The sequence below is a fragment of the Delphinus delphis genome, chromosome 13 (assembly GCF_949987515.2).
Source record: "Delphinus delphis chromosome 13, mDelDel1.2, whole genome shotgun sequence".
Taxonomy (NCBI): Eukaryota; Metazoa; Chordata; class Mammalia; order Artiodactyla; family Delphinidae; genus Delphinus; species Delphinus delphis.
In genome coordinates this window covers 32,030,251-32,606,966 of record NC_082695.1, presented here as the reverse complement: position 1 = coordinate 32,606,966, position 576,716 = coordinate 32,030,251, and the positions used below count along the sequence as shown (strand labels likewise).

The 576,716-nt window shown below is 44.0% G+C and overlaps 2 protein-coding genes across 2 annotated transcripts; both read right to left on the bottom strand.

The window, feature by feature from the left end:
- Positions 1–170,126: 170,126 nt before the first annotated feature.
- TMEM200C (transmembrane protein 200C) lies at positions 170,127–176,103 on the bottom strand. The gene is made up of 2 exons (XM_060029500.1): positions 175,723–176,103; positions 170,127–172,855 (listed from the first exon to the last, which is right to left on the bottom strand). Exon 2 carries the CDS (start codon positions 172,756–172,758, stop codon positions 170,905–170,907), a length of 1,854 nt encoding a protein of 617 aa, XP_059885483.1. The 5' UTR covers positions 172,759–172,855; positions 175,723–176,103; the 3' UTR covers positions 170,127–170,904.
- Positions 176,104–232,082: 55,979 nt separating this feature from the next.
- L3MBTL4 (L3MBTL histone methyl-lysine binding protein 4) lies at positions 232,083–534,344 on the bottom strand. Its single transcript, XM_060027767.1, has 17 exons — positions 534,273–534,344; positions 520,667–520,721; positions 493,613–493,704; positions 469,240–469,344; positions 468,058–468,193; positions 466,216–466,307; positions 464,576–464,730; positions 463,415–463,491; positions 446,059–446,144; positions 443,895–444,005; positions 400,349–400,463; positions 375,583–375,685; positions 333,186–333,359; positions 320,007–320,077; positions 246,731–246,900; positions 239,413–239,475; positions 232,083–232,262 (listed from the first exon to the last, which is right to left on the bottom strand). The coding sequence occupies exons 1-17, from the start codon at positions 534,342–534,344 to the stop codon at positions 232,083–232,085; spliced, it is 1,857 nt and encodes a 618-aa protein (XP_059883750.1).
- Positions 534,345–576,716: the final 42,372 nt, after the last annotated feature.

Here is a 576,716-nt window from a genome sequence, read left to right as displayed (position 1 = left end):
ATGAAATAAAGAGAGATTGGGTGGTCTTCTTCCTCATTAGAGGAGAATTTTAGGTGCATGTAATTTTTGTTAAATCCTTGGATATTTTGTTCCGTAGAAAAGATGAAACTGGAGAATTCAATGTTTCCCGATTTTGTTGAATATGTATTTGAAACATCTCAATTTCCAACTTCCAAAACAAGCTAATGACTTTTCAAATGGCTTTGTAACCTTTGAACCTTAGACAAAGACGTTTAGAATTGATTTTTCATAGGAGGAAAAGAAAAGGAATTTCATAGGAGAAAAAAAAAGGAAAATGTTTCTGTTAAAATCACTTATTGTAATACAGTAAGTCATTAGCTTGTTTTGCTTTTCTACGGAGGTGGTTGGCAGTGAATAAATTTTGGTTCCAATGTGGACCTAGATTCAGTTCTCAGTGGTTCACCTGTAACATTGTAACTTAAAACACTGATGCAGACTCTCAAATCTCAGCCCCAGACCATACTCAGTCCAATCATCTGTCCTTGCAACTTCTTTTCTTTTCTTTTTTCTTTTTTTAAATTAAATGTCTCTCTTTAAAATTTAAAAAAAACTATTTTATATTGGAGTGTAGTTGATTTACAATGTTGTGTTAGTTTCAAGTGTACAGCAAAGTGATTCAGTTATACATATACATATATCTATTCTTTTTCAAATTCTTTTCTACACAGAAAATCTACAGGACATTGGCAGTCACAGAGGGAGATTTCACAAAGGATTATTATTTGCCACTTTAATGCCCACAGAAGCGAAAAGAATATTTAATAAGTCCAATTATTAAGGTTATTGGCAAAAAGTGTTTTGGAAATATATATATTCACATACACACTGACTACATTCTGCTAAAACACTGAAAGGTGTGGTTGTGTCTATTTGTACAGTTAGTGCTGGCTCTCATTAAGTATCAGAAAGGGAAGCTTTACGGTGTTTTATTTGTAGCTATTAAATAGTTAGGACTGAAATATGAACGATTAAATGATATGCTTTTTAAAAACGTCCCCCATCTTAAAAGTTGGAAATGGTTGATTTTACAGCTTCAGTGCTTCCTGTAGGAGCCCTTCACATCATGCTGTAGAGTCTGGGGAGAATAGTCCATTTTTATAGCTGCTGAGCAGATGCAAAGGAGTACTTCAGTGATGGCTTCAGCAAGTTGGCTTCACCACCACCCAGCTGAGCTTCACAGCCCCACCGCTCTTCTCAGCTGCTTGTTGACTGACCCAGACATTTAGAAATTAGTCCTTGTGAGCCTGCTCTGTACCGAACACGACGGCAGCTGCTGAGTCACAAGAAAAACAAGGGAGGAACCATGCCTGCCTTCAGGGAGCTGGCGGTGGACAGAGAACTACAGCACGTAAATCACATCCCTTGCTGAGAGCTTTGAAGAAAGGGTTCAGGGGCTTTGGGAGTTCAAAGAAGGGGGCATCCAGTGCAGAGAAGAGATTGCAAAGTGGACACCTGTTGGGAAGCCGGGAAGAGAAGCCCAGTGTGTTGCTCTAGCAGTTTTAGAATGTAACTCTTCCAGGGCGACTTGACTGAGTTGAATCTCCTGAACCACAGGGCAGAGTGCAGGGGGGTGCCCTGGGGCAGGATGGCCTTCTCAGAGCCCTTGTATGCAGCTCTCTGTCCTACTCCACTCTGGGCCACCTGAAAAGCGCTCCATCCTTCCTCTCAAAGGTCACCAACGTCACCCTAGATACAGATTTCTTAACCACTTTTACATCTTTTACATAGTTGAATACTTAAGGTCTGTTCTCAATTTTAAACCTAATTCTTATCGGCAAAGCACTTGAGGCAAGTGCCTTAGACTCTCACAAAATCAGATTCATTTGTCCGATGAGGCTTTTCTTTATTGTGGTAAAAAATATATAGCACTAAATTTTCCATTATAACCATTTTTAAGTGGACAGTGCAGTAGTGTAAGTACATTCACACGTTGACAGCCAATCTCCAGAACTCTTCATCTTGCTGAAAACTAAAACTGTACCCACTGAATAACTCCCCATTCCCTCCTCCCCGCCAGCCCCTGGTGACCACCCTTCTACTTTCTGTCTCTATGAATCTGACAACTCTAGGTCTCTCATGTAAGTGGAGTCGTACAGTTTTTGTCCTGGCTTATTTCACTTAGCATGGGGTCCTCAAGGTGCACCCATGTTGTAGCATATCTCAGAAATCCATTCCTTTTGAAGGCTGAATACTGTCTGTATGGACCACATTTTTTTTTTCACATTCATCCGTCTATGGACACTTGGGTTGCTTCCAACTCTTGGCGATTGTGAATAATGCTGCTGTGAACATGGGTGAGCTGGTGACCTTTTTTTTTTTTTGATGTGGATGATTTTTTAAAAGTCTTTATTGAATTTGTTACAATATTGCTTCTATTTTATGTTTTGGTTTTTTGGCCACGAGGCATGTGGGATCTTAGCTCCCCAACCAGGGATCAAACCCACACCCCCTGCCCTGGAAGGCGAAGGCTTAACCACTGGACCGCCGGGGAAGTCCCAGCTGGCAACTCTTTAAACAATCATACACCTGAGTGAGTTTTCACCTATACGTATAGAGTCAATGGATGAGACAGAAAGAATTGTTGGGGAAAAGATTCAGGAAGGTTGAGTGTGAGATCCAATTGGATCTCCTATTCGATGTGTGACTTTGGCCCAGGCAAGCCCCTCTTTGGGCATCAGCTTCCTCACCTAGGAAAGCTCCATTGCTAAGGTCCACACATGATACTAACCAGCACTCAGAAGGCAGTGTAGGGGGTAGCAAATTAAGGGCTGGGTTAACATGGACGCCATAGAATGTCTTTATTAATTGGGCTGTCTTTAAATGACCTCATGCACATGTGAGTCTCTTTTTTTTTTTTCTCTTAATCTTCTCATCCTGGGAAAGAAGGGGGAAATTAAGGTCAGCAACTTTTCAAAGGAATTTGGAAGTGAGATAATAGGAGCTTTTTTCTACGTGGGATCCTATGAAAAGAATGATCCTTAACTTCCCCTTATGAAGTGACACATGCTTAAGAGGGTCTGTCTAATAGTAAAGCAATTTTCATTGGAATATAAGTGGAATCCTTTGTCTCTGTCAAATTCAGTTTAGTGAAATGGCTACAAAAAGCCCAAATTTAGAGCATATGACAGTCCTAGTTACAGACCCAGCTAAGATCTTCATGGCCTATGACTTGCATTAATCCCAGAAGACTGGATCCTCGCTCTGTTTCACAAGTTGTGAGTGAAATGGAGAGAGAACCATCTTTTCATGCAACCACAGAATCTCCTATTTGCCCTTACAGGTTCCTTTAGTGTTTTTCCTTGAAAGATGGTCTATAGGCTCATTTCCTAAGAATCAAGCATGACACTGTCCTGTCAAAAACACTCTTCTTACACACAGAGAGAGGCTACATTTCAAAAGAAAATATTCCAATAGTTGAAATTTTCTTGTGCAGAAACACAGAATGTCAGGGAAGCCAGACTTACTGGGTTTGTATGTTAACCTTCAATTTACAGAAGCTTTCGGTTTGCCAGCTAAAATATAGGACACCCCATATGAATATCAGATAAATAATGAATATTTTTTTAGTATACGTATGTCCTAAATAGTGCATAGAACATACCTATCCTAAAAAGCCAAACTGTTATTTATCTGAAGTTTAAATTTAACCTGACATCCCGTATTTTTACTTGCTAAATCTGGCCACCCTGAGGCTGTGTGAAACATCATGGTTGATTTGTTCAGTTTCAGAAATGTCAGAACTGTTAAGAGTAGGGGATTTATTATCTAAGAGGCCCTCATAAACATGTATACTCATTTAAACCACGCTTTACTGATTAAGACACAAAACTGTAGCAGACTAAGACTTTTGTATGAATTTTAAAATAAAGGCTTTTTAAAAAGATAATTGAAAATCACAGTGCAATGTATAAAAATAAATATGCCTGCCACACTAAAAAATACCCTGAGGAAGTGCAATCAAAATCAGGTAGAAGAATTGTTCTAGATTCTATTTCCTTTTTCTTTTTTTTTTAATGGAAATCTACATTTGTGGAGTAACTCTAAACAACAGCTGAAGACAGATGTTTCTCTTCTCTTAGCCCAGAGTTACATAATGAATTAGAAAGAGTATAGAATACATTTTAAATGGAGAAGATGGTTTTTATAGATGTAAAAGTTTGTGGTAAATGGAACAGTCAAGGGACTAATAGCATTTTTACAAACCAATGATTTAAAGATTTTCAAAACCACCTGAACAGGTGCCTCACAAGCAATTCGCTGTTGCAGAATAGCTCAGAATATTTGACTTGGTCCGTGCATCAAGTTCCAGCATCCCCTCTACCTGTTTGCAAGTCAACTCTTAGAAGCTTGACCAATCCTTCCAGCCAACGATGGGCTCACAGCTACAGGACTGTGCATTAGTCGTTGGTGATAAGCCAGGACTATAGCAGACAATGTGAGATTCCTTGAGCCCAAAACTACAATTGAATCAAAAAGGGACACACTCAACTGCATAGGCTGCATTACTGTAAAACTATAGGCTCCCAACCTGGCAAAGAAGGAAGGGCCCTGTCCCTTTGGAATGCCAACTTTATGGATGGTGCAACACTGATGGGAACGAGGTCTTGAGTTTTAAATGTTTATTCATCAGCTGTGTCCAAGAGATGAGCTAGCATCTGTTTCAAGCAGGAAAAGATTCTGGTTCTTCCCCCCTTCTCATAAATGAAATGAAAGGCTGAAGAAGGCTGAGCCAGTGACGTACACCTCACCAGGCACCCGATATTAACCAAAGCTAACCCCCCAGCCTAAAGCAGCTTCCTACTGGGGAGTAGTATAATGAATGAGTATGACAATGAATGTCCTGAGAGTTCTGGAAAGATTTTGTGTCTTCCTTTCTGGGAGGGTGAGGAAGGGGAGGGGATTCATAACGAACACTTTCAAGATCAAAGAAAGGGGAAAGGGTTCCCTCAGTCCTTGGAAAAGAAAATACAATGAACTGCTCAAGTCACACAGCTCCCTTCATCCTTGACTCCCCTTCACTCTTAAGCCTCTCACCCAATATATCTCTACATCTCTTACTCTCCTCACGAGATTCTCTCAGATACACCCCATCCTCTCTGCTGGCCCTTGCCTTAGACCAGCCCTTATCATCCGTTCTGTGACCTTCCTCAATGGCCTCCTTATCAGCCTCCTTCCCACAAGGTATTTCCACTCTTGTGTACACTACCTAGTTATTAAAATTACATTTCTAAACAAACTTATGGTTACCAAAGGGGAAAGGGGGGGAGGGATAAATTAGGAGATTGGAATTAAAATATACACATACTACATTTAAAAGCGATAACTGGGGGCGGGCTTCCGGGAAGATGGCGGAAGAGTAAGACGCGGAGATCACCTTCCTCCCCACAGATACACCAGAAATACATCTACACGTGGGACAACTCCTACAGAACACCTACTGAACGCTGGCAGAAGACCTCAGACCTCCCAAAAGGCAAGAAACTCCCCCCGTACCTGGGTAGGGCAAAAGAAAAAACAGAGACAAAAGAATAGGGACGGGACCTGCACCAGTGGAAGGGAGCCGTGAAGGAGGAAAAGTTTCCACACACTAGGAAGCCCCTTGGCGGGCGGAGACTGCGGGTGGCGGAGGGCGGGGGAGCTTCGCAGCCGCGGAGGAGAGCGCAGCAACAGGGGTGCGGAGGGCAAAGCGGGGAGATTCCCACACAGAGGATCAGGGCCGACCGGCACTCAGCAGCTCGAGAGGCTTGTCTGCTCACCTGCCAGGGCGGCCGGGGCTGGTAGCTGAGGCTTGGGCTTTGGTCGGAGCGCCGGGAAAGGGCTGGAGTTGGCGGCGTGAACACAGCCTGCAGGGGGTTAGCGCGCCACGGCTCACCGGGAGGGGGTCCGGGGAAAAATCTGGAGCTGCCAAAGAGGCAAGAGACTTTTTCTTACCTCTTTGTTTCCTGGTGCGCGAGGAGAGGGGATTAAGAGCGCCGCTTAAAGGAGCTCCAGAGACTGCGCGAACCGCGGCTAAAAGCGCGGACCCCAGAGACGGGCATGAGACGCTAAGGCTGCTGCTGCCGCCACCAAGAAGCCTGTGTGCGAGCACAGGTCTCTATCCACACCCCTCTTCCGGGGAGCCTGTGCAGCCCGCCACTGCCGGGGTCCCAGAATCCAGGGTCAACTCCTCAGAGAGAACGCACGGCGCCTCAGGCTGCTGCAACGTCACGCCGTCCTCTGCCGCAACGTCACCCCGTCCTCTGGTGCAACGTCATGCCGTCCTCTGCCGCCGCAGGCTCGCCCCGCCCTCCATGCCCCTCCCTCCCCCTGGCCTGAGTGAGCCAGAGCCCCTGAATCAGCGGCTCCTTTAACCCCGTCCTGTCTGAGCGAAGAACAGACGCCCTCAGGCGACCTACACGCAGAGGCGGGGCCAAATCCAAAGCTGAAACCCTGGGAGCTGTGAGAACAAAGAAGAGAAAGGGAAATCTCTCCCAGCAGCTTCAGAAGCAGCGGATTAAATCTCCACAATCAACTTGATGTACCTGCATCTATGGAATACCTGAATGGACAATGAATCATCCCAAATTGAGGAGGTGGACTTTGAGAGCAAGATTTATGATTTTTTCCCCTTTTCCTTTTTTTGTGAGTGTGTATGTGTATGCTTCTGTGTAAGATTTTGTCTGTATAGCTTTGCTTCCACCATTTGTCCGAGGGTTCTATCCGTCCGGTTTTTTTTTTTAATTTTTTTCTTAATAATTACTTATTATTTTAATAACATTATTTTATTTTACTTTATCTTCGTTCTTTCTTTCCTTCCTTCCCTCCGTTAGACAACGAGTCATCACAAATTGAGGAGGTGGACTTTGTGAGCAAGATTTATGATTTTTTCCCCTTTTCCTCTTTTTGTGAGTGTGTATGTGTATGCTTCTGTGTGAGATTTTGTCTGTATAGCTTTGCTTCCACCATTTGTCCTAGGGCTCTATTCGTCCGTTTTTGTTTCTCTTAATAATTATTTTTTATTTTAATAACTTTATTATATTATATTTTATTTTACTTTATCTTCTTTCTTTATTTTTTTCTTCCTTCCCTCCTTTCTTCCTCCCTCCCTCCTTTCTTTCTTTCTTTCCTTCTTGCTTTCTACTTCTACTAATTCTTTCTTTCTACTTTTTCTCCCTTTTATTCTGAGCCATCTGGGTGAAAGGCTCTTGGTGCTGCAGCCAGGGGTCAGTGCTGTGCCTCTGAGGTGGGAGAGTCAACTTCAGGACACTGGTCCACAAGAGACCTCCCAGCTCCACATAATATCAAATGGCGAAAATCTCCCAGAGATCTCCATCTCAACACCAGCAACCAGCTTCACTCAACGACCAGTAAGCTACAGTGCTGAACATCCTATGCCAAACAATTAGCAAGACAGGAACACAGCCCCACCCATTAGCAGAGAGGCTGCCTAAAATCATAATAAGTCCACAGACACCCCAAAACACACCACCAGACGTGGACCTGCCCACCAGAGAGACAAGATCCAGCCTCATCCACCAGAACACAGGCACTAGTCCCCTCCACCAGGAAGCCTACACAACGCACTGACCCAACCTTAGCCACTGGGGACAGACACCAAAAACAATGGGAACTACGAACCTGCAGCCTGCAAAAAGGAGACCCCAAACACAGTAAGATAAGCAAAGTGAGAAGACAGAAAAACACACAGCAGATGAAGGAGCAAGATAAAAACCCACCAGACCTAACAAATGAAGAGGAAATAGGCAGTCTACCTGAAAAATAATTCAGAATAATGATAGTAAACATGATCCAAAATCTTGGAAATAGAATAGACTAAATGCAAGAAACATTTAACAAGGACCTAGAAGAACTAAAGATGAAACAAACAATGATGAACAAAACAATAAATGAAATTACAAATACTCTAGATGGGATCAATAGCAGAATAACTGAGGCAGAAGAACGGATAAGTGACCTGGAAGATAAAATAGTGGAAATAACTACTGCAGAGCAGAATAAAGAAAAAAGAATGAAAAGAACTGAGGACAGTCTCAGAGACCTCTGGGACAACATCAAACACACCAACATTCAAATTATAGGGGTTCCAGAAGAAGAAGAGAAAAAGAAAGGGACTGAGAAAATATTTGAAGAGATTATAGTTGAAAACTTCCCTAATATGGGACAGGAAATAGTTAATCACGTCCAGGAAGCACAGAGAGTCCCATACAGGATAAATTCAAGGAGAAATATGCCAAGACACAGATTAATCAAACTCAAAAATTAAATACAAAGAAAGCATATTAAAAGCAGCAAGGGAAATACAACAAATAACACACAGGGGAATCCCCATAAGGTTAACAGCTGATCTTTCAGCAGAAACTCTGCAAGCCAGAAGGGACTGGCAGGACATATTTAAAGTGATGAAGGAGAAAAACCTGCAACCAAGATTACTCTACCCAGCAAGGATCTCATTCAGATTTGATGGAGAAATTAAAACATTTACAGACAAGCAAAAGCTGAGAGAGTTCAGCACCACCAAAGCAGCTCTACAACAACTGCTAAAGGAACTTCTCTAGGCAAGAAACACAAGAGAAGGAAAGGACCTACAATAACGAACCCAAAACAATTAAGAAAATGGAAACAGGGACATACATATCGATAATTACCTTAAATGTAAATGGACTAAATGTTCCCACCAAAAGACACAGATTGGCTGAATGGATACAAAAAAAAACCCCATATATTTGCTGTCTACAAGAGACCCACTTCAGACCTAGAGACACATACAGACTGAAAGTAAGGGGATGGAAAAAGATATTTCATGCAAATGTAAACCAAAAGAAAGCTGGAGTAGCAATTCTCATATCAGACAAAATAGACTTTAAAATAAAGACTATTAGAAGAGACAAAGAAGGACACTACATAATGATCAAGGGATCGATCCAAGAAGAAGATATAACAATTGTAAATATTTATGCACCCAACATAGGAGCACCTCAATACATAAGGCAAATACTAACAGCCATAAAAGGGGAAATCGACAGGAACACATTCATAGTAGGGGACTTTAACACCCCACTTTCACCAATGGACAGATCATCCAAAATGAAAATCAATAAGGAAACACAAGCTTTAAATGATACATTAAACAAGATGGACTTAATTGATATTTATAGGACACTCCATCCAAAAACAACAGAATACACATTTTTCTCAAGTGCTCATAGAACATTCTCCAGGATAGATCATATCTTAGGTCACAAATCAAGCCTTGGTAAATTTAAGAAAATTGAAATTGTATCAAGTATCTTTTCTGACCACAACGCCATGAGACTAGATATCAATTACAGGAAAAGATCTGTAAAAAATACAAACACATGGAGGCTAAACAATACACTACTTAATAATGAAGAGATCACTGAAGAAATCAAAGAGGAAATCAAAAAATACCTAGAAACAAATGACAATGGAGACACAACGACCCAAAACCTGTGGGATGCAGCAAAAGCAGTTCTAAGGGGGAAGTTTATAGCAATACAAGCCCACCTTAAGAAGCAGGAAACATCTCGAATAAACAACCTAACCTTGCACCTCAAGCAATTAGAGAAAGAAGAACAAAAAAACCCCAAAGCTAGCAGAAGGAAAGAAATCATAAAAATCAGATCAGAAATAAATGAAAAAGAAATGAAGGAAACAATAGCAAAGATCAATAAAACTAAAAGCTGGTTCTTTGAGAAGATAAACAAAATAGATAAACCACTAGCCAGACTCATCAAGAAAAAAAGGGAGAAGACTCAAATCAATAGAATTAGAAATGAAAAAGGAGAGGTAACAACTGACACTGCAGAGATAAAAGAGATCATGAGAGATTACTACAAACAACTCTATGCCAATAAAATGGACAATCTGGAAGAAATGGACAAATTCTTAGAAATGCACAACCTGCCAAGACTGAATCAGGAAGAAATAGAAAATATGAACAGACCAATCACAAGCACTGAAATTGAAACTGTGATTAAAAATCTTCCAACAAAGAAAAGCCCAGGACCAGATGGCTTCACAGGCGAATTCTATCAAACATTTAGAGAAGAGCTAACACCTATTCTTCTCAAACTCTTCCAAAATATAGCAGAGGGAGGACCACTCCCTAACTCCTTCTACGAGGCCACCATCACCTTGATACCAAAACCAGACAAGGATGTCACAAAGAAAGAAAACTACAGGCCAATATCACTGATGAACATAGATGCAAAAATCCTCAACAAAATACTAGCAAACAGAATCCAACAGCACATTAAAAGGATCATACACCATGATCAAGTGGGCTTTATTCCAGGAATGCAAGGATTCTTCAATATACGCAAATCTATCAATGTGATAAACCATATTAACAAATTGAAGGAGAAAAACCATATGATCATCTCAATAGATGCAGAGAAAGCTTTTGACAAAATTCAACACCCATTTATGATAAAAACCCTGCAGAAAGTAGGCATAGAGGGAACTTTCCTCAACATAATAAAGGCCATATATGACAAGCCCACAGCAAACATCATCCTCAATGGTGAAAAACTGAAAGCATTTCCACTAAGATCAGGAACAAGACAAGGTTGCCCACTCTCACCACTATTATTCAACATTGTTTTGGAAGTTTTAGCCACAGCAATCAGAGAAGAAAAGGAAATAAAAGGAATCCAAATTGGAAAAGAAGAAGTAAAGCTGTCACTGTTTGCAGATGACATGATCCTATACATAGAGAACTCTAAAGATGCTACCAGAAAACTACTAGAGCTAATCAATGAATTTGGTAAAGTGGCAGGATACAAAATTAATGCACAGAAATCTCTGGCATTCCTATATACTAATGATGAAAAATCTGAAAGTGAAATCAAGAAAACACTCCCATTTACCATTGCAACAAAAAGAATAAAATATCTAGGAATAAACCTACCTAAGGAGACAAAAGACCTGTATGCAGAAAATTATAAGACACTGATGAAAGAAATTAAAGATGATATAAATCGATGGAGAGATATACCATGTTCTTGGATTGGAAGAATCAACATTGTGAAAATGACTCTACTACCCAAAGCAATCTATAGATTCAATGCAATCCCTATCAAACTACCACTGGCATTTTTCACAGAACTAGAACAAAAAATTTCACAATTTGTATGGAAACACAAAAGACCCCGAATAGCCAAAGCAATCTTGAGAACGAAAGAAGGAACTGGAGGAATCAGGCTCCCTGACTTCAGACTATACTACAAAGCTACAGTCATCAAGACGGTATGGTACTGGCACAAAAACAGAAAGATAGATCAATGGAACAGGATAGAAAGCCCAGAGATAAACCCATGCACATATGGACACCTTATCTTTGATAAAGGTGGCAGTAATGTACAATGGAGAAAGGACAGCCTCTTCAATAAGTGGTGCTGGGAAAACTGGACAGGTACATGTAAAAGTATGAGATTAGATCACTCCCTAACACCATACACAAAAATAAGCTCAAAATGGATTAAAGACCTAAATGTAAGGCCAGAAACTATCAAACTCTTAGAGGAAAACATAGGCAGAACACTCTATGACATAAATCAAAGCAAGATCCTTTCTGACCCACCTCCTAGAGTAATGGAAATAAAAACAAAAATAAACAAATGGGACCTAATGAAACTTCAAAGCTTTTGCACAGCAAAGGAAACCATAAACAAGACCAAAAGACAACCCTCAGAATGGGAGAAAATATTTGCAAATGAAGCAACCGACAAAGGATTAATCTCCAAAATTTACAAGCAGCTCATGCAGCTCAATAACAAGAAAACAAACAACCCAATCCAAAAATGGGCAGAAGACCTAAATAGACATTTCTCCAAAGAAGATATACAGACTGCCAACAAACACATGAAAGAATGCTCAACATCATTAATCATTAGAGAAATGCAAATCAAAACTACAATGAGATATCATCTCACACCAGTCAGAATGGCCATCATCAAAAAATCTAGAAACAATAAATGCTGGAGAGGGTGTGGAGAAAAGGGAACACTCTTGCACTGCTGGTGGGAATGTGAATTGGTTCAGCCACTATGGAGAACAGTATGGAGGTTCCTTAAAAAACTACAAATAGAACTACCATATGACCCAGCAATCCCACTACTGGGCATATACCCTGAGAAAACCAAAATTCAAAAAGAGTCATGTACCAAAATGTTCATTGCAGCTCTATTTACAATAGCCCGGAGATGGAAACAACCTAAGTGCCCGTCATCGGATGAATGGATAAAGAAGATGTGGCACATATATACAATGGAATATTACTCAGCCATAAAAAGAAACGAAATTGAGCTATTTGTAATGAGGTGGATAGACCTAGAGTCTGTCATACAGAGTGAAGTAAGTCAGAAAGAAAAAGACAAATACCGTATGCTAACACATATATATGGAATTTAAGAAAAAAATGTCATGAAGAACCTAGGGGTAAAGCAGGAATAAAGACGCAGACCTCTTAGAGAATGGACTTGAGGTTATGGGGAGGGGGAAGGGTGAGCTGTGACAGGGCGAGAGAGAGTCATGGGCATATACATAGTAACAAACGCAGTAAGGTAGATAGCTAGTGGGAAGCAGCCGCATGGCACAGTGATATTGGCTCGGTGCTTTGTGACAGCCTGGAGGGGTGGGATGGGGAGGGTGGGAGGGAGGGAGACGCAACAGGGAAGACATATGGGAACATATGTTTATGTATGACTGATTCACTTTGTTATAAAGCAGAAACTAACACACCATTGTAAAGCAATTATACCCCAATAAAGATGTTAAAAAAAAAAAAAAAAAAGAAAATGGGAACAGGGACATACATATCGATAATTACCTTAAATGTAAATGGACTAAATGTTCCCACCAAAAGACACAGATTGGCTGAATGGATACAAAAAAAAACCCCATATATTTGCTGTCTACAAGAGACCCACTTCAGACCTAGAGACACATACAGACTGAAAGTAAGGGGATGGAAAAAGATATTTCATGCAAATGTAAACCAAAAGAAAGCTGGAGTAGCAATTCTCATATCAGACAAAATAGACTTTAAAATAAAGACTATTAGAAGAGACAAAGAAGGACACTACATAATGATCAAGGGATCGATCCAAGAAGAAGATATAACAATTGTAAATATTTATGCACCCAACATAGGAGCACCTCAATACATAAGGCAAATACTAACAGCCATAAAAGGGGAAATCGACAGGAACACATTCATAGTAGGGGACTTTAACACCCCACTTTCACCAATGGACAGATCATCCAAAATGAAAATCAATAAGGAAACACAAGCTTTAAATGATACATTAAACAAGATGGACTTAATTGATATTTATAGGACATTCCATCCAAAAACAACAGAATACACATTTTTCTCTAGTGCTCATAGAACATTCTCCAGGATAGATCATATCTTGGGTCACAAATCAAGCCTTGGTAAATTTAAGAAAATTGAAATTGTATCAAGTATCTTTTCCGACAACAATGCTATGAGACGATATATCAATTACAGGAAAGGATCTGTAAAAAATACAAACACATGGAGGCTAAACAATACACTACTTAATAACGAAGTAATCACTGAAGAAATCAAAGAGGAAATCAAAAAATACCTAGAAACAAATGACAATGGAGACACAACGACCCAAAATCTATGGGATGCAGCAAAAGCAGTTCTAAGAGGGAAGCTTATAGCAATACAATCCTACTTTAAGAAACAGGAAACATCTCGAATAAACAACCTAACTTTGCACCTAAAGCAATTAGAGAAAGAAGAACAAAAAACCCCCAAAGTTAGCAGAAGGAAAGAAATCATAAAAATCAGATCAGAAATAAATGAAAAAGAAATGAAGGAAATGATAGCAAAGATCAATAAAACTAAAAGCTGGTTCTTTGAGAAGATAAACGAAATTGATAAACCATTAGCCAGACTCATCAAGAAAAAAAGGGAGAACACTCAAATCAATAGAATTAGAAATGAAAAAGGAGAAGTAACAACTGACACTGCAGAAATACAAAAGATCATGAGAGATTACTACAAGCAACTCTATGCCAATAAAATGGACAACCTGGAAGAAATGGACAAATTCTTAGAAATGCACAACCTGCCAAGACTGAATCAGGAAGAAATAGAAAATATGAACAGACCAATCACAAGCACTGAAATTGAAACTGTGATTAAAAATCTTCCAACAAACAAATGCCCAGGACCAGATGGCTTCACAGGCGAATTCTATCAAACATTTAGAGAAGAGCTAACAGCTATCTTTCTCAAACTCTTCCAAATTATAGCAGAGGGAGGAACACTTCCAAACTCATTCTACGAGGCCACCATCACCCTGACACCAAAACCAGACAAGGATGTCACAAAGACAGAAAACTGCAGGCCAATATCACTGATGAACATAGATGCAAAAATCCTCAACAAAATACTAGCAAACAGAATCCAACAGCACATTAAAAGGATCATACACCATGATCAAGTGGGCTTTATTCCAGGAATGCAAGGATTCTTCAATATACGCAAATCAATCAACGTGCTACACCATATTAACAAATTGAAGGAGAAAAACCATATGATCATCTCAATAGATGCAGAGAAAGCTTTCAACAAAATTCAACACCCATTTATGATAAAAACCCTGCAGAAAGTAGGCATAGAGGGAACTTTCCTCAACATAATAAAGGCCATACATGACAAACCCACAGCCAACAACATCCTCAATGGTGAAAAACTGAAAGCATTTCCACTAAGATCAGGAACAAGACAAGGTTGCCCACTCTCACCACTCTTATTCACATTGTTTTGGAAGTTTTAGCCACAGCAATGAGAGAAGAAAAGGAAATAAAAGGAATCCAAATCGGAAAAGAAGAAGTAAAGCTGTCACTGTTTGCAGATGACATGATACTATACATAGAGAATCCTAAAGATGCTACCAGAAAACTACTAGAGCTAATCAATAAATTTGGTAAAGTAGCAGGATACAAAATTAATGCACAGAAATCTCTGGCATTCCTATACACCAATGATGAAAAATCTGAAAGTGAAATCAAGAAAACACTCCTATTTACCACTACAACAAAAAGAATAAAATATCTAGGAATAAACCTACCTAAGGAGACAAAAGACCTGTATGCAGAAAATTATAAGACACTGATGAAAGAAATTAAAGATGATACAAATAGATGGAGAGATATACCATGTTCTTGGATAGGAAGAATCAACACTGTGAAAATGATTCTACTACCCAAAGCACTCTACAGATTCAATGCAATCCCTATCAAACTAACACTGGCATTTTTCACACAACTAGAACAAAAAATTTCACAATTTGTATGGAAACACAAAAGACCCAGAATAGTGAAAACAATCTTGAGAAAGAAAAATGGAGCTTGAGGAATCAGGCTCCCAGACTTCAGACTATACTACAAAGCTACAGTAATCAAGACAGTATGGTACTGGCACAAAAACAGAAAGATAGATCAATGGAACAGGATAGAAAGCCCAGAGATAAACCCATGCACATATGGTCACCTTATCTTTGATAAAGGAGGCAGAAATATACAGTGGAGAAAGGACAGCCTCTTCAATAAGTGGTGCTGGGAAAACTGGACAGGTACATGTAAAAGTATGAGATTAGATCATTCCCTAACACCATACACAAAAATCAGCTCAAAATGGATTAAAGACCTAAATGTAAGGCCAGAAACTATCAAACTCTTAGAGGAAAACATAGGCAGGACACTCTATGACATAAATCACAGCAAGATCCTTTTTGACCCACCTCCTAGAGAAATGGAAATAAAACCAAAAATAAACAAATGGGACCTAATGAAACTTCAAAGCTTTTGCACAGCAAAGGAAACCATAAACAAGAACAAAAGACAACCCTCAGAATGGGAGAAAATATTTGCAAATGAAGCAACTGACAAAGGATTGATCTCCAAAATTTACAAGCAGCTCAATATCAAAAAAACAAACAACCCAATCCAAAAATGCGCAGAAGACCTAAATAGACATTTCTCCAAAGAAGATATACAGACTGCCAACAAACACATGAAAGAATGCTCAACATCACTAATCATTAGAGAACTGCAAATCAAAACTACAATGAGATATCATTTCACACCAGTCAGAATGGCCATCATCAAAAAATCTAGAAACAATAAATGCTGGAGAGGGTGTGGAGAAAAGGGAACCCTCCTGCACTGTTGGTGGGAATGTAAATTGATACAGCCACTGTGGAGAACAGTATGGAGGTTCCTTAAAAAACTACAAATAGAACTACCATATGACCCAGCAATCCCACCACTGGGCATATACCCTGAGAAAACCATAATTCAAAAAGAGTCATGTACCAAAATATTCATTGCAGCTCTATTTACAATAGCCTGGAGATGGAAACAACCTAAGTGTCCATCATTGGATGAATGGATAAAGAAGATGTGGCACATATATACAATGGAATATTACTCAGCCATAAAAAGAAATGAAATTGAGCTATTTGTAATGAGGTGGATAGACCTAGAGTCTGTCATACAGAGTGAAGTCAGAAAGAGAAAGACAACACATATATATAGAATTTAAGAAAAAAAAAATGTCATGAAGAACTTAGGGTAGGACAGGAATAAAGATGCAGACCTACTAGAGAATGGACTTGAGGATATGGGGAGGGGGAAGGGTAAGCTATGACAAAGCGAGAGAGAGGCATGGACATATATACACTACCAAACGTAAGGTAGATAGCTAGTGGGAAGCAGCTGCATAGCACAGGGAGATCAGGTCTGTGCTTTGTGATCGCCTGGAGGGGTGGGATACGGAGGGAGGGAGGGAAGGAGACGCAAGAGGGAAGAGATATGGGAACATGTATATATATAACTGATTCATTTTGTTGTAAAGCAGAAACTAACACACCACTGTAAAGCAATTATACTCCAATAAAGATGTTAAAAAAAAGTGATAACTAACAAGGACCTACTGTATAGCACAGGGAACTATACTCAATATTTGTAATAAACTATAAGGGAAAAGAACCTGAAAAAAAATATATGTATATATAACCGAATCACTTTGCTGTACATCTGAAACTAACACAACATTGTAAATCAACTACGTTTCAATAAAAAAATAATCTAAGAAAATTACATTTCTAAACTGTATGCTGGGTCATTAGACCCATTTTCCCATGAGGTTCAAATTCCTCATCATGACTGTAGAGCCCTTTCTTACCTTTGCAGCATCTTTTCTACCACTACCCTCATTCCTGAATGCTATGCTCCAGGTATTCTAAACACATCCCCCAACTGTGTCGTGTTCTTTCAGGCACAATCCTCCCAGCCCTCTGGCCTCTGATGAACCGGTTCTTCAAAACTCGGACCAACCACGTAACTCCCTGGAAAGCGCAGTTACAACTCTCCCCGCTGGCCCTGCAGCTCCCTCATGGTTCTCAGATTGTTTAAAAACTACTTGTAACACACTGCACATCACAGGCCTTGGAGAACATTTGCCACAATCGAGAAATAAATCTTGATTCTTTATTACATTTCCTCTCTTAAACGCCAGCTTGGTGGTAAGATGTGTAGGAAGGGCCCTTATGTGTTTATGCCTCCTTGATTCTCCTCTGCCTTCTTGCCTTCTCCCCAAGCCCTTCCTTAGCTTCACCTCCAGAATCAAGTGGCCACAAGAGTGCCCTGCAGATTCTTTCTGGAGCATCCTTACCATTTCAGCTCCACTGTCCCCCCCCAGCCCTGCTGCAACTCACATTTCTTATCACCAGGGTGTGTAACCTGAGGCTTGGAGCCAGAGTTGGACGGGGGGCATGGTATCCTCTGCCGCAGGGGTTCCCAAAGTCTGTTAACCATCACTGAAGGAGGGAGCAGAAAGGAAAACACCCAGACAAGCCAATGGGATGGGAACTAGGGAATCAGCTCATCTAAAGCCGAGGGAAGGGAGGAAGCCAGACAGAGGGGTGGTTGCCACTGCTTTTTGGTCTCGTGGGGATTCCGGCGTCAGTGGTGTAGTAACTGTTAATGATGGTAACCCAGGATGGATACCTTTGGTGTAACCCAGCGTGCCAGCAAACACTATTTTCTGCCTGCATCTCAGTCACCCTCAGAGATTCTGTCTTCACTTCGCTGCAGAGCTTCACGTAGGTCAGGTCCTGGGCTCACATATTCTTGTGAGATGAAAACAAGATACTTTCCCACAAATTCTGCAAATTGTTTTAAAACCCGGTCTAATGGACAAGGACGTGAGTCCCCTTTCAGCGTCGGGCCACCTGCTCTGCGAAGTTCAGAATGGAATGTAAAAGATGGTCCCTGCAGCGCTGCGCTGGGGAGAAAGCCGAAACCCGCCGCGGCTCATCCTTATGAGCTTTGCACGGAAGCAAGGTTAATAGTATGTTTTACGCAGCATTTTTAATGCCAAATTTACCTCGTCGCGGGCTGGAGCTGGAGCTTTTGGACACAAACACGAAGGCCCAGGTCCCTATGCGGCCTGGCCGTAGGGAAGTCGGTGAGCGACGAGCCTGGGGCAGGGACGCTGCTCTCTGGACGAACTTCCTGCCCTGCTTAGGATCCCGCCCCCAGAAGGCCAGTGGGAGGGGCCAGGAGGTCACAGCGCGCCTGTCCAGTCGCCCTCGGCCTCCCGGGGTCAACGTGCTCACTCTCTGAAAACCATCAATGGGAGGAGAGTTTTATCTCACTTTCCCTCTCACATAAGTCTAGGTATAAACTCACTCAGGGACTCATCGCAGAATCCCTGAGTGAGTTTATACCTAGACTATGGTCTGGGGACCATCAAGTCTTTGTTGCCAGATGTGCAGAACTGGGTTCCCACGTGGGGGAAGAATCGCGGAGGCTCTGGGCTTTCTCAGAGGGTGGGTCCTGCCCCTATGCCGGGCTTAGGGCTGCCTCACCCATGAAGAGGCTAGACATGAGAATAACTGGAGAATCCAAGGACTCACAAACATCGCCCGTTTGAAACTCTTATTCATAGATTTGGCCACATGGATTTTGTGAGGATTTAATCATACAAAATAAAAATTTTGAGGCTCTCATGGATAAGGATAGGGTAGAGAGTGACACTGATTACCTTTCGTGAAAGGTTTGCATAAATGAGAGCGTCATGAGCAAAAAGAAACAGGATTTTCTGTCAGCAAGCTTTGGGCTGACGGGTGCTTCTGGAGTGAGTCCTCTTCCAAGCGGGATCAACATGGCAGCCAAGGTCATCTGAACCTGAAAATGCTCTCTTGACGGGGCTGCTTCAGAGTGTCTTCTGTTTTCCCAGCCTTCGTATAGAGCTGCCAGGATCCCTAAGGAACTGAGAACCCACTCATCATGTCTTTGTGTTTAATAGGGCTCCCTTCCCACTGAGACTTACCCAATCAGACAAGCCTCCCAAGACCCAGATGGGCTTAGTGAAGAGCAGATTTCCCTAATTAATTGTCTGATGTACTTGGCAGGTCAAAATGTCAGTTACCGTCTTCTACGAGTAACGCACCCTGATTGTGCTGATCATGAGTAGACTCATTGAGAACAGAAAGAAGTCAAGTGGTTTCTCTCTTAATTTTCACCCAAAGCTAGATTATTTCTTACTTTTCCTTCTTAGCTCTGCATATTTGCGGGGATTCGTTTTTTCCTGAGGGATAAATCATAACCACCATCTTGGCTCATATTCCCAAATCTAGACCTCAAAAGAAACTCAAGGAAAGATCTTTCTTGCTCTTGATATTATTCTTCTAGTTCCGTTCAAATCCGTAAGGGGATTTCAGACCTTCATTGTAAATCTTATTGACTAGGTCTGTATGATCTCTGTGTGCCTACCGTTAGAGAAAACTCATGATAGCTCTGAACTTGCTGGCCTGAAGGGCATGGGGTAGATGGGCAGATAGAGACTTGTTCTGGTGTGTGTGTCTTCCAGATAGCACATGCTGCGTTGTCTCTTTTAAATAAGCCACACCTGTTTCTCCTTCTATTTTTTTTTATCCCTTATGAGGGATCTGAGAGGGACAAGAATGCCCCCTTCTCTATAGTTCCAGGCATCAGAGGCACCACCACGGAGTGCAACACTCTGGGCTTCATCTAGGGAGAAACTGGAGCCCAGCCTCTGGTGTGATGGGATTCTCATCTGTGGAGATCATATGCCTATAATCTCTTAGGTACCTAAAGAGCTTTCAGGTTTATCTTCTCATGACTGGGTATCGCTGTCACTATGCCGCAGGATGAGCTCAAGCTCGGGTCTCCTGATTCCAGATCCAACGTCCCTCTCCACTTCAGGAGAACACTTGCCATTAGTGGAAAACACATAAGATGAAGGAGCTTCTCACTTCAACTCAACAAGCACTTGCTGAGTTTGGGGCTTGTACACCAGCAGGGCAGCAAGTTTTGTCCCTGGGGGAGGCCCCAGTTGGAGAGAGACAGGCAAGTAGGCTGTTAGGTCAAGTGACAGGTGCTACACCTGAGTGGGGCAGGCGAGGGCCAGTGTGACATGAGCACATGAAGAGGGACGATTGGGGCACGGGGAGCCTTCCTGGTGGACAGGAGGGCTCAGGACACAGGGCACGGACAGCATGGGGGCCGGGACACTTGCATGTAGCTTTCCGTGGGTCAGAGTGGAGAATCTGGGGAGTATGGAGTCTGGAGGGGTGACCTGGATACATCAGCCAGGTTCTTTTCAGCCAGGCTAATAAGAGCACAGATTTTATCCTACAGACAGAAGGGAGCCATAAAGCCTTAAGCAGGGGGTGGCTTGAGCAGGATAAAGCTTTGGGAGGATCCCCCAACCCCAAGGAAGAGCTCTGCTCCTCCTGTTGGCTCACAGCCCCTCGCAGCTTCGCAGGGCTATGCTTGGTGCAGGGGTTTAAGCATCACAAAAGTAGTCTGGAATCAGCCAGAAGAAATAAGAGACCCGTGACCCGCATTAGAGAAAAATTTCTTAAAAAATTTTTTCTTTATGGTTAAAATGTTATAGTTTTTTTTTAAAAAAACTTAAATATTTTATGCGTGTCTCTCCTTGGATCATGTACTCCTTGCATTACGCCCTCTCTACCCAGCACAGCACCCTAAAAACATAATAAATATTTCAGAATGTTCTATATTAGATGTCAGAGACTGAACACTGCTCTCCACCCTGGCCTAACCCAGCCTGGGAGCTCATGGGAGAGGGTCAGGGGCGTCTTCTCTCTGCACCTCCCTCCCATTCCCAGACCCAGATCACTGAGAGGCGAAGTTATTCCTACCAAGGGAAGCGTAGGATCTTAAAGTTATGAATTAAGTTTTCTCTCCTCTCCATCTGCAGCTTCAAACCTAAATACTATCTTGTACTCAGTTGTTGAGGTCATCGGATCCCAACTTCGTAGTAAGGACAGTGAGGCCCAGAATTAGGAGAGCAAAGGGTCTTAACGTTAAATATAGAGAGGTTTTATGTATTGTTATGATTCGATGGCTTTCTGAAATATGATGGGAAGGGTTGGATTAAATGGAAAGCTCTAGAAGAAACAGACATTAAAATGTAATTGAAAAAGACTCATCAAGCCAATTGAACTGTAAATTATGGTTGACACTTGAACAGCAAGGGGGTCCACCTGTATGGGGACATTTTTCAATAGTAAGTTTCACAGTCCAAAATGAACCATATATACAAAGGGCCAACAATAAGTTATTGGAGGGCCCGTGAGCCATGGCCGCTGAGCCTGCGCGTCCGGAGCCTGTGCTCCGCAACGGGAGAGGCCGCAACAGTGAGAGGCCCACGTACCGCAAAAAAAAAAAAAAAAAAAAAAAAATAAGTTATTGGAGGGTTTCTGACTGCAGGGAGTGTGGGTGCCCCTAACCTTGCATTGTTCAAGGGTCAACTGTACTTGTCTTTCCCCCTCCCTGCAGCTCTTCTTAAACTTGCTGAAATTGGAAATATGTATTCACACACACCTGTATACTTACATATGTCTGTCTCTCTCCCTTCCTTTCTTCCTTTCTCCCTCCCCTTCCCTTTCCCTATTTCCATCTTTCCTTCTTTCTTCCTTTCTTCCTTTCTTTCCTCCTTCCTTCTTTCTTCCCTTTCTTTCTTTCTTTCTTTCTTTTTTTTTATGAACTATTGCCCAGCCATAAAAAAAGAATGAAATAATGCCATTTGCAGCAACATGGATGGACCTAGAGATGATCATACTAAGTGAAGTAAGTCAGACATAGAAAGACAGGGGCTTCCCTGGTGGCACAGTGGTTGAGAGTCCACCTGCCGATGCAGGGGACACGGGTTCGTGCCCCGGTCCGGGAAGATCCCACATGCTGCGGAGCGGCTGGGCCCGTGAGCCATGGCCGTTGAGCCTGAGCGTCCAGAGCCTGTGCTCCACAACGCGAGAGGCCACAACAGTGAGAGGCCTGTGTATCGCAAAAAAAAATAATAATAATAAAAAAAATAAAGAGAAAGACAAATACCATATGATATCACCTATATGTGGAATCTAAAAAATAATACAAATGAACTTATTTACAAAACAGAAACAGACTCACAGACATAGAAAACAAACTTATGGTTACCAAAGGGGAAAGGGGGTGGGGAGGGATAAATTGGGAGTTTGGGAATAGCAGATACAAGCTATTATATATAAAATACATAAACAACAAGGTCATATTGTATAGCATAGGTATCTATCTTCAATATCCTGTAATAAACCATAATGGAAAAGAAGAAAATTAAATTGTATTTACACAAACAAAAGCTAAAGCTATTGCAAAATCTTGGTATTGATTTTTCTAACTAGGAACCTTAGCAAGGTTTTTCTTTAAACTTAAAAAAGGATTTTTTTTTAACTTGAAAAACGAGCTCAGTATCAAAATTGATTTCAAAATTTAAGAGCTTTATTTAATAATCATGATAGATCTAGATGCCTTTATCTTAAAGTAGTCATTAAATATGATTAGCATAAAAGTAGATAGCTAGCAAAAATGTCAGTGTGACTTGATAGATAGAACTCCAAGTTATCAATAATACTGCAAGTGGCCACAAACCCAAGGTTCCCTAAGTGCCGGTTAAACAAACATGAACTTGATTCTCTGTGATCTCCCCTATGCACAGAAATGGGGAACATCTCTGAACCCCAAACCTGTTCTGTAAATCCAAAGCGAGAGGCCTGGAACCAACACAAATGTGTGTTTTGCAAGGCAATCCAAGGAGAAATGAGGAGAAGATAAATGATTTAACAAAAAATTTCTGGCTGTCTGTGCCTCTCTGTAGGTGTCTGAATCTTTGGCGTATACATAACTCCATCTCTGCCTGTTTGGGTGACAGCCATGGAACATGGAGGGAACATTCTTGGAGCAGAGCAAGAGGAGGTTTTCTGCTTCCAAAGTTTCCAGTCACTTCTATGGGGGCTACCTTTCCTTTTTCACAAAACACCTTTGTCTTGAATTCCTATTCCTCAATGGGGCTTGCTAAGATTTTATTTTTATTATTCTGATGATTTTACAAGACATTATTTTTAACATTATTTAATACTGGAGAGTGGCCTTATCACTGGAAAGTGATATTGTCTCATCCGGGTTGTCCAGGCAATTGCCACCTTCTGAAAATAAATAAGAGGGAAATTTGCATAGAAATAAGGACCTAGAGGCAAAAATAATTCCCATTTGTCATCACCACAAATGAATCACTTATTAGCATGGGATGAGGTAGTAAGGATCGTCACCCCTGATATTGAAAGGCATTTGCCTAAAAAGCTAGCATGTTAGAAAGTGTAACATTTATGATAGAAATTCTCTTAATAGCTCTGAATATGAACAATTTCAGAGTACATTTGGGAAAACATCCCAAGGATATCAGTGTTTTATTTTATAATTGTTTTGGAACGAAATAGAATTTGGTGCCAATGTTTTTACTAATAAAGGAAGGATTCACCTAAGCAAATAGGTATAGGTGTGAAAAAGTCTATTTGAAATCCTTTTCAATGGTTAAACGTATTAGAGGCAAAGTGTACATTTCCCCCGCCCCCCCATGGCAAATTTTCAAATGTTCAGGTCACAGTGATGCAAAGAATTTAAGGTAGAGGTCTAGCGATAGCAAGTATTAGTTATATTGTCAGGGTCTCATTTGGCTGGAAGAAAATGGACTTGTCAGGAGCTCTGCCATTTTGCTATAAAGGATTATAGCAATTTCACTATAAAGGATTAGGACAGCTACCTGTTGCTGGGAAAGAAGAAGTGTGAGGACATTCCAGTTCAGCGCTTTTTCATAAAAATGCTCTGTTGCTTTCCAGTGCTCTAAGGTCTCCCCAGAGACTCTGAGCCCTCTCCCTCTCCCCTTTCACCTTTAAATACCCTGCAGCTCAGATGTTCAAAAACCTTGGAGCCATCTCTAGCAAAGTCAGAAATTGTATAAAGAACGGAGATAACATCTAGTTTTCAAGGCATGTGAGTTTCTGAGTCTACTTGAGCAAATGACTTTTCACCAGCGTCAATGTCATTTGTATTGATATATTCCAGGTACCTATTGTCTTACTACTTCCTTGCTACCCAAATTGTTGTCCATAGACCAAAAGCATCAGCATCCCCCAGGAGCTCATTAGATGTAGAACCTCGGGCCCCATCTCAGACACACTGAATCAGAATCTTCATTTTAATCAGATTCATATCACATGCATTTTAAAGTTGGGGAAGGCTTAGTCTTTTTGACCTCTGGGATTCTGCGCACTTCTCTGTCTCGGCCCCTAAAACTCGTCTTCACTTTCTAGTATGGACCCTCACATGCTGCTTACCATAAGCTTGGTTTCCTTTGGACCTGTAACAGGAGGAAAATGTGTACCTGTTTCCAGTCATGGACCAAAGCTTCCCTGTTTTTATTCCTTTACTTGAGTCATAGAACTCTCTCACCATCTAGATACATCTGAACCCCAGTTACTTGTAACCCTATTGAAGGCATATCCCATGAGATGTGTGGTCAAGAGAACATAGTTCAGTGACTAAAGAGTTCTTTCAAGATAAATTTCTAATTGTATTTCTTAAATATCATGACGTGTACACTTTAAAAAATTCCCTTTTCCTCTCACATCTGCTTTCTTCATAGACCATCACCGTCCCACCCCCCTCTCTACCTCACTCCTCCCAAAACTCTCCTCCTTCAAAGCTGAACCTAAAGTTTCTCCCATAGACCTAGCCTGCCTATTTTTCCTTCTAGCCTTTTTATCTTTTTTTCCCCTCCATTTTACATCTAGAAAGATAAAGAAACCAGTTGGTCCTGATGGAATCTTCTGGAAAAGGATGGGGAGGGGAAGGAACAGAATGAACTAAGGCCACGAAGCAGAGAAAGCCTGGGAACACCTGTGTGTTACTAACATCCTCTCTGTCCCTCCCACCTCTTCCTGTCGGTATTTCTCTCTCATTTCAGCTCTCATTAGATTTCAGTTCTTTCTTTTTTCATGAGCATTCAGCTAGAAGCATTTCTCAGCCTCCTGGATTCTAGGTGGGGATATATGATTAGTTCTCAGCAGTGAAATGAGAGCCCAAGTGGGGGGGGTGTCACCTAAGGCCGAGGCATCTATGAGCGATGGGCCTTTTCTCTTGTCTTTTATTAGTGGTGAGATATAGAGGAGCTAGTGGAGGACAGTGGTCCTAGGGCACTGGTTCTTAAGCGAGGGTGGGGGAGTAAGGCGGTGGGAAGGTAGGAAGTGGTTTTGGACCTCATGTGACATTTGACAATATCTGGAGACATTTCAAGCTGTCAGAACCAAGGGTGCTACTGGCATCTAGTGGGCCGAGGCCAGGGATGCTGCAAACATCCTACAATGCACGGGACAGCCCCCACCATAAAGAATGTTCCAGCCCAACGTGTTAGTAGTGCTGAGTTTGAGAAGCTCTGTCCTGGGGGAGGGCAGAACCGCCAGATGGCTGGAGCCTGGGTCCTCCCGTGAGCACCCCAAAACCCAACTGCCGCCACAGAGAACTGTGAGAGCAGCAAGAAATGAACCCTTTGTGGGTGAAGACACTGCACCCTGAGGGTTGTTTGTTTCAGCTGTGAGCCCCCTCAACTGATAACCCAGAGTTCTACCGAGATCTGGGTCCCGGTGTGATCCTGCTGGTCTGCTGTGCAAACACGCCTGTGCAAGCTTTATTGCAATGGCCCATTTTATCCAGAGACTTTGGAACAAGCTGGGCACTGTTATGAAAATGTCACCTTTCAGTTAGAAGCAGCAGACATTCACCACAACCTCTCCCATTTCTGTCACTGCACACCTGAGCCCACTCCAGGGCTGCGGGCAGGTACATGTGGTTATTAAGGAATCACAGAGACTCAGGACCTCTCTGTCATCTGCACCCCCATCCTTAGAAAAGTGTGAGGCTAACTGATCCCAAGTGCCTGTGTGAAGCGGCTTCATTTGGGCTTAACATCACAGTGCCACCTCCATTTCAATACTTCCTCCAATGAGGGAAGGCATATCCTTCTATGGATTCAGACTCAAAATATTCATTTTGGCTTTATAAACATCACAGACAAGTGAGATGGAAGACACGTTGTCCGCAAGCTTCTGTAGCTTGGAAAATAAAAGGTGACCGTCTTGCCGCGGTATGGCTGTAATTGATGGCCATGGACCACCAAACTGACTCCTCGTTTTTAGATGTAAAGAGAGTGATGCCAAGTGGCCAAGGGACTCACCCAAACAGGAGGATGGAGGTCAAACCCGACATCTCTTAACAGCCCCCGTTGTCCTGGTTACTTTCAGAAGCAACGGTCCTGTTATCGTGTTTGCGCGCCTCATTTTTTCATGTGTGAAGAATTTTGCTGCTCCACAAGGCAATTAGAGAGGAAGGCTCTGCAGCGTCATATTGAGCTCTCCTGTTCAGATGTATGATTAGCTGTTAACATTTCATTACCATCAACGCTTTCCCGGGTTCTCCATGACCCTTGTCTCACGAAGTCCCCAGACCTCTGAATGCTGTGAGCTAATTAATTTTGCTGTCTGATGTGAGGACGTAAAACATGGAGCCCAGAGTCTTGATAGGAAGGTCGTATTGGATAATCACATTATTCTTCATATGAAGTGAGCTTTATTGGGAACCCCGGCAGAGAACCGAGTTAACAAAGCAGCCCTCTCTGGTTCCAGCAGAGAGGCATGAGGCTTGCAAGTAAATGCTGATTCTAAGAAGTGTTATACTGAGTTATATATGAATGTCACTCTTGAGTGTCATTCTTATGGAAGGGAAAAGACGCCAATCACTTAAAGGAGAGAAATATTCTGCTGCGTTACTTTGAATGTGGAATGCGGTCAGGTGTATACACTCAGGTACTAACACAAGTCTCTCTTAGTTTCCCCCCAAGGCGGGTGCTAATGTCAGCTCCTGAAAAGGGCAGGGCAGGTAACAGTTAGTAACTCACTCAGGACAGGATCCCGTGATGGATTATTAAGAGCAGACTCTAACGTGTCCTTTGAATTCAAAGATGACACTGAAGCGACAGCAAGAGGGTTCTTCCAGCCCTTTCCACACTGCGCAGGTGTAGACGTCCTGCATGTTCAGCCACAGCTGTGTTTTTTAGCATCTCTGAGGTCTATAGCTCTGTCCCTCTCAGGAAGCCTCTGATAAAAACAAAACCTTGCTCATTTTTTGATGAGGACAAACTCGTCTGTATGATAACTTGGCTCCGCTGGCTTTTCAACTCTACTGCCCAATACGAGTGGTCTTTTTTCCTGTTTATACCTCTTGTTGCCAACTCAAACTCAAAATATGCCTCCCATCGAATGAACAAACTCATCCAGAATGATTTGGGGTCCAATGCACTGGAACTGTGCAGGAGCAAAAAGGAATTTAAGGCAAGTCAACCGGACACAAACATTTCAGGTGTCATTGTGGGCGATTGTGGTATTCACGTAACATTTTGTATGGCTTCCTGCAAATTCTGATGAAACTGGGGAAGAGACTGAATATTTGGGTATATTTAAGCCGTACAGAAAATGGGCCAGCTGAGGACAGGGTAAGAGGCTATATCTGAATGAGGGATATATTGGCTTGATTGGTAAATTGGTGTACATTATAGGGTGGGAATGGGTTGGTTAAGAAGAGAAAAGACAAATATCATATGATATCACTTATATATGGAAGCTTAAAAAAAGGATACAAATAAACTTATTTACACACAAAAAAAGAAGAGAAACATCTTGGTGCTTAGTTAGCTCTCGTTGACTAAAGCTCAAAGGAGAGCTTTTGTTTTATTATATTTCCCACCCCTACTGTCCTTTCCTCCGTCCCTTTTTCACTTCTGGAATGTCTTCCGTGGAAATGTCCCTTTCCCCAGCCTCCTCACTTAGGCATCCGTTACATATGCTTACCACCTGTGGCTTTCTGGTTGGATGTGGAGAACTTAGAATATTCTGGAACTCTGCCTTGGGAAACAGACCCATTTATTTTGAATGCCAGTTTTACCGCTTAGTGGCCATATGTTCTTAGATCAGCTATTTAATTTTTTTTTCTGAGCTGTTTTTTCATCTGCAGAATGTGCATGATAATAGCATCTACTTTGTAGACTTTTTGTGTGAATTAAAATAATGTGCACAAAATGCTTAGCAACAGGCCTGGCACATAGCCAGCATTTGACAGACAGTAATTGTTGGTGGATTCAGCTTATGACTATACTATTGTAGTTGTTACTATCATGAGACTGGGCAGCTCAACCTTCGAAGTGTATCTGGAATCCAGCCACACTCACCTGCCTCCCGGCTGCCATCCTTGCTCAAGGCACCATTGTTCCCTGGCTTGGACTGCTGCAGTATCCTTCTAACCCGACTTCCTGCTTCCACCCTTTCTTAACTATTTCCCATACGGCAGCCAGAGCTCTCTTTTATCGATAACACTTGCTTTTGTCAGATCATATGACTCTCCTGCTAAAATCCCCATTGCAGCTAGAAGCAAGTCCATCCTCTTCCCTAAGGCCCCGGCACGCTCATCTCAGGCCATGCCTCTCTCCCATCTCTCTTTGGTTCCCTGTGACTTGGCAGTCTGGCCCACCTGCCCCTCCATCCTGCATATTCCTCCTGCCCAGGCGCCTCACACACGCGTGCTCTTCTCTTGTATTCGCGTGCTTGCGTCTTCCTGTTGTTGAGTAATCAGCTCCAGTGCCACCCCCTCATCTCATTAAATAACAGGTCGGACTGGATGAAATCGCTGCTATTTCTTGACCTACACTTGACCTACAAAAATGACAGTTTTATATGATTCACCCTAATAACCGTCCCCTCCACCCCTCCATCACCACGCTGTCCATATGGCTTTTATTCTATGTTTTACTTTGTCAGTGTGCTACCTGCACATCATGCAGGTATGATCCATGTCAGGAATGCAAATAGATTCCATTTCCTATAACAGATCTTATAAATGGGTACTACCTGTTAATGCACCATGTTGAGAAAAATTCTGAGGTTGCAGTCAGACTCAGCAGAAAGAATCCCATGATTGGTTAGTACCAGGATCTCCTGTGGCCGAGGCACCCACCATTCCCTCTCGGAGGAATTTGCGTGTACGTGAGGACTTTCATCAGTGCAGGTTGGGACAGGGTCTCTGCCCCTCTCGCCCAATGACAAGTTCACGGTGCTGTCTTATTTCTGTCGAGCAGCTGTATCTTCTTACCCACGCACTTTGAAGGCCGCTTACTGGTTTCCAGTGGCACGTATGTAACTTACTTGGAAAACGTCCAAAAGTATTTTAGTGATTGTACCTAAAGACCACAAAATATTCTGAGTCTCCAGATAATTTTCCTATGACCCCCTAAAATTCCTTTAAAAATTAAACATTTTATGCAAGACTGATTTTATTATTAAGAAGGGTGGGTCAGTTAGGACACCAGGGAGATTTTTAAAAATTAGTAAGCTTCTTTCAGCAGCCACGGTTGCTTAATAGCTTCCAGAAATTATCCTTAGCTTTCCTAGAATAAAAGGTTTAAGGTACAGTCATGGAGAAAATATATTGTTTCATACTTCCTGTTAGCTAATTGTTGTGTTCAATTTCGGTCAATTATGGAAAAATGACGCAAAGCATATGATTAATTTAAAACATCGATTGATTCCATCTCTGGGCTATTGTAAATAGAGCTGCAATGAACATTTTGGTACATGACTCTTTTTGAATTATGGTTTTCTCAGGGTATATGCCCAGTAGTGGGATTGCTGGGTCATATGGTAGTTCTATTTGTAGCTTTTTAAGGAACCTCCATACTGTTCTCCACAGTGGCTGTATCAATTTACATTCCCACCAACAGTGTAAGAGGGTTCCCTTTTCTCCACACCCTCTCCAGCATTTATTGTTTCTAGATTTTTTGATGATGGCCATTCTGACTGGTGTGAGTGGCACATATATACAATGGAATATTACTCAGCCATAAAAAGAGACGATATTGAGCTATTTGTAATGAGGTGGATAGACCTAGAGTCTGTCATACAGAGTGAAGTAAGTCAGAAAGAGAGAGACAAATACCGTATGCTAACACATATATATGGAATCTAAGAAAAAAAAATGTCATGAAAAACCTAGGGGTGAAACAGGAATAAAGACACAGACTTACTAGAGAATGGACTTGAGGCTATGGGGAGGGGAAGGGTAAACGGTGACAAAGCGATAAAGAGGCATGGACATATATACACTACCAAACGTAAGGTAGATAGCTAGTGGGAAGCAGCCGCATAGCACAGGGAGATCAGCTCGGTGCTTTGTGACCGCCTGGAGGGGTGGGATAGGGAGGGTGGGAGGGAGGGAGACGCAAGCGGGAAGAGATATGGGAACATATGTATATATATAACTGATTCATTTTGTTGTGAAGCTGAAACTAACATACCATTGTAAAGCAATTATACTCCAATAAAGATGTTAAAAAAATAAAAATAAAAATAAACTACATGAGTAAAAAAAAAAAAAAAAAAAAAAAACATCAATTGAATCTGTTTAAACCTTGAATCCAGTAGACACCCAATGAAATAGACTTGGCCTCATTCACCATGCTCCAGACACAGGTCTTTAGGATTTATTTTCCCCTTAATTGTGATGGCCATGTAAGTTGGGTCCAGGGAAGTTGCTAGTCACAAACACTCTGGAAACACTGCCTGACAGGTGTGCCGTGATGCCGTGTTTTAAATGAGTACTTCCAGCCTACTCCTCTGGGCTCCTGTCCAAATTCTCTGTGAATTCGCCTTCACTGGGACAAAGGAGGCAGATGGAAAACCTGCCTTTCTCCCTCATTGCCCGGCAGGTACTCCTGTCTCAGTCAGATGGCTGTGGTCCCTTCCCCAGCCCTACCACGTGCCTGCCCTGTTCACCTCTGCTTTGCCAGAAACCTTAATTCTCACTCCATCTAAGCTCTCACCTGGCTAAGCACTCAGCGTGATCCATTGCAAGTAAACACAGCTCCTCTGTCTCTTTTATGGTCTTTCCATAATGCTCATTTGTTTAACTGGCTAGAGAGTGAAAAGCCTTTCCCAGCGAAAAAATGATCTCCTTTTTCTTTGGGCGGTCTCTAGACAACCTGCTTCCTTTCCATCTATTTTTATCCTGCTATCTTGTCACGTCTCTTCTGTCTTGTAATTTCATGCCATCAAGTCTTAATCTTGGGTTTTGACGTTTTGTGTGTGTGCCAGGGTATTGCACTCTATCTGGGTCCACGTTCCTGGAAGCAAGGGAAAGGATCCTGCTTTATATCTTAAAACAAGTAGCAGAGTGCCAAAGGGCATAGAAGTTTCTTAGTTAAATCACTGCAGGAGGTAAGAAATAAAGAAGAGAGAGGAGTAAGGAAGGGAGAGGAGGGGGGAGGGAAAAGAAAAAGGAAGGGAGGCCACGATTTTTCCTGAAACCCTAGAACAGCACAGTGCTTGCTTTAAAACAGATGCCAACACGTGTGTGATTAATATACAGAAATACTCAGTCTGGCCAGTGTCCTAAAGTTGCAAATCCAGTTCTCTTTCTCTCTCTGAATATACAAAGTATCTGATCAGACTCCACTTCCAAAGTGACAGTTCCTGAGGATACCAAACAGACTAACAACAAAGCAATTAGACCTCGGGAGCTGATGACCCTCAGCTGAGGATGGGGTGCGTTTAACACCCACATGAACCACGTCGCTGCTGAGTTAGAAGATGCTCATCAGATTTCACATCTGAGAACAAGGACCTTTTAAAAGTGAGAGCTTCAGAGTTGAAAATCACAAGTTCAACAACTTTTCAATAGAAACATATGAATGTATTTATCGAAGAGGGAGAGCTTGTAAAATAGTCTAAGTGGAGGAGTGTTCTCAATTCAGTGAACCAAGCTTCTTTCGCCCCCAGTTAGGAGCAAACTGGTGGAATGAGATGTCAGTAGAAATAGAAATAGAAGCCCCTGGGACACTCAGCATCAGTGGTTCACCAGGACAGATTCACAGAGTCCAGAGGAGTGTGTGTGTGTGTGTGTGTGTGTGTGTGTGTGTACAAGCACAGGTGTATTTGCTGGACTATAAAAGTGCACACACTCAGGCAGGTTCATTCCTGAGCTGTCCCAGAAGTTGTGACTTCAGGCACAACAAGTCTAGTCAATTCAACGTTTACTGAGTGTTCTGCGTGACGTCCTGGAGAAGTTTAAACCGATGTTTCTTTTATGTGGGTGCAGCTACCAACACCTTCTCTCCAGACCAATGTGGTCCCACCCCCACTCAACGCAACGTTCCCATTTCACCTGCCCGTTTGGGGAAACAAGGTTTTTCCCCCCTAATTACAAGGGTACTATCTCCCAGATGAGAAAATTTGCCAACTGTATGCAAGCACCCAGGTAAAAACAGACAAATGCATAATCTTACCACCAGAAGAGATCTGTTGTTTCTCTAGTTTATATTTTGATGTTTGCTCTTGGGTGGTTTTTAAATATAACATCATGATTTTCCTATAATGTTGTTTTCTGTTTCTTGGAAATAGATTATATGGCAGGAGGTTTTAGCTGATTATAAAATGGGATTCTGTCTGAATGGTAATTAAAACTATGGGTACACCCAATGCACTTTCAGGGGAGAATTTGGTCATGGCCCTGGGACCAAGCAGGAAAACAGGGAAATGAACTCTGCTGGGTGTGTCTGATGGAAGATTTGTGGTATGGGAAGTCTTTCCCTGTTCCAAAGTCACAAAATGTTCTACTGCATTGTGTTCCGACTACATCAGAGTTTCTTTTTTGGCTGCATTGGGTCTTCGTTGCTGCACGCGGGCTCTTTCTAGTTGTGACAAGCGGGGGCTACTCTTCGTTGTGGTGCGCAGGCTTCTCATTGCGGTGGCTTTTCTTGTTGTGGAGCACAGGCTCTAGGCACGTGGGCTCAGCAGTTGTGGATCATGGCCTCTAGAGTGCAGGCTCAGTAGTTGTGGCGCATGGGCTTAGCTGCTCCACGACATGTGGGATCTTCCCAGACCAGGGATTGAACTCGTGTCCCCTGCATTGGCAGGCGGATTCTTAACCACTGAGCCACCAGGGAAGTCCCATGCTTCAGAGTTTTTATATTACACTTTTAATCCATCTGGTATTGGCTTTGCATGTGGTATCAGGGAGGGATTCCATTTTAATTCCCCCATTTAGTGAGCCGGTGTCCCGGCCCCATCCCTGAACAACTCATCCTGCCCCAGCTGATCTGTGAGGCCACATCTGTCCCCTATGGTGATCCTGTATACGTGTGTGGATCCGTCTCTAGCTCTCTTTTTGTTCTTATCCCCATATTCATGTCATTATTACCATGGCTTTATAATGTCTTAAGAAATCTGCTAGATAAGTTCTTACTTTGTACTCTTCATTTTCAGAGATGAGTTGGTTATTCTTGGGTTGGTATTCTCATATAAAGTTTAGGCTAAGTTCGTTGAATTAAAAAAATACAACTGGAACTTTAAATAAGATTATATTTAGTTTGTAGATTAATTAATATGCGAGTTGGACCCATTTATATTTATTGATTACTATAATATCAGGGATTGTTTCTGCCGTTCTTTTTCGTGTACTCCATTTTCATTTTCTCTGTTTTGTTTCTGTTTTCTCCTTTCCTCTTTTCCTTTAGATAGAGTGTTCTTCTGATGTTTTAAAAGCTAAACATTCTGTTTTTGTCCTTGTGTGTCCTTAACCTAAAATTGTTCATGATTATTTACCCCTATTGATTTTTTCTAAGCTCAACAATATCTTTATTTCCCCACTGACTAGTAAGTACTTGAGCACGTTCTCATGTCCTTCTGGTCTCTCACTCCTCCAGCCCTCTCTCCCGTCAAGTTACTATTGTCTAGAATTCTAGCTGTGGGTTGTAATGAATATTCTGTCTTGTTTCCCTGTTTTCTCTTTTTTCATCAACTCATCACCCCCGATGGTGTCCTGTTGATACAGTGACCTGGACTGTGGCTGCTGACTTGTTGGAGAAGGTGTCTCAGGACATCTCAAGGAAGGATGGAGAGTAGGACCTAAACTCTTCCCTTATCCCATTATCTCATTGCTGCCTCCAGTCACTTGCTCCCCCGGACATCAGTTCAAAACAACCTTCGTCCTCCCAGGGCTTTTCTCAATTTTAAAAGTTCCTGGAGCACATACTTCCCTCTAGCTTCTGTAATTTCTCTAGGGTTGATCCTGGGAAGAAAGCCAGCTTCTGTACAGAAATCTGACAGTTCGTATTTCTTTATAGAAGAGGGTACGACTCCTCTGGGGAAGGAAGACCTGAATAGAACAGAGCCTTCCTCAGCTCTGCTTTATGGCTTGGAGGACGTCAGAGAGACTGCCCTGAGCAGGGCAGAATTCTTGTCCTAGTGCTCCTGTAGCTGTGGCAGTGGTGAAGTACCCGCTCAGGAGAACAACAAGGAGACAGGAACGGAAGGATATCGACAGGTTGGCTTTGCTTTGTTGTTTGTTTTTTACTGAATATGTGAGAAACCTCTTGGAAATTCCCCTCTAAAAACCTGGGGGGAGTCTGTTGAGGGTGAATGGGTGGGCATATATTCTCCCTGAAGTTCTGTGGCCATGTAGGTGGGGGCTATTAAGGCTGTGAAATGTAAATATTGTTCTATCATTAGCACTAATGTATACTAGGTATGTCCTAATTACTCTCTCTCCATCACTTTCCTCTCTCCCTCCAACCTCCCTCAACTGGATTGCAGGCTCCAAGAAGGGCAGGATCCTTCACAGATTTGTTGACAGTTATATCCCCAAATCTGACCCAGTGCTTGGCCCAGACGCATATGTGCTCAATAAATGTTTGCTGAAACTGTACAAAAATTGAAATTTTTCTTTACTAAACCTATGCTCCTATCAGTCCCATATGAGAATGCCTGTTTTCCCAAACCACTACCAACACGTTATTATTACTATTCTTTATAAATATTGCAAATTAAATAGATACCAAATAACATGTCATATTTTTAATGTGCATTTTTCTAATTCCTGTTGCAGTGGAATATTTATCACAGGTTTAGTTTTCATTTGCACCACCTGTATTGTGAATTTCTCGTTCATTTCTTTTGTCTGTTTTCTATTAGAGTGTTCATTGTTTCTTACTGATTTTAAGAGCTCTTTCTATAAAAATAGCAACTCTTCTTTTTTAAAAAATTAATTAATTAATTTACTTTTGGCTGCATTGGGTCTTCATTGCTGTGCACGGGCTTTCTCTAGGTGTGGCAAGCAGGGGCTACTCTTTGTTGCGGCGCGAGAGCTTCTCATTGCGGTGGCTTCTCTTGTTGCAGAGCATGGGCTCTAGGCATGCGGGCTTCAGTAGTTGTGGCGCATGGCCTCAATAGTTGTGGTGCATGGGCTCAGTAGTTGTGGCTTGCGGGCTCTAGAGCGCAGGCTCAGTAGCTGTGGCTCATGGGCTTAGCTGCTACATGGCACGTGGGATCTTCCTGGCCCAGGGCTCAAACCCGTGTCCCCTGCATTGGCAGGCAGTTTCTTAACAACTGCGCCACCAGGGAAGCCCAAAATAGCAACTCTTTGTTATACATTTATATTCAAAAGGTTATTTTTTTCCCCTGCTGACCGTTTGCCTTTCAATTTTGTTTTTTGATAAAGTTAATTTTTTACATTATCAAATCTATCAAAAGTTTCCTTTATGGTTATGTTCCAAATATACTTTCTTGAATTAATCTTTTAACTTTCTTTCTTCCTTCTTTCCTTCCTTCCTTCCTTCCTTTTCTTCCTTTTCCTCTCTCTTTGTCTCTTTCATTTTTCTTTCATTTTTATTAAAAACGTTTAACACTCTAAAATCTTTTACCAATTATTCTGGCACCATTTTTCTTGGGCATCATTTCCTCCACTAATTTGAGATTTCAGTTTATTGTGTTCTAAACACAACAAATTCAAACTTAAAATTTTCAAAAAGGAAATTGAAGCACAGGAGGAATAAGCCTCTGTCTCCAGTGATAGGAGCAGCTTTGAGGTTGGGCAGCTTGGCTCAATGGCCTGCATTCTTTACTGAAATTAGAGAATGTTGTTAGAATGAACGAATTTACAGTTTGTTATGAGAAATTTCTGGAACAGAATAAACGAACTCATACAATGATAGGATATAATGTTTATTTCAACAAACGGACCCCCCGCTTTGCCCGTCTTTTAAGCTGGTTGCACGTTCCTCTCTTGTGTGTGCTGCAGTGCATGCATTTCTTATGGCTTCAGCACTGGTATGTCAGTCGGTTTCTAAATGTCTTGTCTGAAAGACACGTTCATAGCTACAGTGGGTGAAGCAAAGCATCTGAGCAAAGTACTCCAAAATTTAGAACAGGTTCAAAGAAAAAATAGTAAGAGTTGGTGACAGTTAGTGTGGCAAAGGTTGTAATTTACAATAGAAATGCAGGCTCCCAGTGTGGCTCTGGGTCCACTCTGATGGGAAAGAGTCACCAATGGCTCAAGTGTCCCAGGCCCCCCTTGACACGCATTCAGGTTAACACAGGGCAGTTCAAAGCCACTGACTCCTGAAGGTCACAGAGTTTGGAGTGACAGCCTTCCTGGTAAGCAAGGCCAGGAAAGAATACACAGAGGTAACCTCTGAGGAGCTTGGTGGCCCTCCTGGCATCTTGACAAAAACCACGTGAACAACGCGTGTTCATTTATTTATTTATTTATTTTGAAGGAAGTATTATATTTTTATTGAAATGTATCACTTAAAAATCCAAAAATGTTAACAAATAAGTATAAAACTTGAATGAAAATCTACTTTTTGAACTAAAATTTACTTTTTGAACTGGGTAGCATTATTATTATTATTATTTTTTGCGGTACGCGGGCCTCTCACTGTTGTGGCCTCTCCCATTGCGTAGCACAGGCTCCGGACGCGCAGGCTCAGTGGCCATGGCTCACGGGCCCAGCCGCTCCGCGGCATGTGGGATCTTCCCGGACTGGGGCACGAACCCGTGTCCCCTGCATCGACAGGCGGACTCTCAACCACTGTGCCACCAGGGAAGCCCAAGGTAGCATTATTTTTTATGAACTAAAAAATAATGCTACCCAGTTTCACTGAGGTTACCTTTTTCTAGTAAATCACTTCTTTTTCAAAATACTTCTCACTTTATAACTTTCCTCTGTTTAAAATTTGCTAAGTGGGATTGGGTTAATTAGCTTAATTCTTTAGGATGAATATGATGGATGCAGTTTGAAGGTTGTCTTTATGATCCCTCTGAGGCTGTTAGCTTTTTACACGGCAAGCTGCTGGCTCTGTCCAAATCCTTTACAATTTAATTTATTTTTTGATTGGAAAAAAAATGGGATAAGAATCTAGACTCCTGGCTTACTGTAATCCATTGATACTGTTTGGAAAGCAAATGTCTTCACTTAAAACAGCCTCGGACAACTGTCCTGCAGGAGCCCTGTCCTGGAAACAAGAGACAGCACACTAGCCGTGCTCACTTGCCCGTAAAGAGGCCAGCTATGAGTCTGCCTGCCCCACGTCTTTCGCAGCCCTTCCTTCCCCAAGATGTGGCCTCCATTAGCATGAGTGATGGGCTAGCTCACAGATGAGGGACCTGCAGTCAGATGGCCAAAGGCAAAGTGCTCTCTCCCATCAGCCCATTAGCACAGGGCAAGGGTCTGCTCATCTCTGATCTCTTGGTGCCAGAGGGAGTGATGTTCGGGCGAGCAGCTCTCCCCAGGTAGACGGTGTCACTAATACAGGCTGATGGTCACAAGACATCTGAGACCCCCGACTAGGAGGTCACCCCAGCATGACGCCGCTCAGAGCTTAGGCCGAGGCCAGTGGAGACTAAAGGGCAGGGCAGTGTCATGGAGAGGGACAGAGCAGCAGTCAGGACCCCCAAGTCTCACACTTGCCCTGGGCTGCTGGCCTGGACATCTGCACAGGGAGTTCTGCCCTGTTACCGGATAAAGCAGGCTCTGTGGTGGGGAATCAGTGCCAGTAAAGAATCAGAGACCTGAAAGAATAGGGTGAGAACTGCTGGTCCCAACTCTGGGTCCAGAAAGGAGGGTCACCTGTGGACGTCACACATCTGTGGGTGGCAAGGCTTTAAAGTTCTTTAAAGTTTGTGGCTCTGGGGGTGCGGAGAGCACAGCTGCTCTGCTACAGCGGAGAAAGCTCCCCTCCTGGGTTCCACTGATTTTCCCCCGCGAGGTGAGACGAGCGCTCTGCATAAAGGGCCACCACTGGTGTGAGAGCGAAGCCTGCAGTTTCAGCCCGGCGCTTACGGCTTTGCTGCCCATGGACGTCCTGCAGCCTCATCTACCCCATCCTTGCCCCAAACATCTCGGTCACTTCCGGGCCATTCTTTCAGCCCTCCCATGGTCTCTGAAACCTGCCCCAGCCATCTGCTCCGACCTCTTCTTGCTGGTGTGATGGAGTGATTTGAGGTGGGGAAGCGGGGTGACTGGGAAGCGGGCTGATGGACCTCGCAGCGTCCACGTGGGGCTTGGACTCAGCGCGGCCCTCAGCACTTGGTCTCCTCATTGCCTCTCCGGCGGGAGCCTGCTGCTTCTGTGATCACGTCTGATGTCAAAAACGGGTCACGCCTGATAACTGAAGGAAGGAAAACTGTAAATCCCCAAAAAGCTCATTAACAAAGAACACAGGCTTTGACTGTCAGCTACCGGGTCCTAAGCAAAGATGAAGCCTTGTTAAATCGAGTGCAGTATTTGGAGAGACGACCCACTTCAGTGCAGGCGCCTTACACTGCAGTTCCCTGCTTGCCCTGGGTCAGCCCCACCGCAGGGCGAGCTCTCGCCCGGGACAGGTTTCCTCTTTACCTTGTCTGGCCTGAAAGGCGCAGCAGATTTCTCTGGGAAGGTTCTGAGATGTGTAGTTCTCACTCTGACTGGTTATGACTAAGCCGCAGACTCCTTTCCCTCCTTCCTTCTCTATTTCATGTGACAACAGAATCTTGTACTATGTCTAGGTCAGTGGTGCTCACACTTAATTGTGCGATCCCATTCCTGGGAACAGATCCAAAGGAAACAAAATCTCTGTCTCAGAGAGATTTGGGTACCCTCATATTCACTGCAGTGTTATTTACAATAGCCAAGACATGGGAGCAAACTAAGTGTCCATGAATGGGATGAATGGGTAAAAAAGTTGTAGAATACGCACAATGGAATATTATTCAGCCATAACAAGGAGGAAGCCCTGCCATTTGTGCCAACATGGATGGACCTTGAGGGTATTATGCTAAGTGAAATAGGTCAGATGAAGAAAGACAAGTATCTCACGATCTCACGCATATGTGGATTCTAAAAAAAAGCAGAACTCATAGATACAGAGAGTAGATTGATGGTTGCCAGAGGTGGAGGTTAGGGGGCGAGAATGTGGTGAGGAAAGCGTAAAAGTGGTCCGAAAGTAAAAACTTCCAGATACAAGATAAGCAAGTCACAGGGATGTAATGTACCGCATGGCGACTATAGTTAACAATACCCTATTGTATATTTGAAAGTTGCTAAGAGTAGATCTTACAATTCTCATCACACACACACACACAAGTGGTAGCTACATGAGGTGACAGATGTGTTAACTAAACTTATGGTGGCAATCGTTCTGCAATACATGTATACATCAAATCATTACCTTATACACCTTAAACTTATATAATATTATATGTCAATGACATCTCAATAAAGCTGGAAACTAAAAAAAAACAAGACATGAAAAACCAATCATCTGAAGGGCTTGTTAATGCGGAGTTCTGGGCACCCCCTCCCCTACATGGGTTTCTGATGCGGTAGGTCTGGGGTGAGGCCTGAGGATCTGCATTTCCGACAAATTCCCGGTGAAGTTGATGCTGCTGGCCTGGTGCCCACACTTTGAGGATCACTGACCTGGATGCCGAATCCTGATGACGTCAGTGCAGATTTGTCTTTGTTGGATTTCTCTCGGGAGCTCAACACAGGCAAAATTTCCAGGGTGGGGAATGTGTTTGGGAGACGATCGTAGGAAGCCCTGGGAGCGGCGCGGGGATGAGAGAAAGTGAAGCGGGGGAGAGGAGGAAGGTTGCCTCAGGCACAGCCTGCCGCCATCTGGGGCAAAATCCCACTGGGGAGTCACAGGAGACAGTATAGATCAAGCTTCTGAGTTCTCCCAACAGGGGGCAGCCCGGGCGATGCACCTGCCAGAAATTGGTTGACGGCTTCATTTGTCCCGCGCTTGTGGCCCAGGCAGTGCAGACTGGCTCAGGGGACGGCCACCTGGAGGCCACAAACTGGCACCTGCTGTGTGAGTCAGGGGTGCCTGGAACCGGGAGGGCCTGCTGGGGTGCTGACAGGCATGGCCACGCAGGCCTTCTAGGAAATGATATCCCACTTGGGGAAATAAATGATACACACAGGAATTTTTAATAATTCCAGACAGAGAACTTTAGCATTTCAAAATCAACAGCCATGTTAAAAAGTTTCCTGTGGGATCTCGGAACATAGGGTCGGGTTTTATTTTTGGTGGCCAAGCCCTTTAATTCTCTGGGAGTGAAAACCACCTCCCTTTGGCTCCAGACTCTTCCATTAGAGACTGGCCACCATGGAAACAGGATACCTGTTTCCAAAATTAGGACAGAAACCAGGGATCCCTCCCAATGTTCCTCCCCAACCGCGCATATCTCCACATCCATGGTCATCACCACCACCAACGTGCGTACACAGACTCACACGTGCACACACAGACATACACGCACGCACGTGGTTACTGGGCTACTTCCTCTCCTTCTCCAGCGCTGGTCTCTGTGGCTGATCAGATTCTCCCAGCCCTGCTCTCCTCACATCCAGGAAACTGGCCTTTGGGTGCCCCAGCTTCCCCCTATTCCCTGTCACCCTCCTTGACGCAAACCTGGTCTGAGGTTGGGTGAGGCTGGCGAGACCAGAGGCTGATGTTAGGTTGAATTAAATCTTACGTTTCTGCAGCTTATGGGTTGCATGACCTCCAGACAAGTTCCTTGGCTTCTTAAACTTCAAATTTTTCATCATAAAGTGGGGAGAAGGATTGTTCCCTCTCTGGGGAGTTGCTGTGAGGGTTAAATGCCTTGGACTAAGTGATCACTAAATCTTAGCCCCTAATTTCGAGCCCAGTTTCCCAAAGCTGTTGTAAGGGTTAAGTAACACGAGGCCTAGGAAGTGACCAGCCATTCCCAGCTCACAGGAGGTACTTCAGAAACAGTAGGTGTCGTTAATAATCTTTACTCTCCAGAAGCGCGGAGTAGAGGGAGTCTTTGCCCACGGGTTGGGCTAAATTCACGTAAAAGGTGCCAGCCCTCTTGGAGCTTAACCAGGTCCCACAAGGCCCAGAGTACGTGGGCAGCTTTAGGTGGCCTCAGGGTGGGTGAGTAGGGACCCTAGCAACCTCGTCACCGCCATTGTCCTGCCAGCAGACAGTAATTCCTTGTTCATAAGAAACTCGCTTTTGCTTTATGAACGTGCATTAGAGCACAACTTAAAGAACAAAATCAACATTTGGCTGTCTTTGCGGACTATGAAATTACTCACATTTTAATCTACTTGTTACGCTAAGAAAAGAGACTTCTAATTTAATAGGTTCCACAAAAGTAAGTAATTCAACAACATGTTCTCAAACTCTTGGAAAACAGAGGAAGGCATGGAATGATGTGCTAGGAAAACCCTGCCAAGTCACAGTGTGGGGATTCAGGGTGCGAACCTCCCGTCCCCACCCCAGCAGGGTGGCTCTGTGATTGCACTGCCTTGTAAAGCAAAGGCTCCTCTGGGGGGCGTCAGGCTCCCGTCCCCTGAGTAATACAGGACCAGGTCCTCTTGCTCTTAGGCAAAACGCCAGCTGGACCAAAATACGCACAACTATCTATGCTCTAATCTCTTCCCCAACACCAGATTAGAGACTTCCTGTCACCACATTATAAAATCCAGAATGAGGAGATGTTACTGTATTCTTCCTGTATCTCATCACGGGGCAGAAATACGATCACCATCTGCTGAATGGCTGGAGCTGTCTGCTATCAGATAGGCATGCGATGCCCGTGCATGCGACCAGGGAGAGCCGACGGAGGGGGTGGCAGAGGTGTTTAGGCTTCTCCGGCTCCTGGAAATGACTGCATTGATGGCCTGAGAGTTTGTTTAAGGTATTCATTGCCGAAGAGAATCTCGAGTCTATTTTTAAGGTATAATATACAAATATCAAGTGCACACACCTTAACGATATAGCTTGATGAGTTTTGTACCTATCTGGGCAGCCGTCATCCAAATCAATATTTAGGATACGTCCGTCACCTCAGAAAGTTTTCTCAGGGTCCTTTCTTGCCAATACCACCATTCCACCCTTGCAGCGAGTCGCTGTTCCTCCATGTACCACTGAAGTTCTTGAACTTTGGGATGATCTAGTATATATTTTCTCATATACATGGCTTCCTTCATTTAAAATAACATGTCTCAGATTACCTCATGTTGTTGTATGGAACAGTAGTTCTTTTTTATAGCTGGGCAATATTCCATTGTATGCATAACCACAGTTTGTTCATCTATTCACCACTTGACAGACATTTGGTCTGTTTTTAATTTTGGGCTCTTATGACTAGATCTGATGTGAATATACTTTTTTACAGTTTCTCGTATTTTTAAACTTTATATAAATGCCATTGCGCCATATTCTTTGCCACACATTACGTTTGGGAGATTGATTCACCTCGATATACAAACCTCCCATTAATTCCTTCTTACCGCTGGATAGAATGGGTAGTTTTTTTGTTTTGTTTTGTTTTTTGAATTTTTGATTTTATTTTGTTTATTTTTTTATACAGCAGGTTCTTATTAGTTGTCTATTTTATACATATTAGTGTATATATATGTCAATCCCAATCTCCCAAATCATCCCCCACTCCCTGCCACTTTCCTCCCTTGGTGTCCATACGTTTGTTCTCTACATCTGTGTCTCTATTTGATGTGAATATTCTTGTACAAGTCTTTTTTGGGGGGACATTCACACTCATGTCTCTTGAGTGTATGCAGGAGTGATCTTGCTGGGGCACACGGTAAGTGTCTGATTAACTTTATCAATTTTCCTAAATGGATACACTTTACACCTCACCAGCGATGCATGGACAATTCCGGGTGCTCCAGGACCTTGACAAGTCAAGTCCAGCTTTTTATTGACATATATACACTAATATGTATAAAATGAATAACTAATAAGACCTGCTGTATAAATAAATAAATAAAATTTTTTAAAAAAAGGCCAGCTTTTTAAAAAGTCCATTAGTGATCAAGACAGTATGGTACTGGCACAAAAACAGAAATATAGATCAATGGAACAGGATAGAAAGCCCAGAGATAAACCCACACACATATGGTCAACTTATCTTTGATAAAGGAGGCAAGAATATACAGTGGAGAAAAGACAGCCTCTTCAATAAGTGGTGCTGGGAAAACTGGACAGCTACATGTAAAAGAATGAAATTAGAGCACTCCCTAACACCATACACAAAAATACACTCAAAATGGATTAAAGACCTAAATATAAAGCCAGACACTATAAACTCTTAGAGGAAAACATAGGCAGAACACTCTATGACATAAACCACAGCAAGATCCTTTTTGACCCACCTCCTAGAGAAATGGAAATAAAAGCAAAAATAAACAAATGGGACCCAATGAAACTTAAAAGCTTTTGCACAGCAAAGGAAATCATAAACAAGACAAAAAGCCAACCCGCAGAATGGGAGAAAATATTTGCAAACGAAGCAACTGACAAAGGATTAATCTCCAAAATATACAAGCAGCTCATGCAGCTCAATATCAAAAATAGAAACAACCTAATCCAAATATGGGCAGAAGACCTAAATAGACATTTCTCCAAAGAAGATATACAGATTGCCAACAAACACATGAAAGGATGCTCAACATCACTAATCATTAGAGAAATGCAAATCAAAACTACAATGAGGTATCACCTCACACCAGTCAGAATGGCCATCATCAAAAAATCTACAAACAATAAATGCTGGAGAGAGTATGGAGAAAAGGGAACCCTCTTGCCCTGTTGGTGGGAATGTAAATTGATACAGCCACTATGGAGAACAGTATGGAGGTTCCTTAAAAAACTAAAAATAGAACTACCATATGACCCAGCAATCCCACTACTGGGCATATACCCTGAGAAAACCATAATTCAAAAAGAGTCATGTACCACAATGTTCATTGCAGCTCTATTTACAATAGCCAGGACATGGAAGCAACCTAGGTGTCCATAGACATATGAATGGATAAAGAAGATGTGGCACGTATATACAGTGGAATATTACTCAGCCATAAAAAGAAATGAAATTGAGTTATTTGTAGTGAGGTGGATGGACCTAGAGTCTGTCATACAGAGTGAAGTAAGTCAGAAATTCTGAGAAAAACAAATATCATATGCTAACACATATATATGTAATCTAAAAAAAAAAAAAAAGGTCATGAAGAACCCAGGGGCAAGATGGGAATAAAGACGCAGACCTACTAGAGAATGGACTTGAGGGCATGAGGAGGGGGAAGGGTAAGCTGAGACGAAATGAGAGAGTGGCATGGACATATATACACTACCAAATGTAAAATCGATAGCTAGTGGGAAGCAGCTGCATAGCACAGGGAGATCAGCTCGGTGCTTTGTGACCAGTTAGAAGGGTGGGATAGGGAGGGTGGGAGGGAGGGAGATGCAAGAGGGAAGAGATATGGGAACATATGTATATGTATAACTGATTCACTTTGTTATAAAGCAGAAACTAACATACCATTGTAAAGCAATTATACGCCAATAAAAATGTTTAAAAAATAAATAAATAAATAAAAATAAAAAAGACATTGGTGACTTACAAAAGAAAAGCATCTCTTAAAAAGAAAAAGAAAGGAACACAGCCTGAAGAAACTTTCTTGGGTAACAGTGAAAGTGTTCTGTTTCTCAGTTTGGATGGTGGTTACGTGGGTATATACAAATGTCAAAATTCATTGAAATGAACACTTAGTATCTGTGTATTCTATTGTGTGTTAATTATGATGCAATAAAAATTAATACAGAAAAAAAAAGTCAATCAGGGGCTTCTCTGGCGGCGCAGTGGTTAAGAATCCGCCTGCCTATGAAGGGGACATCGGTTTGAGCCCCGGTCCGGGAAGATCCCACATGCCGCGGAGCAACTAAGCCCGTGCGCCGCAATTACTGAGCCTGCGCTCTAGAGCCCATGAGCCACAACTACTGAGCCCACGTGCCATAAGTACTGAAGCCTGCGCGCCTAGAGCCCGTGCTCCGCAGCAAGAGAAGCCACCACAGTGAGAAGCCCGCACACGGCAACGTAGAGTAGCCCCCGCTCGCCGCAACTAGAGAAAGCCCGTGTGCAGCAATGAAAACCCAACACAGCCAAAAATAAAGAAATAAAAAGAAATTAAAAAAAAAAAAAAGAAAAAGGACTTCTTTAAAAAAAAAAAAAGAGCTCTAGTCCAGGTGGGTTAGTAGAGATCGCTTCCCGAAAATGGTGTGTTGGTCAGGGTTCTCCAGAGAAACAGAACTGACAGGAGAGAGACATGGGAATTATTACAAGGGGTTGGCTCACGAGATGATACAGGCTGATAATCTACCATCTGTTGAGTTGGCGCCCGGGAAAGCCAGTGCTGGAGTTCAAGTCTGCAGGCCTGAGGACGAGGGGAGCGATGGTGTGAATCCCTCTCCAAGGGCAGGAGAAGACCGATGTCCCAGCTCATGCAGGCAGGCAGAGAAGGGGTCGATTCTCTCTTCCTCCATCTTTTGTTTATTTCAGGGATAGGATGTTGCCCACCCATATTGGGGAGGGCAATCTGTCCTCCAGAATCCACCAGAATCCATCAAATGCTAATCTCATCCAGAAACAGCCTCACAGACACACCGAGAAATAATGTTTAACCAGATACCTGGGCATCCCTTTAACGATCACAAATAGAATCTTTGGCAGCTATGACCTGAGCAGGCAGCATTACCATTCTACGACAAATACGAAGATTATTTGGGTCTGATGATAAAATATATGATACCATTCGTTTTTATGCTGGGGTCGGGAAGGAGATCTGATTTTCTTCGTCAACCACTAGGGACCAGCCTCTTACACACAGCCTTTCATTTATTTTTATTTTTATTTTTTTGCGGTACGCGGGCCTCTCACTGTTGTAGCCTCTCCCGTTGCGGAGCACAGGCTCCGGACGCACAGGCTCAGCGGCCATGGCTCACGGGCCCAGCCGCTCCGCGGCATGTGGGATCCTCCCGGACCGGGGCACGAACCCGTGTCCCCTGCATCGGCAGGCAGACGCTCAACCACTGCACCACCAGGGAAGCCCTACACACAGCCTTTCATTTAATCTTTACCCTGGCCCTAGACGGGAGGGATTTTTATCTTCATTTTTTTCAGATGACAAAGTCGAGGCTCAGAGAGGTTAAATGACTTTCCTATGGTCACGCAGCAGGAGCAGAGCGGCAATTTCACTTAGATCTGCCTCAGTTCAAAGCCAGAACTCAGTCTATTATATTATGCTGTCTCTCCAAAACAGACATTTTTGTATCACATTTAGATAAATTAATATTACTTGCTTTAAAAAAAATCACAAGTGTTTTAAAAGCCAGTATTTCCCTTAATGTACAGTATGAATCAATGTTGTAAAAAATTATACTTAATACTCTCTGGACAACATTCATTATTTTTATGAGGTATTCTTATCTACAGAAGAACACAAGTCTGTGGGCTCAAGAACCTGGAAAACGGTATTAGTTTAATTAGAAAATAAATCAAACAGCTGTTCACTAAGATTCTAAACGAAAAGCAGGAACTCCAATGGTCTGGCCTCCAACCCATCAAGACCTTCAATCAACAAGAGCCTCTTCATCCCCTCAACAGCAAATTACAAAAAGAAAATGGAAAGACTTATTTTAAAATCTCAGCTCCTGGAATGTATCAGGATTTGCCCACATCCAGGTTCTATACTTTCCAAACCTACATGAATCATCTTATCATCGGCGTTCAGGAAGGCTGGCCAAGATTTACTGCCAAACTTTCCATCTCCCAAGGAAGATTCTGCGGTGTTGTTCACTCTTCTATGCGTACAAAGACAGGAGGATGGAGCAGCTTGTTTGAGAAAGGTTTTCAATCACAAGGATCGAAACGGAAAGGATTTCTTACTTAACTCTCAGTTTCGTAGGACATGAAATTAATCAAACTACCCCATTGACCAAACATTTCTCTTAATCAAGGTTTTACTGTGCTCCCCTACTTGCTGTGTGTGTGTGTGTGTGTGTGTGTGTGTGTGTGTGTGTGTGTTTTAAATCAAATAAATCATTCTGGTGACACCGACAAATACAGAAGAAAAGGCTGATGTGGTGCTCCAAGGACAAAGGACAACCCTGCATGAAAAAGTGTCAGCGTTACACCCCCTACCGGACTCTTACTCTCCCTCCCCACCATGTTGCGATGGTTACGAAATTCCTGAGCCCACCTGGGCGATGCCCACCTGGGCAACGGGACTTGTCCCAAATAAGGAAAGGCATCTGCCCTGTCCCACTCCCACCCTATAGAAGGAAGGTATATGTGCCTCGACCAAGCAGTAAATGAAATTTTCACCTCGGACCATTCCTTTGTTTTCTGGCTATAAAAACTGACCAATAGCACATGTTCAGGCTTGACTCTCCTAGACTACTAGGAAGTCGGCCTGCTGTTCTGACAGCGACCCTTCCCTCTAACAAATTCTATCTTCTTTACATCTTGCCTTATGTCTGGAAATCCTTTACCAACCTGCATTTGGACCACGATAGCTGAGATGGATGGTGAACTGAGCAGACCTGGTCACAGGTGCCAATGGCTCTGCAGATCAGCGCAGAGGAGAAGATGATGAGAAGCCAAATGCAGCAACAAGTAGCCTCTCAGAATTAGTTCCCTGGCACGTGCACCGAATTTTTTAAGCTGGGGAAACATGCGTCCTCACATTTCTTTGTGGAAAGCCATCAGAAATGCTTTCTTTGTCACTGAGGAGGGTGCAGAACAGGGCTGCTCATTCCCGCCAGTGACAGCTCATCCTCAGGTGAGCCCAGACCGGATAGTTTTCTCCTCAGAGATGGGCTTTGTGGTTTCCGCGATGGCCCTTTGTTTTATAATCTGAAGCAGTAGAAATTAGGTAGGCCCTTCAGATAATACTGTTCTCAGATGTCCTCCTGTTGGTTCTTTTGAGCTCTGTGATCTTGAGCAATTTACTAACTACTCATCCAACTACCCCATCTAACTACCCTTCAACTTCCTCCTCTGCAGAATGAGGATGTCACTACCCATCTGGTGAACGTTCTGCGAGCACAGGTGAGAGGTGTAATGCGTGGGTATCACAGTGGATTGGCACCGAGTGAGCCCTCGGGGAGTCGTGGTCACCACTGTCATTGCTGTGATTACCCCGATCCCACTTCCTCTTCTCACTCCCCCTTCAGAGCCATCCCGCCCACTGGCCCTGCTTTCATCTTCCTCAAGCACGGCTCTGCTCACCTCCCCACTGAGGTCAAAGCGCGCGTTGGCTCCCCGCTGCAGAGCCTTTGCCTAGATTCCTGTCTGTATGTAGCATCTGTCTTGGGTGCCACGTGCCATCTGCCCATGGGACTTTGCTCACAGGCTCACTGACCTGCATCTAAGGCCTCCCAAAGTGGGGCCTCAACAGCTTTTTGTAATTCACGCTGAACTGTGGATTAAAAATGTGAACTACTCTAATCCTCATCCACTTCTTGTATTTTTCAAGCAATTTCAAGGAACGAGAGGATTTCCTCCTTTCAGTTATTCACTCGTTGAATGAGTGTTTGCTCTGCAGCAGACGTTATTCTAGGTGTTGAAGATACAGAAATGACAAGACAGATAATGTTTGGTCCTCATGGAACTTACAAGAAATGCGCAATAAGATAAGCAAGATTGTTTTAATTTGTGATGAGTGCTACGGAGAACAGTACTGTGGCAATAGGCTAGCAAGTGCATGGGCGGGGTAGGCTGGGTTGGCTGGGGAAGGCTGAATGATGACCAAATGAAGAGGTGACAGCCTTTATAAAGGTCAAGGGGAAGAGCATTCCAGAGAGATGGTGGCAAATCTCAGGGGACACAAAGGAAAGCTGGGGCGAGTCAGCTTACTGGTGAGAGAAACAGCAAAGAAGACTGTAGGGGCAGGTCATTTAGAAGACGGTAGGACAATAAAGCCTTTCGAAGGTTTAACTCTTTGCTGTTCTGTGCAAAGCCTCTGTCTTTAGTGCCGGCACGACCAGATCGAATCACTTTCAAGGTCCAATTCAAATGCACTTTCTCCGTGAGACCTCCCCTCATCTTTAGCTCTCCTCTCTCCCATTTCTTGTTAAAAGCCAGTTTTTTCACAACATGGATGGACCTAGAGATGATCATACTAAGTGAAGTAAGTCAGACAGTGAAAGACAAAAAGCACATGATATCACTTATATGTGGAATCTAAAATATGATACAAATGGACTTATTTATGAAACAGAAACAGACTCGCAGACATAGAAAACAAAATTATGGTTACCAAAGAGGAAAGGTGGTGAGGGATAAATTAGGAGTTTGAGATTAGCAGATATAAAATAGATAAACAACAAGGTCCTGTATACAGCACAGGGAACTGTAATCAATATCTTATAAATATCCTATAATATCCAATATCCAATATCCAATATCTTATAAATAACATATAATGAAAAAGAAGAAGAAGAATAACCTATAATGAAAAAGAAATGAATCACTTTGCTGTACACCAGAATCTAACACAACATTATAAATCAACTATGCTTCAATTTATAAAAATAGTAAATAAAAAAAAATTTTAAAGACATTTTTGCCACCTCTAAACTCACAGGGTAATTTATCGATCCCAGGAGTTTGCATCTTTTTGCCTGGAGAAATATTTCCCTAGTGGCTGAATGATTTCAGTTCTATGAAACAAAATGTGTATGATCAAAAGATGTCCAAACCTTAGGCATTTCTTTAGGGATAGAAGTAAAAGCAGTGATGACATCTACCTATAACTTTACTCTCAAGCCATAGAGGACCAACTTCAGAAAATCAGACAAAAATATTTCTAGAAAATGGTACAAGCTAGTCAATGTCTTTGGTACAAAGGGCTGGAAAAAGAAAACTACTTGGTTTGGACAGTTCTTTTTAAAAAATGTTTTAGCCAGACCTTTCGCCAAAGGCCTTTCTCCTTTTGCATATTTCTGAGTATTCAGCTGAGTAACAAAGCTTAGTAAGGAAATAATAGCTGTATGTTTTTCAGTTGCTCTTTCTAATGACTTTTCTTTATGGTGTCTGAGTTAAGGTTCTTTAACACACATACACACACACACACGCACACACACACACACAAAATAAAACAAAACAAAGAGAAGCCAGTAAAATGAAATCATCCTCGGCATTTCTGGGCCTGAATATAAGGTTGCTTCATTTTTCTTATATAGTTCACTGGCTTTCTAGTGAACTATAAGCTTTCTAATCTAAATTAATGACCATAGAAAGCTTCAGAATTTGTTGTTTAGTTTTTCTGGCCTCATTGTGCCTGGGGCTTGATTCTCCTACTCAAGCCCACAGTTGCTATTATTTATTAATATTCATCGAACATTAGCAATGCACTTAGATGCCACTGGGAGACCAGCATCAGCTGTGATCACTCTCCGGTGAATTCAGCCTCTGAATGAGACAGGACTGAAAGCAAAGAAGGAGCCTATTTCCAGAAAGCAAGGATGACATCATGCATCATGTCAATATCATAAGACCCACCAATAGCAGGGCTTGGGAGGACACAGCGTGCCAGGCTGGCCCTGCTATATGGGTGGGTCTTATGATATTTCCAGGTGAGCAGTTTGGTTTTGCTTGGTTTCCATGGGAAGTAGTGGGGAGAAGGAAAGGTGGGTGGCGTGTGAATCACTGGGGGCACATTTCTTAGGCTGCAGAAAGAATGTTCTCCAAGCTTGCTGGGAAATAAGTCTTGAATCTATGAATTTAGTTTATTGCATCTTGACAGTAGATGTGCTTGGAATGAAAGAACAAATGCAAAGGGCATGAGGGCCCACACTGTGGCAGCTCACAGAACAGGGTGGGGTGCTGGGAACCAGAAGAGGAACTCTCAAAGCCAGGGTTACAGTTTGTAGAGATATTAGGTCCCAGCAAAAAGCGTGGAAGGGGAAGTTTTGTTTTTTAAGGAATACGTTTTTATTGAATTATAATTTTCAGTGAAATTCCCAGAGCTTAAGTGCACACGTTCAATGAGTTTTGACAAATGCACACACACCTGTAATGCACATTCCCATCAAGATATAGAACACTCCCTCCGCCCCAGAAAGTTCCCCTGTGTCCCAACTAGTCAATCCCAACTCGCCACCCCCTTACCTACCTCAAAAGACGCCACCATTCTGATTTCTGTCTCCATAACTGAGTTCTGCCCGCTCTTGAATTTCACATAAATGCAATCACCTAGGACATACTCTCTGATGTCTGCCTTCTTTCACTCGGCATGTTTTTGAGTGCCATCCACGTCATTAGAGGTATCGTTCCTTTGTAGTCTGAGTAGTATTCCATTGGATTGCACTTTGAAAATCTATTTTCCTTTTGATGGTCATTTTTTCCGCAGTTTTGAGTACTCTCAGTAAAGCAGCTGTGAGCATTCTTGTAGAAGTCTTTTTCTTTTTTTTTTTTTTTTAGGATATCTGATTTTATCGATATTTCTCTTGGGCCATCCCTGGGAGCACAGTTGCTGGGTATAATGTAGTTACATGTTTAGTGTTATAAGAAACTGCCGAAGAGTTTCCCAAACTGCCTATATTATTTCACACCCCTGCCAGCGATGTATAAGCATTCTAGCTGCTTTACCTCTCACTAGCTTTGATATTGTCGGTCTTTTAAATTTTCATTCCCCTGATGACTGATGATGTTGAATAATTCTTCAAGTGCTTTTGGCCATTTCTATGTAGGAGGATTTTTTGTTTTGTTGCCTTTTTTTTTTTTTTTTTTGGCAGTATGCGGGCCTCTCACTGTTGTGGCCTCTCCCGTTGCGGAGCACAGGCTCCGGACGCGCAGGCTCAGCGGCCATGGCTCACGGGCCCAGCTGCTCCACGGCATGTGGCATCTTCCCGGACCGGGGCACGAACCCGTGTCCCCTGCATCGGCAGGCGGACTCTCAACCACTGCGCCACCAGGAAAGCCCCAGCAGGCAGATTCTTAACCACTGCGCCACCACGCAAGCCCTTTTTGTTGCCATTTTTTAATTGTTGTTTTTGCTTTTTACTATTATGTTGTGAGAGTTCTTTATGTATTCTGTATACAAGTCCTTTGTTAGATTTATCTAATAGGAATATTTTCTGATAGTTTATGGCTTGCCTATTCATTGTCTTCATGATTCTTTCTTGTTGAGTAGAAGTTTTTAGTTTTGGTGAAGTCCAATTTATCACTTTTTTGGTAGTGAAGATTTTTGGGGTCCTAAGAAATATTTACTTACTTCAAGGTTACAACATTCTCTTCAATGTTTTCTTCTAAAGATTTGTAGATTTAGCTTTTACGTCTAATTAATTTGGGGGTATGAAGATTACAATCGTGAAGCCAGGGTTAAGGTTCATTTTTCCTCCATATTGATTTCCAGTTGTTCTGACACCACTTTTGTGGAAAGACTTTCCTTTCCCCATTGGATTTCTTTGGAGCCTGGTAAGGCCAGCATCTGTTAGGAAGAAGTCATTGGTGACCTCAAAAAAATGGGGGAGTCTGGAGGGATGCCAAGAAAAAGAGAAGAAAGAGCCTTAACTAGACAGGAGAGAGTTTTAAGAGAAATCGATTAAAGCCAGATTATAGAGTACAGGAAGCAGATATTATGGAGAGGGTAGATATAAAACACACATCTAAGGAACTTGGCTATGAAGAGAAAGGTAAAAGTAAGACCAAAATTCAAACAATCATGTTCAGGTCAAGCAATCAGAGGGATATTTATTATCAACAACAGGTTAGGGAAATAATAATGTTCACTTGGGAATTTAAAGGGCTCTGGCTGGAAAATGACTGAGATGACCTCCTTTTTTATAGAGACCTGGCCTCTTGCATAGAAAGTTCTCTGGTATTACAGTGAAGCCAGGAAAACTTACGGGAAAATACACATTGATTGTGGAAATACCTATTCAGTATACAAGGCTTTCTCGGCAGAAGTAAGGTATGGATGAGTGAGTTGTCTGAGTGAAACAGCTAGTCCACCCAGCAGTCTGTGAGCAGAGCACCCAGGGGCTGCTGTGTCTGAGCCCTCGTGAAGAGGGACAGCTACAACCGCCTGCTTTGCTATGTGAAAGTCTTCCTTAAACATTCACATGGATCAGGAGAACTGTGCAGCTATGTTCTTCAAACCCTTAGCTACGTGCTGTATCCCACATGGGACACTATAAGGACCTATTACAATTTGTTCCCCAAAGCAACTACTAGCAAGAAGGAAAGGAAAGAATAATAGCATTTCCTGATTATTAACTGTATGCCAGGCAGGACTGCTAGATACTGTTGCACAGTCTGTGCACTATACAACTGCATAACCCCAGGGGGCACTATTCCCATCCTAGCTCCGTGTTGTGCAGTACCGTGACCTTGGTATCAAATGCTGCTCTGTGCTCTTTGTAAAAACAAGTTCACCGAGTCCTTGAAATCACCCTGTGAGATGGCCATCACTGTGTCCATTCTGCAGTTGAAAAAACTGAGGCTCAGAGAGGCAAAGCCGCTTGCCCAAGTTCATTCAGCTGGTAAGTAGCAGAGCTATAATTTGTAGATCTGTTGGCTCCAAAACAACATCTCTGTGGCCTTAAAATGTTGGGACTGGCAATGATCATCTCTAGAAGGCAGGTTAGTACACTATTTGGGATGGAACCAGCAGCCTTCAGGAAGGGTATGGAATAAAAAACATTGGACTGGAAGAGAGAGACGGGATGCAGGAGTAGGAGCTAGCAGTGTGGCTAGAGGGTGATGGTGAGAAATCTGGGTTTGGCAGAGGCTGGAGGCAGATGGTCCGGCCACCCAGGCACACACCGCCCCCCCCCCCCCCCCACCGCCACGTGGGAGAGAAAAGAGCCAGCTACAAGGTATCCAAACTGGTCCAGCCATGATTGGCTTAGGAAAAAGCCCAGGTGAGTTGATCCACTGAATCAGGGGACCCAAAGGGGAGTGGGGGCTAAAGGGGGCTGGCCCATTGCTCCAAACCTGGAGCAGAAATACCCAGTTCTTGTTGGGATCCCACTGTGTCCTCTCAGAGAGGAAACCTGGCTCAAAAACAAAAATAACGGCTTACAATTTAGAGATCAAATTCTGATTCCCACATTTGCTGGCTGTGAGACTTCAGGCAAGTGATTGAATCTCAGTTTCTCACCTGTAAAATGGATTACAGTATCAACCTGGGAAATCATTCTGAGGATTAAATGAGATGATGTAACTTGGGGGCATAGTCAGCATTTGGTAAACGTCAGTCACTCCGTGGTTCAGGGCATGTTTGATGAGACATGATCCTGGTGATAACAGTCCACTTATGGAATCTTCGAAGCTCCTGGCTTGCTGGCCGCTGCATTGGCCCCCGTCCTTCAGGTCCAGCCCTGGGAACTCAGATGCTGCGAAGTCCACAGCGGGCTATTTATGCTCCTCTTGACATTTTCCTTTATCTGTTCCCACTCGACCTCTCTTTCCAGGACACAGTGCACATCAAGACAGCATACTTCTGTGGCCCAGTGACAAGGAGAGCTGTGTCATCTCAACTCCTGGTCTGAGCACTTCCAACTGTGAGCTCCTGGAAGGGGCAGTTGGGTCTCCTTTATTTTTGCATCTTCAGACTTGGACCCTCAAAGCCCCCCACCACCACCCCATAAACGTTGACTGGACGAATGGCCAGTTAGTGCACCCACTTGCCCAGGCCCTGCATTTCAGGTCTGGTGTGAACCTGGGGCTGGTGAGTTTCCACGGAGTCGGGTAAGGAGGCAGTGCCGGCGGAGAGCACCCGTTGGACGGGGAGCTGGATTTAGATATCTGCTTCCGAACCAGACCCTTGTTGCAAACCATCCCTGGTGGGTGCTCTCTGCATGCATCAAAACCATCAACTGGATAAGCAGCTGCCTGGCGGTAACAGGCTGCCTGATTTCAGATGGCAACCGAGCCCGGTGGGCACCTGGAACACGCGTCTCCCTTGCCCATGAGCGGCTCTGTCAGGCACAGACATAAACCTTCCCTTTTCCCGGGCAGTAAAAGAACAGAGCTTCTGAAAACGGTGGAAAAACAAATCAAGCAGGGCTTGCACTACCGCGAACCCTCTCTCTCTCCTCGTAAAACAAAACGAGACCGGCTCTGCCATTCCATCTGAATTAGTCACTGGTCAGTGCCAAGGTGACTGGTTAAACACTTGAGGGAAGAGATCAGATCCACAAGGTTAAACAGTAAAACTTGGGGGATAGCCTCTCATCAGAGATGAGGTAGGAAATGAAGAGTGTTTTCAGATTTCCAGTAAATGGGATGCTAAAATATTCAGCCATTTGGATATTGCCATGTTATCAATCCAATTAACCTTGCTTCATGCTACAAACTGTGTTCACTGATACTGATGTGGTACAACGTGACATGAAATGCCCCATTGCTGAGGATGGTCCTGGATAAGAGAGAAAATACAGCTCTCATAGTCCTGAGTTTGGAAAAGAAGTGAATTTCAATTCTCAAGTTATGAAGGCAGAGATAACCTATGATGTGGTTGCAAACAAAGACGATTTTCATTTTACGAGCAACATAAATTTGTCAAAATCATCAGCACGTAGGGCTCCGTATTCTGGATGATTAACAGTGATAATGGGAAATGAGTTTTACTATTCCGCGGTTGAAATGACCCTGTTAGTAATGAAATAAAATTGGTGCACTAAAAAGTTTTCTTGAAGAAAGGTTATCTATTGAATAATGTCCACTGAATCTTATTACATTTTTTTTTCAATTGCTTTGTAAATAGAGAAACAGATGTTTCTTTTACAGGAACTCTGCTTTCTCACAATTACTTTTTTTTTTTTTTTTGCTAACGATAAGAAGTATAAACAAGTATAAAGTACAAGTTAAGTGTGTTACTTGTCCTACTTCTGCTGTGTTTGAACATTTCCAGGAGTTGATTTTATGAATATTTTACTATCAAAAAAAGACATGCAGGAGGGAAACTACCAAAATATTCAGGTAACTATTAGGTCTTTGGTTTTGTTTCAATTTAATTTATCTATCTCTTCTTCTATTTATCTATCTTTATATGTAATAGGAACATTTCTCATACCTCACTGCATTGGTGACTCTTCTATAAATATGACAGTGGCTGAAATTATTATTATTATTATTATTATTTTTGCGGTACATGGGCCTCTCACTGTTGTGGCCTCTCCTGTTGCAGAGCACAGGCTCCAGACATGCAGGCTCAGCGGCCACGGCTCACGGGCCCAGCCGCTCCGTGGCATGTGGGATCTTCCAGGACCGGGGCACAAACCCGTGTTCCCTGAATCGTCAGGTGGACTCTTAACCACTGCGCCACCAGGGAAGCCCTGAAATTATTATTAATATATATACCTTCAAGGTTCTACGTGAAAAACTCATTAAAATTTTGGCAAGATAGCACAGAATCCAGAAAAAAATTTTGATTTGGTTCAAATAAATGCAATTTATACACCAGTTCATCGGCAATCCTCAACCAAAAGCAAGGTGAAAATTTTGAAAAATATTTCCTAAAGTCTATGGAATTTATGGGACTTCCCTGGTGGGGTGGTAGTTAAAAATCCGCCTGCCAATGCAGGGGACATAGGTTTGAGCCCTAGTCTGGGAAGATCCCACATGCCGCAGAGCAACTAAGCCCATGAGCCACAACTACTGAGTCTGTGTTCTAGAGCCCACGAGCCACAACTACTAAAGCTCATATGCCACAACTACTGAAGCCCATGTGCCTAGAGCCTGTGCTCTGCAACAAGAGAAGCCACGGCAATGAGAAGCCCACATACCACAACAAAGAGTAGACCCCGCTCGCCGCAACTAGAGAAAGCCTGCGGGCAGCAACGAAGACCCAACTCAGCCAAAAATAAAAAATTAAATAATAAAATAAAAATTAAAAAAAAAGAAAGTCTATGGAATTTAGGTGTCTGCTTTGAAGGAGAAAAGGAAGTAGTTCCCATTTAAATGGTTTCCAAAGTCACTGGAAAATAAAAAACCTATTATATTTGTGTTACTTAGTTCAGGCTTAGGAAGGAAATGACAGAGTTCAACCTTTTCTCATAAAATATTATCCTGTAGCTTATAAACCTGACTATTACTACTTATGGAAAATGCGATATTTTCCTGACATGGTTTATAATTTAAGTATATGTGAGAGTCAATATGATTTGATATCCTGAGATAAATCATTACAGCTCTGGCTTTAGTAATAAAAGGAATTTATTGAATTAGGTGGTGGCTTGTGCCCATGAGTCTAGCTTTGAACAGCGGAAATGCCAGGGTGCATTTACAGTGGGAGAAAGAGCCAGAGGAAGGAAATACTTCTCTCCATGTACAATCAGTGATGAAGATGCAGAGGATGGCCAGGGGATGAAGTGAGGGGGACCAGACCGAGGCTGGGCAAGGTCGTGATGACATTTCCTCACTCACCTGTTCATTCCAAATAAGGCCATCAACGCCTGTGCCTTGTGGGGTGTGGTGTCTGCGGGTTCCACACCCTCTTCTCATCCGTGTCCTCTATTCCCTGTTCACCTGGGAGACCCTAGAGCCAAGAACCCTTACGTTGTATTTCTTAAAATTTTATTGAAGTGTAGTTGATTTACAGTGTTGTGTTAATTTCTTCTGTACAGCAAAATGACTCAGTTACACATACATATATTTATCATATTCTTTTCCATTATGGTCTATCACGGGGTATTGAATATAGTTCCCTGTGCTGTACAGTAAGACCTTGTTGTTTATCCATTCTATATATACTAGTTTGCATCTGCTAATCCCAAACTCCCAATCCTTCCCTCCTCTACCCACTCTCCCCCTTGGCAACCACAAGTCTGTTCTCTATGTCTGTGAGTCTGTTTCTGTTTCATAGATAAGTTCATTTGTGTCATATTTTAGATTCCACATATAAGTGATATCATATGGCATTTGTCTTTCTCTTTCTTACTTACTTCACTTGGTATGATAATCTACAGGGCCATCCATGTTGCTACAAATGGCATTATTTCATTCTTTTTTTATGGCCGAGTAATATTCCATTGTATATATGTACCACATCTTCTTTATCCATTCATCTGTCGATGGGCATTTAGGTTGTTTTCATGTCCTGTAGAGCCAAGAACCTTAACTGTGAAAGCCTGACACATTGCAATATTCCAGAATAAATATGTATATGTCCTGAGGACTTCGCTAGTCATGATGGGACATATAGTAAAAGACAGATTCCTACCAATAGAAGCTCACAAGCCAGTCAGAGAAAGAATGCAGACAAAATCAATCAGTAACACAAGGCGGGATGTGGTAAATCCCTGAAAGATAAAGACCTGAATTATTACAGGAACGAAGAAAATGAATGGGGAGAGGAGGAAGAGAACGTAGAAGTTATCCAATAGATGGGGACCAGATGTCTGATAGAAATCTTTTTTACGTGCAATATAATGACACCATCAATTGGGAGTTAACTGCTTAGACTACAGATTCTAAGTGTTTTTTTTCCTCCTTGTATCTCTTCTGCCTGTCATTCAATACCTGTCCAAAGCAACACTCTGTAAAAATCAGGTAGGCTGAATACCTGAATGTGGACGGAACCGTTGACAGTGGATGAGGGGTCAGACTCCCCGGGGACTGTAGGGAGGAGGTGGGCACCGGGCAGGACAGTTTCTAAGCAGAGGAAACGACTGCGGTGTTAAGAGAGCTGCAGAATGCTGCTGGACAGGAGGGCTGGGGGAGGGGAGGGCGGAGTGGAGAGGAGGTTAGGAGCTCAGGACAGACGGTGGAGGATCCTGACCCCCTTTGTCAGCCGCTTCAATTACACTCCCCCATCAGGACTGGCTGTGACCTGTCACCCCCTCCTCGGAGCTCCTCTGACCCCCAGGGCTAGGCTGGGCGCCCCTCAGCACCCCGGCTCCCCTCCCCTTGCACCCATCCCGGGCCCAGGCACGCTTTATTCACTGGCTCGTCCCGTCCCCCTCCTGGTGAGACCACACGCCTCTGTGGACAGGCACAGGGATGCTCTTCACCTTCCAAGTCTCAGCACCAACCAATAGCTGTTGAGTGAACGAATGAACACCAGCGGTGGGTCCCACGGACATTTCTGAAAGAGGGAGGGGGTGTGATGGGAGGAGTACTTCCAGGAGGTTTAGCGGAGGCAGGAGACAGGGCTTCAGGTATAACCTTGAACCTTGAAAATAACCTTAAACATGGACGTCCGTGGAGCAACTCATGGCAAGACCTAGGGCTGAGCTGATGTGGGCTGAGGGCTGATGGGGGTGGGGGGTGATGAGAAGAGTGGGGCTGGTCGCATTGGAAGAACCAACAGAACTCGGTGGCTGAGAGCAGGCAAAAATAGGCCAGTGGATAAGGCCCAGGCAGACAGTCTGACTTCAGCAGTGAGGGAGACAGAAGAGCAAAAAGGCAAGCTGAGAGGAGCTGGGTATCCAGGGAAAGGAGCTGGCGGCGGAGAGGGAGCAAGGTGGGAGAGAGAGCAGGGTGGCCCGAAGGAGTCTGATAGAACGCATAGCCCATCTGCAGATGCATAGGGAGGGATGGGCGGTCCAGGTGGGGGGACAGGAACAAGGGTAGGGACCAGGTGTCCTGGAGGTCCTGCAGCAGAGCCTCGAGCGTGTGAGAGCAGGAGTTCTCCAGCACCGTCCTGCGTCACCAGATTCCTGCTCACCCCAAAAGGAGGCTGTCTTCCCAGTCGATAGAAAGTGGAAGACTCATAATGGTCTTTGCATCGCAACAGGGAACAATAAATAACTGTAATTTCCAAGAGCTTGTTTCTCTTAAGGGAACATTCACCAGCAGTTCTAAGCCTATATCGTTGGATTGCTTTGAGTTCTGCTGGGAAATGGTGCGGAGTCGACCTATGGGGTTTATTTTTAGTTCTTGCAGGGATGAATGACCATCCCCTGTGATTTAACGGTTATTTGAGTACCCCTTTTGGTAGTACCCTGCAAAATCAATCTGTGGTTAGCACAGCTTAGCTGTTCAAAAGTGATCACTTTAAATTCTATTTCAGAAGAGGGGAGGCAATGGGCTGGCACGTGGGAAGGGACGCTTGCCCCCATGTCCAAGGAGTGGAGGTCTCAGCCTTGCTGGGCCTCAGGGGTCAGCTGGTTCTGGACTCTGGGAGGGGCAGGCATCCTCTGCCCCTGTGTTTATCCATCTGTGAAATGGGACACTGCTTGTCCTGTGCTCCCCTTACAAAGAAAGCACAATGATGTATAGATCCTAAAAGAGGGTTCTTTCTATCCAGTCCCTAAAAAGAAGGGCATGGAACTGCATGAACTGACTTAGAAAGATGTGCAGGATAACTAGGGGTAAAAAAAAGTATATACGTATGCTGTCTATAATATATATGCACATACGCTATGATAAATTTTATAAAGTAATGGTAATTATTATGTAGATATTCATATATGCATAAAAACTCAAGGAAATCCACATAAAATAATAACTGTGATTATTTCTGGGGTGCATGATTACAGGGGACATTTGCTTTTACCTCATATTTTTTACCATTTGTATTTTTACAAGCTTGCATTTCTTTCATAATCAGAAAAAAATTTTGATGCAAGTATAAATAGATCAATGAAGAAGGTTCTCGGCCTGTGGAAGCCCATTTTGGTCCAGTGATCAATGGATACTCTTAATCACGGGCTTCATCGTCTCTGGAAAAACTGACACAGCTAGGGTTGCAAGACCTCCAATAGCCTTTCCCCCAGACAATTTACTTTTAATGTTCCCACTTCTTATCCTGGGGCTCTAATGCCAACTGGCTGTCAGAGTCCCGCTGATGTCAGTTCACGCCAGATGCCCACACACAATGGGAGTTTGTCGAACTTTTAAAGCCCACTATGATTTTCTCTTATGGAAAAATGCCTCCTCCCCAGGACTAAGCGAGTATTTAGAAAAACACATTTCCTTGCCTAAAAATGGCTGGAGAGCAAGCTTTTTTTTTTTTTTTTTTAACGCCAAGAGATGAAAAAACTAAGATTTGGCAAGATTTGTGTTTCTCCAAACAGGAGTTAAGAATCAGGGCGGTGGCAGGCACGTGTTAGGATGCCCTAGGACCCGGTTCTGAAGGGCACTGCCGGGCTCGTTGGAGCCGACTCGAGCTCTGCATTATGCGTTGTCTGGGTCTGTTGTGAGTTGGGGTACAATTATGACGAGTAGAGTGGAATTAGTGCAGCTTTGTTTGTCAATTACTGCTGACTAAAGGGAATTCTGGTGTTTGGTAACTAGGCTGTAACTTTTAAGATACTTGGGAGGATGATAAAAACACATTCATAATACTCCCCGGGCGTAGGGAGGACGGGCTGCGAAGGAGTGACAGGAAACTCACTAGTTTACTGTATTAAAGTATCTGAATCTAGCTACTCACCGTGATTCGTAGTATTCAAAATTCCTGCATCTCTCTTTCCATTCTGCTCACTTGGACTCACAGAGAAACGCTGCATCTTATGACGTTCATGTCCTTCTTAGACTCTGAAAGTGTGAAGCGGATTTGATAGTTGAACGACATCTTCTTGGAAGTCTAGAGAACCTTTATAAAGCGCTAGTAAAAGTTGGTGATCGCCACAAGAACCCCTGAGAGAAAAGTTTCATTTCATACTAGGTTTAGTGTGAATGACTTACAGAACACAACATTTTTAAAAAGTAGTTGGACGCATCTCTCCTTCCCCCAATTCCAAACAAAGAACATTGTCAAAGCATCACATCTTCTAGCAACAAAGCCACCAACAAATCTGCTGTCTCAGTCCAGACTAAGAGGGCTGCTTGATGCAAAGGTGATTTGCAGCATCCGATGGGCACGAAAAAGGATGTCATTGGGTCGCAGAGACTGAGGCTCGAAACTGAGGGGTTTGTTACACGTCACACGGTCTGTTATTATCCAGCCGGGAACGGAACTCTTTACCTCTCAGCCAGACCTCCTTCCGCTGTGCCAAACTGCCTGCTTACCAGGGGCGTGACTTGCTACCCCTCTCGGGAACACTGGCATTTTCAGCAGGGCCTCCAGATGCTGACTGTGGGAATCTCAGACATCGAGCAGGGGCTGCACAGGGAGATTTCTGGGCTCACAGACCTCCTGGCGCTCTTCCAAATCCCTGCCCTGGGTGATTATTCTGCTGTGTTGCTTCCCCTTGGAAAACCACGGCTCGCTTTTCAGCAAGGTTGGATTTGAATGAGACATCATGTACTCGGGCCTCCAGAGTTGGAGGATGCACACTCAGTTTTCTTTGATTAATTGGTAAGAAGGTCCAGTACTGTGTATGTGGCCTTTATCCTATTTCAAGGGTACCTTTTCACATCATCAACATTTACTCAAGGCAGTGATGTATTGGAGCTGATTCCTGCCTGATCACCAGAGCCCAACTGTGTATCTCGCTTCAACTCCGGTTCAGTGACTTCACACGGGTATCTTGAAATCACACGTGGAGAGAACACTTACATTACGCAAAAAATAAAAGTGAAAATCAGGGATTTTTTTTTCCTTAGAGAACCTATTTACTAGCACACGATTGGCCCCAAGTATGCATTTTTCTCCTAGAGCAAGAAACTTCATTCATTTGGTGAACCATTACCAAGTTGTGCTTGATACACAGTAAGCACACAATGGATGTTCGTAAAGGAATGAATGAATGAATGAATGGACCTCTTCTGGATATATACAGCATTCCATGCTGGTTTTTAAGACTCACTTGGGTGTGAAACTATGCTAATTTTGGATTCTCCATCCCTTTTTGTTTTATCTTGTATTCATCTTGGTCTCTCTAATACCAGTTCAGGATGTGGGGGACTTTCCTACAGATGTCTTTCCAGTGTCCCTTTTTCAGGCAAGTGAAAAAATCACACATTCCCTCTACTAAAACGAGGAAGCATGATTGAATTGTCACAAAAGGTAATTTTGACTTTTATGGTACAATATGAAGGAAAACATTTTTAGGTATTACAGGTTATTTTTATTTTTAAAAGCAGAAGCAAATTCCAAGTGGAAGAGCTAAACTATCTGGCATAGTCTCATTAATATGCTGCCTCTCTGATTACTAGCTCCAGAAATTATAAAGAATCGGTTTTAAAACTAATGTTCAAATTCAATATGATTGTGCTTTGCGTCTTGTTCCAGTAGAGTCTCTTGCTGGTTTGCTTGTTGGGAGCCAAGAAAAGCAGCAATTTTTGCTTTGGAAAAGCCTGTGAATATTTATATAGCGTCTCTAAGCTGCAGGGAATTTAAGAAGCTCAGAAGAGTTTTGCAAAGTTTTTAAAGCAGGGAGTCACTGTATTGCCATGACTAGGAATACATTGTGTCAAACTTGAAATTGTGTGAGTGCTTTCCGTTATTCTCTTGGACCTGGCCTTTTGAACGTTCCTGAAGTAATCTGACGTGGTGGTTTCTACTTCCTCCAAGTATTCCATTCAAGATTATCTCCACTAGTTTGCTAAACTTCCACCAATAAAGGCTGAGAGTTTTGGTTTTGGCTTTTTATAAATACTTGTCAAAATCAGGCAACGTCTCCACCTCCAAAATAATTATAGGCCAGACATCACCGCTCATGTAACTTAGCCTCAAAATTCTGTTGTTCTTGGTTGAGTCTTACAAACAGAATATTGCTTGAAGGAAGCTGGAGACAAAAGTTTTTATACTATATTATCCCATTTATATAAAGTTCAAAACCAGACAGAATTAATCCTGGTGTTAGACGTCCACATAGTGGTTACCCTTTCGGGGACAGGGACAGAAGTGACAGAGGAAGATTTGTGGAGTTCAGGTGATGCTCTGCTCCTTGCTCTGTTTTCTGGTTATACAGGTGTGTTCACTTTGTAAAAATGTATCAAACTACAAACTCACGATCTGGGTACACTTCTGTATGTAACTTACATTTCAATACAGAGTTTACTTTTTTTAAAAAAAAAAAACTGGCTGATTCTCTTTAAAAAAAAAACCAAAACTGATTCTCTTTGAGATTCTGAAGAGTTTCAAAGAGTGATTCTAAGTGGACAAGATTGGCTTCCAAGAGGATGTTACTGCAATGAGCCAGTGACTGAAAGGGGAAGAGAATCCCTACATAGAAAGACTTGGTTGTACCATACGAACTCTGCCACCTGACTCTATGAAAGAAAAACTTGTACTGCGTGGGGTTCAGCGATTTTTCTCAAGGGACAATTTCATGCTTCCCCACCCGAGGGGTTGTTTGTGATTAAGAACCCAACATTGTCTTTCTGCTCTTTAAAATATGATTGGAAAATAAGAAAGACATTTAGGGCGTCATATAGAAAGACATTTAGGGGGTCATATAGATAGGTCTGTGACAATATCAGAGGCTCCTGTCTTTTCACCCCATCCTAAAATCCACTCAGGAACGCTGAGCTAACTAGAAGTGGCCGGCTAGCATTAGTCAATAAGTAGCTTGGCTCAGCTGAAGGTTAAAGCAATGTCAGATCAATAAGAACTCTGAAAATTATTTCTTCATTTCCTTCTATGGCCAGTAGACATCCACGAAGGACAGAATGTCAGCCTTCAGTCAAGGAGGCCTGGAACGTTTCATTATTCGGAATTGAGACGTTGAGAGAGAGCAAACGTAAACAGTTCCAAGCTCCTTCTGGATGTGATGTCAGATTTTCATTTTCAAATGGAAGAGGCTCGGAGAAGGTTTGGCAAAAAAGGCCCAGTCCTCTCAACCAAAGTTGGGTTTTTTTTTTTTTTTTTCCCCTGGAGGGAGACTTAGAAATGAGGACCACGCTGTCATTTAGAGCTATTAGCTGAAACTGCAGCTTTTAGGAAATGATAGGTGGTTATCTTTCATAATCTTACATACTCAAGGAAAAATGAAAAGAATATTGAAAGATAGGAGGAAACACTTTGGAGGAAAGATATTAACCGTTTGGTCCGTGTGACCTTCTAATAATTCATATGGATGGCTCTTCGGTTTCAAGCTTATGGCTATATCAGGCTGAAATGAAACTCCTTTCAGTACCTTGTGACCTTACAGCCCCACTGTTCACCATGACCTGGCTGCAAGGGCTTCGAGCCTCGGGAAAGTAACAGCGCAGGTACTAAATGGGGAATAATATACTTCCTAAAATAACCCCTCCAGCCAGTTAGGAAGTCCACTTGGACATATGATGGCTGTCGTGACTTTTGAGAAGTGAGGGGAGCGCAAAATTATAGAGTCATCGCGGATTTCTTTCTTTTTATGATTAACCTCAAACTGATCACTGAAGCCGATGTCTGTGCCCTCGTGGTCCGAGGGTTCCTTTTCTGAATGTCAGGTGTGGAAAGACATCTACACCTCAGGAGCAGTTCATGCCTGCTTATTTTCCTGGAAACTCCTGGCTGTTGGATGCCCAGCAACATTTCCTGAGGGGGAAGCAATCTGGGACCAGAGAGTGGTTGGCTTTTCTTCTTTTATTTTAGGAAGATAAAAGACTACAGAATTTCTCTATCTCAAGACAAAAGTAAATTCAATTACCGTGTCATCCAGCCAGGAAAACTGCAAGGACAGGTCTATCATTTCATCCATTTCCCAAGTGTGCTTGTTTGATTCTTTCTCCCCCAGAGCTTTTTTTGTTCTCGCATTCTCTCTGTACAATCCTGATGGAATATTGGCTCGCTGGGAATGAATTCTCGGCATTTCCCATTTGTTTGTTTTTCCCAAATTACTCAGGAGAGTGCAATGGTGTGTTCCAGCACAGGGATGGTCTTCTGTGGTGACGGGTGAGTTTTCGGAAATGTGCAGTCACGTGAGCAACTGACTCCACAATCTCGTCAGACCGTCAAAGAGCTCCGTGGAAGCCAGGCCTCCCATGTGAGGGTGGAGCCTCCAAATTTCACTGCTGCTTGTTTGTTTTCCATGGTCTTCCCAGCTCTCTTCCTCTGACCCCCTGCACTTGGGACAGATTTCAATTATAGCAAAGATTGCATTCCTGTGCACAGGCTCTTTCTGGGCCCCATCCAAGCTCTCTCACACTTCTTCTAGCTATATATATATATATATACACATACATACCACAGCTTCTTTATCCATTCTTCTATCAATGGACACTTCGGCTATTTCCATGTCTTGACTGTTGTCAATAATACTGCTATGAACATTGGAGTACATGTATCTTTTCGAATTAGTGTTTTTGGTTTTTGGGGATATATACCCAGGAGTGGAATTGCTGGGTCATATGGTAGTTCTATGTTTAGTTTTTTGAGAAACCTCCATACTGTTTTCCACAGTGGCCGTGACAGTTTACATTCCCACCAACAGTGTATGAGGGTTCCCTTTCTCCACATTCTCACCAACATTTGTTATTTGTGTTCTTTTTGATGATAGCCATTCTGACAGGTGTGAGGTGATATCTCATTGTGGTTTTGATTTGAATTTCTCTGATGATAAGCCATGTTAAGCATATTTTCATGTGCCTGTTGGCCATTCCCATGTCCTCTGGACAGATCTCGATTACAGCAAAGACTGTGTTCCTGTGCAGAGGCCTTTCTCTGTGTCCTAATCACGCTCTCTCACATGTCCCCCAGCTAGCTCTTTGCTAAGTCCAGTTCTCCACTTAAATACCATGTCCTTTTGAAGCCTGTCTTGGCCTCTCTCTGTGGAATTGAAGTCATGGATCCTGTTATCTTGGGAAACTCTCCCTTGGTTTTTCCTTCACGGTGCTAATTCTTTACATGCCTTTTTACTTAATTGATTTTGTCTATTTCCCGACCTAGAGTGCAAGGACCATGAATTCCCAGACTAGGCCTCTTTGTACCCCGTCCTATCCAGGGCCTGGCGTGGTGCCCACTACATGGCAGACACTTGGCAGGTACTTGCAGACATTTAATTTTCCTCTATCACCTACGTGAAGGCTGTAATTCCCGGACAAACCAAATCCGTCAGGACACTCTACCAGGAACAGTTAGAAGCTGGCCGACAATCATGTGACAGACTTCAGCTGCTCTTTTCAAAAACAACTTTTTGGATGAGTAAATTCAACTTTATAATTTTTCAAAGTGATTGGCTATGGACTTTAACCAAAGGTACCAAACCTTCCTTCAAATTTTATCTTCCAGGTAGGGCTAGTACTACTACAAATGCTCTATTCATTCTACTGCTGATTAAAATTGGGTTTTACAGAAATAGACGCATAGACATAGAAAACAAACTTACAGTTACCAAAGGGGAAGTGGGGGGGGAGGGGCAGGTATTAGGAGTTTGGGATGAACATATACGCACTACTATATATAAAATAGACAACCAACAAGGACCTACCGTATAGCACAGGGAACTACACTCAATATTTTGTAATAACCTATAAGGGAAAAGAATCTAAATATTCAGAATATAACTGAATCACTGTGCCGAACCCCTGAAACGAACACAGCATCGTAAATCAAATATACTTCAATAAAAAATAAATTACGTTGGGTTTTAAATTCATGAAATAATAATTGTTTCTGATAAATCAAGTAAAAATAATGAATTTATACAACTTATGTCCCTCTGGTAACAGGCCTGGCCAGACAAGAGTAAGACAGTCATTTGTCTCTTCTGCACCAAATTTCCACCTTTCCTTTCTCAGTGGCTCCCCTCCTCTTTCCACTTCCCTCTGGTGCTCAGACCTGTTCTTGTGTTCTTCCTCTCTTTTTCTTTTTTTTAATTAATTAATTAATTTATTTATTTTTGCTGTGTTGGGTCTTCGTTTCTATGCGAGGGCTTTCTCTAGTTGCGGCAAGCGGGGGCCGCTCTTCATCACGGTGCGCAGGCCTCTCACTGCCGCGGCCTCTCTTGTTGCGGAGCACAGGCTCCAGACGCGCAGGCTCAGTAGTTGTGGCTCATGGGCCTAGCTGCTCCGCAGCATGTGGGATCTTCCCAGACCAGGGCTCGAACCCGTGTCCCCTGCATTGGCAGGCAGATTCTCAACCACTGCGTCACCAGGGAAGTCCTCTTCCACTCTTAATATAAAAATTAGTCTTGAATCCTTTACTGACTCCAAAGAATGCATAACTTCTTTAAAAATCATTGTCCCACCTCAGGATGTTTAGACTATTAGAATCGAAGTGACATAATGGATTACATACGCGACCTCCTCGTTTTTTTGTCCTGATTTGCATTGTCACATACGAATATGATGCTATCGCTCCCTCATACAACGTCTTCCCCTTCGAGAATCCTCTGCCCGGCAGAGCAGGGTCTTGGGCCCTGGCTCCCTGCTGTGCTGTGTGCTCGGGACCCTTTGCCAGGTTGTGCTGAGCTCATGCTTGCTTCTCTGCTGGGTGCGGACACCTTGCCGCTCCCCGGCTCACTCCTGTGTGTTAATCGCCTGACTACTTGTCTGTCATTCCCTGGGACAATGGACAGATTCTCATCTTGCCACCTGTACTGCCAGCCCAGCCCAGGCAGGGCCTGGCGCAGTGTAAGATCAAAATCAACACAGTGAATGAAGGAAGTTAAAGACAGGGAGGGCTGAGGGTGGAATTTCAGGGATCAATCAGAAGAAAAATATAATTATCTGGGGGCTGAGATGTTGAAACCCCCAACACTTGTACCTCCTGGCAGCTGCGTACTTTGCCTGTGCTCTCGGTGTTCCCACTTTGTCTGGACAGTTCTTTTTGAGGATACATGTCACACACACTCGGAGGGCATTGGCTAGGGTTCCTCCATTGGTCAGTCAATAAGTGTACTTTTTATTTTCTGCTGTACATCCCACTAAGTAATATTTAGAGACTCAGGCTAACTGTCTCTCTCCCCTGCCCCCCAGAGACCGCCGCTGCAATCAGTACTTTATTCGCGCCGCACTTCCTCGGCTGCACGAATCTGCCCCGTCTAGCTGGGGATGCCTCTCTGCCACCCTAGCCTGACTTAGGGTTGGGAGCGAGGCGGATAGCAGTTTACCTCTGCTGTCTGGAATGTCCTCCCCGCCTCAATTGTTGTGATACTTTTCCCTTTGGGATTTGAGCAAGGAGACAACCTGGAAGAATAAGCAGAGGATGAACGTTAGCAATTTGGTTCCACTGACAGTCCAATGAGGAGGAAGTAGCATGGCGGTCAGGGGACCTGGTGGCCACTGAGCCCTGCTGCCTTCTGTGATCTTGGGCACAGCATCTAAGCTCTCTGTGGCAGGAGGATGAGGCCAGGGTTCTTACAAGTCATGCAGGAGGCGGTACAGTCCATGTGACTGGCCTGGTTCACGGTCAGTACTGTCATTATTCACTTCCATCCCTTAAAGGGGACACCTGGGTGCTGGAAGCCATGAGTTCCTGGATTGGACAAAAATTTTCCAGATTCCAGGATACAGTTAGCACTGGACCACACTTATTTGTTCTAACTTTTCCCCTTTTCCCTCCTTTAACTGAGATACCAATAGCCTTACACAACTTAACTCTCTACTCACAAAACCTCAAAAACCTCCTGAAAATCCTCTAGCATGACTGCCCCTACTGCTGAGAGTTTGCAGTTTCTTCTGGGTACCTTTCTAGAAGCTAGCTAAACTTCCACGTGTCAAGTTTCCAACTGTATGCTCTTCAGGCAAGAAGGTGGCCCTTTCACCTGCTTTTGTTGTTATTCAGCAGAGATTCATCCATTATAAGGCAGCTTAGACATTTGTGACACTTTATGAATGATGAACAATGACTATAACTTTGCCAGAGCCAGCAACCTGATGAGTCCAGCTTGGGTAGAGCTCTGACTGTGTTTGTGTGTGTGTGGGGGGGTGTGTGTGAGTGTGGGTGTGGGTGGAGCCCTTGACAACAGCTCTAGGGACACAGCTACATACTTACAGTTGTGAAAAATTCATCTTGTCTCCTCCAGGTTCCTATAGAAAAGGTCACCGGGCTCTTAGAAACACGATTTGCCTTTGTGGAACTTGCAGTTTCCATCACAGTTTTCCTGCAATCCTGTCTTTCCAGGAGTGAGTTTTCTTGCTGACGATGCTCCCCCCACCCCAACTCCTCAGAAGACTCAGCAAACTTTTTTCTGCCTGGTCTTTGAGGCTTTATTTCTGGAGAAGCCGCACCTCCGCTCCCCCGTGGCCTCCAGGAGCAGAGGGAGAACAGGACACCGGTTTGTGGAGTCACCCTGGGCAGCCCCTGACCCCCTCATCGCGTTACCCCTCACAACAGTGCTGTGGAAAAGGTACTTTGTTTTGTGCCTTGAAGGCCTAGGGAGCACAGAGCTGGCTGGGGTTACAGGATGGGCTGGGGCAGAACCTGGCCATGGTTGACCTGGAGTCCCTCTTCTTAGCCACTCCCTGAGATTTGTGGTTCTGGAGTGAGAGGTAGGGCAGGATGGGGAGTCAGGTTGTAAGGAAACTCAGAGGACACCAAAGCTTCCTTCACTGATGAGGAAATGAAAGCCCAGCTTGGTGACTTCTGCAAAGATGCACATTTCTGAGGGCAGAGCTAGGATGACAGCATGAGTCCCACTGCCCAGTCCAGGGCTTACAGCAGGTAAGACCCCACGAGCCCACCCCCCACCTCTGTAGATTGGCTGCTGGTGAAGACCTGTGAGATGAGGCTACTGCCCTTGTTTGTGCTGTTGATCACTGTCACGGCCACTCTAGGGCCCACACTCTTCCTGGTCAGCAGAGAACAGGCCCTAGGATGACCACAAACGTGGAGTAGGATGCCTCCCCCTGATGCTTTCAACCTGAGCTGAAAGCTCTGAACCACGTCGTGAAGTCCACTTCACGGAACATTTGTTTTCTTGTGCTTGTAGCAATTGTTTTCTTTCCAAAGAAAACGAGGCTTGTGTGTTCACTGTGGAGTACAGATTTCATCTGTGGAAAAGAATCATAGTAATAATGGCCGCAATAATATTGAGGTGAAGTTTTCTAGCTTATCAAGGATGGGGAAGGCCGAGGAAGGTCATTGTCTCTGATCAGCTGAGAGAAGAGCTCCATCTATGAGGGACAGAACCCAGTTCTTCCCTGTTTCCACTTCAAGCTGCTATGTTTTCAGGAAAGAAAAAAACATGCAAGAGTCTCCATGCAGATGGCTAAGACTCCTTCCATCATGTTGGTTTCCAGTGGGCTCTACCTGACAACAAGGGCTTCTAGGTGGGGTGGAAGGAAGACAATGACACCCCCAAATAGGCCTCCCTCTCCTGCTGGTGCCTTCATATTTAGAGCTGGTGCTCACTGGGCACCAGATTGAAGGGGACCTGTTTGTTCCTTATGTTTTATATTAAAACATCTATTTAGTCACATTATAATATTTTAAGACCCGAAGGGGAAATCTATAAATGATGGTTCTTCTTTTATCCACCCATGTCTGCCTCCTTACCCTCCCAGCCTCCCCGAAAAATTCCAGAGGGGAAGTGGACCACTGTTCACACAACAGACGTGGAATCAGGCTGGGGATTCTGTGAATAGGTTCACAGAGCTGAGTGGGGCTGCTTTGAGCAACAAGGTCAACGACCATAACCATGTCTCAAGTCCCTATCATGTGCGGTACAATTGCTAGGAAATTTGTGCAACACACATTTCATATTTACTTAAATAACACATGTATTATAGAATTGCTTCTCCTCTTCTGCAAATTCTGTTTAAGTGAAACAATCCTTTTCAAGCATTTCAGCTATTTCTTCTGGCATTTTCCTCCATTTCTCTAAATATTCTACTTGTATTGCAATTCATTGACCTTTTAGATTTATTTATAATACACTGATTTTTTTTTTTTTTTTTTTTTTTTTTTTTTTACTGTGAATGGTAAGGGTTTAGCTCCCACCCTGTCCCTGGACTACATACACATCTCCCTTCACCCATCTTCTCCTGGTAGTTAGATCACAGTTTCTGGTTAAATAAATATGTAATGCTTATATTATTTATATGGACATAATATTATATATAGTGGAGCAACATAGCATGATGTTACTTCTTTCTTTTACAACTTTTTTTTCACCTCTGGAGTTAATACGGCTGTGATTTTGTTTATTTTTCTATGGACCTATCACTAATTCATCTCTAACACCATAGTAAATGTCTTCTCAGTATGTCACAATGTACCAGACAACATATGCTTCCTTTTTTTCCCCCCTTAATTTGATGATATTCTTTGTGAAGTCCACCATTCTGCTACATGCTGGATTGGACATTCCTACCCTGATGCACAAATACCATCCTGAGACTTCTCTTACAGTCCTCCCTGACCTTTTCTCCTGTACTAAAACTACTATCTTCATCTTTTTTCTTTGCTTCCCCTACTCCCTGCCTTATGTTACTATTGTTGAAAGAGAATTAGTGGCTAAGTAAGAAAAGGCTCCTGGGAGGTAAACTTTTGAGACCTTGACTATCTGAAAATATTTTCATTCTACGCCTATGTTTGATTGATAATTTGAGTATGGAATTCTAGATTGGAGGTACCTTTCTCTTAGAATTTTGAAGGCATTGATCCTTCTAATAACTCTGAGCATATTAATGATAATTTGTTTGAAGTTTTCTTCTGATCACTACATTATCTCTATTTCTTCCAAGTTTCTTTGTATTTTTATTTGCTTATTTCTTTTTCTTTCGTGTTAGTAGATTTCCTCAAGCATCTGAAAATTATTAGCTGTCTGTATTTATTTAAAAGGGAGGCATTAAAATGCTGGGTGGAGGTTCTTTTGTGTAGATGAGAATTGTCAGCCAGTAGAATTAGCAGTAGGGATCATGTCATTTTGTTGGAGGACCCCTGAATCAGTGCCTGTAGGTGTGTTTTCATTGGCTGAATTTACCTGAAAGGAGTCCTGCTGTCCCCTTCCTTGTGGCATGATAGCAATGGAGGGGGGCAAAACCAAGCAGGACTCTGTGGGGTTCCTGCTGTGTTCACTCTTTGCCTAGCAAAGAATAAAGCTACTCTTTCTCTTTCCTCCAAAACTCTCTCTGTATTTCTGTTTGGCATTGGTGTACAGAGAGACAATATTTTGACATCAGGGAAAGGGTTAGGGGAGTATCACATCCCCATAAGTAAAGTTTCACTAATTCTTCCTAGTTTTGGCATGGGGCTGTACCCCAAGCTTGGCTCTGCCTGTGTCCCAAGCCCAAAACATCTCTGGTTCAAGCTCTTCAGAGAGGAAACCTGGAGGTTTGATGTTTTGATTTTAAACCTTACCCACACCTTTGTCTTCAGGGGTTCTAGGTACCTCCAAGTTTTCGAGCATTTTTGCAGGCCAGTGTAATGAGTCAGCTTGCTCACTATTGATTTCTTCTCTGCCAGCTGAGCTCCACAAAATTTCCAACTTTCAAAAAATTTTTAACCACTCTCCTCTGCTGTCACCTTTGTTCTTGTAAGTTTATCACCTCTCTCATTCAAAAATTTAAAAAAATATTTACTGTAATTATAATAGAATTTTAGGAAGAAGTGGCCTTAATGTATATTTCATTCTGCCATGTTTAACTGGACTTACCCTCACTTGACTCAAAGAGATTAAGAATATGTGTAAGGCCATACAGCTCCGTATGTGGCATGGCTGGAATTTCAACCCTCTAGGAAGGAAAGAAAAGGAAGATAAAAGAAATCAGGACTGAGACTGTGCATGGTGTCTAGTTAGAGAATGATGGGTAATGGAGTGATGAGTTGGTCATAGAAGGTGTTGCTATGAAATGTGAATAGAAGTGAGGGAGCAGCTACATGTAGTGTCCTTGGACAGTGATTCCGCCTGACTTCTCCCTTCTTCCTTTCATCTGTTTCTCTGTCCATCTTTTTTTTGTCTTCTACATCCTTCCCTCCGTGAATGTGTGTGGAGAGACTCCCACGTGTTAGGATTGACGTTAACACACAGTGGTCCATAAGACAGAGTTATGCTGTCTGCCCTCAGTGGGCTCACAATTTAATGGGATTAAACAACATTTACAGGACAGCACACTCAGAGCACAGAGGAGGAACGGACATGTAGCCTAAGTTTGAGGGACAAAACAGTTGGCTTTTCTGACTACTGCCAGAGTTCCTTGTCCTTGGACCCATTTGTCCCTCGTGTCAATATCATCTTTGTCATGACAATCACCACTGTTAGCATCATAGCTATTTATAGAAAGTCTACTATTTGCCTGGTACCATGGTAGACACTCTATGTAGCTTAATTTAATTCTCACAACAATTTAACAAGATAGTTATTATCAACTTGAGAAAACTGGTGTTTAGAAATTACATAGATCATCCCAAGTCACCAATCAGGAAGGCTTTCTGGTGTGCCCTTTTCCTCTGACTTTTTAGATGTGCCTCCCTAGTACCCAATGAAGGTCATTATCATTGTGCTTAGCCATCGCAAATTTAAACATTTTTAAATGTATGTATATTTCTAGACTGTGTGCTCCTGGGAACCATTCCATTTTTAACTGTGTGTGCCTAATGCCTAACTCAGTATCTGGCACAGGACTAGAACTCATTAAATAAATAATTGCTTACACAAGGCAAAGCCAGAATTTGAACACAGATTTTTCAAATTGCAAAGCTCATGCCTTTCCATTGTGTGACATTGTCCTCCAACTTCTCTCCTCAGTATTCCCTCTCCTCCTTATAAGTGAAGGTTCACCTTTCTCTCACTCTTACCTTCTGCCCCATAAATGCTGAGCCCCAGCTGACAATCATCTTCCTGTCTCTCCAGGAAGGCTTGTGATTAAACCAAAAAGCACAGACACATCTTTTTCAAAACCAAATAAATGCCTTTTGGAAAAAGCCTTCATTGCCTCCAATGCAGTCATAGCATACACGTAAGCATCAAAACAAACTTTTTGTTATAAATATTTACTACATTATGGATAGAGACCTAGGATTCCCTCTGTTCTAAGGGATTTTCATTTTAGTAGACTCTTTTGAAACCAGATTCACAAATCATTGTAACTATTGGCCATGCATGGAAATATCTTGCTTAAACAGAACCCTGTGTTCAAACGGCATCTGTTCTGAACCTTTAGTTTGTCTACACAGAGCTGCAGAAGGCAACGCAGATAAGTGATGGTGTGGACCTGACGCATCAACAGTCAATCAAGAGATTGCCTTTCCTGAAAAACTCCCACTAGTTCACAGGAGCTTGAAACTCAGGTGAAAACAGCAGGTGGAACAGGTGCTGGTACGAAGACACTGTTGCCTCCTCCAGTTCTTTGCCAGGTCCTTTTTCTTTGCCAGGTTTTTAAATGCTTGCTTTTGGAGGCAGAATCACAGAGGAACAGACCTGGAGTCTGGGGACACAGAGGGCTGGGTTAGATCTGGCTGTGCATTTGGAAACTGGGACATTGGCAAGTGTGAAGCACCTGAATCCTAAATCTAGATTTCCTCATCTGTAAAATAAGACAGTGTTGCAAAGACTGAATAAAGAACTCATGTAAAACATTAGTGCCCTTTGGGGCAGGTAGGGGTTGGGCAAAGACTCTTCATTCCCCTTGAAAGGAAATAACGAATCACACATGGTGATTCCACAAGCCACCCCCAGATATCCTGATTCAGTGTGAGGCCTGGGCTGAATGTCTCAAAAGTGTCCCAGGAAAATCGAAGCGGAGGACCACGGTCTTCAGTGGGGTGTGGAGCCAGTTTTCTCAGTTGAGACACATTTTTTGGCTCCTAATCTGGGATTAAGTGGATCATCAAGCTTGTAACAGGGAAGAACAAATCTGACCCCAAATTGGATCTGTTCCTTGCACTTTAACCTTTGTATTCCATTGCTTTTGCTGCAAGTTAAGAATGCTGCCTAGAGCCTGAAATATACAAGACAGCCCATTCTCAGGCTCTGACCTTTAAAGGTAAACACTTTTCCATTCCTCTCCAGATAAAAAGTTGCAGAACAGAGAATAACATTTGTTTTGTTAGAGGTTTACAGGAACATCATGACCTGACCTACATGGACAGATGCAAGAACAAAGGATTCTGAAACCAACAATTTTTCAACAACAAACCACACCCCCTTCCTTTTTAGTATAAAAGGGGCCTGACTTCTAACTTGGGTAAATGTTCTTTGGGACATGAGTCCACCATCTCAGTCTGCTGGCTTACCTAATAAAGTTGCTATTCCTTGCCCCAGCAACTCGTCTCTTGATTTATTGGCCTGTCGTGCAGTGAGAAGATCAAGCTTGGACTCGATAACAAGTTCAGGATGCAGTGTGCAATATCACTCTCTAGTCATAAAGCGTTTTACAAATATTATGTTTATTCTTTCTATATCCTTGATGGTAAGTTTGGCTTTCTGAGCCGTACTTTCTCCTTGAGGATGCAAAGATAAAAAGATTAGTTCAGAACGTCAATGGCAGCAACCAGGTTAGAATCTGGAACCTTTATCGTCTATGATAGCTGAACCTTATGGTCCTTACGCAAGCAGAATGACTACTGACAATCTGAATAATGACTGCACTAAAAACGTCAAATCAGGCTCATACATTATGTTTTAATACAATATTATAAGTTGGCCACACTAAAAAGCAAATATTAATCGTATGGTTTGTATTTAAGAATAAGTTGAAAATTTCATTCACTCATTTATAGAAATTATTAAGAACTAGTCCTCCAACTTAGATGTTTTTAAGTGGGAATAGAGTCGAACTCAGAGATATGTACAAGGGGAAAAGAAAATTGTATCAAAAATAGGTTTCTAGGTACAAAATAGGAAAATGGTAATAAGAGATCCTGGGAAATTCCAGAAGTTTTTATTTAAGTGAGAAAGTGATCAAGTTGCTTTAGTAACTGACCAGGAAGCTCTTCTCCCAAACGGCCAATCTTATGCTGAACTCAATGAGAGTTTAATATTTTGGGTCTTGTTTTCACAACTGCTTTATCTAAAAACACCCAAATTAGAAAAATAACAACAGACCAGTTATCTAGACATGATCAGCTGCTGGAGATTTTGTTTAAATGTAATTTGCTTCCCATTCTTCTGTCAATAGATGAAAGACATGGAGACAATATACAACATTGTGCAAAAATCAGTTGCTGACGGTTATGAAGAGGCTAAAAGAATCCAAATAATAAAACTCTTCCTATAACACAACGACCTTTCCATGATGCTTTTGTCCCATTCTTCCTCAGTTCCACAGAAAGGAATAAAAAGTATAGTGTCCACCACTGTAGGTGCCCCGGGTATAATTTTTGCAATGAAATATCATGAACTGTGTCATAATATAGAGGCCTTTAACTATAGTCATTTAACACATTGTAACTCACCAATGATTTTTGCATTCAGCGTGTTTCAAACAGCTGAGCTTTAAAAATGAGGAGATTTGTTCACCACTCATTATCCACAGGCCTCTGCAGCTGTGCAGCCTCCTAAATATGGTTTTCCTATGGAGCTTAATGACTCCTCAGAAGCAAGATGGAACCAAGGAAACAGCAGCAAAAAAACCACCCAACTGGAGAGGGAGTTAGTCCAGGCATGAAAGTGGGACCGTGAATAAGCCTGAAGCAAGGCAGGCAGTGAGCCACAGGGCAAGTGGGCCCTGGGCCATGGCTGAATGTCATATGCCCTCTTACCTCTTATCTTGGGTTCCTGGAGAATCTGTGTAGGTTGGGGAACTCAGAGGGTACTTTCGACAGAGCAACACCCACCAGTCCCAAGCACAGGTGTGAATTGCATGGTGAGGCCACAAGATGACTCATGCCACTTCTAGCTCCCCTAGCAACCCCCAGCCTCCTCTCTGACATGACCCACCCAGTGTTGAGGCCAGTCCCCTAGCAGCAATAGGACAGGGAAGGCCATTGTCCCCAGAGGGAAAATGTTACCTGAGAGGGACATCAGCTCTCCCTGAATTTCCCTCTGAATTTTTTCCTGAAATATATTTCCCCCCTTGTCACGAAAACAAAACAAGTTTTCGCAATAATTTAAAAACAGATAAGCAAAAAAGAAGGGGAAGAAGAAGGAGAAGGAGAAGGAGAGGAAGAAGAAGAAGAAGAAGGTACGAGAAATCCCATTAATTCCACAAGTCTGATATAAGCACTTTTAGCCTATGAAGTATGTCCCCTCAGCCCTTATTCTTGGTGAGAACAGCCTTCTACATAGACTTTATGCATATATATTATCATTTCCTTAGGATACAGCCCTGCAGGGGATTTCATTACCTCAGATGCTATGCATGCTTTAGATCTTTTTGATAAATATTACAAAATTGTCCTCTAGAAAACTCATTATTTTATATTTGCATCAGAAGGACATGAGTGACCATTTCCTAACACATTTGCTTACAGGGAATATTATATTTAACTTGCTAATTTGAAAGTTGGAAATCATTTCACAGTTGTTTGACTTCATGTTACTTTAGCATTCCCCTTCAATTTCCACCACCCCTTTCCATCCCCTCGGGGGTTGGTCCTCCGGGAGATGCTCTGAACAGCCATCCCCTTTTCTTTCAGGCTGACATTTTCAGAAAGGATGTTACTGCAGAATGAAGTAGAAACAAGAGGAAACTATTATAGAAAATTTAAACAGCATAAAAATTTAAAAGTCTGAAGGCTAAGCTATTCTAACTTTGCTTACCTCTTTGTGGAGAGAAATAAGAACATGGCAGAGCCATGAGAAAGCTCTCAAAGCTTGCGTTCAGAGGAACACACGTTCTTTCTGCTTCCGTTCCATTGGTCAAAGCAAGTAACATGATATCAAGGGGGAAGGGATGCTTAATCCTCTCATAGGGAGACATCCATAGAAAGAGGCATATGGGCAGAGGAATCGGTATTTTGAAATATAACATTATCCACTACATAGTACACAGGTGTCTGATACTTTTGTTCTTGCATATCTTGATAAGATCTGGGAGATTAACAGAAAGTGTGATGACTCTAATTTTACTCTTGGGGAAACCAAGACCCTACAGGATGAAGCAGCACCCACATTGCCTGGGAGAGTGAGTGTCCTGACTTGTCCTCCAATACATTGCCCCTTCTTGGGGTTTTATTTCCTTTTCACCCAGGCCCAGACCTTCGATTCATCTTCTGATGCTTTATGATATCCCCTGATAATGTTTTTACTTGTGGGAGTTCTCTTAATATTAAACGGAGGCCTTTCTATTGAAGAAAGAAAGAAATGCAAATGGAAAGAAAACCCAGCCTTCTGTTTCTAGTCGAGAAGGCCTGTATTTAACACCTTCTACAGACCATTAATATCTCATTTCCTAGGAGAACATTGAAGTGTTCAGCTGGGTTGGTCTGTCCGTCACCGTTCTGACTTCTGCTTCCGCCTGGTTCTGGTAGAACAAGACTCTAATAGGGAATTAAAATCAGGCCTCCAGGGTCAACCTCATCCTTTCCTCATTTTAGAGTGAAATGGACAGAAATGCTGAAGAATTAAGAAGCAGGTGAGAACCCAGACAATATACAATCTTCAATGAATATCTGCTTTGTCAGAAAGGGTACCTAAAGGTTTTCTGGCATAATCTGAACTTCCCTTTGGAAAGGGGATGATATTTAAGGGAAAAAAAGTGTGTGACTAGAAATGGAATCGAATGTGGCTGAGACAAAGCTTGGAGGTGTTAAGGAGCCTCTTGAAAAATGCCCATGGGCAACAAATAGAGACTTTTTTTTTCCTTCTGGCAAGTGAGACTCTGATTCTATAAACTTCATACATATTTAACAGCAGTTGACTTGAATTGACTCCAAAAACCTTCAACCTCATTTAACTTACCTCTATTTTGCTGAAAACATAAACTCAGAGTTCAAACTAGAAGAACATGTAAGTGATAGCAAAATAGGCTGAAAAGGCAGGAATCATGTAATAATAATTTGGAAAGCAGCAAAGGTCTGTAGCTATGATCACCAAGGGAAACCTTGAAGTAGTGGAATGTCTCTCCATCTTTTGGATATGCCTGCATTATGCCATGTACTGTTCATAAAACACTGAACTATTTCTGAACCTTCAGAGAAAGATGGCCAAACAGGTCTTCATTTTATTAAATTTTCTGTTTACAGTTTTATCTCTGTTTGTTGTTTACTACCAGAGAAAAGACACATCATTTTCAAGGAATACCCACGGGAGGATGGTTGTTTCTGTTTGAGACCAGGAACACCCAGCAGTGAACTACGGTGTCAGACATTGAAATAAACAAGAGATCAAAGTGAATATTCACCCAATTTTAAATGTTTTGAATAAGACTATTCCCTTGCTGAATCCCTTGGTGTGATTCTACTAAGTGGCAAATAAATAAGAAAAAATCTACTTAGGAGCAAGAGTTAAAGAAATTGCACAGAGCGGATACAGATGGATGCTGTGATGACTCATAACACTGGCTTTAAGTAGTCAGCTTAACGCTGATGTCCTCATAGGTTTTTGAGAACTCAAGTGGCAATTTCACGTTTGCACAGCACCCTGGAGTCTCAGACTTCAGGTGATCTCCCCATGCTCTTGTTTTCTTCTGTTGGTAGAAACTACTTTACACATGAGGGTTGAAATTTAGGGGTGAAATTGACTTTTTAAAGATGTTTAATTAGATTTTACTGCCTTATTTGCATAAACACAGTAATATTATTCTCAGTTGTGGTAACTACTGTAGGATACAAATCTTTCTCCCAATTGCTCTTTTTTATCTAAGACTGCCAACGCTAGCTATCATATCTTTAGTCTTCACCTATGCTGTTCTTGTTTCCACTTCAGCTTTATGGCCAGAGAACCTTAACACCACCTCCCCTACAATGATACACACACACACACACACACACACACACACACTAAGAGTCACCACCACCGTGTCTAAGAAGGCCACAGTAACATTATTCCATTTTCTTTGTACTTCTGTGTAGCTCGTATTCCACCTTATATTTTAGAAGTCTGGCTACATGATATGTCTCTCTCTCACCAAAAAGGCGCTATGCTGTGGTGGCTTATATCAAGGCTGGCAAACACTTTCTGTAAAGGGCCAGGCAGTAAGTATCTTAGGCATGCAGGCCATGTGGACGACTTCTCAATTTGGCTACTATAATGCAAAAGCAGCCAGAGACAACTTGTTATCAATTGGGCACACCTTTGTTCCAATAAAACTTTACTGACAAAAGCAGGGGGCTGACCAGATTTGGCCTGTGGTCTGTAGTTTGCTGACCCTTGTCACAGGGTGTGAACTTTGGAATCACACTTCCTCACTTTCTGGCTCTGTGCCTTTGGGCAAGTCACTAACCCCTCAGTTTTCTCATCTTCATGGCAACAATGATCACAACTGCTTTACAAGGTTGTCTGAAGGTTAAATTAGCTGATACATGTAAAGTGACTAGATTTATGCTTGGCTAAGGATAAAGTCAATATAAATGTTTGCTATGGTTATAACCAGCTTGAGTAAAACATACATTATATTTATTTTGATATTTCTTTGTACGCCCACAATCTTCTCACTATCTGTAGTGCATAGAGTACAAGTTACACAGATGTTCAATAATTATGTGTTGAATTACTCTTGCTGAATTATTCTTGCCCTTACTTCTTTACAAAGAATAACTCACTACTTTATTTTCTTACTCTTCCCTCTGATTAATAGATCGTGTATATTTATTGCTTTCTTACTCCTGCAGCAAAATTTTATTTTGAGCTGCTACAACCAATATGGTTTTTCCCCCCCTTTATGGTTTAGACCTAAACTTTTAAAGGGGGCTTTCCTAAACAGATTGAGTCTTTTGTTCTGACTAAATATTTTCGTGGTGCTCAGAGTCTAAGGTATTCCCCCACTGATCCTCCCCTCCTGGCATGAATGCCCACGTGTGATCCCTTCCCCATGAGTTTAGGTGGGACCTGTGACTTGTTTCTCAACAGTAAATTATGGCAAAGGTGATGATATGTCACTTTCATGCTGTGTGACATAAGGTTGTAATTTCCATCTTGCCAGTAGGCTCTCTCCTTTGATGCCTCCCTTGAGGGCTGATGAAGTAGATGTCATACGGAGACACGAGACAAGGAACTGAGAGTGACCGCCAGCTGATAGCGAGCAAGGAACTGAGTCCTCAGGACAATAGCCAGCAAGGAACTGAGTCCTCAGGACAATAGCCCACAAGGAACTGAGTCCTCAGGACAAGAGCCCACAAGGAACTGGAATCCTCAGGACAATAGCCAACAAGGAACTGAGTCCTGCTGACAACCGATCGAGCTTGGAAGCAGATTCTTTCCCAGTCCAAATTCATATGAGACCCTGGCCCGGGCCACACCTGGTAAGAGCCTAGTGAGGACCCAGCTCAACTGTGCCCCCTGACCTTCAGAAACTTTGAGCTAAGACGTGTTGATTTAAGCCACCATGTTTGTGGTAATATTGTTATGCAGAAATAGGTAACTAATACAACACTGAACTATTGGATTATAACAGCAATTATTGAGCATAATTACAGTGGCTTCTTATCAAGGATTTGGTTTTTCCATCATCAGAAGTATTTATGAATTGGTTTCTAATGGCATCAGCTCATCAGCTTGGTTCCCTGCCAACACCGTGATACTTAATAATCTACTAAAGCTCACGCATGATCCAGGCTTCTTGGAAACTCAGTTCTCAGGAAGAATTCTAAACCTAGAGGACTGTGTCAGAGAAAGGACAAACTCAAAATTTTGTGAAATAAAAGAACTAAAAAAAATTGAAGATTGAAACATTACTATTGTTCTGTGACACGGAAGCAAGGAGTTACTCTTGGTTCTAAATATGGACAAATGGTAGCTGGGCTTATGGGCATGCAAACCATCGATACTATTCCTTCTAAACATGCCTCATACATAATAATGTATTATGTACAGGGCATATCCGGTACAATAATCATCCTCAGAATTAGTATGCTTGACCTAATTGCTTGAATATATACCGACTTCCTGAGCAGCCAACTTCCTACTGTGCAGTGCTTAAGCACTGAGGGAAATAGATCCTAGGTAACTAGTAACAGTAAGTCCTATTTTCTTTTCCCCGTAAATGACAAAGCCCGTGCGTAATCATGAGTTGCATGGACGAAATCAGTTTCTCCCATACTTGCCAGTGGTTTCTCTCAATTTCATAACCCAAAGGATGACAGGGCCATGTTTAAATGGAGTGGGGGTGATGCTGTAGACTTAGGACTTGGGGGTGGCTCATTAATTATAATGTGTATTTACTTGTGTATAGGGAATGGACCACCAGAGGAGCTGCTGACAGAACGTGAGTGCGATGAGGATGCTTGAAAGCATGACCTCATCACCTATCAGTGGAGCATGAACAGCTGGGCCCATCTCTCAGACAACTGGCTAATTTTATGAGGCAGCTTGGCATTCTCAAATACAGGCTGATAAAACCCTACTGGATGAGACAGACTCATGGAGGTGAAGAGAGCTTTTCTCTCTCCTCCCTTAGACTCTTAGGGGACACACTCCTAAGAGAGGGGGAAAGGAGGTTATGATAAAAAATGACCTACAAAGCCACTCGAGGCTCCATGTAAGTCTGAAAACTGAAACTTCCCCTTGATAAGGCGACAGGCAGAGATCTGACTGCTGGGAGAGTGACTTCACTTATAATCAAAGGTCACAGAATGAAATTTTCAGCCAAGCTTTCTATAGAGTCGTTTTTATGGGTTCGGGGTTCGGTTTAACTGATTAATAGCTTCGAATCTCCACTCAGCTTTGTCCTTGTAAGTGGAAACTACCTAATTGTGTCTCTGAGTCACATTACTTCAGTCCATTTCTAATTGGAAGACATTTTGTTCTGCCACAAGCATCATTTACAGTAATAATCCGTGGAGTCATCACATCTAGACTATCAAAACTTACTCTACCTTCTTCTGACAGCACGAAAATTGTAGTTGATTAATACTGGGAGACCCTTCTGAATAAACTTCGAAGCTTGTCCTGATCAAATTCGTTGCTTGCAGCATCGGTTTCCTGGCTGATTCCACATTCAGCTCAGAGCTCCCAGGCTTGTAACTCCCGGCTGATGTCCAGCAGAGTCCCTGGAACCGTCTTGCCTCTGCCCTCTCTGTGTGAACTAGACTGGAAAGGTCTTCTTATCTGAGACCTCTGCGGTGCCCAGACCCACTATCAGATCCAGTGGGGCTCCCAGCATCCTTATTGCAAAAAGAAATCACAACTGGCCGTTGGCCCAAGTCTTCTCAGCTGATGGTAATCTAATTCTTTTCCAACAGTTGTATTGTTTTTGAAAGAATGTGCTTTCCATGCAGTGCGGGGTGTTAGCCTGCCTACACTTTCAGATAACTAGAGGAGAATCTCTAGGAAAGTTATTTGAGACAGCTCGTGTGAGGCTTTGATTGTGTGTGTAACTGAGAACACAAGTGGTAAATTCTGGTTTTTCACGCCAGCAATTGGTTGTAACTTTTTTTTTTTTAAAGACTACTTACATAAAATCCGTTCCTGGAGCCATCAGACCATGAAGTGCCCTAATTTAACACACGTGCTTTACTGCTCGCACCACCAACCCCAAAGGTTAGAGATGTGATGTGTTCCTGTCCCAACAAGCCGGTGTCCTCTCCGTTCAAGCCAGTTGCTTCTCTAACTCTGGGGTACATATGTCACCCCCAAAGGCAAGTGTCTCTAAGCTTCCAGGAAACTTTTCCAATGCCTGGGTAGTCTAGATCAACCAAAATGCTACCTGCCAGGCTGCCTATCTCCTCTGTCACACCTCCCTGTCCCTCCAGCATCCACTTTCCTCCCCATCTCTCACCTGGAAACCTGAGTCAACCCCACTAACAACCCGATGGAATGAGACAGCTAAAAGGAGGCCTTTTCATGAATCCCACAATCCATTAACAACAGCTCAAGATTAAGGATGAGCAAAGAGTGCCAGCTGTCAGGGGAATAGCCACACACGGGGCAGCTCAGTCATGCTTATCTCATACCCACTGGGGCTTCCAAGGAGCCATCCGGATCACATGCTGCACTCATGCTATAATTAGAAGAGGGGTCTAGTCACGGTTTGATATTTTCTCTTGCACCCCCAGATCCTGTTCAGACAAAACACATTTCCTTTCTTTCTGTTGGTGATATAATAGCCTTCTGTGTTCACTCTTCCCTTTCTGCAGAGTTCTGTGATTAAAAGAAGTTCAGTCATGCTGCCCTTGATGTTAAGACATCCCACCCCCCTGCCACCACCGTTGGCCATTTCCTAGTCTGTTCCCGAGTGGATTGGGTGGGCAAAGCCCAAGTTCTAGTCTCAGGGTGATTAGTGGTCGCTCACGGTGTGTCGCAGTGAGTAGTGTATGCTGGACACTCCCTACCACTACGTGCAGGGGAGAGCCGGTCCAAGGAGGAGTAATGGAGACTCTTTCCTTGATCCCTCCAAGCTCTTCCTCCTTTAAGAAAGATGTCATGTGTAAACTAGAAGCACTTGGGGCCCCTGTGAGTGTTTCCTACCTATGGCACACCAGTTTTAGAAGACGCCTTCCTGTCCTGCTGGGCACCCTTCATCACCCTTTCCGCCTGAGCCCAGGTTCGCCTCCAGTAGGAGACCTCCTCTGACCCCTGCCGGCTGGGATGGGGGCTGCCCCTCCCCCCATTCCCTCCGTGCCCCTCCCCCATTCCCTCCGTGCCCCTCCCCCATTCCCCCCGTGCCCCTCCCCCCCATTCCCCCCCCCCCCCCCCCCCGCCCACCGTGGGCTGCACCACTCACACTGTAGTATCCTCCTCCACTCCTGGGTCTGTGACCTCCAACTGACTGCAAGCTCCTGAAAGCCAGGCTAATTCATGTCCTATTCATTTTTATATTTCATGCCTGGCACACAGTGGACCCTCAACAAATATTTTTAAGTATGTTAATAAAAACATGACAGCAAAGAATATCCAAAGCAAACTGCTCCTTTGATGAAAGGAAATGTTACAGAATAAAACTGCTCGCCGGCAACACCACTGACTTGCCTCTTCATTTCCTGTCTGGTAGGTTGGGGTTTCCGGTTTCCTGTGAGCCCTGCCTCAACTTTCCACCCACTACATGGGAATAATAATAATAATACTTGCCACCCTTTTACCACTGATGAAACCTGGGAATGGTTGAGGTTGGAGGAAAATAAATAAACAGGGTTTTGATTTTCCTGAATACTATCTAAACTTTTTTCTTTTCTTTCTTTCTTTTTTTTTCAGCCACACTATACAGCTTGTGGGGTCTTAGTTCTCTGACCAGAGATTGAACCCGGGCCCTCATCATTGAGAGTGTGGCGTCCTAACCACTGGACCACCAGGGAATTCCCTGAATACTATCTAAAGAACAGAGACACATGATGAATCTTCTCATTTTTATTATCACTCTCCCTCCCATACTCTGGGCAACTGCTCTCTCTCTCTCTTTTTATTATGTAGCTGAGATTTTGTTTTGTTTTGTTTTGTTTGGAATATAGTTGACTTACAATGTTGTGTTAGTTTCAGGTGTACAGCAAAGTGAATCAGTTATACATATATCCACTCTTTTTTAGATTCTTTTCCCATATAGGCCATTACAGAGTAGAGTTCCCTGTGCTATACAGTAGGTCCTTATTAGTTATCTATTTTATATATTGTAGTATGTAACGTCAATCTCAATCTCCCAATTTATCCCTCTCCTCCCTTTCCCCCCTGGTAACCATAGGTTTGTTTTCTCTCTTCTTGTATTCCTTTCCTCTGAGCTCAGGCACAACCTTAGGGCCTCCACACCCAGGCCAGGCAAGTCCCCCAGGCTTATCCCCTCCCAGGAGCTTCAGGGCACACACATGACAGAGATTTTTCCACTTGCAGGATGGCTGCCTCTGAGACAGGCTGGGACCTGGGACCCTTTGCTGCAGTGCTTGCAACTGGACAAACGTCTCCTCAAGCAACAAAATACAAAGAAACTATAAGGGCCTAAAAATAACTGCGTGCATGCACAGTTGGGGCAAATTCTGGACAAAGGATACAAAAAGGCCAAAAACCCAATTGCCACTTGTGAGGTGTCAGGAACAAAAGCAGGGTCCCATGCATGATCCTCGCACACAGCACCATCAAGGGGGTGGGTAGACCACCTAAGCCTCCCCTCTGTCCCCGCCCATGAGCCCACCCCTACACTCACCCTCATTCAGGGATCGAGCAAGGTCACCTGTTACTTGTTTTCACTCCCTTGCACTGCAGGACAAGCCCCGATAAAGCCTTGCCCCATTTCTCATCTGGCTTCTTGTCAATTTCTATTGATTAAGAAGTCCAAGAACCCGGGGCAGCAACACCTCCAGCTGGGAACCACCCCTGCTTGCAAGGAGCGCGTATACTCAGCTATTCCCAGTTTTACAAACATGGAGGGATGGGTGCCCCTTCCCTTCTTTCTATACCCCACTAACTGCCCTTGGTTCTAATCTCCCTAGGGTAGAAGTTCCTCAGTGTTAGAACTCAGAAACTACTGCTAACTGTGAAAGCTGAAGGGGGAAAACTCTTCCTCTCCCACCCACTGGTAACCAGGGTCTGGGCCCTTGACCTTAGACTTGGCCAGAGACACTTGGAATGTATACTCAGCTGTTCACAGGAGGGGGTGGGGTTCAGCGGTGGAGGCAGCATGCTGGCCACGTGTCCAGGTCCCTAGCCTCTAGAGTCCCCTTAATTCCCACCCACTTTCCAAGCCTGCCCTCCCCAGAGTCTGGGAGCCCTCTGTATCCTTCCAATAAATGCCCCAAATTTTGTGTTAACGTGCACCATTTTGTTCTAAAATACTTATTATTATAAAATAGCAGCCCTCTCTTCTGCCCATACACACCCTTTCACCTGTCGTCGAAATGTGATTTATTTCATTTTTGGTTACACTTTCAATGTTTATATTATTAGGAGCATGAAAAGTTATTTATAGCTGAATATTTACTATACCACCGTTACCGTCCCCACATTTTACAACCCCCCCACCCCCCACTGGAGTTAATAATTGCCTCATTCATTCCTTTGCATGTGTCCCATTATCCATCACTATTGCCAAACCTGTCAGTAGGACTGGATCTCTCTTCTCAATACATTAGAACACATTAGGGAACACGTCATTTTGGTCTATCATTCTTCTTGGAGACATACTTTCTGAATCCCTCTACTCTTTTTTATATTTCCTTCATTACTTGCTTTCCAGGCCTGATGTACAGGGTTTCTCTCTCTCTGGTATTGGACCCCCTGTTTCCTGGATACCATTTTTTTTCCCCTTCTTTCTTGGTTGACTCTCCTGTTTGATGGAATAGTAGCTTTCTCTCCAGTAGCTTCAGAGAAAGAAGTTGTGAGGTAAAATTTCTGAAACATTTTATTCACAATTGATGGATAGTTTGGTAGGGAATAGAAATCGAGATGAGGAAAGCTTGGCATACGATTTCAAAAACATTGACTCATTATCTTGTATCTTCCAAGCTGCTCTTAAGAAGCCTGGTATCATTCCAATTCCTGACATTTTGTATATAACCTATTTTCCTCTTCCAGCACCTTTAAAAATGTTCATTCTGTCTTCTGTGCATGTTTTCATGATGATACGCTTTTTCTGGGTCTTTTATCACACACTGTGCTGGGCAATGCCTGGACCCTTTCAATCTAGAAGCACAAGAGCTTCAGTTTGGGGAAACATCCTTGAAGTACTGCATCACTGATACCCCTTTGTCCATTTCCTCTGTTCTCTCTTTCTGGGGCTCTTATTTGTATATCAGACTTCCGGGTTTCTCCTCTGATCATTTTTTTATATTCTCTTTTTTAAAAAATCACTTTGATTTTTAAAAATCTGTCTTCTGGGGAATGAAGCCAACTTATCCCTTTTAATATTTCCATTCAACTTATAAAAATATTTAAATTTTGTTTTTGATTTCCAATAGCTCATTTTAGTTCTCTGTTATTTTTTAAGAGCACACAGTTTTGGTATTATGGATGGAAAATCTCTCTTATCTCTTGAGGATATTAACCATAGTTGGGTTTTTTTTATTCCTAATTTTTAATCTTAGAATTTGCTTTTGGTTTTGTTCCCCCCAAGTTTCTTTATCCTTGTTATTTGCCTTGGGCTCTGTACTATTGATAGTTTGCTAGGGCTGCCATAACAAAGCCCCACAAATTGGAAGACTTAAAACAATTTAAATGCATTGTCTCACAGTTCTGGAGGCTCGAAGTCTGAAACCAAGGTGTGGGCAGCCTTGGTTCCTTCTGAGGACTTTGGGAGAAGGATCTGTTCCTGACCTCTCTCTATGGTTTGTACGTGGCTGTCTTCCCCCTGTGCCTCTTCACATTGACTTTCCTCTATGGGTGTCTCTTTCTCTTCACATGACATTCATTTTATCAGGGCATCAGTCATATTTGATTAGGGGCCCATCCTAATCCAGTATGACCTCATCTTAATTTATTATATCTGCAATAATCCTATTCCTAACCAAGGTCACATTCTGAAACACCCAGGTTAGGACTTCAGCATAGAAATTCGGGGGGCCGTACGTTTCAACCTATAATAGTCCCCGAGTTTCAATTGTCTGGTATATGAAAAAAGAGGCTGTCCTCTTGTACATAAGGGTAGGGCATTAAAAATTGAGCTGGAAGCCCCATATGGGTGAGTCCCACCTAGGCTAGTGTATTACTATGTTAGCATCCATAGGCCTATTCTTGTGAGCTGATCAAAAACAACAACTTTCTATCCTCTACTTGGAGGGTATAAGCCTAGGTGCCAGCATTCTGGGAGCTAATTACAGGAAGAGGGCTGAGGTTTCCAGAATTCAATATATAACCATTTATTCAATTCTTTGTTTTACAAAGATTTTCCCACCGTCATCCGTGCCTGTTTTCCTCCAACCCAGAGATTCTTGTTTGGCCTTCTCCGAGGAACAAATACCCAATCTTCTGATGGGTGGCAGCGAGGATTGTCAGCTGTCTGACTCTTCAGAGCAGAAGGGGGATTTGGAGGTCCGATTACTGCTTAGCGGATTTTAAGCCCCACCCTGACCCCACTTCCAGAGTTACCTTGTGCCACCAATTCCTGAGCCTTTGGGTCTTCTGGGGTGCAAACCAAATTGTATAACAGCTTTTTCCTACCTCTCTCTCGAAGGAATTCTCTTTCCTTAGTTCTTCTGGTCAGATGACCAGTAAACCATTTTCTTTTCAGCTTCTAACAAATTTTTGATCTTATCTCTTTTCCTATTTTCACTGTCCTTGGATATTTATACCATTAAAAAGTACATATATATGATATATTAATTTTATTTCTTTACATAAATTGAGGAAGAAACATAAAACCAAATCTAAATATATTACAAGGCATTCAGGGAGGTGTGTTTTGTTGCCCACCAGAAAAATTATCTGAAATTTACTTTCGAAAATAAGATAGACTTATTTAAAAGCACTATCCTGACTCCTTTTTTGTTTTGAATATATCGAGACTTTGTTTCTCAAAGTCTCAGTAAATGGATTGAACAAATTCTGTCTTACAAGGTTAACATTCCAAATGTTCCAAAAACTCATACTCAACACATTCTTCCAGTTGCTTCAAAACTCTTGGGCTATCTGCGACAGGAAACTCCGAGAGTGGAGGGCCTCGGGGGTCAGCAGGCGGTCTACTTTGGTATACACTGACTTACTATGTTTTTAATGGAATTTCAGTAGGGAGCACAGGTAAACACATGAATTCAATTTACCTTGTTTAACTAGAAACTCCTTAAACCAGTTTTGGGCTTAGAACAGCCAGAATTGGTTTCTGGTACATGTAACCAAGAATCCTGGCTGTGGGGAGGACAAGTGGGCAAAACTGAAGGGGGCCTGAACGAGCGCTGAAGCCACTGCTCCATCTCCAGACACGTCCACCCTGCACTTCGGTCAGAATTTAGCCAAACGGGTTGCAGATGCCCGGCTGAGGTCAGGCTCTTTCTTTCCCCTGTGTTTTTGCTCACGCTTCTCTCTGCGTCTGGACTAATCTTTGTTTCCCCTTCTCACCCCTGACCGCCAGGTAAACACTCACTTGTCAAGAGTCAGTTCAAGACTGACTGATTTCATCAGAGCCTATTCTAGCCCATCAGGCAGAATTGGTTCCTCCATACTCCCCACCAACACACACCACATGCATGATGTTAATTTCTTTGTATTTTTCTGTTAACCTGTGTGACTCCCTCTGGACTCTAGGCCCTGCCAGATGGAAACTGTTTTGTGTGCAGATTTCCCGAGCCTGACATACAGCAGGTTTTAAATAATCTTTTGATCTTCATGGACCAGTGAATCCATGAGGAGACATATCCCAGAGAAATAGGTTCTAGTATGCTTTCTGGATCTCATCGTGGGGATTCCACAGGAAGAGCGTGTTTGTACCCAACACTGTAGAGCTCCTGGACAGATGAGGCATATTCTATTTCCTCCTCGGTCTGAACTATCATTTGAAAGCTGTAAACTGCCTCCATTTCTCCCGATCGGTCTCTCTCCGGAAGGTGAAAAGGAGAATGGACCACAGGAGCACATGGCTTCCTGCCACCTTCTTCCTGGCTCTGCAGACACACCAGAACTTCTCCGAGTCTCTTGGAGAACACATGACAGTATCCATTTTGGCATCATCGTCCGAAGAGAAATAGAGGTCATTTCCTTGAGAGGGTCCCTCGGATGACAATAAATTTTATCAGACTAAGGTCACTTCTGTCTCTGGGTCCCAGATCTTTTAAGGCCAGGGCCACGGTAGCCCTCGCAGGCCCAGCCTGGATGGGCTGCGTACACCAAGGTGCTGGGGGCAGGGGTAGGGAGGATGCCTCTGAACTCAGATGGCCTCTATCTGTCAGAAACTTCTGATGTTGATGATAGTCACTAGCTGGTTCCAGCCGTGATCAATTCAGTGTGTCATTCGTGTATCACCCACTCACCCCAAATATACTGACCCTCTGTTGCTCACTAGACAAGCTGTTAAACATTGAGATAAAATCATTAAAATTGCCTACCATTAGTAAGTGTCCACTATGGGCCAGGCATCGTACTCAGTGTTTTATGTGGTGATCTCATTTCATAGTAACCATCCATGCGCAGGGAAGCAGAGGAGGAAATGAGACTTAAATCAGGTCAGTAACTCAGCACAGGTGATAGGGATGGAGAAGCGGTCTGATTCCAGAAGCCCGGTGCTCACGGGCCGCCCTCAGCTGCCTGCTGCTGACGTGGGAAATGGTCCTTTCCCTTAGGAAGCTCCGCCCCAGCCCTTCCTGACCCACGGTTACCTCCTTGCTCACCTCCTTCTTACCTCAAGAAGATTCGATTGAGAGAAGAACATTATTCTTTCGGGACCAGAGAATTAAAAACAAGAGCCCACGAGAAGCCCAGTCATTAAAGTATTCAGTTTCACGTCGATGTCATCCCAAGGCTAATAGAGCTTTTCAGGATGAAGGCCGCACCCTCAGCACCAACTCCTCTTTGTCCTAAGGCCTCATCGTACCCAGTGGATGTGTCAGTCAGTGGTCACCAGTTTCCATTTGAAAAATAGTACGTCAGAGATTTTAAAAATCCCTGACACTTAGAGATTAGCTGGCATGTTTTGACTTTTAAGGCCAACAATGGGGGGCTCTCAGGATTATGTTTTCCACTTTCAGAAGTGGACATGTACACGCTGAGAATTGATTTGTCACTGCCTGGTTTTACCTTTCTGCCTGGAAAATAAAGATAATCACATCCCCTTCTTGATTTCAGCCAAGTCAGAAAACAGTAAGGGGCAGGACCATCTTGTGGGAAAAACCACCAGTCCCCGGGGACTTTATGTTTTAGATGCACTGGTTTGAGCAATTTACAGAGGACGTCCTGTCTCTCTCAGAGACCCCACTGTCACTTTCATAAAGCCAGACTCACACAGGGGTGCGAATGAGGACAGGTGAGGAATGAACAATAGGATGGCTTGGGGATAAAATAAAATATTAGTACTTAAAAACAGAGGGCTTTGGGTTAGATCTGTCATAAAATTGTACAGATCTGCAAAGTCTGTTTACTTCTCTTACTAAAGAAAGGACTATATTACTCTACAATTGAGTGTAGTGGTTAAAAAGAAAGAAAAAGAAATAGGAAAAAAGGTATGAAATAGAGCCCCAGCCACTCTAGCTATCACTCTTAAACAATTAACCACCTCCGTGGGCACCTAACTGAACAAAGCAGAAATAATGAAAAAAAAGACATTTTCTGTAGAAGTCAAATGACATCAGTATGTCAGAAGCCGTTTCAAACACAAAGCTCTTCATCTTGGAAATCTGTGAGCGCCTCTCTTGCTCAGTTTGGGTCTAAGAAAAGATGAGGATGCTGCAAAATTGTCTAACCTAGATTCAGGGCTTCATGACACGCAATGCAGCAAACAGATTTGCTCACACTCACACCCAAAGGGAAAACCACGGGACACATGTCAGGAGAGAAAATTTGGTGGCAGGTGGTCAAATGCCAGTACCTGGATCTGTTTTGCTAAATAAATAAAACTAAAAATAAGTTTTATGTTCACTCTCAGAAAAATAGATTTTAAATAGCTAACACTTTTATTGTGTTTCATGTTTCTAAAGATTTAATCAATCAATAAAATGTGGCTAGGATTGTTCCTGAGACTCCACAGCTAGTTAGTAGCTGAGCCAGGATTAGTCTTCTGCTTCCCATCCTACTTCTGTTGTCCCTTGCCACCCAAATTCGGCCAACTCTTCTTATTTCGAGTATTTTTTCTTTGGTGATTGCTGACTTTCCCATATTTTTGAACAGCATCTCCTCCTAATCTTTTCTGGACATCTTAAAAACTGGAGCATGTTTATACACTCAAACATTTTCTCATTTGACTAAAAAATAAAAAATCACTAGTGAACTGTTTCTCTTTATGTTTTGCCTAATCCTGTGAGCGGAGAGAAGCAGCCCCTGCCTTTCCTCTGACTTTCTCTGGCACAATCCAGCCCACCACGGACGCACCCGGAAAGGCTGGCCTGCTGCCTGCTGGTGGGAAACTAAGCTGCACGTTGATGGGTGGTCACTGGGAGCACCTGGCTGGCTTCTGGTCCATCTGTACTTCTTAACGATCCCACAGACAGATAGCATTTTTAGTGGATAAGAAACTGAGGTTCAGAGAGAGGTTAAGTTCCCTGCTTAAGCACACAGCTAGGAAGCGGCAGAGCTTGCATTTTGAACACAGGTCAGCCTGTCACAAAAGGAAGTGTGGTTTGCACTACACGCTGCTTCTCCTTGGAGGGGTAGGATGCTGAAGGGAAAGTGTAGGGTTCTGTGTTAAAGCTAGGCATCGATCTTTCTGGAGATTATGGTCTAAAAGGGATAAATAATAAGAATAAGAATGATGTCATATCTATATATAGTTACCATCTTGTGCAAGACAGAGTGAGACCAACGTAATATCTTTGATGTCCAGCAGACTGCAGAAGCTCAATAAACATTCAATAATTACAGAAAGGAAGGGAGAGACGTAATCCAGAGGTGAACAGGATGCTGTGTGTACACTGGCACGTCTTACAGTCTGGCTAAGGAGACAGAAGCATCCCTAACTGGCTCTATTCACGTTAGAGCAGGGTTTCTTAACCTTTGATGCATATTAGATTTACATAAGGAGGGCAGTGGGCAGAGCTTCCGAAAAATACCAACGTCCAGCACTCATCCCAGGCCAGTTAAAGCAGAATCTCCCCCCGGGTGGGACCTGGTGGGTATTTTTCAAAGGCTCCCCAGGTGGTGCTGATGTTTACCAAGACTGGAGACCACCCGTGTGTACACCCTGCCTCTGCCATGAGGGTCAGAGAATGGAGGTATCAGTGCAGCATGACTGTCACGGGTCTGATGGGATGAGGTATTGGAGAGGGTCTGTAATTAACACCAGTGACAGGGCCAAGAGATGGACATTGACCAGGCAGCCAAGGAGGAGCAGGGAGTCACCAGCAATCACGGGTCGAAGCACAAGCTCAGGTCTAAAGTCCAAACTCGGGACCTCCAGGAGGCCACTGCTGACCCCAGGATGGCAGGTGTGGCAGGAACACAGCGCGAATTCAATTTGATGCTGGACTTTGAGATGCCAAAGGTAACTCCCTGCGGGCAGCTGGAACTGGTCCCTGGGAGCCTGGCATGGACTCGGCATGCATGGAGGTGAAATAAAGTTGTGCCCTGTCTCCATCCCTCTGGGACTCAAGGGCCTCCCCTGTGAAATAAGGGGGTGGCCTCAGAACAGCACTTTTAAACTCTGCTTTTGGAGTAATAGGCAGTGGTTCTCCAGTTTTATAAATAGGTGACTCAGTTGAGGGTTTTAGTAAAATGAAGATTCCCAGGCTCCCTCCTGGGACTCTGATTTGGTGGGTTGCAGGTGTGAGTACAGAAGGCAGAAGTCTGGGACTCCTGCAAACAGCCTGGGGCCTACTTTGAGAAGCATGGCTTTGAGACAGGCTGGAACCTGGGACCCTTTGCTGCAGTGCTTGCACCTGGACACACGTCTCCTCAAGCAACAAAATACAAAGAAGCTATGAGGGACTGAAAATAACTGAGTGCATGCACACTTGTGTGCGAATTATGGACAAGAAGATACAAAAAGACCAAAAAAACCCAACTGCCACTTCTGAATCAGGGTACCGCGCATGCCCCCTGCACTCAACATGCCCCCTGCACCAAAGTGGTGGGCAAGCCGCCTAAGCCACCCTTCCAGCCCGACCCCTGGACACATCCTTACCCTCACCCTGTATAAGGAGCCAGCTGGCCCCACCTCGGGAAGCGAGCAAGGAAGCCTGTTACTTGTTTTCACTCCCCTCCGCTGCAGCAGGGGCCCCCATAAAGCCTGGCCTGAATTTCTTGTCTGAACTCTGATCAATTTCTATTCGTTGGGGAAAAGGCCAAGAACCCTGGTGGGTATCCGCTTCTCCATTGCCCCCTCCAAAAGTTTACTTCATTTGCCGTGTATTTTCAACTTCTCTCTCTCCTGTTACCTTTTGCTTCCAAATATTTTCAAGTCATCTTCTCCAGATGGTAGGAGCCTCAGGGGCAGGGGCCCTGGTGTGTTCATCTTCATAGGCCATTGGCACCGAATGCATAGGAAGCAACCGTACGTGCTTGTTGGATTGAAGCCTTCCCATTTCCACGTGTATTATCAGTATACCTGAAATTTATATCCTAATTAAAAACTGACCTTTGGCTAAGAACCCGTGAACAGGGAAAGGCTTTTATCACATTCATTACAGTCATTCCACTGTGAAGTTTATTTGCTCATCTGAACTGAAGTTAACTTAGATTTATGCTATCATTACTACTACATGATAACGAGCTTGAATTTCACAGATCTGTGTAAACTGCATTTTCAATAATAATTGTTACTGTTGATAGTTACATGTCTTTTATTCCTACAATAGGCCTGTACTGATTAATATTTTTTTCATACTAACAGTTGTCATGAAGTAAAAGGTCTCAGGGTAACTCCTGGTGAGAATCATTTCCACGTGTCCTTCCAATGGGCACTTGACCTTGGGAGTGCTCCGGGCAGGAAGTGAGAACGCAGGCAGAGCTCAGATCCCCTCGGACAGTAGAGGAATTTGTCGGGGGAAATAAAGCTGCTTGAAGAGGTGAGGTTTGAATTGCAATTTAAAGTGGGGGGGGGGGCGACACTCAGAGCCACATGCCTGACACCCAGCGCGAGAGCTTGTCAGGAAGCTCAGAGCCCTCCTGGAGAGGGTGACACCAGCACTCAGATGGATGGCTCGTCTCGTTAATGAAGTCCGGGACCATATTCTTTCACGAACCTCTGCCTGTTGGGCTGCTTCCACACGTCTGCTTCTGAGCTCATTACAGACCTGCTTACAGCCTATTCCTGCATCTTCAGAAAAAGCATTTTCCCCCATTTCTGCTCCCAGCCCTTCCGGGTTCCCTCTGATGTGTCTGTGACCTAGTGTGACAACCTGGTTACCAGGTGTCCACCCACAGCTGGGGCTTTCTCTCCTCTCCACCTGCGACTCACACTTGGGCCCCGGGAGGGGGACGCTCCTGGATTCAGGACACCGAGTTTCCTTTATCCCGCCCTCCGCTGAGCCAGGGTCGGCGAAGGCTCCTTATTTCCAATGACAGTGCCTCTCCACCCTTTTTGTCATTTCAAGTCATCAGGTTTTTACTTATCTTTCTGGATCTTCTGAGGAAGATTCAGGTCAGTTAGACGTTGGGGCCCCACCTTGTTTTTTTCTAGGCTTCCTGTGGCCTTTCCCACTTGCCGCAGAGCGAGTGGGCAGCCTCCAAATGCCTGTGGTCAAGTTCCCTCCACATGCCCGAAGGCCACCTGGGGCCCTGCAGGCTCCCTGCCCCTGGCTGCCCCTGGCTGCCGCTCTGCCCACCTCAGCCTCTTTCCTGCTCCCGGCCTCCCGGCCCATCCCTGCTCCCCCCTCGCCTATGCCGGGGACCTTCCACAGGCCTCCTCTGGTTTCTTGGGTCCCCAGAGCTCTGTATGAGTCTGTCTAGCTTCCCGCGAAGTTCTCACATTGAGTGAGTCAGAGAAGAGAGATGGACACGAGGGCATAAAACATTCAGTGGATGCAGCCCTTCCCGGCAACCGTCCTGGGAGGTGGTACCCGCCAGGCCCTGGCGCCACCTGAAGGGGTGCACATGGATGAGGAGAGATGATGTCACAGCCATATGTCTGCTTGGGGGCTCCTCTCTCACAGCTCTGGTACCTAAGACTTTCCGGAAACGGAAATCTTTCCTGGATGCCGTGACCAGCCACGTTTGTGGTACCTGGATTCTCCCCTTCATTCGGCAGGGTCGCTGCTCCCCCAGCTTGTGAGGCCCAAGTGTTGCGGTTCCAAAAAGAAATGCCACTTGCAAACGAGAAATCAAAGACAGTGGGGTTTTTGTGTGTGCGTGTTTGTTTTGATTTTTACTCAAAACACTTTCATCTTCTGGATTGAAAATGGGGAAAGCCTCTTTTTAAAAACTATGCCATGTCATTCCCAGTTCATGCATGAACGCTGGGGGAGGAGGGGGCAAGCCAGCATTTGGTGAGAGAGAAAAACAGATTATCTTTCATCAGCACTCAAGAAGTAAAGACCCGGGCTTCCCTGGTGGCGCAGTGGTTGAGAGTCTGCCTGCCGAGGTAGGGGACACGGGTTTGTGCCCCGGTCCGGGAAGATCCCACATGCCGCGGAGCGGCTGGGCCCGTGAGCCATGGCCGCTGAGCCTGCGCGTCTGGAGCCTGTGCTCCGCAATGGGAGAGGCCACAACAGTGAGAGGCCGGCGTACCGCAAAAAAAAAAAAAAAAAAGAAGAAGCAAAGACCCTTTTTGAGCAGGAAATAGACTCCTCTGCTGAGGATGCAGCCTTGGCAAGAGGTGTTTCTAGAGTTCAGAGTCATGAAGTCACTGCCTCGGGCCTCTAGGTAGAATGTGAGTCTGCAGGAACCTTCCACAGGATTCGGGGATCTCCAAGTCATGGTCCCCCTTCTCCAAATCCTAGCACAAGCACAGGAAATGCAGTTTTTTAACGATGGATGGATGTCACCTCAATGGGCTTTTTTCATCCTCTTGAAATTTCTGATCCTGAGTTTTTATACCAATATTCAGATCCTGCAGCTACACCCCCTACCTTAGACAGCTGAATTCCTGGCCTCTCCGTGAGTTCTTCTCAATCTGCCGTTTCAGAAGGGATCTCAGGAGCTGCATTTATAGCAAACATCCTATTCCTATTCCTGCTGTGATGCTAATAAGTGGGCCGATTTCCTTGCCTTTTAATAAAGTCATCAGCAGAGACAAGTGGGCCTCAAAGGGGGGTGCAGAGAGGCGTTTATACTCCATGGGGCAAGGGCTCTCTTCTGCATAACTGACAGTAAATAAAACTAATGTCTAATTAAGAGGTTGATATAGCTTAAAATAGAGCTCCTTGCTTGGGAATTTAATGCCTTGGATCCTGGTTTAGCGGAGCTCTGATTGGGCACATTTTTGTGTCCTGATCCAATCAGTCAATGGCAGCGGTCCCCAGAAGGGACCTCAAGGTTCAGGAAGGAAGGATGTTGAGGTGGACATGTGCGGAGGCTTAGGCATTTCTGGCAGCGAGTGCCAGGTGGCATGCACAGTGACAAGCAGCCAGCACTGGGGCAGACAGGTGGCCAAGGCCAGACTTCAGTTCCCAGGAGGACAGGTAGGAACAAGACAGAGAAAGAGAAGCCTCCACATAGTTCAGAGAATATGATAAAGATCGTTACCGGATAAGCAAGAGCTTAGTCATAAGGAAGGAAATAGGAAAAAAAAGCAAAGCTTGGTTTCGGGAACTACAGAACAAGGTCGAGGGCGCAAAGGACAGCCCGTCCTAAGTACCACACTCCACCCCAATGCACACCCACCAGGCCAGACACATGCGCTGTAATCAGTGACCACGCTGAGTGAATTATCCACGTGCTGTAGCTCTAACCTGCCTTTCTCTCCAGCCCCAGGGCACAGCCCTAGTTTAGACCACCCGCACCCCTCCCTGGACACTGGGACAAGGCTTCCTCCCTCTCTGAAAAGACACCCCCCCTCCCCAATCCAGTCCCTCCGAGGCAGCCGGGAGGAGCTTCTGAAGATGCAAACCCCATCAGGTCAGTTTCCTGCTGAAAGCCAGGCTCTGGCTCCGACTCCTTTATCAGCATCCTGGTTCCTGCCCCTTCCACCTCTACCTCGGGGTCTTCTTCCAGCTCCAGGAAGCTTTACACCTTCTTTCTTGCTCACAAGACCTTGCAGAGCAGTTCTTGTGGCCCAGAGTGGACCATCTCTTCCACTGGTAACCCCTGGTGTGGTCGGTTTCTACTCCAGCCTTGGAGACCAGCTTAGCCTTGTCTTCCTCCAGGAAGTCTTCCCTGATCTCCCAACTCTGAAACAGGTGCCCGTAGATCCTCCTACGACCTCTCGGTCACACGTATAGCACGCGCTATTGCTACCCTCCTAGCAGTTTCTCCCACCACCAGGCCTGGAGCCTTGCTATCAGTGTGTGGTCTGTGGACCACCAGCATTGGCATCCCTGTCAGAAATGCAGAATCTCAGGCCCCAGCCCAGACCCTGCTTTCCAGCCGGGTCCCTGGGTGGTTCACATGTGTGTTAAAGTCTGAGGAGCACGGCCCTCGAGGAGAAGCCCCCTGAGAGCAGGCATCTGCTTTGCTCGTTCGCTGTGATCTTCACAGGGGCCACACGATGGCCACACAGTACATGCTTCTTTAAGAGGTTAATTAATTAAGAGGAGGGAATTGGTTCTGAAATCACCCTGAGGTTCTTAGCTCTCCACGTCTGGGAGCAAGGTTAGTCCAAGCGGAGGCCGGAGACCGTGGGGCGGAACCCGGGCCCTGGAGGACCCCACGTAGGTGGTGGCGCAAGGGCTTAGTGGGGCAGGGGATTTGAGTCCTGCCTGCACCCAGTAAGCCAGCCGAGTCACACTGGAGAAAATCCCCTTAACTCTCTCTGGGCCTCATTTATTTATCTATAAACCACAGGAAAATATCTTGCTGTTCTCCCCGAAGACTTAGGAGGATTCTCTGAGACAACTTTGTAAGCAGAAATCAATTACACTCGGGCGAGGTGAGGAATCCTTGTTTGATCTGCCCTTTGATCTTGAACCCCAGCCCTGCACCTGCCCTGCACAGCCATCAGCCTGCAGTGGACGGGGCCGGCCTCACAGATCCCCAGCAAGGCCAAGAGCTTCTCAGGAGCACCGTGCCAGCTGCAGAGGAGCTGGTGGCCCTGCCGTGGCCTGGCATCTCTCCGCATTGAATTTATTCCAACCATTCAATAGGGATAATGAGTAACAAGAAATCTATCAGCCCCACATCAGCCCGGTAATGCTGACCCCATTTAGTAAATCTGATGATACTTAGCATATCAGCCTGTTTGCTTTCTTTCCAGCAAACAGTCATACATGATTAAACTCTCTCCTCATTTCCATATTAATAGCACACCCGTGTGAAGAATTCAGGAGAATACATTTCTGGAAATCTCAATTTTGATTTAAAATTTTCCAGTGTCACCGCCTTGCAGAATATCCCCTCCCGTCACGGGCTCAGAGGCGATGCTGCTCCCTTTCTGGCAGCTGCTTCCAGGGCTCAACAGCTCCCTCACTAAACGCTTCCAGGGCTCAACAGCTCCCTCACTAAACGCTTTCTTCCCCATGGGTTTCTGAGGTCTGCAACTCAGACATGCTTTTTGCTCTTCTCTCCTTATTGGGAACAGAGGAGAGAGTCTCCCAGTGATCTGGGTAAGATCTCTCCTCATATCTCACAGTGATAATAAAATGATTCCATCCCCTTCCAGAATCTGGAATCTGAGACCCTTCCTCTTCTGATTGGATGGTTCCCTTTCCTCTCACTCTTTTTCTGAGTTTGGCTTGAGACCAGTTTGTGGTTAAAGCATAGAGAGAAATAGGGGTCCAGCTGAGTGCCAGGCCTCCCTGCTTGCATCTTGCAGGCTGACAGCCGGTCACGTCATCTCGCTTGTGGAGATATGGCTGCTCTAAAGCCCCATCTTCACCTCTTCGGAAACCGCCAGGAGGAGGCCACAGCTGCAGGCTCTGAGCGCGGGCAGGGCAGGGTTCGCGCGCGTCTCGGCTCTTTGGTGGACAAGCCGTCTCGTTTTGGGCAAGAAACTTACCTAACGCTGTTTCTTCACCCATCAAAAGGGGACTCAGAATAATACCCTCTTCATAAGGTTGCTGCGAGGAATTTTAATAAGTGATACATATAGAGCACCTAGCTCAGTGCCTAGAATACAGTCAGTGCCCAGTCAAAGTTGGCTATTGTATTTTGTTTTTGTTGTATTAAGTAGTGTATCACCATTCACTGTTCCTCTCAGCATGCACCTCATGGTGGTGAAGAGAAAACAGTTCCCAGCTACCACCCATTCCTCTTGGTCTCCCCTTCAACAGGACTGGGGTAGGGGTAGCGGGGGGAGGAGGAGGGAAATTACAAGGAAATGAGGCAGGCTCCTTCCACCTCTGCTCTCACGCTGTGTTTGGGGGACGAGGAGATGCACTTTTTAGCCCCACTCGGTCTCCTAGCATGTGGGCAAGTACTCAGTTTCTTAAAGATCTAAAACTCAGGGATTCCTCAGAACTTGCTTCAAGTTTCTTGTATTCCTGGATTGGGTGTCATGAAAGTTGGTTATGGAGGGCTTCCCTGGTGGCGCAGTGGTTGAGAGTCCGCCTGCCGATGCAGGGAACACGGGTTCGTGCCCCGGTCCGGGAAGATCCCACATGCCGCGGAGCGGCTGGGCCCGTGAGCCATGGCCGCTGAGCCTGCGCGTCCGGAGCCTGTGCTCCGCAACGGGAGAGGCCACAACAGTGAGAGACCCGCGTACGGAAAAAAAAAAAAAGATGGTTATGGAACCTCAGCCTACTTCTGAACCCTGCCATCTGCACTCCAGGTTTTTTACTCCAGATGATTCGTGACTCTTGCTCTGTGAATCATTCCAAATAATTTGGGTTTGTTTTTTCTTAATCACAAAACACAAAGCAGTGCAAAATAGCCTTCTTTGGTTTGGGACTGGGAGTAAAAGGATGAAAGCAGGAAGGAGAAAGAGGACCCCTCTATCTCTGCTCTGTTGTTGCGCTGATTCTGTCCACACTCATTTCTGGATCAGGGATCCAGGCTGTGCCTGCCTGAGCCCACCCCAGTGAGGCCGCGGGGGACCCTCCGTGCGGCGACCATGGAGCTGTTGCAGCAGCTCTTCAGGGATCTGCTTCAGGCTCACAGGTCCCGGTGCCTCGGGATGTCTGCCTGGGAAACACCATATGTGTGAACTAAGTTTATAAAGCAGGATGTTTAAGAATAAATTTCAAGATGCTATTTTTCAGCAGCCTATGAATCACTTCAACTCATTTACAAAAACAACTGTCTGCCAGAGGAAATTCATTTTTGATGACTGTGGAGAGAATGAAAGTCGTAATACATGGGGCTTTTCCCTCCTATAGTCATGAGCTATCCTGCCCGGAGGGATAAGAATGGACAGCCATATAACTTACAGATACAGACTCCGGGAAATAAAAATATATCTTGTGCAGAAGACAGTGGACGCAGCCTCTGTTTTCAGAGCTGCATCGTGTTTTATCAGACGACATGGACCTTATTCTGATCTTTCACCAGAAGTAGGAAGATGAATATAATTTTTTGAAAAAGATTTGATAGAGTTTCTCTGTGCCTTGATTGACCAAAGAGCTATTTATCTCACCACCTAAAAAGCATGTCTGGAGGATACTTCCCTGGGATGAATGTGAAGTGAGGGACAGGGTGCTGACAGAAGGTGGTTGGTGAGTCCTTGATGTGTGGAGAGAATTCACGTCAACAGCAACCGAGATTTTCTACCTAGGGTGGGTCTCAGATGCATTGTTTTTATCGGATTTTGCTGCCTTTTTGTGTCTCTGGGATTGTGCCTCCTGAGCTCTCTCTGCTCAGTGTTTTTTTTTTAAGTGTGGTTTTTTTAAATTGAAATATAGTTGATTTACAAGGTTGTGTTAATTTCTGCAGTACAGAAAAGTGACTCAGTCATACACATATAGACATTCTTTTTTATATTCTTTTCCATTACGCTATCACTTATATGTGGAATCTAAAATACAGCACAAATGAACTTATCTACAAAACAGAAACAGACTCACAGACATAGAGAACAGACTTGTGGTTGCCAAGTGGGAGGGGGTGGGGAAGGGAAGGGTTGGGAGTTTGGGATTAGCAGATGCAAACTAGTATATATAGAATGGATAAACAAGGTCCTACTGTATAGCACAGGGAACTATATTCAATATCCTGGGATAAACCATAATGGAAATATCTGTGGCGTCTTGATCTGGAGCAGGGTAGCTGGGGCCAGCTCATGATGACGAAAGATACGTGGAAAAAGCAATCAGCTCTGCTTCATCAGGAGCGAAGCCAGGATTTGGGTCACTCATTCCCGTGGATCCACTGCCCGTGGAAGCAGTGACTTCCTCACTTCTTCAGGGAGCATCCCAGACTGTGCCCGGGATTCTCTCGTGAAAATCAGCATGTCACAGAAATGTGCACCCGGGAACTGCGGACCGCTCCAAGATGGATTGCAGCAGGACTAAGAAGTTGCCAGAATCCTCCTGTTCATTTGCTGCAGTAATTGTACAAATTGTGCTACCATTCCTTTTCTAGCATGTCTTTTTGTTTTTAATTAATTAATTTGTTATTTTTGGCCACGTTGGGTCTTCATTGCTGCGTGCGGCCTTTCTCTAGTTGCGGCGAGCGGGGGCTCTACTCTTTGTTGCAGTGCACAGACTTCTCATTGTCGTGGCTTCTCTTGTTGCGGAGCACGGGCTCTAGGCACGCAGGCTCCGTAGTTGTGGCATGCAGGCTCAGTAGTTGTGGCTCGTGGGCTCTAGAGCGCAGGCTCAGTAGCTGTGGCACACAGGCTTAGTTGCTCTGCAGTATGTGGGATCTTCCCGGGCCAGGGATCGAACCTGTGTGCCCTGCATTGGCAGTCGGATTCTTAACCACTGTGCCACCAGGGAAGCCCTCTAGCATGTTTTCTTTTAGCAATTCCAGACAGGGCTGTGTTTCTAAAAATCAATCCAGTTTGGGCCACCAGAGATTAAACCTGTCAAACCGACTTTACCGAGTGATCAGTAGATAAACCCTGTGTGAGACCCGAGTGTTGGAAGTGTGCTGTGAAATGGGGTTTAAACACAGGCCCAGAAGGGAAGTGGGGTATTGAGTGTGGGCTCAAAAGCAGGTCCCAGGTCTGTGCTGAATAGAAGTCAGCTGCTTCTTGCTTTCCTGCTGACCCAAAGAACACCGTGGCGCAGGCTGATCAGGCTCCACACAGGTGAGAGGGTTGAAAGCAACTTGAGTTTGGGTTTGACTTAACCCCAGCCTGCATGCCTCGCTGGTCTGCAGTGTGAACAAGTTTTGGTTTATTTTAGGTGAAACAATGAGATAGCAGGAGACAAATCCTGTGTTTGGTGCTCAAGGATCAGTTACAAGTTATTTTATTGATTTAAAAGTTTTGTTTTACTCTCTGGGTGGAGAGTTGGGGGCGGGAGAGGGGAGGCCCTGGGGAGCTTCCCAGGCAGCAGCTCCCTGTGAGCTTGGAGTTTGGAGGTTGGGTTAGACCCCCATCCATCGCATGACATCGTTGAAGGCCCTGTTCTTGTCAGCACGATGGTGTAGTAGGACACTAGGTGTATGTCTACACATGTCCATGTATGTACCACTCGATGTAGTACACACACTCGATGTATGTACCACTCAATGTAGTACGTGTGTGGGTGCACCTATGATACAGCACTTGACACACACAAAATGCTGGCAGTCCACAGTGCTATCCCTGAGGATGGGGACTGTCTTTCGTACATCTTTGCACATCCCGACGGCTAACACAGTGCTTAACCTCAATGAGTCACAGAGATAACACCAACTTAAAAGAAAGAGGCTCAGAGTTATAGCCCTGAGTTAACTTTTTTGCCAAAATACAACCCCTGTGCACAAATGTAACCAATTAGCAAGGAAAGGGACCCTGTAAACAGGGATCTTTTATGGGTTGAATGCAAACATGTGCACTAATGACATTATTTGCCTCCCAGCATGATGTGATATGAAGCACACAACATCTCCTGGGAAGGATTCTTTCCAAACAACTGGAATTTAATTGACCTTTAGATCTAACTTTTACTTCATAGGAAGTTCAGAGAATAGAGGAACAGTTAAACAACACCAAAAGGAACAATCCTACAACTCCAGACTTGGGATATTCTATAGGACAACTGGCCTAGTCTCCTAAATAAGAGACAAATATCATTCTCAAAAACAGAGGAGGGTGATGGGCGAAACGTTCTAGATTTTGAAAAAGATGTAAGAGACTTAAGCAAATGTAACGTGTGTTCCTTCACGTGGGAACCTGGTTTGGAAAAAGAGAAAAGCCATAAAAGGTATTGGGGCTAAGTGGTCAAAGGGAAACCTGAAGTTTGCACTAGATGATGTTAGATTATCATTACAAATGAGAAAGCACTTGTTGGATCTGGGTGGTAGGCGTTCACTGTACCAGTCATTCTATTTTTCTGTGTGTTTGAAAATTTTATAATTGTTTGAAAAGAGAGTAAAATACCAATTTGATGGAAAGAGAAAGGACTTTCTAAGGCTCTAAGACACAGAGTAAGAACCAGTGTACTGGGTTCTGGGACCTACAAGGAACTCGAGTTTGGAGACTGGTGAATCCAAGTGAGCGCTGCAGCCAGAATGGAAAAGGCAGACAGGACCCACTACGCTCTGGAGCTTGGAATTTCTCCTGGAAGCAAGAGGGGCCACTGGAGGCTTTATTTTTTAACTTTTTAAATAGATTTATTTTATTTATTTTTTATTATTATTATTTTTTGCTGCGTTGGGTCTTCGTTGCTGTGCATGGGCTTTCTCTAGTTGGGACGAGCAGGGTCTACTCTTTGTCGCAGTGCAAGGGCTTCTCATAGCAATGGCTTCTCTTGTTGCAGAGCACAGGCTCTAGGCGCGCGGGCTTCAGTAGTTGTGGCGCACGGGCTTAGTTGCTCCGTGGCATGTGGGATCTTCCTGGACCAGGGCTCTAACCTGTGTGCCCTGCATTGGCAGGCGGATTCTTAACCACTGCACCACCAGGGAAGCCCCTGGAGGTTTTATTTTTAAATAGCTTGATTGAGATACAATTCATATACAATGAAGTTCATTCTTTTAAAGTATGCCATTCGGCGGGTTGGGGCGTATTCATCCATCACTGCTATCTCGTTCCAGACATGTTTATCACCCCTATTTGAAACCCTGTACCCCACTAGCAGTCACTCCCCACCCATCCCCCTGGCAACCACTAATTTACTTTCTGTCTCTAGGGATTTGCCTATTCTGGACTTTTCATAGAAATGGAATCACAGAATATATGGCCTATTGTTTTCTGGCTTCTTTCGGTGTTCATCATGTTGTAGCAGGTATCAGAACTTTGTTCCTCCTTACGGCTGAATATTTTATTGTATGGATATACCACATTTTGTTTATCCACTTATCAGTTGACAGACACTTGGGTTATTATTATTTTTTTGGTTATTATGAATGATCTGCTAAGAACAATCACAGACAAGTTTTGTGGACCTTTGATTTCAATTCTCTTGGGTATAGACCTAGTAGCATACATTTTAAGGAAGTGCTGAAGTCTTTTCCGAGGCCGCTGAACTGCTTCATTCCCACCAGCAATGTATGAGGTTTTCAATCTCTCCACATCCTCGCCAAAAAATATAATTGTTTATCCTTTTATAATTATAGCCATCCTGACGGGAAGTAGTATCTCGCTGGGGTTTTGATTTGCATTTTCTTAATGACTAATGACTTTGAGCATATTTTCGTGTGTTTATTGGCTGTTTATAATCTTCTTTGGAGGAATGGCAATTCAACCTTTTTGTCCATTTTTAGATTGGGTTGTCATTTTGTTTGTGTCGTAAGGAAAAACAATGTTATTTTAAAATGGGGGATTTGATGATTAGTCTCGCGAGGTCGTGGAATAACACAGAGAGATGTGTGAAAGTGAAAGCTATTACACTCACAGGTCCTGGAAGAGGGAGGCATGGCACACCACCCAGGGGCCACATGCAAGGATTTCCCTTCTATTCCTACTTCGCTGAATGTTTTTATCATGAAAGGATGTTAGATTTTGTCAGGTGTTTTTTCTTCAGCTATTGAGATGATCATGCGTGTTTTTTTCCCTTTATTAACATAGTGTATTACATTGATTAATTTCCATCTGTTGAACCACCTTTACATTCCTGGGACAAATTTCACTTGGTTATGATGTATAATCCTTTTAATATAATGGTGGATTCTGTTTGATAATATTTCATTGTGGATTTTTGTGTTATATTCACAAGGAATAGTGGTATGAAGTTTTCTTGTGACATCTTTGGTCTTGATTTCAAGTTAATACTGGCCTCAGCAAATGAATTGGGAAGAATTATCTCCTCTTCTATTTTACAGAAGAGTTTATGAAGGATCGGTGTGAATTCTTCTTTAAGTGTTTCACCCCTGACAGAATTCATCCGTAAAGCCATCTGGGCTTTTCCTTGTGGGAAATTTTACTTTGTTACTAATTCAATCTTTTTACTTGTTATAGATCTATTCCACTTTTCTATTTCTTCTTGCGTCAGTTTCAGGAGTTTGTGCCTTTCTATGAAGTTGCCAATTTCATGGAGGTTATCTAATTTGCTAGCATACAATTGTTCTTATATTTTCTTATAATCTAGTAGTGATATTCTGTCTTTCATTTATGATTTTATTAAGGGGTCTTTTTCTTTTTTTTCTCGGCTCATCTACCTAAAGCCTTGTCAATATTGTTGACCTTTTAAAAGATTCAACATTTGGTTTTATTGATTTTCTCTATTGTTTTTCTCTTCTCTGTTTCATTTATTTCTGTTCTAGGCTGTCACGTCTGCCCTTTTGCTTATTTGGGGTTTAGTTTGCTCCTCTATTTTTCTAGTCTCTTAAGGTATAAAGTTAGGTTATTGATTTGAGAGCTATCTTCTTTTTCTAGGCTCATTCACATTCTGAGCTTTAGCTGTGCAGGGGGGGATGGGTTGTTGGCAGAGACGGGAGAGGTGCACGCCTGTCCTACCAGGTTAGCAGTTGTTCAGTCACAGGGATGCCCGGTGGCAATTCACGAGAATATTTTTATGCTAGAACGAGCCTCAGTGGCTCTCTCATCCCCTTCCCCTCTACTTTCCAGGAACCTGAGGCACAGAAAAATTAAACGGCCCTCCCCAAGGTCACACAGTCAAGGACAGAGTTAGCACTAGTATCTGTGCACATCAGTCTAAGCTTTGGGATTGACTGGACCATGTCTAGTGTCTATTAACAGACAATAACCACCTCCTTACAGGGAAACCTCTCCATGTCAACCAGAGAAAACCAAGGCCTCAGAGCAATCCTGTAAGAATCTTCTGCCAATATTCTAAAGAGGGACAGACCCAGAGTTCCACTTGAGCCAAAAATGGGCTTTTCTTCCCTAAAGACCTTTAATCAGAATCTTTAGACTATAATAATTGATACTCCCAGATGTGGGCCATCATGGAACTTAGGGAACAGAGTGTTAGGCAAGAAGGCTTGTCTCTAGAGGGATCTGCGTTAAAAGGGCCATTTATACATCCTCTGCTGGAGTCAGAATTAGTCCTGGAGTCTCATACAGGGCTGAGCCCCAAGGTGGAGAGTAAGTTGATGCAGCCATCCAGGTGAAAGGCAGGTCAAGTAGTGATGCCATATACCCATAATTCAAAAAGAGACATGTACCACAATGTTCACTGCAGCACTATTTACAATAGCCAGGCATGGAAGCAACCTAAGTGTCCATCGACAGATGAATGGATAAAGAAGATGTAGCGCATATATACAATGGAATATTACTCAGCCATAAAACGAAACGAAACTGAGTTATTTGTGGTGAGGTGGATGGACCTAGAGTCTGTCATACAGAGTGAAGTAAGTCAGAAAAAGAAAAAACAAATACCATATGCTAACACATACATATGGAATCTAAAAAAAAGAAAAAAAGACTGGTTCTGAAGAACGTAGGGGCAGAATAGGAATAAAGACGCAGATGTAGAGAATGGACTTGAGGACACGGGGAGGGGGAAGGGTAAGCTGGGATGAAGTGAGAGAGTGGCATGGACATATATACACTACCAAATGTAAAATAGATAGCTAGTGGGAAGCAGCTGCATGGCACAGGGAGATCAGCTTGGTGCTTTGCAACCACCTAGAGGGGTGGGATAGGGAGGGTGGGAGGGAGACACAAGAGGGAGGGCATATGGGGATATACGTATGCATATAGCTGATTCACTTTGTTATACAGCAGCAACTAACACAACAATATAAAGCAATTATACTCCAATAAAGATGTTTAAAAAAAAGTAAAACAATAAAAATAAAAGTAGTGATGCCAGGTGTCAAGGCAGTAAGAGAACAGAGAAGGCAAAGGAAGTTCTCTTTTCTGAGAGAATGCAGAGCAGCAGAAATGAGAGGCCAAGAGAGGAGCGTAGAAGCCAGGACTTGGGGAGGTGTGGGGCAAGATTGAAAGCAGAGTGGGAATTACGGGGGAGGGAGGCACCAGGGGCTGACACCACACCAGTTGGACCCAAGATGCTATGGGACATGAACTTGGCCTCCAGGAGCCAAAGGAGACTTAAGGAAATAATTTGGCTTTGATGGGAGTGGAGTGGGCCAACCAGAAGCTGGTCCAGAGTCAGGGTAAGGGGAGTGAGCATTCACCCTTGGGTGTCCAGTGCCCACCCCAGCACAGGGCTGGGCATTCCTCCTCCATGTACTTCCCCACGTCCTGCTAGTTGAGCAGCCTGCCACTCACGATCACAGGGTCCCCGTCTCCTTGTACCAACCACTCAGCATTATCAACTGCTTTTCCCACGTGTCAGTATGCAACTCCAGAAAAAAACAGATCTGAGCCTTAGCTCTCTCCCTGCTAGCCCGGGGGAAGGATTTGGGGATCCAAGAAGGAGAATCGGCAAGAAAAGGCCCCAGTGGAGCTGTAGACTCTGGTGCTAGAGACCTGGCTTGGGCGGAGTCATAAGGAACTGCACTGGACAGAGCTGATTCCAGAAAGGCCCTCTTCTGTCTGCTCGGCAGCTTCACGGCGACTGTGGCTCACACATCCGTGTCTGAGGCCCCGCTCTGGGGGTGAGGACACAGAAAGGCTATTCAGGAGGCCATGTGCTTGATCTCTGCCAGAGGTCCAGGGAACTGGTCACGGTAGAGGAGTCTTGGGGGAGGGGACCCTGCATTTCTCCTCGAGCATCATTTTATTTGGATTCAGCCTCCCCCGCACTGGTTTGCCCCCAAGGGACAGTGACAGACACCAGCTCTCTCCGAAGAGGAACGGAGACACAGTTCAGTGTTTCGGCTGGAGCTCAATTTGCTTTTGTACCACAAAGCAGGATGACTTCTCCAGGGGCACCTGCTCCAACGAGCTCGTAAGAGTCTGTTGACAGTACGGTTTGTTTGTTTTCTAAGATTTTTTTTTATGTGCACCATTGTTAAAGTCTTTATTGAATTTGTTACAATATTGCTTCTGTTTTATATTTTGGTTTTTTGGCCACAAGGCATGTGGGATCTCAGCTCCCAGACCAGGGATGGAACAAGCACCCCCTGCATTGGAAAGTGAAGTATTAACCACTGGACCACCAGGGAAGTCCCAGTAGGGTTGTTTTTAAGGAAATATTCCTGCTTCGGTTCTTATTCTACCTACTTCGAAGTAGCAATTATGAACACATTGGAGTAACTGCCAAGATGTTAGCAGGGAATCATTTATCACATTATCTGTAAATATTCACCTTGAGTACCTTGGGACACTGTGCACATGGTACCTTCTATCCTGATTAAGGCAAGCATGGAGGTGGGGATAGGGCGGGCAAGAAGATGACCATCTGTGGCCTGGAGAGAAGATGGAGCATCTCTAAAATAAGACTGTAGGAAGAGATTACATGTCGTTATTTGCTGTTTCTTTTCCCCCAAAGAGAATATTTACATCCATGATATTTCCGCCTCAAGATGTATTTAATTTCTGGCTAATTGAGTCAGATTACAAATCAAACCTGCTTCGTGTGAACAGAAACCCAGTTAGGCTTCAACCTTTCACCTGAGTCACCCTGCTAATTAAATTCCTGATTTACCAGCCTCTCTCTCTCTGTCTCTCCCTCAAGTCAGATGGTCTGTGGTCAGTTCACCCTCACTTCCCAAGGTGGAAGCCAGCCTGATGGACGGCCCCACACATCCGGCAACCCTAGATGTTCCAGTTTAGGGGGTCAACGCCTCAAAGCAATTCACTCCCCTAACTTGATTGGCAACATGGCCAGGACAGCCCCACACGGTGAGAAATACTTCAACACATGATAGACTCCATGTCATTTTTTGGGATGTGAATTTATTGTTGAAATACCCTTTCCAATGTATACAGCACTGCTCCTGACATTGAAAAGACACTGTGAGTTAGGTGAACAGGGCGCTATTATTATTATTGTTGTTGCTGGAGTTCAGGGAGGTTAAAGGGGCTGCCGAATGTCGCAAAGCTAGTAAGTGGGAAAGCTACAAGTACAGATATGATGGTCTCATTCAAGAGGCCGCGGTTTGAGTTTTTTTTCTTTTTAACTACATCACTAAAAAGATAGAATCCTACTAGCACTAATCATAAATCTTAAGAGAATCTGATTTTGTAGGTAATAATCTGAACCTAAATAACGGATGGAGAGAGCATCTGAAAGGCTGGTGGAGTCCTCTTGGGTCCCCCAGCTTTCTGTAGAGTCCATCTCAGGGTACACGATATGCATGTGGGAAGCAAAGCATCTCCTCTAGAAAAGGAATGTGTTTGCATCCATTCCTGAGCCTCCAAGTTCCACCCAGACTGGACACGCTTGCCTTTGGTGGGTTCCCTGGTGAGGACAGCATGCTGGATTCATGTCCACAGGTGACATGAGTCAGACCACATAGCAAAAAGGCACACACAGCTGTCACCAGTGGAATCTTTCTACAATACCCTCTACACACGACACTGCAGTGGCTTTGCTGCTGTCTGCCGGCACCATGCAAGTGTCACCTCGCGTTTAGGAGCTCTCCTTGGAAATCTTTCCCACCACTTCATCTCAACACAAAATTTCAGGCATGCGTTGTCCAGCCCTCCCCTAACAATTGTTTGTTCACCCTCTTCCTGGCTTCTCTGGTCCTTACTACTGTGTGGTTTTCCTTCACGGCTCAAATGCTACTTTGAGTGGAAGGCTTCCCTTTACCCTCACACAATTTCCCCCTTCTGAACACCCATGGCTTTCTGTCCACGTCGGACTTGTTGCATTCTCACTTTTTATTTGTTACTTATACGTATACCTCCTTATCCTTGTTGAACCATACAATTGTCGGGGGTGGGTTTGAATCTAAAACACTACATTCATTGGTTTAGCCTTGCTCATGGCAAGCACCACACAGCATGCCTTGCACAGGGTGATGTGGTCCCTGAATAACGGCTCCAAAGTACATCCATGTCTTTATCTCCAGAACCTGTGAATATTAGCTTATATGCCAAGAGGGACTTTGTCATTAAATTATCTTGAGATGAGATTATCCTGGATTATAGGGTTGGACCTGGTGTCATCACAACAGTCTTTATAAGAAGACAGAAAGAGCCAAACCAGAGGAGAAGGTGATGTGAGGAAGGATGCAGAGGTTGGAGGGATGCACTTTGAAGATGGAGGAAGGGGCCGCAAGCTAAGGAATTCAGGCAGCCCCTGGAAACAGAAAAAGGCAAGGAAACGGATTCTCCCCTCTGAGCCTTTAGGAAAAATCTGTCCTACAGATCTCTTGACCTTACCCCAGTGAAACTGACTGAAATGCCCACTTCCAGAACTATAAGAATAAATATAAGTCGATTTATGCCACTGAGTTTGCAGCAATTTGTAACAAGAAACAAATACGGTGTTTGAAGAAAAGTTTGTTGAATGAAAAAAATAAATGAATGACTATGAGTAAGTGAATGAATGAATGAATTCAAGAGGTTCTGAAAGGAACCCCTGATCTATACCTAGTTTTCCTGCTTCCTACGTCTAATTCTAATGGACAGCAAAGGGCATTCTTTAGTGGTCCTCAATATTTCTCTGGAGACCCAATTGAAATGCAAAGGTTTTAGCTGGGGTTCTGTGAAGATGGTGAACTAACCTCCCCACACACATTGGCTGCCATTGTAGATGGGGCAAGATTGAGAGAACGTAAGGGAAGGCAGGACTCGGTGGGGATGGAGGATTTGAAGGGCCTGGTGAACTAGGTCTCTCTAAGGCAGGAGGGGAGGTCTTGGTTACACAGAGGGTTTCCCAGTGCAAAATCCCGATGGCCCAGCCTTGACCTGGGAAGGCGACCAAGGGCAGGATGGAGAAAGACAATAGTCATCAACATCACCCCGCCTGCCCCCAAATTTTTCCTTGGCTGCATTGGGTCTTTGTTGCTGTGTGCGGGCTTTCTCTAGTTGTGGAGAGTAGGGGCTACTCTTCGTTGTGGTGCCCGGGCTTCTCATTGTGGTGGCTTCTCTTGTTGTGGAGCACGGGCTCTAGGTGTGCGGGCTTCAGTAGTTGTGGCGCGTGGGCTCAGCAGTTGTGGTGCATGGGCTTAGTTGCTCCGTGGCATGCGAGATCTTCGCGGACTAGGGATCGAACCTGTGTTCCCTGCATTGGCAGGCGGATTCTTAACCACTGCGCCACCAGGGAAGTCCCTCTTATTTCTTTCTAAGGACAAATTCTTATCAATTTCAGGGACAGAAGTTCAGGATAAAAGTATTTTTGTTCAATATACATCTCAATTTCCAGTGACTGACATGCCCTCTTTTAACGTTAATTAGAAACCAAACTGAATAAAATACTTGACTTTGACATACTGTAGTGATTTTAAAAGACTTTTCAACTCCAGTACCAAAAAACACAAAACAGTAATTCAAAAGGCTATTAGCATGGCCCTCCCACCACCTTGCCGGCACAGGGAAAGGCTAAATTAATCAAAATGGTAATTGTGCCACAAATCAATTACTAGTCAGGGTTTTTCCTACTGAACCTGACCAGAAATTCTTCACATCCACTAAACCACAATCTTAACTTTTTTTTTTTTGCAAAAATAAGCCATGTCTTATAAGACACACACACACACACACACACACACACACACACACACACACACACACATCATGGGTTTTTAGCCGAAAGGCGATCATCTCCCTCATTTTCTCAAACAGCATATATCATTCACACAGAGCCAGAGCATAATTTGAATGAAATAGAATGCGATTTTCCTTAGCTTCAAATGAATTGGAGTGGGAGATAATAATGTTTTCTATTTTTTTCTTATCCAAAAAGATCAGCATTTAGCTCTAAAAAAAAAAGAAAAACCTCCCTAAGTGTCTCAGATTTAAATACATTATATTTAATGCAGTTTCTAAATTTTAACTACTTCTGATTCTTTCAACTGTTCAGAAAGGCATACCAAGACCTTCAGATCGCCCAGTCTAATGAAAATCAAGCCCACAGGCATCAGCAAAAGCAGGATGTCACCTGACCTTTTCAAAAGGCTCTCCGGGCCTCCGGGTCTCTATGCTGGAACTGCATCTCTCCATCAAGCTAAAAAAATATAAAAATTAAAATTTCAATCAAATCAAATGTCTTCTGAGAAAGAGAGGGAAGGAGAGAGAATACTTGGGTCCAAGTTTTAAGTAAGTCATCCTTCACACGTAGGTATAATTTTACGCTGGACTGGAGTAGTGTTTCGCTTGCTACTATGATCTATTTTTTACCAGCCCTAAGAAAACTCTAATGCTCTGGGGAAGAATAAGCAAGGACATTCTACATTAAGTTGCATAAATAATTGTTCACACTTTCTACTTGAGCGTCTGTGTATGCATTTCATTGTCTTTCATGTTAGCTATGAAGGGGCCAACAACTATTTTCTACCCTTTGCCTATGCAGATACTGCTGGATGGTTCAAAATTGCAGCTCCTGTTTTCTTAACTAAGTAATGTTTGATTCTATGCCTCTTGGATTTCCTCATCTCACAGATTTTGCTCAGTTCTCCAATTCCTGTTTCATTCTTGCCCATAAGTCCGTAACTTTTGGTTTATTCTCACTGGGAAAGTTACCCATACTTTATGTGTACTGATAAATTATAGAATGTCTGTTCCTAGCCTGGTATTTCTTTAGACTGCTGATTTGTCCAACAACAAAAGTGACGTGACAGATACTTCTATAGCAAATGAGAATGATCTTCTCTTAAGATCACAGGTTCAGTGGGGCCAGAGGAAGGACAATATGCTTGGAATAATCTATTTTACTACAAGTTCTAGATTTCTTTAAATAAAAATAATATGCTATTAGGCAGAAGTTTTTAGCTCTAAGGCCACAGGCAAAAAATGTGTTATCTCTTATCTTCTCTTGAATGTTTTTACAATGCTTCTCTGACCCCAGTGTTTTAGTCCAAGCATATGTTGGCAGTCATTTGCACAGTGACACTAAATATGAACTTCAAGAGGAAGAAAGCCACATTTGGAAGACAACTCATCTACAGACTTTAAACGTTTCAGAGCCACTGAATCACAACCCCCAGGGGATGGGGGTGGGGAAAGAGGAAGAGCCCAGCGATCCGTGTTTTAACAAATTTTCCAGGTGCATTTCTAACAAATGTCTGCAGGAGGCCGATGTTGCTGGTCTGAGGACCACACTTTGAGAACCAGTGGATTGTGTTAAGCTTCCTGGGGAAGCTGAAAATGCAGATGAAGAAGTTACAAAGACATTTTTGCCTGTGTCAACAAATTGAATGATGGGGAAGACTACCTCCAGACGATATGTTTTGTGTTGGTGAAACCCGTCTCTATCAAAAGCAAATGTCGGCCTTCCCTGGTGGCGCAGTGGTTGAGAGTCCGCCTGCCGATGCAGGGGACATGGGTTCGTGCCCCAGTCTGGGAGGATCCCACATGCCATGCAGCGGCTGGGCCCGTGAGCCATGGCCGCTGAGCCTGCGCGTCCGGAGCCTGTGCTCCACAACGGAAGAGGCCACAACACTGAGAGGCCCGCGTACCAAAAAAAAAAAAAAAAAAAAATGTAGACTCTTAGGTTCTACTGAATCAGAATATGCCAGAATATTGAGAATCTGCATTGTTAACACCAATTCAAGAGATTCTTTTGCCTGTGGAAGTTTGAGAATTGCTGATTTAGGATAGTTTATTTTCAGATTTGTCACTATAATGCGATATTTCAAGCTCTGTATTTGTGTTTGCCCATTTTGTTTAATAAGGAGAGATTTCCCACCCCACCCCCTCCAAGTGACTAAGAGTATCCACGGGAGGGTGGTTTTAAAATTATTCTATATAAGACCACAATTATAAATTAAATTAGGTCCCTCTTAAACTCTTCTGCTTTATATTTTTATTTAAGAGTATATTGATGTAAGTGACTGACACATTCTCTATCTCAGCTTTCAACCTTAATTTCCACAAGTAATGCTGGACTTGACACTTCCCTGGAGGAGAAACTGGTCAGTGCAAAATCTAATCTAAGCAGGGGTATGTTAAATCTCAACAAATCCAGTTCAATATTCTGTAAGGGGAGCTGGCGTGGAGCCTAAAAGAAAATGTTTAGCCATCTTTGAAAAGAGAAAGGTTTCTACCGGAAGTGTTGTAATGTCCTGTGATCATTCCAGGATGTCTTATTTATTATGACTCACTCATCTGCCATTACGGTTGTAATGCTTTAAACAAATTTTGCATCTTAGGTAATGGAAGAGAGTATGGATGGAGGGGAGGGGACTTAAATTTAATTTTCATGATTGAATAGAGAAGTTAATGGTTTAACACTATGCCCTGCTTACTAAAATTGAACAGCAAGAGGCCATCCACATTTATGGAAAAGGACTCTTGACTTGGCGAGAACATTGAGGTTGACCTGAAGGAAGAAGTGAAAGACCTCAGTTTAAAGAGAAGTTGATTGAGACTGTTGGTTAGGATTCTCTAGGGAAGTGATGGAAGCAGGGTGCAGGGTTGGGTTAGTTTTCTTAGGCCGCCATAACAGAGGACCATAAACGGAGTGGCTTAAACAACAGAAGTTTTTCTCACAGTTCTGGAGTGTGAATGTCCAAGATCAAGGCACTGGCAGGGCCGTGTTCTCTCTGAAGACACTAGAGAACATCTGTTCCAGGCCACACTCCTGGTTTCTGGCAATTCCTTGGCTTGAAGCAGCTAACTCTGGTCTTCACATGGCATTCTCCATGTGTTCCTGTTTCTCTCTGTGTCCAAATTCCTCTTTTTATGAGGGTACCAGTCATATTGTACTAGGGCTCACCCTATTCCAGTATGACCTCATTCTGACTAATTACATCTGCAATGATCCCTTTTTCCAGATAAGGTCACATTCTGACCTTATCCTGGGGGTTAGGACCTATATGGATTTGGCGGGGGGGGGGGGGGGGGGACAAAATCCAACCCATCACAAAGTATATGAGAATCTGTGAAATAGCTTCAGAAAAAAAAGGATGTGAACAGTACATTGATGGTGAAAATTTCTTCTAATTTCTCCAGTGCTATCCCAGGGTTCATTTTTCCATGTCTTTTTGAAAAGAAATATTCAATACTAAAGTAGAAAGTTCCTAACAGTCCATGTAATTTTCTATCTTATGATGTAGAGGGGAAAACCGAAGCCTCCAGAAGTAAAGCAAGGTGCTCAGAGTCAAACATTATAGTAGAAGATCTAAAACTTGAAACTGAGTCTTCCTATTCCCTAGACTCTGTCACCTTACAAGGAGCTGGAATACTGTGAACAGCTTTGCCCTTGAAACCAAACACTGGCTGTCATTCTCTGCATGTTAAAGGCACGGGCCAACACTTTCAGGAAGTAAAATCAGGCATCTCTTAAGTTGCCCCTTTCCGTTATTCCACTGCATGGACCATATGACACTCCAAGGGCACAGACTGAAGTCTCATGCTGCGGCTCGGATGGTGCCCTGGGCTTTACACATCTCCCCTCTCTTCTCCATCTTTCCTTTCACAAGTTCCCTGTCCTGTTGTCCCAGAGCCCAGCCCAGCTCCAGGATGGGCGATAGAAAATGTGTTCACCTAGCTTATTTGTTTCCTAATAGGTGATAGACGCTATTTTAATGGTAATAAGCCAGTTCTCCACTCTCTCTCCCTTTCTTCAGAGTCTTTTGGGTTTTCGGAGTGCCTGTCTTTGGAGAATATGATAAGACTTATCATTTCTGTGGTTCATTTTGGCCAAATTGAAGAGCTCAGTGTCATTAGGAAAGAGCAGGCAGTCATCATGGATGACTTTGCACCTTCAAATTGCAAAGAGTTGGTCACCATATCTTTTGTCTGTTCTTAAGACTTTGGTGCCTTGTGTGGTCTACAGTGAATTTAAGACTTTGAGGGGTCTAGAGCTGCTATTGCAGTTGGCATGCTGTTCAGCTTCAAGACTTGTCTTGAGCTGTCTGGACAAACTCTACAGTATATTTAATCACTCGGCGGTTTTTTTTTTTCCCTCCCAAATTTCATCTTTTTCAACCTATTCAAAGATAAGCTTGCAACAATGCTTTCACGCTGTTTTCACGTAACTCTCTCTGTGCATAGGATTTCAAAAAGCAAAATATTGATCAGAACAACTCTCCTGGTTTGTCTCAGAAAATATCCATTCCCTGAAACAAGTTATTACCTCCAGTTGCTTTGGAAGATGCATCAGATTCACTCTATCAAATTTATAATTGGAAAATGGCATGAGATTAATTATGGAAATGCTTTTCAATTTTAATAGTCAATTAACAGGCAACTGTATGAAGACCACAATAGTTACGCTGTTCTATAAGCATTGCACCAGAAGTCTTATTTTAGTATACTTAGACTTTTAAAAGAGAATCTGATTAATTAATCTGATTGTTTAATGAATTTGACATTCAAGGGATGCATGAATTTCCTTTGGATGTTGAATTATAAATTAATGCTTATCAAATTAACATTGATTTTCTTTATCTAGGACCATCATCACAGAGACATTTTCCTGCATGAATGTCTGCCATGGTTGTCATTAGGTTTAGGCATAAGATTTCAGAAGGAATGTCAACTCCCACGGACCCTATCAAATGTATTCCTTCCTCATATTCATGGGATCTTTAGGTCTAAAGATCTATCCTATTCCCTTCAATGTGGAAATTGTTTTTCTCTTCTTTGACCAACAGGGAATATAAGTGCTAGCACAGGCTCCTGAAGTTGGCCCTGGAAGTGTTCAATTTTAGTAAAGCTTAGGACTTATTTTGATATTATAATTGTATGCTGTCAAACACAGATGCTAAGTGTACAGTTAGATGAATTGTATAACCGACAGATGAATTGGGACAAATGTATAACCGACATTCAAATCAAGACAGGTAACATCTCCACCACCCTAGGAAGTCATATGACATTTTACAGCAGTATCTTGATAAGAGGTCTCCCTCTACACAGACCTACTGTAGCCAAACTGCCTAAGAGTTTGCAGTTAAATTGCCTCCTTCCTCAAGGCTGCTATGGACTCAGGTACTCATTGGTGCCCTCCCATCCCTTGGACCTTTGCTGGAGCACTGACTTTGGAGTCTAAAGAAACTAGGTCTCACCTCTTGGCTCTGCTCCTACTTAGAGTCATTTAGAATGTCTGAACTTTAGTTTCTTTATTTGTAAGCTGAGGATGCTAAAACCTCCCTCATAAAGTTGTTGTAAAGATTAAAATACATCAAAGCACCTGACGTTCAGAACATGCTCAGCTGATGTACCATTCCTCCTTCTCTGGTTAAAATCGTGGGTGCTAGGTATTTTCTCTCCCTCTGTCCCATTCTAAACAACCAATCAAAAGGGTATATTCCAGTCCTTTAGGATAATGCATTTGAAGGAGATACTTTTCGAATCAGAAAAACGAATCCTTGCTGATGCATTAATAAACTTGAATAATTTAGTGTTTTCTCTCCCAGGTAACATGTTTGCATTTTAACTTACGCCTGTAAGAGATGCTGTTTTGACCCAAATAACGGAGTTTGAGCTGAAAAAGTCAGGAGATTGGGGAATGGTGTAATATTTGAGGCCAGGCAGCTCCATTTCTAAATTTCAGACAGCCATCTGTCTGTCTGTGTGCCTGGCTGCCTGTGTTAAATGTAGGTGATTTTTCTCTGAAAAAGATGTGTACACGTTGTGGGCAAATTTGGAACAAGCTGGTTTAAACGGGCTCATGCAGGCATTAAAATCAGCACGTGGAATCTAAGTGCTGTCGCAAGGAGGCTGCCTTCTCACGGTTGAATGGCAGTCGTTGCTTAGCGGGTGAGAGGTAGAGGCCAAAGATCAATGCCCGGGAGATCCGGGCAGCAAGCAGTGGCCTCTCCCCCATGTGTTCCTGTTGGTGAAAACCGCCCTGTGGTTTCTGGAAGCACAAAGAGTGTACCCGGGAGGGCCGCTGATCAGCTTCCCATTTAAGGGCTGGGAGTTTGGGGTTAGTAGATGCAAACTATTACGTGTAGGTTGGATAAACACCAAGGTCCTACTGTATAGAGCATAGGGAACTACATTCAACATCCCAAGATAAATCATAATGGAAAAGAATATAAAAAAGAATGTTAATATATGTATAACTGAGTCACTTTGCTGTAGAGTAGAAATTAACACAATGTTGTAAATCAACTATACTTCAATTTAAAAATTAATAAAAAAATTTTTTAAATGTATTTTAAGTTCAGGACCCCCGATGAGTGCTATCAAAACATTCCAGATGAACATAGAGGAGGGTTGCCCCTCTGTTTCCCTACCTTCCAATCCCTGAGCTGATGCAGCGCTAGCCATGCCTTTGTTTTTCCTCTTCGTTTCTTATAGGAAGTGGTTCCTAGCCTCAAGAACCTCACTGTGTGGCTGTGGCTGTTCGGAGTTCTGCCTTCCCATCATGGATTTTAAAGCCTTCCTTGCCATTGGCTAGTCCCAGATTTTGTATCAATTACTTCTCCGTGTAGATGGATACCCGTCCACCTTTACTTTCATCTTCTCCTCTAGAAAACAATACGATTTGTCTTGGTCACATAAGATACTCTATGATTGAAGCAATGTTAAGTTTTTCTTTCCTTTTTCTCCTTGTGTGACTTTGTAGATTCTGGGTAAGATTAAGAACTTCAGGGAGTTGTGTGCAGTCTGACCCCAAGCCGCTGCAAGCACTGATCCCAAAGCAGATGACTCTGGTCCCCATTATCCCTCAGCTCGAGACTGATGTGTGATGTTCAAAAGTGAGAATTCTTTTAGCTGTACACAAATGTCGTCGCAAGTATGTTTTCCCAACTTCAACTGTTTTAATAAGTCATTAAAGGAAATACATTCAGCCATAACCCTCAGCTTCCCTTCTTTCTTGGCAGGCATCTGGAACTCACACTTAACAGGAATTCTCACAATCAGAATATCTATCAGGGGGCTTCCCGGGTGGCGCAGTGGTTGAGAATCTGCCTGCTAATGCAGGGGACACGGGTTCGAGCCCTGGTCTGGGAGGATCCCACATGCCGCAGAGCAACTAGGCCCGTGAGCCACAACTACTGAGCCTGCGTGTCTGGAGCCTGTGCTCCGCAACAAGAGAGGCCGCGATAGTGAGAGGCCCGCACACCGCGATGAAGAGCGGCCCCCGCTTGCCACAACTAGAGAAAGCCCTCGCACAGAAACAAAGACCCAACACAGCAAAAATAAATGAATTAATTAATAAAACTCCTACCCCCAACATCTTCTTTAAAAAAAAAAAAAGGAATATCTATCAGGGAGCTGGATGTGTACGACCATGGGCACAAATGTAGTACAGTATAAAAAGTAAGAAAAATCAGATACCAGCACCATTAAATCCTTGGCTCTAAATTGCTTTCTTTACACCTGTCTATTCAGTACCAAGTTGTCAACGGAATATATGGAGGGAAATTTCAGCTTACAGAAAGTAGTTAATTAGACCAAATGCATTAGGGACTGAGTGGAGGGTGCTCAGCGGAACACTGTGTTCCCTTGGCCATTAATCTAGTTTATGAAGAGCTGCCCCAGTGCGGATTTCTTCGTATTTTGCTTACAATACCTGCATCAATTGTCAATGTCAATGGCATTCTCCAACTAGGCAACTAGGCCAAAGCAGATTTTTCTTTCTTAATGTGACTCAAGCCTCCATTTTACTGGTGTCAAGAAGAGGCAGGATGGTGATCGATGAATCTGACGAACATGAACAATGTGAATGACCACTGAGTAATCAATCTCTCAGCTTTTCTTTAGTCGTCTCGGAGCAATTATGTGAATGCAGTTCACTGGGTGTGTTACTAAAACATAAGCTTAGGGATGTTAGCAATATTCATTTTGAGACAAAATGCCAAGAAAAAATAGTGACCATGAAATTCTTGAAGTTTCTATTTGAAAATAGGCTGTTCAGTGTGTCAGTGATAATCGTCACTGCAGAACTATTCCATTTTTAAGGACTCTTGGCTAATTTTAATCCAGCCACCTTCAGATCCCTGGACTTTCTGCATGGGCTGTGGGATAATTCTGATAGTTTAGAGTGAAACTATTCAGTATATGTAAGCCGGAGGCCACGTGTTGACTCAGTACTGGTGCCCCAAACCTTGGCAGACCTTATTATGGAAGATAAACAAGAAGTGTTTCCCACCTGTCCTTGCTTTCCACAGAGTGAACTTTAAATCAAATTTTTAGCTTTATGTCACTTGAGGGAGCAGTGGGAAGGGCTTTCAGGTGGAAGGAGGGCTATGATTAAAGCTTGCAAAGGGCTGAGAACAGACACATGGTAAACGTATTGGCTTTTTTTTTTATTCTTTTTTTTAAAAATTGTGACTGGGATTTAGAGTAGACAGCATTAGCTGGTGCAGAAGAAGGCATGTGATACACTCAAGGGTAAGAAGGGGTATATGTTTGATAAAGAACAGTTTCCTACCATCCAGAAAATGAATTTGGTGGGCAGCTCTTCGCCACGACAAAGCATCAGGGAAAACAATGTAGGTGGAACCCGATACACCGAAACAGTAGTGGAGCAAATACCATCGCCAAGTGCAGGAGAGAATTCTGGAATAGGAAAAAAAGAGCATCAAGCTTAGAAACCTTGCCTCTTCGATGGAGTCAGGGGCCAGGGCCCCTCTCCGGGAGACCAGTGGGCCTCTGTGGACACCTCAGACCTGGTGTTACACTTTCGTTCCCATTCAGAGTGAGGCGGGGTTCCCAGAGACTCTTGGGTGCTCCAGGATCAAGGGAGCATGGGATGACTGAACCTCAAGTACCAAGCTTTTCCGTCTCGGGAAACTTAGAATGGAATGCCTGCTGATCTGTCTCTACTTTGATAGAAAACCAGTAGGAGAGGAGGTGGCTCTGGAGTAAAGACCGGTCATCAACCTCCTGACGTTCAGACAGTAGAGTGAGCTTTGCTGGATTCACTCTGCTCATGACCCTAAGCATCTTCATCAAAACTTGTGCAGATTTGAATTCATGCCCATCTCATCTGTGCTGACGGGTACGTGTTTGTGGGTGTGAGTACTTGAACTTGGGAGCTCCGTGGTGTTCTTTTACACTCATACTTTTCTTTCCATGGATTCATATGTAGAGTTTCTTATTTCAGAGTCTTTAAAGTACATATTTTACAGGGTATAGGTAAAACTCTTCAGGGGTTCATGAGAAACATAATGTGGTCAGGTACACGGTTAGAGGCCTCTTCAAGAACCAAGGCAACAGACGAGCTGAGAAGCAGATTGCATGGCCCCAAATGCCCAGCTGGGGAAGTGCGTGGGCTGAAACCATATAGCCCTCACCTGGCCATGCCATGTGCCAGGGCTGCACGCCATGGAGGGAGGGGCATATCTTTGCTGTTTGCCCTCCTGGGAGGTACAATTGAATAAATGCATGGTACACTCAGGTGGAAGCCTGGCTGAGAAGCCCCTGCTGTCAAAGGAAAAGAAGCCACTTCCTTCAAGATGAAATGGAAGATCAAAATCATCTCAATCCTGTGTGGGTTTATGAAATTAACTGCATACTTATTTACTCACTCATAAAGGTTTTGAGTGCCTCCGGAGGGCCAGGCATTGGACTAGGTGCTTGTGGGGTCCTTACTGTCATGGGCAGCACAGGATCGGAGGGACAGTCACATGAACAAGAGAAGTGATACTATTGAATCAGTGTTGTAACCAAATTTACAGAAGATGCTAACAGGGGGCCTAGAGGAATTAGAAATGCAACAGTAGTTACCAGCAGTTAGGGTGGAGGAATGTAGGTCTCCTTCAAAAGCCCTGTTCTTGAGCCTTCAAATCAGGAATTATGTGAATGGTACAGCCACCTGCTTCCAGTGATCCTATCCCTCGTGCAGCCTTTTATTCCTTTCTCTTTGGCTGTTTTCCCCTTATCCCAGGGACCAATACCCAAGCAATGAACCTCTACGGTCTAATCAAGCCCCATCAAAGGGTATCTATTGTGGGTCCCAATCCTTCAGCGCCACCTAAGAGAGAGATGAACTCATTGGACAAATGAGTTTATCCTAATAATGAGTCATTGTGTTCTATCCATTATGTCTCTGGGGTAACATGCATTTTAATGAGGCCCTCAAATCCTTAACCTAAGAGATTCACTCATGCAGGGGTGATAAGCTGGCAGGGAAGGTGTCTGGGAACAACTGGTCTTCGGTCATCTGAAATCACAGCACATGTGGAGACCTTTCCTCAAGCAAATGAAGTAATAAAAAGTTTATCGCAAGCCAGGAAAAAAGTTCCGATTTAAAACTACAGAGCTCAAACACTTATTAGCATAGTTTTTTTTGGATTCCTCAAAAGAATTACTAGGAAGGCCTTTGATGTATCAAATATTAAGCCTTTGATGTATCAAATGCTCTATGCCTGGAGGGATTAGTTCTGATTAGAAAATGCTGGTCTCTGGTCTCTCTCCAGGCCTTTAATGACTTGTGTATCCTTTCAATAACAGGCAAGTGGCAGCTGGCATCGTTTGGGGATGGTGCCCTGTTTGTAGTGGCGTGCCGTGTGTCCGTCCATCAAAGACAGTTCAGCTCCCATCCTGCTGAGGGAGCTTGGTGGGGCTGGCAGGAGGGCTTGTTGATCTTGGGAACGTTGTCCACAATATTATGACTGGGTGTTTTCATGCATCTTTTTAAGGATGCACACTCCTTTCTGGGTCCCTGGTGCTTATTGAACCTCTGTTTTCTGTCTCCCAGGAAGGAGGGACAACCTGGTGGTCCCTTCTCCTTTCGTATGTGTCTTTCACCTGGGTTCTTTGGGTGTGGGGCAGAGCAAAACTAAAGTAGAAGGACTTTCACAGGGAAAACTTCTTAATATGACATAGTGTGCTGGACCGCTTTCCCAGCTGAGTGGTGTATGTGAGGGCATCTGGGGAAGGACAGTGGACGCTGGGCAGGGCTGCGGGAAGGGAAGCTGACACCCTGATGTTGAACGGCCATTTGTGTCACATCAATCTTGGTTCATCTACGATCTGATCCTTAAAGAATGATCTGAAACGACTCTGCTTCAGTATTGTTCAGTGGTTATGCCCCTATGTCATTTTCACTCTGGAGGAAAATGAAAACATACCTTCCAGGGAGAAGTTTGCCCGGTGTTCTGCGGAAGCGTTATCGGAGATGCTGCTGATGTGGGTCTCTGTGCTCTACCCCCCCACCCTCTTCTGGCGGAAACCACTCTGGGTCCTGCTGTCCCACAGAGCCTCCACCCACAGAGAAAGCAAAAGCCAGAAGAGTTGCAGGTTTGGGCCACTCTCTGTAAAGGCTGCTGCTCACGGGCCTCCGCACGACTTAGCTAAGTAGCAGGTCTTTTGCTAGCTAGATGCAGTGACTCCAGCTTTACCCTCCCAGTACCGCTCACTATTTCTGAGTGAACACGTTAAGCCATGCTTGGGTTTACGGCTCACCAGGTGAAGCGGGAATGGCAGATTTGTTCTCCCTAAATAACAGCTTGCCCTGCAGAGCGGGAAGCAGTTTTTTGCCTCTCAGTGAATGCAGGGTAGGTTTGTGTTACTGATGCCCCAGGAAGCAGCTGTTGGGTGGCATGAAAGCACCCCTCAGAGGTAAGTTAGAGCTCTGCTTGGTACTTTGGACTCATCATTTGGACAGTGGAAAAACACAATCTCCCTGTTGTGAAGATTAATTGAATAAGGGCTCAATGGGCCCACGCACATGCCCATTGCACATACCTGATGCTGATATTAACCTGATATCAATGCATTTCAGCTGGGGATGAGAGCCAGCTTCAGCCTCCCTGGGAAAGTGCTGAGTGATGAGACTGTGCCCAGGGTGGAGGTGGCCAGGGTTTGGGGACTGATTCCAGACCTTTGGCAGATAGCTCTATTTTTCCTCTAGGCCTCAACATGGACTGGTGATTAAGAGGCCCAGATGCAAACCCTACTATCGAAGGGATTTCCTCCAAGTAATGGAATTACATGGAAAGCCTTTTTGAAATTGCAAGGGAGTAACATATTGAAAACCAAATTCTTATGCAACCAAATGATGACCTGGTCATCTCACACGTTCCCCAGAGCTTGTTGAAGATGTCAGACAGAGGATGTGGGCTGTGCGGGGGGCCCATGGCTGCGTTCCTCGGTGCCCGGGAGGACTTCAAGGCCCTGGGACCCGAGCTCCTGGGCCTCCCGGGGACTGCTGCCCCGTGCTCAGAGCAGCAGCTGTCTCTGCCGAAGCCTGTGCCCTGAGGCTTAGAGTGTAAAAACTGCTCCCCAAGGTGCCGCCTTTAAAAACAGCAGAGCTTCAGTGCTGACAGCCCCCGTCTTATTTATAGCCAACACTCACGCTAACTTGGAGCAGGGAAACCAAAGGAGTTGTTCTAGTTTACTGTCGAGCAAATCAGAGGCCCAGGCCCCACCCAGGCTGACTCCATCCAGCCCTGAAGTTGGGTCCTTAGATGAGTCAGGTGAGCAGCCCAGGCTAGGAGCCCCGGGAATCAGCTATAGGATTAGCAGTGATGATCCCCCATTTTCAGTATGACAATGGGCCATTTCTACATGAGGCAAGGAGAGGATTTCTGCTGCTTTTGCACTGCTGTCTCTAAAGAACGAGCCAAGGTCCACTGCAGCAGCTGGGAACCTGGGCATCCTTCCCGGGTGGTGAGCTTCACTCCCATGAGCACAGGGTCATTAGAGAGTTCCTGGCCCCTTTACTTGGAGAAACCCTATTGTGAGCACATCCCTAGTGAAGGAGGGGTCCTAATCTCGGCTACCCCCAGTGTAATCACATTGAAATACCCAGAAAATGTGGCAGAGGTTGATTGCATTTAATGGGCCTCCATCAGCTGCGAGCTCACAGGTTTGCCTGCATCACTTCAAAGCTACCAGTCTGAATGCCAGGCGGCCAAATGAGACCTGCTCAGCAAGTTAAACCCGCAACCTCATTCTTCGACAGCTGGTAGGTCCCTTGTGATGGTTTGCACTATGCAGGCCAACCGCAGGAACCCCTTAGATGCTCTGTTTCTCCAATGCCATATTCGCTTAGGAGGTTGGATGTGGCAGACATAACCTGTCTTCAACCACCAGATTGTTCAGACAGGCAGAGAGAATTGACTAGAAACCGTTTTCTTCTGCAAGTGGATCGTGGACAGAAGTGTTCTTGCTAAGGGGCTATCACACACTTGGCTGTAACATACACGAGATTCCTCTCTGGCTTTGTAGTGACCAGTGACCTTTTCTGACCTATACCCATGCAAGAGTAATCTCTGAAATTTGAGCATCTGACCCAAAAAGTAGTTTTCGTTTCTTCGAATCCATGGAATCGTGGCATGTGGACCTTTGAATCATTTTAGCTCAATTCCCTAGCTTCACCCCCGAGGGAGCAGAACTCCCCAAGTTTTGTCAATGATTAAAATACAAGTGCATATGCAGGCACGCACAGATCTGACTCCTGATCCAGTGCTTTTCCTATGACGCCACGATGCTTCCCATCTGACGTCTGATCTAACGAAATGAAAACGTGACATCCACGATGTATTAGTCAGGATAGGCAGCGTAGGCTGTGGTAACAAAACCCCTCAAATCTCAGTGGCTTAAACCACAAAGACTTATTGTTCAATCACCTCCCAGGCGAGGGGCAGAGAGTTTCACTCCTTATCATTGCTCAGAAACCGAGGGTGGAGCCCCTGGGTGCAGTGCTTCCCAAGGTGCTGTGACCTCATACATTCTAGGTGTTAACCTGGAAGCAACAGCCTTCACTTCTGCTCTCATGGAAAGACCTGCACGTGGGTCCTGATTGCAAAGGCCTAGGACTTGTGTTCCCTCTGAGCACTGAGGTTGACACCTTATGGGGTCTCTATTTTACAAGCCTTCAGGGCACACCTGCTCTAGGCCACGTACTGCATGAGCTGCTGAGACCATTAAGAGAAGTCCTTATGCTGGAGGACGCATTAACTGCAGGAAATAAGGGGTGTGGAGAAAAGGGGGTTAGACTTGTAGGAAGATAAGTTACAACAGGACAGATGCCATAACGAAAGTGCTGGTGGAGTCCTGTTCAGATAAGAGAACATAACACGACTGAGGAAATTGAAAAAAGCTAAAAAAGTAAGTGACATTTGAGCCGGGTCTTGAATAAAGACCAGTATATATTCCTTAAGAACACATTGTAGTCTCATTTGAAATAACGCCTTTGCCCTTGTGAATGTTCTCAGAGGTTAGCTTTAGTCCTGTAAATTTCTTGACAAAGGTTCAGCATTCTCTGCAGCCTCAGGGCAAGACATAGATTACCTTCCAAAGAATTGAGAAGTAATCCATGAGCACAGCTGTCTCACCAGTATGAGCTGAACTGTGTGACCCAGAAGGAGGTGGCCAGGGACCAGGTAGGTGCAAATAGGAAGTGAGCTAAGATGGTCATGGTCTTAACATAGAATCAGAACAGGATTTAAAGGAATTTGTATTTCCCTTGCACGAAAAGACCATCTAGAAGATACAGTTTAGACGCCCTAACTTAAGAATTTGAGATATTCCAGAGCTTGTAGCAATAGAGGAAAAGAATGTTAACTAAAATGATCCCAGAAAATCTAAGATTCGTTGTCACTGAAGCAAAAAATACAGCTCATGACAAGCATTCGTTTACTGAAGCCTTTCCCACTCAGGACAGCTAACAGTTAGCAGTTGCTGCTGCTTCATTTTCCCTTCCTCCAGAATAAGGAAAATTCCTTTCTCCTGTTGTCTTAGCAAGAACCCTCACTCAGATTCAGAGAAGTGATTTTAAAGGTGACGAGTACTACAAGCGTAATTCTAGGCACACACAGACTCATACTCAAACCACCCTCATTGTAGGAACCACCTGTACCTTTTTTTTTTTTTTTTTTTTTTTTTTGCGGTACGCGGGCCTCTCACTGTTGTGGTCTCTCCCGTTGCGGAGCACAGGCTCTGGACGCACAGGCTCAGCGGCCATGGCTCACGGGCCCAGCCGCTCCGCGGCATGTGGGATCTTCCCGGACCGGGGCACGAACCCGTGTCCCCTGCATCGGCAGGCGGACTCTCAACCACTACGCTACCAGGGAAGCCCAACCACCTGTAACTTTAACTTACAAACTAAATTATAAGCAACTGCAGAACTAGGGCTTGAACCCTGATAGGCTGACTTTCGAGCCTGAATTCTTACTCATTCCACTACATCTTTCATAAAATGCTTTAGCCTAAAGAAAAAGCGAGTGACAGTACTTCTTCCTTCATTAAAAAAAAAAAAAAGCTGGTAGGTTGGTTTTAAAGTTACTAGGCTGCAAGTTTTTTCTGCAGGTACCTAGGTGTATACAAAACTTGTCTTCGTTAAAAATGACTTGTAGGGCTTCCTTCCTTCGTGCCCTGGTCCGGGAAGATCCCACATGCCGCGGAGCGGCTAGGCCCGTGAGCCATGGCCGCTGAGCCTGCGCGTCCGCAGCCTGTGCTCCGCAGCGGGAGAGGCCACAGCACTGAGAGGCCTGCGTACCGCAAAAATCCCTCGGTCTCCGAGGACTTGGCTAAACAGATTCTGATAGATACTGAGTTTGTTTGAAGTCTGGACCCGCTGTCACTCTGCCACGCAAACCAGGTTCTTTTTGCCCCGACGCCCAGCGAGCCAAACACTCAACCTCCGAGGTTTGCAGCAGAGAGGGCTTGACGCACAAGCCAGCCGAGTGCAGCCAGGGGAGAAGCAAGTCTGAAATCCGCCTACCAGAAGCCGGGGCCTCCGGCGGGCATTTACTGGATGAGCTGGCGTCACAGGCGCAGAGATCGTGCGGACCGGGAAAAGACGATAGGAAACAGCTGCGCCATCCTCGTTCTGAGCAGGCGCAGCTCAGCCACAGGCCTCTTGCCCATTCAGAAACCGTCTTCCGTCCTCTGAGGTCAAATGTCATAGGGCACTCGCGCATGCCCAGTTGGAGGGTGGGTGGTCCTATCCGGTCTTAACCAGCTCAGCTCCAGCTAGGCGCCGCTGATCCAAGTTCCTGGAAAATAACTCCGGCAAACATCTCGTTTTTAGGCTCCGTGCAGCTCGGAGGAGGAGCGAGCTTTCTGCAGCGACAGTTAAAAGGACCTTGATAAGGCAAATGGCCTTTGATAAGCTTGTCAGGTGGATCACCTCTATCTTTGTCGCCGGTACCTTGTCAGTTCCCTGCGAGCATTTTAAAATACCTACTGATACTGACTACTTGACTTCAGTCAAGATGTATCTTATCCGTTCTACCTTTCTCTTGAACTCTGGAATAACTACATGTAATAAGTTGCTACTCACATTAGCTTTCCAGGATAGTATATTTTCTTAAGCTACTTAAGCTTTTTAAGAAGCCATCATTGACCAGCTGCCGGTAGAAACTTCAGGTGAGTTAGGAGGGAGGCGTTTTTTCGTAAAACTTTCTGTTGTACCTTTTCCTGTCTATTTTGTTAAAACACTGGTCTTTTTGATGGAATTGTAGGTATTGGAACCTAGAGGCACGTTCTGCGGCCCCCATCACTCACATATGCATAAGCTGCAGGACCTGTTTCTGGACGCCGTGTCACTGCTGCCTACACGCATCTGCCACCACTCTCAGCAGGGACCCTGCACAAGCCTGCATGTTGCACACGGCAGCGCAGGCCAGGCTTTCCCACAAATCCAGTGTCTCTGGAAAAACAGAGCTGCTTGAAGAAGTTATCAGAAGAAGAAGTTGCCGAGAAGCAACGAGGCTCCAGTCAGAAGTTCCTGAGTGGCTACTGATGGTGAGTGGGGATGAAAGGTGAGGTGGGGGACAAGAATGCGGAAATGGGGTTCCCAGCATGTCAGCCAGGCTGAGGGGGAAATCCTCTGCTTTTTCCAAGGGTATAGGTGAGGATGCGTCAATCAGAGAGGATGTGTTACAACAAAGTAGTTTTATGTGGCACTGCACTAAAATGAAACTATGCTAGCTTTGACTTTTCAGTGTATAATAACTTTGGCTGTTCAATTGATGGGTCATGTTGTCTAAATGGTTGGAATAAAGGTGATGAGGCAGCCCTGCGCCCCATTTCGGTAACTTTTGGAATCCCTTGTTTACCCCAAATTCTGGAGGGAGCTGTTGGTGAAACTAGCACAGATGTCACAGGCAGCAAAGGCTTCAAATCCCACCTGACGGTCCTCAGGCCTCCAGAACAGCTTCGTGGAGAATGATAATTACGTTGATTGAATCCTCATGACTGAGCTCCTTTTTCAGCTGCTTTGATTTATTCTTTTGAGTATAAACGAGTTTTCAATGAGCATTACAGAATCGGCAATACCAGAGAAAAAGAGTGGCAGTAGGATGTATAACTCGAGATGCTGTTCCAAACAGCTATTGAATTCCTTGAATTATTCGCGTTCTAAAGCCCTGTCCCACCCTCCCTAAACCCACAAGCAGTTGTGATTAGGGAGGAAGACTGGCATCACAGAAAAGCTCCTGGGTCTCCTGGGAATGTCACCCTGACCCTCGTCTAAGTAGCAGCAGCTTCAAGCAGTAGAGCCCCGTGTCGTGTCTTGCCCGTGATGATTTCTTATATGATTAGAGTATAATAAATACTTTTGAATGAAGCCTTCATATCCTAAAGTAATAGCCTCTTAACAACAGGGTCACCAACTAGTCCAGGTTTGTCCAAGATTTGACTACTGGTCTTGACACAAAGTTCAACATCCGGGAAACCCCTCAGTCTGGGGCAAACTGGGATGATTGGTCCCCCTCCTTAAAAGGCATTTAAAGTGCATCTTCCCTAGGATCCAATGTGATTCTGTATTTGTTCTGTGGTCTAGAGTTCTTGTTACATCCATATTCTACAGGCAGTCGTCTGCATTATCAGAATGGCACCAGGGAACGCACCTAGCTGAAGGGAGGGCTGGGTATGTGGTGGGCAGGGGGCTTGGATCAAGTTTGAGAGAGCAGGAAGATTAATGTCATATCGGAGTCAGACTGCGTGGCTTCTTTTACACTATAAATATTGGATGAAGTGCTGATGTAACCTTTCCTGCAGCATGACATGGGATTTGGCTGTTTTTATGGCTCGTGATTAAAGTAAGAAACAAGTCTCTGATTAGATTATTCTTTTCTCCCCGCAGACCTCTGTCCTTCCCATTTCCAAGAATGCTATTTTATTTATACAATCAATCTAACTCAGACTCCAACACCAAAATACGTGGGTCACAACCTAGAAAATGTATCCTGAGAAATATTCTGTTTATTCTTTGCTCCAAATTATTTATAAGCTCAGATACTGACTTTGATATGCACTTCAGGGGAATAAGAAGAGCTGAGACTTGTAAATTCTGCTTCCTTTTAAAAAGTATTATTGTCCGTGTGTGGTAAAATCCACTTGAAGTTCTCTTGAGGTTGCATAAGAAAATAGATGGGTTTTTAATGATTTTAGTTTGTTGCAATTGCAGGTAGCTAAATACAGTCGGCTGAAAAGCAAATTGAGCTCTAAGGAACAGAATTCAATCTATTGGCTTTCTCCTTCTGGTCTGTCCTACACAGTAATTTAATTATTTGTGAAACTTTTGAACTCAATTGACTCCCATGGAATTTATCCACATTGGAGGGTGTTTAGTGTTATACTCATTGTATCTTTTGGGCTTGGTCCAGCAATTAGCAACTGGGCTTTATTTAGTCATAAAGAACTAAGTATGTTTGAAATGCTTGTGTGCAGTGTTTCATGTCTTTAAATTATGTCTGTTTTTAAAATTCAGAACATTTCGTCTGCTTATTATGCTGAAATACGGTAGAACTATCAGGTTCAAATAGAGGGAAATTTTTTTTTTGTCTCTTGTAGCCCTTTAGACAGATATATTGGGTGGGAATTTAAAAATTCAACTGTGAGTAGAGCTCAAAATCAAAAAGATCCAGTATAAATAATATCAGAGGGTGAGCCCTCATAAATCAGCAAGTCTGATGTGAAAAATAGGTATAAGTTTAAAATCTTGCTCTGGCTGTTAGATGCCATCTACTGGCCGTAATTACTGTCTGATACAACTAGCCATCATTTCAACGCAGAGGGAGAATCCTCAGGACCTGTTGTTAAAATTCAAGTAGCATTATGGGGCGTAGTCATTTTGTGCAAATCAGTCACGGAATAAGCATAGCTACATTTTGAAATTCAGATTGCATTTTGAAAAAAAAACTACTATGAACTTAAAGTCTTGTGTAGATTTTACTTGGTTTTTAAAAAAATTCTGGTCTTCCAGGAATATCTGAAGAATATCTGTGTTACAGGACCATCTAACTGCTGTTGATTCTACAACCTAGCTTTTTTCCAGATGTATTATCATGTACAGGCATCAGGATATAGTTCTATGGTCATTGTACCTTAATACGTTTTGTAAAATCGGTCAGATTCCAGCTATTGTCTGTGTAGAATGCGGCAGGTGCCAGCTTAGATGGCTCACGTGCTATTGATGGACACACACAGGCTCTATCTGCGTTTCTACATTTAAGAATGATTAGCACTGGTATCCAGCGTAGAGGAAGTTAAATATATAAACCAATCTCTTGCCCTTCACATCTATAGATTCTAGCACTTGAGTAGGAGGACTGTGCTTGTGCTCTAGGTAGGAATAATAAGGTACAGTATGAACAAAGGAGTTAACAGTTCCTTGGGTATCTTAAATTTGAGGGAAACACACATATAGAGTATTCTGCTAAAGTTCTAGAACAGGTGTTGCTTAACTACAGCCAGCAAACTGGATCCAACCTGCCCCCTGTTTTCATAAATGAAGTTTTATTGGCACATAGCCATGCCCATTTGTTTACACATTGTCTAAGGGTCCTTGTGCATTTCTAGGCGGGCTGAGTCATTGAGACATACCCCAGGGCCCAAAAAGCCTAAAATATTTACTTTCTGGGCTTTCACAAAATTTTTGCTGATTCCTGTTCTAGAAACTTAGACTCTTTATTTCATTAAGGCTATCTTCTATTTAAAATTCTAAATCAGCGTCTTTGCTTCAAGTAGCAGAAACTTTGCCACAGCTCTGGCTTGCCGTGAGAGATGGTTCCACCCGAAGGGAGGGGGGACCCAGGCTGCTCCAGGACAGCTCCGCTGGATGGCCCGGGCTGGCCGGCTCCAGGCTCCCAGTGACAGCCCAAGGCTGCCCTCTAGGGCCTAGTGCAATGGGAAGGTTTGTTCCTGAACAGAGCAGAGGGGCCTTTTCCTTCCCCTTTTGGTGTCCAGTGGCTGAAACACATGTAGGAATGCTGGTAATAAAATTGACCTTCATGTTCGTTAAGCTAGAGCTACCAGAGGCTGTGGAGAGTCGTGCTTTCTAACAGTTTGGCGAATTGTCAGCAGCTTTGCATTGTGCAGACCATAACCACTTAGAACAACTTCACGTGGCCCAAGGATCAGAGGGGCCAAAGGGGGAAGCAGTCGGAAACATTGGGCTGGCCAGAAAGTTTGTTCAGGTTTTTCATAGCATCTTACAGAAAAAACTGAATGAACTTCTTGGCTAACCCAATATATGAAAAGCAAAAGCCCACTTGTCTTTTTTAAAAAATAAAGGCAAATAGGCCAATTGACAGGGATTTGGGGAAGTGATATTTTCATATACTATTATAATGTGGAAAAGAGATTCAGGAAACCCCTAAAGGTGATTTTTCAAATGCCCCATTTATACTTGAGACCCTTCTTTTTTTTTTTTTCTTTTTTTTTTTTTTGCAGTACGCGGGCCTCTCACTGTTGTGGCCTCTCCCGCTGCGGAGCACAGGCTCCGGATGCGCAGGCTCAGCAGCCATGGCTCACGGGCCCAGCCGCTCCGCGGCATGTGGGATCTTCCTGGACCGGGGCACGAACCCATGTCCCCTGCATCGGCAGGCGGGCTCTCAACCACTGCGCCACCAGGGAAGCCGAGACACTTCTTTTTGTTAAAACTACCTACATTGGTGATAACAATGGAAAAAGTAGAATTTATATAATTTCTTTCAAGGTCCTTTTGGAGGCATAATCATTTACCCTAGAACATGTTCTATGGTAAAGAGAGGGAGAGCTATCATTTACCTCCAATTTTAGTGAAAAGAAAGACAAGGTTCAGAACAGGATGTGTCAGAGCTGAACTGGGTTTGGACGACAGCTGACTATTTCCTGGCTGTGTGATGTTGGGGTAAATTAGCTCTTGGGGTTAAAAAGTCTCTAAGCCTCAAATTCTCTCAGCTGTAGAACGAAGATACTCAAAGATGTATGCGAAACAGCTAACACAGTCCCCTCCCATGTGTGCAGTAAAACGTGAGCCGTGGTGATGAGTTACTAGATGTGTTTGGGGACCTCAACACACTGTATGTAGTTTCCTCGTTTTAATACTAACTTGACTAGCCCAGTTGTTTGAACCTCAGCTGTAATTAGAATTACCTGGGAAATTACATACATACACACAAACCCCTCTGACTGCCTGCACCCTGCCTCACAACAGTCAAATCGGGATTTCTGTTGTGTAAGACCCAGGTATCAGTATCTTTGGTTCTGACATTTCCATTAGGTTCTTTTATTGTTTTTTTTTTTTAAATAGTTTCTATGTCTTTGTGGAAATTCTTCTCTTCAGGCATGTTGTCAGTCTTTCCCACTAGATCCTGTGGCATCTTTTTTTTTTTCTTTTAAATGTTATCTTGGAATCATTTTAGATTCACAGAAAAGTTGAAAGGACAGTACGGAGGGAGCCTGCACACCCTTCACACTGCTTCGTCTGATGTTCACATCGTGCATAACCAGAGTCCAATCACCAAAACTAAGAAATTCGTAGTTGTACATTATTGTCAAGTAAACTACAGACCTTGTTTGGACATCACCAGACCTTTCCAGCGATGTCCTTTTTCTGTTCCAGGATCCAGTCTAGGGTCCCACCTTGTATTTAATTGTCAGGTCACCTGAGCCTCCCCAGTCAGTGACAGTTCCTCAGTCTTTGTCTTTTATAACCTTGACACTTTTGAAGGTACTGGTTTTGGTAGATTACCCTCGATTTGGGTTTGTTGGGTGTTTTCTCTTTAGACTGAGTTTATGCGTTTTTAGCAGACACTGCAGAAGTGATGCACTTATCCCAGTGTATTATAACAGGGGCCCATCATGTTGCTGTGTCTTACATTGCTAGGGATACTACCCTTGATCACTTGGTAAAGGTGATGTCTTCTGGGTTTCTCCACTGTGAAGTTATCATTTTTTTTCTTTGTAGTTAATAAACCTCTTGGGGAGAGACATTGAGACTAAGCGAATAGCCTGCTTCTCCTCAAACTTTGTTCACTGACTTTAGCAACCGTCGGTGGGCCTTGCCTGCAACAATTCTAACTGTTGTGTCGAAGGATAATTTTCTGTTTCTGTTATCGCTTCTACGTTCATTCATTAGAATTGCATAAGAAGGCTGTTTCTTTCCCCCCCATTTATTTCTTCAGTTGCCTGTTGTGTCAGTATGGACTCATGAATATTTATTTTATTCTGTGGTTTATAATCTAACACCATCGTCATTTATTTTGTTGTTCAGATGGTTCCCGCCTCGACCGTCAGCAGCTTTTTCACGTTGGTGCCTACGCCTTTTGACATATCCCGTCCTCTCTGAGTACTTCTTTCTACAAGATGCTCTAGTTTCATCTTGTATTTTCCCCGCCCCGTGCCTACAATCAGTCTGTTCTGCAAGGAGCCCTGATTCCTTCTCTTGGAGAATGGAATTTAAAAACCAAGACCTGGGCTTTGAGCGTGCTCATTGCTGCTGTGGTGCCCTTGCCTCCAGGTGCTCTCAGTGGATGGAGTTTGGAAATACGTGTATGGATACTAACCCATCTCTGAATTTCCACCTCTGTCTGCCAGATACACCCACACACGTTCATACGCATGTCTCCAGTTCCCATCCAACACCTCAGGGTCGTTCTCGCCTTCCTCCGTTCCTAATTTGTAACTTTCTTCTCTGACGGTGAGAAACTTGTCTCTCCTTATCAGCCCCAGGACACATATAAAGTAGTTGCAGAATTGCTGACATTTTGAGAAACACATTTACTAAATGGAGTTCAGTATTTGTGTGCCGTTCTTTGTGTCTTTATCCTGTGGCTTCTTTGTCAGAGTTCTTTTTAAAGTCCCTGTCTGGTCATGCCCACGCAATGAAGCCATCTGGGTCTGCTTCCTATAACTCTTTCCTATTTGTGACCATAGATCACATTTTCTTGTCCCTTTGGTGTGTCTTATAGTATGGCTTTTATTTGAATACTTTTTTTGTAAAAGAATGGTAGAAATGAAAGTAAATAGCATTTACTCCACATAAAGACACGTCCCTTCTTGGTCAGCCCGCTGGAGTGAGGGGGCGGGCTGACTCAGTCTGACCTTTGGTTGAGCTGTTCTCAGCCTTGTGGCAGCTTCACTTTGGTTCAGTTCATCACCAATTTCAAATGCTCTAAAGCAGGATCAGCACTTGTCTTGCTAAAGGGCCTGAGAAACAGGCACTGGTGACATGCTGGGGAGCTCTTTTGCTTGGCAGCTGAACCGCCAGCTTCCTGGGCCGCGGGAGATTGTTCTCTGCTTTCCGTCCTAGCTGCTGGCTGCTCCGGATCCTCGGGGAGGTTTTGTTCTCTAGTCCTGCCCCCTCCACACACTTCCTGGACCACTGGAGGGCTCTCCCGCCCTGCCGCCCAGCACAGCCTTACACTCTGTGGAGGCCTCAGATACCTCCAGGGTATTTGCCCTCCCGTTGCCTTTGGTGGACCCGTGTCTTGCGCTTGGGGGGAGCGTTTCATGCTGTCAGGGGATGGCTCTCAGATCTCTGATGCTGCCCCTGCCTTTGATATGCTCTCTGTGGTAGGCAGGATAATGGCCCCCCAAAGATGGATGTCTGAATCCTAATTCCCAGAAGCTGCAAATACATTAGATTACATGGAAAAGGGGAATTAAGGTGGCGGATGGAATTAAAGTTGCCAGTCAGATGACAATAGATAAGAAAGGAAGATTATGCTGGATTATCCCGGTAAACCCAGTGTAATCACAGGGGTCCTTCAAAGTGGGACAAGGAGGCAGGGGCACAGAGATACCATGTGCTGGCTTTGAGGATGGAGCAAGGGTACCACCAGCCAGGGATGCAGCAGCCAGGAGAGGCTGGAAGAGGCCAGGCGTGGACTCCCCCCTTTGAGCTCCAGAGTTTACGTGCCGATTTACACATTTCCAATACTTAGTTCCTGAGTGTTTCTTTATTTAAGGGAGAGGGCGAACTGTGTTCAGAAGTCTGAACTCCTCACTCAATTAGTGAATGAGTATCGTTATCAGTAAAGTTAGACTAACCCAGGAGGTCCTCAAAGGAAGCGGCAAAGAACAAAGCATCTAGGCGTTGAAGAGATTTCAAGGTCATGAACATAGAGATGGTCCAGACTCAGTTACCCTCTGCAGAGGCAGAATACGTCTGCGGAGGCCCATCCCTGAGTTCTGTGTGTCCCTCTCGTCCTTCGGCATTCCCCAAACTGTCACGTACTTCCCCAACCCTCAGAGCAGACATTCACAGTCACCTCTGGTGGACCACATCCATGCTGGTTGTGCCCTGCAGGTCCTCCCAGCGGGAGTCAGCTTGTTCTCAGATGGTGGCTTGGCAGGCAGGGTCAGGGCAGCAGCAGAGCTCAGCAACTCGGTCGTTGTAGAGCCGTGACGGTCCCCACTGTCCACCTGCCAGAGGGGTTTGAAATGGCCTGTCTGCTGGTTAGGGCACTTTGACCCCAGGTCACAGAAAGAAATGGAAACCCTTGCTGTATGGTCGGTCTCTCTCTCTCTCTCTCTCTCTTTTTTTTTTTTTGGTATTCCGAGATACCTTTGGATGTCTGTTGGTCTTTTAAGCTAGGATATAATATATTGATTCGTTTTCTTTTAAGTCACATTTGTTTACGTAATTGCACTGACTTTTATCCCAACTAGAGTTTCCCAATCTCTTCTATCAAGCATTTAGAATTTCTTGGGTTACTTCTGGGAAAGCTAACTTCTTACATGTGGATTTCCCAAGGTTTACATTTAAGAAAATCCTATTGAAATAGAACCTGGGAGCTCCTGTAACAATAATTGTTACAATGTAATTATATAGTAAAGTGCTAGCAGCTAAGAGCTATTGAGTTCTTGCCACTTGCCAGATTCAGAACCATTTATTTCATATCTAGTGTCTCATTTAATCCTCAAAACAAACCTTGGAGACACAGGAATGCTTATTTTCCCCCATTTTATATATGTAGAAACTGAGGTTTAGCAAGTTGTAGTTGCCCATGTTTTTAACTGCTGTAAGATGTGGTCTCTACCCACCAGGACGGGCATGATTGGTTCCATTAGACCAAAATTTCAGAATCAGGCATTATTTTAAGTGGTGGATAAGATATAGCTTGGATAGCTGTATAAAATGTAATTTCTCTAAGTTTTGGGATGGACTTAAACTTCTGTTTCAAAACTAACCATGTTTCATTAGATTGTTGTTGTACAGGTTTTTGTATTTCAGGGGCATGATTTAGCTCTTGGCATATCCAACGCCATGAAGCAAGGAAAGCTTGTTATCATAGAGTACCATTGTGTGTATTAACACGCCCATTAGAAAAGTTTCCTCAGAACTAAAGGATTTATAACCCTCATGCTTAAACAGAATCAGGCTGGAGACTGCAAAAGAGCTGTCATATGGTCTAATTTGATGGACACTTCCTGGATACTTTGAGCCTTAGGGCCTCTGCTTCCAGGAAATGTATAGATAGACACTCAATGAGGGTACCTTCAGAAGGCTCATGTCCAAGAACCTGACAACATAGCCCACTGGAGACCTTTTTTCCTCCTTTTATCACTCAGAATCTGCCCAATAGGTCAGTGGTTCTGGAAGCAGCTACTAGCAATGACCCATGACAAGTTTCCACCAGTTCCTGGTTTCCTATAAAGTAAGAACTATGTACTTGGGAACATCTCTGTTAGAATATTTGACTAATGAGTCCTATGTTCAGGCCCCAGGCTTTGCTGGGAGAATGTCTGGAGTCTGTGATCATGAGTTCTATCTCAGTTCTCCATTGCTGGAAGAAATATTTTCATATTCCCCTCCAGTTTTCAGTTCTGTGTTTTTTGCGTCATGTTTGAATTCCTTTGATGTTTCTCTTACAGTGATGTTGTTTGCAACCTAAGTAAACCCACCTGGATTCTGGATAATAACTCGTATCTTACTGTTTTCGTTCGTTAATATTCATATATAATGACCATGATTCTCAACAGGGGGGCAGATGTGCCCCCATGAGACACATGGCAACGTCTAGAGATATTCTTGATTGTCACACATAGAGGACAGAAGTATTCCTGATATCCAGTGAGTAGAGGCCAGGGATGCAGCTAAACATCCCACAATGCACAGGATACCCCCGAACAGAACGATTTGGCCCCAAATTTCAATAGTGTCGGGGTTGAGAAATCTTGGCTTAGGGAAAGCACTTCTAAAAACATTGTGTTTTTAACTTATGCTTAATTTTAGTTTGTCTACATATAGATTTTCATCATGCATTAATCTTCTTAATTAAATCATGCTTGTTTACGTTTCAGTTAGCATTAAATAACTTTTCCTATATTCATGGCTATAGAAAGATTTGTTCAGATCTCTATAAAGACTATGATGACAGTCCCTTTGGGGCAGAAATCTTAAGTAAAATTGATCTGTGCTCCAGGCACAAGAAACAGCAGGAATCTGGGTGCTATCACTGTGAATACTCCAAATACCAAGCTCCTGGAAGCATAAAGCTAGATCATAGGGTACCAACAAAGACAGATTATTTGGAAGACATAGACGCAAAGTGTATCTCAGTCCAGTCCCAGAAGCCAGAGAGGTCAGTGGGTGCTGCTCTGTTTCCTGGGTAGCAGAGGAGGATGATAAGCCAAACGACAATATTGCTGCAGTCGAGACTGAAAGAAGGCAGTTCACGAGTGAGGTGTTCATTTCAAAGGAGATCTTCACTATTGATGGAGAGACTGCACTGCCAGCCAGAACCTGAGCTGCTGCCGGTTCAACCAAATGTAATGAAGGAAGGAGATGAGGGATTAGAGAGAGCAGCGCTGACAGACGGCAGTTTGCGAAGAGTTGAATCAGCATAAATTATATCTCATCAGTGAGCAGGGAGGAGGGAGGATGTGCTCCAGGGCTCGGCTCACCACTGAGCTGGCGCATGCACCAAAGCACAGCCAGCAAACCGCCAGGTGTCTTTCAGCGTTGGACTCAAGTGCAGGGGTAGAGAAATGCCTTGGTTGGAAAGCCACCTGGATTACAAATCGTGGGTAGAAGTCTATTGGAAACAATACAGTACTAAAAGACATGAATATTTGGGATATTGGAAGGCCTCAATCGTAGACTACAGACAACCACAAGAAAAAATTGCTGATAACTAGATGTGACTAATACACAGATACTAGTTGTAAGTATCTATATAACTAAATACTTCAAGACTCACCAGTTCAAAATCAATCCACCTGTTTAATAGTGTTTGAAATAAAGGTAAATATTATTTTCTGAGGTTGAGGAGAGTTCACCTAAACCACATATGAAATTTTCAAATAATCAAATTTTTTATCCTGTAGATTTGAAACTTGCTTCTTGGAGATTACATAATTAAACATTAACGTTAACTTTCCAAAATTTCATAACTATCAAGGGAAATAAAAAGTCAGCCTGTCAGCCTTAACACATTATAATAACATACAATACAAAGTAATATAACAGATATGAATAGACATATGAATGACTGGGAGTCATGGTAATTATTGCTTTGGGGGTTAAGTAATGGAAATATGACAAATATCAGGTGCGTGTGAAGTAAAAATCGTTTAACAAAATCTCTGAGTGAAGATTTTTTTCATTGCTTTAAAAACCTGTTCTAAGTTTTCTTCAGTGTATTGAAGCTTACAAACCAGAACCCAGTCAGAATGTCCAGACCAGCAGATGCTACTAATAGGAAAACCAATGGTCCCTGAGATTTTTCAAGGGAATTTAAAAATTATAGAAGGGGAAAATTCCAAAGTGAATGTCAAATAGGTTAAAATCTTGTACTTCCATTATGTACATCAAAGCAAAGGAATGGATTTGGGAAAAAGGAATGTAAGGCCTATGACATACCCTCCTTTGTCTCTCATTTTGAATTATTATTGAGTGTTGGGCAATTTTACAAGCCTCGAAGATTGTTTCTAATCCACAAATACGTTGTCTCAAGCTTCCGCGAAAACCAGTATTAGAGATGCTGTCGTAACAATTGTTCAAACTGGACAAGCAGCCAGTGGGTCATTACTCACGGGGGACCAGTAGCACAGCAACGGGCTGACTTTTGCAAGGAGCACTTTGCAGCTCAGAATGAGTTTGGTTGCCCTCCTGGACGCTTCCACCATTTGAGGGTTTTGTTGTGAAGGCAGAAAACAGTATTTAATATTTAATGAAGTCATTCTCTGCTGATGTTTCATGGCAGATGTGCTCTACTTAGTAGACTGTCGGAAAGAAAATGTAGAGGCAAACGCATTAACAATTATCAGACATTTTCATAGCCTCTCCCGAGGTGTCTCTGAAGGGTAATTACCTTGTGCACAAGATGGAAATGAAATGGGGAAAACATTTTTGTGCAAAAGTACAAGAAACGATTATACTGTTGGCAGGAATCCTAAGCTCCAGATGCATTATTTTTTGCTACTTCCAGCTTTCTTCTTCCCTTTTTATCCAGATGAGTTCTGCATTATATGCATTATATGCAGAACTTACAGGACTTACAGAGGAACAATAAGAGACTTTAATAATTCATATCTGAGAGGAGTGAAAATAGAAGGGCACATCTTATTATGAGGACATCAAATAGGTTACTTATTCGAACACATAGAAAATGCTACAAACTGTTCTAGTTCCTACTAAGAAGGCCCATTCTTCTCTGTCTTGGAAATTTCTGATATTGGAGGACCCAAGATTCTTGGACCAGAACCCCTTCATTGCCTAATGGTTTGTGCCCCTTTGGAGTTTAATGAAGATCTGGACATAATTTTGTCAGCTAGCAAGAGGAGAAAGGGAGGGGAGGAGAGAGGAAGGAAAGAAGCTAGGAGAGTCAGAAAGGTCATTTCCCCATCATGCTCTGGGCGTGCTCTGATGGGAACTGGCAGCAGACTGTCGCCCCAGGAAGCAGCGTTGTAAGTGGCCTCAGCCCAACATTGTTGAACAAACTTAAAGTGTGTGCTGCTTCCCCTGGACCACATTCTGTCATTTGAATCTGAAATGGCAGCTGCGTCAAAACAAGTTTGCATTATGTAGACCTAATTCCAATTTTTAAAATGCTGACTCAAAATCCTATGTAACCAGCAGCAATCAATTATATTTGTCAGTTTCTCTGAATACGGTTTATGAATTTCTCAACACACCAGGACTAGATTCCACGCTGCCACATGAGAGAGAAGCTGTGTGTTCTGAATCAATAATAATGACCATTTACTGGACTTGCAACGTCCAACAGTATGGCAGAACAGACATGAGCGGGGGATTGCAGGGGAGTGTTTGGTCAGCTGAAGTCCTGCTGGATTTGGAATAGATTCAGACAAACACACTTGTTCAGGCAGTGTTGAGCTTGTGAGCAAACAAGGGGAGTCTTCAGTACCAAAACATGCAGACATAAACAAAATCCCCAAACAAGAAAAAGGTGAAGGTGGGCTGAAAATGGACTTGAACATAGGCAAACCCCAAATATGGATTCTTTTCCTGGAGTCCAATGCCCACCCCAGCAGTGGATTTGGAATTTAAGCCAGGGACCCACAACGAATGGAACAGACAAACTTGGAGATGTTAGGAGTTCCTGCAGGCACCTTCTCAGTGGAGAAAAGCATCCCCAGGACTCAAAACTTTCATGGAATATGTGGTCAAAGATAGTCAAATTAAGTGAAATATAATCATGATATGCCCAAGGAAACAAACCACCATTAAGTGATGACAGTCAGCAAAACAGTCAGTCTGGATACTTTACCTTTTCGGGACTTCCCTGGCGGTCCAGTGGTTAAGACTTTGCCTGCCAATGCAGGGGGTGCAGGTTTGATCCCTGGTTAGAGAGCTAAGATCCCACATGCCTCGCGACCCAAAGAAAACAAAAATAACAAAATAAAAAACATAAAACAGAAGAAATATTGTAACCAATTCAACAAAGACTTTAAAAATGGTCCACATCAAAAAAAATCTTAAAAAAAAATAAAACAAAAAAATAAACGTTCCACCTCCTGCACAAACACCTCAAATTATTGGAGTGGTCAGATTTGGAATGGGAAAGAACTATGATGACAAAATGTGGGTTAAGAAAGACAGGAACAGGGAGTTCCCTGGTGGTCCAGTGGTTAGGACTCTGCACTTTCACTGCCAGGAGCGCGCGTTCATTCCCTGGTTGGGGAACTAAGATCTGTAAGCCGTGAGGCGCGACCAAGAAAAAAAAAATCTTACAATTAAAAGATTAAAATAAAAAACAGGAACAAAGGATCATCAAAAACATGCAGATGAAAATTACAATTCTTGAAATGATCTAAATAGCATATTTTACACAAATGAAGAATGAATATTATTCTTGAAATGAAAGAGTAAGCCCTGCATCTCCTGAAAAGAAGCGTCAAGAGATGTCAAAGTTACCCAGAATGCAGCACACACACAAACACACACACACACGCACAGAGGACAGAATGAGAAGGCTTGACATAAATTTAGTCAGTGTTTGATAAGAAAATGAATAGGACAGAAGGAGCAGAGGAGAAAAACAATTTGACTGCAGAGGTATCAACGGATATAATAGAAGCAAAATACCAGGGAATAATATCTTCAAAATGCTGAGAAAAAAATAACGGCCAACTCAGAACTGTATGCAGTGCAAATTTTTCTTTTAATAACTAGGATGAATAAAGACATTTTCATATACACAAAAACAGAGATTATGATCAGCAGAATTTTATCAAAGGGATTCCTAAAAGGTATATTTCAAGAAGAAAGGAAAATCATCATGGAAAGAAGTTCTAGTGGTTTAGGAAGAACTGCTTAGTAAAAAAAAATGGTAAGTACATAGGAAAATCTAAGTGAATATTTTGTATATAAAATGAAAATACCTCAATTGTGGGGTTAAATAATGAGCTAAAATACTGATTTTTAAAATACCATATAAGTTGGAGGGTGATCATTAGATCTGGCCTTCTAAGGTCCTGTTATTATTCAGGAAGAATGTTAAGATAGTGATGCATGGTAACATTTTGAGGATGAACACTGAAAGAGTGGAAACAATGAATCACAAATCAGTATAGGGAAGAAAGAAGAGTAAAAATAAAGCAATTCAAAGGAAGAAAAAGGGGAAAGAGGTAGAAGAATCATCAAAAAGCAGGACAAACAGAAGGCACACCAAGTAAGAACCTTGTAACAAGTTTAGGATTTTTATTCCCAGCTGTACAAAAGATCTGATACCTGGAATGACTTGCTCAATATGAGCGAGTAGAATTTTGGACAAAATGAAAATAAATTATTTAAATACATGGAATATGAAATGGTATAAGATTAAGAAATCCACAAGATCCCCAAAGTTGAGTGAGAGCAGGAGCCCGGAAAGGAGACACCACAGCCAGGTTTCACCCTGAGGGTTTCTGCTGGACTTGTGCCCTCCCCGCTTTGGCCACTGCACAGGGATTATGCATGAGATCCCAGGGCCTGTGTGAGGTAGGAGAATCGAATAGGAGCCATCTGCATACATCTGTGACCTACAGAACCACACCCTTTGTGTCAAGGTTAGCATGAAATAAACCTACCACGCAGAAGAGGCCAGCAGTGAAACACCATCTTGCCCTTGGTACTGGGTGAAGAGAGGAAATCTCCTCTGAGGATTCATGTCTGTAAGCTTATCTTCATGAGGGGTTTTGGTCCAAATTCGTATTGCCAGCGTGTTCCAAAGAGACTGCAGACAGAGCATTTAGAACAAGACGCTGTCTTAGAACAAGACACTGTTAGCATTATACTCAAGCACACAAATACTCCCTGGAAGAACACAACTTCAAATCAAACCTGAAAGAATTCCTAGCGATTGCTTTCTAAGGAAAGTAAGCCGCTTCCAATCTAAAGCAACACTTGTGGATGAGAAATGCAAAATGAACAAACAATGGAAAGAGACAAAGACTTCCGGTATTGGAGCCATCACACCCAGATTACATGATAACTTTAATATGCTTAAAGAAATAAAGAGAAGATTGAAAGATGAGCAGAGGGCAGAACCTACCCTGTGGATTAGAGAGAGAACTAAACAGAATTCTAGAGCTGAAAGATATCGTGATTAAAAATGTAAAACTTGGACACATTGAACAAATCACGCTGCTGAAAAAATTTGCAAATGAGAAGATAGTTCAAAAACACTATCCGGAATTCAGTACAAAATACAAAAGAGGTTAAGAAACAAGGAGACTTGAGTAAGATTTGACATATTTAATCAGGGTTTCAGAAGGAAAAAAAAAAGTTTCAGAAGGAGAAAAATCAACCAGAGACAAAATTGGAAGAGAGAATATCAGATCCAGGAAACCCAGTGACAAACAAGAGACATAATTAAACAAACATCTAGATATATAATGAAACTTCAAAATACCAAAAAGAGAAGATTTTATAGAAGCCAGTGAGGAAATGGAGAAAATGAACTATTAGACTAATGCTAACTTCTCAAGCAGAGTGATGGAAGCCAGAAGACAGTGGAATAATAGCTTTGGGGTGGTGAAAACTGACCATCTGGAATTCTACACTCAGAATATTTTTCAAGAATGAAGACAAAATAAAGCACAAAATGAACAAACCGACAGCTTCCCAGGTTTACTACCCAAAACCCACATTAAAAGAAATAGTAAAAAAATACACTTGAGTAGATTTTAAAAATTCTAGCCATGCTGTGTTTACACCACAAACACAAGAATGCAAAGGTTGACAGAGCATGGAGAAAGATTTACCAGATAATTATCAACCAAAAAGATACATTTTAATCAAATATTGCCAGAAGATAGTTGACATAGCTAGTTAACAGCTGATAAAAGATTTCAAGCAAAAAGCATTACTAGTGGTAGAAGTTCAAAATGATAAAAAGTTCAATTCAGGAAGATATGAAATGCTAAAATTGTAATAGCATAATTTTATTTTTTAAAAATAAAACTTCAGAGAGAAGACAAATACATGTAGGAGATTTTAACGTATTCCCTCCAGAAATTAATATTTCGGACAGACAAAAGTGAGTGGTGATTGATATAGAAAGTTTAAACAGTGCAATGAACAGGTTTAGGTGTGTGCGGTATTGCCTGCAACAATTAAGGAATGCACATTCTTCCAAACACGTGGGAACGTTTTCAAAAATTGATCACCTGTGAAGCCATAAAGGTACCTCAGCAGAGACAAAGGACTGTTATCACAGAAACCATATCCCCTGACTAAAATGCAACTAAGTCCAGAATAAAACTAAAAGCGTTCCATATGTTTGGAAATACTTAAAACTTCTAAATAACTCATGGGTCAAGGGAGAAGCAAAATGCTGTGTGTCAAAAATTGTGAAATGCTATGATACTAGCAGGGAAATATACAACCCTTAGTGCCTTCATTGAAAAGAAAAAGGATTGTGGGCTGGCCTCCCGCAGGAGTGGCCAGGCTGGGCATTACCCAGCAGCACCTCGCGGGGTCCTTCTTTGAGTCCTTCTGCTCCACTGCATTCCCCGTCTTAGCATTCTTGTTGGTTTCTTCTCCAATCACACGTAAGCCTGGGTGTTTCAAGTCAGGCATACCCCGTTCAAATCCCAGCTCCTCTATTTCCTTCCTTGCTGAGCCTCCATGACCTCATCTTTACAACCAGGCTGCCAGTCTGTACAGGCTTGTTGGGAGGGTGAGAGTCTGTGCGTGAAGTGCCTGGTTCTTGATAAATACCTGGTATGTGATAACCCGAGGCCACACTGTGTGGCCAGAGGTGATTTCTCAAAGTGCTGATGGCTCTGCTGGAAGAGGCCTGCTGCCCCTCGCGTGGTCAGTGGGCTCAGCAGCACTGACCCCTCCTCCCGTGCCCATCCCACCCCTCCATGCCCTGGCTCTATCTAGCATATCCCAAATAAAGTGACCCTGTGTGCAGAGTCTGCATCCCTGGGGGCAGAGGGCAAGGGAGGAGTGGGAGTGGGGGTAAAAAAAAGAAAGAAATTAATTGAAAATAAATAAAAGAAAAAGGATTAAAATTAAGGCACTAAGGATCCAACATAAGAAACAAAACCAAACAAAAACAGCAAATTAATCCCAAAGGAGATCTAACGAAAGAAAGTAATCATAAAGATAAAAGAAACCAGTAATGAAACAAAAAACAATTATAAAGGAGAGAATTAATGCCCAAAGTAGGTTCTTTGAAAAAGATGAATAAAACAGAGAAGCCTCTGTAAAGGTTAGTCAAGGAGAGAGAAAGTAAGATATTAGGATGAAAGGTGGACTTAACTATAGACACTTCAGAGATTTAATAGTTAAGAATTACTATGGCCCATTTTAAGCCCAATAATTTGAAAATTTAGATGGAATGGATTAATTTTAAAATAAACTTGCTGCACTGACTCTAGAAGAAATAGGAAATCTGTATATTCTTACAATCACTAATAAAATTGAGTCGGCTTTGAGAAATTTGACTCTATTAAAATTAGGGACTTCTGTTTATGGAAAGACATCAAAAAGTGAGTGTTCATACCAACCACAGACTGGGAATAGAAATTTACCACATGCATAATAGACAAAAAAAGATTATCCAGAATGCTTAGTTGCTGCCTAAAGAGATGGGCTACAGACATGAACAAGCATTCCACCAAGAAGAAAATACAACAGATCATAGGCAAATGACAGGATACTCCTCCATCTTACTATTAATTAGGCAGGTCAGAATTAATATTCCAATATTATTTTCTTTCTCAATCTCTAGATTGGCAAAAAAGTTAGAAGCCAAATACCAAGTATTATGAGGATGTGGAGCCAAAGGAACTTCCGTCAGTTGTAATGAGAGTGTATATTTGTATAACCATTTTGGAAAACAGTTTGGCATTGCCTGGGGAAACAAAATAAGCATGCATACAGGGCTGCAGTTCCACTCCTAGAAAATCCTGCACATGTGCACTGGAAACACACAAAAGTATTGATCGTGCTAGCATCAATGAGTGAATGGGTATATAAACAATGCACAAGCGAATACTGGGAATAATGCAAATGTCCATCCACACAATGGATAGATAAATTTGGGTACAGTTGCAAGAAGGACTATATGTACACAGCTGAAACTGAATAAACCATAGCCTCACACAATACCACGTATGAGCTTTAAAACATAATGGTGTGTGCTTATAAGAAACAAATTCAGAAAAATCAATTCCATATGATTGCATATTTGTAAGTTCAGTAAAACACTACACAATGTGTTTGAGGAAGCACATGTGCATGGGTGATAAAACTAAAAGAAAAGCAGGGTAATGGTTAAAACAAAAAAGAGATTGGTCACCTTAAGGAGGTGGGAAGAAGAGTTGCAATTGGGGGTGGGAATATCTGGAGTAATGACAAATTCAATTTCTTTTTTTTTTTTCAACAAGGAAAATAGTACATAAACTTTGCAGTGTGGCTTATAATTTCTTAAAAGGGAACAGTTTACATAGACATCAAATTAACATTTGAATGTTGATATTGAATCACATACCAGTTGACTTCTACAAAGTTACTTAATACAACATTCTGTTTTTTTAAAGGTAAACCTATCAGAATCATACATTATTGTTTAAAATTAATTTCCTCTCCATAATTGATAGTTTATTTTGTGATTTTAAATTCTGCCTAGTTTCAATGATGGTGGTATAAAGTTCAAAGTGAGTATTTCTGAAAGCTGTTGTTATTGTTATTTAAGAAAATGCATTATTTTTAAGGGTCAGTAAATTTTCTGCAGCATTACTAAGTCTTCATAAAGTGACATACTTTTTTTGAACAAAAAGACATAAACAAAGCTAGAATAAAGTCTGACATTCAATGCTTGTATAGAATTATAATTTATGAGGCAATTGGATGTTCATGAAATTTATACAAAACAAGTCCTTTTGAGCTTATGCACTGCAAGCATTTTTTTAAACAATTGCTGGGTTTTTTTGTTTTGTTGCTCAGTAATGCACCGTTTTTTCCCCCTTATTTTGACTCCCTCCACCCCTTTCTCCCCACCCCCTGCTGTCTTTGGCAATCACCAGTCTGTTCTCTGTATCTATGAGTTCTTTTTTTTCAAGGCTCCCACATAAGAGAAATAATATGATATTAAATATTTGTCTTTCTCTGTCTGATTTATTGCACTCAGCATAGTGGCATTGAGGGCCTTGCATGTGGTCACAAATGGCATGACTTCATCCTTTTCTATGGCTGAGTAATATTCCGCTGTGTGTGTCTGTGTATACATACGTATATGACATCTTCTTTATCCATTCATCCATTGGTGGACATTTGGGTTGTTTCTGTATCTTGGCTATTATAAGTAATGTTTCAGTGAACATGGGGGTGTGGATATCTTTTCAGTTAGTGGTTTTGTTTTGTCTTCAGATAAATACCTGGAAGTGGAATTGCTGGGTCACATGGTAGTTCTATTTTTAATTTTTGAAGACCCTCCATACTGTTTTCCATAGTGGCCAATTTACATTCCCACAAACAGTGCAGGAGGGTTCCCTTTTCTTCACTTCCTTGCCAACACTTATTTCTTGTTTTTTTGATAATAGACATTCTAACAGGTGTGATGTACTATCTCATAGTTTTGACTTGTATTTCCCTAATGATTAGTGATGTTGAGTATCTTTTCATGTCAATATGTGTTGGCCATCTGTATGTCTTCTTTGGAAAAATGTCTATGCAGATCATCTATTTTTTAATCAGATTTTTTTCTATTGAGTTGTATGAGTTCTTTGTATATTTTGAGTATTAGTCCCTTATCAGATATATGATTTGCAAATATTTTTTTCCATTCAGTAGGTTGCCTTTTCAGTTTGTTGATGGTTTGCTTTGCAGAAGCTTTTTAATTTAACGTAGTCCCACTTATTGATTTTTGCTTTTGTTGTTTTTGCTTTTGGCGTAGATTAAAAAAATCATCCCCAAGACTGATGTCAAGGAGATAACTACCTATGTTTTCTTCTAGGAGTTTTGTGGTTTCATGTCTTACATTCAAGTCTTTAATCCATTTTGAGTTAATTTTTGTGTATGGTGTAAGATAGTGGTCCAGTTTCATACTTCTGCATGTGGCTGTCTAGTTTTCCTAACACCATTTATTGGAGAGACTGTCCTTTCCCCATTAGGAAAGTTTTCTTTGTCATAAATTAATTGACCATATTTGCGTGGGCTTATCTTTGGGCTCTCTCTTCTATTCCATTGATCTATGTGTCTGTTTTGTGCTAATACCATACTATTTTTTTTTGCGGTACGCAGGCCTCTCACTGTTGCAGCCTCGCCCATTGTGGAGCACAGGCTCCGGACGTGCAGGCTCAGCAGCCATGGCTCACGGGCCCAGCCGCTCTGCGGCATGTGGGATCTTCCCGGACCGGGGCACGAACCCATGTCTCCTGCATCGGCAGGCGGACTCGCAACCACTGCACCACCAGGGAAGCCCATACCATACTATTTTAATTACTATAGCTTTGTAATATAATTTGAAGTAAGGGAGAATGATGCCTCCAGCTTTGTTTTTCTTTCTCAAGATTGCTTTGGCTATTCAGGATTTTTTTGTGGTTCCATACAAATTTTTAGGATTATTTGCTCTATTTCTTTGAAAAGTGATCCTGGGGTTTTGATAGGGATTTCAGTGAATCTGTAGATTGCTTTGGGTGATATGGACCTCTTAATAATACTGATTCTTCTAATCCATGATCATGGAATATTTTTCCTTTGTGTCTTATTCAATTTCTTTCATCAGTGTCTTGTAGTTTTCAGTATACAGGTCTTTCACCTCCTTGGTTAAATTTATTCCTAAGTATTTTATCCTTTTTGATGCATTTGTAAATGGGATTGTTTTCTTTTTTTTTAGAAGATGTTGGGGGTAGGAGTTTATTAATTAATTAATTTATTTTTGCTGTGTCGCGTCTTCATTCCTGTGCGAGGGCTTTCTCTAGTTGTGGCAAGCGGGGGCCACTCTTCATCGTGGTGTGCGGGCCTCTCACTGTCGCGGCCTCTCTTGTTGCAGAGCACAGGCTCCAGGCGCGCAGGCTCAGTAGTTGTGGCTTACGGGCCTAGTTGCTCTGCGGCATGTGGGATCCTCCCAGACCAGGGCTCGAACCCGTGTCCCCTGCATTAGCAGGCAGATTCTCAACCACTGCGCCACCAGGGAAGCCCCCTGGGATTGTTTTCTTAATTTCTGTTTCTGGTAGTTTGTTATTGGTATATAGAAACAATACAATAGATTTTTGTGTATTTATTTTTTTATCCTGCAACTTTACTGAATTCATTTATTAGTTCTAATAGTTTTTTGAAGGAGTCTTCAGAGTTTTTTATATATGATATCAGGATCTTCCTGCAGCCAAGGGACCGTCTGTGGACCAAATAGAGGAGTGTAGGAGATGGGGCGATGGGGGATGCCTCCCATATAAATGTACTCAGTGTAGAGGTTCTCCAACTTTTGGTCTCAGGAATCCTTTGCACTCTTAAAATTACTGAGACCCTAAAAAGCTTTTGTGTTTTGTGTGTGTGTGTGTACTATGTTAGAAATTAAAGCTGAGGAGGTGTTTAAATGCAAGCCTTCCACTGAGAGTGTAGTAGAATATCTTTGGAGAAAAGTTTGGTGATAGATGTAAGATAATTAAAATGAATACCCCTTAATCCGTGAATTCATACAGAGTCTTAGCATAAGGAAATGATCTATGACCACAGGTATGTGTGTGTTTGTGTTACACAATACAATTTATGATCCCCAAAGGAAACAACAACTATTAATATGGTAACAGTGGCAACAAAATAAAATGTTTATGTCTGATTCTGGTTCCACCACTTAGAAAAATTATCAATCCTCTGTAACATCAATACCCTCATCTACAGAATGAGAATAATTATGATACCTACTTTATAGGGGTGTTGTGAATATCAAATGAGATTAGCCATGTCAAGTACATCACATAGTTCCTGGCATACACTAAGTGCTCAATAAATGTCACATATTTTTACTGTTATTGCATGTGAAATACCATTCAATTGTATAAGCAATTAAAATGGTATACAATTAAATTTATTTGCATCAAAATGCATTCATTGTATACTAAGTAAAAGGTTAACAAGACAGCCTATACAACCTACTTCCATTTTTGTAAAGAGCAAAATCTATGCAAAATTCTTTGAATATATACACAAGTCATTAACATTGAGCCGTGCAGGTTATTTATGCATTTTTTTTCTGTGTATCTGTATCTTCTAATTTTTCTTCAGTGGCAATGACCTGCGTGATAAAATGTTTTCCTTTGGAACCGTACAGTGTACTAACACCAGAGGGCGCTGATGCTTGTGAGTTTTTTCCCCCGCCCCGTGCTAACTTGAGGGTGGAGCCCACGGTGAGCTGTCCAGGGGCTGAAGAAGGCGAGAGCCTCAACCCAGAAGAAAGAAAGAATAGTAGCGTCCCTCCAACAAACAAACAAATACCTGCACATTAGGAGCTACTGATGCCAGGATTCTGTCCCCGGCAGTTTCTGTTAGACTTTCTGGGGGTGGGTCCAGATATCAGCATTAAAAAAAAAAAAAATTCCTAGGCAGTTCCAGTGTGTAGCCAGTATGGCGAATCCCGGATGCAAAAGAAAAGTAAAAGCTACGTGATCCCAGGTGCCAGGAAGGATTGGGAGGAAATATGCCTGTAGCTCTCACTCCCTCCAAGACCTGGTCCAGCTGCCCCTGCTCCACAGCAGTGAGCCTCCTTCCTGCCTCTCCCGGCCCCTCCTCGGCTCTGGGAAAGACCGAGACTCCCAGGTGTCCTCCACAAGCCCCAGAACACAGAGCGGGGGTGGCTCTGAGGGGCTGATGCTCCACACAGACTACAGTCCACGCTGCTTCCTGCAGAGGCGCCATGTAGTGAGTTCTGCCCAAAGCTGAGGCTTCCTCGTTCTACCACAGACCCAAGCTCCAAAAGATGCTCATGTCATGATGAAGCAGCTTACCTACAGCTCCCCACAGCGCTGCTTCTGTCTACAGAGAACAGTGCCTGGAGCTTGTGGTGGAGGGAACCGTGTAATCTGATTTCTTGGCTGCATGATTTGGGGCAAGCAGGACCCAATGGCCCAGGAAACAGGAAAGGGAGAGAAGTAAGGTTGAGGGAAGAGGGGAGTGCTGTCAGCCACAGTGGGCCATAATCCTCTGCCTGCAGAGTGCGGAAGACTGGCCCTGCCCCTCTCCAGTCCCAGCCCCCTTCATGCTGCGTCCAGCCGGTCCTTGGCCTCTTGCTGGGTGTATGGTTTACCTGGGTGGGAGTGACCGTGGAGGACGGACGTCCTGAGGCCTGCAGTCCCCTCATTCTCCTGGTGTGCATGAGTAGAATGTCAGTCTCTCCTGGGGTTTTCCAGAGAGAAAACCATGGAATGCAAGAAGGATGTAACACATAATGGCTTGTGGAGATTCTCGATTCTGCGCCGTGATTTGCTTTCCTATCGTCTTCTCTCCCCTCAACATACCCCGATTGATACTGACTTGAGTTGAGTGGAAAGAGAGCAGGGCCCAGTGGTGGTTAGAATGTTTTCACTAGTGAAGAGTGTTTTCCCCAGAATTTCACTGGTTTGGTTTCATCACTGAAGGCAAAGAAGCAGTAGCTTTAGCTGCTGTCCTCTCCGGGACCACTTCCGGTAGGTTTCTGGTAAAGATCTGGTGGACTGTCGCTCGGAGAATGCTGGAGAAAATAAGCTCTGCGTATCCCCAAATTAGTCACCAATGGCTGCGCGGCATACCAGCCAGACCTTAGTGACACGAAAGAGCCAGTTTTCCTTTCTCACCATGCTGTGGGGTGGTAGGGACTCATCTGCTGACCTCGTGGGTACAGCTGGGACAGATGGGTCTTTCTATCTACTTGATCTTTCATCTTGGGCTTCTTCCTGGCATGATGGTCTCAGGGCAGCAGCCTGAGATGACCTGGCAGATGGTCGCAGGGAGCACAGGAGGAATCTAAAAGGCATCTTGGGACCTCAGCTCTGGAATGTGAACATCAGTTCCACTGTCTTCGATTGGTCCAGGCCAGCCACAGCGGGAAGCACTCCATCTCTTGATGGAAGAAGTGGCAAAACATCTGGGGCCATATTTAATATATCACAGGATTTCTAGTTCTAGGCACTAATCAACATTTTGAGTCAATTAATTCTTTGTTCAGTGGGGTGGGGAACAGGGGAGAGAGGACTTTCCTGTGCGATACAGGACGTTTAGCAGTAGCCCTGACCTCTGCCCACCAGATGCCAGTAGCAGCCCCACACCCCAGTTGTGACAACCAGAAATATCCCCAGACATTGCCAGATGTCCCTGGAAGGAGGCAAAATCTCCCCCAGTAGAGAAACACTGATCTGTTCCAGGTGTTGATTTCTTTTTCTAAGATGGATTCTCTGTTTCTTGGTATCAGCACCTACTTTGTCAGAACAACACTGACTCAGATCTGCCTGTATAAATTAATAGCCCCATTGAGACTAACTCACTTGGCCAGAACAAGAAGTTCACCAGCAGAGGTATGCCCCTCTGCTGAGCAATATGAAACGCATCATCACATTTGGACACTTGTAAGCATTAGGAAGCAATCAGCTTTTTTCTTTCCTCCCTCCCTGCCTCCCTGCCTCCCTGCCTCCCTGCCTCCCTGCCTCCCTGCCTCCCTGCCTTCCTTTTTTCTGTTTCCCACAATCAACATCCACTGATTTTGTTGGGCTCTATGGGGCCACGACAAGCTGGTGGAGGCCTCTTCAAATGAGAAGGGAAAAGAGTTTCAGTGTGTGGATGGGAGTGGAAGAAGCATTTTACAATTTGCTAGGCTTTGAGTTCATTTTTGTTCACATAACAGAAAGATTTACCAGCTGTGACATTCCTAAGTAATATTTGTAGAATGGGACTTTTTATGGCAGCTCTTCATGATTTCAACAATTGTTTATTCCCAAGCAATGATTAATTTTTAGCTGCTTCTTTATTGTTCCCTTCCTCAAATATCAGAGATGCAGTAATCATTACCAAATAACAGGCAATCTTAATATCTCCAAATATCTTAATATCTCGTAATATCATCCAAATGCTGGATGCATTTCTGGTTTGAAAATGGCATATATGCCCCCGCTTTAACAATCCAGCTTTTTTTCCAGCTCGGTGGGGCTGTTTGTGCTGATGCTAACGTCACCTGAGAGGTGTTGCTGACACCATTATTTCTTGAAAGAGACTGAAGGACCCAGCATCTTTATGTTCCGAAAGCATCCCATTTTGTCATCTTGGTTCTTTGATGTTGCCAGGCATTACTGAACTGTGAGAAGCTGAGAGGAAATTCATATTCCACAGAAAATTTACTTTGCACAGTAAAGAAGGAACATAATATTGGGGTAGAACTTTCTGCTTACGGAACTGGACATGCAGAGCGGCCAATGGTGAAAACCTCCAGGAAGATGCCTTCAAGACACACGTCCCACGGCGAAGCCCTTGCACCGCTTGCCTTATAAATAAAGGGCTCCCCAGATTTCTTTGTTGTTGAAAAAGAAGCTGATTTGGGGAACTGGAGCCAGGTTGCTCGAGTTAGGTGACGCCGCTAACACAGCTACAGCGCTGCCTTCACAGCCCTGATGAATTGCTGGCAGATTGTAATTGGAACCTACACATGAAAAAGACTCTTCGACGTCCATAAATAGTCACAACACAGCGGAAATGTAGCAGCTATGGAAATAGTTACAGCAAATAAGAACTTCCTTTAGAAAGCTGCAAACTCTTTTTCCTTTTTTTCTCTCTTCTCTTCACCCCCCGTCAACTCTTCGTGTCAGTTCATATACCTGCTTCCTTGTCCCTAGAATGATCCCCTAATCTACGTTTGCAGTACTGTCCATGCAATATTTGCTCACTTCTGTTTTTCTCCAAAACTGGGCCAAGTTTCTCCAAAACTTGGTTTTCAAAGGCTCTGGTATATATAATTAAAATTTTCATTTTTGTTAATGTATTGGTTTAGGTCCTTAAGTTCTAGGGCCCAGAGAGCTATTGCAATCACCTGACAGGTGTTTGTTATTGTACCTCCTCAGGGGTTGTGTACTGTACCCAGGTGTCATTCACCCCAGCTGTAAACCTTCTAAGTCAAGGGTCACGTTAGATCTTTGAGATAGACGCTGCTGGTTAAGGGGTTAAGGCTTGCTTCTCAAGAGCCATAGCCTCTTATAATACTTGGAGAACCCAAGGGCCCCGCACCAAGGAGACTCTGTTGACCGAAAATAGTTTAACATCGAAAGATCTCCAGGCAGACTTGGGCCCTCATCTTTAAACAAAGCATGGGCTTCACTTTTGAGTTCCTTGTTTTTCAAATGGTTAAACAGTCTTGCCTGTAGCCAGTTGCACCCATTTCACCAGGACCAGCATGTTAGGGGGCTCATTATTTTCAGTCATATGAGACGTGATTGTATCATGTTAGGCAGAAGCATGGTTTTCTTAAGTCTTTATCTGGAAGTTAAATACGGTCAAAGGGGCGCGTATCAGATGGCAAGTCGAGGACAGATGGACTCTGGTGTTTTTTCACCTGTGTCAACTAGGTTAAGTTGGATCTTTTTTTCCAGAATATACTGCCCTGTATAATTCTGAGTTAGGAATTGGCCAAAAGACCAATTTGCAGAAGGAGGAAGCAAAGCAGCTGCCATTATCCTGGGAAGGTGAGATGATGTTACAGCAGACGCAGAGGTGCCGGGGGTCCAGCTTGCCTTTGCTCTCCTCCATCCCACGCCCAGCTCTTCCTGACTGATGACTGGGGGGGGGGAACAGCGGCAGCTCCAGGCCCACCCCCAGACACTTGGTGGTGAACCCCGTGGGTGTTGGTACACAGGAACCCTGCCTAGTTCAAAATGATGTGTCAAACCAGCTGAAGGAATTTTGAGGCGTGAGTGGGAGAAGAGTGCTCATTTCAGGAAACCCAGACGATTGCTGATGACTATAACACCGGTCATAATAGCTGGCATTTACTGATCACCAACTGTGTGTCAGACACAGGGCCTTATATACCGTGTATCATTTATTCCTCGCAAAAACCTTCTGAGGGAGGTACAGTTGTCATCCTATTTTGCACGTGAGAAAATTTCGGGGGTTAGGTCAGAGCTGAAAATGCGTGTTCTTAACAACTATGGTATATATATATATATAGATATATATGTATGTCACCTCTCCACTTGTCACACGTTAAAATTATTTGTTTATGTATACGTATCAGTGTCTGCCACTAGAGTATGATAGTCCAAGGTCAAGAAGTGCATCCTTTTCATATTTTCATTGTTAAAATACGTGGTCTGAAAACTAGAAAGTTTATGATAAACATTTGCTGAATAAATGGACACATAAAAGGGATGGTGGTGGGAGATGTGATCAGCCTTGGTACCACAGGTCAAGAAAAATTGGCAGGGACCCTTGCAGTGGACTTCTGTTCACGTTGTCAGGATGTGAGCCTAGCTGCATAAAAGAATTCAGAAGGAATACAGAGTGGGCTTATGCTATTGACAGGCATAGTAATGATAGAAAGAAATGTTTATTATCTAGCTTGCCTCACATTTTGATCAAGGGGAGAGGGGCAGCCGGGGAGGGCATTCATTTTATAGAAAAAGCCTAGAATATCTTGAAACATGGCAGTGATTTTTACTTTAGGGAGCACGGATATCTACTCAACAGTAGGGGGAGCAAGATGCAGAAAAATCTAAAATTGTAGATCACTAAACAAAAAATGGGAAGCTCTCTGAGTTACCTAGGGATAAAAGCACGAGCAAGTGATTTTACAGAAAGCAGTCTGAAAATGGGGTGTTGATAAATTTTAAAGACTGACTCTTCTGTTCAATATGGTTTTGGAATTGCTCACCAGGACAATTCTAGCACAAAATGGTTCAGGGAAGGTTTCACAAGGATCAACATAGGTGTTCAATAAGGATAAAGCAGGATAGATTGTTTTTAACCTAAATCAAATGATTCATCCTTTGACAGTGGTAAAATTCCCACCACGTTTATGCCAATTAGACCCAGCCTTGAACCCTTTATTGCGGTCTATGGAAAACCAGAATTGAAGTGAAAATTAATGATGCTATTTAAATGAACTACCCTAGGCATACAATAGCATGATAAGATAAAATTTGCATTGCTATTGCTGTGTTTTGCTTAGCACTATATTCTACCTTGAAATCTGAGACGTTCATAGACTGGTTCTAGGAAGACTAAACCAGAGAAAAGCAAGTTCACATCAAGTGTGTGAACTCCACCAATGACTGTTTATGGTGTGACACTTTGAGTTCTTCCAACACTCTCCCTAGCACATCTTCCCTTGAAAATGCCCCCAACTGGCAGTGGAACAAACATAAGCTCTTTCAAAATGATTCTGACCATCTCTGAATTTCCTAATTAGAGTCTAAGAAAAAAAAAATCCTGTCTGTTTAAAAGGAGCAACTTAGTTGCATAATGAATTATTCCTATTTTCTTTTATTTTAATTTAATTATGCAAATTTGGTATGAAATCAATTCCAGCTCCTGTAAAATTGACATTTGTTTGTTTTGTTTTACTTTCAGGGCTTCTTTCTAGTTTCATTAAGCCCACTTGGCAAGGCCCAGAGCTTCTAAAACATTCAGGCCTTCACTTATGCTCATAATATTGACTATAAAGTGCATAGTGAAAATATAGGCTACTTGATAGGAAAATCAAAATATAATACCCAAAGTGGCCATGAGCACCTTTTCTCCTAAGCCTGGGCTATGACAGAATTCTATGATGTAGAAATTAAGTTTTGGTATTTGGTGATTTTCTTAAGGTTGCAGTCTGTGTCATAAGAACTATTATCTGCCTGAAGATTTCCTACTAGTTTTCCTACTACGCTGCTTTTGTTCATGGACCTCAAGATAATGCAGTAAGTTGCAAAAGTGACCTTGCTTCATGTTGCACGGGGACCACTGGTGCCCACGTGAATACCTCTGAGATCTCCATTCCTCTGTCACTTCTGCAACTCAAAGTCCTAGGAATCTTCCCACTTGATATTTTTATCATCAGTCCTAATGTTCATTTCAACAGACTGATTCCCAAATCTATTGATACAATTCCAGGCCAAGATCCGGACATCAATCTCAGGCACTCATATCAGTTTCAGGAGATTATTAAAAATGCCCCAGATTTTAAGAGGTCCTCTGGCTTATCTTCTCAACCATCTTCCCTTCTTCTGCCTTGAAGACTGACTGCATGGAATACTTATCAGTCAAAAGATACAATGGCTGGATTATTTATTCTGAGACCCTGTTTCATATTTTATCACTGTCTTTCTTCCATGAATTAAGTGTGCTAAACAATACTGGGCAAGAGAGAAAGCATTTCAGTACAGATCTGCATTGCTGTTGAAGCTGTTCTTCCTAACGTGGGCAAATGAAATCAGAGTTGAATGAAACAGGACTGTGACACTTCTAGGACCTCATCATTTTCAGGGGATAGAAACGGCTTTGCATTCAACCACCAGCTCCAGGGCTTAGAATCCAAAACAGCCTTTTAGAATTGGAACTTACAATTGCTTTCCAAATGACTGTGGGAGCGTGGCTAAATAATTATACCTCTCAACCATTGTGTAAACCAGTTTAATCAACATTTTTCAGGCATGTCACAGTTATACAATCACCAAATAATTTTCTAAAATTATGCTGCATTAGAAATCGCCACACATCAACTTAGATTATTTTTACTCATGGCTCTAATCATGCCTGAAAGAAGTTTCTTCTTTTCATACCATTTTATTTACTTTTCTATTATTTGGTACTTCCATTGAAGATGATTCATCCTTACAGACTAGCCGGATGCTCTGTTCACTTTATTTGTGTTCTGCTTAATTGCCATTGACTTAATCAAAGATGGCAGATCTTTCAAGCAGTTATAGCATTATTAAATTTCTTTTTCATTCGCTTTATAAATAAAAGAAATCTTGGAAAGCATCCATCCCTAAATCTTGACTTAGAATATATCATAAAAATAAAAGAAAGTTTTTAGGGTCCAACGTCCGTGGGATTAAGAAAGGAGGACATTGCAAACATGCATTTTAATTGTGTTTTGGTAGCACATGTTTCAAGAAGATATCATTCAATTTACTCTCTGAGAAGATATAAAAAACTGGGCACAAATAATTACTAGATTATTAGTAAAGTACTCAGATTTCTCTTTGGGCTCCTTTAAGCCTATTACAATTATTATTATGACTGTTACTATAAATGCTTTCATTTTTTTTCTAAAATAGTAATCCCAAGCAAGACTGATAAATCAAGAAATGTTCCGAGGAATAAAGCTGAAATGAAATTAGGAATACAAATGGGAGAAATTGTACAACCGCATGTGCAAGCACCGCACTAATATTTTGTGCTCCAAACACATTGAGATGTGTGCTTAGATGAGCAGGAGGATCAGCATTTAGGTCACCAAATTAGTCTTTTGAATTTTCTTGCTCTATCAAGAATTCTGTTTTCTTCCTGACATCTTTTACCATGCCAAATTAACTGTAGCACTTTAGCTACCAGTATTTCCACATTTTAAATCTCTTACCGATAAATACATCTCTATGAAAGATTTATTTGGTGGCTCGGATAATGACACTGCAGTTGATAATATATCCATTGAACTTGATCTGTAATAGAAAGTGCTTTTGCAAAGTTCTCACTTTAATGGATTAGAAGGAAGAATGAACACACTGTATTTTTGCCTTGGCTGTTTACACACTAAAAAGATTTTGAAGAAATCAGAATGTGCGAAATTCAAAGGAAGAGAATAATACTTTTTTTTTTTTACTTTATTAGAATATTTGTATTGAAGAAAGTAGATTTTCCCTCTGTCTTTTAGTTTGCAGCTTTACGTGTAAATGAAGTATTAGGCTGCATTTATACAGTGCCAGACCATTATTCTGGCTGAATCTGGTTTCAGTGACTATCCCCAAATGACTGGCTACTTAGAAATTTGAAAGCATGGTCTTGGTGCTATAGTCCGTAAAGAATATTCAGACTTATCTCGTTCTTATTTGCATCCGAGACAACTAGGCCTTAGATAATCTTTCCTTTTGCCATAAACACTGATGTGAAAAAAAATAGGAATGGGATGCTTTATTAATAAAGAGAAATTATCTTTGCTCTGATATAAATGATGTTGCAAATTAATGTACAAATGCATTCATTTATCACGTCTAGATTCTGGAAGAATGCCCTGCAGCCTTGATAAAATAGCCCCGAGTTCACGCTGTTTCCAGTCCTCACAGCATGTGGGTCAGCACGACATTACCCACCATGCTGGAAGCACACGCACAGCACTGCCACGTGGCTGATTCCCCTCGCAGTCTTATCCCCTTTATACCACACCGAGAGAAATGATTTCCAGAACTTGAACATTTAAACTAAATGGTTATTTTTTTTTTTTTTTGCGGTACGCGGGCCTCTCACTGTTGTGGCCTCACCCGTTGCGGAGCACAGGCTCCGGACGCGCAGGCTCAGTGGCCATGGCTCACGGACCCAGCCGCTCCGCGGCATGTGGGATCTTCCCAGACCAGGGCACAAACCCGTGTCCCCTGCATCGGCAGGCGGACTCTCAACCACTGCGCCACCAGGGAAGCCCTAAATGGTTATTTTAAAGCAATATATGATTCAGCAAAAGTAATTCTTGCTCATAAAGACAGCTTAGGTCCAATGAGAATATGGTGAGTTCCCATGTACTGATACTTCACAACTAAAAAGTCCTGCCTGTCAAGGTTAGTTATAAATGGGGCATAATTAAATGTCTAATAAATATCTAATGGTAGAGAGTATATATTTTAAGTACTTTAATGCCCAAATTACTTTAATCTTGATTCCAAAAATGCTTCTACTAGTTATGAAAGGAGATACCTATCTTATCTGTCCATAGATAGTTTTGTTGTTTTTCATTTTTTTTGAAACAAACACCTCGCTCTGTCTGCAATTGTGGGGAGTCTCGGAAAAAGACACATTGTGTTATGACGTTGTGTTATGACAGTATAGCTCGTTAAATGGTGTTTTCCCTCCATGAAGTTGCTCAGGCTGGTCCCACTGTTTGACACACCTTTCGCACCTTCTTGCACCCAGCTGACATCTTCATTTCTCAAGATTCAGCTGTAGGGTCCACATGATAACTGTCATAATTCTTACATTGTACTGAAATGATCGGTTACGTGCCTGTATCAACAGTACTACCGCAAACCCCGTGGGCTGGAACTGTGTCTGCGTCATAGCTTCACTCCTCACACCTAGCACCATGGTGCCTGCCTGCCTCCTGACCCTCAGTTAAAAATCTGAACTGATCTGAAAATGAATTAGGTATTTTACCCAAACAGCAGCAGCTTCAGCTAAAGCTGTTTATTCCTTCAGGTGAAATTATTTTCTTTTAAGTTATAAGCTATATAAAATGGAGTAAGGCAGTTACCACATAACGCAAAGGAATGGCCAAAGTCCTGTGCTGAGACAAAGTAGTTTTTTGCCCTGTCTTGCTTTGATGGACCTACTACACCAGTTATAATAACTTGTGTACTTTCTCCCTTTGAAAGTATAGACATAGTTTAAAGATAGTTGAGTTTCTCAACATGAAAGCAATTTGTAAATGTGCAGATAAGTTTCTCTTCTTCATTATTAAACATTATCAGACGTTTGGCAATCCCTAGTATCAAGCAGATTCGTGTCAATGATACAGTGTTATGCTGAATTTCTTAAATATTGGAAAATATACTCCACCATACATTTGCTGAAATAATATTTTCTAAGGAATAAAAGTTACCATAATGTTTCATTGTGAAACGCTCCTTGGCATACAGATAATCTGCAGACAAGGGTAACCAAGTGCTCATGTGTGAAATAAAAAGTTTTCCTAGCCTAGCTTTTTGTTTTTTGTCTTTTTTGCACGATGCTGGCTCTCCCACATCGGGATCTGCCCCCTTGTTTCCTCTCTTGTGATTGACAGTCAGCCTTCTGGCCCTTAGCGGGCCTCAGTTACAGTGTGGGATGAGGAAGCCAGGTAAAGATGCTGAGTCAGGCACAAGCTTTACGATACTCTAGGTGAATCTGCTTAACTTTTTTTAGTCTTTTGACGGCAATATTATGAGCAGAAAAAACCCTGTTGTTTTAGTAATGGTTCAGCCAATGCCCTACAGGGCCATTTTAAACTTGAATAAATATATCTGAGATGCTAGAAACCTGAAAGGACCGTGGCTCAGGGGTGTAGCCTAAATTCCCAGGATGGGGCCATTTATAACTCCTGCTGTGGCTCGTGCCTAGAGGGACCCACCACCTGACCAGGGCTTTTCTGCCATCAGAGAGAAACAGCACACACAAAAGAAGTTGCTCCCCGGGTCTCTGGAGGTGGCAGGTAGCTGTTTGACTAAAGTTTTTAGTGCAGATGGACTCCCCATTTTGTGGTGACTTAAATCACATATAATTTTCATATCCACTTAAAGTCATTCCTTTTGAAGAAAAGACCTAGGAGATGATTTCCCTAGAGAGAGACAGGAAAAAGAAGCGCCTCAGAATCCTTTTCAGAGTCTGTCATTCAAAAAGTGAATTTTGGGGCTTCCCTGGTGGCGCAGTGGTTGGGAGTCCGCCTGCCGATGCAGGGGACACGGGTTCGTACCCTGGTCCAGGAGGATCCCACGTGCCGCGGAGCGGCTGGGCCCGTGAGCCATGGCCGCTGGGCCTGCGCGTCCGGAGCCTGTGCTCCACAACGGGAGAGGCCACAACAGTGAGAGGGCCGTGTACCACAAATTTTGAATTTACTTATTTATTTTGGATTTTTAGTCCAAAATAAATTAGTAAACAAACAAACAGTCTGGGTCTATAGGAAACAAATTCCACAAAGATCAGTCCTATTCTTCATGCGACTATAAAATGTGTGTGTGTATATATATGTGTGTGTGTGTGTGTATATATATATATATATATATACACATATATATATAATATCTTGGCAAAAATAGTATTCTGATCAAAATACAAATTCATATACTTTGTTCTAATTTAATGTTCTTGGCAGGGTTTTCCTTTTTTCCAGTTCTCTAACTCAAAAAAAATTTTCAAAACTGCAGAAAAACTAGCATAGAAAAAACATTTGTTGAGACAATTTTTAAAATCCAAACACATCTGCTCGTCACTTTAAGTCTTCATCCAGCCTTTCTCCCAGCCCGCTCCCCTCACAGAAAGGGGTTGGGACCACGGGGGCGCGGGGAGAGGGGGGATAGCCTGGCCCTTCTGATGTGACCAGCCTTCATAATCATGTCCAGAAACAGCCAAGTTACCCGGTTTGCGTATTCACTGCTTGTATATAACATTCTGACGCCAAGACCATGAAGAGCACACATCCAGCGCTCCTTCATTCCATGGTCTACTGGGGGCATTGCAGAGGCCTCAGTCCTCACTTCTTAAGTTCTCTTCTTTCTAATATGCCTGAATTATAGAGACTTTTCAGTATACAGTAAGTTATTGGTTGTCCCTAACAACTGAGCAGTAAATTTAGCCTACTAATTACCTTTCTCTACTTTGCCTTTAATAATAGTAGTTAACATTTACTGAAGGTTTATTTGTGCCAGGAGTTGTTCTGAGTTCTTTAAGTATATTAGTTGATGTACTTTAATAATTAATTCTGTGCGTTAGATGCGCTTTATTACCTCCACTTAACCCCGGTCCAGTGTTCTAATCCCCACCCCGCAAGTCAGGCTTCCAGCCACCATGCTGTGTTGCCTTACTCTTTAGATTTCAAACCTAACATTATTCTGTTAATAAATAGGAAGGCCATATGAAATTATTCTGTTTAGCAGTTGATTCTATTTTAACTAAAACTTTAAAAGCTTTTAAAAACACTTTCTATGTGCCAAGGTCGTTGTAAGCACTCTACACAGGTGTGAATTCATTTGATCTTTGCACCAGTCCTATAAGGGCAGGTACCATTATTAATCCCATTGTATGAGGAAGGAAATGGAGACACAGAGACATTGAGTAGCTTGCCCATGGTCACCCAGCTAGTATGATAGAAATCCAGGGTGTGGAGGCAATGCATGTGCCAATTGTTGCAATTATTTTAACGTTCTAGTCCTGCCCCTGCTGTTTGCCTTCGAACAAATTATTTCATCTTTCTGATTCTTGGCAACCTCATTTATGAAGGAGGGGGGCTGATTCCGCGATCGTTTAAGATGTCCTCGACAAAGCCTGCAAAGTCGCACTGAAAAGCCTCGTTTATGCCAGTCTGAAGGCTTAAGTGCAAACTCCACCTTTTAAACGGCTGTGCCTTCTGATTCCTCCGGATATCTCCAGGAATGGTTTCTGGAAAGGGATCAAGCAGGATGCTAAAAATGTAGAAAATATTTCGATGGTCTCCAGAAATGCCAGCTTCAGCTCAGCATGTGCCAGTGGGTACAGATAATCCTCAACACTCTGTGTAAATCCTGGCTCCGCCATCCACCAGCTGTGTAAGCTGGGCGAGTACTCCATCATTCTGATCTCAGCGTCTCTCTCTGTAAAGTGGGGATAATAATAATCCTACCTCGACAGAGCTGAGTGAGGATGGAGTGAGGAGTCACCGAGATCATATGTCCAGAGCGGGCAGAATAGAACTTGGCCCACAGAAAGTAGTAAGTAAACATTTAACATTATTATTGCAGAAGATCTCTGCTCCTATGAAAGGGAAGGATTGCGAATCACTATGGTCATAACTGCAGAGGATTCCTTTCTGAGGTCTGATGGCAGCCCAGCTCCTCCCAAGATTTGGAAAATTGGGCTCATTCTTTACCTCCAGCTTAAAAAAAAAAATCCAGTTAAATTGCTTAATGGTTAAGATAGATGTGACTTGATACTGAGCTAAATTAGTTTGCTGAAGTTACTTAATTTCAGAGGGCCTGTGTCCAGATCAATACGAGCTAGAAGTTTTTATTTAATCTGATTACTATAACAAGGCAATCAGCGTTGTTAAGCCTAGTCAATTGGTTGGACTGAATTTTCTAAAGTTTGTAAGACATAAATATTCTGCCTGCCCCTTAGTTAAACTAAGAGGAAGTGGCTTAATTATTTGCTAAACGTTTTATAGTATATTTTCTGAGGACTGGAAATAGCATTTTAGAGGACTAGAACCTATTTTCCCTTTTAGACAACTCATCAAACTCTCTCAGTGTATAAATTACCCAGTATGCAAGGTAATGGAGAAGAAAAACTAGGAAATTTTGAAATACTTTTGTAAGTGTGATAAAACAATTGAGACTTGAAGTTTAACACTACCTGGAGGTATGATTATACTCGCCTGTCACCCTTCTTAGAGGAAACTCACTTTTGCTCTATGGAAGAGCCAAATAAATTAATCCACAGCTTTAAAGTGTGTTATTAGCTTAATGCAAATTCAATCTGGGAAGAAATTAGGTCCTTCAAAAATTGATCACAGAATGTGACACTTAATGGTAGTTTATGAAGTAGTATATTCATCTGGCAAAGTTGTATGTACAAATATGATACGATTATATCCGGGACAAAACAAATACCCTGAATTTAAGTAAAGCTTTCAGACCTGAAGGCAATCAGAGATTATATCTTCCACCAGGGGCCCAGAGGGATTAAGTGATTTGCCTAAGGTTACACAGATAGTAAGTGGATATTCCAGATTTGAGCCCGGGATTTCTTGAGCTAAAGGGGAGGGAAGGCCCATTCTTCTCCAGCATGCATTCAGACACTGTTATAATGGTAACAATTCCAGTAACCACCGTCTTTGAGTACTCCTCTGAGCCAAGCACTCAACCCGGCTCTGTCCATAGGACCCCTTGTCCCACCTCTCACAGCTCTATGAGGTTTGTCTAGTAATTCTCCTTTTATAGATGGCATCACTGAGACTCAGCATTTGTGACTTGTTCAAGGCTATACAGCTAGCAAATGCCAAAAGCTGGGGTCCAGCCTTACTCATGAATCTGCACTCTTTCCACTGGACCCGCTGTTTCACTCATGGGCGCCGATATGACCATACCTTTGACAAGGTTTTCCTTGAAGATCAGTATTTTAACTTCCTGCCGTGATAGCCTGAGCTGTGCGTGACTGTAGAACTTGTAACCGAGTAGGTGAAAAAAAGCCACACCGTTCCCAAGATGCTCAGCTCACACTCCACGGAAGAGGGCATCAGAATGGTACATTAATTACTGTTTGTCTACTGGTCTTGAAAATTAACTAATTGACTTTTAATAAAGTCAAGCACAAACAATCTACCACATTATTAAAACATCACCTGCTAGCCTATGTAGGCCACGGATTCAAGATCATGAACTTAAAAGAAAAAATCAAATGGTCAACTCCAAGAGGATGACAGCAGAACATTAAGCCTGATCCTCTGTAAATTAATACTTAGAGGTAAACTAGAAATACTGTAGAAAATTACTGTTTATTTAATGTTTCATTCTCTTTGATAGACACACTCCCAAATGTTCAGTTCTACCCTACATTTAAAGATAAAAATATGATGGAACTTGATTGAGTGAGGATGGTGCTGAGCACGTTGCGGGAAGAGAGCTAGAATCGCAGTAGCAGTATCACAGCAAAATATCTTAGATTTACCAGCTCAACTGCCTAATGTTTTATGTGTGTTAGAAGTATTAGTTCCAAGGCAAAATGAGGGAGCATTATGTTTGTTTGTTTGGAAACTTGTTTTATTAAAAAAGATTTTTTTCATGTTAATGCTATTTTCAGTACAGGTGTGATAGTACTCCATAAAGTATCGTGTACTTGATATAGTAAATTTAGGAATGTAACAGTCCATCTAGGTGCTGGCCCCCTCTGGTCTCCATTAGACGCCCTAGTAGCGAAATGTAAATTCCCTTTTCAAAAATAGAGAGGCCTTTGGGCAACTGGATGAGCAGAGTGGGGTGGGGCGAGGAAAGTGCTCTTTCCCGACAAACTCATGCTTTTGGCTTTGACTTCCTTTAGTAATATCGGTTCTCAGAGAACTGAGATAGACCCTTCTATGCTCCGCAAAAGCATAGGAGGCAAAAAGCTTGTCGTTCACAAGCAGCTGTGGACAAAACCAGCGGCAGAATACAGGTTAGGGAAATTAGGGATCCAAAAAAAAAAGTTGGAGTAAAGTGCACAGTTACTGTCAAAAATATATTATTTTGATCCTAAGAAAATTCAGAGAATTTTATCCATGAACTAGATTGCTGACCTTTTAATACATTTGGTTTTCATAGAACAATCACCATCGGACATATAAGACTAGTTTGCTTTTTTTTAAAAAAAAATTGCTTGGAGTTATCTACAGGAATCTCGTGAACGCAATTCAAGGCTAACATTCTGCAGCTCTTTGGGTAGTGGACGATTTCCTCGGATAAATCCCCAAGGACAGAGGGAACTGTTAAGCTCACTGCTTCAAGCGGGCGTTTCTCCCATTTTCTCACTCTTTTCTCGCCTCCTCTTTCCCTAAATGCCAGTAGTTTCCAGTTCTCCGTCCTCGACCAATGGGGCGTGAGATCGGGAAATCATGAAGAGTTTCTCCTCGTTTGTAAACTGCCTCTGCACCCGCTGGGGGGGCTCGCCCGCTGGGGGCTTCTGGCCAGGACCCTCGGGGGGACTCTGCTCCGCCCCCGGGGAGGTGGCGGCATCACCGTCTGGACTTTCACCAGCCACCGGGTCCACCACCGACTCCAGGGAGGTGCCGGCCTCCCGCAGCGGGGTGTAGCCCTTATTGCTGCAGGACGGGTCATCCGACTGGGAGCTCGGCGAGTCCGGCCCGGCGGGGGGCGAGCGCTCCCGCCGCAGCGGGGGCTCGGGGGAGGAAGCTGGGGCCGGGACGGTCGAGTCCAGGTCCGCGCTGCGCGAGGCGGGCGGGGGCTCGGGGGACGAGGGCGCCCGGTAGTCCGGGAGCCCGCTGGTGCTGCGGCGTCGCAGGGCCGCGTACCTGCCGGTCCTGGGCAGGCGGCCGCCCTGCCCCCTGGCGGTGCACGCGGCCGCCGCGCCCGCCGGCTCCTCCGGCTCGCGGGGCGCCCAGCGCGCGCCGCCCCGGGCGCCGCGGAGGTCGGTGAAGCTCAGGTCGGGCTCGCCCCGCGGGATCTCCCGGGAGCCGCGCTCCCCGGGCGGCCGCTGCCAGCCTCGGCTCGCGCCCGCTGCGTCCCCATCCCCGTCGCGGTCCCCCGGTAGGGGCAGCAGCGCGAAGGCGCTCAGCGAGGAGCCCACGAGGGAGCTGGCGGTGCTCTGGCGGCCCCAGCTCTCGGGGGGGCTGCAGGGCGCCGGGCTGCTGCTGCTGCTGGCGGCCGCGGTGGCGGCGGCGGCCCGGCGACGGCCGGCCACGCCGGAGCGCTCACGGTAGATGCTGTACACGGCCTCCGCCAGGCTCTGGGGCTCCCGCGGGCGGCACGGGGACGAGGCCAGGTCTGGGGGGGCCGCGGCGCCCCGGGCCCCGCCCCCACCCACCGCCGCTGGGTGGGGCCGCGCACCCCTGCCCAGCATCGCCGTCGCCCCGAAGGCGTCCCCGGCGCCGCCACAGCCTCCGGGCTTCAGCTCCAGGCCTCGCGACTGCACGTAGCTGAGGAAGCCGTTGAGCGGCGCGGCCCCTGGGGGCGCCGAGGCAGGGGCGGAGGACGAGGAGGAGGCGGCGGCTGCCGCAGGCGCGGCGGCTGCCAGGTCTTTGGCGCGGAGGCTGTGCACGTCGATGACGGTGGAGTAGAGGTCCCGCAGGTTGATGATCTTGGTCTTCTTGTCCCGGTTTTCATGTAGCACTGCGTTGGCGCAGATGAATAGGAAGATGCCGATGCCCATGATGAGGGGCCCAAAGACCTTGAGCTTGTCCGAGTGTAGGTAGCTGGAGAAAATGCGGAAGAAGAAGCCCACGGACGTAGGAGAGGACGAAGAGGGTGCGGAGGACCGTGCTGGAGGCGTGCTCCTGGGCGCGCCCACGGAACTGGCGGTGACATCCTCCGGAGGCCCCGGGTGCTTCCTGGACCGGTTTCTGCTGCCACTGCTGCTGCTGTTGGTCATGGTGGGGACGCGGTGGCCGCTGCCTGCGGGCGGCAGCTGCTTACCCCCCTCCCTGTTGGTCCCGTTGGCCTTGGGCCAGTAGCCCACCACCGCCAAGGCTATGCCCACCAGCAGCACCAGGATCCCGCAGAGGGCGATGAGCCCGGAGACGGAACAGAGCTTCAGCTTGCCTTTCACCACCACCACGTCGTTCTTGCGCCTCTTCTTGGCTTTCCGCCTGCGCTTGGGGACTTGGCTTGGGGGGCGGAGGGGATCCTGCTTTCTGGCGGAAATCCTCAGCAGGCCGCCGGTGGCGATCATGGCGAGCGGGTGCAGTGTGGGGCTAGCCCCTGGGGCGGAGGCCTGTGCTGGGGCGGGGGCACCAGCTGCCCACTAGCTGCTCCGCCACCTCCTCCCACTGCAAAGCAGAGGAAGACAGTCAGAGGGTGTAGGCTTGGCTGCAGCAACATCCCACGGGCTGCCATGGTCTCGCTCCCGGGTCCCACCACGTGCGTGTCCCTCGTCCCAGGGCCATTACCCGCTAACGGGAGTGCCCTAGGTAGAGACCAGGGGGTGCGGGAAATGGATTAGGGAAGAGAAGCGCTGTTGCAATAATTGATCAGAGACGATAAAACACTTTGAGAGTCCACCTCCTTCTCCCCCCCCCCCCCATCCTCCACTCACTCTGTAGGTACTATTCCAGCAGTGCTCATTTCAAACGCTCCTGCCTGACAGCCAACGGCATTCTGACCATTAGTAAAAGCTATCAATAAATGTGGGACTCGGCGGTAGTGGGCGAGGGCTTTCCTGGCTTTCTCAAGGGAGCTGCCCCAGAGTTCCAAGTCTCTAATGGAGCACAGAGATCTGTCAGTGTGGGGCCCACAGTCCCAAAAACAGTCACAAAAGTTACTGATTTATAAAGACAAAAGGAAATCATTTCACTGGATGGGAATTAAAAGTCATATCCTGGCAGACGGACTATTTACCCGAGATAACTAATAAAGAGTTCATGGCTAGGAGAACAGTAGAGAACTATGTCAGTGCTCTGACCATGGATCCCTCCACCAACTGGTCTTTCAGCCATCACTGTTCTTACAGCTAGAGGCACGCTGATCCCTCTCACAGCTTCCTCATTTCTCTTTTGCAACATCTGGACAGCTTCTTGGGGTGGAATATTTAGGTTTAGGTAACTGGTTATGTAACTGCGCTCTTCCTTCTGGCTTCCTGTCCTCCCTCAGAGGAACTCCCTTAAAGGTATCATGTGCTAGATCTCATCAGGGAATTTGAGAAGTCCCCCCGCATCTCCAAGAGAAAGATCTTTTTCTCATATGGGAAAATTCAAATCTGAAAACAAAGCAAAACAGAAACTAAAAAACAAACTCTGCCATAACAGCGTTCTGACCCCTTATTACTGTGCCAACAGCACATTCTAAACAATCCAAATATTCAAATGAGGAGGCAGTTAACTAGGTACAGCAGTCTACATAATAACGATTTGTAGAATGACATTTCCCCAAGTGAGAGCTGTTTTCATCTTTTTCTTATGAGGTCATTTTTAGGAAAGGAGGACAGCAACAGTCAATGGACTCTCCTATAGGAAGTTTAGTTGTTTATAATAAAGCTTGGGTAGGTAAATGCACAGACGCATCTCTGTGGATATCTGTCAGCTTCTAAAAATTTCAATCCTACTGGATCCCCAGAGTAACACATTTTCTGTTCCATTGGTTGTGTTCCCTTCTATAATAGAGATGTTAAAATTAAGGGCATTGTATGAAATTGAAAGGCTTAGATATCACTCACAAGCCTTTGGGAATTATATCCTTTATAAAATAATGTTTTAGAATAAATTACCCTTTGGAAATGTGGGATTACTTCGGTAGAATTTTGCTTTTAATTGGTGCCTGGGTGAAGAGCTTTGGCCCTTGATTCACCTCCATCATACCAGTTCAGGCAGGATCATTCCTCCACTGGTGGAAAATCAAATGGTAATCAACTATTTCTAATGTTTGCAAATCAGTATCTCCTCGAACTTGGTTGGTTTTCAGTAAGGAGGAACGCCAGGTGGGTTAGAGAGGGGTTAAACATGAGGTAGGTTACAGAGGGTTAGTAGAGAGACATCTATAAACCTTTTGAATTTTGTTTTTAAGGAGCTGCACCAGTAAGTACAGATTGAAAAAAAAACCCAAAACCAGAGTAGCTTACTGTCCATCCCTTCCTCCCACCCCCAAATGAACACATTCATTACGTAGTTGTAACACAAAGACTGCTTAGACTCTAGCATCTTTAATGTAATAATCTGAAGACCTGTGATGATTTTAAGAAGGATTGAGGAAGCCAGACATTTTAGAAGCAAATCCAGACTCAGTTGGCAAGGTGGCTCTCCCAGAGGAGAGAAAGGCTAACTAACATTTTGTTGGGCATTGATATGGGTGCTGGACGTCTTGGGAGAGGAAGGTCCACACCTGTATTTCACCTCAGCAAGGCAGCTTTGGCTCTGGGTGGAGTGTAAGGAAGACTGGAATGGGTTTCAACAAATCGCTTACAGAAGGTCTTTAAAATTAGTTTAACAGCTAGTAATTAACTCCCTAGTTGTTTATTCCTTCAGCTCTGCTGAAGCCTGAACTCCTTTATTATGTATTTCCATCTGACGGGAAATACTGATAAAGGTCAGATGGCACGGAAAACCCACCTTTGAGGTTTTCTTCATACAGAACGAAGGAAAACAAACTTATCATTCGAGCTTGGCTGCCCTAGCAATTTACTGCCTAGTGCTGGTCTTTGGGTGGTTAAGGAATGGAGGATGGGGAAGCAAAGGAGGGATGTCTAAAAATACGACCGCTTCCAAGAGAGACATTCAAGTTCTCGGCTCATGATGGATTAAGCCCCACTCGGTGTCTGAGGCTCAGAGCCCACAGGACTGGGAGCGCCCTGCCCTGCCCGGGACTCGACCCAGGTCCTCGACCCCCGGTCCCTCACTGGCAGGGCAGCGAGCCCCTTGCCCTTCTTATTAGGTCTGCTTATGTATGTTGGAGTCACATGAGTGCAGCAGCTGGGAGTCCGCCTCTGGAAAGAAAACAGGCAGGAGCGAAGTGAGGGCAGTCCTGAACTCGCTTTTATCTGGGCAGCGCATGCCGTGTAGCCCGCCCAGGAAAATTACTCTCCCGAACACCCGCCCGGGGGACCCGGGCTCGGGCAGGAGGGCTGGGGAGGGGCCGCTCGGGGGCCGGGGACAGACAGAATTGCTCAAAATGGCAGCACTGTAAGCAAACAATATCGCTCACTTACCCGGGAAGACTGGGGCAGCTCGCAGCCAGAGAACGGGCGCTCGGGCTACACAAAGGAACCATGGAGAAACTTTTTCAGCCCGAGCCGACGGCGGAGCGCAGGGACAGCGCCTCGGGGCCCTCCATCCGAGCGCGGCTCAGCAGCGCAGCAGGGGCGAGCGCCCGCCCGGGGTGCGCAGCCCCCTACGGTGCCGGGGCGGGAGCCATTTCCAAGAGTTTCCAAGAAGTGTCAGGTCCTCCGCATCCTGCATCCTGCCTGGAGCCGCTCTCCCCGCCGCCGCCGCCGCCGCCCCGGTCCCTCGCCGTGCCCTCCCGCGGCGCTCCGGGCCGACCCGGCGCCTCTTTGTGTGGCTGCCGCGCGCCGGGCTCCGCCGGGTGGAGTTGAGCCCGCGGCGGCGGCGGCGGCTCGCTCGGCTCGGGGCGGCCGGACCCGCGGCTGTTGCTAAGAGACCGGAGCCATGACACAGGGAAATTGCTGCAGGATGGCAGTCGGTACCCGGCCCGACTCGGCAGCTCTGGGGCGCACCCGCCCCCCGTCCCCCGCCTCCTCCCCGGCTCCCCGCCGCCGCCCCCCCGCCGGTCTCCCCCCGCTCCCACCACTTCCTCTCCTGCGGGCGCGCGTCCCTTCGGAAGAACCGCTTCCCCGAGGACTGGGAGGCGTGAGGGGAGGCGGAGGAGCGGGCCCGGGCCGGGGGGGCGCGCGCGGAGAGGGCAGGGCGCCGGGCGCCTCGGCCTCGGCCCTCCCATCCCCCGGGGCGCCCCGGGACCGCTGCCTGCCCTGGCTGGGAGCTTTGTTCTTTTTCTCCCAACTAACCGGTCTGACCAGTGGGCCGAAGGGGGCCCAGAGAAAGGGCCGCCGCTCTGGGAGGGGCTCCCCATCAGCATCCGGGGGGTGCTCTTGGGGAGCACGGGGTAGCGCCCCCGTCTCCTTGCCTCCCTCCCTCCCCGCCTCCCCTCTCCTCGCTCCTCTTTTGTTGCCTGTACTGTCGGACGCGACACAGCTTTTGCTGTTTCCCCCCCTCCCACTTGGGAGTTGGCAGTGCGGACGCAGAGCGAACACAGTAAGTTGTCCCCCAGCGAACTCGGGCCCGGCGGAGTGGAGCCGCCCCCGCCGAGCTGCGCGCCCCGCGGGGCTCGTGGCAACCGCGGTCCGCTGTCCTCGCGCTCCAGCCCAGCCGGGCTTTGTGGCCGGCCTCCCCGGGACCTCGGCCGCTCCCCCGGACGCGGGCAGCTGGGGCCCATCGGAGACTAGAATCGGCCCCGGGTCTCTCGCTGTGCGGCAGCCCCTCCTGCTCCGACCCGCGCGGTCATCAGCAAACATGAAAAGGAAAACTGTCATTCTCCAGGAATCAGGGTTAGAATCAGAGGGGAGGTGGGGGTAGGGAGGCCGTCCAAACTCCCTACGTCATTTTTAAAAAGCGAGAGGGAGAGAGAAATCCTGTTTCCTAGCTCGTCCCTGCCCTCTCAACTGTAAAGTAAAAATGACAGGGAAAAAAGAATTTCAAAGTGGAATTTCCCCGTGGAGAATTGAGAAGAAAGTAAGAAAGTTTTAAATTATCTATTGAAATGGGGCAGCCGAGGTTCAAGAAGAAAGCAACAGAAGAGCAGGTGCTGTCTGAACTTCGGGGTCCAGACAGAAATATTTGGCTGGGGGCGCTATTGTATATTCTGAGTTTGGCTGGCTGTTTAAGGGTCCACGGATCCCACCCAGGAGGGCTTTGCCGCCCACAGTTCCAGTTACAAGATTGTTCCTCAAGGTGCACAGCATTCTCTTGTGTTTAAAGCTAGAGCTTGCACTTTGCAAAAAGAACAATAAGGACCAAACATTCACGGGCTTCAAGAGAGAAATGTGATGATACGGGGATGGAGATGGTGGGGAGACGGGAGGGGGTGGAGGAGAAATGTTTCCTCAGAGGAAACCTCCTGCACCTGCTTGTTTGGAAGGTGGCCTCTGTCCCCCTTTCCAAGCAAATAATGAAGCTGGATGTTGATCAGGGTGTTCAGAGCCCACCACCTTCTACCTCTCTGTTCCTGCTCAGGTTCAGAACGCTAGAAAACAAGCCATAACCAAGGGGAAGTTTTCAATCCCACATTGGAGTGTTTCCCTTTAGAGAAATCACTGCAAAGAAGAAATCACTGGGTCTAATAGTGATTTGAAAAGGTTTTTGGGTTTTTTTTTTGTTTTTTGGCTCTGAGCATCTAGACTTCTTGAATCCCAGTAATAAACTGGTGTTTTGCACAAAGATTGAATCTAAGATCTCATTACACAGCTAGCTGCCAGGGGCCACGGGGGACAACTCCTATCCTCGTGGGCCTCTGTTTGCTGAGCTGTGTAAACGGGAGTCATGCTGCAGAACTTCAATACAGTCTGAGGTGGATTAAGCTGTTAATAGTTTCAAATGTCTACATAAATTATAGCCCTCATTTGCACAGTTAAAACTCATTTGAGGGATTTGAGGAGAAAAGAGAAGCATCCTTTTCTAGACAAACAGGCCTTGGGACATATTTTTCTTATGTTGGTGACTGCAATAAAATTTATGGTTTATTATCCAAAGGCTTCCTTCCAAACTAAGTTCTTTGGAACTTTGAACTGTTTCATTTCACCTGAGTGTTATCACCTTCAGTAATTCTGTTTTCAGCTCAGGGTATCAGAGGAAATCAGATCACATCTGTTTCCAGTGGAGTCCTTTATCACCTCTGTAATAATATACCAACATACATTCCCACGGGTTTCCAAGTTACGTAGTTATTTTGAAAGGAACAGTGATGCTCTTGGCCCTTCTGGAGTTACTTTCTTTCTAGTTACACTGGCCGTTCAGTTGGGATGATTTCTGAGATTGTGGGACACTCCCTTTTGCCCTGCTGGAAACTGAAGGGCCAAGGCTACCTAATCATAATAATTCACCCGTGTCTCAAGAACTCGGGGCTCAGCCCAACGTACATTCAGAACATGTGGTAGCAGGACAGTAACGAAGGCCTTGGGAAAAAAGAAGAGGGAAAAGATGAGCTTAGTTTAGTTGGATTAAACTCTGACCTGAAATCTTTCATCTGCTCTTTCTTAAAAACAACCCTTATGTAATGTATTCCGTTTTATAAGTAATTCACAATCCATTTACTGACCTTGATCACTTCATCACCCTGGGCTGGCGGCTTGCTTGCCTGTGTTCCTAGGGCCGCTCAGGGGAGACGCCATGGTGGCTGGCCTGCCGTAGGCCCACTCAGGCCCCCCTTGGTCTCCAGAAACGTGCAGTGGGAAAGGCTTTGCTTGTGTCAGCCGCTCAGCGATTCCTACCTCTCCCCATGCCCTGATCGCACAGATTGTTCAGGCTGCAGAAACAGGTAGTTTAGGGCCGTATATTCTGGAACCAGTTTGTATCCTCCACAAACTAACGATGTAATTTAATCAGATAAGTAAATGATGTAATCTTCTCTGCCTCGGTTTCCTCATCTGTTATGGGGCTCATGACACACACCTACCTGATAGCATTACTGTGAGGATTAAACAAGGTTAGTTCATGTTCACTAACGCTTAGCGCGTGGTAAACACTCATTACATTTAGCCATCATCCTCGTTTGCCTGCACATCTTCTCCCAGCTTGTTACCCTCACTCTCCCGTTGTGTTCACATTTGCCAGCATCTACATGGGAGGTCCCTGCACTTAATCACTCTGAAGTGGAGATACAGGATCAGCTGTGGTGATTGCACGACACCTGCCCTTGTGGCCCACGTGGCGATGGCCCAGTGCCACTCAAGAAGCCCACTCTCCGGGGGAGTGGAAACATTTTCCCCATTGCTACCTGACTCATATTGCAATTACAAGGGCCCTTTCATTTCAGTTTGCTGGAGAACCCAGATTTCAAACTCATGTCAGTCTAGAGGCAAATTAGGAGTTTGCAGAAACACAACCAAGAGGACAGTCTTCAGACTGGAGGTTGAGGACTTCACAGAAGGACTCTAAAGCCTTTTTCTGGCATCTCTACAGCAGAAGAAGGAAACCACTATCTCGAGGTTGAACATGGGACACCAAATGTCTCACTCCTCCTCTCTTTATTTATTTATTTATTTTTTTGTGGTACGCAAGCCTCTCACCATTGTGGCCTCTCCCGTTGAGGAGCACAGGCTCCGGATGCGCAGGCTCAGCGACCATGGCTCACGGGCCCAGCCGCTCCGCGGCATGCGGGATCCTCCCGGACCGGGGCACGAACCCGTGTCCCCTGCATCGGCAGGCGGACTCTCAACCACTGTGCCACCAGGGAAGCCCTCCTCCTTTCTTCTTGTTCCCTCTTCATGCCCTTGCTGATAAAAGACAATAGGACAAACAAAAACACGACCAAAGAAAACAATACACCAAGCAATAGATTTAGCAAATAAAATCTCACATGGAACATACGCTCAAAAGCTATGTGTTGTTTAGCTGAAATTCCGATTTCAGCGGGCACAGTCTTTGATCTTTATACCCACCATTACATACCTTGGTAGCCTCACACTTTTTTCATGGCACATGCAAAGGACAAAAGAGCCTGCTAAAACAGAAAACAGGAAATGCAGCAGTGGATTAAAGCCCCATTAGATTTCTTTTGGAACAGAATAGGCAAGAAGGAAATCACCCAGCAGAGCCTGGGTGGAGCAATAGAAGCCCAAGGATGGGAAAGCTTTGGTTTCTCACAGTTAGAGGTTACGTGGTTTGTGTTTCTAGCCCTTCCCCACGGACACTGCTGTGCCAGAAGGACTGGCACTTGCCTCTGCCTTTATTCCCCAGAGTCCCACAAAGGAACCTCTGAGAGAAGCAACTCAGCATCACTTTCAAGAACTTCTGTTTGGAAACTAAGGGTAAACTCATGCTGTGTCAAGGTCACGATCCAGCCTGTTTCTTGTGTTTCTGAAAGTTGTCAGTGTTCGAGCCCAAATGCTTACACCACAAAGGGAAGGAAATGATGAAACGTCTAAAGAGGCTTCCGTAGAGCACATCGTATGGGGACCTTTACCTCCATTCCAGACAAACGGCATGTGACAAAGACAGCCTTCGCGACTGCCTTCAGCAGCATTCGTTCTTAATTTTGCAAATCACCAGGCTCTAGGGCCCGACCAGTGGTTGTTTTCTCTAATAAGTAGGTTCATTTTTGTACATTGTTTCCCCCTATGGCCTGCATTTTCTACCATTTTCCAGGTACACCGTCAAAGCTGGATTGTGTGCTTCATAAGATAATTGAGGTCTAAAGTGAGAAACCAGGGTGTGTTGGCAGGCCTGAAAGCTGATCAAAGCCGAGCTTGGAAAGGGCTTTGCAGACAGGGCTCCATCAATGGAACAGCCAAGAAGAAACCCACAGCTTGGGCTTCCCTGGTGGCGCAGTGGTTGAGAGTCGGCCTGCCGATGCAGGGGACACGGGTTCGTGCCCCGGTCCAGGAGGATCCCGCATGCCACGGAGCGGCTGGGCCCGTGAGCCATGGCCTCTGAGCCTGCGCGTCCGGAGCCTGTGCTCCGCAACGGGCGAGGCCACAACAGTGAGAGGTCCGCGTACCGCAAAAAAAAAAAAAAAAGAAACCCACAGCTAAATGTGCCCTATGTTCCCAAAACATCTCCTGAATGTCCACACTGACACTGCTCCCGTTATTTCTTGTAATCCACAAGCTCTACAGGTAGAAGACTTGTCCTACTGAGAACTAATAAAAACTCACATGTCCGAGCTCCTTTCAAAATTAATTGTGATGTGAGCTGCTGTGAGTACCCAGCAGGAAAGGAGAAGCACAGAGAAGGAACTCGTTTTCAAAAGTAAAGAAACGTAAGATTCCAAGATTAGTGCTTGCATGACAGGTCTCCGACTCATCCCACAAGCATTTTCTTAGGGCATTTGTGTGCCCAGCTCTTTGATTCTTGCGTTTATTCACTCAACAAATAACCTACTATGTTATAGTTACCATTCTAGGCACCAGTGGGTAGAGTGGTGAACAGTGTAAACAAAGTCCCTCTCTGGGGTGGGGGGGAGGCAGGTAATAAGTAAGTAAACAAGCGAGGAAATTTCAAACCTTGATGAGTGTTACGAAGAAATTAAGAGAGGGTGCTGTGACTGGTCAGAGGGGACATCGAGAGAGAATAACTTCTACCGGTGTTCAGGGAGGGCCTCGCCAAGGAGTGGGGTTTGCACTGAGAACTGAAGGCTGAAAAGGAGCCGACCATGTGAGAGTATTCCTGGAGAAAGAAGAGATTCGAGGCCATGGCCCTATTAGCCTATAATTTAATTAGATTCATCAAAAAATAACCAGTGACCAATGCAAGGCAAGAGGGCAAAATCTCTAAGTGCTGGAGGACTTCAGAAGAAAATGATCACTGGGGAGAAGAAAACCAGTTAAGGAATACCTCGTGGGTATGGATCCCACCCTTGACCTGCGGTAGATTTGGGCCAGTGGAGGGAAGGTGTAGAACTGGGCTGTGAGCATAATGACCTGAACATCACCTTTCTGATGGGTGTCAGGGGCCCAGGGAGTAGGGGCCAAACATGCCATCGATGGAGATGTTAAGATGCTTAGAACGGGAAGGAACCTTCAGATGCTCTAGTCTCTTGCTTCTCCTTGCGTGGTCCATGGACCAAAGGCATCAGCATCACCTGGGAGCTCATTAGTAACGCTGCATCTTGGGCTCCATCCCAAACCTGCTGAATCAGCATCTGCATTTTAGCAAGATGCCCAGATGATTTGTGTGCACATTAGACTCAGAACCACTGCTCCAGCCCATCCTCTCATTTGAGGGATGCGGGGACAGAGTTCACCTCATCCCCGTCTTTGTGTGCATCCGTGTGTGAGAGAAAGAGAATTTTGCTTTTAACTCTGTTTCAAGTAGTGCACCCGGAAGTACATAACATCTGTGGCCAAATATGTGTTTCTTTTTTTTTTATACATTTATTTAATTAATTTATTTATTTTGGGCTGCCTTGGGTCTTTGTTGCTGTGCGGGGGCTTTCTCTAGCAGCGAGCGGGGGCTACTCTTCCTTGTGGTGCATGGGCTTCTCATTGCAGTGGCTTCTCTTGTTGCGGAGCACAGGCTCTAGGCACATGGTCTCAGTAGTTGTGGCACACGGGCTTAGTTGCTCCGCGGCATGTGGGATCTTCCCGGACCAGGGCTCGAATCCGTGTCCCCTGCATTGGCAGGCGGATTCTTAACCACTGCACCACCAGGGAAGTCCCCAATGTGTGTTTCTTACACAGGGCAGCAGCATGTTTTTTAGCTCAAAAGGAAGAGGAAATTAAAACTTGGTGGCTTTCGCAGGTGTATGCGTCATTCTAGGAAACAGGTTTAGCGGAGGTGAGGCCTGAATCCAGCTTTCTGAAAGATCAGGTTTACTCTACTCTGGGATTACTCTTTGGATTCAGACCATTTGCACTGAAGTAGCTCTGCCCCTTCTAGTTGGGTATGAGATGGGTGGTGAGATGCCTGAGTGTCTTATTGCCTGACCCCTCCCTCTCAAGGTGGTTGTGGGGAAGAAGTGAGATGGCCAAGAGCAGCGCGGAGAAGCGGGTGTGGGGAAGAGGCCCTCCGGGCCCCCATCATCACCGCCACCCCAAGAAGCACCCCTAAGTGAATATAGGGAAGTAAAAACTGAGTACTTGCTACGGAAATGCTCCTCCCGCCATCGTATCGTTAATCCTATTCTATATAGAAATTTTGGAGCTGCCACTGTAGGTGTTGCTTGGGGTACAGGTGTGGAGGCCTGTGCAGCCTTATTCAGGTGTTAGTGGTTGTGATGATGGTGGTGAATCCTTACAGGGGGCTCATCCTGCATTGGGTGCTGGAGATGCAGTGGAGGGCAGAAGCTCCCTATGAAGCTTGAGTCGGATCCAAAGACAGGGAAGCGTTCCCCAGGGTGCTTTGCGGTTCCCAGTGAGTCCCAGCCAGGCAGGGGGCAGTGACTGCCGCTTTCACCTCCTTATCTTCTAATCTTTGATACTCCTGCAGTCATTGTGGGGGTTTTTTTTGTTTATAAATCCTGAAGTGTGCTTTTCCTTTGCCTTTGGTTACTAAGCTTCACCAAGATGGTCACTTCCTCCAGAGATGGCTTTAATTGCACTTGTAAAACTTGGGATCAATTTCTTCATTTTCTCTCTGATGGAAGTAAACGGCATTTTCATATATTTCTCTCCTATTTGTTGTCCCAGAAGGCAGGGTCCGGATCCCTTTCACTTCTGTGCTGTTCTCTAGTTTCCAGCTTAATTCCCTTCAAAGGAGCACATCTGTGCTGCCTGCCCCGCTACCCCTCCCTGAAAAAATAGTTACTGAACAACTACTTGTGTGGGAGCCAGATACTGTTCTAGTCCTATGTTTGGAACAATACAAAAGTATATATTTTTTGTGTATGTGACTATGGACTTGTGAAATTAGATTGATTGACTAGGGTGACTGAGGAGACCTTTATACCTGTCCAAGGACAGAGTATTGACAAATAAAAAGGAGCGTTTCCCCTTAAGTATCACTGTGAAAGGAGCCCTCGCCAGACTGTAACTTGAGTTCATATTGGAAACAGGTTATTGCTTCCTTTCTAAAAGAAAGAGTGGGAAAAAGTTATGCATGTTATGTCAGGAGAAAAGCTGATATTATAAAGCCTATATATTTTATTCAAAAGGATTAAGATAAAATTAAAATGTATCTACACTTGGAAAATATGTCAGATATTTTGAGAGTAATTGTGTTTTGAAGTAGGCCTGGGTTTCCTCAGCCTCACGCCCGGGGCCATTGCGACCATCATGTGAGTCCCATGCTTTGCTCCACTGTTCAGGAATCCAGGCGGTGCGCCTCATGTGACCTCACCCTGTTTTGGAATCCCCGCTGCTGACCTACTGAATGTGTAACTACAGAATCTTAATGTTTGGGGCTTAAGATTGTTAGAAGCCAAACGACCACAAGGAGGAATTAATCTTACATTTGAAGGGGGTGCCACCCAATTCATTTTTTAGTACACACCCCTTTCAGATGACCCCATTGTAACAACTGTAATACATTTAAATCCTTCTAGAGTATAAATAGAGCAAAAGAGAAAACTGCCTGCCCCATACGACCATCACAAAGCACATAGATGTCTAATACATAAAACCAATAAATCAGCCCTGATAGAGTGTTTTTACCCAATGAAGAACTCTTATCAGAACCACAAAAAAAGTTACATGATTAATGCGGGCTCGAAGTAATATTAATATAACTTTTTTTCTGAAGGGGAAAAGCACACACATTTTACCACACTAAATTTAGTTTCGAATTTCTATAAAATCTTACTGAAAACAATCTCAGCTGGCTTCTTTATACTGAAGAAGACAGAAGTATCATGACGTCAGAAAAGCATCACAAGTATTAATTTTCTAGCGAGAAAGATGCCAACATGATTCCTTGACAGGTGAAGTAAAGTGATTACACAGCTTTTTACAGAGCTGAAATATTGGTATGGTAACTGGAAAATGATATGCAGAAAAAGCAGAGATAATGCTTCAAAATACTTCTGGTTTTTATTATTCTCCAAAGCCACTTCCTCCCAGGATTAGGGTTTGGCGACACAAAGGTCTGCAGTGCTCGGAATATTTACAGCAAATCATATAAGAGTTTAATATATTCAGCTCACTGAAGGGCAGCTGTGTCACAGATTGCCTTCCAATGCCTCCCAATCACTTATAACTTCTGGCTTTTGATGACATTAATATGAATGCAATGATAGAAAAATTATCCTTTCTGGAAATTTGATACCAGTCAGTGTTCCAGCTCTACTTTTTTTTGCCAAGGAAATGATGTTTTTCCCATTTACAGAGATAAGTATGTTCTGATCAAGGCAGAGAATTCACAGAGCAAAGGAGGAGAATGAGAAAAAGTGGTCATTTGCAGCAGTCACTTCAAGAGCTTATACATCAGAACATATATTTAATGGCTTACTTTAGAAGTACTAGGACTCGGAGAATATCTGCAGCTTCCTTTTGTAAGCAGGAAAGGAATCTCTCCAGGAGAGGCTCCTCCAGCAAAGGCTGAGGGCACAGGTGAGGGGGTGTGGGCCAAGGAGGGTGGTGGTGCACAGAGTTGTGGATCTCGACTCAGAGGAAGTTACAGAGCTCCAAGGATTCCATCAGTGGAAGCAGCTCTCGGGTTTTCTGTGCCTGTCTCTACTGGCACGTAGAGACATCAAAAAGTCAGCTAGCCTTTCCGTCTCTGAGCAAGATGGGGTTCTAAACCACGTCGAAATGATAATTTTTGTACCCTTTTCCTGGGTGATCCTTAAATGTCCTATTTATTTAAAGGATGTGGAAAGTCAAACTAGATAATTTGATTCCCTCTTTGCCTTTGCAGCCATAAAAATCTCAAGGGCATAGTGCATAACCTCTTGGATACCATGCATATTAATGCAGTATTTAAATGACGCATAATGTTGAATAGTTGGTATTGAATGATGGGATTTGAAGAAAGTACTAGCTGGCTTTTAAAGATTCCTTACCGTTTTCTGGTCCCTCATATTCTCACTTAAAGCTGTGGAAACCAGGGATAGGTCATTTCTGGAATGTTTATTTCCCAGAAACACTGGTTTGTACAAAACGTAGTAAAATGACAACGTCCCAAAGCAGAAGCTATTGGGTTTGGTTTTATCCTGCTCTGGACTTTGCCCTCACTTGGATTAGATTCTCAGACTTCTTCAGGAGGTGGGATGTTTGAAAATCTCAGAGCTCTTCTTGGACTATTTTCAGATAGCAAACAAAATGAATTCACGTATGCTTTTGGATTGAATCACAAACCATCTCACATTAGATTTGTACATAAGCATAGAGTAAGCATCAAATATTGAATACTTATGGAAGAAAACTTTAAAACTATGAACCTTTGTCTGATAACATTTTTTTCCCTAAAAATTGGAAAAGAACACAATCATTTATTTGTACCACGGGACACTTTGACCTAGTTACAAACACAAGTATTCTCCAAGAGTATAATTTTAAAAACATGGGCTTAGCTATCATAATGGTTAGATAACTAAGAATGTTTGTCTTCAGCCATTTATTTTTGCTTTTGCCTCTTTGACCTTCAGGATCACCCTGCAAACACATACCTGTTTCTTCTTCTCTCTCTGCTCTGGCCTCTTTCAGCAACACTGCTTTTCAGGTTTCCCTAGCTCACTAACTACCTTGTTTCTCTGGACAATACCCCAGAGGTACGCGGTGACACTTTTCCTCAGTTGAATCTGTTTCTTCCCCCGGCGCATTTTCTTTATCCAAGCAAATCCTTTGCTATCATTTCTCTATCCTTGTGGGTGTCTATACACCTCCTTCGTTTGGTCTGTTAGTGAGGGTACTGCGTACTCCCTTCTCTTGGTCATTAGTGAACCCGCAGAAGGTTCAGGATCACCGGGGGAATCGCTCTTCCGGTTATTTGTATTCAAAACCTCCCTATCGTCAGAGGGACAAGCACCTAGGGGCCTGTATTATTTGAAGACAGAGAAAGGGTTTAACCCACTCTGAGTCCATCTCTGAAGAAACATTTCATGAAATGGACTCTATGTAAATCAGGTACCAAGCTCACGTTGCATTCTAACAGCTGTCTCTCTTTCCCTCTGCAGCATTGTATCAGGAGTGTTCACTCCACTGATTATCTAACACTTTTTCATCACAGGATCTCTGTATGAGGTGGATGTGGGGGACTAGCTGTTTGTAAAAATCTCTAGGAGGTTTTCCGGGGGTGGGGGTTTTCTTCCTCCACCCCCCCACCCTTGTGGGATTCTCAGACAGACGGTCTTCAGTCTCCAGAGGGAAGCCCCTCTTCCTTACCAGCGTCCCTTCCTCGCTGTGCAGCCTCTCTGGCCCCCTGTTCTTCTTCTTACTAGCAGGCCCCAGGAATGCTGCTTACCTTCTCCTCTTAGGAAGGAGTACTAGTAGGACTAGTACTAGTAGGACTAGTACCCATCCACTCTCCTCCTTGGGGTTTTTCTCTCTCCAAACTCATTCTCGGAGTGGGATGTTTCTTCTTGGCTACCACCTTTCTCATACCCTCCAAACAAGTACATTCGTTAGAGTTTTGCTGTCAATCACGTGGGCCAAGAGCCTGCTTCATATAAATAATACACCTGAAGAATTTACAGGATCTTACAGACTGATGAGATTGTCATGGAATTCTCATTGGCTTTGTCACAGGGTGTTTTATCTCTGAGAGTGTGGCACCCATCGTCCCCTCCTGGCCTATAGTTGGCAAAGATGCACAGATCCATTCTCCAGCGTAGCCCCTCTTCCCAGCACCGTGGACCCGACGAATGAGGATAGAATGTTAGGTGCATGCTAGTCTAAAAAATCTGGGTCAGTCGCATCTCGGAGAACTTCTGGATTGGAAAGATGGCCCCGGCCTCTACCTGGAACAGTGATTCCTCCACTTCTCATTCTCACTCACTCATTCCTGTCACTGCTCTACCACTTCAACAGCTATTTTAAGATTTCAGGCAAATTGTCCCTTCATTCAGCTAGAAAGTAAGCTCAATGAGAGCCGCTGCTAGGTCTTGTTCACTGCCATGTCCTTAACACCAAAGAAAGTGACTGGCGAGTATCTATCATGTACTTTCCATGTACAAGACAGTGAATGGATTTGTGGGCAAAAGGGAAGTATACAAAAATGAAATGGAAATTTAAGGCAGCATCCCATTAACCTAAGTAGAAAAATTAGAAGGAGGTTCTAACATTTGAACAACTGCAGGAACACACCATTTTTCTGGATATAAAGACTCAATATTGTAAAGATGTCAGTTATTCCCTTAGCTTAATGCAATTCCAATAAAAATCTGACTGGGATTTTCCTTTTAACATATCAGCATTATTCTAGGGGTCTACTCAAGAGACGTGAAAACACATTTCCACATAAAACTTGTACGTGAACGTTCATAGCAGCATTATTCATAATAGCTAAAAAGCAGAAACAACTCAAATGCCCATCAAGTTGTAAATGGGTAACCAAAATGTGGAGCATCCGTACAATGAAATACCACCCAACGATAAAAAGGAAGTATGCTGACACGCTACAGCATGGATGACCTCAGAACTATCACGATCAGTGAAAGAAAGCAGATGTAGAAGGTCAGATATTGGATTCTATCACTCCGTTAATATGAAAAGTCTAGAAGAGCAAATCTAGAGAGATAGAAAATAGATTTGTGGGTGCCTGGGCCTTGGGGTGGAATTGAGGAGCGACTGGAAATAGGTACAAGGTCTCTTCTTAGGGTGATGGAAATGTTCCAAAATGAGACTGTGGCGATGGTTGTACAACTCTGCAAATAAACTGAAAACCATTGAGTGGTACACCCAAAGTGGATCGATTTTTTGTTATGTAAATTATGTCTCCATAAAGCAAAAGAGAAATTGTTAAGTTTTTATATAAGAATGAATAGAGAGGTATGTGGAGCCCAGGCACTTTTGGAAAAATAAAGAAAAAAAAAAGCTGTGACAGGGCATTAATCATTTCCTTTGGGAAAAGCCTTAGAAGGAGAATTTCAGGATTAAAGGATATACACAAAGTGAATAATAACAGTAATTGGATACCATACACCCATACTGATAATAAACAAACCTAGGTCTAAACTTCACACCTTAAATAAGGTGTAATCTAAAACATATTAGATTTAAAGTAAAATGTAAAATTATAAAATGTTTAGAAGCAAACATAGGAAAAAAATCTGTGGGACAAATTTGGGCTTGTGAATAGTTCTTCAACATCAAAACCACTGGGAAATACAGGGTGAAAGGTACATGAGACCTCTCTGAACTATCTTTGCAACTTCCTGTAAATGTATAATTATTTTAAAATTAAAAGCTATATTTAAAATGGATAACCAACAAGTACCTACTGTATAGCACAGGAAACTGCTCAATATTATGTAACAACCTAAATGGAAAAAGAATTTGAAAAAGAATAGATATATGTATATGTCTAACTGAATCAATTTGCATACACCTGAAACTATCACAACATTGTTAATCAACTATACTCCAATATAAAATAAAAAGTTAAAAAAAAGTTTAGTAAATTGGTTAAAAAAAAGTGTGCAGATACAAATGTATTGTAAAATTATAATTAGAGTAAATTAGTAAAGTTCTAATAATAAAAATAATACAAATAATTTAAAAATATATAGATGGCTAAATCAATGAACGATTTTTTAACATGTCAAAAATGATATTTTTGTGGGCAGGTCAAGATTTTTTAATCTTGCTAGATTAGCTATTCAGTTTTTAAAAAAAGAAGTTAGGTCCCTGCTTCTCACTATACTCCAGAATGAATTCCAGATGGATTAAACATTTAAAAATTAAAAAAAAAAAAAAGACCACTAAAAAATTAAAGAAAATGTGAGTGAATATATATTGGATCACAGGATAACAAGATTCCTTCAACCAGGAATCAAAGACCAAAGTCGTAAAGAAAAACAATGGATAGTTTGCACTACATAAAAATTTTAACATTTTAATTAATGAATATCAAAAAGAAAATTCAAAAACAAAAAAATGAGGAAAAAAGTTTCAATATAGTCACCAAAGAGCTGATATCCATATAACATATAAACATATAAAACATACAAAAACATATAAAAATGTTTCCAATACCTAAAAAAGATCTTAATTAGAAATAAGGGATAAAGAGAAAAAAGCTAGCAATTCCTAAAATAAGAATTTCAAATATCAAAAAGGTGATTAATTTCACTAATAACAAAAATAGCAAATTTAAGAATATAATTTTATTTATCTCACAATTAATTAATTGTATTTCAATACAATTATTCACCTTTCAAAATGGCAAAAAAATCCTTTTTTTTCCTGAAAGATAATATTCACTGCTGCTCAGAAATTAGGAAAACCCATTTGTGGGCAATGTAATACAAGTATTAAAAACTGCATAGTGCTTCCCTGGTGGCGCAGTGGTTGAGAGTCTGCCTGCCGATGCAGGGGACGCGAGTTCGTGCCCCGGTCCGGGAAGATCCCACATGCCACGGAGCGGCTGGGCCCGTGAGCCATGGCCGCTGAGCCTGCGCGTCCGGAGCTTGTGCTCCGCAACGGAAGAGGCCACAACAGTGAGAGGCTCACGTACCAAAAAAACAAAAAACTGCATATTCTGACCAATTTCATTTTTAGGGATTTAACCTACCACTAATGATAAAAATGACCAAAAAAATTTTTGCAACTTCAATAATAGGTGATACGTGTGGCACTTAACTATGTGCAGGCATTTTTCTAGTCACTATGCATGTTTTAACTCACCTTATCCTCACAACACTGAGGTGGGTTTTGCAGGTGAGAAAACTGAGGTCTGTAGAGGTTAAATCACTTATTCAAGGTCACACAGCTGATGATGGGAAGAGCCAGGATTTGAACCCGGCAGTCAAGCTCCAGAGAACATGCTGTTAACGACTGAACTATACTCCCTGTCTTCCTATGAAAATAATTAGAGATCAATGGAAAGATGTATGTACAAGGACGTTCATCACCATTTTCTTTACAATGGTGAATGCTAGAACAACTTTAGTATTGAAATGCAGAAAATTGGTTAGCTAATTGAGGAGCTATATCCATCCATTGTATTGAAAGTCAGCATCCATTAGAAATGATGCTGTTGAGTTAGGCTGGCAAACGTTTTCTGTCAAGGGCCAGGTAGCGAGGACGTTGGCCTTGCCGGCCATATGGCTACTGTCAAGAGTTCTCCAGTCTGTTTTTGCAGCACAAAGGTGCACAGACAGTGTGGGGACCAGTGTGTGTGGTGGTGCTTCCGTGAGATTCAGGATGGTGTCTGAGACAGCTTTTATGTTATTGATGAAAGGACACCTATTAATAAGCCTGGGGAGGCGATCCCGCTTGCTCAGGATAGTAGAGCACAAAAAAGAGCCTGAGTCCCCAGTGCATCCCTGAGCCAGTCAGTGCCCCAGTCCTGCCCTGCCAACTCCTTGCATGTGAGAAACAAAATCCCTGCCCCCCATATGATTAAGCCTTTATTAGTTGGATTTTTGTAACGCGCATCCAAAAGCATTCCTTAACTCATACAAAATGGAAGGGAAATTAAACATTTACAATTTTTCTTCAGATGAGCCCTGAACTCTCAAAACTTCAGTCTTCTACTTGATGGAACCTAGAGTGAAAGACAGTGTAGAGAAACACATCAAAATTGCACCGTACTCATCTCTTCAGTGAGGGGACTTCATAGGTAATGTTTCTTTCACTTTTCTTTTTTTTTTTTTTTTTTGGGGTACGTGGGCCTCTCACTGTTGTGGCCTCTCCCATTGTGGAGCATAGGCTCCGGACGCGCAGGCTCTGGACGCGCAGGCTCAGTGGCCACGGCTCACGGGCCCAGCCGCTCCGCGGCATGCGGGATCTTCCGAGACCAGGGCACGAACCCACGTCCACTGCAAAGGCAGGCGGACTCTCAACCACTGCGCCACCAGGGAAGCCCTCACTTCTTTCTTTGTGTATTTTTCTTTTCTTGTCAAACATTTCCAAAGCGATCATAGATACCTTTTGTAATTATAGAAAAAAAGAAAATAAGAACAGATCTTGTGAAGGAATTCTTGAACTAACTACAAGATATGAAATGTCAAATCTGTTTACAAATGAAGAAATGGACACAATTATAGAAATAGAGAGCAGATTAGTGGTTTCCAGGGGTTAGAGATGGTGGGGAGTGGGGAGAGGTGTGGTTATAAAGGAGTATCCTAAAGGAACCTTGTGGTGATGGTGGAGTTAAGTATCTTGATTGTTGTGTTGGTTACATGAGACCACAGATGTGATAGAACTGCCTGCAGCTACACACACACACACACACACACAAGTACATATTTAATCAGTGAACTTTGAGTAAGCTCTGTGGCTTGTACCAGGGTTGGTTTCCTGGTTTTGATAATCATTATATATAGTGATGCAAGTGTTAACACTGAGCGGAAGCAGGGTGGAGGGTTCACAGGACCCCTCTCTACACTCCTTTGCAACTTCCTTTGAGTTTACAATTATTTCAAAATAAAAACGGTTTTACATACCTTAAAAATGTAGAAGAAATGGAGGTACAAGGAACTTCATAGTTTAGCCGAAGTCGTTTTAGGATCCCTCCTCCTGTTTCTGTCTCTTAAAAGTGCCTCCAGTCCACCCACCAACATGGTGAGCCTTCTTGGGTGTGTAGGTCTTTCCCTGGCATCTATTGCACTGAAGCTTAGGTGCCAGGAAGATTCCTGAGAAGGAACATGATTCTGAGCTTCTGAGAGCACAAAATACATTGTTTTTTGCTTGTCTTAGGCAAGAACCTTAAAGTAGGAGAATACAGGGCTCCCTTCTTACATCTACAGCCTTCCTGGCTTTATCCCCATAATTCTAAAACAGGAAAGTTAATATCCTAAAATCCCACCTCTCATCCACTTGCGTCTGACTCTTTGTGACTTCCTAGGTTTCATCCCGTGAATTTGATCAATTAACCCATACTAATGGGAAACATCTGTACGCTGGTCCTGGAAGACTCGCCAAAGCCCTTCTGGAGACAGCATCCCTCCCTCTCCTCTTCTGGATGCCTAACCCCAAGTCACTCAACTAATCTGAATTTCAGGGGTGGGGAGAGGTGGGGTCAGGCTGGTGGGGAACCTATTTTAAATGTTGGCAGACACATCCTGGCCAGTGGGTCTAAAGAGCTATTTGAATTTTCAGGAAAAAAATGCAGTACGCCGGAAAGGCGCCAGATGGACTGTGAAGCAGTCCACGTAGCCACAGGAGCGATACTGCATGACTAATAGGTGCTCTGCACGCCTTTTGTCAGCGTAAACATCATCTTGTCAGTCTGTTAGGACAATGCAACCTAATAATAATTCAAAGCATTTGTCAAAGGCAGAGAGCTTCACACACCTAGGTTTATTTTCAAGACAACGCTGTCAGTGGGCTTTGATTATTTCCATTGTACACATGGAGAAATTGAGGCAGCATTTTACAGAGAAAAAGATGAGCCAGAGTGAGAATTAACCCAGGGGACAGTCTCTATACTTCTTCCCTCTGAGTTTGCTACAAAAATATTATTTACGAATTGTGTGGAATGATGATAGCGCCAAGACGACCGATTCAATCAAGAAACAGCACCTGTGTTGTAGCCCCGTTTATTTTTCACTGACCAGAGATAGCTCTGAGCAGCAGTTGAAAAGGTGAAAAGTTACCACTTCCCTTAACCATCTCTCGGGCTACCTACTGAAAGCAAAATGTCTGAGAGCTTCTCCTTCTGGCTTTGCTTAGAAGTGCTTCCTTCTCCCAAGCTCTGAGCCTTTTCCCAGAGGACTTCCTGCTTCTTTGCTTAGATATCTCCAAGCAGACGTGGGCATGCCATGTTTCCCAAAAGAGTTGCCTAAGACCCAAAAGTTTATTTTAAATAAAAATATACAGCCAAACTCATTAAAATAATGGCAGAGGGAAAGTAGGGCAGAAGGCGAGGACCGATGACTGAGAAATGGCCGTTACCATGGTAATAACAGGGTGGGCGGGGCTAATTCTGGCCCCTCAACATTTACTTTAAATCACTGGTTCTCAAATGCTAGGGTGCATCAGAATTTCCTGGAGGGCTTGTTAAGACACAGGTATCTGGCCCACCTCCAGATTTGCTAATTCAGTAGGTCCGGAGTGGGATCTTACACTTTGCATTTCTAATAAGTTCCCAGGTCCAGCCTGAGGGCCAGATCTGTTTTGCCACATGTTTTGGTAAGGCCTGCAAGCTAATAATGGTTCTTACACGTGGAACCCTTGCAACTGATTCCATGACAGGAAACACTAACTTCGAACCCCAGTTAAGGGAAATGCTGCCCCCGCGAAAGTAATTTCGTTCTTCTCATTAGTAGATCTGTATTACAAAAAAGTATACTCAATATTATAGTTTGCATTTCATCAATAAAACTGGGGAATTTTGATTTCCTCCCTTGTTACATAAGTACCCAGATAATATCCTCAATTTTGCCTCTTGGCTCACAAAGCTTAAAATATTTGCTCTCTGGCCCTTTTCAGAAAATATTTGCAGGTCCTTGGTTGAGCAGATGCTGCGCATCTGGGAATGACTGAGGGCCACTGCTCCAAACTGACTTCCTAAACGCCCCTTCTGCTCCCGGCACAGCTGGCCCTGGCCTATCACACAATGTCCGGAGACACGCTCCTCAGCGTTTATTGTTCCACTCAAGGCAGGGAATCTGCGGAGCTGAACAGAATGTGGCGAATGCCTTAGCATTTGTATAGAAGAGTGGAGAAAAGGGATTTGAAAAAATACGGTCTTTAGCCCTCAGCAGATTTTACAGGAGGAGAAATTTGTTTTGGGTGTGGTCCCACCTCTTTCTATAAGCCTTGTCTCCTTGGCATCCCAAGAGCTTGGTACTCTGGGGCTTTTCTGACTGTTCAAGGTCCCCAACTTCTGCCCTCCACGTGGACCCATCCCTCCCCCCCACCCCCCACCCCCCACCCCCCACCGCTCGCACCCGCGGCTCTATAATCCCCTCCCAAGCTAAGTGGTGGGTACCTGGTCTGAAGAGTGACTCTTCTGAATTTATAAATCTGTGATTCATTTCAAATATTTGTGGCACATATACTTCCTTCGTCATTTAATATAGAATTGTATGTTTTAATATATATATATATATTTTTGGCATCGCCATGGGGCATGTGAGATGTTAGTTCCCCGACCAGGGATCGAACCCGTGCCCCCTGCATTGGAAGCTCGGAGTCTTAACCACTGGACCTCCAGGGAAGTCCCTATGTTGTAACATTATTTGGAAATGATTGAAAAATGTCAGCTTTTTAAAGAATGTTGACCTTTTTCTTGCCCCCGCTCTCCAGCAGATTTTTGGTATTAAAACCCGCTGAAGGTTAAGTTTCCTTTCGTAGCTTGTCTTGAAGAAGGAGCGCCACCCGGCTTCTGCCTACTAATGGAAACCGGGATTTTCTCCAAGAAAAGCTCCGCCATCTTGACTCTCCTAACCAATGAATAAGTCAGCCGGGGTCTTCTTCCACCCTCTTCCTTGGGCTCAGACTGCAGGAAAACCCCGAGGAAAGCGGAGCGATCTCACAACAGGATGCAGATTGCTTTCGCTATCATGTTTAGCATGTCCCATGGCAGAAAATTACTCACCGCTTTTCCTTTTCCTTTTTAAATTTGGGCCCACAATTTGGAAGCTCCTGGCTTTTGTGAAAGCTGGGAGAGAGAGTATAGTGTGGTAGTTAAGCGATCTAGAGTCGAAAGACCTAAATCTGAGTCATCACTTTATCACTGAGAGTGTGAGCTCGGGCACAAGGCATGGGTGCTCTTCACACCAGTTCCCCATGCCTGCAATGGTGTGACATCACAGCTACTCAGAGGTGAGTGCCAGGATTAAAACAGGTAATTTGAAGAGTTTGTAGGACAGTACCTGGCACATAGCTTAGTGAGGGCTCCATAAATTGTAGCCTTGGTGTAAGTTTATATAAAGTACTGTATTAACTGGAAGTTAATAATTTATGCATCTGTGCTCCCCACTAAACCCATCCATCCGTCCATTTACTTGATAAATATTTTTGAAGACCTATTTTAAGCCAAGCACTCACATGGATTTGGGGGTACAGTGTGAGCAGGCCAGATGAAGCTCCAGCCCTTTCATGGCTACATTTTAGTGGATTGTGGATTCTCAAAGATGGAGATCCTGTCCATGCTTCTCCATCTTGAGCCCAGGATAGCACTTAACCTAGAATAGATGCTTAAAAAGTACTTATTAAAGAATGACTGGGTAATTGACACCTCTGAAAATGCAGAGTCAGCTGTGGTGAGGCCTCCTCTTGACTGGGACTTGGCCACCACTTGGAGCACCATCTCTGCAATGTGCTGTTGGACGGAGATCAGAGCTGGGCGTCCTCGGAGCTCTGGTGCAGTCTTGCTCTGGGGGCCGTGCCAGGAACTCTCTTCCCAGGGAGCACAGAGGGGAAGTGATGGCCCCCAGAGAGACGGCGGTCATTCAGCCAATGGTCTTCTTATTAATTGCAGGATGTAATTCCGTACTGAATTCCAAGTGGCAGCAACACATAGATTGTTTTCCTACCTAACTCGATGCTCTTTTCATGGCTATGATGAATCGAACTAACTGTTCAGCTCTTAGTGAGTTCTGGGGAAGGAAACACAGTATTAGGCTGCTTTGCACATTGAGAGGCAGAGAAAGCTTTCAGATTATGGAGCAATTAATTAAAGAACAATCATGAAAATGTTCCTGATAATTCCTATCAAGCAGCTACTCACTGTTCCTTTATTATTTCAGATAATATTCATGATCATTGTTTAATTTGTTTTTAACATGGATATACAGTTTTATGTAATCCCTTTGTAATTGTGAAGCACTTAGAGGTCGAGGTGCTCTGAGATACTTCTTTATTCAATTATCCAACTTTTAGAAGGATCCCATTATGCAATTAACCCAGCTTATTAACAGACATACATTTTGTGTCTTTATTGCATGTAAATATAACTATAAACTTATCTGATTTAAATTTTAAGCTTCACAGCAAAAGCCAGATTGCCATCTCTGTGTGAGTCTAACTAATGTTAATGCGGCCATGGCTCCTACTAGGGAAATCTACGAGTAGTCAACAAATATTTCTCGGGCAGTTACCTTGTATAAGGTATGGAGTTGGAGTCTGGGGGTTGGTAAACAAAGAAATTTGTCAAGGTTTGTTCTGGATCTCTAGGCACTTTTAGTTTTGTTTGGAAAATAAGACAGATAGCATAGAATGCTAACTAATCACATCAGGCAATATGTGTTGAGTGTTCAATGATAAAAACAATTGCTGTAGAAGTTCACAGGAGACGGCAGTCTTGACGGTCACACTGCCTGTGGAAGCCTTGCCCACTTAATCGCGTCCACTTCTTGCAAGTTTGCCCGATGAAATAGAAGGATGGCAGGTTGAGTCTACTCCTTTGCTACTCGAAGTGTGAGCTGAGAACCAACAGCTTCAGGGCCACCTGAAAGTTGGTCAAAAATGCAGAATCCCAGCACTGCCCCAGAGTTTGAATCAGAATCGGCCTTTTAACAAGACCCACCTCCACAGTGATTCACAGAACGTAAGGTTCTTAAGAACGTAGCCTGCACACTGATAAATAACTTGCTTTGTACCTGAGTGAAAATTAGACTAATGTTTGCTAATCTCATTCTCACTCCAATTAAAAAAAAAAGAAATTGAAGGAAATCATTCATTCAGCAAGTCTCTCTGTACCTTCTGTGTGCTAGACACTTGGTATTTGTTCTGGTTATACTCTAACCATAGGTAGCCCCATTAATTCTGGTGACAGCAGAAGACTCCAAGGTCTGAAAACCAAATATATTCTTAACACTCAGGGATCTTCTCTCATCAGCTAGCAAACCTGGGTCACCCCAAGAAGTGGGATAAGTTAGAAACGCCTGTGGGCAAAGGGTGATGCCCAGGGAAGGAGGGACTGTAACATAGGTGACAGTCCCGCAGCAAATACAATTTTGTGTTTGGTTTCCTCCTGTGCTCAATTCTATATCCAACAGCCTACTGGACATTTCAACGTGTGTGAAACAGCTTTCTTAATCATAAAGCTCCAAAGAGAATTCTTAATTTTCTCTCACAAACCTGTTTTCCCTCTGATCTTCCTCTTCTTGATAAGTGGCACTGCTATCCACCGAGTTTATCAGCCGAAAAGGAGTGATTCTGAACACTTCAGTTTTCCTAGCCACATTGCATCTGATCCATGAGCACTTCCTGTCAATTCCACCTTCCGGATATGATCTTGGCAACATCCCCTTCAGTTCTTCTCCATGGGCACCACCCACCATCTTGCGTGGGGGGCTGTGTTGGTCACCTAAGTGGTCTTCCTGCTTCTGCTCTTGTCTGGTCCAATCTCATCTCCACAAGGCAGGCAGCATGGTCTTAGAAAAATGTCAGTCTCTTCATACCATTCATCTGCCCCAAACTCTGATTTCTTGTTTATCTTCAAATTAGGTTTCACATAGACACACTACCATGTGTAAAATAGGTAGCTAGTGGGAACCTGCTGTATAGCACATGGCGCTCAGCTCAGTGCTCTGTGACGACCTAGATGGGTGGGATGGGGTGAGTGGAAGGAGGTCCAAGAGGGAGGGGATATATGTATACGTATAGCTGAATCAATTTGTTGTACAGCAGAAACTAATACAACACTGTAAAGCAATTATACTCCAATAAAAAATTAGAATAGAATAAAACAGCAACCAAGAGACCCTGTTTGATCTGGGTCCCGTTGCCCCTCCCCCTTCCCCCACCTCCCACTATGTCCAGCCAAACTGACGTTTTACTTATTATTTCAATGTGTTCAGCTCTTTTCTACCTCAGGACCTTTGCATTTGTTTCCTCTGCCTAGAACGGTCTGCCCAGCTCTTCACATGGTTGCCACAACCTTGTCCTGCAGAGCTCAGAGTAACTGTCCTGCCTCAGAGAGGCTCTCCCTGGAGTTCAACTGGTCAGCAACTCCAGCCCCGTTTGTTTATTTTATGGTCCTAATGACAATCTCCAATCACATTTAAAAAATTTTTGTGTGTTTTCCTTATTTGAGTCTGCCTTTCCAAACCCGAATATTACCCCCCAAGGGCAGAGACCTCATCTCTCTTGTTCATCTCTATTTTCCAGCATACAAATGTGTGAATGGATGAAAAGTGTAGGTTCTAGATCTGTGTGACTGTGTTTTTGTCCTCTTTCAGAGTAAATCTGAAATGCTTCTTTATTTAATGACCCAACTTTTAGAAGAATCTCATTATTCAATTAACACAGATGATTAGCACAGGTACCCACATTCTATCTGTGCACACATGTATGTGTAACATGGAGCCAGATACATTTTGCAGGTAGAATAGAGGTGCCTCAAGCTAGCTCGTCATCTAAAGGAAGGAGCACATTCCCAGCACCAAACTCTCTGCAGTGCAGTCAAGGGTTTGCTTCTGGGATCCATTCCAAACAGCACTGTGGCCACTTGTGCATACATGAGCTTCCCTGAATGGAACACTAATAATAGAGGTAAGAGAGGGCTGAGTCCCTACACCCGGACAGGAAGGGTGGGTGAATCTCCAGCCCTGCCAGGAAGGGTGGGTGAATCTCCAGCCCTGCCAGGAAGGGTGGGTGAATCCCTACATCCTGACTTAAACATGAAGGAAATAAGCTTAAATTTCCTTAAGTGGTTTGAATTGTTAGGTCCTCTTGACCTATAAGAAAATTGGTAATAAAACATAATTGTAAGCACCTGTCTGTTTCCATGTCTAACACAATACTAAAGAGGCTCACATTGGCAAGTGTGATGGGCAGGGTAATGCACCCTGCCCCCCACAAAGATGTCCACATCCTAATTCCCTCCAGAACCTGTGATTATGTTTCCTTACAAGGCAGATGTGGTTAAGGACACTGAGATGGGGAGATTATCCTGAATTACCTGAATGGGCTCAATGTCATCACAACGGTCCTTAAAAGTGTCAGAGAAAGAGAAGTGATGACAAAAGCAGAGTGTGAGAGTCAGAGAGATTCAAAGATGCTTCTCTTCTGACTTTAAAGATGGAAGGAAGCTGTGAGCTAAGGAAAGCAGCATCTTCTAGAAGGAACCAGCCCTGCTGACACCTTGACCTGAGCCTGGTGAGACCCATTTCAGACTTCTGATCTCCGGAACTGTAGAATAATAGATCTGTGTTGTCCTAAGCCAATAAGTTTAGAGTCATTTGCAGCAGAAGCAGCAATAGGAAACGAATACAGTGATAATGGCCGGTAAAGATGCATCCCTTCTTAGTTTTCTTTTTCTTTAATAAAGTAGTGCCACATTGACACATATACATTATTGCTACTATGTATAAAATAGGCAACTGATGGGAACATACTGTAGAGCACAGGGAACCCTACCTAATGCAGTGTGGTGTCCTAAATGGGAGGGAAGTCCAAAAGGGAGGGGAGATCTGTATGTGTATGGCTGCTTCATTTTGTTGTGCACCAGAGGCTAACACAACATTGTAAAGCAACCACACTCCAATAAAAATTAATTTTAAAAAAGGTAAAAATTAGAGAAAAAAAATAAAGTAATTCCAGTGTTCCAAAGCCTTCCACATGGTCCTAATAGAGATTCTAAAATTTAAAGCACTTTAACTGGAAACAGAGTCACCGCATCCCTCAGTCAGAACCCCCTCACTCTTGATGTCACACGCAATACTCACAGCTTTGTTAACTAGTTATCCAGCCTGCAGCAGATTTAAAATAACAAATGAGGAATTTTTGGAGCAAAAGTAATGCCAGTTACAGTATGTGACGATGGGTGGCCTGGCTGTGAGAGAAAAGATAGAAAACGCACAGAGAGGCCACAAGAGGCAGACGCTTAGGGGTAATGGACGCTGAGGAATGTGACAGCTCCTGGAGGAGAGCTACTCACTGACATCACAACTCATTACTCACTGTTTGACTCGTGACCCCGAAACGTGGAAAAAAGGCTCAGTCATACGTAAGATACCTCCCCATATGGAGGGAAGTGTGCCCTACATTTAAAAGAGATATCCGTCAAACTTAATTAAAATAAAACTGCTCTGATGCTTCAAGGTAGCCAACTATCTGGAAAGGATTCTTCTCTAATGATACTGACTAGCGTGGTATTTCGAAGGGCGTCTCTTCTTCTCATAAAAACGATCATCTGACATGGTTTTCTAGAAGATAATGAAGGGCCTCCCTGTGGGACTTGACTCCTATATCCTTTCTGGAAAATGGCATGAAGTGATGGATGGACTTTTGATTGCAGTTCGAAAAGGCTGCTTCCGCCTTCTCACCATCCCTGGAGAATAGCTGTCGACTGAAAGGGATTCTCAGCAAGCTTCAGCGCTAAGTGCTTACAATACGGTTAGGCGGAGTCATAGTTGACTTTTAAACATTTTTCATTTTTCACTTTTAACCATGCTGTAAGCATTCATTAATTAAGCCTCATCAGGCACTGAGGCGAAAGAATTGCCTCCAGTATTCTGTAGATGAAAACAGTTTGTGGGATACTTCAGCAAGTTCACCTAATGATGCAAAGGAGGGAGGGGTCTCCCACAGACCCACTGCAGTGTTTTAAAGCAGGGCTTCTCAGGAGGAGCCTGGTGTTCCTGAAAGGAGCCTATGTTTCCATACATGTAACCCAGAACGTCCCCTGGAGACTAGTTGTTGCCATGCGTGTGGTCTCATCATGTGGACACTGGGAACTGGGGTGGTACACATACTGTGGCACATGCCCCCGTGCTGCTCTCCTGTCTCCTCAGCTGCTCCTACCCTGCGCCACGCACCATCATTTCTCACCTGGACGCGGGCAGGAGCCTCCTGACAGACCTCCTGCTGCCCCCCTTGCCCCTACAGCCTCTCTCCTCACAGCAGCCCAAGCGATCTTGTAAAATCTGAAATCGGATCAATGCCACCCCCCTGCTTATACCCGCCCCCCCATGATCCTCACCGCACTTACAATCAAGGTCAGTCTTCTTACCTGGACTCCAAAGCCCTGTGGTGCCTGGTCCTGGCTGCCTCTTGAAAGCCAACCCCTGCTCATTACTCTGGCCTCTTTCTCCTTGTTGAACATCGCAGGCCCGTTCTCACCTCCAGGCCTTTACATTGGCTGTTGCTCTGATCTTCCCCCAACAGCTTCTTCCCGTCTCAGCTCAGATGTCAGCTCCTCAGAGAGGCTTCTCCTCCAGTCTACAGAGACTGGGGGGCCTATAGGAGCACCACGGTGATTCACAAAATGCACATTAGTTTGAACATGTTGCTAAAGGCACCATGGGTTTTGGTCATTGGGAATTTTTTTCCCCAATTTACAGTGGTCTGTGAAAGTGTCTGGCATTAAAATTTGGTCCTGATACTTGAAAAATTGTAAAAAGGATAAATTCCAGTATGAAAGAGAAAATAAGTATGAAATGAGGACACAATTCTTTTTAAAAAGCTACTTGATACTAAAAATGATTCCACCAGTATATCCTGAGGTTGTTATTAAACATAGATACTTAGAACATTTCTCAAAAGTAATTACGTTCTGGCTTTAACGCTGCAGATGTGAATACCCAGCACAGAGTCAAGCATTGATTAATGGTAGTTCCTTGCCCCTCAGCTATGGGAGGACCTGTTTTCCTAAGCTTCTCAAAGCCACATGAGACTCTACGTTTATTCCTCAGGGCTTAGAAAAGCTTCACGGCAATCAGGGCCTATGAAGAAGAGAAAATTACTATCAGCCTTACTGCAGGCAGTTTAACAATCAGTCAGATTGTGAAGGATAAATGTATCCTGTAAAATTTCCATTTGGGGAGCAAATAAGTTTGTTATGTCAATGAAATGTGACACTGAAGCTGCAAAAATATTGGATGGTCTCTGGCAAAAAGTGAAAAAGATGCAGAATGTTTTGAAAAGATTAAAAAACCCCAAACGGGGAAAATGTATACTGTGTGATGGGACAGTAATGTGTATAACCACATTGTCTGTCTGAGGGAGTGGGTCCCTGTAACCTGCGATGCTATTGTGTGTGGAGCATCTCCATGCGTTTGGGAGAAGGACCTGGAAAGGGCGGAACTGCTCTGCACACCTACAGGGAGAGATGGGGAAAAGAATTCAGAGGGCGGTCCAGGAAGTCAAGGGGTGGGACTGAGGAGAGGAGTCTGGGTAAGGGCTGAGGAAAGGGTGGTGAGAAGCCTCCTTGATGGAGACGGTGGGCAAAGAATGGCCAAAAGGATATTTAAGGACAGGAAGATGTACTGTGGGATGCTCTGTCATTTGACATATGTTGAACACGTGACCTTTTCTCATGGTCCTCCAGCCTTCACTAGAGCTGGCTTTGTATAACGGGGTGTGTGTGTGTGCGTGTGTTGAGTCAGAAGCTGAACTTCTCATCTGTTTAGCAAGACACCAAGTGAAAAAGTGGCCATGAAAACATAAGCCTTTCAGGAATTCAAGGTTTCTTGGCTTTACACTTCCATAGGGAGTTTAGCCTGACCTGATACGGTTCCTAAGAGTCTGGGAAAGCCACAGAGATGTCTGGGTTATGACTCCTTAGAAGCTTCCAGGGGCTTGTGTGTGAGAAGAAGTAGTGAAGGACTTATTTTCGCGCCTCCTTATAATGAAAGCTGTGTGCTCGCTGATGGTAATATTGAACCGGGAAGCCAGAGCTTTTCTCTTATTGTTTACGCATCTTTATTTGGAGGACAGGCTTCAGTGCTGCACACCAACACCGCAACACTTTTCATTCTGGTTTTACTAAATTCCTCCCTGGGCGCGTGTTCAGGAAAAATAGAAACATAAATTTAGTTTCATTGAAGAAAATTCCCTGAGGTGTGATAGGATGATGGTTTCACAAACGTTTGAGAAATAACAGTAAGTACCAGGGAGAGAGGTGTTGCTTTTTCAAGAAGTCGTTGGAATTTTCGATACTTTGCCGAACTCAACGTGGTATAAAAGGCAGCTGCAACAGATGTGAAGTCATCGTATTTTAAACCTGATGCAGTCTATTCCACACAGCACATTTCTATTTAAGTGGGAAAAAAATAGTTTTGAAGTCATCCAGTTAAAGATTCTTCCCTGGGGCAGCACCTGAAAATATTAGAACTCAGGTGGATGAGAAGTGAGAGAGGGTCTTCATTTGGGCTTTAGTCTGAATTTCTAGTCTGTGAGTTATTGTGGTTCTTTATTAAGCCAGCCTGCTGGCTTGAGGCTTGTAATATCTCCAGTTCTCAATGACTTTATTTCATATACATTTCATATATTTTAAATGTGCCCTTTGAACACATTATTATGAAATGTTATATGAGAATGTCAATCTCCCAATAAAAAGAAAAGAAGGTTTCAGTTTTGAGTTTTGTGTTTGGGAAGATGACTCAGTGACTTGGAGAGAAATCTACTGCTGCACACACAGATATAGTTCTGGAAGAACAGGCTGCAGTTACAGCTCCTTTCCTCTAGGAAGAAATCCTTCTGTTTCCTATAGGCTACAATGACAATTATATGAATCTGTACAAGGTTCTGAAAATAGGCAGACGTATCCAGTGGGCAGGTTAGCTTTAAAAGGGACCACTGCCTATGTAGAGAATGAAGCTTCCATGTTGGTTGGAGTTTGAAATGAGTCATCTTTATCTGTCAACACTGAAAATTAGAGAATGCTCTTGCTTTATCAAACCTAACAGTGAAACTTTCTGGAAAAATGCAGCTAGCAAGGTAGCACATAAGTGGTGATGGGGAAACTTCTTTAAGAGGAAGGGAAAGGAGACAGTGATGAGATTCCCTGTGGCTCCCCTGCCCCCCTCCTTCCCTCACGTCTCCCCCCCCGCCCCCCCCCCCCCAGTTAGTTCCATTTTCCCCAATTAATTGGATGCCCTCAACCCCGCCCCCCGCCTCTGGCACACATGCGTTTATTCAGCCTAGGAAACTCCTGGCCAGAGAATTCCTAACAGCTGTCTTTCGGTTGAAAGTCTCTCTGTGCAGTACCCATGGAGGCTTAGGTTACGCCACCTGATTGTGAAGAGTGTGAAACTCCTTCCAAACCAGCTTCCTCTGTCCACTGGAGCAGGGCAGTGATTTCTCAGGGACAGATCTGCATTCAGCTGGACAGCACACTGTAGCCACCACTGAGTCACACGGACAGCTTTTCCGTGGTCTGTAAAGGACAGCTGACTGTCCACAAGCCGGCTTCAGCGGCCTCATCATTATCCCTTGGGATCCCACACCTCTTTCAAAGACTTCAGAGGCGCTCTGAAAGGGACCCCTGCTTATGTGGAGAGTGAAGCCTGCTTGTCTGTTGAAGTTCGAAAAGCCATCGTTATCTATCAAAATTGAATGTTAAGGTATGTTGCTGCTTTATGGAACCCGGCAGTGCAATAAAAATGAAAAAAGCAGCAAGTTCTTTGCATCACTGGAGCACGGTTAATGTCAACGTGCTTTTTTTTTTTTTTTAAAGAAGTTTGCTGCAAATCAATGCTTCTGGCTTCAGATATAAGGATAGTTTGTATTTATCGAAAACCTATCATATGTCAGATACGCTGCTTGGCATTTGGCGTACTTGATCTGATAAGATCACTGCATCCTTCCTAAGGATGGATGTGTTACCTTCACTTTACAAATGAGAAAACTGCAGCTCATGGATGCTGGGTCCTGCCATTGACAGATGCCCACGCAGGTGGTTTTGCTGCATAATCTGATCTTTCCATTATATGATGTTTCCCTCTTTATAAGACAAGGAATATGCTGATGAAAAACTGTGGAATAGTCATTGGCCACCAGTCAGTGGGTAAGTGGGGGTCGTATTTTGTTTTGCTGTAAGTAAAGAACTGGCTTAGTAGGAAATCAAAACTAGAGGAAAACATTTGCTTTTCCAGATGAAAAAGTGTTACAAGTTTATTTAATAGTTTTATAAGTGACGTGGATCAGAGAGTACACAGTGAGATCTCCAAAATTAAAGATGGAAGTGAAATGTCAGACTGACAGGGATAAACCATAGTAAGATCTCAGGAGGTTTACTGAGTGGGTAGAGAAATAGCAAATGAGCTCTAGCGCGGGTGACTGTAAGGCAATATATTCAGGGAAAATAATATAAACTTTGCTTATGATATCCCTTGGTTTCAATACAAGTAAAGAAGCTTAGAATCAATATAAAATATAACATACATAATATTTCATATTTTTATTTTATTTAAAAAATTTTTTTCTATTGGGGTATAGCTGTTTTACAGTGTTGTGTTAGTTTCTACTGTACAGCGAAGTGGAGTTCCCTGTGCTATACAGCAGGTTCTTATTAGTTATGTATTTTATACATATTAGTGTATACATGTCAATCCCAATCTCCCAATTCATCCCACCACCACCACCCACCCCACGATCTGTTATTTTTTGACCTTCATAAGGAAGCAGGGAGAAATATTAATTTTTAATAACACCATTTTATAGAGAAAATAAAGACCTAGGTGGCCGCAGTGGCTTCCCAAGGTTACTCTGGTAGTTAGTAAATGACCTCTGGCTAGAAACCAGTACCACAGAACGCAGCCCATGCCCTTCCTCCTCCTTGGGTTCTTCTATGGAATCAGAGAGCCAGTAATGAATGTGATATTATCATCAGGAGACATCATCTCATCCTCACTATATCAAGGTCAAGGGCTCTGGCTTTGGAATCAGACATACCTGGATTCTACACTACTTGCCAGAATGTGTGTCACAGGAGAGATTATTTAAGCTCTAGAGAGGGTTAGTTCTTCTTGTCTAAAATGGAGATGCGGAACAGCACCTGCCTTACAGAAGCATGTTAAGAATGACATGAGGTAAGAGATGAAAATACCAGCACAATGCCTGGCTCATAAGTATTTAATGAATGGTCATTTTGCTTGTTGTCAATAGAGAGGAAGGTGCAGTGAACTCATGCTTTGAGTCCTGTTGGTGCTCCAAGCACATGGCAATGATTGATGAAAAAAGAAAAAGAAAAAGGTGAATAACCACAGCGGGCTAAACATTCAGCATACACCCCCCCTACACCAGAAATGCAACAACAATGCAAACAGTGGTTAGACTGTAGATGTGGGCCTGCAGGGGTCTCTGGGACAGGAAGCAGGCAGGGGCAGGGGGGCTGCTGCAGGGGAGAGAAGACCACAGCCTTGCCGCCGAGGGGGGCCGGCAGCAGGCTGGGCGCCTGAAGCCTGGGGCTGGGGCGGTGCTAAGCCGTCCCTTATGGGAGGACAATGTGGAAAACTGCTGCGGACAAGCTGCTGCTTCACGGAAGTTGTGGGCCAGGGAGAGCAGACCCAGGGGCAGGGAGGAGCCTCGGGAAACCTCCCCCTGACTGGGAGGCTGAAGCTGAGATCATTGCACGGAACAGGAGGTCTGAAAAATAACCCTAACCCTGGGCAGTGGGTGCAGGCAGGTGGGTGAGGGTCCCCCCCCACCTTATGGACAGGGAGTCTGGAACACAGAGGAAGGAAGAAAGAAACACAAAACAAATAACCAAATCAAACACCTCAGAATGATCCTGCAAGTCTGCTGGCTTCCAAAAGTTTTTTGGTTTGTAAAATGCACAAAGACTTTTGAAGCTAAGAAAGAAAACAAAATTGATAATTAACATGAATTAAGTCCTGGAGTTAAAATGGTCTGTCAGCCTGAGAAACACATTTACAGGTAAGTTTAGAATGCTGCAAGAGATAAACCCAGGAAGAGTATTCATAAAAAGAACAAAAAATTGTGAAACAAAACCCAAGCAGAAATAAAACAAGGTCAAGTAGATATGACTAAGAATCAACTTGAAACTTTGGAAACAAACAATGTTGTTATTGGAATTAAAAACTTAATAGACAATTTAAACAACAGACTGGACACAAAGAGAGAATCAATGAACTTGGGGATAGTGCTGAAGAATTACCCTAAATGCAGCACAGAGAGACCAAAGTCAAAATACACAAGAGACATTCAGAGGCATAGTGGATGAACTGATAGAATTAATGGCTAAGAGCTTTCCAGAATTGAAGAAAGATGTGTCCTCAGATTGAAAGTACCTACCAATTGCTAACAAAGCTAAATGGAAACAAATCTAAGGCTTGACATCAGAGTGTAAACATATAATATCAGGAACAAAAAGAAAATTATGGAAATCACCAGGGAGAAGAGACAGATTATTGGCATAGGCGTAGCAATTAAGAGAGACTTCTCATCAACAATAGATGCCACTGGACTTCCCTGGTGGCGCATTGGTTAAGAATCTGCCTACCAATGCAGGGTACACAGGTTTGAGCCCTGGTCTGGGAAGATTCCACATGCCACGGAATAACTAAGCCCATGCGCTACAACTACTGAGCCTGCGCTCTAGAGCCCTTGAGCCACAACTGCTGAGCCCGCGTGCCACAGCTACTGAAGCCCGTGCACCTAGAGCCCATGCGCTGCAACAAGAGAAGCCACCGCTCACCACAACTAGAGAAAGCCAGCGTGCGGCAATGAAGACCCAATGCAGCCAAAAATAAATAAATAAAAACAAAAAACCAACCAAACAAAAAACAGTAGATGCCAGAAAACAGTGGACTTCAAATACTGATGGAAATCATTTTCAACCTTGAATGTTATACCTACCTAGACTATCACTCAAGACTGAAGGCAAATCAGAGACATTTCAGACACATAAAGACACAGACCTTCACTGTTAAAGGTATTATCAAGAAGAAAGGGAACCTGAAGGGAAGACATGAAATGGGGGGGGGAACAATAATACACATGGGAATTAATAGAATATGTCAGTAAATGTTATTAAAAATAGACTATAAAATAGATAACTATATATTAGATAACTAATATAAAACAGATAACTAGGGGTATGGTTTTAGTTATGCAAAAAACTTCTGAATAGATAAATATGCTAAATTTATGGTTTGGTGTGTACATTATATATTTTAAAGTAATTACAAACATAATATAACTATAATCTCTAGTTTCCAAACTGTCCACGGGAGACAAAAGTTGGACATATAGAAAATTATATTCAGTAGAAATAGGAAGAGGAAATGAAGTGGACAAAAGGGATGATAAAAGAAAACAGTGTGATATGTAGATATTAGTTCAAATGTAAGAGTGATTACAGTTATGATTATAGCTACCCATTAGCGAAAGGCAGAGGCTATTGGAATGGTTAAAACAAAAATCCAGCCATATGTTGCTTTTAGAAGTCATACATAAAACAAAATATTACACATATGTGGAGGATGAAGATAAGAACAAAGATAACCCAGGTAAATAATTACTCACCAAATTTAAAAGGTAGCTAGTGTAGCAATATTAATATGAGGCAAAATAGAATTTAAGAGAAGAAGCATTAACAGGAATAAAACAGCAAAATATACAGTCAGACAAGAAGCTGTAACAATTGTGAACTGCGTAATACAGAGATTACAGCTAAAAGACATGATTAGCATTTATAAAACTATGTCCATTGGCTTCATTTTTGTTCAGTGCAATACATTGTATTAAATCTTAGCTCACCTGAAGTTTTGGCTAAACTTACCAGGAAATTCTTTTTCTTTTTTTATGGAGAGTGTTAAAATTTGGCTGACATGGTCCATCTTGGCTGAAAAAAATAAATACGGTTGGAAAAGTTTAGTTAGGTAAATGAAATACAGAGCTAAACTTGTTATTTAGGAATTTTTTTGTACACCCTTAACCCCAAATGTTAGGATTTAAGAGGGCAACCAAGCTCTTCCATAAAATATCTGTTTGCTCTGGTGTCAGAAGCAGAAGGTGGTTCTGGATCATTTTTCTGACACGAGATCAACATTCCTTGTGTCGTTGAATGTCTGTGTGATGAAAGTACGTAAACCGCAGAAGTCCATTCCGTGTGACCCCTTGGTACTGTTACTAATGCCCATTAATAATTCACGCAGAGCTCCACGATTCTGGTCCTCCCTTCTGGAAGGCTGAGTTCTGAAAATCCGACAAGCCCTGGGTCAAGGACAGACATTCTGACGTAGGGGTGGAAACAGGAAACAGAATGAACCCTGAAGTACACCACTCTCCCCTCAACCAGCTCCGTCCATGACCTCTTTTGCCTAAAAAGCACCTCACCAGGCTTACACACCAAACCCTGGGAACTCTTTTGTGGTTTTTAATGATTGTTGTGCATGAGTACTAGCAATGAGGTGTTCATAACCTTTTTGGGTAGGCGTTTTCATTAATTAATTACAGAGGATCGATCGTTTCACAGTACATACAATTATTGAATCCTCATGTTGTATGCCTGCAGCAAATGTAATGTTCTATGTCAATTATACCTCAATAAAAATAAATAAAACTGGCATTGCACACACACACACACACACACACACACACAAATAGCATTTTTAAAAAAAGAAAATAGTTGACACTAGGAAGTGACAACATTCTGCTCTGTAAAATTTCCCCCAAAGTAAATTATATATAATTTCCAGTGATATAGCATATTTCACATGAAATTCTTTGGGCTTCTTTGAAAAAGAGATATGCTCCCTGTACATTCACAGTAATTATTTTGGAATCTAGTCTATTTTTCTTAAGATTCCTGGGGGATATTTTTCTTAAGATAAAAATAAAGAAGAAGAGGGTCAGCTGATCAGAATGAAGAGGAACCCTTCGAGGGCCCCCATCCGTATCCCTCCTCTCTGTAGGTTCAGGAATTAGGCAGGGGTGTGTGGGGAGGGGAGGGGCTTTGAGGATGGAGAGCAGGTGTGTAGGTGCATGCCTGCTCCTGCACTTCTACCCCTTGCAGTACACACACCAGAAGGAGATTGCTTTAAACAGACTGAATTGACTTGCAACAAGCTCTCCATTGTTTGAAGCTTGTTCCCCATTTTGCGGGTCACCAGACCCGGGCACTTTAGCACATCTTAGCTGGGCCCTGGGGAAACAAGGCACAGAAGAGTGTTCTAATGTTCTAATGGCATATCGGATGCCAAAGGATGTGGCCCAAGCGGAGGAGAAATCTTCAGATGACTGACCTAAGTGTAGATGCCAGCACATTCCTTGTTCCGCGCTTATCAGAATAAAAATCTCATGCCTCGAAGGAGCTAGTGGCCGACCTCCAAGGTCTTAACTGTCTATAATTGTGCTGTTCTGGCTCTCCTGGTACTCACATTAGCCAAGTGGGGTAATGAAATTTGAGACATCTTTGCAACTATAATACTGTACAAGGGGATGCTTTATCAGCTGGCCGACTGGCCTGATGTTTGTATTCCATGTATCTTTTTCTTTCCGTAATGCTTTAAAAATAATTCTTGGTGCCTCCTGTAACTTCTGTGAGTCTCAGCCTCATGTTTCTGAAAGAAAAAAAACAAAAACACAAAACCCCCACCTTCCTCTGCAGTTTGCAGACCTGCTCTTTGGTTATCTACAAGGGGACAGCCTTAGAATCAGGGGTGCCCCGGAGCTGACTTGTACTGGCTCCAAGAGCAGATTTGGCCCATCTCTTTCCAGTTCTGCATTCACTGATGTCATGTTGGCGGCTGGAGATCCACCATGATGGGAGTACTTAAACCACGGAAACTGGCACACACCACAGACCAGGGCTTTTTTTCCTGAAGCCAGTTGTTAAAGATTTACCAGCATTCCACTGCCCGGGATCCTCTTAGACCACGGTTCATTTCCCCTAAGACAACCTTCCAAAGCCAGAGGCAGGGTCCTCTCAGAGCTTGCTCTGCTTGGAAATTTGTAAAGTCATGACAACAATTGCACCCCACGGTTATAGGCATCTGTGTTTTCTGTTAGCATAAGACTGAGTAGGCAGCTTTTTCTTCCAGGGTTAATAGGAATACAGTTACGCCTAGCCAACGGAATATCGTTTAAAAAATCCCAACAAAAATGTGTCCTTTGGCTGAAGTTCTTGATTCTCTCCTATTAAATATTGGCTCCTCGCTGTAATTTAATAATAATTATAAATAAAAATAATACATTATAGTAGTTCTTGCCAAACGTGCTTTTCCTGTCGGTCAAGGAATGAAACATTGAATGAGTATTTATCATATGTAAGACACAGTGATAGGCAGTATGCTAGATACAGAGACAGACTGTGTAGCCTCAATTATCATCTTCAGGAAGTATATAATTTAGAGCAAGGCAACACATGCACACATGAAAAGTTCTGGGAGAGAATTCTAGAACATGTGTAATTTGAATGTATCCAGTCACCTTAAGGTCAGTCTCAGTAGGTTCTTACATCAAAACACACACGACACTGTTGGAGATTCTTTATAAAGGTTTCTGAAGGGTGGACACCAGAAGACAAAGGTGGGAATTGCATTGCAATTATAAAGCAGAACTTTCTGAAACAGCAAAACTTTCTGAAAATCCTGTCTCTTCCTCCCCTTCCTTCTTGGCCTTTCTTTATCCTCTCTCAGGCCACATGTGTGTGTCATACGCTCCCATCTCTCCAGATATTCTTGAGAGTTTGGCAAAACAAGGATCCTTGGGGGAACCCACCGTCCTTAGAAGGGAAAGGAGAAAGAGGGTGTAAGTCCACATGATTTCATGGGCTTCTGCCACAACTAAAAGACAACAATTCAACAAGTGTCATAAGGAATATTTGAAGTCAGAGGTCACAAGTTGGGAGTTTTAAATTCAGAGGGAGAAGAAAAGAGGAAAAGGCCATTTTGGGGGCTGGGAAAGCTTTAAGAAGGAGAGACTGGTAGGTGAGTAGAAGGTCTCAAAATAAAGACAAGAGAAAAGGAGTGATCCCGGCTTCTACCATCTGTGTTACCTGGTGAGTCACTGAGGCCCCCGCGGGGAGGGTGGAGTCAACATTCCACAGGTGTACATGGAAGCATCTCTTGCTTTTATCACTTGCTTCCACTTCCTCAAAGTGACCCCGAATCCACCAGCCTTTTGCCCTCTCCCCAAAGAGGAGAAGCCACTTGTGCTTCACGTAGACTGAGTGAAGGACAGACAGATTTCAGGACATCTAGGTTGGTACAGAAGTAGGCTCATACCTCAGATCTTTGGCCTAACCAGGGCTCCAACTGCTAATGTATTGAGTGGGAAAGTTTTTCCAAATAACTTTACGATAACAGCATATTTATCAAAGAGATAAGCATGGGTCTCCCTTGCTGTGCACAGTTCTACACATGAACCTCAGTAACTGGCCAGACAGTAGCACTGCCAGCCTGTTCAGGTCACAAAACATCGGCTACCAAATTCAGTGGCTTTTTTCTTTTTTTTTTTCCCCTCAGTTTTGGACCAATCAACTAGAAAATGTTTCTAGACCAGTTTTTCCTCTTCTTGTCAATGCAGACTCCAGTGACTTTGGGGTAAAGGGGCAACTTGGCAGTGAACTCTATTGTCAGAAACTTTGCAAAGTTCCTGGCTTGAGAATTTTCAGCCTCCTCCTTCCAGCCCAGTTGGTAGCTTCCGAAATCTCGCTGCACCGTTATGAGTAATTTTCAAGACCCAAAGTTACCTCGATGATTCTCAGACCTTCCCTTGTCTTTGTGATGACAGAGCTGTGAGCCTGGGACATGGGGAGTCTAAGGCATTATGAAATCTCTGTATGAAGTCGTTAAATCCACAGCAACCTGATTTCCTTCATTTTCAGGCCTGAACATCTGTAATAATCTAAATAGCTTCTTTCCTCCTAACAATCAACTGAGAAGCACCCTCACTCTCTGACAGCATCAGAGGCACTTGAATCATTCAACCGAATCTCGCCAGGGCGTCAGAGATCACTGACTCATCTGGATTCTGGACGGTCTTTCCATCAGAAGCAGCAGCTCCTTCTGGCCACGTGACCTTGACTGAGTCATTTAACACCCTCCTGAACCTGAGTTTTATCATCTCCTAATTGAGCTAAGGTCACATCTCATGTCTTCCCAGGCACTTCTCAACATCCAGACTGGCTAATACCTAAGACATCACTTGGAAACTAGAAAGCTCCCTACAGTGTATGAATAACTGATTCCCTTGGCTGATGAGAAAGGAAGACCACAGTGAAACGCACGCTGGGCCCGAGAGCTGGACTTCAAGGTCAATTCTCAGGTATCTTCTGTAACATTTTTAGGATGGGTAACCTGCAAAAGCATTAGGGGTTTTCTTAAGAAGGTTTCTTTTTCTCCTAGCTTCTGTTATGTTGCCTGCAAATTCAAGTAGTATTGTCAACATGGCGTATTATTATGCTTTCTGTGACACAGATAAATTTTGGGGAAAAAAACAGGGATAAACCATTCCCCATATCCACTAGTATTTTTACAGAAAATAATATGCAGCCCCATTGAAGCTATGACTCACATGATCTAAACACGATACTACACGAGAGAGGCTACCCCAAGAAAGGACCACGCCATGAGAATAGACACATTGTAAAATAACTCAAGACGAGGCCTGCGGCAACTCTTCCGAAGGTTCTCTTTCTCTCAACCATCAGTAAGTTCTTCTCAATTCCCACTTGGGTGCCTCTTCTCTTTCTGCCCCCCTTTCTCCTATTCTGCCTCACACAAGGTTCAGCACGGAGCTGGCAGAAGCAGACTCTCCTTGGAGGGCAGGTGGAGAGGGTGAACTGGTGGGAACGCCAGAACTTTCCTTCAGGGGTGAGGGGGTGCTGGGGACCCCCACACACTCAGAATTTTGACTCATCACTGGTATAATGATGCGGCAAGAGTTCTGGCTCGAATCACTTCAGGATTTAGACGTGGCAGGGACTGGAGTCTGGAGCAGGGCAGAGCCGCTAACGGTCTCTGTATGAGGGACCAAGGAGAACTCTGGAAAAGAAGGCAGGCAGAGGGAAGGCACAGCTGAGCCGGACACATTAACTGAGGTCGCAGGCGGGCTTTGGAGGGGGAGGCGATTCTAAATAGGGCAGGATATCTGCCTCTGCACGGTCCCCCCAGGAGCATAACTGATGGCCTTAGGGTCAGTGATGAGGGGGTGGCAGCTGGAGAGGAGGAGAAGGCCCAGAGGACCCCGCGGAACTCACTGGAAACATCCAGGTCACGGGAGGGGTTGAGATCCCGAGTGGTTCTCTGTGTCTGTGCCTTTCCATTCGTATCTTTTGTATGAGCATTTCTATAACCCGCACCATCGCTGCGAGTGCTCCCATGCCCCACCCCACCATGCTCCGTTCTTCTCTCCGGCCCACGCTGGGCTCATGACACGTGGTTTATCAGATGTTAGAGTTTCAGTTTTTAAAACAACTAGATAATTCTTTCAAAGGAAACACCAGTTAGAGACCATGTGAGACCGTTATGTCAGCAGATCCATCCCAGACGCACAATCTGGCTGAAGTTCTGCTCTTTGTTGTGTGTGGCCTGTGTGTCCTCCTTTGATACAGACGACCCAGAAGGTGCCTTTCAGCTCTCAGGGTCCACCTCCCTGTGTCAGCTGCCTGGCAGGTGCTGATTAGGTTCAGGGCAGAAGGTGGTTGGCACATTGAGTAAACAAAGATGAATAAAGATCCGGTGAGGAGGCACGTGGATTCAGGAGCCATCCACGAATGTGGAGGGACGTTGGCTTGGAAGTTGCATGAGGCTGGCTGGAATCGGGGAGGAAGGTCCTGTGCTGAGGGACAGAGGTCCCAGTGTTAGGTACAGGTTAAGGTATTGGTAGGGGTCTCTGGATTTAATAAGGAAGCTGGGGAATTGCTTAGCAGACTTTGGTGTGGTGGGCACACCCTGCTGGGGCATCACAGCTTGTCCCTGGCACTTACTCCCCCAGTCCTATACCCACTGACTTGGATCTTGAGGTGCTGGGGAGCGGAGGGCGGGTGCCTGCGGGCCCCATGCGTGTTTCCAATTAGAACAGTGTTACTAACTAACATTCAGTTAAGAACATTTGGAAAACAGAGACAAGTACGTAGAAAAAAATGTAAATAACCCATGAAACCATTACTTATAGATAAAACTTATTAACATTTTGCCGGATTCCTTTCCTGTCTTTTCCTATACAGATCTAAAATATTACTAAATTGCTATATGTAATTTTGTCTCCTACTTTTTTCTTCTCTTAACATTATATGACAGAAAACATACGGCTACATAGCATTTTTTTTTCACTTCAATTCATCATAATGAACTTGAACGTTCTTGCCCTATTGTACATTTAGGTTATTACCAGTGGTTTTCTTTTATAAATAATTTTTAAAAGAGGCCAGTTTACAAGAATCTTCTAAGGCATTTGAGCATTTGGGCCATTAAGTTGGGGACAATGAAATGCCATGGAAATGTCTTCAGCAGGAGAGGAAAGTGATCAAAATCTGTATCAATCTTCCTCTTGGGAGGAAGGTGGGAGAAGTTAACTGTGGTGAGAAAAACAGTCATTTCAGTAGGGAAATGCAGCCAGGGTGGAGGGGCTAGTTCCCAGGTTGCTCGGGGGGCAAAGTGGATAGGATTGGGTCACCAGGGAAAGCAGGTGGACACAGAGTCAGGGGGCTCCTGAGTTTGCCTGGCGTGTCCACCTAACGGGGTGGGTGGTGATGCCAGCCAGGCTGAGGATCCGGCTGGGGGCCGGCAGAGCGCAGGGGCTGCGTGCGTCAGGCATGTTGAAGATGCCAAACCTGGAGGGAAATACAAATGGGAGCAAAGGGAGCTTCTCCGTCTATAGGTCTGGAGGAACTACAGGCCGAGGACAACAGATTCGGGGCTCACTGATCTACACTGAGATGGAGGCCAGGTAGTTAGCGACCCAGGACCCCGACCTAGAGAGAGGCTAAATGTCACCAACAAGATAGAGAACCATGATATTTGCAAGCCCTCTTCTCAGGAAGGAATCTTGGGACAAGTCAGCTGGGATGAGGAAGTCATATCCTCAGAGACTAACAGATAATTAAATATCTGCTTTCTGAAGAGGATGTCTGCTCGACTATAGGGACTTTGGTTCTTCTGTGTGGGGCATGAAAACCTTGCCTTAAATAAATGTTGAGCAATTATTTAGAGAATACTTTGTCTGAAGGGGCAGCCTGGCAGATGAAGCACAGACGGGGCAGGCTCAGGGGCTCAGGGGCCACTGAACCTCTGACGCCACAGGCCCACGACTAAGGCACGGTCAGCCCTTCAAAGGTGAACTCGGGTGCCCTTGGCTTTAATGCGGCAGGGGGAAGCGGCCCGCGGACTGCCGTGTGGTTCCTGAAGCCGGGAGTCAGAGGCTCGGCTCGTGAGCTCACGGTGGGAGGGAAGCGGACGGTGACGGATGCCAGTGCCACGGCCACCAGAAGTCCTGGGACGCTTGATCACGGTGGAGGCATCCGGGCCATCTCTGTTCACTGGGTCACTTAGAAACTTCTACCTGAGCCCCAGCCCTGCACATTCACTGTTGCTGCTGCTGACCTTGATGGGGTTTAATCTGGGAAAGGAACCTGAAGTCCATGCTGGGAAGGACATCGGAGGAGGGGCCGTGGAATAAACTCACGCAGGTGTGCGGGGCCCAGATGCAGCTCACCGCCAGCACCCGGTCACCTGGAAATGGACGTGTCACCCACCGGGCCCAGCACCGGGCCTGGCCCATCCCGAGTGCTCAACCAGTATTTGTGGAAGAAAGGCCTGGCCCCGGGTCTCTCTCCTGAAACCAGACACTGTATTATTCAGTGGATGTGCTTTTGGTCCCCTAACGGCCTGAGATTTGGGCTGCACCTCCTTCCCTCCTCGGGCGACTTTGCTGGGTGAGGCTGGGAGTGCCCCGTGACGACGTGTCTCCTAGAGGTCCCTCTGGGCAAGGCTGACTGGCCTCAGCGGTGTTTGTCAGTCTCCAGCTGGGCCAGATCATCAGAAAAAATGTGAAGCGTGGGGATGGGTGGGAAGGTGGCAAATTTGCGTATCTTCTCAGAGTTTTTTCTCACAGCTCTTTGTTGCGGTGATTCTAACATAGTGGTTAGCAGAGTGGTCCATGTGCTCAGAATACCTGGGTTCAGATCTCCCTTGCTACCTGTGTGACCTTGAGCGGGTGAAATAACCTTCCCCTGCCAGTTTCCCATCTGCAAGATGAAGATCATAAAAGAGCTGCTGTGAGAATTAAGGAAGTTGATGAGTGAAAAGTGCTGCTGTATTATTATTGTCATCGTTGTTATTGTAAGCGGCAGCAGCAGCTCATGCTCGGCTAGTGCTCCTTTGTAAGAGCCTCCAAGAGAGGGCAGATGGTCCTGTAAGCTCCAGGCGGTCACCCCTCTGGTCTCCGGCTCTGGGCATCCACACAGCTGGACCTTTCACCAGAGCTGCGCCTGCAGGACCGAGGCAGGCGGTGGCTGGGTTCCACGCATAGGCTTTGGAACAGAAGCCTTCGCTGTGTTTGTTGTCCTGAAGGGACGGAGCGTCTGCTGGGTTGCCCTCGCTGCAGTGCAGTGATGACGCTGGGCTCTGAGAAGGAGCTGGCGGCTGAGCCCAGGAATCCAGTGAAGGAGCTTGGCCAGCTTTCTGCCTGCAGGGGAAGGGAAGCGGGGGGGGGGGGGGGGGGGGGGGGTGGTTAGTGGGGGGAGGGGAGAGCTGGGTTCCCTCCACTTTTGCACCCATGGCCTGAGCTTCGAGGACCCTCACCCGGTCTGCTGGTGCACTCCAGCCCTGCCTTGCTGTGGACGTTCGGGCCATGTAACTTTAAACAAGTGTTTCGTAAGGGACAAAGTGACTTTCTCCTTTTTTTCACCTGTTCTTCCCTCCCATCCTGGGAGCTCGGGGGTGGGCTGGACACAGAGAAAAGAGTATTGTTCTTAAACCTGCCTCACAGCTCAAGGACCTTGAAGGAACAGAATGGAATGGGAAACAGGAATTATTGCCTCTTTTGTTTTCTCTTTAAAAATATAAAAAGAACCCTGAAACTGTGGTCTGGATGGCACCACATGACCTCTTCCTTTTGTCATGGAAATACTTTGCATAAAAGACTTTTCTGGATTGGTACCTTCAGGCTGTCCATCTCCAGCAGCAGAGAACTGCTGTCATTCCTGGAAATAAGGTCAGGCCCCGGGGGGTTAATCTGCCTGATTTTGCTTTTCCGAGGGTGACTGTGTAAAGGTCTTGGCTCTGTGGCCAAGTTGATGGCCCAGGGCAATGCTGCCCAGTAGAACTTTCTGCAGCTTTGCAAGTGTTCTGGGATCCATGCTGAACCCATGGTGGCCACCAGCCCTGTGGCTCCGGAGACTGAGGAACTGAGTTGTTGTTGTTCTGAGGCATAATTGACATACCACCTTATAGTAGTTTCAGGTGTCAGGAGCTGCGTTCTTTACTCTGAATTGAACTAGTTAAATTTAAACAGCCACACGTGGTCCGTGCTGTGGTCCTGGATGGCGCCGGGGAACGTCGTCATAGCGAGCTGCAAGCAGCATCCGCCAGCATCACCCGCGTAAGAGGGGAAGGGGAAGGAGGCCAAAGGTCCAGACCCTGAGGACCAGTTCTCTCGTCCACAGCAGCCGTTCACGTGGCAACTGCGGTTTCTGGATATTTATCTGGACCCTTTATTGCCTCCTCTTTCTGCTGCGGGAGTAGCCATCTACTTTCTTAAAGAGGAGTGAGGTCAAAACCGTGTTACAACACAAAGGTGAGTGATCTAGAGTAGGTAATAGTTCTACTTAGAAGCTCTTCCTTGAGCTCCCAAATCACAGGGTGGGATCAGTCACTTCTTCCAGGATTCTGAAGATGCCCGTGCGGCCCGTTCAGACCCTAATGAGCGAAAGCCCTGGAGCGTGTTGGATGGACACGGGAGACTGCAGTCCAGGCTCAGTGTAGCCCAGAAGGCAGCACATCGGGGCCAGCCTGGGGCTCTGGGGCCAGGATCCTGGTCTGGGTCCTGAATCAAAAGACCAAAGAAGAAGGGCAGCCTTGAAGAGAGAAGAGAGGACGGCAGAGGAAAATGAGCCCTAGGGAAACCAGGATCTGGAGACCTGAGTGGATGGCAAGGGCGGGGTGTCACCCGCAGCAGTGGCAGCTCTAAGGTTCAGGGTGGCGGGTCCTCGTGACCCTTGTGATGCAAGGATGGAGGGTTAAGTAAATGCAGGGCCCATCAGAGAGCCCCTGACGCCGCAGGCAGGCACGGGGCCCACCCAGAGTGAGGACAGAACACAGGACGGGCTTGGACCAGGGCTGCGGCAGCCCTCACCCTGCCGTGGGCGGCCTCAGGGTCAGGAGCTTACTGGACCCGGCTTTGTGTGGGGTTTCGTCTGCAATGTCAGGACTGTGAGGCAGGTGGTATTCTGCCCATTTCACGAACGGATAAGCTGAGACTTTGTGGGGGGCTGAGGTTCGATGTTCTCCTGGCTCCTGCCTGACTTGCCTGCTACTCCTTCTCAGGCTTCCTAATGAACTCGTTCCTCTCTGCCAGGTCTGGGAATGTGGGAGCCCCTTTAGGCCTGTTCCTGAGCCCCTTCTCTTCCCATTTTCCACTCTCCCCACACGGTTTCAACTTCTCGCTGGGAACTCCCCCACTTCTGGTGCAGCCTGCATTTCTCCCAGTCAAGGAGAAGCACAATTACCCCAGAGAGTGGACCTGGAAGGGATGGAGAGACAGTAACAGAAACAGTCCTAATTTACTGATGAGAAAGGCAAAACAAAATGATTCCAAGAGAGGCTTTTCCTTTGACCAATAGAATAAACTACAAACTGGCCCAAAAAAGAAAATGGGAGAAAACACAAAATTATAAATGAGGAAATACTGCAAGAGACCACTTTGCTCAAAGCTAGCTTGACCCCTCTGAAAACCTAAATGAAAAATACAATTTTCTAGGAAAATATTTATTACCGAAGTTCACACCACAAGAAAATCTGTAACTAGGGTGACCAGACTTAGCAAATAGAAAGATAGGACCCCCAGTTAAATTTGAATTTCAGATAAATAAGACTTTTTTAACATGTCTCGTGCAAGACATACTCATCCTAAAAAATTATTGGTTTTTTACTGAAATTCAAATTTAACTGGAGGTCCTGCATTTTATCTGGTAGCTCTACTTAAATAGATAAATTACCATGGAGAAACATGAGGAACTTGTCAAAGGCCGAAAAAGCATCAAGATAAAATGGTTTCAGGTGAATTATATGAAATGAATTCAAGGGATAATTTAAACTCTACTTAAATGATTCCAAACTCTATTTAAATGATGATTTAAACTCTATTTAAATGATTTAAATGATTCCAAACTCTATTTAAACTCTATTTAAATGATTCCAAACTCTAAAAATAGAGTAGAAGCTCCTAAATTATTTTTATAAAGTTGCAACACACTGAAACCAAGCCTGACAATGATAGTTAAAAAAAAAAAAAAAAGTGGGCAAATCTGTTATGAATATCCATGATAAAATCTCAACTGTGATAATAATAAATACGGAGGAATGATATTTTTCTTTAAAGTTGACAGACTCTTAAAAAGGTAACTGAAAAGAATTATTGAAAGTGATTTTACCAAGTTTTCTATATTTTTCCTCAGTCTTAACATGCCTATATATAGTGCATATAATTCTTAGCTATAAGTTGTTATAATAATAGATCATCATATATAGACTATTATTATTATAATAATAATAATAGATGTTACTTTCTGGAATCGCCTCAAATTAAAACTTGTTTTGAAAGTACTGATCAACACAATTAGATACGAGAAAAATATGAGGCATCAATATTTCAACTGAGGATACAACATTATTACTATTTGCAGACAATGTGTTTACACAGAAAATGCAAAAGGATCAGTTGCTGATCAACTGAAATCAGCAACAGATGATAATTCAGTTAGGTGGACTGGGCTCAAAATTAATATCCACATTCAGTAGCATTTCGATAAACAAGCAGTATTTAGCAATGAAATATAATGAGGCAAACTATCTCATTTATAAGAGTGTAAAAAAAAAGAACACCTAGGTATAAACTTAATAAGAAATGTGTAGGTTACAACTGTAATACTTTCTTGAAGGACATAAAAATATAATTGAATAAATAAAAAGATCTGTTATATTCTTAATACTGTAAACATGTCCGTTTACCCTAAATCAATCCATAAATCCAGTGTAATCCTCATCAAAATACCAACAGTGACTTTTATAACTTGGCAACCTATTATTAAAGTTATCTGGAAATGTAAACTTGTGGAAACTATATAGATGCCCGTATCTGCAACAAGAGTTTTGGGGAAGAAGCTGTTAATAATGTTTAACTCCAGACAGTGGAAGTGAGGGGTAAGGAGTTGACCCAGAGTCTTAGCTTTTATTTCATAACCATCTATACTATTGAACTTCTCAGTATGTGCACATATTACTGATATGATTAATATGGTAGTTGTTTACTTTAAAAGAACATTCCCTATGATGTAGGGTGGTGATGCTAACCCCCGCTGCTCACTAGAGTCACAGGGAGCTTTAACACAACGCCAACGCTCAGACCTCACCTCCAGATTCGGATTCAGTTGGTCTGGGATAGGGCGCAGACATCTGATTGTTTTTAAAAAGCTCCCAGTGACTCCTGTGCAGCCAGGGCGGAGGGTCACTGCTGTAGTCCCCCATGGTGGTGCTTTGCAAACTGTGGTCACAACCCATGGTCATAAGAACAATTTAATGGGTTGGGACCAACAATTAAAAAAACCTATAGTTGACAGAAACGTGTGTGTATGTGTGTGTGTGTTTATGCCCTGGGTTGTGGTCTAAAGCATCTTTCTGTGCGATGAAATTTTAAAAATTCAGAAGGCCACTGCCTTATGTGATTCAAACATTTCAGACCTTCTGAAACAGTCTATCAGAGTTGGCGTGAACTATTAAAGGCTTTCCACAGTCTAAAAATTATATTCTAATTCTGACTTCTGTTTATTTATTCAGTCATTCAGTCATTCATTATTACAGTTCAAAGATCAAAAATACCATGTGTAATTACTGGTGCCTATGTGATAAGCACTGTGTCTGACTTAAGTAGATGCTCAAAAAATGTATAATGAATGAAAGAGTGAGTGATTAAATTAATTATTAGGTAATGCTTTGCCTAGCCTTTCCAAGAGTTATTTTTATAAACTTGTTTCTCTTCTCCCGGCCAAGGCAGGACTTCCCTCTTTGCTGACATACTCATCCAAGTGAGGACGGTGCTTGGTTTGCATTGGGCCACACTGATCACACTGATCATGGCCGCATCAATGTTACCACAATCACGGCTTGGATCCATTGGCAGGACATAAATACTCATGGAAGACAGAACCAGAACTTGGCCAAAATGGGTTAGCTTTATTCAAAGCAAGTTATGTCTTCAGAAAGTGAGGTCTTCATAAAAATGTTCTAATCCTCTATACAACCAACTTCATGTAACTGAGAAATATATTACGTGACCACAGTCTCAGCCCTGAGCAAAGTGCTGCAGGGAATACGAGGAAGCATCAGAGTTGCTTAAACCAGGCCATACAAATTCCCCATGAGAAAGAAATTCAGACTGGGCAGAAACCAAACGCAATGGGCCAAACAGAAAAGTCTGCAAACCAAACAGCTACCACATGGGACAGGAGCTAGAGGGAACACAGTAGAAGTGCTCAGGTGACATCCTTAAGCCTGAAAACTGGATTCTAATTTGCCTGACGCCTCTTCCTTAGGTGCTTGTTCTGTGTAACATTTTACAAACCATTAGCAAAATGACCATCCGTGGGAATTCTCCTCCAGGATGGCAGGCCTCCCATGCTCGTTCCGGGATTCATCTCATGGCTGCATGACTCCATGGCTTTCCGGGCTGTTTCCAACCTTGTGCCCCACAGGTCACACTGTTTTGAGAGTTGACAGGGGAGGAGGGTGAATAGACCTGTGGCACCACTAACTTTTAGCAGAAACAGGCCACAGGTCAGAGTGACAAGAGCTGGCTTCTCAAGGACTATGCAGAGGTCACGAAGGGAAGGGCTTTCTAATGAGGCTAACAGCAGTGGAGGCACACAGGGACGAAGATTAGAAAAAAGCAGAATTAGCAGCACAGGCATTTGAACATTGCAAAGTTAATCGATGAAGAGACTAAAAGTAGGGGGATTTAATCCAGAAAAGAGAAGACTAAGGGTGATTTCATTAGGATCTTCAACAGTATATGAAAGATGACTTCACAGGGACTGGAGAACTAGCTCTTTTACATCTTAAGCTGAAGTTTGAATAATCGAAGTAATATCTGAAAAAGTCCATCTTTCTTTATTTCTACTTTACTTAATATTTCTCAAATGCCTCTTCAACACCATCCGGTTGTTAAATATTAAATTCTATTGACCCGGCGTGGCTAAGACTCTGGGCAAGCACTGAATGGGGTGGAGAATTCTACAGCACATCATCTTTTTTCCCTAAGGGCTCCTGAATGAGCCTGTGAAGCAGATTGGATAATTGCTTTACTAGGCAGTTTTGGAAATGGGATAATGAAGGAGAGTGTAGTCACGTGACCCAACTGTTCTGTCACGTTCCATTCATCTATTATTTTCAGATCCTCATTGAAGTCGAGAAAGCGATGTAGTTGCTTCTGAGGATGGGTGTGTGTGATGAGTTATTGTCTCCAGAGAAATGGAAAATAGGGGCTAAACAGATTTGTGGAAGCAAATACTTGTTACCAGTTTAATACCAGTAAAAAATGGAGTACGGAACTTTGAGCTTGAGGTTTTGAAATCAGTGAGTTATTTCTTTATTGTTTCCTCCTGAAGGTATTTCCTTCTGTCTGCACAGAATGTAGACGGAATTGTGAAATGAGTTTCTGCAGCCCAGGTCAGCTGAGAGTGCTCACAAGTTCTAAAGGACTCTTCCGGTGTCAAACAGCTACCAGACATGGAAAAACAGGTCTTTTCTCTGAAAGTTCATGATTCCAACTCAGATCACTGTTACACACTGTTATAGACTTTTCAGGTTAAGAGAACTTGCCTGGCATGAACTAACTAAATATTGCTTTTCCTGAAATTGTACATCCTCTAAGGCTAATCAGTTTTCAAATTAACATGCACCCAAATGATTAATTTGAAAAATGGGGGCATTGAAACCAGTTGTGACTTAGGACCTACTTTGGGAGTGTTGTGACTCACATAAAAGGTCAAACCCTTCCACCTTCTTATCAGACCCATTTCATCAAGATGTTATCCTTTTTAGTTCAGCATTGCACTCGACAATCACATTATTAACCTTTAGCTTCCCTCTGGGAGGGAATTATTAGTTGGATAATTTTTTTTTTTTTTTGCGGGGGGTGGCAGGACTACCGAGCATAGCAATTTGAAAACATATTCACATTTAAAATTCTTCTGTATGCATAATAAATATTAGAACACCACTGAGCTAAAATTAATGAGTCTGTATTTAAAGCATGGCTGTACTTAAAATTACCTGCCTGATGACAATTTTACTTAATCACATTACGAGTATCTCTGATTACTTCTTGTTAATTGCTGCTTAGAACCTGGAGGGAAAAAGGTCCAGAAATTTCCAGGTAACAGATTACTTAATTGCTAACATCAAGTTGGCACTCCAAATAATATTCCCACTCTTGACCCAGTCAGTCAGCAATGTGTGTGGGCGGTGCCTCTGGTGGAAGATTGTTCTAGGTCCCGTGGGAAGGTATGAGGAGTTCTCTGCTGTTTACTATGGCAGAGCAAGAAGAAAGGCCTAGAAAGAGTAGCAGCAACGCCTGGGGCTGCACAGGTGTGTGTCGTGTGAATCCTATGTGGACCTGAGCGCCAGGGGACTCCACCCAGCGGTGCCACCTGATGGTGTGTCCTTGAGATCTGAGGACCAGCAAGGTCGTATTTCCACTACACGAGACCCTAGACTTTTCTCCTTTTCCTCCCTCCTATTCATATTTTTATGCTTATGGTTTATTGTCCCTCTCCACCCACTTGAATTTAAGCTCCACGAAAGGAGAGATTTTTATTTATTTGTCTGCAGATACATTCCCAGTGTTCATAACACCTGGCACGTAGTGGGCTCTCAGTAAATATGTGTTGAATGAATGAATGTAATAATTTCCACAATGGACGAAGATAAGGACCTCTGTTCAGATGCGTTTGTTGATTCATTTGAAGAAAATATTCTGAATCAACATAAGATGTGTGTCTGGGATAATTTCCTTCTACTCTTCTACTTAACTTTCAAAGGCACGGGGGTAAATCTCTCTGAAAACCCAGGAAGGACAACCTCAAGTTTCAAACTGATAGGGTTCATAAAAAACAAATCTATTCTTAAGGAGAAAATGAAAAGGAAACAAAAAAAGTAAGCTGGCTGTTCCAGAGGCAAACTTTGCAAATTGGTTGAAAAATGAAAAAGAAAAATTCAATCACCAACACCAAGTAACCTGTCTGAGTGATCTTCCTTTAGTTAACCATTTTTTGATTGGCTTGACTCTCTTTTGGAGAGGCCGGGTCAAATGATACGCGAATTGCTTCTTCTTGGGAAAAAAAACAAAACAAAACAAAACAAAACCTTGGCTGGCGCCTGAAGCACAGTGTTCACGCGGGTCCCAAGTGCAGGTTATGGATGAACAACTGCATTGGTGGAAGCACATGTCACTCACACCTGACCTTTCTCACAACAAGGTGGTGAAGCAATTCTTTCATCTCAGGGAAACAAATCCTGTAAGCACACTTTCTGTTTCTTTATTTTTTAAAAAATGAAGCTGAGCTAATATTTGCCCGTAGTTCTTGATATTTTTTTCCTACTAAAAGATCTTTCAGCCCCCAGCATTCCACAGTAAAATACTGGCCCTGTATTTCCAAACAGTCCTCATGCATATTTAACACAATTGCTATCAGTTGCAGTTCAAGGATTGTGAAAAAGCCATTGTGGGAACATTCTGGGTTCAACCTGGGATTTCTCACCACTTTGTGTATGTCATGAATTGATTTGCCTTGATGCATAGATTCTGCAATCAAAGGGAACGCGATCTGAATTCAAACCAAAGTGAATGGGGAAATGGATGGATGTTGTCTTGTAGGCAAAATTGCATGAAACAACTAAGCCTGATTGCCATGAAGCAGAACAGTTTGGAGAAAAACTCTCAATATTTTAAACTCAGTCTCATTTCTCCAACCTTTGGCTTTCCATTCCCATTTTAATGGTGGTTCTTTGTTTTGTTTTGTTTTGTTTTACCCCATATCCCTTTTGCCTGAATTTCTTCCATCTCAGTGCCACTCCTTTGGCCACCATCAGCAGACAGTGATGTGGATACCGCAGCTTTGCCCCTAAAGGTTCTGAGGCCGCATGGGAGGGATGACGCATGCTGTCAACATGCCCGTAGCCCTCTGGGCTCACCGTTAAGGAACTGAGTCTTCACTTCTGCCTTTAAGGGCTCCCCTGTGCCTCCCAGCCTCAGCCCGGGCATCCAGATATCCATCCAGGGGCGGCTAGGCTGTGTTTTGTTATCACTGGATTCAACATCCATCATCTGTCCAAAGGGATATATGGGGCAAAGACTTGGAAGCAGAAAACCTCACTGAGAAATCAAGTTGTGATCACCACTTCATTAAATGGCTCACCAATGGTTAGTCGTTTAACTCTTGAATTATATTTACACAGTTTTCACTCTGTCTCCCCAGCAGCATTTTTTAAAAATTAATTTATTTTATTTATTTATTTTTGGCTGCGTTTGGTCTTCATTGCTGAGCACGTGCTTTCTCTAGCTGTGGCGAGCAGGGGCTACTCCTTGTTGTGCGCGGGCTTCTCATTGCGGTGGCTTCTCTTGTTGCAGAGCGCGGGCTCTAGGCGCGCGGGCTTCAGTAGTTGTGGCTCGTGGGCTCAGTAGTTGTGGTTCGCAGGCTGTAGAGCGCAGGCTCAGTAGTTGTGGCTCATGGGCTTAGTTCCTCCGCGGCATGTGGGATCTTCCCAGACCAGGGCTCGAACCCGTGTCCCCTGCACTGGCAAGTGGATTCTTAACCACTGCGCCACCAGGGAAGCCCCCGGCAGCATTTTAAGGAGTTGGCCTGTACCAGCTCCCTGCCGCAGCTAGAAACTGAAGGGCAGAGAGAGATGGAGACAGGGAGTATAACAAGGATATATTTTTGAAGAAAGACTTCTTGTGAATATATTATTCACTAATATATTTATTCATAGGAAGAATATATTTATAAAGATTCTGAATATTCAAAAATCGATTAACAAATAGATTCTTCATGAATATATTTATAAGCAGAATACGTTTTTAAGAAGAATTTATTTATAAGAAAATATATTCATGACAAATATATTCTTGAATATTAAGAATGTATTCACAGGAACACTTCATATTCAGGAATATATTTTTATGCCCTGGGAGTTGGAAAGATAAACTGAATATTCTTCAGAAAGATGGAGCAAAATGTAATGCAATCAAAATTATTTCAAAAGGAAGGAGTGAACGTGGCAAGTTGGTCATTTGCTGGGTGGTTAAGAAATGCTTCCAGATCAGGCACCTGGTTAGACATAGGACTCAGGATTCAAGCCTGGGCTTGACTCCAAAGCCCTAGTACCTTCCCCTTTAGTTCCCTGCCTCCAGCCCTCCCTCGGCAGATGGAGATTCCATAGACACAACAGGCTCAACCAAGAAATCCCACGGATGTCTGAGAGTCAGCGGTCAGCCAGGGGAAGATGTCACAGGCCAGAGCCCTGTGCTAACAAGGAGTCAATTTCCTGCGCTGTCACTCTTGAGATCTGTTTAGAATGTGGGTTATACAAGGTTAGCATCTAATTACAGAGGGAGGAAAGCGGGGTTCAGAGCTGATTAAGGATAGATTTTTCGTAGAATGTCTGCAGGTTGTTAGAAGTGACAGAAATTTAGTTTTGCAAAAATTACCTGAAATTACAGGCGTTTAAAGTCTACAGTCGCAGACGTCCTAGCTCCCTTAGGATTCTTGCTAATGATCTCATTTCCAGCATCATGATGTGTTGTATGAATGGTCCTTTGGGGGAACTCTTTCCAATATCCTAGAAGTTGTATTTCTTGATGCCCTGATGGCACTTTTTTCCCCTTTGTCCCTGACTCACTCATGTTTCGGGTGGGACTCAGGAAAAGAAACAGGGAGTAAGGGCTGAGGCTGGTACCCAGGGGCAGTGGAGGCCTTCACACCATCTGGGCACTTTGGGATGCTTCCTGACTGCTGAGCGTGGCGGGGGCCCTCCTGGCAGAGTGAAGGATACCCACTCCTAGTGATCCAAGCCTTTCTGGAGAGCGTGGGGCGCGGGGAGGGAGCTGGCTGGCGCCGCTTCTGGGTGTGGTAGCCTGGAGTCCGGGCCGATCAAGGGCCCTTAGGAGCATCCCAGGGCCCGCCCCACGTGCTCCTGGGCCCTTAACACGTAGCCACACTGAGAAGAGTGGGCCCCTTGGGGTCAGGCTTGATGCAAATTTGAATATGTACATGGGAGATTCCTACAAGATTATTTAAAAAAATGGATGGCTGTTGCTGTTACTTTCCTGACCCCTATTTAGTGGCTACTGTTAGGTGTCAGGCACCTTCTTTGTGTGTTGTGTCAGTTGCAGTCACACATGCACACATCCTCAAAATCAAATGAAAAAACCCCTCGGGGGTAGGTATTATCTTCTCATTTTATGGAGACGTTACAACTATTTAGGAGGTCACAGAGCTGGAATCTAGATTTGAGTTTGATTGGTTTGCTTCGTTCATTGATGCAACAAATGACTTGCTGTGTGCCCATTACGTGCCAAATACTAAGCCAGATGCCAGGAAGAAGTGAAGAGGAAGAGGCCACGGTCTTGGTCCTCACAGACCCTAGACTAGTGGGGAGAGACAAGCAAGTAATAATAAAGACTGAGGAGCATAGGATGGGAGGCACTGCTGCGGGAACCCAGGAGCTAAGGCGTTAAGGAAACCTCTGGAGGACGGGGGAGGGGACACCTCAGCGGAGGGGTAAGCAGATGCAAAAGGGGAGGCCCAAAAGAGGGGTGAGTGTGGAGACGAGGAGGGGGTTCAGTCTTGGTCCAGCTCAGACTATGTGTGTGTGAGACGAGAGAAAGAGAACAGAGCTGTGCTTGAGGGGAAGGGGGGCGCGTGAGAGCCCCAGTGCTGGCTGCCGACTGCACACCTCGCTGCCCATGTCCACGTCCAGTGATGCCGTGTTGGTAGAAGAAGAATTACAGCCCAGAAGCTGACAAAGAGTCAGAGGATTCTAGTCTCCTGGCTCAGGCAGCTGCCCTGGTGATGGGTACTGTTCACACTGGTGGGGCCATTTGAATGTCAAGGTCGAGGCACTTGGACGACAAAGTGGGGATGTGCTGCAGCAGGCGGCTACACTCCTGGATCAAGCTCTTTCTGTCCGATCATACCGTCTTCTAGGGACACAACAGTTCAACCCTAATCTGGCTTGGAATTATCTGTCCTGTTCTAGATCCTTCTCTTAAAATGACATGTATTAAATATACAAACCACAAATCTCATGTCTTCCATGGAGCCTACATAAATGAGCAATTTTGAGGTTCTGTTTAATTAAAAAAACCTCAGACTTAAAACACTCAATCATTAATACCTAAATTTACTTCCCTGAGAAAACATACTCCAAAAGTGTTCAGAAGCGGCCGATTTCTCTACCGGCCGACGGGTGCAGGGCCACTGCCTCTGTTCCTTCCCAGCTGGGAAGACAACCTCCAGGCTATTACAACATATTCATAAAAGCAGTGAGGTGGAGGTCTTATTTTATCTGTTTATTATCATTTAAAATATATTAAAATTTTAACATAGAAGCAGGAATTTTAATTGTACGTGGCAGTCAAAAAAACAAAACAAAACCCAAACAACAAATAAAACATCACAGAAAGAAAAATGCACATTAACCAATAATACATTAAAATTCCATTTAGTTAAGGTGAGGATCTAAAGAATGAAATATAAGTATACCTCTTAGAGAAGAATTATTTTTCCTTCGGTGACTTGAAGTTTGATAAACTCGCCAAGCAACTTTCTTAAACCGTAAGAGTCTTAACTGAAGCAAATAGGTACTGTAGGTCTGACTCTATTTTTTTTCTTTTCTCTCCCACCTGCAAAAAAAACACAACCCCTGCCACCCAAAAAAACCAACCAAAAAGATGGAGCTCCCATACCGTGAGGCTGACTCCACGTAACTTCAGCCGCAAATGTAGTCACTTACACAAAACAAATAAGGGCTGAGAACAAATAAGAATTGTTTGAACATATCCTAGACACCCAGCTCCCCACTTTAGAAATCCTCCCTTTAAATGGAGCATCTCTGTAAAGATGTACCCAGGGCCCCCATGTAACACGGCTCCTGGCACACACGCAGACTGCCTGCAGGACAAGTCAGCCCCCCTGAGGCGACCCTTAGAGCAGAAGCTGTGAAGACGTCGGAGGTTGGGGGGGGAGGGAGGTGTGTCTGTGTGAGGACACGGGTCCCTGCGGGGACACTGCAGGTGGAGGGTCCTCAGGAGGGTCCTGCCAGCTTCTGCCAGGTGCCCGGCTGGCTGGGCACACTCACGAGACCCTGGCAGCACAACTGAGAAACGGTTTGTGGAACACAAAGGAGAATTAATGGATCATGAAAACATGTGCTTATTACTAATTTTTTTAACGATCCATGCTTTCCTGAGTAAAGTACACAAATCTCACAGGAGTCTGTTTAAAGCACCAGGCCTCTATCGCTTAGACTCACTGCACCCGGAGGGCAAATCGCAGCCCAGCTCAGAAGCCGTTCTGGTGAAAACAGAACAACAATGTGTGTGTGAAAACCGTTTTCCTGATACTCTACCACTGGAGAGTTGCATCCTTGCAAATGGGAAGTGACCTCCTCCAGGGCGAGGGAGAAGGATAAAGGCGCACGCGGGCTGCTCTGGTCTGGTCGCTGCAGCACGTCAGAGCCGAGATGAGGCCGGTCAGAAGCCTGCATGTGCCTGGGCCTCTGCGTCACTGGTGCCGGACCAGCCAGCAAACCCTGCAAACATAAAAACCGCAGCCACTTTACAAGGTCCAGATCACCTGGACGTGACCACGGGCACACCGAAATCAAGTTCATGTGGCTGGCGCTCCTGCTGAGAGAACAAGGCGTGGTGGCCGCAGCCCATCAGGTGCAGGCTTTCCCCCTGCCTTCCTGGCCCGAGACAGCACCTTCCCCGGCGAGGTCCTGGGAGCTTCTGAACATGAGGATGGAGTTATAAATCTTCAGGGCTGGACCCAGTTTGATCTTCATCACCTGGACAATGTCCTTCTGTGTCAGGAGCAGGAAGGCTTTGCCATCAATCTGCTGTAGATCAATAAATCAGCACAAATAAACATATCCTGCTGTTCAAGTCTGGTTGCCCTCCAGGGGCCCCTGGGTGCTGAGCTGTGTGATGGGGACGCGGTGGCCTACCAGAGCTTGGGGACCACAGACCACGACGGCATCTTAGTCCGACCCCCATTAATTCTGTTTTCCCCAGAATGCTGAAGCTAAGTTAAATCAAAGAGGGGTTCATTCTGTTAAATGTGAATTCAGTGTACATGAACTGTCCCTAGGCTGAATTTCTATTGTTACGTTTTTAAAATTTTGGACTGAATTTGTATAAAGGGCCTTAACAATAACCCACTTTCATCTACCAAGTGAAATTTCCAGGAATGTTTCCCATGAGAACAATGAACGAGGAGCACGCGATGGTGTTATTTATAACAGTGCAGCACTGCAAACACCCGGGCACTCCAGAAACGGCAGAAGGAAATAAATTACAGTGTTACCTAGGATGAGGGACCAGGCAGTCAGTCACCAAAATTCATGTTACAATGAAATAGTTAATGATTTGGGAAAATTTTCATGGATTGTTAAGCAACGAAACATGATCTGATGAGACAGAAAGATCTGTTTTAATTTGTAAAATTAAATGTGCACGACCACTGTAAACATACACAGAGTTAAAATACTTGAAGTCTTTATACCAAATGTGAAGGGGTTTCGGCCAGTGGCTTGGTTTGGTTTTTGTTTTCTCCTTTTAACCCTCCTGTATTTAAAATGACTCCTATGCCAAACACCATTATAAGCCGAAGTACATTCAAAATGAATGCTTTGTTTATTAACTTTTTTACAACATACTGTGGTCTGAAATGTCATGGCTTTCCTGAGGTCACGTGATGGCCAGTGCCACCGTGCAGGCCGTTTTTCCAGTTTCTAGAAGCCCCAGGGTGGTCTCAGAGTTTGAGTCCCGGCGACTGTGGCCTGTCCCACAGTCACGCTGCCTGTTTTCACAGATGGGCTCAGAAGGAGTCCAGGTTCCAGAACCAAGAGGACAGAATGAAGTTTGCTAGGGTGACACCCTTCCATGAACCCAGCCCTGTGGTTCTAATCCTTTTTAGTTAACAATACAAACCATGGTGTCAGTGTCTCCCTGAGGAAGGAGGGGTCCCTGGGGACCCCACGTGGGGTGTTGAGAGTTTTAAAAGCTTCCATGTCTAATATATTGTCTAATGAAGAATCGTCCATCTAGAGAGTGGAATACCCTTCCCATGGGGTAACGAGCACATTCCCACAGTGGTGGAGAGCACCGCCCTACGGCCACACCCCAACCTTCAGAACTTCAGGCAAGACTCGCGGGCCAAGTGGCTGGTGTAAAGCCAACTGGCCCGAGGCAGGGGAACACAATCAGATTCACAGGTTCCATCAGACCGAAACTCTCTGGACCACCCAGTTCCAGAAACTGACCTGGAGACTTTCCGGACCACCCAGTTCCAGGAACTGACCTGGGGACTTTGCACCCGGCCCAGCCTTCCGCCTTTCGAAGGGCGGGATTAACGGTCCCCCAGGATACCTGAAAAGACCACCAAATAAGGAATGCCCTGCGCCCTCCCAGATTCACCACACCCCTTTCCCTTCTTCCCCTATAAAATCTTGCCCAACCCTCGCCCGGGCGCGACTTCCCTGGCCCCTTTCTCTCGGACCAGTGAACCTCGCCCGGGAGCGCTCCCTAATACAGCTCACTTGAAGCTTTCCTCTGTTTCGCGGTGCCGTTTGTTAAGATCCGACCTTACATTTGGTGCCAAAACCCGGGAGGGGTACCAAGCCCCGCGGGTTACCGCGCAGGCCGCTCCTCCCCTCCCCCAGGAGACAACCAGGGAACCTCTACTCATCCACCCGATCCGGCAGAAAATGGGGTAAGTCCCCCTCCCTTGTTCCCTCCGACCCCCAGAGTCCCTGCCCACCGGACTCCCTGTCCCTAATCGCGGCCGCGTCAGGGACTCCTCCGTCCTCTCTCCGGGCCTCGGGCAACTGTGGAGACGTCCCAATCGCCTGACCGCCCTCCGACCTGCCGTGAATTGGAGACTGAGACCAGGGACGCCTCTCTCCCTCTCCATTCACTCAGGGACAGACTGGGGGTCATGGGAACCTCACAATTGAAACCAGATGCTAAGACGCCCCTGGGGTGTCTCCTAGCCAATTTTACAGCCCTCGGCTTCTCCCAAGATCTCCGTTGCCGACGGCTTATTTTCTATTCCACTGTGGCCTGGCCACAATATCCTCTAGACAATCAGTCCTGAAGGGACTTTCGATTGTAACATCCTCCGTGATCTAGATAATTACTGCCGCAGGACGGGCAAATGGTCCGAGGTACCCTATGTTCAGGCCTTCTGGTATTTACGCTCCTGCCCTTCCTTCTACATCTCCTACATCCAAGCCCCTAATTTCCTTTGACGATGACCCGTCTCCACTAGCCGACCCACCCGAATCTCTCGCCTCTCCCCCCTCCAGAACTCCTCTCCAACCTCCACCCTACCCTGAAGCGGTCCCTCCTCCTCCCGAACCCGCTCCGGCCCCTCCAACCGTTCCCCCGCCTCTCTCGACGGTTTCTCCTCCCACGCCCCTTGCTTCGCCAATTAGTGCACATACACGTTCTCACGTCTCCCAAGATCCAAATCTCCACTGCCCTCTGAGGGAGGTAGCAGGAGCGGAAGGATTAGTTAGAGTTCATGTTCCCTTTTCCCTCCAAGATCTCTCTCAAATAGAAAAGCGATTAGGCTCCTTTTCTGCCGACTCTTCCCGCTACATCAAAGAATTTCGCTACCTCTCTCAAGCTTACGATCTAACCTGGCACGATATCTTTGTGATCCTATCTTCTATCTGACCCCTGACAAGAGGGAAAGAATTCAAACTGCTGCCCTAAACCATGCAGATCAGGTTCACCTTACCAACAACTCCATGCCTGTCGGAGCGACTGCCGTACCTGGCACCGATCCAGGCTGGACTTATCAGGATGGCCAAGATGGCCGCCGTAAACGCGACCTCATGATCCAATGCCTCCTTGCTGGCATGCAGGCTGCTGCTCATAAGGTAGTAAATTTTGAAAAACCAAAAGAGATAACCCAAGAACCTAACGAAAATCCAGCTATCTTTCTCAATCGCCTTACAGAGGCCTTAACTCTCTACACCCGGCTGGATCCCGACACCCTGGCAGGGGCAACGGTCCCAGCCACCCATTTTATCACCCAATCAGCCCTGGACATCCAAAAGAAATTAAAACGGGCAGAAGACGGCCCTCAAACCCCTATTCGAGATCTGGTAAAAATGGCCTTTAAAGTCTACAATGGCCGTGAGGATTTGGCAGAATCCAGCCGACAGGCTCGGATGCACCAGAAGGTGGCCCTCCAAACCCAAGCTCTTGTAGCCGCCCTGAGGCCGGCCATCTCCCATGGATCACAGCATCCACGGGGCCCGCAAAAGGCAACCCCGCCGGGGGCCTGCTTCAAATGCGGAAAAGTAGGCCACTGGGCTCGCCAATGTCCCAATCCCCGACCCCCTTCTAAGCCCTGTCCCAGCTGCGGGCTAACGGGCCACTGGAAGAGTGACTGCCCTACGACTGGCCCTCCCTCAGCATCTCCACGCGGGGGGCAGGCCGACCCAACGGCATTACCACTCGAACTGCTGGGATTGACTGATGACTGACGGCGCCCGGACTCGAAGACCCCCATCACCCTCGCCGAGCCCAGGGTAACGCTACAGGTAGCGGGTAAGTCCATCTCATTTCTGGTGGACACGGGGGCTACCTATTCGGTCCTGCCTACTTATTCCGGGCCAGTTTCTCCTTCCCAGATCTCGGTCATGGGTACTGATGGCAAACCATCCTTCCCACTCCAGACTGGTCCACTCCCATGTCATATCAAAGGACTCCCTTTTACTCATTCCTTCTCAGTCATACCATCCTGCCCATTTCCCTTGCTAGGCCTAGATGTCCTTTTCCACTTAGGAGCCTCCCTCCAGCTGGTTAGACTTGACCCTAAGGTCCCCTCCTCCCAACTCCTGCTTCCTCTTCTTGGCCTGTCTCTAGAACCCTCCCCCTCCTATCCCCCTCTTCCAATCACACTGAACCCAATCAATCCCCAAGTCTGGGATACTTCTAAGCCCATAATAGCAACACACCATTCCCCCGTCCTCATCCGCCTAAAGGACCCCTCCAAATTTCCATCAAGGCCCCAATTTCCCATCTCTGAGACTCACCTTAGGGGCCTACAACCTATTATCACCAGACTCCTAAACCAGGGACTCCTTATCCTCACGGACTCTCCCTGCAACACCCCCATCCTGCCTGTCCGCAAGGCCTCTGGAGATTATCGCCGGGTCCAGGACCTCCGACTAATCAATGAGGCCATAATTCCTCTCCACCCAGTAGTACCAATCCCATACACCTTGCTCTCCCATATCCCCCCATCCACAACCCACTTTACGGTTCTGGATCTCAAAGATGCCTTTTTCACTATCCCCCTACATCCCGACTCCTATTTCCTCTTCGCCTTTACCTGGACGGAGCCGGATACTCATACTTCCAGTCAGCTCGCCTGGACAGTTCTTCCCCAGGGCTTCCGCGACAGTCCTCACCTCTTCGGTCAGGCGCTGGCACGGGACCTCACTTCCTACTCCCTTACCCCCAGCACACTCCTTCAATATGTAGATGACCTCCTCCTTTGTAGCCCGTCTCTCAGCCTCTCAAGACAACATACTGCAGATCTCCTCAATTACCTTGGCTCTCGCGGTTATCGGGTCTCTCCAGCCAAGGCTCAGTTATCTGTATCTTCTGTAACCTACCTGGGGCTCCACCTTACCCCTACCACAAAAGGTCCAACAGCCGACCGCACCCAGATTATCCGTGAACTCCAGCCTCCGGAAACAGCGGAACAAATTCTCTCCTTTTTGGGCCCTATAGGATTTTTCTGACACTGGATCCCTAACTTTGCTCTCCTCGCTAAACCCTTATATCTAGCCGCTAAAGAAACCCCTCAAGGACCCCTCACCTCTCCTTCCGCCGTTCGACAGGCCTTTCTCCCCGTCCATAACGCTGTTATCTTCTCCTCCCATTTCTCTGCCCAACCCAAACCGACCTTTTCACCTTTTTGTGGATGAACGGGCCGGAATAGGCACTGGACTCCTTGCCCAGCCTGTAGGGCCTTCCTACCGCCCCGTGGCTTACCTCTCCAAACAGCTAGACCCAGCCATTCGGGGATGGCAACCATGCCTTCGGGCCCTAGCAGCGGCAGCCGAACTGACCAAACAAACACTCAAACTGACTCTGGCCCACCCACTGACCGTGTTTTCCTCCCACCGGCTGGTCGACCTCCTAGGCCACAAGTCTCTCTCCCTCCTGGGCCCTTCCCGCATCCAGGAATTCTACCTGCTATTCATTGAAAACCCTGCTATCTCCCTCGACCTCTCTCTCCCGCCTAAACCCGGCCTCCCTCTTGCTTATCTTCGTAGAGGCCCTCAGCCCCCTGAGAGAGGGACTCTTTGACACCTCTCTTTCAAACCCGGACCGCACCCTCTTCTTAGATGGCAGCTCAATACTCGGTCCTGACGGACACCGACGAGCAGCCTACGCGGCGCCTCCTCTCTCGTTGCTGCGGGCATCGGGGGAGGAGTCCTAACACACAGTGTCTCAACATCCCGTGACCTAGAACAGAGACTCCAGCTAGGCATCGAGGCTTCTGCCGCCTCCATCACCTCCCTCCAGCGCCAGATCACCTCAGTAGCCCGAGTTGCCCTCCAAAATCGACTGAGCCCTGGATCTCCTGACGGCCGAGGAGGTACCTGCCTCTTCCTACAGGAGGAACACTGCTATTACATCAATGAAACAGGACTCGTCAAAGACAACGTAAAAGCCCTCCATCGCTTAAGAGAAGAACTCCAACGCAAACACCAACAGTCCGCCTCCCCAATTCCCGATTGGTGGCGATCCACCCTCTATACCTGGCTAACACCAATCTTAGGCCCCTTAATTCTCATCTGTATCTTGCTCATGTTTGCTCCCTGTTTTCTTAGGTTCCTTCACAGGCGCATGGAGGAAGTCTCTCGGGGGGCCACAACCCAAATGCTCCTCGGACCTTACACCTTGCTTCCTACAGAACTCCCCACTGGTCTCCCCTAAGCCTCGGACCTCTGGCCGCCTGACTCCCCTTTCGACGCCCCCATTCAGCATGAAGTAGCCAGAGATCAGAACGCCGCCCCATTACACCAAAGATGTTGGGATGTAAGGCCAACTGGCCCGAGGCAGGGGAACACAATCAGATTCACAGATTGCATCAGACCGAAACTCTCCGGACCACCCAGTTCCAGGAACTGACCTGAGGACTTTGCACCCGGCCCAGCCTTCCCGCCTTTCGAGGGGCGGGACTAACGGTCCCCCAGGATACCCGAAAAGACCACCAAATAAGGAATACCCTGCACACTCCCGGATTCACCACACCCCTTTCCCTTCTTCCCCTATAAAATCTTGCCCAACCCTCGCCCGGGCGCGACTTCCCTGGCCCCTTTCTCTCGGACCAGTGAACCTCGCCCGGGGGGGCTCCCTAATACAGCTCCCTTGAAGCTTTCCTCTGTTTCGCGGTGCCGTTTGTTAAGATCCGGCCTTACAGCCGGTAGTCCTAAGAGTAAAGCAGTGATGGTGATGATGGGAACAGTAAGCGCTTACGGAGCTTTACTAAGCCTTCTCTGTGCTGATCCCACCAGCAACCCCGGAGGCAGATGAGGAAACCAAGTTTCAAGGATTGTGTGGTTTCTCCGTGTCCCCCTAAGTAGGGGCAGGGCAAGGACAGGTAGGACGGTCCTAATTCCACTTTGGAGCAGACAAGCCCCCCTTTTCCTGGGTGCAGGCCCGTGGCAGGTCCCCTCTGCCCCAGCGTGGCTGCAGTCACAATGCAGGTATTAACCGAGTGACGTGTCCCAAGAGTCCCTTTCACAAGCGGCTGCAGAGATGAGGCTGCAGGCTCCAGCGACAAAGCACAGCTCACGTCAGCGACCCAGACAGAGGCTGCCCTGCTGGGCCCCCTCCTGCCTGGACCTCTTTGTCTTGCCTCCCCCAAACTGCCCTTATTTACACTTAAGTAAACGGAAACAAAGCACTTCCGGGCCTAGTCGTAGAGAAACATGTAATTTTTCCGTTTCCTACCTCTTTCTTGAAGCACTTGGCATGCTCTTCGCAGCCCAGCAGAGACTGTACGAACTCAGCCACCTACAGCGCGAGATGAAAAGCCTGATTCAGAACGTGCACCGGAAATAATACCTTGGGTTGTAGTCATTCAACATTTGAGTAAAATACACTTTGCATCCCTCAAACGCTTGGGATTTAAACAGTAGCTATCAAGCCCCAGTAGCATTCGCCAGCTCAGAAATGAGACCAGCTCCTGCTATCTTTTCGGGCCTCATTTCCAGGCTGACCTACATGGGGTTACAGTCACCATGGTGCCAATGACAGCCTCCATCTGTGTGGAGCCCTGGCATCCTGGAACCTTCCATCGTCTGACCCTCCTGTCCAGCCTGGGGGTCAGGGAGGGCAGGAGGCAAGCGGCCTGTGCACAGCAGTGATGACAGGCACCATCTGCCTTTCCAGACCTGGGCCGTCCCGTCTCCTGTACCCGAGTCTCCAGGGCCGCCCCCAGCGTCTGGCCAACAATGGGTACTCGGACCTCCCTGCGGAGGGAATTCCCACAAAAATGATGAGGAAGCTGAAGCCCAAAGAGGTTTAATAACTTCCTCAAGGCCACACGTGGCCAGTGAGTGCCCCGGGGGCAGCCCTTCTCCACCCTGGACATGCACTGGGACCACCTGGAGAGCTTTAAACACGATGATCTCAGGCCCAGCTCACGCTGCAGAGATTCTGAATCAGTCAAGCTGGATCCGGTGGAGGGCTGGGCACGGATTCGATTCCTGGGTTGGTTCTAATGCGCACTCAGGGCCAAGGCCCTCCCTGCCCCCCGCCCCAGCGCTGGGGGTGGGAGGTGCTGAAGGTGAAACCCTGACGTGGGGTCACAGGGAACAGCTGGGGGCGGAGACAACACGCTCAAGGGCAGGTTTCCTGCCCAGTGCGACTCCAACGCTGGGCCTGATCCTTCTTCGCTGTGGGGCTGCCCTGCGAACCGCAGGGTGTTTGGCGACATCCCCGCTAGGTGCCAGGAGCAGCCCCAGCGCGCACGATTGTGACAACGAAAAACGAGTCAGGGTGCTGGCGACACCGCCTGGTAGGAGCCACCGCGCTGAAGGAGGGCTCTTCTGGGATGGCTCTGTCACAGGAGGGGGCCGCGGGTCACAGTAGGGGAAGTGAACATAGAAAAGTGGCTCTAGGAATTAGCTAAAGACACACGCTGGTGCCTCTCAATCACTGGCTCCCCCTGGGGAAGCCATGCCAGCACCAGGGCCCCCAGATGCTTGGCCCCCGGGGACAGGGACGCACCCCACAGACAGTCTCTCGTAAACACACGCTCCAGGAACTTTTGTTCTCAAAACAGGGCTGAGTCTTGCTCTGATGGTTTTCAGAGGTTAAAATGTCCTTTTCTGGGCAAACAAATACAAATTTAAAAAAAAGGATCACGTTCCCTCTTCTCAGTATTGTGAGCCAGGAAAGCACTGTCTGTGTCAGAGGTAGATTGGATTTTAAGTGGGGATAAATAACGTGCTAAACCAAAGAGTACACAGGGCTGTGCTGCGGGGCAGGTCCTCGCTGTCTTCCTCGGACAGTTTCGTTACCACGTGTCTGAAATTCTCTGTCTTTTTGGAAAGAGGTTCTGATTCTATTCGACCTGCCTTTTTCCAAAGTAAAGAACAAGTTCCATGCAATCTACTGAGGCAGACCCTTCTGGCCCGGATCGTGATTTGGTATCATTATTCAGTACTGCCAGTCCCGAGAATAAATTCTATTTGAGCTTCAGTAGAAAGCCCATTTCCTCGCTGTAAAGTGGTGAACTTCACTAGACCGCAGAGCAGTAACGGAAGGGTTCCCTCTCATGTTCCCCTTCAGCACGTGCTTCCTTCTTCACGTCGCGGTCAATGCGGAGAAGCGTTCACACGGTTCCATGAGTCCACAGAGGAGGAAGCTGCCGCCCCGTCCTTTGCCTCCACCCAGGACAGCTGTGTGGACTTGGCTGCTTTCCTCAGGTGATGGCGGCCCTGCTGGAGCCCAGGGTGGCCGGCCTTGGCCTTGGCCTTGGTGGGGGCAGCACACCTGGTTCCCCAAGTTCTTGGGAGCGCAGTGTCCACAGCAGACACCCCAGTTTTGTTTTGGAAGGACGCGGAGTAAGTTAGTTCCAGGGATGACACAGCAGTTTGGAAAGACTAAGAAATGAAACTGTGCAGGCTCTGAGCTGAGCCCTTTACTCCACCCAACTTCCTTCCTGGGCAACCGCCTTTTCCTGGCATCCTCGTGCAGCCCAGCAGGCCTGCTTCCTTCAGTGCAGCTGCTGCTTCCTTCAACCTCTCCCGATGCCGACGTTCCCATCTTGCTGAGCCAACGCCGGGTGCCTGACTGTCCTGGCTTCGGGTCCACTGGGGACCATGTTTCCAGCCCGGGTCTCATTTCTTATCAGTGGAATTTGTTAGTTGCCCTTTTTCAGGGACCAATCGTATAAGGCTGCTATGCTTAGGTAGCAGTATCCTGAATTTTTCAAAACACTCCCTCCTGGGCAAAGATCGCTTGGAAAGCGACCACCATCTTTTAGATCTAATGGACATTTAGGGAGCCCTTGGATAAGGCCAGGGCGATCTATACATGCTGCTTCAAAAGGCATTTTTGAATGTAAGAAACAGAAGTACCCACATGGGCACCAAGCAACCCCGAGTTGCACCCGCGGCTGTAATGTGCGTACGTGTCGCATCTGGCCTGCGTGTGCCCATGGACGCCTGGCAGGAGGGGCTGCAGAAAATTCGTCTCCCAATTCATCCACTCACTCGCACATTTGTCACACACCTGCTCTGGTGTACTTGCTATAAAGATGTAAAAAGATATAAAAATAATTCAGTCCCTACTCTTAGATGCTTGTACCCTTCTATAGCACATTTCCATGACCAGAGTAAGAAATATGCTCCCCAGGGACCACAGCTAGAGTGTGTGCACACTCACGCATTCCTAACGAAGGTTTCACAAAACAGTAACCTCTACTACAATGATGTCCTTGCATCTGGTCTCGTCTCTCCTTTTGGAACCACTGAACTAACTTCACAGCCTGCCGGTGCTCTGGAAGAAATCGCTCTGGCAGAAACACCACAGAAACAGCAAAGGAGTTAAAAGCCAGCCCCCACCTCCGGGCAACGTGACAAAGGTCCGTCAGGTAACACAACTCAGAGCGGAGGTCTCCTCCCAGCCAGGACGGCTGACAAGAGGGACTGTCCTTGTGCTGCATCTCCTGCCAGAGACACTCACCCGCCTTAAGTGTCCCTGGATGGCACTTAGCACAAGGACCCACAAGTCATTTTCCACACGCCCTGTCCCTGGCCCCTGAGCTCCCGTTCCTGCCCGGTGGGAACAAAGCACAAAGGCACGGCCCCGCCCTGCTCACCCTGAACTGCCTTCTCTCGTCCTCACGACCCGACTCGCCGCTCTTAATGCAGCAGCTGGAGCAGACACAGTGGCCCCTGTGGCTGGTACTCGCTGGGCTCCCCCCTAGGGAGCCCCCTTATTTTCAACGATACAAACGCATCACAACGCCCACACTGTGACCACTCAACGTTTCTTCTCGAGGACCAGTTTTTGTGCCAGGAAATGTGCTACAGAATGTGAGAATACAGAGAGAAATTTAGGATGTGGTCCTCGTCCTCAAGGGCATCTAATTAGGGAGCTATCAAGACAAAGGTACATCAGCGTTAGGGAGTGACCCCGCCTGTTTTCTCTGGGATGCGCCCCGTGGGCAGCCACGGTCAACGAAGTGCTCCAGGCAGCCAGCCTCCCCGATGGCTGCTTCAGCGTTAATCCAGAAAATGTCGAAGGTCACCTTCGGCAGTAAAACGCTGGGATCCCGTGTGTACCCGTCACAGAGAACTCAGAACTGTGATCGCAGCTTCCTGATCATCCTCCGTGGCCTCTTCGGTCCTCCCCGCCCCCTAGTGAGTCTCTTCCTTCTGAGGCCCGCCCCATCCTAACGATGGACCCGCTACTTCCCTTTAATCACCCTCCAAACTTCATTTTGTTCAGTGTCAGACTTGAAACTGGTCAGATCAGAGGCCCCACCCCCGAATTTCCTATTTATTCCCTAATGTTCCTAAATAGTGATCCCTGCTCCTTTGGGGTGATGCCCCACCCCACCCCCCAAGAAGTTAATAAAAGCTGTGGCCCTCTTCTTATGGGGAAAAACGCACATTTTGTACACAGTTTTCCCCAATCCCCTGAAGCCCAACCCCACAGCCCTAGCCGGGAACCCTGTGACCTGGGACGCTCACTTCCAGCCTCCCCCCAACTTCTCGCCCTTCCTCCTGCACTTCCGCCGTGGACCCACCGGCCTCCATCCCTGGCCGTGCTCTCTGGGGATCGTGCCTGGTGAAGCCATGTCTCGTGTACCCTGAGGGGACCCTAACTCAGAAGGTCCCAGAATAAATTCATCATCTTATCCCTTGGCCCCCAAACTGGATCCTGTCCCCGGAGTTCCGTTTTTTGACAGCACCACTCCTTTTCCATTCTTTCCGATGAAGTGTGTGGGCCTTGTAGTTCTCACACATCATTATCCTAATTAAGTACCAAACTGCGTAGCGCTGAGAGTATAAATGGAACCACGCTGGCTCATTTCACCTCCTCGTCTTGTGCCTCATCTATTTCCTGTGCTGTGGCTTCGTCTGCTGAGCCCGGGTGGCTCTGGACAGTGGCGCCCAGCCCGGCCCCTTCTTACTCTCACCCTCCTTGCTGGCCTGTGCTGTTTTCATCTCCCTGAAGCACCAGCTTCACAACATGACTTTCTGCCTTAGAACCTAAGAACCTGGTATTGCCTGACTGGTGCACCTGGCCCATCTCCCGCCTGCCGCAGGCCGCCTTCCCCAAGCCCCAGTGGGCGGTGTGCTTGGGGTGTGGTGAGACGTCGGCTCAGGACCTGGCTCTGACCGTGTGGCCTTAAGAGTTTCCTTAGTCTCCGGTGCCTCCACTTCCCTGTCTGTAAAATGGGCAAAATCAGCGTGCGTGCCTCCCTATCATTACATCAACACTGCTCACTACCATCATGATGTCAGTGAGGGACACGTGTGTGTCTGTCATCCTTGCACGTGTCACACTCACCCCCACTCCTATAGTTTTCCTTCCCCGCATGGCGTCCCGTCTTTTCTCTGCTTGGACTGATTGCACTTTTGTTTCAAAATCCAGCTCAGATGCCCTTGCCATTCACTCAACAAACACTTACTGGGTGATCTAGTGCCAGGCGCAGTGAGAAGCTCTCAGGACACAGGCCAAGTAAGGTCTCCGCTCATGTGCTTGAGGTTCAGGGTCAGCAGAGTGAGCATCCGAGGTGCAGCCTGAGACTCTCAGAGGAAACGGGGGCCCTGAGGGACGTGGGAGCAGCCTGAGGGCTCCTGCAGGAGGAGAGCCTGCGCTGGGCAGGGGCTGGGCAGTGACCGTGCACATGTGACAACAGTACACGGGGACTAGGGAGGCGCAGGACGTGGGGCCCAAGGTCAGGGGTGGGCGGACAGCCAGGCAGGTCCTGCGGGCTCATCTGGGGACCAGGATGTGGTGCAGTGCTCGCCCTGCTGTGCCCACTCCCTCTCCGTCGGGATGCAGTCGCTCTGCACATGTGGGGCTGGGCTGGACGTCTGAGCAGGACAGTGACATACCAGGGACCAGGAGCACAGGAAGAAGAGGGGAGAGGGGCCACTGTCATCTAACTTAAACGGCGCAGAACCTCAGATGAATGGCTTGAAGGTCAAAAGAGAGAGAGACTGCCCTTGAACCCTGGGTTATTTCAAGGGCAAAACCAGCAGTGCTTTGATTACAGCTGTAAGGCCAGCAGGTCCGGGGAAGGGCCCAGGGAGCCAGACGGAACCCCCGCCAAAGTGGCTGATGCAACCGACACCTAACATTGCCACACCACTCAGCCCTGGTCTTCCCGCTCCCCAAGGGGTGGAACCAACGGCTCTGAGGCTGATGCAACCGACACCTGACATTGCCACAACACCCGAGAGATTACCAAAAAAGGGCTGCTTCACACAGCAAGCACCTCCCCTGCGTGCATCCCTATAAATTCTGTTCGCGCCCACACCCGGGCGCGACTTCTTTGGCCCCTTTCTCTCGAACCAGTGAACCTCGCCCGGGAGCGTTCCCAAATAAAGCTTGTTTAAGCTCTCCTCCGTCTTTGGTGCCGTTCCTTACAACAGCCACAATAGGTTTTAATTCAGTCGGCTTTGTAAACTGGTAAAAGTTCTCAGATGGGCAGGCGCAGACCATGAATACTCTCTAGGGAGCACGGTCACATTTAGTCACCCCCCCCAAACAACCCCACAGCACCTGGCATGTCCAGTCACCTCTCTGTCCTGCGGGACCCACAGGGCCTTGGAAGGAGAGGGACCAGGCGGGCAGGCAGGGTGTGCTGGGCCCCGTCCACGCCGAGGGTGCCAGGTTGGGGGAACCCACCAGGCACACTCTGTGCGCTGCCTGGGAGGAGGGGCGGAGGCCCCCCGGACCTCTGACCTCTGCAGGGCCTTAGTCGCTGCTCCTTTTCTGGGGCTGGAAAGGAAGCCCCTGAGCGAGATGGAGTCCAGGTGACTTGACTGCTGGACATGCTCAGTGAGTATCCGTGACTAGTTTAACTGCAGCTCTACTCTGTCTTGTCAAAAGAGTGACCCATGCTTTTCTTTCATTAAAAAAAAAAAACAAAAAAACTAAGGCCTGATGAGTGAGAACAATACCTTCATCAAAAGGAGTATCAGTCAGAGTGTGTTGCTTTAAGTATGAAGCGTTTCCACAGCATCACAGGGAGCAACGGCACTTACCTGATTCTTACGTAAAACCAACGTTGTAAGGTGTGTTTCTATTACAATCAAATCCACTTTCCCCTCTGTTCGGCATCTTATGCAACACTGTGACCTAATTTATCCATAAACCTGAGGTTGACCTGATCCCCCGTGTCCGCGGATGGACACACGGCAGCGCGGTGCTGCCTGGGCGTGAGAATATGGGATCCCGGGGCCTCGGGGGCACCAGGAAGAGGGAGCCCCTTGGGCACAGAGCATGCGGGGTGGGGGGCATCGCCCGGGGCTGCCAGGACACAGGCATGGAGGCCCACACGTTCGTGTTTCCTCAGAGCAAACCTGTGATGCGGCGCTGGAGGCCTAAATCAGCACCCCACCCCGGGGGGCAGGCAGTGGAGACGGCGCTGGGAGAAGGCTGGGGAGGGCAGGGCCCCACTAGGGGGCTTCCCAAACGTCCTGAGCGTCAGCCTGCTTCTCCCTCAAGCGTGGATCTGGAATTTGGCACACGTGGACTCAGCACCTAAGAGAAACCCCGGCCCCGGGCAGCCGCTTACCTCATCCACCGTCCACCGGGCCACCTTGCCAGCCTGCACGTCGGCCACGCCGGGGAGCAGCTTGAGGTGCTGTTTGCGGCCCAGGGGAAGGTCCCGGAAAGGCTGGGCGGACGAGGACGACATGAAGACCGACTGGTGCAGGGCCTGCTGCGTCCGCGCGGCCAAGTGCTCTGCAAGACAGGCAGGTGGGTGAGGGGGGCAGCATCTTGGTGGCCCCTCCCCGCCGAGGGCCCGAGTCAGACCCCCTGGAACCCTGGACGAACCTTGGACCAATGGCATCACTGCCCAGGAGGCCCTCCCCCGCACAGCGACACCGCTGCTCTATTTCAAAACCACAGTCAGGAGAAACAGGAGTTATGAAGGCCCGAGAATGTGGCCGTTTGCTAAGCAGGATCGAATCATCTCTGTGACCCACTGATGCCAGAGAGGAGCCGGCCTGTCACTGCACCGGCCTCTCTCTCCCTGAGTCCAGAGTCAGAGCAGGCCCAGAGCCCCGCTGGACATGGCTCTAAGTGGATGGGCACACCGGCCACCAGGGATGTGCCCGCCCACGAAGCCCGGTTCCCTTCTGGAAGCCGCTGCCTGCGTCACAATGGGCCCAGGTCCACATCTGGCTTCAAGGGTCCCCTGGGGGACACCGTGTGTGGAATGCAGCTCAGGATCCCAGGAGAACCTAGGTGGCAGCTGCTACTGTTGGTCTCTGCAGGGCACGCTGGCCTTGCCGGGCTTGGGGAAGAGGCTGCAGCTGAGAGCTGGGTGCCCCCACCCCGCCCAAGCCCTCCTAACTGGGCCCTCCCTCGAGAGCAAAGCTCTGAGTGGCCAGGGTCCTAAGGCTCTAGGGGCATTGGCCGGTGTCTCCAAGGAGTCAGACTCCACTTCCGCCCACGCTCCTCCCCAGCCTTTCTGAATGAGTTTTCCACCTTCACGAGGGACTTTAATCTTCTGTCATATCCTGACATTTAGATGGAGCCATGGATCTCAATTCCCTCATTATTCTGCTTTGAATGTACAAATGGATAAGGACAAAACCACTACCGAGATTCTAGAGAAAATTCATGCCTTTGTAACGACATCTTTTAAGACACTTTCAACACACATTAGCCGAATAAAGCTGTTGATATTTTAAGACTTTGAAAGGAAAGAACACAAAAGGAAATGTTCTACGCCCTCTAAAAGTCTACCTTTCCTAATGCAAATGGCAGGGTAAGTAAGCAGTAGCTATGTAATTTAAAGTCTATTATGAAGGCTTGTGTTTTACTGACCATGTCTGAAGAGCTATTATGCAAGTATTTCCATCTCAAATTAACTAACAGTTGTTAGTAGGCGAGGCTGTCCTGCACTTTGCACATTCACATAATCGCCTACTGGTTAGTGACCAGAGAGGTTCTAAAGTACAAGGGAGCCTGTCCATCTCTGCCCGACTGCTGAGCACAGACATCCTGCATCTTTACCCATGTGTGCAGTCCACACAGATAAACAGACGGAAAAATTGCGGCCTTCTCCCAAATTCTTCTGCTCCAGTTGCAGGCAGCAGCAAATTTATCTCTAAATGCGGATTGTCCGACGCTGACCTTTTTAGTATGTAAATAGGTTATCTCCTCTGTGTAGTTCAGCCAGCAGCATGTAAGGCTGAAACTTCACATCTTCTTCACAAAGCCAGTAGGTTTACAGGTGTGAATGTTCCTTAATGAAGGTGTCAGGTTGGACAGGAGCAGGTACAAAACAAGCCCCGGAAACCCAGGGAGGAAGCGTCACAGAGCATCTGCAGCTCCGGCCACGCGGAATCGCCAGGCTCTCCACGGAAGCCAGGAGTTAGAGCTCTGTGCTCTTAGGGATTAAGACCTTGAGCCAAAGCCGGGCTTTATTCTGGAAAAGTGCCACATCCATCAGTTGGTTGCTTTTGCTGAAATGGCATGGGCTTAAAAGACAAATCACATATGTGTCCCAAACCCATGCCCTAGGTAACCGATCACGTGTAGTTTCTGAAACATACAGGACTCTGAAAAGCCACGAGGAATCAGTCTTATGTTTGGGAGGCACGAAGATGTCTAGTGATGGTGACTGCGTTAATGCAAAAAAAACCCCGTGCTCCCAAGCAAGGGAATTTCCCACATGGTAATTTTGGAAGCAGATTGAGTGCTGAGGCAGCCACTTGGAAATGAACCCAACATGCGGTTGGCAGCTCCACCGAACGGCACTGGGTTCCTCCGTCCACTGCTGCCCACGGCTCTGGCCCCGTAGGACGGGGACTCAGTTCTAGTAGCAAGATGGCCTTCTCTGTGTATAGTATCATGTCATCTGCAAACAGTGACAGCTTTACTTCTTCTTTTCCGATTTGGATTCCTTTTATTTCCTTTTCTTCTCTGATTGCTGTGGCTAAAACTTCCAAAACTATGTTGAATAAGAGTCGTGAGAGTGGGCAACCTTGTCTTGTTCCTGATCTTAGTGGAAATGCTTTCAGTTTTTCACCATTGAGGACGATGTTGGCTGTGGGTTTGTCATATATGGCCTTTATTATGTTGAGGAAAGTTCCCTTTATGCCTACTTTCTGAAGGGTTTTTATCATAAATGGGTGTGGAATTTTGTTGAAAGCTTTCTCTGCACCTATCGAGATGATCATATGGTTTTTCTCCTTCAGTTTGATAATATGGTGTATCACGTTGATTGATTTGCGTATATTGAAGAATCTTTGCATTCCTGGAATAAACCCCACTTGATCATGGTGTATGATCCTTTTAATGTGCTGTTGGATTCTGTTTGCTAGTATTTTGTTGAGGACTTTTGCATCTATGTTCATCAGCGATATTGGCCTGTAGTTTTCTTTCTTTGTGACATACGGGAAGAGATATGGGAACATATGTATATAACTGATTCACTTTGTTATAAAGCAGAAATTAACACACCACTGTAAAGCAATTATACCCCAATAAACATGTTAAAAAAAAAAAAAAGATGGCCTTGAGGTCACCACCCAAGGCAGGGAGGGAGCCGGCTGGGTGCCGTGCACTTGCGCTCAGGCGGCTTTATGCTCTCAGTGGCTTTGGAATTCGTTCTTTGTCCCCATTAAGTCAATCTATTTGTTTGGAGGGAGGTGGAGGCTGGATTTCCGGAAGGCTGAGCAGAGCGTGGTGGGGATCAGGCTCTGGATGCCAGAGTGCCCCCCCCCCCACCGGCTGGGTGAGATCCACTCCTGGGGGAGGGCTCTTGCCTGTGTGCCGGCAGCCCCAGTTTGGGGGAGCCCCGCCAGAACTACTCACATGCTGACCACGGATAACATTTTTACTACTCTCAGCTTTACAGCGTGAGTCGGAAAGCCGGGAAGTTGAGTTTTCCTGCTCTAAAAGACGTGAGTTAGGTTAGGGAGGGAGGCCCTGAGCAGGGAGCTTGCAATAACCAGCTGCCATCGCTACGACACGACTGGAGGTGACAATACCTACAGCACAGAGCTGGTGGGAGGGGACGACAATGTGCCTTCAGTGACAGGTGCCGCTCTAAGCTCCTGAGGTCAGGCAGACACTCTATGCACGGAAGTGGCTTTATTCAAAATCAACACAAGGCAAGACGAATTCTCCATAGTAACACGAGAGAGGGGAGGTATTGTGGAGTGTTTCGTGGTGGTTGTTTTGCCTTCTTTGTACCATTTCCTGGGTCTGATTTCTTCCGGAGCTGAGGGTTTGGGGTGGATACTCAGTCTACCTGGGAGAGGACGGTGACATCAGGGGAAGGGCCGATCCCCGCCAGCTTGCCTGGGTATGAATCCTGGTCCCATGCAGCTGCTGAGTGACCTTGGATGAGATGCTTAACTCTTCTGTATCAAGGTTTTCCATCTTTAAAACGGCGTAGTTGCAGTACTCACACTTCACTGAGTTCTTGGGATTAGAACGGCTCCCAGCACATAAATGTTCAGTGCACGTCAGACATTACACTACAGCCGTCCCCCCTTCTCTGTGGGGTAGATGTTCCAAGAACCCCAGTGGATGCCTGAAACCCAGGATACTACCAAACTCTATATATACTATGTTTTTCCCCTGTACATACATACCTAGGATAAAGGTTAATTTACAAATTAGGCACAGTAAGAGATTAACAACAATAACTGATAGTAAAATACAATTATAAAAATATACTGTAATGGAAGTTTTGTAAATGCAATCCCTCTCAAAATACCATATTGTACAAATTTAGCGCCTTTCCCATCTTAACCAAGCACTTACTATGCACTGTGGGTATAACTTTTGCAGTTTGAGGTGCGACAGCAAAACTAGCACAAATTTCTTTTCTTTCTTCACAATTTCATGGAGAGAAAATTCGTTCTTACCAGAGATCTTAGCAACCTCAGCATACGATCTTTTTTCTTTCCTTACTAAGTTGAGAACATTAACCTTTTCACTTAAAGGAAGCACTTTATGATTTCTCTTTGGCACATCCAATTGCCAGCATCACTATCTTGTGCTTTGGGGCCACTGTTAAGTAAAGTAAGGGTCACTTGAACACAAGCACTTCGATAACACGATAGTAGATCCATAAGTGAGACGGATACTAAGTGGCCAAAGGGTGGGACAAAGGGATGATTCTCGTCCCCAGTGGGAGCAGGATGGTGGGAGATTTCAACACCCTACTCAGAAGAGCACCCAATTAAAAACGTATGAATTGTTTCTTTCTGGAATTTTCCATTTCATATTTTTGGACCACAGTCGACCACAGGTAACTGAAACCATGGATAGCAAAAACACGGCTGAGGAGGGACCACTGTACCGTTACAAGATACAGAGATACTCTAAGTTGTGACGATAGTGAAGGTGGGGACTTAGATTTCCAAAGCCATTGTGGCTGGATGTGCCTAAAACCTATGGAGGCTGAAATTCAGACTGAAACTCAGGATCCTCAGGGCCACATTCAGATCTCACACCCAAGTGGCCCTGGAATGACACTGCAGGGGTCACCAAAGTCATCTGTGGAGTCCTGGTGCGCATGGCTCCCCTGGCCGAGGCCGACGGAAGGCGGGCATCTGTCTCCCAGGCAAACCGGTGCCCACGTGTGGCAGCAGATCACACTGCGAACACGCGCTCAGCCTGCCAGCTCTGAAATATGTGGCTCTTGACAGACTTTAGAATGTGGGGTGATCTGCATTATTTTAAATTCTGTGCATAAAATTAGACTTTTGAAAATATCCACTGAAAATTTTGCATACATTTTTTTTTTATCGAATATGAACACACCGATTTTAGCTTTCTACCGAGCCCAGCATGGCTCACGTCACTACATCGTTGTAAATAAATTAACGCTCGTGTGCCTGTGATGAAGGTATTACTGTATTCTCATAAAATCAAAAGGATCAGATTATTCTATCCTGAGGCACTCTGAATACACAGAGCCTTCTAGATTAGGAAAGGATGCCCACCAAGAAGAGAGGGCAGAAAGGTTCTCCTAACTGGGTAACATACATACATCTCACCCCCCGGGCCCAGCTTCCAGCTCTGTGTGCAGCGGGATTCTTTCTGGGCGTTTCCCAGTTGTGTTTCCTCACTGCAGCAGTGCCTCCTACCCAGCTCCCCTAAGAGTCAGCCCAGAAAATTCAGCCTGCAGAAGCAGCCCGACCACTGGAGGTCTTAGCAGTTTACTCAATCAAAATGCCTTCTGCATCAGAAAATGAAATGTATGTGTAATCCTGGCTTTGCCCCTAACACTAATGTGTGAGTGACAATAAACAAGGATATGCCTACACATAAGATAGATGTATTTCCCCTTCCAAAAAACAGCATGGAATGCTTGTCACCTCGGTGGCTTGCCATTTGTAGAACAGTCTGGTTGGAAGAATTTTTGTGCTATTTTTCTCTCCCTGGGTATTTTTTTTTTTGGGTTTTATGCCTTAAAAAATATAACGAAGTGTTTAATGACTTCAGTCAAGGTGCTCTGAGATCTGCAGCACTCTCAAATGCCCATGGCCAGCATGTTCAACTCTGTGTCCAGCTGCAGGATCTAGGGAGGCCCCGACTAGAGCATCAAGACTTGGCCAGGGGTCTGAGTCCATCCAGCAGCCCTCGGAAAGGAGGGAATAAATAGTTCCATCTCCCAAAGCGCTACGTCATTACCTTTCTTGCAGATGCAGTAACTCGCCTGGAGTCCAGCTGACTCCTTGATGACACAGGTCTCCGTGGTGAGTGCTATTATCTGCCCTTGAACGGAAGACCCCAGCCCATGCAGGCTGTCTTCTGCAAGTCCATGCACAGCTGATGGGCCAGCTCTGGATGGCATGTGACTGACTCAGGGGCGGCTTTTGGGGTGAAAGGACCTAACAGACCCATGGCCTGGTGTACAGCACAGGGCGCTTCCAGATTCCAGACCTAAAAAAGTCTTTAGAGACTAAAGGATTTTAATTCATCTGAAAATAACATGAAAGCGGGTCCCTGAGCTCTTCGCTAACCCTCTCTTCGTCCTTCCGTCCTTCTCACTTCTGCTCTACCCGCTGGAGGAGAAAAACCCTTTATGGAAATGCTCTTTAAAAACACGGCTGTTTCTTCACAAAGGCTCACACAACAAAACTGAAGCAAGTGAGTCAAAATTGGTAACCAGAGGCTGCATGGCTGGGCCTTGAGTTATTTTTAATCCCACTAAAAACAGGGGCTATTTCACAAGCACCCTCTTCAGTGAAAGGGGCAGGAAGTCCACCGTGTTCTCCATTCCAAAGAGAAGGGAGTAAAAGATAAAATGGCGATGGGTCCCAACATCCAATTCCATGATGCCTGTCGCCTGCTGTTTAGTCTGGGACAGCCGCTGGCTTTCATCAGTTTACCCGGCACCGACTGAGCATCTGCTCCCTTTGCGGTGGGCGCGCTACTCCCGTGGTGACTTCCGCCGCAGAAGCAGGGAGAGTCAGGCCCTGCACTTGGCAATGCCTCTTCTCCCCACTATCACCGAGTTTCAAGGTCTTTGTAGTTACCATGCTTGGAGCCTTCATGCCTGGGCTGCATCATCTTCTCTTGATTTTGATGGCATTGGACTCAGACCCTCCTCTTTTCCATTTGTTCCCCGAAACAAAAGTGAGAAACAACAAGAGGAGCCCAACACGATCGGCGAGACGACTTTCTGGGCCTTCGTGGGAACAGCTCCTGAATCACAGGTGGGACGAAGTGCCCTGGATGGTCTACACCTGCACACGGTTCCCCTCCCCACGGGCCACCTGCAGCCACCTGAGTGGTGGGTGGTGCACACCGAGAGGTGCTGGCGGTGTAAACTCCATCCTGGATTTTGATGACTTAGTGCAAAAAGAAAGACTGTAAAATACCTCCTTAATAGCTTCTCACATCTTGATTCACATGTTGAAACGATATTTTGGATATATTCGGTTAAATCGTCATTACAGTTTTCCAGGTGGTCACGGAGAGGCCTGGGCTCCTTGGAAGCCCCACCTTTTGGGCTTTACCACCGGGGACCTGTGCTCAGAATCCACTGACCTTCCTCTTCGGCCAGGCCCCCTCTCTCAGTGAAAAGCAGGGACCTGCTCTCGTCCACCCACCGCAGGCCGCCCTCCCCCGGGTGCCCCTCTCAGCCACCCTTACAGGCAGCATCCGGCTCACATCCTGCCTTTGGCCCCCTGTCACCCAGGGGCTCCCGCGGTCCCCCCTCAGCACCACCCAGCTGTGTCCACCCTGTGCTAGACACGGCGTCTCCAGTCCTCCCCCAGCTCGTCTGTCCCTCCTCCCTGGCCCCATCCCGGGATCTTAAGCCTCCTCCTCCCCCCTTCGGGGGCCGCCTCAGGGTGCTTCTCCCGCCCGCCTGCACCTGCTGGCCCAGGCTCCATCCACACAGGTGCCTTCTGAGGTGTATGCTGCCAGACACGGCCACATCCCGACAGAACAAGTCACTGAACAAGCAAGGCACACTTCGCAGAGCAGGGCCCAGCCCTCCCCGCAGGACGGGATCTAGTGTTCCTGCTTCTGGGCCCGAGGGCGGGCTTTTAGCTTCTTCTTTTGGTCCTCTGTAGCAAACACTCTTTTAAGGGGTCTTGAATCCCAGGAGTCAGTCTATATCGGTTCCCAGTCCCAGAGGCTCAGGGCTCCCTGGCACGAGGCCCTCAGGCCTCTCCCCTGTGCACAGCCCTCTCCCAGCCCGTTGGGGGATGAGCCCTGCCTCCTCGGGGTGCCTCCCATAGGATCCCCACCTTGCTGCCCTCTATGGAAATCGTCTGTTTGCTCTGCAGCTCCGTGAGTGGAGCATCGGTTCATGGGCAGTCATTTGCAATGCAGCCTCACATCCCCACGGGGTGACGCAGACCTGACACGTGGTACCCAGCAGCACAGGTGCCTGCCACCTGATAGGGCTGTTGGACCATCTGAGGAATTTTACTGCAGAGACAAGCAATGCAGTGGCAAATGCTAACTTAGTCCGTGCCAGGAAACAATGAGTTTCCATCCCGTGGGCTTTCACTTGCCAAGTACACTCCTTACTGGAAAGGCTGGGAATTGTTTGTGATTCGGACTCTTACTCCTTAATTTGGTACGCGAGAAGCAGATACTCCCTGGTTGCATTTTAACAAAAATGCAGCAAAATCCACGTTAACTTTTGTTGTGTTAGTCATACAACAAAAGACTTCAGGGCAGCATGTTTTTTGATGGCTCAAGGGCGACCTTTTAGTTTAATATCTGCTTCACACAGCTCGAGACATCATTAATTAAGTTCTTTTGATTGAATACTACATCCCAATCACCCAATATGTCTTTTCTTTTTTTTCCAATCCTCTGCAAGACTGTTTTCCTTCACTCGCAAAGGTGAGACCAGAATTGAATGAACACTAGTATCAACTTGACCGAGAACTGGAGCTGCTCTTCTCAAAGCCAGCCTCCCCTTCCTGGGACCTCCCTGCCTCTTCCGCGGGTAGTTACCAAAGAGCGAGCCCTGTTGGGTTGGAGTTACAAATGGGAGGCCCCTGGCATCTTTACATATGTAAAGAAAACACTACTGTGTGTGAAGAAACTTTAACTCCAGCAGTGGTTGGTAGCACATCCTTGAGGCAAATGGATTTGGAAGCGAAGCCCCCCGAGCTGAGGGCAGCGGGTGGTCCCTGCTCCTAGGCTGGCAGCACAGTGCAACCGGGGCCAAAGCCCAGGCCGGTCTGCCAGCTGTGCTCTTATCACTTGGAGGCTGGGAGGGCAGTGAACTGATACAAGCACAAACCTTAAAACATTACACGGCCGGCCGACCTCTGGGGGGCAGATGCCTGGTGTTATTTCTCTAGCTCACCAGCACGGCACCTGGTCCATAGAAGGTGCTCCGCAGGTGTTTGTTGACAAGTGACAAGGCAGGTATAGGTCGTGGGAAGGGGCAGAAGAACAGACCCTCCTGCCTGATGGGAAGCTGAAGTGCCCACCATGGACGTGCCACGAGTGACCCTCTGCCGGACCTGCCTCCTTGTTCTCTGTCCTGCCCTCTTCCCAGCTGCCGGTCGCACTGTCAAAGCAAAGGTTCTGTGGGTCCTCAACCTGACGAGAGAATCCCCAGGTCAGATCCGGAGAGAGGATTCCTCGGTTTCCTAGGCTCGCGGTGATGCCCCACGTGCCCGGGGCACAGCTCCGTGCCTGCCGTCCAGGAACACTCAGTCAGAATGACCAACGGCACACACGGGATGCAGCCGGGGTTCCAGGACCATGAGCTCCAGACTTGGGGCCAGCTGGGGACCAAGGGGACAAGCTTTTACTCTTTTTTTAAAAAATAAATGTCTTTATTTTTGGCTGCATGTGAGCTTTCTCTAGTTGTGGCGAGCAGGGGCTACTCCTGGTTGTGGTGCGCGGGCTTCTCATTGCAGTGGCTTCTCGTTGTGGAGCGTGGGCTCCAGGTGCCCGGGCGTTGGCAGTTGTGGCACGCGGGCTCAGTAGTTGTGGCTTGCGGGCTCTAGAGCACAGGCTCAGTAGTTGTGGCACACGGGCTTAGTTGCTTCGCGGCATGTGGGATCTTCCTGGACCAGGGCTCAAACCCGTGTCCCCTGCACTGGCAGGCGGATTCTTAACCACTGTGCCACCAGGGAAGCCCAACAAGCTTTTACTCTTGATTTTATTTACCCCACGTGACTTCACAGGGGCGATGCGATGAGCCCTCTTTTACAGATAATGCAATAGTCTCAGACCCAATCAATAACTTGGCAAAAGTGATTCCGACGCAGGGCTGGGAAACTCGGTTCTAAGCCATTCAAAGGCTATTCTTTTCAGTCTTCTATCTTCTCTCCCTAAACATCCCTTGAATCCCTCGATGTCAATATGCACAGATGACATATATGACCTCTTTTCCAATTTATTAGCATTCAAGAAAGTGGAAAGCTTTTACTATTCTCAGGTTGTGTGTGTGTGTGTGTGTGTGTGTGTGTGCGTGTGTGTGTGTGTGCGTGTGTTTTAGGAAAACAGGAAAGGAAAAAAACCCTCCAACCATGTAAGCGGCAGGAACAAGCACCTGGCAACTACGAGGCAGAGAGATAATGAAGGAATCTGATTGGCCACGACACTCAGCATTCCAACCTTCTTCTGCAAAGTGGGAGCCCTGCCAGTGGAGACCTCCACCCCCCACCGGAGCAGACCTGTGCAGGCTTCCCCCCTCCCCCAACAGCTGCCACCCTGCCCTCACATGTGTGTCCCACGTGCCTGAACAGCTGGCCTTGAGCCATCTCTTCTCCTCATTTTGTCCTGAGCTGATTTTCCAACCCCACCCCCACCCCACCCCCCGAGCTGCAGGCACAGTCAGAGGCTGTTTTTGATGATAACTCAGCACAGGAGGCAAGCAGGGCCTCTGCCGCCTGAAATTCACATCCTTCCATTAGAATTCCCTGTGGAAGCCTGGAACCAGAACAACCCACAGAACCAGTCAGGAACCGGGCTGCACAGGGTCCGCAGGGGCCTGAACACGCCGGGCACACAGCCCATCACGTGCTTTGAGAAAGTACAGATTGAAAACTATGCTCTCTGCTGCTGGAAAACCCAGCCAGGATAAATCAAAGCTCAGAAAAGTACGTTTATGATCCTACTGCATTTGCAGTATACATTTGACTTAGATGCTAATTTTACACATTCCTAATATCTGGCAGAAATGACAGTCTCTCTGTAATTTCCAGTTTTAAAAAGTGCAAGAGATTGGATCAAATCTCTGGCATCTATCACGTGCCTGTGTAGAGAGGTCGGAATGTGATGGGATAAGAGGTAGTATGATTTTTCCTGGAATGACTTAATGGACTCTTGTTTTCCATTTATGTGATTCTATCAAAAGGTACACAATTTGGAAATTATATATTTTACACGTATCAGTAAAAGTACCTACTAGGCAAGTGTCTCCAGGAAACTTCTAAGTAACTATTCCAAAGCTATCCTATCAGACGTTCCAGCAACAACCAAGGGGCACCTGAGGACGTGGGCTGGGCTGCATCACCTCGGCAGGCAGATGGCAGTCTCCTCGGGTCGCTTACCTCAGCGCACGGACAGACATGAGAAACACTGACGGGTCTGTTAGGGGAGCCCTGACTTGCGCATATGAGAGGCAGACAGTCTGTTGTAAATGGAGCCTCAGCTCCCACATGAAGGGGACTCTGTGACGACAGGGTAAGCCCCCTTCTCAAGGAAATGACACCGCTTTTCGGCTCTGCAGGAGTGACTGCCTTCGGGATCAGGGATCTTGTCGGAAAGGCTACCTTCCACTGAACACCCTGTGGAAGTCACGAGAATGAGACTGTGTCTGAAGGATTGACAGTGGTGGATTGTTCGGTCACAGGATTACCCATCACTGGTAATGAATTATGGGAGTAAGGTGGTGACCAACCAAATCCTTCTCTTAATGATCCACTATAAAAGGCAAGATGCCCAGATCTGGGTGTTTATGTGGGTGGGTGCGGATTTAAAGGCACAGCAGCGTTAGGGATGAAGAGAGCCGGTGTGTGGAGAAGACCCGCTCAGGTGAGCTGTCAGCACGCCCTCAAAGCCCTGCTCTTGTGACGCGTAACATTTAGAAACATTCTGCAGCGCCTCTAATAAACCATCTGCAAGAGAAGACACGGGGAACAAGATGGAATGCTGACAGAGGACAAACGGCAGCGATGGAAAATGTGCCTGAAATAAATGAAAAACAGCATGTTTCTGAGGCCAGACGAGCCCTCCTGCTTCCTACGTCACCTGTGCGCGTTCAGAGAAGGAGCCGTCCCTCCTGGCCCAGGTCTCCTATGGCCAGCGTCCCCACCCCAGACACTCCTCCATCACGTGGTCAGGCTGCGCTGCGGCAAAGGTCTATTCTAACCTGGGCAGCGAGATCTGTTAAACTCTGTTTAAGGCCGTGTACCTCTACTAGGACACACCCGTGTCACACTCTGGGGGATGCAGGGATAAATCATTGTGGCAACACGTCTGCAGGATGAAAGTACCGCTGAACCCCATCACTGAGCTCCACCTTCTTCTAGAACGGCGCCCACCTCAGATCCGTTGCTGCCACTTTAATAAACCACCCCAAATGGCTGCACGTCAGCCATTCTCACGGCCTCCTCTTCTCAGGGGTTCCCACCGAGTCATTCAAAGTGGAAGGTGATGACGGTTGAATGCAAGTCCAAAGAAAATGTTAAACACACTTCACCGTGTAACCGTAACACCACCAGACGTTCCCCACATAACTATTTGGGGAAAATGCCATTCTATTTCAGACTCTGAACAGGAAGGGGAGAATTCCAGGGAACCCTTTCCCACTCCTTATCTCTGCATGTTATTCTTTCAAAGGTTGGCTATTGTTGCTTATGCTTCCGTGCGTTTCTTGGTGAGAAAATTAATTAATAAGCTAAAATAATTTGCACTGAGTGAATCTGAACCTTGTTTCTAAATTATTTTTGGACTTTGGCTTTCCTGAATCATGGGTAATGATCTAAGTGTCCTTAGGAGAGTTTTTTCTCAGAAGAAAAAATTTTACAGGTGTAGATCAGTGGCCCAAATCATATTGGTAAATTCTAGGTGGGGAAAAGGAAAACTGCTGGTTGGGCCTCAAATGATGCTGCCTTAATGACTAGGACAATATAATTCGCAACTTTTCCTTTCTGGGAGCTCCAGATAACAGCGCCGCAGGGAGGAGAAACAATCTGACGAAAGCTTTTACCTGCCGGCTGCAACTAAGCAGCCCACTTATAAACTGCTCTGAAGTTTAAGCAGAAAGCTCTTACCTACTCTAAATTCAAATGACAGAGCTGGGCAGACGGGTGAAGACACAAAGGAGGAACACAGCTGGGAAGGAAACACATAATGGACTGAACCGAAGGCAATAACCTGACAGGCGATACGGGGCTCAGTGGAGACCAGAAGACGAATCCAGTTAAGGCCGAGCTGTGACAGACCTGGGGCGGAGACAACATCGTGGGTAACGAGCGGCCTATCAAATACTGGGTGAGACGCTCAGCTCGCCCTGCCCCCAACTGCTAAAGCCCAGTCCTCTTCCCCTCTGCCTCCCCAAGCTGATCCCACCCCACGAGGCCCAGCCCTCAGGCAGCAGTAAGCGCCAGGCACCGTTTTAAGCCACAAAGAGGAAGTGGAGTTTGCCTAAGAACCTGCTAGAAAGCGGACTCGCAGCTGGGCTGTCTGGCCTCCTGGCCTCCCTTGACCTCGACGTTACTCTGCCTTATGAAGGGACCGATGGGTCTTTAAGTTATGGAGGAATATTATCAACACATAGGCAAAGGCCAGTCTGGAGATGAAGGTTTAGTAAGAATCCATGAGGAGGAATTATTTCCCTGCCTGGGATGTAGGAGTTAGGCCTTGACGTGTGACACCTATGGGGTCAAGTCTAGAGCACAGGAGAACAGGGTAGAGGACACAGAACAGAGTGGATTTGGAGTAAGGGGTTTGTGGGGGGCGGGAGGGGCGCGGCACATTACACACGCACCCCAGGAGACAGGCTAACTCAAGGGACGCATTCTGTGGTCTGGGTCGGGGGATGGATGCCGCGGAGTGTCCACGTGACTGAGTGTGCGAACCGCCCAGAGGGCCAGCGGCAGCCAGGGGTGCCAACACGCCGTCTTGGCTTACGTCTGGCAAGAGTGACCTGGTCAGAGAGCAGCCAATTCACAGAAGTGGTGTTGGTGGCGCAGCTGGGGCCCCAGAGAACAAAGTAAGAGTCTGAAGGAGATGCAGCCTTTGATCTGCTCCACTCCAACTACGGACCAGTAAAGGCACATGAACGCGAACACCTTTCACCGGAGATCCCTCCCCGGTCAGAAGTGCAGCTCCTATGCCGTGGTGGTTGAGCTCCACACAGTCTAGGGAGGTGCTGGGGGTCCAGATCTGTCCCCAGTCCCAGGGCCAGCAAAGCACACGGGGGCGGGGATCAAAGCTGGCCCCTGACTCTCAGCCACCTCACCACTCTTCCCATCAGCCTCATGTTGTTTTCTCATCTCCACAAGGTTGATGTGTCTGTGCTCGCCTGCAGCATCACAAATGAGGCGACCTTTAATAAACATTCCCTCGGAGCCTCTCGTGGGAGTTTGCATCTCCCCTCTTCATCTCTGGCGGCTGTAAGGTTTTTCTTTTCTTTTTTTCCTTTTCTAAACCTTACAATGTGCTCTTAAGGAAAGATTTCAAAACAGGCATTGTTGGGCTTCCCTGGTGGCACAGTGGTTGAGAGTCCGCCTGCCGATGCAAGGGACATGGGTTTGTGTCCCGGTCCGGGAAGATCCCACATGCCGCGGAGCGGCTGGGCCCGTGAGCCATGGCCGCTGAGCCCGCGTGTCCGGAGCCTGTGCTCCCCAACGGGAGAGGGCACAACAGTGAGAGGCCCGCGTACCGCAAAAAAAGAAAAAAAAAAAAGGCACTGTTAAATTCTGCTAAGAGCAAAACTAACAGTTCTGAGCCAAAGAGTGCCTGTCCTCCGTCGGGAGCTGCCTGCAGTTGTGACCGGGCTGCTGTGACGCGGGGACAGAGCCGTGGACTCGGCAACAGGCTGCCCTGTTCACTCGCCGTGGGCACCTTGTCTAGACGTGTGACTTCCAGAGCCTCAGATTTCTCCACTGGCAAATGGTGTGAGTTAGTAACAACACAGGATTGTTAAGGGAATTACATGGCTTGGATGGGGTAGCACTATGTGAATGATAGGAATGACCCCTTCTTTTTGTTTTCGACCCTCCCTTCCAGCCAGAGAGCAGGTGACTCCCAGGTGAAAGAGCAGATGGGCATCTCCTTTCGTGAGTGGGCAGGGCAGCCCCTCTGTTTCTGGGGCCTTCGCTGAGGCCTGAGTCTGGCTGGCTGTCGGGCTTCAGGTGCCACGCCTTGGGGGCCCTTGTAGGGAAACCACCTCAGTGGGGTGGGGAAGGGTCTGAGCGGCCCGCACGCTGCTCCCTTCTTTCTGGCTTTCTTGCCGTCTCCAGGGAGAGACGAGGACTCTACAGAGGGAGCGAAGGATACTCTCAAATGGGCTTCTTTCTCCAAAGCAGAATGAAAGTGAAGCCTTAAGGAATTCACATAAATCTTAACACCTCTCCACTGCCCTCTGTCAGTCCAGCCCTGGCTGCTGACACCCCCCTCCCCGGAGTGTGGGAATGTCACCGTCGGAAGCACATTGCTGCTTCGCTACACGGATGGGCCAGGCAGGAGGGGCTGTATGTCAGTTCCTGCTGTGAGTGTCCAGTGGGGTGTCCGCGCACAGTGGGCAGCACAGACGAGCCAGACTGAGACCCCAGCCGCATCCTGGCATTAGTTCCCCCTCCCCCTCCCTCTTTAACGATGATCACAGTAAATGACAGTATTTGATATACATCTCTCTGTATCTCCGCCACGCTGACTGCCTTTCGATAAAAGCTCATAAAACAAATCAGAAATGACCAAAAGTAGGTTAGGGGAAAGGTGAGAAATAACAACTCTGAAATAATTCTAAACCAGTGTATGATTTTAGCCAAGTGAGCTGATAAACTAGGCCATTCAAATATATTACACCAATATTTTCTCCAGCAAGAGACTGCTTGCTGGATTTGCATTCAGTTTCACTTTAGGACTTAATTCCTGGTTTAAAAAAAAAAAAAAAAAACGGGAGGGGAATTTTCCATTAGCTGTATTTTACTTAGACCCAGAACCAAAGCCTGGCCAAGGCGTCTTACAATATATAATCAAGCATAATTACATTCAAATATTAAACCACCATCAGCTATTAGAAATAATGAAATTTCTTGCATGCAGTCATCGCATGAATTGCTCTGGCGATTGTCAGACTCCCTCATCAAGAGAATCTGCCTGAAGTTGCAGGGATTTCACTGGCCAGAGTGTTGCAGGCCATCAGCAAATCTGTGGACTGGGGCGGGGTGGGAGAGCTTCCATCAACGCTGCAGCATGAGAGGAAGTTCTCTCTCTAATGACATCCTTGGATGAACATGTCTGTGGCATAAACAGCTGAATTCCAACAGTAATAAACATTAGTCTAAAGTAATTAACGTACTGGTAGAATTTTAGGCTATGTGATAATAGACAATGCAATAAAAGCAATTCTACGACTGTCGGAGGGGCCCTGTATGATGTATTCACAGTGCTTGCTGATATCCTCCAAATTTTTGTTTTTGTAATAGAGAATTTAAATTATATTTAGCTCAAGCGGGCATTTCAATTTAAATCCTAAAAAAAAAAAAAAATCGAGTTTCTCTAAAGCATTTTAAAGCAGTCTTGCTCATAGTACTTATTTGCTTGGCCAACTCTTCGTATAGATAAGAAAAGTAAATGGCAGGCCATTAGACAAAACATCCAATACTCTGGAATTACCCACGTCCAGGGTAATGAGGCGTCAGTGGAAATCCTGTCGATTTACGTGTGTGTATGCGTATGTATGTATGCATAGATTTTTTTCCTTCACTTTGGCATATTCCACTTCTTTGGGCAAGTTATGTGGATGCGCTAGCTTCGTGGTTCTCAAGCCAGATTAGAACCACCTGTGGAGACTTTTAAATCTGGTGATGCCCAAACCAATTAAGTCGGACTTTCTGGGGCTGCGGATGGGGAGTGGGCAGTGGTGCTTTTACAAATTCCTGTCACCAGGGCTGAGAATCGCTAGCCTAGGGCCATATCTCCAGCCTCACCACCCGTCCCGCTCTCTGCTCTCCTCCTGTCTGCACGGAGACCCCGAAGGGAACTATAAAGGCGGACACTCCCCGAGGCAGGGTCAGCTCTGGTGCCTCCAACTCCTGCCTGGGTTCTCGGGCTGCACAGTCCGGGGGGCCGAGCAGGCCTAGCAAAGGGGCCGGCGAGGTGGGGGGCCGGGTGGACCCCCCAGGGCCAGCCTGTTAGCCATCAGGAAGGTGAGCCCAGGGCTGCCCGATTTTCAAGAGAAGGCAGAAGTCTGGGTTTTCACGTGAAAACCTCTTGGTTTTTAAACGCTTGCAACGAATTAAACATTTATGAAAACTCTGTGCTGGCCACACAGGCACCTGCGCGGCCAAGCCTACAAATACCAGTTTACAATGCGTGCGCGAGCAGAAATGCCCTGGCTGCAAGGACAACTGGATAGATATCTGCAGAAGGAAACACGAGCAATGTCTGGAAAGTTGTCATTGTTTGAACAGTAGAGATAAATCTGCATTTGCTTATTTGTAATTTAGTGGTGCTCTCCGGCACCAAAGAGTATAACTTATATTAACAAGCCCTCAAAAAGACTCTGTTACATGAAGGACAATTTAAACCCATAGGTTTACAACCACTGTAAAGCAAGCCTACAAGCAACGCAAGCAACACACCCACCCAACTTGACTGTCTGAGAGCCTCAGGACAGAGCTCCTCACGCGGCCGTGTGATGCGGCTCTCGTGGGCGTCTGGCTACTGCAGGATGGGTGGCGGGGAGCTGAGATTCTATCGTTACTACAAGCTCTCTGGTGATGCTCGTGTGACAGATCTCAGGACCAGACTTCGAGAAGCAAAGCCTTAAAAGTCACGTAGGCTGGTTATAACCCCAGGACCCTTCCAAACAATAAGACTGATTCTCCCTGAAGGCCTGGCACCCATTAGGAGCTCAATAAGTACTTGCCAAGCGATGGAGCAAACGAAATTAACTTGGAGCATCCCCAGTGAAGGGCAAGCAAAGTGCTGGGCGGACGCCGCTGGAGGTGGGCACAGGACGAGGGGACGAGGCAGCAGAAGGGTCTCGCCCTCCGGCTGGGGAAGAGGCACGACCACAGGGCAGTGGCAGTGAGGTCGGCTTGCGGTTTCTAACTGGGCTGTCAGAGGTACCCCCAGAAGACACAGTGAGTCTCAGGTTGAGGCCTCTGAGAGTCGCTCGGAGGGGTTTGGCTTTGTCCCTTTGGCCGTGGGGAGCCAGGAGCGGCTTTTAAGCAGGGACGTAAGGTGATCAGATGAGGATTTTAAGAAGATCATCATGACAGTGATGTGATGGAGGGCTGCTGGGAGGAGACCCCCAAGGGTTCTTGTTTAGAAACTAAGTTCAGGATGGTGGGAAGGTTATGTGTACTGCCGGCTGCTGGGCCTTCAAATTTCCATTCCCGCTACAGAAAATAAACCTCCTAAGATGGCAATGGCCTTCTAACTCTGGTCTCGCTTAAGTGCCTAGTTACAGATGCCTGAGAATCTTTTACCCAAAGGAATCTGTGTCTCTTTGCAAGGAATAAGCCCGATGAAAACAATGATACAGAAAGAAGGCAATCTCTGTTTGTTATTAATTCACATGGGGGCCTTCAGGAAACAGTGAAATCAGCTTGTAGAAGAGAACGCACCTGACAGTTAGCAAAGCTGAACTTCACCTCCAAACAAATGACATTTAGTCACAAACCCAGAATGATCTCTTTCCCTACGAAAAAGGGCTGCCGTTAAGAAAGTGAGCATGTCCTAAGCCCTACATCCCGTCATTATTAATTCTGCTTATGTGCATGGATAGGAATTTATCACATTTGTTAAATAAATAGGAACTGAAGTAGGATGAACAATACAAGCCAGAGCCCTTTCCTGTAACAAGACAGAGACCTTGCACAGAAGCCCAGCATTTCAGAGGGAGAAGGAGCGGAACCACCATTTCCCTGCAGTGGAGGCCCTGTAACATGATCCCTGTGCTTTCCGTGGTGGAATAAAGGACCCCTGCCTGTTCTCCCATAGCAGTGCGTACTCCTCCCACAGCAATTATTTTATTTTGCTCAAAGCGTACGGTTGCGGAAAGAGCAAGCATGGATTTTAGAGTCAGGTAGATCTGGGTTCCAATCCCAGCTATTCCGGAGTCAAGCTGTGTGACCTTGGGCACGTTACTTTACCTCTCTGGACCTCACATTTCCTCCTCGTAAAGCGTCATCTCATCTGAGATAGACATCAGTTCAACCTAAGAGTAATTACACATTCCAAGCCCTGAAAGTCCCGTAGATACCTTGAGAATCCATTTCAGTCTTCAGTATGTTTCACTTTTTTTTTGTTCAATGAAGGAAGGTGGGCTGCCCTTCCGTCCCAGGGTCCCGGTGGTCCCTTCACATGATAAGAGCAGCAACGGGTGGTTGGGGAGATTAAACGAGATACATGTGTAAAATACATGGCACCTAGGGTTAAATACATAATATTTTCTTTCTCCCTAATTTACTCATTGGTGTCCCTACCTCTCTGGCCTCATCTCAGCATTTGTCCATACCGAGTGTGAAGCTGAGAGCAGAGTGAGCAGGTCAGGTGGCCACCGTGACTGAAAGTTCTGGGAAAGGTGGCTCCTGGGCCTTGTGGCCTTGTTCTGTATCCTGAGTGCACGTCAGAGGTGTTTGAGGGTGTCTATGATGCATGAGAACGACTCGCTGATGGTCCTGTTTCCACACGGCATTGCTCCCATATAAGCCTCTCACTGGTGACTTCCAGCTCCCCAAGGAATTCTTTCCAAATGGAATGAATGTTCTAGGTAAACGTGGGGACAAGCCCAGCCTGGGGCAATGGGCCAGGTGGCAGGTCTCCAAGAAATAACCAACAAAGGTTAGAACATTTCACTCAGTTTGAAAGAAAATATGCCCACTGTCGAGGGCAGCGAAAGGACAGTACAGCCTTTGGTATTTCAGCCTTTATTTCCAAACTAGTTTTTCCCCACATTTTAGTGATGGGCTGTAACCTGGACAAACTCTTTTTAAGCACATTGATGTTTTTGTCTGTCTTTTGTTTTTTCTATTTTCTTAAGATTAGGCATAATCAGCGATGTTAATTTACACCAAGTGAACTTAGCCATTGTGGCTCACCGAAGAAAATAGTTCCACCGAGAGATCCTTCAAACAAAAATTTTACAAAATTATGCATTATAATAATAGTCATCATTTATACAACTTCTGTAGCTAGTTTAATCTGTGTAGTAAAAATTATGAAAAAGTGGAATTGTGATTATAGCTATTATTTCTACAAGGACACAACCTGAATAAAAACTGTTTTTCCCCAACAGTTTTATTCAGACAGCACAAGAATGGAATTTGCAACAACTCAAAAAACTTACATATACTTCTAACTGAATAAAGTTTTTATTGGGTAATTTAAAAAATACATGTTTTTGCACTAAGGAGTTCTAGACCCTTAGCTTGTTAGTAAAGTTAAGTGAATGAGTGAATGAACGAATGAACGAGTCAGCGGCTGTGAAGAACCACAGCCCTAAATGAAGTCAGCAGGGTCTCCGAGTGCCCACGGCAGGGAGGACAGGGGATCGGAATTGTGGGCCCAGCCGCCCTGGTTCATACCGCTTTCTCTCCCAGGAGCAAGAGCCCACCATCTCCCCTCACCCCGGTCCCTGGGCCCTTATTGCCCTTCCCCTGGGTTCCAGGAGCTGCTGGGAGTCCCCTGCCCTGAGTTCCTGTCCCCGAAATCCTCTCCAGGCCACACTGGGCACCTGCCTGACTCCTTCTCCAGCATGAGCTCTGAGATGCGTGGAGGCTGGGCCCGGGCCCACCTCGTTTACTGCTTAGCACAAGAGATGTGCTCAAAAACAATCTCTGGTGTCTCTCAGACACCTTAGAAAAGATCTTCCTTATTCACATTTAAGAGACAGTTCCACAGTGCTTATTATGTCCCTGTTACTCATTGTTCTAAGTTTAAAAAATTTTCCAAATATCAACCTCTCAAAATTATCAAGCCCATGACAGGGGCAGAAACTGCGGCAGAGTGGGGCTGGGTAAGTCGCCCGAGGGTCCAGGGTTGATCTGCAGGATTTGGAGCCAGCAGTGTGGGCTCAGACTCGGTGATGGCCGCTTGGAGGGAAAGGGGCCTGGGGTTTCTCGTGATGCAGGAGCCAGTTTCCGGCGACAGCATCACCCCCACGAGGGAAGGGTCTGCCAAGCACAGTCACGCCTGCCAGCTGGGCTCTCCTTAGGGGAAAGTGAAATTGCCTCCTACACTTCTGTCCACTGGCCCCCTTCTGCTCTCTGGAATTGCCTTGAAACAGTCCATTTTCTCTTCTTCATAAAAAGTCATGGTCTTATTGTCCATATAGATGTCACTCCTTTACCTGCCTTTACAAACGGTCCACAATTCAGTTGTTTTCCCCAAATGGAGATAAGGTTCATTTTCATCATTCTGACTTAGTGAGATTTTGTTATTGGTAGAACAGGGTGCATCCAGAAATGTGGTTTTCCAAAAGTATATTTAAGGCTAATTTTCAAAATGGTTGGAAAATTGCTACATTCAGAATGCCAGCCGGAGGAAATGGTTGCCTCCGGGAGGGCTACAGGTTTGATGCATGGGTCTGACAGTCACCATCTGTGCTTTCTGCAGGGGCGGCCACACCACGCAGGGATGTGCAAGGTAAAGATGCAGTCGAGGACTTTAAAGTAAAACAGCAGTGGGCTCACTGAACTGATTAAATCCCACTTCCCACCATGGCGTGTGTTCCACCTGCATCCAGCCTTCACATCATGGAGCACTGCACGCGGAACCTAAAACTTGTTCTTTACAAAATTCGACGCATTACAGATAGGCTGTTTCTGAAAAGTTATTTACACCACGGCCTTTCCTATTTATGAAAATAAAAGGAAAATAGGAACTCAGAGCTCAGCCATTTCTACACAAGGTAGGAATGCAATCATCTGAAGAAGAGATAGCAAGTTAACAGGAAGAGAGGCAGAACACAAACAACAAGTAGAAGGAAAAATAAAACGTAACAGGAATGAAGATGAAACTGGAGGGAGCAGAAAGGGAGAACAGACCTAGTATATAATACAGGGCAAAAGACATGAAAGATAAAAATGAAAAATTCTAGCAAAGTAAAATTGAAATAAAAAAAGAATTTTTAAGGAAAGATTAGAGAAGGAGATCCACCAAATACGTAACTAGTGTCTCTGAGAAAAAACAAAACAGTAAAACAAAATAAATACCTGTATATATAATAAAAGATACCCTTTCCTGAACATTTTGAATCTATACGCTTAAACATACTTGAATCTATACACTGAAAAGGCTACCATGGGCCACATCAGGTGAATGAGAATACAATACCAGGATGTATCTTAGCAAAGTTATTGCAGTTTAAAGATGAACACTGATTTGGGCAGCTAGGAAAGCCTCCGCTCTCTCCTCAGATTTCCAAAAACAGAACCCAGGAATGGCAGGGGAGATGGTGAGTAGGAAGTGCCAGGAAGCCACTTCCTCTCTAGACAGCAACTGCACTGGCAGGATGTCTGATGTAACTATTTTGGAATTCTGGAGTCTATCTGAAGGCTTGCAGCTTCCAGGGGAGGCTTGGATGGTAGATCACAGTTAATTTTGGTTAACTCTGGCTCTTAGCGCAGCAGTGGCTGCCCATTCCCCACCCTCGATCCTGTGGCAGGCAGCTGTGCCCACGTTCCTGGACCAGCTTGCATGCGGCCTGCAGGAGCCAGGTGGGCAATGAGGACCGTGTCCTCCAAATACCAGGACTCTGTGTTCTGGCTGCTTCTGACTGTGGAGCTGTGGGCATGGAGGTAGATGCTATTGCTGCAACCCTCACTGGCCAAAGTGGCTTTCATGGTATTTAAAGAAGGAGCACCTTTAAGTTTCTTTGCCTTCATTCTCCTCTCCCCCTTTTATCCCTTTTGGGAGCCAGGTACTTAAGGATTAGAGCATTCAAAAGCAACTGCATAAAGGGAGAGTTTAGAAAGTCATTACACATACCCAGGGAAAGATGTGGCTCAGAAAAACCCTAGAAAACCTTACGTTTATACCTCAGGCTGATCCCCAGTACAGAAACACTCTATAATTGTTAAAAACAAAAACAAAACAGCAAACCCTGGGCGAGGGGAAAAATGTGATTAATAGAGACACTTAGTATGAGATTCAAACGTCCAGTTTCCCACAAAAAACAACAGGGTATACAAAGAAGTAGGAAAGTATGATCCATTCAAAGGGAAAATATAAACAGACAGAAACTGTCCCTAAGAAACTGTCTAGTAAGTCTGCCATCCTGCTCAGATGGCAGACTTACTAGATAAAGACTCTGAAATAACCATCTTAAAGATGCTCAGAGAGATTATTAGATGCTTAAAGATGCTTAAACAGCTAAAGGAAGATGTGAACAAAGTCAAGAAAACAATGTATTAACAAAATGAAAATATGAATAAAGAGATAGAAATCATAAAAAACTAAAAAGAAATTCTGGAGTTGAAAAGTATAATAATTGACATGAAAAATTCACTAAAGGAATTCAAAAACAGATTTAAGCAGGTAAAAGGAAGAGTAAACTTGAAGATAGGAAAATTGAAATTATCAAGTTCTGAGGAATAGAAAGAAAAAAGATTGAAGAAAAGTGAACAAAGTGTAAGGGACCTATGGGACAGCATCAAGTGGATCAACATATGAATTGTGGGGGTCCCAGAAGGAAAAAAAAAGAAAGAGGGAGGGGAGAGAGAGAGAGAGAAGAATACTTGGATATATAATGGCTGAAAGCTTCCCAAATTTTAGGAAAGATATGGATCTACAAATTCAAGAAGCTCAATAAACTCCAAGTAGGATAAAGTCTAAAAGAGCCACCTTGAGACACACTGTAATCAAACTGTTGAAAGCCAAAGACAAAGCGAGAATCTTAAAAGCAGCAAGAGAAAAGGAACTCATCATGTACAAGGGATTCTCTAGAAGATTATCAGAGGACTTCTCAGCAAAAGCCTTGCAAGCCAGAAGGTAGTGGGATAATATATTTAAAGAGCTGAAAGAAAAAACTGCCAACTAAGAATTTTACATCGGCTTTCTTTCAAAACTGTCTTTCCAAACTGAGGAAGAAACTAAGACGTTTGCAGACAAGCAAAAGCTGAGGGGATTCACTGCCACTATACCTGCCCTGCAAGGAGTGTCAAAGGGAGTCTCAAGTTGAAATGAAAGGATGCTAGACAGTAACTCAAAGGCATATGAAAGTATAAAGTTCCCTGGAAAAGATAAACACACAGACAAATATTAAAATAAGTATTATTGTAATTTTGGTTTATAACTCTATTTCTTATGTTCTACATGAGTTTAAAGACTAGTGCATCAAAAATGATTATTAGTCCAAGTTTTTGAACACAGAGCAGAAAGATGTAATTTGTGATGTCAGTAACTGAAAGATGGTGAGGATGGAGCTGCACAGGAGCAGAGTTTTTATATGCTGATGAAGTTACGTTGTTGTAAATTCAAATGAGAGTGTTATAATTTAGGATGTTAAATGTAATCCCCATGGCAACCACAAAGAAAACAGCTGCAGAGTATACACAAAAGGAAATGAAAAGTGAATTAAAACATTTCACAACAAAAAATCAGCTAAACACAAAAGAATACAATAATGCAGTGAATGAGAGACAAAAGTCCTATAAAGTATATAGAAAACAAATAGCAAGTGGCAAAAGTAAATTCCTTATTATCAGTAATTACTTTAAGTGTAAAATGACAAACCTCTCCAATCAAAAAAATAGAGGCTGGCAGAATAAGTAAAAACCCACGATCCATCTATATGCTGTCTAAAAGAGATTCATTTTAGATCCAAAGACATAAATAGTTTGAATGGGAAAAGATATCCCACGCAAATAGTAACCAAAGAGAGTGGGGTTGTTATACTACTGTCTGAAAAAAAGAGACTTTAAATCAAAAAGGGTTACAAGAGAAAAAGGACATATATATTAAATTATATATAAACACTTACATACCTAATAACAGACTCTCAAAATATACGAAGCAAAAATTGACAGAATTAAAGAGATAAATAGTTTTAAAATAATCACTGGAGACTTCAATACCCAACTTTCAATGATAGATAGAACAACCAGACAAGAAGATAAGTAATGAAATAGAGGACTTGAACAATAAACCAACTAGATCTAACATATACAGAACACTAGCCCAAGAACAGAATACACATTCTTCTCAAGTTCACATGGGACATTCTCTACGACAGACCCTATGTTAGGCCGCAAATCAAGTCTCAATAGATTTTAAAAGACAGGTATCATACAAAGAATCTTTGTTAACTATGATAGGATAAAATTGGAAATAAGTAACAGCAGGAAAACTGGAATATTCACACATTTGTGGAAATTAAACAACACACTCTTTTTTTTTTTTTCGGTACGCGGGCCTCTGACTGTTGTGGCCTCTCCCGTTGCGGAGCACAGGCTCCGGACGCGCAGGCTCAGCAGCCATGGCTCATGGGCCCAGCCGCTCCGCGGCATGTGGGATCTTCCTGGACCAGGGCACGAACCCGTGTCCCCTGCATCGGCAGGCGGACTCTCAACCACTGCGCCACCAGGGAAGCCCAAACAACACACTCTTAATCAATGAGTCAAAGAGTAAATCACAGAGAAAATAAGAAAATACAAGTATTTGTCTCTTAAAGATACAAATCTAAATGAAAACACAACATACTAAAACTTATGGGATTCAGTGAAAACAGTGCTAAGAGAAAAATTTATGGCTGTAAATGCTTGCATTAAAAAAAAGAAGAAAACTCAAATCAACAATCTGCCTTTACAACTTAAGGAGCTGGAAAAAGAAGAACAAACTAAACTCAAAGCTGGCAGAAGGAAGGAAATAATAAAGATTAGAGTGGAGATGAATAAAATAGAGAAGAGAAAAACAATAGAGAAAGTCAATGAAAGCAAGCGTTGGTTTTTTGGAAAAATTAACAAAACAGAAAAGATTAACTGAGAAAGAGAAGACTCAACTTACTGAAATCAGAAATGAAAGTGGGTAAATTACTACCAACTCCGCAGAAATAAAAAGGATTATGAGACCACTATGAATAGCTGTATGCCCACAAATTGATAACATGGATGAACTGAAGAAATTCTTAGAAACACAAAACCTACCAAGACTGAGTCATGAAGAAATGGAGAAGCTGAATAGATCTATAACTAGTAAGGATATTGAATCAGTAATCGAAAACTCCTTGACCAAAAAAGCCCTGGACCAGATGGCTTCATTAGTGAATTCTACTGAACACTGAAAGAACTTACATATACTCTTCTCCAACTTTTCGAAAAATTGAAGAGGAGAGAACATTTCTTAACCCACCAGAAAGCATCTAAATTGGAAAAGAAGAAATGAAATTACCTCTGACGACATGAACTTAAGTGTCCATTGATGGATGAATGAATAAACAACACGTGGTAGATCCATACAGTGGAGACTTATTAAGCTTTAGGAAAGAATGAAATTCTGATACATACTGCAACATGGATAAACCTTGAAGACGTTATGCTAAGTGAAATTAGCCAGACACAAAAGGATAAATACTGTATGACTCTTATTTATATGAAATACCTAGAACAGTCAAATACACAGAGACAAAAGTAGAACAGTGGTGACCTGGGGCTCGGGGGGAGGGGCACGGCAGTTACTGTTAGAGGAGGACAGAGCTCCAGTTTGGAGATGGAAGGTGGTGAGGATCCCACGACAATGTGAATTTATTTAAAGCCACTGAACTGGGTACTTAAAAATGGGTAAAATGGTGAATTTACTGTTATGCGTATTTTATCACAATAAAAAAAACTAGAAGACAGTGGAGTTACATCGATCACACATTCAAGGAAAGAAAGTGTACAAGGGGATTTAATGTCTGACTAAATTGTGTCTCAGGTACACAGAGTCGGTGTTTGTCCCCTCCATCTCATCATGTTTCCCAAGACTCTTACATCCCAGTCATGACTATTCAACAAGGGTTTCTTTCTTTCTCTCTCTTTTTTTTTGAAGATGGTAAATTGAAAATGATACACTGCTGATTAAGAAGCCTCTACTTTCTCTTTCTTTATAAGACAGGCATTAAAATTTAAAAGCCAGAACATGGAATAAGTGCTAATGAAAATGTCAGCAAGTGAGAGTTTAGGTTTTAAAATGTCGAGAACAAGAAATACAGGATGAGTGTGAAGGGTCTAGCAGCTCTGTTTTATGCCTTTGAAACGTCCTCCAAACGTCACATAAAAAACCATTTGTGATTCATTTTCATGAATGATGACTTAAATTATTAAAAAAAAACAAAAACCCAAATCTGGAAAAGTCTAATAGAAAAGCAGCGTCTATGGCTGGGTGAGTGGTTTCTCCAGTCAGAGCCACCTGCGTCGAAGACTTAACCCTGCACCGTTTCTCTTGTAAGACAGATCTGGTTTCAATCTGTGTTTCTTCAGTTTTTATCAGTGTTGGCCTAGATTTCCAAAGCTGAGCTAAAATGGAAATAGTCTTTTCTCCCTTTAACCCATCTGTCTCCTTTTATTTACATAATATAATATTTTTTCCCTGAATAATTGTTTTTTTTCTTTAAAAAGTCAAAATGGAAGTAGAATAAACAGAAACTTTTTCATCACAAAGGGAAACTTAGGATCTTCTCTTGGGGTTTATACTCAACAGGGCCTCAGGACTAGTCCAAGTTCAATGAAAATTAGCAGGAGGTCAGGCTCTAAAGCAACAAGGCCCTTTCTCTAAGGCTCCGTCATCTCAGGCGCTCATTTCTCAAGCGACTAGTGACTCCTCCCAAAAGACAGAATGAAGGAGAATTTCTGAAAATCTGCTCATGTCGGCCTCCTTATTCTGAAGTGAGGAAATCAAGCTGGATAATTACTTTGCTAAGTACCAGCGAGGGACGGGTTTACAATTATGCGGGTTCTGTTGTTGTTAACTGCTGCCAACGGAATAATTTATCAAGTTACGGCATCTCATTGAGGGAACTGAAAAGCACATTACCAGTAAGAAATGATTTCTAAAGCAGACTTAATTACTACTATATGTGTTTTTAATGTTGGCTGAAGATACACAGGGAGACAGGCTAAAGTGGCACGTGACGAGTCCTCAGTTAGTCTGTCAGCCCTGAATGCATATTGAGAAAGACATAAAAAATTTAAGAAAGATCAAGACGTAGATGCAGATTCCCTTGTCATCCCCAAATAACTGCAGTATTTGCCGGTGAGGTGAAGGTTCCGGCAGGCAGATACCTGACAAAGACAGTTCTGTGGACTTCAGCTGCAAATTAGGAGAGGGGCTGGGTGACAAGTCAGTGTGGAGAGATGTAGATTTGGTTGTGTTCTGACTGATCCACACCTGAATGGTTATTTAATCCGTTCCCATATTTCCAGGTCACCAAGGTCTTTTCACCTCCTACTCAATCTATTCAACACCCCCTACATACACACATTTATTTAGCCTTGTGAAGGCGGCAACATACCACATCCTCCAGGCGCCTCCACCTTACCCGCACCATCTCCAATGAGCAAGTGCTCCTAGCTATTGACAGACAGGCTCAGTGGAAACACGGGGGCTTCAGGAACACAAGTGACCTCTCGGACACAGAGGACAGAGGTCAAACTGTTCTCCCATGTTCATAATTTCTTGTGATAATACAAACACATGGTCCAAAATAACAGAATGATTGGCTGATGGAGAACTCTTAAAGAGATTTTTAAGTCAAGGAAAAACCATTACATCTGGTTTAAACAATGGCCTGGGCTGCCTTTCTGATTCCCATTAGTAGTCAACTTCGCTTTTGGATGGAAACCTTTTCATTCGTCCTTTGGCCTGATGCACATTAAAACCAAGTTTTTCTTAAAAATAGAATTTGTGGTCACTACTCCAAAGTGCCGGCTGGACATTTCCGGGGCTAGTTCAGGTGGCAGTGCTGCGTGTGGCATAACTAACATCTATAAACTGGATGCAGATTACGGGGAAGCAGAAATGTGATGTAAAGACGGTCAAGGAATAAACATGGAGAGTTGAAGAATAGTTTCCCTGGAGAGCTGTCCGGCAGGGACACAGCAGTGCTCTGGGAAATTTAGTTATATTTATTTGCCTGTCAGTGAAATAAAGATCAGAGAGGAGAAGAAAAACCTCAAGGAACAAGGTGAGTTGTCACAATGGTCATAAAGAAGAATTGCAGGTTTCAAGCCCCTGGCATAGAAAATACATTTTGAAAACATACACAAGCGTCTGATTCTGATGTCAGTTTTGCCAGAAATCAACAGGATGAACCGTTTTTCTCTTGAGTAGTGGTGACGACGTGAGGATGTACTGCATGTGCAGTTTCTCGTGGTCTGCGCCCTTGCACAGACGATTTGCTGCACTTTACTCTCCAGACGGGCTTGTCCTCTTGTGCCACCCCTGACCCACTCTCTTCTCCCGCCACCGCCCCATCCTCAGGTCCCCCGGATCAGAGGGACCTGGCGGATCACTGGTACACACACTCCCTCTTCTGAGGGTATCTGAATCTGCAAAACTGCTGCAGCCGCCCCCTCGGGGCCCCCGCAGGGCCACAGGCAGAGAAGCCCCAGTGCGGAGCCCAGAGCTGCAGGGAGCCCAGGGTGCTGGGCCGCGGGCAGGGGTGCAGGCGGAGGCCGGGAGGCAGGCAGAGCTGGGTCCCCACAGCCCCCGAGTCCCCTGGCAGAGCTGAGGCACAGGGCCGAGGGGCAGGCCCACGGCCCACGTGAGCGGGTCTCTGGGGGTGAAGCCCGAGGACCCCTGGGGTGCAGGGTATCGGGAGCACACAGTCCGCAGGGCGCTGGTTCTGCCCATGTTAGAAACTGGGCAAAAAGAAAGAAGAAAACACGACAAGCACTGGCTGTCCTCAACAGAAGAATACATTTTTTCCCCTTGGAAAAATATTTCAAAAGCTGATGTTGAAAGAAACATGTAAAATGGATTTAAGGCAGTTTAAATTCAAACAGACGGCTCTGGACAGCGTAAGATGCTGGCCCCATGGCGGCCTAGGAAGAGGGGAAAACAACCTACCCTGGATCCTGACACTGAGTCACGGGACAGCAGCTGTGGAATTTTATTGACTTTTTCTAGATTTTACATGAAATGAAGATGACCTGGCCCTGCCCGATACAGACCCAGGGCAGGAGCCGGAACACTGGCAGAGAGGCACACGCGGGGGAGCCCTGGATGCTGAGGGCGGGACCGGGAAAGGTGTGCAGAAGCCACATCGGTCTCCATTTCCAGAATTTCCAAATTATAATCTCTCGGGTGGGGCCTGAGCGCGTGCATTTAAAAAAGGTTACACCGGTGGTTCTGATGTAGACCAGGATGAGGACCACTGCATAGGCCACGTAGAACCACGGAGGCTCTGAAGAATCATATCCAGGTCCTCTTTCCACGGACACCCAAATCCAAGTCCTGATACACAACAGTGGTAGATTCTAGAAGGGTGATTCCCACTGACTATTTACCATAGGATTCAGCGGCATCTACTACATCTGAAAGTGAGAAGAGATATTTCATGTGCTGTGAGCATGCAAGGTGATTCATAAAAAGTGCTAACACAGGAAAAAGCCCTACCATCTTCTCCCCACCCTGAACTCTGTGGGCAAACTGGAATGTGTACTTCCTGCAAACAAACCATTTCTAACTAGGAACACTGATTCTCAGATAACCGGCTAATCCTTTAGAGAACCTCAAACCAATGGTATGCCTGGGCTCCGAGAGTTAAGGTTTAGAAAACACCTGAGAGCAAAGATTCTGACCAGCTATGCTAATGAGAGAGGGCTGCGAGGATTCCAGCAAAGTTGCCTAAAGCTATGCAAGTTCATAATGATTTAACCTTTTCTCAGGGACCCCAAACTAACGGCAATCAACTCGTTGGCATTAGGAAAGTGATGCAGAAGTGGGTGGCAGAAATTTTATATTACCTCTTAGCATTAGAGTCCTCAGATATTTTAGATCGCAAACAACATAAAGAATACACTTCCAGGACACAGCTCTTCTCCCGAGGAAATAAAATGTAACATGTGGCTGTTACCTATATAACTTTTGGTCAGAACTATATTTCGCAGCACGTGTCTTCAAATACATTTCTGCTGCAGCCATACAGACAGCCACAGATGTTATACTTTTAAAGTGTCTCTAAGTATCCCAGGCTGGAGAGGCTGAGGTCCAGGGAAGGGCAGCTTATTGTGTAATATTTTGCAGAATCAAAATCGTGGACAAATAAAGATGGCTTGGTGCTAGTAAGTCACTCTGCCCAAAGGCGGTAGCGCAAACAGTCCCCTCGGGTTGTACTAAGAGGAGGTTTCTAGTATAAAGGCTGCCCCTTTGGTCCTTAATAATTTATTATGGTTTAGTGGAAGCAAATGATAAATTATATATTAGGCCATAGTCCAGAAACTTCCCTCATGTACACCTAGGCTGAAGTTGTCATTTTAGTCACATTCAAGAAATAGATTCTTTTTTCCTCACTTGTCTTCAGGGGCATTCATTCAAGAAGCATTGAATAAACACATTTAAATTCATTCCAGTTATAAAACAGTCACTACCTACGGAGCACCGACCTATACTAGGTGCCATGCTTGGTATCTGTCATTTAAGTCTCTCTATTTAATCCTCCCTGCAGTTTTTTCAGGGGAGGGATTACTATCTTCACTTTTCTAGAGAAGGAAATTAAGGTTCAGAGACGATAGGCAATTTACCCAAGATGGAAAGGCTAACCCGTGGCAAAGCCAAGTCCAAAGCTGGACCACCTTACGTTGGCTCCTTTCACATTTGAAAGACCAGCTCAAGTCTTCAGACAAAGCCAGCAGTGCCCTTGGTTGTGCTAATCTGGATGGTGTGTGTGTTTCTATGACTGCGTCTATTATGCAGTAACTATTTATAAACTTTTCTTCACGAGATGACAAGCTCCTCGAAGGCAGGATGCACGTCTTCTTGTCCGTCTCTGCAAACCCAGGGAGTAGCATCCACTCACTCAAAGTTTCCTAAATGACCACTGTGTGCTAAACGCTCACTTAGGGCTGCAGATGCAGGAATGACCAAGATGCATGTGGTCCCCGTCCCCACGGAGCTCACATTCCAGGGGAGGAATGGACAGTTAAACGAGCAAAGGAGCATACTAAATGCTACAAGAGGAAAGGAACAGGGGTTACAGAGTCTGTGAGCTTAAAGTGCGGGACTGTTCCTATCCTACTGGGAGAAAAGAGGGCAGGAAGGGACCTGGTTCCCTTTAGCGGGGACAGTGGCTGAAGAGGGAAGATGTCTCTGTTGAGGTGACAGCTTGACTCTGATTTAGCCAGGGACTGCGTGGAGGTGAAGAAGGGGAAGACGATGCTGGGAAGAGGAAACAGTACGAGCAAAGACAGGAGGTGAGAGGAAAAATGAGAAGGAGGCGGTGGAGAAAGCTGGGGCTGCAGGTGTGGGCAGGACCAGACCAGGAAGGTCCTGGAAAGCGTTTTATTCTAAGGTTACTGGAGAGGCCGCTGAAGGGATTCACACACTGAGTGATACGATTAGGTTTGAAAGTTACTTTAACACAAAGGGGAGAATGAACTACATAGTGGAGGAAGCAGACGCAGGAGACCAGATAAGAAGACAGGCTCGGAGTCCAGGGGAGAGACCCTGGGGGCTGGACGAGGGCCTGGCAGCAGAGATGGAGAGAAGGCTCTGGATGCAGAATCAACAGGTTTGGTTTCTAATTGGATGGAGGTGGTCAGTGAGATAGGAGTGAAGGGCCGTCCTGGGACTCCGGCTCGGGCAACTGGAGACACAGTAGGTCACTTTCTGATTTAGATTGGAAGATAGGAGAATGAGCACTGTTGAGGACTAGTGTCATGCCTGGAGTGGACTCGTTCACTAAGAGATGGAGATCCACGGTGGGATGTGAATTGGACACAGGACGATGGAAGTTACCAGCTATCAGACTGAGTGGGATTTCTCAGAGATGGGTGGAGAAGAGAGCTCCGTGGAGAAGTATCTACAGTCAGACGGAGAGAAAGGAGGCATCAGAAGCCCCCGAGAAGGAAGGCGAGGCCAGAGAAGAAAATTGAGGAGAGGGCCACGTCCAGGAAGCCAGAGTAGAATTTCTCAAGAAGGTGGGAGTGGTCTCACAGGGCCAAACATTTCTCCATGGCCAAGTAGGTCAAGTAGAAATTAAGGAACAAGCAGATTAAGTGACCTGGTTTGGGGCCACCCAGCTACAGTGAGCCAGAAGCCAGGCCCTGAGTCTGTGTATTTCCCAATGTTTTACTGTTCTTCACCTTTCCGAGTCAACAAGTGCCTTCTGCTGGGAGAGCACAGCTGTCACTGCCAGGCCGCCGGCACAGCAGTGGCTCCTGCAGCCTCACTCCGAGCCGGTGACCATGCCCTTAGGCCTCTCATTGCTCCCTGGCAAACCCGGGCGTGTGGGACGCTGTTAGGACTCAGTGAGATCATGGGATGCCTGGAGGTGGGCGGGGCTCCAGGTGGGTGAGGCCTCCCTGGACGCTGGTCCTGTGCTTCCCAGCAAGGGTGTGCTGTACCGAGAGTCTGGAGAAGGCACTTCTGTGGCCACGCAGACTGACTGACGTGGGCAAGCAGACCCCAGAGCAGCTGCCCTTATTAGCTTTGGGGATGACAATAACAACTAGGAAAGATGAGAAAGGAGGACAAAGCTCTTTGCATATGACTGCACTGATTCTAGATATGCAGAGAGACGAAAGGAAGCTCCACTTCTTATAGCCCCTAAATGTCAAACGGAAAGGAAAGTAAAGACCTATAGAAAGTGAGTCAGCTTCGATTCCTTGGGAAAAAAGTAGGTATAAATAGCTGATTTTCTGTGAAAGAATTTGGCTTTCTAAGCAATGAGAAAATAAATTAATTAGGATTAAATAAGTCAACACGCAACAAGTATTTACAAAGTACCACTTTGAGCCAAACACTATCCAGGACTTTGTGGCAAATACTTAAAAATAAGAGGGGGGGGTGACCTATTAGAATTGCTTGGAAGATGTGTTAAAAGTAATTTTAACTGAAAACCATTTTCATATAAAATGATAATAAACTATGTGCCAAGTGCTGGGCTGTCCCCTCCCACAGCATCTCTGGGTCCTCAGTCCCAGGGGGAGTGTGATCATCCCTCATTCAGGTGGAAACTGAGGCTCAGAGAAGTGAAGGCGCTTTCCCATGTGTGTATAGTTTAAAGGTGGCAGACTGATGATGTGAACCCAAGGTGTCTTCCATCCCTACACAATGCCAATGCAAGTACACAATCACTATGCTTTTTACAAGTCTGCTCTTCTCATTTAAAAAAACTTACCAGTGTGGGCTTCCCTGGTGGTGCAGTGGTTAAGAATCCGCCTGCCAATGCAGGAGACACGGGTTCGAGTCCTGGTCCGGGAAGATCCCACATGCCACGGAGCAACTAAGCCTGTGCACCACAACTACTGAGCCTGCGCTCTAGAGTCTGCAAGCCACAACTACTGAGCCCGTGAGCCACAACTACTGAAGTCCGCGCGCCTAGAGCCCGTGCTCCGCAACAAGAGAAGCCACCGCAATGAGAACCCCACGCACCGCAATGAGGAATAGCCCCCGCTCACCGCAACAAGAGAAAGCCCACGCACAGCAACGAAGACCCAACATGGCCAAAAATAAATAAATAAGTAAATAATTTAAAAAAAACCCAAAACTTACCAGTGTGCCTTATTCATATCATATTCCCCACGTTGAAAAAAGTCACATTGAGCTTAAAAATAAATGTACCTCCACTTTATGCAACTGAAAAGCTGGCCATGAATCAACATTTTCTTCAGAGTGTGGATTTTTGTTGCTACCTACCACAGATTTACAGAAACAAACTCTCAATTTCTCATTTACATAAAATGGATAATTGTTACTACTCTGCTGTAAGGTCTCCCTATTTTTTATTGGACAGTCCCCTTTTGCAATGCCCACAAGTACCCTGATTTATTTATTTTGAAGTTTGGACGGTCATCTATGGAATTCCTTCAAATGGGGGCTTATCCACGCATTCTTTATAGAGAATTAGTAATCACAACCCAGTTAGGGTGTCCTGACTTCCCCTCTCCTACTCTCCTCTCACAAGCACTGAATGAGGGGCAGGCAATTTCCAAGCATTTTTATATTACAAACACAGCATTTACATCTACATAAATAGCTTTTCAGGGCACAAAATACAAAATGAATCTGTCATTGTTATTTCCTACTACATTCCAGAATATTGCCTTGCTAAATCACAGTCCCTAAAACCCACAGAGAAAAAAATAACACCTTCCTTTTCCACTGTAAGGTACACAGGCTGAAAGATGCTGTTACATAAGCATGCCTCTGCTAATTAATCAGAGCTGGCCATACTCATTTTTCTAAAGTAAGGAATAAAACCAAATAGTGTCATTTACTTTTTTTGTGTGTGCCCTGCTCTAGTTAAAATTAAAAAGGCCAGGATAAACTCAGCTGAAGAATGTTGCTTACAATTCTTTTTTTCTAATTACTCAAATCAATGGGTATTAAAAAAAAGCATCCTCATATTCAGTTTGATGGTTGGTTTTATGTGATAAGATGGCTAATTAAAACTACTGCACATGGGCTTCCCTGGTGGCGCAGTGGTTGAGGGTTCGCCTGCCGATACAGGGGACACAGGTTCGTGCCCCGGTCCAGGAAGATCCCACATGCCGCGGAGCGGCTGGGCCCGTGAGCCATGGCCGCTGAGCCTGCGCGTCCGGAGCCGGTGCTCCGCAAGGGGAGAGGCCACAACAGTGAGAGGCCCGCGTACCACAAAAAAAAAAACACACACAAAAAAAACCTGAGCAAAAAACCACTACTGCACGTTCTGGCACATTCCAGTACACAGTTTATGATTGTGAAAAGGTCACACACTTGAGAACGAAGTTCAGTACGCCTCCCGCGTTTAGCTAAATAATCACAGAGGGGGTTTAAAAAATAATTTCTAGCCCTCTCTTCTGAGAAGCTTCTCTTCCTTTCCCTGTTTACTCATGATTACCCATCAATACACCTCTCTTCCTCAGGGTGATCCTATTTATGGGATCCCTCCAACTTTACTACTTTACAACTTTATAGTTCTGTGGAGGGCATTAGAAAACAAGGATTCTGGTTTGGTTCTCGTAAAAACAAAACAAAATCCTGGAAAAATAACATTCCAGAACTAGGATACTTAGCTAAGATCCACAAGATATCCGTGGCATTGATCTTATGGTAAATGAGACAAAGAAATATACCTGAAAGCCACCGCTCCTTGGTGAGGGAGAGAACACACCTCTGCCTCTCCTCGGAGGGTCTCTAAACGCAGACCGCGCATCTGCTGGCCCCGACCCCATGGCCCAGCCTTTACCCTCTCACAAAACCCAAGCTTCACCTGGGCTTTTCAAAATGAATCGTAATTGCGGATGCCCAAATATCGTATAATATGGCTTATATGTGAAATCTAGAAAAATGACACAGTTTAGAGACACAGATGTAGAGAACAAACGTATGGACACCAAGGCGGTGGGGGGGGAGGGTGGTGGAATGAATTGGGAGATTGGGATTGATATATACACACTACTAGGTATAAAATAGATTACTAATGAGAGCCTACTGTATAGCACCGGGAACTCTACTCAATGCTCTGTGGTGACCTAAATGGGAAGGAAGTCTCAAAAAGAGTGGATATATGTATATGTATAGCTGATTCACTTTGCTATATACAGCAGAAACTAACACAACATTGTAAAGCAACTATACTCCAATACAAATTAATTTTAAAAAACCCCAAATGAATCATAACCTCAAGACAAGCCTAAATCTTTTCATGCTACTGATGTCTGATTAACCCATTCGTGTAAGCACATACTCCAGTTTCTACTGTGTCTAAAAACATTCACTCTTTCAGGCTTCCAAACCCTTACTGTGTGTAGTTTCATACTGCTCAGCAGTTTCAGGACTCCTCCTCTGTATTTTAATGTGTTGGTGGTGGGCTTCCCCGGTGGCGCAGGGGTTAGGAATCCACCTGCCAATGCGGGGGACACAGGTTTGAGCCCTGGTCTGGGAAGATCCCACATGCCGTGGAGCAACTAAGCCTGTGAGCCACAACAGCTGAGCCTGCACTCTAGAGCCCACGAGCCACAACTACTGAAGGCTGAGTGCCACAACTACTGAAGCCTGAGTGCCGCAACTACTGAAACCTGCGTGCCTAGAGACCGTGCTCTGCAACAACAGAAGCCACTGCAACGAAGAGTAGCTCCCGCTCGCTGCAACTAGAGAAAGCCCGCGCACAGCAACAAAGATCCCACGCAGACAAATAAATAAAGTAAAAAGAATAAAAATTTAAAAAATAAAGTGTTGTTGCATATTCTGCCTCTCCTCGGTCTCAGGTCTGGTAGGATAAGGAGTGTTAGTTAAGTAACATGACTTAAAGGACGTCAGCCGCAGATAAACAAGAACTCAGTGAGTTTGCAGACTCAGCATGGTGTTACTGACTTCTTACACATGGTTCTTCCTTCTCTCGACCCTTTTCTAGTCTTATACAGGGATGTAAAGATAGGCCATCATGAGAAAAGTACAGCTACAACAAGAGACAAATAGTTGTGTACTTGATTAGAGGAAAGGAAATGACTTGCTCTATATAATTTAAAGGAAATCTTGGTGACTGCTCCTTTTGACTTTTATTTCAAATAGGGTTTACTTTAATTAAAATATTTTATACACCTCCACAATGCTTTTCAATGCCAGTGTCTTATCCCTAGGAGGTCTACTTCGATTTATATTATTTAACATTTCCAATTTGCAATGACTTTAGCAAGAGGTGAGAGTCCATCCTTATCCACTTTCTGAGAAGGTGGTAGACAGTACATTGCAGAGGCCGCCTGATGGACGGACGCTGAGCTACAGGCAGCGGCTGAGGGAAAACCTTTGGCTGTGGGTTCTTGGCCCAGCTGCTCCTTCAGGCCGCTGCAGTTCCATGGGAGAAGTCCTGAAGACCAACCCATTTCCTTATCTAAAATGCCATATTGGGATCATAATAACCACGTGAGTAACAATATCAACACAAAGGGCTGTTAAGTGAGGCCCCGAAATAATGACTGTAGAATGTGATGACAAATGTAAGTACAGCGATGAATACTTTTAATTAAGATCAATTATTAATTGATATTAAATATTAATTAATTGAGTATTTAATAACAGTCACATCCCCAAATTGAAAATATCAAAGCAGAGAGGTTAAACGATTTGCCAGCGTTGCACAACAAGGTGATTTCTGAGCCAAGATGAAATCTGTAACTTCTTGCGTTAATTTTCCTCACCCTCTGTTCAATTCAAGTGCAATACAACCAAGCTTATCAATACTCTCTCAGGAGGGGATCGTAACTGCCCTGCTCGCCCCCCAGTGCACAGCTGAGGTTCCCACTGGTGAGACCAGGGCACATGCATCCGGGAGCTGCCAGAAGAAGTCATTGAAGGAAGGATGCTGGCTCCTCCCAAGACTATTAATTTCCAGATAATGACAGTGCTCAATATTACAGGAATCTTCCATGTATTTTCAACTGGCCAATTTAAAGCTTCTGCATGTTAAACAGAATTTATAAGGAAACCAATAAAGTAAAAGTTTAAATCGCAAAAACCGGGACCAGCTCCTATCCCACTGTTCTTTAGTACTAAACAAATAGGAGAAATGAATTACTCTAATATCTTTTAGTAAGTAAGAGACTAACCAAACAAAATTAAGATAAAAGCAAAGGTAGGACTAAGAGAAAGCAGTAACAGGGTCCTTGTTGGTCCCAGGGGAGATGGGGTTCTGTGGTCTCAGAGAGACCCCCTTCCTCCTCGCCAGAGAGAAGCCTTACGTCTACCATCCAAAAGTTGCTGAGCTAGTCACTTCAGGGAAAATCAGAAAAAACAGCTTTTAATTGGTAAAATGATAACTATTTGTAGATGATCCTCTTATTTACTGGGAAAGCAATTACATGAAAAAATTACACATAAGAAGAGAATTTGACATGGTGGCAAAGTCAAAATTACTGTACAGAAATTGACAGCTTTTACATACAAACAACACTAGCTCCAGGGTATCAAGAAAGAAATGATTCCATTTATTGTAGCTACAAAAATGATGAAATGCTTAGGAATAAAATTCATAAGAAGGGTGCAATTTCTACACAAAGGAAACTGAAAATGCTATCAAGGGACAGGAAAGATTTGAGTGTGGGAAAGGCTCATTATGTGTAACTTCATAAAGGGAAAAATTCAAACTGAAGCCATAAATTTAATACAATCTCAGTAAGATTACCAACAGGATTTTGGTGTCATAACAGAAAAACTGATGCGGAAGTACATTTGGAAAAACAAACAAGCAAGAGTAGCTGGGGAAATTCTGAAAAGGAAGAATGTTAAGAGGAGCCTAGCTGCTATTTAGATTTTAAAACCTACTACAAAGCTGCAGCAGTTAAAACAATGTGGTACGAACACAGGCACAGACAAGCAGATCAATGCAAGTAAATAAAATACATAAGGGAATTTAGTATATGATGAAGGTGAGATTTCAAGTCAGTGGGGAAAAGATGGACCACTCAATCAGCAGAGTGTGGATGCCTGGATAAACAGCCAGGACAAGGATAAGTTACTTCTCCACCTCTAACATTGCACAGGTACAGAGGCCAAAGGGAGCAATACTTTCAAACTGAAAAACATGAAGCAATAAAATAAAGAAATGGAAGATTTCTTTTTTAAGGAAAGAAAAGCCTAAGTGGGATATAAAACTAGAAGCCACAAAGGAAAGCACTGATATATTTGAATCCAAAAACTATATTAAAAAAACATAAAAAGTACTATTAGAAACTCCAAAGACAAATGGAAACTGAGAAAAAGTAGTTACAATTTGCAATACATAAAAGGAGCTCATTTCCCTGTATATACACACACAGAGCCACAACTAATCCTGTGGGAACAGGATTTAAACGAGTGTGCGTAGAGAAATGAGTACAAATGGCTCCTGAAATGTGAAAAGATGCTCACTCTCAGTCTTAAGCCTATTTTTTTTTAACCTATTTTATTGGTTTAGATGAAAAAGTTTCCCAATACAATAGGTGGAAAGAGAAGCCCACTCACACATTGCTGGTGGAGGTATCTTGTACAAGTTTTACGGAGAAAAATCTGGCATTATCTAAAATGCACGTCCCCACTGACCAGCAATTCCACTGCCAGAACCCACTCTGTAGACTCTCTCGGTGTGAAATGAACGTGGAACACTCTTTTAAGCATTCTTTACATGGCAAACATGGAAAACCACCTGGATGGCCATCGACAAAGTTAGAGTCCATCCACGTGGTGAGCGAGGGCCAGGGTGCTCCCCATGCACTGATGCAAACCGTCTGCCAAACGTTATTGCTAAACAAACAAAGGGAAGTGGCTAACCATGTGCATGGCTGGCCATCAGTTGTGTCCACAAACACACACACACACTCTCTTTCTCTCTCTCTAAATAAGGAGAGAACAGCCCTGGCCCAGGGCAGGCGTGAGCTGGGGCTGCAGAACAGGGCAAGGAGGGGACATATTTTCCCCTCCTTGAAAATATGAGTTCATGAAGGTATGAACTCTTCATACCTTTTGAATTTTGTACCAAGTACATGTACTACCTATTAAAAAATCAATAACATACATTTTTGCCTCCTAAAAATTCTGGATTATAGACCTGTGGCTAGTAAAAAGCTAAGTCTGGGAGAATTAGATTGTTAAGGGAAATAATGCAAGAACACATACATATGTACATTTTCTGACTGTTTACCAAGTATTAATTCTCATTGTTTTACTAAATGAGTAAAGTATTGGGCTTGTTTTCACAAGCAAGAGGCTTTCATGGGAAAAAAGGTAACACAAATTTAATTTCTATGTGGCCTCCCTCCTCAGACTTGCGTGGGGTTCTTGTAACGTCAGTCAGCAGTATTGCAAGTTCATTACAGAGAAGGGAGAGAAAAGGGAGAAAAGAAAAATGACCTTTTCGATTCCGAAGTATCAAGGTGATGAAACTTAGTCAACAGTCTTATCTGAGCAGCCCCAAGGCATCTGCTTTTATCCTCGACTTCAACTTTTCCAAATTAAAAAACTATTTCAAAATTTCTTTTGTGTATTGCTCTCTCAATTTCTATTTCATGAGTTTTCTAAGAATTTTCTGACTTGAAATTTCACTGCATTTAAAACTTCTTATAATAATGAGGTAAAACATTTTAAAACAAGCATATGGACAAGGAATATACTATAACTGCACTGTATAAACCATAAACAGCCAGGCAGCTAAATTAAACCCGATGGCGTTTCTTCCTTTATAAATGCAGTAACTGCTTTGTTGCGAAATACTCAAAGTGCTAACAAACTCACTATTTCTACCATTTTGTCTTTATCGTTACCTAGCTGGTTCCACGTGTTTCAATTTTATAGTTGCTCTTTCGCTAGACTGACCCGTAAGAATACTTAATACATCCAGTTGTTATTTGTTAGGAGGCTGGAGTCTGTGATCATTGAGAAAAGCCTCATGCGACCCAAGTTCCAAGCCTGGTTGTCTTTCTGATTTCTGTCCGCCCCACCCCCCCACGCCCCTTCACCATGGGAGTAGAATGACCATTAAGCATTATTTTAGTTTCTATTTCAAAGGGGCCTTTGTAAGTTGGTCCACCTGCTCCCAAGAAGCATACTGTGTTCTTGAGAAGATAAATCCCTTCTTTGACCTCATTTCAGAGAGGCAGAGAATATACAGGACATGCTACTTCTCTGTGCTTCTCTAACTTTTGAACCATTTACAACTTGCTGCGAAGAACCATCCTTCGCCTCTTGAGAAATTCACAGAGACCAGTAGCATCTCATTCTTGGGGTGGAGAAATTAATTGGGATGTAGTTACCATGCTCCATGCAGAGATGTGTGCAGGGCACCTCCCTTGGAGGTGTGATGCAAGACTGGAAACTTGATTTCTACGAATTCCAGATTAAATTGGCTTGATGTATAATACAGGCTGTTATCTTGCTTGCAATATGCAAATTGATAACTGGTAGAACACACATCTGTAACTCCAGCCACTTGCAACTACAAAGCAGACTGCTGCCTCTGCTAACACGGGCTTGAAGGATTATGGTTTAGGAAGCTCTGTTTTGTGCCTGCGTGTGATGACGGGTGAGGTCACATCGCGGGGGCTTACTGATAAACGTTAGTGAGCATGTGGTTCTCTAGAAATCCAAGGGTGGTACTCACCGCACCCCCAAATCTCCCAGGCTCTCAGGTGAGGGCGCCACGGAAGTTAGTTAAAGTATAAAAGTGCCATTTTTATACAGAACAGGGAAATAAAAGGTAGGAGTAGGCTCCTGAAGTGTAGCTGGCCCCGGGAAGAAAGAAACTTGGAGAAAGCGTAAGAGGCCAAAATGACTGCTGCATCCACAGGTGGGAGAAAGAATACCTGGGAACACGTTAGGACGAGTGGTTAAAGGAGGAATTGGAAGTATGTGTCATGTTCTGGGTCAGTGACTTAGAAGGACAAGGACATGGCATCTGTCCCTCAGGCCACTAGTGGGCTTCACTCTCCCGAGGTTGGGGGCTGAGGTCAACCACACGTGACAAATGTAAAACACCTGAAAAATAATGTGTGACCAAGTTCCCAGGGCACTGCCTTGGTGGCAGGCCTCCACAGCACTGGTGATTCTGGAAATAACACAACTATACGCAGGGTGAATGGAATTACTGCCAAGGAGACATACTGCCACTGCGGAAGGTCTAGTACCAACACTTACTAGATAGATGACATTGTCTATTTTTATTATATTTACACACTGTGTGTGTGTGTGTGTGTGTGTGTGTGTGTGTGTGTGTGTGTGTGTGTGAGTTTCAGCAGAATGAATGGGCATCATCTAAAAACACTGCACTGTGCAGCTGATTCAGTATCAGCTTACTGGGGCCAAAGAGGGAGGGTCTATGACCCCATTCAGCTCAGGAGAGGCTGGAAACTGGCTCCACACCTGGGGAAGCTGACCCCAAGCTCCGCCTAGACTGACTCCAAGTATCATGTCAGATTTGGGGAAAGAGAAACTCGAGGATAGAGCAAGCAAATCCGATGCTCAGCTCTCTGTGAAAAACTCGGCTCTATATAAAGAAAATGCAACGAGTGTCGTATCCACAGGTGGCTTCTCCAGGGGAAGAAACTCATCTGCCTACCAAGGAGAAGCAGGATTTTCGAGAATGGAAAATGTATTTTTGAAATGATTCAAAATATCTCATTTTTGTTTCATCATCACCTCCTCCCCATTTCTCAATACTGACTATAGAATTACTTCACCTACATGCTATAGTCATACTTGCTTTCTCTGTCCTCCCAAGCAGTATTTTGGTGATTTATGCTTCTGCTGTATTCTACTTTTGTCTTAGTAAATGAATGGAAGTGTGCACGGGTGTTATGGTGTTATACAAAGCTCCATAAAATAAAAACACTATGTAAATTCTTCAGCATTAATATACTGTTTTTCTGATTTCATTATAATGGAACCAAGGGATGAGCAAATAGCTTTCACTGTAATGAGATCTCACTGTATTGAATACTTGTGCCCCAATGAGATTTAACCAATATTAACACAGATAAAAATAAGTTACTTAGGGGCTTCCCTGGTGGCGCAGTGGTGGAGAATCCACCTGCCAATGCAGGAGACATGGGTTTGAGCCCTGGTCCGGGAAGATCCCATATGCCGCGGAGCAACTAAGCCCGTGTGCCACAACTGCTGAGCCTCCGCTCTAGAGTCCGTGAGCCACAACTACTGAGCTCATACGCCTAGAGCCTGTGCGCCGCAACAGGAGAAGCCACCGCAATGAGAAGTCCACGCACCGCAACAAAGAGTAGCTCCCGCTCAACTAGAGAAAAGCCCACGCACAACAACGAAGAGCCAACACAGCCAAAAAATAAAATAAGTAAGTTTATAAAAAAATAAATAAGTTAGTTAAACATATTTTTAACAGAGACACTAGAAAATAATTCTAGAGGATACTAGAAATCAATTTCTAAGGTTAGTTTTTGACTGTTAACCTGACTTGGTCATCTAGTAAGAGACAGTAACACAGAAGGGGGAGTGGGCACACTTGGTACATAAAGATGGGAGCCAGGGCACATCAGTGTCGAAGGGGCATCTAACAGAAAGAAATCAACAACAAAAATGCAGACTTCCTACCGAACAAGCAAACTATTCAAGAGAGAGTTTTTGATCAAACAGTCATGCCTTATAAATAATGAGCAATTCTATCACCTGTTTTTGCATGTTATCACAAAGTAGGTGTTATGGACTGAATATTTGTGTCCTCCCAAAGTTCATACATTTAGGCCCTAAGCCCTGAGTTGATGGTATTTGGAGACAGGGGCTTTGGGAGGTAACTAGGGTTAGATGAGGTCATGAGGGTGAGGCTCTTGTGATGGGATTAGTGCACTTGGACTAAGAGACACCAGAGCATATATTCTCTCCTTCTCTCCCCCCACCCCCCTTTTCCTCCATGCACACAAAGAAGAGGTCATGTGAGCACACAGCAAGTCGGTGGCCCCTATGAGCCAAGGGAAGAGGCCTCAGAATGAAATGTACCATCCTGGCACCTTGACCTGGGACTTGCAGCCTCCAGAAACTGTGAGAAAGAAATTTCTGTGGCTTAAGCCACTCAACCTGTAGTATTTTGTTATGGCAGCCTGAGTGGATTGGACAGTCGGTATCTAAGATCAAAGTGATGAAAATATCAAAAGAAAATGAAAAAGGAAATCTCTCTCCTGCTTTTGAAAATACACTGCTCACCCACATCTGAATGCCAGGGTTGTCAGCTCTTCAACACACATCTTGTCTAATGACTTCTTTTTTCCCTTCTGAATGTCTGTGCTGAAAGAAAGCCTTCACTTCTGGGTTAGCCCCCTCATTTAAACCTGTGCAAATTAAGGGGTGAGGAAAGAGTGCCCCAGATCCTTTCTTTTGAATCTTCCTTTGATTCGGAGTTTTGCAGAATCTCTTAGTCGACTGTTTTTTTTTAAAATCAAGTTTTACTGCAACTCTAATACATTATATACACACACCTTCTTCTTTCCTGTACTTTGGGTCTGGGGACTCCAAAAGTGTCACTTGACAAATGTGGTAATTCCAAAGTCATTTGATGTTGGAAAAGCTCCTGCCTTTATACAAAAGGGGCAAGTGTCTCTGAGAATGAAATCCAGTGCCTAGCTGACCAATGAATTTGGTCAACATCTAGAACTTGAATTAATAGATTATGACACTGCTGCTTGAAATCCTCAGAGTAATTACAATCACCTAAAGAACAGATAATTAAACAAAATTAATAATAATATAACAAGAAGAAGAAGAAGAAGAAGAAAACAATGTTCAGTGGCTTCAGTCTACATGATTGTTAGGAATATCAGGATATGAGGAAGAAATCAATTATACACTTAAAAAAATCATTTTCACGCATTAAACGTTTTTCATTCTCTCCCTGTTAAGTTCTAAGAGCAATACATGTACAATAAAGAAACACAAGAAATTTCAGAAAAGCAAGAAGAATACAGAAAGAAATTACAAACACTTAGAATCTCATTTCTCAGAAATAAACCCTGCAAGACAATTTGGGTTACAGTTCAGACTTTTTCCTCTGCAAATAATATAATAAACTTAAACAAAATTCGACACAGTAGATCACATTAAAGATTTCTTCTAATGCAGTGGTTCTCACCCAGAGGTGGTTTTGTCCCCCTCCCCCTGGAGACATTTGGAAATGTCCAGAGTCATTTTTGGTTGTTAGATCTTGGAAGGGGCGGGGGGGGCTACTGCCATCTATCTAGTGAGTGGGAGCCAGGGATGCAGAGGACGGCCCCACGACAAAGAATCATCCGGCCCCAGATGTCAAGGGTGCTGATGTGAGGAGAGAGCCTGCTCTGACCTCACAGACTAGGGTCCACCCCACACGACGAGCAGCTGCTGAGCGCCGGCCCTGAGTCTGTAAATTCAAAGACAAACAAGACCCAGGCCCACCTCTGATGAGCGTGGGTGACAGACAAACAGACAAACAAACGGAAATGGGTGAGCTCTGTCCTCACACCTCTTCTGAGGCCAGGAGCCCTCCTTGTGGCCTGAGTCACCCAGTGCCTGAAACTTGATGTCACAGTTTATGAAAGGAGCCTGAACTAGTCCTGGTCTGAAGGAGGAAGGCGCTCAGGGACAGCAAGCACCTAAGCCCCTGTTTGCAGGTCAGCTGGACCCTCCCTCTGGCTTCTCCTGGAGCCCTTCCCTGCTGGCTCTCGGGTCTCAGCTGCAGGGTCACAGGGAAAAGATTCATTCAACACAATAATACTGTTACGAATCACTCCACTTCTAAAAAATTCAAAATGTCTTTTTGCCTTGACTCCTAGAATTAAAAATATAAAATAATAACAACAAAACTCGTGGTCTGCCTAGAAGAGCCTGTTATCACAAGAAGAAAACAGCAGCTTCTGACAGTGACTGGATTCCCCATCAGGAGTCAGGCCAGGTGTCCTGTTGTTTTATACCAGGGACCTCATTCCACCCTCGCAACCACAGAAAGACAGCACGGTCTGCCCCATGGCTCAGATGGGCAAACTGAGGCTGGGGCTGAGCAGCCTGCCCCACACGCAGTCTGCAGACGGCGAAGGCAGCCTGCACCGCGGGGCCGGCTGTCCTGGGTCCAGCATCACCTCCTCGGGGAGCAGGACCGTCCTCCAGCCACGAGCCCTTGGGGACCAAAGCCACCCCGCCTGGCTCCCCTCCTGTCACCACTCGGCTCCCAACAGGTGAGCTGGACCTCGTGGGCATCGTCAAACCATTCCTTCCCCAACCTGCTCCCCATCTATCGGCCCCTTCTCTCCCCACTTCCCTCTGCTTAGAGTCTGTGGACATTCTTTAGGTCTTGCAGATACTTCACATGTTCTCATTTCTCTTTTTATTGACCTACAAAGGTCAATCTCCAGCCCAAAGTTCACCTCTGAGCTCTAGACCCGCACCCTTGCTACGGAACACTTCCTTGGTCTTCTCAAAGGCCTTGCAAACCTCCGCATATTAAAACTTAACAATCTCACTCCTGCCCCCACTGTCCTCGAATCCCAAACCTGGTTTGTGCTCTTCAAGTTCCCTCATTTTAGTGAAAGACATCCCCACTTCTTCAGTGGCCCAAGTCGTCCTCAGCGCCCTGTCTCTCACCCCCAGTATCCAAGGCCTGCTGACTGTCACCTCCTCAGCAGGATGTCTCCTTTCTTCATCTCTTCCACACCGCTAAGCATCTCCGAACCATCACCACCTCCATCCTGGAAACTTCAGGAGTTTTCCAACTGGCCGACTTGCATCTACCCTGCCCAGGTCCCGTCATCCCAAAGCCTCGCCGTTGTGTTCAGAGCGAAGCCCAGGCTCCACTTCTCCAGGCTCCGCTCCAGGTCTGCTCTCCTCACAACCGCCCACTCACTCCACTCGAGTCCGCTGACCGTCTTTTGGTCCCGGACACTCTCTCTGTCCCGCTGTCCGCGAGGCTTTTGTACACTCCGCCGTCCCTGCCATGTTCCTTCTTCCCTCCCCTCACCGCATCCCTTAAAGCCAGATGTCCCCGTCCTCAGCAACTTCAGCTTGCTTCCTCAGTTACATCAAACAGACTCTTAACAGCCTCACATAAATTCTTCTTTATAGCACTTGCCACAGGTACAGGTTGGTATTTTAAAAACATGGTCATTTGATGAATCTGCCTTCCCAGCGGGAAGGTAACGTTCAGGGAGGGTGAGGGCAGTCTCTGGTTTGGGTTAGCAAGGTGCCCGCATGGGCAGCTCAGTGCTTGTTAAAGTAGTAGCAAGTCAATGAGCGAAGGGTCCAGGACTTGTGCTTTTGACCACGGTGCAAATAGAGATCGAAGTTCTTGAGTTAAATTACAAAGCAATGAATCCTTTTATCTCACTTCCAATGACCAGAACTTTCTAGAGCTTTTCAACTAAAAATTTTTTTGCTCTGTATTTCTTTCCTCTGATCTAGCTGCAATTTGGTTGACTGTTTGAAACTCACAGTGCTGGCAATGTAGTAATTGCTCCATGAGATGTTTGTTGAATGGTTGGTCTTAGAGCAAAAGTATCCTTTAGAAGGTTCGTTATTTTGTAACTTACTTTCATTGAATCAAAGTTAAATATGAATGTTTTCTCAGGAGCAACTTCCTAAGGGATGACCCCTTTTGTTTTCAGGTGACACTTGGAGGACACAAGATTTTGATTTGTGTTTGGAAAGTAAGTGCTCGGGTGACTGCTTGAAGAAAAATCCCTGTAAAATGCAGTACAAGAACATGAATGTTGACATATGGCACTAGTTCTCTGAAGCAGAATGAGAACACTCTGCTGATTCACTGCCCTTTGATGAAAATACATTCTTCAACGGCGTCTGTGTTCATGCCATGACCACCAATGACCGCGGGGTGCTGGCCAATCCAGCTCTCATTTTGTCTCAAAGTGGCTTTAAGAAGGGGCTTCCCATGCAGATTTAACGCAGGTTGGAGACCCCAGCCGCTGCTGCCGAACTACTCATCACCTCTCCGCAAGTATCGGTGCGGGTGGCAGCCAGCCGTTTACTGGCTGTGTGCCCCGGGGAGGTTATTCACACTCTGTGCACTGCAGTTTCTCCATAGTTAAAAAAAGAAGAAGAAAATACAATGGAACTTGGAGGGCTGTGGGGAAGGAGTGGGAGAAGCGCGCGCTGGCGCCCGGCGCACGGTGAGCAGCCCTCGCCTTTGCCCGGGCTTCTTCCGGTCCTTAAGTGGTTCATCAGATGAGTCACTTTTGCCCCCAGAATCATAGAACTGGCTTTGCTTCCAGTTACCTAAATTTTGTTTTTTTCAGTTTGAGTCTTGACAGTAGATTTGCTTGGGAGTTGAACTTACATCTCCCCAGAAGACCTGATAAGGGTCCTAATAAGCTCCCAGGGCCCCTGGGGGTGCCCACAGCTCTCTGGTAAATTCAAGAGCTCTTCTTACAGTGTAAGAGCGGCCACGCCTGCAGCTCAGCCAGCTTGAAGCCTTCCTCTCCATGACTCTGATGGTTTCTTGGAGAAGGAGAGAGCGAAAGCAACAATAGGAACTTTTTGACATGTGTTATTAAAGTGTTTTCAGAAAAGTAATTCTGCACAATAAGCCCAATTTGGAATTGCACCTATGCAATTCCAGCATGTTCTGTACTTGTTAATTTTTTTTTTTAACCAGTCAAGATGTGAGCTAGCAAAATGCTGTTGAAAAACACAGGTGTGAGTTCGGGAAGGCAGTAAATGCAGTATTTTCAGTACAAGAAATCATTATCCACAACACTCCTGCTACTCAGCTTGGTACAATAATTATTAAGGGACCAAACTGTTAAAAAATCATTAAGACTTTATTCAATAAATGCTACAAAAAGTGACAAACTATTTGGAGGTCAAAAGATGGGCTCAAAGTTAATTCTCTGTATGCTTTTCCTCTAGATAAAGAACTTTGCATAATCTAACTTCTTGCCAAACCCTATTTTCCCCAATACCTTCCCAAAGTATGTCAGGGAAATTCTTTAGGACCATATAAAATCCTGCTATTCTAGTCCTAGCCTTTTCCTCCTTTAGGTAGAAATTGTATGAAAACCTCTTAGTCTTACTATTCTGAAAGGTAATTAAGCTTGTAGTCTCCAAAATGATGAAAATATTAATATTGTCACTGTGCAGTTCTTACAATTTAAGAGCAAAGTTCTGCAATTTTTATAAATGGTGATACTCTTCATTACTAACACCTGTGCACATTAATTCCTAAAGTATCTAATTTTAAACAACTCTACAAAATCAATGCCTAACATTTTCCAAAATGCAAATACGACCTGACTCCAGTGAGCAAAGAGCCCTCTGACGTGCTGTTTGACTAACAGCCACGTCGTCCCCCAGAGGCTCTGAGGGCTGCTGCTGTGAAGGGTACAACTTCTGGTTTTTAATGGAGTGGTTTTTTTTTTTTCCTCTTAGGGCAATAACATGGGTCTGAAATGAGCTCTGGAGAGAGGGAGAGACAGTATAGGGAAAGATCTTTTTCTCCCAGTAAGTGACATGCTCATAATGGCGAAAGATTTTTTATAGCAAATTTTGTTGCAGAACTCTTATTGACGTGCTCTTAAATTATCAGACGTTTTCTCAATATGCTACCTATTAAAGAAGCATGGACTTGTGATGTCAACACAGTTGGTAAGTTAGTTAGTCCCCTTCCAGGCTGTGATATTTGTTTTCCTCCTGCCTCTGGTCTCTGGGGGAAGGGGACGTGAAAGGCAGTGGTGGCCGTTGCTTTGAGGGTCTCGGTTTGGCCGTGAGGGTCCTTGATGTTGGTCTGGGGACTCTCAGCCTGCGACGTGGCAGAGGAGTCCTTCACAGAATGTCCTTGGTGACGCTCCCTGCACTCTTAATCTCGCTGTGGCTTCACCATATACAAGTCAACAGGACATACAGAGCAGGTCTAATCTGCTAGGCTGCCAGTGTGGAAAGATTCTGATTGAAGTCTTGCGGGCTCTGGGGCAATGAGATGCCTTCGAGAACATCACAGTCTGCGTTCATGTCTTCTTTCCAGACCTGGGTAGAAATCCTGGTGCGTCTCCTTGGTAGGGCAGACTCAGTGGGTGAATTCAGCCATTTCTTGAAAATTTCAGGTGTGGACTGAATTCACTCTGTAACTTTGATGGAGACGTTAACCCTCGTCCTGGGGAGCAGCTCACCATCCCATATTTTGCTAGGACTCTGAAGGACAAGGGAGCCGTGCTGATGAAAGGTGTCCCAAGGGTGCCGTGCTATATGAGAGACCCCGGCACCATAAACGCCTGATTTTTCATAAGCACCTGATTTTTCAGCAATGGCTTTCACTGTATTATATTAAAATTTCCTGGCTTTGCAGGATGTGTTCATCGTAGGGATGGTTGAGAGGGGCAGCTGTGGCTGCAGGAGCAGATACCACAGAGGCATCTGAGGGGTCCTGCAATGTTTTCCATCAGTGAGCTTCTCTGTCCCATTAAATACGATGGGGCGTGCCTGGCTGCTAGCTCTGTGCGATTACAGATGGGTCTCCTTCGAGGCTTTTCTGTACCGACACCGTTGTTCAATTATAAAAAGTGTAGCTCGGAGTTGTCTGAAAAGCAATTGGGGGTAGTTCCAAAGGCATACTAAAAAACTGCCTTTAAGTCAATTTCATAAACATTGTTTTCTTTGATGTTTTGGTTTAAAAATTATGGATATAGGTTGATAATGAGAGCACATTATCGATCGAGAATTCCTATTAACCGGCATTATCACATCACAATACAATTTAAAGTTACCTTAAAACAATGGCTCAGGAGTTTAGGAAGTCTCTGGAATGCCTTCTGAATCATAAAGCAATAATATCTTTGGCATATTTTCAGTATCAAATTAATTGCAATTTTCAGAATATGGCAGGGAGCTGGCACATAGCTGACTTTCAATTAATCAATATATTGGATTACAATAACTATGAATCAATGCCTACTCCCTGCCAGATGCTGGTCACAATGGACACTAGGACGTACTGTACTTTCTCTGCTTCTTGTGGACTAATAAGCATCAGTTTCCAGACATTTAAGCAAACGGCAAAAAAAAAAAAAAAAGGTCAAATATCCTTGTTTGATCTTTGCAGCTGAAAGGACAGTGAGTTCCAAAACTCACATGCATTTTTTTTCCCCATCTAACCTTCTGAGGTAAAAGAGAGAATCTCCCTTCAAGCTTTGCAAATACCCTGACTCTTCTGTACTTTGCCAATAGTGAAGAACTTTTTCTCTTTCAAGATTCAGCAGGCTAATGGGCATAAAGAATTCTGACAGTTTTTAAAGAACAAGTCAACAGGGCTTCCCTGGTGGCACAGTGGTTGAGAGTCCGCCGGCCGATGCAGGGGACACGGGTTCGTGCCCCGGTCCGGGAGGATCCCCCGTGCCGTGGAGCGGCTTGGCCCGTGAGCCATGGCCGCTGGGCCTGCGCGTCCGGAGCCTGTGCTCCGCAACGGGAGAGGCCACAACAGTGAGAGGCCCGCGTACCGCAAAGAAAAAAAAAAAAAAAAAAAAAGAACAAGTCAACACACTGGAAAACGTACCGCGATGGCCAGAAATTGGACGATGCAAATAGAATGGCATGATCCCACCCTACAACGCACACAGGACGGCTGGCAGAAACCATCTACAGCTCACGGAATCCCAATAGAAAGTTCTGTCAATCTACAGTCCCCACAACAAGTTCAGTATTTGGAAGAACAAGACCAATTTCTGAATGTGTGATCATCATCGCCCTTGTGAATGATGTCTTCCTATTTTCAAATGTTGTAAGGAGATTTCTTATCTATTTCCAGCAAGTGTTAGCTCTTTAAAATATACCATGCTGAGAGAGTTAAGACAATTCGTAATCTAATTATGTGTATTTGTAAAACAACTGCTTGCGTAGCTGAAATATAAATTCGATAAGGCGATAAATATAGAGAGAGGGGCAAGAGAATTAGTTCCAGAAATGCGACAAAATGCATTCAGTACTGAGTGTCCGCTGCAGGACTGGCACGAGGCCAGGTCCACAGGACACAAAAACAAGCAGGTTCCCGGCCTGTGAGAAGTTCACGGTCTCGTGGGCACATCAACAACATGTGTTCAGGGCAGATAAACTCAGTATTATTCGAGAAGGGACTGCAAGACCGCTCAAGTCATGTGAATGGTGGTGCAAAGCCTAACTGACCGGGTCAGTTAAGCTCTGCCCTCCACACGTCGCTCTCCTGCTGATGCTCTGACGGGGGGCTGGCAAACGCACGCCTCATTTCCCACGTTGTTCCCCTGCCTCAGGAACAGAGGCTCCCAGGGCTCTGGTGGGTTTGCCCCATTCTGAGTCCCAGCATCTTTCCCACCAAGGACCCTGGAAACTCCCTCTTTACAGCACTGCACGTCTCAGCGTGGGAAGTCATGGGCTGAGACCCCTGACGCGCTCTGATCTTGGCAAGGGGACCGCCACACGCGTCACTGTCTGCAGCCTCCACGAGGCCTGCTGGGCTCACATTAGGAGGCAGAGCAGGGAGGAGGCCCAGGGTGGGGACTCGGCAGTAAGATGGGTTCGAGCCCCGGCTCTATCACCTTTAGCTGTAGGGCCAAGGATACAGGGACCTGGCTTCCTCTCGTCTGCAAGGCAGGGTACCGCAACATAGGCTGAAGGCTATTACGTCGATAATGCCTTCACACGACTTAGCGCAGACAGTGCCCAAAACGTCAGCTCATGGAAACACGCAGCAGGCATCCTCCTCTTCTCCCCCTGCCCTCTGCCCCGCCCTTCCCTGAAGGCCAGTTCACTTCTGCTCCCCCTTCAGCTGTGGCCCCTGTCACTTCCTCAGAGACACCCTCCCTGACTTCTGGTGCCCTCTTCCCTGGACCTCGACTGTCAGCGGCTGTCGCTGGGCCGGGAGCTCGTGACGACTAAGTCCAGCTCTGCTCTCGTCCACAGCGGCCACCCCCGGCCTGGAATAATGTTGCGCGTGAAAAAAGAATGTGCTGAATGACCACGGGAGAAAGGAACGACTCTGGCACCAGGGAAACGCTTCTGCGGAAGGACCTCGAGGGCCCCGCAGGGTTAGGAAGGCGGCACCAGGCGGGTGGCTCGGCCGCCTTTCCCTCCGGCAGCTTGGCTTTCGTCTGTTTACTTCTGGGTTACCCCAGACTCCGCTGGAAAGCACTAAAATACAGTTTAGAAACTGCTTGTTTTCAAAGCTCCTTCCTAGGACTTACACCTTCTGCCTCAGGAATCTGTGAGATAATGTGACCAGAGACTTCCATGCTGTCTGTTACTGAAGAGGCAACTCACTGAACACCTGTCGTGTTCATTACCCCAAGACACAGGATGGGGCCCACTTCACCTCCTGCGGCTTCTCCAAGGAATTCTCTAGAGGTGTTCAAAGAGGTTTTAACCTTCAGTACAATGGAGCCCTCAAAGAAAATTTCTGACATTTTGGCATTTGTTCTGAGATGGATTTCTCCTGATTTAATGACACCTGGTATTCTGTTCACGTCACCCACACCTAATGCTTTTAAGTCACTGGGCTCCCAAGGTGCTGAGCACTGGGTACAGGTGCCATGACCACCAAGACCACGCTTCAGCAGGTATATTTGAAAGTAAGGTTTCTTCGATAGCGTGCTTAAGATGCAGAATTTGGTGTGTGTGGGGAGGTTGATTTAGAAAGATTTTTCAGAAAGCATTTTTAATTTTGAGGCTAAACAGCGAAACAACACTCAAACAAGGATTCCTTTGAAACTTATTATTCCCCAACACCTATGTTCCCAGAAGTGAAAAAAAATCTTCTGATGTAAACATCATGAAGAAACAAACACCGCCCACCCCTGCAATTTAGTCAAATGCAACCCATCCTCTGACAGATGTCCCAGGGAAGGGGGCCCGATGCCAAGGAAACAGTTAGTGACCCAGATTCTCAGCCCCTCAGGGAAGGGTTTTCCACGAAATTTCAGGGCACCTGTGTGAAACATGGGTGATTAAACTTTACTCTCAGCCTCCTCTCTGTATGCAGCAACTTCTTCTTTTTTATATAAACTAATATCCACTGTGAATGTGACTGCTTCTCCAAGGGGCTAGAAGGCACTCGTCTGAAGGTGCACTACCAGTAAGGGTTGAGGAGACCTCGGGTTTTAGGACAGCAGTGGAAATTCCTCTAGCCTGTGATAAAGCGAGGCTTTGGGTAGATATATCCACATGTCTTTCAAATAAAAAGGATTTGGGCTCTAAAATTCATTAATGGTCAGACAGCAATTCTGTCATGTCCAAGGAGAAATTTCTGGCCAAGCAGAAAGGCATTCTTCTTATGAAATGAAAGACTGTCATTAAACAGAATAAGAATGTCAGAGACGCTGAAACGGCTTTTGACTGCAGACTTCAAGGCCAATCTGTCCAACAGAAAGTAAAATCCCCGAAGTTTTTGCAGAAGAAGTCTGCTTTTGTGTTTAAAGGAGAATTTAGCAATGGTCAGAGAGGAAGCAAAGTCACACGGTGTCTAGGGCACACCTACGACTGGGGCCCAGTTGAGAGCATCAATCTAAGGAGTTCTGAATCCACTCTGATGAATTTAGAAAGAAATGTTTGAGTACTGGTCATACCTTCAAAAATACAGTGCTTTGTTTTTAATGCCCTTTCATGTTAATTCCCTCTTTTGATCCACTCACCTACCGCTCTGAGTAGAGAAACGGTCTCCACCTGACAGGCCAGGAAACGAAGGCTCACGGTCTCAAAGTCTTATTAGCTCATTGGGCAGCAAGTTGGTGGCTGGGCTCAAAGTCAGGTCCCCCCACCCTCCTGCCAGGACCCTCCGCTAAGCCACAGTCATGAGGACAGCCTGCTGCAGGGCAAGAGCTTTGGAACTTCCAGGAAGATCTATGCTCTGCCTCTGTCCTTCAGCAGCGTGTGACCCTGGACAGGCTACTCAGCCTGCTCTCCATCACCTCAGCAGGAAACGGTGACCTATTAGAGGGTCTTTTAGAGGGAAAAGGAACACGAATCTGCTTTATAACTTGGGAAGTGCTGGATGAATACGTTATTATCACCATTACCATAATAGCCAGCATATGAAGGAAACAGCTATTATTTGATGCTACTGCTAAGAAATGTTTTAAAAAAGAGTGTCTTTTCAAAGTTATAGAATAAAAACTAGGCAAAGTATGTTAATAAAAATCCACCACCACTGGGGAAGAGCATTTTTTTTAAAGCCTCATCTTTCTAAAGGCAAATAAAAGAAAAAAAGTCATCAGAGTAACTACACCTAGAATAACTCAGGAATCTTATCTTTTTTTATTTTTTTTAGTTTAGGTTCTAGTTTCCTTAAATACTTGTTATTTTATTATTTATTTTATGATTATTTTATAGTCTGATTTTCTACACATCAAAACCATTAAAGGCAGTCAAAATTCGAAGGAAAAATGGCATCATCTAAAATTAATTCAAAAAGGAAAACAAATCAATGAAGAAAAGCAAGAAAACAGTGAATGAGGGAGAACCATGTAAGTAAAAAGAAACTGCTGTCTTTGCTAATGAAGTCTATGACATAAATGATATGCGATGTACCCTCACAAGGCAACAGTAACTATGGCAACAAGAAGAGATGCAACGCACTCAGAGTGACTCAACCAAATACCTAATTGACACACTAAACATATTTCAGGTATATTTTCATATGGTACTGAAGTATTTTTTACCCTTACTTATGCAGAATTACTCACTTCAATAGCCACACCCCTTTAACTTACAAAAAGCTTAAGTTTTCTTGTACCATCAGCATGACTTTTACAAAAACAACCCAAGGGTACTGTGGTCAGCAACAACGCTCGTCTTCTACTTGGCAGTGATGATTTTTAGGTCTGAAGAATCTCAGTTCAGAAATCTAACATGATGACTGTCTGATGATATAGCTTAGAATCATTTACGTACATTCAAGACATCAAATTGTGATTCTCTACCTAGACATACGGTGCTTGGCGTTGCTATCTGAAGTCCTCTCTCTCTGCAATAATGGAATGTCACAATAGCAGTGCTGTCTGGGTAGAGAAACCCAGGACAATGTTTGGCTAAAGGCCTTTTAAGAAAAGGAACTCCACTGTCTCATTCCCTCAGCTGCTCCGGCATCTCGAACCTTCTCTCCTGTCTAACCTCTCTGCGTACCCTTTAGAACAAGACCTGAGCTCTTCTTCATTGACTATCCTTATGGGGTTTAAATCTCAAGTTTACAAAACGTTTTCTCATAAAACAGGCGCATGCTCTCCAAGGAGACTGTGCACTTGGGCAGTTTTTTTTCAAGTTTTTGGACCTCTCATGAAGGCAGAAATGTGTGTCACACCGTCCACCTGACGGAGAGACACGGAGGCTTTCTGTGTTTGATCCTGGAAATGCTTGAGAGGTAAAGGTGCTTCACTGTAATCTGGGGGCACTTCCCTTTAGCACTGGACTTACAGACAAGGAAGACCAGCCTGGCAGCACCCGGGGCCGAGAGATGAATAAAGGAGAGAAACGGTCAGCTGTGGGGGTGTCCACTCCCCACAGACACCCACACAGTTCTCACATGTGCACAGACTCTGAGAAGGGAGGTGTCCACACCCCTGAGATCTGACACTGGGAAGAAGATGATGTCATTAGAATTCCCTATCATCCGGCCTGGGAGGATGGGCGGAGCATCTAAGAATCTAGGGCTCCTGTGCTGGCCCAGGAGAAGGAGTGCTGTGCAGGGCTGGAACACGAAGCTGTAATTCTGGGCCAGGAAAAACCTCTGCTTCCCTGCTTGTCTCTGGGGTGTCTGCTCTGGACAGTGAGGAAGCGGAGGGCCCTCAGCTTAGTGACTTGTGTCCGATCACTGTCCCAGGACACTGTGCCTGCAGGCGGGCAACTTGGACAGGTGAAGCTGCATTCTAATATAAGCAGAGCCAGCAGAGGAGGTGTCAGAGGCAGATTCCAGTGCCGGAGGGTTATTTCTGGACTCCTCTGAGGAAGCTTACAGCGTGGCTGCCCACACGGCACCAGAAGTGGTGTCGTGGGATTTGGTTTCCAGAGTTGTCAGCCCCTCAAGCCTCAAGACTAAAAATAAGTAACTACTTATTAAAGCAGATTTATTTGTACTAGACATTTTGACTCTTGCGCTGTAACTTTTTCCACGTTTGAATTTTCTAAATATTTTGTCAATAATGCTTATAATTCTTCAAAATCCATAAACTATAAACTATGCCTTGATTCCAGCAAGAAAACTGGCTTTCTCATTTTCATGTTTTTTCTGGAATGTGACAGCAAAAGAGTTTTCTCTGAAAATAAGGATGAAGGGAATTTTAGGAACGGTAATATAGAATATATTAAAAATCAAACTAAAAAAAAAAAGCTCACGATATCCCTGAAAGGAGGCTAGAGGCGCCCAGACCCCATGCTCAGTTCCAAGAATTTTCCTCCTGCTCTGAGCCTTGGTACCGGCTGTACCAAGACGGCTTCCGGCAGGCCTGCGAGTGTATGTGTTTCAGAGCATCTGGCAGGGAAACAAATTAATTACTCAAATCCCAGCACCTCTAAATCTCTATCCCAACACTCCTAATTTCAGCTGGCCTCTAACTCGGGATGCAGTTCTCTGTTGTCATTTTAAGCAATGTAAAGCTGGTAACTCTCCTTTTTAATGAGAAACCTGTTACATTCCATTCTGTCTTGGAAGCTCTTATAATGAATATTTTGACTGACACCTGAAGAAAGCAGCAGAGTGCCTGCAGGAGGGTCTGATCAAGAGGAGGTGCAGTACCTACTCTCCGTAAGAACCAGGGCATCGTTTATGCTGTCTTACAGCACTACAGATGCGATGTTGTCTTACAGCACTACAGATGCGATGCTATGTTGCCTTATAGCACTACAGATGCTAAGATAGCTGTTGAAATTTTTCTAGACTAAAGTTGAGAATATTCATTATGTGCTCTTACAAGGCCACCAGCTTCCTTTCACTTGTCAGAATATCCTCCTCGAGTTAACTGTGGGTATGAAACTTCTGCCCTTAGAATCGTCTTTTAACCCAGTGCAAATAATTCTCTTCTTCCCAAGAACTCCAGTTTGTCCCATCCCACCATATGGATCACATTACTGCACCAAACATTAGTGTCATTACAAAGATAATAAGTACTTACAATCAGCTTTTTTTTAAAAAAATGAATGCTTTCTTTTTAGGGCAGTTTTAGATTTACAGAAACATTGAGCAGATAGTACAGAGGGTTCCCATACACCCACCTAGCCCCTAATCTCCCCAACAGTTTCCCCTATTGTTAATAGCTTACTTTAGTGGGGTACATTTCTTACAGTTGATATGCCAATATTGCTTCATTATTATTATAAACTGGACTCTACAGTTTACATTAGAATTCAGCTTTGTGTAACAGAGTTTTAGGGTTGTGACTAATGCATAATGCTGTGCATCTATCATTATGATGAATAAGTTTCATACAGAGTAGTTTTACTTCCCTAAAAATCCCAGGCTCCATTTAGCCACCCCTCCTTGCGTTCCCCAAGCCCAAACTCCTAACAACCACTGATCTTTTTTGCTTTTTCTATAGTTCTGCCTTTTATAGAATAGCATATACTTGGAATCATCCAGTATGTAGCCCTTTCAGACTGGCTTCTTTCACTGAGTAAAATGCAGCTAAGGTTCCTCCATGTCTTTTTGGAGCTCATTTCTTTTTATCGTTGAATAATATTCCATTGTATGGATGTATTACAGTTTGTTTATCCAGTAATCTATTGAAAGACGTCTTGGTTGTTTCCAATTTTTAGCAATTATGAATAAAGCTTCTATAAACATTTGTGTGGACCTAAGTTTTAAACTATTTTGGGTAGGGCTCCCCTGGTGGCGCAGTGGTTGAGAGTCCGCCTGCCGATGTAGAGGACACGGGTTCGTGCCCTGGTCTGGGAAGATCCCACATGCTGCGGAGCAGCTGGGCCCGTGAGCCATGGCCGCTGAGTCTGCACGTCCGGAGCCTGTGCTCCGCGACGGGAGAGGCCACAACAGTGAGAGGCTTGCGTAGCACAACAAAAGAAAAAAACAAAACAAAACAAAACTATTTTGGGTAAATACCTAGAAGCAGAATTGCTGGATCATTTGGTCAGACTGTGGTTAGTTTTGTAAGAAACGGCCAGACTCTTCCAAAGTGGCCCAACCATTTGCATTCCCACCAGCAACGAATAAGAGTTCCTGTTGCTCCACATCCTCGCCAGTGTTTTTGGATTTTAGCCATTCTAATAGGTGTGTAGTGGTATCACACTGTTGTTTCAGTTTGCACTTCCCTCATAAATATGATGTTGAGACTTTCTTCATAAGCTTATTTGCCACATGTCTTCCGAGGTGTCTGTTCAGATCTTTGCTCTTTAAAAATTGGGTTGTTTTCTTGTTGAATTTTAACAGTTCCTTGTATATTTTGGACCCAAGTCTCATATCAGATAAGTGTTTTGCAAATATTTTCTCCCAGTCTGTGGCTTGTCTTTTCATTTGCTTAATAGTTATCTTTCACAGAAAAGATTTTATTTAGCTTTTTTAAAAAAATAAATTTAATTATTTTATTTATTTATTTTTGGCTGCATTGGGTCTTCATTGCCGTGCGTGGGCTTTCTCTAGTTGTGGTGAGCGGGGGCTACTCTTCATTGTGGTGTGCAGGCGTCTCATTGCGGTGGCTTCTCTTGTTGTGGAGCACGGGCTCTAGGTGCGTGGGCTTCAGTAGTTGTGGTCCATGGGCTCAGTAGTTGTGGCTCACGGGCTCAGTAGCTGTGGGTCACAGGTTCTAGAGCGCATGCCCAGTAGTTGTGGCACACAGGCTTAGTTGCTCCGCAGCATGTGGTATCTTCCCAGACCAGGGCTCCAACCCGTGTTCCCTGCATTGGCAGGTGGATTCTTAACCACTGCACGATCAGGGAAGTCCCGATTTTAGTTTTAATACAGTCCAACTTATCAAGTTTCTCTTTCACGGGTCATGCTTTTGGTGTTGCATTTAAAAATTCATTTAAAACACAAGGTCATCTAGATTTTCTCCTACGCTGTCTTCTGGAATCTTTATAGTGCTGTGTTTTATGTATAGGTCTCTGACCCATTTTCAGTTTATTCCATTTTGAATTTGTTAAATTTATTCCTTCTTCTTTGTCTTCTCCCTCTTTTTCTCCTTTCTCTGATTCTAACTGAGCATTTTTTATGATTTGATTTTCTCTCCTCCTTAGCATATCAATTATAATTCCTTTTACATTTTTATGGTGGTTGCATTGGAGTTTGCCATATGTATTTACAACTTCTTCAATCCTCTTTCCAATAACACCATATATAATGCTTCATGAGCAGCAACAAGCACCTCGTGACAGAGTATTCCCAAATCTTCCCTCCCATCCCTATAACATTGCTGTCATCCATTTCACCTATCCATAAGCTGTAATCGTCTAATACATTGTTATTATTATTTTGAAAAGCACTTGAACAAACTGTCATCTACTAGAGCAATTAAGAATATGAAAAATAGGAGATTTTATCTTACTTCCACTTTGTTCCTTCTCTAATGCTCTTTCTTTATATAGGTCTGAGTTTCCGACCTACCTAATTTACTTTCTCTCCAAAGAACTTCTTTTAACATTTCTTGCAAGGCAGGTCTACGGACGACAAATTCCCTCAGTTTTTGTCTTTCTGAGAAAGTCTTCATTCCTCCTTCACTTTTGAAGGATAATTTCGTGGTGAACAGGATTGTTGGCTGCAGTGTTTTCCTTCAATACTTAATGTTTCACTCCACTCTCTTTTTGCTTGGATGGTTTCTGAAGAAAGTCCAATGTAATTCTTATCATTGCTCCTCTATAGGTAGGGTGTTTTTTTCTTTGCCTTCTTTCAAGATCTTTTCTGTCTTTGACTTTATTCATAGTTTGAATACGATATACTAGGGGTATTTTTCCTACTTAGTGTTTTTTGTGTTTCCTGGATCTGTGCTTTGGTGTCTGTCACTAATTTTGGAAAATTCTCAGCCATCATTATGTCAAATACTTCTTCTGCTCCTTTTTATCTTTATTCTGGTATTCCCATTACATATATTCTATACCCTTTGCAATTGCCTCACAGTTCTTGGATATTCTGAAGCATCTTTTTAATTCCTTTTCTCTTTGCTTTTCAGTTTGAGAAGTTCTACTGACCTGTTTTCAAGCTTGCTGATCCTTTCTTTGGTCTTATCAAATCTGCTGATGAGCCTATCAAAGCCATTCTTCATTTCTCCTACAGTATTTTCGCTTTCTAGCGCTTCCTGCTGATTCTTCTTTAGAGTTCCCATTCTCTGCTTATAGTACCCAGCTATTCTTGCACAGTTCTTACCATACATATCATAGTTACATAATTATATAACTACATCATAGATTCCAGTCTGATTGTTCCAAAATATCTGCCGTTTCTGAGACTGGTTCTGATGCTTGCTTTATCTCTTTAGTCTGCGTGTTTTCTGTTGTTTTGTTTTGCCTCTTAGCATGCTTTGTAATTTTTGGTTGAAAGCCAGGCATGATGTATCAGATAATAGGAACTTAGGTAAAAGATCTCTGGTGTGAGATTTTATGTTAATACAGCTGGGAATTAGGCTGTGTTTGATTTACCTATAGGTGTCAGAGGCTTCAGTTTCTTCTGGTGTCCTTTTTCCATCCCCTGTTGTCTTTGGGTTTCCACAGAAACTCCTTCTTAAACAGAGTCTGTGTCTTACAGTTCTCTGTTGTAATATAAAGTTATTATAATGAAGCCCTATTAATGTCAAGGTATGTGGGGGGAAGTATTCTAGAGTCTTATGATTAAAACCACTTTTTTAATGGCTTGAGTACCCATTAAGTACTGTGGCTTTTAAAAGCGTTTCTTGGCTTTTGTTTCCTTCTCTGATGTGAGACATATGGCTAGATGGGATTGGAGTTGTCTAATTTCCTTTCCTCAAGGACCTAAAAGCCACTGGTAAAGTAGTTTCCCTTGAGGGCAGGACCTCAATTCTCTGACGGATCTAAGAAGAGTAGGTGATATTCAGTTTGTTCAGCTTTCTTCTTGTTGTGAAGTTGGAAGTGATAACTTACAAACTCTTTACATGTCAGAGCTGAAGCCAACAGTCTGCTTTTTCACTGTGATCATTCCCATGGACAATGTCAGTAAGAAGGCTTTACAGAGTCATTTCTGCCTTCAGTTCCCTGTGACAGCAAGTCCTTAGGGCATGAACCCCAAGAAGGCCCTTAAAATTCAGTATGCATATAGCTCATAGTATAAGTAGGTCATTTACACAGTGTGATCACTGATCATTTTCTATGTATCCCTTACCACATAAACTAAAAATGGCAGAATATGTTTTCACCAAATTTCAAGGATATATTAGTGATACACTCTAACCTGCTGAAGGAATCATGTAGTGAGCATGAGATTCATTGTTGGGGCACTTCCAAGAGCTGGGCAATCATCACCTGCGGAACTGCTACTGGGGTCAGTGCCTGTCTGAGGAGTCACACCACACAGAGTAAGACAGATACCTTGGACAAACACTAATTTCAAACATGAGTCTCAAGGAAAAACAAGCAAACAAACCACAAAGTCCCAAACCAAAAACTCGGAGCAGATACAAGTACCAATTTGCCAATAAACTCCTTCTCTCACAGGCAACTCCCATGCATGCTCCACGGTGAGCAGCAACAATTTATTCATTCAGTGGTGGTTAAAAATCTTTAAAGCATGCACAGAAACAACAACTTCTGTGATTACTCCACAACTGGTAGCACTAACTCCAGCCCTTTGCACAGACTTTCAGCCTAATCCTGTTAATTAAAAATTCCTGGTAAACAGAAGCACAGAGGCTGCCCAGAAGGCTTTTAATGTGTGTGTAAAAAACCAGTGAGTTTTGTAAATCTGAGTAGAGTACTAAGTGAGATGAAAAGATGTCCAAGAATATTCCTGCCTTTTTAACCTATGCAGGAGGCCTGCAAGTTGTGGCTTCCTGATATACTGTTTTAAGGCTTTCTTGTCTTCATGCTCTGGTTCCCCAGTTGTGGTTTTCCTTCTTCCCAGTAGTTTGATGCTATTTATCTGATTGCTCTTATTTTCCTCAGTCCCTCTTGACTCTGGCTTTCTGGTGATACCTCAGCACTGACTTTCTTCCACTGGGTTCAGATTCCTCTAGAACAAGGCAGCACCCACAGTTCTGCGCATGAAGACAGTCTTGGACACACGCACATAATATCATTGACGATAGAGCTTTTAAATTTCAAGTATACAATAGAATTTCCTATATGAAGATTGTATTCAAATGAGTATGAAAAAAGATGGATTGTTTTTTAAATGATATTGAAATAATTCAGAAAAACAACAATAAGCTGGTATATTACCTTAATCCTCATCAAAACCAATTCAATACAGCGTACAGATTTAAATGTTAAAAATAAGAGGCCATAGCTTTCCTAACACAATACATGAGTAAACAGTTGTATGACTTTGATGTTGGAATAAGAATGAAATAAAAGCTATAAACCATGAAAGAAAAAACTGATCAATTAGATGACATGAAAACTTATTTTTAGTTAAGAAATGAAAAGAAAAAGTATACAAGGTGGGAGTACGTACAAAAATTATTGGTAAGATATATAACAGAGTGAATTGGTATCCATAATAAATTAAGCCAACTTCAAATCTATAGTAATAACGTAAGCAATTTAAAAAATGGACAAAGGACAGGATAAGCAATTAACAAAAACCATGACTGACATGGAAAAATAAGAAACTTCATTATTAAAGAAAAATGCTTAAAAGTATGATATTTTTCTTCTACCAATTGGTAAGGTAAAAGAGGTGAAATAGTCATTATTTGCAAGGTTAGAGTGAAGTGATTACTCTCATATATTATTAAGAGTGTAAATATCTAGAGACACTTAAAAGCCAGGCTGAAATAACACTCATAATTTATAATGTGTGTACTTTTTGATCAAATAATTTCACATTCAGATATTAATCCTATACAAATACTCCCACAAATGCCAACATATGATGGTACAAGAATTTACTGTGTCTTTGTTTTAAATATAAAGACTGAAAATAATAAAAATGTTCATGAATGAGCATTTGATTAAATACATTATGGTAGAATCACACAGTGAAATTCTTTGTGACCATTAAGCAAAGGTATGGTAGGAATTCCACTCCAAATTATGATGGAATAGCTTTAGTAGAACAACTTTCCTACAAAGAATGACAAGGAAAGCAAGCCTACAGGTGATTCAGATACTGATATTACAGGGCATAGAATTAATAACTGCAACTGATGTGTTTAAGAAGTTAGATGGCAAAATAGAGAATTTTACTAAATAACTAAAATTATTTTATAAATAATGTATATGGGAATTCCAGGACTGAAATATATAAAGAGTTAATTAAAAATTCATTGGATGGGTGTAATAGCAGTTTGGAGACAGCTGAAGAGAGCATTAGTGATTTTGAAGAAAGGTCAGCAGAAAAAAATCCAAGCTGAAGCACATAGATTAAAAAGGAAGGAAATACAGAAAATAGCATAGCACCCATATGAACAAGAGAAAGTCTAAAATGTGTAGACAGAGTCTCACAAAGGAGGAGAAGGGAGAGAATGGAGCATAAGCAACGTTTGAAGAGATAATGGTTAAGAAATTTTTCAAAGTAATGAAAGACATATACTCGCAGACTTAAGAAGCACTATGAATCCCCAAAAGACAGAGAGAGAAGTACACTTCATAATAAAACTGCTGAAAATCAAAGACAACAGAAAAATCTTATAAGCAGCCAGACAAACTAAGATATGCTCTAAGACACACTTCCCTCAAAGGAGACACACTGAAGCTACAGCAGACTTCTAGAAGGAAACCATGGGGGTCAGAAGACAATGGTATGTTATCTATAAAGCCTGAAAAAAAATCAACTATCAGTGCAAAATTACATAACCAGCAAAAATATTATTCAAAAGTTTAGGCAAAACAAAAACATTTCTGGACAAGAAAAACTTACGTTTTAAAAAACATAGCTAGAAGACACGCTAAAAGGAATACAAGAGAGTTTTTCAGACAGAGGAAAAATGATCCTACACAAAGATGTGTATTTTACTAGCTATAACGTCTACTAAAAATATTAAAAGTGCATAACCAACAAGCTACTATAGGAAAAATGGTATAATAAAATAAATTCTTGGTTAATAAAAAATAAAGCAAGAAGTACAGTAAGTCCCCTACATATGAGTCTTCCAGTTGCGAACTTCCAAAGATGCGAACATGCGTTCGCACGCCCAATCATGTAAGTTAGTTCACGTGTTTGGCATACATTGTCACGTGCATGCATCCTCTACAAGTGGTTGTGCTTCTGTGTACTTTACTGTACACTACTGTACAGAGTACAGTAGCACAGTATCTTTTTTTCAAGCCCAGGATGTCTGGAAGCAAGCATAAAAGCAGTGGTGATGTAGCTGGTACTGCTAAGAAGCTCCAAGCGATAACAATGGAGACAAAAGTGACAATAATTGAGAGAGTGGAGCAAGGCGAAAAGATGGTAGACGTTGTTCATTCTTATAACATTCAACCATCAGCAGGATTCTAAAGAACAAGGACAAGATCATGGAACATGTGAATTCTGCTGTGCTGATAATATCGAGGAAGCGTGGAAAAGTGATGCAGGAGATGGAGAAACGTCTCAGTGTGTGGATGCAGGATCAGCATCAGCACTGAGTCCTGCTCAGCTTAACGCTGATTCAAGAGAAAGCTAAAAGCCTTCATGAAGACTTGAAGAAGAAACACAGTGAAGAATCAGAGGGCGCATCTTTTAATGCCAGCCATGGCTGGTTTCATCAGTCCAAGGCTAGGACCAGCCTTCACAACGTAAAAGCAAGTGGGGAGGCAGCGAGTTCAGATATGGGAGCTGCCCGGGAACTTCCTAAAATGCTTCAAGAAATTACTGAGGAAGCTGCGTATTTATCTGAGCAGGTTTTTAATGTGGATGAGACAGGACTGTTCTGGAAGAGGATGCCAGACGGAAGTTACATCAGTAAGGAGGAAAAGTTGATACCAGGCTATAAAGCAGCAAAGGATAGGCTAACTCTGCTGTCTGGTGGCAATGCTTCTGGTGATATGAAGCGGAAGCCTCTCTTAGTTTATCATTCAGAGAACCCAAGAGCCCCTAAAAACATAGCCGGGGGCTCTCTTCCTGTTGTGTGGAAGAGTAACCCCAAAGCCTGGGTTACACTGGCCATTTTCCAGGACTGGTTTTTCCACCACCTTATCCCGAAGGTAGGGAAATACTGCTTGGAGAAGGATGTCCCATTTGACATTCTTTTGTGGCTTGACAATGCTCTGGGCCACCCCCATTCATGGACGACTTTCATCCCAACGTCAAAGCAGTGCATCTGCCGCTGAATACTAAGTCGCCTCATCCAACCTATGGACCAGGGAGTTTTAGAGACTTTCAAGAAATATTATTTACGTCACACTTTTTGTCAGGCAGTAAAGGCAAGTGATGAATCAGGGACAACCTTGCAACAATTTTGGAAGGACTGTAACATCTACAAGGCCAAAAAAACATTGACTTTGCTTGGCGTGAGGTTATGGCCGTCACCATGAAAGGGGTTTGGAAGAAACTTTGCCCGCAGTTCGTTCATGATTTCCATGTATTTGAGAAGGTGGATGAGGAGTCCAAAGAGGTCTTCAGCAACTTAGTGACCCTCAGCGAGAAGCTGGAGCTAGATCTGCAAGAGGACGATTTCACTGAACTCCTTGCTGTGCAACACGAAGCGCTTACGGAATTGGAGGCCCAGAGAAAGGATGAACAGGAAGAAGTAACTGAAGAACTGAAGAGATTCACGATGCAAGAAATGGCAAGGGGATTTTCTTTATTTGAGGAGGCACTGTTAGTTTTTGAGGCACAAGGCCCGAATGTAGAATGGTACACGAAGGTGGCAGCAGCCGTTCAGAGTGCAATCCAGTGCTACCGTGTCATCTATGATAAGAAAAAAAGAGCTACTACCCAGACATCACTGGATCGTTTTTTCAAGAGGGTAGATAGAACTGAACCCAGCAAGGGACCAGAACCTGTGCCATCAGTGTCAGGTGTGAGTGAAATTGCAGCTTGCCCTCCTCTCCTATTGCCAACGATCTGATGCTTCAGCTCTACCATCCCCCACCTCCTCTCCCTCCTCCAGTCAGTAACTCTTCTTGCCTGTTCACTCGATGCCAGCCCCTGTATGCCAGCTGTTGTACTGTACTACCGTACTTTTCAAGGTATTGTACTGTAAGATTAAAAACGTTTCCTTTATTTTTTATATTTGTTTTTTATGTATTGTTTGTGTGAAAAGTATTATAAACCTACTACAGTATAGTACAATTATATAAATGATTGTGTTAGTTGGGCACCTAGGCTAACTGTTGGGTTTATGAACAAATCGGACTTATGAATGTGCTCTGAGAATGGAACTTGTTTGTATGTAGGGGACTTACTGTATAAAAATTAAATATAAAAAAGCAAAAAAATATATAAAATATAAAAAGGAACACAAAACTGTTGAGAAAAATACAAAGCAATCATTAAAATGATAGCTATAGACCCAACTTAACAGCAGTAACATTACAAATGTATTAAATACTCTAATAAAAAGACTACTATCATCAGACTGAATGTCAAAGTAAATATCACACGCCACTTACAAGAGATACACTGAAGCACAGGACAATGTTGGTCACTTGCTTTATGATGAACAACAGGGGAAAGGAAAGGTTTTTTAAAAAACTAAATGATGCTGGGTTAACTGAATATTCACATAAAAAGTAAATCTTGATGCCTATGCTTTATCAGGTATAAAAAATAATGTCCAGGTGCACCATAGATATAAATGTGAAAGAAAAACAAAGATTCTAGAACAAAGAATAACAGAACACAGTAATGACCGTGCAACAGGCAAATGTTTCAAACAGGACACTGAAGTGCTAACCACGATAGAAAGGACTGATGGACGGTATCGAAATGTGGAACTTCTATTCCTCACAAGGCACCACTGAGAGTGAAAGGCAGATCGCAGGCTGGAGAAGAAATCTGCAACATATCTATCCAACAACGGACTCATGTACAAATACAAAGAACTACTGCATTTCAATAGGAACAATACAACCTAAAAGAGGTACTTCACAAAAGAGGATGTTCAAATAGCCAACAAACATGACAATGTGTTCAAGTTCATGAGGCTTCAGGGAAATGCGAAATTAGAAGCATAATTAAATAATACCGTAGACCCAAAAGAACGGCTAAAATTAAAGTGACTGACAAAAACGAACTGCTGGCAGGGATGGAGAGCACTTGCAATTTCCACACTGCGCTGCGAGGAACGTACTGGGACAACCGACTTGTAAAACTATTTGACACCAGCTCCTCCTGAAGGTGAACTTATACAAACCCAGGTACCCAGGAGGTCCATTATTAGGTATGTGCCCTACAGAAATGCATACACATACCCACCAAACCACATACGAGAATGTTCCTAGTGGCACCATTGGTAAGAGAGCAAAACTGAAAACAACCGGCACTAAAATAAATAAATCGTGGTTATCACCATAAAATTGAACAACATGCAGTAATGAGTATACACAAACCATGATGTGGATGGATCTTACGTCATGTTAGCGAAAGTCAGACATGAAAGAGCACACACTGTGTGATGACATTTATAAAACGTTCAAAATCAGGAAAAAGCAACTGATAGCGACAGAAATCAGAAGCGTGACCATGGCAGGAGGTGGTAAGTGCATGGAATAAGGTGAGCTTCCATCAGCTTCTTTTCTTGACCCAAGATTAAGTGGATGTGATCTCTTGTGGACGTGGGTACAATTTTTACTTAGGAAAAAAAAAAAAAGAACCTAGCAGATGTATATGCACTGGCTTCGGAAGATAGTCATGATGCATCAGCAAATGTAAAGATCACCAAGTACACTACGATTCTATACTGTAAAGAAAACCACAAGGTGAACTGCTACATCCAAAATAAATCGATGAAGGATTGAGTAACAATGTTTATCTCATATTTTTTGCTTTGTGAAATTTTGGGGTTTTTAAAAAAGTGAACATTAGTTACACATTTGGGGCCAAAAATAACCAATAGTAAGGAACCGCCCCCCCCAGTTGCCCAGCTGAACACTCCACAAGACCAAAGCTGCCCCTAGGGTGGGACAGCGTGGTGGCCCTGCAGGACGTCTGCCTGTGGTCCAGTAGTGAGGTTCGGGTGCTCTGGTCCAGGGGTCTCTGAGGGGCAGGGGGGCGGATCGCGTGGGTGAGCAGGTCCCTTGGATTCAAGAAAACGCGCTTTCATAGCCCCACTCAAACTTGTTTTCAAAGGAGCAGATTAAACGCAGTTCTTAGCGGAACAGTCCAGAGCAGAGGGAAAAACCTGACAGGCCACTGCGCAGAAGCCAATTCCATTCCAGAGAAGGGACATGTTTGGAGTCGCTCTGTGCTCATGCCTTATTTACTTAGCAAAGGGCACAAAGGCTAATTACCACCTGCCACCTCTCAGGTGTAACACCCAATAAGCTTCCCTGCAAACCTTCAGATGAGTTAAGACAGACTCTAACTTACTTCTGTTAATTTTATTACCAAACATCCTTCAAGACAATCATGTTTTCCTCAACCAATTTACATCATTATAAACTAAATGTTTCTATCATCTGATCTAATTCTTTGGAAAAGGAAAATGTTGAATCTCTTAAGAAGTATGCTGGAAAACAATGATGGCCTTTAAAATACTTTCCATTATATCTGCCAAGCATATCAACTGTGAATAGAACGATTTAGAAAATGAAGATGTTTCCAAGTAAATACTGAAAACATGCCAAAGATATGAAGAGGAGAAGCTACACGTGCTCGTGTACACATGTGCACAGAATCTCTAAAAATCCAAGATATACTATTTTCCCTCATGGGAGAAATGAGGAACAGAGTTTAACTCATTTTCCTTAAAAAAAAAAAAAAAAAAAAAAAAAGGAAAAAAATTCCTAATGAATTAAAGAATGTGTTTATTCAAATCTATGGCCAGACCAAAGAAACAAAAAACAAAGGTAAACGGATTTAGAAATTATACTCAGATTTATAGGCTTACAGAAAATAACAGGGAAATATTAAATAATCACTTAATGTCACAGTAGCAACATATTTATTCTCATTATTTTGTCTCATCCAGGTTAGAACCAGAGAAAATGAGCTTAATTATAATAACAAGGGTTAGATCAATATGAGGAAGAACCACTTTGGGTGACAAAAGGCTAGACAGAGAGCTAAATAAATCCTGCTGGGATGGACCCCTGAGGCATCTTCTCAACAAGAAGCACAGCGGCCCCGGCAGCACACACTCTGCACCAGGCAGGGGCTCCCCGTCATTAATGTCCCGGGTCTGTGAACACAGACCTTCTCTGGGAGGAAATCAGATGTTTAAATTGAGAAGCACGGTAAATGCACCAATAAATAAACACGTGTGGCTATGAACTTCTTACAAACTACACAGAAAAGCACAGGTGCTTACTACCAAACAAGGTGGATTGCACCTTTCACATTATGCAGTTGCACTTTGCTAGGGATCTTTTCTGTGTTTATAAGGATGATCCTCATTAGTATTTTACTATGTGAACTACTGAACTGACTGTGTATTTGTTTTAACAGGAACGTATACATAATTACTCTGTGGAGATACTTTCAAAAGTGTCAAAATATGAATTGAGACACTGACACTTCTTTAGGGCTCTTCATGCAGCTCCAAGCATGTTGTGTATAGAACGAAGGCTGGTAAAATGGATGAGAACATCTGTATGGAGCGGCTTCCAAAATATCAGTTATTTATTTCATTTTATTTAAAGAGATGTTCCTATCTGGTTATATTGTGTAGAAACTCTTCTGGCTAGGGAGACACATATAGATGCACAGTCCAAACAGAGTAACTTAACTTCCCTCCCTTTTCTGAGGAAAAGATTCCTCCCCACTTCGTGGATGAGATAAAATCAAGTGTTCTTCCAGTTACAAGAGGAGCTCGGCCCTGCCTGAGATCAGCCCACAGAATCCACAGCCCTTTTGGACCCTCCTACACTGGTGGTGGGAATGTAAATTCGTGCAGCTGCTGTGGAAAACAGTATGGAGGGGGTCTCAAAAAACTAAAAATAGAACTACCATATGACCCAGTAATTCCACACCTCAGTATATATTAGAAAAAAATAAAAACACTAATTCAAAAAGATACATGCACCCCAATGTTCACAGCAGCATTACTGACTATAGCCAAGATATGGAAGCAACCTAAGCGTCCATCAACAGATGAATGGATAAAGAAGATGTGTATATACACAACGGAATACTACTCAACCATAAAAAAGAACAGTTTTGCCATTTGCAGCAACATGGATGGACTTGGAAGGCATTATGCTAAGTGAAATAAGTCAGAGAGAGAAAGACAAATGTCGTATGATATCACTTATATGTGGAATCTAAAAAATACAACAAACTAGTGAATATAACAAAAAAGAAGCAGACTCACAGATACAGAGAACAAGCTAGTGGTTACCAGTAGGGGGAGAGGCAATATAGGGATGCAGAGTAAGAGGTACAAACTATTAGATATAAAATAAGCTGCAAGTATATATTGTACAACACGGGAAATATAGTCAATATTTTATAATGACTATAAATGGAGTGTAACCTTTAAAAATTGTGAATCACCATAATGTACCCTGGTAACTTATATAATATTGTACAGCAACTATACTTCAATTAAAAAAAAAAAGAAGTCACAGCCCTTTTGTTCAATGACTGTAAAGCACACTCCTTTTCTCTTAAGACAAGTCGAATGGATAATTGTTTTGGAGATGAAGTGCACTGCAACCAAATTGTACTAACTTGAACTTTTAGCCAAATCAGGAGAAAACTCACTAATTTTCTTTTCCTCTAGAAGATAAACAGATCTCCTACCATGTTCTGGAAGATACAAACATGTAGAACTACATTGCTGAAGACACAAAACTACAACTTACCAACATTTTTATCTGACCAAATAAAAATGATTGCACCAAATTAACACCCAAGAGGACATTTATTCCTTAGCTTGCTACAGTATAACCTCAAAATTATACATGGCATTCTGCGTATATTGAGCCTTAATTGCAAAGAAACATAATTAAGTGAAAACATGCAATTCTTTCCCCTATACTCTAATAATCCCTTAGCTTTTAACACTTCAAGTTCGCCATAACCTCCTTGCCTGTCTTGCTAACGAAGTACATTCTGCAGTCCCCCCAACTTATAAGAATGCAAGGAGACACTTCTGGTTTCCCTCCACGCCCTGTGCAGATGGCAGAGAGAGATTCCACCACTGAGACGTGCTATTTCTACAGGTTTAGATTTGTCTCGTCATCAGTGAGGACCACAGAGCAGATTATAGAGTCTTTCACTTTAAAAGTGAGGAAATGAAGGTCAGAGCAGTGAAGTAGGGTTGGGATGAGAGGAGAGCACAAGTGTCTGGGCCCCTGGCAGGTTCTTTCCCCCATTCCTTCCTGGAATGATAACACCAACCAAACACACAAACAAGACATTCTTCCCAACAAAAAAGCAGAGTCTGCGTTTTTGCTAGTGTTTTTGTTTTTACCTCTGAAGAGAATATCCAAGTCAATATCTTCTTTTCCTTTGATTTTCAAACACTTTGCCTGCTGTACAAGTCTGGGCAAAGAACAGAAATAAAACCTGGATTCATTATCCTGTGAGGTAGGAATAAATCATGACAGCAGCACCAATTTAAACAGAAACCACAGGGTAAACAAGAGTGAATTAGCAGGTACTTTTGCTGCACAGAGCCTTGTTAGAATTTTTCTTCAATTTAAGATTTAAAAATACACTTTTGTTCAGAAACTGGAAGTTTGAAACTTGAAAGCTCCCAACACCCCGTTCTATTATAGCAAAAAGTTTCTAAAACTCTCTGGAGAATAACCTCTTCAGATTCTGAGGAGGAGCTATTAGGGATGGTAGGTGATGGTGTGGTAGGTAGTAAATAATAATTGCTACTGATGATTTCTGTGCTTATTTTAATCAAAAGATTATAGACATTGTGCTCAAACAATAGTACAAAGTAACTTAGTTACCCTGTCGAATGTCAGAGAATTAATTAACTTTTAAAATGCTCCAGAATACAGCAAGGACTAATTCTGTAACTCTTTCATCATGGAACTTCATTAAAACTTGAGGCTCATAGTTTGTAATGAATATGGAAGTTTCTGAAATGAAACTTTTCCAGTGTTGCTAATTACCTAGTAACTAATTTTAGGTAGACAGAACTTGAAATGGTTTATTAATTTATCTGCAGTATTTACGATTTTAATGAAAATTATAATACCTTGCTTGGCAAATATATTTTCTGATTGCACTTGGATAACTGCTCTCTCATTTTATCTTCACTGACAAGCCATTAAGGTAGGCATGCCAGTACTGTTTCAGTTTTTCTTTTAGATGAGGAAACTGATTCAGTTACTAAAATCTTACATAGAAACCTAAGTGACTGGTACATAATTTGAGGCAATTTTATCTGTATGTTCCAAAAACGTGTATGTCATGATAAAAACACATTCTATTAATCAGATACTTTCTAACCATGAAGAGTTTTTTAATCAAAAAAGCAATTAACTGAAAAAGAATTGCTGTTGAAATCCCACCTTTGGACCTTAAAAGAAAGTCCCACACAGCCACTGTGGCACACACCAGCCTCAGGTAGTTAATCTCCTGTGGTGCAAGCAGAGACCAGTCCACCCAAAACCTGAGTCTGTGTCTTAGGCCCTGTGCCCTGGGTTTGAGGCCCAGAGTGAGCAATTAGATTCTAGAAGTCTCAGCTTCCCAACCTGCAAAACCAAGCCAGTACTTGCCTTACAGGGTTTGTCTGGAACAATCAGTGAAACAATATATTATAACATAGTCTACAAACTCTTATGCATCATGGTCATGCATAAAAATATATGGAATATTTTTATTAATTCCATATGCTTAATTTCATTATATATATAATACATACTGTAAAATTATTTATATATCTCATCAGGATTTATCTACATTCTTGTAGGAAAGAACATTAATGGTGGAAGGAGGGCTTAGCCCTAAGCAGCGAGCCTCTGGGGGAGAGAGCTGGTCAACACGGGATGTCAGAGGCACGTGTGCACAGTAAAGTCACTTTGCAAAGAATAAGATGGAAAAGAAGAGAACAATTTCAGCTCTGCTTACATCTTTTTGGCAAATAGCTAGGTATTTCCCCCCAAACTTTACAAATTGTATGAAACTTGAGTTGATTTTCAAACCATCTGAAAGCATCCCTCTGCAAATACAAGCTGATGAAGATGGCAGTTCTATCTTACAAAATTAAAAAAAAAAAAAGCCAGTATGCCTTACATAATTTTGACGAGGATTTTATAAAGCAATTTAAAACTAAATCAAATAAATTTACTGACTGGCTTTTTAAAAAAATGCAAGGTGTTGCAATCAATCACAGATATATTTAGGAATAGTTCTTGCTTTCAAAATTATTACATCACCAGGGAGATACACCAAGTCAAACCCTGTAAACCAGCGGTCCCCAACCTTTTTGGCACCAGGGACCAGTTTCATGGAAGACAATTTTTCCCAGGACTGCGGCGGGGGTGGGGTGGGTGGGGGGTGGAGAAGGAGGCAGGGCTGGGGATGGTTCAGGCAGTAACGCGAGTGACGGGCAGTGACGGGCAGCGGGAGATGCAGCTTCACCGGCTCGCCTGCGGCTCGCCTCCTGCCGTGCGGCCTGGTTCCTAACAGACCTCAGATGGCTACTGGTCCCTGGCCCGGGGGTTGGGGCCCCCTGCTGTAAACTGTTCAGATTCCGTTACATCTCCTGAGTGAGGCAGGTGCCTCCTAAGGACTCCCAGGTTCTTCATTTCCTTTAACCTCATTTCATTCTCACAAAAACTCTATAAGGCAGGTGCAGCAGGCTGTGAATCAAGAAACTGAGGCTCAGAAATATTAAACCACTTGCCCATCTTGGGGGCACAGTGAGTCAGTGGTGGAGCCAGAGCGCAAACTCAACGGACTCCAAATCCAGGCTTCCTTCTATCCTACACATCATCTGGCAGGAACGGAGGGTTTCCTGAGTGTCTACAGACGGCCTGGGGCTGGAGATTGCTGACACAGGTAGGGGAGAGAAGGGGGAGGACAGTAGTGTTCCTGGGGGCTGGAGGGAGGGTGCGGCTCTGTGCAAGTTGGTCGGGAGGAGGCTGGGGATGCAGCCGGGTCTGTCCTGAAAGGATGGGGACGTGGGTGACCGATGGGGCCACGAAGGTCTAGGGAATGAGGGTGGGAGGAAAGCAGGAGCGGCACAGACCAAGCAGGAGCAAAATGGAAAGGAGAGCATTTGGGGACACGAATAAGCCCGTCAACTGATGGGGCTGAAGCATCTGCACTGTGCGAGGAAAGGAAGGACCAGAGGTGGGGCTAAAGGAATTGGCTAGAGCGGAGCTGGGGAGGCCTGGCACGCTGCTCTCAAGCACTCGGGCTTTATCTTGATGGCCGTGAAAGAAGCCACCGCAGCCCTGGCCTTGGGAGAATCTACTGCACATGGTCAGAAATGTCTGCAGGTGATCAGGCCAGTCACGTGCTGAAGATTAATATTTCTTTGCATGTTAGCTGAAAAGGTAATACCACTAAAATCTCAGCTCTGACCATTTCACCAATTCTTCTTAAAGCCCAGCCTCCACCTTCTATGTAGTCATAATAGCTCCAGCATCTGAACAACCTTCAAAACCTTTTGTTAATAGAATCGCTATTGCTGCAGCAAGTGTCAAGCTACCCGTCTGTCTGTCTGTCTGTGATTCATTTTAGAGGAGTGCACGTGACTATCTGCTTGTGTTAGAGACATGCCGCTGCCATCCCGTTGTTTTTACTATCTTTACTATCCGTTGGTCTTTACTATCTTGTTTTTCCAAATGACTTGCCTTTTCCTTAGGATTTTGCTACTTCCTTGAAAATAGGAGCTGCATGTTCTCTGACCCTCCTTCTATGCTTCCACTACTTTTAATGAGGCAAATCAGTGGTTACTGCTTTGTGCTCAATAAATGCTAGGCCTGAACCAGATGCCTAACACGAAGGAGGTAATATTAATCTTATATGTGTGTGTTGAAAAAGACAGAGAGGTTAAGTAGCTTGCCCAAAGTCACACAGCAAGTAGAAGAGCAAGAATTTGAATTTAACTCAGGTTAGTCTACATGTAAATAAACACCTTCCAGAACATGAGTTGGAAAACTACAGTCCACGAGGCAAATCCTGCCGTAGCCTGTTTTCACAAATGAAGTTTTATTAGAACACAGCTATGCTCATCAGTTTACTTACTGTGTACGGCTGCTTTCATGCTACAATGAACAACTGTAGCAGAGATCTTACAGCCGGCAGAGCCTAAAATACTCACTATCTGGCCCTTTACAGAAAAGGTTTGCTGACTCCTGTTCTATAAGGAAAAGGTCCCTGAGGCCAAAAATACACACACAATCTGTGATTGTTTCACATGGCTATTTTTCCCCAAAACTGCCCTAACAATTGTATTTAGGTATAACTTATAATGGGACTTGGAAAGCAAATATTGGGCTCCGACTGCTTTTTATTTTTAGACAAACTGTCCAAGTCCAGCCAACATTTCTTTGAGCTTTTCCTACCTGCAGGTGTCACATTCGGCCGAGGTGGTGTCTGTCACCAAGAGATATAATCTATCTGAGGATACAGGTGTGTCCACCGCCTACCTTCACACAGAGCAGACTGAGAGAAGGGCCGCAAGGAAGAGAGGAAGAAACCACGATGGAGTCACAAAGAGAGGGTTTTCTGCTTTAAAGGTCCGAGAGGTGAGAGAACACCTTCAGGAGGACATGAGCTTGAACCAGGCCTCGAAGCAAGTTTTACTGAGTGATGTGCAGAGAGGGACCCTGCAAAGGCACAGACACATGGAGGGTGGGAGTAAGAAGAATCAGTGGTGGGGCTGGAGGGTGATGAGCTGGGGTGCAGGCTGCGGGCAGGTTACGAGTACCGCACACGCTTCCTATGTGCATCCACACCTATGTGCTCTCGTGTGTAAAGACGTGGGTAAATGTGAACTTATTTACAGTAAAGCAAATGGATCGAGGACCTGCAAGACTCCACCAACAGAAAGGAGAATTCATATGATATGTTTAGTTTGTCAATAAAAGGTAATTAAACTTTAACAAATACTGCATTATAAAGCATCAATAAACGATATGCATACTTGTGAAAATGTTTACTGCAGCATTATTTATAAGAGGAAAAATACTGGAAACAACCTAAATACCTGTCAATAGGGGAATGAGTTGAATAAGTTCGTCCACACTATGGAATATGATAGTTATTAAAAACAGTGCATTGAATCCACCTGTGTTGACATGGCAAATTATTCATGACAGGTGGTCAAATAAATAAGACATATTTTTGAGCTAATATCTTTTATCGTCAGACTTTCTTTGAGCCAACAATTAATGTTTTCACATGGCTTTCCATAAGGAAGAAGGCAAATTTGTTTTTTCTTTGTGGGTAGACTTAGTTGCTTAGGTCTTTATAACTTTTCCGTATAAAAATAAAAGTCCAAGACCAGAGTATTTTTCTTCTGGTCATAAATGCTGACTTATTTACAGGTGCCTTGTTCAGAACTCCATTGTGAACTTGGGATAAAATATGTGTGTATGTTATTAAAGCCTCAGTGTTGAATGTCTGGGTGCTTTAAAGGTTTGCTCCTGTGTTAAACTTTCAGGAACACAGCATCCTTCCTCCGTGTTCAACAGGGTTATATTATAAGCTGTCCAGAGTGATACAAGCTAACCTTCAAAGAAACATTAACAAAAAATGAATGTAATTTAAAAAAAAAGAGTGACAGCCATAAAAAAAACCGAAATTGAGTTATTTGTAGTGAGGTGGATGGACCTAGAGTCTGTCATACAGAGTAAAGTAAGTCAGAAAGAGAAAAACAAATACCGTATGCTAACACATATATATGGAATCTAAAAAAAAAAATGTCTCTGAAGAACCTAGGGTCAGGACAGGAATAAAGACGCAGACGTAGAGAATGGACTTGAGGACACGGGGAGGGGGAAGGGTAAGCTGGGACGAAATAAGAGAGTGGCATGGACATATATACACTACCAAATGTAAAATAGATAGCTAGTGGGAAGCAGCTGCATAGCACAGGGAGATCAGCTCGGTGCTTTGTGACCACCTAGAGGGGTGGGATTGGGAGGGTGGGAGGGGGACACAAGAGGGAAGGGATATGGGGATATATGTATGCAAATAGCTGATTCACTTTGTTATACAGCAGAAACTAACACAACATTGTACGGCAATTATACTCCAATAAAGATGTTAAAAAAAAGAGTGAATGTGTATCTGCATATCTGTATGTATATGTAAACAGAAAAAGAGTAGAAAAGAACATGAAAATCTATTCACACAAGTAACCTTGGGATGCAGCATTAGAGTTAAGGAGTGGAGAGTGAGAAATTATTATTCTTAAAAACTTCTATATTACCTGAATTATTGCAGTGCGAATTTTATCATATTTTTATAAGACTACAAGTTATGCTGTTTGATAGGAAAACACCTGAGTATTAATAATGTTTTCAACTTTTATTTTTTCTTACTAATCTATATTTTCTAATATTCCTATAATACACAAGCATTGCTTTAGTTATAAGAAAAAACTGACATTAAATGTCACAACTTTGCTATTTACAATAAATAGAAAATAATCATTTTAAAGCCAGATGAAGTATGTGGATGAGAAAAAATGCCCACTGTTGCTTAGGCAACAAAGTTTTGTTTTTCTGGGGATTGGGAACACCAATATTTCCTTGACGGAAGAAACCACAGACACTTTAGCACACACTGTTCTCAGCATTTAATTACTAAGGGCCTGAGCCAAGGCAGGATTCCAGAAATCCAGAGATCCACAATAAATCATAAAATGCCTCATGAAAATCAGCATAGAAGGACATTTTAAAAGATCTTTCTAAGGCATACACTGGTTATTTTATCACATTTTAGCAAGACTATAAATTTGTTTAGAAACACAAGACTACAATGAAGGTGCCAGAGGCACAGAGGCAAGTGGAATCCAGGAGGCCAGGTCCTCTCATCGCATCACAGCTTCCGTCTACACCCCTGAGCTGATCTTTGACAGGCTGGTTTCGGTTTCAATTTGCAAAACAGTCAACAGAACCCTTTAACTTGTCTTAATGGCCTGGATCTGCCTAGGGTCTCCAAGAATTTAAGGTGCGTAACTGCTGAGACCAAGGTCCCCTTTCACTCCTTGTCAGTTACCACAGTCTGTAAGTCTCTCTTCCATTTGGTTTATCTTTGTTCTCCCTCCTCCGCCTCCTCTCCCTGAAAATACGCTCCCCGCAGGGACAGGACCCCTGGGCCACAGCAGACGCTCCGCACGTACCCGCTGGATGAAGAAGCATCAGTGCCATGAGTGAACTAGCTCAGTGCCTGGGCTGCTGGGACGAGCCGTCCTGCCTGAGTTCGGATCCTCATCCCGCCACTTACCAGCGTGGGTTTTCGTACCACTAAGTGAAAGCTTAATAAGAACAAGGATTTTAGGGCTTTCCTGGTGGCGCAGTGGTTGAGAGTCCGCCTGCCGGTGCAGGGGATGCAGGTTCGTGCCCCAGTCCAGGAAGATCCCACGTACCGCGCAGCGGCTGGGCCCGTGAGCCGTGGCTGCTGAGCCTGCGCGTCCAGAGCCTGTGCTCCGCAAGGGGAGAGGCCGCGGCAGTGAGAGGCCCGCGTACCGCAAAAAAAAAAAAAAGAACAGAACAAGGATTTTAGTCTGTTTTCTTAACTGCTGTCTCACTGGAGTTTGGAACAGTGCCTTTCTAAGGGTTTGTTCAATGGATAAATGATGAATAAATGAACGGCTATGGTCCGGATCCTGAATTCAGGGAGGTACGTGCTGTTCAGATATTTATAACGCCATAAACCAGCTCTGTTCTGACCTCACTCTGGGGGAGGAGGAGGGATGGGATGGTGAGCAGAGCAATGACCCGGGGTCAGAGGGCTCGGGGCTGCCACTAATGACAGTGTCAATAAGGGACTAAATGCTTGACTTTAACAACCTTATTTCTCTGTTGTAGAAGTTGGATGAGATAACCTTCTGAGTCCTTTTCCAACTGTAGAGCTCCAGGATCGTCACACTTGGCTGGAGGTCCCTCAGAGTCCAGCTGGAAGTATGGAGTGGGAGGGGGCTGTCCGGATGGCCGGGGGCTTCCTGTCCAACCACAGTCCTCCACAGACCCTGAGGACCCTGGGTGTCCCAGTGTTTTGATCACCGCTCACTTGATTAAGGAGTTTACTTTAGTTCCGAATAAATAAACAAAGGGCTAAATTTCTATGTTTGGTGCAAAGATGTGTGCTACAGACACAGCTAGAACCAGTCCAACTGCAAGACTTTAAGATCAACAAGTTTTATAAAAAATGGAAGAAAGATATGGAATTATTATTTCAATAGTTTCTACTATGTTCCAAGCCCAGTCATACATCTCTATCTATCTGCATCTATACACCTCTGTTCAAAAACCTAAGCCTCGGATATTGTATTCATTTTACAGGTAAAGACATTGAGACTGTTATGGTAAAACAAATGTATGTATGTACCTGAATCAGTCAACTACGATTCACTAAGAACTATAATGCGAACAGTGGTGAAGGAAAAATGCAAGCATAGTAAGAACTGCTTCTCGCTCCTTAGCAGCCTCCAATCTTTTTGAGAAAATAAGGCACATGTGCAAAACAAGTATCAAAAAGGCTCAAGGAGACACAAAGCGTGGAGCAGACCCAAAGCACAAGGAAGGGGCCTCGCTCTCATCCGATCCACACCCCAGGGCCCAGCGGAGTCCTGGCACCGCACGGGTGTTCAACATCTATTTGATTTGTCAAGTACCGGCTAAGCGTCAGGCATTGAACTAGACGTGAAAAATACACAGATGTGTAAAACACCATCTCTAAGGTCAAGAAGCTCACACGGGCTGAACTGCTGTGGAAAGTTTCAAGACAGAGCTGAGCCTTGGAGAAGAGAACACGCAGCAGGAGTAGAGGAGGCAGGAAGAATGGGAACAAAGGCACCCGCGCAGGAGGAAGAACACGACTGCGGATGGTGACAGGGCGTGAGTGGACGCCCAGAGGCTTGGCCTCCGAAAGCAGAGAATTTACACGGGAAGGAGCAAGATCAAAGGCTGACGGGCTCAAGGAAACCTCTTTAAGGACTTGGAAGGTTCATACACGAAACAACCGGCTAACACTGGTTAAATTCTGAGAACGGACCTCATAGAAGGTAATCTGAGTCGTGCAAACAAGCTAGTTGGCTCATAGCTGAGCAGTTTACTACGAGGATCATTAAGGAACTACTCCACTGTCTGCCATTCTCTGCGATGACCATAATCTCTCCCAGCCATTTTTATTGTCAATATAGGCCTTTGGGAAGTACGTAAAATTTATAATATGGCAGGCATTAGGAAAAACAAAGTGAGCTATATTAGGCATTTTCTTAGGTTTTCTTAATAGCCGTGATTGACTATGACAGCTTTTTTAACGAATGGTCCTGCCGACTGTGTAAATTAGAGGCAGAAGTTGTTATTAAAGAATACCCAGGTGGATGGGGAAGGGGACTGGAAAAAATGTCCTACACAGGCCCGGGGAAGCCAGCTAACGTAATATGGGGCGCGGGGGGGCAGCTGCATTTCAAGTAATTTTCTTATGATGAAACTGTCTGATGAGTATAATTTTATTCCCCCGTTGCAGATCGAAGCCTTTAGTACCTATTACAAAGAAACGTGTTCAGGTGGAAGACTTGCATTATATAGTATACATAAGAATAAACAGTTTGGGGCAAACATGGTTGAGATTCTTCCCCTTCAGTAGTTCTGTGTTCACAAAATAAGAAATAAATGCCTCACAAGATGACCCTGAGAATCCTGAAGAGCAGTAGAAAGTCTAAACATAAACCCAGCCAGGCATTTTCAGAGCCTCCAACTGCCATCCTTTTGCCAGCCTGATGCCATTGAAAACATGTATAGGATTTAGGGTCAGGTAGTTCTGGACTCAGACCCCACCTCTTCTACTAATTATCTGTGTGGTCCTGCATGCTTTGCCTAACCTCTCTGAACCTCCAGGTGCCTACGTTATAAAACCAGAGTTGTTGTGAGGATGAAATAAAATTCCCAAGACCATGTATGTGAATTGCTCACCACAATGCTTTGCAGCACAAGCTAATAAGTGTATGATATCAGTATTAGTATTACTGTTGATAAATCTCTTGTTGCCATTATCAGTTTACTGAACTAAGAATATGCTGGATTTAACCAGAAGACCTATGTCCTGGATTAGCTACTAGTAAGAACCTCTACTTCTTCATCAATAAGTGACAATACTATATATACAACATATATATAGTTGTATATATGTATATACAACATACAATATAATGACAATAATGTCTGTTTTGCCTAAATCACAAGATTATGGGAAACTTTAAAGGTAATGTATCTGAAGACTATAAACTGTCAAACAAATTAAGGTATCCACCCTAGAGTACGTTCCCAGATGAAAGATGCTCAAGTGTTAAGGTCATTTGCCTCCGTTTAATGCACCATGAATATAGTACTAATCACTCTACTAGCACCAAAAGAGGGAATATATTTACAGCATAACAGTTTTTTGTTTGTTTGTTTGTTTGTTTTGCGGTATGCGGGCCTCTCACTGTTGTGGCCCCTCCCGTTGCGGAGCAGAGGCTCCAGACACGCAGGCTCAGAGGCCATGGCTCACGGGCCCAGCCGCTCCGCGGCACGTGGGATCTTCCCGGACCGGGGCACGAACCCGTGTCCCCTGCATCGGCAGGCGGACTCTCAACCACTGCGCCACCAGGGAAGCCCACAGCATAATAGTTTTTCAGTAATGGCGACCTAACGTGAATCTGACTATTTAAACTTATATTAACATGCAATCGTACTACTGTGAAGATGAATCCTATAAACATTTAGTAGCATATAATGCACTCGAATTCATAACGTGACCCTCTACTAAGAAAATGTGAACATAAACAGACTATTTCCACTGCTAAGTCATGGAGACTTAAAATTTACTAATAATAACTCCCTCTCCAAAGATTAACATGAGAACAAACATGCTTTTTAAAACTAAACACAAAACTGGGATGCAGTTAAGGAAAATACACAATTCCCTAAACTTTGGGGCAGCATCTAATTGATTTTGTAAGAAGGTCAAGAGATAATTTTATATTTTGCACTGGCATTGCAAGAAGCCTGGAGATGCTAAGGTGACAGCGTTGCTTGTGTAAGAAGTTAGGGCAGGCCTGTCCAGGGCTCAGAGACCATGGATGCACTGGAAATTATGGACCATGGACGCCAGAGGAAATTAAAGACCTGATTTTCACTCATTTCACCCCCTTGTCTATCCTTGGACACGCGCCAACCACAAATTATTTTTCCTCAGCATGTAGAAGAGGAGAGATGGGATTTAAACATTCTCCTCCACCTGTACACGGTATCTTGTGATTTTAAGAGCAGAGGTTTGGGTTAGAGGAGAGGCAGCCTCAGGAGATTACCACAAGTAAACTGTGAGAAGAGTTGAAATAAATTTTAGCTGCTCATCATTAGCCTACATATTCTTCCTTGTCGATTTCCTTGTTCTTTTTGTCTTTGAGCTGGAATTCTGGACCGTGAACAGGAGGTCATGGGGATGGAAGCAGGTCAAAGTGAGTACTACTGCCAAGACCACTTGACCCGAACATCGTTTTGTTGCGACGACTGGTTTAAAAAAAGAGGACGGGGATTGGAGTGCAAGAATGGCTTTGGTCTTGGGATGTGAAAGAAAAAGAAGGCTTAACAATTCGAGATGTGGACCGTGAGGCTCCCCCTCTTCCGCGCAGCCGCTCACACAGCTCTGTGCATTCATGAAACAGGATCTGACAGAATAGGATCATGTGTAATTGTTTTGCTTCGTTATCAACTAACATTCTCTGCTTTTTCTATCTGTAGTAATTATGCTTATTTGACACATTTCAGTGCAAAAACCCCTCAAAACGGTAAAGCACACAACGATGTATTGAAAGGCGAGTTAGGGACGGGGGAGCCGTACACCTGTGCTGAAGAGAAAGGCCGGGCTCACCTCCGAGAGAACACGACGGAGTCATCGTTTTTTAAAACAGTTCAAAGAGCTGTTTATTCTCTCTGACTTTTGACATTGGGGATGAATGTCTAAAATGTTCACAAGAGAGGCTGAGTTTTTATTTGGGGAGAAGAAAGATAACAGAACAAAAAGAGTAACAGCAAATGGATGCACTGGTCTCTGGAATAAACAAGCGCTGTTCCCTGGAAAACAGTTTTAAAAAAAAAAAGAAAAAACTCCCTCAACTAGGAAATGGAAAAGCTGTTCGAGCTCTCAGCCACTTGAAGTTGTAAATGGTGTGGGTGTGAAAAGCAGTAAAGAAAAACTAGACCCCGTACAGTTCCGGCAAGAGGAGTGGGTGTACAGCAAAGGAGAAAACGCAAGATAACATGCGGCAGAGGGGCTGTGCGGTACCCGGAGGAAGAGGATGGGGCGCGCGCTGCGGAGGGTGACAGGTGGCCCCGTGCACAGCGACCACGCTCAAAATCAGCTGCTTAACGAAAATGCAACGTCACCTAGATGCTCTATAAAAAGAAAAAAAGGCACAGTCCAGGATGTAAACTCCATGTGAAAAGTGTGTCCTAGGAGCCAAACTCTCCCAGTGAACAGACCTTGGCAGTAAAGGAGCATCCACGCTGGGACTGAAGGGTGAAAGGGCAGAAAGGGGGTCCTGGAAAGTCTGCCCTCACAGAGAGGCGCGCACATTCCTCTCCCACGTGCTGGACGGGAAGGGCAGGGCTGGGCGAGGGCTGTGGGGGGCCGGGGGTGGGTGATGGTGGTCCGGAGAACCAGCAGCCCCTCCCATAGCAGCTCCTCGAAAGCTCAACCTTGAATGCCAGCGCCTTCTGCCTGCAGCGGGGCCTGAAAAACACCCACTTCTCACCTCTGCCGAGCCTTTCATGGCTCCATCTCCGTCGGGTCTCCAGTTGTTTACTTGTAATTAGATTCTCCTGTGTTTATAATTCCCAGCATGGAGGATGAAACTTTTATCTTAAAATGTTATTTATTTACTCATTTAGGTTAAAAAAGAGCAAATAAGGTTGCATCTGTAGCTTCTTAGAAAATGATTATAAGTAAATAAAAATTGAGAACTGATCCTTAAAGTCATAAGTTTACATTTAGGAACAAAAGGATGATGTGCCATTGATAAATCGAAACAGGAACTATTCAGAGTAAGGAAATCGTACCTGAGGGACTTTTGGATTAAAGATGACAAGTACCAGGTGAGCAAGGGGATCCTGATGGGACCAAGAGGATGCGAACACTGGGCCACGTGCCCAGAGAGATGCCACCTGTGAGATGACTCCAGAGATACAGGGAGTCTTACAGAATTTACACGTGAGATTTGCTTTCTGTTGCCTACATGTAATATCTACACTTAGAGGTAAACTCAAATTTTTGAGGATGAAGTAAGAAAAAATATTTTTCAAATAAATGTCAAGGCTTAGATGAATTCTATGAGCCAGTGAACACAATAATATACAGAATAAAGAAAGATTTTGAAGAAACACAAGAAACTATTATTACCCACAAGTTTGTTCTTTTCTGTTCTACACACTTTACTCTCTGGTTCACATTTTCAGAAGTTCCTTACCTGGACTGGCTCTTCACCTTTTCATGTTTTCCATTGAAGTTCAAACTACAGAGGTTTTTCGATTTTGAATGTGCAGAGTCTGAGTCCACGTTTGCCTGTGTTTGTTCTCGCAGACGATCTTGAAGCGTTGCCTCCTTTTTCAAGTTCATGTCCGAATACGGGCAGCCAAAGGCACTGGTTTGTATAAAAATGAGAGCACAGGCGTCAGTTTAGGGTGATACATCAGGGCTGTACTGTCATTGCAACAGACATACATCCACTATTGAAAAGCTGAATAGAGACATTCTCCTTTCACTGAACACACTCAGGTTAAGTTTCTTTTCATATCGTCCTTTGCGAAGATCTCAGGTGCCAGACCATAGACACCGGTCAGCAGATATTACAGGTACAGTCATCAGCAATACGGTTTTCACAATCTAAAAAACTTAAAAATCTAAAGGACTTCCCTGGTGGTCCAGTGGTTAAGACTCTGCGCTTCCAACGCAGAGGGCTTGGGTTCGATCCCTGGTCGGGGAACTAAGATCCCATATGCCGTGAGGCCAAAAAAAAAAAAAAAAAAAAAAACCTTAAAAATCTAAGAATAACCTAAAGGTGTACATCCAATGGAGCAGCGAAAATGTCATGTAAACACCTAACTCAGTTTGTATCCTCCAATATTCAAGCTCTAATTTGACTACCTGTATCACAAAATACTATGGGGTAACTAAACATCTTTACCAGTAATCAGAGAATATCATGCTTTTACTTCTTATCATTCATGTACCCAGAAATACTGTATCTGGATGACTGCTTCATCCTCCTGAAACCAGCTAGGAAGTTTTGTGTTTGAACGTGAAGGGCCGGTTGTGGGTGAAAGAGGAGAGACCACAGTCAAGGCTGAATCCTGACTCCAGGATGTGTTAGGAGGCTGACAGCAGGCTCAGGGCAGAGGCTCTGGCTCCTGCCACAGGTGATCGGTTGTCTCTGGTAGATTTCTGTGCCCACGTTCCTGTCCCCAGAGGCCCCCAATCTCTGTGCTGCCGGGAACGAGGCAGATGCTGTCAGGGGCCAACCAGGCAAGACGGTTCCCCGCCCACAACCCTGAGGGAGCTGGTCCACCGAGCTCCAGTTCCCCTCCAGTGAAATGGGAAAATCAGATCCAGCTCCTACGGGCTGTTGTGACCACGAGGAATCACAGACACACACACACACACACACACACACACACACACACACACACACACACACACACACACACACACACACACACACACACACACACACACACACAGTAGCTGCTCTCATTACGACAGTGCTGTCATCCTTTACATTTGGGGAGCACAGACTCAGATGCATCAGTACCTTGGCAGTTGGCTCTTTTTTTAGGAACTCACTTCCTGCTTACTATAAATTTGCTGGTATATGGTGCACAATAAATCCTTTCTGATATGTGAAAGTTTGCTTTTGGTATTTTAAAGTCATGATAAAATCAGGGAGCAATGCAGTTTTCCTCTGTTTTACAGTAGATTTGAGTTTTCCAGGGAGCACTTATACACAGTCTAACCTCAGAGGACTTTAGTACCAACCTGGATCTAGAACGGGCCTTCTGGACTTTGGGATGGGGTGGTTCTGATAACACACCAGCCTTGCCCAATATGCCAGGGTGGACCTGTACTTTGCCAGACAGGGGCGCCCCTGTGGATGCATGTTCTGTAGTTAATATTAATTGGCACTACTTCTTAGTTTATTCCGTTATTGATTCAACAACCCACTAACTGAGCATGTGCTACATGCTAAGCACTTTGGAGAATATAAATCTAGTGAAGAAGTTGGGATATATACGAATAAATACAATTTATAATAAGAACAAAAGCTACCCCTATTGAGTGTTTACATGGACCCATTGCAATACAAGGTGTTTTACATATATTATCTCTAATATTTAGTACTAAATACCCAAAGATGGCATTGACATATTTTTTTCTAGGTTAGAAAACAGGCTCACACAGGATAAGCAATTTCCCAAAGTTACCGGGCACCTTCTTGGGAAACCCCAAAATAAATCACTTAATTATTAGCATCAATCACGTGGGCAGAAGTGGGAAAACATTTTTAGCACCATCAAAGAAAAGGAATGTAATTTTTGTGCAAAGTGTAGCCAAGGCAAGCATTCACAGGGAAAGCAGTACAGGGTTTGCCACGGTTAATGTCTAGGGGAAAATAAGTCAGCCCATGCTGGCTCCTGGGTGAGAAGTGCAGAGGTGATAAAGCAGTTTCCAGCAGGACCAACTGGTTTAGGCTGCAGCATATGAGATTTAAGGGAGATTTTTAGAAAGAACTTTCTGCAGATGAAAATTGAAAGGCATTAGGCTAACCTAAGGGAGATGGGGAAATGTTTATTTTAAGCACAGCTGAGTTTTCATGAAGACACTACCACTCAGAAGCTTTGCTATCCATCTAATATATACTCCCAATTTGAGATTTTTTTAATGATCATTACGGTCATGAATTTTCTAAATTCCATGTAATTACCCCACATGACTAGTACTGCATGACACTCCTGCTGTCTCTTCCTCAGGCTTATCTACCCACGATTGTAGAAGCTACCATTCATCCTCTTGCTCAGTACTTGCTTAAGCTGAAATTTTGTTTCCCTCAATCTTCATTCATTAATCAATCTTTTACTCATTTAAACATTCATTTATTTCCTAATCCCATTCTAGCTCTTCTTTGTCTCTCAGGTACTCAGGCATGCAAGACTAAATGCAACGCCTCGGAGCATCCGTAGAATGGAATATTTCTCGATTGTGGGAGGCGACGCACATGAGAAAGTATCTCAGGATTATACAGATCAGAAAAAAGCATGAAGTTCAAAAGCATATACTGGGTTGGCTAAAAAGTCCGTTCCAGTTTTTCCGTAACATCCAAAACGAACTTTTTGGCCCACCCCATATTAAATGACAAAAACGTATTTTGCAGAAGATGCTGGTGGAGAACCTGAAAGAAGATAATGATGGGAGACAAAGGGAAGGTACGAAAGGAACAGGATGAGGGGGCTTTCGGTTGCATTGTCTGCACCATTTTCCACCTGGGCTCTGCTGTGAACAAGCTTCTGGATTGCAACACTGTGCTTACTTGTGTTCAATGCAGAGAAATATTTATGTTAAAGAGATGACATCCCAAATGTCAGCCTGCCCTCCTGCACATGTAGACCCTTACTCATGCGCGCACACGCGTGCGTGTGCGTGTGTGTGTATGTGCGTGTTTGGAAGAACATACGTGACTGCATAAATCTGTACACATAGGAAAAATCTGATTGAAGTGGTTGTCCTAGGTGTGATACAGCTACTTAACGCTTACTTTTGATTTAGCCAAATACTGGGGGAAAAGGTTCCGAAGACACAGTCTTTTTATAAAATTGCTGACATAAGCTGAAATTTCTGTGACTTAAGGCTCTGTTGGTCAAGGTAAAATGATAGCTTCTTGACAGACAGGTAAGTGGCATATTCAAATTTAAGCTCATAATGGACCATGATAAGGAGGCATGAAAACCGCAGGCCAGGAGGGAAGGCCTGAGAGGGCGTCCTGGGGGAGGCGGGGCTCTTCTGATGCAGCAGACCAGCTCCCCATCCCTCCTTAATTCAACATGTGTTTGCTGTCGGCAGGGAAAGAAGGAAGAGAGAGCAGGAACTATACAGTTTTTAAAAGTCAGACACAGTAGGATATTGGGAATTTTATACAGTTCAACCAAATAATTTATAAAATATGTCAGGCCCAAGTTCATCAGCAAGACAGATGAATAGAGGGCGAACGCTAAATAAGCAAAAAACTGCTAGGCAGCTGCAGACAAACTTTAAGAGAGATTTCTGGAGAGACTGAAAACTGAGATCCTAGTAGCCCTCCTGATAAACAGAAGGGAACATAAAAATGGCTGCCATTAAAAATACTAGTTTTGCTTTTCAGAATATTTAAGTAGAATTTTTAACATCTGAGGAGAAAGAGAAAAATAAGGACGCAGCAGCGTCCTTGGGGGCTCTGCTGCTGGTTGTAATGGGGCAGGGGGCGGGGAGGGGGCGCTGGAGTGGCTGGCACTGAATCACGGCAGGTGGTGTCACGCCCGGGAGGGTCCTCAGCCTCTCAGTTCTCCTTCTTTCCACAGCAGGGGCACCTGATTCCACAGGTCGGTGCAGTTTCCTCGTATTCTCAGGACCGGTCCTGATCCGAGGGACAGAGGCCCTACGTTCCTACTTGGCACTTGCCGGGCCATCTCCCATTAGGAGGCCCTCTGCCTCCTAATCCCAACCTAGGCAGCCAGGCCCCCCGCTTCCCCGATACCAGCTGGCCAGTCGCCTATGTGCTTCTCCCCCTGAATTATTCTCTCCTACTGTGCTTTACCCACTGGCTGGGATCCCACCTTCATTTTGGATTCTTCCCGTGCAGCTCCAATTCCAAGAGTCTAGATAGCACCTGCTGATTTCCAAACCCTTTGGACTCCAGGTTCTGCACATCCAACCACATGATCATCTTGTATCTACAATGTTTTCATCTTCTCATACCCAAGCAGCAAGTGTGGTTCCTGCTTGTCTCTGACTACCTTGTTTTGCTGAAAATAATGGGCCATGATCTGTCAAATCCCGGGAGATGGACAGTCTGGACCACGAGGTTATAACTAAGCTGTCACCACACGCCTGATTGGTAGCTTCCCAACCCCTGTGCAGCTACACCCTCAGGGTGGCCGGAGGGGCCTCAGGCACCAGAGTCCTTCCAGCCAGAGCGGCCTCCTCCAGACTCTGAATTCCCTCCCTTCCCAAGTACTGCTTAGCATTTTCTCTCTGTGACATGACGTTATAAGGGTAGGGAGGCGTTACAAATTTAAGCAAAATGGCAAAGATGAAAGAGCCCCTTGGGTGCTGTACTTCAAAACATAAATAAAAACACAGAGGTCAGCAATATTTCAGGAAGAGTGTCAGGTCACTGACAACATTTTTGCTGATCCAGAAAAGTGAAGTCATCCCCAAAAGGCAAGTAGCTCCCAGGAGGAGCCCTGATCTAGGAATATGCCCTCATGTAGCCCAGGAATTAGGGATGTAGTTAAACTGTAAAGAGTTCTCTAATGCAACTAAGCCACCCCTCCAGGAAGCCCACTGCCTTTTGTATTTTAGTCTCAATTATTTTATTATCCAGTTATATTCTTTTCTTTCTAAGACCTAGGTAAGACAACCTATCTAAGCTGAGAGGTTACATGCTAAAGTCTCTTCGCTTAGGTTCAAAACGTAAGAATTTACTTGTTGGAGTGAGTGGGGGCCTCGTATTGGGAAGCGCTCCCGGAAGAGACTGTCTGAGGGGTTGGCCTCCCACAGCAAAGGCGGCAGGAAAGTCCTGGATGCTGCCCCTGCCAGAGGGTAAGGGGCTGCGACTCTCAGAGAAGGGGGTCAGCCAGGAAACGGGAGGAAGCAAGATAAATACTGCCTGCCTTGCAGCCTGGCCTTGGGCCCTGATGACACCAAGATCCCCAGCCCGCTGGCAGGTCCTACATCCTACCTGCCGCGTTAAGAGCAGCACCCACCTCCCACCCACGATGTTCCCTGGTGAACAGAAGACCATTTGTCCTCACTGCCATCTAACTTTAATATGTGGGTAGCTTAAACTTACATAGTATGTTAAATGAATATCTTTTATTTTTAAGAAAATATTGATTTCTTGGCCAATGGTATTGAAAGGCACGATAAACACTGAAATGCAGGTTACTGGAATTATAGAATATCTGTAATACTTTCTATGGAAACTTTTAGAAGCTAACATAGGACTTAAACTGTTACCGATTTTACTTCTATGAGGATTGTGAGCAAGTATAAATGAGATATATATACATACAGAGACAGAGAGAGAGAGAGAGAGAGAGGCCAGGGATATAGAACAGGAAGGTTCCAAGAATACGTTATAGTATCTACTGAGGATATAATGCAATTTCTATCACATTGTTCTCAAATACAGAGATGAGCAAAACCCAACTGGTATATGTAAGATTCTAAGGTCTGAGTCAATTCTCTTCAAATTCCTGAGGCTTTAAAATGTGTTTACCTAACCCCCCGCCACCCCCCAAAAAAAGAAAAAAGTGAGTTTACCCAAGATATATTACAGTAAACTTTCTAACTTTTGTCCATAAAATAGCTGATATTGTCACTTAATTGTCATTAAAAATACTACAAAATTTAATGCACACAGTAAGAAAAATGTATGAATATTAAGAACAAAAGTTTCATAAGCAGAGTTAAAAGAAGTCTACATCTATATAACTCAGACTTCAAAGAGTTGGATGAAACAAATTTGACTCCAAAAATACTTTTCTGATTGACATATACACACTACTATATATAAAATAGATAACTAATAAGGACCTACTATATAGCACAGGGAACTCTACTCAATACTCTGTAATGACTTATATGGGAAAAGAATCTAAAAAAGAGTGGATATATGTATATGTATAACAGATTCATTTTGCTGTACACCCGAAACTAACACAACACTGTAAATCAACTATGCTCCAATAAAAATTTAAAATAAAAAAAAAAAATAAAAATACTTTTCTCTGGGGTAATTCAGCCTGTAAAATCATCCTACGTATTATAAACTTGCTAACATGGCCAGTTAAGAAGTTAGAAGAGAATTACTACTCAAGTTAAGCACTGAAAAGCACAGATATAAGAACTAGAAAACTGTATTAAAGCTACTAGTACCAGAGGCTTGTTTTTCATTTCCTCATCTATAAAATGGTGACAGTACAGGGATTTTTGTGAAAACTAAATGAGACAATCTAGGCAAGGTCCTTGTATAGTGACTGGCACAAATTAAATGCTCATGAGTTTTTAATTTTAAAAAAGTCATTCTGATACAAAATATAATACTAATGATTCCTTTTATTTGTGGTTATTATAGTTTTCATTCTAAAATTTCCATTTATTTCTCACTCTCCTTCTGTTAATATCTGCTTTATAAATTCAGGTTCTCTAATGGTGACTCCATATACATTTACAATTGTTATATCTTCTTGATAAATTGACTTTATCATTACATGATGACCCTTGTCTCTCACAACAGTTTTGGACTGAAAGTCTATTTTATCTGATATAAGTACAACACCTCTGCTCTCTTTTGATAACCATTTTCATGGAATATCTTCTTCCATCCCTCCACTTTCAGCCTACGTGTGCCCTTAAAGCTGACGTGAGTCTCTTGTAGGCAGCATATATTTGGAACCTGTTTTATTAATAATCTATTCAGTCACTCTATGTATTTTGATTGGATAATTTAATCCATTTACATTTAAAGTAATTATTGATAGGGAAGGACTTGTTAATGCCTTGTTAATTGTTTTCTGAAGGTTTTATATTTTCTTTGTTCCTTTCTTCCTCTCTAGTTGTCTTCCTTTGCAATTTGACGATTTCTTTCTTCCCCCCTGTGGTACGCTTGGATTACTTTATCTTTTTGTATCTACTACAGGTTTTTTCTTTGTGATTACCATGAGGCTTACATAAAACATCTTAAAGTTATAGCAGCCTATTTTAAGCAGATAACAACTTAACTTCCATTGCATGTAAAAACTATACTTTTACTTCTCCTCTCACTTTTCATGTTACTGATGTCACATCTGCATCTTTTTATATTGTGTATCCATAACAAGTTTCTGTAGCTATATTTATTGTTCACATCAGTGTGAACTGAATAAACCTGGGCTATCTTGTGCCTAAGCAGCATATCAGTTTCTAAAGAAATAAGTCATAAAACTGTTCAAGCATACAACTTAAAAAAAAAGACTGAATATCTCAATCATCACAGGACTTGCTCTCAATTTCTCATCCTCCTACCTTAATCAATGTCCCCCAGGTCAGCCCACGTGGGCTTCTCTCTTTCCCGTCTCCCTATTTAGCTATCCCAGATTGAATCTTTCCTCCTAGGAGCTGCCTCTGTCCTTACAGAAAAAAACACCTGCCCCTTTTTGCTTCCTGGCATCTCTACCCATCATCCAGATGAAACAACAAAGGCCCAACTGCAGAGGTGGAGAACCAGCCCCCTCCTGGAGAGGACTCGGCCCCCATCACAACCTAGCCTACTGGGATCCTGATATGGTATTTGGAATATTCACAGATTTTAAACTGATAAAGACAACAGTACATCCCAAGGTTATGAACCCTGTTGGTGTATACAGAAATAGATTAAAAATTAAATGCAATCTACACTTATTTTTGTTTCATTAGAGATATGAGCTTAGTCATTTCATTAATGTTAGTTCTAATACCAAAAAGTCAGACCCAACATATGACATTTACTTGGTATGCATTAGGAGATACCCTTTGATTGTGTGCAAAAATGTCATCTGAACTGTTCTGTTGTAGTTAATATTTTCAGTAAACTACACAGGGAAGGAAAAATGCATCAAGAGTGAATGTTAAAGTGTGTGTGTCTGTCTCTTTCCTCTAAAGTACTTTAGTGTATTGTTACTAGAAACTTCCAAGGTATAAACTATTCTCAAGGAATATGATCGTATACTAAATTGTACACTAATGGCCTTTAAAATTTTATGCTGTAACCAGCTTACTGTACTAAGTAATTTGTATAATCTATACATGGAGAATATCTGATAGAATCTACAGTTTAAAATTTCTAACAATATTATCAACATAGTTAACATTAAGCAGTAAATTAAATAGTAAAGTGATGAATATGCTACATTATTAATCCAATCAAAACAATTTCAAGTGATAAGTGTATGTTTCCATTATTACGATGAGTGTTTCTGTTACTATCAGTTGTTTTTACCCTTTTAATTTTAATATTTTGGTGAAGTGATATGAACATGTCAATATTATTTTTTTATAGCTTGAACTGTCAAATGCATTTTAAATTGGAATATTCTGGTTTGAAATACATTTAATTCCTGCAAAGGTCTTGAAAGTGTTTTTTCTCTTTTTATAAATACGCATTGTTTTAAAACAAAATTTCTCTTAGAAGTGAAAGTCTTTCTCAGGACAGCTGTCTGAGGAGCACCTGGAGAAAAGTTCAACTCAAAAATGCTCCAAGCATAATTTTTAAAAATTATCCATAAGTTAAAGGTATATATTTTGGCTATGGATCATCATGAAATAATCCTATTTTTTGGATGGCTTTAAATTCAATTTAAGTGAAATTGTAAAAGTTATTTGGGTATGCGTGAAGGTATGTTTACATATGTGTATATTTACATATACCCACATGCATCTAACCCTCATGTTAAATGCTAATATTGACTCAGTGTCAACAGGGCATTCACATGTTGTCTTGAGATGTTCTCAAGTCACAACTCCATCAACTTGACAAACCTATGAGCTAAGTTTACGAGTGTAGTCTGTGTGATGGAAAAGGAAAACCAAACTAGCCCACGTCAGAGAACAAAGCACCCTTCGACCTAAGTCCTCCAAACTCTAACAGATACAAGAGGATTTGCCAGAGTCCTGCTGCCCCTCCCTCCCCTGTAAGCGATGCATTAAGGAGTCTTTTGGAGAATTACAGAGCATACATTCTGGATCGCTATTTAAAGAGATGACCTTTTATCATTCCACAGTCTGCAAATAAAACCTCTTCTGTAGGTTCAAATACATATAGGCAGGCTCCATATTGAAGATATTGTCAATTCTCTTCCCCCTAAATTAGTTAACACACCAAAGGCAAACGTCTAATGTAATTTAATGTGTGTAAAGCAATATCATCCTAATTAGAAATAAGAACAAACATTAGGAATCTCACTAAATCTTGAAGGGAGGTGCTAAAAAATTGTGTTTTTTAATTTAAATAAACAACATTGACATATTAAAGATTGGGGGCATCCATGTAACTGTGGATAAAGACGAACACATTTCTTTCAAGAAAATATGATTCAATACTACTTTTTCTGCCATAAGCTATTCTGAAATACTGTTTGAGTAATTTGTTTCAACTATTAGTTAGTGAGAATCAGCATGTAGAATATTTTACATAAGATGACCAGACTAATCTAAACTAGATAAATTTTTTATTTCTACTAAATTTAGGCAGTAAAATTATTTAAAAATTTAAAGAGAGAATGCCATCAAAACACAACTTGATTAGTCTAATATTGATAATAATATCTAAAACAGACTATAGTTCTACAGTTTTTACTCTGTGCTATACCCTGACTTAAGCTCTCTTTATATGTTAACTCTTTCAAGTCTCACAATATACTATTATCTGCATTTTATAGATGAAGAAACTGAGGCACAGAGAGGTGAAGTAAGTCATGCAAGGCCACAGAGCTAGGAAGTTGTAGAGATGGGGTTGAAACCCAGGCAGCCTCATGCCAGATCTAGGCTTTGAAATACTATGCCAAACCGCCTCTGGGATTAGACTTTTCTTTCTTTATTTAGTGCTCTGTTGGGTCTTTGTTGCTGCACGCAGGCTTTCTCTAGTTGCGGTGACTGGGGGTTAGTCTTCGTTGAGGTGCGCGGGCTTCTCATTGCAGTGGCTTCTCTTGTTGCGGAGCACGGGCTCTAAGTGTGCAGGCTCAGTAGTTGTGGCTTGTGGGCTCTAGAGTGCAGGCTCAGTAGTTGTGGTGCACGAGCTTAGCTCCTCCACGGCATGTGGGATCTTCCTGGACCAGGGCTCGAACCTGTGTCTCCTGCATTGGCAGGTGGATTCTTAACCACTGCGCCACCAGGGAAGTCCCTAGACTTTTCTTTGAATACATTAAACACAAATAAAAATGATGGAATACCTGACATCACCTTGTACATAGTAGGTGCTTTGCCAAACAGATGTTGATGATGTTAATAAATTTATATAACATCTTTGGCACTGTTGATTATACAAAAAAAAAAAGTAGGGAAATTAGAACACTTTGAGAGAATTTAAGCTGTTTAGTTTTTTTTTTTTTTTTCAATTTCATTCCAAAATTTACTGAGTTGCTGCAAGAATAGAACATGTGGTAAGAAAGGAATTCTTTAGAAACAAAGACACGTTCTCTGCATGGAATAAAATGTAACGTGAAGAACTGGCCATCTGGATAATTTTTTAGTGGGACAAGCTGTAATTTATAAAATCATGAGAAAGGAGAAGAAAATAGAGAAGAGACAGGCTTGATTTTCTGCCAGAAAAAGATTCTGAATTCCATCCTAGCATGTTTTTAAATGAGAATTTAAATATTCATACCCACATACACACAAACATTCCATCTACACAGCCAGATAAAACATTCCACCTAACCCGGCTACACAAGAGTCCAAGCAGCCCCCTGTGTGCGTGGAGGCCGGGAGTACAAGGCAGAGCTGCGGCCACTTCCTTCCATTCGTGAACACTGACCGGACGCCACTGTGTGCACAGCTCTGTACTAGCCGTTACGGAACCCAGCGTACTGTAAAGCGCCTACCCCAAGGGACTTTGACCTGAGGGTCAAAAACAAACGAATTAAAAATCTAAAACGCAAAAGCAGTGGATGTTATATTGTGGTTTATTGTTATTATGCACAGTACGTGTTTAATACTGATATAACCATAACAATAGGAACACAGGCTTCTTAAACATTTAATATGTATCCAGGCATGATAAGAGCGTATCACATTATATGCGTTATTTCATTAAACGGATAAAATCTGGGGAGGGAACGTTTTCATAAAGTTGTTTTTGCTCTTGCTGCTGTTGTTTATTAATTTAGGACCGAGGAGGGCACAGGGGCAGGTTCTTGAAATAGGACTGGCCTCCATCAGTCCCAAGCGTGGAGACAGAGATGCATGATCCCGGGAGGAGACCAACTGGGCTGGGAAGCAGAGCTGTGGAGACACTTCCTCACCATATGGGGGCCCCAAGAGTTTCAACTGCCTGGAGATGCGGGAGGTTCTTGAACTGGGAAAGAAAGGTCAAAGGTCGGGAAGGTTATCCTGGCAGCTCTGGCCAAGAGAGGGCCAGCCTCAGGGATGGGGGGTGAGGCGGACGGGATGTGGACAGCAAGTAGGAAGAGCTGGTTCTGACTCATACTGTAGAAAAATAGCCAGTGGGGCTCGGAGCCTTATTTAATCTGGGAGTCAAACACTGAAACATAAATGTCTTGAGTGTGATGGTACAGGTGGGGCTAAGATAATGTCCTCTGTTGCTAACATTTTAAACCGCAGGACTGAGGGATCCTTCTGGACTCCTTCTGCAGGTGAGCAGGGACAGACAGCCTCTCAGAGTGAGAGGGCCAACACACACTGGGACTTCGGGGGTCTTCTGCTTTGAGCAGGAGGCCTTGGCCCTCCCGTGTTGTCCCTGTGGAGCCAGACACCGCAGGAGCAGTCCAAGTGGTCCGTAGCCTCCAGCTGCAGCAGGCTGGGGACAGATTTCCTAACAGCCTTACGGTGGTGTGAGCATGTGTGACTTCCTGCTGAAGAGCACCCTTCACACAAGAGAGACACGGCTGGTGAGGCTGGGGTGGGGGGAGGAGGGGAGGGGTCCAGGCAGGAGGTGGGGCTCCGGCGTGGCCCTGAGGGTAGACAGTATTTGAAAAGGCCCAAAAAATGTGCTATTGTCTTTAATTTTGTTAATTACCATCTTTTAAAAACTTGCTCTACAAACATACATAGTTTCAATAGAAATGTTCCAGTTGTACCGGTCTGTTGGCAAATCTGCCTAGATAAGCTGGCATTTTAAGCTCTATATATGCATTAGTTTTGCAATCTAAGAAAGCTGAAACTAGGTCCAGTTTGCAATAGCATAGATTATTCAGGCCCATAAACCGCTCTCAGTGTGATTCTGTAGAACCGGATCTCAGAGCTAGAGGCACTGACTGGCAGCCCGTCCTGAGAACCGAGTGAAGCAGAGTCAGTCTCAGGGCAGGTGGGCTGTTCCCAGACTCGGACGCGGAGCAGGGCTCTGCTGGTCGTTTCCCTTCCCTCCCCGGAGCTTTCTGGGGAGGCACCTCCACTCCCAGCCTCCTCCTGTGCTCGGTTACTGAAGCTTCCAAGGGACTGTGAGTCTGTGCAGATGCACGTTTTTGGGGAGAGCTGAAGGCAGAGATGTTCCGCAGGAAGGAAACTAGTGCAGGTAACTCAGGGTTTCTTTTGAGTCTAAAACATGAACCCTTCTCAGTGGTATCATACATTGGCTTCTCCCCGATAAAGACTCATTTTCTTTTTCGACCAGTCGTGGGCCACTTTTTAAAGCAGCACTTGACAGGAAAGACGAAAGGATGAAATTAACCCATGACTTTACCCTGGAGGTGGTTGTTCTTTGGAAGTTTCTTTGAAACTTCAGGTTCTAAATGTTCGCTTTGTTGGATTTTTAAAAATTGTTTAAATCTCTAGACTCATTAAGTTTTACTTTTGACAGTGTGTCAGACTTCAATTTCTACTCCATGCTTTCTATCCACATGCAAGCTTTACTTATCTATTTAGACCATGAAAATTACTAGGAATTTTACTACCTTAGGACCTGAACAAGGTTTGACTTGTCCTTATTTTAGATTGTAAACTATATACTGAAGTTTATGTTCTTAGAAAAATTATCGTATATAATTTACAAATGATAAACTTTCTAGTACAGAATGTTAGTAGATGTTTTCCCATTGCAAACCATCAACAGTTTTCTCTATTTCCTCCTGGTTTTATTGTTTATACCATGTCTGTGGGCACGACTGATGCAAGTGTGTCCATGCACGGTAGAGGGATGCGGTCACTGTCACCAGCACTGTCACGGAGCTCCCATTTCGCTGTCTGGGATGACCCGCCTCCTGCCAGCCTCACTCTCTGAGATGTGCTCTCTCCCCTGCAGGTCTTTTCTGAGGGATTAATAAATAGTATTCCAGAGCCTGTTTGGAGTTGAAATCCTTTTGAGAATCTGCTGAACATCGTAGATTCCCTAGCTGACAGATGCACATGTGCAGATACAAACAAGTGTGGCCCATACTTTCACTGACTTCACAGCTCCCAGAGGCTGCCGTGCGTCCAGAAGATGCCTGGGCCAGTCCGAGTCTCAACATACAGACGGTCGCCAACAGATTCGGTTCTCCTGACCTTCTCATTTTCTTTAGAAATGGCAGAGGTTTTCATTACTTTTTCATACTTTCCTGTGGTCTCTTTCTAATATTTTCTTATTCCACTGAAGCAAAGAGAAGAAAAGCAGAGGGCCACCGTGCCTTCTTGGTATCCCACGGGCGCCACTGCCAACAGAATCTATATCCAGAACCAGTGTGCAAACTCAGTGTGATGGAGGGGCGACCCTCTTAGGCATTGGGCTGCAGAGCCGAGATGTGTCCTAAGGTGAATTTTTACTTTAAGTGCAAAGAGATGACTTGAAGGTGGTGAAGTATGACAGCTCAGTATTCACTAAGTCCTTTGCAGGCTGGGAGTGTCTCTGTTTCCAGAGGGAAAACTCTAGTCCCATTTATGCCCGAGACCCCTATGGTTTCAAACTTTAACCTTCTGGAGACAGAGCAAATAAATGTTCTCTCTGATATGCACATCAGCACATTTACGAGTCAGTTTCTACACACATACACGAGTGCTTGCCCACGTCTTCAGAAGTATCTCGGTGGAGTGTGTCACCGTCTAGAGCCTACAAGGAACATTCACGGGCCGTGTGCACACTCCTCGGTTGCACGAAAGCCTTTCCCTGCCCATGTTCTCTGTCTGAGCTTTGTTCTACGTTGATATTGAGTAACTCTATCTCCGCGTTGCAGAGGATGTGCATAGTTTGAAATCTCTACTCCATATAGATTTGAGTCAAATTAAGAAGAACAGTTTTTTTTCCTGAATCTTGAGCAGTACTTAAAACACAAAAAGAATGTAAGTTATATTTAAAATATGGCAGGTATATGCTCTTATTAGCTGGAAACTTAAGGAAGACTATAGTGCCTAGGATGTCATAGATACATTTATAGAAAAAATTGGTTTTTGGAGAGGATGTCTCTTCTCAAAGGAATTCATATTTAAATTAATGAGAAGTAATCTTTAAGATGCATGATTGATAAAATACCTCCTTTTTGAATCTTAGTACATTTAGAAGTAACCAAGTTACATAGCGAATTAGGGGGAGAAATTGCCCTACAATGTCTGGAGATGCTCATGGTAAATGACAAATTCTTCCATTAGTGTTAATGAACTGTGCCTGGTTAACTCCCCAGCACATCAGAAGAACAGAGACAAAATCATCCGTCCTTCATATTTAATTCAATTTGTTTGTATATTTGTTGCATCTTTCACTTGATACTTCCCAAAAAGCAATTTCAGGAGAGATAAAATTATGAGAAAATACTTTATAGAATCGGATATACTGATAACAAAACAAAGGTGGACAGGAGTCTTCGGAGGAACAAAGACTATTCTCTCATGTTCTATGCGTGTCTGAGTTTTATCTGATTAGAATTAAAGGCTAACATAGTCATACACAGAAATGGGAATTGCTCCTTCTGCTTTCAGAAACTGTGACAGAAGAGAACGAAGGCTCAAAAAAGAAAGCATTTTCAAAATAGTTCAAAAATGCTATTGTATAACCACAAAAACCGATAGAGCTTTGTTGCATTTAAAGTAAAGCTATGACACAGATAAAACTGGAGGGATGTGTGAAAAAAAGCAAATGAAAACCAAGGAGTAACAACTTGTATTTATGGAACATTTCACTTCCAAAATACTGGAGGAATCACAAGTAAATATGTAATAGTGGGGGTTTCCCTGGTGGCGCAGTGGTTGAAAGTCTGCCTGCCGATGCAGGGGACGCGGGTTCGTGCCCCGGTCCGGGAAGATCCCACATGCCACGGGGCAGCTGGGCCCGTGAGCCATGGCCGCTGGGCCTGCGCGTCCGGAGCCTGTGCTCCGCAACGGGAGAGGCCACAACAGTGAGAGGCCCGCGTACCGCAAAAAAAAAAAAAAAAAAAAAAAAAAAAGTGATAGTGGCTCTCACAGGCTCCTTGGAGTCCTCTGATTGCTATTTTTCCTTATTTGGTAAATACAAACAAGAGGAATGGAAAAGGATTTCTCAGAGGTATTCACTGATTCATCTGTTTGAAGAGCACTAAACCACACTGCCTTCCTCTGTGCCACTCCTGGGGCAGTTTTCTTTTCCTGTCCTACCAATCATGGACAGCTCAAAGACAACTTGACTTTACCGTCACAATTATTTTTTCCCAAACTGGATATTTAATGCCCAGATAACAGTAAATATGAAACAAGGCGTTTTAAATTGCTCCAGTGTACACTTAAGTATGGAGGATCCTGCCATCTGGAACACATTTTCATCACCTCTGTAATATCCACGGTCTACCTACTTGGAGATGACGACCAAATTCAAATGCAAATCCTGCCCCTCTTGTCTTCTCTCCTTCTTCCTTCCCAAAATATTAATTGAGCACCCACCATATGCCAAGAACTGTTCTAGGCACTGGAGGTGCAGTGATGCACATCTCTCTCACACACACACACACACACACACACACACGATAAATATGTATTCTGATGCAGGTAAATAAAGCTGGAGAGAGAGGCGATGCTCACGTGTTTGGGATGTGCCCTCACTGAGTGAGGGGACGAGCAGTGCCGTTCCTCTGCCAAGAAACCACCCCCTGCCCCTCCCCCTCCCCACCTCCCCCCGCCAGGCGCACCTGGCTTGCTCCAATCACGTTACAGCCTGAACATCGCTTCCTCTGGGAAGCTTTCAGTGACGGCTCCACCACTAATTAACCTCACCCTCCCGTGAAACCGTAAGTACTCGTCTGTGCTTCCTCTAAGAGACTCATCATTCTCCACTTTGTATTAAATCATCTGTATTCATATGTTTCCTACATTTTCAACCTCATTAGACAACAAGGTCTTTTTTGAGAGTCATACACTCCCTTTATCACTTCTTGCAGCTTCTACCATAGTGCCTGGGACACAGCAGTATTTCAACAATGTTTCTGGAATAAATAATTAGTCCGTGCTGTGGTCTGAATGTTTGTATCCCCCTCCCCCCAGTTCATATGTTGAAATCCTAACGTCCAACATGATGCTGTAGGAGGTGGGGCCTTTGGGAGGTGCTCAGGCCACGGGAGCAGAGCCCTGTGAAGGGATCAGTTCTCTTAGAAGAGGCTGCACAGATGCCTGGCCTGTTCCACCAGGTGAGAACACAGCCAGCGGATGGCAGCCTGAAGCAGGTAGAAGGCTCTCACCAGGCTACAACTGCGCTGGCACCTTGACCTTGAACTTCCAGCCTTCAGAACTGTGAGAAATACATATCTGCTGTTCATAAGCTACCCAGTTTGTGGTATTTTATTATAGCAGCACAAACGGACTGAGAGAGTCAAGAAGGTCACTGAAACACAATCCAATTTCCAGAACTGCATCACTCGTTTCTCAATAAATATCTGCTGTTTGATTTACTTGGAAGATGTCTTTTGTTATTTCTTTCTTTATAATTCTTAAATATATTTTTTTCAAACTTACGAAAGCTGTTTTATCACTTTCCACCACCTGTGTGCCAGGCACTTGGCTGGGACGCAGGGCTCAGTGATGGTCAACGCATCCGCCTTCAGGGATGCCATCAGTGCTGGAGAAAGACAAGCCTGCAAGTGTGTGGCAGGTACACCGGGGGTTGGGGCCCTGTGCTGAGGGGTAGGAGGTCGCACTTGGCACAGAGAGGGGGCAGCCATGGAAACTGTCTAAGGAGTGACGTCCATGTTGCCCTGTGATGAGTAGGGTCACCAAGTGAAGGGAACTTGGGAACAGGAATCACGAGAGGGTTTCCAGCAGCAAGAGAAACATGCGGGGACACTGCGAGGCTGGAACCTGTACCAGTCTGGAGTGTGAGTGGGCCTTGTAAGCCATTTGAATTGTTTTTGTAAGGAAAGGAGAGCTGCTGAGTGGTGCTTCTGCAGAGTGGTGAGAGGGTCAGCTCCCCATTGGGGAAAGGCCAGCCTGACCACAGCCAGGGCAGCAGAGTGGAGGTGCTGGTCCAACCAGGAGGGCGCCAAGCAGGTCCCTGAGGAAGAACAGCACGAGCCAGGGCAGCAGTGAAGACACAACACACAGACGCACTGGAGAGCACGGAGGAAGCAGAATCTGTGGACGAGACTGGGTGGATGGCTGAATATCGGGGTGTGAGGGGGGACTGGGTCAAGAATGATTTCCCACTTTGCTAGCAGGGTAACTGGAGAAAGGAGCACCCCCCCCCCCATCATGGAAATCTTGGTGGGAGAGGAGGCTTTGGACACGGCAAGACTCAGGAGCGAGGCACTCATCCAGAAGCAGCTGCTCGCCGGGGCAGCTAGACACACAGGTCTCTGCCCGAGTGACTCGGGCTGGAGCCGTCCACGAGGTGACACCAGGAGAGTGTGCCGAGGGAGCCAGGAGAAGTGGTTTCAGCCCCGTGCGCACTGGACCTGCGGGGAACCTGAAAGCCCCCCTGAGCCCTGGGTCCCACCCCATGTCAGGAAAGCCTGACTCTCTGGGAGGTGAGGCCCTGGCGGAGCTCTCCTGGTGGCCGGTCCACAGCCGGCATCGCGGCTCCTGATGGGGAGCCCGGGGAATGGCAGCCGAGGAAGGACCCAGAGGCAGAGCCTTTCAAGAGCAGATCCAGTAGAGGTGCCAAGGGAGACTAAGGAGGAAGAGCAGGACGGGAGAAAGTGATGCCGTGGGGACCAGCACAGAGAGGGGGTCACAGCAGAACCGGCTGTGCTGCAGAAAGGCAGGACTGGGAGGGTTTATGACCTCGGTGCTCAGCAGCAAGGGGGGCTGCGGGTGACCTAGGAGAGCATGTCAGTGAGCAAAGGGGCCAGAAGGGGTGCTGGAGGGGCGGGTGGGCGCACACGCCACCCCTCAGAGTGCCCGGGGCTGAAGGGAGGGGCGTGGAAAACGTTACAGAGGGACCTGAGTTGAGAAAAGATTTTTTAAAAATATAATAGATTTGGGCACGTTTAAATTTTAGTATGCTTTTTTTTGTTGTTGGAAACTCCTACATATAAAAGGGCAAAATATGTGTGTTCTGTTTGAAACATAATTATGAAGCAAACACCTACTCATCCAGCATCATGGCCAAGAAAGAGAGCACTGCCTGCACTGCCAAAGCCCCAGGTACCCCTCGCCAGCCCCAACCCCTTCCCGCCACCGTTTTTTTGCTTTTCTTTACAGTTTTTCCAGCTGTGCGTGGATCGCCATCCAACGCTGCTTGCTCTGGGCTGTTGCAGAACTTTATAGAATTGGCATCACGCTGGATGCATTGTTTCGGTCTTGCTTCTTCACTTAACATGACGATGTTTGTGAGATTCAGGTACCTCCTTGTGTGTAGTTTATTTACTGCCACTGCTGTACAGTTTTTCTCTCCAAGGATACTCTAAGCATGTTTGGGTCTCGTGGGGAAGATGCTCTTAAAAAGGAAGAGGCTGAGGGTGGAGGAGAGGGACAGATTTACAGATGGACGGGGGACAGGGGTGGGTTCAGAGATCAGCACCGTCAAGAGAAGGACTCCTCTGTTTCGCCAGGAGGGAAGGAGTCATGATCAGATGGTTCTTACTTTCTCAGCGAAGTAGGAGCTGAGGCCAGCCTGCAGCAGAGAGCAGAAGAGGTGGAGAAGCAGGGAATGAAGGAGCACAGAAAGTCCATGGAACAGCTGCTGTGAAGGAGGTTCGCCCCCTTCCCAGAGAGCTCAGCCCGTGCGAGGGTCTGACTACCCAACCAAGTCCCTGGGGGTACAAGTCCCTCAGCAGCGTCGCGTCCTTGTTTCAACAGCGGGAGGGGGAGGCGGGACTCAGCGTAACGATGGGCTCAAGCAATCCACGTTCAAACTCTGGCTCTGCCACTCCCCGGAAATCAGGAAGACGGCCAACCCTCCAAAATCAACCACAGCTTCCTCAGCTATGAGATGGAGATCAGGTCTATCATAAAATGTACGTTGTGATAATTAAATGCAGCATCACATGTCAGAATCTTGGCATACAACAGAAACCCAGTGTTGAAGTGTCATGAAAAAATCTTCTCAGTGGACTGTTAACAATAAAACCACTGTGACATTGTTAGAGAAGATGTCTTCCTGCTGCCACATCCTGGACCAGCTAGCTGGAGGTCGTCCAATAAACTCACAGAAAGAAGGTCTAATATTCGGTATTAGTAACATGGGAAGGAAGAGCTAGGCCTTCCTTTCACTACATCAGACGTGCTAGTGACAGGCACTAGTCGGCCTCCAGCCCAGGAACCCGAGGACAGACAGCAGCCAGGCTGAACGGGCTCAGACCCGAAGGCAAGACGAAACATCCGTACTCGCAGCTCTTACCTAAGTGGCTAAGAAGGCCCGCAGCCAGGACGGCTGGAGAGGACCACGATGGGAACAGCGCCAGCCACTTCATCGGCCTCATCATCCCCCCTTGTCCTCCATTATCACCACCCAAGTCCAGGCTCTAGGTACGCGAGATTAAAATTAAGTGCAATCACACACACACACACATGCATGTACACACACACACGCACATGCAGACACACATATGTTCTGTGTCTCAGCTGGAATATCCCTCCTTCCCGCCTTTGCTTGGGTAGCTCTTACTCACCCTTCAGGACACAGGAAGCTATCTATTCTGGGAAACTTTTCTTGAAACTCTTCGACCAGCTTCAGAGACCCTCATAGGACCACCTGGACGCGGCTCCCCAAACAGACCTTTCTCATGTCATTTAGTCAACGTCATCTCCTTCCCTAGACTGTGAGCTTCTAGAAACAGGGTAGATCTTACACAGAGCACAGCCCTGGGCATATAAAGGGCGTTCGATAAAGGCTTGTTCAACGAACGAATAAAAACTGTGAGAAAATAAGACACCTAAGCCATTCCAGGGGATATATTTCTGTTACAGACTTTTATTTTTTACTGACGATAAATGCAAATTCTTGTTTTAACTATTTTTTAAGTCATAAATATCTACAGTGCGTTTCTTTGAAGTACCTAGCTATTCTATTCAGAAGAAACCCTTAAAACACATAAGAATTTCACCCGCCAATTATGTACCTTATTTTTAAATATTGTCTAGTAACTAATGCCGGAAGTGACTGGCCACGTGAAGGGCAGCCTCATCCTTCGTGGATTACACTACCGAAGGGCAGGACGTTGATCAGCTGGCACAAATGTTCCCATCGAGGTGCAGTTACACGTTTGAGCATCTCCAGCTCTTCCCAGAACAGCACCCTTCCCTGCAAAGAGCCCCCTCCACAAGGCTGATCCCTGCCTCGCCTGGAGCTGCAGCCAGCAAGCCTGCCGCGGAATTCCCGCCAGTTACGAAGGACATTCACTGTACGACGTCGCAGCTGAGGAAAGCGAGAGCGCTGGTTTCCTTCGCCAGCAGCAGCGGGCTCGAGCTTTTAGAAACGGGCAGCTAGGGATACTGCGCTGAAATCCCTATTTCACTTACGTCTGCAAACACGTTTGGACGTGTTTGGGGCGACTCTCCAGAGGAGGCCGGGTCTGCAGAAGGCATGGGGGCATGAGGGCGGCCACCGAGGGCAGCGGACACCCCAGACGCTCCTGTGCTCCCATGTGACAGCACTTTGCCGCTTAACAAAGCCTGGCTCTTCCTTCCCTTTCAAAAAGTATTTTAGTATTTGTGAATTACCAGCAAAGAATTCTCAGACCAACGCACGGGCAGCGGGGATGAGAGAAGGAGGCCGAGTGTCAGTGCTCATGGGTCAGGGTTCAGGAGACGCTCAGGTAGGTTCCCGCTATTTCATTCTTCCTAAGATCGTACCTATCGTCTACTTTACAATCTAGTTTAAATAGCACGGAAGCCTGGCCAATTTCCGTTTGACAGCAGACTCCATGCCTCTTCCACGTGTGTGGGAGGTGGATGTGTCCCAGGCCTAATTCCAGGATGAAACCGTGGTTTTTCATAAAATATAAATCCTAGTAGAAGGAACTTAAGGTCAGCATCACTATCCTGATATGTGTCTCTGCCAGACCTGTTGTCTCACAGAAGGAGAAGTCTTTTCTCCACCCGACCCAAAGTCAGTTCAAGGGAACCAAGAGCAGGCCATCAGCCCGGGAATGCATGCAACCCACAGGGCAGAAAAGCTGGCCTCCTAATTCCTAACTCAGGGAAATTTTCACATTTTACTCTGTTCTGTTTGTTCATTTTTAATCCATGATAGAGACACGCAAAGCAGATTAAAACCTAAGATGAGCCCTGTGTGCTGTGAAACTTCAGTGAGAGCTGAAAATACCCCAGCTGCATCTGGACGGCAGTGGGGGGGGGGCCCTGAAGTTGGTCCCTGAGCCCCTGGAAACGTCAGATTTCCGTGGAGAGGTAGAGATGGGAGGGCCATGTTACACTGTCGCAAGGTCCACCAAACACAGAGGTTCGGCTTGTAGAGAAATGTCAGCCAGGAGGGCTACTTCAATATTTTTGAGGTAATTGTTTGCAGACGTTTTTCTACTGACGTAGACCTTACACACAGAACGCCCGGATTATCAGCTGTTTTCACAGACTGAACACATGCTGGTGGAGCATCAGATGAAGAAACAGAGTATTTCCCCAGCGGCCGCTCCCTCCCCCTCCGCCGGGCACCCCCCAGGGGTGACCCGTCCTGGAGTTCAGAGTGGAGTCCGTTGTGCCTGCTTTTGTCCCTTTCGTTGATGGAATCACTCAGTGTTTGCCCTTTGTGTCTGGCTCAAAGGTTTCAGTCACCGTGGGTCCGTGAGCCTCACCTGCGGCGCTGTGTGGTTAGTCTGTTCCTTCTCCTCCCCGAGTAGCTTCCACTGTATAAACAAGCTGCGGTTCAGCACTCACTGCTGATGCACGTTTGGGAAGACTCAGGCTTGGGCTGTTACAAATGTGCTGCTGCAAACATGCCGGCACAGGTCTTTTAGTGAACTTATGCATGCATTTCTGCTGGGCGTTTAACCAGGAATGGAATTGCTGTATCCTGTGAAATTAATTTTGCTCTTTACTGCATAACTGGTGCTTACGACATTCTATAAAAGGCCTCCAAGATCAAACTCCGTTTATTACCGGCAGAGCTGTGTGCTCTCCCTCACACTCGCGCCTCTGGGGCATGTATTATTGTAACTGAGGTCAACGCCATGTGTCTGATTTAGTCACCAGGGCCATCGTTTGTAGATACGTGACACCATGTTATTTACTTTGGACTTCTGCTCTGGCATTTCTAATGCAATCCTAAACGATCCTCAACACGCCCACTGTTTTTGCTGAAGTCATTTGGAAAATTCAGTAGTAACAGCTAGTTCTTATAAATAGGCAATACACCTCTCCATCTGGCTCCACACAAAGACAGGCAAGTGAATATTAAATCTGACATGTCGGCACTGAACTATAATAACAGAAACTGGAGTATGAGGCTGTATTTATTATTCCATCAAAAGGAGAATAATCGAGACAAAGGGATAATTAAAATAATCATATCTAGCTTAGTACTTTCATAACTAGAGGTTTTATTTCAGATTTCTGATTTGTAAGTTTCTTATTGATAGTTCATGTTTCACAAGGATTTAACAGTTCTACGTACCAAAGTGGAAAGAGACATTCAGATAGCTTCTATTCTTGTTTTCCATAACAAATTATGAGTAACAACTACTGTTGTCAGTAAGAGTCTGTGAGAGACAGTGAGAGAGAGAGAGAGAGAGAGAGAGAGAGAGAGAGAGAGTGTGTTCATTTTGGAGCTGAGAGGCAAAAGTTTAGTTTGAAAGGAATCCTGGAAGTCCTCTTTGTTTGCCTTTGTCTCAAGTGAGAAAACATTCTTAACAATCTCCTTAACAGCTGATGATCCAGATGTAGAAGTTTTGTGCGTAGTTTAGTATCAATTTCCCTTTCTGACCTTAAATCTTCCTAATCTGCACATGAGAGACGTAATTTCAACTACCACGTCATTTCCACCATGTCTCTGGGAGTAGGAGAAAGAGTAGCAAACAAGTAGTCGGGATTTCATGATTTCAGTGTAAAATCAGCCTCTTCCTCGCTGTGCTAAGAAGACACACTTTGGCAAAGACTCACTTTTTTCATGTGTAAAACAGGGATAATAAAACCTGCATCATACGGCTGCTCTGTGTAGTACGTAAGATGAGGCACGTGGAAACATTCTGCAAGGAGTTAAACGACATGCTAATACAACATGTTATTATGATTGCTCTTGTCTTGTACAAAAGAATTTTTCCAAAGGAAAAACATCAACATTCAAATTTTGTATAAACTTCATTCACCCTATTGTCTGCACTGTGAGTAACTTCCAGAAATAAGTTGTATTACCAACCTTATCCTCATTCAAAAAAGGCAGACAGTCCCTGGCCATGTCATCTCCTTGGATTTTAGCCATCACCTTTTTTTTTTTTTTTTTTTTTTTTGCAGTACGCGGGCCTCTTACCATTGTGGCCTCTCCCATTACGGAGCACAGGCTCTGGACGCGTAGGCTCAGAGGCCATGGCTCACGGGCCCAGCCGCTCGTAGGCTCAGCAGCCATGGCTCACGGGCCCAGCCGCTCTGCGGCATGTGGGATCCTCCTGGACCGGGGCACGAACCCGTGTCCCCTGCATCAGCAGGCGGACTCTCAACCACTGCGCCACCAGGGAAGCCCTAGCCATCACCTTTTAATAATAGTGTTTATCTAAAAATTAAGAAAACACAGTCTCCAAAAGAATGATATTTTTAAGTTTAATTCATGTATAAGAAAGAAACTATAGAGAGTGACAGACTTCCTAGGCTTAGGGATGTTATCTCTTGGGAAAAAAATAACGCATTTTAATTCACATTACAGAGTTTTCCATGCATTCAGATCAGCTAGGACAAATTCTTCAAGAATTTGAGTAACTCTAGGAAATCAGAGCAAGTTAATTAATGGAATTATATATTTTTTCCTATGCCTAGCAAATAATGGAAGGATCCCTAATCTTGATTCTTGAGGCATTTTTAGGAAAGGGGTGATTCCAACCCAGTTCCTTCTGCTAGCAACAGTTTTGCAGTTATGTGCCTTGCATTTGGAATACACATCCTTGACTCAAGATATTTACGTTTTAATAAACACTGAAATCCACATATGGGTAAGTTACTTGCAATGGAATAAGTGTTCTCCAGACAGTGTGCCGTAAACCTTAAGACAATTGCATTGAGATGGTTGATATGTAAATAATATTGTACATATTGGAAATAAAAAGGAAATGTGAAATCACCTAGTCCAATTGTCATGCTTTGCAGATGAAAAAACTGAGACCCTGAGATGTTTGGAACTTACCCTGTGTCCAACCACCTAAAATTATAAGGAATATTCTTAAATTAAATTAAGGGTAAGACCACATGAAACTGTTTTTATTTTGAAAGAATAAATGGAGAAAAGATGCTTACCATTGCAGGGACTTTTGTGTGTTGGGATAAACTGTATCTGAAATGTCTCCCTCAACGCCCACTTAAAACAGTGCCACTCAAGGCGGTAGACGGCAGTGGGGATGTAGGAAGCTCCCAGAAGGTGTAACACAGTCACTGCGTGGAAGATCTCACAGAGGGCACAAAGCCTCCTGCCAGCTACGCAGAGCACATACTCACACGATTTCCCCACCTCTCAGAGGGAAGGGTGAGGAAATGCAAGGGATGAGAGGGGATGGAGACTGCAGAGGGTGCAGGGGATCCTGTGTCATACGATAGAAATTTTGGAGAGATGAATACAGTCATAATACAAAGAAAACTGTAAAAAATACTCAGAGAAAAAATGACTTTTTTAGGACTTTGGCCTAAAAACGGCGAGAGTACATAGTGTTACAGGCGAACTCAGTGAAAAGAAAACCATATGTAGACATATGCAAGGAAGTTTAAAGTTCATTTATATACATGCAGGGACATAAAAGTATCCCATGGGAAACCTTGATAAAAGGACAGCGGGCTACTGTGAAGGACCATCGGTTGGGCTGGACCAGACTCTGCCTGCACCACAGTGAGAACCAGAGGATGAAGGAGGCACCATGGACAGAGCTCTGAGAGAGAAGGGTCTGGGCTACAACCTCTGTCTCCTCTCAAACGGCTCCCCGGGGAGATGCAGTCTCCGACATGCGACGATCGTAAAGAAAATATGCAGGCACCAGTGACAAATTACAACAAACCTTGAAAAGAACTGTGCCAGAACAGGGAATAAAAGAGGTTAAGTCAAGAAAAAGGAAGGAAGCTGTAGCTGGAAAGGACTGAGGTCACCACTGGAACCAGTGAAACGTATAGAAATAAATATACATGGCTGTTTTAAGTATGACTGCAAAGTTGTTTGCCCACGTTTTCCCCCCAAGAGTTGACTGTTTTGCTTAAAAACTGGAAAGAAAGAAAAGAATAAAGTATTTAACCTAAAATTCATTTAATACAAGTGGGTGCTTTGGATTAGGGAAAAAAGAAAAGCATTTAGCGTCTCAAGTTTCACAAAAGAAAGCCAAAGATTAATGTTCTAAAGATTTTGACAGTTAAAAAAATGTAAATGTAAGAATATATTTGATTCATCTTTATATGGAGTCTATTCAACATACAAAAGAATTGGAGGGGATTGGTTCAACATGGCAGAGTAGAAGGATGTGCGCTCACTCCCTCTTGCGAGAGCACCGGAATCACAACTAACTGCTGAACAATCACCGGCAGGAAGACACTGGAACTCACCAAAAAAGGTGCCCCACATCCAAAGACAAAGGAGAAGCCACAGTGAGACGGCAGGAGGGGCGCAATCACAATAAAATCAAATCCCATAACCGCTGGGTGGGTGACTCACAAACTGGAGAACACTTATACCACAGAAGTCCACCCACGGGAGTGAAGGTTCTGAGCCCCACATCAGGCTTCCCAACCTGGGAGTCCGGCAATGGGAGGAGGAATTCCTAGAGAATCAGACCTTGAAGGCTAGCAGGATTTGATTGCAGGACTTCGAGAAGACTGGGGGAAACAGAGACTCCACTCTTAGAGGGCACACACAAAGTAGTGTGCGCATCGGGACCCAGGGGAAGGAGCAGTGACCCCATAGGAGACTGAACCAGACCTACCTGCTAGTGTTGGAGGGTCTCCTGCAGAGGTGGGGGGTGGCTGTGCCTCACCATGAGGAAAAGGACACTGGCGGCAGAAGTTCTGGGAAGTACCTTGGCGTGAGCCCTCCCAGAGTCTGCCATTAGCCACACCAAAGAGCCAGGTAGGCTCCAGTGTTGGGTCGCCTCAGGCCAAACAACCAACAGAGAGGGAACCCAGCCCCACCCATCAGCAGACAAGCGGATTAAAGTTTTACTGAGCTCTGCCCATCAGAGCAACAGCCAGCTCTACCCACCACCAGTCCCTCCCATCAGGAAGCTTGCACAAGCCACTTAGATAGCCTCATCCAGAGGACAGACAGCAGAAGCAAGAACTACAATCCTGTAGCCTGTGGAACAAAAAACACATTCACAGAAAGACAGACAAGATGAAAAGGCAGAGGGCTATGTACCAGATGAAGGAACAAGATAAAAACCCAGAAAAACAACTAAAGGAAGTGGAGATAGGCAACCTACCAGAAAAAGAATTCAGAATAATGATAGTGAAGATGATACAGGACCTCGGAAAAAGAATGGAGGCAAAGATCGAGGAGATCCAAGAAATGTTTAACAAAGACCTAGAAGAATTAAAGAACAAACAAACAGAGATGAACAATACAATAACTGAAATGAAAAATACACTAGAAGGAATCAATAGCAGAATAACTGAGGCAGAAGAACGGATAAGTGACCTGGAAGACAGAACGGTGGAATTCACTGCCATAGAAAAGAATAAAGAAAATAAAAAGAAAGAAATGAAGACAGCTTAAGAGACCTCTGGGACAACATTAAACATAACATTCGCATTATAGGGGTCCCAGAAGGAGATGAGAGAAAGAAAGGACCCGAGAAAATATTTGAAGAGATTATAGTCGAAAACTTCCCTAACATGGGAAAGGAAATACCCACCCAACTCCAGGAAGTGCAGAGAGTCCCAGGCAGGATAAACCTAAAGAGAAACACACTGAGACACATAGTAATCAAATTGACAAAAATTAAAGACAAAGAAAAATTATTGAAAGCAACAAGGGAAAAGCGACAAATGACATACAAGGGAACTCCCATAAGGTTAACAGCTGATTTCTCAGCAGAACCTCTACAAGCCAGAAGGGAGTGGCATGATATATTTAAAGTGATCAAAGGGAAGAACCTAAAACCAAGATTACTCTACCCTGCAAGGACCTCATTCAAATTCGATGGAGAAATCAAAAGGTTTACAGACAAGCAAAAGCTAAGAGAATTCAGCACCACCAAACCAGCTCTGCAATAAATGCTAAAGGAACTTCTCTAAGTGGGAAACAGGAGAGAAGAAAAGGACCTACAAAAACAAACCCATAACAATTAAGAACATGGTAATAGGATCAAACATATTGATAATTACCTTAAACGTGAATGGGTTAAATGCTCCAACCCAAAGACACAGGCTCACTGAATGGGTACAAAAACAAGACCTGTATATATGCTGTCTACAAGAGACCCACTTCAGACCTAGGGACACATACAGACTGAAAGTGAGGGGATGGAAAAAGATATTCCATGCAAATGGAAATCAAAAGAAAGCTGGAGTAGCAATACTCATACCAGATAAAATAGACTTTAAAAGAAAGAATGTTACAAGAGACAAGGAAGGACACTACATAATGAGCAAGGGATCAATCCATGAAGAAGATATAACAATTATAAATATATGTGCACCAAACATAGGAGCAACTCAATGCATAAGGCAACTGCTAACAGCTATAAAAGAGGAAATCGACAGTAACACAATAATAGTGGGGGATGTTAACACCTCATTTACACCAATGGACAGATCATCCAAACAGAATATTAATAAGGAAACACAAGCTTTAAATGACACGATAGACCAGATAGATTTAATTCATATTTATAAGACATTCCATCCAAAAACAGCAGGTTACACTTTCTTCTCAGTGCTCATGGAACATTTTCCAGGATACATTGTATCTTGGGTCACAAATCAAGCCTTGGTAAATTGAAGAAAATTGAAATCATATCAAGTATCTTTTCTGACCACAACGCTATGAGACTAGATATCAATTACAGGAAAAATCTGTAAAAAATACAAACCCATGGAGGCTAAACAATACATTACTAAATACCCAAGAGATCACTGAAGAAAACAATCACTGAAAAAATCAAAGAGGAAATAAAAAAAAATACCTAGAGACAAATGACAATGAAAACACGATGATCCAAAACCTATGGGATGCAGCAAAAGCAGTTCTAAGAGGGAACTTTATAGCAATACAAGTCTACCTCAAGAAACAAGAGAAATTTCAAATAAACAATCTAACCTTACAGGAACTAGAGAAAGAAGAACAAACAAAACCCAAAGTTAGTAGAAGGAAAGAAATCATAAAGATCAGAGCAGAAATAAATGAAATAGAAATGAAGAAAACAATAGCAAAGATCAATAAAACTAAAAGTGGTTCTTTGAGAAGATAAACAAAATTGACAAACCCTTAGCCAGACTCATCAAGAAAAAGAGGGAGAGGACGCAAATCAATAAAATTAGAAATGAAAAAGGAGAAATCACAACTGACACTGCAGAAACACAAAGGATTGTAAGAGACTACTACAAACAAGTACATGCCAATAAAACAGACAGCCACGAAGAAATGGACAAATTCTTGGAAAGCTACAATTTTCCAAGACTGAAACAGGAAGAATTAAAATATAAACAGACCTATCACAAGTAATGAAATTGAAACCATAATTTAAAATCTTCCAATAAACAAAAGTCCAAGACCAGATGGCTTCACAGGCAAATTCTACCAAACATTTAGAGAAGAGCTAACACCGATCCTTCTCAAACTCTTCCAAAAAATTGCAGAGGGAGAAACACTCCCAAATTCATTCTACGAAGCCACCATCACCCTGATACCAAAACCAGAAAAAGATATCACTAAAAAAGAAAATTATAGACCAATATTACTGATGAACATAGATGCAAAAATCCTGAACAAAATACTAGCAAACAGAATCCAACAGCACATTAAAAGGATCATACACCATGATCACCTGGGATTTATCCCAGGGATGCAAGGATTCTTCAGTATATGCAATTCAATCAATGTGATACACCACATTAACAAATTAAGGAATAAAAACCATATGATCATCTCAATAGATGCAGAAAAAGCTTTTGACAAAATTCAACACCTATTTATGATAAAAACTCTCCAGAAAGTGGGCATAAAACAAACCTACCTCAACATAACAAACCCACAGCGAACATCACACTCAATGGTGAAAAACTGAAAGCATTTCCAGTAGGATCAGGAACAAGACAAGGATGTCCACTCTCGCCACTCTTATTCAACATAGTTTTGGAAATCCTAGTCACAACAATCAGAGAAGAAAAAGAAATAAAGGAATACAAATTGGAAAAGAAGAAGTAAAACTGTCACTATTTGCCGATGACATGACACTATACATAGAAAATCCTAACGATGCCACCAGAAAACTACTAAAGCTAATCAATGAATTTGGTAAGGTTGCATGATACAAAATTAATGCACAGAAATCTCTGGCATTCCTATACACCAACAACGAAAAATCAGAAAGAGAAATTAAGGAAACAGTCCCATTTACCACTGCAACAAAAAGAATAAAAATATCTAGGACTAAACCTGCCTAAGGAGGCGAAAGACTTGTACTCAGAAAACTATAAAACACTGATGAAAGAAATCAAAGATGACAAACAGATGGAGAAATATACCATGTTCTTGGATTGGAAGGATCAATATTGTGAAAATGACTATACTACCCAAAGCAATCTACAGATTCAATGCAATCCCTATCAAACTACCAATGGCATTCTTCAAAGGATTAGAACAAAAAATCTTACAATTCATATGGAAACACAAAAGACCCCAAATAGCCAAAGCAATCTTGAGAAAGAAAAATGGAGTTGGAGGAATCAGGCTCCCTGACTTCAGACTATGCGACAAAGATACAGTAATCCAGACAGTATGGTACTAGCACAAAAACAGAAAGATAGATCAATGGAACAGGATAGAAAGCCCAGAGGTAAACCCATGCACATATGGCCACCTTATCTTTGATAAAGGAGGCAAGAATATACCGTGGAGAGAAGACAGCCTCTTCAATAAGTGGTGCTGGGAAAACTGGACAGCTACATGTAAAAGAATGAAATTAGAACACTCCCTAACACCATACACAAAAATAAACTCCAAATGGATTAAAGACTTAAATGTGAGACCAGACACTATAAAACTTTTAGAGAAAAACATAGGAAAAACACTCTGTGACATAAACCACAGTAAGATCTTTTCTGACCCATCTCCTAGAGTAACAGAAATAGAAACAAAAATAAACAAATGGGACTTAATTAAACTTAAAAGCTTTTGCACAGCAAAGAAAACCATAAACAAGACAAGAAGACAACCCTCAGAATGGGAGAAAATATTTGCAAATGAAACAACAGACAAAGGATTAATCACCAAAATATAGAAACAGCTCATGGAGCTCAATATCAAAAAAAGAAACAACCCAGTTAAAAAATAGGCAGAAGACCTAAACAAACATTTCACCAAGGAAGACACACAGATGACCCAGAGGCACATGAAAAGATGCTCAACATCACTAATTATTAGAGAAATGCAAATCAGAACTGCAATGAGGTATCACCTCATGCTAGTCAGAATGGCCATTATCAAAAAAGCTAGAAACAATAAATGCTAGAAAGGGTATGGTGAAAAGGGAACCCTCCTACACTGTTTGTGGGAATGTAAATTGATACAACCACTATGGAAAACAGTACGGAGTTTCCTTAAAAAACTAAAAGTAGAACTACCATATGACCCAGCAATCCCATTGCTGGGCATATACTCTGAGAAAACCATAATTCAAAAAGAGACATGCACCACAATGTTTCATTGCAGCACCATTTACAATAGCCGGGACATGGAACCAACCTAGATGTCCATTGACAGATGAATGGATGAAGAAGATGTGGCACATATATACAATGGAATATTACTCATACATAAAAAGAAACAAAATTGAGTTATTTGTAGTGAGGTGGATGGACCTAGAGTCTGTCATACAGAGTGAAGTAAGGCAGAAGGAGAAAAACAAGCACCGTATACTAATGCATATGTATGGAATCTAAAAAAAAAAAAAGGTACTGATGAACCTAGTTGCAGGGCAGGAATAAAGAGGTACACAAGAGAATGGACTTGATGACATGGGATGGGAAGGCGACGCTGGGGCAAAGTGAGAGTAGCATCGATATATATACACTACCCAATGTAAAATAGTTGGCTGGTGGGAAGCAGTAGCATAGCACAGGGAGATAGCTCGCTGCTTTGCGATGACCTAGAGGGGTGGGATAGGGAGGACAGGAGGGAGGCTCAAGAGGGAGGGGATATGGGGACATGTGTATGCATATGGCTCATTCGCTTTCCTGTGCATCAGAAACTAACACGGTACCGTGAAGCAACTATATTCCAATAAACATCTATTAAAAAAATTAAAAATAGGGGGCTTCCCTGGTGGCGCAGAGGTTGAGAGTCCGCCTGCCGATGCAGGGGACACGGGTTCGTGCCCTGCTCCTGGAAGATCCCACATGCCGCTGAGCCTGCGCGTCCGGAGCCTGTGCTCCGCAACGGGAGAGGCCACAACAGTGAGAGGCCTGCGTACTGCAAAAAAAATAATAATAATAATAAAGTACATGAAAAAACCCTTAAAAAAATATGTGAGAGAAAAAATGGCAGACTGGAAAACTGAATTTATCATTTTTCCTTGATAATCAATCCTTTCTCTCGATACTAAAAAAAGAAATAAATGAAAGGGTATAAATACAGAAGGACAGAGCATGAGAGAAGAAATGACAGCAGATAACAGAGGTTCATGCAGTTTCAAGGCTGGAAAATGGGCAAGCTGGGAGCCAAGAGTCTGCAGAGAGAAGATGTCACAAAAACCCACTTGGAAACATCTGGAAGCAATCTCTTCTGGAAGGCACTTACTAGAAGAAGGGGTCCCTGCTGGTGACTCAGGCTCCTCGACATTGGCCAGTCCCCTCCTGACCACTGCCCCTGAATCCCACCAGCTGGCAGGCCCTGAGCACACAGGCAAGGTTTGCTGGTGCCTTGTTCTCAAGAGTGAACTTGGAGGGACTTCCCTGGTGGCTCAGTGGTTAAGAATCCGCCTGCCAATGCAGGGGACACGGGTTCGAGCTCTGGTCCAGGAAGATCCCACATGCCGCGGAGCAACTAAGCCCGTGCACCACAACTACTGAGCCCGCGAGCCACAACTACTGAAGCCTGTGTACCTAGAGCTGGTGCTCTGCAACAAGAGAAGCCACCGCAATGAGAAGCCCGCGCACCACGACAAAGAGTAGCCTCCACTTGCCTCAACTAGAGAAAGCCCATGCACAGCAACAAAGACCCAACGCAGCCAAAAATAAATAAATTAAATTCATTAACTAAAAAAGAAAAAGTGAACCTGGAGAAAGACCACCAGGACTTGAGAAATGCCTCTCACATGACAGAAAGAAGCCGACCAACCTAACTGGAAAACAAATCAAAACACAAGTACCTGGGGAAAAAGTCAATGCTGGGTTAACTTAACCAGTCAATGTTGGTTAAGTTAACCCAGCAAATAAGAACAGGATGCAACAAAAAACAAATCAGAGAATAAGGACATGTTCTCACAGACTGAAAAAAAATCACAGTATGGTTAAAAAAAAAAAAAAATCAAAGGATTGTAAGACAAAGTTAAGCTATTCCAAGGAAGCGAACAAAAGACAAGGCATTTAAAGAAAGGAGAGAAAATTTGGGCATCTGTGAAGGAAAACAAATGGAGCAAAGAGAAAAGATGGCAGAAAGAAGAACTCACACAGGGGCTTCTGGAAATAAGAGGTGTGAGTCTCCAGACTGAACCAGAGAGCGAGGAAGGCGCATTCCAGCACAGCGGGAACACACAGAAAGTCCCGACCGTGTCTGGGGTGAGAGTCTCGTAGTGGGTGGGAGGGAAAGACAATCCTTTCTGTGAAGTGAAATCTGAACAACAGCCAACTTCCCATTAACTTAAGGAAAACGCAGCAATGTCTTCAATAATCTGAAGGAAAAGTTTTCCGACTGGAATTCTATCCACAACTAAACAACCGTGATTGAGGAGAGAGAACACATATTTCGACACACACAAAAATAAATGAATAACTATCTCCCACAACCCTATGCTCCAAAGCCAGGAGAAATAAACCAGGGAAATGAAGACAGAATCCAGGGAGGATCTGACAGAGGGAGTTGGAGGGGATTCCAGCAGGCAGGTAGGTCCCAGGAAAACGGCTGTGCAGTCCACCTGCGAGAAACAGGCTCAGACTGGGAGGTGAGCAGAGGCAGCTCCAGAAGGGTCACCTGCAGGGGGTGTGTCGGCTCGGAGACCACCTGACATGCCCAGTGCAGCTCAGAAGGGCTTCGCAGGTGAGGGGTGACCAGGCAGGAGTCTGAGGCCAGCCAGGGCTGGGCTGCGAGGAGAGAGGCCTGACGCAGTGTGATACGACCAGGTTGTGTTTACCCAAAACCCACCAGGAAGATCAACCATTTAAAAGAAAACATCATACGGAAAGTCGGACAAACGACGGAACAAGAAACCCAAGAGCTGTGGCCCGGGGGCCCCACCTCTCAGAACACCGCACTGTCCACTGCACCCCCATGGATGGCCTACTGTTGCAGTGTCGCTGCTTTGTTTCAAGGTACTCTGACCCATTTACTTGTTTTCTGTGTTCCAGTTCATTCACTTCAACTTCTAGTTTGCTCTTGCTTTCCTTTTTCTACTCATCTAAAAAGTCAGTTAACTCTTCTAGTTGAATATTTAAGTAATTTATTTTCACTCTTTCTTGCTGTGTAGGGTTTACATTTACCTGTGAACACACACACAGTGACGTCCCAGACGTTTATCTCTTTCGTGTCCTCATTAGACTCCATCTGGATTTTCTAAGATTTGGGTTTGGGTCTCCTCTGACCCTCTGACTGCTTAAGCTGTATTTGTGAATGTTTTTGCATGTCTTCTAGGTGATTGGCTTTCCCCCCAACAACTTCTTGTTTTATTGCACTTGATCAGAGAATGGGTCTGAATTGTTTTGGTTTTCAGAATTTATAAGTTGTCTGTGGCCTAATAGTTGAGTTTTGAAAAGTGCTCTTAAGTAGGTTTTTTTTTTTTTCAGTTGGACATACAGCTTCCGGTCAGTCTTTGTCTTTTTAAAATCATGTTATTCAGATTCTATATATCTGTATTTGTTTTCCCTACTTAATCAATCATAGTCTCAAATGGATGAGTTAAAATCTCCTAATGTTATTGTGTTTCTCAGTATATTTCCTGCAGTTATGCTTTCAGTAACATGATACTGTATCATAAAGTGCATTAAGACTTACATGTGTCTTAGTCTCATTATGGAATTTAACCTTTTCTATTGCAAAGACCTCCCAATTACAGATGAGGAAACTGAGGCTAAGCATAGTGTGGCCATTTGCCCCCTAGTTATAGTAAATGGCAGGTCTGCAAGTCCAACGCAGGCCAGTCTAAAACCTCAGACGTTAACTCAGTGACTGACACACGCCACATACACCACACACACCACACGTCTGTAGGAGAACAGATGTGAAGAGAAGAAAACAACCTGAAATAATTTCCATCATAATTCTTGAGTTGACAAAATAGTTCCAGGCAAACCACAAACAGAGGCTGAGTTGTGCTAGAAGGTTCCATGAAGAGCACCCAAACGCCTTAGATCTATCTGACCCCTCACTCCTGAGCAGCAGGTGCTCCTTTCCATTTGTGCTCTTTACGGCGTGACACTGGCGATTCGGGTCCTGCATCCCACCCGGCGCACCGGGGCGGGGGGCCTTACATTCTGACGGTACCTGGCTCTCTGTGTGAAGAATAATCATTACTTCCTAAGTAAACTACCCTTGTATGTTTTATGGCACAGAGTTAGATCAAGTCTTCCGGAGTCTATGTTCTGCTCATTTAGAAAAAACAACATACCTAGTCCTGGACCCTGGCTTAAATAGGTTTACATCTTGTAGTCCCAGTATTGTCATCTTTAAATATTTCTATGTAAACAAATACACCTACTTCTTTTTATTCACTATGTAAATTCATTCAAATAAAATGTAAATTGTGTGATAATTTTGTGCCAAAAGTCTTATTTTCATACAGATAAGAATTGATGCAATCTCTTTCAAATAATGGTTTATGCAGCTTCTACTGAACTCTAAACAGCTTTGAATATTATTTTTAACCCCTTGACTATTTACATGAAAATGAAAATAAACCTGTCTGAAATTCATCTAAAAAGGATACCAAGGGGTCTGCCTGATCTCTGAAAGTGGTATGTTCTCTTCAAACGTCTTCAGCGACATCCTCATGTCACCGTTCTTGTCAGCTGTACAAAACAAGATGCTGACAACTTATTTTAAGAATATTGTTTACTTCCTTTCAAAACACCAAGCCTTCCACATCTGAGTGAGAAATTCTGACATGAAATGTGGAAACAACATTCACTCCTTGCAGGCACATCACTGCCTGGGAGAGTTTCATGGAAAAGCAGCTGAAACAGCCACCTTCCTAAAAGCAGCTTCCCAAAGGCTTTTTGGGAGCACAAGTCAATTGAGTTGTTTTGTATGAAACTGCAGGGGGGCTTCTTGTTTTACTTTTTCTTCATTTTTTAAGACACAAAAATATGTGCTTAAGAATCTTCTGGACTAGAGACTGTAAAAAGCATCTTATAGAATGCTGACTCTTTGGTAAAGGTACGCATCTGAGACAAGTTAAATAAAAACTTTCATTTTAGAATGTTTAATTTAAATTCTTCAGGAAACTCAAGCTAGACATGATTATAATAATACATCTAGGATTCTGGGAGGATGCAGCAACATTTTAAAGGGAGGATGCAGCAACATTTTAAAATTCTCATCTCTTGATCTGACATATAAGAAGCAAAATGTATAATAATAACTTCGGGCGTGTTACAGCAAATTTCTAGCACGTGTAAGAGTGTGTGTGCGTCTGTGTGTGCGTGTGTGTGTGTGTGTGTGAGACATGCTCAACAGATACCACCGAGACATGCACTAAAGAATAATATTCTTCATCTTTTACAGCTATGTAAGATTTAGACTACAATAACATGAAAACAAAACCCACAGATTATGAATGATATAAAAATTTTTTTACCCAGTTAATTACAAGAGGATTTAAATAAATTCTTAAGTTATACACAGAGTCACATAAGTAAACTGACTAACCTAGGAAATGACATTCAGAATGTCATGACCTAGAGTGAATTAAAAACAGATTTGGGCTTCCCTGGTGGTGCAGTGGTTGGGAATCCGTCTGCCAATGCAGGGGACATGGGTTCGAGCCCTGGTCTGGGAAGATCCCACATGCTGCGGAGTAACTGAGCCCATGAGCCACAACTGCTGAGTCTGCACACCACAACTACTGAAGCCTGCGTGCCTAGAGCCTGTGCTCCGCAACAAGAGAAGCCACTGCGATGAGAAGCCCACACACCACAATGAAGAGTGAAACCCGCTCGCCGCAACCAGAGAGGGCCCGCATGCAGCAACCAAGACCCAACACAGCCAAAAATAAATAAAATAAATAAATTTATAAAACAAAACAAATTTAGTTGTTAAAAAGAAATCAGTGTATTAACTGAAAATGGAATCAGTCAATGAGTAACGAGCACCTCAAAGCTAAAATTGCCAAAGACAGACCGTCACTGAAAGTGATTAAAGCAGGATACAGAAACGCCCAGTACCTGCAGGAACCGACCTTCCATCACCCGCAACCCCACCCTCCTACACTGCCTTGCGGTCACCACTCCTCCAACAAGAAGTTCCTCCCCTTTCCTTGAGCACAACATAATGTTCAATGTAAGAAAAGCTTTTCACAGGTAAGTCAGAATTTATTTACCTGATGGTCTAAACACTTTATAAATTCTATATAAAAATCTAAGTCCAAGGAAAACTCAGTTCTCTAATTTTTGTCTTTTTCCATTCTAGAGAGAAGCCAAGTACAGGTGCTCATCGCTTTTTATTTTTCTTTTCTGAGACAATGGAATCACTAAGGTGATTCCATTTTGAAGATGTTCCTTTTTCTTACAGGAGCCCTGCTCCAGCATAACAAGGTCTAGGCCAGCAGAAGAGCTGCAGCCCAGTCACCCGCCGTCACCAGGGGCTGCCCCGTGGATGTGAGGTCTGGATACAAAACATATCCTGCCTCATAGTTCCCTAAAAATGTTCCATCCTTCAACAAAAAACCACAAATAACAAATTCTGGCGAGGACGTGGGGAAAAGGGAACCCTCATGCACTGCTGGTGGGAATGTAAACTGGTGCAGCCACTGTGGAGAACAGTATGGAGGTTCCTCAAAAACTAAAAATAGAGCTACCACATGACCCAGCAATTCCACTCCTGGGTATCTATGCCCCCAAAACGAAAACACTAATTCAAAAAGATATGTGCATCTCACACCAGTCAGAATGGCCATCATCAAAAAATCTACAAACAATAAATGCTGGAGAGGGTGTGGAGAAAAGGGAACCCCTCTTGCACTGTTGGTGGGAATGTAAATTGATACAGCCATTATGGAGAACAGTATGGAGGTTCCTTAAAAAACTAAAAATAGAACTACCATACGACCCAGCAATCCCACTACTGGGCATATACCCTGAGAAATCCATAATTCAAAAAGAGTCATGTACCAAAATGTTCATTGCAGCTCTATTTACCATAGCCAGGACATGGAAGCAACCTAAGTGTCCATCAACAGATGAATGGATAAAGAAGATGTGGCACATATATACAATGGAATATTACTCAGCCATAAAAAGAAACAAAATTGAGTTATTTGCAGTGAGGTGGATGGACCTAGAGTCTGTCATACAGAGCAAAGTAAGTCAGAAAGAGAAAAACAAATACCATATGCTAATACATATATATGGAATCTAAAAAAAAAAAATGGTCATGAAGAACCTAGGGGCAAGATGGGAATAAAGACACAGACCTACTAGAGAATGGACTTGAGGATATGGGGAGAGGGGAGGGTAAGCTGGGACAAAGTGAGAGAGTGGCATGGACATATATACACTACCAAACGTAAACTAGATAGCTAGTGGGAAGCAGCCACATAGCACAGGGAGATCAGCTCGGTGCTTTGTGACCACCTAGAGGGGTGGGATAGGGAGGGTGGGAGGGAGGGAGACTCAAGAGGGAAGAGATATGGGGACATATGTATATGTATAACTGATTCACTTTGTTACAAAGCAGAAACTAACACACCATTGTAAAGCAATTATAATCCAATAAAGATGTTTTAAAAAAAGAAAAAAAGGTATGTGCACCCCAATGTTCATATCAGCACTATTCACAATAGCCAAGACATGGAAACAACCTAAGTGTCCATCAACAGATGAATGGATAAAGAAGATGTGGTGTATATATATATATACACACACATTGGAATATATACATATATAATTGTATATATAATTACATGGAATATATATAATGAAATTTTGCCATTTGCAGCAACATGGATGGACTTGGAGGGCATTATGCTAAATGAAGTAAGTCAGAGAAAGACAAATGTTGTATGATATCACTTATATGTGGAATCTAAAAATTAAAACTAGTGAACATAACAAAAAAGAAAACAGACTCACAGATATAGAGAACTAGTGGTTACCACTGGGCAGAAGGAAGTGGGGAGGGGCAAGATAGGGTTAGGGGATTAAGATGTACAAACTACGTATAAAATAAATAAGCTACAAGGATAAACTGCACAACACAGGGAATACAGCTAATATTTACAATAACTATAAATGGAATATAATCTTTAAAATTGGGAATCACTATGTTGTACACCTGCAATATATAATATTGCATACCAACTATATGTTAATTAAAAAAGTAAAAAAATTTTTTAAAAGTCCCATTCTTCTACCACATGTTCAGTTATCTCATTTTTTTCTAAGCTTCATAGAATGCCTTTTTTAACAAACACTTCTTTATTTTTACATTTTTCTGGTTTCTTCCAAAGTTCTGATGCCAACCCGGTAAAGGCTACTTGCTGGAGAGAATCACGTCAGATATTCTCACATTATTCATAATTAGATACTATAACTAAGAACAGCAATCAGACCCACTTGGGCCATACTGGATGAGAAAGTTCAGGGAAGCTGCTGAAACACAGTGGAGTGTGCCCACTGAGATCTGGTCCATGTTTTCAGAATCCAAGTAGGGGAAGGTGAATAACCTACACATAAGAATCGCGGTCGGGGGGGAGGGGGGCAAGTCAGCTGGGGTGAGTGAGCTCCTCGGCGGTCCCAGGAGCAGCCCGGGTGATGTCTGTGACCCCAGCCCTGGTGCCACAGGCGGGCAACTGCAGAGGACAATAAGGGACAGACCGACCACCACGTACTGGCCGGCTCACTCTGAGGATAATGATTCAAGCTTTGAAGGAGGCACTAGGATGTCCAGTTATCCATCCAGAAGTACCTGGCACTCAGAAATCCACCGTGAGGAGGCAGAACCTGGTACGCTCTCTCAGGGCTGTCCAGAGGAACTTTCTGGGCCGTCCAATGTGGCAGCCACGAGCCACAGGCGGCTCCTGAGCAACTGAGATGTGGCTACTGCGACTGAGAAACTGAAATTTTCATTATTTTTTATTGTAATTAATTTCCATGTAAACAGACCCATATGACTAGAACTACCATGTTGGACTTTGCAGCTCTAGGTTTTTAAAAACTAACATAAACACACAAGAAAAGCCTGAAGAAGATTATTCACAGCCACACACCCCTAGTAATGTCTGTAAAGTGGTTCTATCGACAGGGTCCTCACCTCACACAGACCCCGACCCGATGATGGGATGGCTCTTTCCCCCACCTGCTCCCCCGTGTCCTTTTCTCTCTTCCTCCCTTCCCTCGTACAGAACTCCAGCTTCACCACCAGGGCCTCTCTTATAACCTGCGAGTCCTGCACTTGTCCAAGTAACCAAGGTGTCTACATGTCTTCAATTTCTTTTTTATGGTTGCTATATTATAATCTTTTAAGTGTTAGTGGTTTCTTTAATTTTCAACTTTTTACTGATGTATAATATATTCATAAAGAAAAGTACAAGTATTATTAGTGTACTTAAGCTCAATGAATTTTCACAAGTTGAATACATCCCTGGTTATGAGCACCAGATCAAGAAACAATATTACCAACACCTTGGAAGCCCCCTTTTTGAGCGGAGAACTCAAGAAATGCTGCACCACCAAGGTTCTTAACGATACAAGTGTTGTGTGGAAAAACATGGGCATCCAGGATGCCAAGTCAAACGGAGATTCACGAGGGTCTGATTTTGAATGCAAAGAAGCTTATGTAATACACTAACCAATTTGTGTCACTTTTTCAAACATGTGCAAGAGTAGGTATTTGATTTTTAAATATCTGTGACAAAAGACTTAGAACTCTTTCAAGTAAGTGTATTATATTTACACATATAACATATTTATGTACATCAGCATTACTTCTTATAGTAACACTTGCTTTGATTCATTTAGAGCTGTTTGAAGCACTGGTTTCCAGACCTGCAAGCACCTGACACAGCGACGACTTCTCTGTGGATCTCTTTTATCCAAACAAACATTTCCTTGTTTCACATATATGATTTATCCTTTTCTCTTCATAGTTATCTATGTGTTTGTTTTATCTGTTCGTGTATTTGGACAAATCTGATGTCAATTCTGTTCAGCTTTAATTTACATATTCTGTAACTAGATCACCAATATGAATAATTTATCTATACGTTACTTTACCACTTGATGGTGACAGAAAAAGCAGCGAGGACTTCAACACTTATCTGTACTTATTTTTCATTATGAGCACTATCCTCCCCATACTGTTATCACATATTTAAAACACAGGCATATTCTGCAACATAACTTCACGCTATTTTTTATCCTATAACAGAATTATCTCCTCCCCAAATAAATAAAAGATAGAGAAAAAGAAACAGAGGCAAGGTGAGAGCCAGGGGCGAAGCGGCAGGAGGTTCTGGACTTTCTTAAGAAGGTGGCGAGACGGGCAGCTGTGTGGGGAGGATTCAGGAGCACGAGGGACGAAGGGTGGGGCACGTGTGCACCTGAGGGCAGAGGCCCTGGGAAGCCTGGTGGTCTGGGCCGGGCCTCAGGAGGCCAGAAGGCCCGGAGGAAGGCGGGCTGGGCAAACACGGGAAATGTTGAAGAGGGGCCTCGGGACAGCGATGGGGGAGTATGACGGGGAGGTGTCTGGCTCCCAGAGGGTCATTACGATGCTTCCTACAGCTGCTAATCTGCATCATGTTTCAGTTCATCCCTGAAATAATTTAAATAAGAAAAAATTTTACCTGTGATGTCCTGAATACCGTGGACCACGGATATGGCCTATCCCTCGGCACCCTGGAGTGGGACAAACAGCTTGACCTGGAAGGATTTTCACATCATTTGCCCCTTCAGGAAGTAAAAGAACATACCTTGAAAACACCCTCAGCAAAGAAGAACTGGAAAGACTAAAATATGCAAATGATATTCATCAAGACTTTTCAAATTAAAAACAAACCGTCACCGGAAACACTTATTGGGTACTTGTGATGTTTTATAAAACGATTTAGCAGAAAATATCAGTGCTGTAATGGATAATATAAACAGCAACTAACATCAGAGGCTGAGCAAAATGAATAGGCATTGAAGAAATTTAAGTGAAAAAAAAACCCCAGAAGAACATGACCTGTCTTCAACAGAATAACACTGGCAAAGGCAACACAGCCATGAGCTGAGCAGGTGAGCGGGTGAGGTCTGGTTTGTGGCTCCCCATGAAACTCCCACTCAGCCACAGCAAGGCTCCCCCAAAGGGTGGACAGAAACTGAACCAGCAAATGGGGCGCAGAGAAGACAGTGACATGGTCCTCCCTGTGCCACTCAAGTGTGTCCCAGCGGCTGAAGAGCCAACTGCCTGACCATTCTGTACTGGGCTGTGCTGTGCTACATACACTATATGGTACTATTCTATACAGACCACATCATACTGTACTGTACCATACTGTATATATATAGCATACTCTACTATACTGCACTATACTATACTGTAATACACTACCCTAAACTATATACACTACACTTCATATGCTACACCGTACAATACTATATATACTATATTATACTATATATACTATACTATTCTATACTTTACTATCAATATATATGCAATATTATAGTATACTACATATACTATACTAAACAATACATAATGAATCCAGGCCAGAGATGAATTCCGTCAAGCCCAAGAGGCAATGTAAAGAGTATCAGGATTGAAACCCCCTTGCTCTGTTCTGTGATTTTTCTCAGTCTGGTTTCCCCTTCCCTCTCCTCCCCTCCCCCCTACACACACACACACACACACACACACACACACACACACACACACACACACACACACACACACACACACACACACACACACACACACACACACACACACACACACACACACACACACGCTCCTGGAATGTGCTACCCCCTCCTGTCATGCTGCTCTCGTTTGATGAAGATCCCACACCTTCCCCCTCCCTCCCCAGCTCTCAGATTTCCATCTCCTGTTCAAGCTCCTGGGTCCTTGTCCTCATCTCAATACTTTCTCCGACTCCCAGCTCTGATTTAACTTGCCTGTGGGGTGAAGACATTGCACCCTGCAGCTTCTTCAGGAGAAGACGTGCATCTTCTCACACTCCACGTGCCCCGGGACGGGCAGAGAGGAAAGTGCCCTCTTTTCCCGGCACCCCTCCTCGACTGTGCTTCCTCCCTGCTCCTCGAAGACTCCCTACGCAACAGGTCCCAACACCGCTGGCCTCTCGTGGCCCACCCCCCCACCCCCCAGCCCCCACCGCTCAGCAAGACCTCGGCCTGGCTCCCCGGGTGCCGCTCCGTCCCTGCTCCACCGTCGCCCAAGGCGGCCCCAGCGCCCGCCCTCCCGGTTGTCCTACCCCATCTGCTGCCCTCACAGATCATTAACCGGCTAATCCTCAGGGGCCACGTCCCCAAACCCGGCTGGGCCGCACACGCAGAGAAAATCCTCCGGATCTCATCGCCACCCAGCACGGCACCGCTTCCCAAATCGTCTCGCAGTCAGGCTGCTTTTACTCTGGTAACCCCGCTGCTGAGGCTCTTTCCAACATCACGGGGACCTCCAGGCCACTGATCTCCCTTCCTTCCCACCATCAGTCCCCTCGCATCACGACTCCCTTCCCTTGTCTGAGTCTATCCACCAGTATTCGACCTTCTGTTGCACGTGACATAAACTCTCTTGCCTCTCTGACCTTTTATCACATCTGGTTGTGAAAAAAAAAGCCAGCCATGAATCAGCTGTGTTATCCTGCTGCTCTGTGTTCTTCATAACTAACTCTTCCTGGGAAAAATTACACAGCAGTGTGGATCAGGTGTGATCACAACGTCTGTCTTCAGTGTCACCTGAGCCCTCCAGGCTCTCCCAAACCTCCCACTGACCTCCCTGCTCCGGGACTCAGTCGCTGGCTCGCCTGCTGCGTCACCGAGAAAACAGGAGCCTGCTCACCCGTGGGCCTTCCTCCCCCCCTTCCCTCCCATTACAGTGCAGGGAGCAGTCTGCCCTCCCCCGAGCGAACCCTCAGCGTTTAGGTTAGGATCTCATCTTCCTCCCACTCTTCAGGAGCTTTGGGCTATCAAGTAATCTAATTGCCCCTTGACTACTGAACCCTTTCTACCAACACTTAAACACACTCCAGTTTCCCCCGTGGAGCCACATCCCCTTTAGCTGCTGTTCCCTCTTCTCCTGTTCACAGCCAGACTTCTCAGGAGGTTCTCTCTACTTGCTCACATCCCATTTCTTGAACCACATCAGCCTGTCTTCTGAGGTCACCCGTGACCTCTCTGCATTAGGCCCAACACACGCTGCTGAGAGCATACCACACTCAGTGCCTTGGCGCTAGGCTGACCACAGCTGGCTACGCCTTCTTGAACTGTTACTGTCCACTGGCTCTGGTGACATCACACTCTCGCCATCAGCATGTGGGCATTCTCTTCTTTGCCAGCTTTTCATCCTCTGGTGAAATTTAAAATGGCAGAGAACCCCAAGGTTTGTTCCTGGGCCATCCATTTCTTCGTTCACCAAATATATGCTATAGATGCTCAGAGGCTACAGCCCAGACACTCTGTTCGTTCTAGACCAATGCATCCAACTCTTCACCCAACATCTCTGTTGGGAATCTCTTAAAGGCGTTTCAAATTCAACATGTTCAAAACTGAAGTCACCGCCTGGTCCCCAAACTTCTTTTCCTCTAGAGCCATTCGTCTCAATAAACTGCATTAATCCTTGACATCTTTCCTGCCCTCATTTCACTCCACCCAACTTCCGGCCAATTCTCAATCTCTTAGGTATTTCCACCTGCCAACTTATTCCCATCACTACTGGGTGCCCTGACCCAAGCCATCATTGCCTCCCCCTTGAACGACCTCAGCACCATCCTTCATTCAGTCCAAGTCCCCATCTTGCAACCAGAGTGACATCTTCAAAACACAAATCTCACTGCATCACTTCCCTCTTAGCTTCTTTCAATGGCTTCTCATGGCTCTTGGGATTAAGTCCCAAATCCTTAGCCTGGCCTACCTGATCCCAACTCCTATCTACTTCTCTAGATGCGTCTTACTTGATCTTTCCCCTTACTCAATATTCTGCATCTATACTGGCCTTTTCCTGTCCCTTGAACCCACCAGGTTCTTTCACAGCTGAGAGCACTTGCATGCTGGAATGACCTTCCTACCTCTCAGCCTGGAAAACTCCTACTCATCTTTCAGGTCACAGCTTACATTTCACTTCCTCAGGCTAACTTCCAAGAGTAGGTTAGGTTCCCTTTTTTAATAGCACTTACCTCTACTACAAATTAAATGATGTATTTGTTTAGTGTCTCTCTCTCTCTCTCTATTAGAATCGTGAGCTGCGAGCCTGGGTGTACTGCACCATTGTGTCGGCACTGCCTAGTATGTCACATAGTCACTGCTCAGGACATGCTCACTGAATGACTCGATGAGCCTTCCATACCTCTTCCCTCAAGATGCTCAGAGTCTAGAAGAGAGGCTGACATAGAAACCAGAAATTGGCATTACAGTACGATTCTGTTGCAGAAAAGTACTGACCAAGGCTGGGTCCCAGTGTATGATGCTGTTAGAACAAATATTTGCACCTCAAATAGATTTTTGTTAAATTTACTGAACAATAGGAAAGTATGCCTTAGACACTTATTACACCCTCACAACTCTGTGAAACACCTTGAGGGATAAGCAGAAATAAGAGCTGCCCTACCCCAAGGTAGCTTTCAGAAAGAGCTTGGAAAAAGAAAACAATTATTAAACAAATGAATGTTTAAAACTTGTAAACAAGCCCCTAATTAAGAAGTATTGTGTCAAACAGTAAAAAAAAAAAAAAAAAAATCTATGAGAAAAGAAACACAGGGTATAAAGAGACTTTTCTCCAAACCGTGCCTCACAACACACTCCCAAGGCCACCAGCACAAAGGCCTAGAACCTAAACCCACAGACAGGCCAACAAGCCAGTGCCCACCTGCCAGCCCAGATGCAGCTCTGTGCGGACAACGTTTCAGCAGCCTCCCAATGAAGGCTACTGGGTATTTCAGGACTATTTTAATGCACTTGATTCAATCAAGGCCTGAAGTGATATTTTATCAATTTCATCAAATATTTATCAATGCATATTTATCTCCAGATCCCTGATGGGTGTCGTAATTCTCTCCTTGTAGGATCTGTAAGGAGAGGCGTGACCCCGACTATCGGAGAAGAGTTATTTCATTAAGAACCACAGCAAGGACAGACAAAGACGAAGTCAAGGAGCACATGCAATGAAAATGCACAGAACCTAACAGTCTTCTTGGTAATTTTGTATATGATGCAGTGTAATGGGTTGACTCGATGGTGAATTAGACAGAGAACCGTCTGTTGGTGAAAAGAAACCGGTAAATTCTGTAATAGTTCATGTTATTGCCTCTAGAAAAAAAGAGAACCGATGATAAAATTAATGCTTTTCTCCAGAAAGTAACTGCATTTTTGCCAAGAATATCTTACTTGTAACTTGGCTATTTGGAGAATTAGGTCTCAAGAAAAAATGTTCTCAGCTCGAAATCCCTTCCTTAGAGAGAGCATCGCTGACCGTATCACCCTTTCTTGCCTTCTTTTTACCACTTTGCCTGAAATGCCCTCCCCAGTCTATCTGCTCATCGCCTGGCAGGTGAGTCCGGGGCAGAAGGACATCCGCCTCATCTAGCTTGTTAACCGCTGCACCCCACCTGCCGCAGTAGGGCCGGCACGCAGGAGACGCTGAAAAAGAGTGTGGTTTGTGAACGAATAAACAACTACAAAGACAGCAACAGTGACCACCTCTAAGCGCTGTTTTGGTACAGCCTGACCACAGTGCTGTGAGATAATCACATATTATTCTCATTTCAGAGCTTAGATTGTCTAAAATCAATCTTCAGTCTGCTAACTACTGCGAGCTACTCGCTAAAACTAGCAGCATCAATAGCTCCTAATTTATTCCAAGTCTTCTACAAAAATTTTACTCAGGCAGGAGTAAATCTGACGGTAGACCTGTTGCTGCAACGGAAAAAAGAAATGGAAAATACCCCTGTGAGCTGGAAATATCTGAGTAACGAACAATGTTTGTACTAACGCGAGACCACAACAAAGCATCCTCACGGACCCCCATTCTCACAGAGTTCCTCTGTTACCACAGCTGCCAGGGCAGACGCTGCAGGTGCCCACCCAACACCCGTTCCCCGAGCCCTCCTTGATAAGGAGCCCTGACTCGGCTCAGGGCAGCAACGTGCCCACGCCTGGCTGACACAGCCGCCTTTCCCAGCCTCTTTCACACCTGGAAGTGGCAGTACAGTCTAAGGGGAGGGCAATGCTGGATGTTCATAAATACTTTTTTTGCCTACTTTTAGGTGATGCTGATGCTGCTTTGCCCGTTTCCCCCTTCCTCAATCTTCACGGAACGTAGATATAAGGGCTCATGAGGTGACAAGCACAAGGACAGAAGCAACGTGTTGAAGAGGGCAGAGAATGAAAGATGACGGAGCCTGGACCCAGGACCTGCCAGCGTGGGCCTAGCACATCAGTGTCTGTCATGTAGGAAAAACAACCCTCTCTTTGATGAAGGTATTGTGAACAGATTTTTATGTTACTTGCGGCTGAAGAAGCCCTACAATAAAACAGCAATTGTATTTTGTTTTTCCTTTTGTGAAATCAAGGAATTGCTCTAAAACAAAAACTAGGGTTGCATATGAGTGGTAGACCTGTTGTGATGTAAAGATGATGTAAGGGGTCAAAGGCAAAATCAAGAAATACAAGAGGCTGTTCTCACCTCTAGAAAATGAGAAAGGGAGCGGTCCTTATTTCAAAATGGCCTGAACTGGCAACTGGGAGCGATGTGGATGAGAAGGGTCCTCATCCCAGCCAGGATGGGGTAGAAGCTGAAATCATCTCCCTCCTTCTGAGCAGAAAGCAGTTTCCTCTCCCAACTGTTATTTGGTACAGAGATGACCCAGAGCAGAACGACAACACTGACACTGACTGAAGCAAATTAAGATGATCTATTCACTTAAACATATAAGTGAGCCCCAGATTGATGCCGGCCAGCACTACAAGTAAGGATCGAGCAGCAACATTCTTAGCCTTATTTCAACCCTCATTACCCGCTGCTGGAAAGGATGCAGTTCAACCCCAGTCACTTAGCAAGCGTTTTATGGAGAAATGACATTAGCATCCGGTGGTAATAGCCACTAGAGTGGATACAGAAAAGGAAAACAGATTCAAATGTCACTGATAACAGACAAGAAAGATACATTATTTCTTCTTAACTTTAAAATAAAAACAACCACTGAGGATTATTCATTCATTTAAAGAGATACCAAGTGCCTGTTATGTGTACCCTGGATGCTAGAGATACGGTGAACTAAATAGAAGACATGCCCGCTTTGAGCTCACCTTCTGGTGCCAGAGACAGAGTAAACTACAAATAGAAACAGTGTAGGGCTTCCCTGGTGGCGCAGTGGTTGAGAGTCCGCCTGCCGATGCAGGGGACACGGGTTCGTGCCCCGGTCCGGGAAGATCCCACATGCCGCGGAGCGGCTGGGCCCGTGAGCCATGGCCACTGAGCCTGCACGTCAGGAGCCTGTGCTCTGCAACGGGATGGGCCACAACAGTGAGAGGCCCACGTACAGCAAAAAAAAAAAAAAAAGAAACAGTGTAGCATCAGTGACGGTGCAAGGGAGGAAGAGAAAGTGACCAGGTGGCAGTGGGGACCCTGGTTCAAGGCAGAGTCATCAAGGAAGAGGTCCTGATGTTCGGACAGGATCCTGTGTGCAGTGAAGGCACGAGCCGTCCTGGGACAACAGCAGGAAGGCCAGCGTGGCCGGAGCCACGTGGACAATGGAAAGGGCGCAAGAGGCGAGGTGGCGAGGGCCACGGTGAGGCCTCCGCTGGACGCCGGGCTTGACAGGGCACGTCTGAAGAACCGAGTGGGGAGTGAGTCACTGAGGACTGAACTTACTGCAGCCTGTTCTTTGAGCAGTGCTTACTTCTTCTACGCAGAGCTCAGGAAGGGCTACAGGCTGGCTCTACGCTGTGGTTGAGGCATCCGTGCCTGGCATTAAAGCCGTGACCAGGATCAGAGAGATTCTTAACTGCTGGTAGTTAAGGGATGTCTGGAACCTTGAGGTGGGAGCCAGTGATCTGCGATGTTCTGAGCTCTAGTTTCTACCCACGTGGCCCGATCTCCAAATGAACATGACTCACAGGACGGCACCCCTAGGCACCTGCATGCAGGGGAGATGCTGGTTGATACAGAGCAGGTTAAAACTGCACTTCCCTCATGAGAACTACACTGAGAGCTGGGGAGCAACGTGGAGAAAAGTTATTTCAACCACATCCTTCCCTGAGATGCCACAGTGAGTTTGTGTCCGTGGAGCGGAGGAGAGGCCTGAGGACTGAGCTCTGGGTGACACAACAGGTAGAGACTAAAAGGAAGGAGGGAGGGAGGAGGCCGGGAAGCCATGCGCCCGGGGCCAAGGCACGAAGGCTGTGATGCCTGGGGCTTGCAGTGGACAGACACCAACAAGCCAGACTGACCTTCAAGGGAGAAGGGAGAGAAGAAAGGGGGAAACAATGGCATAAACTACTTTTTTGAGGAGTTTTAGTAGAAAAGGTGATATGAAAGTGGGTTGTGGTCAAGAAGGTGTTTTCCTTACTGTTTCTCTTTGAGTGATGATGGGAATGTTTCCGTAGAAGGAACCTGACAATGTAGAAACAGAGGGTGTAGTTGTGGGGAAAGGTCCTTGAGTCACGGCCAGCGAGGCCCGAGCATGGCCGGCGTCCAGGGAAGGAAGGCAGCGCGTGGGGACGGGAGGACCAGCGTCTCCACCGAGAGCTTTTATTTTCTCAGCCAAATAGGCAGTGAGATCATCAGCTGAGATTAAGGGCAAGGAGAGCAACAGGATTAAATCTAGGACTAAACATTTAAAAATAAGCAAACTGGCGAAATATGCACATGTTCTCACTCCAAGTAATTAAGCTTCCGCTATCTTTATTTTGGATTGGAAACTTTTAGGCTAGTATCCTGTTTTGTTTTGTTTTTTCCCGCCCCACCCCCCAGGAAATTTATATCATAGTTTGCTAAAAAGATTTAATGAAATAATTACCCCAAATGTTGGAGGATGCAAACAATAAGCATATCATTACAACTGAAATTATAGGTTAATCATACCTATTCTCGATCTCCTGATGAAATTAGGGACAATAAACACCTGTTGTGCTATAATAATGAGTTCCTCAAAAAGAAGAAGAAAATAATGTAACCAAACACCATGGTTGCCTGTACTAGGTTTCAGGCTGTCAGATTTCATGATATATAAATGAAATAGAACAATAATTTTCTGAAATGGGAATGCAGTAAAATAATGTTTTAAAAGGATTCTAAAAATGTAAATATCAGCTGATCTAAAAAAGCTTTAAAGTATAACAAGGGCAGTAATAGTAGAAGAGGGTAAACTAACCACCTACCTAAGGCAGGAAAACATTTAGAAGGAGGAAGAGTCGGGAAAGACCAGTGGACCTAACAGTAATCACACTGGTTCCACCTCACAGAGTGCCCTGGGGTAAGAAGAGACAGCAGCGTGGACAGAGCAGACCCGAGAGAGCTTCTGAGCAGCCACGGTGAAAAGTGAAACATGTCACACGGGGGCTTTGCTCCATATTTAAAAGGAGACAGCAGAGTAGCTGGCAAAGATTTTCTTAGCAAAATATAATAAAATGCACTTATCACATGTAGAGTTTTAAATGAGAGACCGAATGGCACAGTGTGCAGCTGGTAAACTACACAGGATCCTGGGCAGGGAAGGTCTCCTGTCTACGTGCGGACACAGGACCAGGGAGACCAGGGCTTTGCTGGAAAACAGGGCGATTTGGCCCAAGGGACCAGATGAAAGCACCGCAGACCTGGCCGTGCACTGGTCTGAGCCACCGTGAGGAGGATACAAGGCTGGGAGGAAGTGTGCGTGGTGGTACGTGACATATGGCTGTAATGACATTAAGGACAGAGGGAGAAATACACGTTTGATCCCATACACCTCTCCTTCAAACATTCTAAACTAAAGAATTTGTACCATCTATTTAAAAACACAAGACTAGGCTCTTTTTTCATTACTGAATAGCACAGGCCTTCATAAAATGCCAACCTGCCTTGTAACCCGTTTTTAACCTTTCAAAAACTCAGGAAAGTGACATCCTTGATTTATGGAAGGGGAAACTGGGAGGGGTCCACAGAGATCACACAGAAGCACCGAATTTTAGGAGCAGAAGAGTCGTAGAGACACAGGCACACAGAGAAATTGGTTTACACGTAACTGAAGTAAATTGAATTAAACCTACTTCTTTCAATAACTGATAACCGTGCTGTGAGGAACTGAAGGGTAATACAGCATCGAAAAGCATCCAGTACAAATGCTATTTCACTAGACGGTCCTATGTCATTTTTTTCATTATTTTTAAGAAAGAAATCAAAGCAGATGCACTTGTCTTCTAAACCTTAACTTTTATACAAATTCTCTCTCAAAGATAATATAAAAAACCAAGACTACTTTCTTACTTTCTGAAACTCCTAATTTAGCTGATCTTTTATATGAAAACCGCTTTTTTTTTTAAATGACAAAAGTGGTGCTTGGTTTATGTAAATGGATTACTCCCACCTAATCTAAGTGAAAATGCTGCAATCCACCCCCTCCTCTCCTCTGATTCTCGTGCATTCTCTCTCCCACTCTCGATTTCATTTCTTGGTTTCTACTTCTCTCTCTTCCCCCCCTCTCCCCCAACTGTGCCTTGTGCAGCAAGATACTAAATAAACAGAAGCCACAAGGCTGTCCTTATTCCCAGGATTTTCCTTATTCATATGAAGGGAGATAACAGACAGGCCTAAAACTGTAAGTAAACCACGGTTGCTTATGACTTGTTTTTGAGCTTTCCCAATCCTTGAGCTAATTTTCCCCCCTTTTACTAAAAGAGGAAATTAGTTAATAAGTTCCATTTTCACTGAAAGTGTCACACATGATTTGCTGACTAAAAAATCAAACTGATTAGTTGCTGACAGAAACGTCATCTGTTCTCGTAACCAAACATGTATAAATATAAAAGTTATTTAGAAGAATTAAGCACATCCTATAACTCAAGACTCCAAAGTGGGGTGATTAGAACACCATCCCAATAACCTGCAGATTACACCTAAAGCAGGTACCACGGCATCCAGTCCCTCCTCAAATTGGCCTTGACCTCGTGTGCCCACACTAAGAACTTTCCTCACCACGGAGCTTTTGGACATTCTTAATGGAAAATGCTGGGAGTCGCTTGAGAAACGCTTTTAAGTATTTATTAATAATTATGTTTCTCCCCATGGTTCCTACTCTAACCCTAAATTGACAGTTAATGAAGTTCCCACGTTGAATGACTTGGGAACAGTGTTGTCAGAACTGCCACGTTTCTAAGGGGAAGGAAGCCTCCCTCCTCCGTCGTGTCTGTAACAGATGCTCCGATGAAACGGGAGGAGCTGCTCACCTTCCCCCCCCCCGCCCCCGAGACCCAAGCCCAGATCACAGTGACTCTGAATCAGGCTGGATTTCAGGCCTGAGAGACAACAGCCCTTCCTGGGTGTGTCAGAGCCCCCCCGGGGAGGGGAGCTCCATGGAGGGGACACCATCGGCCGGGCCTCCACGTGCTGCCGGACGGAAAGAGCAAATAACAGACACAAAGGCCTCCGTTCCGAGAAGGCGCCCGTCGCAGGCTCCGACCACCCCGAGCCTGACTTGCCTCTGGCTGGGCGAGTGTCCCCAGAGCACGGACCCTCACTGCCCTGTCGGTCCGGTCGGAACACCTGGTCAGAGACCATGGACACGGCAGGATCCCAAGAGCCTGGGAGTCCACCAGAGGACAGAGGCAGGGGCACAAAGATGTTCAAATATAGAAATCTCCAGGTCCCACAAAATCAGAATTCCAGAGGCAAGCTTCTGAATCTTATTTCTTAAGTGTTCCCCATCCAGGCTGGGAACCACTGCCCGAGTCCATCCGGTTATTTTTGCAAGGAAGGAAATAAAGGGTTAGAAGTTTAAATAATTAGTGCTAGACCATAACTCGTATTTTGGCGGTTCGGACAAGAATTTAAGCTCCTGGCTTGCAGCTCTGGGCTCTTTCCCTCTGCTACACAGCCCCATAAGTAACTGCTATAATCTCAACTTTTATACGTTTATACACACAATCTTTCTTAGTCAACCATCCCTAGCTTTAAAAGACAGCAGGAGTAGCCACGCATGTCAAAGTCGTCGTCACACACCTGAAATGAACAGAATGAAGTCTGGGTGATCACACCAGGCAGGCCACCGCGGATGGATATGGGAAGGAGCACGAGCTCGGAGTCAGAGACCCCACTCCTCTCCTCAGCCGCCTGCCCCGTGCTCCCCATAATGGGAGCAGACACCCCAGCTCATGATGGCCCGGGTGTTCACAACATGGTACCCACAACAGGACCCTCACCTCACACCCATCACTCACCTCCCCGACCCTGCCGACCGTCTAGCTGGCTGATGGAAGGGTAACCCCCTGTGCTGGCCTTACACAAACACACTCTTCAGTAACTGTGACTGAACACTTTTTTTGGCCTCACTTGCTGAATTTAGAAGGTACCCCTAGAATAAGAGGTGACTCCACTGTGTTGCTAAATTTTCCCTGGATGCCTGGCATTGCATAAAATTTGGTCAGAGGAATTATATTTAAAAAGTCCCCTCCCGTTCTGATGATTTTCATTACAAAACAGGTCCATTGACGTGAAAAAGAGGATGATGACTTCAAAGAAAATGATGGAGGATGTTCTCGCCAATCCAGAAAACACAACGCACATTGAAGAACAGAAACTTGCAAAACCACGTTTCTTTTACTCAGCTTTACAATTCCTCAGGACATAAAGGCTTTTCATGTCCAGGAAAACAGCCAAGTAAACCAGCAATAAGGAGAATGTAGGATGATTCAAGGGCACGGTGTCCTGAAGGAGAGGGTCAGGGCTGCAGAAGGACAAGTGGCATGCTATCAGCAGCTGTGTCCTGCTCAATGCCTTCAACTGTTTGGTGCCGACAGAAATAATGGTGCAGAGAGAAAATGTCTGTGAAGGGATGACACCAGTCAAATTAGGAGCATTCTAAAGAATGCTCTAGGGCTGGCGAGACGCAGGAGAGGACAGCAGGCCGCTGGCCTGGCCTCGGCAGCTCTGACCGTGCGTCTGCAGCCTCGGCTCAAGGAGCTCCCAGACACGTGGGTCCCGGGAGCAGGGCATGGAGGAGAGGTCTGTGGTCGGGCTGCCGGGTGTGCTGGCACAGAGAGCCGTTAGCCCAAGAAGTGGCCGGTGTTCTGCCCTCTCTGATAATCACAGTGATCTCATGTGAAGTAAAACTCGCTCTTTTGCCAAGGAAAACAATTCTAATTTTTACTTTCTGGCTTAAAATGAATATCAAAACATGGATGAAAAGTAATGTATAAGCCGAAGGCTCTTAGCTACCCAATAATTCTGTATATTTTCAGTTCTGTAAGTTTGTCATTTGCAGTATTCATTCAAGTTTAGGTTTGTGTATAAATTTTCAACTTCTTGATTCTTGGTTGCTTAAAATGCAAAGTGAAATGGAAATCAAACCCCATAATCTCCATACAGCTTCTTTTATGATGCAAATATATAGTGTTTATTTTACATGAAAAATATCTGATTCCATCATCATTCCATGGAGTCCTTTACAGATGTATCTACTTATAAAATAAAATGGACAAGTATTTTTTAATCTTTCTAATACGAGGAAAGACAAAGGAACAAAACATCTCCAAGATGCTAACAGCACTAAGCTTGTCTTTAAAGCAACTGTGGAGTTGCCCTCACCTACCTCCAAGCCCTAAGTGTGAGAGAAGAAGTAGGTGTGGACAGGAGAAAGCACCTCAGGAGGAGGAATTTCTGTCTCTTCACACCGAATCCCGGTGCCCAGCTAGCGCTGCAGTGCCCTGCATGACCTCCACCAAGGCTCCCAGAGGTGCCGGGTAACAGGGTCAGCTCTCCCTCCAAGCTTCGTCATCCTGGTCACCAGTGCACAACTATGTCCCAAAGGACTTTCCAAGTCCTGGTACAGTGCTCAGTATACTGGTGATACCAAGTAAACCTTCATTCAGTGACAACAGAAACGCTACCCCCTAAGAAGGGAAAACCTTCCCTCTCCAGTCGTATTTCCAGGCAGGCAGTCGATCACCCAAGGATCCCATCAATCAGGCCCTGTAGGGGGCCAAAGGAATAGGAGTATAATAATTGCATCTTGTCCCCTTTTCTTGAAGGCATCATGGTCTTCTGAAGAGGGTGACAACTCTGTCAGAGAAATCCTGAAAGGTGGACGTCCATGTGCTGACGTCCACAAACCTGGCCCGATGTGACTCATAAACTGGAACAGGGTAAGGACCGGTTTCACCCACTGTCAAACCACTGGGTTATTCCATGACTTTTAGGAGTTAGTGTGCATTTGTTTTCAGTGCCAGTGATGTACCTTGTTTAGACACAATCTATCAGCATCTGTAATGGACAACTAAGACCACCTGGTCACAGGACACCTCAGCTGTGAACGGCGTGTGGCTACGGGGAGCAGGTAACCTGCACAGGGCACCAGAGACCAAGCTTTAGAACAAAGTGAGTGAATCCTGCCCTCACCCCTCCAGCAGGTAGAGTATACAGGACGAGCACTTCAACAAGGAACATTTAAAACAGGAATATCATTAAGACTGTGAGTACATTTTGAAATGTATTATTTTCCCTGATAAGTCTATCATGTAAATCTGTAATTAGGGACTCCTAAAATAGCTAACTTTTTTTTTTTTTTTTAACACGATATGCTGTAATTGTCTATCAAGTCAATGAGTACTTAGGGACTCTTAAAACTGCTGATTACTTGCTTGCTGTATTTTGGAAGAACGAGTACTGAAGATTCCTTATGAAATTCTCCTTAAAACAGAATGAAATTGGAAATGTGCTGTTACCTGGCTAAGTTAACCATCTTCAATTTTTCCTTGGAAAGACATCTATCCATCACCATATGTATCATTCCATATCTGGATTATAACTGCATTAACTCCTATTTTATAATCTAAGTGAATTTCCATCTCTGACAGAATAAAATGTTTCTAATTCCCAATTCGAAATTGGGTCCCAAATGTTTCTAATCCCGAAGGTCCCAAAGAGGGCTTTATTAATCATTTATTCCTTAATGTAGATTTAAGTCATTTATCTCACTTAACAGGATAAACAATGTGCCAGGCCACATGGTATGGTATTTACGATTCATTCTGTCGTATTTATACATCTGCTGGGTAATGAACTAAATGGAATAAAAATGAGCTATATCTTCTATCAAGTCACGTTCTGTCATGCTTATTTATGTTGAACAGTTAAATAAATTAGCAATGTTCTCAAGGCCCTTAATATAGGTTATAAAGGTTATAGATATTCTTATAGTAGTTTGTACTACTAGTAATATACACTTTAACTTCATAATAATGTTTTGTTTAATGTATTGTGTAATCAAGCATCACAATTACTTCCAAACATAAATCAAGCAGAAGCTAACGAAAGAACGATGACAAGATTACTTAGACACAGAAGCCAGCTAGGAAATCTCCTCTTTCTGCCTGTCGACTTCCTATTCATGAAAGATTCTTTTGTTAGCTGTGGGGGATGTTTGGCCCACGTGTCCCCTACTAGGGCCTGAACAGACTAATTGCATAGCTACTACTCAAGACCTCACTCCATAAAGGTTGCAGGCGAGAGCCCAGGCTGGTCTCTCGAGATGCTTGTTGTTTTGGCATAAGTTATTAACCAACTCTTAGAGGGAGAAATGGATAAACAGATAAATATTTATTGGAAGCCAGACACTGGGGAAATGCTGACAGACACTCCACTCATGAAGCTGACAGTCTCATGGGGACTAGTGACAGAAAGCAAGGAAACAGACAATTAGAGTAATTACGTATTGTGATATGCACAGAGGAGCAAAGGGAGTGGTGAGATGGAAAATCACAGTGATGTAACATGGCCAGGAAGGCCTTGCTCAGACGGGATCATCTGAGATGAACTCTAAAGGGTGGGAAAGAGTCATATCTTAGAAGAGCAGATGGACTGTTCTGGACAGAGAAGATGGCGTATGCAAAGGCCCTGGGGTGGAAACAATTTGCATTTTAGAAATGGAAAGAAAGGAGTGAGTGGAGCAGAGGGAGGTGAAAGGAAGACAAGGGGGTCAGAGGTGTTGTGTGTTCACCTCACGTTCTCTCTCTCTTCCTGCATTTCCCCGTCTGGTCTCATCCCACCCCCTCCTCAGGCTGGTGCTGAAGTGGGCATTTATTTATGAACAGGGAGCCCCCAGACAAGGCTGGGTGAGGGCCAGCTATCTGCCTCCTTTGGTATACTAAGGAGTGGCTGTGCATCACTAGGAAACGATCCCACATGGCAGAAGGTAATGGTGCAGCAGTGGCCAGTGGCCAAGTTAATGAGCCCAAGGCTGTCCTGCTTCAGCACAGCCTGTGTGGGATCACAAGGGACCCAGAAGTTCATCCGTGCCTTAGTGAGGAAGCTCGGGGTCTCTGAAAGGGCTGGAGGGTAAGCAGAGGCCTGGGGTCAGGATACAAAAGCCACGTAAAGAGAGAGCTGAGGACTAGAGAAAACAGCCAGACCACACAACGTGGGGGCGGCATCCTGGGGCATGAAGATACTGGTCCCCCAGGCCCGAGAAGGATTCCTCTTTACGGATCAGTGAGGCTCATCCGGTCCTTTCCCTAGAAGCAGCTGCACACCCTGTGAGCTGCTGATTTTCACGAGCAACGTACTCTGACTGCAGGCTCTCCAGGCGTAAGGCTGTGATGCAATGTCACCTATTTCTGTGTTTTGCCCCCCGCTTCCCATCACGCCCCCTGCAACGCTGCTGATGCTGCAAAACAGAGGCTGCTGTCCCTTTCTGGAAACCCAGGCTCAGCACTGCCAGAGGCCTCTCCACGGCTGGAACCTCATACCGGCTGGGTCACCCCCCCGCAACCCGCATCTGAAGAGGGGTAACGGGAGTGGAGCCTGACCTGATTATAAAGGTACACACTGTGGATTCAGCCAAGTCAGGAAGAACATTCCGACCAGGGCCAGAGGCCCACCTTTGTCTCTAACAAGGTGGGCAAACCACTGCGTCTCTAGGCCCTTGAATGATGGCTGGGGGATTGACGAGCTCACAGGATTCTGGCAGGTTTATGTTCTACCTCCACATGGCTGGTGCCTCCCAAGGACAAAGTGTTTTTTCTAGTTGGCTGGAACTCTCCGAGAATAAGAATCAGATCCTCTCTCCTACACCTGCTGGGTCCCGCACCCTTGCAGAGAGGGTGGTTCGTTCCTCTCAAGCTGGGATGGGGCATTCACGGCGCCAGCACAGAGGCCAGTCCAGTCTGCTGGGAGGGTCGCCTGCCGGGAGATGCCCTCCCTGGAGGACTGGTGGCCCTGTGTCACCCACATCCCCACCGGCTCCTGTGAGGGCACATTGGTACTTTGTCATTTCAGAAAAAAAACACTATACTTGCGCTGGTGAGAAACGTCGATTGGTTACCACGTGGCGCGGCCAAATCTGCATTGAATTTAGACGGTGATTCTTCTGTCTCCAGCTACATCTACTTTATTAGAGGCACTGGGACCTGTCATATTTCTATTTTATTACTTCTATCACTACTTTAAAATATGAACAAAACGTTTCCATGCAATCAAATATTTCCTTCTGTTTAACTCTGATTTCTAAAAGGGTGTTTAAAACAAGGCCTGAAGGGGCAGGGGGGTGAAATAAGTATAGACAAACGACCTTTATGAAGTGTAGGAAGTCGGGAAAACGACAAACAGACGGGTCAGACATTCAGCGGCCCACTGTGCACGGCGGACGGGCCTGAGCCATCCTGGTCCATGGGGTGGGGTGGCGGGGGGAGGTCAGCTAGGGTCAGAGGGCCAGGCCAGGTGGCTGATGAGCACACTTGACTCTGGCCCCGCCACAGGTATTTTTCTGACATGCATCCACCACCTGCAAGAGCTGTGAACGGTCAGAGCAGCAGAGGTGAGTGATACAAAGAGCCTGCCCCGCAGACCTCGTGGTCTCCGGGAGCCGCCGTCCCCCCCTCAGCCTGTGTCTGCAGCCCGAGCCTGCCTGCTCGTGGCAGCGGGGTGAGCCTGCGACGGGGACCGGCAGCGGGCAGCCCCTGCCTGCCGGGGAGAGCCATTCTAGAAAGCGGGACGGCGAGCACAGAGGCACCGAAGCACATCCCACCAGTCTGCGCGCGGGGACTGTGCCGAGAAACAGAGGTGGCTCTGGGGCCAAAGGGTGCAGGCGGCTTGTCCGGGAGGGGACACCTGAGCGAGCCTCAGGAGGTAGCATGCGGCGGCATCCAGCTGCAAGTCAGGAACAGCAGCAGCTCAAGCGGAGACACACAGCTGGCGTGCTGCGGGCAGGGCCAGGCCAGGGCAGCGGGCCGGGCTATGCCAGCTACAACTGGCAGCTGTCATCTACCTCAACGAGGATTAAACCACGAGCCGCTGCAGCTGCTGACCTTCAACAGCCCCTGAAACGAGTTCAGGGTGAACTCTGTGCTTTGGGAAAAACTGGCACAACAGGTCTTCAGACAGTTAGATATTTTCAGGCGCTGATTTTATGAGCCCAATTCTTGTATCTCCTTGTGTCTAGAAAAGCACTAAAATCCCTCATGGTGACGTCTGCTCCTTGTCACTAGCAGTAACCTTCTGCAAAAAATACGTGCTTGCTTGCACGCTTCGCCCTTCACCAAAATCACATCTATACCAACCTTCCCCCTACATCTTTGGAACAGTTTCTCAGAGCTATCTGAAATGCTGTCTTCTGGGCTATGGCCCCCATTTTGCCCCAAATTAAACTTAACTCACAACTCTCATGCTGTGTGTTATTTTTTCAGTTGAGAGCAAGCAGGGAAAAGAGCAAAAACCCTGGCGGGAGCTTCCAGGGGCCCCAGGTGAGGACGCCAGGGCAGGAGAGCGGCAAGAAAAAGGTCACTCTAACGCAAAAGAACAGAGGACAAAATCCTGCGGGACGACGAGGATGAAGAGACAATTCATCTCCCTGAGGACATCAGACAAAGCTTTGGAGAGGAGTTGACCCCTGACTGCAAAGAACTTCACCTTCTGCCCAAATGCTGTGGCATAAACACTGGGCACAAGGAACGCAGAGCCCACCCAGAGGCCAAGGAGCCACCCCTGTAGACGAAGGAGAGAGGCAGGAGCAGACCGGAGGACAGAGGACAGGGCCACGGCCCACACTGGGGGCGAAGGAGCTGCAAGCTGTGCCCACCGACCGGGGAAGGCACACAGGAGAGCTGCTGACACGCGTCTCGTCAAACAACCAGAAAGCTACTGAACGACAGTGGGAATAACTTCATGTCTCTAGTGGTGTACATTTACGACTGCTATTGTCAGTTATAATAAGTATATACTGAGTCTTCATCCCTGTCCTGGCACAGAGCTCCTAAAATCCTTGGAATTTTCTGTGTCTTCTGTTAACATTAATGAGGTGACTTTTGGAAAGCATGGAAGGATGGGGGCCGGTGGCCAAGAGAACCAATCATCAGAGGTTTGGAACTCCCAGACTTCCAGTCCAACCCCCCAAGCCCCGACCCCAGGGAGGGGAGAGGAGCTGAAAGTCAAGTTCAATCACCAATGGCCAATGATTTAATCAGTCGTGCCTCCATAATGAAGCCTCCACAAAAACCCCAAAGGATGGCCAGGTTGGCGACACCCTGAAGACTGGGGGAGAGTGGGGCCTGGGGAGGGCAGGGGAGCTCCGACCCCTCCCCCAGACCTCACCCTGCACATCTCTTCCACAGGCTGTTCCTGAGTTAGATCCTTTTATGATGAACCAGTGACCTAGCGGGTAAACTGTTCCTCTGAGTTCTGTGAGCCGCTCTAGCAAATCAAACCTAAGGAGAGGGTGGTGGGAACCTACAGATCTACAGCTAGTTCCCCGGAAGCACAGGTGACCACCTGGACTTGTGACTGGTGTGTGAACTGGGGATGGGGATGGGTGGGGGCAGTCACGTAGGACTGAGCCCTAACCTCCAGTAAACAGTGTTAGACTTGAGCTGAACCATGGGACACCTGGCTGGTGTCGGAGAATTGCTTAGTGTGGGTGAAAAACCCACACGCACATTGGAACTGGGTGCAAAACATATTCAGATTTTTATTTTAAAGAACAGCAAAGTTCTTTCATTTGTAGTTTCATGGGGCTTATGGGGCCTGCTTTTCTTTTTCTTTTTTTTTTGCGGTACGCAGGCCTCTCACTGCCGTGGCCTCTCCCGTTGCGGAGCACAGGCTCCGGACGCGCAGGCTCAGTGGCTATGGCTCACGGGCCCAGCTGCTCCACGGCATGTGGGATCCTCCTGGACCGGGGCACGAACCCGTGTCCCCTGCAACGGCAGGCGGACTCTCAACCGCTGCACCACCAGGGAAGCCCCAAAGGCCTGCTTTTCTTCAGTCTAAGTCAGTCATTCTAAATTTTTCAAACTGTCCTACGTGTCATTCCAAATTCGCTCAGAGATCAGCAGCCCCTTTACGGACAGTGCAATTATAACAAAGAACCATACTGGCTGTTTAAGCTTTAGGAAGTAAAGTCAACTCCCAATTTTCTGGATCAATGAAGAGAAACAGCGGCCTAGGAAGCAAATGTGCCTGTGCTCTTCACCCGGCCCTGCTCCTTCCTGTGGGGTCACTGAGCCCAGACAACCAGCAGCAGGCATTACGGTGGTCAAGGCATTTCATCTCCCAAGCCTGCGAGTCCCAGAGGTGAAGTAACTCGCCCAAAGGCACAGGCAGTCAGGGCAGAATGGAAACTTAAACCCAGGTTTTTCTAACTCTGAGGTCTATCATCTTGCTTCTCAAGCTCGGTAAATTTCCAAAGGAAAAAACATCGGGCATCCCATTGCCTGGTGGATTTGTGGGCAAATGATTAATAATATAATAAAAGAAATGAGCTCTATTTAAACAAATTTAGCATTGAATGTGACTGGGATTACAGTTTCCAAACGCTATGACTAAAAAGACTGCCAAAAGGCAATGCTGTAGCTGCCTGAAGTTGGCATGGGCTTTTGGTTCTGATATTTTTATATCTTTTCAAGGACATTCAGGGAATGCAAAGCACAACAGAAAGATCCTGACACCTTAGTGCTAAATCTTAAGTATTTAATTTTGATTCTACTTGTAGAAAAAGTCCACCATGCAGGATTATATCTCAGATAAAACAGGAAAATTGTGCCCGCATGGCCTCAGACAAGGAGATCTCAATCCGGCAGTGGACACAAGGTGAAGTGCCTGTGAGCACCTGGCTGGTAACAGAGGCTGAGAGGAAGTCATCGTCACCTGATCCTACAAGCTGGCGCTCTTCCCAGCTGAATGGGGACATTCAAGTTTCACTCTCAAGAGGCTTTTCACAGTTACCTTTTCAAGAACTTACGTTTGTCCTTTGTGATTGAAGATTATGAATTATTAAATATCATGGTCTTGGCCAAAATACACTGCACAAGCATTTCTGCAGAAGTGTGGGGCTACATAGCATGTACTACATCTTGGCTCGGTTTCTGCAGTGAGTATAAATATGTTGATTGAGTGACATTAGAAATAGATACAAACTCATTTAGAAAAACAAAGTTTTAATTAAGTCTAATAAAATGTGCACGAGAGGGCTTCCCTGGTGGCGCAGTGGTTGAGAGTCCGCCTGCCGATGCAGGGGATGCGGGTTCGTGCCCCGGTCCGGGAAGATCCCACATGCCGCGGAGCGACTAAGCCTGTGCGTCACAACTACGGAGACTGCATTCTAGAGCCCACGAGCCACAACTACTGAGCCTGCAAACCACAACTACTGAGCCTGCATGCCACAACTACTGAAGCCTGCGTACCTGAAGCCTATGCTCCGCCAACGGGTGAGGCTGCCGCGGTGAGAGGCATGCGCACCATGGCAGGGAGTGAGCAACTGGAGGGAGACTGCAGGCAGCAGCGACGACCCAATGCAGCCAAAATTAAATAAGTTAAAATAAAAATTAAGCCTTTTTCCAAGCCCTAAACGTTTAGTAGTCTTTGCAATGTTTGATCAATAAAGCTATCATATTATATATAATAAAGCACTCAAGGCAATTGTTGCATCACATAAATATCACAAAAGTAAAACAACAGAGTACAAACAATGTCTGAAAGTTAAAATATCTGAAAATACCTTAAAATATCTGAAAACTAATGTGGGTAAGATGACTTTATCTGCTCATATGTGATAAAATGTTCTGTGTGGTTTTATAGATCTACTTACAAAATGTATTGGGTTGGCTGAAAAGTTGGTTCAGATTTTCAGTAAGATGGTACGGAAAACCTGAAAGAACTTTTTGGCCAGTCCAATAATTACTTTGATCTGACTATCAAAGATATTGGACATACACATTTGGTTTGAATTGTATGAGCAAATAAGATCAACGCTTTGACTTAAAATAGCATGGGCAGTAAAAGATGATTTGATGTGGCTGTTTGTACAAATACACCCACAAGAGATGGGACAGGAATGAAGAGGCTACATGTGGTCCATACTGCGGAGCAAGTGCCCCTGCCAGCTCCCCACCACACAGGCACCTGACACCGACTGCAGGGTGTGACTTTCTGTAAACGAAGTTCAGAGAGCAGAGTGTAGCTGACGTATTGTCTTCAGAATCTTATGAGGCCAATGTTCATGGCACCATGAGTCATTCTGTTTAGTATAAATGAAGTAATTCTGTTCTTGGTGGAAAACGGTGGAAGGGTAAGGCATGAGGTGAGCAGAAGACAGACTGCGACAGGCCTGGTACATGTGAAAGAGTCTCAAGTCTAAAGATACTGCTAAGAGGTTAGATTTGGGTTTTCACAGACTGTTACAGCAGAGAAACAAGACAAGATAGTTAGGAAGCTGTTGCGACATCAATGCTAGACCGTCAAATTTTGTTTTGCTGGAGGACCTAGACAAACCATTTGCCTTTACTTTCCAGTGGAAAAAGATTCTGTGATAAATAAGTAGGCAAATAAATACTGGAGTAGGATTGTGTGTGTGTGTGTGTGTGTGTGTATTTTTGCTTTAACGATGGGGCCACGGATGATATATATTGAACCACACTATGAACATGTCTTAAAGTCTAGGTATTTAAAAATTAATAAGACTAATGATGCAGATATGAATAATTACAAAAAATAGGGTTAAACAAGTAACCTATAATAAACTGTATTAATAATAATTAATCCAAACAAACACGTTTATAACCAAAAAGCAAGCACAGCAGTAATACAATATCATGACCAACTGAAGACATCTAATTCCCCCAAATAATAGGGATTCCAATTACTTAAGTGCACATACTCAAAACAGGAATCTTATAATAGTGCCAGGAATACATGAAAGCCTGACTTAAGAAAAAACTAAATTTAAATATTTGGAAAACTCTAGTCACCTATTCATTTTAGCACAATTTCGAATTTTGTAATCCTTAATAATTCACATAGTTTTAGGTAAAAATGAAAATCTGTAGAATGTTACATCATTTTCTGAGAGCAGCTAACACTAATTGAGCACATCCTGTGGGCCAGGCAGTTTTTGAGGTGTTATGCACGAATTTATCTCATTTCATCATTACAGATTATGAGACTGACACACTAATATCACCTCCATTTTCTAGATGAGGAAACAGGCACAGATCACACAGCTAAGCAAAGCAGTGATACTGAGATTCACATGTCAGCATTCTGACTCCAGATTTCACACGCTCAACCACTAGGCAATCCTGCCTCTAGAGCCTGAATTTTTAGATTGAGAGGATCAGTGTGACTCACTAACCAGCAACTTGCAGACCATATTCTGCAAACCATTTGTACCTATGACGAGAACTCAAATGCAGTGGTACTGGGAAGGGGAAGAAGGGGTCAGAGATGGGTTCTGAGAAATCCAGAAAGAGAACCATCAAGACTTGATGACTGGCTGTATGTGTGGGGTGAGGGAGGGGGAGGGAGGGAGCAGAGTCTATGACTGCATGGGAAGCAGCAACTTTGGAATCAAGTAGCAACTACGGTAGAAAGACAAGCTTTTGGCTTGGGATGGAGCTGAGGTTCGATCCATAGACTTTGCGAAGCTTCTGAGACATTTGGGTCGAGAAGCCAGGTAGGCAGCCTGACCGAGGAACAGGTAATGGGTGAGGCAGAATGAAGACAGCTGTCTCTGTACCTGAAACGCTGATCTGGGTCCATCTCCCTTGAAATCCCTACTTGCGAAGCTTACTGGGACGAAGGACAGAATGTGCGTGCTGGTGGGTGGTGGGTGGCTAACATCAGCCAAGAGACACCTCCCTGGCAAGATGGGATGCAAGATCAGGGAGAACAGAAAGCGGGAACAGCAAAAAGCACAAAGCGAATGTGCTAACCCTTCCCCCTCCCATGGAACTGACCTTGTTCTCCCTGTCTTACATTCTCTGTATGCAGAGCCTGCACTTGCTAATGCACTGTAAGTTACATGAGGACCTGCACCCCATCCATGTGTAGCTTTTGAAGAATCGAGCGCAATGTCAAAATGTTTGTCAAGTTATTAAGTCAGTAATTCTCATTATTTCTAAAGGAAGTTAAGGATCTCTTTCAAAGACGCAGTTAATCCTTTTAGATCTAAGGTTCAAGCATCATTGGGCTGGTTCATCCTCATTAACAGGATAGAAGGTTACCTTCACCCCAAGAAACCAAAGGGAGGACAACAGAAGCAGTGGGGGAACAAACCAAACATAAGGATGGAGAGTGCTCGCAAAATGTCTGAAACTAGTTATTAGTCATGTCAGCCTAATCTGATCAGAGGAATCCTGCAGATGAAAGAATGAAATATTTTGGTTCGAGGTTTATTAGAATTTAGAATGGTTAATTACCTCCTTAACTTTAAGTATCCAGAAAGACAGAAATAATGAAGATACCGACATAACAGAAGGTTGTCTTTTTTCCAATTTTTACAACTAAATTTTTTTTAATTGCTGAAGTTTAAAATACTTCTGTTCTTCTAAAACTTTTTGAAACCTACTCTATAAAACAAAATCAATTAAGATAAGATGTTTAAGAAAACAAAAAGTACTTCAGCTAAAAGTGAAGGCCCAAATTAGATGGATTTAGACCTGGCTCAGTTTTCCAAACTAAAATGTGGAAAACAAAGATTCTGCCAGACAACATTATCAAAATAATTCCTTAATGTTGATAACTCTTCATTTATATAGAGCATGTCTTTTGAGGCTTAATTGTGAATAACTGGCTTTCAGTGTAGCTATAGTGCTGATTAATCAATTCACCTATGTGATACTGAGCTTTAAAATACTTATAATGACATGAAATAAACAGCATTAAGATAGGGTCCAGGTTACGTATTTAAAAAGCACCAACACAAAGAGCAAGATACTCACAATGCGGCACTTCCAGGGGATGACCTGTGACGTCACACCATCCGACTGGGTGAATGTCAGGGCTGTCTGTATCCATCCAGTAGTCATATTTGTGGTCCCAGCCATCAAAATGGACCTGTTGGAAATGAGAATTTAGTAATCAGTATATCACTATGCCTGTGTCAAAATATTAGAGAACATATCTCTGAAATTGAGGTTAAAATTGCTGTAATCGCACATTACAGCTGAAACAATATTGAAACTGTGCTATGAAACAGCTTTCTAATCTAACCACCAAAGGCTGTTGTACCAATTTTTCCAAAAAATTTAAAAAGTTGTTACATTAAAAAATCTGTCGGGACTTCCCTGGTGGCACAGTGGTTAAGAATCCACCTGCCAATGCAGGGGACACAGGTTCGATCCCTGGTCCAGGAAGATCCCACATGCCGTGGAGCAACTAAGCCCGTGCACCACAACTACTGAGCCCACGGGCCACAACTACTGAAGCCCACGTGCCTAGAGCCTGTACTCCACAAAAGAGAAGCCACTGCAATGAGAGGCCCGCACACTGCAATGAAGAGTAGCCCCCACTTGCTGCAACTAGAGGAAGCCCGCGTGCAGCAATGAGGACCCAACAGCCAAAAATAAATAAATAAATTTATAAAAATAAATGAATGAAAATAAAAATAAAATCTGTCAAGGACTGATTAGAATTTGAAAGGATAGGACGAATCCGTTTTCCCATCCAAGATATTCTATGATGTTGTTGAGAGAACACTTCCTGTGCTGCAGTCACTGCAAGAACAATGTCAGCATCCTCAACAATGAGAGTCACCATCTGACACCAGTATAAACCTTACGCTGACGGGAAATATATGGACTAGAGCAAAAGGAAGCAATAAATGTCAAAATCCTGACAAATGAGAGATAGGGCCATTGAACCAAAAGAGGCAAAGAAAGCAGATAATATGTGATGCTAAGGTAGAAGGATTAAGAGCTATTCAAGGATGAAGCGTAAGTTGTCAGGAAACCTGAGGACACGACAAGGTAGAGCCTGGTCCAGAAAGCCTACTGGTCATCGCTGTTTCACATCTCACCTAAAACAACACACACACACACACACACACACTTCACATATATACAAATAAGTCTGAGAATAATTAAAATAAAACCCTATTTCTGAAACAAAAAGCAATTACTTCTGAAACTTATCACACTCCATGTTCTACAAGTTTCATAACTTGAAAGAATCAAATTTATTTGTAAAGGCAAAAAAAAAAAAAGAATGGTAGTATTTCATTGTTAAATCACTTTACTTATTCTCTCATGTATTTTCTGTTTCTATCAATTAAACGGAGAATCTATCCTTCTCAGTGCAAAAAAAAATTCCTCATTAATTCATACTTTGAATGAAAAGAGCAAGATGTATAATGTTATAATAAACTGAGATGTAAGTATTATTACCCCCCCCAAAAAGAAAGGCAAAAATTGTATGGAGTAAGTGCCAAATAAAATTCCAACATTTTTTCCTCAAGATCCATCTTTCCAAGTAAGTGGTTCTCAAAGTGTGGTTTCCAGACCAGCAGCATCAGTTATCACCTGGACAATGCAAATTGTCAGGCCCCAATCCAATCCTACTGAATCAGAAACACTAAAGGATGGGGCCTAAGGGTCTCTGCGTAAACGAGTCCTCCAGATGCATCTGATGCAAGCTTAAGTTTGAGAACCAGTAATCTCAGGAACAACGTTCAAAACAATACTTCTACCACACTGAGGCTTCTGCACATGACAGAGTAACAACTATAAAACTGGACAAAATATATGAAGTGGTGATTTCAGACACTGGACAACAGGCAGCACAGAAATGTGATCCCTAAGTGCACCAAGATGAGCCCTGAATGTCAACCTGGAGACCATTTCCTCCCAGCAGCACAGGGAGGAGAAACATAAAAAAGGAGTTGGGCTGTGCTGAGAAGACAAAGATTATAGTTCAGAGCTGAGGAAGCAGCTGGAAATTGGAGGACAAAGACTGGAGAAGACAGAGCTCCAAGAAGGGGACCCCAGAAGTCTAGGTGGGCTACTCATAGGACCTTAGCCAAGGGCTGGACTGCACATGTGCAAGGTGAGACTTGGTGAAGCCAAGCAGAGAGCAGCTGATACAGAGCTGAGAGTGAGACAAAGACACTAGAGGACACACATCACTGGGAGAGTAGAGAGACCAGAGTGGAGAGAGCTCAATAATACCATGAGAATTTGACCGAGACACCAAAAAGTCCATAGTGTCGGAGTCAAAACCATGTCCTACATAAGGGCTACTCTAGACCAGCCCTAAAAAAGGTTAAAATTAAGCCTCAACAAGATTAAGAAACCGCCAGGAATTAACTGTCTGATAAAACAAACTACCCTTTTTAAAGGAAGACAAATACTCCCAACTCTGTACATTGTATCATTCATAATGCCCAACATAGAATAAAAATTTATTAGACATGCAAATAACCATGTGAATGTGAGCCATACTCATTTTTTTTTTTTTAAAAAGTAGTCAATAGAAAGAGACCCTGAGTTGACCCAGATGTTGTAGCTAGCAGACAACATCTATTTGTTGTTGGGACTTTAGCTATCAAAATAGGTTCAAGGGTTTAAAGGAAAAATGGTCTTGATGAGGGAACAGACAGGGAATCTGGACAGTGAAATGGAAACTATAAAAGAGAAACAAATGGAAATTCTACAACTGAAAAGCAAAATTTAAAAGTTTCTGGATGGGCTTAACAGACTGTAGCTGGCATGATAAAAAGGTGAGTGAACATGAAAACAGATTCATAGAAATTATTAATCTCAAGTATACACAATAAAAGATTTTTTTTAAAAAATGGGGGCTTTCCTGGTGGCGCAGTGGTTGAGAGTCCGCCTGCCGATGCAGGGGACACGGGTTCGTGCCCCAGTGTGGGAGGATCCCACATGCCGCGGAGCGGCTGGGCCCGTGAGCCATAGCCGCTGAGCCTGCGCGTCCGGAACCTGCGCTCCGCAACGGGAGAGGCCACAACAGTGAGAGGCCCGCGTACCGCAAAAAAAAAAAAAAAAAAAGATTATAAAAAATGAAAAGAGCCCAAGTACTTATGAGATAATATCAACTGGTCTAACATACATGTATCAGTATTTGGGGTCCAGAGGATAGGTGAACATGGAGCATAAATAATGGCCAAACAAGACAAAAGTTGAAAGAATAATGTCAAAAAATCTCCCTATTTTGGCCCCAAATGCCAATTTATAAGCTTAAGAAGAACAGCAAAACCCAAGCAAAATAAATAGAAAGAAAAAAAAAAACTAGGCAAATCATAGTCAAACTACTGAAAATGAAAGACAAAGGAAAACATCTTGAAAGCAGTCAGAGAAGCACAACAAATTACATACAGAAGAACCATGACAGGAGTGTCAGCCAACCTCTCATCAGAGACAGCAGAGGCATGGAGACAATGAAATGACACCGTCAAAGCACTGAGAGGAAAAACACTGTCAACCTAAGATTTTAAATTTTATAAAAATATCCTTCAAAAAGGAGTAAAATAAAGGAATTTTATTTTACTGAAAGAACTGAAAAAGTAATCACCTACGGATTTGCATTACAAGAAATACTGCAGGAAGTATTGCAGCCTGAAAGTAAATATTACCAGGTGGAACAACAATTTTGGGAAAAAAATGAACAAAGTAGGAAAACCCATTCTATCTGAGCTCTACACTTACCGTAACGCCACAGTCTTCAGACAGTGTTGTTCCGGCATAAGGATAGACAAATATATTTTTGGAACAGAATAGTGTACACATATTGACATCTATATACAGTCAATTGCTCTTCAACAAGCACAAGGGCCTTCAATAAGGCCAGTCTTTTCAACAAATGGTACTAGACCCACTGGATATCCACTTGTGAAAACAGAATGAACCCGCTGACAGCTACCTCACGTCCCACGTACAAATTAGTCTGAAATGGATTATAGACCTAAACATAAAAGCTAAAACTATCAAACTCAGGAAGAAACTTAAGATAAAATCTTTATAATCGTAAGATAGTCAAGAATTTCTTAACATAAAAACAGCACTACCCATAAATGAATAAACTGATAAATTCAATTGTCATCATAATAAAAAACTTAAGTTCTTCAAAATCATCATTAATAAAAAGGAAAACTAAGCCACAGGCATTTGTAATACATTTACCTTAGAAAAGACTTAACAACCCAATAAATAATGGGTAAAAGACTTGAAGCTTCTTGGAAAAAAGAAGGTTCATGAATGGTCAACAAGCAGATTAAAAAATCCTCAACATCCTTATTCGTAAGAGAAACCAAAATGACCAGCTATTACACACCATAAATTAAATGACTGACGACGCCAATTACTGGCAAGGCTGTGGAGCTCCCAGAACATTCATACAATGTCAGTGGGGCGGTAGAGTTGTACAATCACTTTAGGAAATGGTTTACTAACGTTAAATTGTAAATCTTAATATGTGCCTACTCTGCGATGCCTGGAGATTCCACCCAAAACAGATGAAAATACAAAGCCGTGTGAACAAGTATTCCTTGAGGTTTCATTCAGAACAGCCAACAGTTGGCAACAACCTAAATGCCCAACCCCAGGTGAGTATCCATTCACAAACAAGTGTGGTGTATGCATACAATGACCACTGTCACCAACAAAAAAGGATAAACTGTTGATTCACACATGAACATGCATCAGTCAAACAGACACCATGCTGGGCACAGAGGACAGACTCGGGAGAGCGCACACTGTGCGTTTCCGTTGATGCGAAGCTTGACAACAGTCACAGAAAGGCCTGGCTGTCTCGGAGGGGGCGGGGAGCAGCTCTGACCACAAAGGAGCACAAAGGAACCTTCTGTGGCACTGGAAATGTTCCCAATCTTGATTGGGGTGGTCGTTATATAGAATATACATTTCTCAAACTCATCAAAATCCACACCTGAAATCTCTACATTTTACTGTTTGTAAATTCTATCTCAATAGAGCTATTAACATTTAAAATATTTCTACACTCAGCTGCTGTCATACAGGGCTGGCTGTTCTGATCTGGTACTATATTTATTTATGGTGATATTTCAGCACTCTGGACACAGCCAAACTGCATGTGACTGCCAGTACCAGGCAACTAAGCAGCCCAGCTGTGAAAGGGCAAAACTGGCATCCTTTCCAGAATGACACCTGCTGCTTTGGATCTACCAGTAGACAGAAGTTTATGTTAAGTGTGCATAACGTAGTGAAGGAGAAAGAGAGAATTTTCTCAAGCTTTAATATTTCAGCCCTTTCAATGTCCTTCTCTTAATTTTGCAATGCAACTGTTTAGGTTTCAAAAGCAAGGAAACCACCTCTAAACACAAACAAGGCAGGTCAAGCGCTCCAGCCAGATCCTGCGTACAGGAGAGCAAGGCCTTTCTATTTCAGCTACTGGACCCGAACCTGGGAATCCTACTGTGGACTTTAGGTCTAAAACTGAAACAGTAAAAAGATAATATCTTAAAAAAATGTTTCGAAAGCAGATAGACATGACTTTTTTATGTACTCTATTCAACATTTTCCCCTTATGTTCATTAAGAAATATTAAATTATTCTTTCCAAGGCTGTATGTAATTACTTACAATGAAAACAGTAGAAATTTGAAATACCCCTTCGTAATCCAATGATATGAGGCACTCTCCCCCACAAGGGCCATCTAAACTTCGAATATATAACCAAATTCTGTATTCATATGTGTCTTTATGAAAGATATTTTCATATCTTTGGATCTTCATAACTTTGGAGGAAAATCGAATTTTAAGAATTCTAACCAGATGGTCATGTTACTAAAGGAGAGTGGCACTTTAAGGATATTTACAAAGAGTCCTTTTGTAAAGCAAAGAACAATTTTGAAAACCAAATCATGTCCAGCACTGTATTTCATACATTTATGATTTGTCACATATTTGGGTTTGCATAAAGCTAAGTAAATATACAGAGCCTTCTTGCTCAGATTTTGATAAACTGGAAAACAAAGGTCAGAAAATCAAATTGGCCACTGTCTCAAGTTCTTATCCCTAAACAGACAGTGATGCTTCCTGATGGTATTACCACTATATGCATTAGTTATCAAATGGTTGGTAAAATAACTTGGACACTTAAGCACTAGATCAGCATATAAAAAACCAAGGGCGAATCCTTCGTGTAAACCCAGAGCTGGCCATCTTCTGGACTGGCACTGCCCTTCTGGCTTTGCCTCATCATTTACCATCCAGAACCCACACCAGGGACTTTCCCCAGACCCCGGAGCTTGGCCACTCTGTCTCCGTCACCCTGCCGCCCTCAAGACTCCTGGCACCTTGGCTCACACACTGTCACACCTCGAAAACCATCAGCTGAGTAAGATGCAGGACGGTAATTATCACTCCTTGCTGCCCCTTTGGGCAGCTGGAAAATAAGCAGTTATTTATCTATCGAGGAACAGGGGAGCTACATTTAATGCTCAATCACAACAATTTTATTAGCCTAAGTGATTATTATACTTGTTTGCTCCTGCTATATAGTTTTAAAATTTTTAATTTCCATTTTAACAGCCTTACCGGATATGTGTATTTTATTGTCAGAGGCCTCAAATCTCTTTTTCAAGGCTTATGGTGAATGAATTATAAGTACTTATAGGTATGATGTGAACTTATTTAGAAAGAGGCTCTACTGCACCTGAACCTGTCTACCTTTAAATGAATACATTTTCAGTTAACTAGACTTAGACTTAAATTTCATTCTAGAAAGAAGAACTGAGTTTTCATATATTATTCCAATACCCATTACTCATAACTAGTGGTGCTAATAAGACCACAGTAAATCTTGCTACCAATGGTGCAGAGCTCTGCTGTGGATCGGGTGGGAGACACAGGAATAGCACTGAGGACAGACATCTGTTCGGCGAAGGACAAGAATGCTCGTATCGCGCCTTCAAAACACTCCACGGTCTAAGAGCAGGCATGTCTGGTAAGGCAAAGGGATTCACTTTTGTTGTGTGCCTACATATTCCAGGCATAGTTGTAAAATATATATATATTCTCATTTAATGACCATACGTTGTTTTCATAGATGATGAAAAGGAACCTTTTAGGAGGTTTGCAGAGATCAGACAGCCAGTAAACGGCAAAGCCAGATTTAAGCTGAGAACAGTTTACTGAGACAACCATCCAAGAATAAAAATTGTGAGGCTATTTGGGAACAGTCTAAGAGTCTATTGTAGCAGAGGTAAATTACATTTTTAAAATATAAAAAGGCATTTTCTGCCATTTGCAGTGACACGGATAGACGTAGAGCTTGTTATACAAGAGTGAAGTTAAGTCAGAAAGAGAAAGGCAAATATCGTATAATACTGCTTATATGTGGAATCTAGAAAAGTGGTACAGATGAACTTATCTGCAAAGCAGAAACAGAGTCACAGATGTAGAAAGCAAACTTATGGTTAACAAGGGGGGAAAGGGGGTGGGAAGAATTCAGAGATTGGGATTGACATATACACACTACTATGTATAAAACAGATAACTAATGAGAACCTTCTGTATAGCACAGGGAACTCTACTCAAATGCTCTGTTGTGACCTAAATGGGAAGGAAATCTAAAAGAGAGTGGATATATGTATACGTATAACTGATTCACTTTGCTGTAGGGCAGAAACTAACACAACATTGTAAGGCAACTATACTCCAATAAAAGTTAATTTAAAAGTATAAAAAGGCATTTTCATAACGAAACAAAGCAACATGGAATAACACGGGACTGCCGTCCAGAACCACCTATACTTTCACACATTAAACATTAATTCCATGTTGAGCCAATCCACTTATGTGTCTATCCAGACAACAACTGACATGGAGGGACCATGAAGGAAAAGAATTGCAATAAAAAAGTGAATATACCTTTTTTTTTTTTTTGGAGTATAATTGCTTTACAGTGCTGTGTTAGTTTCTGCCGCACAGTGAAGTGCATCAGCCATATGCACACACACATCCCCTCCCTCTTGGACCTCCCCCCGCCATCCCACCATCCCACCCAAGTAGCCCATCACAGAGCACCGAGCTGAGCTCCCTGTGCTATACAGCAGGTTCCCACTTAGTTATCTATTTCACACATTGCAGTGTATATATGTCAATCTTACTCTCTCAATTCGTCCCACCCTCCCCTTCCCTCCCTGTGTCCACATGTCCGTTCTCTATGTCTGCGCCTCTATTCCTGCCCAGGAAATATGTTCATCTGTACCACTTTTCTAGGTTCCACATACATGTGTTAATATATGATATTTGTCTTTCTCCTTCTGACTTACTGCACTCTGTATGACAGACTCTAGGTCCATCCACATCTCTACAAATGACCCAATTTCGTTCCTTTTTATGGTTGAGTAATTATACTTTAAAAAACTAAACTCGCTTCATATTAGCTCTGATTGACATAGATACACAGGGGTTAAGAAATGTGCCCGGCATTTCCAAGTCACTGATCGTGATTTGAAAACCCTGACTCCCATGAGCTACTGCTCCGTAGTTGGAACTGCTGCCCCTACATTCCTTCCCACTTTTGGAAAATTAGCTCCGTTCCCTTCCCTGCTAACTGCTCTCAAAGCTCATCTGCTTTTTCACAAATACAACTGCTTCATCTTTCATCTAGTCCATTCCTATAATAAGTATTATCGAAAAAGACTTTTAATCGTTAAACTGGAAAATCAAGAGTTTCACTATAGCTATTCTAAAATTCTTTCTTTTTCAAGGCCACTGCCCAATTCATCATATTTCTTGGGCAGTGGTTTTCAAAATTTAGAAATGAGCAAAATACCAACTTTTCCCTGTCCCTGCCAGGACCTGAATTTGGGGCTGGGGGAGTGGATGTCAGGAATAATGCCTGGAAATCACTTTTTTTTAACTACACATCCTAGATTATTCTGCTGAAGATGGTTTTTGGATAAAAATTTTTGAAATGCCTCGTTAGTGCGTCGCCATGGCAACAAGTTGTTAATCAACTGAAGTTGCCATCAAACTCACAATTATAGCCAAAGCAATCATAATAACTTAATTTTTTTTAAGTGATAGACTTTTAAAGAAAATTTTGTAAGACAATGAGTCCAAGAGAAACGTGGTTGAGGGCATAATGCAGAGGACATTCAACTCCAAATGTTTGCATTTGTGATAAATACGTCTATTTAAGTTTCCACTTCTGTATTTCTATGGTTACTGTTTTAACAAATACAATTAGTTTTTCCCATAAGATATGTTTTTCCCACAGGATTCTTGCAAGAAATAAAAATGCCAAATTTCCAACAGCACCCCCAGGGCTTTAATCCTTGTTAACAGATCTTTAAATATTTCATCAGAGTTGTGCATAGAACAGCCACATTCGGGGCTCCATGGCCACAGATCTGTGGGTAATGTCTCAGGAAGAAAAACCTCCTTCATAAGCTGTGTGATCAAACTATCTCAAAATCAGTTTATGGTTATAACTAACATAAATCTTTTCAAAAGCTCTGCTGTAAGATCTGTAGCGCCAAGGCGGTGCTGGCTGCAGGTTCCCTGTTAATGTAAAGGCCGTTCCCCGTGCTCCCTCCCCAGGCTGCCACCGTTCCCCCGACTTGGGGCACCGGCCTTCGCAGTGGACACTGTTTCACCACGTGCCCTTTAGTCGTCCTCATGGGATGGATTTCCACTTTGGATCCTATATCAAATTATCAAGGATTTTCTATTAAATCACACACTACAGGCTATCTACTAGATATTTTGGGTCCAGTTCCAGACTACAGCAATAAAGCGAATACTGCAAAAAAATGTCACACCAATATTTCGGTTTCCCAGTGCATATAAAACTTATGTTTTGAGGCTTCCGGGAAGATGGCGGAAGAGTAAGACGCGGAGATGACCTTCCTCCCCACAGATACACCGGAAATACATTTACACGTGAGACAACTCCTACAAAACACCTACTGAACGCTGGCAGAAGACCTCAGACCTCCCAAAAGGCAAGAAACCCCCCACGTACCTGGGTAGGGCAAAAGAAAAAAGAATAAACAGAGGCAAAAGGATAGGGACGGGACCTGCACCAGTGGGAGGGAGCTGTGAAGCAGGAAAACTTTCCACACACTACGAAGCCCCTTCGCGGGCGGAGACTGCGGGTGGCAGAGGGTAAAAGCTTCGGGTCTGCAGAGGACAGCGCAGCAACAGGGGTGCGGAGAGCAAAGCGGAGAGATTCCCGCACAGAGGATCAGGGCCGACCGACACTCACCGGCTCGAGAGGCTTGTCGGCGGGCGGGGCTGGGAGTTGAGGCTCGGGCTTCGGTCGGAGCACGGGGAGAGGGCTGGGGTTGGCGGCGTGAACACAGCCTGCAGGTGGTTAGTGCGCCACGGCTAGCCGGGAGGGAGTCCGGGAAAAGATCTGGAGCTGCCGAAGAGGCAAGAGACTTTTTCTTGCCTCTTTGTTTCCTGGTGCGCTTGGAGAGGGGATTAAGAGCGCTGCTTAAAGGAGCTCCAGAGACGGGCGCGAGCCGCGGCTAAAAGCGCGGACCCCAGATACGAGCATGAGACGCTAAGGCTGTTGCTGCCGCCACCAAGAAGCCTGTGTGCGAGCACAGGCCACTATCCACACCCCCCTTCCGGGGAGCCTGTGCAGCCCGCCACTGCCAGGGTCCCGGGATCCAGGGTCAACTCCTCCGGGAAAACGCACGGCGCGCCTCAGGCTGGTGCAACATCACGCTGCCCTCTGCCGCCGCAGGCCCGCCCCGCACGCCGTGCCCCTCCCTCCCCCTGGCCTGAGTAAACCAGAGCCCCCGAATCAGTGGCTCCTTTAACCCCGTCCTGTCTGAGCGAAGAACGGACGCCCTCCGGCGACCTACACGCAGAGGCGGGGCCAAATCCAAAACTGAACACCTGGGAGCTGTGAGAACAAAGAAGAGAAAGGGAAATCTCTCCCAGCAGCTTCAGGTGCAGCGGATTAAAGCTCCACAATCAACTTGATGGACCTGCATCTGTGGAATACCTGAATAGACAACGCATCATCCCAAAATAAGGAGGTGGACTTTGAGAGCAAGATTTATGATTTTTTCCCCTTTTCCTTTTTGTGAGTGTGTGTGTGTGTGTGTATGCCTCTGTGTGACATTTTGTCTGTATAGCTTTGCTTCCACCATTTGTCCTACGGTTCTATCCGTCCATTTTTTTTTAAATTTTTTTCTTATTAATTATATTTTACTTTAAAAACTTTGTTTTACTTTATCTTCTTTCTTTTCTTTCTTTCTTTCTTTCTTTCCTTCCTTCCTTCCTTCCTTCCTTCCCTCCTTTAGACAACGAATCATCCCAAATTCAGGTGGACTTTGAGAGCAAGATTTGATTTTTTCCCCTTTTCCTCTTTTTGTGAGTGTGTATGTGTATGCTTCTGTGTGAGATTTTGTCTGTATAGCTTTGCTTCCACCATTTGTCCTAGGGTTCTATCCATCCGTTTTTTTTCTTAATAATTTTTTTATTTTAATAACTTTATTATATTTTATATTACTTTATTTTATTTAACTTTATCTCCTTTCTTTTTTTCCTTCCATCCCTCCTTCCTTCCTTCCTCCCTCCCTCCTTTCTTTCTTTCTTTCTATCTCTCTTTCTACTTTTACTAATTCTTTCTTTCTACTTTTTCTCCCTTTTATTCTGAGCCGTGTGGATGAAAGTCTCTTGGTGCAGCAGCCAGGAGTCAGTGCTTTGCCTCTGAGGAGGGAGAGCCAACTTCAGGACACTGGTCCACAAGACACCTCCCAGCTCCACATAATATCAAATGGCAAAAATCTCCCAGAGATCTCCATCTCAACACCAGCACCCAGCTTCACTCAACGACCAGCAAGCTACAGTGCTGGACATCCTATGCCAAACAACTAGCAAGACAGGAACACAACCCCACCCATTAGCAGAGAGGCTGCCTAAAATCATAATAAGTCCACAGACACCCCAAAACACACCACCAGATGTGGACCTGCCCACCAGAAAGACAAGATCCAGCCTCATCCACCACAACACAGGCACTAGTCCCCTCCACCAGGAAGCCTACACAACGCACTGACCCAACCTTAGCCACTGGGGACAGACACCAAAAACAACAGGAACTACGAACCTGCAGGCTGCCAAAAGGAGACCCCAAACACAGTAAGATAAGCAAAATGAGAAGACAGAAAAACACACAGCAGATGAAGGAGCAACATAAAAACCCACCAGACCTAACAAATGAAGAGGAAATAGGCAGTCTACCTGAAAAATAATTCAGAATAATGATAGTAAAGATGATCCAAAATCTTGGAAACAGAATAGACTAAATGCAAGAAACATTTAACAAGGACCTAGAAGAACTAAAGATGAAACAAACAACGATGAACAACACAATAAATGAAATGAAAAATACTCTAGATGGGATCAATCGCAGAGTAAATCAGGCAGAAGAACGGATAAGTGACCTGGAAGATAAAATAGTGGAAATAACTACTGCAGAGCAGAATAAAGAAAAAAGAATGAAAAGAACTGAGGACAGTCTCAGAGACCTCTGGGACAACATCAAACACACCAACATTCGAATTATAGGGGTTCCAGAAGAAGAAGAGAAAAAGAAAAGGACTGAGAAAATATTTGAAGAGATTATAGTTGAAAACTTCCCTAATATGGGAAAGGAAATAGATAATCAAGTCCAGGAAGCACAGAGAGTCCCATACAGGATAAATCCAAGGAGAAATATGCCAAGACACATATTAATCAAACTGTCAAAAATTAAATACCTTAAATGTCTTATCAATATGTATGTTCCTATTCCCATTTTCTTAATTGTTTTGGGTTCGTTATTGTAGGTATTTTCCTTCTCTTGTGTTTCTTGCCTAGCGAAGTTCCTTTAGCAGTTGTTGTAGAGCTGGTTTGGTGGTGCTGATCTCTCTCAGCTTTTGCTTGTCTGTAAAAGTTTTAATTTCTCCATCAAATCTGAATGAGATCCTTGCTGGGTAGAGTAATCTTGGTTGCAGGTTTTTCTCCTTCATTACTTTAAATGTGTCCTGCCAGTCCCTTCTGGCTTGCAGAGTTTCTGCTGAAAGATCACCTGTTAACCTTATGGGGATTCCCTTGTGTGTTATTTGTTGTTTTTCCCTTGCTGCTTTTAATATGTTTTCTTTGTATTTAATTTTCCCCTTTTATGGCTGTTAGTATTTGCCTTATGTATTGAGGAGCTCCTATCTTGGGTGCATAAATATTTATAATTGTTATATCTTCTTCTTGGATCGATCCCTGGATCATTATGTAGTGTCCTTCTTTGTCTCTTCTAATAGTCTTTATTTTTAAGTCTATTTTGTCTGATATGAGAATTGCTACTCCAGCTTTCTTATGGTTTCCATTTGCATGAAATATCTTTTTCCATCCCCTCACTTTCAGTCTGTATGTGTCTCTAGGTCTGAAGTGGGTCTCTTGTAGACAGCAAATATATGGGTCTTGTTTTTGTATCCATTCAGCCAATCTGTGTCTTTTGGTGGGAGCATTTAGTCCATTTACATTTAAGACAAGGTTGCCCACTCTCACCACTCTTATTCAACATAGTTTTGAAAGTTTTAGCCACAGCAATCACAGAAGAAAAGGAAATAAAAGGAATCCAAATCAGAAAAGAAGAAGTAAAGCTGTCACTGTTTGCAGATGACATGATACTATACATAGAGAATCCTAAAGATGCTACCAGAAAACTACTAGAGCTATTCAATGAATTTGGTAAAGTAGCAGGATACAAAATTTATGCACAGAAATCTCTGGCATTCCTATACACTAATGATGAAAAATCTGAAAGTGAAATCAAGAAAACACTCCCATTTACCATTGCAACAAAAAGAATAAAATATCTAAGAATAAACCTACCTAAGGAGACAAAAGACCTGTATGCAGAAAATTATAAGAAACTGATGAAAGAAATTTAAAGATGATACAAACAGATGGAGAGATATACCATGTTCTTGGATTGGAAGAATCAACATTGTGAAAATGACTATACTACCCAAAGCAATATACAGATTCAATGCAATCCCTATCAAACTACCACTGGCATTTTTCACAGAACTAGAACAAAAAAGTTCATAATTTGAATGGAAACACACAAGACCCCGAATAGCCAAAGCAATCTTGAGAACGAAAAACGGAGCTGGAGGAATCAGGCTCCCTGACTTCAGACTATACTACAAAGCTATAGTAATCAATACAGTATGGTACTGGCACAAAAACAGAAAGATAGATCAATGGAACAGGATAGAAAGCCCAGAGATAAACCCACACACATATGGTCACCTTATCTTTGATAAAGAGGCAGGAATGTACAGTGGAGAAAAGACAGCCTCTTCAATAAGTGGTGCTGGGAAAACTGGACAGCTACTTGTAAAAGTATGAGATTAGATCACTCCCTAACACCATACACAAAAATAAGCTCAAAATGGATTAAATACCTAAATGTAAGGCCAGAAACTATCAAACTCTTAGAGGAAAACATAGGCAGGACACTCTATGACATAAATCACAGCAAGATCCTTTTTGACCCACCTCCTAGAGAAATGGAAATAAAAACAAAAGTAAACAAATGGGACCTAATGAAACTTCAAAGCTTTTGCACAGCAAAGGAAACCATAAAGAAGACCAAAAGACAACCCTCAGAATGGGAGAAAATATTTGCAAATGAAGCAACTGACAAAGGATTAATCTCCAAAATTTATAAGCAGCTCATGCAGCTCAATAAGAAAACAACAAACAACCCAATCCAAAAATGGGCAAAAGACCTAAATAGACATTTCTCCAAAGAAAATATACAGACTGGCAACAAACACATGAAAGAATGCTCAACATCATTAATCATTAGAGAAATGCAAATCAAAACTCCTACAAGATATCATCTCATACCTGTCAGAATGGCCATCATCAAAAAATCTAGAAACAATAAATGCTGGAGAGGGTGTGGAGAAAAGGGAACCCTCTTGCACTGCTGGTGGGAATGTAAATTGATACAGCCACTGTGGAGAACAGTATGGTGGTTCCTTAAAAAACTACAAATAGAACTACCATATGACCCAGCAATCCCACTACTGGGCATATTCCCTGAGAAAACCATAATTCAAAAAGAGTCATGTACCAAAATGTTCATTGCAGCTCTATTTACAATAGCCCAGAGATGGAAACAACCTAAGTGTCCATCATCAGATGAATGGATAAAGAAGATGTGGCACATATATACAATGGAATATTACTCAGCCATAAAAAGAAACGAAATTGAGCTATTTGTAATGAGGTGGATGGACCTAGAGTCTGTTATACAGAGTGAAGTAAGTCAGAAAGAGAAAGACAAATACTGTATGCTAACACATATATATGGAATTTAAGAAAAAAAAATGTCATGAAGAACCTAGGGGTAAGACAGGAATAAAGACATAGACCTACTAGAGAATGGACTTGAGGATATGGGGAGGGGGAAGGGTAAGCTGTGACAAAGCGAGAGAGAAGCATGGACATATATACACTACCAATCGTAAGTTAGATAGCTAGTGGCAAGCAGCCGCATAGCACAGGGAGATCAGCTCGGTGCTTTGTGACCGCCTGGAGGGGTGGGATAGGGAGGGTGGGAGGGAGGGAGACGCAAGAGGGAAGAGATACGGGAACGTATGTATATGTATAACTGATTCACTTTGTTATAAAGCAGAAACTAACACACCATTATAAAGCAATTATACTCCAATAAAGATGTAAAAAATATATATATATACATATGATAACAATAATTCCTCAGGTAGCTTGTTTGAAGTCTGAAAGGATAGTATAGCTCTCAAAATCTCAGCAGAGGGGAAAAAAATACCTCACAGCTGCAATTATTATGCCTTTATAAAAATACTTTCTAAAAAAAAAAACTTATGTTTGCACTACGCTGTAGTCTTTTAAGTGTACAATGCATTATGTCTGATAAAAACAATACATACTTGACCCTTGAGCAACACGGGTTTGAACTGTGTGGGTCCACTCATATGTATTTTTTTCACTAAATAGGTACTACGGTACTGCAGGGTCCCCCTGGTTGAACCTGCAGGTGCAGAACCATGGGTACAAAGGACTGTAAAGTTATATGTAGATGTTCAGCTGCTCAGCGGCTGGCACCCCAACCCCTGCATTGTTTAAGGGTCAACTGCACGCACCTTAATCAAAAAGTTATGATATCGGAAAAATAGCACCAGTAGACTTGACCGATGCAGGGTTGCCCCAAATCTTCACTTTGTAAAAAACACAATATCTGCGAAGTGCAATAAAGTGAAGCGTAATAAAACCACTAACCCAAAAGGGACTCGAGCTGCTTACAACAGAAGATAGGATTTCTTGTTAAGAGTAGTAGGACGTGAGTCACGTGAAAGAGAAGAAAAACTGGGTAGGTCTTGAGGCACCACATAACTGACTGTCCAAATGGGACCTTTTTTTTTTTTAATAAATTTGTTTATTTATTTTTGGCCACATTGGGTCTTTGTTGCTGCACGCGGGCTTTCTCTAGTTGCAATGAGTGGGGGCTGCTCTTTGTTGCGGTGTGCAGGCTTCTCATTGCGGTGGCTTCTCTTGTTGCGGAGCATGGGCTCTAGGCACGTGGACTTCAGTAGTTGTGGCACGCTGGCTCAGTAGTTGTGGCTCGTGGGCTCTAGAGCGCAGGCTTGGTAGTTGTGGCGCATGGGCTTAATTGCTCTGCAGCATGTGGAATCCCCCCCGAACCAGAGCTCGAACCCGTGTCCCCTGCACTGGCAGGCGAACTCCCAACCTCTGCGCCACCAGGGAAGTCTGAAATGGGGCATTTTTAAGAGTAAGAGGGAGCAAGCATTATTAACGAATACACAACTACAACAGGCATAATCCAGGACTATCCCAGGTAAGCCAGGATATGTAATTTCTCTCGGTTGTCTAAGGATGATTGCTGCAAATAAATAATTCCCCAAAAACCAATGGCAAAAGGGAAACAGTACACAATTCCAATTACAATATGGAAAAACACACACCAGTTAGTCTAAAAGTTCCAAAATCTCCACTGATAGGAATTCATTGTACAGACATTTATACATTAGGAACATTGAGTAGCTCAATGGGCAATGACAGAGTGCATGAATAATGATACCAGGATAGTATCAGCAAAATGGAAATGTGTGTATAAACACACACATACAGGAGTACTTGTGAACCGAGTGTATCATGAGCACTGTTTCTAAAATTCTGAGCCATGGGTGGATTAGATATTTATCCTATCTATTCTTATAATTTACCTGTTAGTACAACATCAACTTTGTTGGCAGGAAGTCCTAAATTGGTCGTGTAGATAACTGAGAATTTTAATCATGAATGCGTGTTGCACTTTGTCAAATGCTTTTTCAGCATCTATTGATACGACCATGTGATTTTCCTTTTTTTTAGCTGGTTGATGTGATGGATTACATTGATTTTCCAATGTTGAACCAGCCTTACATACCTTGGATAAATCCTACTTGGTCATGGTATGTAATTCTTCCCATATGTTGTTGGATTCAATGTGCTAGTACTTTGTTGAGGATTTTTGCACCTACATTCATGGCAGATATTGGTCTGGAGTTTTCTTTCCTTATACGGTCATTGTTGGTTTTGGTATCAGGGTTAATGTTGGCCTCACGGAAAGAGTTAGGGAGCATTCCCTTTCCTCCTATCCTCTGAAAGAGACTGTGGAGAAGTGGTATAATTTCTTCCTTAGATGTTTGATAAAATTCACCTGTGAACCCATGTGGACCTGGTGCTTCCTGTTTTGGGAGGTTATTAGTTACTGACTCAATTTATTTAATAGACACTGGCCTATCGGCTCATCTGTTTCTTGTATGAGTTTCGGCAGACGGTATCTTTCAAAGGATTGGTCCACTTCATCTAGGTTATCAAATTTGTGGGCACAGAGTTTATAGTATTCCTTTATTATCCTTTTAATGTCCATCTATAGTGATGTCCTCTTTTCATTTCTGATACTTGTGTCTTCCCTGTTTTTTTCTTAGTTAGCCTGTTTAAAGGCTTGTTGATTTTATTCGTCTTTTCAAAGTACCAAGTTTTGGTTTCCTTGATCTCTACTGATTTCCTATTTTCAATTTCATTGACTTCTAATTCTTATTATTTCTTTTCTTCAGCTTACTTTGAATTTAATTTGCTCTTCTTTTACTAGTTTCCCAAAATGGAAACTTAGATTACTGCTTTTAGATCTTTCCTCTTTTCTAACATACACATTCAATGTTATAAATTTCCCTCTAAGCACTGCTTTCACTGCATCCCACAAATTTTATTTAATAAGCTGTGCTTTCATTTTCATTTAGTTCCAAATAATTTTAAAATTTTTTATTGAGCTTTCTTTTTTGAACAATGTGCTATTTAGATGTGTGTTATTTAATCTCCAAGTATTTGGGGGGATTTTCCAGTTATCTTTCTGTTTTTGATTTCTAGTTTAATTCCATACAATGTCTGAGACAGATACCATATGTTTTCTATTCTTTTAAATTTGTTAAGGTATGTTTTATGGCCCAGGATGTAGTCTATCTTGGTGAATATTCCATGTGAGTCTCAGAAGAATGTGTATTCTGTTGTAGTTGAATGAAATAGTCCATCAACAGTTGACTGAAGGTTTTATTCAGGGTTCAGCTATATCCCTACTGATTTTCTGCCTGCTGCATCTGTCCACTTCTCAGAGAGGGGTGTTGAGGTCTCCAATTATGATAGTGATTCATCCATTTCTCCTTGTGGTTCTATTAGTTTTGTCTGGTATTGTTTGATGCTCTGTTCATAGGCAGAAATTTGGAGAATTGACAACTTTATCAGTATCTCTTCCCATCACACATATGTTACTCCTTCTATAATTGTCCCACAGTCCTTGGGTATTCTAGTTTTTTTCTTTGTTATCTTCACTTTTCAGTTTTAGAGATTTCTATTGAGATATACTCTAGCTCAGAGATTCCTTCCTTAGCAATGTCCAGTCTACTAATAAACCCATCAAAGGCATTCTACATTTCTGTTACAGTGGGTTTTTTTTTAATCTCTGGTATTTCTTTTGGTTCTTTCTTAGGGTTTCCATCTCTCTGCTTATATTGCCCATCTGTTCTTGCATGTTGTCTACTTTATCCATTAGGACCCTCAGCGCATTAATAATAATTAGTTTTAAATTTCCAGTCTGATAATTCTAACAACCACGCCATGTCTGGTTCTGATGCTTGCTTGTCTCTTCAAATTGTGGTTTTTGCCTTTTGGTATACCTTGTATTTTTTTTTTTTTTTTTTTTTGGATAGATGGCTATAATGTATCAGGTAAAAGAAACTGCTATAAACAGGCGTTTACTAATGTGGTGGTGAGGGGGAGGGGAGGGGATGCATTCTACAGTCTGTGCTGAGAGCTTAGGCTGTCAGTGAGCCTGGGGCGACAGGGACCCTAAACAGACAGAAGGCCCTGCTCAGAAGCTGCGATTCCAGAGCTTAAAATCTCAAAACAGGACACGCACCAAAGGTTGGCATCAACGATTCTGTCTTCTCTGCTCCAGCCTGGGTTACTGATGACATGCATGAAAACAGTAGTGCATTTAGAAAAAGGATATTACCGTCCATTCATACTCAGAGTAAGTACGTGCAAGCCCCAGATGTTTATTTTTAGCAAATATATTTGAGGTATCATTTTTTTCATTGTTTGTTTAGTCTCTTTTTACAAAAAAAGAAACAACTTGTATTTCACTCCAACATTACTCAGTTCAAAGGTTTTCATCTAAAAAGTCAAATCATAACAGATGAAGATCTTGGCTCTATTTCAACATTAATATCTATGGTTAGTAGGTTTCATTTACATACTGATTATGTTCGTGTCATATGAAGTACGCCAGGTCATTCGAATAAATGTATATTGTTTCTAAAGAACAAAGAGATGGGGCTCAAAACTGTGTTATGACTTTAAAATTCTGTATAATTTTCTTATATTTACATGTACCGTGCCCTTTGAAACAGGTAATCCATCCAGTCGACGGCAGGAGCCTTCTCCTCTTTTCATGTATAACTGAGTAATTATCTCAACCACAACAATGCTTTCTGAAAATGGATTAAATTTCTGGAGAAAATAAATAATGTTCAAGCCAGTGAATAACTTTCAAGCAATGGAGGAGAATGAATGTTTGTAATTAACATGTTTGCTAATGTTTTCTACATTTTTGTTTGTAATTCAACATCAGAAATCTAAATTTTTTTCTGTTGAAAATATAGTTGCTGGCCCAGAGGGCTCTTGGTACAGAAAAATACAAAAAACAAAAACCAACTATTCACGACAACGTGGCTTCTGCCCTCTAAAACTGCAGGCCACACAGCTTAACACAGTGTAAAATAAAGTATCATACAAAGGTCTAATCTTCTCAAGCTAGTTGTCTAGTTTATTTTAGATAAAAGCCAAAAGAAATCATCAATGTCCAGCCAGAAACTTGTTTCCAGTGTTTTGGTGCGTATGTTCCTGAATATTTATGCCTATCCATTCACTCCCCGCCTCTCTCCCACTTTTCTACCCTGAAAGCCTTGGCCTTGAAATCTGAAATCAGCAACTGCTGGCCTTCACTCAAATCATACACCAGTCCTGCTCATCTCCACACAGATCATTCTTAAGAATTAATTAATTACATTTTGAATTATGTGTATAGTTATATATATTTTAATAGAATTATGCCTATATTTATACGCATGTTTATATGTATATATCTATTACATATATACATATATTTTAATATTTATGTGTATATATGCAACATAATTAATATTGAAAGTTTAATTTATTAAATGTTTAAAACGGCAACAGATACATTAAGGAGTTCTGCCTCTATAGGATGGTGAGCACTAGGGCAGTTAGAAGGTCAATTACAAGTACTACAATTAGGACATATCTAGAAACTAACTACAAAACTATAAATGTGGAGTTTTTAATGAACTGTATGTACAGAGAAGTATAAATGATCTAAAACCGGGCAAGGTGGGCCCTTCCTCAGCAAGCAGAGGGTTCTGCTGGGAGGAGGGGCAGCCAGTGTGGGGCTAAGGAGCCAGATGGGCTGGCTAGATGCACTGGCATCTGGAGGAACCCAGATCTGGACCTGGTTCTCTCCTGTCTGGGTGTTGCTGAGTGCCTAAGGGCACAGGAGGCGGGCGGGGCTGGAGGGCGGGACTGGAGATCAGGGAACTCTCCTGCCATCTCCTGTCTTCAATCACCAGGGAGGGGGAGGGGCCTGTAATGCATACACAAAAGCTTTCTCAATACTTTTGAAACCAGAGGTGAAATAAAACCAAACCTGCAGCCGCTCCCAAACCTAGCTCAATTCCTCCCTGACCCCAAGTGGTCAGTCCCTGTATGAGTGTCCTGTGCCTGCTGGAACAAACTACTGCAAACTTGGTGGCTTGAAACAACAGAAATCCATTCTCCCACTGTTCTGCAGGCCAGAAGCCTGGAATCAAAGCGTTGGCCAGGCTGCGCTCCCTCTGAAAGCTCTAAGGGAAAGCCACCCCTCGCCTCTTCCAGCATCCCAGGGCTCCAGGTACTCCTCTGGCTGGGGCTGCGTCTCTCCACGCTCCCGTGTCTTCTCGTCTGTCTCTTACAGGACACCTGTCACTGGAGTTGGGGCCCATCTGGACAATCCAGGATGATCTCATCTCAAGATCTTTGACTGAATTACATCTGCAAATACCCTCTTTCCAGGTAAGGTTCCAATCATAGGTTATCGAGGTAGGGAGGTGAATCTATCTTTTTGGAGGCCACCCTTCAACTCACTACGGTCCCTTACACTAGCTGCCTAAGAGAAGAAAAAGCATGGCCTCTCTGGAGGAAAATAATATCTACTTTAGTCTTTAGAGTAGATAGACACACATCCAGCATACACCCATCTTTTATACACACATCCAGCATACGTGAAAAATTATGAAATGTAAAGAAACAAAATAATGCAACTCATAATCAAAAGATAATACAGCCAACAGAGGCAAGCCTACAGATGATCCAGATGTTGAAATGAGTGGTCAAAGACATTAACATTATTATTTTAACTATGTTAAAGGAAACAGGAAAAAGGTAAACCAAATGGATAAACGATGGAGAAATGCATAATACGGCCAACAGAGGCAAACCTACAGATGATCCAGATGTTGAAATGAGTGGTCAAAGACATTAACATTATTATTTTAACTATGTTAAAGGAAACAGGAAAAAGGTAAACCAAATGGATAAACGATAGAGAAATGCATCAGAAAAACATATTATCTACAAAAGAACCAAGTGGATATTCTAGAATTTAAACTTCCAGATCTGAAGTCAAGAATTCATTGATGGGGCTTAACAGCCGACTAGGGAACAGCAGCAGGAAGGACAAGCAGTAGGAAAGACAGACCAATAGAGACTGTCTGAATTCAAGCACAAAAAGACAAAGACTGGAAAAAAAGAGAACAAATCATGAGATGTGGGATACTCTCAAGTGGTCTAACGTTAAGTGTAACTATTATTCCAGAAGGAGAGACAGAGCGTGGGCACAGTTGATGTTTGACGAGATAATAGCTGAGAATTTTCCAAAATGTATGATGAACATCAACTCACATATTCAAGAAACCAAGTTAATTCCAAACATGAAAAATACGAAGAAAAACCCACCAAGGCACATCACGTCAAACTGCTAAAAAGGAAAGATCCAGAGATTACCAGACCAAACAGAAAGCAAGACTCAACTACATCTGCTTTTATATCTGATTTATATCTGCTTCAATCCATAAGGATAGAGAGATTGAAAATAAAAATGCTGAATTAAAGAAGTCTGACACAAACGGGTACACTGTGTAAGACTCCACTTACAAGAAAGGCAAGAACAGCAAAAAATTAATCTACGATAAAACAGAAGTCAGAATAATGGTTACCTCTGGGGGTTCTGTGAGGGGCCTCTGATACTGACTGAGGAGGGCTTGAGAGAAAATTTTTGAGTAATGGAACCTTGATGGTAGTTACAGGGACAGATACATATATAAAAATTAATTAAGCCGTACACTTAAGATGTGTACATTTAACTCTTTATAAATTATCGTATAGTTTAAAAAAAAACAAAACAAAGCAAAACAGGAATGGGCCCATAAACATTTACTCCAATGTGACATGCTTGCTAGTCCAATAATAAGATTCTGAATTGACAGAACCCTACATGATCCTTCATTTATTCGTTCATTCAATACACCAATACTAACTGAGCACTTACTACACACCTGGGAGTATTTTAGGCACTAGGAATATATCAGTGAACAAAATGGGAATAAAATTCCTTGTTTTTGAAGCTCACATTCTAGTAGAGATAATCAGATACTATCGAATCAAGTAAATTTTTTAGTAAGTTAAAAGGTGGTAAAAACTGGGGGAAAAAATAGAGCAGAGTTAGAGGGGATAGGAGTGTGCCAGTTGGGAGTTGTTGCAATTTTAAATAAAGTGGCAAAGGGAGGCTTCACAGAGTTGAAGGAGCTAGAGATCTGGATTATGGGGGAGAATGTCTCAGATACGGGGAGCGGCCGATGCGAGGACCCCAAAGCCGCAGCCTGTGTGCTCAGAACAGCACGGAGTCTGGGTCAGCGGAAGCAGGGTGAGCAAGGGAGAGAGTGGGGAGGGCGGAGGCCAGAGATGTGACGTCAGGAAGGGCAGGGGCCTTGGCTTTGACTCGTGGGTGGGAGAGATCAGGGCGCTAGAGGGCTTTATGCAGAAGAGTAACATGCCTGTCCTGCGTTTCCAAGGGTCAGTCTGACTGCTGCCCTGGGACGGCCCGGAGCACAGGGCAGGTGGCCAGGTTGGAAGCTGGGAGACCAGGTGCAGGTGAGCAGTGCTGGTGGCCTGGACAAGAGTGGGGTCAGCAGAGGTGGTGAATAGAAGCCTGATTCTATGTATGTTTCAATGCTGGAGCCAAACAGTTTGCTGTCCGACTTCAATATTAGTTATGACAGAAAGGGACGAGTCAAAGATAAGGTCATGTTTTTGACGTGAGCAATGGGAAGGATGGAATGGCCTTTGCCCGAGAGGGAGAAAGCAGTGGGCGGAAAAGGCTTAGAGAAGAAGCTCAGGGATTCAAATTTGGGACATGCCGCGTCTGAGATGCCGATCAGGTACCAGCTGGATTCGTGGGCCAGGCAGTTGAGACAGGAGTTTGGAGTCCATCAGCATATAAGTGATATTCAAAGCCATGACATTTGATGAGATTTCAAAGGAAGTAAATACAGTTGAAGAGGTCCCATGACAAGCCCTGATGCACGCAGGTATTGAGGGTTGGGGAGACAAGAAGGGATCCAATAAAAGGACTCTGAGAAGGAACAGCCAATGAGTGAGGAGGACAAGCAGAGAACGTGGTGTCCTGGGAGCAAGATGAAGAAAGTGTTAGCAAGAGCAAAGGCATCTCCTCCAAAGAGGTCTCCTTCCAACGGAGGCAGAAAAACGCCAGGAGACTCCAGAGGGCGCAGGGCACAGACTGGGACTGGGGTGGGGCAGAGTCAGGAGGTGACCTGGGAGTGTGGGCTTCTTGGTCCAACAGCCATAAACAGGGATGAGGGGCACAATTCCCAGCGGAATCAGAGTAAGCGGTGGCAGGGCTGGGGTTTTGGGGGGTTGGGCGGGGTGGGTCCTGAATCTTCTCCTCGGCTTCTGGGGGTGAAGGAGAGGCAGAGTGGGAGACTGGGACCCCCTCCCAGCACAGGGACCAGTCCTGAATGTGCTCTACATCCCCTTCCATCAGCTCTAACTCACTGTCCAACTCGTGAGCCCTGCTCTCTGGCCGAAAGCACCCCAGGGAACACCAAGGACAAAGGAGTCTTCCAGCCCCAGCAGGAGCTCGCAGGGCTCACAACACTGTTTTGTGGGGTTGGGGAGAGAAGACCTACCCCCATTCAATGTCTTCCAGGCAAAGTTTCCAAAATTAAGTTACAGAGAGCAGAGAAGATTTGAGCCTATTTAAGTCCTTCCCACTGAAAAAAAAAAATCAAAGAAATTCTGTAGTTTTAAGAATTTTAGGCGCCAGTGAGTGTTACAGGGATCAGCTTCACGCTTTACTGAAATTCAGGAGCACAGCTGCCCACATTGCCACCGAAACACGTAAATATCCTGTAACTCAGGTGAGGACATTGATTCAGTGAGCAACTCTGCATGAGCTGCTCCCCTCAAGGGGGTGGGTGATGGTTACTGCAGCCCATCCTCCTCTGAAAACTGGCCCAAATGCCACACATCGGCTGCTAAATGCCACCATCATAGTCATCTTTGTCATTTCTTTTAAAAATATTTTTTTCGGGACTTCCCTGGTGGTCCAGTGGGTAAGACTCTGCGCTTCCACTGCAGGGAGCATGGGTTCGATCCCTGGTTGGGGAACTAAGATCCCGCAGGCCATGTGGTGCAGCCAAAAAAATAAAAAATAAAATTTGTTTTTAGTAAAGGAACAACTATGGCATCACAGCTATCACCAGTTTAACAGCAAGCACAGTGGGAAGTAGCCCATTTAACTAATGACAGCCCACGTGCTGCGCAGCGTGAACAACGGCCCGTCCTTGTCATTTCAGCAAAATCAGAGCATCTAACAGGAAGGTCTCTGATTCTCCACTCTATTCGCTGTGGTTCTTAGCCTGGAACTGCCAAGGCAGAGAACACCGGAGCACCGGACGACCAGTAAGGAAGACAGAGGCCCCCAGACGGGAAGTCGGCAATAAAGGTGCAGCCGACACAGGCAACTAGGAGAAGTACCGAGGAAGCCCAGTCTCCACCCTGCTCCAGGTGGGCAGGTGAGCTGAGCCCTCGCTGCCACAGCAGGGCTGATCCTCCCAGTGTGGGGCAGTGGGAACCCACAAGGGATCCGAGTTCCACCTCTCGCTCGCCAAGTGACCTTGAGCGCGGTGCTTATACAGCCTGACCTTTGAAGTCCTCGGCACAGAATGGAGGTGATGGTGCCAAGCTCTCCAAGTGCAGGGTTTCCTAACCGTGGGTTGTGATGTATGAAGGTGCCTGATGCGGAGCAGGCGTCACAAGCAGGGATCATGGGTGATGATATTATCAGGTGAAGAAGAAAAAAAAAAGCCATCTTTGGAGGTGACAGTGGCGTTACGTTGGGAACCCGACAGTTCATCAGGAGACCGTGGTCTGGGGCTCTAGTCCATCAACCTCCAGTGTCTGTTCAGGCAGCTGAGAGCAAACCCACCTGAGCCGCACTAGGGTATCTGGGCTCAGCGGCAGGTGGTCCAGGGAAGGGAGGCAGGCTCCCATCTGGCCTCAGAGCCCCGTCACCTCACCTGGATGTGTGGAAGCCTCCCACCTGGACCCGTGCACTCTGGAGATGGGGTGTCAAACCTCTCACCCCTTACTGGGTACTGGATTACCTACTTGCATATTTACCGAGTAAAGCTGAGCTAACCCATTTGCCAGGGTTTTCTGCCCGGTGTTAGAGCTGCACGTGGCCAACAGCAGCTGCAGTGGATCGTGTGACACGATCCTCCATTTGGGGCAGATACACTGGGATGAATCAATCTCTTCTAACTCTCAGACTCTTTGAGGAACAAACACAAATGTATGCAAACAGCAAATGCAGAAAAGCCTCACCAACATTTCTGCAGCTGAAAAATGGCTGAAATTTATTTTTATTATGAAAACATTATTTTAGGGATAAAATATTTTGTCACTGAGGAGAAAACATTCTTAAAATTCCATGCAATCCCTGCTCCCTCTCAGTTTAATTTCTGCAGATGCCTATTGCTTATCTGATTGGCCTTATTAGCTATTCCATACAGCCTGGTTTCCCTGTGCTAGAAAAACAAAATGGAATTTTGAAGAACGGTTTGCAAACCAACCCAGAACAGACAGCATCGTCATACGTGTTGGTGGACCCTGACGGTCAGCGGCCGAGGGGCCGAGGGGTCGGCTTCGCCGCCCCAAGGACGGCTCCTCTGTTCTCTGCACTCCTGCCTGTGCCTGCCTGCTGCAGCCTCAGCCTCGCCCCCTACATCTCTCCTGCATCTGCATCCCGCTCACACGGTTGGTCACACAGTGACTAGGACACGCCCAAAGCACACAGGGCGGCATCAGCATCACTGGTGACTACGTCAATGGCTACTTCTCCCACAAGTGCAAGTATCACCCCCAATTAGTCCCTAACCTAGAGCCCCTCAAACAGAACCTTGGAATCTCAACTTGACTTTGGATACACATAATTCTTACCCTTAAAATGTGGGTCTTGGGTTGAAACTCTGAATAGATTATCACTAGCTAAATCACATCATTTATGAAACCGTTTGCTCCTACAGAGCTATCTATCCAAAGAAAGGTGTCCAAAGCCTTGTAAGTGTAAAACGCTGATCCCCTCCCCCAGGTGAAGAATGCTCCCACGGAGTTGAGAGACTTCAGTGCAAAGCCTGAATTCTCTGAGCATCTAACAGTATCGGTGACATCCCCAAGTGTGTCCCCAGAGGGCAGAGAAATGGCTCTGACTGCAGACCTTCATCCTGAGATCCGGAGACTGAGGACCACTGCTAAGGGCGAGTGGCGTGGCGGTGACTGCAGCGCTTTTCATCCGAGCCTGAGCTGCCTTCCTCCGGTGTCCAGACCCTACAAGCACAGGCAGCGAGACTCAGCCAGTCCCGACCCCCCGGAGGGAACAGTGGGCCACTCAGAGGACCCTAAATCCTGGCTCCTGACCCCTTGCGCCCTCCCTTGTCTGCTGGAGCAGGAGGACAGACTGTCCCCACGGGGCCGCCGTGCCACGTCTCAGTGGAGGAGCCCTGCCGGGAGGAAAGGGCTCCCACCCTCCTCCCACGGCGGGGGGAGGGCTGGGGGACAGACACGGAGACAGACCTGGAGAGCGGGTGGGGGAGCAGGAGAAAGACTGGCAAAGCTGCTTCAGACCCTGGATTCAGCCGCGCGTGTCACCTGGTCTACACCCGTGTCAGTGAGCCAATCACTCCTGCCCCTTTTCACCTGCGCTAGGTTACTCCTGGATTCCTCAGGACTGCAGCAGAACCTGGACAAACACTCCTTAAGGAATTCCTTCAAGATCAGAAATTCCACCCAAAAGGCATGACTGTGCGGGGCCCTGCGTAACTTAGAGACAAGGCTAGAGACCTGGGCCTAACAGAGCCGCTGACAGTTATGGTCGGTACCGGAGGCCCTGGCGCTCCCGCCACTCTGGACGGTACTGACCAGGCCTCTGTCTTGGTCCCCAGCGGCCTTTCTCAGGTGGCCTCTGCCTGCGCAGCTGCAGCCTGGGCTCTGCTGTCCTCTCACGGTGGCCACTGGACTCCTGCTTAGGGCAACTGCCAGACTCACATTCGCACAGGTGTAAACCCACGTGCGCTCACGGCCACCTCGGGGTGCTGGGGAGAGCCCGGCCCAGCGCGGTGGACGGCCTCCCCTTCCCTCCCCGCTCACCTGCACCCCGCACCTCTGAATCCAGCCCGCTTCTTCCACCCCTCCCCCTTTCTCGATGCCACTCTGACTCCCAAGCTAATCTAAAGCCGGCTTTCACCTTCCCTCAGTCTCTCTTTGTATTTTATTGTTGATGAAACATCATATTCTTCATAGTAGACACATCTTCACAGAGAAGATGTGAGGAACACAGCTCGAACACCACACAATCCCCACACGGAAGCTCACCTGGAGGCCTCTCACACTCGGCACTCACAGAGGGGGTGGTCAGCTCAGCCCGTGTGTCAGTTCCATCTCCCATCCCTGCCCATCTGATGCATTACCTGCTTGTAATAAGATGTCTGATACATATCAGGGAGAGACTATTTCAAAACCCAGAAACTCTGCACTGCTCTCAATGTACCCTTCACTTATTCTAATCTTTACTGAGATTTTGAGACTTTTGCCTCTTCTGTTTCTCCTGTTGGTATTCTGACCACTGGCTGTATAATAAATATTTTTAAAGAAATAAATAACCACGGGTCTAAAAACGTTAGTTTCTATTGTGTTTTTTTCTCGTGTGTCCCTGGGTCTGCTTCTCCCTTTCAGCCACTTGCCTTGACCTTCAGTAAATTCAATGCCACTCCCAGAAGCCTAAACTTTAATAGAATTCTACAAATCAGTCAAAATGGAAAAGAAATGACATGTGTTTAACAAGTAGTGACTGAAGGTCTCTCAGCCTTTTCCGAGTGGACAGGACACCTAACTGACGAGGAGTTTAAATGTCGACAAAGATGGGCTGGTCCCGCAGCCCTGGAGCACGACTGTTAAATCACTGAACGGCAGACACGGTCCCTCAGTCTGGTGAGGCAACACCTGGTTCTGAGGATGCCCACAGGCCAGAAAACATGTTCGAGGGTACAATCAGGTCAGGTTAAATATTTAGACAATTTCACTGATTTTGTTAGTGTTTAACCAGTCTCTCTCCTCTCGTCTGAATTAGATTTTGGCTTCCAAAAGGGATAAAAATCTCTTCAATGCTCTAAGCTTCTAATATTTGCTAGTAATGTTAAAGAGACGGCAGAAACCTGACCTTCAGACACAAGCTGACATGGCAGATGCAAGGATCAGGTATGGAGAATCCCAAATCCAATACAGGCTTGTTCGCATCTTGGGACAGCTCACTGGCCCTCACGCCCTGGAGAGGGCTCTCCAGGTGGACGTGCACTGGCTACCAACTCTGTGTGTCACCAAATGCCCTAGGGCTGCACCATCCACTGCTACAGCCATTCCCCACATGTGGCTATTTTCATTTAAATTAATTAAACTTAACTATAATTGGATGAACTAGGAGTTTGGGGTTAGCAGATGCAAACTATTACATATAGAGTGGATAAGCAACAAGGTCCTACTGTATAGCACAGGGAACTATATTCAGTGTCCTGAGATAAACCATAATGGAAAACAATATTTACATATATATATATATTTATATGATTACTGCACAAAGCCTACTGGTAATAAATACACATAGAACTTACCACCCGGACAAGTGGGCAATGTGGGCTTGAAGAGGGACACTGAGCCCTATTGCCATAAGATGGCAGGAGTGGCGGGGTCGGGGGGGGGGTTTCAGCCACGCTATCCACAGCCCTAAGCAAAGGGGAACCTCTGTGACCTTAGTCTTGAATAAATATAGTTTCTGGGGCTTCCCTGGTGGCGCAGTGGTTGAGAGTCCGCCTGCCGATGCAGGGGACATGGGTTCATGCCCCGGTCCGGGAGGATCCCACATGCCGCGGAGCGGCTGGGCCCGTGAGCCATGGCCGCTGAGCCTGCGCGTCCGGAGCCTGTGCTCCGCAACGGGAGAGGCCACAACAGTGAGAGGCCCGCGTACTGCAAAAAAAATATATATATATATATATATATATATATATATATATATATATATATATAGTTTCTGGAAACGGAAGCAATACAATGAGCTTCAGCAGAAGGGAATCACTGGTCCAGCACAGACCTGGCTCAGAGGTGGTGACAGATGAACTTTGAGGAAGGACCAGAGAAAAACACATCTCTGAGCTCTCACTGAAACACTCAGCCTCAGGGCAGCTAGAGAGCCTCAGAGTGTCAGGCAGGAAGGTGCTGGGCGGGAATGCCCGCAGAGTGGACATTCTGGGGCAGAGTGGAGCTGCCCCAGAAGCCAGCAAAGGAGGGGTGAAGGAGGCGCCAGAGCGGAGGCCAGGCTGCAAGTGTCCTGAGGGCAGCACAAAGCACTGCGGTGCAAATTGCTTGTTCATTCCAGAATCCTGGATGCAAATGGGAAATAATCAGTGTGCAGCCCAGCAAAGGACAAGGTCAGTCTGGGGCCTGCGGTTGTGTATTTACTGAGATAGGCCATCCTAATACATCCTAATACATCCTGATGGGGGGACATCGTGGGGTCAGCCTGTCAGAGGAACTTGCCTCGGTGGCTGGGAAGCAGAGATGAACCCAGGTTTCTGGAAGGAGAAGCCTAAGCCAGGTGAAGTGGGACACCCCCAAAAGCAACGTGGACCCTTCATGCTGCTGCCAGTTTTTGACACTAAATTTACACTTATTTTAAGAGAAGGAGGTTATTATTACTAGAAAATCGCTAGCAACCGTTACCGTTCAGAATCCCAGCCATTTGTTATCCATTATGTATACATTACCATCCACAGCCCCACTGTTTGTCATATGCTATTATCATAATGGCCCCGTAATGGGCTCTGCTTCTCTGACACCATTGTAACTGCCATGACTCGCTGTGTCAATTTTCCAAGGGAGAAAACATCACATACAATGAAATAATGCACGATTTTAGTTATTCAAATATTATATCATTCTTAGCCATGCTTATAGCTACCATGTTGCCTATTAAAAGTCTATTAGTAATACAGACACACCATTAAAATCCAGTGTTCCATGTGGTATTATAAATAGTTTCTCTTTTATGGGGGATTACGTAGAGGGTATCTAGTTAATGCCAAGGGTTAATGCACATTTGTTTTGATAAGGAATAAGGAATAAGGAATCTTTAATAATAGCAATTTACTTCCAGTAAACAACCTATCAGTACGTTTTTATTTACAATCCTCATTCATTCATTCATTCAGCAAGTGTTTATTTGGTGCCCATGAAATGCCAGGGACTGTTCCATAGGCACAAGGATGTCAAGAGTACTTGGGTGAGACTTCCCTGGTGATCCAGTGGTAAAGAATCCGCCTTCCAATGCAGGGGACGTGGGTTCAATCCCCTGTTGGGGAACTAAGATCCCACGTGCCGTGGGGCAGCTGAGCCTGCACACCACAACTACTGAGCCCGCGCACCGCCAACTACAGAGCCCACACGCCTTGGAGCCTGCTTCCCATAACTAGAGAGAGAAAATCCGCATGCCACAACTAGAGAGAAGCCCTCGTGCCATGACAAAAGACCCCGCATGCCTCAGCGAAGATCTTGCGTGCTGCAACTAAGACCCAACACAGCCAAATAAATAAATAAACAAGTAAATATTTTTAAAAAAAAAAGAGTACTTGGGAAATCAAGAGAGAAAAGTGTTTCCTCCGTGAGCTTACATTCTAGTGGCAAAACGTGATAAAGAAATAAACACACGAATGTGTAATCTAATGTCAGATAACCGTAAATCCTATGATGCAGATTAAATTCATATAAGAGGAAAGTGAATGCTTTGATAGAGCCAGGATAATTCTCCCACGGAAACTCTGAGTGTGTGTTCAGACATGAACGGGAAGGGAGACTGGCCGTGGGGACAGGGGTGATTTTATTTTGCATTTCTTCTGTCTTCCCGGTGAATGAAAAGCAGGGTTCTGAGAGGAAGGAGGACTGTGAAGCAGCCTCCTTGGCTGATGGGGGGCAGTGAACTGATGGGGGGAGGATGGGGTGGAGTCACAGAAATGGACTCGGGGTCCCTGGACCCCTGCGGAGATGACTTTAAAGCCAAACCCCTTGGAATGGCTCTTTGTCTTCTCTGGCCGCAGGACTCAACCTGGCCTCATTCAGAAGTCTGTAAAAGGCAACGATTAGAGAACGGGCAAAAATCCCCTTCCCGGTGCAGAGAGGACCTGCAGAAGGACAACAGAAGCGGGAGAAGAGGAAGCCAATGCAGTGACACGGAAATGAGACGACAACGTCTGCTTCCCTGTAGGTTCTTGATGCAAAACCTCCAACTTTGGCACATTCACATAAAATTGAGCCCAATTCCACTTATTAGGAAAAAAAATATCTACTGACTTCACAAAGCAAATCTTTGCTGTAAAAACCATGAAAATAGAATTCTTCTATTTCCCTGATTCTGCCGTGCACATCCCTCCCGCACCCTTGTAGCACGGTTTCAACGATTATGAAATCCAGATGCACCATCCATCCCTGTGGAAGGGCTCTGCCAGGTCCCAGGGGCAGAAGCCCATCGTGAAAGAGCTGTCATTGCCCACACGGGTTCTGAGTATGGCCGGTTCCCCAAGAGAGAAATGAACACCAGTACTCAGAGGCATGAGAGGGGGCAGCGCATGACCACTGCTGTGAGGCAGAGAGTGGGGCATCACTTCCACTCCAAAGAGAACTGTTAATACTAAGCCCAAAGTCTCTAGCCAGATCCTTGCACTTTTCTAAGCTGTACAGCTGCCTCTAAGGTGATAAATGATGGGAGAAGACAGGTCGGGGAAGTGAGTTGACAGTGCAGTGTGCGGGACCTAGTCAGGCACCTCAATGCACGTGCTCCAATCCACATTTTAAGTCCACTCTGGCATCTCTGTGCAGCATGGATTGACAGGGGCTCGGGGGTGCAGAGAGCCCAGCTGGAACGGAAGTGTAGTGGCCCATGTGAGAGGTGATGCCGGCTTTCATTAGGGTGGTTGTCATGGAGATGAAGAGAGGTCAAGAGATGAGGGACACAGTACTGGGAGTTAGAATCAATAGAATATGGTGGCGGGCTGTATGTGGCTGTTCTGAGATGGGCAGATTTTAGGAACGGCTCCCAGGCGTCTGGATTGAGCAATCTGGTGGATAAGCTGCCCTTTACTAAGCTGCAGACGCCGAGGGAAGAAACAGGTCTGGGTCTGCGTGCTGTGGAGTTCAGCCAGGACATATTAACGTGGAACATACAAGCGATATCAAGTTACGGTTAAATACATGACTGCAGCTCTGGGGAGGAGGCTCTTGTTCAAATGCAGATTCTGACTCAGCCGGTCTGGGGTGAGGCCCGTGCCTCCATTCCTGACCTGCTCCCAGGTGACGGGGAGCCTGCAGCTGCAGGAAACCCTCACCTGTGCTAAGTGTGGAAAAGCCACCCCAGTTCCACCCGGAAGGCGGGATACTGATATTTTCAGCGGCGCCTGTTCCCAGTTTGTGTCGGCCTGTGTCTCTGATCATCAACTGTTCTCGGGGGGCTGCCACCCTGGCCAGCCTGCACGTCTGGACCCCACCGCAGTTCCCTGTTTGGTTTGACAGTCCTGAAACAGAGATCCACCCTCTGAGTTTATGAGATCTACCCCACTTCTGTTCTGTCAAAGGCCTCCTCGGAGCTGGCGGAAGAGCGCCACGTGAATGCAGCCTGGTCCCATTGTTTCCACAGCTGCATGCTGCTCCCGCCAAGGAAGCAAGGGCACAAACGCCCGGAGGGAGGCCCAGGGTAGGACGCACAGGCAATAAGCCTCTAAGAAGTAGTAGCAGAGAAAGAAGATCCGCCCCACCTGCTTGAGCTGCCGGCCCCTGCGCCCTGTTCCCCACAGCTGAGCCCCAATGGCTCCACAGCCATGCAGCTTCCTGTGATGCCTCTGCTCCCAGGTCCAAACACAGAGCTTGTACAGCCTGCCCGCCCAGGGGCCTTTCAATTAAAATAAATAAATAAATAAATAAGTGTGTGTGTATGCGCGTGTGTGTGCAAATACATACATACATGCACGCACACACACAATTTAAAGCAGATTAAATCTGAAGACTCCTTTGTCTCTACATGATAGTAAATAAAGGCATTTGGTGTTTGGAAATGCAAATATCTCTAAGAGAAGAAAAACTGTTCTTCCTGAGAAGCCATCTGCCCCACGGCATCTTCGCTCACAACGCTCGCTGCACTGCAGTGAACTTGCACAGCACCTTACGGTTTGTGTCACGCACTCTACCCTGAACTGTGATTTAACCCATCTCCCAACTAGATGGTGAGGGCCTCGTCTCAGGGCCCCCGGCTCCTAGAATGGTCCCTTCTACCCTGCGGTGCTCAGTAAATAAACGCTGTTGATTGCATAGCAGACCTCACCTCTTCTACCTGTTTTTAATGTGTATCTTAACTTTAACACCATTGCAATAGTCAGAATAACGGTTCTCAGCGATGGCCACATCCTAACCCCTAAAACCTGTGAAAACGCTCCCTTACATGGCAAGAGGGATTTTGCAGGTGTGATTACGTGAAGGACTTTGAGATGGCAGAGACTATCTTGGGTTATCCTGTGGGCCCAAGATAATCACAACCGTCCCTATTCACAGGACACAGAAATGTCAGAGGGAGGTTTGAAGATGCTACCTGCTAAATGTGGAGAAAAGGACCAAGAGTCAAGGAACAGAGGCTGCTCCAGAAACTGGAAAAGGCCAGGAACAGGATCCCCCAGAGCTTCCAAAAGGAAGACAGCCTTGCTGAAACCTCCATTCTAGCCCAGTGACACGGGGCAATGTAATGTGCTACACCTGTGTGATTTTAAGCCACTAAGTTTGTGGTAATTTGTTACAGTAGCAATGGGAAGATACTACAAGTCCATTTTGGGAATAAATTAACCTGAGTAAGAATCTACCCACTGCCTTCTCATAGAAGCATCTCCTTTCCCGGAGTCTACTGCCTGTCCTTATATCACAAGAAATGACACAGATTTTGTAACAAGGGGGAAAATGCCTAATCACCGTCTTGCCTAATCAGTTCATTCTGGGGTGTTTTCATTTAGTTATTTATATTTGAGAGATGTTTTCCTGGTGGTAAAAATAGAGTGTGAAGCAGGATGTGAGAAAAAGAGACGATGCCCAGCATAACTAGCGAAGTATCAGTATTAGTGAGGGCGTTTGTGGTGTCAGAGCTGCAGCTGGTCAGAAACAGCACACTTCTGTTCAGGAGAACAGCAGAGACCATGAGTGTCTCCTCCAAAGCTAAGACACACGCCAAAGACTCTCTCGTTCGCTCTGCAGACAGACGGCGAGTCCAGACCGCACCTTCCGACCGAGGTCTGGGAAACCAGTCTTCACTATCCGTCAGGCAAGCGGCCCCGTATTTTTTGAGTGAATACAAAGCTTTGACTGAAGTGATGGAGAATAGTGAATGGAGGGCCTTTTACTGACTTAGTCAAAAGTCCATTAACCCTTGAAACACAAACATAATCCCGTATCCATGTAGACAGGGGCGTGCATTTTGCAGCTGCGCCATTGACAGCCTTCCTCAGACACGCAAAGAAATGCATAACCCTAAAATAAGGGTTCAAAACAATCAGTGCTACCACACGTCACCTTTTATTTAAGAGTTTCCACACAAGACAGCGTTCTGCATAGAAACTGTGAAAACGTGCTATTTCTATTCTTTGGAGCTCATGACTAAGCTAGCGTCTCCAGCCAAACAGTCACAGGTCAGGATATCAGCAGGTCCTGCAGGGCAGGCTGGTGCGACGGGCAGGGTGTGGTTACCCAGGGAGAGGGAGCGCCGGCAGCAGCTCCAGCAGGGTGGCCGGCTGCCCGCCACCGCAGTTCTTTACGCTCTTGGAAAGATTTCTGTTCTGGATACACTGACTTTCATAAAAACGTTCAGTGTGAGTCTCGACTCACAGTTCTTGGAGAATACGACGCCAGCGGCAGATAAGCTGACTCTGGGAGAGAATGTACATTATGGCAGGGAGGGGCTTGACTACACCCACTCTGAAAATCAGATGACTGGCTGGTAATCCACTGATACTAGGAGGCATGCATTTAAGTCTAGAAAGTGTTGATTCCGTGGCATCATCTCATTTACCTCCTTGACTGACTATATAAAACTTACCTGAAACTAGACTGAAATTTAAATATAGATCTGGTTTGGTTCACAAATCAAATATCCAGAAAAGAAAAAACAAGGCACGGATATAAAACTGCTTATACTAAAGGTAGCGACTCAATAAGTTCATCTCATCATCTAATCAGTACAGCGTATCTATTAAGACAGGCACTGGCCAATTACAGCCCAGAGGCTAAACAGGGCCCTAGCACCCACCTCTGTGCATGCCAGTAGCTAAAAATGGTTTTTACATTTTTAAATGGCTTGAGAAAAATCAAAAGAAGAACCCTTCACGACATGTGAAATTATTTGGAATTCAAATTCCAGGGTCCATAAATAAAGTTTTCTAGGGACCCAGCCACGCTCACCTGCTTCCATATAGTTTACGGCCACTTTTGTGCTAAACCACAGAGCCAGTGGCCGTGGCAGAGACACTTGGCCCCCAAGGCTGGGTTACTCTCTGGCCCTTTAACTGACGGAGATGCTGCCTTGCAGGTTAAGAGCTCCGGCTGAAGACCCGGGCCACCTGGTCCCCGCCTGCTCTACCGCTTAGGAGCCACGCGACCTCGGGCAAGCTGCTGAAGCGCCTGCGCTTGCTCCTCCCTGAGACTCCCTTGCGGGGCGGCGTGTGGACGGGGAGAGGAAAAGGATGTGAAGCGCGCCCAGGGCAGCACGTGGCACCGCACCCGGGTGAGCCGCCACAGATGTCATTATTGCTGTTTGTTGTGACCGTGATCACACTAATGCAACTTTACCAGGTAGAGCCTTCTACCTGCTTCAACTTTTCTGGAAATCATGGTTGACACTAATTTATAGTTTCAACTACTCTGAAAATTATCTCTTCATTAAGTGGTCATAATATTTTTGAAAGTTGTCCCAGTCTCCTTCCCAAATGAAGATAGTCATCAATCACTGTGGCACGTAATGGCCATTAATTAGAAGTTTAGCTCAAAGGACTGTCACTTTTAATGTTAGTATCTTGTTCTACTCTCGTATTTCAAAATCATTTTCAAAACTGCGCCCGAGATGGAGATGCTGGTGAGTGAGAGGACGCACTCCGTACTCTGCTCCCTCTTTGACAGATAATTACGCCAGGACTTGTAGGGGTCAAGCAGCTTCCTCAAAGTGCTGGCAACCCTTAATTAAAATGAACATTCATGGGCTTGTATTTGGACTTTTGCTTTGCATGAGTCCACCTTCAAGATTTTTTCAAACAAAAGCTTTGAACTTATTAATCTGACCTAAAATTCAAACTAGTTTCAAGTCACACACATAGACCACTTACTGTGACAATTTCTCTTGGTCATGATGCTCTTATTTCATTTAGAAATGCCACAAATACATCCAGTTAATGCATTAAATATGAAAAGACTTGCTGAAGAGACTCAATTTATTAATGATTCAGTAGAACTTCCTAAAACATCTATTTGGAATTCATTTATAATTCATTTCACAGCTTAGCTGCGGTTCCCACAGGGCAAATATTTATCAAATATTACTCAAATATTATTAATATTACGCAAATATTACTCAAATATTACTTATTTTAAGTCCTCCCTTTATGTTTATTTGTAGAAGGATACTTTTCTTTTCCAAATAAAGGCTAAACTTCCTACAAGCATCCATCCGTCTATTGTAATTTAATGTGCAATTCCTGATACGGTGACAGTAACGGGTTTTCAGATATAACACAGTACACTGTGCAACCAAACAAAAGAATAGTTATTAAACACAATAGCTGGCTATAAACTGAACAAGACACACATTGAGTACATCATAAATATTTATTAGAGAGTAACCATGGTAATTAATAAACACAGTAATCAAAATAAGAGGGAAATAGCATCTGAAAACCCTGCCATTGTAAGAAAAACTTCACAGCTCACCTACCAATGAACCACACACAACCAAATGGATATTTTCAGGATGAAAATCAGAATATCTGGCCTGGCTAGCACCGGCGGAGTACAGAGTATCTTGAATAGGGCTGCCATCGTCCCTAACGCTGACAATTATAGCCCCTAATGCCAATGGCTCATCAGAGCTGCAGAGTAAGGGCTAAAATGAGTTAGAAACATCTAAGTGTAAACTAGTTGTGCAACCTTGGTCAAATTCAGTTCTCCGTGCCAACTGCAAAGAAGAAATAACACCTACCTGGAAGGGCTGTTGTGTAACTAGACTTATTGTGGTGATGCTTTCCCAACATATACAAATCTCCAATCATATGGTACACCTGAAACTATCAAAATATACTGCTATACGTCAATTATATCTCAATAAAAAATAAACAAGAGAGTTGTTGTGACGATAAAGATGCGATATGTGACATACTCAACGAGCTCCCTGGAACAAAGCCCACATTCGGCACCTGGGTCTTCTTACTTTCCTATTACAGCGTCTGTGACTCCTGAGACTGACATCACCACACCCACTACTGCCCCTGCTTCTACTCCTGCAACCACGAAGCATCCCCCTTCTCTTTAGTGGTCACATGTAATAATTCAGATTCTTTGGAGCTAAACACTTCAGGCCCAGTGAGATAAGCATAATAAATAAAATAGACAATAACAAATGTTCGTAAGGATGTAGAGACACTGGAACCTTTGTATACCGCCGGTGAGAATGTAAAATGGTGCAGCCACTTTGGAGCACGACATTAAACAAAGAATTATCATAGGACGCAGCAGTTCTACTCCTAGATATATACCTAAGAGAAGTGAAGACATATGTCCACACAAAAACACACACAAATGTTCACAGCACCATTATTTAAAATAGCCAAAAAGCAGTGGTTAAGAATCCACCCACCATTGCAGGGGACACATGTTTGGGCCCTGGTCCCCTGCTCCACATGCCGCAGAGCAACTAAGCCCGTGCACGACAAGTACTGAGCCTGCACTCTAGAGCCCATGAGCCACAACTACTGAAGCCCGCACGCCTAGAGCCCGTGCTCCGCAACAAGAGAAGCCACTGCAATGAGAAGCCTGTGCACCGCAACAAAGAGTAGCCCCTGCTCACCACAAGTAGAGAAAGCACGCGCACAGCAACGAAGACCCAACGCAGCCATTAATTAATTAATTAATTATTTTAAAAAATAGCCAAAAAGTGGAAACAACCCAAATGTCTACCCATGATGAATGAACAACATGTGGTACATGCATACAATGGAATACTATTCAGGAATGAAAAGGGATAAAGTACTGTTACATGCTACAACTTGGATGAAACCTTCAAAACATTACAGTAAGTGAAAGAAGCCAGACACAAAGAGTCACGTATTACATCATTCCATTTATATGAGATGTTCAGAATAGGCAAAGCCATAGAGACAGAAAGCCGGATTATCAGGGGCTAAGGTGGAGGTGTAGAACGAATAGTGATTGCTAATGGACACGAGCTTTCTTTTGGGGGGGATGAAAATGTTATAAACTTAGATAGTGGTGACAGTTGCACACTTCTGGGAACGAACTCAAAACCAATACATTTTACGGTATGTGAATTTTGTTTCAAAAACCTGTTATAAAACAGAACTAATCAAGCACATATGGGCAACTATATATTTAGGGAGTGGCAGAAAAGAACAAAGTCTGTCTTTGCCGGGTCTGCTGTGCTCTGCCATGGAATGCCAGGACCACACAGACCTCCAGGCAGGACAGGCAACGTGAGCTCTGCACAAAAGACACAGTAGAGTGGTGTTACAGATGAACTCCACTCCCTGTCCTAGACATCTGCTCTCCCTCTAGCAAGTGGGGTAGTTATGACAAAAAGTAGAACGTAACAGTAGGAGCAGGAAGAATATGAGCTCTAGGGTTGAAAAACCCTGTTTGAAACCCAGGGTTTAAAGCCTGGTTCCCCCATATACTAGCGTGCTACCTTGGACCATTTACTTAACCTCTCTGAGCTTCAGTTTCCTCATCTATAAAATGGGTACAAGAGTACCTTATATGTCGCCCAGTGGCTGCGAGGATACACTACTGTATATAAAGCCCTTAGAAGAGTGTCTGACACCGTCATCACCATCAGCACTAAGATCGCTCTTGCTGTTCACCAGGCTGGCCCCCAACACTCAAACCCAGGCCCGTGGCACAATCGCACATGCTCCGTTAGCATCCCCGGGGACTCCCTGCTTTGCTCACCAAGTAGCCTGGGCTTGTTTCCTCTCCCTCTACTGATGACAATTACTTCATTAGCACAGAAAACCAGGGCCCCCGGGAGCGCAGCCCAGGGCACCTGCACTGACTAATAACCACAGCGGCGGCCAGCTGATGCCCTACAAAGGGCAGGGCACAGTTCCAGGAGTTTTGTATACCATCTTCATCCAGATGCTCAGAGCCAGCCTGGGAGGTGGGCACTGTGAACCACATCGCTCTCCAGATGAGGGAAGTGCAAATAAGCTGAGTAACTACCAAGCTACCAACACGGTCAGAGCTGGAATCAAACCTGACCAGTGTAACCTGTGGTGCTTTCCTGTGCAGGAGGCTGAGTTAGATTTCCAAGGGAAGAGGAGTCGGGAGAGCAGCTGAGCATGAGCGAAGAGTGCTTTGTGACTATCACAACTGTCTCATTCAAATGGGAGGATGCCAAGGTACATTCCATGCCACTCATCCTTCACTCCTTCCCTCATTCACACATACATTAAGCATCTATCACATGCCAGCGATAAAAACAGTGCTTGAAGGATACTGACATTAAAAGAGGAAATTGTGGAACCATATAACCAACACATTAATAAAGGAACAAAAGGATGTCCCCGACCAAGAGAAGACCAGGAAAGGGTCAATTGCTTTCTCAACTGGCAAAGATAACCCCACCACTACCTTCAATCTACTTAGACAAGAATTCAGAGAAAAACCTGACACTCATTTTCAACACCTTGTATTCCCTGGGAACACCCATGAATGGAACTTTAAGCCATGCTTCTGAACCTTCTCTATAATTTGTTTCCATTCAGACATCTGCGCCAGCCCCCAGACAATCCCCTCACCTCCACCTCACGGGGCAGGACAAGCACTTACCCAGCTGCGGGCCTGCCTGGGGAGGGACGGGGTGGGGGCCATGGCGGCAGGTGTTGCAGGAGGTCAGAGGCTCTTTGGGAGACCACAAGTTTTCCACAAGCCCAGAGACACCTATATCATTCCAAGACTGATACATTCTGGCAGACGGAAGGGTGTGTGGAAGCTATGCACTGAACATTTTCTAAAGCACCATTTCACATCTTAATTTAGTCCTAAAATCCTAAAGGGGTTTCCATTATGCCCACAACCACAGGGGTAACACTTAGGGTTCTAAGCCTGTGAAAAGTACCCAATACTTTTCAACTCTTTTTCTTCTAGTAATGGTCAAAGCAATTTCCATGAAAGAAAAAGAATAAGGAGAAGAGACATGAAATACTTCTTTGGAAGGATGAGCTAAATCTTAAGAGATTTTTAAAGTCCAATGCTGAGATGGTAAATAAGGAATATACTAAACTTACTTTAGGAGCTAAAGGTTTTCAAATGGTATTTTACGGTAATACTAATACCAATATGATCACACTGTAAGCTGACAAATACGTTAAATTGGATACTATTGTATGTATCTTAGGAACCACAAGAAAATAATCTGTCAATTAAAATTCTAAATAACATTTTATGTACTATTAAGATTAAGCTTTTCCTATAAATGCAATAACTTTATAATGAAAGTTAAATAAGAATTTAAAGAAAAAACCTGATGCTCATTTTCAATAATGAAATATTACTGAATTTATAAAGTAATTATGATATCCAAAAATCAATCCCACAGTAAGTGCTGTAAGAGTAAACAACAATAAGGGACTTCCCTGGTAGTGAAGTGGTTAAGAATCCGCCTGCCAACGCAGGGGACACGGGTTCGAGCTCTGGTCCAGGAAGATCCCACAGGCCACGGAGCACTAAGCCAGCGTGCCACAACTACTGAAGCCCACGCACCTAGAGCCTGTGCTGCCCAACAAGAGAAGCCACCGCAGTGAGAAGCCTGCACACCACAACAAAGAGTAGCCTTCGCTCACCGCAACTAGAGAAAGCCCGCACGCAGCAAAGACCCAATGCAGCCATAAATAAATAAATAAATTTTAAAAAGAGTAAACAAGAAAAAGCTACAAATAAGAATTTATGCAATATGATTAAATTTAAAATAAAACCTTAATAACAATGTACGTGGGAGAACATACCTATAACATATTATTCCTGAATAGCGTTTAGCACAGTTTTCATTTGTCAGAAAAATACAGGACATTGCCAATATCTGCTTTTGGTAATCCACGGCCAGGCCAAATACGCATCTCTATGTTTTACTAAAATGTACGCACTGATTATTCTCTATGAGATGAATTAGAAGTTGTTTTCAAATTAGGCATATAGCAAACAAGGTTTCTTTTAAATTATATCAAACTGTATATCGAACTTAAATACACCTTTCTTAATAATTTCTATAAATATTCGTTGGCTTCAATCTTTTTATTAATATGAAAATAAACTGTGCTTGGGTGGAAAGTAATTTTTGAACTGTCATATGCTGTAGAAGACTTATTGAATTCCACAGATGCTTTCAGCTTTCTGTAGAAAAAAATGAAAGGCTTTCACTTAAGGATAATTTAATTTTGAAGACGTGTATATTTTTAAAATCCAGATGTCACAGCAAGGATGGTATAGAAATCTGTGAATCAAATTTTCACTTCAAAATCTAACCTTTTGTTTGAATAGGAGAGAACAAGGAGGTAATCGTCTTGTTAAGGTGTTTAATGACAATAGTTTCAAGAAAAATCTGATAATACCAACAAAAAGAAGCTTTTTTTAAAAAAAGGAACAAAATGTATAACGTCTACACAGCAAATCCAAACAGGGACGTGTAAGAACCCTCTGAAAATCAGTCGTGTCTAATCTACAGAGTCCCCTTCCACACACACTGGCTAGAGGACCTTCTACCAGAGTCTCGTGACCAGCAGTGAAGTCAGGCCAGTTCGATTCTCCTGCTGAGATAAGAAATCAGAGCCTCTGAAGCCAGTCTCACAGGAAACGTAGGGAAAACGCCAATACAATATCGTACTAATCCAAACGCGTACCTTTATTCTTTGGTCATCAACATCTATAATCGTAGCAACACGAATTAACCTGGGGTTTCGTTTATCCACGACTTCAAGTTTCATATTCGGGAGAAAACCATGGGGCAACCGCTGTAACATTACAAGAGCAACAAGTTATGCGAAATCCAATAATTCAGATGTGCTACTAACGTTTTCTAAAATATGACTGTTCTAACTTTACATCAGATATTTAATACAACTGGAAGTTAGTTTTAAGAGCACATAGACCTTCATACATATTATTTTATCCATTTTCATAAAAACCTGCAGGAGGAAAAAGAATATTTTGGTAATTTTCAAGATAGCTAAAAGACAAAGATTAAATCATAAATTCATTAATGGTCACAAGTTCAAAAAAAGATCTTATTATAACTTAACTATTGGTTTAGATGTTATTTTTTTCTAACATTAACCTTTTAAATTAAGAAATCATTGACTATTATCACTGCCCAGTTTTGGAGTGTAAGACACAGAAGGCAAAATTAACAAAGAATTAGAAGGGTAAACATGATCCGTTAAATTTTAAAATAGATAAAAGCTGCCATAATTATAACAGCTAAATGTTTTAAAATCATACCACAATGTAATTTAAAGTCATAATCTGTGCTTTTGGTGCTTCATCTTTAACATAAGCATGTTAAACTGCATTAATTTAGGGTTTCTTCCAAGTCTTAAAATGCTGGGAACCAGGAGTCTACAACGATGGACGCTCAGGAAACACTAAGGAAAATGGAGTGGGGAAAAAATGCACTGGGGCTTACCAAATCATTGAAACTGAGGAAATTTACCAAAAATCAGTCAAAAGACAACTCTGCCAGTGTTTAAGGATGGCAAAAAGTTTCACTTTGAAAGCTATTACACATAAAAGTGTTCAGTTGACTTTCTTGAAAATGAAAGGGTACTGAATTTCTCAAGTCTAGAAAATGGCAGTAGGAAAATAAAACTTTTGATAATGCCTGACTTACAAAACAGTTAAATCTTTCTACAATACCTGGTTTGTTCCTCTCCAGCTTTTGTGGAAGCATATTTGTTTCTAAAATGCATTATTATGTCTACTAAATGGAGCATACTGACTATAATTAGGTCTCTGATCCTTGAACATATTTCTTTTCTCCCCGAGGTCACCATGCTGATAACAAAGGTAATTGTTTCATATTGCAGATGCCAAAGACATACAGCTTGAGGTGAACCCTTAATAACCCTGTGACAGAGGCTGGAGGTTGCCTTTTTAACTGAATCTTTTCACAATATGATTTTCTTGTAATTTTCTTCTTGGAAAAGTAAAGTGAAGTTTTGACATAAAGCAAGAGAGAAAGTGAGACTACAAGCAGCTGGTATTTTTGCTTACTGAATTTTTGCAATTCTTAAAACGCTTTCTAGCACGCCACAACTTCTAGCCCTCTTAATTTGATTATACCTCTTCCTCCAAATTCGACCTATTTTAATCAATTGTTTTAAAAAACGAAATAGAATTCTGTTTTAAACCCCTTTTGATCTTTAGAAAACTTGCAGTAAAAGAAATCACATGGAGAAGCTCACTATATAACATTCTGATTAAAGATGAGTCAGGGACACATAGCTGAAAAGGAACAGAGCTTGAAAACCACTGGTTTAGAACATAAGTATCTCTAACTATGCTATCAGTACACTTTCTTTATACTTGGTTTAATCCTGGAATAAATGGGTATGTACAAATTTGAACTTCACAAGTTGGTATTCTGACAAATGGCTAAAAGCAATGTTCCCTCAAAATAGGTGAAAGGGTAACACACAGGGGCTACATACACTCCATCTATTTTATCCCGGCATCATCGACCGTCAAACAGTCCCTGAGACCGAAAGCTCAGGGTTCCCACTCAGAGGACCAACAGACCCAGAAAGGAAGGGCTCAGTCATCAGAGGCTGAGGGGGCTTCCAACCGGACTTCAAGGAGGGAAATCGTCACCTGCACTGGTGCATAGGAACAACAGTAAATGAGTCACCTCCTTTGCATTTTTAACTGAAAAGCAAAGCAAATTGGTCATGGAAACAACACTTGAATTTAAAAGGAGAAAACTAGAATGATTCTGAATTGCCAAATGAAGGCACCATTCCACACGGACACTGTTGAAAAAAGCTGGGAGTGCTACACATCCAAACTTACCATTTTAAAAACTCTGGCAGGTACTGCATTAGTTCGAGTAGCTTCCAGATATTCTGTCCAGGAAAATTTTTCTGGCTCAGGATAACCTGAAAAATAAATAAATATCAAATGATTACTCACTGATATTCCGATTGCCATATACTATGAGACATCTGCTAATAATAATGCCCACAGTTAATTGAATGCTCACTATTCAATAGCCCCTATTAAGAACGTAAGTCTGTGATAACCTCTGAGAGGGCTGTTTCGCCCCCACTATGCTCGTGTGCATGCATTCACTGGTCCATGCATTCACTCCATGAGTGTAAGCAGGTGAACCGAGGTAGAATGGGGGTCTGAGCACTGGGCAGAGCCAGGCCACCCCCAGGAGGCCTCTTGAGATGCTTGAGAAAACTCACAATCACTGTCTGACCTCACTCCATGAACTGATGATCTTTCCAATTCCTCCAATAATTCTGCTTCGATTAGGGTTTTATTCTCATAATTAAATGTTTGTAATTACAATTTCCCAGGTTTGTTATTTATCATTGCAATTTTAAAATATATATTGGTATAACATGATATAAAGCGCGCTATGTTTAAATATTTCTGTCTAATTGGGTTTCTTGTTTCTCTTTATGCTGTGTTATTTTATTCCTAATTACATTTGCCAGAGGTCCGTCTATATTACTGTGTTGTTTTCTTTTCCCTTTCAAGAAATGAGTACTTAGACTCACCCATCAGATCTATTGTTTTCTTTTGTCTCTCCTAACTATTTCGTTTGCTGCTTTTAGTCTTATCACCTCTTTCCTCATACTTCCCTTAGGTTTGTTTTATAGTTATCTTGCTAAACTGAATTATAAACATAATTATTTCTATTTCTTTAAAAATAATATAAGCATTTAAGGCTATGAATTTACCACTGCTGTCCCTCAATACAGCTTTAGACATCTGGACAAACTTTTAGGAAATATTTATCTTTCTCACTTTTACTTTCTAAAAAACAATTATAATGTGTAATTGTCACCTTGATTTAATCATTGGCCAAACATTTAAGAGACAGCCCAAGTGGTTAATTTTTTTTTTTTTTTTTTTTTGCGGTACGCGGGCCTCTCACTGTTGTGGCCTCTCCCGTTGCGGAGCACAGGCTCCGGACGCGCAGGCTCAGAGGCCATGGCTCACGGGCCCAGCCGCTCCGCGGCATGTGGGATCCTCCCAGACCAGGGCACAAACCCGTGTCCCCTGCATCGGCAGGCGGACTCTCAAGCACTGCGCCACCAGGGAAGCCCCCAAGTGGTTAATTTTTGAAGTTGTTTAAAATATTAATAATAATTTCCAGTTTACCACATGGTAGTTTCAGAATATCACATGGTCCGTACAATTACTATTTGGGAGACTTTAAGATTTCTTCTTGGTATAACACAGGATCAACAGTTAAAAAGTATTTAAAGTATATATCAATACATACACACAGATATGTTTTAAGGTGTAATATCAATATGCATTAATTCAATCTAAATAGCTGTATTACTCAAAAATCTATTTATTTCTTATTTAAGCAAAAAGCCTGAAGCAATATGCAGGAATCTCTCAAATAAATTTTCTGTACAGTTTTCCAGTACTTCTGATAATTTTTTTGTTCACATTTAAATGTTTTGCCAAAATAAAATATATTTTTAAAAAATATACAAATCAAGTGGACAGATTGAGAAATTGTCATAAACTCTCCCACGTAACCAGAACATGGGACACCCCGTCCCCATCCCACCCCCGTCTGGTCACGGCCCCACTTTCCTCAAAGGGAGCCACCTGTTCTGGCTTCTGCCCTCTGAGATGAGCTCTGCTCATTCCCTTTTCTCCTTGTATGAATGGAATCACACAGCCTGTGCTCATCTGTGGTCCTGGGCTTTTGCTCAGTAGTCTGGCTTCAAGGTTCTGTAGACTGCTGTGTGAGGGTTGTTCATTTTCACTGCTGCATAGTACTCCATTCAGGGGTACCTCACAATTTATTCATCCTTTCTACTGGTGATGGTCATTTGAGGAGTTTTAATTTGGGGGCTATCACAGAAAGTGCTGTTACAAATATTCTAGCGTGTTTTTTGCAGGAACCAGAAGTATACATTTCTGTTGGAATGCATCCAGGAGTAAAACTGCTGGATCTTGGGGTATTTTGCATCACACGTTGACCTTATAATGTTTAACATATAAAAGCATATGGAATATTCAATAGTAACTGCACTTTTTATTTAATATAGAGAAATTTTACCTTTTGGACACATTTACTGCATTTTGCCTCAAATTCTCCTTTTTACTAAAAATTAAATTGTATGCCATTTGGTTATTTTCTGTTTATGTTTGTCTGATAAAATTTTGCCCATCTTTATCACTTTTATATTATTTTGTTTCAGGTGTATCTGTTAAACACCTCCTAAGTGGATTTTAAAAAACATTTACATTTACGGGTTTGCTTTATCTAACTTCTGTAAACACATTTAAGCTGGACTTTTTTTTAAAATAACTCTTCTAGGATATCTTTTGATTATTGTCCTTCTCTATGTGAGTTATGTTACATAACTTACGTTTCAATAATTATTTCTGCAGTTGCATTTACCTTTATAGCTCATATGTTTAAAAACCGTCCAAACTCATTCCTTGTATCCTGGGCCTCCACAGTCCTGCGTGGGTTCTGAATCTGCCCCTTCAGCATTGGCTCCTCTCTGCCTGCTCCAGGTTCCTGGCCCAGGGACCTGACCGGCAGATTCAGGGCAACGGTGACAAAGGAAACCAGCGTGTGGTGGGTTGAGGGAGGAATGCATGGTGCACAAGACAGGAAGCAACTAGTCCTGCCCCGAGAAACCCAGCTGCTGTTACGAGAGGGAGAATCCCACCCTGATTTACGTGATCAATACGTGAAAATAAGAAGCTATGGCTATTTTAAGTGATTCTTAAGTACTCACTGCCTCTGTGCGACTCTCTAGAAATGAGCTATGCACGTGCAAAAAAGAGGAAACACATGCATTAGGTCTATCTTCCCTGTTCAGTGAACCCAAGGAAGAAAAGAGTGTCTTCCAGCCCCGGGAGTCTTGCGAACACCACACATTCCCACTGTCCTCCTCCTGGCCCAGCCCCGAGCCGGCGCACTGCAATGAAGAGCAGCCCCTGCTCGCTGCAACTAGAGAAAGCCCGCATGCAGCAACGAAGACCCAACACAGCCATAAATAAGTAAATAAATTTATTAAAAAGCAAAGAAAACCTTGTCTAACTGGCTTCCATTTACTGGTAACGCCGTAATGCCCGCTCCACCCACACTGATTCATTTATTCCTCACATACGCCTTTTTGTCCTCATTTTACAGGTGAGGCTCAGGGAGCTTGAGCAGTTCACTCAGTGTTGTACAGTTAGGATGCAGAGGAAATGGGATTTGAAGAGTGATGTCTCATTCAGTTGCCCACATCCTTCATCACTGCTCCCCCAGTATTCTAGGGCGTCCATCCTCCAGGCCTCAGGACGGTGGGGCGAGCTCCCCCTGGAGGCCAAGGTTCAGGATCACGGGGAGGGGATGCGGGTGGAGGACGGGAGACAGGGCTACAGGTGTCAGTGCGTTTATTCACAGCCCACCGCATCCCGCACTATTTAGAGTCTGAAATGTCAGGGAAGGGCAACACTGGGAGAAAACCGGGCACAGGTGTGGCAGACCTGAGGGAGGGGACCAGGGACCACACACAGGGTGTAGCCGGGTGCTTAGGACCTCCCCGTGGGGAGAAGAGGGAGAGAGGGGGAAAAGGGTCCTCGGGCAGATGACAGCCTAGGGGGATGGCGTGCGGAGGAGATTAGGGCTCAGGGGCCCTTTCCGAAGGCTGAGGACCACGTCCGGAGAAGCCGTGGGGCTCCTCCTGGAAAGGGCGACGCCCGCCTCCTTCCTGGTGTCAGGAAGCTAGGGGGACAGAGGTCAATTCCAGAGCTTTGAGTTCAAGAGATCTAAAGTCAAGAAAAGCCCTTAAAGAGGATACACACTCAGGGAAACTCAAGGCCAAACCAAGGGAAGCATAAGTGAAAACTCCTAAATCGTGTCATTCCAAGGGCTGCCTGCATCACTCAGGAAAGAAGCAGGTCCTCACCCGACCCCAGGCCCTGCACAGCCGGCCTCCCCTCTGCTGCCACCGGACGCCACGGTCTCCTCCCCCTTGAGCTCTCCCCCCAAAGGAGACGCCCCCACCGCCTCCCCACTCCCCAGATACCCACCTCCTCTAAGCTGCTATTCCAGTGTCACGACCTCCTGAGACAGGCCGTGCCCCTCCCCACCGTATCACTCGCCCTATTCTTCTCCACAGCACTGACCCCCTAACTATTCATATTTTGCACGTTTCTCTTGCCCATTAGAATATTACTGCCTTCTGACAGAAATTTATTCACGTCACTGCTATTTTCTCTGAGCCTAGAACAGTGCTGTCATTATCACGCAATAACTATTTGGTAAATATCTGTTAAATGAATGAAATGTATTTCCTGAGAAGTCTGCATTGAATACTGCGGTGACTGGAGCTGGTACGACGCTGCTTTCCCGCTGGCGATGCTGGGATTCTGAGACACCCTGAGGACAGGATGGTGCTCCTGAATCACCCCTGGCTCAGCTCCCAAGCAGCACTGCAGCCTGGACAGAGCCCAGGCAAGGCATCTCATTTGCGGCATCTGTACGGGCAAAGAGCACTCCTCAACCTTCCACGTAAGAAAGGCCAGCTGAAGGGTGAGACTGGTTACAGGCTCTTCTTACAACAACAGCCTAAATCAAAACATAATTCTGCCACCGGATCCTTCCTTCTAAAGAACTGGGATCATGAATAAATAGCACAAGTCCTTACGTTCCTGACCAGGTTACCTGGTCTGGGTAACCTGTCCCATGGAAGCAAGACAACAATAGTTATACCAGGGGCCAATTCTGGAACCAAAAACCATTGGTGTCCCAGGACAAGCAATTTTTAAGTAATGGACAATAGTGCTGTTTAACAACCAGCAATAAACAGGGATCTGCTAAGAGTCTTACCAAGAAGATTCAAGAAGAATGGACAGAACATTGACCATAAATACATGCTGGAAGGACTTAAGAGTCCTCTTCATCTAACTCTTCATTTTATTGATGAGGAAAGTGAGACCTGGCATTTTAAGTGACATGTCAAAGGCAAGACAACTAATAATGAAGCCAAAGCTCGCGCCCAGGTCTCCTGACCTGCAATTTACAGAGATCAAGACCTGCAGAGAGCTGCTCTGAGGCCCAGTGAAGCTTTGCAGGCTGCCGGGCACTGGGCAGGAGAAAGCACCAGCATCAGCAGGCAATAAGGGCCGGACCACCAGAACCAGGGAAGCCTGAGTGGGTTTCGCCATCATTCCGAGAGACTGATTCAGGCAGCGCTCACAAGGCAGAGCAGGGACTTGTCCAGACTCCGGGCCTCCCAATGGTAGAGACTGAGAAAAGCCACCACTGACTGGGACCTGCCCTCTGGTTCTGCACCCAGAGGGGCCAGTTATGAAAACCATCCTAACACTGCATGACCACCAAGCATCCTGGGTCAGACACTGTACACCACTGACCACCAGACGTGAGGACAATCACGGTTACGCCTACTTCAGGTTCCCCCAATTTGGTTTTCAAAAGACACATCGAAACTCACCTCACATTGACCGTACCTTAGATGCCAGAAGTCCTGGACTCTCATTCAGTTCATTACAATTAAAGTTAAAATATCCTTTCTGGCTAAAGAATACAAATTAGACTCCCTAATATTTATAACAGGACATCAGATCTGCTGCTTGGTCGTCAATCACATGCTAAAGCACACGGAGAACTCTTGGGTCTATAGTGTGGACGAGCAGTACCTCAAGCATGTGTCAAAGAGCTCATTTTGCTCAAATTATGGCTGAGAGGAACTGTTTCCAGCATAGACTGAGAAAAGACAGATCACGGGAAGCAACCAATCTGTACCACCCTGGCCAAGCTCCCAGCAGACTTGTCTTCAAAACGCCCACGGCTCCCACAGCACCTAATGCAGCCCAGGCATTCGAGATGGGGTTAATCACCGCTTTCTCTGTCTCATTCCCTCTGTCTGTCTCTCAATAGCTAACATGATAGAAAAACACATTGTTTATTTCGCTCCTATTTTTCTCTCAATGTCACTAACTACATAATACTTCACTGAGTAATATTCTATGACTAACATAATGACCCCTGTACGTTATGTCTTTACCATTCTTTGTTACTAGTTTCTAGCGGTACCTCACTCTTGGCAGGCCCTTAATTAGTTTTTCTCTGAACTCTCACCTTCCTTATGCCAGTAGACTCTATCTACAGGAAAGAGTACAATGCCATTTAAAATATAGTAATTCTTTGTTTGCCTAAAACAAGTTAACAGTTAATGCTGCAATTAAATAAAAGATTTATTTATACTGTTAAATTTTGCTAATGTAATTTTAGCTTTATAAATTATGAAGTAAACTTAAGTAGTTATTTGGTATCAGAACATAGCTTGCTAAATATTTCTATGTGCTCTTCAAACATCTAGAATATTTGCTAATAAGTATGTCCAGCCAACTGATTCTGGGGAATCTAAAGAAACAAACTGCTGTTATTCCTACAAAGTACATTCCATCATCTCCCAAATTATCAATCATTATAGCTTTATTTCTGAAAATAAACTTGCATTTAGCATTTGTTCACAACAAGTTTGAGTGCTAGACTTCCAACTTAAAAATGTAGAACATTTAGCTCTGCTCACTTCTAAATGCCACCAAAGTATCAATAAAGGCATCTTTAAATGAACACTTATCAACAGAGAAAATACTGAATTAATTTTGATACAACACATCGTGGAATATTATGTAGGCTTTATAAAGAATTAGAACTATATAACAAATGAGTTGGAAGAGATTTGCCATGAGACATAGTTGAGCAACATAAAAAAAGATGGAAAAAGATGTACATAATATAAGACCATTTTTATAGCACAAGGAATAATCTAAAAAAAGACATGGTTCATGAACATACGAGTGTCTGAGTGTGCATATGTGTGTGTATATGCAATGATATGGGAATTAGCAAAATACGCATAGCATAGAATGGCTAATTGTTCATTTCCCTCTTGGGAAAATAGCTGAACTACATTTCCTTTACTCCCGTGCATTTGAATGCAGTTATGTAACAGTTCTGGCCAATGCATGTGGGTAGAAATGATTGTAACAAGCTACTTCTGAGTTTGGCGCCAAACCCCTCTCATGTGTAACCATCAGTCCTCTTTCCAATCTCAGGTCAGACAGAAAGATTCCCAAGGACCTGGGGGAGCCCCAATCCCAGAGTAATTAAATGGAACAGAACTAACCCCTATCAACCATTACTGTACTATGACAGGAGCAAGAAATCAATTCTTAATGTGTTAAGGCACTAAAATTTATGAAGTGGTTTGATATGCTAGTTAGCTCATGGTAATTAACACGGAGGGATTACCACCAATTGCTATGGGGTTGGCCAAAAAATTCGCTAGGGTTTTTGTAACGTCTTACAGAAAAACCCGAACAGAGTTTTTGGCCAACCCAATACCTACTTGGGGAGAGTAACTCGGGTGGAAGGAGAAATGAACATAAAAAGAAAGTACAAATAAAATGTAGGTTATACAAAAAAATTTAATAAAACTAATACAAGGACATAAAGTCACAATGACAACAGGTAAAAAGCCAAAAGCAGATGAGAACTGTCAACAAAAATTTCTGGAAGTGTGAAAAGGAAATAAGTGAATGAAAACTGATTTAACATTCAGTAACTAAGAATGAAAAACATAAATCTGTTACAGAGAAATGGCCAGTAGGGAGCAAGTTAATTTACATTATAGAACCCTGGAAAGCTGATTAAAGACATGAATGCTAAGACCTGAAACCTTAAAACTCCTAGAAGAAAACATAGGCAGTAAGCTCCTTGACATTGGTCCTGGTGATGATTTTCTGGATTTGATACAAAAAGCAAAGGCAACGAAAGCAAAAATAAATGAGTGGGACTATATCAAACTAAAATGCTTATGCACAGCAAAGAAAACTATCAACAAAATGAGAAGACAACCTACTGAATGAGAGAAAATGTTTGCAAATCATTTATCTGATAAGGGGTTAATATCTAAAAATATATAAAGACCTCATACAACTCAACAGCAAAAAAACAAATTTTAAGATCTTCACAGAAAATTTGTGCCTATATTTTGAGAGATCTGGTCTTGTTCCTTTTTTTTTTCTTTCTTTTTAATGTCTGAATTTTCTAATATTGTTGTTGGAAGAAAAAAACTATAAAACTATGTGGAGAGTAATCTAGAAGTATTTACCTAATGCTTAAAAATTATTTCCAGGGACTTCCCTGGTGGCACAGTGGTTAAGAATCCGCCTGCCAATGCAGGAGACACGGGTTTGAGCCCTGGTCCGGGAAGATCCCACGTGCCGCCCACCTGAGGCGCAGAAACAATAACATAAAACAGTATGGCACCTTGTACCAAATGGCCACAGAAAGCTGTCCCGCAGTTAGCAAACTATGCACGTTAATTCTTTTTCTGCTTTGGAAGGCTTTTTGCTATTGCATTAAAATGCATTTACTGTAGAACACAATATTTACAAGAAAAGAGAGCCTTGCTAGGTCAGGAACCCAATTTATTTCCGTGGCCCATCAATTCCCAGAGCCCTGCAGACCACAAGAAACTCTGAATAAAGCGCTCCTGTAGGTCTGCTTAGTCAGTCACCTGCCCAATCAAGTAAGCAGCAATGCTAAAGAGCCTTACCCCTCCCCAGCCCCAGACCCACAGCACTGGTTAAGGCCCACGTTCCTTATTTTCACGTACAGTGAATCTCCCTAGTGGTCGTCCCAGCCTCCTTTCTAATCTGGCCTACTATTGCCAAATAAATGCTTAACCATAGTTACATCAGAGATTTGACTATAAACTCCTCACTCCAGCTTTTAAAGATCTTTCATAAAATGGCCTTGATCTACCCATCTTACTAATTCCTCATAAATATCCCAGAACTGAAGTGAAATCCATTTTGGACTCCTGCCTTCCAGAACGGTAAGATAGGAAACCTGCACTGCTTTAAGCCACAGACTGCACGGTAATTTGTTATGGGGCAGTACACCTTCAGATAATCTTCTCAGTGAAGCACGTCTTTCCCTTTCTGGCCAGGTGTTACCTCTGACTAATTTCACTGCTATCATCTATAACAATATTCATAAACTCACCAAACAGTCCCCAGTAGACTGTCAGCTCCTTGAGGTCAAGAAAGGCTGCTCACCAGCCTTTCCATCCCACCCTCCCCCGACTAAGGTCCTACATAATGATAGTAACAGATTATAAAAACTGAATAAATAAATCATGGGGAGCACAAGTCAACTAATAAATATAGAAGGAATAATGAAATTAGAAAAGCACCATTTGGCAAGTATCACATTAGTAACTAATTCATCTCATGAACATCAACAGATGCTAAAAACCAGCGGGTGACAGTTTGATGAGGAACAGAGTACTTCCATAATCTCAAGTCACTCTCCAGCAAATACATCTTAACCACAAAAGGAAAAAGAGTAATTTTCCAGTGGAGAAGCTTGCCACACACCACTGTAATCAAGTGACCGAGGTCAATGTCGACAGCAAAGGGGCCGTGAAATCGTGCACCACCTGAGCGGATGCCGTGAGAACTGAGCAATGCTTCTGGGACACTCCTCCCCAGGTGCAGAAGCCACATCCACTACATCAGACAAGCCCAAGGTGAGAAGCATGTTACAAAACAACCGGCCTGTACTCCACCAAAGTGTCAAGTTCTTAAGAGTCAAGGCCAAGACTGAAGAACCACTGCAGATTGAGGGACACTAAAGAGACATGAAAAGTAAGCACAACCTGTGAGCCTGGATTAAATCTGTTTTTCTGTTTGCTTATTTGTTTTTTTCATAAAGGACATTATTGGGTGACGGGCAAAGCGTGCATCTTGGCAACTTAATCTCAAATGTTTTGGCAAAGGAGGAGGATTTTTTTTTTTGTTATCGTGACTCTTCTGAATCTTAAAAATTATTTCATATTTTAAATAAAGTAAAAACATTTACAAATCACTAATCAGTGTGAGCCTAATGTTCTATGTCACTTCTCACCTCCTCTTCCCCCTCCCCCAACCCCTACCCTGCAGCCCAGCACGCTGCTCATAACACCGATAATTCCTAAATTTGCCAGGAACTTCCTGCCATCTTACTTTCGTGCATACTGTTCCTTCTACAGAATATTCTCTTCCACCCCATTTCTCACATCCTTCAAAGACTAATGCAAACACGGCTTCCAATGTGAAGACACCCATGTATGAGGTTAGGATTGACCTCTCCCTCTCCTGTGTTCCTGAAAGCTTTCCTTCCATTACCATCAGAAGCCCATGTGCATCAGACCTCACGCAGGGTGGTGAAGGAGAAAGGGCAAGGGAGTTCTAGAGACCAGCTAACAAGGCGTCCTCCCAAACCCCCAGCCCGCCACGTGAGAGGTCCAGGGCCCATGACCTGACCTCTCTATACCTCAGTTCTTCAACTATGAAACTGAAACCACTGACAAAAGCTTACAAAGTTGCCATGAAAACAGATAAATGTGTGACACTGAGCAGGATCTTGGGCAGGTCCTTGCCCCCCCATGTCCTCAGCCTGCCTTTTGTTTGTGGCAAAACTCTAGGCAAAGAATAAGTTTAATCAGAGAAGTGAGAAAATGCAGAAGCAGAGGAAAACAGTTAAAGGAGACCAAATAGGGCTTCCCTGGTGGCGCAGTGGTTGAGAGTCCGCCTGCCGATGCAGGGGCCACGGGTTCGTGCCCCGGTCCGGGAGGATCCCACATGCCGCAGACCGGCTGGGCCCGTGAGCCATGGCCGCTGAGCCTGTGCGTCTGGAGCCCGTGCTCCGCAACGGGAGAGGCCACAGCGGTGAGAGGCCCGCGTACCGCAAAAAAAAAAAAAGGAGCCCAAATAATAATAGCTTAGTCATTAAGCACAGTCAAGGACCTTCAGTTCCTCCTTAAGGGCTATAGATAATATTCTGAGCCATCCCCTGTGAGCTGTTTTGCAGATACTGAAGCCCCACCAGGTGGAGGAGGATGACGACATGATGACCAAACTGAAGCTGTGACATAAGCTGCTCCGCTTCACACAATTCCGAGAACTGGCCTCAAAGAAATGGGAACAAACCTTGGAACTAAAGATTAACTGTACTTAAAACAACCAAGATGATGCTGATCAGACCACCACATGAATGATTTCAAGATGCCTGTCAGAGCTGACTGTGCTGCCCTGCTCCCTCCCTCTGCCTATACAGCCCCGAAACCCCCCTTTAAAAGCCCCTGCCCCTCAACAGCCATCAGGAGTTGGTTCTCGGACAGGAGTCCACCCTCTCCCCCGGTTGCTGGCCTCCAAAATAAAGCAAGCTTTCCTTTCCTACCAACACCTGTCTCTTGAGAATTGGCTTTTGAGCGGCGAGCAGCCAGACCTGGGTTCGCTAACAACATCATATTGGGCATTCAAGAAAAATGAGACCCAAGATGAGATTCCACTTCACAGTCACTATGATGATATAAACAAAACACAGACAGCAAGTGTGGAGGAACGTGGAGCAACTGTAACCCTCACACACTACTGATGGGTATTAAAACAGAGCAGCTCCTGTGGTGAAGAGTCAGTAAGTAATTACTCACTAACTACTCAGTAAGGCAAACGTAGAATTACTACATGACCCAGCAATTTCACTCCTAAGTATATATACCCAAAAGAACTGAAAACATGTTCAAGCAAAAACTCATACACAAATATTCACAGCAGCAGTATCTGAAAAAGTCAAAAAGTGAAAACAACCCAAATGCCCATCAACTGACGAATGAATAAACAAATTGTGGTTTATCTACACAATGAATATTATTTGAAACTAAAAAGAAACAACGTATTCATACATGCTGCACCGTGGATGAACTCTAAAATCATTATGCTGAGTGAAAGAAGCCAGACACAAAAGGCCACATATCATATGATTCTATTTACATGAAATATTCAGAAGAGGCAAGACAAAGAGTAGATTAATGGTGTCCAAATGCTGCAGGGAATGGAGGGTGGGGATAACAGCTAAGTGGCTCAGGGTTTCTTTCTGGGGTGATGGAAACTTTCTAAAATTGATCGTGGTGATGGTTACACAACTCTGTAAATATGTTAAAAAAACACACACTGAATCTTACACTTTAAATGGATGAACTGTATAGTATGTGAATTAGATCTCAATAAAGTTTTTACAAAAATATAAATAGATCCCTTCCTTCAGGGCAAGAATTGTGTTTTATTCTTACTTGGTTCTCCACCTTCTGTAAACACAGAAGTCACTGTGGAGATGATGTTTGCTGAACTGAATCTGAGTTCAGTTGACAGCAGATTTGGAGAGGATCTCAGTGCAGGACACCACCCCTCAGGGGGACGTGGTCCCGCTGTCAGTCAACAGGGTCCGCAGGGCTCCCCGTCCACCTGCCCAGATTGAGCGGGAAGCTCGTTGGGGTGGAGGCTCCTGTCGCTGACTATAGAACAGACTTTCACACATACAAGACTGTTGAAAAAAACCACTGTTTTAACTGGTAAACAAGTCACTCTGAGCAATAAAGTGTACTGGAAACTTCGTATACATACAAAGCAATCAGAGTTACTTTTAAAATAGCAATACCATTCAAAAGAACTAGAAAAGAAAAAAAGGTAACTTTTAGCTAACAATCTATTAATGTCCTTTAACAGACCAATCTAATTTTTAATTGTACAGAGTTGGCTGTACGATGTACTACCTAAAACTATGCTACTAGGAGATTTTACGTCAACAAAAGGATCAGATTTACCCCTATTTGTTAGGAGGTGACTGTTAACTGGACATGGCCTGCCCATCACCAGATGAAGATCAGAACCTCACTATGAAGCCCGGCAAGCCGTCTGGACAGGGACTTTTCCTCCTCAAATGTAACATCTGTATTATCAGGGTTTTCTATGCACCTACCTAACACTTTTTTGTCATTTTGTGACTTTGACTAAGACCCCAGCAGATTGCATCTTCTGAAGGAATTTTTTAGTCCTTGTAGAAAGATACTGAGTAGAATATGTAGCACCTTGGATTGAACTTACATCAGCAAAGTAACACCTTTATAATTTATAGGTCACATGTTTCAAAAACTAATCTTTTTTCCTCTTTCTCTGAAGAAGTTCTTTTATCGGGAATCTATGAGAATGTGAGTGCACACCAGGGGTAACTGTACAGATCAGCACATGCTGTTCCACTTTCAAGAGGCTTAATCGCTCTCAGAAGTACAATTACACACACACACACACACACACGCACACACACACAAGCTATGACGAATATAGCAAATACATTTTTTCTGATATGTAATTACAACCATAAAATAAAATTTAATGTAAAAGTCTATAGGCATAAATGATGTGTAAAACACAAATTCACTTTAAGTAAAATAACTACAGCTAACAAATTGTGGAGCCAAATTACTAACAGAAACAAATCATCCAAACAATGTTAATTTCTTATCTTTTCCTATAAACTCTGAATATACAGATATAAAATCTATATGACAGATAATATATATAAAATACAATACATAACATATATGTGTATTTCAAGCAGTTCTAGCTCCAGCCTTGTCGTAGGGGAGAGAATATCTAAAGATTATGTGGGTTGGTAGGTTTTTCTTTTAAAATCTCATGTTTAATTCCCATTTGTGAACTGAGTGCACAGCATTCTATTATCCTGCCTCAGGGCTCCTTCTACCCCATGGCCTCAAGCCTTTCCTCTCTTGTGCATCTAACCAGGGACTAACAGCTCTGGTGCGCTCGTGCTTTCCCACAAACCTAGAGGTCAGCATGATCACGGCTCATCACGAGCTTTAAGCAATTTTGTTTATTGCTCAGCTTTAATTGCCTTCACCCAATTGTTACTCACAGCTCCTTTGCATATATTTTCATTACACTCCACTCTCTTGATCATACCTTGATTAAGTGGCTCATCTGCTTGAATTTTCATTTTACATTTACTTCCCAAACCAAATGGGAAGCTTCCTGGCATTCAATGAAGGCCACTGTGCAGGGCCAACACCCTGCAGCACCATAAGAGGGAACCCCTTTCTAACATGGTTGAGTCCCCACTGAAGACGAGTAATCATATGATGGATTAAGGTTTTAAATAACCAAACTTCTTGACTTATTGTTCATCCTGTTTTTCCTTAGCACTCAGAGCAGCTTTAGATACTCTAATAGGAATAAAAACATTTTAAAAGAGTAGATGACTTTGGGACTTCCCTGGTGGCACAGTGGATAAGACTCCATGCTCCCAATGCAGGCGGCCTGGGTTTGACCCTTGGTCAGGGAACTAGATCCCACATGTATGCTGCAACTAAGAGTTCGCATGCCACAACTAAGGAGCCCTGGAACCGCAACTAAGGAGCTTCCTGCCACAACTAACACCTGGTGTAACCAAATAAATAAATAAATATTTTTTTAAAGCAATGTATTAAAAAAAAGAGTAGATGACTTTATGAGTACAGACACAAAATTCTTCAATAAAATATTAGCTAACCAAGTAGTGCAGCAACATGTAAGAAAAAATATATTTATACACACACACACACACACACGAGATTTATCCCAAGAAGACAAGATTGTTTCAACATATAGAAAGCAATAAATATAATAAAACCATATTAATAGAATAAAGGACGACCCTTTCATGATAAAACAACTAGGAATAGAAGAGACCTTCCTCAATCTGATAAAGGGCATCCCACGAAAAGCTCACAGCAAACATCATGTTTAATGTGCAAAGACGAAGTGTTCCCCTAGGATCAGGAACAAGAAAAGCATATCTGATCCTGCCACTATTGTTCAGCATGCGCTGGGAGGTCTAGACAGAGGATTCAGGAAAGAAAGAAAATGTATTCAGATCGGAAAGGAAGACGTGAAAGTATCTTTACTTATAGATGACATAATTTTGCATATAGAAAATCCTAAGTAACACACACACACACACACACACACACACACACACACACACACATTAGAGCAAATAAATGAATTCAGAGTATAAGGTCATTGCACAAAAATCAATTGTATTTCTACCAAGTAGCAATGAACAATCCAAAGATAAAATTAAGAAAACAATTCCACTTACAGCATTAAAAAGAACAGACCAAAGACATGACAAGAAAACAACAGACAAATACCCCTTATGAATACAGATACAAAAGTTCTTAACAGAACTGTAGCAAACTGAACTCAACAGCACATTAGAAGGATTATACACCATGAAACAAAGGGGAAGAAAGTCCCACACAATCTTCTCAATAGATGCAGAAAAAGCACTGGACAGAATTCAACACCCTTTTATGATAAAAACGCTCAGAAAACTAGGAGTAAAAGGGAGCTTCCTTAACATGATATGGGGCATTTATGAAAAACCCACAGCTAATATCATACTTGATAGTGAGAGACCGAAATCTTTTCACCCTAAGATTAGGAAAAAGACAAGAATGCCTACTTTTACCACTACATTCAATACTGTACTGGAAGTCCTAGCTAGCATAATCAGGCAAGACACAAAATTAAAGGCATTCAAATTAGAAATATGAATTTTTTGGAACTTTACTATTTTGATAGACTACACAATTCTATATGAAAAAATCCCATAGCATCCACACAAAAAAACCTACTAGAGCTAATAAACAAATTCAGCAAAATTGCAGACTGTGAAATCATTTGTGTTTCTTTATGCCAGAAATAAAAAAAATTCCAAAAATAAATAAATAAAACAATTCCATTTACAACAGCATCCAAAAGAATAAAATACCAATAAACTTAACCAAGGAGGTAAAAGACCTGTACACCCAAAACTAAAAAATACTGCTGACAGAAATGAAAGAAGGTCTAAGTAAGTGAAAAGACATCCCATGTTCATGGATTAGAAAACCTAATACTGTTAAGATGGCAACACTCCCTAAAGCAGTCTACATTGAACATAACCCTTACCAAAATCCCAATAGTCATTTCTCCAGAAATGGAAAAGCCAATCCTCAAATTCATAAAGAACTGCAAGGGGCCGCAAACAGCCAAAGCAATCTTGAAAAAGAAGAACAAAGTTGGAGGGTTCACATTTCCAGATTTCAAAACGGACTAAAAAGCTACAGTGGTCAAAACAGTATGGTAGGGGGCTTCCCTGGTGGCGCAGTGGTTGAGGGTCCGCCTGCCGATGCAGGGGACACGGGTTCGTGCCCCGGTCCGGGAGGATCCCACGTGTCGCGGAGCGGCTGGGCCTGTGAGCCATGGCCGCTGGGCCTGCACGTCCGGAGCCTGTGCTCCGCAGAGGGAGGGGCCGCGACAGTGAGAGGCCCGCGTACCGCAAAAAACAAAAACAAAAACAAAAAACAGCATGGTACATATTAGCTAATGCAATAAGACAAGAAAAGGAAATAAACGATATATTGACTGGGAAGAAAGAAATATAACTTTGTTCACAGAGGTGTAGAATATCTAAAAGCATCAACAAAAAAACTCCAAGAACCAATAAGTGATTATAACAAGGTTGCAGGATACAAGGTTAACATATAAAATTTAACTGCTTTCCTATATACCAGCAATGAACAAGTGAAATTTGAAATTAAAAACACAATACCATATACATTAGCACTCAAAATAACAGAATAGTTATAAAATCTAGCAAAATATATGTAAGATCTATATGAGAAAAACCGCAAAATGTCACTGAAATAAATCAAAGAACTAAATAAATGGAGAGATATTCCGTTTCTGTAATGAGAAAACAGATAAATAACAAGAAAGTCCCTATGTCAGTGTTTAGCTGAGCCACTAAGTTGGCTTGGTGAAGGGGTCTGGCAAGTCTAGGCCCTCATTATTAATTCTCACTTCTTAGGTTTCTACATTTCTTACACTTAACTCCAAAGTTAAGTATATTTAATAACCTAATGGTCAATTAATGAATTAACATTGGTAATAAGTTAAATTACATAGGTGGAAATAGCTAGTTTTAAAAGTCAGTTCACAGTGATTACACTCATTTCGTTGGATAAAAAAATAGCACTTTTTTAAAATGGCTGCCTAATATGTCTTTATAAACACAGTCCATTTGCATTATGGGGAAGGATGTGCAGATTTCAGACATCTGGGTCCCTTGATGGTCCACAGAATCTTGCACGATATTTTTATCATACACTTTGTATTGAAATGTGGTTTCCATAAACAAAAATAAGAATGGGCATTGCCACTCACACAGAGATGACTTCAAAGAGAACCCAGCCAGTCCACTCACCTTGGGGTGCTATCAGAGTTCTTCCATGCTCCTGACACCAACCAACTGGCTGAACATAAGGACTATTGACGTCACACCTGCAAAAACAGGATTCTATTTTAGATCCCATATTAACACCAGAGAAAGAATCCAAGAGTAATGTTCATTCTAGATATTAAGAGATGACATGGAAAATACTACGGCACAGCTAAAATATTTTATAGCCTAAGAGAAACAGAAGTAATTTTAGTTCTATATTTTGTAAGCTGAGTGGCCAAACTTCTCTTTTATATAAACTTCTTGAAATTTAAAAGTATTTCTTTAAAAAGGGTTTGACTAGGACCTGAACTGCCAGTGATCTCTCCAGAGAGTGAACATTTTAATAAACCCCTTCTACCACTTCTTGCTAGCAGCAAGGGAAAATATTAATAGGCCAGTCCAAATTTTAATAAGACGGACCAGACTCCACATGCCTACAATTTCCTCCCTCTCCTTTTCAGGAACCCAGACTATACTACCTAAGACACATACAGCAATTAATCCATGCTCTTCTTCTTAGTTCAAAGAAGAAAACAGCCCCCCTCCTCCCACTGTGCACATGAAGAATCACAGCCTCAGGCGGGGACTTGTCAATCATTCAGGATATGCTCTTAAGAAATGCCACAAAAATTATTTTTGCCGTGCCCTCTTCCATATTTCAGGTTTTCACCCAGAAAATCCTTTTAACTCATGCAATGTTAGTTTAATGGCATCGTGAGCATACATCTTCTCTGTTCACAGGCTTTCAAATAATTCACTCCATTCTCCCTGAATCTTCCCTTTTAAAAATATGACAGTCTGAGTCCAACATTTTTCAGGAAAAAATAATACTGCAAGTTCTTAACTTCCTCTTTACAGAAATGCTTCCCTTACAAACTAGACACAATATAGTGGACTGCCCTGAACTGGTCACATTATTTCAGATGAGGCCTCATTAGGCAACCTCTCAGAGATGAAAAAAAAACTTTCTCGGTTCTTTAATTCAACAGTTCACGAGGAAAAGAAGGTAGTGACAAGCCAGCCACTAGGTTCCTCATGTTCATTACTATAAGAACAGCAAGAACAGTGACAGTCATGGAATGAACACAAATTCGTAACGGCAAACACGAACACACAAAAATACAACGCAGATTGGTGTCTCACCAGTAATCGTAACTATCATCCCAATCGTCAAAATGCACTAGCAAGCGATCTCCAACAATATCTGCTACGGTTGCCACACATACCAAGGAAGGGTTCTTCCTGTCGACAGCCTCCAGCTTCATTCCAACCTGAAATTCCTTAGGCACTGGCCCATTCTAACACGGGGAAGAGGCACAAAGAGAAACAGGACACCAAACAGGACTGAGCCACTGTCAAAACTTCTGTCATGTTTAGCATCAGAAAAGTCTACAGGGTATCAACACTTAAACTGCAGAATGAAGCCAGCCAGTAAAAATATTCCAACAGACTGTTACCAAGTGTACATTCATAAAAAAGCAATCCCAGGAAATGAGCTTTTACTCTGTGCTTTTCTCTTTTGTTGTGCAGGTAGGTTTTATTTCCCCTTTCATCATCATTTTCCCTCTTCAGTTCATAGAATAATCTGTATTAATTTTAAAATACACTGTTTACTGAATACAGTAATATCAAATAATTTTCTCTGGTCCCCGTAGGCTTTAGATGGGTGGTATATTTCCAAATACCACTATTTGGAAAAGTTTTAAAGATATGCTCTTTAGCACTAAAATTACCACTTATACTTTGATCAAGTGTTGAAATTAGTGGCTTTCTCAACATTTAAGGAATACATGCACTTATCCATAAATAAATCATAGTTGAAAAAAAAACCAAATGCTTTTTTTAGTACCTGCACATATTTTTTAGTATTAAAAATACTAAGGGCTATGATTTATAATAACATGACAATGATAAAGCCCCACTTTTCCTGTAGCTATGATTAGCCAGGCCTGGGATTTAGAAAATATACACACAATATCCAGGAACTAGAAGAGGGTTTTTTTCCCTACTTCTTTACTATCTATACTGGACCCTCATTTTTGGTTTCCTTTAGCACATTACTTTTCTTAAAGCATTTTCACATTTCTCTAACTCTCTTCCTTGATACGAGTCTATGAAACATGTTGAACAGTTGTAGAACACTGATTCAAGAGCAGGACACTGAAGCCTGGGGAAGGGGGCGGAGGGTGGGGACTGTCCTCAGGGGACACAGCCAGCAGGTGGTGGGGCCTCCCTGGCTCCAGGCTTCCCGCCCCTCCACGGTGTGTGGCCTCACCTGGGGCCCAGAGGACGCGGGGCTGCGACTTTTTCTCCTTCTCTCCTGAACACCTGTTAGGCTGCTGGGACACAGAGGGTGAGTGTGCTCCACCCAAATCCTCACACACCCTTCGAATCTATATGAACCGTCACCCTCTTTTTCATTACACATAAATACAACTGGACCAGGTATAGTCAAAGTCCACCTGGCATATCAGCAGATCTCAAAACATCAAACTAAATTTAAATGACTAACTCACTAGAAGCAAAAAGAAACACCTTCTAAAAGGCATTTTAAATTTTAGCCAGCTTTACATGTAAATGTTTCTACTCTCTCCATCTAATTATTTAATTGTATGTTTAAAAGAAAAACAAATATGCCCATAGGAAACTGACAAATGTAGTGAGAAAAGTCATAGGAAGCTAAGGATTCTTAAAAGATTAAAAAAGAACAGAATACATAGTGAATTTTAAGAAATTTAAGTTGAAGTAAAAATCTGATTTATACTATGGAAGAAAATACTTACAGAATTTCTGTTTCTGAATAATTTCTTGGGAGCATTTTGCAATTTGCAGGCCTTCAAGTAATCCATCCAAACAAATTTATCTTTTCTATAACCTAAAAAAAAAGTACGGATTATTCAAAATACCCACAAGATGTAACCATGTGCATAATAAGTGTATCAATACTATTCTTATTCAGTTTTCTGCCATAAATTCAACGTCCTTTAGCAGACACAAAAGATTTATATTAAAATCTCTAAACTGTTTCAGTGTTGTTTTAATGTATGGAATTCCAAACTGTTGAGTTTGATTTCCCACCATGCATGTCATTCCCTACAAAGTTTAAAACTCATTCAAATATGGAATCAGTACCCTGGTAGCCTGACAGGAGTCTCATCTCCTGCGTCCCTCAGGCCTCCTGAAGCAGTCACGTCCCCGAGGCCAGCCAGCGTGGGCCTGATGGTAAGCAGCCCCGGGGGAGCCAGACACTGCAGGGGCGACAGAACCGTCCCCCAGGCCACGTGGCAGTTCCAGCTTTCTGCCCTTGTCTTTACAGGCTTCCCAATAAAATGCCTGACCCTCCCGTCCATGTGCCCTAAAGCAGCTCGTGTGGGGCTGGCCCAAATAACCAGGCTCAGGAAATACTCAGATTGAGTGTCACAGAATAGACGTCAAACTCCTTGCACTGGCCTTCAAGGCCGCGGCGACACCTCTCACTTATCTCCTCCCTCCTGGCCCTTGCCTCTCCGCTCGCTCCAGCGCTCCTGTGATTACTGGTCTGCCACACCCGCTGCTGGGCTCTGACACGTGCTCCTCCCCAGGGAGCCAGCTGGCTGTCTCTGTCGTGCATCCGTCCAGGCATCTGTCAGATGTCACACCCCAGGCCTGTCTTCACCTTACTTATTGCAAGGGCAGCCCTGGGACCCCACTCAGCGCTCCACGCCTGTCACCGCTAGACACACACCTTTCTCTCTGTTTATCCTCCTTCTCCCCTCTGGAATGAAAGCCCCGTGAAGACGGAGACGGTTTCCTTTATTCACTGCTCTGTCTCCAGGACCTGCACACAGGAAAGGCTCCACGAACACCTACCACCCACGGGGTGAATGAGCCTGGGGCCTGTTCCAACCTCCCTGAAACCCAGCAATCTCAGGGGATCCTGCTGCCAGCCTCAGGGGTGGACCCCAGAGGACACCCTGAGCTGCTTCCTAAGAGTAAAATGACTATACAGTGACTCCAGAAGTTGCCACGGTCAGCCAGGAGTCTAACACCCAAGCAGGAGACCTTATATACAAATTTGCTGGTCAAGGAAACAGGCCCACTGGCATCTCAACCTATGAATCCTCACCTCACTAGCAGACAGCAGGCAAGAAAGGTTTCAGTCATGTCTGCCAGACCCAGTTCCTCTCCCACATAACAAAAGACAAAGATGAGACTTTTAATCCCCATCGAAAGAAAACAGTGAATTTTTCACTTTCATAGTTCCCTGCGTTCCATGATTTCTGCTTGAAACAAATGATATACAGTGAATCAAGTTTCCTCACTGTACAGCATCACTGATTAAGTGAAATATTTTATTTCAACTGTAATTTAAACATTCGTTTCTTCATTCCTTATAAAGTTTAATAGACTTTATGTGAGATAAAATGCTCTCAGGAGATTTTACTTCTGCCCTATGCACCTCAGAGTATTTGACCTAAACGGTCTTGGATGTTTTTCTTTAAAGACATTTATTTATTTCTAACAGTGATATCCTTGTAGTCTTACTGCTTTTTGTGGATCAAACTTTCATTTTGAAAATCAATTCACACCAGGCTCTCTTGTTAGTATTTCCTTAAAAAGCTGACTGTCTTTTCCTCCTGACTTACCCTTAGGGATGTGTAATTCATGTTTGGTCTTTTCACACCACCCTACTGGATGAATGTCAGGGGAACCAGCATTAGTCCAAAAATCATAGCAGCTTAAATAACCGTCAAAATGAAGTCTGAGACGGTAACCACACACCTGCAAAATGGAATGTTTACAATCGTTCATTAAGAGTCATGCATTTGAAGTGTACACAAAATTAACAAAATATTCATTTATTCTGTCAACACCATCAATATATATGAACCAATCCTTACATCCAAATGTCTTAAAGAACAAATTCATAGATGAATCTGGATAAGACAAATGCTGACAAACTAGACACTATCTTTCAAGTATCAAAAATTTTTCTGCAAAAAAACTATCCTTTTACTCAGTCTAGGAATCTGAGGTCAATTTACATAACCATTAATCGACAAGTTTGTTTATTTGTTCATTCAATACCTAGCAAATATTCCTTTCAGAAACCCCATCTCCTGCTGTCTGGCTTGGATTCATACCCCAAAACAGTGTAACCTAAAGTACACAGCAAAAACCAAAATGGGTGTGACCTTACTTAACCTAACATATGGACCCAGCATACTCAACAAAGAAAAACAGTCTGAGAAACACATCTCCTAGTCATGCTATACAAGTTCAATAACTACAATCATTCAGTAAATTAAGTGAATAGTGTTTTCTATGTTTGATGTTATTCAAAATACTGAGGTCTTTTATCAATTTAATAACATAAAATGTTTAGTAAATATTATATAAGCCATTTACTTTATCAATGGCTCCTCACCCTATATAATTTTCATAAAATTCATGTATTTATATAAATATATAATTCATAAGCATGGATTTTTTCATATACATTTCTCATTAGTTCAGATAAAACCTGAATAATTGTCTCTTTTAACAGACAAAAGCAACATTGTGGGATTCACTGATTTTTATCAACCTCAGGTGAAAACTATTTACCAATTAAATCAAGAGTTACCACTAGTAATGAGAAACTTAGAAAATTAATCTTCAGACAAGGAAAGAATTTCATTAAAGAACATACTTCACTCATCACTGAATAAAATAAATCCATAATGTACCTGGACTTGTTTATAACACAAAGTACTGAAATTCGTCATTCTCTAGGAAATTCTCTCCTGTCACTGCAATTAGCCCAAGACAGTAACACTATTTCTTACCTCAGCTACAGAAAGCACACAAAACACAGATGGATGACGGGGGTCAATGCCTTCTAATCTCATTCCAACCTGAAAACCATTTTCACGCTCCGGAAAGGACTGGTCCTACGAAATTTCATGATATAATATTAATCACTGAAATATCTTCACAGTTTGATATTAAAACACTTGGTGTCTCTATGCACACAATCATACACGTTTGGAAGCTCAATAATATAACCAAAGAAAGAAGCCTGCTCTTGGAGATTTTGCCCTCAAAGACGGCTTGATCGGTTGTACGTTCTTTGAAATAGTTCATCTGCCAAACTTTATGTCCTGTGAACCCCCCACCTACTCCTTTTGCCCATTTTTCCTTAATGATCTGAAGGAGCTCTTCCTGTACTCTGGACACAATACTTTGTTGATTATAATGGTTACTTATTCCCAATCTGTGACTTACTTGGCTTTTCACGTTGTTTATGATGACTGTGGAGAATTTTATTTTAACGTAATAAAATATATCAGCTATTTCCTGTACAGTTGGCACATCTAGCCCATGAAATCCCTTGCAACACTGAAGTTACATAAATATTCTCCTACTGTTATTTTATTTTTTAACATCTTTATTGGCGTATAATTGCTTTACAATGGTCTGTTAGTTTCTGCTTTATGACAAAGTGAATCAGTTATACATATACATGTGTCCCCATATCTCTTTCCTCTTGCATCTCCCTCCCTCCCACACTCCCTATCCCACCCCCTCTAGGTGGTCACAAAGTACTGAGCTAATCTCCCTGTGCTATGCGGCTGCTTCCCACTCCATCCATTTTACGTTTGGTAGTGTATATATGTCCATGCCACTTTCTCATTTTGTCCCAGCTTACCCTTCCGCCTCCCAGTATCCTCAAGTCCATTCTCTAGTAGGTCTGCATCTTTATTCCCGTCTTGCCCCTAGGTTTTTCTGACCATTTTTTTTTCTTCTTTAGATTCCATATATATGTGTTAGCATACGGTATTTGTTTTTCTTTTTCTGACTTACTTCACTCTGTATGACAGTCTCTAGGTCCATCCACCTCACTGCAAATAACTCAGTTTCGTTCCTTTATATGGCTGAGTAATATTCCACTGTATACATGTGCCACATCTTCTTTATCCATTCATCTCTTGATGGACACTTAGGTTGCTTCCATGTCCTGGCCATTGTAAATAGAGCTGCAATGAACATTTTGGTACATGACTCTTTTTGAATTATGGTTTTCTCAGGGTATATGCTCAGTACTGGGATTGCTGGGTCATATGGTATTTCTATTTTTAGTTTTTTAACAAACCTCCATACTGTTCTCCATAGTGGCTGTATCAATTTACATTCTCACCAACAGTACAAGAGGGTTCCCTTTTCTCCACACCCTCTCCAGCATTTCTTTGTAGATTTTTTGATGATGGCCACGCTGACCAGTGTGAGATGATATCTCATTGTAGTTTTGATTTCCATTTCTCTAATGATTAAGGATATTGAGCATTCTTTCATGTGTTTGTTGGCAATCTGTATATCTTCTTTGGAGAAATGTCTATTTAGGTCTTCTGCCCATTTTGGGATTGGGTTGTTGGTTTTTTTTGATATTGAGCTGCATGAGTTGCTTCTATGTTTTGGAGATTAATCCTTTGTCAGTTGCTTCATTTGCAAATATTTTCTCCCATTCTGAGCATTGTCTTTTCATCTTGTTTATGGTTTCCTTTGCTGTGCAAAACCTTTTAAGTTTTTTGTTTATTTTTGTTTTTACTACCATTTCTCTAGGAGGTGGGTCAAAAAGGATCTTGCTGTGATTTATGTCATAGAGTGTTCTGCCTATGTTTTCCTCTAAGAGTTTGATGGAGCCTGGACTTGCATTTAGGTCTTTAATCCATTTTGAGCTTATTTTTCTGTATGGTGTTAGAGAGTGTTCTAATTTCATTCTTTTACATGTAGCTGTCCAGTTTTCCCAGCACCACTTATTGAAGAGGCTGTCTTTTCTCCACTGTATATTCTTGCCTCCTTTATCAAAGATAAGGTGACCATATGTACGTGGGTTTACCTCTGGGCTGTCTATCCTGTTCCATTGATCTATATTTCTGTTTTTGTGCCAGTACCATACTGTCTTGATTACTGTTGCTTTGTAGTATACTCTGAAGTCAGGGAGCCTGATTCCTCCAGCTCCATTTTTCTTTCTCAAGATTGCTTTGGCTATTCGGGGTCTTTTGTGTTTCCATACAAATTGTGAAATTTTTTGTTCTAGTTCTGTGAAAAATGCCAGTGGTAGTTTGATAGGGATTGCATTGAATCTGTAGATTGCTTTGGGTAGTAGAGTCATTTTCACAATGTTGATTCTTCCAATCTAAGAACATGGTATATCTCTCCATCTGTTTGTATCATCTTTAATTTCTTTCATCAGTGTCTTATAATTTTCTGCATACAGTTTTTTTCTCTCCTTTGGTAGGTTTATTCCTAGATATTTTATTCTTTTTGTTGCAATGGTAAATAGGAGAGTTTTCTTAATTTCACCTTCAGATTTTTCATCATTAGTGTTTAGGGATACAAGAGATTTCTGTGCATTAATTTTGTATCCTGCTACTTTACCAAATTCATTGATTAGCTCTAGTAGTTTTCTGGTAGCATCTTAGGATTCTCTATGTATAGTATTATGTCATCTGCAAACAGTGACAGCTTTACTTCTTCTTTTCCGATTTGGATTCCTTTTATTTGTTTTTCTTCTGATTGCTGTTGCTAAAACTTCCAAAACTATATTGAATAATGGTGGTGAGAGTGGACATCCTTGTCTTGTTCCTGATCTTACAGGAAATGCTTTCAGTTTTTTTACCACTGAGAACGATGTTAGCTGTGGGTTTGTCATATATGGCCTTTATTATGTTGAGGTAAGTTCCCTCTATGCCTACTTTCTGGAGGGTTTTTATCATAAATCGGTGTTGAATTTTGTCAAAAGGTTTTTCTGCATCTATCAAGATGATCATATGGTTTTTCTCCTTCAATTTGTTAATATGGTTTATCATGTTGATTGACTTGCATATATTGAAGAATCCTTGCATTCCTAGGATAAACCCCACTTGATCATGGTGTATGATCCTTTTAATGTGCTGTTGGATTCTGTTTGCTAGTACTTTGTTGAGAATTTTTGCATCTTTGTTCATCAGTGATATTGGCCTGTAGTTTTCTTTCTTTGTGACATCTTTGTCTGGTTTTGGTATCAGGGTGATGGTGGCCTCGTAGAATGAGTTTGGGAGTGTTCCTCCCTCTGTTATATTGTGGAAGAGTTTGAGAAGGACAGGTTTTAGCTCTTCTCTAAATGTTTGATAGAATTCTTTCTCCTGTGAAGCCATCTGGTCCTGGGCTTTTGTTTGTTGGAAGATTTTTAATCACAGTCTCAATTTCAGTGCTTGTGATTGGTCTGTTCATATTTTCTATTTCTTCCTGGTTCAATCTTGGAAGGTTGTGCTTTTCTAAGAATTTGTCCATTTCTTCTGGGTTGTCCATTTTATTGGCATATAGTTGCTTGTAGTAATCTCTCATGATCTTTTGTATTTCTGCAGTGTCAGTTGCTACTTCTCCTTTTTCATTTCTAATTCTATTGATTTGAGTCTTCTCCCTTTTTTTCTTGATGAGTCTGGCTAATGGTTTATCAATTTTGTTTATCTTCTCAAAGAACCAGCTTTTAGTTTTATTGATCTTTGGTATCGTTTCCTTCATTCCTTCCTCATTTATTTCTAATCTGATCTTTATGATTTCTTTCCTTCTGCTAATTTTGGGGTTTTTTTGTTTTTCTTTCTCTAATTGCTTTAGGTGTAAGGTTAGGTTGTTTATTTGAGATGTTTCTTGTTTCTTAAGGTAGGATTGTATTGCTATAAACTTCCCTCTTAGAACTACTTTTGCTTCATCCCATAGGTTTTGGGTCGTTGTGTTTTCATTGTCATTTGTTTCTAGGTATTTTTTGATTTCCTCCTTGATTTCTTCAGTGATCTCTTGGTTATTAAGTAGTGTGTTGTTTAGCCTCCATGTGTTTGTATTTCTTACAGATTTTTTTCCTGTAATTGATATCTAGTCTCATAGTGTTGTGGTCAGAAAAGATACTTGATACGATTTCAATTTTCTTAAATTTACCAAGGCTTGTTTGTGACTCAAGATATGATCCTGGAGAATGTTCCGTGAGCACTTGAGAAGAATGTGTATTCTGTTGTTTTTAGATGGAATGTCCTATAAATATCAATTAAGTCCATCTTGTTTAATGTATTATATAAAGCTTGTGTTTCCTTATTTATTTTCATTTTTGATCATCTGTCTATTGGTGAAAGTGGGGTGTTAAAGTCCCCTACTCTGATTGTGTTACTGTCGATTTCCCCTTTTATGCCTGTTAGTATTTGCCTTATGTACTGAGGTGCTCCTATGTTGGGTGCATAAATATTTACAATTGTTGTGTCTTCTTCTTGGATTGATCGCTTGATCATTATGTAGTGTCCTTCTTTGTCTCTTGTAATAGTCTTTATTTTAAAGTCTATTTTGTCTGATATGAGAATTGATACTCCAGCTTTCTTTTGATTTCCATTTGCATGGAATATCTTTTCCCATCCCCTCACTTTCAGTCTGTATGTGTCCTTATGTCTGAAGTGGGTCTCTTGTAGATGGCATATATACAGGTCTTGTTTTTGTATCCATTCAGCCAGTCTATGTCTTTTGGTTGGAGCATTTAAACCATTTACATTTAAGGTAATTATCAATATGTATGCTCCTATTACCATTTTCTTAATTGTTTTGGGTTTATTATTGTAGGTCTTTTCCTTCTCTTGTGTTTCCTGCCTAGAGAAGTTCCTTTACAATTTGTTGTAAAGCTGGTCTGGTGGTGCTGAATTCTCTTAGATTTTGCTTGTCTGTAAAGCTTTTAATTTCTCTGTCAAATGTGAATGAGATCCTTGCTGGGAACAGTAATCTTGGTTGTAGGTTTTTCTCCTTCATCACTTTCAATATGTCCTGCCACTCCCTTCTGGCTTGCAGATTTTCTGCTGAAAACTCAGCTGTTAACCTTATGGAGATTTCCTGTGTGTTATTTGTTGTTTTTCCCTTGTTGCTTTTAATATGTGTTCTTTGTATTTAATTTTTGATAGTTTGATTAATACATGTCTTGGTGTATTTCTCCTTGGATTTATCCTGTATGGGACTCTCTGTGCTTCCTGGACTTGATTAACTATTTCCTTTCCCATATTAGGGAAGTTTTCAACTATAATCTCTTCAAATATTTTCTCAGTCCCTTTCTTTTTCTCTTCTTCTTCTGGGACCCCTATAATTGGAACATTGGTGTGTTTAATGTTGTCGCAGAGATCTCTGAGACTGTCCTCAAATCTTTTCATTCTTTTTTCTTTATTCTGCTCTGCAGTAGTTATTTCCACTATTTTATCTTCCAGGTCACTTATCCGTTCTTCTGCCTCAGTTATTCTGCTATTGATCCCTTCTAGAGATTTTTTAATTTCATTTGTTGTGTTGTTCATCACTGTTCTTTGCTCTTTAGTTCTTCTAGGTCCTTGTTAAACGTTTCTTGTATTTTCTCCATTCTGTTTCCCAGATTTTGAATCATCAGTACTATCATTATTCTGAATTATTTTTCAGGTAGACTATCTATTTCCTCTTCATTTGTTAGGTCTAGTAGGTTTTTGCCTTGCTCCTTCATCTGCTGTGTGTTTCTCTGTCTTCTCATTTTGCTTATCTTACTGTGTTTGGGGTCTCCTTTTCGCAGGCTGCAGGTTCGTAGTTTCCGTTGTTTTTGGTGTCTGTCCCCAGTGGCTTAGGCTGGTTTAGTGTGTTGTGTAGGCTTCCTGGTGGAGGGGACTAGTGCCTGTGTTCTGGTGGATGTGGCTGGATCTTGTCTTTCTGGTGGGCAGGTCCACGTTTGGTGGTGTGTTTTGAGGTGTCTGTGGCCTTATTATGATTTTAGGCAGCCTCTGTGCTAATGGGTGGGGTTGTGTTCCTGTCTTGCTAGTTGTTCGGCATAGGATGTCCTACACTGTAGCTTTCTGGTCACTGAGTGGAGCTGGGTCTTGGCGTTGAGATGGAGATCTCTGGGAGATTTTCGCCGTTTGATATTACACGGAGCTGGGAGGTCTCTTGTGGACCAGTTTCCTGAACTTGGCTCTCCCACCTCAGTGGCATAGCCCTGACACCTGGCTGGAGCACCAAGAGCCTGTCCTCCACACAGCTCAGAATAAAAGGGAGAAAAGAAAGAAAGAAGAAGATAAAATAAAATAAAGTTATTAAAATAAAAAAAATAATTATTAAGAAAAAATAATTTTTTAATAAAAAAAAAAACGGACAGACAGAACCCTAGGACAAATGGTAAAAGCAAAGCTATACAGACAAAATCACATACAAAAGCATATACATACACACTCACAAAAAGAGAAAAAGAGAAAAGAATATATATATCATTGCTCCCAAAGTCCACCTCCTCAATTTGGGATGATTCGTTGTCTATTCATGTATGCCACAGATGCCATCAAGTTGATGGTGGAGATTTAATCCACTGCTCCTGAGGCTGCTGGGAGAGATTTCCCTTCCTCTTCTTTGTTCGCACAGCTCCTGGGGTTCAGGTTTGGATTTGGATCCGCCTCTGTGTATAGGTTGCCCGAGGACGTCTGTTCTTCGTTCAGACAGGACAGGGTTAAAGGAGCAGCTGATTCGGGGGCTCTGCCTCAGTCGGCCGGGGGGAGGGAGGGGTACTGAGTGCGGGGCAAGCCTGCAGCAGCAGAGGCCAGCATGACGTTGCACCAGCCTGAGGCATGACGTGCGTTCTCCCAGGGAAGTTGTCCCTGGATCACGGGACCCTGGCAGTGGTGGCCTCCCGGGAGAGGAGGTGTGGAGAGTGACCTGTGCTCGCACACAGGTTTCTTGGTGGCAGCAGCAGCAGCCATAGCGTCTCATGCCCGTCTCTGGGGTGCGCGCTGATAGCCGCGGGTTGCACCTGTCTCTGGGGCTCCTTTAAGCAGCGCTCTTAATCCCCTCTCCTCGCACACCAGGAAACAAAGAGGGAAGAAAAAGTCTCTTGTCTCTTCAGCAGCTCCAGACTTTTTCCTGGACTCCCTCCTGGCTAGCTGTGGCGCAGTAGCCCTCTTCAGGCTGTGTTCACACCGCCAACCCCAGTCCTCTCCCTGGGATCCAGTGAAGCCGGAGCCTCAGCTCCCAGCTCCCACCCATCCCGGCGGGTGAGCAGACAAGCCTCTCAGGCTGGTGAGTGCTGGTCGGCACCGATCCTCTGTGCAGGAATCTCTCCACTTTGCCCTCCTCACCCCTGTTGCTGCACTCTCCTCCATGGCTCCGAAGCTTCCCCTCTCCGCCACCCGCAGTCTCCGCTGTGAAGGGGCTTCCTAGGATGTAGAAACCTTTCCTGCTTCACAGCTCCTTCCCACTAGTACAGGTCCCGTCCCTATCCATTTGTCTCTGTTTTTTCTTTTTTCTTTTGCCCTACCCAGGTACGTGGGGTGTTTATTGCCTTTTGGGAGGTCTGAGGTCTTCTGCCAGCTTTCAGTAGACGTTCTGTAGGAGTTGTTCCACATGTAGATGTATTTCTGATGTATTTGTGGGGAGGAAGGTGATCTCCACGTCTTACTCTTCCGCCATCTTGAAGCTATTTCTCCTCCTAGTGTTATTTTAAAACTTTTGTTCTTCATATTTAAATCTACAATACAATTGGAATTGATTTTTTCTATGGAGTGAGGTAGGGCTCTATTTTTTCATATGGAAAAGAAATTATTCAAAAAAAATTTTTTGAGTCGTTCATACTTTCATTGATCTGCAAAGTTTCCTCTATTATATCATGTTTCTACATGTCTTTGGGTATAATTCTGGCCTTTTAATCCTATTTGTTGGCATATTTGCCTACATCACATTGTCTTAATTGCTTATAATGAGTCTTTTTATCTGGAGAGCAATCTTTATCATGCTGAGTTTTCTAATTCAGGAACTTGTTCCCTTTCTATTTAATCTAATCATTTTCATTGTCCAAGATGTTTTTAAAATTTTCACATAAGACTTTGTAGTATTTATTCCTATGGACCTTTTATGGTTATTGCTATTGTAAAAGGAATTTATTTCATAAAAGACTTTCTCATTCATTCCCATTTATTATTTTCTTCAATATTGGTCTTGTTTCCCATAGCCTTGCTGAATGATTAATAGCTTTGAGCAGACAGTTTTGAGAAGATTCAACATTATTCATTTATTTATTCTTAATTGAGAATAAACTTATAAGTATACTAATGGAAGATGATGATTAAAATCTAGTACTATTAGATCTAGAGCTGCTTTTTAATCACTACTAACAATTGCTTAATCTATGAATGCCTATTTTAGGGGTAATTTATTCTTTTGAGAAAAATCTTTTCATTTGGAAATAATGTCAAACTTAAAGGAAAGTTCCAAGAACAAAATAGTACAGAGAACATGTATAGCCTTTGCCTAGATTTATTTATTGTTAACATTCCACCTCATTTGCTTTATCATTTCTGTTTGCCCCCTCTCTCAAGTGTCTGTGTGTATACAGATGCAGATGTATACATATACATACACGTGTACATATGATTTTTTAATCATTTGAGGGCTCTTTACCCCTAAATACTAAATTTTTTCCCTAAGAGCAGTCTATTTTCCCTAAAAATAGGAACGTTCTCTTACTTAACAACAGCTCATTTATCAACGTCTGTAAATTTGACATTACTTTTAACTAATCTTCCACTCATATTACAATTTTTCCAATTTATCCAACAATGTACTTCATAATATTTTCCCTCCAGAATAGGATTCAGTTTAAGGGCAGATATTAAATTTAATTGACATGTCTGTTTAGTCTCCCTTAATCTGGATCATTTTCCATTGCCTTTCTTTATCTTTTATAATACTGACATTTTAAAAGAACACAGTGTTTTCCCTCCTGTATTTTTTAAAATAGAAAGTTCCTCATTTTGGATTTGTCTGATGTTTCCCTGTGATTAGATGCAGGTTATGCATTGTTTTGCCAGCCTGCCATATGGGTGATGATGTGTTCTTCTAAGGACATCACATCTGGTCCATTGGTGATGTTAATTTTGATCACACAATTACAACATTCTGCAATTCCTTCACTATAGTTACATACAAAACACATATACATACATAAATATTTACACATATGTATACACATACATGTATATACATATATCTGATAAATCTTAAGTTCAAACAGATCCATCTAATTCAGTCCATCCTCAGAGGGCTCATTCTGTCTTTTTTGATCTATATTTGTATTTCTCCTCTAACAAGGTCAACACACTTACTCAGGTACTAAATCCTATAGTGTATGTCCTGCGGTTTCAGAACTCTTTTACCCCCACTACTATAATAAACAAACCTACAAAAAGAGTTCAGGATTTGTTTGCAATTTTCCCTTCCTGCTCTGCCATCCAAGAATAGGGTATAGAAACACTGTGTTCAAAAACTACTTGGATTCATTCTTTTTTCTCCCTTCAGTCCAATCATGGGATTCACCTGAAATATGGCTGAGTTCATTTGTTTCTGTTTTCTTTCACTTCTTAATGATTTATTTCAATTTTAATATGCAGAATATTAACGTACTTCCAAAAGTTAAAGCTCTACAGAACAGTACTCAGAGAAGTATCTCTCCTTCCCATGTCCTACCCACCCCATTCTACCTCTTAAGGTAACCAACCTCACTCTTTTCTGGTTTATCCTTCCCAGGTTTCTTCTTACAAGAATAAGCAATTATGTTTATATTTCTTCTTATTTTTCCCTCCCTTCTTACACATAAGACAGCATATTATACAGGCTGTTTTACATTGGCGTTGTTCACTTCCTAGTGTCCCCTGGAAACCACCTCATGTCAGGTCACAGCCACTGCCCACATTCTCTTTTAAGCTGCACTGTCCTCCACTGTGTACACGTAACATAGTTTATTCAACCTCCTTCCACACTTGAGTACATGCTTTTTTTTTCATAAGGACATGAAATTGTTTTAAAATCTTTATGAATTGGCTTGTAAAATGTCGTTAGAAACTTTCTTACATTCACAGCTCAAAACCCAAAAATTTGACGGAAACCAAAAATGAAATGGCAAGAATGAATGATTTCTCAGGAATACTTTATTTCTACAAAAGTAAATGTCATGTGTGTGTTTAACTCTCCCAGCCTTCTTCTCACTTCTGCTCAGTTTTCCAGCAGATTGTATTTAACAAGTTTTGTGTGACTACCTCCTGTTCACTGCTTCGAAATGTCTCAGTTAACTTCCCAAAGCACCACAACCATATACATAGATACATACACATGAACACAACATGGGTAAGAAAAGCAAAGGGGAAGGAGAGACCGGGGGAGAGTATAATAATAAGGCTGACAGGAGATTTAAGAAGCTGCAGAAAATGAGAGAACACTTTTCATGTTTCAACAAAACTGAAAGATGTAAAATTGGGGATGGGGAGTAACTAGTATTAGATCACATATGAATGATAAATGCAAGACACTGGCAATGAATCACAGCCAAGAGGTTGGGATGAGCAACGTCTGTCTTGTCAGCATTTCAAAATGGCTTCTCAGTTGACCATTTGGGAGCTTTTACGTAATGTTGCAAGGAGCCTGTATGGCTCCAGCAGCCACAGCAGTCTTTGGAGGCTTTCAAACAAAAACCAAGACAGTCGTTTTAACAATCCGAAAGGCAACATCTACTGAGAAATATCACTGCCTGTCTTCCATCTCTTTTCTGTGTGATGGTTTATTCATGGCAGATAAAGATGTTTTTCCTTTCTAAAAATCTTGTATTTTATGAACACAATTGAGAGCTGTGCTTATAAAATTATATTTTATGATGAAGAAAAGGGAACTGGAAGCACACACTTAAAGCAAACAATAAGCCCATTAAATTCAGTCATAAAAAAATCACAAGGTTTGTGGACCTGAAAACCACTTTTACAGCTAAATAAACTCAAGCCCAGAGAGGTTAAGAGACTTTCTCAAGGTCACACCAGTTTAGTGGCAGAGCATAAGTAAGGACATAAGTCTTCTGAAAGCCTGCCAACTGTTTGTTCCACTAAGGGGACAGAGTGGCAACAAAACGCAAAACAAAACCTGGCTTGAGGCCACAGAAGGCTTCAAGGACACTTCCAGGGAAGCGCCATGTGCTCCTGGGTATGGAAGTGAAGTTGTTTTGTTTTGTCATTTTCTGTTCTCCAAACAGTTGCAAAGTAATGCTTTCTAGTATAAAATTGATGAATTTTGTCACTGATGTTGGAGAAGAAGGATTATTCAAAGTTCCATGCCTCATATCAAAAGTAGATACAAATGATATACTATTATTTTAAAATAAAATGAGTCAGAGCACTAGAAAAAAACAAAGAAAAACAAAACACCATGCCTGGAGAAAAGTAGAGGGGCTATTGGCAAAATTCCTTTATGAAATACAATCGTGTTCACGGGTGTGTGCCAGCAGGTCTTTGCTCCATGGGTAGACAAAGTCAAAAGTGCACAGTGGGAACAACTCTTGGGCAGTTGGTAGATATACCTGTTCATCACTGAGAACCCCATTGCAAGAGCAGAGAGATGATCCTGTGATGACAACTTCTGAGCCACTACACAGACTGCAGAAGGTCGGTGGCCACCAGTACCAGCAGAGCACCAGTGAAATACGTGCCCCACAGAAGAGCGTCTACACCATCTGAATGTCGACAAGCATCCTACATTATTCACAGGCAGGAGCTGGCAGCCAACAATACTCCCCTGATCACAATTCAATATTGAAAGAAATGGGATAAACTGGGCATGGGATGGAATCGCAGCTAGTGAGGCACAGGTTTTTAGTGAGCTTGCAAAGGGCCGGGCCAGGGCCACAGGGCAGCGGGTTCTCAGTCCCCACATGATGGCTGTCAGAGGGAAAGAGGTTCCTAGGAATTTTACACGCAGACGATAAAAACGAAATTTCTTAAAACACCAAAGACCACTGCCATGAGTTCAGCATCCTCGTTAAATGGTTTATCTCAGCAACATCTTCAAAATCTTAAATCATCTCAATGTGTACCTTCAGGGCTGAAATGTCACAATCTTCAACGTGAAAGGTGAGCCATCAGGAAGTCTTATGTAGGCAAACTGTGATATAAACAGCTTGACCACAGGGAATTTAGCTTTTTGTCAGCACTTGACAATTTTCTTTCCTCAATGGGGGAAAAATCAATTAGGTTATTGGTAGAGTAAAAAAAAAAAAAAATTCAAATACTGCAGAAGGGAACGTGAGAAAAACATTTTCCAGAGACAAACACAATCAAAGAGGAAGTTACAAAATGCATTTGCAGCTCTCTCTGAAGCAGAGAGACTCAACCTACCAGGTTTTGAGCATAGTTTGTGTCAACATAGCATTTGATAAAACAAAACGAGTCTGGGTTCATGTTCAATCTGAATATCCAGGACAATCCACATGTATCTGAAGAACCACTAACACTTGCGTCACAGCCAAAAACCTAAGAATGGTTCGATGCAACTTTCTCACTAAACAGAAGTGAAGAGGAAAGAATGACAAGGATGGTTACAGAGCTGAGCTACCCTTCATCGAGCCATATACAGGAGCCTTCTATGCTACAAGCCCTTGTGCAGCACAGAACTGGGCCACACCCTGTTCTAAGCACTTTACAAACATTAACTCATTAAATCATCAAGAAAAACCCTATGAAGTAAGCGTACATTCTCCAGATGATGAAACTGGGCCACCAGTGGTTATGCAATGTGCCTGAGATCACAGTGTGTGTCTGTTTTTAACGGGCAGTTAGTCACTATGGGAGGTCATTCTGAAAGGTTATAGGCAACACTAAAGACATCATAATTTTTAAGCTTTTCTTTTATAGTGAAAACTTGGGATGAGCTTTTTTAGATATTAGAAACTGGAGGTCTGAGTATGTGCTACATGACCAACAGATGATCCCCAGATGCCAGAAGTTTGAAAACAGTGCCATGTTGAATGCCAGACCCTATGTGCGGGAATTTACTATAGGATCAATCAGGAGAGTAAGGACACATGGCATCAGGACCCGTGACTATCCATCTGGGGAGGAAAATGGAATTATATTCTCACCACAACAGCACATATAAAAATAATTTTAGATGGAGAGAAATTAGACACAGTTCAACAGAATTCAGTACAGCTATCAGATAAAAGCAAGCCACAGACCCGGACCTGCTGAGGCAGCATGATGGCCATGAGGTACTGATAAATATAAAGCAAGTAGCAGATGAGGAACACGCAACCATTTATATGGACACTATTCACATATCTACATAACTACACTATACAGATCTGGAGGGACAAACATCACATTATTTTGAGTGGTTCACCTAGAGCGGGGAACTGACAGAGAGAGAAAGCCTTTTATTTTTAGACTCTTCTGTCTTGTTAGAATTTCTAACGGCATTCTAAGTTTTTTAAAAAGATCAATACACACACACGATCAAGTGATGAAGACACTAGGCAAACAGGCAGGACCCAGGTCACGAAAAGCTTTGCATGGTTTGTTAAGGACCTTTTAGTTTATCCTTAGCCAATGAAGTAGTAGCAAAAGCTTTTAGTCACTGGGAAGAAAAAAAAACATTATTGTATTTTATTAAGATCTTGTTAGTGGCAATGTGGAGAATTAATTAGAAATGTAGTAAAATTAGAGGTAGAAAAGATGGGAAAGGAGGCTTTTAATATCTACTAATAATTAAGAATTGGCCATGCACCACGTATAGCACCTAACTCAGCTCGTTTAAGCCTTAGCAACCCTGCACTGGGACTGTTACAATCCCCACGTCACCTACAAGGAAACAGAGGCTCAGAGAGGTTCACAAATTGCCCCATTGGCCCAGCTAGTCAGTAAAAACCTGGAATTGGAATACAAACCCTGGTCTGTGCTCACTCGCAAAGTGATATTGTATTTGGGAATGTTGCGACAGCCTGAACAATGGTGATGAGGCCCTCAACCAAACGCAGCGCGAGAGCTGGGGGTGGGGACAGGGGCCAGACTCCGTACGTATCTGGGAGGTAAAATGGGCACCACCTGCTGACTGGCTGGATGCACAGGATGAGGAAGGTGGGGAATTTCAACTGACACCCAGGTTTCAGGCTGGAAAGAAATCTCCACATTTTCCAAAATGTGATCATGTTTACTTTTATAAAGTTATCAGTACCTACTGAGACCTCCAAGGACTTGATGAGCAGCTCATGAAAACTCTACTTCTGCACCTGCTTTTCAATTCCAACTTTCTGGTGCATTACTACAGCTTCTATGTTCTCCCGGGCATCTTGCACTGAATCTTTCATCCTGGAAGTGTCTTCACCAAGAAATACTGCACACGATGAAAGGTTATGAAATGCCTTCCTTGCTTTTTCCTCAAGAAACTATGATTTTCACCTAAGCTAAGAGTGGAAATTACCAAGAATATTAGAACCCCTTCTGACTCCCTCTTGTTTTAATCACGGAGAAAATGGAGAACTTGAAAAATACACACACAGCACACACTCACATACATATACACACACACTGTTGTTTTGTACTCTTGTTTAATGTGGCTGTTCTTAATGGTGGAGAAGTGGGGTCCATGATGTATTCAAGGGTTCTGGAAACCTTCTGAATTTTAGATAAAATTTTGTGCACAAATCGATATAAGCACTTCTCTAAGGAGATTATCAATAGCTTACATTAGATGTTCAAAGGGGCTAAACCCCCCTCACCCCCCCAGAAAAGACCAAGAGCTGCATGGCTGTCCTTTATAGGAACCTGCCATTAATCAAGCCATGGGGACTTCCCTGGTGGCGCAGTGGTTGGGAGTCCGCCTGCCGATACAGGGGACATGGGTTCGTGCCCTGGTCCAGGAAGATCCCACATGCTGTGCAGCGGCTGGGCCCGTGAGCCATGGCCGCTGAGCCTGCGCGTCCGGAGCCTGTGCTCCGCGACGGGAGATGCCACAACAGTGAGAGGTCCGCGTACCGCAAAAAAAAAATCAAGCCACGGACTAAATAACTGATTTAGGAAACTTCAATAAGCAGAACACAGAAGCTCATCATGGAAATACACGTGAGGCAGCAAGACCTGCTTCAGATTCTGCTTCTTCAAAGTGATGCCTATTTTTGCCACCTATTTGTTAGGCTAATGGAGAAAAATCATCCCCTATCTAATTAAACATAACTGGCTGCAAAGCTTCAGTTAAGACGGCAGTGAAGGATGGCTGATTGCGTAGTTTTAAACTCTCATTTTAGAGACTACGTCCTCGTTATTTTGAACATTTTTCATAGGTTACTTCTGAATCCCAAACTGCTATCAAGATTATACCAGGAGGATCCTACAAACAGAGAACACAGAATGCAGGGCACAACAAAAGTGCACTTTAATAAGTTAGTCAATGGAATTCCTACTGTTTCTTTGTGAATCTATCCTACCGTAATCTCAGATGCAGAAATTCTCATTTCCCTGGAACCCACTGACCTATTGATAATAAGAAGTTTGGTGTGTGTGCGTGCGCGTGCGTGTGTGTGTACGTGTGTGTGTGTGTCTCCAGCGACCCTAACCTAACCACTGACTGAATTATAGTCCAAGAAACAGAAAGAAAGCACAGATCAGAGTGGGTGAAATACTGCTGAACTTAAGCAGCTTCAGTCTAACAAAGATCTTTATGAACAAAGAAAAAGAGTCCACACAGTATAAAATAAAGAACTGCTCAGAGAGAACTTTTAAAAATAACTCTTGAAGTTATCTGATAAGTCATTGGCCGTCACTGAGTGGATTTCACAAATCCTCTGAACCTAGGGTCTAAAACAATAAACCCATGTATTTTTTTTCCTGAATAACTAAACTCTCCCAGAGAAAAGAGATGAGGATACTTCTAATATAAATTTCCTTTAACTGCAGGAAAAGAGCCGTGAAACGGTCTACCCTTGACTCTAAACGCCACTGCTTTCTTCTTTTAATTTCCCTTCCTCTGAACATGACATTGGGCTCCCAGCTGGAAATGCAGATAAGCTGCCCTGACGGGGGCTTCAGGCCCCTCCCAAGAACAAAAAGCGCCTGATCTGTCTGGCTCCCCCGCTTCAGATCTGCTGAACTGCTTCACAGCCCGGGACCTTTGAGTCCCACCGTTTCAGAGGAGTGGATTCCAAGAGAAGGAAAAGGCTCTGACACCCAAGATCAGGATGCAGCTTCAGTTTTGCTCCATAACTGAGAGCTTTGGAGAATATGAGAAACGAACATGAAAGGGAATTCGCTCTGTTCTTCAGAGTCCCAGCAAGCAATCAGCTTAAATGACTGCATGGTGTAAGGCCACATTCTGGTCTGCAAACACACTTCTTTCCCTGCCCTTGATACGTGCCTTGTGTTTTAAACCCCAACCAAACATCTGAGTATAACTGTTTTCAAAACATGTTTGGTTTTTCTGGGGGAGAATTGTTAAACACCAACGAAGTTATCTTAAAACTGGGGGACAACACAGTACATATAGATGACAAAAACAAACAGGTAGATAGACAAGCACACCTGAGGCAAATTTTTAAAAAAGCATATGAACTGAGGCTGTCATGTGATCCTCAGCATACCCAAGTTCACAGTATAATGAGGAATTTCATTACAGCTTATAAAGCCATGCATGGTCATCACGTGGCTCGTGACTAATATTTAAAGTGTTAGCTAAGACGGATCTACATTAAAACTCTGAAGGGGAGCTCAGTGATTATCAAGTACTTCGGAAACATGTTCAAAGCACAGAAAACCTGACACCTGACTGAACTGTTTTGGTTGGAAAGGGTCTAGCTTTCTCAAATAGTTCCACACGGGGTTACACCAAATGTGAATGTTCACGGCAGCATCTTTCTGCACTGCGGAACTACACACAAATCCAGGCTTTATTGAAAACAAAACACACACACACACATTTTTCAGATTCTGTTTAACGTACTGGCATATTTAGAAAAATCAGAGGTTTAACTATACTTCAGGTCTGGGTGAAAAAGTTAAATTTAGGGAGAGGGTGAGTTAAACTCACTGCTCCCGCAAGGACTTGAAGTAAGGAAGGACAGACAGTGGGAATGAGTCTGCACAAGGTGCCTTGTATTCGGGACCGGCAGGAGATAAGTTAGGAAGGAGTCTTTTCTCACCGGCTACCCTCCGCCCATTATCCTACAGCTGGCTGGGGTTTCCTTATCAGGACACAAAGCATTTCTTTCTGAAATCATCTAACAGATGGGCACGGACAGCCAGAGGGGTGGGGGGCAGTGCAGAGCCCGGAGCGTGGAGCGTCAGGGGTGCAGGTGGCACTGAGGGAGCCACAGGAGGACAGGCAGGCACCCTGAGTCTGGAAGTCTGGACAGTAACTCTGCCTCGCTGAGGAGACGAAGGAGGTCACCTGGGGAAAATACCTCTGCTCTTCCTCATGAAGGAAGTCAGTATGTCTTCAAGTGTGAGGGTAACAGGGAGAGGCTGGAAGGCCAGTACCTGCCAACGTTAGGGTTTTAGATGAAGCTCCAATGGTGGGTGGGCTGTAGCCTGGCCACACACCCCAAGGTGTGCGGGTTGGGCCATGGAGATGATGACACCTCGGCTGGCAGGCCAGGTGCCAACAGAGGGCAGCTAAGGGTGTCTCCATGTCCATCCAGGCAAGTCCTGCCGGGAGTATGCCCGGAGAGCAGGCCCGGGGAGAAGAGCCTAGAGAGCAGGGCCCGGGGAGCAGGGCCCGGGGAGCAGGGCCCGGGGAGCAGGGCCGGGGATCAGGGCCAGGGAGCAGGGCCGGGGAGCAGGGCCAGGGAGCAGGGCCCGGGGAGCAGGGCTGGGGAGCAGGGCCCGGGGAGCAGGGCTGGGGAGCAGGGCCGGGGAGCAGGGCCGGGGAGCAGGGCCTGGGGAGCAGGGCCGGGGAGCAGGGCCGGGGAGCAGGGCCTGGGGAGCAGGGCCGGGGAGCAGGGCCTGGGAGCAGGGCCGGGGAGCAGGGCCTGGGGAGCAGGGCCTGGGGAGCAGGGCCGGGGAGCAGGCCGGGCTGGCATTCCAGACAAGGGATGGTTCCGAGAAGCACAGGACTGGGACCCAAGAGAAGAGTGGTTTGAAGAGCTGCTGGCATTTAGTAAAGTGAACTACACGTCAGACACAGTATCACGCTGAACACGTTATGTACATCGTATGTGATTCTTCAGCGGTCCCGGAGAGGGGGTGATGCCGGCTGCCTTTTTCAGCTAAATCAACTAAGAGTCAGAAGAATGCACTACAGGCCCCTTCTCTATACAGTGAGGGGGGAAGAGGCTGGAAGGACTTGAAGAGGCAGCCTATGAAAAGCCCCGAGTAAATAAAAGGCGCTCAAAAGTGTTCCTGTCCCAGGGAACCAACACGCAGAGAGGAATTAAGAAGGAAACCCAGTCAGTCTTCCAGGAGATTACAATTCCACTAAGGAGCAAAATACACCTACCTGTCATCCCAGAGAATGACAACTAACGTGGTCAAACACACCCAGTACACAAATGATAAACAGAACCGCACTTTACAAAGATGATTCTGGCAACCACCCGCAGGACAGGTTCACGGCGGGGCCAGCCTGGCTTGAGAGCATTTAAGAAACTTCAGCTACAATGTGTGTGGGAAAAAAGAGCAGGGCTTATTCCTAAATTAAGGCAGGAGTGGTAGGTGCACAGAGAAGGTACTGAAGAATTAGGAGGTGAAGGTGAGCTGACTAGGCCACCGAACACACACGGGGCACAGAGAGGAAGGACCCCCGCCAACCCCTCCCAGGACAAGGGGCCGGGGATGTAAGCTGCGCCGCAGGCAGGAGAGCTGTGTGCCTTCGCAGGGGCAGGGGTGCAGGCAGAGAGACGGAGGGGAAGAGCCCCAAGACCAGGAACCCGGTGCGTCTGGAGGAACGGGGTTCAGGAGATGATGAGATGCCCGGGGAGCCACAGAGAACGGCCTCAGACTACGTCACAGGAGAAGGAAGGGCCTGCGAGGCGGGGGCCGGACTGAGCGCCATGAGGGGCTGAGCATGGACAGGGTGCTGGGGTGGGGAGGTGTAAGATGAAGCTGAGCACGTGGCGGATCTGAAATCCTGGGGGTCACTTCTGAGGGGGAGCATCAGGCAGCAATGGCAGGAAAGGTCAGGATGCAGAGGCTAGAGGAGGAAAAGGTTAGAAGAACCAAGGAAAGAGAAAACGCAGCCTGAAATTTTAAGAAGTTACACCAGACTCGGGAGATAAAATGGAGAGGAGAATGCAGAGCCCGGGGCAGTGTTCATCTTCAAGCTGGAATCGACAGGAGTGTTTGCAACCTGGGGGGTGAGGACCCGTGTGAGGATGAGGACCGATGCAGCGGATCCGTGATCTCCCGGGAAGCAGGACTGGGAGGGCTCCGTGCACAGATAAAGGGATGCCAGATGGAGGAGGGAACTTCATCCAGGGCAACAGGGGAAGGAGGAAGGGCCGTGCAGGGAGTGAAGGCTGGTGACAGGAAGCGAAGAGGGTCTCACCATATCCATCCCAGGGGTGACCACCTCTTGCCGGGAGTGAGAGAAGATGCCTCAGAGAGCCACCCTCCTAGGAGACAGGGGGCGACCGACTGAGGCCCTGGAGGGCGGCCAGGCCCGGCCACAGCATGCAAGGCTCTTGGGAAGCAGAGGCCACGGGGGAGCGGGTGTGCATCTGGGCTGGAGCCACTGAGGACGCTGCAACGCTTGTTTCACCCCAGGTGGGGAGAGCGGAATCACGGGAGGATAAGGCGAGGGAACAGACTCATAAGAAGTCACTCGGGCCAGGGGCCAGGACAGAGAAGCACCAGCAATGGAAAGGAGATGGTGGCACCTGTGGTCGGCAGGACAGTGGCCCCCGAAGATGTGCAGGTCCTAATCCTGGAACCTGCGATGCTGGTACCTCACACGACAAAAGGGGTTTTGTGGACGTGATTAAGTGAAGAATCTGAAGATGGGGAGAAGGTCCTGCAGTGTCCAGGTGGCCCAGTGCCATCACAAGGGTCCTTATAAGAGGGAGGCAGAAGGACCAGGGAAGGAGACGCGAGGATGGAAACGGGCTGGAGTGACGTGGGCCCACAAGCCAACGGATGCAGGTGGCCCCCCAGAAGCTAGAATAGGCAAGGAAATAGATCCTCCCCACAGCCTGCAGAACGAATGCAGCCCTGCTGGCCCCAGTTTAGACTTGGGACGTTCTGAATTTTAAGGTAATAAATTTGTGTTGTTTCAAGCCACTGTGGTAATTTGTTACAGCAGCAAAAGGAAATTAATACAACACCTAGCCACATGGAATTCAAATTAGAACTATATTACTAAACTATAAAAGATACATGAAGACATCCCAGAGACTTTTAACTTTCTCATGATTACTTTCATTTTGTTCTGAAATACCAAACTATTTTTTAAATGTGCAAGTCTCCCTGCTTTTCAGGGGCCTAATCTACCTGGCAACCCCATGCCGGCTGGAGACAGGAACACCTGCCTGGGGATAAGAAGCAGAGCGTCCCGGGAGGATGGCCGAGGACAGCAGGGATGTGGGGCTTGGTGGGGCACCCTGTCCCCAGAGGGCAGTTCAGAGCTAGGGCGGCTGTGCTCCCTCAGTTGGAGCGTGACAGTGATCTGACCCCAGGTGGAGATCTGGGTCCCGTCTTCATGCTACTCCTGTCCCGTCCCCCGCCCTTCAGATGTGCAGATGGGGGCGCCTGGCAGGTCCCAGCAGACAGGGCAGGGTGGGCGGGCCAGGGCAGCTTCATGAAAGAGGGGGGTCTGAGGGGAGCACGGACCCATGAGGTTCAAAGAACGAGAGACACAAAAGGCCTGCAAACTCGGATAAAGATGGAATAGTCAAGCGGAGCCCGCATGGGGACCAGCCCCACAGGCCCGGAGAAGCCCCGTGTGACGGGCCAGACCCCGCGGCCTCGACTCCAGGCCGACAGGTGTGGACCTGTGACGATCGACAGGAAGGAACAAGGCTTTAGGGAGACACGTCTGATGAGATGACTGTCAGGGAGAGAGGACAGAGAAAAGTTCTTAAAACCAACCTCAAAACAATCTTTTAAAGTTTAAATCAAATCGAGATTGGCACATTCCACCAGTAATGAAGAGAAAATGTTTTAAAATTTTCTACGTCAACAGAAGGTGTTTACATCCTTGTATACTCATTACTCCAGATGGTAAAATAAATTATAAAAAGTGAAAAACTTTGTCTTGTACAAAAAGATATTTAAAATAGACCTACAAGATGCAAAAAAACCCACGTGCAAATGAAATAAGTGGACTCTTCTTTAAAAATACCCACACATTTTCTTGGTAGAATCCGCATCTGATCTGCATGACACAATTGACAGTGTGTGTTTCTGTGTGTGTCATTGGTATGTTTTCTAAAACTTGAATATTAGAATGAAAACTATATATTAAAAGTAAAGCAATACTCTTTTGAGTAGTTTTCCATTCAGGATATGCAAACTATTCTAAGTTTTATTTTCAACATTTCACTATTAAAAGCTAAAGAGTTCCATCTCAGCTGGCTGACCTGAACACCATGGTTATAATAGTTACACAATGAAAATGCACATTAATAGTCAAGAGCACAATACCAACACAAAACTGAGTTCAGTCTGATCCTCCTGGTTGGAAGGCTCGCGTGTACCACCTGCCTTTTTTATTCTATTGAAACCTATTTTCGATCATAAACCATGCTTACTTCATCTTACATATATATATATACACACACACACACACACACACACACACAAACACACACACACACAATATATGTATTGTGTATATATAGCATATACAGAGCATATATATATATATGTACAAATGCTCAGTTAGGGCAACATCTTCCATCCTCAGGACAAACCAGATGTAACAGGTGGTGACTTCCCCTTCACACGCAGGTGGGACGAAGCCCCATCTCAGCTCAAAACACCTTGTAAGCTCATTACTTGCATACTCCAAGGACAATCAACAATTCTCCCTCGTGCTGTTATCACGTTTTCTGGGCATATCTTACACCCCAACTGGATGGCCAAACTTTAAGAGTCCGTGTCACAAGCACACTAGTGTTTCTGTCCAGGCCTTACGTGGTGCTTCGCACACACGGAGCCTGAGTTTCACTGTCAAGCCACACGTGAGTGGCTTGACTATGAAGCTCCGAGTGAAGGGAAAGGCGGCCACCACATCAGATGCGGCTGCTGCCTGCTGTGCTCATGCCTCACTGTCACCTTCAGAGCTGACAGAGGTTAGAGTTCAGAAGCTTGAGGAGGTCATAGTTTTAGCCAAGGAACCATGCAGACGGTGTGCCCTGCCCCCTGCTCCCCTCCCCTGACCTTCTGGGTCTCAGAAGGTCAAGGGGGAGGCTATGTGGCCCACAGCCCATCACTACACGGTCCCCAACGCAGCCTCAGGATCTACTTCAGGACAGAAATCCCACACTTGCCCTGGAGGTGCCTCTGTCAGCACTAGGACCCAAAGGGAATCTGGGGAGAAACTCCATTCTGCGTGAGCTGATGGACCTTAAAGGATCTGAAAGAAGAAAGTCTGAGAAATAAAGCGAACACACACTGGCTGAGATGAGGGGAGAAGGTGGGAGCTGGACGGGGGTCTAGCACTTTGCTGCCATCGGCCAGAACTCGCCCTGCCCTGGGAACCACACACACTTCACCCCCAACATCCAAACATCGGACACAGTCCCAGAGGGTCCTGGTGGAGGTAAGAGAGGATCCCTGTCCTGGGGTCCTGGTCCGAGGACACACGCAGGTCTGATTCCTAGGACACTGTGCCCTTCTTGGTCAATCTCCGCCTTCATGGCTTCTGGCTGCCTTGAGATCCTGGACGGTCATCTCACCAAGCACAGCCATCGGGTCACAGCCTGGCCTGTGCCCTCGCATCCTGGATCCCAGCTAGGCTACATCTGCCCTTGGAGGTCACAGAAATGCACAGGCCTTCGCTGGCTCCTGGCCTGAGCCCTCTACCCTCTGACCTGGAGTAACCACTGCAGAAAGGGCATGAGACAGCACAGGGCGAGCTGGAAAGGGCGATTACAAGTTACACTGGGTCACCCCAGTCAGAGCCAACCCTCTGTAAAGAGCATCTACACTCAGAACTAAGGAGAGGTTTCCGGAAGCCACTCAACACAGCTGGTGACAAGAGTACACTGAGAACAGGCACTGTGCATCCTGTCACCTCAGGAACTTACACACTTAGTGGAACGAACGCCCTAAGTCTTGTCACATGACAGCAGTGGGGGCAGCAGGACCCGAGTCCTCAGCAGAACCTGCACAGACCTTAAGCCTTCTCCCCCAGGGGACCTCTACCCGCGCACAGGAGCCCCGAGGAGGCTTCCAACCCATGGCCTCCCCGGCCACACCCTGAGGTTCTAGTTCAGCAGGTCTCAGGAACATGTACGTCCGTGTTTTCCAAAGCTCCCTGGAAGCACCTGGTATGAGGACTGGGTGGAGAACCCACAAGTCGAGATTCAGTGTGTCTTAAATTGTGAGGTGCCGACACTTGGCTCTGCTTTCATTCCGTGCCGGCTACACCTCTTCTCCCCGGTTCCACTGCCATGTCCTAGATTAAAACTGCTAGCCTTCTCACATAATAAAACGTACTACAAGTAACTCAACGGATGTCATGACAAGTGAAGCAAATAAAAAGTTTTAGCTTCTCTCTGCTGGTTAAGATGCAATATAATGATGCAAATCTGATACGATTTTTTAAAATTCAGATCGCCCCTGAAATAATGAAAACACAGCCCGAGAAGAAGAGAAAGGGCATTGGAAGGTTTGGTACCTTGGGTACCAAGATGAACCCCAGAGCTGCAAGCCCCTGGTGCCAGGAGTCATTGGGTGGAGCAAGTCTACCGGGGCTGCTCCGGGCGTCCCTACAATCAGGGACAACCTGCTTTAGGGGGTTCACTGTCCCCTCCAACATGCTGCCTGACCCACCACTTCATGCAGCACATCAAAACAGATGCCTGGCACTGATCCTTGGGTGGACAGATGCAAGTAACATCGGCGAAGAAGAAGAAGGACTCACGCTTGGTGTCTACCACGTGCCTGTTATATCCGACGTCCTTCACACATACAGCGACCCAAGGAGGCAGGTGTGGTGATTCCCCTGCTTTACGAACGAGGACCCCGAGGCACAGAGAGACTGGATGGCCTGTCCGAGGTGGCAGCGCTAGGTTTCAACCCAGGCGGGGCCGGCCCCAGAGCACACACGGAGTCACTAAGGCTTGGATTAGCTTTGTTATGTCAATCCCCAGCAAAGCCTACAAGCCAGATAAGTCGGTATGCTGTCTAGGCAAACGATTTCATTTCTAAGTGTGGATTCCCTGCAAAACTGCAAGACCTTCAGGGATTTGTTCACCTTGGAAAACAGCTCAACGGGCGCTGCCACGGCCTCCTGTTCCTTCAAGTACTGCTCCCAAGACCAGGCCTCACGCGTGGCCACCGCAGGGGCTGGAAGAGAAAACACAAGGGCTGTTCTTGACACAATTAGTGACTGAAAAATTATGCAGTTGAAGATAAATCCAAGAAGGAGGCTAATTACTTAAACTGATGATCAGAAGACCAAGCAACTAACAGCAAGGAGCCTTATCGCTGGCATTCTGTGAGCATCCGGTACAATCACGTCACCTCACATCCCCAGCTTTTCCTGGGTTAGAACAGACTTATGAACACACCCCATCACCGACCACTGACGACACGCAGGACGTGTGCCCCCAGCCCCGCTCAAAGAAGGGAGAACAGGCACAGGTTCTCTAGAAGGTGATTTGGTTACTTTTAAGGCAAAGGACCTGAACTTTTTTTTTGTAATCTCCTTTCACTTTCCTACCTCCTCTTTGTGGGAATGCCAATTGGTACAACCTGTCGAAAGGCAACGTGCAAACTGTCAAAAGCCTTAAAAATTATTTGCATACTTTGAACCAGCCATTCTCCTAGGAATTTGTCTTAATGCAATTACAGTGATGTGCCCAGGAGTTTATCCTAGAACCCTTCATAATAGTGAAATAGTGGAAACAAACTGAAGAGAGGGCTGATTAAATGCACTGTACAGACGTGTCGTTTTAATAACAGCTCATAAAATTACATTGCAGAAGACCGCTGAATGGCAGAGAAAGGCTATGTTAATGATACACTAAGTGGGGAAGAAAAGTTTAGGAAACAAAATGATCCTTTTTGGTAAAGTATATAATGGAAACAAAAAACACTAAAATCATGTAAATCAAAATCATAATTGAAGTCATCTTTAGGTGCCGGGATTATAAATAATTTCTTCCCATTTTTCTTTGTACTTCAGTTTTCTGCTTTTCTAGATGAATAACTATCCTTTGTAATTCAATAAAAATATCATTTTAAATAATAAAAATCTGGCAAAAAAGATTAATAATTATTTTAAGTTTATATTCTATGTTCCAGTAACTCTTTCTCTAGGGTTAATATGCTAAGGAAGTGGTCCTGATAAAAGCTGATGGTGAAAATGGACATCACACAATTATTACAGCAAAAATGCAAAGTAATATTAACATGGGAGAAAAGTTAAATAAATGATATTTACATATACACATATATACATATATGATTATGAAGTCAAAAACTATACTTTTTATAAAATATCTTGGGAATTTTCTGGGATATCTTGAGAATTTATTATCAAAGTAAGGACACAAAACAGTATATATTTTATGATCTTAATTTTTAAAATACAAATTGTTATATATATTAAAACATTCGTTTTTCACATACTTATAAAGCCCCTTCTTCATGCAAGGCAACAGGCCTATATGTGTGTCTGCATATACAAACACACACGCACAGAAAAGAAATTGGAAAGAAACAGCAAAATACTAACGGTGATTATACGCGGGTGGTGGGATTAATGTAAATATTCTTTCCTTGTTACCTTCTGCAGTTTTAAAATTCTCGACAAGCATTATTATAACCAACCACACACACACGCACACTTGCACACACACACTCATACACACACGCTCCTGGAGAATTCTGGTCAAAAGGGCTCTGTGAACATTAATTTTAACATTTATCTTGTTGTGAAGTGTTCCCGAGGAAGGTCCAGATGGTGAAAGGTCAGAACTACGAGCATGTTGGCGGTGACAGGTAGTTAGGCACACCTCCAAGTCAAACATTCGGAACCTCTCAAGACGGTAAAGCAACCTGATGGAATAACAAACACGAAACTCCACCAGCTGTGCAGGAAGAAGTAATATGGACTTCTAATCACTTAAAAAATATGTTCTGAGCTCCTCTTCACATGCCAAGAAGCATGCTGACCGCTGGAATAAGAATATGACCCAGTCCCTGGTCTAGTAAATGAAAAAGAAATAAATAATGTGTATAATTTTTCCCTTTAATATTCATATATACAATTGACAAAAAAAAGTAATTTAAGCTCAGGTTATAAGGAAAAAATCATATCAAATTACAGTTTAAAACAGACCCACAGAGCATGCACATTAATAACTACTGTTTATCAATCACAAGACACTGACCTGTTCTTGCTAAGAAATACACTTATTAAAGTAAAAGAATTTTAAAAAGCACTTTAACCATCAAATAAGGCTGAGAGAACTGTTATCAATGGATTTCCTTGCTTTGGAAACAGTGCGACATCTCTGTGTGATTCCCACCAAGGAGCTCGCAGTCTGTTAGCCATCACAGCACTAGAAGATTTGCTGCCATTTCTACACGACATGAGATATTTTATTCTGCTAAACACAGAAAGGAATTTGATAAACCCTGAATATTCTCTGGTAAGATTACTCAACATCCCTATTTTCACATAAGCGTTTTACAACATCACAATTATAAGCGTTACCAAAAACATTACAGCAGCGTTGGCTCCAAAGCAAATATAAATGTCTCGTTTCCTACAACAGCTGTGTTCCTGAAAAACTTGTGTGTGAGGGGTGACATCACCATGTCGTCCCCAACGTAGAAGAAGGTCATTCCTCACAAGAACCACGAACAACTATTCAAGACCAAGACACACTGAGAGAACCCAGACCCGGGGGTGTGGTTGAAGCCGCGCCTGCACCACAGAGACCCAGACGGATGCCCAGAAGGACACAGTGGGAGGGGAGAGTAGGGGCTGCAGGTGACGCTGACCACACTGCCCCTCCCCCAGGCCTCCCCAAGCCTCAGGCTCATCCAGTGGGAAATGAGGACCCTGGGGACAACCGGCCCTCACCCCCAGAATCCTGGGTCACTATGTGGGAGCCCCTATTCTGACGTCGCCCCACGGGGACTGCAGTGGAATCTGGAGGGCACAACGCTGGGGACTGACTGTGATGGAGGGGGGGAGGGGCTCATGACATCCGCACAGGGATCTCAGGATGGAATTCACACCTGCATCACCCAGGTGGGGACCCCAACCTGCAGCTCTGCTCACCTGCAGAACCAACTCAGGGCGCAGTCTGATGAGGGAGCTCGATGGGGTGCATACCTGCATACCTACGGACCCTCAGGGAGGAGTTCTGTTGGCCCTGAGCCTGCTCTGTCCAAGCCCACGCCAGGTGTTGCGTCCCAGCCCACGTAGAGAGAGCCTTCCAGACCCATCGACCAGAAGCGCTGGGACAGTCCTGGAAGATGTGTGCCTGGCGGCACTTGAGCAAAGCCTGTGGCCCCGTTCAGCCAGGGAACTGGGGTGCGGGTCAGCTTGAGGTAAGATGACAAACAAAGAGCCTTACTGGCTTTCAAGCTGCTTCACCCACTGCACCTGGCAGGGGACCTACCTCACAGCCCTGCTCACCACTGAGTACAGCCTGTCCCCCAGGAATCCACCCAGACCACAGGGGACACTGTGAAGCCCACTCCACAGCCCTCTGCACATGGGTGCCTGAAAAGGGAGCACAGCCTGGGGCCTCCTGTGTCTGCAGAGCAGAGCCAGTGGCCTCACCCTCAGTGCACACTCAGGCCCCCAACAATGAACTGTGCAGGCCCTAGGTCGCAGCCTGCTGCCCTGCCAGGGAGGGAAGCTAACTCACACCCCGTCCACTACTGAATACGTGCCCAGTCCTGGCCGTCCAATGAGCCTGACCAGAGAGCCCAGGCGACTGCAGAGCCCACCCTCCAGCCCCACCTGGGGAGGAGCCCAGCCAGCCGTCCTGTCTACCTGTTCTGGGCCGGGGCACAGCCCCCATCCCTGTCCTCTGAGCTCAAACAGATGCCTCACCCCAAATAAACCCTAACAGCTGGCCCACCTGCCCAAGGGCTTTACCAGCAGACACGCCCAGAAACCCAAGCCGAGCTGACTGGTGAGGAACCGTCTCTGCCAAAGCAAACTGCACAGCCTGGAAGACGAGCCCCACTACTCAGACGCACAGATTCCAACGTGAGGAAGCAAGGGTCATGAAAAGCCAGGTAACTATGACACCAGCAAAGGAAACCAATAAAGCTCCAGTGCCTGACCCTAAAAAAGAGTGAATTATGAACTGTCAGACAAAGAATTCAGAATAGTCCTCCAGAGGAAGCTTAATTAACTACAAGAAAACACAGACAACTAAATGAAACTAGAAAAATAATGCATGAACAAAACAAGAAGCTCAACAAGGAGACAGCCACCATCAAAACAACCACCACAATAACAAAACAGCCCTGGAGCTCAAAAATACACTAACCACACTGAAAAGTTCAACAGAGAGCTTCAAGAGTAGACTGGACCATGCAGAAGAAAGGCTCGGCAACCTGGAGGATAGGACACTGGAAATTCCCCAGTCAGAAGAGCAACAGGCAAAAAGGAGGATAAGAGAGAAGAAAGCTGGGCGGAATTATGGGACACGGTGAAAAGAAACAATATTCGCATTATGGAAATTCCAGAAGGAGAAGAGAAAGAGAAAGAGACGGAAAGTGTATCTGAAGCAATAATGGTGGAAAACTTCCCAAATGTGGGGAGAGAAATGGACATTTCAGATCCATGAGGCCCAAAAGGGCCCCAAACAGGTTGAACCCAAATAGGATTACACAGAGATACATTATAATTAAATAGTCAAAAGTCAAAGACAAAGAAAGAATTTTAAGAGCAGCAAGAGAAAGAGAGACGTCACATACAAGGGAAACCCCATAACACTATGAGCGAATTTCTCAACAGAAGCCTTTCGGGCCAGGAGAGAATGGGACAGTTTATTCAAAATGCTGAAAGAAAGCAGGGTCAGTGCTTGGATGGGCTGGAGGCTGGTGGCATGTGCATGTGTGTTACACCCTATGAAAGTACAGGTGCACTTGATCCAGGCCACGTCCTCACAGACAGCAGACACTGGGATGCATAGGGTTAGCTCTTAGAAGCACCCCCTTTACAAAGGGCTCACCATGTCTAAGAGGACCAGGCAGCAACATCGCCCTTGGAAAAGGGGTTGGCACACTGAGCAGGATACATCCCAGACCAGATACCTGTTAATCCGGTAAACCACAATTGTGTCCTGCTTTATCATTTCAGATCTGGAGTTTGGAATAATTTCGTTTATTTAAATGGATAGAAAACCACCTCTACTCCTTTATTTCAGCTCTTTATATGAACAGTCCTCCATATGTGCATGCTAGTGTTTTTTGTTCTCAACTCCTCTTATAAAATTCCATAACATAAAAAGCACAGCATGCTGTTTAAAAATGGAAAGAAGCCCTAGCTGTCATCTAGCTCTGTGATTTTTTTCAAACCTTAAATTTCTTTCTATCTTGTAATACCCTATAATGGAAAAAAATCTGAAAAAGAATATATGTATTATATATACATACATATATATTATATATTTATACACACACACACATATAACTGAATTACTTTGCTGTGCACCTGAATCACTGTAAGTCAGCTATACTTCAATAAAAAACCAAAAAATATTATAACAGTATATTGTTAATTGAAGGTAATTTTATCATATTTAATTATATTGATGATTTTAAACATCCTCTTCCTCATTTAAAAAGTGATGCATGCTGATTTTAAATTCATTGCCAAAAAAAGGCATGATCTGTCAACAGACAAAATTATATATCAAATTTTCTTTGGGGACCAAACAGACATTAAAATTTAACCATATATTATAGAATCAAAAATAGATAAAAACTGTTTCCAAAAATAAATAAATAAAAATTTTAAAATTAAATTAAAATGTTTCATCAATAGGGGGGCTATAAGAATATTCTCTCTAGTATGACCCCATTTTTACCTACAAAAGTATCTTTCTAGGAGCCCCATCATGAGACACCCCGTGAGTACAGGTACGCTGCCTGTCCCACGCTCTGGCCACCTGGCATCACATTCATCTCCCTTGGAGAGCAGAGACGGACAGATGAAGCCTCACCTGACACTAAGAACACTTAGTTCTAGGAAACTGCACAATATTTATTAGTGATTTTCTAAACTAAAATTAAAAATGGCCGGGGGTGAAGAATGAATAAATTGTCATTCTTAAGGACCGAACCACGTAAATCCTATAACTCATGTCCCTGAGAGACACCTCCCCAATTCCATTAACCATAATCACAGTCTTTGACACCAACGTTTCAACTTTATTTCAAAAGTTATGTTGCATCCGGCTCCATCGGCAGCATCTTAGAAAATGTGAGAAAAACATTTTTTTTTTTGTTGGTTGTCGGTAGCAACCAACCAATTTTATTACACACAGATATAAATAATGCCTCCCTTTGTGGTACCAACTGGAAATGATACAATTTTCCCAACGTTCTAACAACTTGTCACTGCTGGGAAATAACCCCAAAACGGAAGCTCCATGAATATAACTGCACTTCCCAACCTCTCACATGGTAATAACTCTGCGTGTCTCCGTAGCAAGGACTTCTGCCTGCTCTGCTGAGAACATTTTTCATTTGCAAATGTAGGCTGCGTCTCATTCCAGTACTGAATTCAAAACCAGTTGTTGGTCATTTCCCTGCGTGTAGCGGGTGCTGAGAGCCAGGAAACGCCAGGAAATGCTCGGGGACTTGACTCGTGCTCACGTGACACCTACTCTAGTGGGGGAGACACACGTGCAGACAGACAAGTGTCACCCTCACCCGGCATACGGGGGGACTCAACGTTCCTGTGAATAAATAGGCAGACGCAGGTGTTAACGCGCACCAGTTAAGAAACCCAGACAATGCATCTGGGAACAAAATAAAGAAGGATTAATTCTGACCAGAGGACGCTTCCTGGAGACTGCTGCTCTCCCAGACAACCAGAAAGTCAGCAGGCGGTCCAGGCAGGGGCAGTAGGAGCAAAGGGACAGGCTGCAGAGGGAAGAGCCCCTGACAACGCCCGTCTGGGCGTCACCACGGAGCCTGTGGGACACACGGAGCAGAAGGCAGGGTCGCTGCACGGGGAGGAAGTAACCGTGGAATCGGGCAAGTTCTTCCAAGTCGGAAGGAAGAACTTGCTCTAGCACCAGTGCTGAGTAAGAAGGAAACAAATGCCAGAGACAAAGACTGAAGGCGGAACGATGACAACAGTCCAGGCAGAGGTAACGAGGGTGTTCCCTAGAGAAAGGCGGGGAGCCAAGGGGTGACGCAGAGCTAAAACCGAAGGACCTCGGCCAACAACTAACTGTCAGGGGCGGGGTGGGGCAGGGCGAGGTGGTCCAGGGAGGAGGACCCATCGGGGGAACCCAGTGGGGGATCAGCAAATCAAGGGAGCAACGCAGGAGGCTGCAAGGAGGACGGGTTATTGTCAGAGATGTTGAGTTTTAGGTATCTGGAAGAATCTAAGCATATATATCCAACAAAAGGAGATCCCAAATTTTTCAGCGAGAGGCAACAACTGAGAAACGTGGAGAAAGAAGAACCAAGGTCAGAACGTGTGCATCCACATCGGGGTGAGTGAAGAGGTGGGGAGGAGGATGGGGACACACACAAGACCCGGAAGTCAGGGCGGCAGAGGGTCCCAAGGGCTGAAGGACCAGCACCGTCCGATGCGGAACAAGGTCCAGTGAGACCAACCTGGGAGAAGCAGCTGCGGCCAGGCAGCCAGGGTGTCACCGTGACCTCAGGGACAGAGGCTTCGGTGGAAGAATGTGCTCGGAGGTCAGACTGCACGAGGCCAAACCCTGAAAAGAAAGTCTCAGGGAAGCAGCAAGTGTGCCACACTCTGAGAGGCTTGCAGACGAGGAGAAGAGACAGGTCACAGGAGAGCTGGAGGGGCACCAGTCACATCACGAAAAAGGAGCTCTTCTCATTCTTAAGGACTGCAGGCAGCAGAGGGCATTTCAATCCATCAGCTGAGGGACAAGAACCGGAAGACAGAGATGAGGCTCCTAGAAGAGGGGGTGACCCAGGGGGATGTGCAGGACAGAAGGCTCTGAGAACACAGCAGAACAAGGAGAGAGAAGACATCACCCAGGACCTCGATCTCCATGACCAGAAGTGCGTCACGCTGGGAGCACAAGGGCAGGACAGTGATGGAAATTCCTCTAGGACAGATGTGAGGCCCACGAGGCCGTCCTGAGAGCCGCTCGGCCAAGCCGGTGACTCTCAGAGGGGCTCCCGGCAGTCTGGGAGCGGAGCAGATAGTTCAGTCCATGGACAGCTGGGCACTGATGAGGAGACAGCCCAGTGGATGAGGGCACCAGCCTCGAGCACATAAGATGAAATGCTCCAGAGGCCCCACGTGGCCAGGGGTGCAGGAAGTCAGGAAACTACTGACGAACACAGAGGAACAGAAAAGCTAACACACAGGACGCGAGTGCTTTGACAAGCCTCCACGGAACAAAGGAGTAGAAGGACCCGTGGTTCTGAGGGTGTGACCAAGAGAGGATTTCAGGGTCCAAAATGCGGTGACTCAGCCATTTCCCCAGGTGCTGCCACAAGTGGACAGAATAACAATGCACAGGACCAACACCGGAAACCTGTGTACAGCAGAGAAGAGAGGTGTGTAAACAACGTATTCTAATATGGTGGTTTTCAAAGTGTGCTCACCCCCTGGAACTTGTGAGAAATGCAAATTTTGGAGGCCATACCCCAGACTTAATGATTCACAAACTCTCCACTTTTAACAATTTTTCTAAGTGATTCTGATGCATGCTTAAGTTTGAGAACCACTGTTCTTAATTAACGTGAAGAAACCTACAAAGTAGAGAGAAAACTAATTATGGTTGATATCATCAAAGAAGGCTTCCCAGATGATGTGACATGTGCCTTAAAGGATAAAGTTCTCAAAGTGTGGTACTCAGAACTGCAGCATCAGTATCACCTGGGGAACTGTTAGAAATACAAAGTTGGGGCATCAATCAAAATCTTGGGCATCTACTGAATCAGAAACTCTTGGCAGGATGCCTGTGAGCTGTTTTCACAAGCCCTCCCTCTGAAGCAGCTCATGTTGGAGAGCTCCAGCTCCGGAATGAGGGTCAACTCCAGCTGCAAATGGCCCTAGAGACAGGGGCAGGACTGAGAACTCTTTGACCACAGTCCTGTTCTTGAATTTCCAAGAGTCCCCATCCTCCTCCAGCATGAATTTTACAGTACGGCCCATTTCCTGAGGAAGCTGGAGTGATCTCTCTTCCTTGCAAAAGAAATCTAATTAAAACACCACAGGAAGAATTTTAGTCTTAAACCTATATACACGCTGTGAAACCCGCAGAAGTTTTTAAGGAAAGAAATGCCATAATAAGTTTGGACTTGTCTCTCCTCTGCCCTGCCCATTGCTGGTTTTTTGGTAGTTTTGATTTTTTTTAAAGACACTGCTGGTTGCAGTTGTAGAGATTATGGAGTAGAATAAGGAGAGAGAAGTGATACCAGAGGTAGCAGAAAGGTGGCTGTTTCAACAAGCCAGCCCTAGATGAGGAGGTCTTTTAATCTGTTGATGTGTGAATTATGTTGGCAGATTTTACAATACTGAACTCTGTTTCACTGGTGAAGTTTACACTACTGAATACTATACCCTCCTTGGTAATAGGATATCATTTTTCTAATATATTGCTAGATTATACTTGGCAATATTTATTTAGAATTTCATATTTGTATGTGATATGCATTTGCAGTCTAGAGTTTTGGTTTTTGGTTTTTTTTGCGGTACACTGGCCTCTCACTGTTGTGGCCTCTCCCGTTGCGGAGCACAGGCTCCGGACGCGCAGGCTCAGCGGCCATGGCTCACGGGCCCAGCCGCTCCGCGGCATGTGGGATCTTCCCAGACCAGGGCATGAACCCGTGTCCCCTGCATCAGCAGGTGGACTCTCAACCAATGCGCCACCAGGGAAGTCCTAGAGTTTTGGTTTTTATATTACATTCCTCAAATCTCATATGCTGGCTTCATAAAAAAATTTTCACCTTTTTATGTGGCTTGGAAGAGTCTGAATACCACTGGAATGATCTGTTCTTTTAAAGTGGAAGAATAGTTCAGCTGTGATCCTGGCTGGACCTCATCTTCCAGTCTCTTTTACTGTATGACCTATTCAAATGTTCAACTTTTCCTGGGTGCATTTTGATAATCACTAGCTAGGAAATCATCCAGTTACTCCAGAGTTTCAAACACGTTGCTACAGAAATGCCTGTATTATTCTCTCTTGTTTTAATTAAAAAACAACAACAACTTCTCCCACATCTTTAGTTAGTTTTCCTCACTTGCTTAGTAATTAAGGTTAAGATGCATATATTTAGGAGAATGGGTAAATGGTGACAGTATTAAAAGAATAGAGAGAAAAGAAGACTGGGGAGAGTGATAACCAGGTGGAATCCACTTCCAGCTTGGAGCTGAGATTTGAACCTGCAGTGAGGCAGAAACAACCGGGGTACCATCCAGATAACAGCAGTCATCAAGAGAAAAAGTGCAAAATGGGAAGAGAATCATAGCTGAAACACAGCGGAATCTCAACACTCAAATGGAAGGCAGAGAGTAAAAACCTGATAGAAGATAAAGCACTGAGACATAAAATCCAGGACAGACTGATGTATCAGGATACAAAGAGAGAGCAAGCGATGAAGGAGGAGGAGAGAAGAAAGAAGGGGAGGACGAGGAAGGGAAACAAGAGGAGGTGGAGGAGAGGAAGAGACACTCATCACCTCAACTGAGAGATCAGACCAGACGGGTGACTGTGGACACAGGGACGAGAACAAGGAGACAAGGCCAAAGAGGTGAAGGGTCACTCGAACAGGGGGTTGAATGCGCATCAGGGTTCCTGAGGGGGCCCAGGTCTGTCACTAGAGGAGAAAGAAGAACTAAGAAAGCTCCAGGTTCTTACGGAAATATTCAGGTGATGGTGAAGTTTACAGTAAAGAGACATTTGTGTGCAGATTTTCCCATGTTAACTGGTTTCCCCCTTGATATGTAGTGGAGGTGGGGAAGGCAGGTCTACGAGAATAACCTGTATTACCGAGACACCGTGAAGAAGACCCAAATGACTACAGGTTGATATTAAAATACTCCCCTATGAATACCATGCTATCAGTCATCAAATTAACATCCGTCTGTATGAGTTGGCAATATCCTCTTCATAAAATGATTAACTACATATTTCCCTTGATGTTTGCTTCTCTGTATCCTAGAGACATCTCCTGTAATCTGGTGAATATAACAGAGCTCCAGTTGTTACTGCTACTTTCATTAATTTAATTAATTCTGTCGATCAGAATTTAGAGTTTCCTCTACTCAAGACATCCCCTGCTGGACTTCAATTAATGGACATACTTAAAATATTATTCAAGATTGTTTAGGGACTTCCCTGGTGGTACACTGGTTAAGAATCCGCCTGCTAATGCAGGGGATACAGGTTCGAGCCCTGGTCGGGGAAGATCCCATGTGCTGCAGAGCAGCTAAGCCCGTGCGCCACAACTACTGAGGCCTGCATGCCCTAGAGCCTGAGCGCCGCAACTACTGAGCCCACGTGCCACAACTACTGAAGCCCACGCGCCCAGAGCCCGTGCTCCGCAACTAGAGAAGCCACCGCAATGAGAAGCCCGCGCACCACAACAGAGAGTAGCCCCTGCTCGCCACAACTAGAGAAAGCCCTCGCACAGCAACAAAGACCCAATGCAGCGCCCCCCCAAAAAAGAGATTGTTTGTTCTCTTGATGCTGAAAGTGTTTAAAATAAATTATTCCCCAAATCATATCTTAACGTCACAGCTTGCTAACCTTTCAAAACACTAATCATTCTCAGGGAATATAAGTTTTAAATCCATGAAGGAACACTGAATTTCAGTTCACTAGCAGACCATTTGGGGCAAAATAGAGTAATTTTATTAGTTGAATGATAAATTAGCACTGTTTAAAGAAAATTTTTAATGTAAAAACATCTAGAACGGTTTTGTGAAATTAAATTCCTGAAAAGCATATTCAAAGCAGCAGCAAGGATTTCATTAGTCCCCATCGGCCTCTTTGCCACTGAGCTCTTTAGGACTCTTTTGTTATGAGGGCCCCTTGGTCCTGACTAGAATATTAATGCTGTGTACATGCAACAGGAAAGTGCCATAACTGTAGACCTCGCGACTAAAAAACCCTAAAATAAAGGAGCTCAATAATGGTGCCATTCCCTTAGCAACAGGTACACAATAATTCCCACTTCCTGCAAGGAGGCTCAAAGTGATTCTGCAACTTAGAACTTGTGGAGGCAGAATAACAGCCCCCAAAGATGTCCCTACCCTAACCCCCAGAAACTGTTAACATGCTATGTTATATGGCAAAAGTGATTTTGCTGCTGTGATTAAGCTTCTTGAGATGGGGAGATCATCTTGGCTTATCCACGTGGGTCCAATATAATCACAGGGGTCCCTGAAAGTGCAGAAGTTTTCCCAGCTGTGGTCAGAGGAAGATGTGACTATGGCAGAAAAACCCAAGAGATGCTCCTTTGCTGGCTGTGAAGACAGAGGAAGGGGCCACGAGCCAAGGAGTGCAGGTGACCCGTAGAAGCTGGAAAAGGCAGGAAACAGTTCCTCCCCTCGAGCCTCTGGAAGGGACGCAGCCCTGCCCACTGACTTTAGCCCAGTGGGACCCATGTCAGGCTTATAACCCGAGGAACCAGAAGACAACAAACTTCTGCTGTTGGAACTGCTAAGTCATGGTTACAGGAAACTAACACTGAACTGTAATCAGGAATAATTGATATTTAGTAAACTGTTCAAACTCACTACCAAAAAGTTTCTAAATGCTCAACAATTGGATCAAATAATCATACTTCATTAGCCTGAAAAATAAGTAGGAATCCACAAATAATAAAATAGCTTAGGACAAGAGGTATCACATAGCATTTACTGTATTCTCTGATTTGAACTGAGGTTCACTGTATAAAATACAGAAATTATAAAAGAACTTTAAAAACACATCCATAGCTAATATTTTCCTGTCCCATTAAGCTGATGCTTGGGAAACTAATTTATAACAGCACATGTTGTCTAGAAAAACCTTGCACTATCCTAGCGTTTTCTGTACAGAAAGCTTATGATGTTAACTCTCCAAAATAGGTTTAAATATAGTCATAAAGCTTCGGGCTGGGAGGTATCTAATAAATCAGCTAATCACTCTAAATATGAAAGAAGTGATTTCCCCAAGGTTTAGTTTTGGCATAAATGTCTTATTTCATGGCTCCATCACTCTGATAAGCCATAAATGTGCACTAATTTAAATAGCTGGTTTCAATTCCCAAGGATCCTTTCTGTGCTTTAAAAATCATCAATAAAATATAGCTTCCTTGTCAAACTACGTCCTGAATTATTGAATTCAGACTTGTTATTATAAAAAATTAATTACGACAACTATCAGCGAAAAATAATTTCTCCTAAGATACCAAGCCCTGTGAAGACAATTATAGATAATTAAAAGTACAAAGAAAACGGCAAACCATAGGCTCATCTCAGGAAAATACTTTTCAACACACAGCAAAATTAAAATAGCAGTGTCATAAACTTCTAAAACCTGGCTTTCTATAGCTTTATGCTTAATTGCATAAAGCAACATAGGCAACATCTCCATCACAGAGACCGATCCATTCTGCGTAGAAAGTGTGCGTCCAGAGTTCTGTGCAGGGTCCCGGCCCTGGTTCTGGGGGCTCCGTCTGAGACGCTCGCTGGCTTCTCCTCCTCTCCCGGCGGGGCAGGTATCCTCAGCCTTCTGCTCAACGTACTCCCCAGAGAGGTCTCCCTGCACTCACAGGTTCACCACTACCTACACACCTGACGATCCCTTCCACCCTTCTCACCAAACCCCTGGAATGTTCCGCAGACCCTCAGTCTCCACACGAAAGCCCAGCCTCATCCCTCGAGTGCAACCCCCGTGTTTCTAAGGTCAGTGAGCAGCAACCACACTGGCTTTGGCGGTCCCAAGGCTCCGCCCTCTGGGATCTGTGGAGTCTGCTTGGCCTGTGAGAGCCCAGCAGGCCTGTCTCGTGGGCACCCGGCTCCCTCCACCCCCTCCTCTGCCCACACGCACTCCAGCCCTCTCCAGGGACAGCCCAAGTCCTGACGTCCACATGGCGTAGCACAGCACCCACGGTCCTTCCCCACCGGCCTCCCCAGCTCCTGGCCTCATCAACCACTTTCTCTGGTCACTTCTGTAAACACGTATGGAGGACCCACTATGTGCTGGGCTCTATGGACACAACCGCGGACAAAAACAGGCATGAGGCCTCACTCTCAAGCATTAAAACCTAATGGAGAAATAATCCAAAATACAATTATGAACCAAGTGCTTTTATAGAACATAGGGCCTTGAGAGCACAGAACAGACCGCCCGGCCTAGTCCAGGGGTCAGGAAGGGAAGCCTTCCTGACACGCGGCTCAAAAGCCCAAACCCAAGGGTCAGCGGGCATTAGCAACACATGGACACAATGATCAGGCCAAAGGTGGCCCTAGAGGGACAGGCAGGGAGCACAGCGGGCGTGGGGCACTGGGGCAGCACCCCAGGAAACAAGGCCAGCGCTGCCGGAGCATGAGGGGTGAGTGGGCACACGGCTGAGACCAGGCCGAGGAGGGGAAAGGGCAGAGTCTGTGTGTGTGAGGCCTCAGCAGGGTCTGCCCGGATCCTATCCACCAGGCAACAGGAGGCATCTGAAAGGTTTCAAGCAAAGCAGGGTGGACGTGTGGACAGGATGAGGTGGGTCAGGTCATCTCGAGTGCAGGTCTGAGGACATCGGTGGGGACGTCCAGGCGACGGATGACAGTATGGATGCAGGTGGATTTCCCCTGGGCCTCACAACTTGGGGCTTTACGTTGAAATGCAAGGGAGGGAGGGGCGGGGAGAAGAGTAAGGACTGCCAGTTAAGGAAGATGAAAAGAGTAGCAGACTGGAGAAATATTCCAGAAGCAGAAGCCACCGCCCTGCTGGCAGAGAGCTCACAGGAAGTGAAAAGAACAAGGCATAGAGGGGGCTGCCCAGGTCGGCGTGGGCACCTGACGGGCAGGCCAGCCATCCAGCTAGTGAGCGTGTTCATCCCTCTAGGACCGCTGGGTGTGGGCTCTGCCAAGACGAGAATGACTTTAAATCAAATATAAGATCGCTTTATCCCCAAATAATTGTACGGTCAAGTTTTCCGAAAGTTTGTCTATGTGTATAACCCTATATACCTTCTAAATCTGCCCAACTTACTGAAGGCCAAACCCAATGCCGTTATCATGTCCCCAGGCTCTGCATTCCCATTGCAACAGTCACAAAATACTGGCCAAAATCTTCTGTGTTTATTGATGGTGCTTTTCCAAAAAATTATTTTCTACACATTGCTACATCTCAAAGAGGCTTTGCAGGAAAGGCTTGGGAGAACCATGTTGTGCTGTTTCCAGCTAGGTAACGGAAGAAAAGCCAGATGAGCTTTTAAAGGTTTAAACTTCATACCCGTCTATGCTTTTAAAAAAATAAGTTCTTCCTTAAGTAGGATAAAGACAATTTTTTTTAAGAGTGCTTCACCTAATGCTAATCCTCTATAGTAAATAATTTTAAAACAGTCCCTTAGGAATCTCCTAAGCAAACTATGGGCCTATATAAAAAGAACCTGAAATTACTAAGACTAATACATAAATTCCCGATTTAAGCTGTTCAAGAAGAATACATTTGTTGAGTATTTACCAAGAGCCAAACACACTCTATAAACATTTTCTCACTTAATCCTGACAATTTTATGGGGTAAGAGGTATTACTATTCCCATTTCACAGGGAAGAAAATTGAGGCTTAGAGAAGTTAAATAACTTGCTGGAAGTCACACGGTTAAGTGGCAAAACCAAAATTCTGAGTCTAACCGCACATTCTGCATTTCCTTTCATATAATCAAAAGAAGTCATTTTTCAGAAAGAACAACTAAAAGTTTGGACTTCTAAATATAACATTTATGCTGGGCTCAAGGCAAAACCGTGGCTGAGTATCCAGGCCCAGGCCATCTGCCCATAGCTGCCTGCCTGGCTGCATCGGGCTTGAACATCAGGGAAGCCTCTCTGTGCTGCGCTGCGGTGTCTGCACTAGGAATAAGGAGCTTTCTTAGAGGAAATCTTTTTTGTTTTTAAATAGGATTCAATTATGCATATGGAAATCGGTAGAAAATTGACTCTAGTCATGAACATTCCAGGTGAATTTCTAAGAAATTCATCTATGCTATAAAGTGAGCTACCATACAAATACAGCTTTGCACTTGAGCGCTACAACAATCAATAAGTTTAGCAAATCAACAAGAGTACATCACCGATTCCTATCTCTCCCTGGTTTTTGAGAGAAATCCACCAGTGTTCTCCGGAGGCCCCAGCATCGGACCCACGTTGGTCCCAGGCATCCAGACTCAAAACACAACAGTCACATGAACTCTCCCCTGGGCTTCACGACTCTGGACTGATACCCAAATGCAGCGGAGGAGGGTCGGGAGGGTCGGCAGCAGGGTCTGGGGGGATGAGGCTTCACGGCGGAATTTAGGTCCGAAGTGGGCGGCGACTGAGGAAATGCCACACGCACAGAGGGCAGGGTGGGACCTCTCAGGCACCCCCGACGCCAGGAGCCCTGGTCACCACCCACCCATGCGCCGTGGCCGTGAAGAGGGAATGGCCACCGGAAACAGGAGCAGGGCCCACACTCAACTGCCTCACCCGTCTTTTCCCCGTTTCCACCTCAGGGCTGCTCCTGGCCTCCTGGCCTCCTCTTCCAGGCGGGCCTTGTGCCTCCCTCCTCCTTCCTCCTCCTCCTGGCCGTCTCCTTCCCCCATCTGTCCCTCCCTCCCCTTCTGAACAACTCCGTCCTAAAGCCATTACGTGGGCCCATTACGTGGGCACAGGGGAGGCATCCGTGGGGGAGCACTGGGTGGGAGAGGGGGAGCTCAGCACACAGACCTCCACCCCGGGGGGGCGGGGAGTCACCACCGAGGGGGTGGGTGGGCGAATCCCGAACAAAGTGTTGAGGGCACCACCCAGGACGATGACCCCGAGTGGGAAGTCGGACCCTGAGTCAGGCAAGGAGGGCACCCCTGGAAGGGCCGCCTGGTGCAGAGCATCGGGCCTGAAGCCCGATGAGCATAAGGAAGGTGTCTCACACCCTCACCCCCGCAGAGGCTGCCGGCCCGGCATCTAGGGATGCAGCCCGGAGGGCGGGGCCTGAGTCCGGGAGGGGTCGGCGCAGCGACGAGAGGACCAGAATACAGAGGAGGGTGAGCGAACAGGCAAACACACAGGGTAACAGCAGCCGCACCGCTCGCTGTCAAAAACCGAGACTCAAATATTTAAATGCAGGGCTTCCCTGGTGGCGCAGTGGTTGAGAGTCTGCCTGCCGATGCAGGGGACGCAGGTTCGTGCCCCGGTCCGGGAGGATACCATGTGCCGCGGAGCGGCTGGGCCCGTGAGCCATGGCCGCTGAGCCTGCGCATCTGGAGCCTGTGCTCCGCAACGGGAGAGGCCACAACAGTGAGAGGCCCATGTACCGCAAAAAAAAACACTTAAATGCAGAAAACTAGAGTGAATCCTGTGGGATCAGGTTGGAATTGGAGGTATCACTGTGAATTCAGGGATTTCAGTATACAGAGATAGACTGACATATAAAACTCAACAGTGCCAGAAAGCCTGTGTATGTACATATATGCAATGCATAAATCTCTGTGTGTATAAACGCACAAACAGATGTTACTCAGGGAGTAACAGAGACACATCACAAAAACACCAAAACCAACTTGCAGGGGTCCCTACTGACCAAACTGGGGTCCGTTTGTGCGTCAAAATAACAGAAATTGATTTAAATTCAATGAATAAAGTCCACATTAAAATAAATAAATAGGGACTTCCCTGGTGGTCCAGTGGTTAAGACTTCACCCCCCCCAACGCAGGGGGGTGCAGGTTTGATCCCTGGTTGGGGAGCTAAGATCCCACATGCCTCACGGCCAAAAAAACCAAAAAACAGAAGCAATATTGTAACAAATTCAGTAAAGACTTTAAAAATGGTCCACATCAAAAAAATCTTTAAAAAAAATTAAATTAAATACATAAATAGAAAATTTGGTGAAAATAGAATATTTATACCTTTTAATTACCTCTCTGTAAAACACTTATTTCAAAAAAACTGTAACTTTACAGTTGACAAACCTGTCAGACACCATTTCACCATCAAGAGATAAAAGTTATCAGCAGAAACTGGACAAATCAAAATCATGTGCAACTGGTCATGCCACCAGAAGAAAAAGCACCGCTTCTGTGATATTCCCCCAGAGATGCAGAACCTGAATCTAATCATGAGGAAATACCAGACAAATCCAAAATGAGGGGCGTTTACAAACTAAGTGGCCTGTTACCTCCACAAGGGTCAAGGTCCTGCCAGTCCAGGGAAGGCTGAGGAACTGGTCCAGACTGGAGGGACAGACGACTAAACACGGTGTGTGCTCTGAGCTGGGTCCACCATTGCCAAGGGCATTATCGGGGCAGCTCTGATGGCTGACTGGGGTCTGCAGCCTGCGTGGCAGGAGCCTCCCACTTTGAATGGCTTGTCCTAGTCATGTCAGGCGTGGTCTTGTTTGCAGGAAACACATACTGAAGTATCTGAGGTATCAGGCTGGCAAATTGCTCTCTGATCGTCGGGAAAAATTCTTTAAACCATACTTGCAACTTTTCCATAAGTTTGACATAGTTTCCAAAAGAAGTTTTAATGTATTTAGGAAAAGAAAAAATGCTTTCACTCTACAGTGTGAAGGAAGCAGTTATTAAGCATAGGCAGCTAATAAGCCGCTTACCCATATAAAACATTTCACATGAAATAGTGTAGGTTCAAATGAATACTGAAGCGCCCCCAAAGGAGCAGCTTTCATCTCAGTAGCAAAAGGTAATTATGCTGAACAAAAATCAAATATACTTTAAAAATGCAAAGCACATTCGTGGCAAGAATCCTTTGGTTCAATCTCAAAAGGAAACAAAAGTCTCTGGTTTGAGAAGCGTGCAGGAAGGGAGGATGGGGTTCCACTCGGGCAGGAGACAGAAGCTGGACATCTCCAGGCCCACCCTCCTTAGAACTCGGCGAAGCCCCCGCGGCCTGAAGGCTTCACACGTCTCCACTGGAAGTAAGTGCTGCTCCGTGACATTTTCTTCTGCTAAATCAATCTAAAAATCAGGTACTCAGTCCCCTTTCCAGGGTTCAAGATTCTTACTGCCCACTAGGGACCCCTAATGACAGGGTGTAGAGGCTCCTCTGCAGGACAGATTGGGAGCATAAATAATCTGAAGGCTCCTCAGCAAGTTCTCTACTGAAGTAAAAGTTTAGGATGGTGTCTGCTTTCATATACTATTAAAGGATTCATAGAATTAAAGAATTTTTTTTAATACATATAATTGACAAAGTTTATTATCAAAAACTTCAGTAGGTTTTTAAAAAGACTGTGCTGGTTTTACAATACTGAAAGATGACAATCCAAGACAGGACATAGACAAACAAGGATAATTAAAATATTAAGTACCAGGCTTCCCTGGTGGCTCAGTGGTTGAGAGTCCGCCTGCCAATGCAGGGGACATGGGTTCGTGCCCCGGTCCAGGAAGATCCCACATGCCGCGGAGCGGCTGGGCCCATGAGCCATGGCCTCTGAGCCTGCGTGTCCGGAGCCTGTGCTCCCCAATGGGAGAGGCCACAGCAGTGAGAGGCCCGCGTACCGCAAAAAAAAAAAAAAAAAATATATATATATATATAAAGTACCTTCTAAATTAAAAGACCATATGCAAAAATAAACTCTAAATGGTTTAAAGACCTTAATATAAGACATGACATCATAAAACTCCTGAAGAGAACATAAGCAAAACATTCTCGGATGTAAATCATAGCAATATTTTCTTAGATCGGTCTTCCAAAGCAAAAGAAATAAAAGCCAAATAAATAAATAAACAAACAAACAAACAAGCAAGTGGGACCTAATCAAACTTAAAAGCTTTGGCAAAGCAAAGGAAATCACCAACAAAACACAAAAAACCTCTACAGAATGGGAGAAAGTACTTGCAAATGATGTGACTGACAAGGGGTTAGTATCTAAAATACACAAACAGCTCATACAACTCAATATCAAAAAAACCAAACAACCCAATCAAAAAACGGGCAGAAGACCTAAATAGACATTTCTCCAAAGAAGACATACAGATGGCCAACAAGCACATGAAAAGATGCTCAACATCACTAATTACTAGAGAAATGCAAATCAAAACTACAATGAGGTATCACCTCACACCAGTCAGAATGGCCATCATCAAAAAAGTCTATAAATAAATGCTGGAGAGGGTGTGGAGAAAAGGGAACCCTCTGGTGGGAATGCAAACTGGTGCTACCACTACTATGGAAAACAGCATGGAGGTTCCTTAAAAAACTAAAAATAATGTTATCATATGATTCAGCAATACCAATCCTGGGCATATATCCAGAAAAGATGAAAACTATAATTCGAAAAGATACATGCACTCCAATGTTCATAGAAGCTCTATTTACAATAGCCAAGACATGGAAGCAACCTAAGTGTCCATTGACAGATGAATGGATAAAGAAGATGTGGTATGTAGTACAATGGACTATTACTCAGCCATAAAAAAGAACGAAATAATGCCATTTGCAGTAACGTGGATGAAGCTAGAGAATATCTACTAAGTGAAGTAAGTCTTACAGAGAAAGACAAATATCATATGGTATCACTTATATGTGGAATCTAAAAAATAATACAAATGAATCTATATACAAAAGAGGAACAGACTCAGACATAGAAAACAAACTTACGGTTACCGAAGGGGAAAGAGCGGGGAGGGGTAAATTAGGAGTATGGGATTAACATATACACACAACTATACATAAAATAGATAAGCAACAAGGATTTACTGTATAGCACAGGCAACTGTGTTCAATATCTTGCACTAACCTATAATGGAAAAGAATCTGAAAAAATATATATGTATATAACTGAATCACTTTGCTGTACACCTGAAACTAACACAATATAATAAATCACCTATACTTCAATTAAAAAATAAATAAATAACATAATTCAACATGGCCCATACAAACTGTCTTTATAAGACAGGCTTTGTGAACATGGTCCTTGCCCTATCTTGTACTTTATACAGTTTCATTCATTGTATCATCTACTGACTGACTCCAGGAAGAAGACAAATATGTTCTTTTCCTTTGCGAGAGTATATGCGTACACACCACCACTCATCCACCCAGAAGGGACAGAACACTAGAGGAGAGGTTTGGCAACTTAATCAGTTAAATTCAAAGATGAGCTCATTTGTAAACCAGTATCGACAGCAAATAAACTACTTGGAAGCCTACGCTGAGAACTACTGTTACAGAGGAGGACTTTTGTTGCAGTGCCTGTGGATGCTTCAGTTATTGATGTCTCCCCCCAAAAGTTCATTGGTTAGAAAGAAGTCCCCTGCTCATCCTCCCGTGACAGTTTCACGGCTCAATGAAAATGCAGTTCTTTAGGTTCAAATACCCAAATGCCTGAATATTTAACTGCGTATTTAATGACTGTAAATGCCATCCGAAGATAAGAATCTTCTAAATTAAAATTGATTTGGTTTTCACTTTTCTGATGTTGAGATGCTTCCTTAGGTAGAGAATTACCATGGTGGAAGTGAACAGATCTCTCACAACGTTTAAAAAATGCAGACATTAGTTCCACTGGCATGTAATTATTTTGCAAGAAAGCACCTCTGTGTGTACACCCAGGAAGCAGACCAGTTACTCTAACAGAAGACTGCAGGGATAATGCTCAAGGGGCCCCTCTGAATCTTTCAAAGTCACTCAATTAGCCACATCCCCCAGCATAGAAACTACTCCCTGGAAGTAGTTACGCACTTTTAGAAGCTGTGTTAATTCTTCTTCAGGCCATTTAGCTAATTAATACTTGAGAGTTTTAGTAAATCATTACTTCAACATACTAAACAACAGTTCCTATGGGCTGGATTGGACCTGACTGTATGTCTTTTTAAAAGATGCTGACTTAGGCGCTTCCCTGGTGGCGCAGTGGTTGAGGGTCCGCCTGCCGATGCAGGGGACACGGGTTCGTGTCCTGGTCCGGGAGGATCCCGCATGCCACGGAGCGGCTGGGCCCGTGAGCCATGGCCGCTGAGCCTGTGCGTCTGGAGCCTGTGCTCCGCAGCGGGAGAGGCCACAACAGTGAGAGGCCCGCGTAACGCAAAAACAAAACAAAACAAAACAAAAAAGATGCTAACTTAAGTGAGAGATACAGCATCACATAAAAAATTTCTTCAAACCAAATGCCCTAGGATATGCCGAGAGAAAACAGAATAGGGAGAAAAACACAAAATAAGGCAAGTAGGGGAGATACTGGGTTTTGAAGGAGCCGGCTACTTGGTTCTGGCCTGAGGAAGAATCCTCCAGGCAGAAGGAACGGTTCTTCAGACAGCACGGTCTAGACTGCAGGTTCTGTTCAGCCGAGCAAACCAATGACTGCGGGTGGTGGCACGTGATGGGCAAGTGCAGATGGTGAGAAGCCTTGAATGCTACTCTACAGAAAGGACCCAGGGCCCTCTACTAACAGGATCTCAGCTCAGTTTCCGTTGGGTTAGAGAGGGTATAAAGAGTGAACAACAGAAAAATGACCAGAGGCAGCTCTGAGTTGGAGGATATGACTTGAGAGAAATCAAGAAGGATGAGTAGAGAAAGGGTGGTGACCATGTGGCCAGGCTCCTGGGTAAGTGAGAGGGAGGGGTCCAGGGTGTGTCCAGGATCTGGACTGACTGCAGGTGGATGATGGTGCTGCAGGAGGAGGGACTGCAGCAGAAGCAGGCTGACCATCAGGGGACCAAGACGGGTTCATTTTTAACATCTAAGATAAATCCAAAGAGTAAGAAAAGTAACAGCATGAAAGTGTCCATTGATTTGGGACGTCCCTGGTTCCATTCAACCCACAAAATGTTAACCGCCATCCCTGAGGCCCTGGTGAGCTAAGCAAGAGCAGCTTCAGGGGAGTGGCAGGGTGTAGGTGCCCGAGGGTGTACACGGGATGAGTGGTGGCCAGGGAGAAAATACTGGAGCCCTCAAGAAACTTGGATGCTACCGGCCAGCTCGGGCCATGAGAGAACAACATGAGAGACTTTAAAGTAAAAGAGATGTGTGTGCAGTGATGCTGCAAAGAGACGTTCTGGACTGGATCTTGGAAGAGGAAAAGGACATTAGTAGAAAAGCTAGTGAAATTTGAATAAAGTCTGCAGTTTAATGACCACTGACATACCAATATTAATTTCCTAGTTCTGACAAATGTCCTGAGGTCATGTAAGATACTAACCTCAGAAGATAGTGGGCGAAGCATATACAGGACTATCCCTGTACTACATTTGCAAGTTTTCTCTAAATCTAGTTAATCCAAAATAAAAAGTTTACCTACAAAAAAAGAAATAAATCTAAGAACAGATATTCCAACAATACCACCCGCAAATGGAACTTCTTAGTGTTCAGGAATTTCTGAATTTATTTTTTTAATATCTGGCTGACTCTAACGTGATTACTAATTGTAAAAAAAATACTTGGAAAACGTAGAAAATATACTTTTTATCTCACAGCTTGAGAAATAACAATTTTTAACATCTTTTATCTCATGTATAGATATGAGATTTTTTTTAAACCATCACTGAGACTAATCCCTCCTGGTGGGGGGGGCCGGGTCCCCTTAATATTTTATCATAAGCTTTCCCTTCCATATAATTTAAAGTTCTTCAAAAGCATTTACATGACTACACAACTGTCTACACAAAATTGTACCACAATGTTTTACCTATTCCACATTTGTTGGACATTTAGATTATTTCCAACTTTTCTCCATATATAAATAGTACCATGAGTATCATATGCATAAATTAAATGCTCATGCTTATTTCATTAAGTAATTCCAAAAAGTGGAGTCCCTGAGTTGAAGGAAATGTTGACTTAACATTTTTAATAAATACTATCAATGTGTCCCCCAAAACGATAGAGCCAACTTATACTCCCAGAAGCAATGTACAGAGAGCTAGTTACAGAGAGCTAGTTCCCTGACCCACCAGCAATGGGGCATTAGCACTTTGTTGACTGTTAATTTGGTAGGTTAAAAAATGTTCATCGTTGCTTTTAACTTTGTCTTTCTTTGTTTTCTAGTGAGACTGAATACATTTAAACATATTTGCTTTTTAGCTACTTTCATTTCCTCTTCCATGAATTACTTAGTTCCTAATGCCTTTTGCCTGTTTTTGTACTGATATTTTAGTGTACTTGATTATTTTTTCTACTTCCTTTATCTATTTTGGACCTTCTGCAAGTTGTAGTTGTGGTAAATACTTGCCAGTTTATTTCCGCTTTAATTTTATTTATTATGAGGTTCTTTGGCGTACACAGTTTAATTTGGATGTATATATATCTCATATTCCTTTATAATTTCTTCTACTGCTTTTACGATTATAAAGACCTCACAGTCCTAACATTAAACCAAAGAAATATTAGTGTTAGTTTAAAAGAGCACTTAAAATTACGAAGGGAAAAAGCCAGATCACTTGTCCAACTGAAAAAAAAATCAGTTGTTTTTATTTTGGAGACTTCAAATGTAGAGGTCTGGGATTATATAGTGATTGACAATACTAATTCTATAACCTCCATCATACATAATTATTAATAAATAATTCTTACCGAGACAAGTCTTCTCTTAAGGGTATCTAAGACAGTTGGTAAATTTTTTGGATAATATAGGAATTATATAGCTGAGAGTTTCCAAAAGAACCAAAAAATTAAACTCATGGCATGACTATGTCAAGAAAAATTTAGTCCAGCCAGTCCCCAAGGACACAGAGGGCCATGTGAGACACCCTTAATACTTTAACTATTAGCAGTTACTCTTCCCATCCCACTTCTAAGCAAGATTCCAGTTTTCTCTACCTTAGTCTTAATAGCTACAGAGAAGGGGAAATGATAAAATAGAAAGACCACAGGTAAAGTAGAAAGACCACAGGTAAAGTAGAAAGACCACAGGCTTTAGAACTTGCTAGATGTGGGCTCAAATCCTGGATCCACCACTAACTAGCTAGTTTTACCCTAAGTAAGTCAAATGGCCCCTCAAAGCTTCATCATCTGTAACACAGAGGTCAGTGTTAGTGACAGAGATTGGGCATGTAATAAATTAGTTTGTAGTGATTTTCAAAGAAATGCCTTGCTTGTTGTAAAATCACTACAGAAATTGTTTATTTTTCAATAGAATTTTCTGTTCACATATAAATATGTATGAGTACACAGTTTTTGTTTTTCTTTTGTTATTATTTTTAAGGCCTAAGGTAAGTGACTCAATCTATTTTGTTTAGTAAGCAGCCTACAGAAAAGATTAAACTATTTCCAGGAACTATAGGAGGAAGATCCCCATTATAATACTAAGACAGGAGGCAATTTAGGGAATAGTTTCCTTTATCGCATTAAAAGTAGTAAAAATATAAATCCTCAAAAGCCCCTCGAATAATTCAACTCGTATTCAACGAGCAGTTTGCAGCATCTGTATACACAAACCAAATCTCATCCTTCTTCTAAACATTTAGCAATGTTCCACAGCTGGGGAAAACAGCGATGACACCAGTGTCAGATCTGGAGAAGAATAAGCCACAGGATGACACTTTGGGGAATGGACCACTAGCTACAAAATAAGTCTGGCAAAGGAAGGACAACAGCAAAAAGCTATTTCCTAGTAAAACTGAAAAACTACTTAAGATAAACATGTAACTGGCTACAATGAAAACTATAAATACTAAATTACTAAAAAAAATCTTAGTTTTGAGGACTGAATATTTTTAATTTGTTGGCTTAAGTCTGCTTTTCTTTTCCTAGAATAAATGCTTCAACTGTAGAATAAGAGAATCTAAAACAATTTACATTAGTGTGGAAAATATAGCTGCAGGGGAGAGACAACAACATAATAAATCACAACCTCTCTCTGAGAAGAAAAACAATTGTTTTTAAAAAAAAAAAAAAACCCTGCTGTTGGGGCCAGGTACAGTCCAAACTTATTTCTAGAATTCCAGTGTTGCATAACTGGAGTGTATTTCAATGAAACTGAACATCAAGTTACATAATTGTCAAATTACTGTGTTCTATTTTGCTTTTTCAGCAAAGAACATGATGGGACTTGGGGTGACAGCAAAAGAAGAAAAGAAATTTAAAGCAGTATATTTTGCTTCTAATAGAAAACAACTTTTATTTTTAAAAATCATTTAGGTAGAAGATCACAAATTTTCAATATTGCGTGCCAAGACTAAGCATTATATATGGTCTTTAAAAACCTCAAATCTTGTTTGTCATTTTTTAAGATATTTTCAGTTGTTTCCATTATTGGAGGGAAAGAAAGTTAAATACTTACGGTACTTTAAAAGTTCATTAGAGGAGAATTATCAAATTTACATGCTTCTTTCCCACCAAGAGTAGCACAAACGTTGGACATTCAACTATATTTTACAGAAAATTTAATAATAGCTGCCTGCTTGTATAGCAGTAATCACAATATATATGGAATATATATTCCAGGGAAATAGCATCTGCATTTGTTGATTTAAATTTAAATCATCAGAGAATTAGTTGAATATTAAAAAGCTGTTATCTAAAACCTACGGATGTATTAAAAACCATAATGAGGGACATTTATCTTGGAGCAAATGTACAACCTCCTGTAAAACATGACTCCAATAGAAGAGTACGAATGCCATCATTAGAAGATTAAACCAATCGGGGAAAAGCTTAAACAAAGAATTATAAACAAACTAAGCAGCATCGTTTGTTTTCTTGTTCACAGGGAAAGTTTACAAATCAGTTCTTTTTTCAAAGGCAAATAAATGAGTTAAGAGCTTCAGACTTTCTTGATATACATATTTGAAAGTCTTAGATGACACTGATGAAGTCTACAGGGGAGCATGTGACACTGTCAACTAGCGATACTATTATTATAGATTTAAATTAATAAACCTAAACCAACTGCAGCTATCTAATAAAAATGTCACTTAAAAGTAATTCACTATAAAGCAAAACTGTAAAGGGTGGTGACAATTACCGTGACTCAGAGGGGTCACACCATCCCTGGGCTTCTTTTCTTCTTCAGCTTGCTCCTAGAACACAGAAAATGTGGTTTAGACCCTGTTTCTGGGTTATTGTTTGAAACACTGAACATTGACTTCTCTGTTTGCTGGAAGCCAAGCCATGAAGAGCGCTGTGAATGGAAGGGACCTACATCAGCAGCCAGCGTGCAGCGGCAGGGGGAGGGGGGAGGGGGGGTGCCACACCACCACCCATTCGGACGTGGGAGGAACCCTTGGTTATTGTCTTAATTCTCTGTTGGCTCAAATATGACAGAAAGGAAGGTTCAAAGGCAGGCTGAGGGAAGAAGGGCGTCCCCTGCCCCCGCCAAGCCCTCCATCCTCCCCTGGCTTGCAGCCTGCTGGCACCTGCTACAGCTTATGAGGCTCAGTTAAGGTCCAAGTTTAGCCCAACCAACCCTCACAGAATGAACAAATGCCTTCAAAGATCCCTGCGAAGAAACCACAAACACAAGCGACCCTGAGAAGGCAGAGCTTCTGTCCACGGAGCCAGCAGTGCATCAGGCCAGGCTCACAGCAACTCCTGGAGGAAAGTCGACCATTTAGCGAAGACTAAGAGAATCACTTCTTTTTTCAAAGATACTCCAAGAGCTTTTGTCCAGATATGTGTCTTACTTACATAGTTTTGTGGCCATAAAAAAATGTATGCCCCCTATAAAAAAACTCATAATAATTTTACACTTAAAAGTTGAGGGACAGAGTTTCCCAATTTTAAGATCTTTCAAATTAAGAGTTTCAACGGGCTTTCAACTCTCTTATGGAAGTATAAATATGCAATACTTTTTTTTTTTTTTGCAGTACGCGGGCCTCTCACTGTTGTGACCTCTCCCGTTGCGGAGCACAGGCTCCGGACGCGCAGGCCCAGTGGTCATGGCTCACAGGCCCAGCCGCTCTGCGGCACGTGGGATCTTCCCGGACCGGGGCACGAACCCATGTGCCCTGAATCGGCAGGCGGACTCTCAACCACTGCACCACCAGGGAAGCCCAATACTTTTGAATAGTTTCCAAGACAAACTGATTGTCATCCAAGAAGATGAAAATCAGCAGCTGAATTCCACAAGACCTGTGCATAATTGATGGGTGATGCTGATAAAAAAGTATCAGGATTTAGTAAGTTTGGTCAACAATCATTTCCTACAGTTTATCCTGTAATTTTGGAGACATATCTTTTATTTTTTCATTCTTTCACATTTTATTCTTTATTTTTAAACATCTTTATTGGAGTATAATTGCTTTACAATGGTGTGCTAGTTGCTGCTGTACAACAAAGTGAATCAGCTATATGTATACATATATCCCCATATCCCCTCCCTCTTGCGTCTCCCTCCCACCCTCCCTATCCCACCCCTCCAGGTGGTCACAAAGCACCAAGCTGACCTCCCTGTGTTATATGGCTGCTTCCCACTAGCTACCTATTTTACATTTGGTAGTGTATATATGTCCATGCCACTCTCTCACTTCGTCCCAGCTTACCCTTCCCCCTCCCCGTGGCTTCAAGTCCATTCTCTACGTCTGCATCTTTATTCCTGTCCTGCCGCTAGGTTCTTCAAAACCTTTTTTTTTTTTTAGATTCCATATATGTGTTAGCATACAGTATTTGTTTTTCTCTTTCTGACTTACTTCACTCTGTATGACAGACTCTAGGTCCATCCACCTCACGACAAATAACTCAATTTCGTTTCTTTTTATGGCTGAGTAATATTCCATTCTATATATGTGCCACATCTTCTTTATCCATTCATCTGTCAATGGACACTTAGGTTGCTTCCATGTCCTGGCTATTGTAAATAGTGCTGCAATGAACATTGTGGTACATGACTCTTCTTGAATTATGGTTTTCTCAGGGTATATGCCCAGTAGTGGGATTGCTGCGTCTTATGGTAGTTCTATTTTTAGTTTTTTAAGGAACCTCCATACTGTCTTCCATAGTGGCTGTATCAATTTACATTCCCACCAACAGGGCAAGAGGGTTCCCTTTTCTCCACACCCTCTCCAGCATTTATTGTTTGTAGACATTTTTATCTTTTTAAGCCAGGCCTAGGGTGACTGACTATCCCAGTTTGCCTGGGACTGATCCGGTCACAGCACTGAAGTCCCATAACTGGAGGACCCTTCAGTCCTAGACAAACCAAGAGGGTTGGTCATCTAAGCTATGACAGCCATTAAAACTAAACCTAAAAAGTAGACTTCAGATAACAGGAACACAAGGCTTTAAAACAAGGTTTCAAAAAATTAATATTTTAATGAGAGCAAACTAGTTTTTAACTGTTAATCACTACTAATTTCATTTTTATATTGTACTTTTTGTTTCTTTTTTAGTCTATGGCTTTAAGGTACAAAATACAATTTGTATAGTAGTAAATCATATAATTTTCCAATAAACAAGTAATACATATATATCCAGATATGTGACTGAAGCTTCTTTATTGATGAGGTGAACAAACCAACAAGTCTGAAGATGACTGCGTCAGGCTGCCATTTGTGTATATAGTCATACAGAATTGATTATGGTAGATTCCTTGAGATGCCTTAGTTTACACATATAATTTATTTTATTTTTTGAGTTCACATTGTTCAAGGTAAAAATAAATAGAGAAACAATTAATACAGTGAAAACTCCCCTCCCACCCCGACCCATTCTCCCTCATCTGGCCTACGTATAGTACCTCCACCCAGAAATCTTCGTTACTAGATTCTGAAATATCCTTGCAAAGTTTCCTTTATAAAAAAAGAGAATGTATTTTCTTATTTTCTTGTTCTTGTGCACAAAGATAGCACTGTTTTCTACCTTTCTTTTCACTTAAAATACCCTGGAGGTCTTTATCAGGTTGTAAGAGCACACTCCTTCTTTTTGCAGTTACCTGAACGGATACCTCATGATTTATTTAACTGATTCCATGTTTATGGATGTCCAGGTTGTCTCAAATCTTTTTTCCAATCACATAACACTGTGGTGGAAAACCAGTACACGGAGCGTTTTGCATATGTGCCAGGATATGTACAGAATGACTTCCCAGAAGTGGACCAGCCGGGTCAAACCAGACTTGTGTTTTCCTGCCAGGTCTGGCGCCCAGCAAGCCGCACTCAACAGCCCCACAGCCTCGGATCAGGCCCGTCTTCCCAGAGCCTTGCCCACAGGGTGTGATAGCAAAGTTTTGGATTTTTGCCAAGATGATGATGAAAAAGATAATATCTCACTATCGTTTTATTTGCATTTGTTCCATTATGAAGAAGCTGAAGACTGTATATTTAAAAGCCATTGTATTTCCTTTTCTGTGAAGTATCTCTTTACATCTGTGGCCCATTTTTTTCTGTTGGAATGACTACTCATCTTTTGGTCTGGATAAATTAGGAAGATTAGTCCTTTGTCTACAATATGAGAGGCATTATTTATTTTTTCCTGGTTAGTCATTTCTCTTTTTCACTTCTTTCTTACAGTATTTTTAATACGCAAGGATTTTTGTTGTTTATTTTGAGAAATAAAATTATCAAACTCTTCTTTTATGGCTGCTATGGTTGAGTAATAGGAGATCCTTCTCTACTCCCACATCATAAAAACCTTCTTCTTTGTTTATGTCTTTTACACTTATGGTTTATTTCTTACACTTAAATCTTTGACAAATTTGAATTTGTGCCGGGACACGGTGTGAAGTTGAGACACACTATTCCTACCCAGGTGGCTCGTCACCTGTCCCAAGACCACTTATGGGATGGTCCCCCTCCTCCCATCAGTCTAAGATCAGTGTCCTATACACTAAACCCCCAGGTGCATTTGCCTCTTCTGTTTCGTTAGTTTACCTGTCTATCCAAGTACCAGAGCCACGATGCTTTACTTATTAAGCCTGATGTTTTGATATGTTTCCTGGGCTACTTTGTGTTTTAACCACAGTAAGAGGTTCTGTTCTGTACAAGTCTTAGAGTCAGACAGCTGAGGGTTTACGCCCCTGCTTCTCCCCTCACCAGCTGTGTGACCCTGGGCAAGTGATTTAACCTCTCTGAGTTTTGGTTTCCTAAATTGTGACTTGGAGGTAATGATATCTTGTTGACTGAATTGTTTTGAGGATTAGAGACACACGGGTAGAGCCCTACTAAGCACATGCCACATGCAGACTCTCAGTTAACGGCAGTTATCATAGGTGTTTTGCCAGATCTCAAACTGTCAAGAGTGTATCGAGACTTAATCAAAATTAAGTTATCTTCTATTTGTTTTCTAACTGAAAAAGCGTATCTTGGATGAACAGATCTCGGATGGAAGAAGAATCCTGAGGGAGGAGTAAAGAGGAATCTTAAAACCCTGAGTTAATTACTTATTTAAAGAATATTTATTGGGCAATTAATGTGCCAGGAACAGTGCTGGGTTTTAGGGAACAAATGGAATGCAATGCCCAGTGTTTGTGCACCGGCTGCCCTTCACTGGTCAGGTGTCTGCCAGCTGTTCATGGCGGATGGAGGACAAAGTGAAGGCTGGGTGTCCCCGCCGTCCCCTCCTCCCCATCCCACTGTGCAGGGCCCGTCCTCCACACAGCTCGCTTGCACCGGCCTCCACCCCTGCACAGCCATCACCCTGCTCTCCAGGGCTTCCACCCCGCCCCCCGCCTGCCTCGCTCAGCCCCTGGCATCCAGGTCACTCAGTCTCACACACGGCGACCAATGGACCCACGTCTCCCTCCATCAAGTTACAGACGTGCAGATCCCAAGTCCACTGTACGGCTTCATCTGGGTGCCCTACAGGCTCCTGAAACTCAGCCAGCACAAAATTAGCTCCTCATCTTCACTCTAATGCTCTTGCATCCCCTGTTCAGAGTCCCCAGAACTCACTCTGCGGCTTCTGGGACCCACGCCTCGGTCACGCTGTCCGCCCCGCTCTCCCTCCCAGCCCCAGGGAGATCACCTCACGGTGGGCAGGATCCCCAGATGACCCCAAGGAGCCACCCCCAAGTCCCTTCCCCGTCACTTGCTTCTAGACCACAGAAAATGGCAGAGGCGATGGGATGGTCACCCCCTCGATTGCATTACAACGTATGACTCCCCTCAGCTGAATGGAGGAGAGTCTCCGGCTGGCCTGAAAAAGCAGGCTGCCTTGTTGTGAGAGGACCACATGGCAAGGAACCGTGGGTCTCCCCGGAGCTGAGGCTGGCCTCTGCGTTATAGCCGGCAAGAAGGCAGGAACCTCAGTCCTACAACTACAAGGCACTGAATTTTGCCGACAACCATCTGAGCTCGGAAGAGGCCACAGAGCTTCAAAAGGAACTCAGTCCAACCATTTGATTTTACCCTTTGAGCCCCTGAGCAGAGAACCTATTTAAGCCATGCCTGGACATCTGACCTACAGGCAGTGTGAGGTAACAGTCAATGTGCTGTAATAAGCCACTAAGCTTGTGGTGATTTGTTACCATCAATAGAAAGCTAACATGTGCCTATTACTCCCCCGGGAAGCTTTCTCTGACCCTACTTCCTCTTCTCTGCTTCCCACCTCACCCATGCTAAGTCAGGTAACCTTCTGAAGCCTGGAAATATCCTGTATAAATCTCTAATACTGGGCCTGCCACACTGCATGACCAGCTTCTCTCTTACTGGTCTCGTCTGCTTTGCTGAGCTTACTGAAGGCAGACAGGGTCTTAACCATCTTTCCTCCCCAAAGCACAGCCTGGCCCCTCGTCCAGCTTAACAAGTACTTGCTGACTGAAGGCATGAATGCAAGGTTCAAGAATGGGACTTTTGTACCTGGCAGATTTCACGTCCAAAGTTATCATGGATATCTCTGTGCAAGTAATACAGTTGCATCCTTACAAAACGTACTACAACCCAGTGCTCCTCAAACTTTCACATGCATGTGAATCATCTGGGAAGCCTGTTAAAATGCACATCTGGATTCCGTGGGTCTGGGGAGGGCCTAAGAGCACGAGTTTCCAACAAGCCCCCAGCTGATGCCGCTGCTGAAGGTCTGTGGACCACACAAGGCGCTGCAAGTCCGCGGTCACGGGGCAGGGGAGACGGGGAGGCAGTAACCCAATCCTATCTACCTCTGTTCCACTGCATGTGAGATGATGAACTGAATCAGGTCTAATCTTCCGTGGCAGCTCTTCACCCCAACTCCATCCCTCTTTATCCACTCAATGCACAGGAAATTTACGTAATTCAAAACAAGGCAAGTCTCTTCTCATAAATGTTCTACTGCAAAACTGAAGTGGTAACAAGAAACAGGGTTGGCTATGTGAGCACAACAGCTACTGAAGCATTTCTATAATCACTATACCATTCAAATATAAAAAGAAATATACAATATGCTGTCAGTGGATTAGAATGTTTGGTTCACACTTCTTTATTTGCTACTGAAATTCTACCTAGATAGAAAAAACATATTCCTCACAAAAATAACATTACCTTTCGCTTCAGAGTTAAATTACTCAAGCTCCTGATGTCCATATGTTTTTAAAGATGGAGTAAGGTTATAGATATGTAGACATACACATGCAAGATCATGATTTTGTATTACAGAATAAATTTACATTTCTCTTACGATATACTGACCTCATTTTTAGGACATTTTTTTTTTGCAAACAAAAAATGATTTAGTATCATATAATAGGGCAGAAAAAAATGCTGAATTGGGGGTCAGGTAACCTCAGGCCAAATCCCAACCCCACCTAGTTACCCAAAGAGCTAGGTAACTGGGAACAAATGACACGCATTCTCTGGATGTGATTTCTTTTGTCTGTAAAATAAAGGGATTGGACTAAATGTTCTCCGAAGCTCCTGCTAGCTGTAACATTCTCTGAGTCTGTCGGGGTTAATTAATTATTTCCTAAAGGTAGTAAATCCACGCTGCTATTAATGAATAGAGTTAATCTTTTTAAAGAAGGAAAAATGAGCACTTTTCCTTATCCTTTCCAACAGAACACTTCAGGAAATCAGGATGAATTGAGAAAAACAAAACCATTACTATGCCTTCTCAGGTTTCAAACTTTAGTTCTGAAAACTGAAAATAAAGCTCTAAGAAAAAAAAAAGAACACTGCTCTGAAAAAGGGGAGATAATAGTTTAAGGAACATAAAATAAGTCTTTGCTGTGGTACATTTCCATTAGCCAACTCAAATCCATCGTTCTGGAAGAGAGGATTATGAGCTGGGAAAATAACCAAAAAGGCTTGACATTCTGTTCCTTCCTGATGGCCCTGGATGCGTCATATAATTTTACTACACGTTACAGGGATGTTTTCTAATTAATCAGTGCCTACTGTTCCAGGTCTGAGAATTCCAATCAAGGAAGCAAAGCAAAAGGGTTTTAACCCACTGATCTGTGTTTGGCAACTTCAGGTCGTCACCGTGGAACCATCAGATGACACCCCTTCCTTTCGCGCACTGTCAGGTCCTTGAGCACAGGACGTTCAAGCATCCTGCTGCTCCTCTTCCACAAGAATGAAGGGTGATACCTACTGGTTTCCAGAACTATAGAAAACACTAAAATCCTATACAGTATCTCCAGTAATAAACTACTATTTGAATTTCCCCTGCTGTGTCAAGTCTACTTTCCAAAATTCTCTTTTGCTCTGATCCCATGTGGGACGCAAACTGAAGATAACTGAAATTAACCTTTCAGATAAAAATACAGGACAGGATGGTTTCCCCTTGCTCTACTGGAATTGTGATGCAGACACAGAGGCAAATGCCCTCATCTTGTTCAAATACTCCCGAATGGAATCTCTCTTTCGTAATTGTATTCATCACGATTTTTATTTTCTGTATTTTGTGACTGACATTTGGGGGCCTTGTGGACCGGGGAGGGACTGTCCCTCTCAGTGTGAGCCAATTCCTGGAGACAGCAAACAACTAGCCTGGGGTCATGCCTGAGTCCACAGCCCACTCCCCTTTCCTTACCAGCTCCTGCAGTCTGGGACACTATCCATTTGCCCTAAACCAACCCTGGGCCAGGAACTGGACGATCAGAGACAGCCCGGTAGCCAGAGACCACCGAAATTATCCAAACTAGCCAATCCTGAACCTGCTTAGCCTGCTCACCTTGCCTCCCCCATTCATTTCCAAGAAAACCACAATAAAGGCTCCTGCCCCTGTTTTCCCCTCGCCCCTGCTGCTCCCCGACCGACTCTGGTGCTTCCCCACAGGGCCCTGTCTGGTGTGATGTGCCCCCTCCTCTTTCTTGGGAAATGTGACTCACAAAACTATCCTTTTCAATGGCAATCGTCTCGATCCGTTTACCTGGCTAAACGTGAACAAAAACAAAAACTCAGGTATATTTTCAAACAGTATTTGTTAAGACTTATACCCCAAAAAAGGGAAAAACATCTAAAACACTTTTATTAACATCTCCTTTCTGCAGTTCCTCCACATATAAATGGATTCTACTCGCTGATACAAGCTGCTATCAGTTGTGCGTGGGGAAACAAAAGGATTTAAAAAGTCAGATACTACTGAAAAAATAAGACAATGAAATAATCCTACCCTAAACATTTTTTCGATGTCTACTTAAGGATATTATTAAAAAAAGACTGCCCTGCACTCCGCCCCAGCTGCAGCCAACCAGGGCTCCCTCCTGTCAGTATGTCAAGCCCAGTGGCCCCAACATCAAGACCGTCTGAACTTGGCCACCCACATGCACCCTACTCACCTTACTATCTCACTGTGTACCAAAACTTAGACTTTTTGAAATTAAAAGCCCTTAAAAATCTTCTAATCCAAGACTTTTGTTCTAGAGACAAAGAAACTGAGCGTCAGCCTGGCGAAGGGCTTGTCCTTGGTCACAGAGCTACTTACCACCACAGCCAAAGACCGAAATCCAAATACCCTGACTCGCCATCCCAGCACTCACCCTACAAAGCTGCTCAGTCAGAAAAGTCATTACAGCCACTATAATCCCGCCAGATGTCACACAGGTCGTCGTATCTGCTTCCAGCCCCCTACCCAGGCTCCTGCTGCTTCCTTGGTCAGACAGTCCCTGCTATGACCCTTCAACTTCCTTCTCTCTCAAGGTTAGCTGCCTACAGGACATCCAGATTTTAAGCAAATAATTTGTATTCCCTCATTTTGCATTCTACCAGGTTGCATTTAAGAGCCATGTGTTATAACAGCATTACATGTGCATTAGATATTTTTATTTTTAAATAAACTAAATAAAGCATTAAAGATGGACATCTTAGATATTCTTCATCCTTCAAGGTCCCACGCTGCCCCCAGTGATCCTACCTTTCTCTGAAGGCTACATGGACCTTAGATCTTAGTCACGCTGCATTACTCGGCCTAAGTCAGTTCTCTTTTATTCAGCAATACTCTAAGATGCTTAAGAATAAATAATGCCTCATATTTCTATTTCTCAAAGTTCATAACTCATGAATTAGGTACAGGTTCACAGATTTTTAAGAGCTGCAGAGGGAGAGGAAGAATGGGCACTAACATTTATTCAGCTTCAGGTATTTTATATACACAACTAGACAACATGTACTTTATTCTTGTATAGTCAAACAAAATCTCCTTTTTTCGTTTGAGAAACTTGCATTTTTATGAAGGGAATTTGAAACTGTACAGCCTACATATGGTTTGGGGTTTTATCCCCAGGACACCCACGTACACACCAAACATCCATGAAACCACTCTGAAAACAATGCTTCGCTTCCCCAGTTACCATGTGGCCACACTTTGCCAGCAGTCCTAGGGGTGGGGGGTGGCCAAGGCTACCAAGGCACCCGCGTGACACTCATCTCTGTGTGGGGTGTTGTGAAAAGCATGATGTGAGAAGGAGTCCAAGGGGCAGTGGAAGCCCTCTCTTCAAGTCTGCGGCAGCACCACCTGCCAGACCAGCAGGCAAGTCATCCACACGGCAGAACTGAGCACACGGGACGTAAGACGTGAGATGAAGCCTAAGGAGCGGAGGCACCGTCACGGGTGGTGTCAAAGTGTAACCTGGGACGCCCTCTTTGCAGGACGACGTGAAAGGCGAATCAAAAGTTTATAGGCACGAACTTTTTAGGACAAGATTCTACTGGTGAGATTTTGCCTGTGAGTCAATTGCAAAAGTATACCAAGATATATGAATAAGAACACTGGATGTAACTTGGTGTGTAAAGACAAAAAATAAAAATCACCTAAATGTTTACAGCAGGGCACTGTTTCAATAAGTTATGGTACATTCACAGAGTGGAATACTATGTGCCACTGAAAACAATGAGAAGATTTGTATCTCCAAGATATACATGCTTAAGTGCAAAAATGCGAAGTACAGAACGATAGCCAGAGTGTAAGCCCATCTGGGCTAAGTATATGTATGTATTATGTATATATGTGTACATGCATAAAGGATTTGGGTTTCTTAGCTTTCCTTTTTGTTTTTTTGTTTTGTTTGTTGATCCCTATATAGATACACAAGAAAGTGTAAACAGTGGTCACACCTTTATGAAAAGACTGGGGTAGTTTAGCAGGTGTGGGGAGAATTTACTCAGTAAAGAATTTACTTCTTATTTCAATACCTGTCTGTCCTATGTGGTCTTTTTTAACCATGTGTCTGCGTACTGAAAAATATAAATAAATATTTTGAAATTCTACATGGAAATATTAGTCTAGGAAGACATTCATTGACAGATATTAATATCAGCATCCAAAAATTATCACATCTCCTGACATTACTGTCTCAAAAGCAGATGTTTAGAAAGCACCCAACTGTCATTCGTTTGATGTTTTATGTTCTTAACCTGCCAATGCTATTTTGCTTGGCTGGCTGGAAATGTCACTTTAAAACAAGAAGGGTAACATAGAAAGTAAAGGATGGTATTGATATTTCAAGCAAAATTCAAACATGATTTCAGTGACTGAACCCCTTTCCCTCCACGGTGAATGCAGCCACAGATGTGACCCTGCTTTGTGAATTAAACCATTCAACTTAACGAATGAAAATGGACACTGGCCATGAGCCCCAAATGGACATGGCAACGTGGAATTCACCCCCAATGCACATCTTTCCCCTGATCTTCTGTGAATATCCTTTAAAATAATTTTATGTTCTAAACACCTCAGACCTCAGATGAGTAATGTGGCCCTCGGAAATATCATTTTCTTACTATTGATCAAAGAAGTCCATTTGCATGGAGATGTTATTAAACACCAGGAACATCATTCAACAGATATTTTCGGAAATCCAGCTACGCAAGGCGCCAAGCTCAAACAGCACCTGAGTAGTAAGTACTGAGCACCCCTGGGGTTCACAAAACTGAAAACCCCAGTGCGGGATGGAAATAATGGTAAAAGCATCAGCACTAAATTGGAAACCAAGTTGGGCTTTAGGAGAAAACTGGGACTTGTGCCACTACAGTTGAGATAGCAGGTTGAATATTCACGTTGAAGGGCAAGGTAACAAGAACTAAGACGGGGCAGTAACAATTTTAGCAGCTTAAAGGGAAATGATACTGAGAAAAAGTAGAAAATATATTTAGATTGGAGAAGTGGTCTCAAATTTTACACTAAAATATTTTTAAAATATGCAGCAGACTGTATTGATTAGCTCTAGCACTATTAGCAGGTAAGATGTGTCCAACTTTTTCCCTGGGACAATGCTTCTCAAATATGGCCGTGTATCAGAACTGCCTGGAGGGCTTGGTAGAATACAGACCACGGAACCCCACCCCCAGAGCATCTGGTCAGCAGGTCTACAGTGGGACCAAAGAAGCCGCATTTCTAACAAACTCCCAGGCAATGCTGGCACTGCTGGTCCAGACACCACAGCAGGAGAACCACTGTCCAAGAGTAACTTTAAACACATCAAGTACCCTATTCTCCTCAGAAGACATGACACAGCAAACCTAAAATCCTGAGAACAGCATCCTCACATAACTCAAGACAGGTGCAGGCCTTCCCAAGTCTGATCCAAGCAACCTCGTAGACAGCTAGTTCTCTGGGATACACTTAGACCACTCGGCGCTCACGGTACCAGTCCTGTCTGGACCTCAAGGGGAACAGGACCTCAGCCCCCACGTTAACCACTCCCCTTCCCAGTGGCGCTGAGGCTGAGGAAACAGCTCTCTAGCTTGATGCGGGCCTATATGTAACATCTTAAAACCAACCTCAGACCAGATCATTGCTGGACACTTCTCATTTAATGCCTGGAGGTCATGGAGTCACACCAACCTGGCATCAAACCAAAGAATGTAAGTATGACACTGTGTCACTTCACCACTGCATAATGTGTAAATGCACAACTACAACCCACATGAAGACACGAAAACCCACACCCAAATAAATGACGAGAGCCCCTGGCCCCTGAGAATGCTCTAATGGCCCACCATCCCCAAAACCATCACCACGGAGGAGGTCTCCTGGTCACTTCTGCCCACCCTGACATTTGTAGGAGTACAAGAAGTTGTCATAAGGAAACAGCACAGGGAACTAGAGGCATGATGCAATGTATGCCCTCTAGTTGTCAAGATGTTACTGTGACATATTTTTCAGATGTAATTAACATTTAAACAGTAGAATCTGAGAAAAGCAGGTTACACTCCATGGTGAGGTGGGCCTCATCCAATCAGCTGAAGGCCCTACAAGAAAAAAGACTGACCTTCCCCTGAAGAACAGGGAATCTGCCTCCACATGGCCTTTGGACTCAAGACTGTAACATCAACTCTTTTCCGGGTCTCCAGACTGCCACTAGTCAGTCCCCATCACTGCATGAGTCAATTCCTTAAAAGCAGGCTTCCCTGGTGGCACAGTGGTTGAGAGTCCACCTGCCAGTAGAGGGGACACGGTTCGAGCCCTGGTCCTGGGGGATCCCACATGCCGCAGAGCAACAAGCCTGTGAGCCACAACTACTGAGCCCACGCGCCACATCTACTGAAGCCCGTGTGCTCTAGAGCCCGTGCTCTGCAACAAGTGAAGCCACCGCAATGAGAAGCCCACGCACCGCAACAAGGAGTGGCCCCTGGTCGCCGCAGCTAGAGAAAACCCGCGCGCAGCAACAAAGACCCAACATGACCAAAAATAATAAATAAATCAAAATAAATAAATTTATCTTTAAAAATTCCTTAAAATACGTCTCTTTCTACAAATATACATATAATTCGTCATTATCAAGTAGGGACAGAGATTGTGACAGGGCTGTCAACTACTCTTATTGGTTCTGATCCTCTGGAGAGCCCTGACAAACACAGCCCCTATAGTTAGTTCACAAACTCTGTCCCTTACTCGATAATCATCAATTACCTCCATCTTTTTAAAAGAAAAGGCCTCCTTTCACCTTTAATATGAAGATTATCATTTTTTTCGGCTGCACGGCGTGACTTATGGGATCTTAGTTCCCCAGCCAGGGATTGAACCCGGGCCCTCGGCAGTGAAAGCACCAAGTCCTAACCACTGGACCGCCAGGGAATTCCCAAGATTACCTTCTAAAATGTACCAGAGTCAATGACACATATATTCTATACCACGCTACATAAAACTCAACCAGAAGCAACAGGTTTCGAGTGACTGAAAAAAACACCTCTGCTGTCACTATAGCAGAGGTACAATTACACTGCGAATTCCCACAATGAGCACAAACTACAGGAAGGGTCCAGGAACTGACAACTTACCAAGCATCCATCCTGATTCAAACGCTCCTTGGAATCCATACTGAGCTTCCTCTTCCTGTTGGGCTGTTTCATTGCCAGCTTAGCACTCCTTAGCAGTGTTTTTCTGCAAAAGAGTGCCACAGAAAGAGTGATGGGGTTTTTTCTCCTTTAGAATGACAAAAACAAACAAACAAAAATAACCATGCTTTCAATTATACCTCTTATAATTGGTTGCCATAAATACCCTGATAAATGAGCTGACACAAGAATTTCACTGTTGATTTTATAGCCCCTAGTACACTACTAAATTAATGGGGAAAAGAGATAAGTTTTCCACCTCATCTAGAAGACATGTCACAAAAAACAGATATTATTCCTTTGGTCCTCCCTCTCACGAAATTTTGGTTTTGCTTAGCTGAACTAACCAGTTAGGACTCGCTGCAATTTTCCTATACAGCTTCTGTACTCACATGGTCTGAGTCTCCACAAGTGTCAAGGCAGAGGTGTTCTAGGTATGAGGTCCTAGTCACACAAGGCATAGCAGGGCAATCTGCAACAGAGAAGAAAACTTTTCACCAATCCAATTTATCATGACCATCCTTTGGTACCTTAGTAAGTAGTAGGCATTCTTTAATAAGTTGCTTGGAATTCGTTTTTTTGATAGAGCGATTAAACACACTGTCTCGAGAACCAACCACTAGTATTATATAAGTCCCACTGGAGCTATAATTCAGAAGGTCATTCCCTTTGAATAATTTTAACTACAATTTACCTGTAAGTTTTTAAAAGTTCAAAGGACTCAAATCACCTGTACTCCCCAGTGTTTTAGAATCATATATCCAACTTCTTACGTGATATGTCCCCTTGAACAGTGACCCTAAAAACTGCAAACTGAGCACATTCACTACTGAGCGTGTCACTGCCCCTCTCACGGCTGCCCAGTTCCACTCGCTCTCCATATTTGCACTCTTGATGCAAGTGGCCACGTCCACCCCTTACAGTTGCTCAGACTGTGCACTGCACAAGAGCACCGAGCCAAGGGGCCATTGGAAGCTGAAACCCACCCTGGGCTCTGCACACACGCCATTCCTCCTGCCACAGGCTTTCCATCCGCCAGGAAGAAAATGTACCTTTTTCTAATTCAAAAAAAGACACCCCTTTTGGGCTAATGGTAGCCCTGACATTGCCAGAGATGGAGGAGCTGTTGCCATCGCTTCATCCTTTCCCTCCCAGCCCACACTCTCACCAGGTTTGGTGGGTGTTTAATCTACTCAGCGTGTCTGGAATCCATCTTCCCCCTCCACTCCTAACTCTGACCCCCTCCGGTCTCGTGCCCCGCGACGTCCGCTGGAGCATGATGTGCCCGTGGCTTCGCAGCCCCACACTTTTGCTGGTCCCTCAACCTCAGAACCGCCCCTCCTTTGTCCACCTCTCTAACTCTTACTCATGCTGCACGACTCCACTGAAAAGACTTCCCATCCCTGAGAAAAGCCTTCCTCGCTCACCTCCTGCCTCCGACGGACCAGGTGCATCTCTCCTCACATGCGGCATACCTGTCCTTGCCTCTGCCACAGTATTCAACACTTAACATGTCATGCTTTTCATTTTCAGATGTGTCTCCCCTTTTGAGGCTGTAAGCATCCTGATGACCAGGTCTGTGGATGCCTGATCTCTACTTTCCACTCTCCACGGTGCCACCTCCCAGCAGACTCTCAACATGCCCTGAACTGCATACGCACATCTCTGAATCACAGAGAAGCCTTGAGTCCAGTGGATATTAGTTCTCGACCCATATGATACCCCTGTTAGAATGCTGTATGACTGGAGCGAGCATGTTCTCAAACTCTGTAACTCCCTTCTCTTTCTCCTCCGTATACAAAAAAAAAAAAAAAAAAACCCACAAACAAACAAAAAACACTTCCGCATATCCGTTTGCTTTTAGTCAGATAATACTCATGTCCTTAAGACAGGCATTTTCCTGCTAAATTCAATAACACTGCATTCATTTTGTAGGATGTAAATACAATTTATCATGCCTAGCTCCAGGTAATACTCCGAACGTCTATGCAAATGAACAGTTTAGACTTGATGCCTGTAGCAAAGTATTCCTGCACAAGACAAGTACGGCCAAGGCTGGCTTGCGCATGACTAATAATACCCCATGGCTCGTCAAACTGAAATCGTCTGGCTACTGAGGATTTTCTCCTAACGTCAAAGTGATCCATCTTGCTAATACCTGGTAATTGTCTCAGTAACTCTGATTGGTTTAAAAAAGCAAGAAATCCTGAATTTATATTATCATGTATTGGGGGGGAAATGGAAAATGTTTATGCTGAGGAGAAGTTTCAAAATACAATTTAGTAATAATTAAATTCCCTTTACACTTAGAAATAATAAAGCAAAATATAAAAGGTACCTAACAGCCCATATAAGATTTTGCTGCCAGGCAAAAAAAAAAGGAATCAAATACAAATTCCATCAAATACAATACAAAGGAGATGAATGATATGTAGATAGATGAGAGATAATGGATGGATCGACAGACAGACAGACAGGTGGGAGTTGCTGACACACAGACAGACAGGGAGGGAGGGAGGTCTGAGGTGGTCCCTTCACTGTCAGTTCACAGGATGTATTCTAAGCAACCGAACAGAACGCCTGACATAAACGGAACCTGAGTCCTTGGCACAGTATCAAAATATACGGATTACTCTGATTTCCCATGATACGTGGCCTACCCCCAGGGGGGCCCCAAATGTCACGGCAGCCGCATGCCTCCTTGCTGAGATTTGAAGAAATAAAAAAACTTTAGAGCCAAGGAAGAATAATGTCAGACTCTAAAACACAGTAAGGAAGCATACCGTCTGGAAGAAGCGAAGGTGAACAGAGACAGCGGCTGGGCAGAGCAGTGCCCCAGTGCACTCTGGCACTGCGACAGCACCCAAGCACTGGCTGCAACAGACAAGGTTATTTTAAGTGGTTTTAATTAAGGAAACTTCTAAATAGTATTTTATATTTAAACAAAAAGACAGATGAGTATAGAGAACTGATTTGTATTTCTATGAAGAATGTGGAAATAGTGCACGGATTTTTCAAATTAATCCTCTTACTCATTTCGATTTCCCTCATGGTTCATAGAATTTTCTGTCTGCACATGGCCAAACACCTGTCTTACTGACCTCCTAATTAAGCAGACAAATTAGATTTTTATTTAGAAGGCACACGGTTTTAATACTTCAAATTAAAGGAGTCTACAAACAACAAAAATAATGCACAGTCCGCCTATGTCCAGTTGCTATTTGGTAATTGATCACCTACTATCATCAGGACAGTCACAGGTACTTTGCAGAATCTAAGGAAGATCCTTCAGACATTGTAGAGGGGAAGAGAAGCACAGTAGCCATGTGCCCTGGATAACCTAGCATAGTTCTGACTCATGCCTCCCATTCTGGCAGAACTATTAACAGCACTGCCTTTCACTCCCCAAAACGTTCCCAATTAAACAGGAAATCGTATGGTCACTGTATGGATAAGAAACACACATAAATTAACAAGAAATATAATGCATGCCTTTAAAGAATTACGAACGGGCAATTCACGTGGTGCTCCCAGAGGGAGAGAAGGTCCAACACAGATCAGAAAACATACTATGGGGTAACATTTCAGCTGCTTCCAGGACGCTGCATAGAATTTAAAGTGAATTTAGCACCAAAATATCCCATACAAATATCCAATGACTGCACTGATTTCCCACCATTCCAAAGATGTAACCAGGCTAAAATGTGTTTACCCAGTTGATACTCAATGCCAATAACGCATAGTAGTGGGTGTTTGAATAAATTAAGTAATTACAACTGAATGCACTGCGACAGCTTGTGCATGAATTGCTGCTCCCATTTGACTGTATTGACAGTAACAGCTAACGTGACCTGAGCACCCACATACACCAGGCACGGCCGGAGCTCCTCTACAGGTAGACTTTCAGTTCATTCTTATTCATTAATTCTTATGACTGCAACATTTTTAAAAACCATCATCACCTCCATTTCACAGATGAGGAAACACTGCCCACGGCTGCACGACAAACAAGTACCCAGTACAATCCTAGAGCCACTCATTTCATCACCAGACTACGCTGCACGTTTACAACTGTTGTGTAAACTTAGTGCTCTGAGCCATAACCACTCAGGTGCACCAGCCAAGCTCCTGCTGCTACGAGGATCTAAGTAAGAAATGGATATGAAAGTTCCTCACAGAGCTTGTGTCCACAGTTGACTTGTATTGTCTCTTTACTTACATCAGGGCAGCCACCTACTCCCATAATTTAAAAAAAAATTTACCTTTATTATCTATGTTGCAATCTTCATGGATTAACAGTAATGGTGTATTAATTGTGCACTCATTTGTCTTGCACAATGCCTTATGATCACAGCACGAGACGTCCCAAGATTCAGGGTCCAAAGGGTTATCACACAGGGTTACCCGAACGCAAAATATTATAAACAGATACTTTACTAGACGTATCTTCAAATTTGAATTCTTTCTGTCACCAGTGCAGCTATAACAGAATCAGATAATGAAAAACACATTCCCTTTCCTTGCATGTCTGTCTGTGTGTGTGTGTCTCTCTCCCACCCACACACACACACAATTACAGCAGCAGTACCAAAGATAAAGGTCCCAGAGAACATTAGCACAGTAATAAGTCTGGTAAGTCTATTTTAAGGTCTACCTGTCTGAATTCTTCCTAGAACAATATCTAACAATTTACACTCCATTCAAAAGTACCTGGCGGCTAATATACACACACACTTTACCTGTTTATAAGACAGTATCTGTTAAGAAGTTTCTTCCATACTGAGGTCTCCATACTTGAACCAGGCTAAGTTTCTAAAAATTCCCTCTTGAGAACTTCCTGCCAAGATGGAATTGTACATCCTTGCTTTGAGATATCTCTTGGCTCCAAACAAAGAACAAAGCCATTAAAATACACACCAGTTAACCTTCTCTGTAAACCAGCAGCAAATGAGAAACTAAGTGGCCAGCAAGGCTAAGGCCTAAGTCTCCTGGGCTCAGGGCTCCAGAGCAAGAGAGAACAGACAGGCCAGAAGTCCAGCCCCCTGAGGGAGAGGGAACCGACAGGGTCAACAGGTGAAGGTGCTGGAACCAAGCTTGTCCTTGAAGCCAAGAGGCAACAGGAGGCTCTGCCGGTCTCGCGCGGGAGCAAACAGAGCTTCTGACACAAATGTTCTGGGTCTCAGATGCAGGAAGAGCAAACGCTAGTCCCGACCAGGAAGTGGGCTCCAGGGAACCAGGCTAAGGCACACTCACAGCCAAAAAATCAGGGGACAGGAGGCCCATATCAGTGAGAAAACAAAGTCCTCCCACCCACAGTGTGCCTGCAAATCAAAATTCAATGCACAAATACATAAAGAAATCAAATGCTAAGAAGGACAGTCAATAAAATCAGCCACTGGGGAGAAGAATTCAGCCCTGATGAAATTTATATAATAGAAAATACTGGTGAATATTTTTAAATAAATAAGCTTAAGATGCTCAAAAAGATATACAAAGGAAAAACTTTAAAAATGAACAAGAAGGGCTTCCCTGGTGGCTCAGTGGTTAAGAATCTGCCTGCCAGTGCAGGAGACATGGGTTCGATCCCTGGTCCGGGAAGATCCCACATGCCGTGGAGCAACTAAGCCCGTGCGCGACAACTACTGAGCCTGCGCTCTAGAGGCCGCAAGCCACAACTACTGAGCCCGCGAGCCACAGCTACTGAAGCCCATGTACCTAGAGCCCGTGCTCCGCAACAAGAGAAGCCACCGCAATGAGAAGCCCGCACAACGCAATGAAGAGTAGCCCCCACTCACCGCAACCAGAGAAAAGCCTGTGTGCAGCAACGAAGACCCAACGCAGCCAAAAATAAATAAATAAATTTATTTTTAAAAATGAACAAGAAATTATGAGCAATAATACAGGTAAGTAAAAAAAGAGTTGTATATGAAAAAGCTAAAGAATCTTGGAAATGTAAAGTGTAGTCAATAAGATAAACAAGCCTGGCATACTTTTAGCTCGACAGACCAGGAGAAAAAAAAAAAGAGCAGATTCAAATTACTAAAACCAGAATGAGAGAGGTTATATCAGTACTGATCTTACAGAAATCAAAATGATTATAAGGGAACACTATGAAAACTGTATGCCAACGAATTAGTAACTTAAGGTGAAATTCCTAAAAATACACAAATTACTGAAACTGACTCAAGAAGAACTAGAAAATCTGAAAAAGCCCAGGCTCAGATGACTTACACCAAATATTCAGAGAATTAATACCTATTCTTCACAGACTCTTCCAAAATAAAGAGAATAGGAAGGAATACTTCAGATTCATTCTATGAGACCACTATTATCTTGATTCCAAAACCAGACAAGGGTATCACAAGAAGTGAAAACTACAGACCAATATCCCTTATGAATATATATTCAAAAGCTTCAACAAAATACTAGCAAACTGAATCCAGCAACATATAAAAGTATTAACCAACATGACCAGGAATGCAAAGCCAGCTTAACATTAGAAAATTAATTAATGTAGTATAACCATAGTGAGAGAATGGAGGACAAAACCACACAGTAACATCATTAACACAGAAAAAGCTTTTGACAAAAGCAATACCCTTTAATGACTGAAAAAATAACATTCAAAAAAACAGGAACAGAAGGCACTTCCTAAACCTGATAAACAGCATTTATGAAACACCTGTAATTAACATCATACTTGTTGCTGAAAGACCAAAAGCTTCCCTGCTAAGACCATGGACAAGACCAAGATGTCTGCTCTCACCATTTCTGTTTAACAATCTTCTGGAGGTTCTAGGTCAGGGCAATTAGGCAAGAAAAAGAAATAAAAGGCATCCAGATGGGAAAGGAAGCATTCTCTTCTCTTCAATTTTTTGGAGAAGTCTAAGAAAGAATGGCATTAATTCTTATTTAAATGTTTCGCAGAATTCACCAATGAAGCCACCTATCTGGTCCTGGGCTTTTCTTTACCGGGAGTTTATTATTATTATTATTATTATTATTATTATTATTATTATTACAGATTCAATCTCCACAGTAACTACGGATCTGTTCAGACTCTCTATTTCTTCATGATTTAGTCTTGGTAGGTTGTATGTTTCTAGGAATTTATCATTTACCTAGGTTATCCAGTGTCTTGGCATATAATTGTTCATTGTAATCTCTTATGATCCTTATTTCTGTGGTATCCATTGTAATGTATCCTCTTTCATTTCTGATTTTGAGATTCCTCTTTGTTAATTAGTTTAGCTAAGGATTTGTCAATATATTGTTTATCTTTTCAAAAAATCAACTCTTAGAGTTTTTTTCTTTTTCTATTTTCTATCTTATTTATTTCTGCCCTAATCTTTGCTATTTTCTTCCTTCTGCTAACTTTGGGCTTAGTTTGTTCTTCTTTTTCTACCTCCTTTAGGATGAAAGTTAGTTTCTTTGAGATCTTTCTTCTTTTCTAATGTAGGCATTCATCACAATAAATTCCATCTTAGTACTGCTTTTGATGTATCCTCTAAGTTATGGTATGTTGTGTTCTCACTTTCATTTGTCTCAAAGTATCTTCCAATTTCCTTTTAGATTTCTCCTTTGAGCCAAGGGTCGTTCAAGAGTATGTTATTCAATTTCCACATATTTGTGAATTTTCCTCCTGCTGCTGATCTCTGCTTTCACTCCACTGTGACTAGTAGATACTTGGTGTGATTTCAGTCATTATAAATTTGTTAAGACTTGTTTTGTGAACTAAGCGATGACCTATCCCGGAGAAGGTTCCATACACACTTGCGAAGAACCCATATTCTGCTGCTGTCCAGTACAAGGTTCTGTATCTGTCTGTTGGGTTCATTTGGTCCGCAGTGTTGCTCAAGGCCTCTGTATCCGTACTGACCTTCTCTCAGGTCTTCCGTCCATTACTGAAAGTGGGGTTCTGAAGTCTCCTACTGTGCCTGTGATTGTTGCCTGTCTCCCTTCAGTTCTGCTAATGTTTGCTTTACACATTTAGGTGCTCTGAAGTTAGCTACAGGTGCATTTGCAATTGTTATATCTTGCTGGTGGATTGATCCTTCTATCATTACATAATGTTCTCTGTCTCATGGCACTTTTTGACTGAGAGTCTATTCTGTCTGATGTAAGTATAGCTACCCCTGCTCTGTTCTGCTTACCATTTACATGAAATATCTTTGTCCATTCCTTCACTTTTCTCAGTCTCAATTCTCGACTCTCCTGTAACACAGTGAGACATCCTCACTCTCGCCATGGCTCCATTTGGAGCAAATGCACTTGCCTTGGGCTTGGTCTATGACTTGCTTTGGCGACTGGCAGATGCACTATGAGCTGAGGCTTAAAATGTGCTTGTGCAATCTGTCCTGACCTCACTGCAGTACAACATCCGCCGTCAAAACAGCGTGCCCCAGTTACCCTCTGCTCCCTCAGCGCGGGCCCCAGAATGAACACGGGTAGAGCACACCTGAGCCCGACTCACAGCCTGCAGCCCGGCCCAGCACACCGAGCCTGGAGCCTATTATAAACCACCCAGGCAAGCCCAGCCTAGATCAGCCCAATCACAAAACACCTAAAGATCTATTACTGTGCAAATAAGTATGTATTGTTTTCAGATGTTGAGTTTGGGGAGGTTTGTGAGGCAGTATTTTTGGTAGCAACAGCAGACAGATATAATAATCCATGCAGGGGAAAAAAGGGCAAAACTATGAATAAGTATTTCACACAGAAATTTATGGAAAGTTGTTCAACCTTGTCAGTGATCAGGGAAATAAAGACTAAAACCACAAGGAGATAACCATGTCGTGGCCATTCAAGAACTCGGGCAACACCAGATGCTGGCAAGGCTGCAGAGCGCTGGGAACACTCACACTCTGCCACCCAAGGGTAACTGGTGGAAAACAATACAAGTCGGCATAAACTGGAGAGCTGATGATGTTCCAGCAAATCCCATGGCCCAGGACTCCAGCAGCTACGCTCCATTAGGAGACAAGTTCATATTAATGGGCCAGGGGAAGGGGAGTGGTGATGGAAACAATCCAACTACCTACCTACAAGAATGTGAAAAACTAACTGGTGTTATAGTCACACAATATAACACTGCATGGTGAAAATTAACCAACAGCAACTACATTTATAAGAACAAAAATATAAGCAATGATGTTGAGTGAACAAAGGAAACCAGAAGCCTGTTTACATTTTTAAAACAGAAAACTATGCAGAAGCACTCAATATGTGCCTTAGAGATATAGTCTTAAGTGGGAAATTATTTTGAAGAAGCAAAGAAATGATAAACATAAAATTCAGCACAGCAGTTAGACAGGAAAACAAAGAGTATTATAACGTTCTCATTAAGTTGGATGTTGGCTTCGTGTATCTTTTTTCTGTTATGTTTCAAAAGTTATAAAAGTTGTTGTTTTGTACCTATAAAATGTTAAGGATATTTCTTTACTCATTTGAAATGGTGTACTTTAGTGATCCAATATAAGAAGAGAAAAGCTGAGTAGGAAGAATGGACACAGTATTCTCTTTTAACCAGTCTGGTTTTTTTCCTGTGTCTTAAATCCCTTTTCTCAGCAAGACTCGCTGCTTTCCTCTTACATTTGGGGAAAAAAACTCTCCCTAGACCCTTTCTGAGCACGTACGATGTGCAGTTAGCGAGAGGCAGGTGGGCCGGGAGCCCGCGATGCTCTGCCCAGCCTCCGCCCACGCGGCTCTGGAGGAAGGAGGAGGCCGTGGCCGAGGCAGGCGTCAGCCTCCTCCACGGTCCTCGACGGGCACAGGGCAGAGCTGAACCCAGCTTCTTTCCTCCATTGAGTCAAGTCTGAGCAGGGACAGAAGATGGGGATGCAAATCACACGGAGGGGAAACTGAGTCTCGGTCTCTTAAGCAAAAAGGTATTTTCTGGAAGAATATTCAGGGCTCAGAGATTTAACATCTAGGGCAGGATCAAACAGAAACAAGGAAATGCATATTAAAAATAAACATCCTCTCGCACCCATGAATGCGACTGGCAAAGGTCAGTCTTACCAACTGACAGCGGGAATTGGCAGCAACCGTCACATGTCGCTCAACTGTAACCTGGTACAGCTACCAGTTAGGTTCAGCTGTTCCTAGAGGTACAGAAACACTAGCACATGTGCAAAAGGAACAGTTTACTGTGGCACCATTTGTAGTAAGAAAAAACTGGTAATACCCCAAATACCTATCAATAGGAAATGGATAAATAAATTGTAATATATTCAAAATTGGAATACAATACAGCATTTAACACAAATGAGCTGGAGTAATATATATTCCATCATAGATAAATCTCAAAAACACATTTGGACAAAAAGATGAAGTTGCAGGGTACCACAGAGCATGTACGTAATGACTGCTGACAGAGCATCAACATCTAGGCAAGATATAAACACATGACTGAGGATAACACAAACTACAGCATCGTAGCTACATCTCAGGACGGGTGGAAATAAACAGGTCTGGGGACAGGAGGCTTCAGCTGTAATCACAATGCTTTCATTTCTTTCAGAAAATGGAAGCAAATAGGGCAAAATATTGTGATTATGAAATCCGGATGGCCAGCCTAGAGCTGTTCATTTTCTTAGTCTCTACACTTCACAGCATATTTGAAATATTTACAATAAAAATTCAACATTCAGCAGTAGTTTTATAGGAGGAATTCTCCACATTCTCATATCTGCTTCTGTAAGGGTTTCACTTGCCCGTGAATACGATCAAGTAACAAAGTTATACACTCCCTCAAGATCAGCCATTTGCTCAGAGCCTCAAAGAACATCTGGGACACATAACAAACCACAAATATCATCATCCCTGCAACCACTTAGTTATTAAGTTAGCCACTCCTATGCACCAAGCATGGGGTGGCAGGCTCTCAACAATCCTTTCAGAGTTAATAAGCCCCAGGTGACACAGCCAGTCAGTGCAAAGCTAGAATTTGTCTAACTCCAAAAGTGTACACCCTAACTAATGGCTCCATTTCCAAAAACAGGTTGTTGTGGACGCTGGTACAGCATGGAGGCAATGCGTGTGTTTAATGTGAAGGAGTAACATCAACATATATTTTTGATCGTGAAATAATGGGAGAGTGTGCAAAATTACTCGGCTAAGCTCACATGGCTGGCTGACAGCAGAGCCAGAACGAGAATCCAAGATTTACACAACAGACCACTTCGTATCTCATCAAGGAGAACAGGCTACACTCATTATAATGAACAGATTTTCCAACAAATGCCAGTCTGGAGCCTTGCCCAAACCAAATTCCTAATACCACACCACTAAGCACATTCAAATAATTCTCCTTCCAGGAGCAGCTTTAATACATTGGCATTTGCATCATGACAACTGGTACTGCTGCCTAAAATGACATGCCACATTAAAATGACATGAAAATACATTATTTGCAGAAATATATTTATATTACACAGCTGAGCACTAAATTATTAAAAAAAAAAAAGGAAATCTGCGGATGCCAGAAACAAAGATAAAACTGAGGAAACTAAATCATATATACATACTAGGGCTTTGCTTTTCATTCCCACCTGGGGATAGGAACTGAAACCATAAGCTGCAGGCATGGTTTTGAGCAAGAAATTGTCTCTGTCTACAGAGCCAAGAGCCAGGAAAATGTTGTCCTATCTTGGATTAAGGATTAATAGGCCTTCACTCACTGGCTTAGGTAGCAGCACAGAAGAAGGCCACTTTCACTAAAACACTGGTGGAAAAGTCACCACTGAGAAGTCAGAAACCCAAATCTGTAGTAGGTCTGGGGTTCCACTGCCCCCAAACCCAGCAATGCAAAGAGCTCAAATCAGTGACAGCAAAACCGCCCCACAGCAACATCCTGACCACCCAGGCCACTCTCGGAACTCACATGAAACTCTCCCTGGAGATGAGCTCACAGACTAAAACTACAGAACACACGAGGAAAACCGTGAAGGTACACAAGAGTGCCGAACAGAACAAAACAAAAAAGATGAACACCCCAGAAGTCTTCATAACAGGAAAAGCCTAGAAGGACATAAAAATAAGAATGTGTAAACTCTTGAAGAAATAAATGAAAATAGACTCTCTAAGACAAGAACAGAACTCTGTTCAAGTAAAAAAAACAAAGATATGAAAACAAAATAGAAAATCTAGAAATGAAATACATAATATGGTATGAAAACCTCTTGGATATGTTAAGTAAGCATACTTTTTAGAAGTGAAAACTAGAAGACAAATCCAGAGCTGAAACAAACATCCAAAATAGGAAAGCAATTGCTAAAAATTATGAAAGAGAAGAGACATAAAGGATGATTTTTTTAACATCATTATTAGAGTAAAATTGCTTTACAATGGTGTGTTAGTTTCTGCTGTATAACAAAGTGAATCAGCTCTACGTACACATATATCCCCATATCTCCTCCCTCTTGTGTCTCCCTCCCACCCTCCCTATCCCACCCCTCTAGGTGGTCACAAAGCACCGAGCTGATCTCCCTGTGCTATGCGGCTGCAAGAGTCACCAACATACATGTAAAAGGAGACCCAGGAGGAGAGACTAAGAAAAAAAATAATAAAGAGACAAAATGTTTAAAAAGCAAGATCCAGCACAGTTGCTGCTCTCTGGGAGCTTACAATCCAGCAGAAAAGTAGAGCTGGCTTCTGTCCTCAGAACTGAAAGTGGCATCTGGGACTCCTGACTCTTCCAACCTCGACCCTCCGCCTCCCTCTGCCTCTTGCCCTTCAGATGTGACTGACATAGTTGTGAAGTGGGGAAGTTATGTTGCCCTACAAGCCTGACAGAGTCAGAGCGGAGGTTAGAGATCTAGTTCCAGGTTCACTGCTGTAGTTTTTACTTTCCCTTCTTGTTCAGATAAGCCAAAGGGCTTACATGTGCTGAAGACCACTGGGGTGCCGCCCAGAGCGCCAGTTAAGAGAACCCACTGGTGTAGCCAGCCCAACACCCTCCTTCTTCGCCCAGATCATTGATTTCCACCTTGGAGATTCTCATTCTGAGTCCACGTCATTCCAGGGTAGGCAATAACCCAGGAAAGGCCAAAGCAATAAAATCCACCCTCTCGGCCACAGTAACTGCTTCAGGGATACATATACAAACTAAGAAAAACCAAAGAGATTCGATGCCAGGACTCTGATTAGAAATACTGGGCAAAAGAACCTTTCTTCTGAGATTAGCAAATTAGCAGACGTAAGTCTGGAACTGGAGAGGCCACCAAGAGCTTCACTGAGACCAAAGCCAACACAGGAGAAGGCAAAACCAAGTACTGAGAGCGGCCAGCCCCTGGATCCAGCCATATCTGATGCACCACCACACCAGGACTTCTTAATGAGCTAATGAAGGCCCTTTTCTGCTCGTGCCAGATTGAGTTGGATTTCTGTCATTTGCAACTAAAAGAGTCAAGACTAATAAAAATTTTAGACGCAAGGAAGCAGCATCGGCAGCAGCAACAGAAAGAGGACAGCTGCTCTCTAAATAGTTCCCCAATTTCAAACACTGAGAAGGATTTGGATTGCAATCCCAATACCACTCTAACGCATTAACCATATCAGACTCTCTGAATCTAACCTAGATTTTATAAGGTCTTAGAGCTCCTCCAACTACCTTAAGAGACATCACAAAATTATAAATAACAATTCCAAAACAAAATAATTTTTAATTATTTGGAATTTAATATATGACATCTTTATTTTAGGGAAATCAGGAGATGACAGAAAACAAAAGTATCAATTAAAGCTTTAAAAGATTAGGAATCAAAAATAATGACAATGAAGGGGTTTGGGAAGGTGCAGAGGCAACACATTTGAGATTTGGGGGCACACAAAGCACCTAATTGTTTATGAATAAGAGACTAGCAAGCAGGGTGGAGAAAACGGTGGGCGGAGAGTGGTGCTCATATATGTGTTTATATAGCTTTGAGTATAACTCCAGGTCTATGAGAAGAGACTATAAAAATCTCCCAGGCAAATCAATGGAAATAAGACTTTTTTCCTGTCATCCACTTTCAGAGTCTCTCGTGCCTCCTTAAGTTCCTCGTCACTCAATAACGTTAAAATGATCTTTCCCATAACCCCCTGAATATCAAATATGAATGTCAAACAGTGCACTAAACTCATCCTTTCTCTCCATTCTGTCTGCCAGAAGACAGGTATGTCTGTGGCCAGAAATACAGAACATACCACGTATAGACTAGCCAGATTTTTAGTGGTCACAATAGATGCCAATGTAGGCCATAGGTGATTGATAACAGAACACATTTTGTGCATTTCAACACACCTGAAATCAGGATGGTCTTGCAGTACTGCCAGCCAGGTAGCAATTCTTACGTGATTATCACTGCCTGCCCCTGCCCAGACCTGTCTGTCCCTCCTGGTGGGTTGACAGAACAACTGAAATCCTTTAACGGTCACAAATGGTCAATAAACAATATGTAGGTCATCTGAAGAAGGAATAGGAGTCCTAGCTGTTGACAGATAAACCATGTGATGATACCATCAAAATGTGCAGAATGTATGTCAACAGCTTGGAAGAAAATCCCAGAGACAATACTGAAACATTCTTTCAAGAAATGATTCAACATTAAGATTCCTGAGGGCACAGGCTGATGTGTGGGAAAACACAGATGTTGATGACAGAGTCAAAAGTGAATCAGTAGAGTTGGGCTCCAAAGGTGATCAAGTTTCAGAAAAGCCCAATCCAACTGATTAAGCTAATGTTTTCTTTCTTGAATATGTACAGTAGTAATAAATAATAAAAAATATATGCTTAAATAAGTATAGAAGAGTTCTTTCAATAAAATATAAATCCTTAGTGATAAGGAAACATTAGTTAACCGTTTGACTTGGCATTTCTTTTCCTCACCACTGGTCGTTAAAACAATGGAGCAGTTACAATCAATAGTGGCTTATATTAGATGAAATGCAGTTGTTTCTATAAAGAAGTCATACGTAGCAAATCTACTTTCTAGTCTGTTGAAAGTATGGCTTGCAAAAGGTAAGTAGCCTTTTACCTCACCCTCATGCCATCTGCTCCCAGCTCTCTTTCTAGCTACTGATAAAAGCCACAAGAGCCATCTGGACTTTCTTGTCTATATATTTTAAATCCAAAATAGTTTTGTGTTTGCACAGGACCTGGTGCAAGATGACATTAATACTCCAAAGAAGGCCTTGGGGAAGCAGAGGGCACTGCCCCCACTCAGGAGGAAGCCATGGGCCCGCCGCGGAGAGGAGACACGAATCAACGGGCCAGAGACCAGCCTTCTTCCAACCCCACGTGTACTACAACTTCCATATCTGTCTACAGATCCTGGCATACAGGTATTCTTTCTGATATTCTAGATCAATCTAAATATATGTGACGTTGGCTGTACCTCCTTCAAAGCACAGAGAGCTTATCAAATTAGTTCCCACTTGAAACTTCATTTTAGCTTAAGTCTATCCAAAACACTGTAATTAAGGAACACCATTTATCTTAAACACAAATGGCGATGACAAGCTGGAGTCTTTGCTGCTGCTTCGTATTTTGTTACTTTCTCACCAAACCTTGGAACATTATGTGAATTTACTGAGTGGTATTTCCTACGAGGAAATTTGGCGTGTAAAAGCACTAAACAAAACACCCTGAACAGTGAGATAAACAGAGCCTTCTTCCCATTCTGCAGCTCATTTAACTTCGGTATCTTTTCTACTAAACCATCTACCCCACCGCCCTCAACCAGTGAACTATTCTAATTCCAGGTGGTGAACCCTTGACAGAAAAAGAGGCTGCTCTTCTTCTAATAGGAATGCAGGAATCCTCCAAATGCTGATTGCCTGATTTTAAACTGCCCTTATCAAAATGCCACAGACACATAAGCAATTGTGAAAATTCCCTTCAACTACTGGGCCCCAATTATCACAATCAGGTCTTTTGAAAAAATCATTAGGGAAAAGTCAAACCACATGCATAAAGGACGGAGACGCAGGATTTTCTGGTCACCTGAGGGGTAAGTCAGCGGCCGAGCCTTACAGGTTATGCAAGGTGCAGCCATCGGAATGGAACGACTCGTATCCATCCTTAGCAGCTTTGTCCTCAGGCTGACTTCTTTTAGTGCTTCCAAGCTCAGAACAATCTCTCACCGTTCGCTTGCTGTTCATGCGAAGACACAGAACTGTAGCCACTAAAAAATGTCCTCAGCTAAGCCCCGGGCAGATAAAGATACAGCAGGACAAGCTTCACAGAAGGTGTTTGTCCTCCTTCGCAGCCTCACCTACCTTTTCCCTTCCTTCAAGGTGGAGAAACGCATCTCGCTCTAAATTATGCAGCTTCGAGGCAGGGACTTCACTGCTCTGTGAGTTATGACCTCCTCTGTAAACTAAAGTGGGTCTGATTACCTTAGAAGATGATCTTAAGACCTCTTGTAGGTCTGATTTACACTTCTGTAACTCTACTTTGGGCAATTTCTTTAACCTTCCGCGCCAGCCAGTTGTGTAAAGAAGGTCTACAAAGCTGACAATACTCCGGAGTAGAATCCCAACCTAAGAAACGTGTGACTCACTTCCACGTGTGTGAGCGAAAGCAGCCCGGAGAGGAAGAGAGATCTCTAGACGCAGGATGCGAAGCCCCGGTCCAGTCCTGGCTCTACCGCTTAATTCAAACCATCACCTTCAGCAAGACACACAAACTCTCTAACTTTCAATCATGTTGCTTACAAAATAGAAACAACTCTTTATCTACCACCATCAGAGAAAAATGTAAGAATCAAGTGAGATATGAGTCAATCACGGAATCATAACCAATTATTTCTAAGACTTGCTAACATACATTAAGCGTTTACTAATTCCAAGAAATTTTACAATATGCTTTACAGACGTTATATAATCTTCAGGGTCCCTGCTTTACAGATGAGACAACTGAGTGTAAGTAACTTGCCCAAGGTTAGACAGCTAGTAAAGAGCACAGCCAGGATTCAAACCAAACTCTCTGCAAAAGCCCACGCTCTTAACCTTTATACCCTATGACCTTATTCACACCCTGTGACCGAATGAGGCTAAGGAACCCTGGACACTAACTCTCTCCTCTTGATGAGTTTTAACGAAGTAAAAATAGTGAGATCTGTGATTGAAAGAAAAGTTTTAACTTGAATCCAAACTGTAGTTGAAAATAGATCCTTTCTCCCCCAGAGCGCCTATTAAATGAATTTATGTTCAATGGAAACACACTTTATGAAATACAGATGCAAATCAATCCAACCTTTTCATTTCACAGAAGGAGAAACTGAATCCCAGACAAATGAGAGACGAGGTCACAGAGCTCGCTGACAGCGGCCCCAGCCTAGAGCACTGGGTGCCCTGCACCAGCCCCACTGCCTACTTTAGAGCTCCCTCTAAAAGCTGAGACGTTAATACTGTTACCGACGATGTTTTAGAGCACAGTAGCAAAGGAACACCTCCGGCCACAGAGAGAAAGCCGCAGAAAGTCAAGGCCTCGGGGACGGGGATGTCGCTGCCTCCTCCTGTTCCGAGCCCGACCGCCTATTCTCCTCCAGGCAAATCCAAGACCTTGCAAGATCTCACCCGGCGCAAGCTGCAGAAATTTCTGCACTTTCCGTACTCACAATTCTATGCTCATCAAACCTGACTTTTCAAATACTCAGATTGACTTTTTTTCACAGAAAGCAGCTGAGAGGACAGTCCCCGGGGACGTCATGTGGCCATAGGGGAGGTGACACTACAGTGCGCCCCTGGAGGCCTCCGCTGGGAGAGTCTCTGTGCAAAAGCACAGGAGGCGGAATGATATTAAACCGGATGGGTTAAACTGCAATTTTCATGTCTAGGCCTTAAAATATTCAAGTTGACAGTCCTGGTAGGACTTCCTGTTATGAAAATGCTTTAAAGCATTTTAGTATTCCCGTATCTACTGATTAAAATCTAACTTTTCCATTTTGTGCCAGTTAGCTTCACAGCCCAGTCCTACAACTTCAGAAGCTTACTTAATCAGCCGTTTAAGACATTCTGAAATTGTTTTAAAATATAAAATTGTGTAGCTTCCTCAATTCTCAGGCCAACATGTAATGATACAGCATAACGTCAAACGTTTTTTTAGTATATTCCTGAGCTGAAATAAGGTTCACTAAGGATTTTTTTTCATTTGCACATACACATTGCATATACATTTGCACATATATAACCCTTCAAAAGGAGAGGAGTAAGCCATGACATATTTGGAAAAAAAGAAATTATGTCTACAAAGCTTTCTAAATAAAATGTTTGTTCTAGGGACTTCTGGGAGGAATTTTACAATGAATCAATTTTAATCTCAGAAAACATTCCCGGGAAACAGGAAAGAATGAGACTCCAACGCCGTACTAGATGACCAAAGCAGGTCCCTACAACACAAGAGAGCTTGAGAGTGTTCTACAGGTTATTCTTCCATCACAAGGACTGGGCCTTCCCCGCATCCCACTCTCCACGTTCACTCACCCACGTGTGCGGTGAACAGAGGTCAGCAAACATGGCAGCTTAACAGGAAACATGAACTGGGAAATTGTGGTCTTTCCGTTTTTCCTCTCTTTGCGTTTCATAATGACTTAAGTATGAGCTGATAATTCAGAACCACCACGTGACATATTAATAACAAGATGACAAGGAAAAGGTAGGTCTCTGTCTCATAAGCACAATACTTGATATAGAAACAGAATTCTCTAAGGAGAAGGTTTAAAAAGCCAAATCAGGCGGGAGATTAAATCAGTCACTCCAGAGGTTTTCACTTTTCCACGATCTTATACACAAACATTCAAAAACTTTACAAAAGCTGACAAATCCTGGGAGGGGATTTATCAGTTTAATGCTATACAAAGGTAAACTGAGAAATCCAAGGTTGAGTAAAGAGAATGACATTAGACTAGGACGGTGGTTAAGTAATAACACCTGGACATGTATGTGTTGGTTCATCTGCTTTCACAACACGAGCTGATGGAGGAATAAAAACAGCAGCGGCAGCAAGAGCAACACCCATATCGAGGCTTTCCCTCTGCAACATCTTAAGCCTATGACAGCGATGGGGACGCTGGGATCCACACCCGCGTTAAGAGAAACGCCCAGGGCCTCTGTAGCTCAAAACAGCAGAGCCAAGACTCAGACACAGGTCTTCTAACCTAACTCAGTTCTCTTTCCAGGACACATGTGATGACAGTCTGCCAGACTCTGCTCCCAACCTTCTTTCTTCAGAAGCTGCCCATCTCCCCTAGATCCACCATCCACATTTCAACAGCGGGAGTTGCCCTGTGTGAACCACGTGATCTTAGGCCACGGCAACAGGTGATGGGTCCGGGGGTGGCCTCCGGACCCCAGCTAGACAAGTCAGATTTCTTCCCAAGAAACGTGTAACTGGAACTAAGGCAGATGCGGTTCATCTTTCTCTGGGTCGCTGGCACGGAACGTGCAGACTGGGCACTGCTGGCAGAACTATTCTCAGCCTGTGGAAATGGAGGGAAACAGCCTGCAGGGAGGAAGGAGCAGGAAGGAGAGGTGTAGGGACAGAGAAGTAGAGTCCTCAAGGGTGCACGATCCCAGGCCCGGCTGCGTCCTGTCCCCAGGCCCCAGGGACACTTCAGGAGCCCTCCCCCTCTTACCGCAGGACACCTCTGGCTGGATCTCTTGTTTCAAGCAACCCAAGAGCCTGAGCAGTAGGAAATAAACTGTATGAACGCGTGCCAAGCCCTGCAGGAGGAGACCTCACGGACTTGTCTCTGTATCTTGTCTTCTCCACATCCCTCTCTCCTTCCGGAACAGCGCCCCACTTTGCTGGAAAATGGTGCTTCCCTACCTTTCCGGCCACGTGGTTCTGGTGGAGGCTGTTCCCCCAACCCTGGCTACCCTTCACTAACATAATCCATAGCCTCCTTCACAGCCCTGTGAAGTGTCAAATGGTGGTTCTCAAAGTGCGGTTCGAGGGTCCCTTGGCGGTCTCCCTGGCTCTTTCAGAGGGTCCTCCCCTTTTCGCCCTTGTCATCTATGCGTAGCTGGATTTTCGTCTCATACTCCAACCAGCACAACACATGGCAACAGACTGAACACAGAAGCAGATACGAGGATTCAGCTGTCTTCTATCAAGCCAGACATTGGAAGATATTTGCAGAAATGTAAAACAATGCCACTAAAGATTTCTGTCTTAGAAAATAGTTATTTTTCATGCAAATATAATTTGTTTATAAGTTCATTATTGTCATTTCAAATAAACGCACAAATATTTAAACTATTTCAGTTTTAGCTTCTAATGCAATAAATATTGTTATATAAAACACACATAATAATAAAACACTTGTGGGGTCCTCAGTAATGTTTTAGAGTATAACAACATCCTGAGACGAAAAAGTTTAAGAACTCCCATCCTAAAATATACAAATTAAATCTTCATTTTTACACAGGGCAGAGTCTGCAATTCAAACCTAAAAGCTTCAGTGTTACTTCCTAAGTGGTAGATAAGAGTCATTGGGAACTTCTTTATTTTTAACCAAATTCTTCATGATTAAGTGAGCTGCTGAACTTCAAAACCGACAAAATCAGATTACACCATAAATTTACACTTAACATAAATTTACACTTAACATAAATTTACACATAGGTGTAATCAAAAGAATATATTTTTCAAATGTAATTAAAAGGATATGTTTCTGTGGTTAACTAATTATATTTAAAGTTAATTAGGATTAATTACAACATAAAAGTGTTACCTATCATATATACATTCTATACAACACCTAATAATTTCATAACTGTAATCTCAGACTTCAGTAGATGTCTTTAACATCTAAGCAATTCAGGTTAATGGCTTATATTATAAATGAAATTCACGGCGTGTTTCAAAAGCAGCCACAAGAAAGGCACTGCTAACTTCCATACTATCAATAATAATAAAGACTAGTAACCAAGTGTGAAGACAGGTGTTTGGCTTTTTAAAATACATTATGGCAAGAAAAATCATAAGTATAATGTAAGTTCTCAAATTAAATAAAATGTTGATTCATGCTGCTACTAAGGTATGTTTATATATCTTGTAAAACTTAAGCTTGAATATTTATACTTATAATCAATGCAATTACAATCATCCTCACCAAAAACATCTATTAAAGGCTGAGATGATCACATCATGATGTAAAGTACGCACGAATATGTTTTATGCAACAGACATGTTTCCTTCTAGACAAAAAGTTTATAAAGATTACAAAATGTATAAACCCAAAATGCATAAACATGATGTTTTATATGGGCAAAAAGAAGAGACAGAAAAAAAAAGACACACACAAACAGACAAAAACACAACGAGATCAGAGAAATACACTGTCCCAGTGGAATGTCTAAGGAGCCGTTATTTTCCTTTTAACTTTGTGAAATAAAGTTACACTTTATAAAGTCAAAAAGAAATATAAGTCGGTTAATCATACATGTACATGATAACAACTATTTAGGCCACTTCAGATTGGGTCTAAATTATTCTGTCTGCTTCCTCCTCAAAAGATGAAAGAAACGGAGGATTTCTCTTACTGTCGCCTTCCTATTTGAGAATAGAAATTTTAGCCTCTAAACAAAGAAAATTATTCCGACTTTTCTTACAGAGACAAGGCTGCAGTGGTGGCTTGACTTGTCAGATCCCACATTTCAGATAAAGAAAACAATGCCCACAGGGCAAGAAAAGCTTGTAAAGTCAAGGGAAGAACAAAACTCAGGCCGCTATCTCCTAATACAAGCTGCCTCCTCAACCCCTCATCTTCTGCAAAAATGCCAGCTTTTCAAATGTTACTTGAAATGCTGCATTGTTTGCAAATAAAAAGTTGTTCACATAGTCACTAGTTCCTCAAGGGACACCGGATTTGCCACTGGTCACTTATTTTTTATAATTACTAGGCTACACTGGCTTAATCAAGGTTGTTCTCTTGTATTAAATAAAGAGGAGGCTGTCGCTGGACAGGCTTTGACGCCACTGCCCGGCTTGGCCACGTACACCATGGATGGCGCAGCCCCAGGGCCCCCTGTGTTAGGGGCATGGCGTGAAGGCGGTGGTACCTGCCTCTGTGAATTCAATACAGACGTGCAAGGGCTCGACTGAGGAAAGTAACTTTCAACCTTTAATTCCTTCTCTAAAGGTATAAACTGCATAATTATGTATAAACTTCATCAACTTGATAACTAAATAATTTCTCCATGCAGGACAGACAAGTAATTTAATATACATTTTCTGACAAAGTATTAGCGGGACCTTCCTGTCCAGAGACAATCAGTGCATTCCTCATTAAACAACTGTGATGTATACAGAACCCCCCCACATGCAGCCATACACAGGGTACAGATCAAAGCTCTCGTGTCCGAGACGACTGTGGCCTCTATGTGTAAACAAAGGCATCATAACATGATAAGTGTCTGTTTTAAGGTCATCTTCCAACATCTGGAAGTGTTCACAGTATCACTGAATTCTTAAGACAGAAGAGGAAACTTAAGATTTTTAAATAATGACATTCAGAAAGGCTCTTTTAGGGCTTCCTTGGTGGCACAGTGGTTAAGAATCCGCCTGCCAATGCAGGGGACATGGGTTCAAGCCCTGGTCTGGGAAGATCCCACGGGCCGCGGAGCAATTAAGCCCGTGAGCCACAACTACTGAGCCCGTGCTCTGCAACAAGAGAAGCTACTGCAATGAGAAGCCAGCGCACCGCAACAAAGACCCAACGCAGCCAAAAATAAATAAATAAATAAATTTATTAAAAACAAAAAAAAGAATGGCTCTTTTAGAATGAAAAAAAACGAAGTGCATAGAGACTGGGGAAGATTTATGAATTTTTCTACATAATAAAACATATTGCTAGTAAGTTCATGGTGCAAGAGAAATGATATTCACAAGTTCCAAATATTTCAATTAATGTCACAAGGCAAATGTATGAACACAACTTGAAATGGGTGTGTAATTTCCTACTTCCTCAAAAAAGAATATTCACTGAAAGAAAATCTAGTTGAATTGACTATGTTGTGACATTAATATTCTGCTGAATGCAGATGTTTATGTCCAAAGATGGTGGTAAGCCATCAAAATGCTAGATTTTCTATCACAGTTTGCCTGTGTTTTTCTAAAAGATTCAAGAATGATAAATCCTTGCTTTTAAAGGAAATTCATGACTTAGTTGTATGCCTCTAACCACAGGAAGATCTCATGTTATCCTAGCCCAAGAAACTACCATCCGTGGGACAAATCTCTGCATTAAAAAGAGAAGAAACAGCAGTAACTGGCAGTGAGGTGACTAATCGAACCCCGCGAGGCAGAGACGCAATTTCGCACAGGACCATGAGGCCCCAGTGGCAAAGCCAGGAGGCATGCTCACCCCATAGGAGCCGGGGAGGTTCGGAACCCTGGAGTTGACGCTTTCCAGAAAGGTCCTACTGATGGCCTGAAATGCCATCTGTCTGAGGAATCAGAAAACTTACTCTCCAAATATACACCCAGAACACTCCTCAATCTCCAGTAAAATACAGAACAGAGTGTTTTAATTTCAAAACTTACCTGGAAATAATCACTGGCAAGGTCAGGAAAACAGGCGCACAGACAGCCCCTGCCTTTGGCAATTTAGCTCCATTCAGATAAAGCTCTGGAGCGAGGCCCAAGCCACAGGGCAAACGTGCCCCTCCTGGGAAATGAGCAGCCTCCTGCTGAGAACGGCCCCACCTGCACTCCCGCCACCCTGCCCGGTCCAGGAGGTCGAAGGACTAACCCTCCCACCGGCAGAGGCTTTGTGGACACACGGACACACGGGCTGAGCCTTCTCTGGAAAGCCGAGACCCATGGTCCCCACCACACCCTTCGCCCAGGAGCTGGAGCAGCTAGTTCATCCGAACCCGCCAGAAGCTGCCTGGCTCCAGGGCAGGCCGTTCTTAGACAAAGCACCCCGAGGGGTGGCTGCTGCCAGGACCCCCTCCGCATCTCCAGATGCCCCCGGCCACGCGAAAGGCGCAGCATGATCGGTGGCGATGGGCACAAGGGACTATGTTGGCTTTTAACAGCTGCCATGAGCTTTACTCAAAAAGTATGGGTGCGACATTCAGTGGAGTAGGTAACAGTATCACAGTCCCACTTTATAAAGGAACAGGGGCTCCAGGGTTTACAGAGTTGGTCACCAGGCTAGTAAGCCATGAAAACAGAATTCAAATCCAAGCTCTGGGAGGAACATGGAAGAAAGATTTGGTTGAAATTTCGTTTGAGCTGCCAAAGTTTCCCCTGGGCGAAAACACACACACACGCACACACGCACACAGGCACTCACAGCCCATGGAAACCGCAGTCTCCCAAGCCCACCAGGAATCTGCTCTATGCTCTTCCATGACTAGGGGTGAAGTACTTATTTGGTACTTATGTTTATTCGACATCACCAGCATACAATGTGTGGGATACAAACGTGGGAGAGAAGACACCAAACCATCTTTGTTGAGGCCACAGCCCATCTACTCCCATCCCAGTCACTTCCCCAAAGAAGTAAAAGCAAAACAACTTGACCATCCATCAGGTTAACTGCTTTGCTAGAGACAGTAGGAACAGCTGAACAGTTCTTTATTACGTGATCACGATCCAAGAACCCCTCCTTTTAAGCTCTTACATGTCAACCCTGAGATATAAGGGATAATTAAGGGATATAAGATATATCCCCATTTTTCAGGTAAGAGAACTAAGGTATAGAGAGTGTAAGTAACTTCCTAAAAGTCACACAGTGGTAGCATACCTCACGGTCCCTGACTTCAGGAGCTGACAACCCAATTATGGAAACAGGACTGATTCACTTAAAACAACTAGCAAACAAAACTGTCAAATTAAAAGTTCAAGGCAGGGTATGGACAAGCCCTGCCGGGGTCAAGGGAGAGGAGAGGTAGCACCCGAGTGGACAGAGGGCCTCGGGAGGGACAGCGCTGTGACCCTGCAAGGGCAGTGGTTGTCAACAGGATGACCCTGTCCCCAGGGGACGGAGGCAGGGAGTGCTACTCGCTTGTAGTGGGTAGAGGCCAGGGACACCGCTACACACTTTACAAAGCACACAGCAGCCCCCGCAACAAAGAACTATTGGACATAAAACGTCCACGGAGCTGAGGTTGAGACACCCTAAACTAGCGGATGGAAGGGTACTTAGACAGGTCATCCCAGACCAGGGATAACAAGAGCGATGGCTCAGACCAGGAAGAGCTCAGATCCACAGGAGACCGTGTATCATGGGGACTTGAGGAATTAACACTGCTAAGGACGACTGCTTAGAGGGCTCTAAAAGCTAAGCAGAGGGATAAGGAATAGATCTGTGATGACACTCACAGGATGAGAACAAGGTTCAGGAAGCCCCAGAGCCCAGCTAGAAGGTTTGATACAACAGCCCAGGTGTAAAGTAACGAGAGGTGTCCGCAAGGAGAGGAGAAAAAGTAGCGAAAGACACTATAAAGGAAGGACGGACAGAGCTGGCTGACTGCTAGATACAGGGGTGAAGGTCAGGATTCTGTTCTGTCCCACCCCTCACCTGTGCACCCGACCATGGTGCCCAGGACACGGCTGAGCCCTTTATGTCCCGGGGAAGCTGGGTTCTAATGTCCCCACATAAAGGAAAAATGTAAGAAAATGACAAGCTGCCTCTAAATGAGCTCCGCAAAGCCAGGTCTTCTCGCAGCAAAGGGCAAGCGTGCTGGCTCTTCAGTGGACACCAGGCGTGTCAGGGACGCGGCACCCAAGGCCCCTGCAGAGCAGGGGTTCCAGCTCCTGCGCAGGCTGCACGGCACATCACACCCACGGCTGATCAAAAGAGATGAAGTCCCAGGAGTGAAGTTCACGTGTGACGCAGAGGGGCTGAGGCACTGCAGAGAAGAGGCTGGAAGGCTGAGAGAAGGTGACCAGAGGGGGCCTCCCACCGACTCCCCAGGGGAGTCACCTGGGCTAAAGTTCCGCCCCCATAACATACGCTCTTGAGGTGTGTGGCCGTGGACCAGCCCTTTCACTAAATGTCATGTTCATCCTTTGTTTATCAAATGTGGACAAAGTGCTTTCTACGCACATAGCATTTTGGACCTGGAAAGACCCAGACACGTCACGGAGTGTACTGTCTGGTGGATTTATTAACTTAGACCAGGGGTTGGAGAGCTCTTCCTTTAAGAGCCAGACAGTAAACATTTAGGCTTTGAGGGTCATACAGTCTTTGTTGCAATGACTTTGACTCGACTCTGCTGCTGTCCTATGAATGGAGCCCCAGGCCACATGTAAACAAAGGGGCCTGGCTGGGTTCCAATCAAAATATTTACAGAAACAGGTAGTGGCTCAGGTTTGGCCACTGAGCCTAGTCTGCCAGCCCCTGGTTCACACCGTTAGTAGCTGACTATCCCGGAGTTACACTCTCAGAGCACTTAGCAGAAGAGCAGAGCTCCGCACACATACATGGAAAGTACATCTTGGTGAGGGAGGAAGAGGACCGGGTTGCCCTGGAGAGAGCCTCTTGGGGACGTGAGGATGCTCGGACCTGACCCGAGGGCAGCCCAGCCTCAGCCCAGCCCAGCCTCAGGGAAGGGGGGCACACCCAGAACACTCCACGATCCTAAGGAAAGCGAATCCTGCCTGGCAAACACTCCTCTGAAATTTCACCAAAACCCCCCTACTGCAGCAGACTGTGTCTTCCAAAGCCGGCCCACCCCACAGCTTACTGAACTGATAAACAGGACTACGTACGGGTGCCTGGTCATAGTGGAGGGAACTCAGCCACAAAGGAATACGTCACTTAACCGACGTTAAGAAAATAGATGCCAACGTACAATGAAGCAGGAAGCCTAATAATTTGATCTCTAAGCCTTGTATTTCTTTCCCAAACACTATCAGGACATTTCTTTGAAAAAACGCCTGGCTCAGTTTCTCAGGAAGCTTATCAGTATCACCATAAAAAAGCCCTTCTAAACTCCATGAGCCTCTCCCCAGTAGCGCTTCTTCACCTCCTCCTTCGATGCAACAAACATAAAGCCATAAGGACCACACACTGAAAACAGACCTGCTGGGAGACAGTCCTCCTCTGCATCTTGGCAGCTGGGCCAGGGCCGGACTGCTCCTTCACCCAGGCCACTTCCTAGGGTTGTCCACGCAGCCAGTCACCTTGCCAGGTGAGCTAAGCTCTCCTCCCCTCTCCACCTCTGCCCACCCCACTCCGCCTCAGCGAAGGGTGACCTACTGCTCGCTACAGAAGGTGCCAGAAGCCCCTTGGTGTGTGAGCCGGCTGTGATGCAAACACATCGTGTGCACAGCCTCCACCTGGGTCTCAAGTTGCCTGGCGGGGCCCGAGGGCGAGGGAGACCCCCACAAACGTGCTGAAGCCCAGAGCGGCAAACCCCTCCTCCCTGACCCAGGAACCTCCTGTCTTCTGACAGCAAGAGGCGAACTTTCTAGTCTGTAAGTAGGGTAAAGTCAAATCCCAGATCCAATTATAGTTCTCTTCCATATTAAATAAAAATGTGTGACTCTTTACTTTATTCTCCTTTTTGAAACATTCATTCTTTTGCAAGCGTTCTTATGCTGAGGGTGATCAAAGCTCCTGGCTTGCACAGGACAGTCCGGTCACACCTGCTGACCTACCGTCTCTCGTCCATAAGTTCCCCCTTTCACGCTCCAAACTGCTCTGCCTTGTATATTATTCAAATACATGATCACCCTTGTCATAACCCAATGGACAAACACATACTTTTTGCAAATATATAAATTGCTTCAATTTTTGTTTGGGATCATTTTTCTTAAAAAAAAAAAAAAGGGAACAATGTGGTCTGACTTATTTCTTTCACCTCAAAACCTTTTCCTCCAAGAATTAAAGCCACTATAATTACATTTTGCAAATGGGAAGAAAATTTTAAATTCAGTATCTTCCTAGCACAGGATGACACAGAATGTTAGTTAAGCGCTTTGTCGTTACAGAGCACATTAATACATGCACTATTTTTCCTTTTAGGAAATCATCATCTAAAACTGGAAATGATGCAAAATAATATACATTTGATTACATTTTATGTTAAGATTTAAACCCAGGTCCCTCCACCTACAATATTCTGGGGGGAAAAAATCCCCCAAGAAAAAGAATGAGGCTGCACCCTGAAGATATGATTTTGTAGATTTTGGAAGGCTCTCCAGTCCCCACATCCTTGTCTCCGCAGCCACTCCATGCTGGGAACAGGGCAGCTTGTCTCCTACGCAAAAGAGAAATAATCTGCACGGAGCCGTCCTTTATCAAACCTCCCCAAAAGGCAGACACAACGTTCTGCCTTTCCTCAGCTTTCCACAGGCTCTCCCCTCCTCTGTGAGCTCCTTACACAGAAACCAGGCAGTCTCTCTACCCAGGGTCCCTGATGTGTTGGTTCCTCTCTGGTTTACACACTGCAGGGTCAGCGGCCAAGCACAGCAAACCCCCACTCCTGTCCGCCCTGCACGCCCCCTACACACCCAGCGAGAACCTGAAGATGTGATGAAACCAACAAAGAAGTCCCTCTACCCAAAACTCCGGTGACTCCTGCCATAAACAAGGACACTGACCCAGTGTCGGCAAAGCAAAACTAGTCACTGCACAAAACACATCTTCCCGGGAGCCAGAGGGTAACCCCAGAAGCAAAAGGGAATTATGGCGTAGGCCTTGGTTTATGAACTGCTTCAGATGTGCCCAAATGTCAAGTGAACAAACAAAAACATACGCCCACTCCACCATTTCTATAGACTAAAATATTTTTTAAATAAAGTAAATTTGAAAGTGACAGACTAATCCAAGTAGAAACTGTGTTTGTTTCTTTTCCTAGGTGACGGACGAAGCTAAACTGTTTTCTTCTTTAAAGGATGGTCTTAGAAATTTATAGCAGAAATGATATAGAAAGATACACTTTAGAAACAATATACTTTAGAAAGTATGTGTCTAAAAAGAGGATTTCTTAAACTGTTCTAATCTTTTGTTTTCCACGTGCATCACTGGTCTCCCAAAGCATGAAAGTGGAACAAAAGCCCTACCTGGTGGCCCCCTTTACCCCATGGACACACGGCCTCCTTTAACACCCCTCCTGTTCTGTCTCTGGGTTTAAATCCAGCTCCGCCACCTGAGGGCTGTGGGACTTGGGCCACTTGGGCAAGTTCCTCCCTCTGTGCCCGAGTCCCTGATGTGTAAAATGCTGATAATAACAGCACCTACCACACAGGTCACGGGTGACACAGTGACACAGCGACACAGGTCACTTGCTGAGCTGTTGTGAGGATTAAATGGGTCAATATGGGTGAAGTTCTTAGAACGAAGCCTGGCACACAGCTATCTGTTAAACAGTTTTATGAAGAAAGCTACAGAATAAAAGCCCTCATAATGCCCCCCCTTCCAGACAAAAGGCAGGGCCGATGTGCCTTATCTGCAAAGTCCCCACTTTTTCGTAAGGTGGCACCTAACACACGGTGTCAACAAATGTGTGGGAGACACATGGGGACAAAAAGCTGGACAAAGAGAGAAACCAATCACCTCTTCCATGATTGTGCCTAAAATTCCAAACGGCTGATTAAATTCTGCCGACCAGGTGCCGGTTACAGGCTGAGCGCTGTCTCCCCAGGAAGGGCTACCACCTCCCCCTCCACAGCCAGGCCTGGTCCCCAGTCATCTGCCCGCCTCTGCAGGCCACTCCCTCCCACCACGAAGAGGGGGATCCACTCAGACCACCGCCACCCCTCGCACCGTCACTGCCCTCGACACAGCTTTTCCACGGCCAGTATTTACTGCCAATGCTAAAACACAAGGCAGAATGAAATTTCTAAAGGAGCATGAAATCTACGGAAAAGTATTCAGAAGCCGGGCTTTTAATTAATTCAATATTTAAATGACATTCATTTCAGACCCAATGCAATCAAGCTTTCACATTCTAAAGACATTCTCAATAAGATGAAAAAAAAATGTTGGTTTCCCAAAAGGTTCTGCTATAGTGCATTTGGGAATCTGGGCTGCTACTCCAGCGGAACTCAGATTTGGCCTCGTGAATGTAGACATCCACACAGGGAATCCAAATACCGACTCCCTGGCGCTCTTCTCCGGGACCACCGAGATCGCTGCATCACCCCAATCATCACTGTAACTCTAGGCTTTCTGCCTCTAAGTCCACCGTCCGGATGTGGCCCTAAAATGCCCTAATGACTTCATTTCTCCCCTGCTGACCACCCGTCAGTGGCTCCACTGTCCGAAGATAAAGTCCAGACTCACCTGGCCCACAGGTGCCTCCTAACCTAACTAACCCTCTGCCCAGCCGGCTGACCTCTGACCCTAGCCTGCAAACTCACCCTGCTCTCCTCCCACCTCCAACCGGTTCCAAGGGAGCTTCTTTATCATTGCAGCTCCAGCACCTGGAATGTGCCTGGTGCACAGGACGCAGCCAGTACACGAGGGCTTCGTGAAAGAGGTGATGATGACTTAACCCCAGCAGTGAAGATGGCGAAGCAGAGAAGAATGCAAACAGAAGGTGCTGTGGAATCAGGTAGGACTTGGAGACAGACAGACACAGGCAATAAGAAGGAAAGAAGGAACAGCGGTGTCAAATTTCCACCTTGGGCAACACCACAAACTGTGTCTTTCACCAAGAAATAGGCAGAGGGGCAAACGCAGGGCACAAGGTAATGGGCTAAGTCAGGACACACTGAATCTGAGGTGCCCCAGGACGCCTGTCTAAGAGGCGTGGCTTAGAATCCGTCACTCCCCACCCAAGACCCATCAGAGGGCAGCACCAGGATTTGAAGATAGAAGGAAGGGAAGTTGACAAGTTCAAAGCCAAAGATCTCAGTATTTCTGAGCAGTCAGAGTGTGATAAAAAGCTGAAAGGAGAAGGTAAAGACTTCCAACCGTCATTAATACAGGAGAGAGACGACTCAGGTACCGCGCAGAAGCACCATGTGCAGCAAGGTACAGACTCACCCCTCTAAACCAGCGGGCCCCAACCTTCCGGGCACCAGGGACCGGTTTCGTGCAAGACAATTTTTCCTCAGGCTGGGGGCAGGGGGGAGTGGATGGCTCAGGCGGTAATGCGAGCGATGGGGAGCAGCAGATGAAGCTTCGCTGGCTCGCCCGCCGCTCACCTCCTGCTGTGCCGCCTGGTCCCTAACAGGCCGCGGACCAGTACCAGTCTGTGGCCCGAGGGTTGGGGAGCCCTGCTCTAAACCCACCACCACCTTCATGCAGAGCAGCAGTGCTTTAACCACTCCTCAAGGTCGCCAAGAAAACATGTCAGGGCTTTAAAATTATTACTCCAAAGTCCTTTCACGAGTTAAGGTTTAAATTTTTAGAGACGTGGATGGACCTAGAGTCTGTCATACGGAGTGAAGTAAGTCAGAAAGAGAAAAATCAATACCGTATATTAACGCATATATGTGGAATCTAGAAAAATGGTAGAGATGACTTTATTTGCCAAGCAGAAACAGAGGCACAGACTAGAGGACAAATGTATGGATACCAAGGGGGGAAGGGGTGGGGACGGAGGAACTGGGAGACTGGGATTAACACATATACATTATTGATACTATGTATAAAATAGACAATTGATGGGAACATACTGTATAGCACAGGGAACTCTACTAATGCACTGTGGTGTCCTAAATGGGAAGGAAATCCAAAAGGAAGGGGATATATGTATATGTATGGCTGATTCATTTTGCTGAGCAGTAGAAGCTAACAGAACACTGTAAAGCAACTATACTCCAATAAAAAAAAATAAATTAATTAAAAAAATCATTAGTTACTATATAAATTAATTCTTTACTTTTTTAAAGGCAAGAGTAATTGTTCAACATTACTTTTGAAAAACCCTTCCCTATTCCTAAATCTCTCTCCAAAAAGGCAGATAAACTCAATCCCCATATGGTCCCTATTGCCAGTCCTTTAATTTCTAATATTATCTCTAAAAATATCTTCAGTATTCCTTACATCAGCTAGAATTTGCACCTGTCTCTAAATCTGAGCCAGCGCCATGGGTAAAGGCCTAAGTACCCATATAATTCACTTGTCCCATCACTGCACGGGTATCTGGCACCAAAACACCAGAACAAGCACTTGGGAAATACAGGGATTTCCTGAAGGCTCTTGCCACCCAGGAGGAGAGATCAGCCATGTATATAAATAACTGTAACTCAAGTTGCAAGGTAATAAATAGAACTGCAAATAGCACACTGAGCACACGAGAACAAAGTGCTCAACTCAACACGGGGATCGAAGGTCTTCACTGAAGAAACTGCACTTGCGTTGTGCTTGAAGAAGAGGAAGACCTGAACAAGTAGAGAAAAGGAAAAACATTTGAGAAGATGTGAACATTGAGAGCAAAGGCATGACAGGAAGGGGAGCCCAGGGCCTTGGCACAGATGGCATGTGAGAAATGTCTGGGATTTCATAGAATAACTGTTTGACCAGAGTCAGACATCGAGGCCGGGGAGCAATACACAAAGATTCATTCTTTTTCCAACAGAGATTTTTACTGAGCACTTGCTGCCGGGCACTGTTCACACATTGCATATAATGGTGAAAAAATAAAAGGTCCCAGTTCTCCTAGAGCCTGCATCCTAGCCAGGGAGAGACCACCACCAAGTAAACATGTGACACAGACGTCAGGCAGTGATCAGTGCTAAGGTCAGAGACGCCCCTCTGATAAGGTAGAATCTGAACACAAATCTGAAGGAATGAGGGCACGAAAGACTGACACAGCTGTGTGAGGAGAGTTCCCAGCAAAGGGAAGTGCAAATGTCCTGGGGTAGCTAGCTGCCCACTAACCTGCTCAAGGAATAACAAGGAAGCCAGAGTGACAGAGCAGAGTAAGCTGGGGGAGAAGGTAGGAGACGGGTCAGGAAGGCAGAGGAGAGCCAGCGACGAAAGACTTGCAGATCATGGAAAGGGCTCTCCTCTAACTATGAATGAAACGTGAATGCGATTAAAGGGTTCTGAACAGACAAGACCTGAATGGACCCCGTGGAAGGCAAGGCTATAAACAGGGAGGCCAATCAAGAACCTGCAGCTGTGGTCCAGGTGAGATGACGATGGCTTGGACAGAGGTGGCAGTGTCTAAGGACATAAGAAGTGGCCAGAGGCTGGGTACACTTCAGAGACAGAGCCACCAGGATCTGATGACAGACTGGATTATGTAGAAAGAAAAATGACTCCAAGGTTTTTGGCCTGAACATATTCAAGAGAAAATAAGACTGGAAATACAGGTTGGGCCTGAGCATAGATCATCTACCAAACTGAAGTCTTAGGAGCCACAATGGGCCCTGAAATATGAGGTCCTCACCTAAGAGAACTTGGGCAAATCACACCATCTCTCTGTGCTATGACTCCCGTGTCCACAAAATGAAGCAAAGAATTAGATTTGTGCTTCTCAAACTAGGATCCCCATACGAGTACTCAAAGTCACAATACAATTTCACAAATCTTCCCAGAAAGCTAACTGTATTAACAGATTCAGGGAGTAATTTGTTTTTTATCAGTTTTATTTATCATAAAAGAAAACTGGTATATGATGGGAGTGGAAGAGAAAACACTGCCTGAATATGTACATAAAAGTTTGCGTTCGTGAAAGAACTATCTTTTTTCTCAACTGGCATTTGGCCACTTTGATGGAACAGTTTGAGAAGTCCTGGTTTCAGTGGTATCTCTGGGCCCTTCTGCTTTAACATTCTGCCTTAGACACATTTTACTGGCTTTCAACCTTTAAAGTCTTCTAGTGGGCAAAACAGAGGAGACATGGCTGTGGCTAGGGCATAAAATACAATTCTTTACATCTTCCGCAACGTTCAAGTGTAACTAACAGAAGGTAAACTGTAGAAATGGGGGAAGATGGAAGAAAAAAGAGGGTGAAAATATCCTAATCTTGATAAGGAGGAGCCAAGTGAGATGATCAAAAGTTGACAGGACAAGAAACAATCACACCGAAAGGAAGAGAAGGGAGGGAAGCAGCATGAGAACAATTCTCGTCCTTCCCATCTGAATGTCAACAGACAGTATATGAAAACGGATACAACGAGGGAAAGAGGCACAGACACATTATCCAGAGTTACGGAGGCACAGAGCAGCAAAGCAGCCAACAAACAGGTGAAAAGATGCTCAAATAGACTCCAGGTAATGCACATTAAAATAATAATGAGATACCTTTTATACCCATCAGATTGACATGAAATTAAAAGAAGCTCTGGCTAGAGATGCGGGGGAAAAGGTACCTTCCTGCTGCTGGATAAACGATGTGCTTTTGGAAAGCAATCTGAGGTTTCTGACATCATCAAGACGGCGGAGTAGGGAACCCCAGCCTCCATCCCTCCACTAACAATTAGCCAGCGATCCCCCAACCAAATAGCTCTGAGAGAGCTCGGGAGTCCAATTAAGAAGCTTCAGCAATGGGGTAGAGCAACAAGCCTGAGAACAACGGCACCAAATAGGCAGGAAGAAGAATTTAATTCTGCACGACCCCACCTCCCAGGCTGGCAGTGCTCAGCACCAGGGGGGGCTCCCTAGCCTGACAGAGATCCCCTTGTCAGGAGAAGGAGAGCCAGGTGAGCGACCACCTCCCCAAGCTATCGGGGCACTGCACAAGGGATCACCCCGCCAGGATTGGCAGGGGTGAGACGGCCAAGGCCAGCCAGGAACAAGGAAGTGGGACAGGGGCTGCCAGTATCCGCCACGCAGTAGGAGCAGCCCCAGACCCCAGCGCCCTGCTCTGCAGAGAAACCACCAGCCCTCTCTGCTGAGCACCTCACAGCCCTGAAGATGCTGTGGACCCCACAGCTTTCATCTGAGGACTTTATCACAGACCCCAGGAAACTGCTCTATATACACTATTTTATATATATTTGTTTATTTATACACACACACACACACACACACACATATATATAATAGATAACCAACAAGGACCTACAGGGAACTATAAATATATTTATATATATATGTATAACTGAATCACTTTGCTGTACACCTGAAACTAACACAACGTTGAAAATCAACTATAACTCAATTAAAAAAAATTTTTTTAAGGCTATAAGCAAGGAGGAGACAGACCCAGGCAGGACATTTTTGAATGTTTATTCAAAGATGTAAACATTTTAAGTGTAAAAATGGATGTTTAGGAATTCTGAGGAAATGAACAAAAAATGCTGATGAAGTATGAGCACAAAAACCAATTAGACTAAGACGAAACTCAGATGATCTGAGACACCAAAGGAAGGGAGGAAAGAAGTGCAGCAGGGCAGGACTAACCAGAGAAGGACCAAGACAAACTGTCCACAAGATAATCAACAGGGGAGTCCAAAGACAGAGTGTGTTTCACATTTCTGAGCACCACAGTGCAAGATACTGGGGCACAAGCATGAAAAACAACAAACAAAAACTTTTTTTTATTATTTTAAAAGCTACTAAAACCTACAAGCAGCCTATTTATGCCAAGTTCAAAAAGCTGAGCAAACCTGTGTTAACTGTTGCCACTTTTTGTCATTAACTATGTGCAACTACATTTTTTCAAGTTGTTATAAAAATCAAAATGCCAGAACAACTAGACATCCAATCTCTATTTCAAATTATCACCTAAAGAGCCCAATATCCAAAAAATCCATATCAAGAAAACAATTGATATGAAACAATGATATCACAGTGTGATAAGAAATTTGCTTGATAAGCAGTTCAAAGAAGTCATAAAGATGCTCGCCGAACTCAGTAGAAGAATGGACGATGTCAGCGAGAACTTCAAAAAAGAAATAGAAAATATAAAAAAAAGACCAATCAGAACTACAAAACAGAGAAACTGAAGTGAAAAAATACACTGAAGGGAAACAACAGCAAATGAGAGGATGCAAAAGAAAAGGATCAGCAATCTGAAAGACAGGGTAGTGGAAACCATCCAACTGGGACAGCAAAACGAAAAATGAATTTTAAAAGGAGGCTAATTTAAGGGACCTCTGAGACAACATTACGTGTACTAACATTCACATTATAGGGGTCCCAGAAAAAGAAAGGAGAGAGAAAGGGGCAGTAGACATATTTGAAGAAATAATGCTGAAAACTTCCCTAACCTGGTAAAGGAAACAAACATCCAAGTCCAAGAAACTCTGCAAGTTACAACAAGATGAACCCAGAGACCCACAACCAAGATACATCAAAATTAAATGTCAAAAATTAAAGATAAAGAGAAAATCTTAAAAGCAGCAAGAAAAAAACCAACTAGTTATGTAAAAGAAACTGCCATAAGACTATTAGCTGATTTTTCAGCAGAAACTCTACAGGAAGAGACTGAAAGGAGAAAATTTACAACCAAGAATACTCTACCCAGCAAGGTTATCATTCAAAATTGAAGGAGAGAAGAAGAGTTTCCCAAACAGGTAAAAGCTAAAGGACTTCAGCACCAAAAAACCAGCCTTATGATAAACGTTAAAGGAACTTCCTTAAATGAAAAAGTCCATAACTAGAAACAAAAAAAATTACAAAAGAAAAACTCTCAATGGTAAAGGCAAATATATAGTAAAGGTAGTGGATCAACCACCCATAAAGACAGTATGAGAATTAAAAGACAAAAGTAGTAAAATAACTTATATCTAAAATAATTTGTTAAGCAATACACAAAATACAGAGATACAAAATATGATGTCAAAAACATAAAACATGAAAGAGAGGAGTGAAAGTGCAGTGCTTTAAAAATGCACCCAAACTAAGCAACCATAAACTTAAAATCAACTGCTGTATATATAGGTTGTCACGTATGAACCTCATGGTCACCATAAACCAAGAACCAAACACAGATACACAAAAGATAAAGAGAAAAATTACAAACACAACACTAAAGTACATCATCAAATCACAAGGGAAGAGACTAAGAGAAGAAAGGAACAGAGAATAATGACAAAAAAGAGAGGGAAAACAATTAACAAAATGGTGATAAGTACATACCTATCAATAATTATTTTAAATGCAGACAGACTAAATGCTCCAATCTAAAGACATAAGGTGGCCAAATAGATAAGAAAGACAAAACCCATACATATCCTGCTACAAGAGACTCACTTCAGATGTAAAGACACACACAGACTGAAACTGAAGGGATGGAAACAGATATTCCATGCAACTGGAAACAAAAAGAAAGCTGAGGTAGCAATACCTGTATCAGGCAAAATAGATTTTAAAACAAAGACTGTAGCAAGAGACAAAGAAGGACATTACATAATGATAAAAGAATCAGTCCAACAAGAGAATATAACACTCGTAAATATCTATCTATACACCCAACATAGGGACGCCTAAATACACAGAGCAAATACTGACAGACATAAAGGGCATACTGACAATAATACAATAGTAAGGGGCTTGGACATCCCCCTTACAACAATGTATAGGTTACCTAGGCAGAAAATCAATAAGAAAACATTGGCCTTAAATGATACCTTAGACCACATGAACTTAATAGATAAATATAGAAAATTACTCAAAAACAGCAAAATACACATTCTTTTCAAGTGCACATGGAACATTCTCCAGGAAAGATCACACGTTAAGCCACAAAGCAAGTCTCAATAAATTTAATAAGACTAAAATCCTATCAAGCATCTTGTCCAACTACAATGGTATGAAAATAGAAATCAATTACAAAAAGAAAATTGGAAAAAAACACAAATACGTGGAAGCTAAACAATATGCTACTAAACAAGCAATGGGTCAACAAAGAAATTCAAAGAGGAAAATTTTAAATACCTGGAAACAAATGAAAATGGAAACACAACATTCCAAAATCTGTGGGATGCAGCAAAAGCAGTTCTAAGAGGGAAGTTTATAGCAATACAAGCCTACCTTAGGAAACAAGAGAAATCTCAAATAAACAATCTAACCTGACATCCTAAGGAACTAGAAAAGAAGAACAAATGAAGCCCAAAGTTAGTAGATGGAAGGAAATAATAAAGATCAGAGCAGAAATAAGTGAAATAGAAACCAAATAATAATAATAATAGAAATGATCAATGAAACTAAGCGCTGGTTCTTTGAAAAGATAAACAAAATGGATAAAACTTCAGCTGAGCTCATCAAGACAAAAAGAGAGAGGGCCCAAATACATAAAATCAGAAATGAAAGAGAAGTTACAATCAATGCCACAGAAGTACAAAGTATCACAAGAGATTACTATTAATAATTACACACCAACAAACTGGACAACCTAAAAGAAACTGATAAATTTCTAAAAACATATAATCTTCCAAGACTGAAGGAGGAAGAAACAGAAAATCTGTGATCACTAGTAAAGAAATGGATTCAGTAATCAAAAAACTCTTTACAAACAAAAATCCAGGCCAAACGACTTCAGAGCTGAATTCTACCAAACATTTAAAGAAGAGTTAATAGCTATCCTTCTCAAAGTATTCCAAAAAACTGAAAAGCAAGGAATGCTTCAGACTCATTCCATGAGGCACCATTACCCCGATATGAAAACCAGACAAGAAAATTTCAGGCCAATATCCCAAAATCATCAACAAAATATTAGCAAACCAAATACAACAACACATCAAAAGGATCATACACCATGAACAAGTGGGATTTATTCCAGAGATACAAGGATGGTTCAACATCCCTAACTCAATCCATCTGACACCACATTAACAAAATGAAGGATAAAATCATATTATCTTCTCAACAGATGCTGAAAAAGCATTTGACAAAATTCACCATAATTTCATGATAAAAACTCTGAACAACCTGATAGAAGAAATGTACCTCAACATAGTAAAGGCCATACATGACAAGCCCACAGCTAACACTATACACAGTGGTAAAAACCATAAAGCTTTTCTTCCAAGATCAGGAACAAGACAAGGATGCCAACTCTCACCACTTTTAATCAACATAGTACTGGAAGTCAGTAACTAGACAAGAAAAAGAAATAAAGGAACCCAAAATGGAAAGGAAGAAGTAAAACTGTCACTACCAGCACACTTTGTTTTATTGTGCTTTGCTTTACTGTACTCCACAGACATTGGGTTTTTTTTGTTTTTTTTTTTTTGGTTTTTTTTTTTTGTTTTTTTTTTTGTTTTTTTTTTTGTTTTTTGTGGTACGAGGGCCTCTCACTGTTGTGGCCTCTCCCGTTGCGGAGCAACAGGCTCCGGACGCGCAGGCTCGGCGGCCATGGCTCACGGGCCCAGCCGCTCCGCGGCATGTGGGATCTTCCCGGACCGGGGCACGAACCTGTGTCCCCTGCATCGGCAGGCGGACTCTCAACCACTGTGCCACCAGGGAAGCCCCTTGTTTTTTTTTTTTAACAAATAGAACATTTGTATAAACCTTGCATTGAGCAAGTCCATTCGCACCATTTTTCTAACAGGATTTGCTCATGTTGTGTCTTTGTATCACATTTTGGTAATTCTCACATTTCAGACTTTTTCATTATTATTATATTTGTTATGGTGATCTGTGATCAGTAGTCTTTGATGGTAATACTAAGACTCATTGGAGGCTCAGATGACGTCTAGCATTTTTAGCAATAGAGTAATTTTTAATTAAGGTAAGCACATGTTTTTAGACATAATACTATGCACACTTAATAAAGTACAGTATAGTGCAAACATAAACTTTATATGCACTGGAAAACTGAAAAATTCATGTAACTCACTTTATTGCAATATTTGCTTTCTTGTGGTCGTCTGGAACAAAACGCCCAATATCTCCAAGCTATGCCTGCATTTGAACATGACATGATGCTATATATATAGAAAACCCTTAAGATTCCACCAAAAACTGTTAGAACTAATAAATGAATTTAGTAAAATTGCAGGATACAAAATCAGTATATACAGAAATCTGTTGCATTTCTATACACTGATAACAAATTATTATAAAGAGAAACTAAGAAAACAATCCCATTTACAACTGCATCAAAAAGAATAATATATCTAGGAATAAATTTAACTGAGGCAATAAAAGACCTGTACTCTGAAAACTATAAGATATTAATGAAATAAATTGAAGATGCCACAAATAATTAGAAAGATGTACCATGCTAATGGATTGGAAGAATTAATATTGATAAAATGTCCATGTAATCCAAAGCAAACTACAGATTCAATACATTGAATAACTTTTCACAGAAAAGTAACAAATAATCCTAAAATTTGTATGAAACCTCGAAAGACCCCTAATAGTCAAAGCAATCTTAAGAAAGAAGAACAAAGCTGGAGGTATCATGCTCCCTGATTTCAGACTATACTATAAAGCTATAGTAATCAAAACAGAATAGTGGTCAACTAATCTACAACAAAGGAGACAAGAGTATACAACAGGAAAAAGACAACCTCTTCAATAAGTGTTGCTGGGAAAACTGGACAGCTATATGCAAAAGAATTAAACTAGACTACTTTTTCACATATACAGAAATAAACACCAAATTGATTAAAGATTTAAATCTAACACCTGAAACCATAAAATTCCTAGAACAAAACAAAGCATGCTCTTTGACATGGGTTTTAGCAATATTTGTTTGGATATGTCTCACCAGGCAAGGAAAACAAAAGCAAAAACAAACAAATGAGACTACATCAAATTAAACTAAAAAGGTTTTGCACAGTGAAGGAAACTATCAACAAACCAAAAAAGCAGCCTACTCAATGAAAGAAGATATTTGCAAACAACGTATCTGACAAGGGGTTAATATTCAAAATATACAAAGAATTCATACAACTCAACATCAAAAAAGCAAACCCAACTGAAAAATGGATAGAGGACCCAAACAGACATTTTTCCAAAGAAGGCATACAGATGGACAATAGGTCCATGAAAAGATGCTCAACATCACTAATCATCAGGTAAATGCAAATCAAAACCCTAATGAGATATCACCTCACGCCACTCAGAATGGCTATTATCAAAATAAAACTAGCGTTGGTGAAGATGAGGAGAAAAGGGAACACTTGTGCAATGTTAATGGGAATGTAAACTGGTGCAGCCTCTATGGAAAACAGTATGGAGGTTCCTCAAAAAATTAAAAATGGAATTCCCATATGATACAACAATTCCACTTCTGGGTATTTATCTGAAGAAAACAAAAGCACTAATTCAAAAACATGTATGTACCCCTATGTTCATTACAGTATTATTTACATTATCCAAGATATGGAAGCAACTTAAGCATCCACACATACAGACATGGAATATTACTTAGCCATAAAAAAGAATGAAATTTCACCATTTGTGACACCATGGATGGACCTAGAGAATATTATGCTTAGTGAAATAGGTCAAACAAAGACAAATACAATATAATTTCACTTATATGTGGAATCTAAAAAACAAAACAAACAAACAAAACAGAAACAAACTCACAGATACAGAAAACAAACTGGCTGTTGCCAAAGGAGGTAGGTGGGGGATTGGGTGAAATAGGTGCAGGAGGTTTAGATGTACAAACTTTCAGTTATAAAATAAGTCACAGAGATGCAATGTACAACATAGAGAATATAGTCAATAACATCAGAGTAACTTTGTACAGTGACAGATGGTTCTAAACTTATCATGGTCATCAATTTGTAATGTATATAAATGTCAAGTCACTATGTTGTACACCTGAAACTAACATAATATTGTATTTCAATTTAAAAAAGAAAAAGCAATAGATAGATAGGACCCAGGAAATTACATAAACATTTTAAATAACTAGATTTCTGACTTTGATTGTGAGGGAAGAAACTAGAAAAGAAAGGAATATTAAGCCTGGCAACAAAGAATTCAAACTCCCAAAGGCACGAACACATGGCACAGGCCTGCAGATGTACACCAGGGCACCGCAAGCCCACGACTCCCTCCCATCTTACATCCAGGCCACTTCACCTACTCAAGTCACCTGCCAGTCCCAGATGACTCTAAGGTTCCAGACCCTTGAAGCCTGCCCTCAGGAGCCCTTGAGAGCACCCCAAATGTTTGCTCAGCAGTCCTAAAACAATAAGTTGCTCTCTGCTTATGGGTTGGAAGATATGTTTCAGTAACACACGGGAGCTGGATCTTCACCTCAAACTGGTTTCTAACTTACTTTTCCTATTTGTCTTTAATCTGTCTAGATCTAAATAAGGTCACATGAAACCTCTTTACATTTTAATTACACTTAGTCAAATATTTGAAAAGAAAAAGGAAATGGTGCCACCTAACTGTATAAGTGGCTTTCTTATTAAGGGTTTGTTTTTTGTTTTTTCTTTTTGCTGAATGTTAATTGTCAGCCATAACCATTTATTTCTTATTCATTTTTATCTTAACTGACTGGGTATAATTTATCAAAGTTCAGAAGTTACTATCTTCTCAAAAGCTAGCAAAATGTCAAATGTCACTGTACTTACATCTTAGAAAATAACAAACTCTAACTCTTTTAGGTAATATAACT

Excerpts from the sequence above, each read along its gene's own strand:
- TMEM200C (XM_060029500.1), bottom strand. The coding sequence starts at position 172,758 with ATGATCGCCACCGGCGGCCTGCTGAGGATTTCCGCCAGAAAGCAGGAT.
- L3MBTL4 (XM_060027767.1), bottom strand. The coding sequence starts at position 534,344 with ATGAAACAGCCCAACAGGAAGAGGAAGCTCAGTATGGATTCCAAGGAG. Across the intron at positions 333,360-375,582 it reads CGGTATTCAGGACATCACAG|TGCCTTTGGCTGCCCGTATT; the intron begins GTAAAATTTTTT and ends TATACAAACCAG. Across the intron at positions 320,078-333,185 it reads AAGGTGAAGAGCCAGTCCAG|ACTTGTACAGCAGGCAAAGT; the intron begins GTAAGGAACTTC and ends TTCTTTGCCCAG.